The sequence below is a fragment of the Rhinoderma darwinii genome, chromosome 2 (assembly GCF_050947455.1).
Source record: "Rhinoderma darwinii isolate aRhiDar2 chromosome 2, aRhiDar2.hap1, whole genome shotgun sequence".
In the NCBI taxonomy this organism is placed as follows: Eukaryota; Metazoa; Chordata; class Amphibia; order Anura; family Rhinodermatidae; genus Rhinoderma; species Rhinoderma darwinii.
The window spans coordinates 354,470,766-355,047,481 of record NC_134688.1 but is presented as its reverse complement, the minus strand read 5'-3'; the positions used below and the strand labels follow the sequence as shown (position 1 = coordinate 355,047,481).

The 576,716-nt window shown below is 43.3% G+C and overlaps 5 protein-coding genes across 10 annotated transcripts; 3 read left to right on the top strand and 2 right to left on the bottom strand.

Annotated features, from left to right (window-relative positions):
- The first annotated feature begins 24,020 nt into the window (after positions 1–24,020).
- Positions 24,021–95,190, top strand: SLC45A3 (solute carrier family 45 member 3). Its single transcript, XM_075850710.1, has 5 exons — positions 24,021–24,151; positions 82,757–83,178; positions 89,092–89,910; positions 89,996–90,261; positions 93,650–95,190. The coding sequence occupies exons 2-5, from the start codon at positions 83,007–83,009 to the stop codon at positions 94,043–94,045; spliced, it is 1,653 nt and encodes a 550-aa protein (XP_075706825.1). The 5' UTR covers positions 24,021–24,151; positions 82,757–83,006; the 3' UTR covers positions 94,046–95,190.
- An 18,851-nt stretch (positions 95,191–114,041) lies between these two features.
- On the top strand, positions 114,042–148,302 carry LOC142743235 (Krueppel-like factor 15). The gene is made up of 3 exons (XM_075853803.1): positions 114,042–114,133; positions 129,621–130,651; positions 141,645–148,302. Exons 2-3 carry the CDS (start codon positions 129,723–129,725, stop codon positions 141,817–141,819), a joined length of 1,104 nt encoding a protein of 367 aa, XP_075709918.1. The 5' UTR covers positions 114,042–114,133; positions 129,621–129,722; the 3' UTR covers positions 141,820–148,302.
- A 61,995-nt stretch (positions 148,303–210,297) lies between these two features.
- Positions 210,298–241,644, top strand: ELK4 (ETS transcription factor ELK4). 3 transcript variants are annotated; one of them, XR_012881525.1, is made up of 6 exons: positions 210,298–210,440; positions 215,408–215,623; positions 215,916–216,755; positions 227,835–227,948; positions 229,335–229,498; positions 241,452–241,644. XR_012881525.1 is itself a non-coding variant. In XM_075853800.1 (5 exons), the coding sequence occupies exons 2-5, from the start codon at positions 215,417–215,419 to the stop codon at positions 229,431–229,433; spliced, it is 1,260 nt and encodes a 419-aa protein (XP_075709915.1). In that variant the 5' UTR covers positions 210,298–210,440; positions 215,408–215,416; the 3' UTR covers positions 229,434–240,526. The 3 variants fall into 3 exon arrangements, 2 of the variants coding, with proteins under 2 accessions (XP_075709915.1, XP_075709916.1); XM_075853800.1 differs by lacking the exon at positions 241,452–241,644 and having other exon boundaries at positions 229,335–240,526; XM_075853801.1 differs by lacking the exons at positions 210,298–210,440; positions 241,452–241,644 and adding an exon at positions 210,451–210,886 and having other exon boundaries at positions 229,335–240,526.
- Positions 241,363–366,287, bottom strand: SLC60A1 (solute carrier family 60 member 1). 3 transcript variants are annotated; one of them, XM_075853798.1, is made up of 11 exons: positions 361,598–366,287; positions 321,264–321,550; positions 262,483–262,681; positions 258,450–258,689; positions 258,133–258,310; positions 254,104–254,219; positions 252,117–252,290; positions 249,283–249,430; positions 246,712–246,782; positions 243,740–243,860; positions 241,363–241,548 (listed from the first exon to the last, which is right to left on the bottom strand). In XM_075853798.1, exons 2-11 carry the CDS (start codon positions 321,491–321,493, stop codon positions 241,502–241,504), a joined length of 1,524 nt encoding a protein of 507 aa, XP_075709913.1. In that variant the 5' UTR covers positions 321,494–321,550; positions 361,598–366,287; the 3' UTR covers positions 241,363–241,501. The 3 variants fall into 3 exon arrangements, with proteins under 3 accessions (XP_075709913.1, XP_075709912.1, XP_075709914.1); XM_075853797.1 differs by lacking the exon at positions 361,598–366,287 and adding an exon at positions 321,671–321,919; XM_075853799.1 differs by lacking the exon at positions 361,598–366,287 and adding an exon at positions 321,790–321,919.
- A 1,136-nt stretch (positions 366,288–367,423) lies between these two features.
- On the bottom strand, positions 367,424–500,707 carry CDK18 (cyclin dependent kinase 18). Of its 2 annotated transcripts, XM_075853796.1 has the most exons (18): positions 500,400–500,707; positions 484,393–484,544; positions 484,189–484,307; positions 432,941–433,079; positions 411,100–411,230; positions 393,334–393,462; positions 392,522–392,578; positions 388,852–388,966; positions 384,383–384,477; positions 382,803–382,865; positions 372,978–373,101; positions 371,906–372,026; positions 371,222–371,319; positions 370,254–370,359; positions 369,998–370,040; positions 369,487–369,577; positions 369,316–369,393; positions 367,424–368,611 (listed from the first exon to the last, which is right to left on the bottom strand). In XM_075853796.1, exons 4-18 carry the CDS (start codon positions 433,062–433,064, stop codon positions 368,577–368,579), a joined length of 1,410 nt encoding a protein of 469 aa, XP_075709911.1. In that variant the 5' UTR covers positions 433,065–433,079; positions 484,189–484,307; positions 484,393–484,544; positions 500,400–500,707; the 3' UTR covers positions 367,424–368,576. The 2 variants fall into 2 exon arrangements, with proteins under 2 accessions (XP_075709911.1, XP_075709910.1); XM_075853795.1 differs by lacking the exons at positions 484,189–484,307; positions 484,393–484,544.
- Between the last annotated feature and the right edge of the window lie 76,009 nt (positions 500,708–576,716).

Here is a 576,716-nt window from a genome sequence, read left to right as displayed (position 1 = left end):
CTACCTGTAACCTGTATCCCGTGCTATCCTGGTCAAGTGCCGTGTCGAGCCAAAGTCGTGCTGTGCTGTGTTCCACGCCTGTCCTGCTACACCACGCCTAGCGCCTGCCTGCTGCCTAGTCCCAGCCGAGCCTGCCTTGCTACTGTCTGACCTACCACAGGTACACTATACGAACTATAGACTGTTACCTGTGTCCTGTTGGCCAGCTGCCATACCGTCAAGGCGGTATGGCCCTGTGGGTCCACATACCCAACTTGACAGTAGGCTCCGGCCATGGACCCCGCTGGTCAATCCAAGACCATGACAACGTCACAGGAGATGCGGGCGGATATGCTAGACCTCCGGTCTCGACAGGACCAACTCCTTCAGGCATTGAACATTATTGCACGTCAGCTGGAGGTGCAAGCTGCCGTTCCTCCTACTACACCTCCTGGCAGTACTGATCCTCCGACTACACCTCCTGGCAGTGCTGATCCCCGATTTTCTTTGCCGCTTCCTGACCGCTATGATGGAGATGCGAGGACCTGCCGTGGGTTTTTTAACCAGTGCCAGATCTACTTTAGCCTGTAGGCAAGGGCATTCTCGTCTGATGGCACAAGGGTCACGTTCAGCGTCTCTCTCCTCACTGGCAGGGCCCTTGCATGGGCGAATCCTATCTGCGAGAGACAAGGACCTGAGACCCGTGACTTCCAGGGGTTCCTACGGACATTTCGCACGGTGTTTGAGCAGCCTGGATGAGTCTCGTCTACAGCCGCCTCCTTGCTGAACCTTCGCCAGGGAGACACCTCCATGGGCGAGTACGCCATCCACTTCCACACCCCGGTGGGAGAACTGTTGTGGAGCAATGAGGCCCTGATGGCTACATTCTAGCAGGGACTGTCTCCTAGGATTAAGGATGAGCTGGCCGCCCGAGATCTACCATCTACCTTGTATGCCCTCATCCTTCTGGCTGCCCGGATTGATATAAGGATCCGAGAACGGTTCCAAGAAGCTCGTCGGGAGGGAGGACTCTCTAGTCCAGTTCTTACTTTGCAGCAACCCCTGCTGTCCTCAGATGCTGTTCATCGTATGGAGTCTGTGAGGACGGACCAGTTTAAGCTGTCTACCCAGGAGAGACAACGCAGACACACCTCGGGACTCTGTTTATATTGCGGCCTCGGAGGCCATCTTGTGCGTCGTGTCCCCAAAAGCCCCAGAGCCTAGGGTTGGTGGAAAAGACAACCCTGGGTAAAGAAGGACTTTCGTCTAAATTGTCCATCCCCGTGACCATAGTGTCCGGCGAGAAAACGCATTGGGTCTCTGCGTATTTGGACTCTGGATCCGCTGCTAATTTCATTCATCGAGCCCTGGGGGATCTTCTCCAATTGCCCACAACCTCTCTGGAGAGGCCGTTGATGGTTGCATCTGTGAATGGACTACCTCTGCTAGACCCTATTGTAGCTGTGATGAAGCCGCTGAGGCTCCAAGTAGGAGCCCTCCACTCCGAACTCCTTTCGTTCTTTGTCCTGTCTAAAGCTGTCAATCCTGTGCTGCTGGGTCTGCCCTGGCTCCGACTACATGCCCCAGTCCTGGACTGGAATTCTGGAGAGTTTCTCCAGTGGGGTCCTGAGTGTCTCAACTGTTGCCTGGTACAGATTCGTTTGGCTCAGCCTCCTCTGCTTCGGTCCTTGGCAGGATTGCCTGGTCATTATTCCGCATTTTCGGATGTCTTCAGCAAGAAAGAGGCGGAAACGTTGCCCCCACACCGGGCGTAAGACTGTCCTATCGACCTAGTTCCTTGTTCATCCCTTCCCCGTGGTAGGGTATATCCTCTCTCCATGGCAGAGACTCTGTCCATGTCCACCTATGTTAAGGAGAACTTGGAGAGGGGCTTCATAAGGAAGTCTTCCTCCCCGGCAGGAGCCGGGTTTTTCTTTGTCAAGAAAAAGATGGTTGTCTGCGTCCTTGCATCGACTACCGGGGTCTCAACCAGATCACGATAAAAAATAGTTATCCGTTGCCATTTATTTCTGAGCTATTTGATCGCATACGTGGAGCCAAGATTTTTTCAAAACTAGACCTATGTGGGGCTTACAACCTAATCCGGATTCGCCGGGTTGACGAATGGAAGATGGCATTTAACACCCGTGACGGACACTATGAATATCTAGTAATGCCCTTCGGTTTGTGTAATGCTCCCGCAGCCTTCCAGGAGTTCGCTAATGACATCTTCAATGACCTCTTGTATGTTTGTGTTGTGGTCTATCTTGATGACATCTTGATTTTCTCTCCAGATCCAATGACTCATCAGAGACATGTCCGTCAAGTTTTGCTACAGTTAAAGGAGAATCATCTCTATGCCAAGTTAGGGAAGTGCGTGTTTGAGAAAGATGCTCTACCCTTCTTGTACTATATAATCTCAAATCAGGGTCTCAAGATGGATCCTGAAAGGTAAAGGCCGTCCTGGAATGGCCACGCCCTCAAGTCTTGAGGGCAATACAGCTCTTCCTGGGATTCGCCAATTTCTACAGACAGTTCATTCCTAACTTTTCCTCACTGATATCTATCTCTAACCTCACCAAGAAAGGCATGAACGCCAAGGTGTGGACTCCAGAGGCGGAAGCCGCATTTAATAGCCTGAAGAGTGCCTTCCCGTCAGCCTCTATCCTCCATCATCCAGATGTTTCTCGACCGTTCTCGTTGGAGGTGGACGCCTCCTCTGTCGGTGCTGGTGCACTCCTGTTCCAGAGAGGTTCCAAGGGCAAGTCAATGGTATGTGGCTAACACTCCAAGCTCTTCTCCTCCACAGAACGCAACTACTCGATTGGGGAGCGAGAGTTACTGGAACATAAAATTGGCTCTGGAGGAGTGGAGACATCAATTAGAGGGCGCAGTTCATCCCATCTTGATATTTACGGACCACAAGAACCTCACTTATCTCCAGACGGCCCAACGACTGAATCCCCGTCAGGCCAGGTGGTCACTGTTCTTTGCCCGGTTCCAGTTTGTGCTCCACTACTGTCTGGCCAACAAGAATATGAGGGCTAATGCCTTGTCCAGGTCGTTTGAGACAGAGGACACTATGGAGTCTCCACAGAATATTATTAATCCGTCCTGCATCATCCCTGTCAACTCTCTGCAAGTTAGAGATATTCCCCCAGGGAGGACTTTTGTGCGTCTGGCAGACACAAGAAGAATCCTCTGCTGGGGACATAGTTCCAAACCGGCAGGTCACGCGGGTGTCCGTAAGACCCGAGACTTGATCACTCGTCAGTTCTGGTGGTCCGCGCTGTCCAAAGACATCACAGACTTTGTCTCCTCCTGCACGGTGTGCGCAGCAAATAAAGTTGCCCACTCCAAACTGCCAGGCCTGCTCCAGCCACTGACTGTGCCTGATGCCCCCTGGCAACATATTGCTATGGACTTTGTCATGGACCTGTCTCCCTCTGCAGGATGCAGTGTGGTCTGGGTGGTGGTGACCGATTTTCAAAGATGGCTCACTTCGTTCCGCTGACTGGTCTACCATCTGCATCTCGACTGGCCGTCCTCTTCATCCAACACATCTTCCGCCTGCACGGCTTGCCTAGGCATATTGTGTCTGATCGGGGGGTTCAGTTCACCTCGAAGTTCTGTAGAGCCCTTTGCTGATTCCTTTGTATTAAGTTGGACTTTTCCTCAGCCTACCATCCTCAGTCCACTGGTTATGGCCAACACCCACGACTCCCTCTTCCGGTGTCCGTTATGTCCGTTGCCCGCAGCTGATTCTGCTTTTAGGGACTTTCTGCGGATCTGGCAGCAGACCGAATCCTCCATTCTGCTGGCGATGGACCGCATGAAACGTAAGGCAGACACAAGGAGAAGAGAACCTCCCCAGTTTTCTCCAGGTACCAAGGTCTGGCTGTTCTCCAGAAATATCCGGCTGAGGGTGCCATCTTACAAGTTTGCTCCCAGGTTCCTCGGACCATTCGAGATCTTGCAACAGATTAACCCAGTCTCCTACAAGCTTCGGCTGCCTCCTACCCTCCGGATCCCTAACTCATTTCACGTTTTTCACGTCAATGCCTGAGCCTTGTTGTTGTTATCCTAGTATGTCTATGCCAATCGTCTCCTAAGTGTTTTCCAGTTACCATTTTTCCCTGTTGCTGCTACCTGTAACCTGTATCCCGTGCTATCCTGGTCAAGTGCCGTGTCGAGCCGAAGTCGTGCTGTGCTGTGTTCCACGCCTGTCCTGTTACACCATGCCTGGCACCTGCCTGCTGCCTAGTCCCAGCCGAGCCTGCCTTGCTACTGTCTGACCTACCACAGGTACACTATACGAACTATAGACTGTTACCTGTGTCCTGTTGGCCAGCTGCCATACCGTCAAGGTGGTACGGCCCAGTGGGTCCACATACCCAAACTGACAGTAGGCTCAGGCCATGGACCCCACTGGTCAATACAAGATAATTTAAAAAAAGTATCCAATGGTAAAATAATAGATTCAAAAATTGTGCAAAGCAACAGTCCAATAAGCCAACAGAAGTATACCCAAATGCAGGGGCGTAATTAAGAAAAACTGGGCCCCATAGCAAACTCTTGACTGGGCCCCCCCAGGTGCCACACACAGCCCCCTTATAGATAGTGCCCCCTGTAGATTTTGCCATATAGCCCCCCTGTAGACAGTGCTATACAGCCCCGCCTGTAGACAGTGTTACACCCCACTGGTATATAGCACCCCCACCTCCCCCTTGTAGATAGTGCCATACAGATCCCCCTGTAGAAATCGCCATAAAGCCCCCTGTATATAGCGCCACACAGCTCCCCGTGTATATAGTGCCACACAGTCCCCTTCCCTTGTATATAGTGCCACACAGCCCCCCTTAGTAGATAGAGCCACACAGTCCCACCCCATAGTAGATAGTGCCATACACAAACTCCTGTAGATTGCACCACACACAGCCCCCTCTAGATAGAGCCACAGCCCTCCCGCTTGTAAATCGTGCCATACAGCCCCCCTAATAGATATTGCCACACAGCCCAGCTTATTATTTCCACACAGCCTCTTGTATATAGTACCACACAGCTCCCCCATGTTTATAGTGCCACACAGCTACCCCTTGTGTATAGTGCCACACAGCACCCCGTTGTATATAGTGCCACACAGTACAACACAATGGCGCATTCAAGAATGTTGTATCAGCCAGGGGGATGTCAATCAAACATGGAAAGGTGGGTTTGGAGGCAGGACTATGTGACTCTTCAGGATAGTGGCACCGCCCAATGACCCTTTAATGGGTAATTAGCATATAGTGTGCGCCTGTAATGACGGGGGTAGGGAAACAGACAAGTGAGCCCTAATCTACCCGCCACTCAGTCCCTGCCTACTTGCAACGACCCGCCCTAGGCGACGGGGTACAACTGGGCGACGGTCCCTACGCTCAATAAGTGCACGACAGACAAACAGACAAGGGTACACAGAAGCTGAGGGAAATGGGGCAGTTGCCCACGGCAACACCGTGAGCAACAAGAGTGGTGAACGAGCCGAGTCAAACCAGGAGTGTACGAGGTACCAAACGAAGAGCAGGAGAGTAGTGAACAAGCTGAGTCAAACCAGGAGTGTACGAAGTACCAAACGCAGAGCAGGAGAGTAGTCAGTAAGCCAGGGTCAATATGAAGCAGGGTCAAATAGTTCAAGAAGCTGCAGCAGGGCCAGGAAACCAAACGAGAAGAATCACAAGCAAGGAGGAACAGGAAAGGCAGATATAAATAGACAGAGGGCGGGAGCTAGCTCCGTCTGGCCAGGCTGTGATAGACTCTCCCACTCCTAAGCCTGCCATCCTGAGTGGTGGAAGATGGAGTCAGTCTCACAGACATAGAAGCAGGTGCAGACTGATTACCTATGGGCGTAGACACAGAAGCTGTGCCTGGCAGATCCTTTACAGCGCCGTTTTAAAAGTTGGTTTTATAGATTTTGCTGCATCTGAAAAAAAACATACATTTGGAAATATTGTCAGGTCATGTATTACCGCATGGTGGCGGTTCAAGGGGTTAAAACTACCAGACAGGTTTCCATTAAATATTCAATGAATTGAAAACAATTCCATCTGCCCTGCAATTTTGTTATTATAAATATATCCTATATAATTACAGCTCCAGAACCAAGCTCATACATATATACATGTATCGTCCGTGGTCGCTGACCACAAACGCCTTCCATCCGGTCGATGCCCTTGTCTCCAGAGTTGTCTGCAGATGCGGCCGTCCTAATCTACAGTGACCACCAGGGTGCCAAAGCGCACACAGGTGGGAGATTGAGCTGATTGCTCCCAGAGCACCCTGGACTATATGAAGGGCTGTGTCCCTCTCTTCAATGCCTGAGCCTTGTTGTCGTTATCCTAGTATGTATATTCAAATGGTCTCCTAAGTGTTTTCCAGTTCCCAGTGTTCCCCGTTCCTGCTACCTGTAACCTGTATCCTGTGCTATCCTGGTCAAGTGCCGTGTCGACATCTCTGGAGAGAAGGGCGTCGACCGGATGGAAGGAGTTCGTGGTCAGCGACCACGGATGTTATAGTGTCCCACATATAGCTCACCCCTGTAGACAGTGCCCTACATATAGCCCCCCTGTAGATAGTAGCGCACAGGTAACCCACCTTTGTATGTAGTGTCTCACATATAGCCCACCCTTATAGATAGAGGCCCTACAAATAGCTCCCCCTATCGATAGTGCTCCACATATAGCCCACCCCTGTAGATAGTGCCCCACAGGTAACCCACCCCTGTATATAGTGTCTCACATACAGCCCACCCCTATAGATAGTGCCCTACAAATAGCTCCCCCTATAGATAGTGCTCCACATATAGCCCACCCCTGTATATAGTGTCCCACATATAGCCCACCACTGTAGATAGTGCCCTACATATAGGTGATTCACTGTAAAATTGGTAAAGAATGTTGTTCCAATATTTTAAATTAGATTCACCGCCTGAAAGAACGATTAAGAAATTGTTTATTAATTGTATTAGTTAAAAATGTGGCTCAACCAGCCACTAATTCCAGAACCAGGCATAAGCAAGTGATTTGCGACAAGAAAAGCGTCCAGAGTGAATGATGTCTCTCTAGCACCCAGAGACCAACTTTCCCTGCTTGTAGTATAATAATTCGCTATATCCTTGCCATTAAATTACGATCTATCCAGATCCTACGCGTTTCAGCATCACAATCTAAGTGATGCCTCCTCAGGGATTACTAGATATAGATTCTTAAATTGTTAAAATGTTTGAACACTGGATAGCACTGTTCATGTGCTGATTATAGCCTCCAGACGTGTGCACGACTCTGATACACTGGCCGCACACGCGCCGGAGAAGCTACAGGCTTATAAGGTTGAGAGCCCGCCCTCCAAAAATCGTCACCGGGGCGAACCGCCAATCCGCATTGCACACGACACTCTGTCACGTGCCGGAGGCGGCGCCCCTCGGTCCTAGCAACCAATGAGGGTTCCTGGACGACCAAAGCGTCCATAGTAACAAGAGGACGCTAGACGCGGCTCCTGCACTGTCCATCAACATCAAACAGCAATATGGATAGTGATCGAGTATCCATACTGTCACACACAGCACTGTCCCAAACAGGCAGAGCAGTGTGGAATCAGAGGGAGGTGTAATCTGTCACGGGAGCCGTCTTGATCCGAGACGAACTCCCGGTCATCACACACGTTGCATCGCTGCGTACCATCACTAGATTAGCCAGGGGTCTCAGATTGGTGAGGGCATTGCCCTAAATATCGCAAATGAGGTACACTATATATGAGGCACAAAAGAACACGGACCGAGATGAACTAAATAATGTCCCGTCCCGGCCCCTTACCACATAAGGCAGGACAAGAAGGGCGCCAGGCGCAGCTATACGCCTATCCAGAAGCAGTCCCATATGAAACCTCGTCATATATTAATGTCATATGGTCTACCAGATAACAATATAGATGCCCAATTTAAGGGAATATGCAGGGTCAACAAAAGGACATATTATAGCCCGCGATAAAAATCGCGATAAAAATCGCGATAAAATCGCGCTGTGTGACTAGAGAAAGCAGGAGTATGAGATTTGTTCATTAAGGCCATGGGGGTTTATGGTCTGCATTCTAAATATCCATTCTGCCTCTTTTTGTAATATTTTCTTGTCCAGATCCCCACCTCTCAGGAGGGGTCTAACATGTTCGATTCCCTGAAAACCAAGAGCAGTACCATCCCCATCATGGCAAGACCACACGTGTCTCGATACCGGGGTGTCCACTTTCCTTCTGACATCCCCAATGTGGTCACGGATCCTTCTCCAAAACTCCCTTCTAGTTTTACCCACATATTGTAGGCCACATCTACAGGTGATCATATAGACAATACCCTTTGTTTTGCAGTTTATGAATGACCTGTTATCGAAGGTTTTCCCGGTTTTAGTGCTCGTGAAATTCCTACTACATAGAATGGACACACATGCTTTACATGTTCCGCATCTGTACGTCCCTTTAACACTATTATCCAGCCAGGTACTGCATTGTGCCTGCGGTTGTAGGTGGCTATGGACCAATCGATCCCTTAGATTGCACCCCCTCCTGTATGTAATCAGCGGGGAGTCCCCCACCAGGTCCCCCACATCAGGATCGGCCTTGAGGATGCCCCAAAAGCGTTTGAGGACTTCCCTTACCTCTCTACTGGCAGAGTCAAAGGTGCCTATAACCCTAATTTGTTCTTCCTCCGTTTTCTTCGGTTTGGGGTTCAGGAGATCGTTTCTGTTGCACCCCACTGCGTTCTGATATGCCCCTCTCAACACATCCCTGGGGTATCCCCTATGTCTGAATCTGTTCTCAAGATCACGTGCAGATACCCTGGATTTTTTTTTGTTTTTTGTTTTTAGTTAAACAGTTAGTGTATAAATGATTAAACATTGTTCTAATTTTTTTAATTTTTTCACGAGTCAGGAAATATTATAAATTAGATTCTAATTTATAACATTTCCCTGTGCTGGTCACTAGAGGGAGCAATTCCCAATATTGCAGCATTGCCATGTGGCAAAGCAACCACATCACTTTATTCTGCAAAATTTGAGAAGACACACTCACTCTAGCGTCCTCAAACAATCCCCCCTCCTTTATCCTGGCTAGTGCCAGGAGAAAGGAGGGGATTGAACGTTCAAACCTCCTACACTGTGTGTCGCCATTTTTTGAGCGAATACACAGTGTAGTAGGCTTACATACAGTAGTAAAAACACAGTAAAACACGAACAAACACAGACATAACTTACCTGCTCCTGCTGCCGCCGCTCCCTCCCGTCCGTCCGCTCCGTCTGCTCCTTCCGCTCCTTCTGCTTGCTTCAGAACACATGTCTGGGAGCCGCGACCGGAAGTAGTACTGTCCGGCCGCGGCTTCCGGTCCACAAGAAAATGGCGCCGGATGTCGCTCGGCCGAAGACCTTCCATTTGAACTGTGTGGGAGATGCGCATGCGCCGTTCCCACACAGACGGCTTACACCATAGTGAATGCGAACGGCTCCCGTTCGCATTCTCTATGGGGATGAATGTGCCGTATTCCATGTCTGTATGTGTCATTAATCGACACATACAGAGATGAAAAAAAAATGGCAGCCCCCATAGAGAAGAAAAAGTTAGAAAATAAAAAAATGTGAAACACAAACACACAAATAAATATTTTTTTTTAAAATAAAACACTAAAAGCAAATTTATATAAAAATTATTTTTTTCGCGACACCCTTCCTTTAAGAGGCACGATGAACAGCGTTTCAACTGACATAATAGTGAGACAAAGTAATTATAAGTGCTGAAATTAGGAGAGGTAATGTTTTCTTATTGAGTGACATGATAGCAATTTTGGATGTGAAAGTTCAGTTACTTTTTAAACCTATACCTCATTCTCCCACTAGTGAACCTGCTGTATTGCTTAATGTAAGTCGTCTCTTTGAATCCATATTGGGATAGCTTTGTGTATCTTCTAACCTCATTGAACTGTTTGTTATTTTTGGGTGTGTGAAAGGTACCTTTACGGACCTTGCGTGTGTAGAGTTTCTGCAGATCCATCTGTTCACTGCATTGGGCGGCTACAACGGACAGAAACGAGTGTAGTCTCTATCTTCTGATAAGACAGTTGGAGACAAGGAGATAAATTTCTTTCCTCTTGTTCTTACTTTCCAATCTGTCATTTCTCACTGAGCATCATGCATGTGGAAAAGTAACACAAGCATTATAAGAAAGTTGCAGGCTCATTTAAAATGTGAAAATCAGAGAAAAAGTCCATAAGTAGTTGCCCACAACCGACAAGCTTGTCGAGAGATCCATGTGGTAGCAAAGCAATAATGCCTGTGACAAGATCAATTACCATCGTATGTAAGACGGACAATGGTTGAGGGTCTAGATTCCTCTGAGGTGTACAATGGGACAAGATAAATATTTTGTGCTTGCTATCCAGTGATAGAAGTACCAGGCAATAGTCCATTGGCTATTTTGGCAGAGGAACATGGTCTTGGACCTGTTCTAGCATGAAACGGACGGGAAAAAAAGAGTACCATATTTTCCTGGGGAAGGATCATTTAGTACTTAAACCCAAGAGAGAATTCAAATGAGATTCCACCTAATAGGTGAATCTACTTAGTGGTAGATAATAGTCCAACAGCACGTTCCAGTGAGAAATGTATGTCTGTGAGCACCTACAGAAAATATCCTTGCATATGGAGCCATAAAGGCTATGTACACGCTTGAAATTTTTTTTTTTTTTTTTTTAATAAAATTGTCCATCAGTGTAAAATTGTGCATCGGTCTGATTGGTGCAACTTCCTATATACATTTTATTAAAAATTCGCAACGCAACAGAATTTTGAGGCAGAATTTTTAGCCTGCAAAAAACTCTTTGTGAACATACCCTGTTTGTTTGCCTTTCCTGTGCGTTTGGTCTGCTGCCAAGCTGTTGTCTTATCCTGCTGTGGGATGGTATTCAGAGAGGGTCAATGAGTGCTGTTAATTCTTGTCCACTGTCTATTCATTTGTTAACTGCTTGCATGCTATTCATCTGCCATCCACTCCATTTATGCATCGTCTCCATCTTCTACTACCTTCGGTATTCGGTTCCGCTCATCCACTGGTGAGTTACTTGTGCCCTTTGTTTTCTCTCAGTATTGATGCGTGCTTCACCCATGTGATAGCGATTGTCTGGTATTGTGGTCTTGAGCACCACCGGTGTAACACCTACGTAACTTATGTTTGCAAAGGAGGGGTGGTTGTTATTCTTAATTAATTTTGCTTTGCACCGGGTTTTCAACTATTTGTAAAAGAATCGTGAAAGAAATGCATGATCTGTGTCAAACACTATCTAGGCAAAAATTAATAAGGTACAAATGAAATATCTTGTGAAACCTGACTTACCCATTTCAACGACTGCAGATAGACTACATTCAGCTAGCTAAATGTGTAGTCTATGAGTATGTGTAGAATTGTTCTCCTCTTTGACAGAGACCTGGCCTACTGATGTCTGAGATTGTGTGTAGATCTGGCCAATGTGAGACAGTAGAGTATTTGCAGAATTGTTGAATTACCTACATACTCCCTACCACACACACAGGGGCATAACTAGGAAAGACTGGACCCCATAGCAAACTCTTGAGTGGGGCCCCACCCGGGTGCCACAAGCAGCCCCCTTATGAATAGTGGCCTCTGTAGAATGTGCCATACAGCCAGCCTGTAGACAGTGCTATATTGCCCCGCCTATGGACAGTGTCACACCCCATTTGTAGATAGCACCCCCACCTCTCCCTTGTAGATAGTGACATACAGCCCCCCTGTAGATATCGCCATAAAGCCCCCACTGTATATAGCGCTATACAGCTCCCACTGTATATAGTGCCACACAGCCCCCTCCCTTGTATTTAGTGCCATACAGCCCCCCCTTAGTAGATGGTGCCACACACAGACCCATGTAGATTGCGCCACACTCAGCCCCCCTGTAGATAGAGCCACAGCCCTCCCCCTTGTAAATAGTGCCATACAGTTCCCCATGTGTATAGTGCCACACAGCCCCTCCTTGTGTATAGTGCCACACATCCCCCCCTCTTGTGTATAGTGCCACAAGGCAATGGCGCATCCGAGAAAGTTGTATCAGCCAGGGAGATGTCACTCAAACATGGAAAGGTGGGTTTGGAGGCAGGACTATGTGACTCTTTAGGATAGCGGCACCGCCCCATGACCCTCTAATGAGTAATTAGCATATAGTGTGCGCCATTTTAAAAGTGGATTTTAAAGATTTTGCTGCATCTGAAAAAAACATACAAGGGAATGTTTGGAAATATTGTCAGGTCATGTATTACCGCATGGTGGTGGTTCAAGGGCTTAAAACTACCTGACAGATTCCCATTAAATATACAATGAATTGAGAACATTTCCATCTGCCCTGCAATTTTGTTATTATAAATATATCCTATACAATTACAGATCCAGAACCAAGATCAGTACATATATACAGTACCACAACCAATCTCAGTACATAAATACAGCACTAGAACAAAGCTGACAAATATACGGCACCAGAACCAAGCTCAGTACATATATACAGCACTAGAACCAAGCTTAGTACATAAATACAGCACTAGAACCAAACCCATACATATATACAGCACCAGAACCAAGCTCAGTACATAAATAGAGCACTAGAACCAACCTCAGTACATAAATACAGCACTAGAACCACGCTCAGTACATAAATACATCCTCAGAACCAAGCTCAGTACATATATTCATAACCAAACTCATTACATATATACAGCACCAAAACCAATCTCATACATATATACAGCACCAGAACAAGGCTCAGTACTTACATACAGCATCAGAAACAAGATTCGTACATATATACAACACCAGAACAAATACAGCTCAATTTAGTGCAACCCCTGTCATATAGGTTTGTACGGCGTAAAACGACAGCTCCCAGCATGGCCCGAAAAATGGTGAGGATATGCTGGGAGATGCTGTTTCACAAAAAAAAATCATACCACCCATCATTTCGCTGCAGATCATACAGTGACTCCAGTACTGATTAGAGGCAGAATAAACATTTACATTAAGTGACTCACCGGTGATTTTTCATATTCTAGTTTTTTTCTTCTCCCTCCGGTCCAGATATCTATGATGGATTTCTACCGGCCATGACCCATTTCTGCAGTTTTCCGCTCAGATGTCTTCAGCTTTTAAAACATTTCTGCACCTATAAACGAAGTTAAAATTCTCAACACCTCTATATATAATAAAGCGCCATACACTGAACCTCTAACTATAATAGCGCCATACACTGTGTCCCTGAATATAATAGCACCATACACTGCACCTCTAATTATAATAGTGCCATACACTGTCACACACACACACACACACACATACACACACACACACACACACACACACACACACACACACACACACAGTGCCCCCTGTAGATAGTGCCCACATAGCCCCCTGTATGCAGTGACCCCCATAAAGCCTCTGTAGATAGTGCCCTACATAGTAGCCCCTGTAGATAGTGTCCCACATACAGCCCTCTGTAGATAGTGCCCACATATGGACTCCAGAGCTGCAAGGCAATAGTGCTAACCACTGAGCCACCGTGCTGCCCCACATATAGCTTCCCCATAGATAGTGCTCCACGTATAGCCCACCTCTGTAGATAGTCTCACATATAGCTCCCCCTGTATATAGTGTCCCACATATAGCCACCCTGTAGCTAGTGCCCCACAGGTAACCCACCCCTGTATATAGTTCCCACATATAGCCCACCCTTATAGAAAGTGCCCTAAAAAATAGCTTCCCTATAGTGCTCTACATATAGCCCACCCCTGTATAGTGTCTCACATATAGCTCCCCCTGTATAGAGTGCCCCACACATAGACCCCCCTGTTGATAGTGCCCCACATCCCCACATATAGATCCCCCTGTAGATATTGGCCGACATATAGACCCCCCTGTATATAGTGGACCACATCCCCACATATAGACCCCCCCTGTAGATAGTGGCCCACATCCCCATATATGGACCTCCTGGACCCCCTGTATATAGTGGCCCACATATAGACCACCCCTGTATGTAGTGGCCCACATATAGACCCCCTGAATATAGTGGCCCACATCCCCACATATAGAACCCCCTGTCGAAAGTGACCCACATCCGCACATATAGACCCCCCTGTATATAGTGGCCCACATATAGACGACCCCCCCCGTAGATAGAGCCACTCAGTTTTATTTAATAAACACAAAAAACTTTACATACTCACATGATCCCGTTCCCGCGCAGTCCGATGGCAATGCAGACCTGCTCTCTTCTGAGCAGGTCTGCTGGAGCTGAACGACGCGTTGTTCAATGACACTGATTAGCGGGGCAATGACTTGCCCCGTCAATCAGAACCTTTCAAGCACAGAAGCCGCGCGATGACGTCATCACGCCACTTGCGTTGTTGAAAGGTGCTGATTGCCGGGACAAGTCATTTTGCCTCATCAATCAGCGTCATTGTAAGGCGCTGAATGGTCTGGCACGGCAGTTCAGCGCAAATGCATGTATTTGGCTGTCGCTAGCACCAGGGACCCCTCCGGTGCTAGCGGCGCCTATGGGAATGAGAGGGCCTGTGTCGCCCGGCCCATACTTGTTGGAGGCTCGGCGGCGCGGGCCCCGTAGTAGCAGCGCTACCGCTGTAGCAGCACCATCGGGCATATGGGGGGCCGTGTCGGCTGGCGGCACGGGCCCCCTCAATCCGCGGGCTCCGTAGCAGCCGCTACGGCCGCTACCATTTGTAGTTACGCCACTGCACACACAGTTATAAGGGAAAGTTGAGAGGGCAAGTGGTGTATTAAAAAGCAACATAGATAAAATCTGTAAGCAAAGAAAAAGTATTGGGTGCCTGCCCTACCTTTAGCTCTATTTGCAATAACGAATACACCAAAGAGAGTGCATGGACTTTCACAATTTAAAATATTGTTTGGCAGGCCACCGCTAACAGGCCTTTTCTTTTACATAGACAATATGCTTCTTGAACTGACTATGTTGCCCAGCTCTATAAGCAGCTGACTAATTTGCATGGCAACGCCTTTTCCTTTTTATCATATCCACAAGACATAACTGGAAGTCACCACCTTCCACCTGGAGAATGGGTGGTGATAAGAAGATATGTGAAGAACATGAGGATGCATATGGAACCCCAATATTATGGCCCATACCAAGAATTACTGACTACACCCATCTCAGTGAAAGTGGAGAGGAAACACACTTTTCAGTGTAAGGCCTTATTCACACGAATGTGTCAGTTTTGCGTGCGCAAAAAACACTGTGTTTTGCGCGTGCAAAAGCTCAGTGTGACATGTGTATATGGTGCGTGGCTGCGTGATTTTCGCGCAGACGGCATCATTATGACACACCCCTTTTATGTGACGATACAGTAAAGGAGGGGATTTTATGTTTCCCTTCTGTTCTTTACCAGCTGTAGCGCGAATCATGCGTGTCACCCGGAAGTGTTTCCGTGTGCCGTGCACAATTTGCACGCACCCATTGACTTCAATGGATGCGTGCTGCGCGAAACACGGGCAAGTATAGGACATGTCGTGAGTTTTACACAGCGCACATACACTGCGTGAAAATCACTTACAGTCTGAACGGCCCCATTCACTAACATAGGTCCGTGCGACGCGCGTGATTTTCACGTGTGTATGACGGACGTATAACACGTTCGTGTGAATAAGGCCTAAGAAAGTCAATTTTCAGGTTGGTGAAGGGAGAAGCCACTTGGGGAAAAAATATTGACCATTAAATAAATTTAAAATGCATTGCGGTCTTGCTTGCTCTTTTGTTTCTTATGTTATTGTGTACAGGTGAATGGAAAATGGCAGAAGAACTCCATCTGGCTTCTACAGCAACAGTCAAGCAGCAGAATATCGCAGACTGCTGGATATGTTTCTATGTTTCCGCAAAGCATAAAGGAATCCCTTTGATTGGTATCCCAATATCAATGAATGACCACAATCTCACAGATTATAGCTATAATGTTGAAACAGACACAGATCACACAGTTCATAATGCTCTCTCAGTCCAGGGAACATACTTAGAAATTGCTGGCCTATTCACACCACCTACTTTACGTGTAGGGCCCATGTATTTAAACCATATAGCCAGAGTAAAAGATCACACTTTACATCTACCTAGGGTATATGTAAGAGAGTCTTAGGCTATGTTCACACGGAGTATTTTGGGGGAGGAATATCTGCCTCAAAGCTCAAACGGAATTTTGAGGCAGATATTCCTCCCCCAAAATACTCCGTGTGAATAGCAATGATCGCGCCGTTTTTCGCCCGCGGCCATTGAGCGCCGCGGGCAGAAAACACGCTTTCTCCTGCCTCCCATTGAAGTCAATGGGAGGTCGGAGGCGGAAGCGCCCGAAGATAGGGCATGTCGCTTCTTTTTCCCGCGAGGCAGTTTTACTGCTCGCGGGAAAAAGACGCCGACGCCTCCCATTGAAATCAATGGGAGGCGTTCTCGGGCCGTTTCTGCCGAGTTTTGCGACGCGGTTTCCGCGTCAAAAAACTCGGCAAAAGACCCCGTGTGAACATAGCCTAACTGTGAAATTTCCACCTTAAAATGTTATATGGAGTATAACGAAAAGGCATGTAATATGGTACATGGTAAGTGTAATAATCTGCAATGGTGTACAAATTTGAAAGCGTCCTATGTCCCCAGGTGTGCCTGTCCTGACCGAGTAGAAGATGACGACACATGGGATTATGCAGAAAAATTGCACAACAATATGGTATGGTTTCAGCATTGGCCGGGGAACTATGGTAAAATAATTTCTAGGGTTTTATTACGAGGTTTATATTATATTTGTGGTACCAGAACCTATTCATGGCTCCCAATGGGAGCATGGAGTAACTGTAAACTAGGAAGGGTTGTGCCAGCCATCAGACAACGCTCAAACATCTCATTAACTGATGTTCTTGTGAAAATGACAAATTCTGAGCTCAAACTATATATTGGAAAAAAAAACTTTTTGTTAATTTCACAACCTAAGGCTGGGTTCACACGACCTATTTTCAGACGTAATGGAGGCATTTTACGCCTCGAATTACGTCTGAAAAAACGGCTCCAATACGTAGGCAAACATCTGCCCATTACTTTCAATGGGCTTTACGATGTACTGTGCCGATGACCTGCCATTTTACGCGTCGCTGTCAAAAGACGGCGCGTAAAATTACAGCCTCGTCAAAAGAAGTGCAGGACACTTCTTGGGACGTAATTGGAGCCGTTTTTCATTGACTCCAATGAAGAACAACTCCAAATTACGGCCATAAAAGACGCCCCGCAAAACGCGAGTCCATGCAATTTCTCCTGAAAACAGCTCCGTAATTTCAGACGTAATTGCAGTTATCGTGTGCACATACCCTAATACTAAAAAATGCATTGAGATACCTGTGGGGTCAAAATACTCACGACCCTCCTAGGTGTTGTTTCCAAAATACAGTCACTTCTCAGGGGTTTTCACTGTACTCAGCATTGAGCCGTAAAAAGGAGAAATTTAACTTTTTCCAATAATATGTAGTTTGGGCTCCAAATATTTCATTTTCACAAAAGGTAAGGAGAAAAAATAAAAAATACAATTATTTACACAATTTCTCCCGAGTCTGGCAATACCCCATATGTGGTTGTAAACTGCAGTTTGGTCACAAGGCAAGACTCGGAAGGGAAGGAGCTTGTTTTTTGTGGGACAAGCTTTAGTTTTTATAAGTACCCATTTTGGGGTATATGCAACTTGATCACTTTTTGTTAGTTTTTTGGAAGGCGTGGGGACCAAAAAAAATGAATTCTGGCATTGTTATTCATTTTATTTTTTTGGAAGGCGTTCATCGTACGGCAAAAATGACACGATTACGGCCATAACAAATTTATAGAGCTTTTCAATGTTTTGCTACTTTTGCACAATAAAAACATTTTTAAAAAATATGTTTTTGTGTCACCATATTCTTATTTATCTTTTTATTTTTCTGTCAACAGAGCTGTGCGAGAGCTTGTTTTTTGCGTTATATTCATTGGTAACATTTTGGGTTAAATGTGACTTTTTAATCACTTTTTATAAAAAAAATTTGCAGACGAGGTGACCAAAAAAACAGCAATTCTCTCATTGTTTTGACTATTTTTACACATTTAACTGTGCGCGATAAGCCCAATAGGCTTCCGTAGATGACGAACTGCCATAACAACCATTGTCACCCTGCGATTGCATCACTGAGGGTTGGGCGGGGGGCGCGATGTCTCTGTAAACCACTTAGATGCCGTGGTCAGCATGTATGAGAAATGTCGGGAAGGGGGCAAATAAATTGTAGAACTTACAAAACTGTCTTATGTTTTCACATATGTTGTAATGATGGGGGTAAGGAAACAGACAAGTGAGCCCTAATCTACCCGCCACTCAGTCCCTGCCTACTTGCAACGACCCGCCCTAGGCGACGGGGTACAACTGGGCTACTGTCCCTACGCTCAATAAGTGCCCGACAGACAAACGGACAAGGGTACACAGAAGCAAGGGAAAAGGGGCAGCAACACCGTGAGCAACAAGAATGGTGAACGAGCCGAGTCAAACCAGGAGTGTACGAGGTACCAAACGCAGAGCAGGAGAGTAGTGAACAAGCCGAGTCAAACCAGGAGTGTACGAGGTACCAAACGCAGAGCAGGAGAGTAGTTACATAGTTACATAGTTAGTACGGCTGAAAAAAGACACATGTCCATCAAGTTCAACCAAGGGACGGGAAAAGGGAAGGAAAAATTTCTACACATAGGAGCTAATATTTTTTTGTTCTGGGAAATTATCTAACCCTTTTTTAAAGCCATCTACTGTCCCTGCTGTGACCAGCTCCTGCGGTAGGCTATTCCATAGATTCACAGTTCTCACGGTAAAGAAGCCTTGTCGCCTCTGCAGCTTGAACCTTTTTTTCTCCAGACGGAGGGAGTGCCCCCTTGTTTTTTGAGGGGGTTTTACAAGGAACAGGATTTCCCCATATTTTTTGTATGTGCCATTAATATATTTATATAAGTTAATCATGTCCCCCCTTAGTCGTCTTTTTTCAAGGCTAAATAGGTTTAATTCTTTCAATCTTTCCTCATAACTTAAATTCTCAAAGCCCCTAATTAATTTCGTTGCTCTTCTTTGTATTTTTTCCAACTCCAGGGCATCCTTTCTATGAACTGGAGCACAGAAATGAACTGCATATTCTAGATGAGGCCTCACTAATGCTTTGTAAAGTGGCAATATTACATCCCTGTCCCGTGAGTCCATGCCTCTTTTAATACACGACAATATCCTGCTGGCCTTTGAAGCAGCTGATTGACACTGCATGCTGTTATTGAGTTTATGATTTACAAGAACACCCAGATCCTTCTCAACAAGTGAATCCGCCAGTGTAGCTCCCCCTAGGACATATGATGCATGCAGGTTGTTGGTACCCAGATGCATAACTTTACATTTATCTACATTAAACTTCATCTGCCAAGTGGACGCCCAAACACTTAGTTTGTTTAAATCTGCCTGCAATTCATGAACATCTTCCATAGACTGAACTATATTACATAGCTTGGTGTCATCTGCAAAAATAGAAATAGTGCTATTAATCCCATCTTCTATATCATTAATAAATAAGTTGAATAATAGTGGTCCCAGCACTGAACCCTGGGGTACACCACTTATTACCGGGGACCATTCAGAGTAGGAATCATTGACCACAACTCTCTGGATACGGTCCTTGAGCCAATTCTCAATCCAATTACAAACTATATTTTCTAAACCTATAGTCCTTAATTTACCCATTAGACGTCTATGAGGGACAGTGTCAAATGCCTTTGCAAAGTCCAAAAACACTAAATCCACAGCGGCCCCTCTGTCTAGGCTTCTGCTCACCTCTTCATAAAAACAGATTAGGTTAGTTTGACAACTTCTGTCCTTAGTAAAACCGTGCTGGCTGTCACTTATAATGCTATTTATTGTTACATAATCCTGTATATAGTCCCTCAATAGCCCCTCAAACATTTTCCCCACGATGGATGTTAAGCTTACTGGTCTATAATTACCCGGGGAAGACCTAGAGCCCTTTTTGAAAATAGGCACCACATTTGCGCTGCGCCAATCCCTTGGCACTTACCAGTCAGTAAGCCAGGGTCAATATGAAGCAGGGTCAAATGGTTCAAGAAGCTGCAGCAGGCCAGGAAACCAACAGAGAAGAATCACAAGCAAGGAGGAACAGGAAAGGCAGGTATAAATAGACAGAGGGCGGGAGCTAGCTCCGTCTGGCCAGGCTGTGATAGGCTCTCCCACTCCTAAGCCTGCCATCCTGAGTGGTGGAAGATGGAGTCAGTCTCACAGACATAGAAGCAGGTGCAGACTGATTACCTATGGGCGTATACACAGAAGCTGTGCCTGGCAGATCCTTAACCCCTTAATGACCGCCGATACGTCTTTTTACGGCGGTCATTAGTGGGCTTTATTCTAGAGCGCCGCCAAACTACGTCGCTGCTGTAGAATAAAGTAAACAGAGCAGGGAGCCGTGAAATCTCCCTGCTCTCAGCTGCCAGAGGCAGCTGAGGGCTGGGGGCGTCCCTGCTCTGCCGGGTGAGATCGATATTAGTATCGATCTCACCCGTTTAACCCTTCAGATGCGGTGCACAATAGCGAGCACCGCATCTGAATGGTTTTGGAGAGAGGGAGGGAGCTCCCTCTCATCTCACTGACACCCGGCGATAAAATCGCCGAGTGTCTGTGTCTTCTATGGCAGCCGGGGGTCTAATAAAGACCCCCAGGTCTGCCTGGAGCGAATGCCTGCTAGATCATGCCGCAGGCATGACCTAGCAGATGCCTGTCCGTTTTAAACGGACAGGCAGTAATACACTGCAATACAAAAGTATTGCAGTGTATTACAATAGCGATCGGAGGATAGGGAAGTCCCCTAGTGGGACTAGTAAAAAAGTAAAAAAAGTTTAATAAAGTTAATTGAAAAAAAAAGTGAAAAAAAAAAAATGAAAAACCCAGCTTTTCCCCTTACAAAATGCTTTACTATTAAAAAAAACTACAATAAAGCAAAAAAGTTACACATATTTGGTATTGCCGCGTCCGTAACGACCCCGACTATAAAGCTGTTACATTATTTAACCCGCACTGTGAACGCCGTAAAAAATAAAATAAAAAACAATGGAAAAATTGCTGTTTTCTGTTAATCCTGACTTTAAAAAAATGTGATAAAAAGTGATCAAAAAGTCGCATCTACTCTCAAATGGTACCAATAAAAACTACAAGTCGTCCCGCAAAAAACAAGACCTTATAAAGCTATGCCGACGCAAAAATAAAAAAGTTACAGCTCTTTGAATTTGACAATGTAAAAATGTAAAAAATGGCTTGGACATTAGGGCCCAGAATGCAAGCAGGGGGAAGGGGTTAACATATGTACAACCTTCTAATTTTATTATCGGGTGGAATTTTCCTTTAAAGGGGACCTTCAATCCCTCCATGCACAGCTCAAGCTACATTGAGCAAGAAGATATTTTTTATTAGTAAGATGCAGGAAACATTGTAAAAACATGGGAGAGACTATGAATAGTGTCATAGGATCCATGTATTTATGGACCAGTGAAAATGGCATATATTGCACCAATTTGATCAAAGGCAAATATCGCAAATTTTTGCACATATTTATATGCAACTTTTTACCATGTGCCCCATTTCTGTCAAAATCCTGCATAAACTGAATAATAAATGTAATAATAAATGGGGGCCATTGGGTGGTGATGAAAAAGTTGCTGAACCAAAATCACCTTCGACTGCGATGTAAAATCACATGCACAATGCGTAGGTGTGTAGTTGACACTTGTGTAACTGGATTTACATAGAAAGATTTTGTCCCCTATTGAGTCATTTCTTATCTCATCTAGTAATATAATATGTGCGTGTAAATTACTCAAAGACATAGTTGGGGATTTAGGGTGGATTCACACGTGGCATATTTTCATGGCTGAATGCTGATGCGATTGCTGATATCGTAAGTGAAATTAATTTTGTTATGCTGACGATTTAATCAGATAGATCCAATTGTGTATATATAGGAATTGTCCCTTCCCTTTTCCTATCCCTTGGTTGAACTTGATGGACATGTGTCTTTTTTTCAACTGTACTTAGGACTTATTCACACGAGCGTATTTCACGTCCGTGTTACGCGTGTTAAAACAATGGACGTCACACGGACCGATGCAATTCAATGGGGCCATTCAGACATTCCGTGTTTTTCATGCAGTGTGTGTCCGCTGCGTGAAACTCACTGCATTTCCTATACTTATGCTTTTTTTTGCGCATCACGCACCCATTGAAGTCAATGGGTACGTGAAATCACGGACAGAGCACGGACGCACATCCGCGTGCTGTCCGTCATTCATGCAACAGGTGCTAAAGAAATGATGAGGAAAAAAGAACACCTCCTTCAGTTTATTTTGCTGACGTAAAAAACGAGTGACATACGGATGACATACGTGCGTAAAAAATGCAGACACGCACTGTGATATCACACGGAGCTGCAACGCAAGAAACGCTGCATTTTTTTACGCGCGCAAAACGGACACGTTCGTGTGAATAAGGCCTTATAGACATATATAATATCACTGATCATTGTTAGAACAATTTTTTTGTTTTTCAATTGTTTTGTACAACATTTTGGTTAAAAAGAACTTGTCATGTCCCCAAAAAAAGCAAACACACTGCCACACCTTGGTTCCTGCCTTCCCCCTGATTGCTGGCCTATGTGACTCTATGTTGCCCTGCAAACAGCCCCATTAGGCCTGATTCACACGAGCGCTGCGCAACGCGGACATGAAAAACTGCAGTTTTTCACGTCTGAGGTGCATCCGTGCTCAGCACTGTGGAAGGCGATGTCACGCATCTACCATAGTTGAGAGTCTATGGAGGGATGCGTGATTGCCGAAAAGAACGGACATGTCCTATTTTCCCACGGACCCTTCACACGGTCCGTTGAAACAACGGCTGTGTGAACGGCCACATTCAATTACATAGGTCCATGGGACGGCCACTGTTTCAACGGCCGTCCCACGGATGTTTAACACGCTCGTGTAAATAAGCCCTTCGTTTGTGTGGCTAATACATTAATAAATTGACACCTGGGCGGGTCTCGACCACCCAACATCAATGGGGCATGAACTTAAGTTGGCTGATCGGACAGCGACAGAGCAGATTAGGTTTGCGCCCGGTGCACGCTGGGTGGTTGAAACCGCTCGGTTGTCAGTTTATTCATGTATTAGTATATTAGCTGCAGAACGGGGCTAATTATGGGGAAACTGAGGCACGTAGAGAGATTAAAAAAGGCTCTGCAATCAGGTGGGAGGCAGGAATAAAGGAATGGTGGAGATATACGTTTTTCTGGGGACATGACAGGTACTTTTTAAAGTGTCTATAAAAATTCAGGTTGGCAACTAAGTATTGTCTTATACTGTATAGTAGATATTTATTTGGTAAGGAGAGTCACTCTGTGTGCATAAGTTATCATAATAATATGTTACATTAGTTATGGTCAGACGTGTTTGAGTACCGTGAATAACCTGTATACATATTTATCCTTGTCATCCACAGGGTGATGACTATGGGTCATTTTTGGCGGGCTTTCCTGTCACAGGTTTCTCGGCTTGTATATAAACAGATGTGCTAAACTATAGCATGGTCACGTATCTACAGTGTAATATGAAATAAAAGCGTGTTGTTTGACTATAGAAGCACTTTAGTAACTGACGTCATTTGTCACCTAAAGACATATAACTGACGAGAGAAACAAGTACCAGCCTATAAAACCCGAGCTCGTGGTCGTTACGACGACTCTGCGGCTGCTGTGCTATAATAAGTGACAGCCCTGAGTGACTGTCATTATCCAGTGTCACACCTCCTCCCTTACAGGTTTCTATAACGTGCCCTCCCTGCCTGCCGCTTGCGCATGCGCCGCACTCTGAGATTTAAAACTGCACAGAGAGTTGGGCTGAGAAGGTGCAGAGCTGTCGCCTAGGACACGTACAGGAAAGTGATAGAGTGGCAGGGGCGCAGGTACATCCAAGATGCCAGGCGTCAGCGAGGTGAGACATTTCCATACGTGTTTCATTCTAGAATGCGCTAGACTTGCCCCATTTTCCCTGCCAACCCAGCAGAAGAACCCGCACAAGTGTCTTTCTGCTGTCTGGATACTTTGTCAGGCTGTTTCGTACGTCTCCCGGCGGGGACCCCTCTAATATACTGCTGCTAATTGTTTCTCCAGCACCCTGCGGATCAGCGCTTCCAGGACAGAGTGCCAGCCTAAATACCCCTACCCCTCATATATCCCCCCCTCAATACACATCAAACAATCACAGCTCTGTGTGTGAGACAATAAAAGCTGTTTAACTCTTCATTGCCCAGTAACTGTAGATTCTAAAGTTGTTATATATATATATGACACAGTGCATGTTAATTTTTCATCTGGCAGCTCCACAGTATCCGCCCTCTATTTTCTATGTCCCTATTTTTTTGCTGGAGTGGCACCGCTTTTCCCTCTGATCTTCCGGAGTAAGAATTGTGACTCACATCAAATGAATACTTAGGATGCTATTTTGTCATATTTTTTCCACCTCCTGAGTACTTAACTTCCCTGTTCCCGAATTAACCCTTTCTTGCCGGTGACCTATAGGATTGTATACATGTTAACAAAAATGACTTTTCATACTATCAGCTGTAATTGATATATATGAAGTGTCTGGGTACTTTTTTATTTATTGAACATTTAACTAAAGTTTTGGATATAGTTTAAAGAGCTGTTCGACCTTTACTTAGTTATATCTGCATTTGGGAAAGCTCAGCCATTACTTTTTTGCTCCTGTTCTCACAAGATTACCCTAAGGGTATGTGCACACGAGGTCATTACGTCCGTAATTGACGGACGTATTTCGGCCGCAAGTCCCGGACCGAACACACTGCAGGGAGCCGGGCTCCTGGCATCATAGTTATGTACGACGCTAGGAGTCCCTGCCTCGCTGCCGGACAACTGTCTCGTACTGAAAACATGATTACAGTACGGGACAGTTGTCCGGCAGCGAGGCAGGGACTCCTAGCGTCGTACATAACTATGATGCTAGGAGTCCGGCTCCCTGCAGTGTGTTCGGTCCGGTACTTGCGGCCGAAATACGTCCGTCAATTACGGACGTAATGACCTAGAGTGAACATACCCTAAATCTCAAATATGACTAAATATGTAGTGTAGAACATCACTCACTGATTCAGTGGGGGTCTAACTGCTGGGACCCTCAACAATATCTGAAAAGAAAGGCACGAAGGGCTAGTAATGCAAATCGCAACTGTCATTGTGCAGGAACCGATGGCAGTTCCTACAGTCAAACCACACCAATAAGTAAATGATGCCATATCTTAACTATTATGTGGAAACCCATTTAAAGGGGTTGTTTAGTTTCAGGAAATTATTAGTCATTTTTTGTATAATTAAAAGCTATAAAACTTTCCATTATGCTTTATGTATTGATTTCTCACATTTTTCAAGATTTCTGCTTGTTGTTATTCAGTAGGAACATTCATTGTTTACTTCTAGTGGATAATAGTCTGTCCGTGGCCATGTGATGGACACACAGGTGCATGGCTCGTTAGAGTTACAGTTTGTGTATCAGAGCTGTGTCTAATAACGATCCCAGCACCTGTGTGTCCATCACATGACCATGGACAGAATTGTATTCACAGGACGTAAACAGTAAATGTTCCCACTGAGTAACAATAAGCAGAGATCGTGAAAACCGTCAGGAATTCATACAGAAAGTATATTGGAAAATTGTATAACTTTTAATTAAACAAAAAAAGAACATTAATTTGCAGAAACTGGACAACCCCTTTAACTACTGTGGATAGATTAACTATCTGGCTCTTTAGGAAAGTTGGAGGACTGCCGTTATGGGAGCTGGAATGGTGACCGTATTGTTGGTCCTCGAGCTTTCTCAGAAAGTGAATGCAATTTGAGAGAAGAGGCCAACTATAGAATGTATATCAGAGGTGATTTCTTTTCTTTTTTTTTTTAAAGGAAAATGATCTTTGAAAATCATTTCATTATTCTAGATTCTAACAATCAACTACTATGGAAAACAAAAAGAAATGACAATGAACATTAAAAAAAAAAAATGTTTTCTTGAGCTGTACTACATCACATTGTACAGCACAGATATCCCTAGTGCTTGATATTGTAACTCATACAGTAGATCAAATATCCTGTAATTCTAACTATATACCAGTAGCTAATGAATACTTCACAAGTTCCCTGTATAGGCCTTTCACTTCTAATCTCAAAGGAAATCACAATTGCTGCCATGCGTGTTCACAGCACATTTTTTGTATGTATATATATATATGTTGCTGGAGGTTGTTTACCTTCTCGAAATATGGAAACAAATATGCTCAGACTCTAAGGCCCCATGCACACGAACGTGCTTTTGCGGCCGCAATTCCCCCAAAAATCCACGGGTGAATTGATGTCCCATTCATTTCTATGTGCCCATGCACATGACCATGCTTTCCACGATCCGTGCATTGCCACAGAGCCTATGGACATGTCTTATTACGGCCGTGTTTTGCGGTCCAGGCTCATAGAAAATAATGCACGCAGCCATGTGCACGGCCTACGATTTGCAGGCGGCTCGCGGATGACACTCTGGTGCCGGCTGATCTGAAAATCACGCCCGTGCACATGGCTACGGTCGTGTGCATGAGGCCTTAGGCTATATTCACACGACCAGTTTGCACCTACGCGGGACCCGTTTTCAAGGATCCCTCATAGACTTGAGTCTATTGAGGCATCCGGGAAAACAGGCAAAAATAGGACATGACCTATTTTTTCCCTGGCTGTTCACATGGTCCGTTAAAAAACGGCCGTGTGCTTAGCCCCATGCATTAATTCTAATGCAGCCGTGTGATGGCCGTTAAAAAAAACAGCCGCCACAAGGCCGACATTCCCTGACGTCTGAATAAGCCCTAAGATTCTGCTTTATGAAAATTGATTTTATGTCCTATTATACTCATGAAATTACAGAACAGTTAGTTTGCCATTAGGTTCATGTACATATAATGTTTATGGTTGTATTGTTAAAACATATATGAGTGTCTTTGAAGAACATTATACATGTTTCAAATATTGTTGAGCAGGTTCCTAAATATGTTGGTTTTGACAACAATAACAATTTTACATTATTAATCAAGAATTATAAAGTCAAAATGCAATAAAATGATCAAATGTATGAGCAGGTTAACTAATCAATACATTCCATTCCTTATCTTGTGTTGAACCTGAGTTACAGCGTATATTATAGTCCAGGGCTACGCTTACAAATCTGCAGGGTTCAGAGCATTCCTTGCTTTTATTTTGTCAGTACCAAGCTTGTGCAGGTATTTTGCATTCTTTTTACACAAGACACTGTACATCCATACAGCACTGTAATCTGATGTAAGAAGAATATGTTCCAGAATAAATGATAGAAACATAGTTTATCTGTCTGTCAACTAGCTTGTCGACTGTTCCCAGTAGCAACCAACAGAATTCTGACTGAACTCTGGGCTATTACACTCTAAGTAACTCATGACCAATAAACCAGTATGTAGATTGTATGTATATGTAAACTTCTGGCATAGCTGTAGTAGTCCAAAGAGTGCAGAACACAGATCTGGTGTCTGAGGGTGCCCAAGGGCACGTCCGCAATATAAGAGGGCATCAGTATTACAAATGGACAGTGCAGAAGTGTAACTTTATTTAATAATTTGGCGTTCAATCGGTAGTGTATATTATTTTAAATGTGTTCATCCACACAACTGATTCAAAGTCTAATACACTGATAGCACAATCACTTCAAGTATGGGCCAGCATGTGTAATAAAACAGGTGCTACTCATAGAGTGGCTCAGCCTATATTCACATTGTTGGGAGCACTAGACTATGGACTGATCACAGCGTTTGCATCATAATATGGCCTGATCGCAGTGTTTACAGCAGATGGTGTATTACTTTAGTTAAAAATATATTTTAAGATGGATGGATTATAATAGAAAGCAACTGGTGAAAAACACCAAAATTTTGCGAAAAATTGCAAAAATTTCCATTTTTAGAAATGTAAATGTATCTGCTTGTAAAACAGATGGTAATATCACATAACATAGTTGCTAATTAACATTTCTGATATGTGTACTTTAGATTGGCATCATTTTTTGAACCTCCTTTTATTTTTCTCGGACGTTACAAGGCTTAGAACTTTAGCCGGAATTTCTCACATTTTTTTTAAAAATTCAAAAGGCTATTTTTACAGGGACCAATTCAGTTGTGAAGTGGCTTTGAGGGGCCCATACAATAGAAACCCCCATAAATTACCCCATTTTATAAACTGCATGGTGGAAAGTATTCAAAACAGCATTAAGAAAGTTTCTTAACCCTGTAGGCGTTTCACAAGAATTAAAGCAATTTAGAGGAGAAATTTACAAATTTCATTTTTTGTGCAGAAATTTTTAAACCATTTTTTTCTGTAACACGGAAGGTTTTACCAGAGTAACGCAACTCATTATTTATTGCCCAGATTCGAAATGTCGCACATGTGGCCCTAGCGTGCTAATGTACTGAAGCAAAGGCCTCAGAAGCAAAGGAGCACCTAGAGGATTTTGGGGTCTTCTTTTTATTAGATTATATTTTAGGCACCATGTCCGCTCTAAAGAGGTCTTGTGATGCCAAAACAAATCAAACACCCAAAAAAAGACCCCATTTTGGAAACTGCACCCCACAATGAATTAATCTAGGGGTGTAGTGAGCATTTTGACCCTACAGGTGTTTCATAGATTTTATTAGAATTTGAGCGTGAAAATAAAAAATATAAACTTTTTCCAATAAGATGTTATTTTAGCAAAAAAAACGATTTCCACAAGGAATAAAGAAGAAAAAGCCCCCAACATTTGTAAATCAACTTCTCCAGAGTACAGAAATACCCCATATGTGGTCATAAACTGCTGTTTGGGCACATGGCAGGGCTCAGAAGGGAAGGCGTGTCATTTGACTTTTGGAGCACAGATTTGTCTGAATTGGTTTCTCGGCACCATGTCGCATTTGCAAAGCCCGCATCTGCAAAGCCCCTAAGATACCAGTACAGTGTAAACTCCCCAAAAGTGACTTTAAGAAACTGTACCCCTTGAGGAATTCATCTAGGAGTGTAGTGAGCATTTTGACCCCGCATTTGTTTCATAGTAGTTTTTTTTTAGAATTGGGCAGTAAAATGAAAAAGAAAAATTTCAATAAGAAGTAGCGTTACCTCCAAATTTTTCATTTTCTCAACAAATAAAGGAGAAAAAGAACCCCAACATTTGTAAAGTAACTTCTCCAGAGTATGGAAATACCCCATATGTGGTCAGAAACTGCTGTTTGGGCACACAGCTGGGCTCAGGAGGGAAGGCGTGTCACTTGACTTTTGGAGCGCAGATTTTGCTGGATTCATTTCTCGGCACCATGTTGCTTTTGCAAAGCCCCTGTGGGACCAAAACAGTGAAAATTTTTGGGAAACTACACCCCTTGAGGAATTAATCTAGGGGTGTAATGAGGATTTTGACCCCATAGATGTTTCATAGATTTTATTAGAATTGGGCAGTGAAAATGAAAATTATTTTTTTTTCCAATAAGACCTAGCTTTAACTCAAAATTTTTCATTTTCTCAACAAATAAAAGGAGAAAAGCACCCCATAGTTTGTAAAGCAATTTTTCCTGAGTACGTCAATGCCCCATATGTGGTCATAAACTGCTGTTTGGGCACACGTCAGACCTCAGAAGGGCAAGGAGCGCCATTTGGATTTTGGAGTTCAAATTTTGCAGGATTGGTTTCTGGGGGCTATGTCGCATTTGCAAAGCACCTGTTGGACCAAAACAGTTGAAACCCCACAGAAGTGACCTCATTTTGGAAACTACACCCCTGAAGGTATTTAGCTAGTGGTGTAATGAGCATGTTAAGCCCACAGGAGTTTTCCAGAAATTAGTGTGCACTCGATGTTGCGGAATGAAAATGGCAATTTTTCTATAGATATGCCAATATGTGGTGCCCAGCTTGTGCCACCATGAAAAGACAGCTCTCTAATTATTATGCTGTTCATCCCGGATTTAGAAACACCCTAAATGTGGCCCTGATCTTTTGCATAGACATTTGACAGGGCTCAGGAATAAAGAGTACCATGCAAAATTGAGGCTTACAGGGAATGTGTTGCTAGAAAATGTTTTTTTTTTTTTTTTAGTTAAACAGTTAGTGTATAAGTGATTAAACATTGTTCTAATTTTTTAAAATTTTTTCACGAGTCAGGAAATATTATAAATTAGATTCTAATTTATAACATTTCCCAGCGCTGGTCACTAGATGGAGCAATTCCCAAAATTGCAGCATTGGCATGTGGTAAAGCAACCACATTGCTTTATGCTGCAAAATTTGAGAATACTCACTCGCTCTAGTGAGCTCACAGAATCCCCCCTCCCTTATCCTGGCTAGTGCCAGGAGAAAGGAGGGGATTGAACGGTCAAACCTCCTACACTGTGTGTCGCCATTTTTTGAGCTAACACACAGTATAGTAGGTTAACATACAGTAGTAAACACACAGTAAAACACGTACATACACAGACCTAACTTACCTGCTCCTGCCGCCGCCGCTCCCTCCGGTTCGTCCGCTCTGTCTGCTACCTCCGCTCCAAGTGCACAAGTCCGGAAGCCGCGACCGGAAGTAGTAATCTTACTGTCCGGCCGCAGCTTCCGGTCCACAAGAAAATGGCGCCGGACGTCGCTCGGCCGAAGACCTTCAATTTGGACTGTGTGGGAGCGGCGCATGTGCCGTTCCCACACAGACGGCGTACAGCATAGTGGATGGAACGGGCCCCGTTCGCATTCACTATGGGACTGTATGTGCCGTATTCCATGTCTGTATGTGTCGTTAATCGACACATACAGAGATGGAAAAAAAAATGGCAGCCCCCCATGGACAAGAAAAAGTGAAAAAATAAAAATACGTTTTTTTAGTTTTGTGTTTTTTATGGCATTCACTGCGCAGGATAACATTATATTTTTATAGTTCAGGCTGTTACGGACACCGCTATTCCAAATATGTATGGTTTATTTTTATTTTTTCAATAATAAAGGACTTTATAAGGGAAAAAGGGTGATTGTTTTAATTTATTACTTGAAACTTTTATTTTTTTTATTTTTTACAACTGTTCTTTTTTACTACTTTTTTTTTAACTTTAAGCTAACTGTATGATGTCTATTCTAATACATTGCACTAAGGCTTTATTCAGACGAACGGGAAAAACGTCCGTGCAACGCGCGTGATTTGCACGCGCGTTGCACGGACCTATATTAGTCTATGGGGCCGTGCAGACATGTCCGTGATTTTTACTCAGCGTGAGTGCGCTGAAAAAAGTCACGACATGTCCGTTCTTTGGGCGTTTTGCGTGAATCATGCACACATTGAAGTCAATGGGTGCGTGAAAACCACGCATCTCGCACGGAAGCACTTCTGTGCGAACAGCGTGATTCGCGCAACAGCTGTCAAAAGGATAAATGAAAACAGAAAAGCACCACGTGTCATTATGATGGTGGCTGCGCAAAAAGCACGCAGCCGCGCATCATATGCTGCTGCCACACGGAGCTGTTAAGTGGCTTTTGCGCACGCAAAACGCCACGCTGGTGTGAATGAGGCCTCACTATGTAGTGCAGTGTCTTAGAACTGTCAATCGTTCACTGACAGCAAGCCGATTAGGTTCCCCCTCGGGCGGTCCCTAATCAGCTTCCGTAATTGGCAAACCAGGAGGCCATTGTTAGGCCTCCTGTTTCCATAGCAGCCGTCGGCACACCTGCGAATGGAATCGCAGGCGTGCCGATTTGCTACAAGCCACTGAGATGCATTGATCGCTTTTGATCGCTGCATCTAAGGGGTTAATGGCAGGGATCGGGGCTAGCTCTGGTCCCTGCCGATACAGCAGGGTGTCAACTGTAATATACAGCTGACACCAGCCGCGATGACGCCATCTTCCTGTGGCTACCGGATGCAGGGCCTAGGAGGCTTCCATAGCCGGCCGACCGGGAGGCCAGTATAAAGCTACCGGTTGCCATTGCAGCCATCGTTATCCCGGTGATCTCGTCGCTGGGGTGCCGATTGGCTACAAACTCCTTAAATGCAGTGGTTGCTTTTGATCACTGTATTTAAGGGGTTAGTGGTGGGGATCGGAGCTAACTTCGGTCCACGCTATTACAGCAAGCTGTCAGCTGTAACATACAGCTGATACCCGGGGATGGTGGCACGGACTCAGCTCCTGAACCCGTGCCATCCATTTGTGGTAAGTATACAACATATTGCAGGAAGCACTAGCTTTCCGTGACGTATACTTACGACAAATGTCGGGAAGAGGTTAATGAATTCCATTGAGTTTTCGTCATGGTTTCCGTAATTTTGCCAGATAAAAATAAATATCTGGGATGCTTTGCTATTTTTCCCCAAAAAATTACGAAATCTCCTGATTTAGCATTGGACGCAGATGTGAACAGAGCCTATAACACGAATGTGCTCACAGATATTTACAATATAAGTTCAGGTAGGTCTGTAAAACCCAATTATCAAGTTTAAAAAACTTGTACAAGGCCGGTTTTACAGACAGTGTCTAACTGCGTTTTCGGTGGAATTTTTCGCTGTATGTTTGTTCCTGTGCTCTATTTCTTTTAAAGATGCTTCGATTGGATGTTACTTTAAAGTCTATAGTGGAATATGAGAAAGCCTACATACACAGGGGGGGATTAATCAACAGATTTACTCCAGTTTTCTGGCGTAAACATTTATCCAGTTTGCCGCAAGTTATAGCTGCTCTAAAATTTGCGACTTTTTACTTTTCTTGACACTTTCCTAAAGTGGCGTGGAAAAGAGATGGGGCTTAGTCAAAGGGGGTGAGGCCTCCACCGGAAAGACAGATTTTTAATAACTTCTACCAGAAACTGGCTAAGTTGTGGAACAAATTGACACCTTCTCATAGCAGGAGTAGATTTGCATTTCTATTGTACGCACAGCCAAAGATGCGTTGATTATATTAAGGGGTGTCCACCTCCGTATATTTTGCGCATTTTCCACCAACATACGCGTGCATGGATATTGCTGTGCTGGGTACTGCAGTGAAGGGGCCACGGTGATCTAATGACTGCCACTACTGTGACGGCAGGGGATTCCCCAAGAAAATGGGGCCTGAATGATCATGTGACCATTTAAAGGGGTTGGGACATGTTGATGACATAATTTGTAGCCGCCCTTTTTTTTTGCGGATCCGTAAATGCGAATGCACTTCGGACTGTATTTGCAGACAGCGTGCCTAATATGCGGATGACTATGGATCCGTATTTGTGGACAACAAAAAACACTACGGTCGTGTGCATGTGGCCTAAGATTGTGAAGGGACACATCCTCCTGACAGGAGGAATGTCATGTCAATTAGCCCTGGGCTACACAGAGACTTTTTGTGGAATACAATGATTTCCTATAACAGACAGGTAAGTATAGGTGACAGGGCCTCTATAAATCCATTGACTCACAGATTACGTCTTCTCTGAAGGGAGTTGTTCTCTTTCCTTTTCTTCTCCATCTGGCCTGGACCACTATGGTCTGCTGACTGCAGAATCTACTGTAAAGACGTCTTTATCCCCTCGCTTCTGCAACTATCCCCAGCATCTATGGAAACAGAAACACATTCCAACCCCAGACTGGACCCCTTAAATACAGACACCAGTTAAGACCCCTAAATACAGACTCCAGGCCAGACCCCCTAAATACAGACCCAGATCAAACCAAATAAATAAATACAGACCTCTAAATAAATACAGATCCCCCCAGAAGACTTAAAGAGGCTCTGTCACCACATTATAAGTGCCCTATCTCCTACATAATGTGATTGGCGCTGTAATGTAGGTAACAGCAGTTGTTTTTATTTAGAAAAACAATCAAATTTCACTAAGTTATGACCTATTTTAGCTTTATGCTAATGACTTTCTTAATGCCCAACTGGGCGTATTTTTACTTTTGACCAAGTGGGCGTTGTGGAAAGAAGTGTATGACGCTAACCAATCAGCATCATACACTTCTCCCCATTCATGTACATGTAGCGTGTGCTGTTACTTTCTCACACATTAACATTACTGAAGTGTCTTGAGAGTAAATAGACATCGCTTACAGCCAGGAAGCGATGTCTATTAAACACTCCCGACGCTTCGGTAACGTTAATGTGTGTCACTTACTCGAGATCACGCTTGCTGTCATCTGATATATAGATCACAGAGCCGCTTTATACAGACCACAGACCCCCGTAATCCTAACCCCCTTAAAAGACCTTAGACCAGCAGACCAGACGCCCCCTTTAAACAGAACTCAGACTAGACTATTCCCTTTGTACAGACCCCAGACAACAGGTGTAGATACCCACCTCTCCCTGTTCCTTCTTTCAACTCCCGGACGCTACTGCATAAAGGAGAGAAGAACGAGGAAACTCTCTCTGAACCTGCCTCCTCTCTTCTGACATGGTGGCTGGGGATGCCTGTGACAGGCATGTCTGTTCTGGCGTCCCATTATTATAGCCGGTTAATACCGACCGGATGGCAAACCTACTCCCATTAATAGGTCTATGTTAATCTACGCTACATCCACTTCTCTGTATCCCCGTATGAACAAATTCACATCCATCCATATGACTATCAAGCAAGTAGTTGTTTTGAATTGTCTATGCCACAATAACAGATGCACAATCCAATTGAAGAAGGGTATTTAGGGGAGGGTAAGTCTGCCAGGTAAATATTGTTCCGTCAATGTCCTTCCAGCTGTCCTGTCAGCTATGTGCATTTTATATTTAGATGAACATTTATAGGCACAATAATGCAAATTAATAAAACAGTAAAAAACTCAAATGTTTCACTTCCTGATATCAAGCAACCCATACTTAAATGAGCTAGAGTAAAAATACTTTAGACGTTGAAGAGATATTTTAATTTACAGGTCGGCTGAAAATCACCATGGTTTTGAGTGATGTTTGGGAAATACATAGCACTCTTCCTAACCTCAAACCTGATGGATTCATGAGTATGTACCATACCACTCAGATTGCCCTGCTTCTCCCACCATAGTTTTGTGTGAAGTCAAGTAGGACTCTCTGCAGGCACAAAATAATTAGCAAGAAAAGGAGAAGTATCAGACCCTTTATTCCTTTGACATGATCAAGTGAATGGTGAGTGCTATGGGGCCTCCTCTCCTGTGGGATCAGCTCTCAAAAACTAAAGAAAGGCTGTTGATGAAATATTCTTTAACCCCTTAATGACCAGTGTTTTGGTCCTAAATGAGCAGACACTTTGTGATTTTGTGCACATTGTGGTTTAATGGCCCTAAGGCCCAGTTCACACAGAGTTTTTTTGGTGCTGACTTTGACGCGATAACCGCATTGGACTCCACGCCAAAAAATATCAGAGGCATTGTTTCTTTCCTGGGCGGCTTCTAGCCACTCACGGGAAAAAAGCGGCATGTCCTTTCTTGCCGCGGTTCCACCTCTAACCTCCCACTGAAATCAATGATAGAAAAAGAAAAAGCTGCAGCGTTAGTTTCCGAGCATTTTTCGCTACGTTTTTTGCCTGCGGTCCTTGCATTAGCTTCAATGGCCGCGGGCGAAAAAAGCGCAGGCAGTTCAAAATCTGCTGATTTTTTTTTTCTGCCTGCAAAATCTCAGTGTGAACTAGGCCTTACTTTTCCATTTGTTGGGCTACTGGAAAAATGTATGCGTCTTTTTTTGTAATACAGATGGCTGTTTTTGAATACCCTCTATTAGAGAAATATACAGTATGGTGCAAAAGTTTTAGGCAGTTGTGGAAAAATGCTGCCAAGTAATAATGCTTTAAAAATTAAAAGTGTTAATAGTTTTTTTTTACAATTAACAAAATGCAAACTGAATGAACCAAAGAGAAATCTAAATCAAATCAATATTTGGTTTGACCACCTTTTGCCTCCAAAAGAGCATCAATTCTTCTAGGTACACTTGCACACAGTTTTTGAAGGAACTCAACAGGGAAGTTGTTCCAAACATCTTGGAGTACTAACCACAGATCTTCTGTGAATGTAGGCTTGCTCAAATCCTTAATCCCAGACAGACTCAATGATATTGAGATCAGGGTTCTGTGGGGCCCATATTATCACTTCCAGGGCACCTTGTTCTTCTTTACGCTGAAGATAGTTTTTAATGACATTGGCTGTATGTTTGGGGTCGTTGTCCTGCTGCAGAATAAGTTTGGAGCCAATCAGATGCCTCCCTGATGGTATTGCATGATGGATAAGTAACTGCCTGTATATCTCTGCATTGATGACACCATTAATCCTGAACAAATTCCCAACTCCATTTGCTGAAATGCAGCTCCAAGCTTGCAAGTAACCTCCACCATGCTTCACTGTTGCCTGCAGACACTCATTATTGTACCGCTCTCTAGCCCTTCAGCGAACAAACTGCCTTCTGTTACAGCCAAATACTTCAAATTTTGAGTCATCAGTCCAGAGCACCTGCTGCAATTTTCTGGACCCCTATGTTTTCGTGGATAGTCGAGTCGCTTGGTCTTGTTTCCACGTCGAATGTATGGCTTTTTGGCCGCAATTCTTCCATGAATACATTTGTCGCCAGACATCTATCTGAACAGTAGATGGGTGTATATGGTTCCCACTGGTTTCTGCCAGTTCTGAGCCGATGGCACTGCTGGACATCTTACAATTTCAAATGGATGTAAGCATGATGTGCCTTTGATCTGCTGCACTAAGTTTCCTTGGCCGACAACTGTGTCTATTGTCCTTCCGTTTCTTTGTGATTCTTCAAATGTGCTTGAAATCTTTGCTTGGGAAAGACCTTGCTGATGCAGTATAAGTACCTTGTGTCTTGTTGCTGTGCGCAGTCTTGCCACGGTGGACCTGTGGCACGAAACTGTCTTCCACAAACTCACCTTTGTAGCAGAGTTTGGCTGTTCCTCACCCAGTTTTAAGTCTCCTACACAGCTGTTTCTGTTGCAGTACATGACTGTCTTTTAGGCCTCATTTACACGAACGTATTATACACGCGTGCGACGCGCGTGCTTTGCACGCATGTCGTACGCACCTATATTAGTCAATGGGGCAGTTTAGACGATGCGTGAATTGCGCTCAGCGCGTGTGCGCAGAAAAAAACTCACGACATGTTCTATAATCGTGCGTTTTTCGCGCACTCACGCACCCATTGAAGTCAATGGGTGCGTGAAAACCACGCATGCCGCACGGAAGCACTTCCGTGCGAACTGCGTGATTCGCGCAAGAGCTGTCAAACTCCTGAATGTAAACAGAAAAGCACCACGTGCTTTTCTGTTTACAAACATCCAAACGGAGTGTCAAATTCTAGATGAGCGCACCGAACTTCACCGGGTTCGGCCAAACTCGTTTTGACCGAAACCGGTAAAAAATGTTCGGGTACGCGACGTCAGGAGACAGTCACTGTCCACGGTGCTGAAAGCGTTAAACTGGTTCAGCACCATGGACAGTGACTTCCGCTCCGAAAATCCATGAACCTGTAAAAAAAAAAAGACGTTCTGACTTACCGATAACTCCGGTCCGACCTCCCGGGATGACAGTTCAGTCAAAGTGACAGCTGCAGCCAATCACAGGCCAAGCACAGGCTGCAGCCAATCACAGGCTGCAGCGGTCTCATGGACTGCGGCGTCATCCTGGGAGGTGGGGCCGGATGACAAGAGAGGGACGCGTCACCAAGGCAACGGCCGGGAGCCCGGACTGGGGGAAGCAGGAAGTTCTTGGTAAGTATGAAAGTCTTTTTTTATTCACAGGTTGGTGTATATTGTGTTCGGCATTCACTGTCGAGGGTGCTGAAAGAGTTACTGCCGATCAGTTAGCTCTTTCAGCACCTTGGACAGTGACGGGCGTCGACTAGCCTCATCTCTATGATGGCGGCTGCGCGAAAATCACGCAGCCGCGCATCATACACGGATGACACACGGAGCTGCCAAGTGCCTTTTGCGCGCGCAAAACGCAGCGTTTTTTGCGCGCGCAAAACGCACACGCTCGTGTAAATGAGGCCTTAACCTACATATGAAAATGATGATCATTATCGCCTGTTTGGTATAAATGGTTAATCAGGACTATAATCGTACAAAATCCATGACTTTGTACAAGTGTATCTAGAAGAATTGATGCTGTTTTGAGGACAAAGGGTGTTTACACCAAATTTTTATATATATATATATATATATATATATATATATATATATATATATATACTATTCTTATTAGGGGTTATAAGGGTTATTTCCATCTTAGACATTCATGGCATAAGCAAAGGATATGCCATAAATGTATGATAGATGCGGGTTCCACCTCTGAGACCCACACCTAATTTAATGGGGCCCCCTGACCCTCCCTCCTACCTTTTCCTGTTCCAGTCACTAAGTTATAAGAGTACTGAAACAGCCCAGCTTACTGAACCACGCTGTTTCCGTAACTTTCATCGAAGTAAATGGAAATTATGGAACAAGCGTAGCACATTGAGCTACTCTGTTTCCGTGGCTACCCAGTTCCAGAAATAGCGTAGCCCGCTATGCTACGTTGTTTCCGTAACTCCCAATTCACTTTTATGGGAGTATGGTATAACGTAGCTTAGCAAACTCGTCTGTTTCTGGAACTCCTGGTCACCTCGTAACTCAGTGCTCAGAGCCCAGCAATCGCAGGAGAAGGTAGGCCCAGTTCTAGAGATTGGAACAGATGTGATTAGATATGCCGCAAATGTTTTAGGCCCTATTCACATGACAGGGTTTCCCGGCCGTGTGACGGCCATTCAAAAAACGTCCGTCGCACAACCGCAGTAGGAACAATAGACCCCAAATGGAGCTATTGACATGATCGTTTTTTGACGGCTCGGGAAACCTGGGCGTCAAAAAATGGGACATGCCCTATTTTCGGCCGGCCGCCCGGCTCCTAGTCTATGGGGCCGGGTAATACACGGCCATCACTGGAAAGTGTCCCTAGTGACGGCCGTGTCTTCCGTCGCTCGCTCTCTCCTTCTCCTCACAGTGCGAAGTGCATGTGAGGAGGAGGAGGAGGGTATTTTTTTGCTCCCTGTAGGCAAGCCACATGATCGCTGTTCTTCGCTCCATTTCAATTCTTTCTTCACTTTCGTCCTACAGACAAGAATGTGCAGGCTGATGCCCTGTCTCGATCATCTGAAACTAATGACTCTGAGAAAATTCCTTAATATATCATAGATCCTTCTAGGATTATTGACGCTAACCCTCTGCAAATTAGAGACATTACTCCCGGAAAGACTTTTGTTCGTCTTGCAGACAGAAAGAGAATTCTCCGCTGGGGACAACGCTCCAAACTGGTGGGGCACTCTGGTGTCCAAAAGACTCAGGACTTGATAGCTCTTCAATACTGGAGGCCCACGCTGCCTAGAGATGTTGTGGGCTATATATCCTCATGTACGAACTGTGCATCGAACAAGCCTACCTGCTCCAAACCTGCAGGTGTGCTCCTACCCCAGCCTGTCCATGATGCCCCTTGACAACATATTGATATTGACTTTATTACAGACCTTCCCCCCTCAGCTGGATGTCTTACTGTCTGGGTAGTAGTGGATTGTTTCTCTAAAATGGCACATTTTATTCCGTTGACTGGTCTTCTGTCTGCTCCTCGTCTGGAAAATCTATTTATTCTGTACATCTTCGGCCTGCATGGATGTCCTTTGCATATTGTCTCAGATTGGGGTGTACAGTTTACGTCCAAATTCTGGAGAGCTCTGTGAATAGATTCTATAGACTCCTCAACATTAAAATTGCAACACCAAGAAGGAAAAGTACTGGATTTGTGGAAATCACAGGATCGATAGACATGTTAATAATATGCAAATGATAAAAAAAATGGAAACAAAATATTCTAAACATCTTGATTTATTCAGTATCGAGTATGAGCTCCACGGGCAGAAATACACACACTTACGCGCCTTTTCATGCTATAAATGAGGTTATTAATGCTTGTCAGAGGAATGTTATGCGACTCTGAATGCACTTGGGTACGCAAATCACCAAGATTGGCTGCTGGCAGCTCCTTTTGCAATTGCTGACCAATTACGTCCCAGATGTGCTAGATGGAAGATAAGTCTGGAGATGCTGCAGGCCATGTTAGCAGGTTTCGGCCACGCAGGCTGCTCTCAGTTGCACTAACAACATGTGGAATGGCATTGTCCTGTTGAAAAAACGGCTTTTAGGACACGAAATGGCCCTACCACTGGTTCCACGACCAAATGAATGTAACGCCAAGCTGTTAGGCCTCGTGCACACTTACGTCACCGTTTTCACGGCCGCTTTTGACGGGTCCGTGAACCCGTTTTAGCGGCCGTGTGGTTTCCGTGTGCACTCCCGTGTGCACTCCGCGTTTCCGTTTCCATGCGCCGAGCATGGTACTGTCCAGGGTGACAGTACCATGCTCGGCGCACGGAAAATACAATTTTAATGTAATAAAAAAAAAAAATACGTTCATACTTACATTCCTCCTGTCCGGCCTCCAGCGATGACGTTCAATCCATGTCGCCGCTGCAGTCAATCACAGGCTGCCACGGCCTCGGCAGCCAATCACAGGCTGCCTCGGCAGCCAATCACAGGCCGCGTCACAAAAGAAGGTCGGACTGGAGGAAGAAGAGGGACTCGTCACCAAGACAACGACCGGGTACGTATGAAAGGCTTTTTATTTTATTTTTAATCAGCAGCCTCTTTTCTCTATCAGTTATTGATAGAGACAAGTGGCTGCCGATTAGTGTAATATTTTTCTAATGTTTTTCTGCCCGCCCGGCGGTTGCTAGGCAACGGCTCCGTCACACACGGACGGCACACGGATGCCTTCCGTGTGCCTTCAGTTTTTTTGACGGCCCCATTGACTTGCATGGGGACATGCTCTACTTTGGATCGGAAAGGAGCAACGGACCGTCAAAAAAACTGAGGTGTGCATTGCCCCATTGAAATGAATGGGTTCAGGGTGCTATCAGTGACAAAAACGGATAGCACCCTGAAGGAAAAAACTGAAGTGTGCATGAGGCCTTAGTGTACCTGAAATGAAGACTAGAGGGGTCCGGCTGCCGTGCATTATTCCATCCCACACCATAATCCAGGGAGGAGGACCAATGTGACATTCCCTTGTGAAGGCCTCTTTATGGCGTTGCCCACGTGGTCTCCAGACCAATCTCCTGCTATCATTGTGTCGGAGACAAAAGCGGGACTCATCACTGAAGAGGATAGACCTCCATTCCAGCCTCCATTGTCGTCTTGCTATGCACTATGATAGCCTTTGAGAGCAGTGGCTTGTAGTCAATGGAACACCCGTAACTGGACATCTGACTCGTAGCCCACTGTGATGCAAAAACCTGATGGTTTGTGTCGATACTGGTTGCCGCCTTAGGCTTGGGATGTGACGTCTAATTTCACTTGCAGTACAGAATGGATCACTACGCATTATTCTTCCAATCAGACGATCCACTTGTGCAGAGGTTCGCCTCTGCGCACCTCTTGCTGTCATTCCCGTTCGTTGTTGTTCTCCCACCTCTGGGACACGCAACGTTGAACAGTGCTGACATCTCGCCCTGACATCTCGCCCTGAGCGCGTAGCGATCTGCCGGAGTGATAAACCAAGGTCTCTCAGTTTAAGGATTCTGTCCCTCTCAGTTTGCGACAAGTGGCGACAACTGGCACGTCGACGAACAGGAGGGACAATCATCCCATACCACTTGATCCAATTTTTGAGGCTTCATGTGGCTAAAAAAACGTTGCTTTCATTCTAGATTTTATGCCCTTCCCACGTGCCGCAGATTGGAGCTATGTAGGTGCTTGAAAATTTGATCATTTGCAGATCTTAGCAATGCCTGCTACTTACTCGATTTGCATAACCTTATGGCTTGCCCTTCTTGGTGTTGCAATTTCAATGTTGCGTAGTATACAGTGCCCACCAAAAGTTATGGAACACCCTCATAACTTTTGAACTGCTCGAAGTGGAGGGTTGAAATTTGGTGGGATTTAATGGGGTCATAAAATCTACCAGTTAACGCCAAAAAAACCACCCCCATCCCCTTGGGGGCGGGGGCAGAAAAATCTTAAATGGCATGGGGGTCATTTGAAAGCTCTTTTCAATACAAAAACGATGCTGCAATCGATTTTGAGATAGGATTTTTTTTCGCTGAGATATTTAAGGGTAAAGTTATCATCTTCATTATCGGCTACCGCCGGTGTTGGCATTACCCAAAATGTACCGCGCGGGTAAAATCCTAAATGTGTGTGGGCGTGTGTGTGTGAGCTTGGGAATGTCACATGAAGGTGACTTTAAATTACGTATTATTACAATCGGCCTCGGCGATACAAAAGGGACTTTGTCTACGATTGTAACATGATTTCATATGAACACATTTCGGTAGTCGCTTGTTGTGCTCCACTCGAGACAGATCTATGAGGATTATCACGTACAGTGAGCAGAACATCTAAAGCTTTTTCATCATTACTAGCATGTTTGGGTCTTTCGGATCTTGGTGCGTCTTTAATTGAACCGGTTATTTAGAAAACGATGAACAGTTCTTTTAACAGTTGAAAATGAAATTGGATCACGGATAGGATAAGTGGCACTGAATAAAGCTGCTACTTCTCAATAGGATCTTATTTTTTCATGCCATACCCTCTCATCAATAAAGTGATCCTTTCCGTTTCGGTCAAATGCATTTTGTGATATGACAATAGAAATGTACAAAAATGAAAATTACTCTCCGAATTAGCGGTCTCTGAAATTCACAAGCGACTACCGAAATGTGTACACATGAAATCATGTTACAATCGTAGACAAAGTCCACTTTGTATCGCCGAGGCCGATTGCAATAATACGTAATTAAGGTCTCCTTGATGTGATATTCCCAAGCTCACACACACACATGCAAACGCGCCCACACACATTTAGGATTTTACCCGTGCGGTACATCTTGGGTAAAGCTAACACCGGCGGTAGCCGATAATGAAGATGATAACTTTAACGTTAAATATCTCAGTGACAAAAAAACTAAGCTCAAAATCGTTTGCAGCATCGTTTTTGTATTGAAAAGAGCTTTCAAATGAGCCCCTACTTGATCCCCCTGTCCCATTTCAGATTTTTCTGCCCCCGCCCACCCCAACGCCCCCAAGGGGGTGGGGGTGTTTTTTTTTGTGTTAACTGGTAGCTTTTATGACCCCATTAAATCCCGCCAAATTTCAACCCTCTACCTCGAGCCGTTCAAAAGTTATGAGGGTGTTATGGAACTTTTGGGGGGCACTGTATATCCTATTTATGCATAAGTCTCTATATGTACATGTACTAAAGGTCAGGTGCTGGATGTGGCTTTGGTTATAAGTGTAGTTCCAGGAGACCCTATAGGTGCTTAGTACCCAGGGAACGTAGGAAAAGGCGGCTGTGTGTGGATGGGGTCTCTATGTAACATGTTATATATTAATGTAATGTATAATACTTTGTCACTTTCATGTTATAAGTAAAGTATTTTGTGTATATATATATATATATATATATATATATATATGTGCACTACCGTTCAAAAGTTTAGGGTCACTTAGAAATTTCCTTATTTTTGAAAGAAAAGCACAGTTTTTTTCAATGAAGATAACATTAAATGAATCAGAAATACACTCTATACATTGTTAATGTGGTAAATGACTATTCTAGCTGCAAACGTCTGGTTTTTAATGCAATATCTACATAGGTGTATAGAGGCCCATTTCCAGAAACCATCACTCCAGTGTTCTAATGGCAATTGTGTTTGCAAACTGTGTTAGAAGGCTAATGGATTATTAGAAAACACTTGAAAACCCTTGTGCAATTATGTTAGCACCGCTGTAAACAGTTTTGCTGTTTAGAGGAGCTATAAAACTGACCTTCCTTTGAGCTAGTTGAGAATCTGGAGCATTACATTTGTGGGTTCGATTAAACTCTCAAAATGGCTAGAAAAAGAGAGCTTTCATGTGAAACTCGACAGTCTATTCTTGTTCTTGATTTTGAGGTGTTTGGATCACACAGAAGAACATTTGTGAGATGCAGAACAACTGAAAAGAGTCTGGAAGAGTGCCTGACGCCATCTGTCAAGCATGGTGGAGGTAATGTGATGGTCTGGGGTTGCTTTGGTGCTGGTAAAGTGGGAGATTTGTACAAGGTAAAAGGGATTTTGAATAAGGAAGGCTATCACTCAATTTTGCAACGCCATGCCATACCCTGTGGACAGCGCTTGATTGGAGCCAATTTCATCCTACAACAGGACAATGACCCAAAGCACACCTCCAAATTATGCAAGAACTATTTAGGGAAGAAGCAGGCAGTTGGTATTCTATCTGTAATGGAGTGGCCAGCTCAGTCACCAGATCTCAACCCCATAGAGCTGTTGTGGGACAGCTTGACCGTATGGTACGCAAGAAGTGCCCATCAAGCCAATCCAACTTGTGGGAGGGGCTTCTGGAAGCATGGGGTGAAATTTCTCCCGATTACCTTAGCAAATTAACAGCTAGAATGCCAAAGGTCTGCAATGCTGTAATTGCTGCAAATGGAGCATTCTTTGACGAAAGCAAAGTTTAATGGAGAAGATTATTATTTCAAATAAAAATCATTATTTCTAACCTTGTCAATGTCTTGACTATATTTTCTAGTCATTTTGCAACTCATTTGATAAATATAAGTGTGAGTTTTCATGGAAAACACAAAATTGTCTGGGTGACCCCAAACTTTTGAATGGTAGTATATTATATATATAAGTATCTGCGAGGGTTGTATGCTACTCCTGTGGTGCGTGTGAAGGACAGGAGTATGTACATTGTAAATAATACAAAGTAAGTGGGCTGAATAGGAACCAGATGAAACGGACTAGGAACAGAGTAGTGGCACAAAATGCAGATATACAATAGTCCCCTTTTATCAGTGACACAGTAGCGTTTAGACTGGGGTTACATGGTGACGCGTGACATGTTGGCAGCTTATCTGCTGCAGCATGCCACGTTGCCACAGCAGTGGTATAGTCTGCTGGCCATCTTTGTATTTCCCACATGCTATATCATGGGGTAATGGAGATGGCCCTAGGTACATTACTCAACATGTTGCAATCAGTAAGGGTGTGTTCACATCAGAGTTTGGTTTCCGTTGATGGGTTCCGTCAGACATTTTAGTCGGAGGGACCCATCAACGGAAAGGCAAAGGGAAACCATAGCTTCCATTTGCATTACCATTGATTTCAATGGTAATGCTTTCGTTGGTAATGGTTTCCGTTTGTCTCTTCCATAAGGTTTCCGTTTTTTTTGACGGAATCAATAGCGCAGTCGACTGCGCTATTGTTTCTGCAAGAAAAACTGAAACCATTAGCAAAGAATGCATTACCATTGAATTCAATGGGTAATGCAAATGGAAGCTATGGTTTCTGTTTGCCTTTCCGTTGATGGGTTCCTCCTATGGAAAGTTCTGACAGAACCCATCAACAGAAACCAAACGCTGATGTGAACAGGCCCTAAGTGTTTGAATGGTACAGGGAAATGATACAGTAGCATCTGTAATATTTATTCAAGGGTTACATGATTCACCTCTGCTACTGCTATATAAGAATAATGTAAATCTTCCTGAAAGGTCTCATAATTTAATTTGTACAATACTGTAGGACATTAAAGGGGTTTTCCCATCTTGGATATTTATGCCTTTTTCATAGGCACCTATCTCTAGAACCGGGCCCCCTGATCCCAGTTATAGATTGTCCCGCTCTCGCTTCCCTCTGGCCACAGTCTGACAACTTGGTCAAGTGTACGGAAACAGCCAAGCTCGCTGAGCTACGCTGTTTCCGTAACTCCCATGGAAACAAATGGGAGTTCCGGAAAAGCGTAGTACGGCGAGCTACGCTGTAAACGGAACTCAGGAACTATGGAAACAGCGTAGGTCGCTGTGCCTACGCTGTTTCCAGAGCTTACATTTACTTCTATGAGAGTTACGGAAACAGCATAGCGGAGATTTATTTTGTGGACATGCGATACGTTTTCAAGATGGGAAAACCCATTTAAAGCAGGGCTACAATGTACCATTTTGTCACAGCCACTTTTCATCACGCCTGTTTGCAGGCAGATGTCATGTTATCCATTGCATAATGACTGTTATGCTAAACTAAAGGAATAAACCCTTTGTGTGATTTGTGTTGGAAGACATTATGGCACATAATGCTATGTATGGAGCCAGAAGCAGTTGGCTCAGTACATAGCATAGCGGCCGTTGAATAGGAGCAGAGCTGTAGTACTGCAGCTCGGCCACTATTCCGCTGCCAGAGACAACTGCTTTTGTCATGTATGTCTGGTGCACGGAGGTACCGGACTAGCCGACCCCACAGATCATGTGGATAGGTCATCAGTTGTCAGAAGGTGGAAAACCCCTTTTAAGGGCAAAAAATAAATTGTGTAAGTAAAAAAAAAAACTTAGGAAAGCAATAATATGTGTCATGTGAAATTCTGTGAACTACTCTTATCTATTTTACAGTATGCACATATATTATACTGTATGACGTAGGGAAAAGGCGATGTTAATATTGGACAACTGCGTCTTCCCTATGTGCTCAGAGGACAAGGAGTGTTTTACAGGGCAGGAATCCTGTGTTATACAGTTGAGTACATGTAATGTATTGATAGTATCTGAGAGTAAAGTTGGATTTCAGGTTTGTTTTTAGCGTGATATAAGTGCTAGTTCACTGAAAAACGCCACAAAAAACAGCAGGTAGGTCAAAATCTGCCTCAAAATTCCTGAAGGAATTTTGAGGCAGATTTTTTTCTGCCTGCAAAATGTAAACATGCCCAAATAAAACTTATTGAAAACCTCCCCAAAAAAACTCCAATCAATACCACAATAAAGGATAAAGGATACAAGGATAAAGTCACAGGCACGGGAGTAGTCATTTATCATTGTCCTTGAAGGAATGTCATAAATATAGTGACCAATAGAACTGAACCAGGGTATTTGTCATACAAATTTACTATAACACAAATAGGAATTGTTGCTGTAACATCAAGGTATTTGGTAATGCACCTGCATAATATGTGGAGTGTACCAATCCCTCTAGAGACCAGGCTTTATATATAAAAGGAAGTCTGTCAGGAGATCTTACACTACCAAACAGGTGACACCGCTAGGTAGCTATCCGGTAACGGATTAGGAACATACCATTATTAAAGGAACAGGGTTACCACAAAAAAAAAATTAATATGTTAAAGATGTTAGTGCTTTATTAAAAACGTTTGGATTAATTTGTGTGTTTGTGTGTTACTTTTTCTTATTTTTACACTTCTTCTTCCCTATGGGGGCTGCCATTTTTTTTTTCCATTTCTGTATGTGTCGATTAACGACACATACAGACATGGAATACGGCAGCTCCAGTCCCATAGGGACTGCGAACGGGGCCCGTTCCATCCACTAACATGTACGCCGCTGTGTGGGAACGGCGCATGCGCCGCTCCCACACAGTTCAATTTGAAATGCGCGCCGTCCGGCGCCATTTTCCTGTGGACCGGAAGTCGCGGCCGGACAGTAAGATTACTACTTCCGGTCGCGGCTTCCGGACTTGTGCACATGGAGCAGCGGCAGCAGACGGAGCGGATGGACCGGAGGGAGCGGCGGCGACTGGAGCAGGTAAGGGATTTCTATGTATGTTTGTGTTCAGTGTGTGTTTACTACTGTATGTAAACCTTCTACACTGTGTGTTAGCTCAAAAAATGGCGACACACAGTGTAGGAGGTTAGACCGTTCAAACCCCTCGTTTCTCCCGGCACTAGCCAGGATAAAGGAGGGGGGATGCTGAGAGCTCACTAGAGCGAGGGCTTTTTACCCAATTTTGCAGCATAAAGCAATGTGGTTGCTTTACCACATGCAATGCTGCAATTTTGGGAATGGCTCCATCTAGTGACCAGCAATGGGAAATATTATAAATTAGAATCCAATTGAATCCAATTTATAATATTTCCTGACTCGTGAAAAAAAAAAAAAAATTAGAACAATGTTTAATCACCTATACACTAATTGTTTAACTAAAAAAAAAAAAAGCATGTTTTGCTGGCAACACATTCCCTTTAAAGATGTTACTGTTGCATCAGAGTAAAAAAATAAAAAATCTGCTGTGCCCTGTGTCTGCTGAACCATGAAATGTCCAGCATGTAGCGCTTAAATCCCTCTGCTCCAGAGCCCTCTGCATTGATTGAGGGCTCTGCTCCTCTTCATTGTTATACAAGTAGAGCCGTCAAACCACTGCAGAGGGGAGGAGTTGGAGCGCTAGATGCCGGACATAAACCCATAAATTCAGTATGCCGCCATTTTGCAGAATTAACAGCATTGTTATATTAGGTTTGACTACCTCACTATGCTTTTTTACTGTTTTAATTACCTCATTCTCTTCCATTAGCAAACTTAGGAGAGAGCCGGAGTTACTGTATTATACTTTAAGGTATTATCCGAGTTGTCAATATTTTTATGCAAATCGCTGCAAATGTCCTAAAATAAAAAATAATTAGTACTCACCTATTTTTTCCCAGAGCTGAGAGTCCGGCGGTCCTTCCGGTGTTTGTTTATATGCAGCCGGCATGTGACAGTTGCAGCCAATGTGTTCAAAGTGCTGCCCATTGTGTTGGATTGTCAATGCAACCCTCTTCTCCCACTCTTCACACACTGATAGCAACAGCGCAGAAGAAATGCCTCCCGATCTGACCCCCTTAGACTTTTATCTTTGGGGTCATCTGAAGGCAATTGTCTATGCTGTGAAGATACGAGATGTGCAGCAACTGAAACTACGGATACTGGAAGCCTGTGCTAGCATTTCTTCTTCGGTGTTGCTATCAGTGTGTGAAGAGTGGGAGAAGAGGGTAGCATTGACAATCCAACACAATGGGCAGCACTTTGAACACATTTTATAAGTGGTCAGAAACTTGTAAATAACTCATGAAAGAATAAAGTAACGTTAAAACCAAGTACGCCATTGTTTTTATTGTGAAATTCTCGATAAGTTTGATGTGTCACATGACACTCTTCCCATTGAAAAAACTAAAGTTGGATACAAAATGGCCGACTTCAAAATGGCCGCCATGGTCAACACCCAGCTTGAAAAGTTTCCCCCCTCCCATATACTAATGTGCCACAAACAGGAAGTTAATATCACCAACCATTCCCATTTTATTTAGGTGTATCCATATAAATGGCCCACCCTGTACATTGCAGCGCCGATCACATTCAATAGGAGATAGGGATTTGATAATCTGGTGACAGAGCCTCTTTAAATGAAACCCTTCTGGATAATCCTAGACACTTAGATTATCTGAAATCCTCCCTAACTGAGTTTTTTGAACGTAATGAAACGCCAGGAATTGCCTCCACCACCATCTGGGAAACACATAAAGCTTACATCAGGGAGGAACTGATAGCGCTGGGATCTAGATGTAAAAAACAGTACTCGTCCAAACTTAACTCTATTTTAGCACAAATTGCAGCTATGGAGTTGATAAGTAAACGCACTGCAGCTGCCTCTACCCAAAATTCCCTTGCTGAGTTTAGGAACAAACTTAAAAATTTGCTTAATATACGATCCGCCAGGTTATATCAAAGGAGCGCTTTCAAATTCTACGCTCATGGAGCCAGAGGCTCTAAAGTTATGTCTGCACTTCTCAGGAGACATAAAGACCTCTCTTTCATTCATGAAATCAGAAACAGTTCTGGTTCCCTGACCGCTACTATTGAAGGAATAACCGAGGCCTTTTTGAATTTTTACTCGGCTTTGCATGGCCAGTTGGATCACGCAGATGCAGAACAGTTGACCACTGATTTTCTAGATTCCATTTCGCTTCCAACTTTGACCTCTGCAGACAAACAATCACTTTTAGAGCCCTTCACTCATGCCGAAATTTTACGAGTTCTTAATACCATCCCTAATGGCAAAAGTCCAGGTCTTGACGGTTTTCCCATAAGCTATCAAAAAAATTTAGTTATGTGCAACGACCTCCTGAAAGGGGCTCACTTCCCGCCTCAGACGCTGGAGGCGCACATCACACTGATACCTAAAGAAGGTAAAGATGTTACACAATGTAGCAGTTACCGACCGATCTCCATTCAGACATTAAGTGGTGGGCCAAACTCCTTGCTAACAGGCTGAAACCTCTGTTAACTAAGCTTATTTCTCCTGAACAGGTTGGGTTTGTTCCATCTAGGGAAGGTAAACATAACACCACCAGGCTCATTAATATTATACATTATGCTAAGTTAAAAAAGATCCCATTGGTGTTGTTAAGCACTGATGCGGAAAAAGCATTTGATAGGATCCGGTGGTCTTATATGCACGCAACTCTTCTTAAATTTGGTTCTCCCCCCCCCCCCATTCATTGTTGCAATTTTTTCCCTATACTCCTCACCTAGTGCGAGATTGCGTCTGAACGGTACCCTTTCCCCTTCCTTCAAAATAACAAATGGGACAAGGCAGGGCTGCCCCCTTTCTCCGGCATTATTTATACTCAAAAAGAAACACTGATTCAAAAGATTGTCCAAACGGACTCTATCCAAGGGTTCAAACTAGGGGGTTTTACACATTCGACGGCCGCCTTTGCTGATGATCTGTTGGTATTGATTACTAACCCCAGACAAGCGCTCTCAAGCGTATTGCACATATTTGAATACTTTGGATGGATATCCAATTTTAAAATCAATTATGATAAGTCGGAAATACTTAATATTACTATTGCTGCCCGAGAAGTTCCTGAACTTAAAACATTATCTCATTTGCGTTGGCCCCCTACTTCCATAAAATACTTAGGCATAATATTGTCTAAAGATACATCTATGCTTTATTCTTTGAATTATCCTCCCTTGGTCACTAAATTTAAGAATCACCTTAGCTCACTTAATATCCCATTTTTGTCGTGGACTGGACGTAAAAACTACATTAAGGCTTACATCCTTCCTCAACTACTGTACACTTTACAGGCATTACCGATCCGTATACCGAATTCCTTCTTCGATACTATTAGGCAACTGTTTTCCAAATACATATGGGCCTCCAAGCGTCCGAGATTGCCTCACAGGTTGTTAATCCTTAAACCCTCTTCTGGGGGAATGGATCTTCCCGATACAGTTATATTACCAGACTGTACATTTATCCAGATGGATTGTGCTAAGTAGGTTACAGGACTCTTCCCAAAGCCTTAGTGCGGAAAGGGCACTTATAGCACCCGCTTTAGCGATACGACTTTGGAATCCCACAGCCACGTCCCACCTGCCCCGTGATACCTGCCCTACTGTTAAAGGCACTATCGAAGTGTTCCGTAGATTCATGACAGCTAGAGACCCACCTGCAAACTTCTCACCCCTTACTCCTTTAAGTTTACTTCCTTCCATTCTGGGGCACTCGAGTTCAACACATATTTTCTGGAGTAAACTGGAGAAAATAACAATTACTAAGGCCTTTGGGCATGGCGTCACTCCCGTACTCAGCTCTTTGCTCCCAGATATACCCGGCAACGCTACAAACTTTTTGCAAAAGCTGCATTTTGATGATCTAGTGAGGGAATTCCTACATAGATTTCCGAGGTTGCCAGAACCGTCCTGGATAGAGACCTTTTTATTGCTACCCTCTTTACCTAGACGCCTGCTTTCCAAAATGTACTCAGGACTTCTACATGACAGAACTCCGATAACGCCCAGCTATCTTTTTGCATGGGAAACAGAACTTCACACCACATTTACTAAAGAACAGACTACTAGGATATTAAAACACTCCCACGGCTTCTCTAGGTGCATTAAAATCCAAGATAATTCGTTCAAGACTTTTACTAGGTGGTATAGGACCCCCGTTTTTCTACATGGAATTAATCTCGTTGGGTCGGACAAATGCTGGCGTTGTCATAACCAAAGGGGGACCATGACGCATTTATGGTGGGATTGCTCTCTTATCCAGCCATTCTGGCAGGAAGTAGCTCATACTATACATTACAGTATCTGGATTTACTTTATCTTTAAATGCCCTTCTGGTGCTTCTTTGGGAGCCTTCTGGAGACTTCACCCCCAAAAGACATGACCTTACCACTCATATGCTGACTGCAGCAAAACTGATTATACCTCTTCACTGGAGATCTACAAACATGCCCACTGTACAGGAATGGTTTGGAAAATTGGACTCTCTTTGTAGAATGGAAGAGTTACTTGGGTGGGAACATAGGCGTCATGATAGATATCTGAAGACCTGGCAACCATGGTTAGATTTTAGAAAGACCCATTGAGCATATTAATATCTGATGTATTCGCTAAACGACAGAAGATAGTTGGTTTAACTTCTTTTCCTGTTTTCTGACTAGTGTGGAATTCATTGTTTGTATATAGTTCATTTATGTAATTATTTCTTATTACATTTCAATATGTAAGTCTGATATATATGCTTGTTTCAGATGTGGCCTGCGTGCCAAACTAGTTATTCTTTGCCACATGTAAGTGTCACATGTGCATGTTATGACTCTACTTGAGTTTATGTGAAAACTTAATAAAAAAGAGTTTAAAAAAAAAAAAAGAAGTCTGTGAGTCCGCACACCGCTCGCTCGGCTTTTCAAGGAAAGCTGATCAGAGACTAAGTAGCACTGCGCTCACCCGCTTCATTTTAGTATAGCTTTTAATTACACAAAAAATAACATTAATTTCTTGAAAACGGACAACTCCTTTAAAGGCAAATTAAGAATTCTAATTCAGGTATTCTCAAACTCGCAACTATTTACAGTCTGTCCTGTCTCCTAATTCCTTGAATACCTCCACTAAATTTGAAAGTATATGTCAGAAGGACCCCTTCAGGCCGTGGGATACTATCCCTTTTTATATTCTGATTGTAATTTAGTCTGCCTTGTATGTATATCCTTATACTCCTTTCTTCCTTCTCAGGTTCTCCAGGGTCACGTTGCGGACTTAGGCTGTGTTCACATTACCGTCTGTGTTGCGCTGAATGGTTTCCGTCTGTCACCGTTGTGACAGGGTTCCGTCGTTTTGACTGAATGAATATCGCAGTCTACTGTGCAATTGGTTCCGTCAAGAACAATGGAACACTGTCAAACTATTAGCTAGGTTTCCGTCACCATTGATATCAATGGTGAGGGAAACGGAAGCTTAGGTTTCTGTTTGCCTTTCCGTTGAGGGGTTAACCCGACGGAAACCCTCAACGGAAGGGCAACGGTGATGTGAACAGGCCCTTACAGGTTGTATGTACGACCATGATGTTGCTTGTTTATTATTTATTTTGTTTTCCTTTTATTTTCATTTTCCCTTTTCTTTGTTATCTTTTTATAACATTTTTTACATACTTTTGCCCCCCTGTGTGGGCTCATTATCTAGTGCACACAGGGGTATACTCCATCTACTTGGCTAACTGTTCAGCCCAAATAAAAACCTTTTTTTTTAAACCAAAATCCAGTGAAATTTTATCATACAGAGGTAAGGACTTTTAAGAGAGAATCTTCTTACTAGGTTCAAGAGGTTTCTTTGAAACTTTGAATGCCAAGAAAATGCCTCCATATGGACAAAGAAACCTTTTACCACACCTTCACATGACTGTAACAGATCAAGTGTTACATGAAAAACGGCATTCCTGTCCACGCCATCTTCATGTGTACTCGTAGGATAAGCTCTTTATGTACCTTTAACACCACCCTGAAAACAAACAAAACATGTGTTTGTGGAAGTATTTAATAAACTTGTAATATAATAACTGTGGTCTCATTTTAAGTTTGGCACAAGGGAAAATCCCTAATATAATGTTATGATTTGAAATGCTTACTTTACTTGCACTTTATTTGATAATATTCTCAAATCACCGTTGCCTGCAGACTGTAGTACACAAGCCTGTGCCCGGAATCCATTGACATAATACAGGTGGCTAAGACACCTGCAGTCTGCTCCCTAGTCTTCAGCGCATTGTTATATAAGTTATTATGTAATAGAATTCATAGTGGCTACAAAGGTGACTCTACATTTTAATTTTAGTGTTGATTTTTAATTTTTTTAATTAAAATTTGCAAGAAAGAATGTCCATCACAAAGGATCCATCATTTTGAAAACATTACAATCCTTCTTTCTGTCCCATACACATCAAATCGTTGGCAGATCTCACTAAGATGTGTAAGGCCAGTTTAAGATTGAGTTTCATGCTTTTTTTTTTCAACCTGAACTATAAAGTTTTAACCCATCCTAATTTGTACGAATAACCTTTCACAGTAGCACATGACTTTCTTTAATTTGTAATTGTGTTAACAATTCACCTCAATAAAATATAGACTTTCCCTTTTTTTATAATCCAAGGGTTTACAATAGTACAAACATCTTATTCTCCAGAGGCAATAGGTCATGCTAAATCCGCATGCTTATTTATTGATTTTATAAAATCCAAATATAATGCTCGCTAATTGTAGTGAAAAACCTCTTATGCCATGCAAATGCATGACTAACTAGCTTGGTATGAAGAAGTGAAAGGTAAAAGGAAGTAAACGGCAAAATTATATTTATATTATAAAGCATTCTTTTTGAAGTCACAGATAGAGAAGAATGTCTTGTATGACTGAAAGATAGATAACTTTCAAAGGAATGGCACTCCATACAATTTAGACCTTCTGTCACACGGACCTATGTAATTCAATGTGGCCATTCACACGGGCATTGTTTCAACGTACCGTGTGAAGGGTCCGTGAGAAAATAGGACATGTCCTATTTTTTCATCACGCATCCCTCCATGGACTCTAGTCTATGGGGGATGCGTGATATCGCACCCGCAGCGCAGAGCACGAATGCACCTCGGACGTGATGACGTCCGAGATTCATAACGCCCGTGTGAATTAGGCCTTAAGTGAACAAGTGATACTTTATTAACCCATAGTAGTGCGACATTCCAGCCCCATCTTAGGCCTTTCTCAAACAGTATAATAGTCTGTTCAACAAAGTTTAAGTAGGTTTCTGAGTATAATCTAGAAATCAAATCCAATTTATACAAAATATAATACAAAGTACGTACATCAGAATCCATATTATTCACCCGCACTACAATGGGTGAATAACGTATCACTTGCTCGGTTCAATCGCTGCTTATTCCTTTGAGAGTTGTCTATTGAAAAAGGGCTGGAGGTTGTTTTTGAGGTGTATTTTGACCCATTTTTTTTTTATTAAGCAAGTGCAAAAGCGTGTCAAAAAACGCTCCAAATGAACGGCATGTTTTGTTTTTTTACTGTCTCACATTGATTTCAATGAAGGTTTAGAGGCGGAAATTGTTCTAAGATAGGGCATGACACTTTTTTTACCATTAGCAGTCAAAAACCTCCAGGGAAAAAAACACGCCTCTACCACCCATTGAAAGGAGGGTGCTTTAGGGTGTTTTTTGGTGCTGACTCCGACGCAGTTTCCACCTTAAAATCAACGCCAAAAATATGCTGTGTGAACTGGACCTAAAGATATAATAATAATGAAATAGCGTTGTGACTACATATATCATCTAATAGGTTATACAGAGGCATTTCCTGGCATAAAATTTTACATCAGTATATGGCATATGCATGCTAGAGTCGAGAAAGCATAAAATAACAAAAAATATAACAAGACTATGAAAAGTAGCAGTTGAGGTCGGTTCCAATATAAACCCTATATACGTCCCTGTAAACTAGGCAATGTGTAGGCAAAGGAGAAAGACAACAAAAAAGTAAGGCTGGGTTCACACGTGGCGGAATTTCACTTAAATTCCGCTGCGGACACTCCGCAGCGTTAATCCGCAGCGGAGCCGTTTGTCCATTGACTTTCACTTTAATTTAGCAGTGTTCGTTTAGACGATGCGTAACATTCCGCTGCGGAGCATAGGCTGCGGAGCGGAATTTGGTGTCCGCAGCATGCTCTGTCTGTTGCGGAGCAGTGGCGGACTCATGGCGGAATTTCTCCATTGACTTCAATGGAGATTCTAATTTCCGCAATGAAGTCCGCAGCTGTCATGCACATGTTATGTGTGCTGCGGATGCGTCTTGCTTTTTTAACTTGACATTTCTTCATTCTGGCTGGACCTATGTATTTCTAGGTCTACAGCCAGACTGAGGAAGTCAATGGGGCTCCCGTAATTACGGGAGCGTTGCTAGGAGACGTCTGTAAATAGTCACTGTCCAGGGTGCTGAAAGAGTTAAGCGATCGGCAGTAACTGTTTCTGCACCCGGGACAGTGACTACCGATCCCAATATACAGCAACCTGTAAAAAAATAGAAGTTCATACTTACCGAGAACTCCCTGCTTCTGTCTCCAGACCGGCCTCCCAGGATGACGTTTCATTCTAAGTGACGGCTGCAGCCAATCACAGGCCAAGCACAGGCTGCAGCGGTCACATGGACTGGCGCGTCATCCAGGGAGGTCGGGCTGGATGCCGAAAGAGGGACGCGTCACCAAGACAACGGCCGGTAAGTATGAAATTCGTTTATTTTCACTAGGGAAAGTGCTGTCCCTTCTCTCTATCCTGCACTGATAGGGAGAAGGGAAGCACTTTTCCCGCAGTCCGCAGCAGCTAGTCCACATCAATTTTCTGCACATTTTGTGCAGATCCGCAGCAGAATCTGCAACGCAGATTCTGTGCGGCATTGATGCGGACAGTTGCGGAGGAAATCCGCCACGTGTGGTCATGCCCTAAAAGTTGCATCAACTATACTAGAATTCTAGTGAACAGGACCACTGTATTTTTGAAGTAGTGGACACGAGTGTACTTAAAACGAAGTGTATAAAGTCCGATTATCGAGACAGGAGTCAGACTGGAGCTTGTTTATAAATAAAAAATAATTATTGAGAGTTCCAAGACCTTTTACTCTGTATGCGCTTGTTCGTTCCTCACTTTATTGACTACAGTCTTCCACTCTGCACTGAAACGTATCTCCAAAACTCAAACAGGATGGACTGCAAGTGAGCAGCAAGTAAGCAGTTATGTCAGGAACCTGTTCTATAAATCTTAAAGAAAACCTTTCACCTCCCCATACATGTGCAACATGTAATGGGCAGGGCTGCACAAACCCTGGGGCACTTTACATTTTTTTTTCTACCCTCATCCATTATTTAGATATCAGTGCCCTATATTTAAATAACCCCCTGAACTGTCAATGGGGCGTGTACTGGCTGTGACACTGTCCAATCAGATATGGACAGTGTTACAGCAAGAGTGAGGATAGAGGAGAGTGGGCGCGCGCACGCTCTTCCTCTTTAGCTTTCAAGATCAGTCTTCTGCCGAACCTGTAAGGGAGGCGTGTCACTGCTATGGACAGTGTAAGAGCTGTGGAGCGGAGAGCGCGCATGCGCACTCTCATCTCTTGCGAGAGATCAGTCTTGTACTTTGTCTGCTGAACTGGTAAGGGGGCGTGCCATTGCTACGGACAGTGTAAGAGCTGGAGAGAGGAGAACGGCACTTGCACAGTCCGTAGCAGAGACACGCCCCCTTGCCAGTTCAGCAGACAATGTACAAGACTGATCTCTCGCATGAGCTGAAGAGAGAAGAGCGCACATTCCCGTTCTCCTCTCCACAGCTCTTACGCTGTCCGTAGCAGTGAACCGCCCCCTTGCGAGTTCGGCAGAAGACTGATCTTGAAGGCTGGGTTCACACGTGGCGGAATTTCACTTAAATTCCGCTGCGGACACTCCGCAGCGTTAATCCGCAGCGGTGCCATTTGTCCATTGACTTACACTTTAATTTAGCAGTGTTCGTTTAGACGAGGCGTAAAATTCCGCTGCGGAGCATAGGCTGCGGAGCGGAATTTGGTGTCCGCAGCATGCTCTGTCTGTTGCGGAGCAGTGGCGGACTCATGGCGGAATTTCTCCATTGACTTCAATGGAGAGTCAAAATTCCGCAATGAAGTCCGCAGATCTTATGTGTGCTGCGGAGCGTATTGGTTTTACTACCATGACATTTCTTCATTCTGGCTGGACCTATGTATTTCTAGGTCTACAGCCAGACTGAGGAAGTCAATGGGGCTCCCGTAATGACGGGAGCGTTGCTAGGAGACGTCTGTAAATAGTCACTGTCCAGGGTGCTGAAAGAGTTAAGCGATCGGCAGTAACTGTTTCTGCACCCGGGACAGTGACTACCGATCACAATATAGAGCAACCTGTCAAAAAAATATAAGTTCATACTTACCGAGAACTCCCTGCTTCTGTCTCCAGTCTGGCTTCCCAGGATGACGTTTCAGTCTAAGTGACGGCTGCAGCCAATCACAGGCCAAGCACAGGCTGCAGCGGTCACATGGACTGGCGCGTCATCCAGGGAGGTCGGGCTGGATGCCGAAAGAGGGACGCGTCACCAAGACAACGGCCGGTAAGTATGAAAATCGTTTACTTTCACTAGGGAAAGTGCTGTCCCTTCTCTCTACCCTGCACTGATAGGGAGAAGGGAAGCACTTTTCCCGCAGTCCGCAGCAGCTAGTCCGCATCAATGTACTGCACATTTTGTGCAGATCCGCAGCAGAATCTGCAACGCAGATTCTGTGCGGCATTGATGCGGACAGTTGCGGAGGAAATCCGCCACGTGTGGTCATGCCCGAAAGCTGAAGAGTGAGAGCGTGCGCGCGCACACTCTCTCCTCTATCCTCGCTCTTGCTGTAAGGGTATGTTCACACAGAAACGCAACAACGTCTGAAAATACGGAGCTGTTTTCAAGGGAAAACAGCTCCAAATTTTCAGACATTTTTTAACCCACTCGCGATTTTTGTGGTGTTTTTCTACGGACGTTTTTGGAGCTTTTTTCAATAGAGTCAATGAAAAACAGCTCCAAAAACGTCCCAAGAGGTGTCCTGCACTTCTTTTTCGCGGCCTTTTTCTTACGCGGCCATTTTTCATCATAACATAACCTAACACTGTCCGTATCTGATTGGACAGTGTCACAGCCATAGTAACAAGCCCCTTTTACAGTACACGCCCCATTGACAGTTCAGGGGGTTATTTAAATATCGGGCGCCAAATATAACGGCATCGATATCTAAATAACGGAGGAGGGTAGAAAAAAAAATGTAAAATGCCAGGGGTTTGTGCAGCCCTCCCATTACATGCTGCACTCAGCTGCACATGTATGGGGAGGTGAATGGTTCTCTTTAATGCGATTCTTAGGGTATGTTCACACACTTACTAAAAAACCTCTGAAAATACAGAGCTGTTTTCAAGGGAAAAACCGCTCCTGATTTTCAGTTGTTTTTTTAGCAACTCGCGTTTTTCGATGTGTTTTTTACGGACGTTTTTGGAGCTGTTTTCTAGCTGTTTTGGAGTCCATTAAAAACGCCTCCAAAAACGTCTCTAGAAGTGACATGCACTTCTTTTTCGCGGGCGTTTTTTAACGCAGCCATTTTTTTAACGCAGCCATTTTTCAAAACGGCCACGTAAAAAAAAACGCTCTGTCGGAACAGAACCCCTTTTTTCCCATTGAAATCAATCGGCAATTGTTTGGAGGCATTCTGCTTAAGATTTTTCGGCCGTAAACGGCCTGAAAAATGGCCGATAGTAAGACGTGTGAACTTATTGTCTGAAACTCAGAATTCCTGTGCAATTATGACTAAATGTAGTACTATTTATTCATAGATGTACAGACATTGCAAGTTCAAGACTATCAGAATTACAATAAGGCTTACAGAATATCGGCTTAATCGGTCTTTCTTCGACTCAAGAGTATATGGTCATCTACTATTTCTGACAGTAGAAAAAATTGGTATTTTTGTTTCCAAACTTAAAGGGACATTCTGCACAAAACTCAAATTCGGCAAGAAATGTAAAATCCATCAGCTCAGGGGGAGGTGAGTCCACAGGAGGGGAGAGAGCACCGTAGTCCACACGTTTAATTATGTGGTGCAAGTAAAGAAGCCTGAAATCTTGTAATCTTGTTGCGAGTTGGGAATCAATATTTAGTCTGCAGTTATAATATAAGGGCAAATTTAGCATCTTCTCCCATCATGAAATTATTTTTTAGCAATGAGGTTTGTCAACTTTAGGGGGCCTTTGGTAATGAATGTATTTTCCTTTCAGTTCCTTTTAATATTTTAAATAGCATTGGAAATTGCAATGTAGTTAGATATAAAGGGTCACGTATAAAAAGTGTCAGTCAGGCACATTACCTTGTTGTGGTCCTTTAGGAAAGAAGCAAGAACCGATAGACCATGTTTACTAATTCTGTCATCATTAAACGCTCTACATATTGTGAACGTCTCATCCATGCAGTCACATGACATCCCCTGCAACCACCACTCGCTGAACACGAATCTGCGCAGTCTCCAGCACAAGTACGACAGATGTGCACACAGTATGATAACCCATGAATGATGTGGACGCGTGATTGTTTTACATAGTCAACATTAAATGACTTTAGTACAGCACATGTGAATAGTTAGTACACAAACATTATTAGTAAGGCTGGATTCACACACAGCATTTACTCGTGTTTTCAATGGCGTTTTTCGCAGCTTTTTTTTTCACTTTTTTTTTTAACCAAAAAACGCTGTGGCTAGATGTTACTTAAAAATCTATAGTCAAATATGAGAAAGCCTACATACACAGTGTTTTGGTATGGGGCGTTTTTGTAGCGTTTTTCAAAACACATACATGCTCTAGGTATGGCGTTTTTTCAGGTGTTTTTCTTCCATAGGCTTCTCTATAGGACTTAGAAAATACCAGAAAAACCAGTTCAAAGTGACAATAATTTAAAAGCGCCACCAAAAAACGTATATAAAAAAGCCATTAAAAACGCTTGAAATGCATGGTGTTTTTCTTACATGTGTTTTAAAACACTGGGGTAAAAAAAGTGTGTGTGTAAAGGAAGCCTAAGTTGCTAATGTATTCATGAAAAAAAATAAACTTCCAGGAAATGTTTATAATTTTATAGCTCGAAGAGTCATTATGTTGAGCAGGAAAAAGAGAATACAAGAAAGGGAACAGGTGAAAGTACAGTCTCTGTTGTGTAACACACCCTTTCTCTGTCAATACATAGACCTTCCAGGATGTAGTTTAGTTTCTTATTGTTTCTTTGGGCACAGATTTATTTTCTAACAATGGCAATTTATTTTGAGTATATTATCTTGTTTTCTGTATTATTACTTTATCTTGCGGTAAGACTGCACTAAATTGTGTAATCTTGGTAACCCGTGTGAGTTGAGTATCAATAGGATTGTGCATTAAGGCATTAAGGGGGTTTTAAACTGATCGATTATAGAACACTCATTGTCGATAATTGCCCTGTGTAAACGGGAACGATCAGCAGATGAACGAGCAAACTTATCGTTTTAAAAAAGTTAAATATTATCATTGTCGGCAGCACATCTCCCTGTGTAAACGGAGATGCGCTGCCGACATGATAATAATGTATGGGGACGAGCGATAGGAGAAAGGAGCGCTCGTCCCCATACATAGGTCCTTGTGACAGGAGCAAACGAGCGCTGATCAACAATGTCTGGTTGATTGGCCGGTGTAAGGCCACGTTCACACGTGGCAGAATATTTCCACTGCAAATGTTGGTGCAGATTCGGGGGAATTACGCAACAAATCTGCACCAATATTTGCATATTTGACAGGTAATTCAGACGTTGCAGATATCACAGCGGACTTGCCACAGATGTCAGTTTTTGCATTGCAAAGGCTGAAATCGGCAGTGAAATTCCGCTGCTTGTCCGCAACATAATGTGCATGCTGCGGAGGGAAAATTTGGCACCGCAGCCTAATTTCCGCAGAATTCCACTGCGGAATTCAACAACAATTCCGCCACGTCTGAACGCGGCCTAAAAGGGCCTTTATTCACACAAATGTATTTCTTATCCGAGTGCTGTCCATTTTAACAGCACACTGACCCATACAAGTCAATAGGGCTATTCACACATCCGTTCTTTTCAACGGAGTGTGTGCCCTTTGCGAGAAACTCACAGCATGCCCAATTCTGCTCCATTTTTGCAGACCAGACTTGCCCATTGTAGTCTGTAGGTTGCGTGGTGTCCGTTTTCCATGGATCAGTTCCAAAAGAAATATAGAGAAAAAAAGAAAAGTGAAATTCCGTTGTTTTGATATAACCAATAGCGCAGTCGACTGCGCTATTGATTCTGTCACGAACAATGGAAACCTGTCACAATGGTGACGAACGGAAACCATTACTTACGTTTCCGTCACCATTGAGATCATGGGTGAGGGAAACGGAAGCTAAGGTTTCTGTTTGTCATTCCGTTGAGGGGTTAACCTGACGGAAACCTCCAACAGAACCCCTCAATGGAGGGGCAACGCTGGTGTGAACAGAACCTAAGGCCTAAGCATAAGGCCGTGTTCACACGGCCATAAAATGAGCGCATTAGAACATCCTCATATAACAACTCATATTAGTTTATATCTACATACAGCTGTCACCTGAGAATCTTTTGTATCTAATAACTATGAACTTTGATATAGCAAACAAAGCAGTGATAAGACACGAGGAACATAGAAATGAGTGGCAAAAAAGTACTACTCTGAGTAAAATAGAGTATGGTTAGGGTTGCCCATCCACAATGCTTCCTGGTTTGCGAATATGTAGTTGAACAGTGTGGATATGAAACTAAGGGTATGTTCACACGCAGTGACCAAAAAGTCTGAAAATACGGATCTTGTTTTCAGGCGAAAACCGCTCCTGATTTTCAGAAGTTTTTGTAGCAACTCGCGTTTTTCGCGGCGTATTTTACGGACATTATTGTAGCTGTTTTTCAATGGAGTCAATTAAAAACGGCTCCAAAAACGTCCCAAGAAGTGACATGCACTTCTTTTTCACGGGCTTCTTTTTACGTGCCATATTTTGACAGCGACGTGTAAAATTACACCTCGTAGGAACAGAACACCGTAAAACCCATTGAAAGCAATGGGCAGATATTTGTAGGCGTAATGGAGCCGTTTTTTCAGGCGTAATTCGAGGCGTATATGCCTGAATTACGTCTGAAAACACTGCGTGTGAACATACCCTAACAGTTAGGCGAAATTCACACGAACGTGTGTTGCAGTTCCGTGTGTCATAAGTGTTTGGTGCGTCGCTTCATGATTTTCACGCATATGGCATCCTTATGACACACTGTTTTTATGTTTATAAACAGAAATGAAGGAGGTGCTTTTATTTTTGCCTTCATTTCTTGAACAACTGTTGCGCGAATCCTGCGCAGCACACGGAAGTGCATCCGTGTGCCGAGCGTGATTTTCACCCACCCATTGACTTCAATGGGTGCGTGAAGCGCGAAAGAATGCCAAGTATAGGACATGTCATGAGTTTTACACAGCGGACATACGCTGCGTGAAAATCATGGACTGTGAATGGCCCCATTGACTAACATAGGTCCGTGCGACGCGCGTGATTTTCACATGCGTATCACGGACGTTAAACACGTTCGTGTGAATAAGGCCTTAAAATCAACATTTTTGTAACATAATAACATTTTTACCAAAAAATATGTATACTGTGAACTGTAATACAATAAAAAACATCAGACTCATTAAAGTTGTTTTGATCTTTAGGTGGACGCACACTGTTACGTCTATGGCCGCGGCCCGTCATTCTGACTCCGACAGCCGCGGCCATGGAGACATGAGTTCTCTGCGGTGTCTCCCTCCTGTGAGACGCCGGCACTCACTTCCTGGATCTGAGACTGTCTCCCGCAGGGCGCGCGCACAGCCTTAAAGGTCTAGTGCGCACACAATTGCAGGAAGTCTGCAATCAGTCCAGGATGCTGCTGGACTATAAAAAGGGTTCTGCCCCCTTGATCAGTGCCTGAGCTTTGTTGTGTACCTAAAGTGTGTGTTGCAAATGGTCTCCTAGTGTTTTCCAGTTCCCAGTGTTACCCGTTCCTGCTGCCTGTACCCTGTATCCCGTGCTACCGTGCCTCTATGCTGTCTAGAGTTGAACTCGAGTTGTGTCTTCCGCTGCATCTACTGTGTCACACCCCGCCGGGTGTCTGTATACTGCCGGAGCCTTATCTTCAGCCTGAATCACCGCTACAGTCTACATTGCCTCAGGTACCCTTTCTGGACTGTAGACTTTGTACTGTACCTGTTTGGCCATCTGCTATCCCGCTACGCGGTACGGCCCAGTGGGTCCACACCCCGCGGTGTAACGGTAAGCTCAGTCCATGGACCCCGCTGGTGAATTCAAGGGCCTGTCACCCTCCCAAGCCATGCAGGCAGACCTGCAGGATCTGCGAGCATGACAGGATCAACTTCTTGTGGCAGTAGCAGGTAGGGGCGCTCGCTGCTTCCTTCTCTGCTCCTATTCAAGCTCCTTCGATCGATCCTCCTGCTACACCTCCTGGCAGCTCCGGTTCGGATGCTTGGTTCTCACTGCCATTGCCACCTCGTTTCCATGGAGACACAAGTACGTGCAGGGGTTTCTGAACCAATGCCATATCCACTTCACCCTGCATGTCCGAGCAATTCCTTCGGACGGAGCCAGGATCACCTTCATTATGTCTTTACTTGCCGGCAAGGCCCTGGCGTGGGCGAACCCAATCTGGGAACGACAGGGACCCGAGACTTCCAGGGTTTCGTGCGGTTATTCCATACTGTATTCGAGGAGCCTGGACGAGTCTCGTCGGCAGCCACTGCTATCTTTAACCTTCGCCAGGAGGACGCCTCTGTGGGCGAATACACCATTCAGTTCCAGACCCTGGCAGCAGAACTGTCCTGGAACAATGAGATGTTGGTAGCGTCCTTCTGGCATGGCCTATTGCCCGAGATAAAGGAAGAACTTGCTGCTTGAGATCCTCCATCTGCCTTGGACAACCTGATTCTACTTGCTACTCGAGTGGACATAAGGCTCAGAGAGAGATCTCAAGAGGTTCGACAGGATAGACGGCTTCCTAGACTGGCGCCCAACTTCCAGCATCCCCTCTTGCCTTCTTCTTCTGCTCCACTCGAGGTTCCGATGCAGGTGGATCGGCTTAAACTGTCCGTTCAGGAGATACAGCGGAGGCGCACTTCTGGACTCTGTCTTTATTGCGGCCTCGCTGGCCATGTCGTGCGTCTGTGTCCCCAGAGGCCAAAAAAAAACAACACCTAGGGTTGATTGGAGAGACAACCCTGGGCGACACCCCATTTAATAGAGAACTCTCCTCCAAACTGTTTATTCCTGTGACCATCGTCGCTGGCGAGAGGCCCTATCCGGTCTCTGTCTACCTGGACTCTGCAGCCAATTTCATCTGCAAAGACCTTGTGGATCTTCTTCAGTTGCCCACTGTTCTGTTAGAAAGGCAGTTGATCTTTGCTTCGGTAGATGGACTGCCATTGCCTGACCCTGTTTTGTCTGTGACCAAGCCGTTGAGACTACTAGTGGGAGTTCCTCACTTTGAGCTCATCTCCCTGTTTGTCCTGCCCAGGGCCGCCAACCCCGTGCTGCTGGGTTTGCCTTGTCTCCGTCTACACGCCCCAGTCCTGGATTGGAACTCCGAAGAAGTTCTTCAGTAGGGTCCCAAGTGTCTCGACCGCTGTCTGGGGCATATCCATCCGCCTCAGTCATTGGCAGAGTTGCCTCCTTGTTACTCTCTGTTCACAGATGTCTTCAACAAGAAGGAAGCAGAGACATTGCCACCACATCGAGCATATGATTGTCCTATTGACTTGGTTCCTGATTCGTCCCCTCGCAGTAGAGTATACCCTCTCTCCTTGCCTGAAACCCAGTCTATGTCGGCCTACATTAAGGAGAATCTGGAGAGGGGCTTCATAAGTAAATACTCAGCCTCGGCCAGAGCCGGGTTTTTCTTTGTCAAGAAGAAAATTGATCCCTCCGACCCTGTATTGACTACCGGGGTCTCAACCAGATCACGGTGAAGAACAGGTACCCATTGCCTTTGATTTCTGAACTATTTGATTGCATACGTGGGGCATTTTTTTTTCTACACTAGACCTGCGGGGGGCCTACAATCTAATCCAGATTTGTCTGGGTGACGAGTGGAAGACTGCATTTAATACTCGTGATGGGCACTATGAATACCTGGTCATGCCCTTCAGCCTGTGTAACGCCCCGCGCGGTATTTCAAGAATTTGTCAATGACATTTTTCGTGATCTCCTTTATGTCTGTGTTGTGGTGTATCTCGATGACCTTTAGATTTTTTTTCCCCAGATCTTGTAACTCATCTGAGTCACGTCCACCAGGCTTTTCTTCGATTAAGGGAGAATCATCTTTATGCCAAGCTGGAGAAGTTACATAGTTACATAGCTACATAGTACGGCTGAAAAAAGACACATGTCCATCAAGTTCAACCAAGGGACGGGAAAAGGGAAGGGAAAAATTTCTACACATAGGAGCTAATACTTTTTTGTTCTAGGAAATTATCTAACCCTTTTTTAAAGCCATCTACTGTTCCTGCTGTGACCAGCTCCTGCAGTAGGCTATTCCATAGATTCACAGTTCTTACGGTAAAGAAGGCTTGTCGCCTCTGCAGGTTGAACCTTTTTTTCTCCAGACGGAGGGAGTGCCTCCTTGTTTTTTGAGGGAGTTTTACATGAAACAGGATTTCACCATATTTTTTGTATGTGCCATTAATATATTTATATAAATTAATCATGTCCCCCCTTAGTCGTCTTTTTTCAAGGCTAAATACGTTTAATTCTTTTAATCTTTCCTCATAATTTAGATTCTCCATGCCCCTAATTAGCTTCGTTGCTCTTCTTTGTATTTTTTCCAACTCCAGGGCATCTTTTCTATGACCTGGAGCCCAGAACTGAACTGCATATTCTAGATGAGGCCGCACTAATGCTTTGTACAGTGGTAATATTATATCCCGGTCACGCGAGTCCATGCCTCTTTTAATACACGACAATACCCTGCTGGCCTTTGAAGCAGCTGATTGATACTGCATGCTGTTATTTCGTTTATGATTTACAAGTACACCCAGATCCTTCTCAACAAGTGAATCCGCCAGTGTAGCTCCCCCTAGGACATATGATGCATGCAAGTTGTTGGTACCCAGATGCATAACTTTACATTTATCTACATTAAACTTCATTTGCCAACTGGATGCCCAAACACTTCATTTGTTTAAATCTGCTTGCAATTCACGAACATCTTCCATAGACTGAACTATATTACATAGCTTGGTGTCATCTGCAAAAATAGAAATAGTGCTATTAATCCCATCCTCTATATCATTAATAAATAAGTGGAATAATAGTGGTCCCAGTACTGAACCCTGGGGTACACCACTTATTACCGGGGACCATTCAGAGTAGGAATCATTGATCACAACTCTCTGGATACGGTCCTTGAACGAATTCTCAATCCAATTACAAACTATATTTTCTAAACCTATAGTCCTTAATTTACCCATTAGACGTCTATGGGGGACAGTGTCAAATGCCTTTGCAAAGTCCAAAAACACTATATCCACATCGGCCCCTCTATCTAGGCTTCTGCTCACCTCTTCATAAAAACAGATCAGGTTAGTTTGACAACTTCTGTCCTTAGTAAAACCGTGCTGGCTGTCACTTATAATACTATTTTTTGTCACATAATGCTGTATATAGTCCCTCAATAGCCCCTCAAACATTTTCCCCACGATGGATGTTAAGCTTACTGGTCTATAATTACCCGGGGAAGACCTAGAGCCCTTTTTGAAAATAGGCACCACATTTGCCCTGCGCCAGTCCCTTGGCACTATTCCAGTCACTAGAGATTCTCTGAATATTATGAAAAGGGGGACAGAAATAACTGAACTAAGCTCTTTAAGAATTCTAAGGCGTAACCCATCTGGTCCCGGGGCCTTATGCACATTTATTTTATTTAATTTAGCTTGGACCATATCTACATTCATCCAATTCAGTATATCAACTGATATATTAACAGCACTGGCACCGGCTACATCAGCTGCTCTTTCTTCTGTTGTATATACAGAGCTAAAGAACCCATTTAGTAACTCTGCCTTCTCTTGATCCCCTGTGACCAACTCCCCATTACCACTATCTAGGGGTCCTACATGTTCAGACCTTGGCTTTTTAGCATTTATATACTTGAAGAATTTTTGGGGATTTGTTTTACTATCCTTGGCCACCTGCCTTTCATTTTGTATTTTTGATCATTTTATTACATTTTTACAGATTTTATTAAGCTCTTTATATTTTACAAAGGCTACAGATGTACCCTCAGATTTGTATTTTTTAAATGCCCTTTTTTTGTCATGTATTGCCCCTTTCACAGAAGTTGTAAGCCATGTGGGATTTAATTTTAGTCGTTTATACTTGTTACCTATAGGAATAAATTTTGCACTATAATTACCCAAAGTAGATTTGAAAATCTGCCATTTATCATTTGTCCCATTATTTGACATAAGTTCTTCCCAGTCTATATCCTGAATTGCAGCCCTCATCCTGGGGAAATTGGCTTTCTTAAAATTAAATGTTTTTGCCCTCCCAGCCTGCGTTTGTTTTTTACAGTATAGGTAAGATGTAACTATATTGTGATCACTGTTACCAAGGTTTTCACGAACATTGACATTCCCAACAAGATCTGCATTATTAGAAATGACCAGATCCAACAGAGCTTCACCTTTGCGCGTGTGTGTTTGAGAAAAAGTCTCTACTCTTCCTGGGCTATATCATCTCTGATCAGGGTCTCAAAATGGACCCTGAGACGGTAAAGGCGATCCTGGAATGGCCACGCCCCCAAGGCTTAAGGGCCATACAACGCTTCCTGGGATTTGCCAACTGCTACTGGCTGTTCATCCCCAACTTCTCTTCATTGACAGCTCCCATCTCTACCCCCACTAAAAAGGGCATGAATGCCAAGGTGTGGACACCTGAATCAGAAGCTGCATTTAAAACCTTAAAAAAGGCCTTCACATCAGCCCCTAGTCTTCATCACCCTGATGTATCCCTACAGTTTTCATTACAGGTGGACGCTTCCTCTTTCGGTGCTGGTGCACTTTTGTTCCAGAGAGGTTCGAAAGGCAAGCTTGTGGTATGCGGCTACTATTCTAAGCTGTTTTCTTCTGCAGAGCGCAACTACTCAATTGGGGAATGGGAGTTACTGGCCATCAAGCTGACCCCGCAGGAGTGGAGATACCTACTGGAAGGCACAGCTCATCCTATCCTGGTCTTTACGGACCACAAGAACCTGACCTATCTGCAGACGGCTCAATGGCTGAATCCTCGTCAAGCCGGGTGGTTGCTGTACTTTGCCTGGTTCCGGTTCGAACTGAACTCCACTACTGACCTGCCGACAAGAATGTGATGGCCGATGCCTTGTCTATGTCATTTGAGACAGAGGACACTGTGGAGTCCCCACAGAATATTATTGATCCTTCCTGCATCTTCTCTGTTAACACTCTGCAAGTTAGAGACATTCCTCCGGGAAGGACTTTTGTACGTCTGGCAGACAGAGGAAGAATCCTTCGCTGGGGTCACCGTTCCAAGCTGGCAGGTCACGCGGGTGCCCGTAAGACCCGAGACCTAATTGCCCATCTGTTCTGGTGGCCCACGCTGCCCAAAGACGTCATGGACTTTGTCTCCTCCTGTACGGTATGCGCAGCAAGTAAAGTTGCCCACTCCAGACCATCTGGCCTGCTTCAGCCGCTGCCTGTGCCCGATGCTCCCTGGCGGGATGTTACGATGGACTTTGTCACGGATCAGCCTCTCTCAGCTGGATGCAGTGTGATCTGGGTGGTGGTGGATCGATTTTCCAAAATGGCTCATTTTGTTCCCCTGACTGGCCTGCCTTCTGCTGCTCGACTGGCCGACCTCTTCGTTCAACACATCTTCCGTCTGAACGGCTTTCCCCTGCATATTGTCTCGGATCGAGGGGTCCAGTTTACTTCGAAGTTCTGGAGAGCACTCTGCGGCCTCCTCGGTGTAAAGTTGGCCTTCTCCTCGGCCTATCATCCCCAGTCCAATGGCCAAGCCAAGATTATGGAGAACTATCTCCGGCACTTTGTCTCCAGACGGCATGATGACTGGGTGCAGCTGCTCCCGTGGGCTGAGTTCTCCTATAATAACCATACTAGTGAATCCACCACCTCCAGTCCGTTCCTCATCGTCTACGGCCAACATCCTCGAATACCTCTTCCTGTCTCTACTATGTCCCAGGTGCCTGCAGCTGACTCTACCTTCAGGGACTTTCTGTAGATATGGCAACAGACCCGATCTTCTATTCTGCTGGCGGTGGACCGCGTGAAGAGAAAGGCAGACACTAGAAGACGAGAGCCTCCTCAGTTTCTACGAGGTACGAAGGTCTGGCTGTCTTTCAGGAATATCCGGCTGAGGGTGCCGTCTTGCAAATTTGCTGCCAGGTTCCTCTGACCCTTCGAGATTCCAGCTCAAGCGGCCATGGACACGTGAGTTATCTGCGGCGTCTCCCTCCTGGGAGACGCCGGCACTCACTTCCTGGATCTGAGACTGTCTCCCGCAGGGCCCGCGCGTGCACGGCCTTAAAGGGCCAGAGTGCACACAATTGCAGGAAGTCTGCAATCAGTACAGAATGCTGCTGGACTATAAAAAGGGTTCTGCCCTCTTGATCAGTGCCTTAACTTTGTTGTGTACCTAAAGTTTGTGTTGCAAATGGTCTCCTAGTGTTTTACAGTTGCCAGTGTTACCCGTTCTTGCTGCCTGTACCCTGTATGCTACTGTGCCTCTGTGCCCATCTAGAGTTGAAGTCGAGTTATGTCTTCCGCTGCATCTACTGTGTCACACCCCGCCGGGTGTCCGTCTGCTGCCAGAGCCTTATCTTCATCCTGAATCACCGCTACTGTCTGCATTGCCTCAGGTACCCTTTCTGGACTGTAGACTTTGTACTGTACCTGTTTGGCCAGCTGCTATCCCGTTACGCGGTACGGCCCAGTGGGTCCACACCCCGCGCCGTGACAAACACCCAATTTAGCTGTTGTCTGAACAAATGTTTTCCGATAGCTATTTCCCCTAAACGTGCTAGTTCAGCTGAGCCGAGCATGCATGTTTATTTCAATGGGGAAACAAGCTGCTGCCAGTCACTTCTGACAATGGAACAAACCCCACATAATCCAACAATGCCTGGGCTTAGTTTCCCCCCGACATCTTGAGAGGCTGCCATACACAATAGATTTTTGGGGGATCCTTGGATCTGCCGACATTAACCCCTTAGAGAGGCAGTTAATTTTGACGTTGCGGACGCAGACATTTTTTTCAATTTGCCTTAGGGGGGATTCACACGAACGTGTATTGGGTCCGTGCGGGCCGCGTGGTTTTCACACGCCACGCACAGACCAATACAAGTCTGTGGGGCAGTACAGACAGTCCGTGCTTTTTGCGCAGCGTTTGTCCGCTGCGCAAAAAGTGCGACATGCTCAATATCTCCGCGTATTTCGCGCATCACGCACCCATTGAGTCAATGGGTGCGTGAAAACCACGCAGGTCGCACGGAAGCACTTCCGTGCGAACCGACTGAAACAGTGCACCAGCTGTCAAAAGGATGAATGTAAACAGAAAAGCACCACGTGCTTTTCTGTTTCCAAACATCCAAACGGAGTGTCTTTGAGATGAGCGAACCCGGACAACCGAACCGAACTTCACCGGGTTCGGCCGAACTCGTTTTGGCCGAAACCGGCAAAAAAAATTCCGGTACGCGACGTCAGGAGATAGTCACTGTCCAGGGTGCTGAAAGAGTTAAACTCTTTCAGCACCCTGGACAGTGACTTCCGATCCCAATATACATGAACGTGTAAAAAAAAAAAGAAGTTCTGACTTACCGATAACTCCCGGCTTCTTCCTCCAGTCTGACCTCCCGGGATGACAATTCAGTCCAAGTGACAGCTCCAGCCAATCACAGGCCAAGCACAGGCTGCAGCGGTCACATGGACTGCGGCGTCATCCAGGGAGGTGGGGCCCGATGTCAAGAGAGGCGCGTCACCAAGGATGCGTCACCAAGGCAACGGCCGGGAGGGAAGTTCTCGGTAAGTACAAACTTTTTCTTTTTTTTTAACAGGTTTCTCGATATTGTGATCGGCATTCACTGTCGAGGGTGCTGAAAGAGTTACTGCCGATCAGTTAACTCTTTCAGCACCCTGGACAGTGACTGACGTCGACTAGACTCATCTCTATGATGGCGGCTGCGCGAAAATCACGCAGCCGCGCATCATACACGGATGACACACGCAGCTGTCAAGTGGTTTTTGCGCGCGCAAAAACGCAACGTTCGTCTGAATCAGCCCTTACTGTGTTCCAACAGCCATAACTTTTTTATTTTATGATTTACATGCTTATGAGGACGGGACCAGTTGTATTATTCAATAGCGCCATTTTGGCATACATAGATTTTAGCTTTTAACTTTTATTAAAAACAGTTTGGGAGGGGGATTGCAAGAAAAAACAATTCAACTATGTTTTTTAACACCTTTTACCGTGCAGCATAAATTATGTATTAATAGGTCGTTACGATTATGGGAATACCAAATATGTATATTTTGTTTTTTTAAAGATAGAAACTAATAAATTATGTATTGAAATACTTTTATTCCAATTCATTGTTGCCTGTCACTGATAAACTGGCAGGCCCCTATTAAGCCATTACTAGGGTACGGCCTCATAAGCTTCTTCATATGGCCTTATTTAGGTCATTGACTGCCATATTGAGACGTCGGACCCACGAACATGTGGTTCAGCAATAGGAGAACAAAGGCAGACCCCTCCCTTTGTTTGTATAACTTAGATGCCACTGTCACTATTATTTCTGGCATTGGCGCGGAAGGCCAGCTGTAAATCAGCCGCTGGTAATGGTGCAGGCACAGCTTTTTTTCATTCCCCGTAGCTTCAGATCATAGCCATATTTTTAATACGTATAGCTATATGCATTTCTCACTACAATGTATTATATTTTATACATTAGCTGCATAACTGAGGCAGCAATTATCAAATCTCCTGCACCTGTCTACTACCATCATTATATGTTGTGGGTGTGACTTGTTGAGATGCATTGCATGAAGGGATAAGTAAACGGGTGCAGTTTCTACTACAAGAAACAGCGGGGAAATACTATTACCTGTCAGGGACAGAGGAATCAGCAAATTCAGCATGTATGTCTGTGAGGGTATGTTCACACGGCTTATTTTCGTCCGTTTTTCAGGGCCGTAAACGCCTCCAAACATCTGCCCATTGATTTCAATAGGAAAAATGGCATTCTGTTCTGACGGCACCCTATTTTTACGCGGCCGTTTTGAAAAAACGCCCGCGAAAAAGAAGTGCATGTCACTTCTTGAGCCGTTTTTGGAGCCGTTTTTCATTGGCTCTATAGAAAAACAGCTCCAAAAACGGCCGTAAAAAAGCTGCGAAAAATGCAAGCTGCTTAAAAAAGTCTGAAAGACAGGAGCTGTTTTCCCTTGAAAACCGCTCCGTATTTTCAGATGTTTTTTGTTAAGCATGTGACCATACCCTAAGATCAGCTGCTGGATAAGGCTTCGTTCACATCTGCATCAGGGTCCCGTTTTAACGTTCCATTGGAGCTTCCAGTTAGAACGAGACTCTGACTGAAACAAACGGAAACCATAGGATCCGATGCCAATGGTTTCCATTTGTCTCAGTTGTGCAAGGATTCCGTCGTTTTGGAAAAACTAATAGCGTAGTCGACTACGGTATTCATTCCGCCAAACGACAGAACCCTTGCACAACTGAGACGAACGGAAACCATTGGTACAGGCTCCGTCACCATTGAAATCAATGGTGATGGATACGGAAACCTATGGTTTCCATTTGTTTCAGTAAGGGTATGTGCACACACACTAATTACGTCCGTAATTGACGGACGTATTTCGGCCGCAAGTACCGGACCGAACACAGTGCAGGGAGCCGGGCTCCTAGCATCATACTTATGTACGATGCTAGGAGTCCCTGCCTCGCGGCAGGACAACTGTCCCGTACTGAAAACATGATTACAGTACGTGAAATCTCAGACGGAACGTCAGAATAGAGCCCTGACGGATATGTGAACGAAGCCTAAGGGTATGTTCACACAGCCAAATTTCAGACGTATACGAGGCGTATTTTGCCTCGTTTTACGTCTGAAAATACGTCTCAAATACGTCGGCAAACATCTGCCCATTCATTTGAATGGGTTTGCCGACGTACTGTGCAGACGACCTGTTATTTACGCGTCGTCGTTTGACAGCTGTCAAACGACGACGCGTAAAAATACAGCCTCGTCAAAAGAAGTGCAGGACACTTCTTTGGACGTTTTTGGAGCTGTTTTCTCATAGACTCCAATGAAAACAGCTCCAAAAACGGACGTAAAAAACGCCGCGAAAACGGTGTGAAAACGCCGCGAAAAATGCGAGTTGGTAAAAAAACGTCTGAAAAGCAGGGTCTGTTTTCCCTTGAAAACAGCTCTGGATTTTCAGACATTTTTGTTGACTACGTGTGAACATACCCTTAGTAGTATCAGTCGTACTACAGATGCTGTATCTCTAGCTATGCCTGGGTTACACAGCTGACTGCATTATGTGTGCAAGGCAGAGGAATGCAGAAATACCTGCTGCCCTCAAAAAGAATAGGATAATACTCCCTCCCTCTACAGTGTCAGGTACTTTGTCATCTACACCCGTTGGAACTGGCAGCAGATTTCTAGTCCACTGAAGGGTGAGTTAGTGCACATTGAATTAAAGAGAGATAAGTTATTCATTGTGTTTTCATAGAACAGTATGAACTGGAGCACCATATCCTGAGTCACTGCAGACATTTATTATACTGTCATCGAAAAACTGGGTGTTCCTGTATACGCAGAGTCTAAATCTGACCAGAGTAGATATTTTTCAGTCGATCTTTATGGTTTTTAAAGGGTACGTTGACACTCTATATGTGTAGGGACAGCCCTGCTGTCTCACTGTGTCTGCTCCCACCTTTGTTTCTCCCGAAGATAAGAAGCGCTTACTTTTAGTTCATTTGTGGCATTTCTACATGAGAACAAAACAACTATTAGTGTAGACATAAATGTAGATAGGTTCGGCCTTGGACTGACAAAAATTGTCAGATTTTGAAGAGCCATATTACAGTAAGGGTCCTATTACACGGCCCGACTTAAACTGTGTAACTGTGTAACGATCGGTGCTCGTTTGCTCCTTTCACATAGAGCAATGATTTCTTATGTATAGGGACAAGCGATCCATGTTCACATAGAGTTTTTTAAGGCGTTTTTTCGGGGTGTAAACCGCTCGAAATACGCCTGGAAAAACAATAGCTAAATTAATTGAAATTAATGGGAAAAACGGCGTTTAGTTAAGATGGGGCGTTTTATTTTACATCGCTATTTTAAAAAACGGCACGTAAAAAGACAGCCCCTAAAAAGGAGTATGTTACTTCTTGAGCCATTTTGGAGCTGTTTTTTATTGTGTCAATGAAAAAACAGCACCAAAACGGCTTCAAAAAACGCCTCAGAAAAACGTTTTCAGCTACAAAAATGACTGAAAATCAGAGGCTGTTTTCCCTTAAAAACAGCTCCGTCATTTTCAGATGTTTTTGATTTTGTGTGTGAACATACCCTTGCTCCAATTGCTCATCCACATACATTTTCATAATGTCGGCAGTGCATGTCCCTTATTACACCGGGAGATGTGCTGCCGACAACGATGATTTTTAATGCTTCCTAAAAGCATGTGCTCGTTCATTGTCTGATTGTTGTCTTGATTAAACAGGGCAATGATCGGGAAGGCTTGTTTGCCTGATGATTGTCCCGTGTAGTAGAGGCTTTAAAAGTATGTTCACATGTGGGGGATACTCTGCATATTTTTCGTCAGGATTTGCAGGCGGAAAATTCGCAGTGTAGTTCAGTAGCAGCAAAGTGCATACACACGCTGCAGAACATTTCCACGTGGGTATCGATCTGCAGTGCGGATTTTAAAATCCACAGCATGTACATCTATGTTGTGGATTTTCACCATACATTTTACTGCTTTCAATGAGAGGGGTCGATGAATTCCGCAGCAAATTTTTCCGTCCTGTGTGGACATACTCTCAATGGATCCTTGTCTGAGACTGCGGAGCTGGTTTTAGGAATAATTCCCCTTAAAATTAAAATACAATGCAGAATTTGTATCAAAAAGTGCAGGGACAAGAAACTGCAGTATGCTCCCTCTGGGTAAAAAGCCTAGAGGGCACGAAGGGGGTATTAAACCCCAAAAATATACTATGACTCTGGGGAAAAAAAATGAATAAAAGCAGTTGTCAATTACTCTTGTACCTGAAACAGTGCATCGTGGTTCCAAATTATTGGAGGATATATATAAAAGGCATTTAAGGGTGGTGATGATTCATATACAGTGGTCCCTCAAGTTACAATGGACCGCGCTAATGTGTAATGGCCTATTCAGGGCTATGGTATTTCTATGCACAGGCAGGGGCTATCTGCAGCTAATGCGTTTGGGTGGAAGATTCAGACATTGAACATCACTGGAAAAATGCCTGTGAATTACGGTACTCATGATATTAGGGTCAAGTAGACTGAGTAGATCAATGGGTGTAGTATTAGGGTATGTGCACACACAAAATCAAAAACGTCTGAAAATACGGAGCTGTTTTCATGGGAAAACAGCTCCTGATTTTCAGAAGTTTTTTAAGCCACTCGAGATTTTAGCAGCATTTTTTTACGGTCGTTTTTAGAGCTGTTTTTCTATGAAGTCAATGAAAAACTGCTCGAAAAACGGCTCAAGAAGTGACATGCACTTCTTTTTCGCTGGCATTTTTTTAAAAAACGGCCCGATTTTTCATCCGTTTTTTTGTCCATTTAAGGCCCGAAAAACATCTGAACATACCCTTAGGCTACGTTAACAAGTAGGGGATTTGCTGCAGATTTTCTGTCCAGATATGGGGATTTAAAATCTGAAGCGGAACACAGTAAGGGTATGTTCACACGGCGGGGGTCCGTAACGGCTGAAATTACGGGGATGTTTCAGCCTGAAAACATCCCCGTAATTTCAGCCGTACCGGCATGTGCAGGCGCTTGAACGCCGCGTCAATTACGGCCGTAATTAGCGCTGCTATTCATTGGAGTCAATGAATAGCGGCTCCAATTACGGCCAAAGAAGTGACAGGTCACTTCTTCTACGCGGGCGTCTATTTGCGCGCCGTCATTTGACAGAGGCGCGTAAATATACGCCTCGTGTGAACAGACAAACGTCTGCCCATTGCTTTCAATGGGCAGATGTTTGTCAGCGCTATTGAGGCGCTATTTTCAGACGTAATTCGGGGCAAAAACGCCCGAATTACGTCCGTAAATAGGCCGTGTGAACATACCCTAACAGAAAAGTTAACATTGTAAAGAAGGTAAACTAGTAAGTGGTTGCAAAGCCGTTTCAGAGGCCAGTTACTTGGTTACCATAGAGTCATTAGCTCAAATTACAATTTTTTAATTACAATGGTCGTCCCAAAACGAATTAACATTTCAACTGTCATTTATTTGAGAGTTCAAATCAATCACTTCCTTGTAGGCGTCTTTATAAATTGGCGACTCAGGGCAGTTTCGGTGTAAAAAAAAAAGTCAAGGTAAGCAGCTTTGCAAAGCATGCCCTGATTGTAGCCGACCATGGAACTAACTATGTTGTAAAATACACGGAAATGTCCTTTGTACCTGAGAAAAGTGAATTACAGTTTTGTTTGTTTACAGAGCGCAAGTGCACACATAGAGAATGGTAGGATCGCTCTGAGTGTGTAGCACTAATAACTTCAAGTAATGAAGCGGAAAATGTCCTTCTTAATAAAACCATTGAACAGCAGGCACAAGCATTTCACACTAGGGTCATCTAATGATGCTTGCTGATTCCAGTCCTCTGCTTATACTGTTCCAATGATGGTAGATGTTCTGCCCAATTAGCAGAATGTTTAGTCATGGGCACTTGTTGGTCATGCTGTAATTGGGGGCTCTGGGCAAAACAACTGATCATGTAATGCATCATCAGTGATGTTGCGCTCAGAAGCCACTCACATTTCAACTGGCCTTTTGCAAATAAAGGTGAGTATTGAAATAATACTTTTACAAATTGTAGCTTGTTTCTCTTTTGTTCTTCCGATGCCTCTTTTTTCCTGCATGAACTGAAGTCTCTTTCTTTTTTTTCTAACTCTCTTCTGCTGTCGATTTCTCTCTGTCACATCCTGCCTCCCCCTATATTTTCCTGTATATCTTCCCTTGTGTTGTCAGGCACGTTGCAGTTTGTTTTTCCATATCTTATTTGCTTACTGCCTTTTAAGCTCTGTCCATTCATGTCCTCATAACCGCTGCCTTATTTGTTTCTTCTGTCTCCCGATGCTGCCTAACCAAGTTCCCCCATAAGTCATCTTTTACCTCCGTTATCCTGCTCTTTTTTTCTTGCTATTTATGGTACAAACTGTGTCACCTGACTTGTAGAAGGTTTTACAGTAAGGACTTATGCACGCGGCCATATTACGCCTCCATATAAGCTACAAATTGTATTGAACAGTAAATATGCCACCCATGAAAGTCTATGGGGCCATACTGTACCTCCGTATGTCTCTGATTCCATAAGCAATCCATGATTTGTTGATTGAAAGTCTTTTTTTTTAGATTTATGAACACCTTTGTTGAGATTTTTTTTAATAAACCAACTGTTTAGGAGATTTTAAAAAACTTTTAAATTGACTTTTTAAAATACAGCTTCCATGTATACAGGATACATAGAAGCTGTATAATTCTGTCAAAGCTATGGCCGTCAGTTCAGTTGACGGCTTGACTGAAAGCTGGTCTCTGACACACAGGATGCAGCTAAAATCGATCACATCTAAGTTCATAACTTAGGTGTAATCATTATTAGCTGGATACGTAGCTTAAAAAATGATTTATTAAGAAAATGTGTTTAACGGTGTACATATCTTTTACATCTGAAATGGATAAATTCTGTTAAAGCGCTCGGGTGAGCTGAGCCGCTTCGTTTTTGATCTGCTTTTCTCGGAAAAGCGAGCAGTTGGTGTACGGGCTCATAGACTTTCAGTTGAGCCCATACACCAATTGCTCGGCTTTCCGAGAAAAGCCCATCAGAAACTAAGTGGCTCAGAGATTACCCTGACAACATACACACAGGTAAGCCGCTATATTAATTCCCTCATCAGCCTTGTAGTACATTTGTATGTATTTTGCAGCTTAGAGTATAATAATATTTAATTAGGAAATTACTATTAACTTTTTCTGCAGACTGACTGTCTGTAGAACAGGGCATGTGGAGGGGTATATTAGGTTGGCAGTCAGAAATGTTGGTATCTCCCTGGTGTCTCTGTAACTGCCTAATAAATATAATGAAGGGCTACATAAATCAGACTGTGTGTCCCTCGTGCTGTTGTAGACTCTGACAGTCACCCGGACAGTCTACCGAATTTATGGGCCGTGCTCCACATATTAAGTATGGGAGCACGGTCCCTAAAGTTAAAAAAAATAGGACATGTCCTATTTTTTACGTATGATTTCTGCGGCCCAGACACCATCCCGTAAATACACAGGAAAGTGTCTGTGGCCAATAGACATGAATAGGTCCATACATTGATCCACAATTACGGGCTGTAATTGCAGACCAAAATTACGGTCATGTGCATAGGGCCTTAGACTGTCATGTCTAGACTTTCAAAAAATTTCTGAGATGTCATAGTGACATGTCAAAAGTTTTGATCGGTGGGGTCCAAGCACTGAGACCCCCACCGATCGCTAAAACGATGGGCTTTTCTCGGGAAAGCCGAGCAATTGGTGTACAGGCTCAATAGAAAGTCTATGAGCCTGTACACCAACTGCTCGGTTTTCTGAGAAAAGCCGATCAGAAACTAAGCAACTCAGCGCTCACCCGAGCTCTTCTGTCTCTTCGTTTTAGCGATCGGTGGGGGTTGCAGTGCTCGAACCCCCACCGATCATCTCTTAGACTGTCATGTCCGAACTTTCAAAAGTTTTGAAGAGCCCTTAGCCCCTTAAGTATGTCAGAGTCTACATGAGACAAACAGTCCGATTTTGTAGTCCTTCATTATATTTATTAGGCAGTTACAGAGACACCAGGGAGATACCAGCATTTCTGACTGCCAACCTAATATACCCCTCCACATGCCCTGTTCTACAGACAGTCAGTCTGCAGAAAAAGTAAATAGTAATTTTCTAATTAAATATTATTATACTCTAACGCTGGGTTCACACAGAGTTTTTTGCAGCAGGAATATCTGCCTCAAAATTCCGTTTGGAATTTTGAGACAGATTTTCCTCTGCCTCCACGCCGATCTTCGCGGCGTTTTTTGCCCGTGGCCATTGAGCGCCTCGGGCATAAAGCGCCACGAAATACGCTTTTTGATGTCAATGGGAGGTCAGAGGTGTTAACGCCCGAAGATAGGGCATGTCCCTTCTTTTTCCTACGAGCCGGTTTTTCCGCTTGCAGGAAAAAACCGCCTCCGCCTCCCATTGAAATTAATGGAAGGCATCTTCGGCCGTTTTTTAGCGGTTTCCGCGTGAAAAAACTCAGTGTGAACTCCCACTAAGGGAATGTTCACACAGAGTTTATGGCAGGCAGAAAATTCTGCCTGGAAAAATCAACTCTGTTTTTTTTAAAGTGGTTTTGCACCACAGGCGTTGTTTTATGCTTTTTTTTTTAACTATCTCTTCAACAGAAAGATGGAATAGTTTTTTGCCGAAAAACGCGTCAAAAATGGCTGCAAAAACCGAGTTTATTTCCGTCTCCCATTGATTACAATGGGGTTTTTGAAGCGGAAAACGCCTCAAGATAGGGCATGTCGCTTCTTTTTCCCGCAAGCGATTTTTTTTTTTGCTTGCGGTAAAAAAAGGCCCCCACCTCCTATTTAAAACAATGGAACTCAATTTCGGTCGTTTTTTGCCGTGGTTACCGCGGCAAAAAACGCGGCAAAAAAACTCTGTGTAAACAGGGCTTAAGCTGCAAAATACATACAAATGTACTACAAGGCTGATGGGGGGAATTAATATTCCCCGCGGCTTACCTGTCTATATATTGGCAGGGTAATTAATTTGCAGCCTGGAATGCATATAGGTAGCTATAGTAAATTCAGATTGCTTTAGGGTCTAACAGAGAGTGATCCGATACAACTGATCAAATATCATTGGATTTCGATTGTCTGTTTAATGTTAATTTAAAAAAAGCTGCAGGATCTTCCTCCTTATTGAGACTTATATGCCTCAGTATAGATGTTGAATTTAACTAATAATCTTTTTCTCACTGTTGGCTTAGACTTGTGGGGGAACCCACAGCACCCAATCTGACAAATGGATCTGCAATGTAAAGCATGGGAGACAGAGAAGCATCCTGGGCCTTAGGGGGGATTCACACGAACGTGTATTCGGTCCGTGCGGGCCACGTGGTTTTCACGCGCCACGCACAGACCAATACAAGTCTATGGGGCAGTACAGACAGTCCGTGCTTTTTGCGCAGCGTTTTTCAGCTGCGCAAAAAATGCGACATGTTCAATATCTCCACGTATTTCGCGCATCACGCACCCATTGAAGTCAATGGGTGCGTGAAAACCACGCAGGTCGCACGGAAGCACTTCCGTGCGAACCGACTGAAACAGTGCACCAGCTGTCAAAAGGATGAATGTAAACAGAAAAGCACCACGTGCTTTTCTGTTTCCAAACATCCAAATGGAGTGTCTTTTTAGATGAGCGAACCAGGACAACCGAACCGAACTTCACCGGGTTCGGCCGAACTCGTTTTGGCCGAACCCGGCAAAAAAATTTCCGGTACGCGACGTCAGGAGATAGTCACTGTCCAGGGTGTTGAAAGAGTTAAACTGTTTCAGCACCATGGACAGTGACTTCCGATCCCAATATACATGAACCTGTAAAAAAAAAACGAAGTTCTGACTTACCGATAACTCCCGGCTTCTTCCTCCAGTCTGACCTCCCGGGATGACAATTCAGTCCAAGTGACAGCTCCAGCCAATCACAGGCCAAGCACAGGCTGCAGCGGTCACATGGACTGCCGCGTCATCCAGGGAGGTGGGGCCCGATGTCAAGAGAGGTGCGTCACCAAGGACGCGTCACCAAGGCAACGGCCGGGAGGGAAGTTCTCGGTAAGTACGAACTTTTTCTTTTTTTTTAACAGGTTGCTGTATATTGTGTTCGGCATTGACTGTCGAGGGTGCTGAAAGAGTTACTGCCGATCAGTTAGCTCTTTCAGCACCTTGGACAGTGACGGGCGTCGACTAGCCTCATCTCTATGATGGCGGCTGCGCGAAAATCACGCAGCCGCTCATCATACATGGATGACACACGCAGCTGTCAAATGGTTTTTGCGCGCGCAAAACGCCGCGTTGATTGCGCGCGCAAAAACGCAACGTTCGTCTGAATCTGCCCTTATGATGAGACAGAAAGTGTATTTTACACCTTAATGAACGCTTTCAAAAGCAAAAAAGCAGTTCTTGATTCTCACCTTTTGCACATGAAAGTGACATTTGCACTATTGTGTTTTTACTTTACTAATCTCCTTATTTTGTAGACCGCTTGATGAAGTTTTATATCACGACCTTAGACACTATCCCTAGATATAACATATGGCATCAAATGGGAAAAATGTATTCCAACGATGTTATTGAAGCCTCGTATAACATTTAATTTCTCTCTTTCACAGGTGATGATATTGACATGGTGGATTTAACCTTATGGCCATTTATTGTGCGAACACAATTTCAGTTTCTTCAGTTCATCACCTTTAAAGTTCATAGCATATGGAAGCTGCACAGTAAGAACCGACACTTCTTACCGGGACTATTTCAGTAGACATGGGCTTCTGTCAGCCCAAAAAAAGTGGTAGTCCTAGATTTCACCCCGTGTTTATCAGTGGGTCATAAAATAATCAAGGCAAAGAAAGTACAGTTTTCATGATGCAGAAGGTGGGGATCAGCAAGTACCTTCACAGTCCTCATTCACAGCTCCTACTTGTTAATTCTCTAACATGTGGCCTTGAAGTTTGTCTGGCAGCAGGGATCACATTTGTTCCACCTTTGCTTCTTGAAGCTGGAGTGGAGGAAAAATTCATGACCATGGTACTAGGTAGGTAAATATTCAAACTGGTGAATATAAATCAAATCATATACTGTCATTTTATAACCCCAACTTATATTCGTAGTGTTCTGGATATCAGTATAGCAGTGTCTCTGGCAGCCCATAGAAACTGAATGGAGCGGTGCCTGAGCATGGGTAGTACTGGTCCAATCACAGAGGGGACTCAGGGACTCCTGAGCACCGCACCCCACTTGATCAGACATTCATCACCTACCCTATGGATAGGTGATAAATGATGATTATTGGAAAATCCAATTAATTAGTTAATATTACTAAAATAAACACAAGAAAATATTATTCATATAATTGGTTGGTTATTAATTTTATATAACTGTATTTTGCAATTTTCCACATGTATATGTTATCTTGTTGTATGACTATATAACACTGCATGTGAAAGTTAGGCTTTTAAATTAGTATCATATAATCTGCATAGTATGTCCCTGGGGTTGAGTGTACAAATCCTAATTTATATACTGTACCTAATTATATAAGTGGGATTTGTAGGTTTTTTTTATTCTAAAAACGTGTATATGAGATTAAAGTGTAACTAAACTTTCGATCAACTTTTTATTTTCTAGCAGCATGTGTAATATAAATAGATTTTGTAATATACTTTATTAATAAATTTGGGATACTTTTTGTGTTATATGTGTTTGAAATAGCCACTCTACCACATTTTATTTCTTGACTTTTTGCTGTTGCTAGCAGAAATCCTTACACAATTTGAATGTATCGGTGTACGGACTCTGCTGCCTGTGTGTACGGGTAGGCGGAGGCCCCATCATGACGTCAGATGTACATGCCCCCATCGTCTCCATAGAGTGTAGAGGCACTGTAGAAGAAGCCTCCGTCCAGCGCACCCTCTCTTCCCCTCTATATTCACTAGGGAACTGGCAGAGGCAGAGAATATGATGCACTCTGCTACTGCCCACTCCATAGTGTATATAGAGGCACTGTAGAAGCCACCGTCCGGCGCCGCCACCTACCTGCACCCCTCTTCACCCTCTATAGAGAGCAGGGGTCTCAAAGATGTGGCCTGCTAGAATAGGTTCTGCTCCGGGACTCTGTGGAATCCCCTGACATCACTGTCCATATATGGATTGTGATGTCTGGGGCATCCCCAGTGCCGGAGTCCCGGGCAGAGCGCTAGTATAGGCTCTGCTCCGGGACTCTAGGGAAGCCTCTGACATCACTGTCCATACATGGACAGTGATGTCAGGGGCTTTCCCAGGACGGGAGTCCCATAGCAGAGCGCTAGTAGTGCTCTCCCTGGGACACCAGCTCTGGAGTTGCCCCTGAAATCACTGTGCATATTTGGACAGTGATGTCAGGAGCAGAGCTGGAGTTCCAGGGTTGCCCTGACATCACTGTCCATATTTGGACAGTGATGTCAGGAGCAGAGCTGGAGTCTCAGGCAGAGTGCTATTTGCGCTCTGCCTGGGACTCCATCTCTGGGGTTGCCCCTGACAACACTGTCCACATATGGACAGTGTTGTCAGGAGCAGAGGTGGAATCCCAGGCAGAGTGCTAGAAGCGGCTCTGCTCCGGGACTCCAGCTCTGGGTAAGCCCCTGACATCACTGTCCATATATGAACACTGTTGTCAGGGGCTTCCCCAGAGTTCAGGAGCAGAGCCTGTACTAGCTCTCTGCTCTGGGACACCGGCTCTGGGGTTGCCCCTAACATCACATTCCGGTCCAGGAGGATCCCCTGACATCAGGGGCTCCAGAAAAAGGAATCCCTTGCCAAAGCGTCGGCAACTCTCTGGCTGGGGATTCCACGCCTAGAGGGAGCCCCAATGGAGCCATCTACTGGGAGGGGGGGGCAATATCTATAAGGGGTGTGTGGCATTATCTACAGAGGGCACTGTGGCAGTATCTACAGAGGGCACTGTGGTAGTATCTACAGAGGGCACTGTGGCAGTATCTAGAGGGTACTGTGGCAGTATCTAGGGCGGCTGGCATCTACACAGGGCGCTGTGGCATTATCTACAGAGGGCACTGTGGCATTATCTACGGGTGGCTGGCAGTATCTACAGAGGGCACTGTGGCATTATCAAGTGGGGATGTGTGGCATTATCTACAGAGGGTACCGTGGCATTTTCTACAGAGGGCACTGTGGCATTATCTACGGGTGGGTGTGGCACTATCTACAGAGGGCACTGTGGCAGTATCTACAGAGGGCACTGTTGCGAAAACCGCAGCAAGAAGGTGCAGGCAGGTCAAAATCTGCCTCAAAATTCCTGAAGAAATTTTGAGGCAGAATTTTGAACAGGGCCTAACAGCTCGTGCGCCCGCTGTAAAGAAACTGCGGGTTATTATAGCTCTATGGTTGGGTTCACACAGAGTTTTTTGCAGGAGGAAAATCTCCCTCAAATTCCATTTGGCATTCCGATTTTCGCGCCATTTTTCGCCCGCGGCCATTGATGTAAATGGGAGGCCAGAAGTCTAAACGCCTGAAGATAGGGCATGTCCCTTCTTTTTCCCACGAGCCGGTTTTTCCGCTCGCGGGAAAAAAAAAACTCCGCCACCCATTGAAATCAATGGGAGGCATTTTCGGCCGTTTTTTGGCGCGCTTCCCGACGCGGTTTCCGCGTCATAAAACGTGTCAAAAAACTGAGTGTGAACTGGCCCTAAGTGTAGTAATATAATCTACAGCTCCCACAAACACCCCAGTAGGTTATGAGATGATATATATACATATATATACAGTGAAGGAAATAAGTATTTGATCCCTTGCTGATTTTGTAAGTTTGCCCACTGTCAAAGACATGAACATTCTAGAATTTTTATGCTAGGTTAATTTTACCAGTGAGAGATAGATTATAGAAAAAAAAAACAGAAAATCACATTGTCAAAATTATATATATTTATTTGCATTGTGCACAGAGAAATAAGTATTTGATCCCTTTGGCAAACAAGACTTAAAGAGGCTCTGTCACCAGATTTTGCAACCCCTATCTGCTATTGCAGCAGATAGTCGCTGCAATGTAGATTACAGTAGCGTTTTTATTTTTAAAAAACGAGCATTTTTGGCCAAGTTATGACCATTTTCGTATTTATGCAAATGAGGCTTGCAAAAGTACAACTGGGCGTGTTGAAAAGTAAAAGTACAACTGGGCGTGTATTATGTGCGTACATCGGGGCGTGTTTACTACTTTTACTAGCTGGGCGTTGTGTATAGAAGTATCATCCACTTCTCTTCACAACGCCCAGCTTCTGGCAGTGCAGACACAGCCGTGTTCTCCAGAGATCACGCTGTGACGTCACTCACAGGTCCTGCATCGTGTCAGACGAGCGAGGACACATCGGCACCAGAGGCTACAGATGATTCTGCAGCAGCATCGGCGTTTGCAGGTAAGTCGATGTAGCTACTTAGCTGCAAATGCTGATGCTGCTGCAGAATCAACTGTAGCCTCTGGTGCCGACACGATGCAGGACCTGTGAGTGACGTCACAGATCTGCACTGTCAGAAGCTGGGCGTTCTGAAGAGAAGTGGATGATACTTCTCATCAGAGCGCCCAGCTAGCAAAAGTAGTAAACACGCCCCGATGTACGCACATAATACACGCCCACTTGGACTTTTACTTTTCAACACGCCCAGTTGTACTTTTGCAAGCCTCATTTGCATAAATACGAAAATGGTCATAACTTGGCCAAAAATGCTCGTTTTTTAAAAATAAAAACGTTACTGTAATCTACATTGCAGCGCCTATCTGCTGCAATAGCAGATAGGGGTTGCAAAATCTGGTGACAGAGCCTCTTTAATACTTGGTGGCAAAACCCTTGTTGGCAAGCACAGCAGTCAGACCTTTTTTGTAGTTGATGATGAGGTTTGCACACATGTTAGATGGAATTTTGGACCACTCCTCTTTGCAGATCATCTGTAAATCATTAAGATTTCGAGGCTGTCGCTTGGCAACTCGGATCTTCAGCTCCCTCCATAAGTTTTCAATGGGATTAAGGTCTGGAGACTGGCTAGGCCACTCTATGACCTTAATGTGCTTCTTTTTTAGCCACTCCTTTGTTGCCTTGGCTGTATGTTTTGGGTCATTGTCGTGCTGGAAGACCCAGCCACGAGCCATTTTTAATGTCCTGGTGGAGGGAAGGAGGTTGTCACCCAGGATTTTACGGTAGATGGCTCCATCCATTTTCCCATTGATGCGGTGAAGTAGTCCTGTGCCCTTAGCAGAGAAACACCCCCAAAACATAATGTTTCCACCTCCATGCTTGACAGTGGGGACGGTGTTCTTTGGGTCATAGGCAGCATTTCTCTTCCTCCAAACACGGCGAGTTGAGTTAATGCCAAAGAGCTCAATTTTAGTCTCATCTGACCACAGCACCTTCTCCCAATCACTCTCAGAATCATCCAGATGTTCATTTGCAAACTTCAGACGGGCCTGTACATGTGCCTTCTTGAGCAGGGGGACCTTGCGGGCACTGCAGGATTTTAATCCATTACGGTGTAATGTGTTACCAATGCTTTTCTTGGTGACTGTGGTCCCAGCTGCCTTGAGATCATTAACAAGTTCCCCCCGTGTAGTTTTCGGCTGAGCTCTCACCTTCCTCAGGATCAAGGATACCCCACGAGGTGAGATTTTGCATGGAGCCCCAGATCGATGTCGATTGACAGTCATTTTGTATGTCTTCCATTTTATTACTATTGCACCAACAGTTGTCTCCTTCTCATCCAGCGTCTTACTTATGGTTTTGTAACCCATTCCAGCCTTGTGCAGGTCTATGATCTTTTCCCTGACATCCTTAGAAAGCTCTTTGGTCTTGCCCATGTTGTAGAGGTTAGAGTCAGACTGATTAATTGAGTCTGTGGACAGGAGTCTTTTATACAGGTGACCATGTAAGACAGCTGTCTTTAATGCAGGCACCAAGTTGATTTGGAGCGTGTAACTGGTCTGGAGGAGGCTGAACTCTTAATGGTTGGTAGGGGATCAAATACTTATTTCTCTGTGCACAATGCAAATAAATATATATAATTTTGACTATGTGATTTTCTTTTTTTTTTTTTATATATAATCTATTTCTCACTAGTAAAATTAACCTAGCCTAAAAATTCTAGACTGTTCATGTCTTTGACAGTGGGCAAACTTACAAAATCAGCAAGGGATCAAATACTTATTTCCTTCACTGTATACACACACACACACACACACACAATCCACAGTCCAGCAGCACAGGCGGCTATGTGCATATATAGAAAGCAAAAATAGGCAGCACAAGGACCTGGTGTTTTTCTGATTGGCTGGCTCACACACAGTAAGACACGCCCCTAGCAACTGGCCAGAATCAGGAAGTGTGAGAAAATAGATGTGGACTGTTTCACAAGGCAAAATAGCTGCAAAAAAGTTACTTTGAAGTGAAAAAAATTACTAATAGTTATGTATTCAGATAGAGTGACATAATAGCAGTTTAATTAATTTTATTTTGGGCGAAAGTTTAGTTACGCTTGAAAGGCGTATTCACAGAATAAAAGATTATCACCTATCTGTAGGATAGATTATAATTGTTTGACCGCTGGGCCCCCCACCACAGGGAGCCCCACCAATCACAAAAACGGGGTCCGGGACCGCCGATTACTTCTCAATGAACCCCCAGCAGTGAGGAAGAGCTTGAATGGAACGACTGTCGAGCACTAAGCTGTTTTCGTCATTCCCATAGACTTTAGAGCAGCAGCGCACATGCTCGATCGCCGCTTCATTCAATATCCTCAATGCAGTCGAGCAGAGAGGAAGAACAGGCTGCTCGGGACCCTGTCCTAACGAACGGTGGGGCCTCAGCGATCAGAAAATGATTACTTATCCTGTGGATAGGTGACAATTTTTGATTTTGGTACAATCCTTTTAAGTCTTGTTTGCTTTATTCACATTGTTCTTTTTTACTTCTAGGTATCGGTCCCATCCTTGGCCTCTTAGTTGTACACCTAATAGGCTCTGCAAGTGACCGCTGGAGCAGCAGATTTGGCCGCCGGCGGCCCTTTATTTGGCTTTTAAGTTTTGGAGTAATGCTGAGCCTTATTATCATTCCTTATGCCAAACATTTAGCCAGTTTAGCAGGTCACCACCGTGCTGGCATGGAGGTGTTCTTCCTTATATTAGGTATTGGGCTGCTAGACTCCTGTGGACAGGTTTGTTTCACTCCTTTGGAAGCACTGCTCTCTGATCTGTTCCCAGAGGGAGAAGCCTGCAGAAAAGCTTTCTCAGTGTATGCCTTATCTGTTGGAATAGGAGCATGCGTTGGATACTTATTGCCTTCCGTGGACTGGAGTGACAGCTGGCTGGCACAACAGTTAGGTGGTCAAGAACAGTGTCTTTTTACACTCCTACTTATTATACTTTCCGGATGTGTCTTTGCAACCTTCTTTGTTTCAGAAGAGGTCAGGATTAATGCTGCACAGTCGGATATATGTTTAGAACCAGCAGGAAAGGGATGGACTTGTGTAAGGACATGCCAACTTTGGTCTCTACCGCACAGGGTTTGGCGAACAGCCTTAGCTCTGCGAAGCATCTGTGCTTTGGTATCACGATTTAGAACGTTTTGTTGCAGAGTTCCTGTTGCTCTGTGGCGCTTGTTTATGGCCCAGCTGTGCTCATGGATGGGTCTTATGACCTTTACTCTCTTTTACACTGACTTCATTGGGGAAGGACTTTATCATGGTGTGCCAATAGCAAAGCCAGGGACTGCTGATAGACTCCGATATGATGAAGGTCAGTCACAGTATATATGTGTGATTATAGCCAGTATGTTGTCATGTGTTTTCTATGTTTACATTTGTTTTACGTTCCTTACTAGGAGTTCGGATGGGAAGCTTGGGCCTCTTCCTTCAGTCTGTGACATCAATTGTATTTTCGTTCTCAATGGATTACCTGGTGAAGACATTTGGAACACGATCTGTTTACCTAGTTGCCGTTTCCTGCCTCCCCATCGCTGCAATAATCACATGCTTTTCCAATAATATCACAATGGTAACAGCATCGGCTGCTATGACAGGCATCCCATTTTCTGTGCTGCAAATTTTACCATACACTCTTACCTCACTTTATCATCATAACCGACAGGTAAATGATCACATTGGTTAAGTCAATGTGATATTTTGAAATTTCACTGCATGACATTGCAAAACACATACGGTATACCATGGTCTTTGTCACATTTCTGCTGTAGTAAGATTGAGCCCGTTTTTTTTTTTACAAGTGGCACATGTCAGTAGTTGCTTTCACAGTCTTGTGATCCATTTACCCTCTTTATGGATTAAGCCCTTGATTTTTTAAATATTTCTCCCATGGTGATAGGCCCCCTTTAACTAGCTGAAGACCAAGGACTGAGCAGTAAACAATTGCCGCATTAGGATGACAAAATAAAGTCTGCCCATGCGATTAGGAGTGGGACTACGACTGGAACACACAGTCGCAGCCCCGCTCTAACAGTGGAGATCAGAGGAACCTATGATCCCCGTTGCTTAACCCCTATCTACTGCAGCATCTAAGGTGTTTGACAGAGGGAAGGTGCTGCCTCTGTCAAGCCATCAGCATCCCGCGATGTGATCACTGGGTGTCGATGGGGGCCTAACAAAGTTCCATAAGTTTGCCACTAGCATCTGCCTATTCGGTCCCCTTCACATCATGTTTATTGCACTATGTTAGATGTATACGCCGGGAAAAGCCCCCAAAGTAAACATCAAACATAGACTGTGATGAATACTTAAAGGCTATGCACACCTTAGAAATAAATTTTAGTTTTTTAAAAAATAAAAGTGTCTATTAGTGTGTTTTGTGCAAGTTTCTAAATACTTTTTATTAAATTTTTTTAATACAGCTGCTCTGTATTCTGTATACAGAGCAGCAGTATTGTGCTCTGAGACCTAAATCCGTCAGGTCAGTGGCAATATATACACACACACACTGTTGCAGCTCTTTAACAGTTAGCCTTCTTCACTCTCCAGGAGAGAGAAGAAGACTAAAGAGTTAAAACAAAACTTTCAGTACCTTATATGCCCAGATAACGAGCACAGTGGCTCGCTGATGGAGAGGGGAGGAGTCGACACATGGGAAGAGAGATAAGTGCAGACTGCTTCATAGTGAGCAGCGCTTTAGTTTCATAAAAAGGCACGTTTGTTTTATGAAACTATGTCAAAGAGGTGTCGACACTTATAAAGAGAGCCGACACATATGCTGTTCTGCATATGGGTGCCATGGTGACGAGCAGGACGCTCTGTCTCCCACTGAAGAGTTATGAGCAGCCGGCAGCACAGACTTTACACAGTTCCTGCTGCTGCTAGAAGCAAGATAGCCGATACCAGTGATTTAGAAAACAAGAATATCTACAACGTATGTCAGCCGAAATTATACGGTGGCACGCTAAGTCCTGTACTGCAGGGGACTTCCTATGCCTCTGTATTTAAAGGGATTTATCCAGTGACGTAAAATTGATGGCATATCTTCAGGATAGGCCATCAATATCTAATCAATGGGGGTCCAACTCATGGAACCTTTGCCGATCAGCTGCTTAAAGGATCCAGTGAGGGCTGCTTCCCCTGCATTTCATACATGGCTCCGCACTCCATAACGCTATCACATTTGTAGTGACTGTGCACAGTATTACAGCTACCTCCATTAAAGTGAATAGACGAAGCTGTAATACTGTACACAGTCACTACAAATGTGACAGAGTTGCACGGTACGGAGCTATGAAGGGGAAGCAGCACTCGCCGAAACGCTGTGGCTCCTTCAAACAGCTGAATGGTGGGGGTGCCAAGAGTCGGACTTCCCCGATCAGATATTGATGGCTTATCCTGAGGGTACGCCATAAATTTTCCATCACTGGATGCTGTTTTTATAGCTCATAACAGTATGTAGTTCGTGACCTTTCTTTAAAACCTGAATTCAGAATAACACACTGTCCAAATGATTCATGTCATTAAAATGTGGTTAATGCGCAGTCATCTCCATTCTACACCAAGACACGTTTTTTAAGGATTTTGTTTGCATTGTTATTCATCATGCAATATACAGGTTTAGCAACTTTCAGTTTTACCTTTTTTATTTTAATAAATAATTGCACACCGAGCAACAATTAATTTTAGTTTTTTGTACTTTTCTAAAGGCTAGAACTTGCATGTTCGGTAATGGTAGTGGTGACACCTACAGGCTATAATAATATAACATTATAATTAGGTACAACCAGTGGGAAACTTTTTAAAGAGAATTTCTTTTTAAATATGGCATATATACAGAACTTTTAGAAAAGTGTGGCTTTTATAAATAATACATACCAAAGTCAAGATGGAGATAGATCCAGAGTGTATATAAAATATAACTTTTACTAAGTTTTGTTTAAAACATATACGTAATATGTGACATATATACATGAAGATTTCATGTGCCAATACTGCATGCAATTTTTCATATATTTTTTATGATATGCATTATTATCATGGTTTTTGAGACACCTACAGGCTATAATAATATTACATTATAATTAGGTACAACCAGTGGGAAACTTTTTAAAGAGAGTTTATTTTTATATATGGCATATATACAGAGCTTTTAGAAAAGTGTGGCTTTTATAAATAATACATACCAAAGTTAAGATGGACAGCCACATTACTGGGGAGGCTCAAAACAATTTTAGAGATGAACATACTTCGGGCAAAATGGACAGTTTAGACGGCAGCAAGAAGACCTTTTAGGGATGGACTCATTTCACTCTGTTTAAAGATGCTTGGCAAAGCAGTCAAAATATCTGGGCCAGAATACTGGGCAAGCATCTGCTCCTACTCTAAGCTTCTCTGAGGTAGGAATGACAGTAAGGTTTCCCCGTAAGTAAGAAAAATGTATTGTGGGTTCCCACGTGGTAATAAGGTTGGAAGTTGCTGATGTTGTTCCTTATGAATAGACCCTGAAACCGCAAAAAGTGACCTAACAGATGTGTAAGATTGGTGAAACTGCTCACATTTTGATAGTATTAAGATTTGAGTTTTGTGAATTATTATTTTCTGTGGCCTGTTTATAAGATATATAGTAACTGGTTTAAAAATCCTCTAGTTCTAATCCGTTTCTCTTTTTACATTTACCTTCCTTTGCTCGCTTTTTTTAAGTATTTCTTCATATTCTTATTTCTGCATCTATTTTCTACCTTCTGAATGGTTATTCTCTTCTCCTATCCTGCTCACCTTGGATGACCATCTGCTCATGGACTACAGAAAAGGCTCCTTCTGTTCTGTAAGTTTTTAACCACTTGGTCAGGAAGCTCTTTATGTTTCCATTACTACCTTCTTTTACTTGCCATGTTTTATAGAGTTTGTATTCATCCCTATTGAGTTTCTCACCATTGTGATATTTCTATTAATCGATTAATATATGCTTTCCGGCAATGTCTTTTTGTGTCAATTTTTTTTTAAATCTAATTCTATTTTCCAGAAACTGAATTTTTTAATCTCTTTAACAGCTGTTTCTCCCAAAGTATAAGGACGTGGCCGAGCAAGAAATAAAGGAAAAAGAACAAAAGCCTGGATTTAACAAAGATGCACCAAATAATAATGGTGTCCTGTTATTCTCCTCACACTCCCCATCTTTGTGCATTGGTCCTTCTTGTGACAGCCCTGTCATGGTTGGAGAACCTACTAGCCCAAACAATGGCATATGCTTGGACATAGCTATACTAGACAGTGCCTGTCTGTTGTCTCAGGTGGTCCCCTCCCTTGTCATGGGCTTCATTGTACAGATGACACAAACCGTCACAGCCTATGTTGCATCAGCTGCAGCTTTTGGTTTGATAGCTATATATTTCTCCAACAAAGTTGTCTTTGATAAAAGTGATATGATGAAGATTACCCCTCTATAGGTTAATGAAAATCTTAATGTTTGGATAGCAGGTACCGTATTTATTTTATACATTAAACTACTGAATACAACACCATTCCAAACTCCTGTCACTATTTTACCATCAGGAAATGATTAAAGGGTACAGGGTTTTATTAACTGTACGGTTGTGTGATTTCTAATATGTTTTGAAAGATTCTACTATCCAACTGTTACACTCAAATGCTCCAAGAAGTCCAAGACGTAATATACTTGGACTGTCAATATGGACATCACGTCACCACTGCATCCAGTGATTGGCTGCTGTGGTCACGTGTGGTATGCAGCATGTCATGGCTGCCACCTAGTAAACAAAGACCTGTAGGGGACGTCTAAACCACTGGCATGGAAGCGTGGGGCATTTGAAAGGTTATTATTTGAGTTTTTGTTATTTTAAGCAATATTCCGGTGATACTGAGGTTTTTGAAGGTTTAGAAAATCCCTGTAATGTTGATTTTAAGTCATTGATAGGATACTTGTGTTATGCAAAAGTACATTTTGTATAAAAAAAATAAAGGGGTATGTAAATGATTTTATAAAAGAAACCTGTATATTCTGGGAAATAATTTACATAATACTGTATTCATCTAGTTACATCTAGTTCTTGAGTACTTGTGTTTAATTTTTTTATTGATTTCACCTAAAAGGCCTGGTTTTGTTTATATACAATTTTTCATGCCAAGTTCAGACAGGGCGGATTTGCTGTGTATTTTTTGCCGATAATCTGCAAAAATGTACAGTATAATACATGCCAATGGGGCTTTTAACACTCATTCACACATAGTGGAAAGGATCAATGCACATTTGAGGGCATGCTGTAGATCTTCAAATTCGCAGCATGCCTATTTTGCCACGGATAGTCACAGCAAATTTCTCCCTTTGCAGCAAAATCTGTGGCAAAATCCACCATGGCTGAGTTCACTCTAAAGCACTTATTCACATTTTGTTATCAGTCAACACACAATACATACTTAATTATACTAAAAAAGTCCAAAAATAGAACCGCTTCCCTAAACCTTGGACGCTAAACTTTTTACTACTGTAAAATTTGACTAGTCTATTATAACCATACCCTGTAATTAACCATGAGGTCAGATTATCATTAAATCTGATTAAAAAGAATGTGTCCATCCATAACTACATGTCAGACCAACCTTAAGGCCCTTTTACACCGGCCGATAAGCAGCCAGTGCAGCGAGCGCCGATCAACGAGACATCGTTGATCGGCGCTCGCTTGCTCCTGTCACACAGAGCTATGGATGGGGACGAGCGGTCGTTACTCCGATCGCCCGTCCCCATCCATTAGCCCTTATTCACACGACAGGGTTTCCCAGCCGGGGGACGGCCGTTCATAAATGGGCCACCACCCTGCTGCATTAGGAACAATAAACCCCTAATGGGGTTATTCACACGACCGATTTTTTGACGGCCCGGGAAACCTGGCTGTCAAAAAATGGGACATTCCCTATTTTCAGCCGTTTACTCGACCGCCCCGGCTCCCATAGAAGTCTATGGGGCCGGGTAATACACGGCCATCACCGGAATGTGTCCCGAGTGATGGCCATGTATTCCGTCGCTCGCGCTCTCTCTCCTCACAGTGCAGAGTGCATGTGAGGAGGACGAGGGTCTTTTTTTGCTCCCTGTAGAAGTCGGAATCTTCAATCCCCGGCCGGGGATTGGGGATTCCGCTACAGGAGAAGTGAGTTTCTACACTGTCCATATATGGACACAGCGACGTCACTCACTTCTGAAGCGGAATCCCCGACCCTGTGGCAGGGAATTCCGCTACAGGAGAAGTGAGTGACTACACAGTCCCTGTATGGACACAGTGACGTCACTCTCTTCAGCAGCGGAATCCCCGACCCTGTGGCAGGGAATTCCGCTACAGGAGAAGTGAGTGACTACACAGTCCATATATGGACACAGTGACATCACTCACTTCAGAAGCGGAATCCCCGACCCTGTGCCCGGGGATTCCTCTCCAGGAGAAGTCCGTTACTAAACTGTCCATATATGGACATTGAAGTCAGTGACTTCTCCTGGAAGGGGGGATGGGTGCAACCTACAGGGGGCTATGTGGCATTACCTACAGGGGGCAGGGTGGAATTACCTACAGGGGACATGGTGGCATTTCATAAAGTGAGCTGGGTGGCATTACCTACAGGGGGCTGTGTGGCATTACCTACAGGGGACTTGGTGGCATTTCATAAAGGGAGCTGGGTGGCATTACCTGCAGGGGGCTGGGTGGCATTACCTGCAGGGGGCTGGGTGGCACTACCTGCAGGGGGCTGGGTGGCATTACCTGCAGGGGGCTGGGTGGCATTACCTGCAGGGGGCTGGGTGGCATTACATACAGGGAGCTGGGTGGCATTACCTACAGGGGGCTGGGTGTCATTACCTACAGGGGGCTGGGTGGCATTACCTACAGGGGACTTGGTGGCATTACCTACAAGGGGCAGGGTGGCATTACCTGCAGGGGGCTGGGTGGCATTACCTGCAGGGTGCTGGGTGGCATTACATGCAGGGGGCTGGGTGGCATTACCTGCAGGGGGCTGGGTGGCGCAACAAATTAAAATGATATTCATCTGATTTTAAAATGGACAGGGAAAAAAACGGATGCAAAAGAGGTCAAAATCGGCCGTTAAAAACGGCAAAACGACCTGGAACGGATGCAAACCGGCCGGGAAAAATGGCTCAAAACGGGCGATTTCATCGGCCGACACTCGGACCCTGACGTGTGAATGAGACCTTATTATCATGTCAGCAGCGCGTCTCCCTGTTTACACAGGGAGATGTGCTGCCGACAACGATAACATTTTACTATTTTAAAACGATACGACCAGCAGATGAACAAGCGTTTGCTCGTTCATTTGCTGATCGTTACCCTGTTTACACTCAGTTCAATTATTGTCAACGAGCGTTATATTAACGCTCGTGCCCGATAATCGTCCTGTGTATAAAACCCTTTGGACACATACAAGCTAAATAAATTAGTACAAGGTTCCACTTTTTTCCCATGGGCGGCTATAAGATAAATTTGTGGAGATCACTATTGTGTATCCTATTTTCCTAAAGCACAAAGGCTTTAGTGAATGGTCTGTGAGAGTGCTGTACATTATATGCCAAAAACAGGATCGGAAACTCCCATACTTTCTTGAACCTTTCCTTCGGTCTGATCCTCTTTTTGAAATAAAATATAAGACATGCATTTTGGCGTATAAATGAAGGTTCCAACTGTTATATTGACATCACTGGCAGTACTTTAAAGGGGTTGTCTCACAACAGACATTTATGGCATATCCATCCTGATAGATGGAATCTGACCTCATCTCAATTCACTTCTATAGGAATTAGGGAAACAGTGTAGCTCGGCTGTTTCTGGAATCCCAACCTCCTTCACCGCCTGAGTGCCGCAGCAAGTGGCCGCCTCACCATCCAGGGATGGGATCGGGGGACACCCATTCTTGAGATAAGTGTGGGTTCCAGAGGTGGGACTAGCATCTATCAGACATTTATGGCATATCCTGAGGATATGTTTAATAGGAACACGGCACTTGGATATTTGGGTGCTCGGGTGGGATTCCACTCCATATAAGAATTTCAAGTAAGCACTTTTAGTCAAAATCCAGTTATACATGTGATGTTTCGTTCTAAATGCTATTTTTTTTTTTCAAACTGTCAATAATACAAAATAATAACATAATTAAAAACTTATGTCCTACCATTTTTGAGCATTAACAACAGTTTTCTGAATCTGTTAACAAAATCACTGCATATTTAAACTAAGAATTCTCATATCAAAAAAGATAACTACATGTGTCATGCTCCATGCCACGTATTAGACAAAGTGTCACAAGAACAACCTTATCTTGTGGATGTGCCATAAATGTCTGTCGTGAGACAACCCCTTTGAAAATTGCTGAGATTGTCATTATTTATTGTAATAAAGTTTAAATTAAGAAAGGCTTCCATCCATAATAGAAATAATAATAATTACATTTTAGAATATATTTAGATGAAGGAGGTTTTTTTATATATATTATATAGATATATATTTATACAGATATTTCTGTGCTGAAAATATGTATAGATCTGGAAGTTATTTATTCGAGGGGTTGTACAAGAATCGACAATTATCACCTAACTACAGAATAGGGGATATGTTTCTGATCCCTGGGGGCCCCACCGCTGGGACCCCCACTGATTGGGAGATTGGGGGTCCAAACCTCCCTTACTGCACCACTTACAGTGACGAGGAACTTGAATGGCGCGATGGCCGAGCAAATGCCCTACTGCTCCATTCAATGTGTATGGGACTGATGCAAACAGAAGAGCGATTCTGGTTCAACGCCTTTTAAATTACATTATTTTCTGAAAACAAGATTACCTCAAAATGTGAAGATTGTATTTACAGAAAATTTACACAATACCAATAAATTATTTGACTGTATTACACAAGAAATATTGTTTGATTACTTATGATGTTAAAAAGGTTTAACCTATTTTTTTTTAAAACATTTTACTTTCTAAAGGTGATAGATTTGAAGGTTATGTAATATGTTTATATACAAGAGTTCTAAAAATATACTGTCTTTCATCTGTGTATTTTAGTAGAATCCATCCATGCCAGTAAACCTGAAAATTGATTGTTCTGTTTTATCTGATGTGTAGACAAAATTAATTTTATTTCCAAATCATAATTTTGTTATGTTTTTTCAATTGTATTTTCACCTCTTAATGTCATTTTAAAATTTGCATCTAGATATAATCTACATAAAAACGTCTATCTTTGTCAATATTCGGCTTTACTTATAGACTGGTGTAAAACCGCATGTATTAAAGTCCAGAGCTGCATTCAGATTTTAATTCCCAGTATTCTACATTTTCATATCAAGCTTGGTACAGACACTAAACAACAAACCTCTGAGTCTTGCAGAATTGTAGCTTTTGATGAGGTTTAACTATAATGCATAATACATGATACACATAACTTTGATTTATGCTCAGGAGCACAAAGGAGCCGCTGCAGACTGAGCCGTCAGTCCAGCTCACTGACACATTCGGCTGACAATAGCATTCTGCAGCTTGTATGTTCAATGATAAATAGAATCTGCAGCAACAATATTTTTACTTTTAAAAAAAATTTGCTTTTTACGCTAAAATACATTTATTTTATAAAAAAAAGCCACTAAAGGTTTCCGTAGCATTTAACTTTTTATGCAGATTATAGCTCCATGTAAATTGGTGTTTTAAGATAAACCTACTTTAACCTGTTATTTTCTGCTTAAAATTGATTGGTCAAGACCTTTCTATGATAACAAGTTGTAACATTAGTAAGAAAGTTGTAATAAACTTACATTGCATCTCTTGTCCATTGTTGTATATGTCCACAGCAATTGCTGATACTGATCATTGGTTGATGGAAAAGTGCAATCAGATTATTTGTGATGTTGTTTTCTGACTACTAATTGACCTTTCTATCTAAATCCTAACCTTTCGGTTCACATATATTTGACCCATGCACTATAGTCAGCGTTTAGACATACAATCGTAGATCTAAGTACTTTGCATGTATGGATAGCATTAGAAAAATAATATGCTTTTATTTGACTATGGAATGAAAGCAACATTGATGCTGCTGGTAGGTTTCACAGGCCTTCTAGAAGTTCAGTAGTAAGGCCCCATGCACACGACCGTGCCCGTAATTACGGTCTGTGATTACGGGCACGGCTGGCAGCGGACAGTCACCCGTGTTTGCAGGCCGTGCTACCATTATAAAGTATGGGAGCATGGTCCTAAAAATAAAAAAATAAGACGTCCTATTTTTTATAGGAGCTGTTTACGGCCCGGACACCTTCCCGTAAACATACGGGAAGGTGTCCATCGGCCGTAGAAATGAATGGGTCCGTAATTACGGATGAAATCTACGGTCGTGTGCATGGGGCCGTTCTAATGAAGCATTCCTTCAGTACAGTTGTGAATAAGTTTATGTATTTTTCTAGTACTTACACTCTATCCATAAGATCAATTTCACACTGCAGTATTTTGGTCAGTATTCTGCTTTAGAATTTGGAAGTCAAAACCAAGAGTGGGTGCATAACATGGAAAAGTTAAAACATCTTTCCATTATACTTTTTCTCTGCGTAGGCTCCACTTCTGGTTTTCATTTCCAAATACTGATGCAAAATACTGACCAAAATATTGTGGTGTGAAAGTGGATTAACAGAGATAGAACACTTTGTTAATTGTTAGGGTATGTTCACACGCTAAGCAAAAAACTTCTGAAAATACAGAGCTGATTTTCAGACTTTTTTAAGCAAACTCGCGTTTTTGAATGAAAAACTACTCCAAAAACGTCTCAAGAAGTGACATGCACTTCTTTTTTTTTTCCGGCGTTTTTTTGAAAACTGGCCACAGAACAGAACGCTGTTTTTCTCATTGAAATCAATGGGCAGATAGATATATGGAGGTGTTCTGCTTCTGATTTTCCGGACGTTTAGGGCCCGAAAAAACGTCAGAAAATAAGCAGTGTGAACATACCCTCAACTGTCTAAAGCAGGCTATCTATGGCCTGAATTTCCGCTCCCATCTTCTGCCTGGTCCAAGAATTCAACTCAATACAACCCTAGTGATAAAGCACAAAGATTTTTATTCATATAGGAATATTAAGATCCTTTCATTTTCACATAGAAAGGAAAAGGATCTAGAACATTGTACAACTGTGATACATCGGAGGTATGAGTTTACCAGATTTCACGCTAATCCTCGTTTGTGCGACAACTGCCTTTCTGTAACTGGTTTTATTCATTTAGGTTTATATTTCTATGGACCTATAGAATTATATTCACTCCTACATGAACTTGTGCAGAAATGTTTGTTACTGATATTTTATTTATTTTCCAGAAGCAATAATAAAATCATAGGCAAATAAAAATGTGGACATTTTATTTAACATATGTATTGTTTTGTATGACTGATAAAGTTTATGGTTCTTAATCACAAATTTATTCGGAGACACGTGTCATTTTCAAAAAGTTCACGGTCATCAGAATCTCTTCTGAGTGGGACCCTAACCTAGACATACACCTTTCTCCCCAGCTTAACATAGTATTTTTGTAGAATTAAATTTACACCTTGGTTAAGGCTGATTAAACTGACCAATTATTGTTATGATTCACTATTTTTCAAGCAGTTGTAACGATAATTGACCAAAGTCAATGAAGAAAAAGATCAACAATAAAATAAATGATTATTGATCGTGATAATTGCCCATTGTAAAAAATAGTTGTTCTTACTCGATCCCATGACAGCAACCAGCAGAGAAAGGTACCGCCTCCTAGGGGGAGGAAACCTGGATAAAAGTTTAGGACCTCCTCTCATATCTTCATAATCTACACTGAGGATAAAGTCAGAGGCCCTGACAACATGTTCAGATCATATGTACATATATTGTTTTCAATTTTTTTTTGCTGCTTGTGAATGCCCATCACCAAGAAACACCAATATGATGGGAATTAAAGAGGGTGCTGTCATGGGATTGAAAAATATAAAATTACCGGTAAGGGTAGAGTCACATTTGCCCGTTTTTTTTATTACTTTTTTCAAACCAAAGCCAGGAGTGGATACGAAAGAGAGGAGACATATGAGTCAATCATCTGCATCAAAATGACATGTGTGAATCTAGCTTAAAATTAATTATCATTTCCCCTCTCTTCCATGACAGCACCCACGAGAAATATATTAGAGAACCTTATTAGGGTAGGGACCATGGCCTGAAGTACCTTACGCCCAAAGGACAGTTCGGAAGATGAAAATAAGTCCAGTCTGAAGTAATGGAAAAAAGTAGAAGGAGAAGATATGCTGCCTGACAGATATGATCAATAGAGCTTTCCCTTTTTGCTGCCCAGGTTATAGCCCTGGTAAAATAAGCTTTTGGAGAAGAAGAACCAGCAGATTCATAAACCAGACAGATGCCTTTCCTTATTCATCTGGCTATGTCATCCTTGCTTGCATTCTTCCCCTTGTTTATCCCCCCAAACTAAAGAAAGAGATTATTTGTCTGTTTCTAGTCTTTTTTGCCTGCTAGGTATTGTTGAACGCACCTCCTGACATCCAGATTGTGGAATTCTCTTTCTATATAATTTATTGGATTATCACAAAGAACGATGGAAATTATATTTTACTTTCAAAAGAAAAGCAGTTAGGTCTGAAGATGATTCTATTTTACCTAATCTGTGTGTATGGTGGTTGAATAGAAAGAGCTGGAATTTCTTCTACTCAAGGTTCAGGAGCTACACAGTAATAGATGGCAAAGGCTCAGTCTGGCTTGAGCCTCCAAAATTTCTGGAATGTCAATTTGTAGGAGTGGTACATTTAGAAAATTAAGATGGGTATTTCAAATAAATCCTAGAATTACCTGATTTACAGCTTTAAATCAAGGTAGTAATTACTGCATCTGACAAACCGTTCTTCTTCTGTAAGGATGCTTTAACATCCATCCTGAGAGGTGGGGATTTTTTGTCACTGGATGGAAGATCGGACCCTGATCTTTTTGCTCTAGCAAAACCCATGGGTCCACTATGAACAGTTTCATCAGCCACAAGAACCATGCTCTTTGGGGCCAGAAGTGAATGATCGGGATAACTTTAGTCTGACTTCCCTTTATTTATTTTTTTAACCCCAGGTCGCTGTCAGTCTGTCTTCTGGTGTTAGAGAGTAAAATCTTTTGGTTGTGCTGTTTGGCCAAGTAGCAAAGAGATCTACCCAAGGAGTTTCCCACAGTGTTACTATGTTGGAAAAAATCTACCTGCTTACAATTACCCATAGTATAGTTTATGGCGACTCAAGTAATCTGCAACTAAGTTTTGACTCCCTTTCAGATGGATGGCCATTAGAGATGACAAAAAAAAATTCTGCTACAGAAAATATGTTTGGACAAATGAAGAAAACCCCTGGACCTCGAGCCCGCCCCTGCCCTTTGCCTTATTGGACTACTATAGTGCTATTGTCTGAAAAAGTGGAAAAGCTGTCTGTAGAGCTTTTAATACCACCAAGAGTTCTTTTGTGTTTGCGGGTGGCATCTGTTCCTCCTTAATTCACACCACCTGAAACATCTTCTCTCTGATGTGCCCCCCTCCCTGAGGGCTGGCATCTGTAGTAACTAGAATATGACTCAGTGTCACATTGGGTTCGTGGACCCACTGGGCCATACCGTCTTGGCGGTAAGGTAGCTAGCCAACAGGACGCAGGTCAAAGTCTATAGTTCGTATAGGTACCTGTGGCAGCTCGGACAGTAGCAAGGCATGCTTGGCAGGAACTTGGCAGCAGGTGAACGTCAGGCGTGGAGAAGCAGGACAATCGTGGTATACAGCATGGCACTAGATCAGGATACAAGTATAGGAAACAGGAACACTGGGAGCAGGAAACGCTAGGAGGCCATATTCAAGACAGACTAGGAATACACAACAAAGCTAAGGCAAAAAACTAGGGGGCTGGACCCCTCTTATAGTCCAGAGTACTCAGGGGTCAAGGTTCATGAACGAGGTCCGTTGTGCGTGCTGCCCGTTTAAGAGCGGGCACGAGCGTGCACGCGCACCCTACGGGATTCGGCTGTGGTGAGTAGACGCGAGCGCTGGCTTCTCCTGAGGAGGTGGCTGGGGCCAGCACTTGCCGACTCGTGGCTGCGGCTGTCAGGGGGAGAACGGAGCTGACAGCCCGCAGCCACGGACATTACACTCAGTAAGGACTAGGGGACCCCTCTGGAAAGATTTGTTATCCTTGTCCAGCCAGTGTTGACCGATAAAGTATTTTAATTTCCCGGCAGTGAATACAGGCAGTGAGGCATCCTAAAACTGACATACCTTGTCTTAGGGACATGCATGGATTTGAGATTAAAATTGTACCGAATGGCTCTTTCTACATTTTTTCCTCCAGTAAAAAAGATTTAATCTGGGTGAGTCTAGAAGTAACCGTACGAATATTCAGAATATTCCGTGCCAGGACTACTGCTGAGGAGGATAATGGTCATGGCATGGCTGGAGGCGATGTCTGGTCATTCTCACGTCGCTCCGGTGAAGGACCTGCGGGAGGAAGTCACGTGACAGCATGATCTCGCGAGATCACGCTGTGCTGTGAATAAAGCTGGGCATGAATGAAGAAAAGTGTATGACGTTGATTGGTCAGATCATACACTTTTCTTTACAATGCCCACTTGGTGAAACGAAAAAACGCCCAGAAAAAATTAGCATAAATCTAAAAATGATCTTGAACTTCGTCAATAATAAACGTTTTTTTTATAAAATAAAAAAAACTATCTACATTAAAGTGTTTATTAGATTAGGTAGGAGTTAGAGAAGTATTAAACTGGTGACAGAGCCTCTTTAACTACATTTCCTGGTTAATATTCAGACAATAGGGTATTGATGCAGTACCACAGTGCCCCAATACAATGCCAGCCACAGTGCCCCAATACAACGCCAGCCACAGTGCCTCAATACAATGCAAACCACAGTGCTCCAATGCCAGCCACAGTGCCCTAATACAATGTCAGCCACAGAGATACAAGATATTGGCAGCTATAGTGCTCTCACCCTACCCTGAACTCACCAGACATCAGAGGTGTGGAGAGGCAGTGGTTAATGGTGATAAATTTGCTCTTCTTGCTCTGTTTATAGGAGGGGGCGTGGCTAGGAGGTCTTTTCAGATCAGTACCTGCATAGATTTAATGTGATGTGTGTACAAATGTTTGTGTTATTTGCTCACTGAACAGTCATATTTAACAACTCTGTCATACCTCCCAACCGTCCCGGATTCAGCGGGACAGTCCCGGATTCCGGGCGGTGTCTTGGGTGACCGGGGGTATGTCAAACTAATTCTGGAGCAGGGAAACATCAGTTTCCTGCTTCAGAATTAGTTCAGAGCGGAGGAGCAGAAGAAGCTCCTCCGCTCGCCGAGGACTCCGCAGGCACAGCGCTACTGTAAGCGCTGTGCTCGGGGAAGCCCTTTATGTTACTATCCATATGTGGACAGTGGCGTCAGTGGCTACTCTTGGTGCGGAATCGCTGGCCAGAGTTGGCAACGGGGATTCTGCTCAAGGAGTAGCCACTGATGTCACTGTTGATATATGAACAATACCGTCAAGGGCATCCTCGAGCACAGCGCTTACAGTAGCGCTGTGCCTGCGGAGTCCTCGGCGAGCGGAGGAGCTCCCTCTGCTCCTCTGCTCTGAACTAATTCTGAAGCAGGGAGCTGATGGTTCCCTGCTTCAGAATTAGTGGCTACTCCTTGAGCGGAATCCCCATTGCCGATGATCTGGCTGGGGATTCCGCTCTTAGAGGAAACCCCTGAGGTTACGGTCCATATATGGACATTGACGTCAGTGGCTCCTCCATACAAACAGAGTGTCATAATGATGGCGCCTGCGCGAAAATCACGCAGCCACGCATCATACGCGGCTGACACACAGAGCTGTTAAGTACCTTTTGCGCTCGCAAAACGCACACGCTCGTGTAAATCCGGCCTCAGTCATATGTACAGGCAAATACGTCCATAGAGACATGCATCCCTTACGAATACACGGCTTCACTTCTCTTTTTTATGCCGCCCAAATTTAATAATGTGGCATATTTCTAACAAAATAACATTTTAACAATTGTTTCCTCTATTTCATGTGAATATATATACCCATATTGTCTGAAATAATACCCATCATTTCCTCCTTTTAAATTTTTAGGGTCAGCATGCTCACTACACCACTAGATAAATACCTCTAGGGGTCTAGTTTTTAAAATGGGGTAATTTCTGGGTGGCTTCTTTTGTTCAGCAGCTCAATCCAGGGGCGTAGCTAGGGGGGGGCAGACGGGGCATGTGCCCCGGGCGCAACTAAGAGGGAAGGTGGGGGGCGCCAGGAGTGGCCTGCTGCCTCTCTGAGGGGGCGGTGGCACCAATGAAACCAGCCGCCGCCACCCCCTCCTGCGCTGTATGCGAGGAACGGCCGGGTACGTTACGTGCCCAGCCATTCAGCGCCTTTGAACGACTGAAGCGGTGAGATTACCTCTTTTGCGCCGCTTGCATTGTTGAAAGGCGCTGATTGACAGGGCAAGTCATAGTGCCCTGGCAATCAGCGCCTTTCATAGATGCAAGCGGCGCGATGATGGCATAGTGCCGCTTGCGTCTATGAAAGGCGCTGATTGGCAGGGCAGAATGACTTGCCCTGTAAGTCAGCACCTTTCAACAACGCAAGCAGCGCGGGGATGTCAGAAGAGAGCAGGTCTGCATTGACACCGTTTGGCGCGGGAACGGGATTAAGGTGAGCATGTAAAGTTTTAGTTTTTTTTATCCTAATAAAAATGTAAGTGACATTATCTACAGGGGGGCTCTATCTACAGTGGGCAGGCTCTATTTTCAGGGGGGCTATATACAGAGGTCGGCTCTATCTACAGGGGGGGGGGGGCTATATACAGAGGTCGGCTCTATCTACAGGGGGGCTATATATAGGGGTGTCCTATATGTGGAGCACTCTAGGGGGAGCTATATGTGAGGCACTATATACAGGGGTGGGCTATATGTGCAGCCAGGGGCGTAGCTAGAGGCTCATGGGCCCCGATGCAAAAATTCTTACTGGCCCCCCCCCCCCCGCAAACTTCTCATGGCCGACGGTCCGCAGCTTTCAGCTGCATCGCTGGGTCTCCTAAGTGACCCAACAACGCAGCACTAGCAGCCGGGGGCGTCACTAAGGCTGGGTTCACACACACTATTTACGGACGTAATTCGGGCGTTTTAGCATTGAATTACGTCCGAAAATGCGGCTCAAAAGCGTCGGCAAACATCTGCCCATTCATTTGAATGGGTCTTACGATGTTCTGTGCCGACGGTCATTTTTTTTTACGCGCCGCTGTCAAAAGGCGGCGCGTAAAAAAGACGCCCGCGTCAAAAAAGTGCCTGTCACTTCTTCAGACGTAAATAGAGCCGTTTTCCATGGACTCCATGGAAAACCAGCTTCAATTACTTCCGTAATGGACGCAGCAAAAGACGCCTGCACATGCCATTACGGCTGAAATTACGGTGTTGTTTTCTCCTGAAAACAGCACCGTAATTTCAGCCATAACAGACGCTGCCGTGTGAACATACCCTCAGGGCTTAAAATGTCAGGGAAATAGCTCCAATACATGTGTGTCCGCCCCAAAAAAAGTGTGTATATGAGACAGCATAGCATATCTATAGCACTACGACCCTATAAACTATGGATAGGATTAGATACATTGGCTCAGCAGACAGTATCCCACATGATAGGATTAGATACAGTGGCTCAGAAGGCAGTATCACACATGATAGGATTAGATACAGTGGCCCAGCAGACAGTATCACACATGATAGGATTAGATACAGTGGCTCAGCAGACAGTACCACACATGATAGGATTAGATACAGTGGCTCAGAAGGCAGTATCACACATGATAGGATTAGATACAGTGGCTCAGCAGACAGTACCACACATGATAGGATTAGATACAGTGGCTCAGCAGACAGTACCACACATGATAGGATTAGATACAGTGGCTCAGAAGGCAGTATCACACATGATCGGATTAGATATAGGGCCCAGCAGACAGTATCACGCAAGATACGATTAGATACAGGGCCCAGCAGACAGTATCACACATGATTGGATTAGATACACAGCTCAGTAGACTGTATCACACATGATAGGATTAGATACAGGGCCCAGCTCGCTGACATTGCGGCTCCAGCGCTGGACCCAGGAAAGGTAAGAATAATAATTTTGCTTCTTTATGTGTTACTGATTATTTTTGTGTGTTTGTGTTTTTTTACAGGTTCGGTTGTTGGACTTCGGATACGAGGACTTCAATGACGGCATTTTTTTTATTCTCAATAAAATGGTTAATGAGGGTTGTTTTTTTATTTCAATAAAATATTTTTTCTATGTGCTTGTATCTTTTTAAACTTTATTATCACCGCCTTAGTAATGGCCGCCGGCTGATTGACAATCTCCATTACTAAGGCGGGGCTTAATGTTAGCCGGTGCAGAGGCCAACACTAACCCCCATTATTACCCCGGTACCCACCGCCACCAGGAGTACTGGGAAGAGCCGGGTACGAACCAGTACCCGACCATCTGTAGTGACGGGCAGGCACCGGGGTGGCCGCAGGCTGGTAGTATTAGGCTGGGGAAGGCCAAAAACAGTGGCCCTTCCCACCCTTGTAATGCTGCCTGCTGCTGCTGTGTTGTATCCGGCTGGTTATGAAAATTGGGGGGGACCCGACATCGTTCTTTCCAATTATTATTATTTTTTTTTTTAAATGACGTGGGGTCCCCCCCATTTTTCATAACCAGCCAGATACAATAAAGCAGCAGCAGCCTAGCATCACCAGGGTGGTAGGGGCCACTGTATCTGGCCTTTCCCCTCCTGATAATACCAGCCTGTGGCCACCCCAGTGGCCGACCATCACTACAGATGGTCAAGTACTGGATCGTACCCGGCTCTTCCCAGCACCCCTGGTGGCGGTGGGTACAGGGGTAATAAAGGGGGTTAGTGTTAGCCTCTGCATCGGCTAACACTAAGCCCCACCTTAGCAATGGATGCTGTCAATCAGCCGGCGGCCCTTACTAAGGCGGTAGTAATATAGTTTAAAAAAAACCACAAAGACATATAAAAAATATTTTATTGAAATAAAAAAAAAACCCACACAGACCTCATTAACCATTTTATTAATAAAAAAAAAGCTGTCATCGAAGTAGTCCTGGAATCCGCCGTAGTCCAACGACCGAACCTGTAAGAAAACACACAAAAAATGATTAGTAACACATGTGTTAGGGTATGTGCACACACACTAATAACGTCCGTAATTGATGGACGTATTTCGGCCGCAAGTACCGGACCAAACACAGTGCAAGGAGCCGGGCTCCTAGCGTCGCACTTATGTACGATGCTAGGAGTCCCTGCCTCGCTGCAGGACAACTGTCCCGTACTGAAAACATGATTACAGTACGGGACAGTTGTCCTGCAGCGAGGCAGGGACTCCTAGCGTCGTACATAACTATGATACTAGGAGCCCGGCTCCCTGCACTGTGTTCGGTCCGGTACTTGCGGCCGAAATACGTCCGTCAATTACGGACGTAATTAGTGTCTGTGCACATACCCTAAGGCTTAGATACAGGGCCCATGTGTGATACTGTCTGTGGGACCCTGTATCTAAGCCTACCACAAGGTAGGCTTAGATACAGGGTCCAGCAGACAGTAATCTTATACAGTATAAGATTACTGTGTACTGGGGCCCTGTATCTAAACCTAGTGTGGTAGGCTTAGATACAGGGCCCAGCAGACAGGATCACACATGGGCCATGTATCTAAGCCTACCATGTGATTGGCTTAGATACAGGGCCCAGCAGACAGGATCACACAATCTGTGATCCTGTCTCATGGGCCCCCTAAGCCTGCTACATCGTAGGCTTAGGGGTTGTGCAGTCCCTAAACATTGATGGCCTATCCACAGGATAGGCCATCAATAGCTGATGTGTCGCCCGGGACCCGCAAATCAGCTGTTTTGAAGGGGCCGCAGCACTCGTACGAGAGCTGCTTCCCCTTCATTTCACTACTTGCTCACACTGTGAATCGCCGACACCGATTCACAGTGTGACCGGAATGAAGGGGAGCAGCTCTCGTACGAGTGCTGCGGCCCCTTCAAAACAGCTGATTGGCGGGTCCCGGGAGTCGGACCCCGCCAGTCAGGGCTAACCTTACCTTCCTCTTCGGCCGCGGCGGGAGTTCTGTAGTCTCGATGCTGTGCGCGGTACATAGCGCTGTGACGTCAGGACCTCCGCCCGGAACCAGGAAGGTAAGTAAAGTATGTTACTATAGTAACAGGGGCCCGCGGCCCGAGTTACTATAGTAACTTTTTATTGATGTGGTGCGGGGGGCCGTGGGCCCCCCTGGCTTCGGGGCCCGGTCGCAATTGCGACCGCTGCGACCCCTATAGCTACACCAGTGTGTGCAGCACTATTTATAGGGCGAGATATGTAGGGCACTATCTACAGGGGTGGGCTATATGTTGGACACTATATACAGGGGTGGGCTATATCTACAGGGGGGCTATATACAGGGATAGGATATATGAACACTATAGGGGTAGCTACATGTGAGGCACTATATACAGGGGTGGGCTACATGTGGAGCACTATTTATAGGGGGAGATATATGTAGGGCACTATCTACAGGGGTGGGCTATATGTGGAGCACTATCTACAGGAGGGATATATGTGGGGCACTATCTACTAGGGGGGGCTACATGTGGGGCACTATCTACAGGGGTGGCTATATGTGGGCACTATCTACAGGGGAGGCTATATATGGGACACTATCTACGGGGGGCTGTATGTGGGGCACTATCTACAGGGGCTCTATGGGGGTCACTATCTAGAGGGGACCTATGCAGGGCACTATCTACATGGAGCTCTATGGGGGGTACTATTTACAGAGGTGTGTGTGTGTGTGTGTGTATGTGACACAATGTATGGTGCAATTATAATTAGAGGTGGAGTGTATGGTGCTATTATAATCAGGGATAGTGTATGGTGCTATTATAATTAGAGGTACAGTGCATGGTACTATTATATTTAAGTATATTTAAGTGTCTGGCACCATGATAACTTTATATTTGTTTATAGGTGCAGAAATGTTTGAACAGTGAGAAGCTGAAGACATCTGACTTGCAAACTGCAGAAATCGGCAGTGGCCGGGAGAAGTCATCATAGAGGTCTTGACCGGATGGAGAAAAAAATTGAAAAAGAACAACTAGAATCTGAGATCGTCACCGGTGAGTCACTTAATGTAAATGTTTATTCTGCCTCTAATCAGTACTGTAGTCACTGTATGATCTGCAGCGAGATGATGGGTGGTATGATTCAAAAGCTAAATGGCGCTCCCTCCCTTCTGAGCCCTAATGTGTGCCCAAACAGCAGTTTACTTCCTCATATAGAGCATCGCCATACCCGGGAGAACCCTTTTAACAATATTGGGAGTGTGTGTCTCCAGTGGCACAAGCTGGGCATAGCATATTTCCCACTGAAATGTCACATCTAGGGAAAAAAATGTATTTTTACTTTGCACCATCCGCAGCGCAATTATTTATGGAAAAGACCTGTGAGGTGAAAATGCTCACTACATCCCTTAATAAATGCCTTGAGGAGTGTATTTTCCAAAATGGGGTCACTTCTCAGGGGTTTCTTTTATTATTTCACATCAGAGCCTCTGCAATTTTTAACCAATACTGTGTAAGTTGCCAAATTAGGCCTCAATTTCGCATGGTACTCTTTCACTACTGAGCCCTGTCGATAGTCCAGGCAAAAGATTAGGGCCACATGTAGGGTGTTCCTAAAACCGGGAAACACAACATAATAATTAGAGAGCTGTCTTGTTATGGTGGCACAAGCTGGGCACCACATATTGTCATATCTATAGAAAAAAATCCAATTTTCACTCTGCAACATTGAGAGCACATTAATTTCTGCAAAACACCTGCGGGGTTAACATGCTCACTACACCCCTAGGTGAATACCTTGAGGGGTGTAGTTTCCAAAATGGGGTCACTTCTGGGGGATTTCCACTGTTTTGGTCCCACAGGGGATTTGCAAAAGCGACATGGTGCCAAGGAATCAATCCAGCAAAATCTGTACTCCGAAAGCCAAACTCCTTCTCTTCTGAGCCCTGCCGTGTGCCCAAACAGCAGTTTATGACCACATATGGGGTATTTCTGTACAGAGAAGTTGCTTTACAAATGTTAGGGTATGTTCACACGAGGTCATTACGTCCGTAATTGACGGATGTATTTCGGCCGCAAGTACCGGACCGAACACCGTGCAGGGAGCCGGGCTCCTAGCATCATAGTTATGTACGACGCTAGGAGTCCCTGCCTCGCTGCCGGACAACAGTCCCGTACTGTAATCATATTTTCAGTACGAGACAGTTGTCCAGCAGCGAGGCAGGGACTCCTAGCGTCGTACATAACTATGATGCTAGGAGCCCGGCTCCCTGCACTGTGTTCGGTCCGGTACTTGCGGCCGAAATACGTCCGTCAATTACGGACGTAATGACCTCGTGTGAACATACCATTAGGGTTCTTTTTTCCTTTATGTGTTGAGAAAATGAAATTTTTTTAGCTAAAGCTATGTCTTATTGAAGAAAAAAGATTGTTTTTATTTTCACTGCCCAATTCTAATAAAATCTATGAAACCCCTGTGGGGTCACAATACTCACTACACCCGTATATGAATTCCTCACGGGGTGTAGTTTCCTAAATGGAGTCACCTTTTGGGCGTTTTCTCTGTTTTGGTCCTCCACAAACCATTCTTGCTAAATTTGAGCTCCAAAAGTCAAATGCCGCTCTTTCCACTCTAAGCCCTGCTGTGTGTCCAATCAGCCGTTTATAACCACATGTGGGGTATTGTTTTACTCAGGAGAAATAGCTTTAGAAATATTGCGGTGCTTTTTCTCCTTTAGTCCTTGTGGAAATGAGAAAAAATTTGCTAAACCTACATTTTCTTTGAAAGAATATAGATTTTAATTTGCATAGCCTAATTCCAATAATTTCTGCAATAAACCTGTGCGGTCAAAATGCTCACTATACCCCTAGATAATTTCCTTGAGGGGTGTAGTTTCCCAAATTGGGTCACTTTTGGGGAATTTCCACGGTTTTGGCACAAGAGCCCTTCAAACCTGACATGGTGCCTAAAATATATTCTAATAAAAAGGAGGCCAAAATCCACTAGGTACACCTTTGCTTCTGAGGCCGGTGCTTCAGTCTATAAGCATGCTAGGGCCACATGTGGGATATTTCCTAAAACTGCATAACCTGGGCAATAAATATTGAGTTGCATTTCTCTGGTATAACTTTCTGTGTTACAAAAAAATTGATTAAAAATGAATTTCTACAAAAAAAAATGACGTTTGTGAATTTTATCTCTACATGGCTGTCCCGTACTGAAAACAGTTGTCCGGCAGCGAGGCAGGGACTCCTAGCATCGTACATAACTATGCTAGGAGCCCGGCTCCCTGCACTGTGTTCGTTCCGGGACTTGCGGCCGAAATACGTCCGTCAATTACGGACGTAATTACCTCGTGTGAATCCAGCCTTAATTAGGAACAATTTTGTGTGGTATAATTGCCTATCTTACAAGCAGATACATTTAAATTGAGAAAAATGTAAATTTCGCTAAATTTTGGTGTTCTTCACAATTAAATACTGAATGTATCGACCACATTTTGGCAGTAACATAAAGTCCAATGTGTCACGAGAAAACAATCTCAGAATCGCTTGGATAGGTGAAGGCATTCTGAAGTTATTACCACATAAAGTGAAAGATGTCAGATTTGAAAAAATTAGGCTCTGTCAGGAAGGTCAAAAGTGGCCAAGGAGGGAAGGGGTTAAGGGGATAAATACAACTGCCGAAAATATTAGTGAAAGTGCCGCTACCCATGTAATCATACTACACCACGGCAGGTTGAGGTCATAACATGGCGAGCCACGTGGCTGTTGGATTGATACACAAAGAGCACGCTGTAGGCCTGGGAGTGAGGGCTTTTAACTCTTCTCTAGATTAGGTCGCTTTAAACCCCACATGATGACACGCCCCTTCATAAAACACATGTACTGACTGTGCTCTCTAGTCCCCGTCCTGTTCGTACGCTGCGTACAACTTTATTAGTTGCCTTTGCGCCGCTGCACGGACAGAAGCCTAGATGTTTAGTTATATGCCAATCTCCAGAGGACGCTTCATATATATTTATATAAACATGAGCCCCTAACGCTCCGCTCGCCCCCCGCCGCTTCTTTCCTGACGTAACATTGCAGACCTGAGGCAGCTCTTTTAATAACGAGGGCCAATGAGAATCATATTCTTCAGCCGAGCCCCCCTGATGCTGTCCAATGGGAGCACGCGTCTGCTGATCGAGCCTCCCCTAGTCATGTGAGTGCTGAATGCCAGCATGGAAGACAGGAGCTGCAGCAGCGCCATGCGGGCCCTTGGGTAACATAGGGGGACCGCGCTGTAGGACAGGTAGGACGCGCTTCCTCAGCCCGCATTTACATACACTTCGTATGCAGACGGGTAGACGGGACTTGACTGCAGCGTTTGGTGTTTTGCAAAGTTTCCCTGTGTGCGGAAAGTTGACGTGTTGACATGCTATGTGCTGCATGCATGTACGCGCCCACGGCCGCCATACGTACGCGTGTGTGGTGTGGTGCGTTCGTCTGGACGCGCTTGGTGTCTATGGACTTTCTACGGAGGGAGAGCTATGAAGCGCTGGCTATGAGGGGGACGTAACTGTAGCACATGGTAAAGATCGTATATTTAGCATTAGAAGTTCCTGAGGTGTTTGCCAGGCCCGGAGTGTTGTGATGGCTGCTGCCGTGAGCTGACCTTCCACTCGGGCTGTCACACAGGAGGAGGTGGGTGTGTCCCCAGCTTCTTTTTCATAGCCGTTTATGACAACTGGTGGAAAATCCTGCCGATTGCTCTAGTGACACGCAAGCAGGACACAGACATACTGGAGATACAAGCCACACACAATCTACATGTCATCTGATCATCACAGCGTCCTGATTTATCGTAACATTGGCACCAATTCTGTACTTCATCCAATGGAGTGATTTCCAATCTTTTTCCCATGGGGAAAATACTGAAACTTCCCCCAAATCGTGCAAAATTTCTAAAGATGACGCAGATGGCATGATGGATTTGGTGCAGCTCGTTAGACACGTCCCTCTTCCTTATGCTTTAATTTTACGCCAATATTTTGCCCTATAAAATGATGCAAGACCCTTTCTAGCAACTTTTTAAAACACAACACAAAATTGGCGCACACCGGGTACTCCACTTCTCTGGTGCAATGTGCAACCGCATTATAGTGCATTTTGCTTCGCATATTTGCCCTACATGCACAACCCGCAGCTCGCAATGTCGTTCCGTGCATCCCTCAACCATTGGGACACGTTATCTATGTTCAGTTCCAGAAAGAACACCTCATCGTCTTCTCCTTGGAGTGATAAAAGGGGTGCATGGGACCCCCATTAGCCTTATAGGTGGGAGTCTCAGAATTGGATTCCCCACCTATCAGAAACGTATGGCATATATTGTCGGTATGCCATAGATGTCTCAGATCGGTAATGCGACCCTTGGGAGTAGCACAATCTGACAATGTCGCCCTCGAGCAAGAGGGCAACATAAGTAAAACTTCGCTCATGGTCTATACAGCAAAATCTGACCGAAAAAAAAAAAAAAAAATGTAGCGTGCCCGACCACTATGTAAATCATTAACCTCTGAATCACTTGGGACATTCGGCTTTAACCCCTATATCATCTTCTAGCCCTAAGATTACCACTCGCCTGACTTTTTTAGTTTGGAGGAGCGATGCACAGAATCCTTGCCCTTTGGTCAGTGACTGATGGCGCTGTGTTAGTATACCCAGTAGTACTGTATATGTTGTAGCGATCAATGGCAAACTGGTAACTGTTTTCTGTAATACGGCATCTAATTTTTAACTGGTTACTGAAAATCGACTGAACGAATTGTTCATACTGTGCAGGGTAACAATAAAAAAAAATAGATATCTTCTTTTAGCCTAAACTTACTTGTAACTGCTAGTTGTGAACGTGTTTCCCGCAATGCTGTATTACATATGTTGTTCCCTAGAAGCATTGCTGTATTGGTTTACATTGATCTACTGAATTTAGAGACTGACACCTCTAAAAAAAAAAAGAGAGAAAAACGCCCCTAAGCTACAGTAACCCGTAAATAGCTTGAAAGGCGCCGATTCCGAGTCTGCAATTCTCATCTTTCTACTCTCTTGCATTCCTCCGCTGTAAGCCGATAAACCGGCCGTGCGCTGCATTCTGATGAATAGAGAGGACTACTAATCTCCACTGCTCATTAATTTCAATACACCACCCAAATCATCTATTTTGTTTTTGGGAAATGAACAAAAGAAGCTAGTATGTGATGAATATGGATTTCAGGCAAATAAACCTGTTTTGCACTCTTGACATTTACAAAAGAATTGAGCCTTGATTTCCTTAAAAAAAAAAAAAATTCTTATCGAAGTATCCACCATTAGGAGCGAACACAGCAGTGCAAAAGCGGGGCATTCTGTCAGTCAACTTGTCTAAAATTTCGGCTCCAATTGCAACCCACTTCTGTTGTAGCAACTATTAAAGGTGATTTTGTCTCGTAACTTGCACATCTGTAACAGATCTGTCCAAATGATCCCAGAGGATTAGGCCTCACGCACACGACCGTAGTGGTGTGCACGGGCCGTGATTTGCAGCTCGGACGGCCACGGAGTGTCACCAGCGGCCGCCCGAAAATCACGGGCCGTGCACATTGTCGTGTGCATTCATTTCAACGAGCCTGGACTGCGAAATGCGACCGTGATGAAACATGTCCTATTTTTTGCGGTCCAGGCTCCCGGGCAATGCACGGACCGTGGAAACCACGGTCGTGTACATGGGCCCATTTAAATGAATGAGGGCTGCAAAAATACGTTCGTGTTCATGGGGCCTTCGATTGCAATGGGGACTCTGGCGTGGCAAAACCATGTTCTTCAGTGCTTGTCATTCTTTTGACTGAATGTACTTTTTGCAATGACAGAAGGTGTGTTTTGGGTTGTTGTGGTTTTACACTATATCAAGATAAGTGCCGCCATGGATGGCATGGCGCGCCAGAATGTTACGGTAACGCTTGGAGTCCATAATTCCTTTCGGTATTTAGTAAGTCACCAACTGAACCACCTATGAAACATCCCCAGACCATAATTGACTGTGGGCTGAATGCAAGCATGAAGCATGCTGTCGCACGATGAACGGACTTTAGACTCTTGGACCCAAACACCTCAAACTTCAAATTTGTCTGTGAAAAAAACTTTATCCACTGACTAGTGGTCAAGCTCCTGTGTTTTTTAGCCCACAATAGCCTCTTCTTTTTATTAATGGGCCTAAGCACTGGTTTACAGGCTGAAACACATCACTTTAAGCCACTAGCTACAAGGTGGCGTTTAACCGTCACGATAGACCCGCTACTCTTCCTAGTTTCCATCAGAGCAGCACGGATCTGACTAGCTCTTTTGAATCTGTCCTGTTTGGAACACTCTCTGAAAAATGCTGTCCTTTTTTGTGGTCCATCACATACTCTTGTTTTCGGCGTATGTCTTGAGGGTACGCTGCACACCTAGATGAGCAGGTTCCCGCAGACTATGCTCTGCTTGTATGAAAGCGACTATAGCAGATTGCATTTCGATTAATAACTCCTTCCTGGAAGCCATTTGCGAGACCACTTTACACCTTAAAGAGAACCTTTCACCTGCCCAAAGATGTGCAGCATGTAATAGGCAGGGCTTCACAAAAACTCTCGCTTGAAATTATTTTCCTATCCTCCTCCGTTATTTACATATCGGTGCTGTTATATTTGGCACCCGATATGTAAATAAGCTCCTGAACAGTCAATGGTGTGTTTCTATCTAACTAAATGGCAAGGGGCCGTGATCTTTTCGCTCTGACACTGTCCAATCAGCTACAGACAGTGTCAGGGCGGCTTGTGCTGTTTTCCCTCCCGCGAGAACACACATAGGCTGGTTGTTCTGCAGAGAGCGCTCTCTGTCTGTGCAATTGCGGGCATGACCGGGCCGCCGAGTGCCCCGGACAGCCACTTGCATTTGCCAGTTCTCCCATAAGTATGGGAGCACGGTCTGTGAAAAGCAAATTCTAGGACGAGTCCTAAACATTTGTGGTACACTTCTATGGCCCGGACACCTTCCCGTGAATATACGGGAAGGTATCTGTGGTCAATAGAAGTGAATGTGTCCGCAATTACGGACAATTTTTATGGTCGTGTGTATGGGGCCCAAGTGTAAAGTTACCGAGCGGGGTCGCCAAGTGGTGAGGGGTGCATAGTGAATAAAAGTCGCCGACGCTCTGCTGACTCAATAAATACACAGTTCCAAACCTCCTCTGGCATTAACATCTGCACAAAACTGTTTGCCGGAGCTTCAGGTTATGGGTTTCCATGTCTGAACAGCTGCATGCAAGCCTTACATCACCAATCACAATACCAAGCGTTGGATGAAATGGTGTAAAGCACGCCGCCACTGGACTCTGGAGCAGTGGAAACGTTTTCTGTGGTGTGACATCACTCTCTGGTAGGCATGGATGTGTCTGTTTAGCGAATCCCTGGAGAATGTTACCTGCCTGACTGCATTGTCCCAACTGTACATTTTGGTGGAGGACGGATAATGCTATGGGGTTGTTTTTCAGGGGTTGGCCTAGACCCCTTAGTTCCAGTGAAAGGAAATCTTAATGCTTCAGCATACCAAGACATTTTGGACAATTTGTGGGAACAGTTTGGGGAAGGCCCTTTTCTGTTCCAGCTTGACTGTGCCCCAGTGCACATAGCAAGGTCCATACAGGAATGGTTGGGTGAGTTTGGTGTGTAAGAACTTGACTGGCCCGCACAGAGCCCTGACTTCAACCCCATCCAACATCTTTGGGATGAACTGGAATAGAGATTGTGAGCCAGGCCTTCTCCTCCAGCATCAGTGTCTGACCTCACAAATGCTCTTCTGGATGAGTGGGCAGATATTCCCACAGACACAGTTCAAAATCTTGTAGAAAGACTTCCCAGAAGAATGGAACCGATTTTATCTGCAAAGGGAGGGCCAACTCCATATTAATGCCTTTTGGATTTAGAATGGGATGTCATAAAAGCTCCTGTAGGTGTCCCAATACTTTTGTCCATATAGTGTATGTATGTATGTATTAGTGCTGGGCAATTCATCGAAAAATAACTGAAACCAAAATTCAGCACAATTAACCGACGTCATCTCGTGCATTTCGGCTTCTTCAATTTATTTCCCGGTTTCATCTGTATCTCCGTCTTCAGGACGCAGATACAGCTGAATCCAATGGTAGATCAGGGAGCTGTAAAGTCCCTACTCTACCTTTCACTATGGCTCAGCGCAGACAGGCGAGAGGCAGTGATGTCGTCGCGCCTGTCTACGCCGAGCCAACACACTGGAGGAGCAGAGGGATCTCCACTCGTCGTTAGAACGGGCTTAGGGGAGTATGTATTTTATTAGGCACTATTGCAGCTGTGTGGGGGCAGCTATGGGGGCATTCTACTGTATGGAGGGCAGTTATGGGTGGCAATATACAGAGTGGACGGCAGCTATAGGGGCGTTATATTGCGTGGAGTGCATTATAATGTGTGGGGGTAGCTATGGGGAATTATACTGTGTGTGGAGCACTATACTGTGTGGGGGCAATGTCAGGCGTGTGTATATATATATATATATATATATATTTCTTGTCTGACTGACATTTCATCCGAATTCTAATTTTGTCAAGTCACATCCAGTCTCGCTTACCGCGGCGATTCCAGTAATAGAACAGAGCTGTGTCATGTAGTATGTGCCATACAGTAAGCAGCTGGTATGAATGAGGGCAAGTCTCGACTTTAGTTGTATGATAGTTACAAGAAACCTGCTTGTGCTAGATTTCATTTAAAAAACCTACATGCAGATCGTTCTCTGTACGCACCGTAGACCACACGAGTTATGAGCCCTTTTGCTTATCTGTTACTCATATAAATTCTATTCTATTCTATTCTATTGCTGAGTTAAACAGGTTCTCCTCTTTGCACAATCTTTGCTTGTTAGAAGTGTCTCTTGACAATATATAGATCAGTGTTCTCCTGTTGGGAACCTAGTGATCAGCTAGAATCTGTGGGGAAACCTGGCAGTAAGTGCTAAATTTCCCTGCAGCGCCACCACAGGGGAGATTAAGCATTACACAGGTCCAACTCAAATTAGCGGGTTGCCCATGTAATGCAAATCAGTACAGGTCTCCTACAGTCAGACACTCTATTGGGAACTGTTTTACACTCTGGCCGAGAGGTGAGGATCCTAAACGGAGAACCCCCCTTTATTAACTTAGAAATCCCTAATAGGTTATATGAAATTGGGTTTTCAAAATGGACAACCCCTTTAAGCTAAATCTCCCATTAGAAGTGAATGGCATGACTCCCTTTTAGCAAAACAAATGCAGGGATGTGGGATCTTCAAGACAACAGAGCTGATTTTATTTGACCTCATTGTTGACTCACTGTTGACAACTTGGTGGCGTTCATCTTGGCTCCTTTAATAATTAAGATTAACAAAATAATTTGTACATATATGAATAGAGCTCTATGTTTATATAAATGCAACACATGTATACACACATTACATCTATACAATATGTTAAAGAGGCTCTGTCACCAGATTTTGCAACCCCTATCTGCTATTGCAGCAGATCGGCGCTGCAATGTAGATTACAGTAACGTTTTTATTTTTAAAAAAACGAGCATTTTTGGCCAAGTTATGACCATTTTTGTAGTTATGCAAATGAGGCTTGCAAAAGTACAACTGGGCGTGTTGAAAAGTAAAAGTCCAAGTGGGCGTGTATTATGTGCGTACATCGGGGCGTTTTTAATACTTTTACTAGCTGGGCGTTGTGTATAGAAGTATCATCCACTTCTCTTCAGAACGCCCAGCTTCTGGCAGTGCAGACACAGCCGTGTTCTCGAGAGATCACGCTGTGTCGTCACTCACAGGTCCTGCATCGTGTCAGACGAGCGAGGACGAGCTTAGGTGTTTCATCCTCCTGGGATGACGCTTAATCTCATGTGATCACCGATGCAGCCAATCACAGGCTGCAGCGGTCTCCTGGGATGAGACGTCATCCCATGAGGGCAGCCGGCTTTAGTGCTGCAGTTTTTCCAGGCGGGCATTCCGGGCGGAAATCTGCACCACAGTTTCGCCCGGGATTCCCTGCGGCAGACGGGGCGGATGTGCTGTGTGCTATTACGCAGTGTATCCGCCACGTGTGAACTCAGCCATAAATTGCAAGGGGTCCATAAATGATCATTTTGTTCAATTGCAGATGTTTCACATATCACCATTGCAAATGTCGCAAAAATGTTTCACACTTTTTGCACTACTTTGGGACTAAAATATCTTATTATGTGTAGTCAATAGGCTTCAACAGGCTGCCAAAGGGCTCCATGATATAAACAATCTGTTGCAAGGGGATTGATTTTAATTTAGAGGTATATATTAGAAAATTGTAAGTATAAAGTGCTCTACATTATGATTGTTCTCATTATATATTTATTTATTTTTAAAGAGCCACATATGTTTGTTTTACCGGGTGTAACATTCTGGAAGATTAGTATTCTTCTATGTAGGAACTACTATGTTGGCAAAATTGCTGTACAGTCAGATCGTTCTGCCCACATAGCAATTTGTGTGTGGCACTGCAATGTATGCAAGGTTTTTTTTCTATGAGCATAAATGCTATGTGGGCACCATGCCATCATGATATATTGCTACATGAGCCTGCTGACTATTTGGAGACCTACTAGCTCTATGGTCTTGGAGGAATGTTGGAATATGCAATGAATGTATTTTTCTTAATACAGTGAAGTGAGATGTAGTGGGAAGTTAGGCTTTGTTCATACATATCTCTGTCCGGTTTGTGTTGCTCCATGATGGCTGTGGTATTCTATGCAGTAAAAAGAAAAGGATGGGACTCCGTTCGGATCCATCATAAAACAGATCATAACTCATTCGACAAGTCCTGACAAAGCCATATACACTTAGACATCACGCGATACAGACACAATCCCAGTGTTGGAATGGGGTACCATGGCCCCAACCTGCAGCTATACATCACTGGGTCATGTCCACTTTTATGACCTCTACTGGTAGGGTTGCAGAAACCGAAAAAAGAGCTAAAGGTACTTGCAGCAAACTCCAGCAGGAAGTAATACATCCGCTTCAGATGGTTATCTGCTCCTGGACCTCATGGGCTCTGTTATGGCTAGACGATCCTCAAGTGAGTCCAGCTATGGTTGTGATGTCACCACACCATCATGATGGCTTAAAAAGCCATGTGAACCCCAATTTCCAGAGTATCTGTCACAGAAGTACACACTGCAATAATCGTATTTGGACCTGCGCCAGCGAACAGCGGGATTAATGCTTAGTGCACTTTACAATGGAGGTGTCCTTTACGTTACTGACGCAAAGCTACAGACGCCGGCTACTGTTTTTAACAGGAACTCCCAAGTCACAGCAGCACGCTGCACGTTTATCACAGCATGTTCCTCCATAACCGATTCTAACAAAACTGTTCTCAATTTTGCACAGTACGCAGAATTGTGATAGTGCTACGTTGTTGGCGGTGGCGCTGTCATCTGCAGCATCTTTATAGCCTATTAACCAGTGCAGGTCCGGGCTATTTTGAACCTTCAGGTCCAGACACCGTTTAGCCCTTTTTAGCATGTGTTAGTTAAATGGCTATAACTTTTTTTTTATTTGTTGGGCTAACGACGTGATTTTTGGGATGTTTTTTCCGTAGACAATGCAGGTTTCTTTTTTTTTTAATCATTTTTATACACATCCTTTTTGCTATTTAAGAATTTTTAGGCTTAAAGTTTGAAAATAATAGTCAAAAAAAATAAGCTTTTTTTTAGATTTCAGCTATTTGTCTTTGGCAATAACATAGTTTGACCCTAAAATAGGCCTTTTATTTGTGATCGTCATTGTCTACTGTAAATTTTAATATATTACGTTTTTTTTGGGGTGGGAATTTTATGTGTATTTATTATAAAAAAAAATTGTTGCACTTTACGTTTATTTCTTTTATTACTATGGCCTGTCCCTCAAAGGTCAAAAAAGACCTTTGGGGAACTTTTATATATATTCTTTCTTTTACACCTTTTTCCACTGGAACTGGCACTGCACAGCAGCCCCAGTTACAGGGGAAATCAGCCCTCTCATAGTGACAATTGTCACTAATAGGGCTGTGCTGGGTCCAGTTAGACCCAGCAGCGGTCTGCCCACTAACGGCATACCGCCGATCATGTGGCCAGTCACATGAAAACCGGGACCAATAGACAGCGGCGCAGCCGCTGCCTCTATTCCTATACACAGCGTTCATTGAGCGCTGTGTAAAAGAGATCGGAGAAGACAGAAGCAACGAAAGCTGCTTCTATCTTCTCCTCCGTGTCACCGGCAGTCACTGACAGCCAGAGACCCAACATTCTGCTGCCCGATCACTCAGTCAGCAAGTTAAAGCCCGAGCCGTAAAAAGTCTATGGCTCGGGTTTTAAGGACCCTGACCGCTGGCCGTAAAAACACAGCCAGCGGTCGGGAACCAGGTAAAGTGTAAGCCAACACCAGGAACCATTTCATTTTATAGAACTGCTCCTTTAGTTTTAACATTTTCAGTGCACACGGAAGGGCCGCATATTTTTTTTTTTTACTTTTAAACTCATGTTTGTCAAGCTTTTTTTTTTTTTTCTTTATTTCTTATTCTCAAGTAATAATGGAAAATAATACCGGTTATGAAACTTCTAAACTGCAACTACTCTCTCAATATAGTCCCATACACATAAAAAGGAAATGTATGAATATCCCCTTAGGTTGTTTTACCAGCTTGCCTTTTGCCCTGGACGGGTGATCGAGCTCACTAGTGCCCAAGACCATCCGATGTGATTGGTATCGGCTATAAGACAGCTAATGGTAGATGTGGTCACATGAGTATCACAAGGGTTAAGTGGCTGTGGTTTGAGTAGGATGTGTGATCATGTAACTATTGCTGCGCTGAATCCAGGTGGACAGCTCAGACAGCCGCAGAACAGATGATTCTTACATGGGATCGAAATACTTTCAGTTTCGGGGTTATTTCAGTTCAGTTGAATCCTCTTTTTCAAATCTGCAAGATGCAACAAGTCTCATCCTGTAGAGTCACTACAAATTGCTGAACTGAATGTAATATTAAAGATGGTCCATTTTTTTAAATTTGTTTTTCTAAGCAGCAGACTGGCTGTCCACTCAAAATAAATTCTTCACCTCTTGTTTCACCCCTGTTTGTCAAAACTGCAGTTTCCCTCCTGAGCTCAGGAGTTTTCGCTCGTTGCATACTATTGGTTGAGTGAAATAAGGCACTGCGTAAAAGCTGCTGATTGGCTGGCTGTAAAGCCGGCCATACGCTGTTAGGGATCTGCCAGGTACTTCATCTAGGTATACTCCTGGGATTAATCAATCCACACCTGAGGCCAGACCTGTTCGACTGACACCATCTCCCACCAACCAGGGTGGCAGGCTCAGGAGTGGGAGAGCTTATCGCGGCCTGGTCTGTCGGAGTTAGCTCCGCCCCCTGTCCTTTATTACCTGCCCTGTTCTCTCCCTCAGTGCTTGTAATTCTTTTGGATTCCTGGCCCCACTGCTGCTTGCTCCAGCCTGCTTCTGCCTTGCTGCAGTTCTGCTTGACCTGCTTTGCTTTGCCCCTGGCTTGCTTCTGTCTCCGTGCCCGCTCGGGTGTACTCACTTCGTCCTGGTCCTGACTGTTCGTTCGCCGCTCCGTTTCCTCGTGGCGTTCCGTGGCTACTGCCCCTTCCCTTGCGTGTTCCCTGTTTGTTTTCCTGTGCACTTAGACAGCGTAGGGACCGCCGCCCAGTTGTACCTCGTCGCCTAGGGCGGGTCGTTGCAAGTAGGCAGGGACAGGGCGGTGGGTAGATTAGGGCTCACTTTCCCTTCACCTCCTTCCTGCCATTACATACGCGACATCTGTTTAGTCAACGGCCAACTCCCCCCTAACCATGGCGGCTCAGATTCAATAGGCAACAACTTATCTCCTAGGGAACCAGAGGATCGGGCATGACTCCATGCACATTAGATTGCCAGAAAGGTTTGCCCGACTTCTAATATGAATGGCCAGCTTTAGTCTGCTGGTTGGCACTTTAAATTCTTTCTTGGCAAAGGAGACCGTGATAATGTTGATCACTTGGGTGCTGCATAGACCTAAATGAAAAAGCAAAACTTGACTTTTTTAATAGGAATTGAACAGGAGCCTGGAGGCACAGATTGTCTGCCACTTTAGACGCACCTTTTATATTTAGGTTCAGAATTCTAGGCTGATTAGTTTCTTAACATGTCTTTAGGATATGTTCAGACACTGCAGATTTGTTGCAGAAATTTCTGAAACTGAAAATTCACACCATACATCTGAATGTGGTTGTTTCTGCAGCACGTGCGTGGATTTCTGCAAGTCCCATTAAGATGACTGGGACAGTCTCACAAATTTCTGCAATATATTTTCTGTGTGTGGACTTTATGTGCTGCTGATCTCTTTTTCAAAGCGGAATAATAGGCACTGATGGCAGACCTGGAGGCCTTCAACACACCTCTGGCTGCCATGGCAACTGATCGGCACCCAGAGATTTCATCATCCTTGACTAAGAGCTCTGGCTACTATGTGCAACAAGGCCACTTGCTCTGTTCAACAAATTGGATAAATGAGGCCCATTGTATTTGACTCAATGATATTTGGATGCTCGTGTCAAATCACATCACACAAAACCTCATATAATGTGTGAACGGTTGGGGAGCTCACCTAGAGGGATAGATAATCCATGTGCCTCAACATTGGTAACCAACCAAACACACATGTAACAAGGGGGTGGGGGATATACATTTTCTACCATAACTGTTTTTCACCCAAACAAAAATCTTATTCGTGATATCCAGTACTCCAATATATAGATAAATAGAGGGAAAAAGCTTGGTTGAAATAGTACAACATATAGTGGGAGAATTTAATAAGCACTGTACCCCAGAAAACAGTTGCTTTTTAAGTTTTGTTTTTTTAATTTCATTTTTTTAATTTTTACGCTGCCTCCACCTCAAAAAGTAGGCAGGCCGTGGCCACTCTCGAAATGACAAATTTACTATCATTTACGCCGGAAATCTGCATAAATTGTAGCGCAAATCTATGCCAACTCGTAGCTGGTGTAGATTTGACTTTCTGGCATACAGATGGCCGAGATGTGCCTAATTTATTAAGAGACGTACGGCTACCTAATAAATTGGGCACATCTTAATCCAGCACTTTTTAGATTAAAAGTGGCATATTAAACACCAGTCTTAATACATTTCACCCTTATTATTAAAGGGAATGTGTCGCAAATGAAACATTTTTTTTTTTTAAGTGTCATTACTTATTTCTATTATTTTTTAAGTTTTTTGCTTTATTTATTTTTTCCATATGGTGGAAAGTATTAAAAATTAAATAAGAATTTGACATGTTTGCCTATGTTGGCCACCAGGGGGGGGCACTTCCCAGAATTGCAGCAAGGTGAATAAGGCAAAGCAACCTGACTCACAGCTGCTGTAAATGTGGGAGGGAATCTCACCCCCCCCCCCCCACAAGCCATGAAAAGGTGTCTTCAAATTGCTAAGCAGTGTCCGGCAGCCATATTGGGTGTTATTCTGCAGCTGGAAGAAGTTATAGGACACACCAAAAGGCTAAGGCCTCATTTGAATTCCTTGAATTCAATGAAAAACTGCTCCAATTACGTCCAAAGAGGTGTCCTGCACTTCTTTGATGAGGCTGTAATTTTACGCGTCGTCTTTTGACAGTGACGCGTAAAATTACAGGTCGTCGGCACAGTACGTCAGCAAACCCATTCAAATGAATGGGCAGATGTTTGCCGACATATTAGAGCCGTCTTTTCAGGCGTAAATCGAGGCATAAAATGCCTCGTTTACGCCGGAAAATAGGTCGTGTGAACTCAGCCTTAGAACGCTTGATTACACTTGATTTTGTGTGTGTGTGTGTGTGTGTGTGGGGGGGGGGGGGGGGGGGTGCTCGCCGCTGATTCTTCAAAACAGCTGATAAGCGGCTATGAAGTATCAGCGGCGCCCGTGCACGCTCTGACACACACACACACACACACACACACACACACACACACACACACACACACACACACACACACACACACACACACACACACACGAAAAGTCTTAAAGGGGTCGTCCAGGAAAACATGGCGCCGCACCTGTCCTCAGGTCGTGTGTGGTATTACAGCTCTGTCCTATTCACTTCAATGGAGGTGAACTGCAATACCAGACACAACCTGAGGACAGGTGCGGTGCTGTGTCTCCAATCCGGACACCCCATCTGTCCTGAGATGACCCGACGGACAGAGCCACCCACCGCCATCACTGCAGACAGAACCACACCACTACGGCATGAGGGCAGGGCTTGTCCTGAGTGAACTGTCTCTTGTTATGGACAGATTTATAGTCACGTGAACCCCGTCTGATGAACCGGTAACCTAGGTCCGATCACATGAGAGGGGGATCACCAAAAACTCTGTGCACCCTCAGTCCATCCAGCCCTTTCCTGGTTATATCTGCTTCTGGGAAAGTTGGGTGACCACCATTACCCCTCCTACTGGAGTGTGACAGGTTCATTAGTCACATCCCCAAACACTCCAGTAGGAGGGGTAATGGTGGTCACCCAGCTTTCCCAGACCCCTGAACAGTAAATCTCTCTAGTTGTGCTGAGACTGTTTGGGGATGTGACTAATGAACCTCTCAGTCTCAGCACAACAAGAGAGATTTATCGTTCAGGGGTCTGGGAAAGCTGGGTACCACACTAACAGCGGGCATAGTATCACCCAGCTTTCCCAGGACAGTTACATCATGTGTCCTTTATACAGAGTCTCCTGCACGACTGGTAGGGGGCCCGTCGGGGGGGGGGGACGACTGTTTGGGGGAGGCGGCCGTCGGGGGGGGGGGGCGGGGGCCTGTCGGGGGTCACGAGAGCTGCGGTCTCTGAGATAGAGAGTGGGACATGCAGAGACACAGATCTTACCTGCAGTTCAGCTGGTCTTCATGATGGCGCCTGCTATCTCCCTGCAAACAGCTGCTCTGCTGTGTGACTCTGACCTGCGTCTGCGCAGTACAGAGACAGAGAGCAGAATCAATGGAACGGCTCCCGTTCATTGACTCCTATGCACTGTAGCTGCCGTATTCCATCTCTGTCGTTAATCGACACATACAGAGATGAAAAACAAAATGGCAGCCTCCATAGAGAAGTAAAAGTTAGAAGAAAAAAGTAAAACACAAACACACAAATAAATAAAATGTATTTTAATAACATACTAAAAGCAATATTATATATAAAAAAAATAATAATTTGCGACACCCGTCCTTTAAGTGGCAATGGCTTATTGCACTGCAGATGCTGTTAACGTGATACAGATCATATGATCTTAGGGGAGCAACTGTAATGGATACTGGACCAAAAGACAGCTATATACAACTGATATACATAACATATGTCTTCAGTCAACTACTGACATACATACATCAGATACGCAATGTGTGTATATTTGCATTTATCAAGCTGTAAATTACTGTCTTTAGGTGTGTTCCACACCTGTTAATATCTGGTGGCGTATAAAGAAAGAAGTATTAAGAAATGATTGGATCTAATGTGACCCACAGAATTGAAGGCTGTGTGCTTCTTCTTTCCTCTACTTCTTCTTTCCTCTACTTCTTGTTAACATACATTTGGTAGGTAAACAAGAAGTAGAGGATAGATAGCAGGAAATATGATTGCAGAGTCAGACTACAATGGGTTTGTTTGTAGTCTTTCACCATGGAGACACATGGTCTGCCTAGGAGCTGTAGACCTAAAACAATATTTTTATCAATACTATTAAAGTTGCTTAATTTTACATTTTAGATGCATTGGAACGTTAAAAAAATATATATATTGGTTCGGCATTGAGAAGTTCAGCACCAGTGGAAGTCGGTAAAGTCTTCTGTTTTATATAACAAAACATAGTTAAATTCCAAATGTGGCATGAAATAAAGCAGAAGATTTTTACTGACTTCCAGTAGTGCTGGGCTTCTCTATTCTGAATCATATGATTCCCAGTGTTCCCTGACACACCGGAGCATAGAGGATTCAATACCTGTTGTGAGCTGCTTTCTACATGTGACTAAAAATCGTGATTGTGACTATGTACATATACTTTAACGGCTATGCACACCTTTGAAAGCGATTTTTATTTTATTTTTTTATAAATAGGTCAATCAGTGTGTTTTGTGCAAATTTAGAGTTAGTTTTTATAAATTATTTTTACTTTTTGTGATACAGCTGCTTTGTATTCTGTATACAGAGGAGCTGTAGCTTACACTGAATCCTGTACCCATCAGGTCCACGGGACGGACTGGTTCAGTGTCAGCAGGTCGGATCCACCTGTTATCCATTAATAGATTACAGGTGGATCCTGCGTGTCAGACACGCAGGAGCTGCTAACACTGAACTCGTCAGTCCCTGACGGATTCAGGTCTTTGCGCATTATACAGGTGCTCTTTATACAGGATATAAAGCAGCTATATCTCAAAGTAAAAATAATTTATTATAAAAACGAATTATAAAGTTGAACAAAACATACGCCCCTTTTTATTTAAAAGAAAAATGGCTTTCGAAGGTGTACATAGCCTTTAAGCATGTGCTGTTCTGTATTATTTCAAATTGGCAACAGTAGTGGAGATGTTCAGTTTGTCACCAATTAACATGAAACCTGATTTTTATTTTGCTTCAATATAATATTTCTTTCAATATAATATTTTATTTTTTTTATCTACAGATCATTGAAGTCATCAAAATTTAAAGACCGCTTACAGGTTCATTTCTGGCAATCCCCCACCCCAACTTGGCAAGGAGCGTGGGGGGGTTAGCGGCCTGGAAAATGGTTTCTTTAATCTGCAGTGAACCACTCTCTGCCTCTGATCTTCTGTCTAATGCCACTTCTCCATGTGGGCAAAACATGACTCTGCCACAGTCTGGAGACTTATCAATGCTCACCCTTCTGCAGGATGATGCCAGCCCTTCCTCTCCATCCCTGGCAGAACAGCTTGATGACCGTATTGTCTCCATAAAGGAGGAGGGTGTAGATGAAGAAGTGGAAGGAATTATTTTATCCCAATTGGTAAAAGCAGTGGAGGAGCCTAAGGAAGTTACTCCAATGGCACAGTTAAAACTCCCAGACTTTTGTGCCCAGATCTCTGGAGACTTTAGTCCTACCCTAGAGGAAATTGAGGAATTTTTAATGGAAAATATGGATCTGATCCGAGAAGAACTGGTTGAAAAGCAGCCCATTCCTGAAACATGGGTTCAGAATTGCATGAAAAGTGAGGAGATGTCAGACACCGATACAACTCAACCAACAGAGAATGTATCAACTCCACTAACCCCAGATACTTCAGCCAGTCCACCTTCCACGACAGGCAGTATTCCTGTCATCCTACAAATCCAACCTGTTCCTGGTGCTGCTTCTTTGGCACAGAGCTCTACCGGTGGTGTCCGGCTGACGCAGCTGGTTATCAGTGTACAGGGCCAAAGCCTGGCACTGGCTCCAGTCCCAGGGCCTAATTCACCTGGGGACCAAAAGTATGTTAGAATTGCCCCTCTGCCAATGACTGTTCGACCATTGACATTAGGAGGAGTATTTGTCAGTGAAGGACATCAGAAGGGTGCACCAGCTCTGATCAGAGTTCATAAGTGCAGTCACCCTGGTTGTAACAAGATGTACACAAAAAACTCACACCTTAAAGCCCATTTCCGACGGCACACAGGGGAGAAGCCTTATGTTTGCACGTGGCCAGAGTGTGGATGGAGGTAAGCAAACTTAACATGGTTTTAATTGCAATTAAATAATTAAAACACAAAATACATACAGGGTGACTTGTTTAGCAACCATGGTCATTGTCCGATTCTTTAAAGATTCTGGGTCTGAACCCACTTCTATGTGGCTACTTGCTCTCTGTCACCACTACCTATTCATGCTTTTGATTCATTACGAAGGCAGGGCCATTAATGTTAGAAATTAAAAAATAAAACAACAAAAAAAACACCAATTTATCTTAAACTGGGTTCAGAAGACAAATTTTAACACTAAAGGAGCACAAAAGTAGTCCGTTATGTTGCTAAATCAGAGATTGTTGCAACCATAGAAAGGCCTGTGCAGCTTTTAATCCCTTCTGTGAAAACTATCTCCCCAGCCGTGTCTAAGGGAAGGAACAAAGATTTAGTGGAAGTTCGGTAAGGCGCTCAATCAATTACACAGAATGATATGCTGATTCCTGAAAGATATTTAAGAAATAAAGATGTACTTCGCTTCCTTTTTACACACCGGCTGAGGCTCTCAGGTCTTTACCAAGCAGACCACAAGCCAGCCTATTGCCGGCAAATTTGTGCCTCCTGAGGGGACTTGTGGGGCCAACTGCTAGCTCGCAGCCTACTGAAACAGAAGGGTCCTGCTCCAGTTACAATGTGGTCGTCTGTGCCTAGTTCTCAAAAAAAGCATTGCACTGGGTCCGAGCAGTGTCTAACCGCTACCTTTTCACGGAACACTGGACCCAGCTTTTGTGGAAGTACAGACCTAACATGGTGGGACAGGCTTCAAGAGATAAGCCAACCCATGCACTAGTCCATAACAATCCCACATTACCACAGCGTGATGCGGCATTGTTATAGACGACAGAAATAACCCCAGATTATAAATAAAGGAGCATCAGGGGACCCAGAAAATAATCAGTGGTGGGACAGCCAAGAAACAGCAACGTAGATTTATCAAAAAAGAAATACAGAAGCCCCTTCAACTATTGTATTTCTCTAGTGTCCTTTTACACGGCCCGACAAGGGCCATGAAAATGAGTACTCATCCACAAAACAGCTAGTCGATCTGCGCTCTTTTGCTCCTTTCACAAGGAGCTGTGATCAGTAATGTATGGGGATGAGTGCTCGTTACTACGACCGACCATCCCCATACATTTCCATCGTGTCGACAGCACAACTCCCTGTTTACACAAGGAGATGTGCTGTCAACTAGCGACCATTTTATTGGCCGCGTAAACAGATCGATTAGCCGATGAATGAACGCTTGCTAATTTATCGGCTGATCGTTGTCCTGATTACACAGATAAATGATTTGGAAAGAATGATGTTATTATCGATCACATCTAAGTTCGTGCACTCAGACGTAATTGATATTAGCTGGATCCTGCGTGTCAGAGACTCTCCGGACCAGCGTTTGTTTAAAGGGATTTTTAAGGGATTTTCCAGCTAGTAGAAATTGATGGCCTATCCTCCGTATAGTCCATCAATAGCTGATGGGTTGGGGTCCGACTCCCGGGACCCCTTCCGATCAGCTGTTTTGAAATGGGTGCAGCGCTCGTACGAGCGCTGCTTCCCCTTTGCTCACTGAATCGTCGACACGCAGCAGCGATTCACAGAAATTGCAGCCTTTTCTACGATTCACTTCAATTGGAGAAAAAACTGTAATACATGTGAATCGCCGCTGCGTGTCGATGATTCACAGTGAGCAACAATAAATAAATGGGAAGCAGCGCTCTTACGAGGGCTTCACTCCCTTCAACACAGCTTATCCTCGGGAGTCGGACCCCGACTCATCAGCTATTGATGGCCTATACTGAGGATAGGTCATGAGTTTTCACAGACTGGACAAACCCTTTAAGCTGTCAGTCTTGCAGACCTAACGGATTTAGCTTTGACGGCAAGATACAGCTTCTATGTATACAGACAACACAGAAGCTGTGTCTGAAAAATGTTTTTTTTTTTTTATTTTTTAAAAAAAATAAATAAACAATTAAAACAGATTGCCAGAGGCATGACCTAGCAGGCATACACTACAGGCAGACCTGGGGGCCTTTGTTAGGCCCCCTGGCTGCGATAGAAGACACAGACACTTGGCAATCTTATCGCCGGGTGTCGGTGGGATGAGAGGGAGCTCCCTACCTCACTCCAAAACCACTCGGATGCGGCGCTCGCTATTGAGTGCTGCATCTGAGGGGTTAAACAGGTGAGATTGATACTGATATCGATCTCACCCGTTCGAGCAGGGATGCCCCCAGCCCTCAGCTACCTCTGATAGCAGGGAGATTTAACGGCTCCCTGCTCTGTTTATGTATTCCGATGCAGCGCCGTAAAAAGGCTATTGCATCGGAATAAAGCCCATTAGTGGCTGCCATAAAAACACTATGGGGCGGTCACTAACTGGTTAAGAGAGCATTCTGTTTGTTTTGATACCATGAACATGAGGAATTTTAGTTAAGATCATGGTATATGGAACAACATAAATTCCAGTTTATCAGTTACATAATGGCAACAAAGCGCTAAGGACACCCTAACCCTATGTCATCCTGGTCCTATCATAGTTCTTGTTAATTTTGCGCTCAGTAACAGAAAACTGGAGTTTCACCATTGGGAAATCAAGGTCCCAGAGTCTGGAGGAAGAGTGGAGAGGCATCAATCCAAGTTGCTTGCGGTCCAGTGTGAAGTTTCCACGGTCCGTGATGGTTTGGGGAGCCATGTCATCTGCTGGTGTTTGTCCACTGTGTTATATCAAGTCCAGAGTCAACGCAGCCATCTACCAGGAAATTTTTGAGCACTTCATGCTTCCCTCTTCTGACAAGCTTTATGGAAATGCTGATTTCATTTTCCAGCAGAACTTGACCCCTGCCCACACTGCCAAAAGTACCAATACCTGGTTTATTAACCACAGTATCACTGTGCTTGATGGGCCAGCAAACTCGCCTGACCTAAACCCCATAGAGAATCTATGGTAGATTGTCAAGAGGAAGATGAGAGACACCAGACCCAACAATGCAGACAAGCTGAAGGCGGCTATCAAAGCAACCTGGGCTTCCATAACACCACAGGCTGATCGCTTCCATGCCATGCTGCATTGATGCAGTAATTCATGCAAAAGGAGCCCCGAGTATTGAGTGCATATACTGGACATACTTTGCAGTAGGCCAGCATTTCGGTATTAAAAATAATTTTTGAAATTGGGCTTATTTTATTTTCAATTGTTTTCATTCACTGTTAGCCATAATCATTAACATTAAAAGAAAAAAATGCTGGATATAGATCACTCTGTTTGTAATGAATCTATATGAGTTTCACTTTTTGAATTGAAATAGGCCCCATGCACACAAACGTGATTTTGCGGCCGCAATTCCCCCGAAAATCCACAGGAGAATTGCGGCCCCATTCGTTCCTATGTGCCCATGCACACGACCGTGTTTTTCACGGTCCGTGCATGGCCCGGGAGCCTGGCCCTCAGAACGGACATGCCTTATTACGGCCATATTCTGCGGTCTAGGCTTATTGAAAATAATGGCTGCGCCATGTGCATGGCCCACGATTTGCGGGCGGCTCGCGGCTGACAGTCCGCTGCTGGCCGACCCGAAAAATCACGGCCGTGCACATGGCTACGGTCGTGTGCATGAGGCCTTACTGAAATAAATTAACTTTTTGATGATATTCTAATTCATTGAGAAGGACTAGTATATATTAAGAAGTTCGCACTAAATTTTGGACATTTTAAGGGGCTGTCTCACGTTTTCCCCTCTTAGGGCCCGCTACCGCTCTGGTGAACAGAGCCGACACGTTCAACTGTATGGCCAACATAAAATAAGTTTCCCCTGCTGTGGCGTCTCTTTGCAAAATCGGCTCCAACCTGAAAGGGGTCGTTAAATAATAATAAAAAAAGAAATACTTCACTTAAATACCATTTATGTGCAGAAAATTATGTACTGTGAAAGGCCAGCACATAAAAACATGAAAATAAATAGACCGGAGACAATCTTGTCTCCCGTCGGTGGGCATGTGGTGCTGTAAGATCCAGGAGATTATGAGAATGGAGGACCTCACGGCATCAATGAGAGGGTCCCATGCCACCTTCCTCAAAACCTGGCGTGAATGGATTTGATTTCAATCCTCTGTGGAATACAAGGCCATCATGGCCTCTCGAGCTTATTACCTAGGCCCAGTGTGTCAGGTCAGTTCTTTCCCCTTCCTCTCTCTCCTTTCTGTCTCCTCTTTTCTTTTGTCTCTGTTTACTGTTTTCCCGTTCGCTTACGGGGTATTATGCATGGCTGCGGGTTCAGGGTGCATACCTGAGTTTCTTTCATTGTTGATTTGAGCAATATACTGCTTTTCTTTGTGATTCTTTGCACTTTTGTAATGCAAGTTGCTGGACTGTGGGCCGATGTCAGTGCTGCAATGGTCTGCACCATTAGGCTGGGTTCACACAACCATGTTACGTCCGTAATGTACGGAACGTATTTCGGCCGGAAGACCCGGAACTAACACAGTGCAGGGAGCCGGGCTCCTAGCATCATAGTGATGTACAATGCTAGGAGTCCCTGCCTCGCTGCAGGACAACTGTCCCGTACTGTAATCATGATTACAGTACGGGACAGTAGTTCCACGGAGAGGCAGGGACTCCTAGCGTCGTACATCACTATGATGCTAGGAGCCCGGCTCCCTGCACGGTGTTCGGTCCGGGTCTTCCGGCCGAAATACGTTCCGTACATTACGGACGTAACATGGTCGTGTGAACCCAGCCTTATACTGTTTTTATGTGTTTTGAAAACGAAAATAAAAGAATTGATAAAAAAAAGAAAATAAATAGACCAGATGGGATCATCGTTTGTATGTAATGGGTTTCTTGCTATAAAAGGAGGTTTGTGCCCAACAAATCAGCTCCCTAGATGCCCTGATCTACATTCTAAGCATATATGCAAAGCTAACGTTTAATTTGTCAATACAAAAGGAAAAGGTGAATGAAGCAGCACAAGTCCAGGTATGTGAGATGGTCTCACTCCGCCCTCTATCGTACAAACAGCCTCCGATCATCTACAACATCTCCATACGAATTTGGACCGCAGTACGCATCTACAATCGTATCCAAAAAGTAATTATTCGTCAAACATCCATATAAGACATCAACGTTTCGACCTGTAAAACATGGGGTCTTTCCCAAACATAACAAGAAGTCTAAATAAATATTTTATTTATTTTTTTGTATGTGGACAGCTGTAGCGTGTCTATGACATAAGCAGTGACATTTTTGGGACGCCTTGATCCGTGTAGTGACGTGAGCCGGTCTCTTCGGAATCCGTGACCGATCGGAATCTTAAGTTGGGAATACACTTTCTATATGATATAGTTAGAATAGTATGCACATTATAAAAATGTGTTTATGACGTATATTCTTTGCACACACCTGTGGGATCATCATTATTGTTAATTCTGGGCACGATTGGTGTTTGTGAATCATTTGATGGTTTTTTTTCTTTATGTATTTAAGTGGGTTTATTTAGACTTATTGTTAGGCTTGAGAAAGACCCCATATGTTTTACGGGTCGAAATGTTGCTGTCTTGGATGTTTGACAAATAAATTGGTTTTTGGAACTATTGGTGATACGTGTTGTGTTTAAAATGTGAGTGTGTGTGTGTGTGTGTGTATATGTATATATATATATATATATATATATATATGTGTGTGTATATTATTATTATTATTTTCTCTTTAACTGGAATAGAATTTTGTGTCTAGATCTGGATTTTGCCAGAACTCCTGTGCATAGCCGTCTTCTGTTCAATTCTCAGGCTTTTTTTTAAATGGGATTAAAGGCTACGTACACCTTTTTTGAAATCTATTTTATTTATTTTTTTTATAAAAATGCTTACCAGTTTTTTTTTGTGCAACATTATGAATACTTTTTTATTAAAAATTATTTTTACTTTTTAATATGGCTGCTTTGTATCCTGTATAGGGAGCAGCTGTATTTAGCGCTGAAACCTGTATCCGTCAGGTCAGCGGTACTGACGGGATCAGCGTCAGTGGGTCCTGCCTGGATCGAGCTGTTAGGGTATGTTCACACGGCCTATTTACGGACGTAAATCGGGCGTTTTTGCCCCGAATTACGCCCGAAAATAGCGCCTCAATAGCGCTGACAAACATCTGCCCATTGAAAGCAATGGGCAGACGTTAGTCTGTTCACACGAGGCGTATATTTACGCGCCGCTGTCAAATGACGGCGCGTAAATAGACGCCCGCGTCAAAGAAGTGACCTGTCACTTCTTGGGGCGTAATTGGAGCCGCTATTCATTGACTCCAATGAATAGCAGCGCTAATTACGGCCGTAATTGACGCGGCGTTCAAGCGCCTGCACATGCCGCTACGGCTGAAATTACGGGGATGTTTTCAGGCTGAAACATCCCCGTAATTTCAGCCGTTACGGACCCCCGCCGTGTGAACATACCCTTACTGATCACATCTAGGTTCATAACTTTGTTGTGATCGATAACAGTTGGAGCCTGACTGATTCAGGACTCAGCGCAAGATACAGCTGCTATGTATACAGGATGCAAAGCAGCTGTATTTTAAAAAGTAAAAATTAATTTTTAATAAAACGTATTTAGAAAGTTGCACAAAACACAGTTTTTCTATTGTTTTTAAAGAAAACAATTTCAAAGGTGTGCATATCCTTTAAAGCTTATGTCATTATTCTATGTATCTAGTATGGGCAGAAGTCCGCTCTACTATTATCCCAAACCGCACAAAAAAATATTTACCATTTGGCTAATAGAGCCTAATAAAAATAAAAAAAATACAGCGGACTGCTAGTTATAAGTCTTCTGTATTCATGAGAGCTCTACTACCCCCCCCCAAACCCTCTCGTCTGTGATCGATGGCTGCCATATTTATATGCATGTATACATGGCATCCATCAGTCTCTGGTGAGAGGGCTAGAGAGAGCGATCCCTTCATTAATACAGCAGACTCCGAACTATACGGGCCTGTTCACATCAGCGTTGTCTTTCCGTTGAGGGGTTCCGTTTGAGCTTTGTCGGGGGAACCCCTCAACAGAAAGGCAAACGGAAACCATAGCTTCCGTTTGCGTCACCATTGATTTAAATGGTGATGGATACTTTGCTAATGTTTTTTGTTTGTCACCGTGGTGAAAGGGTTCTGTTTTTCTGACTGAATCAATTGTGCAGTCGACTGCGAAATTGATTCCGTCAAAAAAACAGAACCCTTTCACAACGGTGACAAACGGAAACCATTAGCAAAGTATCAGTCACCATTGAGATCAATGGGGATGCAAACAGAAGCTATGGTTTCCGTTTGCCTTTCTGTTGAGGGGTTACCCCGACTGAAAGCTCAGACGTAACCCCTCAACAGAAAGGCAACGCTGATTTGAACATGCCCTTCTAGTTCTGTAGGCCCTTACGCCTCATGCAGACGACAGTGCGTGCCGTCCGAGGACATGTTCCATCTTTCCTTGGATCGGAGACTCGGACCATTTTTCACGAACCGGATTCACCTGCTAAAGTGAATGTCTCCATGAAGACTATCGGTGCCACTGGGATTTCGTAAAAAACGTCCCGAGTGGCACAACGGTCGTGTGCATGAGGCATTAGTCTGCTGTATTCATTGTTTATTATTAGCTGAACTGCAAAACATTTCATGTTTAATAGTAGAGTATACCTGTGCCCACACTATTCTGCTCTTTAAAGCCTTATGCACATGGCAATACAGCTCCATATGTACTGCTGTATTGTGGCTACGTACTGCACAATTAGTCTCTAGAAGTAGTGCTTTTAGGGAAGAATACCTCGATTTAATACGGCATGCAAATCTGCATTCCACCGTTTCTATTTTTCCAATTTTTATTTATTTTTACCCCTTAACAATCGATCTAAGAATCTATGGGCCTTTACATCTAATTCAAATTTTACGTCATATTCCCATGCGGCAGATTTTATTTCCCCTCAAGTAATCTCTGTAAAATTAGAAGTCCATAGGTCCATAGATATTCAGGGTATATTCACAAGTGGCAGACGTTTCTGTGACTGTCATATTGACATACTGACTGGGGCCTGCAGAAGTCCCAGCATATGCAGCAGAAACCACCCATTCAGATGTATGACTGGATTACAATAAATCTGTGGGAATATACCTTTTATAAGCACCGTGTGACGCGTTTCCCAAATAAGGCCCTGTGCATGACTCACTGGACTATTCGAACACATTGAGTGTTTACTTTTGGAGCCATTCCATGGCCTTCTTGGATGCCTTTAGCTTTCTGACAGAGGCCAGTATGCTTTGTGTCATATATACCATTCGGCCATATCTTTAAAACCACCTGCCTAGTATTGTGTAGGTTCCCCTTGTGCTTCCAAAATAGCTCTAACCCATCGAGTTAGGGACTCCACAAGACGTCTCGATGTGTCCTGTGGTATCTAATACCAAGATGCTCGCAGAAGATCCTTTAAGTCCCTTAAATTGTGAGGTGGGGGCTTCTTGGATTGGACTTGATTTTTGAGCACATACCACAGATTCTCGATCGGATTGAAATCTGGGGAATTTAGAGGCCAAGTCATCACGTTTAACTCTTTATCATGTTCTTTAGACCATTGCTGAACATTTTTGCAGTGTGGCAGGGCGCATTATCCTGCTGAAAGAGGCCACTTCTATTAGAGAATACCATTTCTATGTGTACTTGGTCTGCAACAATGTCTAGGTACGTGTCAAAGTAACATCCACATGAATGCCAGATCACACGATTTCCTCGCAGATCATTGTCCAGAGCATCACACTGCCTTCTCCGCTTGCCTTCTTCCCATAGTACAGGGTGGGCCATTTATATGGATACACCTAAATAAAATGGGAATGGTTGGTGATATTAACTTCCTGTTTGTGGCACATTAGTATATGGGAGGGGGGAAACTTTTCAAGCTGGGTGGTGACCATGGTGGCCATTTTGAAGTCGGCCATTTTGTATCCAACTTTAGTTTTTTCAATGGGAAGAGGGTCATGTGACACATCAAACTTATCGAGAATTTCACAAGAAAAACAATGGTGCACCTGGCTGTCTACATGATGTAAAAGAAAATGTGATTCATTAGACCAGGCCACCTTCTTCCATTGCTCCATGGTCCAGTTCTAAAGATCACATGCGCATTGTAGGTGCTTCCAGTGGTGGGCAATGGTCAGCATGGGCGCTCTGACAGGTCTGTGGCTGAGATGCACTGCGTGTTCTAACCTTCCAATCATAGCCGGTAGTAACTTCTTCAGCAGTTTGTGCTGCAGTAGCTCTTCTGTGGAGTTGCATCAGTGAGACATGGCCGCCCATGACCCGGTTGTCCTTCCTTTTGACCCCTTTTGGTAGGTACTAACCACTTCATACCGGAAATACCCCACGGGACCTGTAGTTACCACCACACAGTTGTCTAGCCATCACAATTTGGCCCTTGTCAAAGTCACTCAGATCTCTACATTTGCCCATTTTCCTGCTTCCAACACATTAACTGCAAGAACTTATTGTTCACTTGCTGCCTAGTATATCCCACCCTTTGACAGGCACCATTGTAACAAGATAATCAATGGTATTCACTTCCCCTGTCAGTGCTTTTAATGTTATGGCTCAACCGTGTATATCCCCCTCTATTTCAATTACAGCCACTGTCCCAACTCGAGAGAAACCGATCCAAAGTATGATTTTGCTACCACCATAGTTTGAAGTAGATGTTGTGTTCTTTGGATGTTGAGCTGGGTTTCCTTTTTGTTGAACTAAATGTTTAAATATATGTCACAAAACCATTGTTGTAAAAACAAATTTTTTTAATCTCCATTGTATTTAAAATAATTATTCTTCATGATGACTTATGTTTAGGTGGATGAATGCAGTGTAATATGGATTAAAGGCTTTGACCACCTTCACAAACCAATTTTGTTTCTCGAATGCATCTAAAATGAAAAATTAAGCACTTTTGCAACTAGACTTAATTAAAAATATCCTACCGTTTTGTGTCTACATCTCCTATTCTTACCTATTTGTGTCCATAGTAATAGACCACAAAAACTCTATGTAGTCTGATCCTGCAGTTTTTATTCCCTTCTACCTATCCCCTACCTTTTTCCTTTCAATAATTTTTTTTATTTTTTTTAGACATGATCTATACACATGAGAGCAAAAATAAAGAGCCTGTATTAATACAATTGCACATGGAATGTAGAAGAAGAGTTGTTACATGATCATGGTTACATGTTAAAGTCCATTACTTACGCCTGTAGATGGAAGATGATGGTGTTATCAACCGTATTGATAGTGTATCTATTTAATAAGATGTTCAGGTGCAGCTTTAAGGTATAGTTGTTCACAGAAACATGGTAAATGTAAACTTACAGAACGTGCTTATAATGTATAGCTTTCCACCACGAGAGCACCTCAGAAGATATTGGAATTATGTTGGTCTTTGCTGCTTTTTCCTAAAATACCTTTGGTAGATAAGCAAGAGATAGGGGATAGAGGGAAGGGATTATGACTGCAGAAGAGGACTGCTCAGGGTATTTGTAGCCCGAAGAAGACGCATACATCTGCATAGCAACTATAAACCCAAAATGGAAGGACATTTTTAATGAAGACTTTGCAGAGTTGCTTAATTTTTCATTTTAGATGCAAGTTGGACATAGTGTTTAAGGTACGGAGAGTCCAGGATGAAAGGATAAATAAGATGGAGGTGAGCTACATACCCAGCTTCTCAATTCCTCTTTATATGTACTATTGTAAGTTCACTTTGTCTGAAGGGGGTCCGGAGTGCTCCTTGCCATGTGCTTAGGCATGTCAATCACATTGTGAATGCAGTGCCGTTGATCAAGTTTTGATGGGGGGTGGGGTGGTTAGACCTCTGTATGTAAGAGATGTGCACTGTTAGGCTGTGTGGGTGTCCATGGGAAGAGTGTGTTCTTAGATGGTGGACTATTGATCAACCTATTTTTTGCATTCTGTAGGTTTTCCCGCTCTGATGAGCTTTCACGGCACAAGAGATCCCACTCTGGAGTGAAGCCATACCAGTGTACAATATGTGACAAGAAGTTTGCCCGCAGTGACCATTTGTCCAAACACATGAAGATACATCGATGCCAGAGAGTTGGTGGATGTCGGACACCACGAACCAGCACTTAACGTCCTTCGTTTTTGTTTGTTACTCCAGCTGGCCACAATGAAATAAGTTGCTGCTTTAAAAAAGATGCCCTTTGTCTATGATGTGAATTTCATGAAGGACCTGTATAGCAGACCAATGGGTAACGGTGGAATAACCCATGTCGAATCAGTTGGGCCTTCTAGGGATTGTGACACTGATTTACCAGTCCCAAGTTACTGTGCTATGCTTTACTTGGCTGTTTTCACTTATACATCTCTTCTCGTGTCTCTATGGATAGAGCCTTTAGCAATGAATCCCTGTGAATATAGCCCTACCTCTCTTGTTGACTGTTACTTCTTTTCATGGGTTACATTACAGACCCTGCCAAGTAGTCTGTTCATATACAATGCCATAAGCATCTGTCATTTTGTACAGATTTGACACATTTAAAGGCTGTTACTTTCATGACACACGTGTGTGTGGCAAAGTCTTTATATTGGGGAAACCTCAATTTGTGTTTTTTTTATTGGCCGTAGTAAGATGGGCATCAAGTTAATATATCTAGAAGAAGAAATTGTATAAGTACGTACAAAGTATGTCTGTGCACTTAACTTACAGTATACTGTGTGCTATATCATACACAGGCAGGTGTATACTTTATAAACTCATTATGGCTGCAATATACACACTGGAAGCTGTTACAAAAAAATTCATTTTAGAATTTAATTAATACCAAGTTGTTTTCTTCATGTGAAGGTGATATCCTTACAACTATCACTAAATACTGTTACGTATCTACAACCTTAAAGGGGTTTTCCCATCTTGGAAGTTTTATAGCATATCCACCTAATATGCCATTAAATGTTGAATAGATGCGTGTTCCACCTCTAGAACGGGGCCACCTAACCCCCTGTCCTACCTTCTCCTGTTGTCACTGCTCCCCAGCCACTGATTTACAAGGTGGCTGGGAGTATGGAAACAGCTGAGCTAAGCTGTTTCTGTAACTTCCAAAGAAGTAAATGGGTTTTACACTAACAGAGTAGCACAGCGACACAGTTTCCATGGCTACGAGTTCCAGAAACAGCATAGCTTGCTATGCTACGCTGTTTCCGTAACTCCCATTCACTTCTAAGGTAGTTATGGAAACCGCATAGCACAGCAAGCTTGACTGTTTCTATACTCCCGGTCACCTCGTAATTCAGTGGCCGGGGATAAGGTAGGATGGAGGTCAGGGAGCCCGTTCTAGAGATAGGTCTGGTGCCCGCATCTATCAGGCATTTATGGTATATCTTTTGGACATGCCATAAATGTCTGAGGTTAGAATGCCGCTTTAAAGAAGATCAGTCATGGTGGGACAACTTTTTTTTAACACTGAAATATGTCCCATTCTGCATCTATCATAGCCAAGGGCTATATCTCTGCTATTATAAGGGTCAGACCACATTTCTCCCGTTTCTTCCAAAAAGCAAAGCAAAACTGTGGTAAAGCCACAACGTGTTGACTTACCCTTGTAAATATTTGTGCACTCACTGTGAAGCACAGCCTTTACCATGTACCTATACCACGGTTGACCTTTACCCATCGACGGATCTGTAGTGGGTCATATTTTGTAATAACTAAAGAAGGAAGTTATCCCACCAGTGCAGGTCTTCTTTATACACTGTTCCAAGTCTATTCCATGTGTATAACATTTAAGTATTGCAATAAGGGCAGCAAAGTCTAAAAGCTGTATTCCATCCACTATGAAAGCCAAACTTCTGTAGAACATCACAAATCTAATACAATGGTTTCTATACAATGACCGTGTTGAATGTTAAACTCTTCGTAATGTTGTACATCAGATATTTATGTATAATTCTAGAACACGTCTACTAGCTGACAATGACATCACTACAACAGCTGTTCATTTGTTTGATACAAACACTTGATAAACCATCGTCTATATATCGGTGAATGTTGCCTGGGGCTCCGCTCTCTACATAATACGTTTCTGTACAGTTCTATTAATGGCAGATAAGATTCTGTGCCACTTCTGCATAGAGCAAAGTGAACAACAGACTTAATATTGCATAGGTACTGTGTACCCTTTGGGTCTCACTGTGTTTTGGTTGAGATTTCCATCTCTTTAGAAAATCAACAGTCTTCCAATGGGTGTCTTATATTATTCGCAGCCTGAAATAGGTCATTTCCAGTGTATTCAGTTTAAATATTGAGTTTTTCCTGAAGTCCATGCAGGCAAAGTTCTATATATATGTAGATATTTTATGCATAGGTAAGTTTGGATAGATCTTTCATCGGCACCTCTGTTACGAGTAATGCTTTTTCATTCTGTTTTGTGAGCATGGCAGCCGTGCCACCTGCAGAATAGCTTTAATACAGAAGTTGACAATATAAAAGTACTATGTTGGCACTTATCATTTTACAAATAAGTTTTTCTCTAACGTGTCTTGAGGTGATGAAACAAAGGTAATTTATCATTAATAAAATGTAAACAAAATATCAATGTTAGATAGTGCCCACGATACACCATGCCATTCTTGAAAAATGTTGGCACTCGTTTAACAGGGCTACTGGGTAGACTGCACTTAGAGGTTGTTTCAGATTGTGGGTTCCCATCCTTGCTTAAAGTTTGTTTTGGAAGAGAGTCTTTTGTGTACATAGTGTCCTCAACAGCCCCATCCACACACCACTCGCTGCTGTCGTTCATAGAGGATGTCTCCAATGTGGGAGACACTTCTAGTTCCGAATGTGGAATTTAAAGTTCCTGGAAATTGATAGCGGTTTTTTTTGCAAGTAACACTACCTAAAATATTTTTACTAGCTTCATGGGCGGCTCAATATTAGTCACTTGTGCTCTGTTATCACAATATCCGGGCCTCGACGTGTCTACTATAGAAGAATGATCACATCTGCCATGGGCCCCCTCTTTAGAACATATTTAGCCACTACCATAGGAGTAAATGGTTTACTGTGCCAGCAGTGAAAATGTAGCTGTTTCAGTAATACAGCGGATTGCCCCCTGTTGGGAGCAGGGGTAAAAGAAAATATATTATTTGATGAGGGTTGTCGAGTTATTTATTTGTAGGATATGAAGTCATACCGTCTTCTAACAGACATGTATTAGAAATTCTGCTCACATACCTTTTCTTATAGTGCATCAGGCCCCTGTCACAGTAGAATGGTATAGCCCACAGATTAGTCCTGTGTAATGCATCCACAGGCTAAGGCCGCAGACAGCCACCCGTATTTTCGGCCCGTGCGCCTGTACAAAGTATGGCAGCACGGTCCCTAAAAAGCAAAAGATAGGACATGTCCTATCTTTTGCGGTACACTTCTACGGCCTGGACAGCTTCCCGTAAATAAAGAACTATAAATAAAGACTATAGAAGTGAATGGGTCCGTAATTGCGGTCCTCAATTATAGACTATTTTTACTGTAATATATGGACCGCATGCTAGCCGCATTTCCCGGACCGAACACCGTTCAGGGAGCCGGGCTCCTAGCATCATAGTTATGTATGAAGCTAGGTATCCCTGCCTCCCCGCAGGGGTTACTGTCCCATACTGAAACATGGTTTTAGTAGGGGACAGTAGTCCCGTGGGGAGGCAGGGACACCTAGCTTCATACATAAATATGATGCCCGGCTCCCTGAACAGTGTTCGGTCCGGGAAATGCAGCCGACATGTGGTCCGTATATCACGGACCGAACATGGTCGTGTGCATGAGGCCTAACTGAATATGACTAAACGTGGCAACAGTCATGTGACCCTCCCCCCTCCACACACCTATCATGTGACACCTAACATTCAGTTAGCAACAGGGTTACATGACATACATCTGTTGGGGCAATATAGAGGACACATGCATGGACTAATGGTGGAAAAATTATAAACCACTGCTTTAAGGTGCTACTATTTACTGTCTCTAGATGATTTATAAAATGGCCACCTGTCTCTATGGGATGTTGTTAATAAAGTTCAATCTTAAAAAAACCACCAGATGAGACGGAGAAGAATGTAAGAGCTGCTCCTCACAGACTCTGACAGACATGATGATGAGATGTTGCTGTAGGAAGAAATACTTTTAGAACTTCTACTCCCCAATAACTTATTATTAACCTGTTTATATACCTGGACAGCGTTACCTGAATGCCAGTGGTCACATGATGGGGGTCACATGACTGTCCATTCAGTTATCATATGGTGTTTTTTTTTAATGGACCAATCTGTGGGCTATGCCGTTTTCTTTTTTAGACCGACAACTGCACTGATATAAGAAAGGTATGTGAGCAGTATTTTAAATACATGTATATAAGAAATCTGTATGATTTCCTATTCTATAAATTTATTTTTAAAAATTATAACTCGATCATCCCTTTTAATTGTATTTTCTTAAAGAATATTTCAATTATATGCATTGAAAGCATATCCCTGGGACCCCTAAATATCAGACATTGATTGTCTATCTTTGAAATACCCCTGTAATAATATACTCTTTTTACAGGGTGGCACTTCTACTTTTCAATTCTGGTTTACACTACTGTGTATAGTGTTCTGCTATAATGCAGCAGGAATATGTGTGTGTATAATATATATAATGTCTTATGGCTCCATTAAAATTACTATGAAAATTGCCATGGCTCTTTGGAGAGAAACGATCTTCCTAATCTATTTTATATAAAGTCTCGGTAATTATTTGAATACAGATTTATTGTTGTGGGATAAAACTAGTTTTCATTTACATCTTGAGTTGCTGTATGTGCAGAGAATTTAATTGCAACCTCTATGGTGAGTGCTGTGAAGCCATACTAGCCGATTAACTGGAAAGTGTTCAAAGAGGCTGTAGAAAGAGGGGTATGAAACAGCACCACTCCTGTCCATGGGCTGTTTCTGGTACTGCAGCTCCATTCACTTAAATAAGGCTGAGCTGCAATACCTGACATAGCCTGCAAACAAGAGTGGCGCTGTTTCTGGGGAAAAAAAGCAAACCCTTTTCTCTAATCTCATACAGCCTCAATACTCTGCATAAAATACTATATTCAGAGATGTGTTCTTTTCTAATTGGTATATTTCTGTTCTTCTAAATTGTACAGAAACTCAATATTATATCACATATCTTATATGATGTCTTTCAGGTCAAGCTCCGATTTAGTAGCAGGATGGGCGACAAATAGTAATTCTTTTACAATGGTTTTAGTAGGTTGCATTGGTCTGTAATGGAAACTGAAATATAATTGTATTCTGCTGGTGACACATTGACCGAAAATCCAAGTACGACTGCTTTGTGTTACGTGCTCCTTTTTTATATGCTCATTGTCCTTGCCTTTACCATACGTTGCGGCAAATCCAAGCTGGTAATTGCTGTGACCTGTGGAAAGCAAACTCTTTTTAAAGGGATTCTCCATTATACATTTATTTTTCATAAATATGATCCACGCAGCACTGAGGGCCTGTTCACATCCGTGTCAGGGTTTAGTTTGTGGGTTCCGTCAGACCTTTTCGTCAGGGGAACCCATGAACGGAAACCATAGCTTTCCATTTGCGTTACCTTTGATTTCAATGGTAATGCTTCTGCTGCAAATGGTTTCCGTTTGCCTCCGTTCCGTAAGGTTCCCGTCATTTTGGCGAAATCAATTGCGCAGTTGACTACGCTATTTATTCCGCAAAAAAAATGGAAACCTTACGGAAATCAATAGCATAGTCAACTGTGCTGTTGATTTCTCCATAAAAACAGAAACCTTATGGAACGGAGGCAAACGGAAACCATTTGCAACGGAAGCATAACCATTGGAATCAATGGAAATGCAAACAGAAAGCTATGGTTTCCGTTCATGGGTTCCCCTGACTGAAAGGTCTGACGGAACCAACGGATGGAACCCTGACGCTGATGTGAACAGGCCCTGAGATGGAGAAAGCCATGGTTTAAATCCTGCCAAGCCTCCGTGCCTTTTCCCTTTCTTCAGTTAGTTGGAAATTCTGAGAGTTCTGCAGCACTTCCATAAGTCAAACAACCTCATTGAAAAGACTGGTTGTTAGGCAATGTATCCCTAGCGACTAGACTACAAACCTACTTTAACTTTTTGAATTCCATATCGTGGCACATTTAAGCCCCGCCCTGGTTTTACCCAGGAAAGCCCCAAAACTGCATAGAAAAAAACTTTTTATGCAAATCTTCACAAACCCCATCTCTTTCTTGTCTCTTTCGTGGTGCAGTCCCGCAAAAAATGGGACTGTTGGGAGGTATGCATACTGTCAGACATGACAACTGTTTGGTACAAAGCTGGATTGACACCATACTGTCAGCAGAGAAGGAAAAAGCAGCAGGCAGCAGTGAGCCATGCCATTTCCGGCTGTAGTTCTAATCAAATTTTCCGTTTTTCATCATAAATTTCAGTGGTGACTCACTTTAAAAAAAAAAAAAATGTTTTAAATTCTAAATATTGTATAGTTATTTTTATATTTTGATCTTATAAAGACAGTCTGTTCTAGAGATTTAATAAACATCAAATTTTTCCAGGTATTGCCTTGGCATAATAAATAATGGTTCTTACTTACCCTGTTTATCATTTGAGTTTTTATTTATGGGCGTTCCAAAGTTTATTGGATGGGCTAGTCCACACGTGGCGTAAATATTGCGGATTTTCCGCAGAGTGTTTTCTTGTGGAAAATTCGCAGCATAAGGGCTCGTCCACATGCTCCGGAATTGCCGCGTTTTTTCAGGCCGGAAAAAAGGCAGCAGAATACAGTGGCAGCAAAGTGGATGAGATTTAACAAATCTCATCCACATGCTTCGTGAAATTGACCTGTGGTGCGTAATTTTTGGACCGCAGCATGTCAATTCCTGCTATGGAAAGTGGCCAGAATTGTTGCGTTTTTCATAGGAGATGTCTCTATCTCCGAACATTGGGAAAACACAGCAATTTACACACCATTTTCTGCTGCAAAAACCGCAGGAAATGGTTCCTTTTTGCCGCAGCGGAAACCCTTTGACTTTCAACGGACTTTCCATTGTGTGTGGACAAGCCATAATTCAGTGGCAGAGGACTGGATAAGATTTCAAAAAATCTCATCCACATGCTGCGAACGTGATATGCGGAGATTCCGCACACAAATTGACTTGCGGTGCAAACGGAAGAAAATAGAACACATCCTATCTTTCAAGGGACCCTTCGCACGGTCCGTTGAAACAACGATCGTGCTAACCGGCCCATTGAAATACATGCGTCTGTGAGTCGGTCGTTGTTTTATACTACGGTCACCTGACTTCAGCATTAATAGAAGATGGTAAATCGCACAATACACTGCCATGCATAGGTATTGCTCCAGCATTCAAACAATCGCTTGATCAAATCCTGTAGGGGGACAAACGTTCTTTTTGGTTTTTTTTAATAATGAAAAAAAAAGATTAAAAGTTTAAAAAAATTAATCCCACTTTTTCCTTAAAGTAATGTAAAAAATTAAAACACAATTTGGTATCACTGTGTCCGTAAAAGTCAAAACTATTAAAATATCTTGGATAAATGGCGTAGGAAAACCAAAATCAGAATTGCTGTTTTTTGGTCACAACGCTTACCCTAAAAAATGGAATAAAAATTGTTAAAAAAAACCCACAGATACCCTAAAATGGTACCAATACAAACTAATGCTCAGTCTGCAAAAAACAAGCCCTCACACACCGCTACATAGATGGAAAAATAAAAATGTTACGAGTCTCCGAATATGGCCACGCTTTTTAATAATTTCTTTTAACAAATAGTTTTTTCCCAGTTTCCTAGTACTTTATATTGTATTCCAGCTTTTAGCATTTTTCACCTGTCCACTGGATCGGCGAAACATGCTAGATCGGTGGAGGTCCCACATCTGGGCCCCCAATGATTGCCTAAACGGTGGACCCCGGTTTCCCCAAGCCGCAAGACGGCGGCTTGGAGGAGTTGGAATGGAGCTGAAGCCGTACATGCTCCGGGTCACATTAAAAGGCTATGAGGCTGTTGGAAGCGCTGAATCAAAAAAAAATAGAAATGGCTGGGGCGGCAAAAAAAAAAAAGTATCATCGGAAAATCGCACATTTTGTAAACCATGTTTTTAGGAAAGCTTATTTTTGCTGATTTTTATTTTCCATGCCTCCTATCTATATACAAAAAAATTAAATATTGTAGTTTTCACTCTGGCCACTAGAGCACTAAGGGTATGTTCACATGCAAACGCAAAATACGTCTGAAATTACGGAGCTGTTCGCGTTTTTCGCGGCGTCTTTTAAGGACGTAATTGGAGCTGTTTTTCATTGGAGTCCATGAAAAACGGCTCCAAAGACGTCCCAAGAAGTGTCCTGCACTTCTTTGACGCGGGCATATTTTTACGTGCCGTCTTTTGACAGCGACGCGTAAAATTACACCTAGTCTGAACAGAACATCGTAAAATCCATTGCAAGCAATGGGCAGATGTTTGCAGACGTAATGGAGCCGTCTTTTCAGGCATAATTCTTGGCGTAAAACGCCTGAATTACGTCTGAAAATAGGTCGTGTGAACATGCCCTTACAATAAACAAAGTTCCTGTATTAGGTAGCTCAGTTTTCACCTGTACAGGCTAGAGTTGGTTAGTAGAATCACCTTATCACCGGAGGGAGGGGTTACAGTGACAAATGACAGCTCCTTTGTACCAATGAAGGCTCTTTTTACACCATGCCTAGGCCATATACGGTACTTTTTTTGATAACATACAGTAAAAAAAAAGGGATGTATTTTTTATATGCGCCCAGTATCTTTTTAATATTTCCCTATCTTTTTCTTTTTTCGCGAGATTTATTTTTATTTTTTTTAATTTCAGATGGATAAAACACTGTTATATGCAAATCTATACTATATTAGTGTAGGTCTGCACCACATAAATAAAAAAAAAGGAAGAATTTTCATTTTATTTTTTGCAGTGTCTAATATCATAGCAGGGTAATCTATTTAATACCATTGAAAAAAATCAATTGTGTGCTCAAAGGATACACAGATATGTTCTAATGTGCGGCCACAGATTTCCCCATAATTGTCCCTCTCAGGTGCCCCCATAGAAGTAAAGCCACAGCCCCCCCTATTTGCCAGCTACAGTATCCCATATAATTGCCAGCCACAGTTGCCCCATGAGCCTCCAGACCTCAGGCAGAATACACATCTTTCCACTGCAATACATTTCCTACATACTGTTTCAGCATGTGGACATATCTCCATATCTGCAAAAATCATAACTGTGTTTAACCCGTCCCACTTCTCTTATGTCCTATAAACAGGGCCGCCATCAGGAATTTCTGAGCCCCATACAGCCAAGATGTCTAGGCCTCCCCCCCCCCCTCCATTACCGGGGGTGGACAGCGGAAATTTTGGCACTCACGATTGTACATTATACGCATTAATTGATATTGGTGCTGATGTCAATTACAGTGAAGGAAACCATGGAGCCGGCAGTGACCGGTTAATGCTCGGGATTTTGATCTATTTAGCCAAAACGTATCCGACATGGCATATAGTGGCATACGTCGCCCGGGGAATGGCCAAGGGGAAACTGCTGAAGTCACTGTCCATGAACAGGGCTGGAGCCTTCCACTAGTGCTCTGCCCAGAGACTCTGGCGCTGTTCCTGATGTCCATATACGTAAAGTGACGTCCGAAGCATTGCAAAGCCTGGGTACAAGGCCGGAGCGTCGACAACGCTCTGGCCAGGGATTCCGGCCCTGGAGAATCCCCTGACGTCACTTTACATATATGGACAGTGATGTCAAGAGCTTTTCCAGGGACAAAGCCCACGGGTAGAGCACTTGTGATGCTGCCTGGGGACTCCGGAATAACAAAGTCTACTACGCTATTCCATGCTTCAAAAATAAGGTAAACCGACGTCTACCTGCCCGACGTAGGCTAAAAGGACATAATGGAGCCCTGTGAATTATCGTCCACGTTGTTTATAGTGTACGTTAGGAGATTTCCTGACGTACACGATAAACTTAAGGGTAACAACAAGATGTGAAGGGGGAAGGGAGGGGGAAGCGCTTGTGAGGATGTAAGGAGGATGTGAGGATGTTCTTACGTTGCCAATAAAGTTCAATGTGTATTTCCATATCAAAAATCTGAGGCTTTCCCTTTGATTCCTGGCGCAGATGCTACAAGCGTGTAGCAGATCCGCAAAAGAATAAGGCCCTGTTCACACAGAGGTTTTTGCCACATTTTTTTAAGCGGAAACCGCTTTGGAAACTGCGGCAAAAAACGTCCGAAATCGCCTACTATTGATTTCAATGGGAAGCGAAGGCATTTTTTTTCCCGCGAGCGGAAATAACTTGCGTGAAAAAGAAGTGACATGACCTTTCTTCAGGCATTTACGTCTCTGACCTCCCATTGACATCAATGGGAGGCAGAGAAAGCCTGAAGGAATTTCAAGGCAGATTTTTCTGCCTGCAAAATACTGTGTGAACAAGGCCTAAGGGGGGATTCACACGAGCGTGATTTGGCAGCGTGTAGGCCGCGTGGTTTTCGCGCAGCACGCAATGCCCTATAGAAGTCTATGGGGCAGTACACACAGTCCGTGTATTTTGCGCAGCGTTTGTTCGCTGCGCAAAATACGCGACAGGTTCAATAACTCTGCGTATTTCACGCATCACGCACCCATTGAAGTCAATGGGTGCGTGAAAACCAGGCAGGTCGCACGGAAGCACTTCCGTGCGAACCGACTGAAACAGCGCACGAGCTGTCAAAAGGATGAATGGAAACAGAAAAGCACCACGTGCTTTTCTGTTTCCAAGCATCCAAACGGAGTGTCTTTGCGAGGAGCGAACCCCGACAACCGAAGCTAACTTCACCGGGTTCGGCCAAACTCGTTTTGGCCGAACCCGGCAAAAAAATTTCCGGTCCGCGACGTCGGGAGACATTCACTGTGCATGGTGCTGAAAGAGTTAAACTGTTTCAGCACCATGGACAGTGACTTGCGATCCCAAAATACATGAACCTGTAAAAAAAAAACGAAGTTCTAACTTACCGATTACTCCTGTCTCCTTCCTGCAGTCTGACCTCCCGGGATGACACTTCAGTTTAAGTGACAGCTCCAGCCAATCACAGGCCAAGCACAGGCTGCAGCCAATCACAGGCTGCAGCGGTCACTTGGACTGCCGCGTCATCCAGGGAGGTGGGGCCCGATGTCAAGAGAGGCACGTCACCAAGGACGCGTCACCAAGGCAACGGCCGGGAAGTTCTCGGTAAGTAGGAACTTTATCTTTTTTTTTTTACAGGTTTTTCGCTGTTGTGTTCGGCATTCACTGTCGAGGGTGCTGAAAGATTTAGCTCTTTCAGCACCTTGGACAGTGACGGGCGTCGACAAGCCTCATCTCTATGATGCCGGCTGCGCGAAAATCACGCAGCCGCGCATCAGACACGCATGACACACGCAGCTGTCAAATGTTTTTTGCGCTCGCAAAACGCCGCGTTGTTTGCGCGCGCAAAAAACGCAACGTTCGTGTGAATCTGCCCTAAGTCCCATTGTCATTCAAAGTTGCTCATCCTCGGGTTTTCCATGTAATATAAGTCGCACGCTGCTTATTGCTGTGGTGGATGTCTTTTCATGGTGCGGACAAAAATACACGTGGAAAATTTTTCACAGCATGTGAACTGCGTTGCGGAAATCTCATATGCATGGGATGCAGAACCATCGGCATGTCATCGGAATCCGTATCAAATCCAACATGTGTGAGCGGGGCCTTAGTTAAAAAAAAAAAACCTCTGTTAGGCCAAATACACACGATACTTATTACGTGCAAATTTGTCGCGAGTATTTTTGTGCGGCAAATCCGCAGTGTAATACAGTACCAGCAAAGTAAATGAGATCAAGAAATCTCATCTACATGTCGCATTTTCTGCACAAAAATTGTATTTGAAAATATGATACATGTAAATTTATCTTGCGTTTCCGCTTGCTTCTGACTAGTTTAAAAAAAATAAAAAAATCTGCAGCATAAAACCTGCACCTATTTCCGCATCAAAAATTAAAAACTGCACCTAAAAACGTATCAAAAAACACACTATTGTGCAGATTTTACCTGCGGTTTTGATGCAGATTTTGTGCACCAAATTCCTCAATGTGTGCGTTACAGAATTGGCTGGGGATTTACAGCAAATTAACCCTTTTCATAAAGGATGAAATACGTTACAATTCTGCAACATTAGGGTATGTTCACACGGCTTATTTTCGGCCGTTTTTCTGGCCGTAAACGTCCGAAACATCAGAATCAGAACGCCTCCAAACATCTGCCCATTGATTTCAATGAGAAAAACGGCATTGTGTTCCGACGGGACGTTTGTTTAACATGGCCATTTTGAAAAACGGCCGCGTAAAAAAACGGCCGCAAAAAAGAAGTGCAGGTCACTTCTTCAGACGTTTCTGGAGCCGTTTTTCATTGACTATAGAAAAACAGTTCCAAAAACGGCCGTAAAAAACACGAGTTTGCTTAAAAAACTTCTGAAAATCAGGAGCTATTTTCCCTCGAAAACAGCTCCGTATTTTCAGACTGTTTTTGCAAAGCGTGTGAACATATCCTAATAGGCATGCAGCTGATTTAACCCCTTCCCTCCTCAGCCATTTTTCGGATTTTAACTTTTGTTTTTTCCTCTCCACCTTCCAAAAGCTATAATTTTTTTTATTTGAGGGCTTGTTTTTTGCGGTGCAAGTTGTCGTTTTTCATGGCACCATTTATTGTACCGCATAATGTACTGGGAAGCTGAATTTTTTTTATTTGTGGGGTGAAATGCTGCACGTGCATGAGGTTTTGACAAACCCCATTCACATGAGTTAGGGCTTATTCAGACTAACGTGTTAATCGTCCGTGTGAAGGACGTTTTTTTTAATGGCCGTCACACGGCTGCATGTATTTCTATGGGGTTATTCACATGGTCGTTGTTTTAACGGACCGTGTGAAGGGCCTGTAAAAACATAGGACTTGTCCTATTTTTGTGCGTTTTCATGGATCCCTCAATAGACTCAAGTCTATGAGGGATCTGTGAAAACGGGTGCAAATCAGCCCCAAAAAACGGCCGTTCTTCACGGCTGATTTCACACACGTTGGTCTGAATATCGCCTTATGTTGTAATTTGTAGCGAATTTTCAGAGCGCAATCCACACCAAAAATAGGAGACAAGTAAGTGGCCATATTCAGACGTCCACGTTCGGTTTGTGATATACGGACCGTGTATCGACCATATTTCCCCGAATGACCACAGTTCAGGGAGCCGGGTTTCTAGCATCACAGTTATCTATACTCATAAGAGTCTCTGCCTCCCCGTGGAAACACTGTCCCTGGTCCCATACTGAAAGCATCATTACAGTATGGGACAGTATTCCCGAGGAGAGGCAGGGACTCCTAGCAGCATTGTTAACTGTGATGCTAGGAGTCCGGCTCCATGAATTGTGGTCAGCCTGGGAAATACACCCGATACACGCTCCGTATGTCACGGACCGAACACGGCCGTCTGAATAAGGCCTTAGTCTAGTTACACAGTGCGGTCAAATCCCATTTTTTTGCCACAATTTTTGCAAAATCGCGGCAAAAACTTGATTTGACCGCACTGTGAGAATATAGCCTAACAGCACTATTTTTACATCTTTTGTATCCATTTTTTATACAATTTTATATAATCACGCCAAAACTGTGCTATTTTTGCGCCGATTACAAAAATCGCGGCAAAAATAACGCTAGGAAAACGAAAAAATACCAAAAAACATTTTAACATACTACAAATGGGGTCAGGGGGAATGGGAAGCAGGATTTATAGGGGAAAACACTCACCAACCTGCAGGTCCGGTCGGCAGTGTAGAGGAGCAGGGGGGGCGGGATCTCCACACGGAGCTTCTGCACATGCTACATCTTCCCCGTCCAGTACGTGAAGCTACAACAGGTATGCAGGGGGTGCTGCGAGCGTTGCTAGGGGCGGGACGCAAGCGTTGCGAGGGGTGTCCTGTGAGCCTTGCGAGGGGGGGCGACCACAGCCCAGCGGGCCCTTTTCTTCGTCCATGTGGCCGGGCCCCTGACGGGAGTACTAGTAGTACTGCCCTGATGGCGGCCCTGCCTATACATGGCAATATATAAAGCTGTGGTTCCCAGGTCGGGCTAAGGCCTTATTCACACGACAAGGTCTGAGTGTCGGCCGATAAAATCGGACGTTTTGGGTAATGGCACACAGCCCCCTGTAGGTAATGGCACACAGCCCCCTGTAGGTAGTGGCACACAACCCCCTGTAGGTAGTGCCACACAGCCCCCTGTACGTAACGCCACACAGCCCCCTGCAGGTAGTTCTATCTGTAGATAGCGCCACCGTTCCAGGAGAAGTCCCTGACTTCACGGTCTTCATATATGGACATTGAAGTCAGGGACTACTCCTGGAACGGTGGTGCTATCTACAGGCAGGTAGGGGGGGATGCCATCTATGGGGGGGGGGGGGGGGTTCTGTGTAGAACTACATGCAGGGGGCTGTGTGGCATTACCTACAGGGGGCTGTGTGCCACTATCTACAGGGGGCTGTGTGCCACCACCTACAAGGGGCTGTGTGGCATTACAGGGGGCTGTGTGGCATTACCTACAGGGGGCTTTGGGGCTGTGTGGCATTACCTACAGGGGGCTGTGTGGCATTACTTAAAGGGGGCTGTGTGGCATTATGTACAGGGGGCTGTGTGGCATTATCTACAGAGGGTGCCATCTATGGGGGGGGTGCTGTGTAGAACTACCTGCAGGGGCCTGTGTGGCATTACCTATGGGGGGGCTGTGTGGCATTACCTACAGGGGGCTGTGTGGCATTACCTACAGGGGGCTGTGTGGCATTACCTACAGGGGGCTGTGTGCCACTACCTACAGGGGGCTGTGTGCCACTACCTACAGGGGGCTGTGTGCCACTACCTACAGGGGGGCTGTGTGCCACTACCTACAGGGGGCTGGGTGCCACTACCTACAGGGGGCTGAGTGGCACTACCTACAGGGGGCTGTGTGGCATTACCTACAGGGGGCTGTGTGGCATTACTTAAAGGGGGCTGTGTGGCATTATGTACAGGGGGCTGTGTGGCATTATCTACAGAGGTTCCATCTATCGGGGGTGCTGTGTAGAACTACCGGCAGGGGCCTGTGTGGCATTACCTACGGGGGCTGTGTGGCATTACCTACAGGGGGCTGTGTGGCATTACCTACAGGGGGCTGTGTGGCATTACCTACAGGGGGCTGTGTGGCATTACCTACAGGGGGCTGTGTGGCATTACCTACAGGGGCTGTGTGGCATTTCCTACAGGGAGCTGTGTGGCATTACCTACAGTCGGCTGTATGGCACTACCTACAGGGGGCTGTGGCAGTATCTACAGAGGGCAGAGTGTGGCATCTACAGAGGGAAGTGTGTGGCAAAAATGTACAAATGAAATTCATCCGATTTTAAAACCCTGTCGTGTGAATAAGGCTTCATTCACACGACAGGGTCCGAGTGTCGGCCGATAAAATCGGCCGTTTTCCCGGCCGGTTTGCATCCGTTTTGCATCCGTTCCGATTCCGATTCCGTCCCGGGCCGTGTTGCCGTTTTTAACGGCCGATTTTGACCCGTTTTGCATCCGTTTTTTTCCCTGTCCGTTTTAAAATCGGATGAATATCATTTAAATTTGTTGCCACACACAGCCCCCTGTAGGTAATGCCACCCAGCCCCCTGCATGTAATGCCACCCAGCCCCCTGCATGTAATGCCACCCAGCCCCCTGCATGTAATGCCACCCAGCCCCCTGCATGTAATGCCACCCAGCCTCCTGCATGTAATGCCACCCAGCCCCCTTCAGGTAATGGCACCCAGCCCCCTGCATGTAATGCCACCCAGCCCCTTGCAGGTAATGCCACCCAGCCCCCTGCAGGTAATGCCACCCAGCCCCCTGTAGGTAATGCCACCCTGCCCCTTGTAGGTAATACCACCCAGCTCCCTGTATGTAATGCCACCAAGTTCCCTGTAGGTAATGCCACCAAGTCCCCTGTAGGTAATGCCACCCTGCCCCCTGTTGGTAATTCCACCCAGCCCCCTCCAGGCGATGCCACCCTGCCTCCTGTAGGTAATGCACCCAGCCCCCTGCATGTAATGCCACCCAGCCCCTTGCAGGTAATGCCACCCAGCCCCCTGCATGTAATGCCACCCAGCCCCCTGTAGGTAATGCCACCCTGCCCCTTGTAGGTAATGCCACACAGCTCCCTGTATGTAATGCCACCAAGTCCCCTGTAGGTAATGCCACCAAGTCCCCTGTAGATAATGCCACCCTGCCCCTTGTAGGTAATGCCACCCAGCTCCCTGTAGGTAATGCCACCCAGCTCCCTGTAGGTAATGCCACCAAGTCCCCTGTAGGTAATGCCACCAAGTCCCCTGTAGGTAATGCCACCCAGCCCCCTGTAGGTAATGCCACCCAGCTCCCTTTAATAAATGCCACGAAGTCCCCTGTAGGTAATGCCACCCTGCCCCTTGTATGTAATGCCACCAAGTCCCCTGTAGGTGATGCCACCAAGTACCCTGTAGGTAATGCCACACAGCCCCCTGTAGGTTGCACCGATCACCCCCCCCTTCCAGGAGAAGTCACTGACTTCACTGTCCATATATGGACAGTTTAGTCACTGACTTCTCCTGGAGAGGAATCCCCGGCCACAGGGTCGGGGATTCCGCTTCTGAAGTGAGTGACGTCACTGTGTCCATATATGGACTGTGTAGTCACTCACTTCTCCTGTAGCGGAATTCCCTGCCACAGGGTCGGGGATTCCGCTTCTGAAGTGAGTGACGTCACTGTGTCCATATATGGACTGTGTAGTCACTCACTTCTCCTGTAGCGGAATTCCCTGCCACAGGGTCGGGGATTCCCTTTCAGAAGTGAGTGACGTCGCTGTGTCCATATATGGACAGTGTAGTCACTCACTTCTCCTGTAGCGTAATCCCCAATCCCCGGTCAGGGATTGGAGATTCCGACATCTACAGGGAGCAAAAAAAGACCCTCCTCCTCCTCACATGCACTCTGCACTGTGAGGAGGAGGAGGAGGAGAGAGAGCGCGAGCGACGGAATACATGGCCATCACTCGGGACACATTCCGGTGATGGCCGTGTATTACCCGGCCCCATAGACTTCTATGGGAGCAGGGGGGCCGGGTAAACGGCTGAAAATAGGTTATGTCCCATTTTTTGACGGCCAGGTTTCCCGGGCCGTCAAAAAAAATCGGTCGTGTGAATAGCCCCATTAGGGGTCTATTGTTCCTAATGCAGCCGGGTGACTGCCGATTTATGAACGGCCGTTACCTGGCCGGGAAACCCTGTCGTGTGAATAAGGGCTAAGGCCTAACTTCTCTATAGAACATGGCTGCCCCATAAAATAAATAAAACAAAAAATATATAATCATAAAGAAAAAGTTACCGAAAGTAAAAAAATATAATTTAAGCAGTTTAGGATCGGGCTTTTTTGAGCCTTCAGAACCAGACACTGTTTAGCCATTTTTAGCACGCGTTAGTTAGGCCGGATTCACACGAGCGTGTGCGTTTTGCGCGTGCAAAAGGCACTTAACATCTCCATGTGTCATCCCCGTATGATGCATGGCTGCGCAAAAATCACTGACTGTCTGCACGGCCCCATAGACTAACATAGGTCCGTGCAAGGCGCGTGAAAATCACCCGCGTTGCACGGACGTATTTTACGTTCGTCTGAATAAGCCCTTAAACTGCGAGAACTTTTTTATTTGTTGGGCTAGCGACATGATTTTTTGCAATGTTTTTTTGTATGCACATCCTTTTTGCTATTTTAGAATTTTTAGGCTTATAGTTTGAAAATACAAAAAAAAATATGCATTTTTACTTTTCAGCTAAATTTTCTGGTTTCGTTTTACCCTAAAACAGACCTGTCATTTGTGATTGTCATTGTGTACTATAAATTTTTATTTTTTACATTGGAGTGGGTATTTCATTTATTATTTAATTTATTTTACTTTTATTTTATTTTTATTTTTTTAATATTCTGGCTTGTTCCTCAAAGGTCAGAAAAGACATTTGGGGTACTTTATATTTTTTCTCTATTAAAGGGGTTGTCCCAAGTTGATAAATGGAGCTATAAAGCTCCCCCATGTAAAAATAAGAAGAATTCTAATTACCTGTCCGTGGTCCAGCGATGTCGTTTTCTTGCTATTCTTGATTGAAGTTGCGGTCGGTCCCTCTTTGTATCCTGCTCGTTGCCTAGGTTCCCGGCCACCGCTATTTACCTTTAGCGGTGGCCGCGCATGCGTAATGACATCCTCTGCGTCCTGAGCAGAGGATGTCATTTGCTCGTGAACGCGCATCTTGGCGCTTCTCGGCGCATGCGCAGAAGATGCAGTGGAAGGCACCCGTCGCAAGAAGTCTGCGCTCCGCTAAAGGTAAGTGTGTATATGTGTGTGTGTGTGTGTGTCTGTGTTTGTGTATATATGGGTGTGTTTGTGTATATGTGTTTGTGTGTGTGTGTTTGTGTGTGTGTGTTTGTGTGAGTGTATATATGGGTGTATTTGTGTGTATGTGTATATGTTTGTGTATATTTTTGTGTATATGTGTGTGTGTTTGTGTGTATATATGGGTGTGTTTGTGTATATGTTTGTGTGTGTGTGTTTGTGTATGTGTGTTTGTGTATATTTGGGTGTGTTTGTGTACATGTGTTTGTGTATATGTTTGTGTGTATATGTGTGTGTGTGTGTGTGTTTGTGTATATATGGGTGTGTTTGTGCATATGTGTATATGTTTGTGTGTATGTGTGTGTATTTTTGTATATGTATATTTGTGTGTTTGTGTATATGTGTTTGTGTATATATGGGTGTGTTTGTGTACATGTGTTTGTGTATAGGTTTGTGTGTATATGTGTGTTTTTTGGAGTTTATATGTGTGTGTGTGTGTTTGTGTATATATGGGTGTGTTTGTGCATATGTGTATAGGTTTGTGTGTATATGTTTGTGTGTGTTTTTGTATACATGTGTGTTTGTGTATATATGGGTGTGTTTGTGTATATATGGGTGTGTTTGTGTATATATGGGTGTGTTTGTGTGTATGTGTTTGTGTATGTGTGTTTGTGTATATTTGGGTGTGTTTGTGTACATGTGTTTGTGTATATGTTTGTGTGTGTATATGTGTGTGTGTGTTTGTGTGTGTATATATGGGTGTGTTTGTGCATATGTGTATATGTTTGTGTATATGTTTCTGTATTTTTGTATATGTATATTTGTGTGTTTGTGTATATGTGTGTTTGTGTACATGTGTTTGTGTATAGGTTTGTGTGTATATGTGTGTTTTTTGGAGTTTATGTGTGTGTGTTTGTGTATATATGGGTGTGTTTGTGCATGTGTATATGTTTGTGTGTATATGTTTGTGTGTTTTTGTATATGTTTGTGTGTTTTTGTATATGTGTGTGTTTGTGTATATATGGGTGTGTGTGTGTTTGTGTATATGTGTTTGTGTATATGTTTGTGTGTATATGTTTGTGTGTTTGTGTATATATGGGTGTTTGTGTACATGTGTTTGTGTATATGTGTGTGTTTGTGTATATGTTTGTGTGTATGTGTTTATGTGTGTGTTTGTGTAATATATGGGTGTGTGTTTATATGTGTGTTTGTGTATATGTGTGTTTGTGTATGGTTGTTTGTTTGTGTGTGCGTGTATATATGTGTGTAGGAGAGTATAAGTATCGGTATTGTTCACATTGCTAACTTTTTTTTTATGTTGTTGCAGATTTTGATGTACCAATTGGACTACGTCTTCGATTCGTTGGACTACTGCATAGATCTACGTTTTTTGAAAATTTTAATAAAATGGTTAACGAGGGTTTAGTTGGGTATTTCTTATTTCAATAAAAAAAAATTGTCTTTGTGTTTTTTTTTCAAACTTTATTAGTGCCTAGATAATGGTAGTTGGCGGATTGACAGTGTCCATTATTAAGGCGGTACTTAGTGTTAGCCGGTGCAGAGGCTGGCACTAACCACCCATTATTACCCCGGTACCCACCACCACCAGGGGTACCGGGAAGAGCTTGGTACGATCCAGTACCCGACCATCTGTTGTGATGGTCGGGTACAGGGGCGGCCGTAGGCTGGTATTATGAGGCTGGGAAGGGCCACAAACAGTGGACCTTCCCACCCTTGTAATGCTAGGCTGCTGCTGCTGTGTTGTATCGGGCTGGTTATAAAAATGTGGGGGACCCCCACGTCGTTTTTTTTTTAAATTTAACAATAAACGTTGGGTCCCCCACATTTTTAATAACCAGCCATATACAAGGCCGCAGCAGCCTGGCATTACACGGGTGGGAGGGGCCACTGGTTTAGTACATTCCCAGGCTAATAACACTGTGTTGTTTGTGGCTGGTTATGATAAATTGGGTGGAACCCCATGTCTTTTTAATAAAAATAATAAATAAATAAATAATAAAAAAAAATTACGTGGGGTCCCCCCCATTTTTATAACCAGCCAGATACAACACAGCAGCAGCAGCCTAGCATTACAAGGGTGGGAAGGTCCACTGTTTTTGGCCCTTCCCAGCCTCATAATACCAGCCTGCGGCCGTCCCAGAGCCCGACCATCACAATAGATGGTCGGGTACTGGATCGTACCCAGCTCTTCCCGGCACCCCTGGTGGTGGTGGGTACTGGGGTAATAATGGTGTTTAGTGTTAGCCTCTGTACCGGCTAACACTAAGCCTCCCCTTAGTAATGGACCTTGTCACTCAGACAGCGGCCATTACTAAAGTGATAGTAATAAAACTTGAAAATAAAACACAAAGATATAGATAAAATATTTTATTGAAATAAAGCACCCCCAACACAACCCTCATTAACAATTTTATTGATGAAAAAAAAAGCGTCATCTAAGTAGTCCTCGAAACCGACGTAGTCCAAACACCAAACCTGTAAAAAATCAAAAATATATAAAAAAATATGAAATAAAACATGTCGTAGGCTTAGTTTTACTTTCATGTGTGATACTGACTGTTATACCATGTATAGAAGCCTGCAGCAAAGTTGGCTTAGATACAGGGCGCCAGCAGACAGTATCATACATGGCCATACAGACATTTATGCAAACAAACATACATACATACATGCAAACATACATGCACATATAGACATACATACAAGCAAACATACATACAAGCAAACAAACATACATACATACAAGCAAACAAACATACATACAAGCAAACATACATACAAGCAAACATACATGCAAGCAAACATACATACATGCAAGCAAACATATATACATACATGCAAACACACATACATGCAAGCAAACATACATACATGCAAGCAAACATACATACATGCAAGCAAACATACATGCAAACATACATACATGCAAACATACATGCACATATACACATACATGCACATATACACATACAAACATGACAACATACATACATACAAGAAAACATACATGCATACATGAAAACATACATACATGAAAACATACATGCATGCAAACATACATGCACATATACACATACAAACATGACAACATACATACAAGCAAACATACAAACATACATGCAAACATACATACATGCAAACATACTTGCAAACATACATACATACATACATGCAAACATACATACATGCAAATATACATACTTGCATTCAACCATACATACAAACATGTACATATATACATACATGCAAACATACATACATGAAAACTTACATACATGCAAACATACATGCACATATACACATACAAACATGACAACATACATACATGAAAACATACATGCAAACATACATACATGCAAACATACATACATGCAAACATACATACATGCACATATACACATACATGCACATATACACGAACAAACATGACAACATACATACATACAAGAAAACATACATACATGCAAACATACATGCATACATACATGCAAACATACATACATGAAAACATACATACATGAAAACATACATGCACATATACACATACAAACATGACAACATACATACATGAAAACATACATGCAAACATACATGCAAACATACATACATGCAAACATACATACATGCAAACATACATACATACATACATGCAAACATACATACAAGCAAACATACATGCAAACATACATACATGCAAACATACATACATACATGCAAACATACATACATGCAAACATACATACATGCAAATATACATACTTGCATTCAACCATACATACAAACATGTTTATATATACATACATGCAAACATACATACATGAAAACTTACATACATGCAAACATACATGCACATATACACATACAAACATGACAACATACATACATGAAAACATACATACACACATACATACATACATGCAAACATACATACATACATGAAAACATACATACATACATACATACATGGAAACATACATACATGCAAACATACATGCACATATACACATACAAACATGACAACATACATACATGAAAACATACATACATACAAACATACATGCAAACATACATACATGCAAACATACATACATGCAAACAAACATACATGCACATATACACATACAAACATGACAACATACATACAAGAAAACATACATGCAAACATACATGCACATACATACATACATGACAACATACATACAAAAATAAACTCACCTAAGACGTTCCCACGAAGAGCTGAACGGTCCCGTCACTTTTCTTCTCCCATTCACAATAACATAGCGGTGGGCGCAGATGACGTAATCACGTGGGCCTGATATGATTACGTCATCTGCGCCACAACGCATTGTTACTATGAATGCGAGCGGCGCCAAGAAGAAGGAAGATGGCAAGTGACGGGACCGTTCAGAGCGCCGTTAGAACGTCTTAGGTGAGTTTATTTTTTTTATATATTTTTAGTTGTTCGCCGGGTGCTGATGCAGCACCGATGCGGCGGGTACAAACATTACATGTAGTGACAGGGTTGGGGGGGGGGAGAAGTTGGTTGCCGAAACGGGGTGAATGTAGTGTAGTGTATGGTTGATGACATTCACGGTAAGTTCGTCTCAATCGGGCTTACCATGCCCGCTTGAGACTAACATTCTCCCGATGTTGCTAGAACTACAGTATCTAGCAACATCGGGAGCGCGCACACTGCAGAGCAGAGCGGCTTGATTGACATCAAGCCGCTCACTCCCCTTTTTAGAAAAGATAACCAGCAGTAGCTGAGTTATCAAGTGTAAAAAATAGGCACTTAGGAAATGAATTTTTTAAATTTTTTAACAGCAAATGTTTTAAAATTCATTTCCTGCTTAGAATGTTTAAAAAAAATAATTTGAGTCAACTTGGAACAACCCCTTTAACCACTTCCTGGCCAGAGGCTTTACACCCCGCACCTTTCCTGACCAGGCCCATTTTCAAGTTTTAGCCAAGTGCCAATTTAAAAGCAAATTGTTCCTCTATAAGGTTGGGTTCACACGACCTATTTTCAGGCGTAAACGAGGCGTATTATGCCTCGATTTACGCCTAAAAATACGGCTCCAATACGTCGGCAAACATCTGCCCATTCATTTGAATGGGTTTGCCGACGTACTGTGCCGACGACCTGTAATTTACGCGTCGTCGTTTGACAGCTGTCAAAAGACGACGCGTAAAATTACAGCCTCGTCAAAAGAAGTGCAGGACACTTCTTGGGACGTTTTTGGAGCCGTTTTCTCATAGACTCTATTGAAAACATCTCCAAAAACGGCCGAAAAAACGGCGCAAAAACGGCACGAAAAACGCTGCGAAAAACGCTGTGAAAAACGCAGCGAAAAACATGAGTTGCTCAAAAAACGTCTGAAAATCAGGTGCTGTTTTCCCTTGAAAACAGCTCCGTATTTTCAGACGTTTTTGGCTCAGCGTGTGAACATACCCTTAGGGTATGTTCACACGACAGCGTCCGTAACGGCTGAAATTACGGGGATGTTTTCAGGAGGAAACATCCCCGTAATTTCAGCCGTAACGGCATGTGCAGGCCCTTGAACGCCGCGTCCATTACGGACGTAATTGGCGCTGCTATTCATTGGAGTCAATGTATAACGGCTCCAATTACGGCCAAAGAAGTGACAGGTCACTTCTTTGACGCGGGCGTCTATTTACGCGCTGTCATTTGACACCGGCGCGTAAATATACGCCTCGTGTGAACAGACAAACGTCTGCCCATTGCTTTCAATGGGCAGATGTTTGTCAACGCTATTGAGGCGCTATTTTTGGACGTAATTCGGGGCAAAAACGCCCGAATTACGTCCGTAATTAGTGCGTGTGAACATACCCTTACTCTTCCAACCTACATGTATTTGGTCTTGTTTTTCTCCGAACACTTTATGCTTCCATATTGCGTAAATTAAATAAGTGATTATTTTAATTTAAAAAAAATGTAAGGCCTAATGCACACCACTATAGTGGTGTGCACGGCTGTGATTTGCGGCTCGGACGGCCGTGGAGTGTCACCCGCGGGCAGCCCGCAAATTGCGGGCCGTGCACTTGGCCGTGTGCGTTCATTTCAATGAGCCTGGACCGCAAAATAAGTCCGTAATAACACATGTCCTATCTTTTTGTGGTCAAGGATCCCGGGCAATGCACGGACCGTGGAAACCACGCTCGTGTGCATGGGCCCATAGAAATGAATGGGTCCGCAATTCACCCGCTCGTTTGCATGGGACCTTAAAAGAAAAAAGGGAAATAAATTAAAAAATGTGAGCAATGTTTTTTGACATCTGATGCAATACACCTAAACACATATTTGGCAACTTCTGCCAACTTTAGCAATACCAAACATGTGCGCATTTCTTACACGCTGGGCGCAAGGTGGAGCTTACAATGAATGGTGCGCAAACTGGCTCTTGGAGGGCAAGTTTTCCAAAGCTGGTTTGCTGACACCATATGACCATTATAGATGTTGTGCCAAAACACCATCAACACCCCCAAAATGACTCTTAATTAGGAAATTAGACCCCCAAGGTATTAGTTTAGTGACATATAAAAGATCTTAGCCCTCTATTTTTTTTCTGGACAATTCATTGACTTTGATGGAAAAAATTTAAGCAAGCATTTCTTTTTCCAAATAAGTGAATTCTGGTGACCTTTTCTGACATCTGGTGCATGCCACTGAGTAAACACACCTGAATACATTTTTGTCAACTTCTGCCGACTACAATGATACCAAATAGGTGTGCATTTTATACACGCTGAGCGCAAGGCGGCACTTACAATGAATGGTGCACAAACTGGATTTTGGAGGGCGAATTTTCCAAAGCTGGTTCCAAAGCGATCTTTGTGCATGTGAAAAGTGTCACAGCCAAAGTCGCCGTGTAGCCCCAGCCTAAAACTGTACAATACATCAGTATATATATGGGGGGGGGGTGGGGGGAGGAATGATCACATGCGCAATTGTCCTTGCTGACTGGTCTCTGGGCAGAGCTCCGTGATGTCAGCTGTTTAGAGACAGCTGTATCGCGGAGCTCCTTATAGCTGGGGAGGATGCCGAGCGGGAAAGTATTGTGATCATTTTGACAGGTTGTCACAGTAATCACATGCCCAGAGACCACGCTCATTGGTCTCTGGGCAGAGCTCAGTGATGTCAACTGTCTAGAAACTACTGTATCACGTAGCTAAATGCCGCTATAGGGCGGCAAACAGTGTTTATCTGCAGGACGTTCTAGAACGTCCCTGCAGAGTTAGGGCTTATTTAGACAAATGTGATATACGTCCGTGCAACGCACGTGGTTTTCACGCGCCTCGCACGGACATATGTTAGTCTATGGGGCCGTGCAGACATTCAGTGATTTTTACGCTGCGGGTGTCCGCTGCGTAAAACTCACGACATGTTCTATATTTGTGCGTTTCTCGCGCCTCACGCACCCATTGAAGTCAATGGGTGCGTGAAAATCACGCACAGCACATGGAAGCACTTCCGTGTGACGCGCATGATTCGCGCAAGAGCAGTAAAAAGTATGAATGAAACATACAAACAGAATGTCATAATGATGGTGGCTGCGCGAAAATCACGCAGCCACGCATCATATGGTGATGAGACACGGAGCTGTTAAGTACCTTTTGCGCGCACAAAATGCAGCTTTTTTTGCGCACACAAAAACACACATGCTCGTGTAAATCCAGCCTTAGGCTGGGTTCCCACATAGCGTAAATGCTGTGGAAGTTCCGCAACCGAATTCTGTGCGGAAATACCGCAGCATTTACAGTAGCAGCAAAGTGAATGAGATTTAGAAAATCTCATGCCCACGCTATGGAAAAAACCACACAAAAGTCGTGCGGTAAGTGTTCTGCGTTGCCTTTCTTAATTCCACAGCATGTCAATTTATACTGCATGTTCTGTGCGGAGATGCTGCGTGTTTGGCCAATAGACTTCAATGGGGAGCAGAAATTCTGCAAGACTTATGTTGCGGTTTTTACAGCGTTTAGGCAGCGGAAACATAATAAAAACCATTGGAAATCCGCATGTGCACATATACAATAAATACGCAAACAATAAATATGCAAGTAAAACCGCTGTGTAAAAAACGCAACGTTTCCACAGCAATATGAGCAGAAAAAACACACTATTTTAAGCGGATTTCTGTCACAGATTTACCAGCATTACCGGACGTATATTTCGCTGTGGAAGAAAGCTGTTCATACTTACCCCCTCCCTCCTCTGACGTCGGCTCCGGCCCCTCTGGATGACGTTTCAGGCCATGTGACACTTCAGCTTGTGATTAACTGCAGTGGTCATATGGGATGCAGCATCATCCCAGGAGGCCAGACTGCAGGAAGATGGAGGGAGGTGGTAAGTATGATTTTTTTTTCTTCCGGCGTTGCGACTTTTGCGGCGTAAATGCTGCGGTTACACGTTCAAAAGTCGCAACGATTGGCTTTTTGTTGCGGGTTTTGCATTGAACTCAAGGGGGTAAACCCGCAACGGAAAATCAACAAAAACGCAGCATAAATTGACATGCTGCGGAATTAAATTCTGCACCGCAGGTCAAGTTATTAACATTTATACTGCGTTCTTTTTACTAAATCTCACCCACTTTGCTGCTACTGTAAATGCTGCGGAATTTCTGCACACAATTCCATTGCGGAAATTCTGCAGCGATTACGCTACATGGTAACCCAGCCTTAAAGGGGTTTTCCAGGGACACAAAATTTTTGGGGCGGGCAGCCAACCAACAGGATGCCTCAAACACGGGACTTCTGACATACACCCGTATTTGAGGCATCCTATGGGTCCACAGCCTCCTCAATGCAAGCCCTGTTCATTCATCGCTTATGCTTCAATGCCAGCACCATTTTTTTCGCGTTCATGTTTTTCCTCAGTGCCCGCGAGCTGCATGTCCTGATAGTATCACCAGTGATGATCGGGATTACATATATTCAGGGATGATGGGGGTTATAAAATACAGGGACGATGGGCTTTACATATTGTATGTACAGTGATGATGGGGATTAAATATATACAGGGATGACGGGGATTACATTAGCTAGCTGAGGTGTGGTCACGTGATTCTGTGACCGCACCTCAGATGAAGTAGGTGGGCGGGATAAAAAAATTAAAGGGGAAGGGAGAACTAGTGGAGAGGGCGAATAGACAAATAGAAGGGGGAGGAATAATTAGTAAAGAACAGCCCTGTGTCGTTACGTAGGTCAGTGAGGTATCAACACAGGTCTGAGTGCATAGTAAGGGTATATTCACACGCAGTGACCAAAAACGTATGAAAATACGGCGCTGTTTTCAGGCGAAACTAGCTCCTGATTTTCAGACGTTTTTGTAACAACTCGCGTTTTTTGCGCCGTATTTTACGGCCGTTATTGGAGCTCTTTTTCAATGGAGTCAACGAAAAAACGCCTCCAAAAACGTCCCAAGAAGTGACCTGCACTTCTTTTTCGCTGGTGTCTTTTTACGCGCCATATTTTGACAGCGACGCGTAAAATTAAGGCTCGTGGGAACAGAACACCGTAAAACCCATTGAAAGCAATGGGCAGATGTTTGTAGGCATATTAGGGCCGTTTTATCAGCACAAATTGACATTCCGTGGAATTCAATTCCGCACCACAGGTCAGTTTATTAACACTTAGGCCTTATTACACGAACGTGTTTCACGTCCGTGATATGCGCGTGAAAATCACGCGCATCGCACGGACCTATATAATTCAATGGGGCCTTTCAGACAGTACGTGATTTTCACGCATCGTGTGTCCGCTGCGTAAAACTCACGACATGTCCTATACTTGAGCATGTTTTGCACATCACGCACCCATTGAAGTCAATGGGTGCGTGAAAATCACGCGCAGCACACGGACGCACTTCTAAGTGCTGCGCGTGATTTGCGCAACAGTAGATCAAGGAATGAAGAAAAAAATAAAAGCACTTCCTTCATTTTTTTTTCTAAACATCAAAACCACGTGTTATAAGGATGGCATATGCGTGAAAATCACGCAGCCACGCAGCAAACATTTATGACACTCGGAACTACAATGCGCAAAAAACGCAGCTTTTTTTCCACGCGCAAAACGCACACGTTCGTGTGAATTTCGCCTTAGGGTATGTTCACACGGCCCGAAAAACGTCAGAAAATAGGCCGTGTGAACATACCCTGACGATGTTCTGTTCCCACGAGGTGTAATTTTACGCGTCGCTGTCAAAAGACGGCGCATAAAAAGACGGCCGCGTCAAAGAAGTGCATGTCACTTCTTGGGACGTTTTTGGAGCTGTTTTTCATTGACCCCATCACATTGAGGCTGGGTTCACACGACCTATTTTCAGGCGTAAACTAGGCGTATTATGCCTCGTTTTACGCCTGAAAATAGGGCTACAATACGTTGGCAAACATCTGCCCATTCATTTGAATGGGTTTGCCGACGTACTGTGCAGACGACAGCTGTCAAACGACGACGCGTAAATTGACTGCCTCGGCAAAGAAGTGCAGGGCACTTATTTGCAACATAATTTGAGCCGTTCTTCATTGAACTCAATGAAGAGCAGCTCAAGATTTACGAGCATCACAGACGCCTCGTATATTACGAGGAGGAGCATTTATGTGTGAAACGAGGCAGCTGTTTTCTCTTGAAAACAGTCTGTCTTTTCACACGTAAATGCCTGCTATCGTGTGCACATACCCTGACCCCCACTTTCATTGGCCAAAAACGGCCGTAAAAAACGCAGCGAAAAACACAGCGAGTGGCTTCAAAACCGTCTGAAATTCAGGAGCTGTTTTCACTTGAAAACAGCTCCGTATTTTGAGACGTTTTTGACTCATCATGTGAACATACCTTAAGGCTAAATTCACACGAACGTGTGCTTTTTGCGTGCGCAAAAAATGCTGCGTTTTTTGCGCATTGCAGTTCCGTGTGTCATAAGTGATTTTCACGCATATGCCATCCTTACGACACGCGGTTTTGAGGTTTAGAAACTGAATTAAAAGTGAATTAAAAAGAAAAATAAAATTTTGAGGAGAAACACTTTGTTATTTATGCTAACAACTGAAATTCCAACATTCAAAAAATTGACTTGCCAGACTGATAACATCTCAACTATATAATATATTAACTACATAAAACAACAATTGCTAATTTTTTCCCATAATGCGCTAATGCGTCCGTAACACATCATTTATGAAAGGTCGATGCAGTGCTGGGTGGAAATTGGGCAGGATGGTATACTTCTATTAATAGAAGATTGCCCAGGAGGAGGAGATATATTGTAGTGGCAAGAATTTGGATTATTCCCTTGTTTACTGCAAAGGATAAAGTGCTTTATACAACCAAAGTTTTTAGTTATGAAAAAAATTAATTTTAACAATAATATACACATTCAATACGCAGTGCAAATAACCTCAAATGTATGTGCTCAGAACATAACTTTACGTTCTTTTACTCTTGCAAACTCATATAGTGGTGTTCATATCCAGCGTCTGAAGAACGTCATTCTCAATAGACAGCAATGCTAAAGTGGTTAGTCTGTCATCTGACATTGAGGACCTCAAGTACGTTTTAATTTAGAAAAGCTACGTTCCTCTGTAGTCACAGTGACAGGGATAAGTAAAATACAAATTGCTACCCACAGAAAGATAACGTTTTAGACTATTTTTGCATATAGAGTATTTTTGCTTATATTTAGTAGAGCACATTAAGAGGATTTTTAGAATCACTTGGTAAGAGACTTTAACCACTTAATGACCGGGCCTGAAAAGGTCTTAATGACCTGCTACATTTTTCAGTTTTTACCTCTCTGCATTTCAGCAGTCATCACTTTTTTATTTTTTCATTGACGTGGCTGTATGCGGCCTTGTTTTATGTGGGAGAAATTTTATTATATCTTTTCATAGTTTGGAGGTAGAAAAAAAATATTTTTACGGCGTAAATATTAGAAAAAGCGATTCTCTACATCGTTTTTCTTGTCTATTTTTTATCCCGTTCACGTTTCACGCTAAATAACCTGTTAGATAAATTCTTCAAGTTATTATGGTCATTTAGAAACCTAATACGTATAGGTTTCTTGTTTTTATTTAGTGTAGGGGCAATAAAATATATTTTATGCAAAATAATGACTTCTTTTTGGACTTTTTTTAACTTTATTTATTACTTTATTTTTAGTTGTAATGCATTAGCATACTCCTGTATGCTAATACATTACACTGTGTCACTATGACACAGTTTGCTGTTAGGGCAGCACATCGTGTGCCCGAACAGCAGGCTTACTGAACAGACAGCCCTGGGGTCATCTGTAGGTCCCCAGGGCTGACTGCAGAGGGATTCCCCGGTGTTTCATCACGCCACCGGGTTTCCGATGACAAGATCAAAGCGGGGATTTCCGGACCGCAGAGATCAAAGGGTCAAACAGCTGGGGTCTGAATGTTTTCCGACCCCAGCTGTATTCAGCAGGCTCCTCTAAGATCAGGAGCCGTTAGTTACAGCTCCTGCTTAGAGGATGAGCGCTCCTCAGCCTCTTCTACAGCGACGCCTAAAGACATCTAATGCACCGCCTGCCAACAAAAGACGGTGGGCGGTCATTAAGGAGTTAAAATCCTGGGATAAATCTTCTCCGTTAACATCAGATTCAATTCCATTTGCCAATGCAGGGTCTCAAACTCGGCCGGGTAAGTGGGCCGCATATAGAAAAAATGGGAAGTTGACGGGCAGCATTACTTTCAAATTTGATACAATACAAAATTATTGTTAATCAATTAGTTATTTGAACTACTATAACACTATATTACTATAATAATAATAATAATAATACCACATTACTATAATAATACCGCTAGGTTTAAAATTTTAGATATTTCTCCACATGCTTATTTCAACAATCCAGTTTTCCAGTTTGTGTCGCTAAATGCAGTTCGGCGGCTCAGTTAGCAGGTAGATAATGCCACAGTGTCCTCTGTACATACTGCCACAGTGCCCTCTGTAGATGCTGCCACAGTGCCCTCTGTAGATGCTGCCACAGTGTCCTCTGTAGATGCTGTCACAGTGCCCTCTGTAGATGCTGCCACAGTGGCTTCTGTGGATGCTGCCGCAGTGCCCTCTGTAGATGCTGCCACAGTGCCCTCTGTAGATAATTCAACACACCCCTAGATAATGCCACAGTGCCCTCTGTAGATAATGCAACACACCCCTAGATAATGCCACAGTGTCCTCTGTACATACTGCCACAGTGCCCTCTGTAGATGCTGCCACAGCTCCCTCTGTAGATGCTACCACAGTGCCCTCTGTAGATGCTGCCACAGTGCCCTCCGTAGATGCTGCCACAGTGCCCTCCGCAGATGCTGCCACAGTGCCCTCCGTAGATGCTGCCACAGTGCCCTCCGCAGATGCTGCCACAGTGATTTCCGCAGATGCTGCCACAGTGCCCTCCGCAGATGCTGCCACAGTGATGTCAGGGGCTTGCCCAGAGCTGAAGTCCCGGAGCAGAGCCACTTCTAGCACTCTGCCTGGGATTCCAGCTATGCTCCTGACATCACTGTCCATATATGGACAGAGATGTCAGGGGCAACCCCAGAGCTGGAGTCCCTGGCAGAGCGCAAGTAGGCTCTTCCTGGGACTCCAGCTGTGCTCCTGACATCACTGGGACTCCTGCTCTGGGGAAGCCCCTGACATCATTGTCGATGTATGGACACCGATGTCAGGGAATTCCACAGAGTCCTGGAGCAGAGCCGATACTAGCGCTCTGGCCGGGTCTCCGCTCTGGGGAAGACCCTGCCACACTGTCCATATATAGACAGTGATGTCAGGGAATTCCACAGAGTCCCGGAGCAGAGCCTATACTAGCGCTCTGCCCGGGACTCCACTCTGGGGAAGACCCTGACACACTGTCCATATATCGACAGCGATGTCAGGGAATTCTACAGAGTCCCGGAGCAGAGCCTATACTACCGCTCTGCATGGGACTCCGCTCTGGGGAAGACCCTGACACACTGTCCATATATGGACAGCGATGTCAGGGAATTCCACAGAGTCCCGGATCAGAGCCTGTACTAGCGCTCTGCACAGGACTCCGGCTCTGAGGAAGCCACAGACATCGCTGTTCATATGTGGACAGCGATGTCAGGGAATTCCAGAGTCTCGGAGCAGAGCCGATACTAGCGGCTCTGTGTCCCGCGGGCCGCAGGTGACAGCCCCAGGGGCCGCATGCGGCCCGCGGGACGCGTGCTTGAGACCCCTGCTCTAGATTTAAGAAACGAAAGCATAAAACAATCCACCTTGAATTTAGTTTGTGGGTAAGTTATTGCCTCATCACGTTCTTCATAATCGAAAAAAATCTTCATCCTAATGGAAACTTGTGGCCTAAACACCGCCTCAATCTTCAAGTTTTCAGCCTTTGCACTCTGCAGTGCCATGTCAAATCCATTTTCCCGGAAAGTCTTTATAAATTCTAGACACTTATGAATTAGTTCTGTCAATGTACTGAGATCAGAACTCTATCTTTGTATGGCTTAATTCAGAGGCATAGCTAGGTTCTCCAGCTCCTGAAGCAAAGATTCAGTTTGCCCACCCCAATCTCTCTCCCGACATCTCCTTCCCACTCGCCATGTTTGTTTTCTTTACCAATCAGTTTCGATTTTTTTTTTAACTCGAGCATAAAACCATTTGTACATTTTACAAGCAATATAGTTCTATATACAACACCAGAACCAAGCTCAGTACATATATACAGCACCAGAACCAAGCTCAGTACATAAATAAAGCACTAGAACAAAGCTCAATATACAGTGGCGTAACTATGGGGGTCGCAGCAGTCACAATTGCGACTGGGCCCCGAAGCCCGCCCCTCCCCCGCACCACATCAATGAAAAGTTACTATAGTATCTGGGGCCTATGTAATAAACTACACTGGCCCCCATTACTATAGTAACTAACAGTACTTTTCGGAGCACAGCAGAGATCCTGACATCACAGTGATGTGCGCAGTACATGACGTCACAACGCTATGCGCTGCGCATAACATCCCGACCCTGGATGGAGTCAGGACTTCCGCTGCTGCCGAAGAGGAGGGTAAGTTTAATATTACTGTCTGCTGGAGCTGATAGGTCGGAGTCCGACTCCCGGGGCACCCACCAATCAGCTGTTTTGAAGGGGGTGCAGCGCTCATACGAGCGCTTCTTCCCCTTCATTCCGCTGTCTTTTTTACACATAGAATCGCCGACACGGATGTGTCAGCAATTCAGTGTGAGCAAGTAAGGAAAATGAAGGGGAAGCAGTGCAGTCGACTGCGCTACTGATTCCGTCAAAACAAGGGAACCCTGTCACGACGGTGACAGACTGAAACCTTTAGCAACGTTTCCTTCACCGTTGAGATTAATGGTGAGCGAAACGGAAACTGAGGTTTCAGTTTGCGTTTCCATTGAGGGGTTCCCCGACAGAAACCTCAGATGGAAGCTCAGCAGTGATGTGAACAGGCCCTTACTATGGTTTTTCTTTGTGTTTGTGTTTTTCACAGGTTCGGTTGTTGGACTACATCGGATGCAAGGACTACTTCGATGACGTTTTTTTTTAATTATCATTAAAATGGTTAATGAGGAATATGTGGGGGGTTTTTATTTCAATAAACCAGTCTTTTTTATGTCTTTGTATTTTTTTTAAACATTATTACTACTGCCTTATTAATAGCTGCTGGCTGATTGACAGCATCCATTACTAAGTAGGGGCTTAGTGTTAGCTACTGAAAAGGCTAACACTAACCCCCATTATTACCCCGGTACCCACGACCACCAGGGGTGCGGGGAAGTTCTGGGTACAATCCAGTACCCGACCATCTGGTTGGTATTATTAGGCTGGGGAAGGCGAAACACAGTGGCTCGTCCAATCCTGGTAATGCTAGGCTGCTACAGCTGTGTTGTGTCTGCCTGGTTATCAAAAATGGGGGGGACCCACAGCATTTTTAAAAAATAAATAAATAAATAATTGGAAAGAACGATGTGGGGGTTCCCCCTTTTTTATAACCAGCCAGATACAACATAGCAGCAGCAGGCTAGCATTACTAGGGGGGGGGGGGGTCATTGTGTTTGGGCTTTCCCAGCCTGATAATACCAGCCTGCGCCAGTGCCCGACCATCACTACAGATGGTCGGGTACTGGATCGTGCCCAGCTCTTCCCGGTACCCCTGGTGGCGGTGGGTACCGGGGTAATAATGGGGGTTAGTTTTAGCCTCTTCATGTCTCATGGATGTTGTCAATCAGCCAGCGGCCATTACTAAGGTGGTAGTAATAAAGATTAGAAAAATACAAAGACACAGGAAAAATATTTTATTGAAATTAAAATCCCACACACAACCTTCGTTATTCATTTTATTGAGAATAAAAAAAACGCTGTCATCGAAGTAGTCCTTGAATCCGAAGTAGTCCAACAACCGAACCTGTAAAAAAACACAAACACACAAAAATAATTAGTAACACATAAAAAAGCAAAACAATTCTTATACTTACCTTTCCTAGGTCCAGCACTGGACCCGCAATCTCAGCAAGCTGGGCCCTATATCTAATCCTATCATGTGTGATACTCTTCTGCTGAGCCACTGTATCTAATCCTGTAATGTGTAATACTCTTCTGCTGAGCCACTGTATCTAATCCTGTGCTGTGTGATACTGTCTGCTGAGCTACTGCATCTAATCCCATCATGTGTGATAGTGTCTGCTGAGCCACTGTATCTAATCCTATCATGTGTGATACTGTCTGCTGAACCACTGTATCTAATCCTATCCATAGCTATAGGGTCGTAGTGCTATAGATATGCTGTCTCCTATGTACACATATACACACACACATATACATACACGCACACATATTTTTTTGGGGGGTATATGTATTGGGTCTTTTTCCCCTGACATTTCAAGACCTTAGTGACGCCCCTGGCTGCTAGTGCTGCATCGTTGAGTCACTTAGGAGACACAGCGATGCAGCTGAAAGCCGTGGGCTGTCGGCCATGAGAAGATTGGGGGGAGCCCAAGAAGAATCTTTGCATCTGGGCCCATGAGCCTTTAGCTACGCCCCTGTCAATATATATACAGCAGCAGAACCAAGCTTAATATAAATACATGAATCCGGAACCAAGCTCATACATATACACAGCCCCTGAACCAAGCTCAAAATATACTGTATATATATATATATATATATATATATATATATACACAGTACCGGAAACAAGCTCAGTACATAAATGCAACACCAGCACAAATACAGCTCAATTTAGTGCAACACCTGCCTTATAGGTTTGCACTATATTGTATACAGCTCCCAACATAGCCCGAACAATAGTAAGGATATGCTGGGAGATGCTGTTTCACAAAAAACAACCATCATCTCGTTGCAGATCAGACAGGGCCTACAGTACTGATTAGAAGCAGAATAAACATTTACATTAAGTGACTCACACGTGAGGTCAGATTCTAGTTGTTCTTTTACTCCTTTTTTCTCCATCTGTTCCAGACCTCTATGATGACTTCTCCCGGGCATAGCCCATTTTGGCAGTTTGCCGCTCAGATGTCTTCAGCTACTGACTTTTCAAACATTTTTGCACCTATAAACGAAGATAAAGTTCTCATGGTGCCAGACACTGTGCTCCTAAATATAATAGCGCCATACACTGTGTCCCACACACACACCGTGCCCCCTGTAGATAGTGACCTACATAGATCCCCTGTAGATAGTGACCTCCATAGAGCCCCTGTAGATAGTGCCCACATATAGCCCCCCTGTAAATAGTGCCCTACATATAGCCCCCTGTATATCATGCCCCACATATTGCCCACTCTGAAAATAGTGCCCCACATATAGCCCCCTGTAGATAGTGCCCCACATGTAGCCACTCTTGTAGATAGTGCTCCACATATAGCCCACCCCTGTATATAGTGTCCAACATATAGCCCACCCCTGTAGATAGTGCCTCACATATAGGTCCCCCTATAGATAGTGCTCCACATATAGCCAACCCCTGTACATGGTGTCTCACATATAGCCACCCCTGTAGATAGTGCCCTACATATATCTCCCCCTATAAATAGTGCTCCACATATAGAACACCCCTGTATATAGTGCCTCACATATAGCTTTTTTTTTAAATCTGACATGCGTCACTTTATGAGTTAATAACTTTGGAATGCTTTTATTTTTTCAAGCGATTCTGAGATTGTTTTCTCGTGACACATTGTACTTTAAGTTATTTTTCTAAATTTAAATGTATCTGCTTGTAAAACAGATAGTAATACCACACAAAATATTTACCAGTTCACATATCCAATATGTCTACTTTATGTTGGCATCATTTTTTTAACATTCTTTTATTTTTCTAGGACATTACAAGGCTTAGAACTTTAGCAGCAATTTCTGACATTTTCAAGAAAATCTCAAAAGCCTTTTTTTTATGGATTAGTTCAGTTCTGAAGTGGCTTTGAGGGCCTTATATATTAGAAACCCCCTATGAATCACCCCATTTAAAAAAAACTGCACCCCTCAAAGTATTCAAAACAGCATTTAGAAAGTTTCTTAACGCTTTTGGTGTTTCACAGGAATTAAAGTGGAGGTGAAATTTACAAATGTAATTTTTTTGCAGAAAATCTGTTTTAATAAAAAAAAATTCTGTAACACAGAAGGATTAACCAGAGAAACGCAACTCAATATTTATTGCCCAGATTCTGCAGTTTTTAGAAATATCTGACATGTGGCCCTAGTTTGCTAATGCACTGATACACAGGCCTCAGAAGCAAAGGAGCACCTTGTGGATTTTGGGGCCTCCTTTTTATTAGAATATATTTTAGAGAGCACGTCAGTTTTGAAGAGGTCTTGTGGTGCCAAAACAATGGAAACACCCCCAAAAAGACACCACTTGGCAAACTACACACCTCAAGGAATTTATCAAGTGGTATAGTGAGCATTTTAACCCCACAGGTTTTTGTTTTTTTTTGCTGAATTTAGTAGAATTAGGACGTAAAAATGAAAATCTAAATTTTTACAATAAAATGTAGACATTTTCAATTTTTACAAGACATAAAGGAGAAAAAGCGCCCCAACATTTGGTTTCTCAGTTCACTATAGAGTAATAATTAAATTTATTCCGCTAAACCATTTATATAATGACAAAGCATTATAGGTTTTTCCTATAGGAGCCACACTGAAACAAAAAAGTCCATAATTGTCACTTTTCTCGTTTTCTTTTGTTAAAGGAAAATAGTAACGCAACAATTTATCTTGTTTAAATCAAATTATAAACACGGAGCTGCTTGCCCCTCCCGGGATATGTTATGTTTTAAACAATAATTAAACCCAGTGTATATTAACACAGAAGTACACTCGTTTCAATCTCTAATTAATTGTTTATACATACAAAAGATTTTCTTTGCATACAATTATACGTATTTTAAAAAATCCAAAATACGTCTAAAAAAAATTTCTGTGCCCAGGAAATGACATACAAAACTGCGTTCCACAGGACTCCTCCTGTTTCTTTTTCAGTTTGAAACGCAATTAACTAATTAATCATGATACTGACTGGCTACAAAAGCCGTAGACTGCACAGTCAGACAAATTACAAGCCATGACTAAGGACCCAGATAGGGTCTGAAACGCGTAGGCTACCGCCTATTTCTCATCACTCTCTGAACTCTTGGACATTACCTGCCCGTCATTACCACTTTTCTGTTCATTGCTTTTATTCAAATTAATATTAAAACTTGGAAATAGTTTCCTGTTTTAAACAGATTCACTATTCTTAGCGCTGGTTCCAACCTTCTTTTTTCTGCCACAGCAATACACTATATGTGGTAATAAACTGCTGTTTGGACACACGGAGGGCTCAGAAGGGAAGGAGAACCATTTGGCTTTTGGAGCTCAAGTTGTGCTGCAATGTTTTGGGGTGCCATGTCGTATTTGCAAAGCCCCTGAGGGACCAAAACAGTGGAAACCCCCAAAAGTGAACCCATTTGGAAAACTATGCCGCTGAAGGAATTTATCGAGGGGTATAGTGAGCATTTTGAAAAACATTTTTTTGGCTGAATTTAGTGGAATTAGGCAGTGAAAATGAAGTTTTTTCTAATAAAATTTTGGTTTAGCTCAGATTTTTCCATTTTCACAATAGATAAAGGAGAAAAAAGCACCCCAACATTTGTAACAGTAACTCTTCTGAGCACAGTAATACCCCATACGTGGTGATAAACTGCTGTTTGGACCAATGGCAGGGCTTAGGAGGGAGGAAGCGCTATTTGTTTTTATGGAGCTCAAATTCTGCTGGAATGATTTGTGTGCCATGTCACATTTGCAAAGCGCCTGCGGAACCAAATCAGTGGAAACCACCCAAAAGTGACCCCATTTGGTAAACTACACCACTGATGTAATGACGGGGAAGGGAGACAGACAGGTGAGCCCTAATCTACCCGCCACTCCACGTCAACCTCCACGATGAATATCAAATGGGAGAGACTAGACATGGACCGCACATCCACTGTATACTATGATCAATAGCGGCTAGGCAAAATATTTAAATATGAACGAGAGGTTCTTTGTAACATTTTGATCAAATTGTATGCAAGCCCACTTGCCACTTCACGGCGACCTCTTAAAAGTGGGTCCCTACTCTATCGGTTGCACCACCGCGTGGCGGCCACCGCCACTGCAGCACCGCTCCTGCAGAGGGAGCAACCCAGAGGCCCAAAAGCACCCATGCCATCAGGCCAAGCCAAGCCTCCCTGGCTCTGGGCCACGTCCCCCCACAAGTACAGCACCACAGCAACAGACACCACCACACAGTAGCACAACTAGTGAACAGATGGAATGAGCTCACCTTACCATGCGCCCCCAGTGGCCAACTGAGAGTACAAGCAGGAGCAGGAACACTTATGAGGTCATTCCTAAATTAAAATCAGCTGGGCCAAAAGTGTGAAGTGCTGGTACCAAGTAAAACAAAACAAAAGAGGGGATAGACTCTGTATCATATCAAATGGGAGAGACTAGACATGGACCGCACATCCACTGTATACTATGATCAATTGCGGCTAGGCAAAATAGTGGGCGAGAACTTCCTGGAGAAGTAGGCACAGGGACGGAGATGGGTGAGGGACCTGGTACCCTGGGACAAGACAGCACCCACTCCCACCTCGGAGGCGTCAACCTCCACGATGAATGGCTCCATTTGGTTAGGCTGAATCAGCACTGGGGCCGAGATAAAGCACTTCTTTAGGACCTCAAATGCCTGGACCGCCTCTGGAGGCCAGTGGAGGAGATCAGCACCTTTGCGAGTAAGATCAGTAAGAGGCTTAGCGATGACCGAGAAGTTAGCAATAAATCTCCTGTAATAATTAGCAAACCCTAGGAAGCACTGTAACGCCTTCAGGGAGACAGGTTGGACCCATTCAGCCACAGCCTGAACCTTGGCAGAGTCCATGCGGAATTCATGAGGAGTGAGGATTTGACCCAAAAATGGTATCTCCTGCACCACAAACACACATTTTTCGGTTTTAGCAAACAGCTTGTTTTCCCGAAGGGCCTGGAGCACCTTCCTGACATGCTCAATGTGGGAGGACCAGTCCTTGGAAAACACAAGTATGTCATCAAGGTACACTACAAGAAATACCCCCAGGTAGTCTCTTAAAATGTCATTTATAAAATTCTGGAAGACCGCGGGAGTATTACACAACCCAAAGGGCATGACGAGGTATTCTAAATGACCTTCGGGCATGTTAAACGCAGTCTTCCACTCATCCCCCTCTTTGATGCGGATAAGGTTATAAGCCCCCCGTTAATCAAACTTAGAGAACCATTGGGCCCCCTGAACCTGATTGAAGAGATCAGGAATCAAAGGAAGGGGATACAGTGACCTTATTCAAGTTTCGGTAGTCAATGCACGGCCTAAGACCACCATCCTTCTTCCCTACGAAGAAGAAGCCAGCACCTACAGGAGAAGTAGAGGGGCGAATGTAACCCTTGGCCAGGCATTCCTGGATATACTCTCTCATGGCCTCACGTTCGGGACAAGAGAGATTAAATATCCTACCCTTAGAGAGCTTAGCCCCTGGTACCAAATCGATTGCGCATTCATATTCTCTATGAGGAGGTAACACTTCGGAGGTCCTGGAGCCGGGAGCCTGGAGCCGGGACATAATTATACCCACTCGCTGGCTCTCAGAACCTGAGGAGTGGGGCTTTAAACGGAAATAGAGCCTACAACTCTCCCGAAAGGAGAAAAAGGTCTTCCGGTCCCCTGAGAACTGGTCAGGCAACTTGTGGTGGGGTTCAAGAGGTGAGGTGGGGGGCACTACCAGGGTAGCATCATGCTAGTTGCCCCTCTGAGCCAGGGCTTGGACCTGTAGGGAGAGGCCCTGCATTTGCTGAGCCAGGGTCTCAAGGGGGTCCATAGTTGTGTCAGGGACCAGGGTAGAAGAGGTATATGGGCCTGTGATTATGTAATGAAGGGAGACAGACAGGTGAGCCCTAATCTACCCGCCACTCAGTCCCTGCCTACTTGCAACGGCCCGTCCTAGGCAACGGCGTACAACTGGGCGACGGTCCCTATGCTCAATAAGTGCACGACAGACAAACAGACATGGGTACACAGAAGCTAAGGGAAATGGGGCAGTTGTCCACGGCAACACCGTGAGCAACAAGAGAAGTGAACGAGCCGAGTCAAACCAGGAGTGTACGAGGTACCAAACGCAGAGCAGGAGAGTAGTGAACGAGCTGAGTCAAACCAGGAGTGTACGAGGTACCAAATGCAGAGCAGGAGAGTAGTCAGTAAGCCAGGGTCAATATGAAGCAGGGACAAATAGTTCAAGCAGCAGCAGAGCCAGGAAACAGGAGAATCACAGGCAAAGGAGGAGCAGGAAGTGAAGGTATAAATAGACAGAGGGCGGGAGCTAGCTCCGTCTGGCCAGGCTGTGATAGGCTCTCCCACTCCTCAGCCTCCCAGCCTGATTGGTAGAAGGAAGGGTCACTCCATCAGACTTAGGAGCAGGTGCAGACTGACTAACCACGGGCGTCGACACAGAAGCTGTGTCTGGCAGATCCTTTACAACTGAAGGAGTTTATCGAAGGGTATAGTGAGCATTTTGACTCCACAGTTTTTTTGCTGAATTTAGTAAAATTATGCTGTGAAATTGTGGACATTTTCAAATTTTACTAGGAATAAAGGATAAAAAGCACCCCAACATTTGAGAAGCAATTTCTCCCGATTAAAGCAATACCTCACATGCTGTAATAAACTGTTGTTTGGACACATGGCAGGGCTCAGAAGTGAAGAAGCACCATTTGGCTTTCGGAGGTCAAGTTTTGCTGGAATGGTTTGCGGCGCCATGTCGCATTTGCAAAGAACCTGAGGGACCAAAGCAATGGAAACCCCACAAAAGCAACTTCATTTGGGAAACTACAGCCCTCAAGGAATTTATCAAGTGGTATAGTGAACATTTAGACCCCACAGGTTTTTTGCTGATGAAAATGTTTGAAATTTTTCAGTTCTACAAGGCTTAAAGGAGAAAAAGCACCCCAAAATTTGTAAAGCAATCTCTCCCGAGTACGCCAATATCCCACATGTGGTCATAAACTTCTGTTTGGATACACAGCGCAGGGCTCAGAAAGGCAGGAGCGCTACTTGGCATGCAGATTTTTCTGGAATGTTTTTTGGTTGCCATGTCGCATTAGCAAAACCCCTGTGGGACCAAATTAGTGCTAACCCTCCAAAAGTGACCCCATTTGGGGATCTACACCCCTGAAGGAATTTATCGAGGGGTATAGTGAACATTTTGACCCCACAGGCTTTTTGCTGAGTTTAGTGGAATTATGCAGCGAAATTGAAAATTTAATTTTTCTGATAAAACGTGGAAATTTTCATTTTTTACAAGGAATAAAGGAGAAAAAGCACCAAAAAATTGGAAAAGCAATTACTCTCGAATACGGCAATACCCTATATGTGGTAAGAAACTGCTCTTTGGACACACGGCAGGGCTCAGAAGGGAAGGAGCATCATTTGGCTTTTGAAAATTACGTTTTTCTGGAATGGTTTTCGGGTGTCATGTCGCATTTGCAAAGCCCCTGATGGACCAAAACAGTGGAAACCCCCCAAAAGTGACTCCATTTGTGAAACTACACCCCTGAAGGAATTTATCGAGGGGTATTGTGAGCATTTTCTCCCAAATACGGCAATACCCCACATGTGGTAATAAACTTCTGTTTGGACATACGGCGGGGCTCAGAAAGGCAGGAGCGCTACTTAGCATGCAGAATTTGGTGGATTGGTTTTTGGGCGCCATGTTGCATTTCCAATACAAAGTGACCCCATTTTAGAAACTACACACCTCAAGACATTTCTCATGTGCCTGGACATATGACAGAGAAACGGAAGAGAAGAAGTGATCCAGCGCAAAATAGTTTAAAAGGAAGCACGGTTTGAATTTTATTTCAAAACTTCTTAAAAATGTATATGTCAAATAAAGGGTCGTTAGCGGTGTTCGCTGATGCCTACGCGGTTCGGACAAGACTTGTGTCCTTATTCATGGCTATGATAAGAGGGTATAATAATGTGGTAAATAAGTAATTTGTTATCGTTTTTTTTCCAGTACCCCACTAAAAAAAGTTAATAAAAAGTTAATAAATAGATTATTTGTACCCCAAAATGGTGCTATTACAAAATACAACTTGTCCCGCAAAAAAAAGTCCTTCTACAGCTATGTTGACGGAAAAATAAAAAAGTTATAGATCTTTGAATGCGACGATGGAAAAACCTAAAAAATTGCTTGGTCATTAAGGTTTAAAATACCTTCGGTATTAAGGGGTTAAAATACTTATTATTGGAATAAAGGCAGTTTTTGTTTTTATTAACTTGAAAGTTTTATTAAACATTTTTATTAACTTTTTTTTTTGTCCCACTAGGGGACACCTCTGATCTTTAGGCTTTATTCAGACGAACGTGAAAAACGTCCGTGCAACGCGCGTGATTTGCACGCGCGTTGCACGGACCTATATGTGTCTATGGGGCCGTGCAGACATGTCCGTGGTTTTTGCTCAGCGTGAGTCCGCTGAAAAAAAGTCACGACATGTCCGTTCTTTGGGCGTTTTACACGCATCACGCACCCATTGAAGTCAATGGGTGCGTGAAAACCACGCATGCCGCACGGAAGCACTTCCGTGCGAACTGCGTGATTCGCGCAAGAGCTGTCAAAAGGATGAATGTAAACAGAAAAGCACCACGTGCTTTTCTGTTTCCAAGCATCCAAACGGAGTGTCTTTGCGAGGAGTGAACCCCGACAACCGAAGCTAACTTCACCGGGTTCGGCCAAACTCGTTTTGGCCGAACCCGGCAAAAAAATGTCCGGTCCGCGAAATCGGGAGACATTCACTGTGCATGGTGATGAAAGAGTTAAACTGTTTCAGCACCATGGACAGTGACTTGCGATCCCAAAATACATGAACCTGTAAAAAAAAACGAAGTTCTAACTTACCGATTACTCCTGTCTCCTTCCTGCAGTCCGACCTCCCGGGATGACACATCAGTTCAAGTGACAGCTCCAGCCAATCACAGGCCAAGCACAGGCTGCAGCCAATCACAGGCTGCAGCGGTCACTTGGACTGCCGCGTCAACCAGGGAGGTGGGGCCCGATGTCAAGAGAGGCACGTCACCAAGGACGCGTCACCAAGGCAACGGCCGGGAAGTTCTCGGTAAGTAGGAACTTTGTCTTTTTTTTTTACAGGTTTTTCGATGTTGTGTTCGGCATTCACTGTCGAGGGTGATGAAAGATTTAGCTCTTTCAGCACCTTGGACAGTGACGGGCGTCGACAAGCCTCATCTCTATGATGCCGGCTGCGCGAAAATCACGCAGCCGCGCATCATACACGGATGACACATGGAGCTGGCAAGTGATTTTTGCGCGCGCAAAACGCCGCGTTTTTGCGTCCGCAAAAACGCCACGTTCGTGTGAATCCAGCCTAACTCTAATAGATTGCACAACCCACGTAGTGCAATGCATTAGAACTGTCAGTTATTCACTGACAGCAAGCCTATTAGGTCCCGCCTCCAGAGGCCATTGTTAGACATCCGGTTGCCATAGCAACGATTGGCATCCCTACAATCACATCGTGGCGATGCTGATCGCTACAAACCACTAAGATGATGCGATCACTTTTGAACGTGGCATCTAAGGGGTTAATGGCAGGGATCGGAGCTGCCGTTAGAGCAGGTTGTCAGCTGTAACATATAGCTGACACCCGTGGCTGATGTTGCAAGCTCAGCTCCTGAGCCTGCGCCATCATCTTCCTTTTGCGGGCGGGACCTAACAGACTTCCGTACTTGGCAGACAGTAGCACATTGTTAGCACATGCCAGAGGAGCCATCGGAACCCCACGATTGCATTGCGGGGTTCCGATCTGCTAGTAAACCCCATAGATGCAGCGCTCGCTATTGAGCGCTGCATCTAAGGGGTTAATCAGCCAGATCAGAGGCTAGCTGCGGTCCTGGCCTTGCAGCATGGTGTCAGATGTGATATACAGCTGACACCCGCTTCTGAGCCTGCACTAGTAACACAACGTACCTATACTTCATGTTGCGTTAAGTACTTAACGACAACAACGTACTGGATGTCGTTAAGGGGTTAAACTCTTTATTCGTTATGTGAACAGGTCCATTTTCCACAATCTGATCAATACCTTTTAGTTGTAAATGTAGGTCACAGAGCGGGATCAGTGTCAATGAGTATTATAGCTTGATTGCTTGGAACTTCTGGAATATCAGTTTCCCGGTGATCAGCTGCTATACTGTTTTCTGATTTCACGCACCACATCGCTTTCCAAGGCCCATAATAAAAGTGAAATATTTAAAAAAAAAATAAAGACGAAAACAATTATTCTAGAAAATCTTGCAAATATTCTAAACAGAGATTAAAAGACATTGCAGCGAAAATATATACTAAACCAATTATATCAAGATATTTTTATATTTGTAGACTTAAATATATTAAGATAGGATCAAGGGTGATGGGCGCAGCATACATTTGATTTAAAACACTATTATAGATATTATTATGGGCAAAATGCATAAAAAAAGCATTTTTTTTAAATTTTTTATACCTAGCAACATTAATAATGCATTCAAGGTCCGGGCTATTTTGAGCCTTCAGTACCACCATTTAGCTACTTTTAGCATGCGTTAGTTAAACGGCTATAACTTTTTTATTTGTTGTGCAAGCGACGTGATTTTTGTGATGTTTTTTCCATAGACAATGCAGGTTTATTTTTTTAATCATTTTTATACACACCCTCTTTGCTATTTTTAGAATTTTTAGGCTTAACGATTGAAAATAATAGTAAAAAAATAAGATTTTTTCATTTTTAGTTATTTTTTTCAGGTAATACCATAGTTTTACCCTAAAATAGACCTTTTATTTGTGATCGTACTTGTCTACTGTAAATTTTATATTAGTGTAATTGGGTCAGGGCTAGCGTTACGACAATGATTGGCGGAGGGAATGTTTTTTTTGGATTGGGTATTTTATGTGTATTTATTAGTAATTTTTGTGCACTTTAGTTTACTTTTATTTTTTTATTATTATGGTCTATCCCTTAAAGGTCAGAAAACTTTTTGGGGACTTTTTTTTTTCATTCTTCTTTTACACCATGTTTTTCCACTGTAACTGGAGCTGAACAGCAGCCCCAGTTACATGGGAAATCAGCCCTCTTATAGTGACTATTATCACTAATAGGGCTGTGCTGGGTCTAGTAAGACCCATCAGCAGCCTGCCACTAAAGGCAACCGGTGGACATGTGACCAGTCACATGATCACAGGGACCAATCGGGGACGCGGCGCTGCCGCTGCCCCTATTCATATACACAGAGCTCATTGAGCACTGTATTGAAGAGATCAGAGAGGCTTTGGCTAAGCAGTGTTTTAGGGAGGCCTCTCTTATTTTTGCGCACAGTACCGCATGCTACAGTACTTCTGGCAGAAAAGCACTTAAATAGTGGGATGCTGGTATAGAAGTTATCGACATAAAGGTGATAACCCTTGTCCAGCAATGGGTGCATCAAATCCCACACTATTTTCCCACTAACTCCCAGGACGGGGGGGCATTCTGGGGGTTCAATAATAGAGTCCTTCCCTTCGTAAACCCTAAACCTGTGTGTATACCCAGATGTACTCTCACACATTTTGTACAATTTAATTCCATACCTTGCCCTCTTATTGGGCAGGTATTGGCGGAATTTAAGCCTCCCCTTAAAATGAACAAGGGACTCGTCTATGGAAATATATTTATCGGGGGTGTACACTTGTGAAAATTTGGTGGAGAAATGATGAATGGGTGGCCTGATTTTAAAAAGACGGTCAAATGTGGGGTCGTTCTGGGGCGGGCACTGTGCATTATCATTATAATGCAAGAATTTTAAAATGGCTTCAAAGCGAGTCCGGGTCATGGCCATGCGGTAAATTGGGGTGTTGTACAAAATATCCGCACTCCAGTATTGCCTAACCTCTGGCTTTCTCACTAGTCCCATATGCAGCAAAGGCCCCAAAATGTCATCATCTCCGCTGCATCTACTGGGGTCCACCTAACAAATGATGAAGTGGGGTTTTGGGTTAAAAATTGTTGGGCGTACAGATTCGTCTGGGCCACCATTAAATTAACAAACTCCTCAGAGAAAAAGACCTTGGAAAAGTCAATTTCTGTGAGGCCTTCAGTCTCAAACTGAATTCCTGAGCTGCCTATAAAATCAGGAATTTGAGGCTCATAATTTTCAGGGAGTGGAGTCCACACGGGATCAATCATTGGGGTTGGCTCAGTTGCTCTCCTGGGTCGCCTTTGGGTGGGTTCCTCATCACTGGAGGAGGAAGAGGAGGAAACTAAAAGGAGTGGGGCATATTCCTCCTCTCCCTCGCTGGCCGACTCAGTGTCAGGCTGTGTTCACACGACCTATTTTCAGACGTAAACGAGGCGTATTATGCCTCGTTTTACGTCTGAAAATAGGGCTACAATACGTCGGCAAACATCTGCCCATTCATTTGAATGGGTTTGCCGACGTCTTGTGCAGACGACCTGTAATTTACGCGTCGTCGTTTGACAGCTGTCAAACAACGACGCGTAAATTGACTGCCTCGGCAAAGAAGTGCAGGGCACTTCTTTGAAACGTAATTTGAGCCGTTCTTCATTGAACTCAATGAAGAACAGCTCAAGATATACGAGTGTCACAGACGCCTCGTATATTACGAGGAGGACATTTACGGCTGAAACGACGCAGCTGTTTTCTTCTGAAAACAGGCTGTCATTTCAGCCGTAAAAGCCAGCTAGCGTGTGAACATACCCTCAGAGGCAATGATGGCGTATGCCTCCTCGACTAAATACATCCTTCTGGACGATTGAGACATTTTGATTTATTACAGAGGGTTGTGTGGTATTTTTACACAGGGGGGTGTGTGTATGTGTGGTGTTTTTACACGTGTATAGTGAACAGAAATTAGAAGATAAGAAAGAAGAGAAGAAAAGGGAAAAAAAAAGAATAGAATTTACTGTACGATCGTCAGTTAGAAAAAAACAACTGAACGTCCGTCAGTAACTGACGCTATCTATTACTAAAAAAAACCTGTAGTCTATCTAACGTGCTACAGTAAAACTAGGCTCTAAAAATTTACTGGACGAACGTCAGTAAAAACAACTGAACGTCCGTCAGTAACTGACGCTATCTATTACTAAAAAAAACCTGTAGTCTAACTAACATGCTACAGTAAAACTAGGTTCTAAAAATTTACTGGACGAACGTCAGTAAAAAAACAACTGAACGTCCGTCAGTAACTGACGCTATCTATTACTAAGAAAAACCTGTAGTCTAACTAACGTGCTACAGTAAAACTAGGTTCTAAAAATTTACTGGACGAACGTCAGTAAAAAACAACTGAACGTCCGTCAGTAACTGACGCTATCTATTACTAAAAAGAACCTGTAGTCTAACTAACATGCTACAGTAAAACTAGGCTCTAAAAATTTACTGGACGAACGTCAGTAAAAAAAACTGAACGTCCGTCAGTAACTGACGCTATCTATTACTAAGAAAAACCTGTAGTCTATCTAACATGCTACAGTAAAACTAGGTTCTAAAAATTTACTGGACGAACGTCAGTAAAAAACAACTGAACGTCCGTCAGTAACTGACGCTATCTATTACTAAAAAAAAACCTGTAGTCTATCTAACGTGCTACAGTAAAACTAGGCTCTAAAAATTTACTGGACGAACGTCAGTAAAAAAACAACTGAACGTCCGTCAGTAACTGACGCTATCTATTACTAAAAAAAACCTGTAGTCTATCTAACGTGCTACAGTAAAACTAGGCTCTAAAAATTTACTGGACGAACGTCAGTAAAGAAACAACTGAACGTCCGTCAGTAACTGACGCTATCTATTACTAAAAAAAACCTGTAGTCTAACTAACGTGCTACAGTAAAACTAGGCTCTAAAAATTTACTGGACGAACGTCAGTAAAAAAACAACTGAACGTCCGTCAGTAACTGACGCTATCTATTACTAAAAAAAAATTGTAGTCTAACTAACGTGCCGCCATCAGGAATTTCAGGGCCCCCTACAGCTAAATTTTCTGGGCCCCCCTACCGTGGCACCGCCTGTTAACGGTACTCCGTCCAGCACTATATCATGGTACCCAGGGCCGCCATCAGGGGGGGTATTATGGGTACTGATGTGAGAGGCCCGGCTAAACCTAATTGAAAGGGGGGCCCGGCAAATGCCGCGACTTGCCTTTGGTAGAAAAAAAACAGGCCCCTGCAATGGGGCCTGTTTTTTTCACCAAAAGAATGTCGTGAGCTGCGGGCCCCCCTTTCAATTAGGTTTGGCCGGGCCTCTCACATCAGTACCCATAATACCTCCCCCTGATGGCGGCCCTGGGTAGCATGGGGGTCGTCATGGCGGCCGTCAAACACTGCCGCCCGTGCGACCGATCGCGCGCACCCGCAAACTCCCGCGCATGCGCACCCGCGACCGCCTGTAACCGCGCACCGAATTTTGAGGCAGATTTTGACCTGCCCACACTATCTTGCCGCGTTTTTTGCCCGCGGCGATTGAGGACAGCAGACGAAAAACGCAGGGAAAAATGCATTTTTTGCCTCCCATTGATTTCGATGGGAGGTCAGAGGCGGAACCGCGGCAAGAAAGGACGTGCTGCTTTTTCTTTTTTCCGCGACTGGCTCCCATTGATTTCAGATTAAATCAATGGGAGGCGGTTTTGGAAGTTCTTTGGTGCTGATTCTGACGCAGTGTCCGAGTCAATATCAAGGTCCAAAAACTCTGTGAACTGGGCCTTATTGTTAGGGCTTATTCAGACGAACGTGTAATACGTCCGTGCAACGCTCGTGATTTTCACGCGCCTCGCACGAACCTATGTTACTCTATGGGGTCGTGCAGACTGTCAGTGATTGTGTTGAAGTGCTGGGTGTGATTTTCACGCACCCATTGACTTCAATGGGTGCGTGATGCGCCAACAATGCACAAATATAGGACATGTCGTGAGTTTTACGCAGCGGACACACGGACACACGCTGCGTGAAAATCACTGACAGTCTGCACGACCCCATAGAGTAACATAGGTCCGTGCGAAGAAGCCGTGTAAGTAGTACGGACGGTCTAATTTAAAACTATATAAATATAAAAATAAAAAATATATAAATATTTAAAAAACACATATGTAAAAAAAAGTGGAACGATCTATGTATTAGATACTATGAGGGTAACATTAACCAGTGAATGTAGTAGATGTTACTCACTTTGTATCACTGTAAACTTATGGAAACAGAAAGATGTGTAGTCGGCAGCAGGAAATGTTACACTGAAGTTACAGAGTAGCGTCACTGTCGTCATGGTAACAGACAGCTGCGATGAGAGAGAGGAGAAGGAGCTACCGAGCATCAGGGGAGAATCATTCAGCTCTTAAACTACAGGATAAGGTAAGTGGAAGCAATACAACCTTTATTGCAAGATAAACTATTAAGATTAGAGAATGTACTGATTGCAAGGTAGATATATTTGTTTTTTTTAATTAGAATGCTGTTTGAATAAATTGTAATGAAATACGTGTCTTTTTTGAAGAATGGGGTTGTAAAGAGCAAGCAACATATCTGTAAATACACACAGCCCAAAAATAGTGATACACAAATAGATCATAAATATAGAATATTACAGTATGGAATAATCTTTGCAGAGAATTGTTAATACATGAAGAATAAAAAATGGAAAGAAAGGAAAAAAGCGATCTCAGTCCAGGGAAGTTTCTGTTATATCATTAAGACCCGCAGGATGTAAACAGCATAATTTGAATATCCAAAAATGTTCTCGTTGTTTTAATCTAGTAAATCTATTAGCTGTATGTGGAGAAATTTGTTCGATAGGAGTAATCTTAATACAGTCAAACTTGCAATGGTGTATATTTGTGAAATGACGGGAGACACTTTGTTTCAAAAATCCATTTTTGACATTGGATCTATGTTTGTTTATTTGGCGTTTTTTTCTTCTGCTTTATCTGATGTGCTGTGTATATAAGCTGTAACAATCAGTGTGATTTTGCTTGGCCTGATGAAGACATCAGTTCGATGTTGTAACGCGTAGCCTACCTACTAATAAAACATTTATTTCTTTATTTATATACCTTGATTTTAAAACTTCATTATAGCAGCGCCATTATAAGTCCTTATTTGGTCTTTTTCTCACATTACTCTGGCGGTAACAATCCTTGTTTCCCGGATCGGACCTTGGCAGCAGCTATTCTTCTATTAACCCATGCACACATCAGAGTTGTGCCTGACCTAGCACAACTCCTATAGGTGAGCTTATACCCCACCTTGTGTTTTATTTTTGTTTTTTACCATTTTTATCTGCACTATTGTGGCGCCGTGCATTTTTTCTTTTTCTCCCTTACAGATCCACTGTACTTTGGTACCTTAGGGTTTTATAAATGCGACATGGCGCTGAAAAACCAATCCAGCAAAATCTGCATGCCAAATAGAGCTCCTGCCTTTCTGAGCCCTGCCGTGTGTCCAAACAGCAGTTTATGACCACATGTTTGGTATTGCGATACTCTGGAGAAATTGCTTTACAAATTTTGGGGTGCTTTTTCTCCTTTATTTCTTGTGAAAATAGAAAAATCTGAGCTAAAACAACATTTTGTTAGAAAAATTTCAGATTTTAATTTTCAGGGTCAAAATGATCACTATACCCCTCGATAAATTCTTGAGGGGTGTAGTTTCCCAAATGGGGTCACTTTTGGGGGGTTTCCACTGATTTGGTCCCTCAGGGGCTTTGCAAATGCGACATGGCACCCGAAAACCATTGCAGCAAAACTTGAGCTCAAAAAGACAAATGGTTCTCCTTCCTTTCTGAGACCTGCCGTGTGTTCAAAGAGCAGTTTATTACCACATATGGGGCATTGCGGTAATCGGGAGAAATTGCTTTTCAACTGTTGGGGTGTTTTCTCTCCTTTATGCCTTGTACAAATTTAAAATGTGTACGCTTTATTGAAAAAAATTTAGATTTTCATTTTCACGGCTTCATTCCACTAAATTCAGCAAACAAAACTGTGGCGTCAAAATGCCCACTATACCCGTTGATAAATTCCTTGAGGGGTGTAGTTTGCCAAATGGTGTCTTATTGGGGGTGTTTCCACTGTTTTGGCACCACAAGACCTATTCAAACCTGACATGGTGCCTAAAAAATATTCTCATAAAAAGGAGGCCTCAAAATCCTCTAGGTGTTCCTGACCCAGATGCTTCAGTCCATTACTACACTAGGGCCACATGTGGGATATTTCTAAAAACTTCAGAATCTGGGCAAAAAATATTGAGTTGTGTTTCTCTGGAATAACCTTCTGTGCTTCAGAAAAAAAAGGATACAAAATGAATTTCTGCAAAATAAATGAAATTTGTAAATTTCATCCCTACTTTGCTGTAATTCTTATGAAATGTCTAAACGGTTAATAAACTTTCCAAATGCTGTTTTGAATACTTTGAGGGGTTCAGTTTTTAAAATGGGGCGATTTATGGGGGTTTGCATCGTATGGGCCCCTCAAGACCACTTCACAACTGAACTCATCCCTGTAAAAATAGCCTTTTGAAATTTTGAAAGTTCTAAGCCGTGTAACCCAGAAAAATAAAAGGATGTTCAAAAAACGAGTACAGAAGAAAAGCGACGCTATTTTCTCATAAGGGAGGCATGTGCATTTGAAGCAAAGCAGTAGTCCCACATTTGTATCATTCAGATGCCGTTGTGAACAGCATTCTGGTGTGATATGTAACAAATTATAGTGGAAAAAATAATCTGTACTGGAGCGATGGGCAATATATACAAATGGAGGAAAATGTATCCAACTATGTGGCAAACTCGAGTTTGTTCACAAAGCTTGTCATGACAAGCTTTTTTTAGGGAGTCAATTTCTTTATATTTTCTTTTTAGTTTGTGGGCTATTCACGTAGGGATGATTTCTTTTGGGAGAGGTTGTAGAGCAAATATTTTGCAGACCGTGAAACTAATTTTACCCCTTATTATTTTTTTTATTTATTTGTGGGTGATCAAGTCCTGGAATTAATTGTCCAGTTCAAAAGCCCACATCCACAAGAAAAGTGAGCGTTCCTTCCCTTTTTGAAAATAACAAAACTGTTATATGTAGCAATCTGGATTAGGTAGATTGCTACCTTTTTGTACCAGGCCTTATTTTTGCACTTCACTAGGTAAGGTTAAAGCACCTGGTTGGAAAGGTCTACACCCCAATAAATTTGTTGTAGTCTGTTACACAGACAGGTTTTTGCCTTGCAGTGGTAGCCCCCCTCTCTCTAATTGTCACAATGGTGTCCGTGTGTACAGTGGACAGCATGTAGACATCCTTCCTGTCGGTCTACTTCACTGCAAGTAATTCCTCACTTGCAAGTGCCATGGATGTTCCTTTTCCAAAACGCCTGGACACCAACTGTTTTGGCAATCCCACTCTGTTATTCCGTTCTGTCCCGCAAGCCCTTGTATTTGCAGTATGGAGAGCTTTATAAAGGGCAACACCTGTATAAAAGTTGTCTGTATAGACATGGTACCCTTTGTGCAGAAATGGCTTGATTAGGCTCCACACTATTTTGCCAGAGATGCCAATAGTTTCTGGGCAGCCTGGGTATGAATTTGGCTGTCCCTGCCTTCATATATTTTAAAACAGCAGTTGTAACCCGTTGTGCTTTTTGCACACTTTATATAATTTCACCCCATATGTGGCTTTGGAGGGGATGAACTGACGAAAAGGGGTGTACAAATTTATAAATAAATAATTTAGAAAGGTGATTAATGGACTTCATTTATTAAGCCGATCATAGGCTGGGTCCTGGGGGGACTTGGGAATTATTGGTAAAATGCATGAACCGCATTAGGGCTTCATATCGGTTCATGGATATCACTGATACAAATACAGGGGTAGCGTGGACAGCACTAGTTGTCCAGTAGGACAGGACAGATGTTTTTTTTAACCAAACCCATATTGAGAGTAATGCCTAAATTTCTCTTTATTTCTGGGACACTTGTGGGGTTCCACATTCTGGAGTATATAGATGCAGGCTTTTGCAGAACAAACTGCCTAGCCTAAAGATTGGTCTGTTGGACTATCAATTCTAGGACCGTATCACATACAAATAAATGAAAAAAATCATAGAGGGTAAAATTTTGGACATCGACATTCATTCCTGGAATCAATTCAAATTGGGGTACTAGGGGGGCACTTGACACCTCAACAGCGACGGCCAGGGCCGCCATCAGGGGGGTATTAGGGGTAGTGGTGTGAGGGGCCCGGCCAAACCTAATTGAAAGGGGGGCCCGGCAACTGCCTCGACATTCTTTTGGTAGGAAAAAACGGGCCCCTGCAATGGGGCCCGTTTTTTTCACCAAAAGAATGTCGTGAGCTGCTGCTGCTGCTGCGGGCCCCCTCCCCTCGTCATGGGGGGCCGTCAAACCGTCCGCCCGCGCGCACTCACCCGATCGCGCGCACAAGGAAACTCCCGCGCGTGCGCACTCGCGAGCGCGCATCCACGAACGCCCGCACTGGAGACCGCCCGCGGACACACATGGACAAAACTTACCTGGAGCCTGGCTGGAGGTGAAGGACTGGACGTCTGGACCGAAGACCTCCCCTGGAAGACATCGCCGGAAGAGGACTGGAGTGGGAGCAGCTCTTCTGACACAGTGAGTAAATTATCTCAAAGTGTTGTTTATGTATGGCCCTGTTCACACAGTATTTTGCAGGCAAAAAAAAATCTGCCTCCCATTGATTTAGATGGGAGGTCAGAGGCGGAACCGCGGCAAGAAAGGACGTGCTGCTTTTTCTTTTTTCCGCAACTGGCTCCCATTGATTTCAGATTAAATCAATGGGAGGCGGTTTTGGAAGTTGTTTGGTGCTGATTCTGACGCAGTGTCCGAGTCAATATCAAGGCCCAAAAACTCTGTGAACTGGGCCTTATTGTTAGGGCTTATTCAGACGAACGTGTAATACATCCGTGCAACGTGCGTGATTTTCACGCGCCTTGCACGGACCTATGTTACTCTATGGTGCCGTGCGGACTGTCAGTGATTTTCACGCAGCGTGTGTCCGCTGCGTAAAACTCACGACATGTCCTATATTGGTGCATTGTTCGCGCATCACGCACCCATTGAAGTCAATGGGTGCGTGAAAATCACGCCCAGCGCTTCCGCAGCCGTATAAACTATGAATGAAATTAGAAAAGCACCACGTGCTACAAACATACAAACAGAGTGTCATAATGATGGCGGCTGCGCAAAAATCACGCAACCGCGCATCATACGCTGCTGACACACGGAGCGGTTATGGACCTTTTGCATGCGCAAAACGCCACGTTTTTTGCGCGTGCAAAAAGCACACGCTTGTGTAAATCCGGCCTTAGGGTAGGAACACACTAGGCATGAACACTGCGGATTTTATGCAACACATTTTATTGTGGAGAATCCGCAGCGTATTACAGTCGCAGCAGAGTGGGTGAGATATGAACAAATCTCATTCACACGCTGCAAAAATAATGGACCTGCAGTGTGGCTTTGGCTTTTTAAGCTGCAGCGTGTCAATGTATTCTGTGGAATCGCTGCTCCTCTGTTGCGGAAATACTGCGGTTCTGCCGCAAAAATCACAAATGAGAAAAAAAAAAAAAGGCACTTTTTTAAATTTATAAAAAAGTTTAGACTTGCCCCGGCCGTAGTCCTGGTGACGCGATCCTCTATTCTTAGCGCAGCCCGGCCTCCTGTCATGACGTTTCATCCCATGTGACTGCTGCAGCGGTCACATGGTCTACAGCGTCATCCCAGGAGGCGGGGCTACGTTCAGAAGAGAGAGATGCGTCACTTAAACTACGGCCGGGGTAAGTCTAAACTTTTTTTTTGTAACATAAAAAATGTTTTAAATAAAATAAAGCCCTAATCTAGCCTTACAGCTATTACAACCCTAAAGATAATCTGGCATTAACACTAATCTATATTTGATACATATATTAGAAAACGGGTGATTTGGGGTGTATTTTCACTCTTTTTGACAGCGCAGGTTGCAGACTGATCTCTCTCTCCTCTCACAGAACAACTGCAAATGAGAGGAGAGAGAAACACAGCCCAAGTACTGGCTGTGATATGAAAACGACTGTCTGTGATAGGTTTTATCACAGAGATCACCTGATCGGAGACGAATCACAATGGTCCCTGATGGTTGCTGTGCCAGCTGCTGCCACAGGCAGCTTTAGGCACAGCTTCCCATCTGCGCATGCGTACAGGGGGAGGGGGACGGCAGTGTGTGTGGGGGGAAATCGGACGTGGTAGGGGGGTAATTTTTGTCTGGGGAACTTTTTTAAACAATACCCTTTCTCTCTCCTCTCTAAGGAATTCTGCCATGAGAGGAGAGAGAAAGGGTAACGAACTGGCAACTTGCAGTGACCGCCGTTATTTAACGAATCACGGCGATAACGTGAACAGAGACCACTTGTTATGATCTCTGATTGTTGCTCTGAGCCCTTAGCTACCTCCAGTAGCTGAGAGAACGAAGCTTTACTTATTTATTTTGTTGCTACATTAGGCTAAAGCGCTGCCGTGAAAAGGCGGTGCCTTAAACCTAAAGCCCCTTAGTGACCGCCGTAAAAAGGCATATTGGTGGTCACTAAGGGGTTAAGGGATCCTGTAATAAGGGTCTGCCTAGGAAGGCAGACATTGCAGCAGTCTGTTCTCTCAAAATCGTAGAATAGAGACTTTTATCTAGGCCATCTTCCTTCGTCTTCTTCATCCAGGCTTGGACTTAATCCTCGACCTAGATCATCACGTCTAGTGGCAACAATCTTGACATCTGTTATACTCATAGCTGTCGGGTAATGGGATATCACAATCCTTGCAGCTTAGAACTCTGCCCTTAGAAGTAGACTTTACACCACCTGAATCCGAATCACCGGATCCTGCAGAGGACATCTGGAAAAACAGAGTAATTAGCATCTTAACAGAGGCAAGAAAAAAACAAACAAAAAAAAAACACGGGGGTTCAGTGAGGATGAACTGGGTGAACTCAGGGGTCCCAATGGTGGGCCCCCAAGCGATTAGACTATTATCACCTATACTGTGGATGTGGCTTAATTTGGCCTTCAGAATAATTTTATTTTTTCCATCATCGTATTCCAAGAGCGATAACGCTTTCATTTTTAAGCCGACAGTGTCATGAGGGCTTGTTTTTTTGAAGGACAAGCTGTAATGGCACCATTTTTTGGATACATATAATGTAGTGTATAACTTTTAGTACTTTTCTTTAGGGGGGGGGGGGTAGAAAGAAAACAGCAATTTTACCATAGTTTTTTGGGTTTTGTTTTCATGGAGTTACCGTATGAATGACATGTCAACTTTACTTTGTGGCTCAGTACATTTACAGCGATACCAAATATATATTTTTTTTAGTGTTAAACTACTTTTGAACAAGAAAACATTGTTTTAGAAAATAAATTAGTTTTTATGTCATCGTATTCCAAAAGCTATAACCTTTTTATTTTTCCATCGACATAGCCGTATGAGGGCGAGTTTATTGCTGGTTGAGTTATATTTTTTAATGGCACCATTTTGGGGTACATGTATTGTAAATGTAAACAGCAATTCCACCATAGGTTTCTGATTTCTTTTGGGTTTTTATACGACGTTCACCGTGCAGTATAAATTATGTTAACTTTATTCTGCTGCTCAGTGCTATTACGGCGATACCAAATTTGTATAATTTTTTTTATTCTTTTGCACAAGCCCTCTTTTGTAAAAACACTGTTTAATATGGAAAAAAAAAGTCCCCCCACACTTTATATTTGCATTTATTTCACTATTGTTTCCTATTTTTTCTCAGTCCCCCTTGGGGACTAGACTATGCGATTGTAATGATGCTTTATTGACAGACCGGATACATGAACAGATAAGCAGATTTCAGGATAAAGAAATGTAATTTATTAACTTAGATTGTGGATCCTTGGACTGCAACCAGTTGGCAACTAGAAGCAGCAAAGACAACACAAGGACAGGGATGCAGAAACAGGTAATGGGGTTACCAGACAGTCCATAAACAAACAGAAGGGCCAATAGGCTCAGACGTGGCAAACACCAGAGTGGCATAGATCAAGCTGACCTGAGACGGAACCAGGAGCAGACCTTGGACACCCTGAGCAGCGACCAGGCATAGGCACTACACTTAGAACCAGGAAATGCAAGGACAGAGTCCAGGAGTAGCCAGTTGGAACCAGGAGATATCAGGAGCAGCGTCCAGTAGAAGGTGGTGTCACATCACAGGATTGAGGTCTTGGCACCAGTAGGTACGGGCCACATGTAGCCAGGGCCGCCATCAGAAATTTCTGGGCACCATACAGCCAAGGAGTCTGGGGCCCCCCTCACTATTGGGGCAGGCACAAAGTAAAGGGATGGGAGGTAAGGCAGCTGTGAAAAGCAAACTAGTAGGGTCCCTTTGGAGGGGCAGGGCAGCGACAACTGGTGGGTATCAGGGGGCAAGGTGGAGAGACTAAATGCCAGGGCTCAGTGGGGTAAGGAGGAGGGGATTTCTGAAAAAACAGAAAGTGGCATGGGTGGCGACAACGGGCATGAGGGCGCCCATGTCTGCAATCTACTAGCGCCACTGTAGCTCCCTGAAGGAGCGAAATCCCAGTGTGGCCGGGGATGCCGCTCCTGGAGCGCTCTGCTTGATGTCTCTGTCCGTATATGGACAGTGACATCAGGGGCAACTCCTGAAGGGGATTCCACTCCAGGAGAAGCTTCTCCTGGAGTGGAATCCTCGGTCACAGCGTCGGCAACGCTGTGGACGGGGATTCTGCTTCAGGAGTTGCCCCTGATGTCACTGTCCATATATGGACAGAGACATCATGCGGAGCGCTCCAGGAGCGGAATCCCTGGCCACAGGGTGATTACGCTCTTTGAGAGCTACAGTGTCGCTATCTACAGGAAGGGGCGGGTGCTATCTACAAGGGGGCTGTGTGGCACTACCTGCAAGGGGGCTGTGTGGGACTACCTACCATGGGGCTATGTGGCACTCCCTACAGGGGGCTGTATGGCGCTACCTACCTGGGGGCTGTGTGGCACTACCTACCAGGGGGCTGTGTGGCACTACCTACAAGGGGTCTGTGTGGCACAACCTACAAGGGGGCTGTGTGGCACAACCTACAAGGGGCCTGTGTGGCACAACCTACAAGGGGGCTGTGTGGCACTACCTACAAGGGGGCTGTGTGGCACTACCTACAGGGGGCTGTGTGACACTACCTACAAGGGGGCTGTGTGGCACTACCTACAAAGGGACTGTGTGGCACTACCTACAAGGGGGCTGTGTGGCACTATCTACAGGGGGAATCTGTGAGTGACGGACTAATGGTCATTTTACTGTGAGTGGGGGGCTGATGGTCATTTTACTGTGTGGCGGGCTGATGGTCATTTTACTGTGAGTGGGGGGCTGATGGTCATTTTACTGTGAGTGCCAGGCTGATGGTCATTTTACCATCAGTGGGGGGCTGATGGTTATTTTACCGTGAGTCGGGGGCTGATGGTCATTTTACCGTGAGTGGCGGGCTGATGGTCATTTTACTGTGAGTGGGGGGCTGATTGTCATTTTACTGTGAGTGGGGGGCTGATGAATATTTTACTGTGAGTTGAGGGCTAATGATTGCTTTACTGTGAGTGGGGAGCAGATGATTATTTTAATGTGAGTGGGTGGCTGATGGTCTTCAAGTGGTTTTCACCTCTGAGCTCCAATTGAAATAAATAGGAGGCAGTAAATATCTGCAGCGCTCGTTTGGAGCTTTTTTTCCTGCGTCTTTTGCAATAGATTCAAGAGCTGAGAGGGTATAGTGCCGACATGGGTAACGTTGCTTTTTATTGGTGGGATGTGATGTGAGGAGGCTCCGGGCAGCAGCAGCCTGACAGACATCACATACTGACACAGACATTACATACTCACTGTGTCTTCTTCTGCTGCTTGATGCCTCCACTGCATTCAAACCTCCCGCTGTCTTCATGATGTCTCCCCTCCTTGTCTCCTCCACACATGCTGTCACGCCGCTGCTGAGGGGGAGGAGGGGCAGGCACTATGTGAATAGCGGGCCCTTATGATTTTACTTTGATGCAAAGAATGGGGACCTGTTCCTTTCACCAATGTGAAATCATAAGGGCCCGTGAGCAAATTAATTCCAGCAGTGGAGCGCGGCCCCCGTTTTTTCAAATTTATGACCGGGCCCCTGATGGCAGTACCGTCAGTACTGCCCTGATGGTGGCCATGCATGTAGCACAGCTGTGGAGTCAATACCAGGAGCACAGGTACCGGGAACAGGATCAGACAAGAACTATAGGCGAGAGGCAGAATCCACAAGACTGGACAGGTCCACATTTACTAGTGTTGTCTAGTAGTTAGAAAACATAAACTTAGACCAGGCAGGTACAAATGCACCAAATTTATTACAGTGGTTTATACAGCATGATGATTTTGGCGGATGTTGCATGACCCGTCAGACACTTTTCCTCACACCACTTTTAATTTAGCTTCTTTTGCACCAGAAATTTGGGCCATTATTTCTATGAAAGTTGGCATGTATTTAGCCATGCCCCTTTCTGGCAAGGAATGCCCCATTCACATCTAGCCATGTCCCTTTTTTGGAACACTATTAAAAGTGTCTAGTGAGGTGCACACATCAAAGTTGCACCAAAATGCAGCAATTTGTGCATTTTGCTAATTTTTCAAACCCAGAGACAGTAGTAAATCTCCCCAATTATGCTAACTCACTAGCAATATTCTAGCAGTGTAATTTGTTTCATCCCAGCTCAGTTGCAACCATACAATTTTAACCCTTTCATTATGGCCACTATGTGATCTCAGTTTGAACACCAGTGTAGAGCTTGCTTTCCTTTGTGGATCGGAGGTCAATCTCCCGTGTGTCTGACTTCCTGTGAACTATAGGGTTACATCAGCAGCAAGTTCAGCCCTCCTTCTTCCTCTGTATGTTCCCCCATGCATAGATCCCTATCTAAGGGATCAGGAGTGTAGTGATATAATAGGTGGGTCGGTACAATGATTACCTACAGAGTTATAACACCCCCCCCCCCATCACACTGCCTGTCAATACTATCTGTATGGACAGAGTACAGCGTATTACTATAAGATACTACTTCACACTGCTCTCCTCTGCCTCCTGCTTATCAGAGCTGACAGAGAGAAACCAGTAGAAGCTGCATCTTCTAGAAATCCACTGGACTCCTCACACAGCACTCAAAATAAGAGAAAGGCAGCAAGTCTCAGGAGAGTTGTATAACTCTCATCATCCTAGGCTTCTGCTTCCTTGTCAGCTCTTATAAGCAAGAGGAAGGGGAGAGTGTTGTGAAGCAGCATCTCATAGAAATACACTGGAGACTCAGAAATTTGAAGCAGAATCTTAAAAATAGCCTATGATGATTATAAAGGCAAAAAAATTGCTGGAGTGCTTCTTTAAAGTAGATATTTGGGATTTTCCTTAGGATAGGTCATCAATATTAGATCAGTGATGGTCCGACAATCAGCATCTCCGCCGATCAGCTGTTTGAAGTGGCCACAGCACTCGTACAAGCGCTGAAGTATTTTCTTTGTGTACATCAATTTTATTTCTGCTCGTATTTGCCCCCGCCGTTACTTTTATAGAGTCTGTGCAAGGTACTGCAGCACTGTCCCATTCACATGTCCCGTTCGCTGCAAAAGTAATGGCGTTTGAAAGTGCAAACTTAAATTAAATCGGTGTTAACAACAAATAAGCTGCAGCGCTTATATGAGCACTGCGGCCCCTTCAAACAGCTCCCACTGATGTAATACTCATGGCCTATCCTATCCATAAAAACTACAGGGGGACAGAACAGGAGGAAACCAGGTAATAGCAAACTAAAGTGGTGGGGTATTTGATGTACCTTTCAGACAGTGGCAAAGGTTACAGATGCATCATAAGTAAGGAGGGCAGAGAGAAACATGGAAACATATAGTATTATTTCATATTTATAGTGTAGGACCCTATATGGTGCAATGTATATTACATGCTACATCTATATCATATACTTGGTGCACATTAATTTATATTTGGTTAGATGGAAGGCATCCTTTATAGCAGCCGCTTATCCTCTCTTCCCATGACAGTAAACAGTAGGGGATCATAGAAGTTGGTCAAACAATTGTTCAGCCAGCAGTGATTGTGTGTTTATGGGCAGCTTAGGAAGAAATACACATTAAAATCACAACTACTCCTTCAGGAAGTGGGAGAGAAAAAAAAAGAACAGGTTGTGTAGGTATCTGCCCAATAGCTTGAGGCATACACGGTTAATATGTAATCATGTTTTCAGTACGGGACAGTTGTCCTGCAGCGAGGCAGGGACTCCTAGCATCGTACATAACTATGATGCTAGGAGCCTGGCTCCCTGCACTGTGTTCAGTCCGGGACTTCCGGCCGAAATACGTTCCATCCATTACGCACGTAACATAGTCGTGTGAATCCAGCCTTACAGTCCATTCGGAAAGTCTTCAGACCCTTTCACTTTTTTTCACATTTTGTTATGTTAAGTCCTTGTGCTAAAATAAGGTAAAAAAATTTACGTTTTTCCCCATCATTCAGCACTCAATACCCTATAATGACAAAGTGAGAACGGAATTTTAGAAATTTTTGCAAATTTATTCGAAATTAAAATCTCCAATTTCCAATGGACATAAGTATTCAGACCCTTTGCTATGACAATTGAGATTGATCTCTGGGGGCCTTCAATTTCTCAGGATCATTTTTTATATGTTTCTACACCTTGTTTGGAGTCCACTTGTGGTAAATTCATTTGATTGGACATAATTTGGAAAGACACACCCCTGTCTATATAATATCTCACAGCTGACAATGCATATCAGAGCAAAAACCAAGCCTTGTGCACTAAATAACTACCTGTAGAGGTCAGAGATAGGATTGTGTGGAGGCACAGATCTGAGGAAAGGTACAAAAAAAATTCTACTGCACTGAAAGTTCCCAAGAGCACAATGTCCTTTATAATTCTTAAATGGAAGAAGTTTGGAACAACCTGGACTCTTCCTAAACCTGGTCGCTCCACCAAACTAAGTAATCGGGGGAGAAGGACCTTGGTAAGAGAGGTGACCAAGAACCCAATGGTCACTCTGACTGAGCTCCTGTAAAGGATCTGCCAGGCACAGCTTCGGGGTTAACGCCCATAGATAATCAGTCTGCACCTGCTTCTATGTCTGTGAGACTGACTCCATCTTCCACCACTCAGGGTGGCAGGTTTAGGAGTGGGAGAACCTATCACAGCCTGACCAGACGGAGCTAGCTCCCGCCCTCTGTCTATTTATACCTGCCTTTCCTGTTCCTCCTTTGCTTGTGATTCTTCTTGTTTGGTTTCCTGGCCCTGCTGCAGCTTCTTGTACTATTGTCCTTGCTTCATATTGAGCCCGGCTTGCTGACTACTCCCCTGCTCTGCGTTTGGTACCTCGTTCACTCCTGGTTTGACTTGGCTTGTTCACTACTCTCCTGCTCTGCGTTTGGCACCTCGTACTCTCCTGGTTTGACTCGGCTTGTTCACTTCTCTTGTTGCTCACGGTGTTGCCGTGGGCAACTGCCCCTTTCTCCCCCTAGCTCTGTGTACCCTTGTCTGTCGTGCACTTATTGAGCGTAGGGACCGTCGCCCAGTTGTACCCCGTCGCCTAGGCCGGGTCGTTGCAAGTAGGCAGGGACTGAGTGGCGGGTAGATTAGGGCTCACTTGTCTGTCTCCCCACCCCCGTCATTACAGCTCCAATGATCCTGTGTGCAGATGGGAGAAACTTCCAGAAGGTCAACCATCACCAATCTGGGCTTTATGGCAGAGTGGCCAGATAGAAGTACCTCCTCAATAAAAGACACATGAAAGTTTGCCTGGAGTTTGCAAAAAAAAGCACCTAAAGGACTCTCAGACTGTGAGAAACAAGATTCTGTGGTCTGAAGAAACCAAAATTGAACTTTTTTGTCTCCATTCTAAGCGTCATGTCTGGAGGAAACCAGGCACTGCTCATCACCTGCCCAATGCCATCCCTACAGTGAATCATGTTGGCGGCAACATAATGCTGTAGGGATGTTTTTCAGCGGCTGGGACAGAAAGACTGGTCAGGGTTGAGGGAAAGATGAATGGAGCAAAGCAGATATTCTTAATGAAAACCTGATCCAGAGTGCTCTGGACCTCAGACAGGGCCAAAGTTTCACCTTCCATCGAGACAATGACCCTAAGCACACAGCCAAGACAACACAGGAGTGGCATAGGGACAACTCTGTGAATGTCCAGCTAGAGCCCTAACTTGAACCCTATCGAACATCTATGGAGAGACCTGAAAATGGCGGTCCACCGCTGGTCCCCATCAAACCTGACAGAGCTTGAGAGGATCTGTAAATAATGGCAGAAAATCCTCACATCCAGGTGGACAAACCTTGTGGCATCATACACAAGAAGACTGGAGGCTGTTATCGCTGCAAAAGGTAACTAAGTACTGAGCAAGGCCCCATGCACACGACCGTGCCCGCAATCACGGCCCGCGATTGCGGGCGCGGCCGGCCGGCAACTGCCACCCGCATTTTCGGGCCGTGCTCCCATACAAAGTATGGGAGCACGACCCGCAAAATGAAAAAGAATGGACATGTTCCATAATTTTCGCTTAGAACGGACAGGTTCCATAATTTAGCGCTACAGAAAGGTGTCCGCATTCAATGAAAGTGAATGGGTCTATTTTTGCCGCCCGCAATTGGGGTCCGCAAAAACTGAGGTTTTTTACGGTCATGTGCATGGGGCTTTAAGGGTCTGAATACTTATGTCAATGCAATATTTTAGTTTTTCCTTTTTAATAAATTAGTAAAGATTACTAACATTCTGTTTTCACTTTGTCATTATGGGGTATTGAGTGCAGAATAATGGGGAAAAATGTAAAAATGTTTTATTTTAGCACAAGGCCTTAAAGAGGCTCTGTCACATTATAAGTGCGCTATCTCCTACATAATGAGATCGGCGCTATAATGTAGGTGACAGTAATGCTTTTTATTTTAAAAAATGATCTATTTTTACTACTTTATTAGCGATTTCAGATTCCACGGAATGTCTATTCACAATCTCTGCACTTCGTTACTCTGTCTGTGGTAGTTACAGCAGAGGAAGCGTGATCTCGGTGTAACATGTCATTTACAGCGAGATCTCGCGAGATCACGCTTCCTCTGCTGTAACTACCACAGACAGAGTAACGAAGTGCAGAGATTGTGAATAGACATCCCGGGGAATGTCTATTCACTGTCTAAACACCTCAGTATTGTTAATGTGTTAGTATAAGACAGCACATAAGGATCTAGCAGGATCCCTATGCGCTGAGTAAATGAATGGAGAGGAGTGCATGACGCTGATTGGTCAGCGTCATACACTCCTCTGTACAACGCCCACTTGGTCTAAAGTAAAAATACGCCCACTTGGGCATTAAGCAACTCATTAGTATACATCTAAAATCGCTAATAAAGTGGTAAAAAGAGATCGTTTTTTTAAATAAGGAGCACTGCTGTCACCTACATTATAGTGCCCATCTCCTTATGTAGGAGACAGGGCACTTATAATGTGGTGACAGAGCCTCTTTAACATAACAAAATGTGAAAAAAGTGAAAGTCTCTGAAGACTTTCTGAATGCAATGTAAATCCCTATGTCGTATGTCCCTGTGGTTGTGCCTCCGATCCTGTCAGGAGAGCATTGGCCAAGGCGTCAGAGCTGTCATGGCAATGGCACGTTGCAAGCGCAATGACGCAAATGCCCTGACAGGTTGTGGCAGAGGGAAACTCCCCGCGACATATAGGGGAGGGGGGAAACTGCGGACCAATGCTCAGGAGGGCATGAGATCACAGCAGGGAGGAGACCTGCGATCGACTCGGGAACCGTTGGCGATCATCGGGTTGCTGACCCCTGCTTATAAGGCTTACCGCTTCCCACTCTTTGACGTATATATATATATATATATATATATAAATTAAAATTTGACGAAAAGTGGCGCAGCACTGTATATAGAATTGGGTGACAAGGTTCAGGAGGTCCGACCTTACCCCTCGAGAGTATGTATTTACAGCAAGTACAGATGCGAAGTCGCCATGTCGTTGCAAGTGGGCTCACACAATTTGATCAAAATGTGCGCTAATAAACTCACTATTGTAAGTAGATTCAGCAGCAATGCATATTTATTTATAGTGTTTAGGTGGCATTAGTCTTCGCAGAGTGCTGTCGCCATTTTTGGATATTGTATTCTTTGTAAGTCTTAGGCTTCCTTGCGCCTGTATACACGTTCTGTTTCATTTTGTAGGAATGTGCTGATCAAATTTTGTTGTCTCTTATGTATTGCATATATGTGGGGCTAGTGACTGCCTCCATTGTTGATCTTGCAATCCTCCCATTCTGCCCTGGGTGATTTTAATTAGTTTAATGATGGTTCCTACCATGCACAAGTGTATGTAGGCTTGGTCCCAGTTCTGGGGATACGAGCAGCGTAGGGACCCACGTTATAGAGGTCGCCTGATGTGTCGTGCGCTGGCTTGGTGGGTATATAAGGTTTGCAATAGGCTGTCTGAACACATATCACTTCTTGTTGCTGTGGGTAAAAGGGGCGATTTATCAGCGTTGCAAAGAGGGATGATTATTGGTTTTCGGGCCAAGGGTGGCAGTATTCTCAAACAGCGCAGTTTGTGAACTGTTTGCGTGCTGCTGCGGTGAAAGTGTATCGTGAGTGGACAAATGGCTCCATTGGGAATAACTGACGTGGAAATTGCGGAGCTCCACGTGTCATTGATGTGAGAGGTGAATGTACAAAGGTGCGCAAGGACCGTATGACACGCTACAGAGGAGCAGCTCACCGTGAAAATCAACCAGGGGGCTACCAGACGTGTGTCTAAAACAGTTCAGCGAACCCTATTGCGTATGGAGCTCCGAAGCAGACGGATAGTCACTGCTCCTATGCTAACAAAGGTGCATTGGAAAAAAAGGCTTCAACTTGCACAGAATTGGACCACCGATAAATGGCAAAGGGTTGCCTTCTCCGATGAGTCACGTTTTCCGCTTCATCGTATGGATGGACGTTGGCGTGTCAGGCGAGAAACATCAGAGAACAAACACCCTGCAACCATTGCTGGAAGAACACAAGCTGGTGGCGGAAGTGTTATGGTCTGGGGAATTTTTTCATGGCATTGCCTGGGCCGACTCATCCATGTGGAAGGCACTCTGAACCGATTTGGGTATGAATCCATCCTTGCAGATCACGTTTACCCATACATGTTGTTTGTCTTCCCAGGGGCAGATAGAATCTTCCAGCAAGATAATGCGACACGTCACATGGCTAGAAATGTCCGACAGTGGTTGGAAGAGCACGACCAAGACTTCCAAGTACTTGAGCATCTGTGGGATCACCTCAATCGTCTTGTTCGCTCTATGGATCCTCCCCCACGCACCTTCCAGCAAACGTGGGATGCACTGCAGTCAGCATGGCTCCAGATACCTGAGACAACCTACCAGCACCTTATTGAGTCACTCCCATCCGATCTAGCTGCTGTCCGTGCTGCACACAGCGGTTACTCTGAATATTAGCTGGCGGTCATAATAATGGGACTCCACTATGTATGTGTGTACATATATAGATCCAAAAATCAAGCAGCACGCCAGAGATAAAATTAAAAAAGTGTGGTGCTTTATTGACCCATAAGCCCAATACAAAGTTTCAGCTCTACCATAGAGCCGTTCTCAAGCAAATAACAGCATGCGCAGAAGAAAATACCGCGTGACACGGCCATATTAGAACTGTCAGCACCGCTAAGGGTGTGTTCACATCAGAACATTCTGTCCGGGGAACCTATCAACGGGAAGGCAAACGGAAACCATAGCTTTCCGTTTACATTACCATCGATTCTAATGGGAATGTTTCCGTTCCGTAAGATTTGTTTTTTTGACAGAATAGCGCAGTCGACTCCGCTATTGATTCCGTCATTAAAACGGAAACCTGCCGGAATGGTGATGAACGGAAACCATTAGCAATGTTTCCGTCACCATTGATATCAATGGTGACGGAAACAGAAGCTGTGGTTTCAGTTTGACTTTCCGTTGCGGGGTTCACCCGACAGAACCCCGGAACGGAAAGTCAACGCTGATGTGAACAGGCCCTTAGCTAACTTTATTCTACAGGTCATTGTGATTGCAGCAATACCACGTGTATTTTTTTTTATTCGCTGCGTACACTTTTTTGAACTGAGGTGATGTAGTTCATAGGTGCAGGCATTTTACTAGCCTTCCTGTCACTAATCCTGGTGCAGAACACTACATTCATCCTCCCCCTGCCTGAGATGGCTGCTTACAGAGAACAAACGTGCAGTTTAACCTGCGGCCACAGCATACGACCCTGACTATCCTCACAGCTGACTCCACCCCCTCCTTCCGCCGTGTTAAGCCCCGCACCTCCATACGCAGTCCTTCCTCTGTCCCGTCCCTCCCCGCGACGTTTGTCTCCGCCCCGGAAGTGACGTTACGGCGGATGGCGGCCCATTCCGTAGTGGTGGGCCAAAGCTGATCCCGAAAGTGACAGGAGGAGGAGGGAACATGGAGCGCGCCGGACTGTGCTGACCGAACAGCTGGTATGACTGGTATAAGGAAGTGTTAAGATTTCGGGCAGGGGGTGGCACCATACGCTGTTGTGTCCGTGCCTGGCCCCTGTGTATGTTATTGTTACGTAATGTGTTAACAGTTTCTCCGGGTAGTACATGTGTCCGGTGTGTGTATGTAGTAGCGGCGGCTGTGTGGGCAGTGTGTCTGGCTGTCAGTGCAGTCACATGTGCCATTGTTCTGCCCGTGACACCTGTTGAGCTGTCAGAGTTGGTAGCATGAAGCATGGCTGTTTTACCGTATCTATGTGGGATCGGTAATACAGTGACGTCACCCTGGTGATCACACACATGGGACTAGTATGGAAAGTTGTAAACAAACAACCCCCTCCCCTCACATAACGCCCAGGATCAGCCTCAGGACCCACATGGACCGCGGTATATTAGAAAGTTACAGCTCCTGCTCTTAACCTTACCAGGTATGAAATTAGCCATTGTATGATGAAAACTTCTGCAACTTTGTAATATGATTTATGTTGTGATTTGTTTTATTTTCAAAATATCTGCTTGTCATTGAATTGCTGTGCAGGTTCGGTTTATGTGAATGCATCAGTTGGTAGTTTTCTAATGTATCAGTGTATGTAAAATAAATAAGCCGAATTCCAGATTGTATAGCTCACAGAGGATTACGTAGACTGGATACAATTGTAACATCTTCGCTGTGAGTATTGGGTTTGTCTGGGGAATTCAGCTAGCGAATGTCAATAATATTCCTATTCACAGACAAGGAGCAGAGATCTTGAAAATAGTGAGGAATTGAAACACAAAGGGGAAAACTTATATTTTACACCAATTTTCTGCCATAATTGTGTTAAAAACAGTGTAGCAAAGTAATAGTTATCAAGTTCCCCAATACCTTTTAGACTTTTTTGTATTTGTCAAACTTTGCACCCCTTTTCTATGTACTTGGTGAAGTTCAGAAGCTGCCATACATTCTTTAATGGGTGTGCGCCATCTTGGGGATCATGTCACAAAATGTACCTCATTCTGTGTTCGCAAATAGTAGGACTTTTTATTATAAAATGAAAAAGACCATGTAAACCTTTTGTAGCCTCCTTCTTTTTTTTTTTTTTTTTGTATGTGTTAGGCCTCCTGTACACGACCGAATTGGTTTTGCGGTCCACAAATCCACTGTTCCACCGGAACTCAAAAAACCCTTGTATCGGTGTGTCATCCGGACTCCTGGATCCGCAACAATTCACCGGTATTGGTGCATCTGCAATTGCGGACTGTAAAATGACTTGTCCTTAGCTTTTTGTGGTACGCAATTGTGGCCCCTGCACTGATCCTTGTAAATTAGAGTTGTGTGCATGGGGCCACAGAAAAGAATCTGCAATAATGCGGATAAATTGCGGCCGGCAACAATCCGGTCGTGTGCATGAGGCCTTTTAGTGTTTTTAAACATGTTTCAAATTGAGATCTATTGAAAACGTTCTTTACTTTGTATGATGCGTCTTCAATATATGCACTAGACATAGAAGCTGCAGAACGCCGCTGTAATCAGAACCTATCAGTCTGACGGAACAACGGCTCGGCTGATTTAGCACTTTTTATTCTGGTTTTTTTTGGGAGAGTGCTGTAAAAACAAAAAACCCACAATTTTGGCATTGTTTATTGATCTTTATCTTTTTACTGCGATCACTGTGTGGGATAAATATTGTTTTATTGTATGGGTTGATACCAATGTGGCGTTACCAAATATGTTTCTTTGTTTTTATTTTTAAGCTTTCTTTACGTGTAAAAAATGTTTATTTTTTTTGTTTTTGTTTTTTTTTTTAAATAAAAAATATTTTCACTTTTTTGTTTAGTTCCACTGACCTGAACATCTAACCTTATCGTTCATATAATGCATTGCAATGTATTATGTGTCAGTGTAAAACGAACAGGCAGCCTATTAGGCCCTAACTAATAAACTTCCTTGTATAGCAGACCTGGGGGCCATAGTTCGCTCCCCGGCTGCCATAGCAACACATCGTCACCCCGCCATCGGGTTTACGGGATGACAGATGGAGCCCCCTCCCTCTTTCTAACCAATGAGATGCTGTGGTCAACATTGACCACAGCATCTAAGGGGTTAACTGTCCGTGATTGGAGTGATCTTAAATCCTGGCATTATCTTAGATCCTGGCTTTTAGAGCAGGGTGTCAACACAAGCTTATCTTTAGAGCCCGTGCCATTGCAGCGTTGTAATAGTAAAGCGCTCTGGGACCCAGACCTATATTGAGGAAGACGGTCATCATACGCCGGCTGCTGTTTGCTGATTCCAGGCAGGAACTATGTGGATTGTGGTCACACATGAGCGCGGCTCTCTATTCTGTTCCACGGGAGTTACGCAAACAGCTGAGTGGCGCTTGCTCAGCTTTTTTCATAATTCCCATAGAACAGAATAGAGAGCCATGTGTATGTGCGGCCTCCTCTCCATTCATTTTCCACCTGAATGCGCGGGAGCCGGCAGCCAACTCAACAGGAGGAAAGACGGTCAAGGGATCCCTGTTCTTCACATAGGTGCGGGTGCCAGAGCTACAGGTCCTAGACCCGCACCTATCGCATGTTTTTGGCGTATCCTGTGGCTATGCCATAAATGTGTGAGATGGCAATACCCCTTTAAAGGAAAATGTATGCTGCTCCCTCTGAGGGCAGCATAAAGTAATGACACACTGATTTTAGAGTAGCAGCAAAGTGGATGAGATTTAAACAAATCTCTTCCACAGCCAATCACAGGATTGTCACTATGGCAATGTCAGTAAGGTAAGTATTGTGTTTTTTTTCCCCAGCTATGTTTTTCACAGCGGCAATTCCGGTCGAAAATCTGCAGCGCAGTACTAGGTTGCATACCCTTAGGGTATGTTCACACGATAACTCAAAAACGTCTGAAAATACGAAGCTGTTTTCAAGGGAATTTTCGCAGCGTTTTTTATGGACGTTTTTGGAGCTGTTTTCAATAGAGTCTATGAAAAACGGCTCCAAAAATGTCCGAAGAAGTGTCCTGCACTTCTTTTTCGCGGCCGTTTTTCAAAATGGCTGTGTAAAAAAACGACCCATCGGAACAGAACGCCGTTTTTCCCATTGCAATCAATGGGCAGATGTTTGGAGGCGTTCTGCTTCCGACTTTTCAGCCGTAAAATGGCTGAAAATAGCCTGTGTGAGCATACCCTAAGGGTATGTTCACACGGCTTATTTACGGACGTAATTCGGGCGTTTTACGCCTCGTATTACGTCCGAAAATGCGCCTCGATAGTGTTGCCAAACATCTGCCCATTGAAAGCAATTGGCTGACATTTGTCTGTTCACACGAGGCGTATATTTACGCGTAAATAGACGCCCGCGCCAAAGAAGTGTCATGTCACTTCTTCAGACGTAAATGGAGCCGCTTCCCATGGACTCCATGGAAAACCAGCTCCAGTTACGTCCGGAATGGACGTGGCGTTCAAGCGCCTGCACATGCCGTTACGGCTGAAATGACGGGGCTGTTTTCACCTGGAAACAGCCCCGTAATTTCGGCCGTTACGGACGCTGCCGTGTGAACATACCCTAACTGTGCATAGCGAGATGCAACATAGTCGCTGACCGGTTCCATTGAAAGGCTTTTTTTTTTTTAATAAAAAGATCAACTACTGTGATTAGTGCAACTTTCTAAATAGTTTTTGTTAAAAATTAGCTTTCCTTTTTGAGATAAAGATGCTCCGTATTCTCTGTATCTAGCACTACATCCTGTTTATAACGTAGATGTGATAGATTGCAGGTGGATTCTGTGTCAGTCCCGCAGGACCCGCTGACACTGAACACGTCAGTCCGTGGGACTGATGGATTCAGGTCTTTGTATTCTGTATACAGAGCAGCTGTACCATTCACGAAGCCGCTCTATCTCAAAAAGTAAAACAAATTTTTAATAAAAACTATTTAGAAAGTTGCACTGACCTTTTATATAAAAAAATATTTCCTTTCAAAGCCTTTAAATATACTGTCAAGTCTGATCCATTGTGTTTAGTAATGACTTCATATATATTTCCTATTTTCTGTGAAGTCTAAGTGTACTTCCTTACTTCTTTCTGGACCATCAATCTAAAGGCTCTTTTACACCGGCTGACAATCGGCCGGTGCAGTGAGCGCCGATCAACGAGACATCATTGATCGGCGCTCGTTTGCTCCTGTCACACGGACCTATGGATGGGGATGAGAGGTCGTTACTCCGATCGCTCGTCCCCATACATTATTATCGTGTCGGCAGCGCGTCTCTCTGTTTACACAGGGAGATGCGCTGTGGACAACGATAATATCTCCCTTTTTTAAAACGATATGAGCAGCAGATGATCGATCGTTTGCTCGTTCATCTGCTGATCGCTGCCCTTTTTACACAGGGCAATTATCGGCAACGAGCGTTATATGAACGCTCGTCTGCCCGATAATCGTCCCGTGTAAAATCCCACTTAGGGCTGCAATTCTGTGGAAACGTTATATATCAGGAAGACTGAAGATCTCATTATTTGCCTTCTATCACAGTATAGATAAGCTTTCATTTACTTTAAAATGAAAAATTCAAGACCACTTACATCCTAGTAACAAAGTAATATTTTTATATATATAATGTTTATCTCCCCCTTTACTATATTTCAGCTGAGCGCTTCTGCACCTTCGTTTCAGTGAAAGTGAGGGGCTCACCAACCAATCAAAACTCCTGATATGTCTCTGACCTATGAAAAGTTGGATGAATATGCAGTTACTCTTTAAATAAAATAGTCGGTCGTAGATAAAATATTGCGGATGTTAGGAGTCAGTAAGACCATTACAGGACCCAGTCAGATTTTTTCATCTTTCATAGAAAACAATCCATAAAGTTAGGCGTCCACTACTGCATAAGAGCAGGTCGAGGCAGTCGTCTGTTATGACTGAGCTCAACATCTGTAGATGAACTTAGCGGTGTGTTTTTTTTTTTTCCCCAGTGATTTGCTATGGACAGCGCCATTACTCTGTGGCAGTTCCTGCTTCAGCTTCTACAGGAACCCAGAAACAATGACTTGATTTGTTGGACGACGGATGATGGGGAGTTTAAGCTCCTGAAGGCTGAAGAAGTGGCCAGGTTATGGGGGGAGCGCAAGAACAAGCCAAGTATGAATTATGACAAGCTAAGCCGGGCGCTCCGCTATTACTATGTAAAGGTAAAGGATTGATCTTGGATGAACCCATATAATATGACTATACATTTCTGTGGACAACATGTTCTTCCATTACTTGGACTGGGTTGATCTAGTCTATGCCAACTATGCCTTCCTTACATTATAATTAATAGGACAACGGATGGCAGAAATGGACAAGAATCTGTTACATCTGTCGTCCCATGGACTTCATGAGCAACAAAGCTGTTTGCTTTGGTGTAATGTTATAGTATGTATTCTCATGTGTTTCAAAAACATTGCAACGAAATGGATTAATCTCTCTCTTTTTCTGCAGAATATCATCAAAAAAGTAAATGGACAGAAGTTTGTTTACAAGTTTGTCTCGTACCCTGATATCCTGACCATGGACCCGGCGACATTAATTAAAGCTGAAGGAGATCTAGAGGGCAATTCCACAAATTCTGTCAGCGCCTGCATTATGCGAGACAAGGAGAACTGTAGCAAGGAGCGCTTTATGTGTCCTCCCGCCAAATCCTCAGGACGCAACGATTACATTCACTCTGGTCTGTACACATCATTCACCCTCAATTCCTTAAATTCAGCTGGTGTAAAGCTCTTCAAAACCGCCAATGTGGAATATACAGTTGATAAGAAATTCATCCCAGAGGCTACGCCATCAGTCATTAGGTTTGTGACAACACCAGCTAAAAATACACAGTCTACACCCATCGTGTATTCCGCTCCACCCCAGCCTCCAGAACCCCATGAGAAACCTGCAGAGCCTCCACCAGGTGTAACAATCGGCTCTTCTCTCTCACCCCCAAACACTTCTATCTCATCCCATTCCATTCGTGGACATTCTCCAGCTTTATCTCCTGACTTGACTGATGAGGATATAGCGGACGAAACCGATTTGGGATCCCCGCAGCATCTTGATTTTTCTAGTGACATGGCGATGGAGATAGAGAAACCACCATCAGAATCCATGACCGAGCCGGAAGCAGACCTAGAGCCAGAACCCTATGTATTGGACAATAAGAACGCCAAGTCTAAAAAGCCCAAAGAGCTTGAGTTGACTCCCACAGTGGTAATCACAAGTAGCGATTCGAGCACTCTTGGCATCCTCAGCCCTTCCTTGCCCACGGCATCTCTAACGCCAGCATTTTTCTCACAGGTAATGCCACTGTTTGTTTTAACAATTACATTCAAGATATACTTTTATTTTGTACTCTTTTTGGTCAGGAGACAGTTGTGTATCTTGTGCCGTAGATTTTTACTTTTTGATGTGGCATAATTTTATCTGGCTACTTATTGCAAAACCTTTGCTTCACACACAATGCCTTGGTTCTCCGGCAAGTCTGGACAGATTGAGATATAGTCTTTTCTTTTCCTTTGGATCAAATTTCAGAGTAATATACGCAGAAGCAAAAGTCCCGATGTCACATCTGGGTCACGGTAAACCTTCATATTTATGTCAGGGAATTTCATTATCAGCCATTTCCTCAATGGCAATTTCTATTTCTCACTTTGCGAGATCTCTTTTTAACCCACTGTATTAGCGCCAGTTGCAGAGTGGAATTTCGAATGACTTTTTACATCTCATTTTCTATGACCTGCATTCTGGAGAAGTGATCGATGACTAGGAATCCGGATACATTGTGATGACATACGGCGGCTTCATTAAGATTTTTTTTTAGCGTTCTGTGACAACACTTGTAATACTATTTAGTACCTGTTTTGTGAATTTCTCTTGGCGTCTCCATAGCTGTCCGCTATTGTTGCGGAATGATTGACAGATAATAGATGTAGTTTACTTTGTGTTGTACGTTGAGTGAGTGGTCCGCACAGAAGACTCTAATGCAAAGCTCCAGCCCTGCTTTAAAAAGAAGTAAAGGACAGCATGTCTGTATTTCTTATATATTTGAGGCAGAAAAATACAAGACTGATTTCAAGAGAAAATAGCCTCTGAATCTAGGAGTTTTTTTTAAGCTGATTTGGTGTTTGCAAGCGTATTTTGAGGCGTATTTACACAGCGTTATTTGTAGTGGGCGTGGAAAATTAGTTTAAAAACGCCCCAAGAAGCGACATGCCACCACTTTTTACCAGGTGTGCTTTTACGCGGCGTATTTGAATTTGGGGGAGTAAAAATATGCCTGGTCTGAACTACATGGTGTATTTACCATTGAATTCAATGGGCGCTATTTCTAGGTTTATGGCTGGTGTATTTCGAAGGCTATTACGAGGCGTTTTATGCTCCGAAATACGCCTGCAATTCATGAGTGAACATGCCTTTTGATGCAAAGTACAATCTTCTTAACTGTGTGTGAGTTCACATAGTGTAAAGGCCCACTTTACAGCTGTAAATTTTCGGGCAAACAGGCGTTCGCTGATCGCTCGTTCCCGATTAGCTGATTTTATCGATCAGGGCAACAATCAGGCGATCGTAGCAGTTGGGACTGGCACAAAGTGGTTCCCACAAATTAATGCCATTCTTGTGCCTGATAGAAAAGGCAGCTGCATAAAAAAAGGACTGGAATTGCAGGGGTGGATCACATTCCCAGATATTGTTGCTTTTCGTACATGTTTTGGCTTGTCTTGAAATGGAGCAGAGCTCATTCCGGAGCACAAAATGCTTTCGTGTGTTAAGCCTTTGATTTCTAATTACCTAAATTTTTACCTCAGATTTCATAAATAATGATTTTCAAACAAGCACTTACTTTGTCCATTCCCATGCAGGTCTCATATACAGTATATCTGATATATTTCTACTTCGTAACTGAAAACTGTCATTTAATGATTATTGGAATAGATGGAAATAGATGAGTATGTAGCTTGTTCACAATAAGCTAGATTCACACGAGTGTTTGTTTTGCGTCCGCAAAAAACGGACACGTTTTTCATTCGTTGCGGTTCCGTGTGCCACCAGTGTTTGTTCCGTGTGGCATCAGTTGTTGATGTCCGTGTTGGTGCACATTTATTTTTTTTAATCTATCTTTCTCTGTACTTCAAGGAACTGATGTGTGAATCACGGACCGCACACAGATGTGCGGCCGTGTGCTGTCCGTGATTTTCACGCACCCATTGACTTTAATAGGTGTTTGATGCGCAAAAAACGCACAACAATGGGACATGCAGTGAGTTTCACACAACGGAGACACGCTGCGTGAAAAACACTGCGTGTCTGAATGGCCCTGTTGAATTGCATAAGTCCGTGTGACGGCCATTGTTTTAACGGCCGTCTCATGAACGTATTCAACGTTCGTGTGAATAAGGCCTAAGATTCTGCTTGGTTAAGCCTTGTTGCTGGGGCAGTATATGAATATGATCGGAATAAACATAAGGCAGTCTTAAATCTGTAAAAAATAGTTATTGGACCTCGTATTTGCTAATCAGCCGCCAAATTATTTTTCTAGATCGCAAGTCAAGATGCACGAGTGATATTTACAAATCTCTATGCCTTTTTGGAAATCTAAATTTGTCACCCTCATTCGGTAGTTTGTCGTCTGGCAAATTGGCCTTGGCAACCGGGTTTTTCCTCTTATACATTCAACTGCCAGGTGCTTCCACCTGGTGCCAAATGAATAGAGCCGGATGCAGTCACTTAACACTGTCCAATCACCCCTCCTTCTGTGAGCTCCTCCTGCATTAGTCTCTGGTAGCAGAGGCTGAAGCAGGAAGCTTAAAGGGACACTCCGGCCAAAACAAAACTTTCCCATGTGTACTATTATGGTATTCCATGTGTCAGTCTCGCACCTCTTATTTTTCTTTCTGCTTCTATCGCTATATATCAGAATGGCAGCAATGTGAATTCGGTTCGGCGAGACGCTTTCTCTACTTGAGTCTATGGAGATCTATGTGTCGCCCATCACAGGCTTCAGCAGTTCCTGTACCACACTAATTTTTCACGGGGGGGGGGGCAGAAACTTTTACCACTGATACTTGGACAGGTTCCTGTCACACAGGTATAATGTAGAAGAATATATTGCAGCCTTCCTGGCTGTATACTTATGGTTTCTCAACTTATACAGGAGAATAAAGAGAGAATGATATTCACTATGTCCCTCAGCATACAGAAATTGTATAGTCTTTATCTGGTCATGTGATGCTGTTCTGAAGCATCATGGGATTGATAGCAAGGCAGAGAGGAAGAGAAAGCTGGGGAAATCTAAGAATCAAGATGAATACTTTTTTTTTTAAAGCACAGACAAGACTTCAGTTCAAAAAGTAACTACAGGATGCATAAAAAGTGTAGAATGGGGAATGCAGACATGGAAAGTTGTGTTTCCACTGGAGGTCGTCTTTAATGCAGCACCTGCTAAATAACGCTTCCTGCCAGCAGAGGGCGCATGACCAGAGCATTAGGAAGTGAGTGCATTTGGTGAAGCAGATGGGTGGGGAGGTACTGCTGTTGCTACTGTGATGGGGATGTCCTGCTGTAACTACTGTGGCAGGAGGGGCTTCTGTGGCTACTGGGTAAATTGAGAAGGCGCCTGCTGTAAGTTGGGGGTCTTGCTGTGATCATTAGTGAAAGGAGGAGCTGCTCTGACCACTGTAGGGGAGGGACCTGTTTGACTAGTGTTATGGGGCTACTGAAGAAGTGGAAAGAGGGCCTGCTGTGGCTACTGAGGAAATTATGGGTTTGGGAGAAGGTTTGACTGCTAAGAAAGTTTTGGGGACCTGGGCCTAGTGGCTAAGTGGGCCAGCTTGCTCCGATAACTGGGGAAAAGGAAAGGGGGGTAGGTAACGCAATTTTTACCTGTAGAGGGAAGGGAGGGTACATTTAAGGGAAGCTTTATTCTGATCACATGAGGGGGGCCTTAAGTGATGTGTCAATTTAGGGTCATACATCACCAGTTGTGGTGTGTTTGCATTATTTTATATTGTGCAACAATTTCTCCTCAACTGGATTGTGTGGACCCGGTAATATAGCATTTCTTTGCTAGCTCCTAGCCCTAGCTACGATTTGTCCAAGCATATGTCTCCTGATGTAATATGTCTGGAAAAATATAGTTTTCTTATAGATCCATGGAAGCTTTTTATGGAAATGCCTGTATTCAGGATATATTTTTCTGTGGCTTTTTGTTATACATTTTCCTTTCCACGGGGTCTTGTCCTATGGAAAATGCCACAATTCGGAAAAAGCACAGTGAGGATGCAGTCAGTTCTGGCCTTAAAGTGGTTTTCCAGGTAGGTCATCAATAATAGATCACTGGGGGTGCGATTCTTGGCACCCCCACCGATCAGCTAATGGGGCTTCAGTGTTTGTTGCCGCGGCCTCTTCATAGTTTACATGCATGGCACCGTACACATCCGTAGCGGCTGTGCCTGGGATTGGAGTTCCGGTCCTATTCAAGTGAATGGGTCTAAGCTGCAATCCCAAGCATAGCGCCATACACATTGAAGAGGCCGCAGTGTTCATTGCTGCGGCCACTTTAGTCAGCTGATTGGCGGAGGAGCTAGGAATCGGCCCCCCACAAATCTGATATTGATGACCTATCCCAAGATAAAATGTCAAGAGAACCCCTTTAAAGTGGCTGTTTTTTTTTTTTTTTTTTTTTTTTTGTTTTATCATTGTTGCATTTCAAGAGCCATAACTTTTTTCAGTTAACATAGCCGTATAAAGGGTTGTTTTTAATGGTGACATTTTGGGGGTATAAAACTCATACATGTCTTAACTTGTATAACTTTTTAAGAGGGGAGAAACAGCAATTTTTCCATTGGTATCGCAGGTTCCACTATTCGATATAAATGTCATGTTAAAGAGGCTCTGTCACCAGATTACCAAATCCCTATCTCCTATTGAATGTGATGGGCGCTGCAATGTAGATAACAGCAAAGTTTTTTGTTTTTTTGGGAAAAACTATCATTTTTCCCAAGTTATGAGCAATTTTATATTTATGCAAATGAGCTTTTCAATGCACAACAGGGCGTGTTTTCTCGTATTTCCAACTGGGCGTGTATTATTTTGTTTTTACCAACTGGGCGTGTATTGTGTTTTTACCAACTGGGCGTTGTGAATAGAAGTGTATGACACTGACGAATCAGCGTCATGCACTTCTCATCGTTCCCACCCAGCTTCTTTCACTGCAGAAATACAGCGTGACGTCACCCACAGGTCCTTCAACCTGTGGGTGACCTTTTAATGTCACCGTTTTGGGATACATATAATGCGTTGTATAACATGACTACAGCAATTCTGCCAATGTTTTTTGGGTTTGGTTTTTACAACATTCACTATGCGGTACAAATGACATGTGGACTTTATTTTTGTGCCTTCGCATTAAATGACCTACAAGGTTTTTTTTTTTAGGTTTTTTTTTCCATTGACGGATCTGCGTGAGGGCTTATTTTTTGCTAGACAACCTGTGGTTTTCAATTGTACTATTTTAACTGGTTACTGACCGCTAGCTATATATAAACAGCTGGCGGTCGAGGTCCTTCAAACCCATGCCATGGTGTATCTACGGCACGAGTTCTAGCTGGCTACCCGAGCTAAATGTCAGGTGCCGGAAGTTGGTGACTGCCGGGGACCCTGAAGAGAAAATAGAAGCAGCTTTCACTTCTTTTATCTTCTCATCGATTGTACACATCGCTCAATGAGCGAGGGTGTATAGAATAGAGAATTTTATAGAAAATATAAAATGCAAATAAACTAAATAATAAATACACATGAAATACCAACCCACAAAAAACGTTCCCCATGCCAATCAGTTTCGTAATGTTAGCCCTGACCCAATCACCCTAAAATAGACATGTAATATATCAAAATTTACGGTAGACAATAACGATCACAAAGAAAGGTCTACTTTAGGGTAAAACTATATTATTACCAGAAAAAATTAGCTGAAAAGTAAAGAACCGTATTTTTCAGACTATATGACGCAGTTTTTAGCAAGAATAAATCTTGCTAAAAAAGTCCCTGCGTCTTATAGTCCGCAGTCAAGGGACCCCTGACCGCTTCATTACTTAACCCCTTCCCGACCCATGTCGTTCCCGGCACATCATGGAGCGGGGTGGGGGTGATGTATTCAGCGGGCTCACGCTCCATACACTGCAGGTTGCAGCAGCTGACATGCTGCTCTAACGGCCAGGAACAGCAATTTTGCTGTTCCTGGAGGTTTAAAGGGGTTGTGCCATAAAACACATGTCCTGCGGATAGGGGATACATCTGTGATCGCTCGAGGCCTGACCCCCAGCGATAAGGGGAACGGGGACCGAAACTCGCCAAGAGCGCTACATGAAAAGCTTTGACTTCTGCGTTCTGTGTCCAGCAGCTTTGTAGAGATGAATGGGATTCTTCTGCGCATGCGCGAGTGGCTCTGTATTGATCTCTATGGAGCTGCGGAACAAATAAGCCGGACACAGAACCCGGACACAGAACCCGGAAGTTCAGGCTTCTCATGTAGCGCGCTAGGTGACTTTCAGTCCCCTGTTCTCCTTATCGCTGTTGGTCCCAGTGGTCGGACCCCCAGCGATCCCACATGTGGCCTCTATCCTGTAGATAGGGGATACATGGGTTTTATGGCAAACCCCTTTAACTAGTTAAATGCCGCGGTCACTAGCAACCGCGGCATTTATAGGGGTTTTTCCATGAAGGACATTTATGACATATCCACAGGATATGTCATAAATGTCAGGTAGATGCGGGTCCCACCTCTGGGACCCGCACCTATCTCTAGAACGGGGCCCCCTAAACCCGTTCTAGCTTTCTCTACTCTCCTGTAGTAGTTACGGGAGCAGCGTAGCTTGCGTGCTACGCTGCTTTCGTAACTGACATTCAGTACTATGAGAGTTAGGGAAACAGCGTAGCTCAGCGAGTTACGCTGTTTCAGTAACGCCACATGTAATCAAGTGGCTGCTGGTTCAAGTCCCCTAGGGGAACTAATAAAATGTGTAAAAAAAAAAACAAAAACTGCTCTCAGAATGTGGTGAAACAGAATAAATTATTTTTTGACAAATCATTTTTTTTCCTATTTTCTGTTGTCTAAAACCTGGGTGCGTCTTATAGTCTGAAAAATACGGTAATTTTTTTTTACTATTATTTTCAAACTAGAAGCCTGAAAATTCTAGAATAGCAAAAAAGATGTGTATAAAAATAATGAAAAAAAAAACCCTGCATTGTCTACGAAAAAAAGTCACAAAAATCACATTGCTAGCCCAACAGATAAAAAAGTGTTCGCAGTTTAACGTGTGCTAAAAATGGCTAAACCCTGTCTGGTCCTGAAGGCTCAAAATAGCCCGGACCTGAACCGGTTAAGGTACATGCAAGTTTTTGATTCCCCTTTATTCCGTTTTTTGGGAGGCTGGATGAACAAAATCCAGCAATTCTGGCATTGTATTTTTTTTTTTAGTTTTATTTTTACTGCATTTATTGTGCGGGTTAAATAATGGCATAATTTTGTAGTATGTGCTGTTACTAATGCAGCGATACCAGTTTTGTCATGTTTTTATTCCCATTATAAAGCATCTTTCAGTGTAAAATAGGCACGTTGTTTTTTTGCTTACATATTTTTTTTCTTATAGTTACACCTTTTTATTTATATATTTTTTTTTACAATATTTATTCGTGCCACAAGGGGACTTAAAGTGAACCTGTCACCAGCATTTCACCTATTGAACTCTACTCACCCCTCGCTGGCCGCTGCTGTCAAAAGTTCAGTGGCGTTATCCCCGCTCCTAAACACCTCCGACCATAAATAACGGTCACGCCTTTTATGGTAATAATCCGGCAGCCTCGTTCGTTTCACTTCTTATGCCCGCCCACCGCAGAAAACTGGTCCGCCCTGAATGCCGAAATCTCGTCTCAGATAGGATGCATGCGCCTGTCATGTATGGTCAGACAGCCTTCCCTGCTTTGGTTGGGTCTCAAATCTAGTTACTGCGCATGCACCGCTATGGTGTCCTGTTATGCGCACGCACCAGAAAAGGACATCGATGAACAAGTATGGGATTTTGTGTGTGCTGGGAGGAGGCGAGGAGCTGTCAATCAAAAGTAAGGAGGCGGGGTTAACTCGGAAAGGTTCGAGAAATGAAGATATGACTCTTTTATGCTATTGGCATACGGCACAGGAACACTAAAAAACGGAATACTAAAGGTACAGAGCTACTTAGAAGATAATTATAGGTTACATAAAAATGAGTTTTCACCCACTTCCACCTGGTATTGCTGGATTATTAAGTGAAATGCTGGTGACAGGTTCCCTTTAAAGATGCGATCTTTTGATTTCTTACATAATACACTTCTCTACTTTCGCAATGCAGTGTATTATGCCTGCCTGTCAGTATTCTACTGCCTAATAGACTTACGTCTAGTGCAGACATGAGGGCCTTTTGTTAGGCCCCTGCTGCCTACGCAACCCATCTGCACCCTGCAATTGTGTCACGGGGGGGCTGATGGGCTGACAGATGAGCTTAGCACTTGAGTCTGCTCTATACGAGTGCCTTACATGTACAGTGGCTTGCGTTAATGTCCTACTGCCCACGCTATAAATATATGGCATAGGGTGAGAAAGGGTTAAAAGTGGTTTTACAGGTTGTGTAATTAAAGCCTCATAATTGTATAATGCAAATTTGTGCAGTTTTTTGTTTATACTATAATTTTTAGTAGACCGTTCGTGACCACCACTACGCATTTTTCCCGTGGTCACGAACGAGCCTTAGGCGAGGACGCCATCTTTTCCCGGCGGCCCAGTCTAAGTTCCGTGTGGGCTAGAGCGTGTGCTCGTCTGTCTAATAACAACCGGTCTCCTTCTCTAATGGCCAGATTCTGGTTGTTAAACCACTTAGATGCTGCTATTAGTAAAATTGGTGGCTTATCCTTGGGATAGGCCATCAATATTGGATCGGTGGGGGTCGTAGGAGCACCGCGGCCCCTACAAACAGCTGATCGGCAGGGATGTCAGGAGTCAAACTCCCACTAATCTAATATTGATGGCCTATCCTACGCAAGGGCCATCAATTTTAATAATCTGGATAACCATTTTAAGTTTAATTAAAAAAGATTTGGACTTTTATTAGCCGATTGTAAAGTTTGTCTTCCTCTAAACTGAGACCTTTCTCAAGCACTTTGAAAGTATATACTGGATATATAGCTGGGTTCCCACGTAGCGTAAACGCTACGGAATTGTGTGTGGAAATTCCGTGTTTACAGTATCGGCAAAGTGGGTGAGATTTATTAAAGCTCATGCCCACGTTGAGGAAAAAAATGGCAACGTAAACCTTAACTTGACCTGCGGTGCGGAATTTTATTCCGCAGCATGTCCATTTTTACGCAGCGTATCCGTCTCGTGGGAACCCGGCCTAAATAGCGGATATAGATGTGAAAGTGCACAAGCAATGCTATTTATATTCAGTGTGTGCACCTTCGAATTGCTGGAGGAAGGGCTCCGCTTAAAACATTGCAATCGGCTGATAAAAGTCCACATTTCTTTCGTTAAAATTTAATCTGGAGTTCTATCTACTGCTTTCTTTATGTCTTGGACATCAGATAGAATGGAAAATAACTTTTTTCATTGATCATATAACAAGATACACTTTTTTTGACCTCCAAGAATTTTAGCGAGGGTTTGTTTCCATGCGCCATCACCTGCTTGGTAGCTGGAAAAATACTTGTCGCCCAGTATGAAGGCCAGTGGCGGATTTGCCATGGAGCGCTTCCTATGGGTTTCTTCTATTTAATCAATGGGAGTCAGAGGCGTTTTTTCCCGCCTTTTTTAGCTGCTCGCAGGGAAAAAAAGCGGCATGTCCTTTCTTGCTGCGCTTTCTGCCTCTGGCCTCCCATTAAAATCAATGTGAGGCAGTAAAACCCTGCAGCGCTAGTTTCCGAGCGTTTTTTGCCTGCGGTCCTTGCATTAGCGTCAATGGAAAAACGCAGCGAAAACCATGGCAAAAAAGCGCAGGCAGGTCAAAATCTGCCTCAAAATTCCTGAAAGAATTCTGAGGCACATTTTTTCTGCTTGCAAAAGTGTGAACAGGGCCTAATCCATAGCCGCTGAACTCTAGGTCAGGTTCATCAGGTATGCAAAAAGTCACCAGGGGCAGAGCAGCCTCAAAAGCAGGTGGGAGGAAAGGCAGGAATAGCATGAGCTATGCGAATGGACACCAGGTACCATCTCATGAGAACCTTATAAGATGTCTCAAGTATTGCAAGAGGTCTTGGAAATCTTACTCCAAATAGGTTGCCAATCAGTCGTTTATTTGGAAATTTAGTTCAGATTCCCATTTGTGGACATTATGTGAGTTTGGTGCAGTTTGGCAGAGAGCAGGCAGGAATAAATGTGAGCGATCGTGTCCGAGGCAGCAACGTTTAAGAGGGTAACGATAGGGGTCGTGTTGTGTTCTGGAGAGGAGGGGAAATTTGTAGGATTAGTTGGGCAGTGCCCTGGATGGTCTGTAAGGACGTGAAGGAGCCAACTCCATCAGTTGTTAATAAGTGGTATATCCTCATGACACAGAGCACGGTCTATCTATATAAACTAGCAGAGGATTCCTGTCCAGTGTAAGATATGGGGTTTCTGAAGAGGGAAGCAAGAGGCAGGTGGGGAGAAAGAAGGTTACCTGAAAACATAACCTTATTCCACACACAAAGTGAATTAGATAGGATAGAGATATCGGTAAAGGATCTAGCTGAAGGAGGGAATTCGCAAAATGGAATCAAAGGGAGTGGAGAACGTTCAGGTACTTCCAGGCTGCCATACTGGGGCATCAGACGTGGAGTAATATAGGGCTAGGTGTGAAATTTGGGAAAGGTGATAATACTTTGCAATATTAGGTACACCCAGTCCGCCAAAGGCGTCAGGGACAGTGTAGCCTTATTGATACACGGGAGCACTTGCTTCCAAACAAATTTTAAAGGGGTTTTTCCCATCTTATGAAGTGATGGCATTTTGACATCACTTTATGATCGGTAGGGGGTCCAGCCTTTGTAGGGAAGTGCAGCACGACCCTATTGAAGCTGTGAGCGCCACTGTGCAGGAAAAATTTATAAGGGGACATGGCACTAAATCATTGCTGTGGCCCCTTCCTTCTCAGGATCGGTAGGGGACCCAGAGGCCTGACCGCCACTGATCATCAAGTGATCGCATATCCTAGCGATAAGTCTTCACTTTATAAAATAGGCACAGTATAACCCCTCAAGCACTAGCCGTTGTAGAAGTCTAAGGAAGTACCCTGGTTTGAGCAGCCTGTGATATCCCCTCTTTAAAGCAATTCGAATGATTACGAAACAATGACTGTTGCCCGTCTTCTATTCCAGACACCAATACTGCTGACCCCGAATGCCATGCTCTCTAGCATTCACTTCTGGAGCACCCTGAGCCCAGTGGCTCCTCTCAGTCCAGCCAGGCTACATGGTAGTTCCCTGTTCCAGGTGAGTGTCCGATCTGCATCTGTCATGCCACCTTGTTGAGGACTCTTATGCAAGACACAATTTTTTTTTTTTCTTTTCTTTTCATTTTATGTAACTCTTTACATCTGTCAAATAATTAATTCTACCAAAATAGTTAGTAGATTGTTCCCCTTAACAGACTTGAAACTTATTTAGAAAAATTTTGAGGTATGTATGCATTTGCATATAATTAATATTTTGGATAAATATTTTTGACAACAATTTTGACAAAGTGGCCATTCACCAGACGCCAAAAGTAAGTTTATAAATGTATTTTACCAGTTGTTATGTTTAAAATATCAAATATGTGTCAATTCCTTGCTTACCCTTGGGACCAAACCGTGTGATACCAAACATATCTATATTATTATTTATTAGACAAACTCAATTTCTTTTTTTTTTTGTTCTAAATGTGTTTTTATTCCCTACTTTAATTATGAATTTATTTAAAGGGGTTTGCCAGTCCTTAAAAATTAATGGTATATCCTCAGGACAGGTCATCAATAACCGATCGGTCGGGACACTGCCGATCAGCAGTTTTGAAGGGGCTGCAACGCTCGTATGAGCGCTGCTTCCCCTTCAGTCCGGTCACTGCTCATATTGTAAGTCGCCGACACATCAGTAGCGGTTCACCGTCTTACATCCTTCTCCCACTGAAGTAACGACCAATCATCTATTGATGGCCTTTCCTGAGGATAGAGTTTTTAGGGACCCCTTTAACTATAAACGGTAAAAATGTTTATGGCATAACTGGATGTTACTATGCCATAATATTAGCCTAGATATTATATTATATATTAAAAGCAAGCTTTTTCCCCTGGGTTCTTGCTTAGACTTAGGAGGAAAACCCATGATAATGCCGTTACAGTGGTTTCCTCTGACGTCAGGACACACATGTACATCCAAATGCCTTATAATCCACTTACAGTTAATCTCAACCTTTTAATGCTGTGGGCCTCATTTATAATGTCTAAAAGAAAAACTGGCCTTGTAGCCCATATAAACCAATAAGGAGCTCCGTTTCATTTCTTTAACTGCTCTGGGAAAATGAAAGGTGACCTCTGATTGGTTGTAATGGGCAACAAAGACCATTCTACTTTTAGACCGTTTTAATAAATGAGGCCTAATGCGCTGACTAAATTCTTAATATATCTTTCTAGCTGCTGGAGCTCCCGTTTTTCTGTTACACAGCTCCAAATCTTATGTAAAGATAAAAATCTGGCTTCCTGCATAGAGTACAATTCACTGCTGTCTCCTTACTGGTTATCTTTGCCAGGGAGTTTACAGCTTACATTCTAGATGGGAGTCAATCTTCTAATGATTTTCAAATCCATATTTAATGTGTTTTTTGTTTTCCTTTCTTTGTAGTTTCCTTCAGTCTACAACAGTCACATGCCGCTTACATTATCCAGCTTTGACAGCCCATCTACTCCTGGACCGTTCTCTCCTGATTTTCAGAAGTCCTAGCAGTCGCACAGACCAGGACACGGGGAAGAGAAGCCTTCAGCCGATTTTATTTTGAGTGTGTGAAGGTCAGGTTCCCTGGATCTAATTACAAGCAGATTTAGGCTCCATTCAGACGAGCGTGTGCAACCTCGGACGTGACAAACTGACGTTTTTCACCTCCGAGGTGCACTCGTGCAGGACGCGCTATCACAGATCCCTCATAAACTATGGAGGCATGCGTAAAAACACCAGAAAATAGGATGTCCTATTTTTCCACGGTCCCTTCCCACGCTCCGTTGAAACAGCCGTGTGAACGGCACCATTGAAATACATGTGTCCGTGTGACAGCCGTTGTTTTAACAGCCGTCACACGGACGAGTTACACGCTCGTCTGAATGAGCCCTTACTTTCACCTCTTATTTTTGTTGAATTAACCATACAAATACCTGGTGAATAAACCAACATGACACTGGCCAGTCATAGGACTTCTGAGGAAATTATGAAAATGGCCGTTACCTTTTGCACTTGAGTAACAGGTGAGCAAAACCTGACTCATAAACTAAGGACTCCTAGTATATAATAGCGCTCTATTTTTTTCAGCAAAATTTTATCTAAAGTGAGGAGAACCAGGATTATTTTTGTATTATATGCAGATATGACTTCTCAGGCACATGCCTTAATTCTGGTCGAGTCAATTTTACCAAATCCTGCAGTGAATGACGTACAATAACATGTCCATTTTATAGGCCCTGAGGCAGAGCACAATTTGTATGGGAATCTTTTATCATCTGGTCAACCTACCTAGTAAAAGTCAATTGTCCATCAAGCCGAAAGGAAGACTTCATTTTTAGTTTCCTTTCATAAAGCACTTCTAAATTGCTGGTAGGAAACACAAAGCACTTAAATTGGACCGAACCCAAAGGGAAGGAGCAGACGTCAGAAGATATTATTTAAAAGGCGAACAATGGCTAAGAAAACAACAAAGGTCATTCGCTTTTGCTGGGTCAACCAAGATCGCATGCATCATTCAAACCGCATTAACACGGGAAACTAGAAATGAACACTGACAATCCTAAGAAAATAAAAAGAAGAGACTATAGAAGTGTTAAAAATAAGAGTGCTGCTGATGTACATGGTGAACAGCAGCAGGAGGAGGATTGCAGGGAGTGATGTCATCAGACGCGGATAAAGGATCTCTGGGACAAGTGCGCCTGCTTCAAGTGTCTTTAGCGTCTGCTCCAGAATTTTAGGTTAGGTTTAGGTTTTATTTAACTGCTCGACCTATGCAATATTTGTTTTATAGACATTGTATATTTGAATATATGAGCTTGTACATTGCTAAAGCACAGATGACAAAACAGACCCTTAAGATTAGCAAATGTTCTGAAGCCACTAACAAGCGACCTGTCAAAGTATATTTTTTTTAAAGGGAAGCGTTCTTCAGAATGTATCTTATATTACAGTGTTTCTGTTTGGTATTAACAGGGCAGGAAACTGGTCTGATCTGTAGAACCAGAGGATGGTCTACTGTTGGAGGTGCCTCAGTTTAGCAAGCGCTGCATCACAGGATAAGAATCAAGCAATTCTTTGATTTTGCTTTAAAAGGGCACTACCCTATCTATCAGCTGCACTTGTTTTAGGTGGCCCTTTAAGTACAATAAGAAACACCATTTGTAACAAGCAACTAATGGCTATAAATTAATTCTAGTCCATTGATCATCTGGAGATGAGCTCTAATAAAGTGGAAGACACCCAGTACTACCTTTAAAGTGTAGCTGGAAGTTTGGATTGGTGGGGGTCCGAGCACGGAGACCCCCACCAATCGCTAGAACGAAACAGCTGAAGTGCTGGTGTGAGCGCTCAGCCGCTTCGTGTCTGTTCGGCTATTTCCGGAAATAAATATTATCGGTGTACGGACTCAATAGGAAGTCTATGAGCCCGTACTCCGATACATCGGCTTTCTGGAAAAAGCCGAACAGACACTAAGCGCTTCAGCTGCTTCGTTCTAGTGATTGGGTCTCGGTGCTCGGACCCCCACCAATCCAAACTTCTGACATGTCACTATGACATGTCAGAAGTTTGTCAAACATTTAGCCACACTTTAAGAGGTGCAGACACATAAACAGACACACACCAACCCTGAATGACTTCTTAAAGGGAACCTGCCAGTAGTATTGAGATCTCAAATCTTCTAACAGAGCAATAAAGGGGAGGGCATTTTAAACCTTTTGTATTGGTCGTGCAACTAAAAACTATGTTTAAATCCCCTGGTGCGCCGATCGCAAGTGCCACTAATGCAGGACTTGATGTTTAAGATGGCCTCCTCCTCCCCTAAATCAGAACTGCTGACGTGTTCTCTTTAAGAGGTTACACTCCGCATTCTCAGTAAGGGTATGTTCAAACGCTGAGTCAAAAACTTCTGAAAATACGGAGCTGTTTTCAAGGGAAAACCACTCCTGATTTTCAGGCGTTTTTTAAGCTACAAGCGATTTTCGTGGCGTTTTTTTACGGCCGTTTTTGGAGCGATTTTCCATAGTACATGAAAAACGGCTCCAAAAACGTCCCAAGAAGTGACCTGCGCTTCTTTTTCGCAGCCGTTTTTTTTACGCTGCTGTTTTTCAAAACGGCCCAACGGAACAGAACACCGTTTTTCCCCATTGAAATTAATGGGCAGATGTTTGGAGGCGTTCTGCTTCCAATTTTTCGGCCATGTGAACATATCCTAACTGCCTCCTCCTCTTGAAGTCAGGCAAAGGTGCTGTGGCATTACTGGATGTCAACGCACATTCACAAGAAAGCTGTGAAATAAAGGGGGGGGGGGGGGTGCACTGGACATATTAACCCTTTCCCTGCCAAGCTTGAGAAAGGCCCCAATGGGTTTGGCTGAAATGTTGCAGCTGGGTAAATAAAGTCCACTATTATTTTTTCATTAAACTACCGGATTGCTGCCAATTTTGTTTTCTGTATATCCCGTTTGGATGCTGGGTCAGTGTTGGCTGCACCCGGATCTCCTGAACACAGTGTTGATTTTGGGGATTGTGTGTGTATGTGTATGTATATGTATATGTATATATATATATATATATATATATATACACACCTACATTAACTCTAAAGCCATGTTCACATGTCACGGTCAAAACAATTTTTTTTTGTCTTGATTTAAAAAAAAATTTTTGCAGCAAAGCACTGCTATTCTGTGAAAATCATGGCAAACAAACATAATTTTACCGCAACATGTGAACACAGCCTAACCCTAATTAAGGCCCTTTTACAGTGTGTCGGCCGATCAACGAGACATCGGCGCTCGTTTTCTCCTGTCACACGGAGCTATGGATGGGGACGAGCGGTCGTTACTCTGATCGCTCGTCCCCATACATTATCATGTCGGCAGCGCATTGCGTCTCCCTGGGAGATGCGCTGCCGACAACGATAATCTTTTACTGTTTTGAAAGCGATACGACCAGCAGATGATCGATCATTTGCTTGTTCATCTGCTGATTGTTTCCCTGTTTACACAGGGCAATTATCGGCAACTGCTCGTCTGCTCATTATTTTTCTAAAAGACAAAATCCCCCCCCCCCCCCCCCATATGTGACAATCTGAGTTCAAGTATGCTCTCTAATTGATAAGAGGGGTGATTGCATGAACAAAAGTTCTTTCTACTCCTCCCCCTGGGGTTAAATACACCCATACAGGGAAAGGAGGAGATTCCGCTGCATGCTGCCAGCAGGTCCCCCTACCTTCATATAGCCCCAGGTTAGAGCAGCAAATCCGGGCTGAAGTGAGAGCTGCAATATATGGTAGGTCTTGTTTTGAAAGTGAAGACTCGTAGCTTTAAAACTAGACTTCGATCCTAGCTCTAGCTGTGATCTTTCCGGACTCAGTGCCGTTAATAACAGGGACATGTCAGATACGTCCTTGGCTTGGGAAATATCTTCCAGATAGGAAGTAGGAGACACATCCTTGGCAGGGAAAGGGTTATGTTGGCCATGTATACTAGATAGAAAGTGGAGCGGATAAGTTAGCCGATCAGTTGTACAAAAGGATTTCACCAAGAACATGTCAGACAATATTGGCTGTTAGTACATGTATGGTCTAGTGAATGACTAACTTCCAGTCACTAACCCTACACATTTTTTGGGGAAAAAAAATGCTCGTGCACCAGTTAAAAACTATTCTAATCCAGGAGTGCGCACAATAATCGTTCTTCTAAATAACTTCTATGAGCGTTTTTTTGTTTGTTTTCTCCTCCTAACCACAGCACAGGCCGTCTAGAGTCCGTTGTGCCGGCAGCTCATAACTTTGCATTAGGAAACCGAGCATGCTGCAATACATTCTACAGCGCTGGCAGCCGTTCTGGATACAGGAGCCATAGAGACGAGCAGGACGCTCTCTAACCAAATGCAGAGTTATGAGCCACCGGCAGCACGGACTTTAGACCGTGCGTCTAGAAGCAAGATGGCTAATACAAGCGATTTCGAAAACTATTCTAGTACGTTCTCCTGCACTACAATCGTTTTTCTAAATAATGTCTGTGTAATTATAATCGGAGGTGTTCTTTAAGAAAGAGACAAGTCTATAAATGAACGGCCAAAAAAGTCAATGTGATTTACGGACATTTTAGCAGATACTTGTCCGTGTCAGGCGCCAATATTTTCACACAACTAATCTGTGTTTTATGTGTATTCAGACAAACCGTCCAGATATTGTTTTTGTTCCAAAAGTTTGGTGTAGAAATCCAGTATCTTGTCTGCCATGTTAAGCCTCATCTCCAGATCATTTTCCCCTGCAGAACCTCTTTAAATTGAAGCTGATCCATGACCTATATTTAATAGGTTGTCTGTCTGGCAATTCTTGCATATTTGTGTTACCTGTGTTTCTTTGCCCTAACGCTTTAAGCACTTTCAGAGGGAGAAAATATATTGTTTACTAATCATTATAATATGTTAGGGGTTTGTAATGGGATCTGCAAATTGTAGTCTTTTCTATAACCAGATTAAATGGTGCTCGCAGCAGTAAGTTTATAGTTACGTCCGTCTGACAGTCGGGGCACAGAAAACCAGCATTGTCTTTATATTTAAAGTGAATGTCTGCCCTTGAGCACCAAGCGTTATTTCAATAGGTCCAAAATTCTATGCTGATTATTTTTTTAAATATTTATATCTAGAAGTCGTAGCTCTGTTTTTTTCTGACACAGAATTTCAACCCGTGTAGATATTAAATGCAATTCTGGCAGCCTCCACTTGGGGGAGCTCAAGCCTACTGCATGTTGTTCATGCATTGAACTTAAAGGGGTTCTGTTACCTCCCAAAACCCCTCCAAACTATAATAATCAGTTAATAGCTGAAAAGATGCTGATTCTAATCTGTAATTTTTATCTTTGAAATCTCATTTCCTCGTTTTAAGTCTGCAAATGGGCCGTGCGCTGCATGTCAATGAGGAGTCCTAGAAGTCCTCTCCATTATATAAGCGTGCTTAGGTGTCCTCTCTATGCATCAACATGAAGTGCATGTCCCCTTTGCGGGGTAATGCAAGAGAGTAGAAAGATAAAAATGACAGATTCAGAATCAGCGTCTTGTGTATGTGTGCATATATATATATATATATATATATATATATATATATATATATAATCTATGTATGTGTATATTGTGGCTAAGCAGGGTTTTTGGAGGGGACAGTCTCTCTAAAAATAAATCTATGCAGTGGGCCCCTGAGCTCCCTCTAGTGTTGACTGAAGACTGACCGAATTTAAGAAATGTACCATAGTCGGGAAGGAGCCTCCATCCCCTCATAAGGCTAAGGCTGTTTTAACATGTGCGCAAAGGTTAGGAGCTCCAGCAGCAGATCCGATGAAAAATGCTGGACATCGTGACGGAAACCTATTTAAGTCAATGTGTTCCATTGGGCACCGATAATGTCAGTCATTCGACGGATTCGGTGCTTCCACTTTTTTGGTTGTTCTGCTCTTATGATGGAGCAGAGCAACAAAAAACAAGAACGCAGATGTGAACAAAGCCTAACTTGTCTACATGTGTCCAAGGTTTTGTTCTGCCTTCCTCTAGAGCAACAGCTAGATTTGAGAAAGGTTGAACTCAACAGACGAGTGAAGAAAGGATCTTTTAACCGCTATATAGATATATTAAAAAATTACTTGCCACAGCATTTTGGACATAAAATGGCATGGTGTTACACTGTAGACATCACTTTAGTTTTTGCATATTCTCACAATTTGTACAGGTGATAATATTGGAAGAAATATGATAGGGCCTGAATAGAACATATTACATGACTCTCTGAAATATTACATTAACAAGCTTTATGCTATTTCTTAAATGAAAATACTCCGTACTCCTTCTCCTCCGAGGCCTCCACCACTGACCCACACTCAGCTTGTAACACGGCTGGGTGCCTTTAATAAGCCGTATTCATGATCATTATTCTAGCGTTACTCCGTTTTCAAGATTATTACTCTCCGGATACATGATGTGCACTAGAATACAGCCTTATGCGGGTTTGCATTGCGGCATTCCACTGCATCACTTAAAATATTGCGTACGTTGTACACCATTCTGTGACTACAGTCAATTCTTCACAGGTCAGCATCTGGGAGAAATGGCGCTAAAGGAAATAATAATGCAAAATCACTTAATAGTATGAGATATTTAATAAGTAGAAAAGGGAGGCTTTGGCTAAACATGCCTACGTGGCAGGAAGGAGGGTAAAATAGGGTAGGTGAAATTTGCCTTCACCACACCTTAAGCAGAACCGCAATGTTTCCACCTTCTGGAGTAATGGGCAGAATTAATGCCAATCTGGAAATGTGTTAACAGAAGTTTATTGTATACCACAAATTGGGGCATGTTTTTTTTATTTTATTAAGGAATTCAATGTTTACAGATCCTGCAGAGGTAAACCATAAAGTGGGCCAACAACATGACCCAACCGTTTTGATGCTGTAAGCTATTTTATCGCTTTGATTTAATGATTTTGGTTACCATTACCCAACTGACATTTGCATAACTAGCAGTTCCCTTACCGATTATCAGATTCGCTGGTAATAAGTCGACAGGCCTACGGTTTTCTGAGTCTGTTTAACAGCAGTATGATGCAGAGATTGACACAGGCTCCAATAAAATACTCTGGGCAATTTTTTTTTTAGCAGGGACGTGCTCTGATGCTATATAAAACGGTCATTAATGTGATGTGTCTGCGGTAGAAATATTAGCTCGTTTCACGGCTCTTGGTAGATAACTACCACTTTTTGGTTCTGGCATTTTTTTATGGTGAAATAGGCGCGAACTCTACACCAGCTCTGACCTGCCTTAGCTGTGCTCCATATTTGTACAAAATTCTGTTAATAGACATTGATTACTTTGTCTTAAAGCGTTTTTACACGGCCGATATGGGCCGTGAAAACGAGCGCCGTTCATGTGCTTGGCAATAGGCACTCATTTGCTCCTTTCACAAGGAGTTACGATCAGTAATGTACGGGGACAAATCGATACTACGATCATTCGTCCCTATACATTTCCATAGTGTCGGCAGCACATATCCCTGTTTACACGGGATGATCTGCTGAGTAGCGACCATTTTATTGGCCGCATGGACGAGCCGATGAATGAGCCTTTGCGCTCGTTAAACGCTCATTGGTCCGTGTACAAGGGCCTTTACTGTCAAGTCTAACAAACCATACCCCTGCAAGGCCTTTTATGAAATACAAGGTACTAAAGTGACTCAGGTGTCTTAAAAGTGTCACCGTTTGATAAATTTGGAGTACATTACCTGAGTTTGTAGGACACTTTTACGCCGGTTTCACACAACTGTAATGTATATTACGGCTGATATACCCTAATCTCCTGTAGTTCCACTGAACTAAACTTGGGTCACCATCGATCCCTTTGTTATCTGTCCCAGTGTGTCTACTTACAGGCAGAGAAGCCACATCACTACGATTCTCTACAACTTCTGTTCCATAGCTGTAACTGAAGAAACCAGAACCAACTGCATTTATTACACACAATGCCATATGACGAAGATTCTTTATGGGCATACGCATAAGGCCTTCTTTATCGAACCTGTCTAAGATAATAACTGGGCTTGTTGCCCACATCAATCAGAGCGCAGCTTTCATTTCTTAACCTGCTCTGAATTAATGAAAGCTGCACTGTGATTGGTTGCTCTGGGCAACAAGGCCAGTTTTTCCTGTTTGACAGTTTTGATAAATGAAGTAGGGATTGTCAGCAGTATTGAATAGTAATGTAAAAATATTTTCTTAGGAAGATAAGCCCTGAGATCACTATGCAGAAATGTTTGGAACTTACTATTATTGAGCACCTAAAGAGAAGGTACTCCCTATAAAGTTTACAAATGGGGAATTTGCAGCACTTTTTATACCATTTTTAATGTCTATTTGATATTGGTATCGGGTAGGTTTCATTGGGATGGATGTTGTACATACTAACCTGAACCTTTCCTAGTTTTGTTTGCCAGCATTTTACAGAATTGTGTACAAATGCACCAACCATGATTAGATACAAGACTACCATGACCATGTCCACTATATATGTTTGTTGGATTTCTATCAGGATTGTACTGTGGATGGGTCATGCACAAAGATAACCGTGAAAAACCTTAACGTCTAAGGGACAGGGAAAACCTCTGAGGCTGATCGGTCTTTTCTTCTTTTGGTAGACCTTAATGTTGTCTGAAGGTGCCCATACACGTACAATAGCCATTGGCAGAACTTTGCTGACTGCCATTCCTCCCAATACCCCCATACATGGGGAATAGAGGAATAAGATGCTGCCAGACACCCCTTATTTTATGTTTAAATCCAAAATGCCATTTGCTTTTTCCCCAACATCTACTGTCATGGGGATGGTCGGGACACCCCATACACATTAGATTGGCCAACTTTCATCTAATGTGTATGGGCACCTTAAGACAAGTATGTATTGGCGAGATGTCTCGCTTTGTATGTCCGGCGACGAGTGAATAGAAGTCTTAATGAGAATAACATTACCTTCCAGGTTACTTTTACCAGAGTCCCACCTGGTTAGGTTGTTCTCCAGCTATAGAACAGCAGCAGCATATAGGCCCAAGACAGGGTTTCCTGACCACTATAGGTATCAAGGGTTTTATAGGTAAGGCGGGTAACCTAGATGTTCTGAATGTATCAGATTAGCCTAATAATAATAATTTTTTAAAAAATGTTGCATTTGGCTTTTCTGCCTGAAAGTGTCTGTGCCTCTGGTTAACCTGCATCTATAGGTTCTATAGTAGTTGTCATTGATGACTTTTCAACAGTAACGTCCAGCTAGGTTTTTGGGGGGTCTGGAGTGGCCGTTCATATCATTAAATACAAGTGTCTCATCCAGTGATAGTGTTTTGTCTTCTGTATAATACCCTATGTGTATTATTTAGATATGGAAGAAAATAACTCTTTGAATGCTTTCTTTCATTTCTTTGCATTTTGTTTTCGATCTTTCAACTTTTTGCCCATCGGGTCATGTATTGTATTGACCTCTGGCAGACAAAGAGCTGATGGCATTCTGCGCAGAGTATCCAGCACTTGTTGCTTACTATGTACCTTTTTTATAAATGTATTTTCACACTTTTTTTCCAAAGTCTTTTTGTAAATGTGTCTGGATTTTAGCTGGGGGGATAAAAGTATAAAACCAATATTTTTTTTTCTAAAAGCTATTTTCTGAGAAATTCTAGTAAAAGTGTTCTGTCTTAATATTGGCTTTAAAGGGAAACCGTTAGCTTTTTAATCTGTAAGTCATAGGCCAAACATGGGTCAAAATGTCAATTTCACTGACCTTCCCATAATCCTATAAAATGTTTTTTTTTTATTGCAAAAGTCTGATCTCATGTAAAAGATTAAACGGATTAATATATTTTATACAAGGTAATCTTGTAATTGTGATAGAAGTGATACCAAAGAAAATAGAGAAGAGAAAAGCTAATACTTGTATTTTTAACCTAAGTTCAGTCTAAGGAACCTCTCCTACGTCCCCCATTAAAGTGAATCTCCAGCTTTTATCGTCATGTTTTTAGGCCCAAAATTCTGTGCTAATTTCTTAATGTCTTTATAGATCTCGGTTTTTCCCATACAGAGCTGCAAGTCTTCTACATAGACATTGGGGCAGATTTACTTAGACTCGCGTTTCACACGGCAGTCGTAATCCAGACTTCATTGAAGTAAAATCCAACAAATTTAGGCTATATTCAGACGAACGTGTGCGAAATCGGACGTGAAAAAGAAACGGCCGCCACATGGACTATTTATAAATTCGTCTGAATAAGCCCTTATGGAGTGACACGCCTCTTAATAAATTTGGCACATCTTTGGCTGTCTGGCAGAAGTTGTAATCTACGCCTACAAATTCTTTACGTTAATTATAGTAAATCTGCCAGTGTGTGGGTTGTTCCAACCCCCACGGCTAATTCTTGCCACCTTTCTTTTGCTACTATTTGAATAATGGCAAATGGAGTAAAAAGTCGCAGATTTTAGCATAAATATAGCACGCAACAATTTTTTTTTTACTTGAATGCCACAAAAGTGGTATAAATCGCTCCCGTAGCTTTAAAAGTTAGCATGCTGGCTAGCTGCACCCACCACTAGAGGGAGTCTGGGAGATTACAGCATACTTTGATATTATTGCGTTCAATGTACAGTATGCAGTAAGCTCCCACTAGTGGTAAGGTGCAGGTAGCCAGCATGTTATTGTTTCAATTCATGTTTATACAGCGGATTTGGAGTCACGGCTATAAAGATATAGTAAGAAATTAATCCGCACAGAATTATGAACCTATTTAGGTTAAAAAAAAATGGGAGTTCCAGGATGTACATTTACTTTAAGGCTAGGTTGTTTTTCCAGTGAGCCCAGCCTTACAACCGGTTGTAACAATGCAGTAATGTTTTGGTAATGTGCTCTTTTGATACACGTTCTGATGTAATATGGAGGTGTTATACGCATCTGTGATAATCCGCTCAAAACCTAAACACATTGCATTTATCCGCTTTGTTGGTAAATGTGCAGCCAGAAATGCAAATATGTCTTTGCATTTTAATTTTTGTAATAAATATTTTTACGCAACTGTTACCTCTGGTGTGTTATGTTTTCAGGCATGTTTGTAGATTTACATATCTGTACCAATCTTTCAACGCAACGGTTGCCTTTATCTAGTTCGTCCACTTCAACCATAGCAACTGATTTACCGAGCATTTCCTTGTGCGATAACAAATCCTCCTATCTCTAGCAGAAAATAATCGACAACAGGCAGTTTCTTGAATGTAGGCGATATTTGTCAGATACTGAATATAAAGTTCTCTGACGCTGCAAACTATCAAGAAAAAAATGTCAGCTAGCAAGTGAGTTGTAGAGGATCCGGAAAGTTCAGTGACTGCTTGTGGATAAGCTATGGATTACACAAGATCACATGAATACTAACCAAATGAAAGAACGCCTATCTGTAGATAGATACGTCACATCAGACAGGGAGAAAGGCAATGATATAGACCTATGGGATAAGAAGGGTTGGGGGATGTTCACACAGCATTTTGGGCCGGAAAACCGGACGCAGAACACCTCCAAACATCTGGCCATTGATTTCATTGGGTAAAACGGCATTCTGTTCCGACAGACCATTTTTTTTACACGGCTGTTTTTAAAAAAAAAGCCTGCGTAAAAAAACAGCTGCGAAAAGTCCTTTGGGGCCATACTGTACCTCATATGTCTCAAAGAGAAAACCAAAAATCATGCCTTGTTCCACTGGATGCTGTATTAAGGAGTTAATTGCTTCTTAGGGAGATTACCTCCGTAATACCGTGCCGTACGTAAACACCATACGGCAGCACACGGAGTCTTTACATCTTCCATGTGTCACCACACAGGCTCCATGTACATGAGTCCCAATGGAGAAGCACTGTCTAGGGACTGCATCAAATGGTAATGTTGAACACAATATGCTTTATTCTTTCTTTATTTTATCTCACTTTTTATGAGACCGCACTTCGTTTTTTTGCAGCACTTATAAGAAAATTAATTTACAATGGAAGATATGGTTTTGAAGCTTTACTACTGCTGATACCAGTCTGGATCACTGCCAAGGTTCGGAGTTTTGCCTGCAGAAAGAAGTGACACTTGTTACTGGGAGAAAATATGTAAACGTAAGATCAAGACATCACAACCAACTCCAAAAATTCAAGGAATAAAATTTGTTAATAGTTCAGGCTTTATTCTGTAATTAAAGTTTATATTAAAAGGAGCGCCATACTTCACTATCCTGCCGTTTATGCATTTTTAGTTTAGGCCACGCAGCAGTAATATATCCACAACACCCTATGGTGGCTGGGGGCCCAAATGTTTCAGCTAATAAGTGGACCCTAAAATGAGGCTGTATTTTCATCATGTCAAACCAAACTAAGGGCTCATGCACACGTCCGGTTTTATCTTTAGTGTTCTGTCCGGTTTTTCCCCTGACAGAACACTGACGCATTCAAGCCTATAGGGCAATGCATACATTCGTTTTTTTCCACTGATCAATCTGTCTTAGGCCTCATGCACACGACCGTAGCCATGTGCACGGCGGGCTGTGCACATGGCCGCGGCCATTCTTTTCAATGAGCCCGGACCACAGAACACGGCCGTAATAAGGCTTGCCTGTTCTTTCTGCGGTCCGGGCTCCGGGGCCATTCACGGACCGTGAAAACCACGGTCGCGTGCATGTCCCCATAGAAATGAATGCGGTCGCAATTCTCCCGTGGATTTTCGGGGGAATTGCGGCCACAAAAGCACGTTCGTGTGCATGGGACCTGATCTGTTTTTATAGAGCATGTCCTGTCCTAAATTTAAATGGACGTGTGCATGAGCCCTAAGACATAGATGCTTATAGGATCATAGATACCTATGGTTGGTGGATAAATTAAGTGTCCGTCTGACCCGAAAATCACGGCCGTGCATATGGCTACGGTCATGTGCATGAGGCCTCAGGCTGTGTTCACATCACCATCCTAGTTCCGCTGAGGGGTTCCGCCGGAGGTTTCCATCGGGTTAAACCCTTAGGTTTCCATTTGCCTTTCCGTTTTGGGGTTAACCTGACGGAAACCTCTGACGGAACCCCTCAGCGGTAGGGCAACGGTGATGTTAACAGGCCCTAAACTAGGAGAGCACTCATCTGCTTAAAACAAATATTTTTGACTCCCGCGACAAAAAGAAAATGCAACTTTCCTGGTGTGACCACATCAAAGTCTAAGAGACGGATATAGTCACTTTAGTAAAGCTGCCTCTTTGTAACCTGCGCGCAATGAGGCAGATTTACTACTGTGTCTGCATCTGGAATGAATCGACTAAATTTTCACAAACTTCATTTTAGACTCATTTAAAATCAGATGTTTGTGCCTCACTAGATACTTTAAATTGGGTGTCTAGAAAAGAGGGTATGGCTTAGCTGGGGGTGGTGGTAAAAAAAAATGCACCAAAAGATTCATCGGGGTTTCTTTTGTCCTAACCCCTGAAATCACCACAGTGCCCATGTAGATAGCGCCACAGTGTCCACTGTAGATAGTGCCACATACCCCCTATAGATAGTGCCACGAACTCCCCGATATATGGACAGCGATGTCAGGGGCGCTCTCTAGGAAAGGAATCCCTGGCCAGGGCGTTGCAGATGCTCTGGCTGGGGATTCTTGCAGTACAAAGCCTTTAACATCACTGTCCAAGTAGGGACAGTGACGTCAAGGGCTATCCCAAGACAGGAGTTTCCGGCTAGAGAGCTTGCGATGCTATGGCTGGGGATTTCATAGTTGAAAGCTATGACATCACTGTCCATATAGGGACAGTGACGTCAGGAGCTTCTCCGGGCTCAGCACTTAAAGTAGGGCTGTGCCCGGAGTGTCCCCTGATGAGGACCAGGATCAGTATTTAATAGCCGTTACAAGGATTGATTTCTGAAAAAACGGCTGTTAAAAACTGATCCATTGAGTTCTTTGGGGACGTGAGGTCGTGAAAACGGACAAAAATAGAATATGTTATAGTATTCACGGGCAGTTAAAAAAACGGCCGTGTGAATACATCCATAGAACTTCATTGTTCTGAAAACGGCCGTGTGACAGCCCTTAAAAAAATGGCCGTGTGACGTGTGAATATAGCCTAATACATTTGGGACATCTTGACACTGCCTGTTTTAAGTTTGTGCTGTCTAAACCTTAGACTGCTATGTAAATATGCTCTAATCAGTTTCTTCTTAACATTCTTCTCTGTTTTTGGCCTATCTGTGTATGAATTTCTGCCAGCTAGGCTTTATAAAAATCTTACCTTCTAAGCCCCTGGGATGCAAATTGTCAAACACTAGCAGCACCACGAAGAGTGACAGGGCCAGTATAGAGAGACTGACACCACAAACCAAGAAACTGTAACTGCCTTGTGTCTGGATAACCTGCATTGGAGGAAATATACAACAATTTAACTCAATTTCCTGATGTATCCTACAGTCAGTGTAAAGACTTATGTGCTGACCCATAATTTGCAACAATGTTCCACCATTTGCAAGTATAGTACAGTCATATTCTACTAATCTGGCACATGTAACCGGAATCGCCCAATCCCAGATTAGCAGGATCAGACCTAAGGGTATGTGCACACGGTAGCAGGCTTTTACGTCTGAAAAGACAGACTGTTTTCAGGAGAAAAGAGCTGCCTCGTTTCAGACGTAAATGCTCCTCCTCGCATTTTGCGAGGCTTCTCTGACAGCCGTAAATTTTGAGCTGTGCTTCATTGAGTTCAATGAAGAACGGCTCAAATTACGTCTGAAAGAAGTGTCCTGCACCTCTTTTGACGAGGCTGTATTTTTACGCGTCGTCGTTTGACAGCTGTCAAACGACAACGCGTAAATGACAGGTTGTCTGCACAGTACGTCGGCAAACCCATTCAAATGAATGGGCAGATGTTTGCCGACGTATTGTAGCCTTATTTTCAGACGTAAAACGAGGCATAATACGCCTGGTTTACGTCTGAAAATAGGTCGTGTGAACCCAGCCTAAGGGTATGTGCACACGATGAGAGGCTTTTACGGCTGAAATGACAGACTGTTTTCAGGAGAAAACAGCTGCCTCGTTTCAGCCGTAAATGCTCCTCCTCGTATTATGCGAGGCGTCTGAGACGCTCGTAAATCTTGAGCTGCTCTTCATTGACTTCAATGAAGAACGGCTCAAATTACGTTGCAAAGAAGTGCCCTGCACTTCTTTGCCGAGGCAGTCAATTTACGCACGACATGTCCTATATTTGTGCGTTGTTCGCGCATCACGCACCCATTGAAGTGAATGGGTGCGTGAAAAATCACGCATGCAACGGAAGCACTTCAGTGGGATGCGCGTGATTCGCGCAACAGCAGTAAAAAGTATGATTGAAAATCGAAAAGCACCACGTACTTTTCTGTTTACAAACATCCAAACAGAGTGTCATAATGATGGCGGCTGCGCGAAAATCACGCAGCCGCGCATCATATGGTGATGACACACGGAGCTGTTAAGTGCCTTTTGTGCGTGCAAAACGCACACGCTCGTGTAAATCTGGCCTTAGTTGCATGCAAACTACTTGCTGCTCTGTACATCACAATAAGGGCTCATTCACACTTCCGTTATTCTTATCACGATTTGGAACAGATCCCAGCAGAGGGACCAAGAAAAACATTCCAAAATGAAAGGTTTTCATTGTTCCCTCTATTAGGATGTGTTAATATTTTTTTTTTAAAGGACTTGTCCAGTTTAGACAACTAATTTTTATATACTCTATTAGGGAATTCTGAGTTAGTTGAGGGGTCCTCATCTTTTTAGCCAGAATTGATACAAAGAGCATCTCTCACTCTGGAGGACCTGTTCTGGCATCTGTCACTCTGGAGGACCTGTTCTGGCATCTGTCACTCTGGAGGATCTGTCTTGTCCAGTATTAAGCAGACAACCCATTGATTTGAATGACACTGTGTAAGGGTATGTTCACAAGGGCTATTTTCAGCCATTTTTCGGGCCAATAACGTCACGAAAAACGGATGAAAAATTGGAAGCAGAACGCCTACAAACATCTGCCCATTGATTTCAATGGGAAATAGTGTTCTGTTCCGACGGGGCGTTATTTTACGCCTCATTTTCAAATAACGGCGCTTAAACAGACGCCCAGTAAAAATAAGTGCATGTCACTTCTTCAGCCGTTTTTGGAGCCGTTTTTTATTGACAGCTAAAAAAATGGCCGTAAAAAAATGGCTGAAAATCAGAGGTTGTTTTCCCCTGAAAACAGCTCTGTATTTTCAGCCGTTTTTTGTTAAGCGTGTGAACATACCCTAAGGCTGGATTCACACGACCATGTTACATCCGTAATGGACGGAACGTATTTCGGCCGCTAATCTCGGACCGAACACAGTGCAGGGAGCCGGGCTCCTAGCATCATAGTTATGTACGACGCTAGGAGTCCCTGCCTTGCCGTGGAACTACTGTCCCGTACTGAAAACATGATTACAGTACGGAACAGTTGTCCTGCAGAGAGGCAGGGACTCCTAGCGTCGTACATAACTATGATGCTAGGAGCCCGGCTCCCTGCACTGTGTACGGTCCGGGATTAGCCGCCGAAATACGTTCCGTCCATTACGGACGTAACATGGTCGTGTGAATCCACCCTTAGGGTATGTTCACACACACTAATTACGGACGTAATTCGGGCGTTTTTGCCCCGAATTACGTCCGAAAAATGCGGCTTGAAAGCGTTGACAAACATCTGCCCATTGAAAGCAATGGGCTGACGTTTGTCTGTTCACACGAGGCGTGTATTTACGCGCCGCTGTCAAATTACGCCGCATAAATAGACGCCCGCATCAAAGAAGTGACCTGTCACTTCTTGGGGCGTAATTGGAGCCGTTATTCATTGACTCCAATGAAAAGCAGCGCCAATTACGTCCGTAATGGACGCGGCGTTCAAGCGCCTGCACATGCCTTTACGGCTGAAATTACGGGGATGTTTTTTCCTGAAAACATCCCCGTAATTTCAGCCGTTACGGACGCAGGGCAATTGAACTCTTACAGCCAGGTTTCCCTACAGATTACACCCGATCGCTGGGGGTTCAACAGAGGGACACTTTGTGATCTGTTTATTGTCAAGGTACACTTCTAACAAGTAGGGGTTGTCCAAAGCGGAGAACCCCTTTAAGAAGAAAAATTGTGAACAAGTCCTTCATTGAATTATTGACCCCAGTAATATACAGTAACATTCCCTAATTCGCCATAAAGGTAATATTATCTTACCGTTCCCACTAGAATCTGAAGAATCATTTCACCCATTCCAGCAGCAGTGACAAGAACTGTGGTAGCACATCCTGTGGATGTAAAGTGTAATCAATACGGTAATGGGTCCTCCAACAATAAATACATCAAATACAAATAATATGCCGAGGGGCAGTTTTATGTGATTTACGTGTCACAGTTGGCGAAAGTTCAGCCTTGTAGCTCTGTGCTGCGATGTTATAACCCAAGTGTGAAGTTGGCCTAAGGCTGCATTCACACAGTACAATGGTGTGTCAGTTCTAAGGGGTTGTACAGGATTGAAAAAACATGACTGGGTTTTTTTTTTCTTTCAAAAAACAGTGCCATAACCTGTCTGCAGGCTGTGTGTGGTATTGCAGCTCAGCCCCATTCGCTTCATTAGAGCTGAGCCGTAGTATCAGACACAACCCAATAACCCATGGACAGGTGGGCTGTTTATGTGTAGATGTTTCATAGAACTGATTGCTAAATGTCGCAACATGTTCCAAAAGAGTAAAATTCCAGCAGACATATGTTGTAACCCATAGGAAGTCACGTATGACAAAATGTGTCCAGAAAAAGTGCAGCTCTGTGACCCTCATTGTTTATTAAGATGAGGGAACATAAACTGACCCATTATAATATATAAGTGCATATCTGGCTGCTATGTTGTAGATGTCTTCATATTTTAATTATTGCCATTAGATTCCTCAAGTCCTATTCTAACCGCTAAATTAGATTATTGCTTTGGTAAATAATAGCCACAGATAAAGCTAGGCATAGAAATGACTCAATTGCTGGCCAAGAGATGTGGGCAATCAGAATGGGCACAAAATATACGGCTTACCTATGGCACTGTTATACAGCTATCTGCATCAGCCATCAAGTCAACTTTTTCTACACCAATCTGTCTCCCATTGGGATGTGCCTGTCATTACTTTTTCCCCGAATAGAGGGTTTTGGGCTGGTCCTCAGGTAGCCTAGATTATGCTATTGGGTGTGTTACCGAGGCGTTACAGTCTGCAATCAGCATAAGCTAGTCGCAGAGCTGAGAAGATATAACTGTGAACCTACCAGTAGTATGTTGGAAAAAAAAAATAGCATTGCTGTTTTTCAGAAAGAGTTCAGGGACTCCTACGTATAGGTGAGAAGACCTAAGTGCTGTTTACTTAGCTACCGGATAAGAGGGGTTTTTATTGTTGTTCTTCATATGCTAATATATTATGCAATAAAAGATCCTAAATGTCAAATTCATTCGCCATTTGTGAACTCAAAAAGCCAAAAAAAGCCAAAAAATAAATGAAAACAATATATATGATTTAGGTGGGTCATAGCTGTGGGTTTTAAAGTTATGAATACATTTATGGCCACTGTATCCTGCACTCTGAAAATGTAAAAATAAAAATGTAAATTCTATTGACATATCACTATCTGAAGCAGGAGGATAGGGATCTGACTGCTTGACAGGAGATGCAGATCATGCACGATGACATTCTCTTCCTCTGACGAGCAGACAAGACGCTGAAGATTAGGAGACAGCCTGCTCACCAGTGGGGATCCCTCTGCACCACCAACGATGAGACTGAGCAGAGAAACCAGTGGTGAAACGGCACTTGCGTCTCCACCTCTCAACACTAAGGCTCTGTTCACATCTGCGTTGGGGTCCCGTTCTGACGTTCCGTCGGAGGTTTCCGTCAGAACGGGACCCTTAGCAGACACCAACTGATACTGTTTCCATCACCATTGATTTCAATGGTGACGGAACCGGTGCCCGTGGTTTCCGTTTGTCTCTTTTGTGCACCGGATCCGTAGTTTTGCCGGAAGCAATAGCGTAGTCAACTACACTATTGCTTCCGGCAAAACTTACGTGTCAAGTATAGGTGAAGCACATAAAAACGATGTGCTTCACCTGTACTTGCCGCGACACTGCGCTAATTCATGGTAATTACCGTGTGCCTGGGCTGCATCATGTACAGGCACCTTCAAACCTTTCTCAAATATAGAAAATTAGTCAAATTAAATAATGTCCTCTCTATTTTAGTGATAAATCTGGGCTTAGCAGTCCAGTGGACTCATTTTGGACTTTGGAGTCCAGTGGGCGGTCCTATTCAGCGATTGACAACTATCTATGTATGCACATTCGTACAAAGAAATCTATCAATCATCGTAGGACCGCCGACTGGACTCCTAAGCCTGGAATGAGCAGTGGTTTAGACCAACAAATTACAAGATATACAAAATGTTTTTGTCTTTTTCTCAGAAGTGATAGGTCTTCTTTAACTGATGATATTCAAGACAATTAAGTAGATGGAAATATGGATTCACCTAACTTCCTTTTTACAATACGGAACCACTGTGTAGCAGTAACTAAAAAAATCTGATTTCATAACACTCATATGGAATCCATGCCTTGGTATAAATTTGTTCAGGAAGCAGCGCAACACGAATCCGTAATACGGCCTTCTGCATGAGGCCTAAATGTATTCCCAATTTTTCTGTCATTTTCTCACATCTAACATTGATAAAGGATGACGCCAACATGCGTATACTGCAGGTCAGGACCACTCTGCTCACCTTTGTAGTTTAGCATATCTTCCGTGTAAGCCAACATGCTTGGAAAAACACTACTGAGGAACAGACCAAGAAAAGCTGTACCAATAAAAAGACCGGGTACACTGTTCTGTGACAAGAGCAGGAACATGAACGTTGCTGCCATTCCGATCTAAAGAGGGTGAAAAGATGTTTAACACATTCTGTCAAAGAAATGGTTACGTTGGAGTACATGAAATCTTGTTTTCCAATAATAATAATTTTACTTGATCCAATAGCATGTGGTGTTGTAGCTTTGGTTACCATACTGTTAGGGCGGGTTCACACGTGGCGGAATTTCACTGAAATTCCGCTGCGGACACTCCGCAGCGTTAATCCGCAGCGGTGCCGTTTGTCCATTGACTTACACTTTAATTTAGCAGTGTTCGTTTAGACTAGGCTGAAAATTCCGCTGCGGAGCATAGGCTGCGGAGCGGAATTTGGTGTCCGCAGCATGCTCTGTCTGTTGCGGAGCAGTGGCGGACTGGTTGCGGACTCATGGCGGAATTTCTCCATTGACTTCAATGGAGAGTCAAAATTCCGCAATGAAGTCCGCAGATCTTATGTGTGCTGCGGAGCGTATTGTTTTTACTACCATGACATTTCTTCATTCTGGCTGGACCTATGTATTTCTAGGTCTACAGCCAGACTGAGGAAGTCAATGGGGCTCCCGTAATGACGGGAGCGTTGCTAGGAGACGTCTGTAAATAGTCACTGTCCAGGGTGCTGAAAGAGTTACGCGATCGGCAGTAACTGTTTCTGCACCCGGGACAGTGACTACCGATCTCAATATACATGTATCTGTAAAAAAACATATAAGTTCATACTTACCGAGAACTCCCTGCGTCTGTCTCCAGTCCGGCCTCCCAGGATGACGTTTCATTCTAAGTGACGGCTGCAGCCAATCACAGGCCAAGCACAGGCTGCAGCGGTCACATGGACTGGAGCGTCAATCAGGGAGGTCGGGCTGGATGCCGAAAGAGGGACGCGTCACCAAGACAACGGGCGGTAAGTATGAATTTCTTTGACTTTCACTAGGGAAAGTGCTGTCCCTTCTCTCTATCCTGCACTGAATAGGGAGAAGGGAAGCACTTTTCCTGCAGTCCGCAGCGGCCAGTCCGCATCAATTTTCTGCACATTTTGTGCAGATCCGCAGCAGAATCTGCAACGCAGATTCTGTGCGGCATTGATGCGGACAGTTGCGGAGGAAATCCGCCACGTGTGGTCATGCCCTTATTAAACCATGACAGGTTCTGCTTGAAGAGATAACTCATATCTGATTTCTATGGAAAATGCACATTATGCGTCTTTTTTATTGGTTATTTTACATGTCATTTTGTTGGTCTTATCACAGTATGAAGTAAATGTGGCAGGTATTGTTGTTTATCTTCCCAAAAGACATAATGCGAACCAAACGCAAGGGGGAATAAACAGTAAACTGTTAGGAAAAGTACAGTATTAGGCTACAGTGGTATGTCCTATGTGCAGAAAAGTTTTCCCCTTTCAATCAAAACCACAACTTCTCACCAGCGAAATATAAGCTAACTGCATATAGATGTAGCCATCTTTATCTTGACTTTTAACGCATTAAGCTTAGTTCACATATGCGCCAGGGTCCCGTTCCGTCGGAGCTTTCCGTCGGAACGGGACCCTGACTGACACAAGCGGAAACCAAAGGTCTGTCCCAGTTGTGCAAGGGTTCCGTAATTTTGCCGGAATCAATGGCAAAACAACCGAACCCTTGCACAACTGATACAAACGGAAACTATTGGGACCGGACCCGTCACCATTGAAATCAATGAAGATGGAAACGGAAACCTTTGGTTTCCGTTTGTGTCAGTCAGGGTCCTGTTCCGACGTAAAGCTCAGTCGGAACGGAACCCTGGCACATATGTGAACAAAGCTTTAAATACACAGTGTCAAGAAACCTTAATTTGACTTTTTCATTGGCATTTGTTCTGTGATATCACGCTGCAGCAATTTATCAGAATCAATATAAAGATGGCTACATCTGTACAACTAACAAAATTTGTGGGAGGTGATGACTAGCACCGATGAAGTTTCTTCAGCTTTAAGAGACAGGGTCATATTTACTATTCAAAATGCACCAGAATTTTCTGATACGTTTGGCACATGTAGTCTAGCTCTAGGCTGTCTAAATTTAAGACAGTATAAATGAATCTGCCTAATAGGGTGACAATGGTTGGGTTGCATACAGCTGACAGGCTGGATTCAAATGCAGATTGGTGCTTGAGCCCTTGCTATGATTTCCTGCTGAGAGAGGGACAAAAACCTCTTCATTAACAGTCTGGACACAGAGCTGTTCACATGGCTGCTGGATAGTCCACAAACTTATCAAATAATGTGGCTAAAATCACTGAACCGGGCATACTTACTCATGAGGGAGGTACTCACACCACCTCTCAACAGGATGCAGAAGAAACACAATGCTACATAGAGGGAGATCACACTGGTGCAATATACTGATGAACACCCACCCACTCACTCGCTTACTATTCATGAGGGGGGTGGCTGCTGAGTCTTATCATTGCACAATAACATCTACAAATAATATGGATAGTTAAAAAAAACAATTACAACTTTTAAAGTTGTACATCATATGGGAATATTGGCACAAAAATGTGTGAACCATTCTTTTATGTATATATGGATTGTGGTGCTAGCTATTTACAATGAAAGAAAATATAAAACAAAGTTTGTCATTGAACTTTTTGATCATGATCAATGTATTCCTTCAGTATAAATCCATGTCATGTCAGTCGAAAATAAAATTTCACCTTTGCAATGGGACAACTTACAAGGTTAATAAAGAGCATGGAACGTGGAGGTACTTTGTAGGACACAGGTATGGAAATGAGTCTTCCCAGGGTGATGCAGGCCCAAAAGAGGCTGGGCAGATATCCCGCAGTTTTATGAGCTAATGACAGTGGTTCATCCACAGCATAACTGTAGATAAAGCCAGAGTATTCCCCCTGTGAATAATACAAGCATATGAATAAGAGTATACTTTGATTTTGGTTTTATTGCTTTTTTCTTAGTACATGTCCTTTATGTAAAATAATATCTGTCTTTTTGTTAGAAGCAATGAGAAATAGAGGTCATCTACCACATTTATATGGCCATACCCAGGGCAACATTCTTCTTATCAACTAAGTAATGCCAGAGCGCTCCACGCCATCCACAGGAAATGCGTCGCCATTAAATTATGTGTCCAGGTGACCTTACTGAAGTAAAATTGCTTTACATAAAAACGACCCCTCTAATATGTCCTATTAGGACATATAGACGTCAAAGAGGGTAGTCTAAATGTCAGAGCAGAAAGCAGCTCTAAACCATCGGCTCTTGTTCGTCTCTGGATTACATGGTCAGTCAGATTTATAGCTAGCGTGCCTTTCCCAGTAATTGCCAGAGGTTAGAAAAGCCAGTCCCATGGCGATTGGTTAATTGCCGCTCCGGCTTCTATATAAAAAGGGGTTGTGTTCATGAGACATCCATTTTAATGCTTGCCCTAAAAAGAAAAATAAGCCAATCATTCAGATAACGGCGGCCTTGCCAGGAACTTTAACATGGTAGCGCTGGCAAGCCCCTGTCAAGCCTACATGTTTCCTTAAAGGGAACCTGTCACCAGCATTTCACCTATTAAACCAGCAATACCTGGTGGTAGTGGGTGAAAAATCATTTCTATATAACCTATAATTGTCTTCTTAGTCGGCTCTGTAGCTTTAGTATTCCGTTTTTTAGTGTTCCCACACCGTATGCTAATGAGCATAAAAGAGTGAAATCTTCATTTGAAAAGAGTCAAATCTTCGTTTGAAAAGAGTCATATCTTCATTCCTCAAGTCTTCCCAAGTTTTTCCCGCCTCCTTACTTTTGATTGACAGCTCCTCGCCTTCCCCCAGCACACACAATCGCACGCTTGTGCATTGATGTCCTCTTCTGGGGTGTGCGCACAAAGGGACACCGGATTATTACGATAAAAGGCGCAAAATGTTTGCGGACCGTTATTTACAGTCGGAGGAGGAGTTTAGGAGAGGGGATAACGGCAATGAACTTTTGATAGCAACGGCCAGTGAGGGATAAGTAAAGCTCAATAGGTGAAATGCTGGTGACAGGTTCCCTTTAAAGGGACAGCAGGAGAATAGGGGATTGTGTAGTGCGTGATGAAGTCTCAGCACCACCTCGGGTGGTGGAGGCCCCTGGATAATTGCCCCATTTGCCCTTTCTTATAACCCGACTGTGTATTCCATCAGGGGAAACCTTTCCCCTTAAGAAATATTTTTTTTAAAGGTTTCCATGCATCTATCTGATGGGATCAAATCATACTTTTTTCTCTAAGTATAGCGCGGTAATTTCACAGTGTAAATAAAGAATTTGTTTGCAGTCACATTTGAATAGTGAAATCTAGGAGGCAATATTTAGAGAATTATTTCCGTATATCTAAAGCTTTCTATACATGTCATGATTAAATAAAATTGTCACATAGGTCTTTTGTCATTTTGATCATGCAGAGACTGCAAATATGTACAAATCCTGTGGTTGTCCCTCTAGCCACATCCTCTATGTATTCTTCTCATGCTTGTATTCAATCTACTATCAATTACTGGTTATTCTTATCTGTTATCTGGACAGTTTAGTATGACATGATAATCGCTGCTACTTCTCTCTTTCGGTTGGTAGTATCTTTACTTTTTATCATAAATTCCCTTTATCTATTCATCCCTCCTCATTTCACATACAGCACATTGGCCAGAATTAATAAAACCGTGTACAGTACGTATATCTCACCACTAATCCATCGGTCATGAACAGGATCACTGCTGAACATACGTGAATGGCAAAAAATGTGCATGGGGCGTTCCAATTTTTTTTATTCTGGCAGCAAAGCAAGTGCACTCCATTGCCTGGGGGAACAAGCATATTATACATTAATAATATACATAAAATAGTATATAATGTTAGGGCAGCTCATAGAATATTCTGTGCAATAAGTTGTAGTGTGATGCTTAGAATTATCAGGCCGGTTCGGCTTGGGTTGTGGATTTTTCCGCCGATGCAGTTGTATGAAGGCTTTTTTTTTTTCGGGACGACTTGTAGTTTTTATTGGTACCATTGTGGAGTAGATGCAACTTTTTAATCACTTTTTATTAAACTTTTTTTTAAGGCAGGATTCACATAAAACAGCTATTTTTGCATTGTTTTTTATTTAATTTTTTACAGCATTCACCGTGCGGGTTTAATAATGTAATAACTTTATAGTTGGGATCGTTATGAATGCGGCGAAACCAAATATGTGTAATTTTTTTAATAATAATAATAATAATAATAATAAAAAAGCATTTTGTAAGGGGATAAAGTGGGTTTTTCATTTTTTTCCACTTATTTTTTTTATTAACTTTATTAAAGATTTTTTTTAACCTTTTTACTAGTCCCACTAGGGGACTGCACTATGCCATCCTTCGATCGCTTTTATAATACACTGCAATACTTTTGTATTGCAGTGTATTACTGCCTCTCCATGTAAAACCAACAGGCATCTGCTAGGCCATGCCTTTGGTAGGGCCTAGCAGGCATAACCAGTGGCAGACCTAGGGGCATTTATTAGGCCCCCTGGTTGCCATAGAAACCACCGACACCTTGCGATCTTATGCAGGGTGCCGGTGGGGTGAGATAGTGAATTCCCTCCCTCTCTCCAAAACCACTCAGTTGCGGCGCTCACTATTGAGCGCCGCATCTGAGGGGTTAAACTGGCGAGATCAATACTAATATCAATCTCGCGGCCGTTCGAGCAAGGCCTCCGGTAGCTGAGAGCAGGGAGATTTAACGGCATATGCATCTGAATAAAGCCCATTACTGGCCGCCGTGAAAAGGCGTATTGGCGGTCACTAATGGGTTAAAGTGGACCCGTCACCTTTCCTAAAATGTCTATTTTATATCTTATATAATAATAATAATAATAATAATAATCTGTATTAATAAGTAATCTGGAGTAATAATAATCTGGAACATATTTTCTTAGAACGCTGTATTGTGCTGTTACTGCTAGAAATGTATGAATTAATTTGCAACTGGGTGTTACCATTCTCCTTGTCAAAAAGGTGTATTCCTACACAGACTAAGGCCGGATTCACACGAGCGTGTGCCTTTTGCGCGCGCAAAAAATGTGGCGTTTTGCGCGCGCAAAAGGTACTTAACAGCTCCGTGTGTCAGCCCCGTATGATGCGTGGCTTCGTGATTTTCCCGCAGCCGCCATCATTATGACACTCTATATGTTTGTAAACAGAAAAGCACGTGGTGCTTTTCTGTTTTTATTCATACTTTTTACTGCTGTTGCGCCAATCACGTGTGTCACACGGAAGTGCTTCCGTGTGCTGCGCATGATTTTCACACACCCATTGACTTCAATGGGTGCGTGATGCGCGAACAACGCACAAATAACGGCCATGTCGTGAGTTTTACGTAGCGGACACACGCTGCGTGAAACTCACGGACAGTCTGCACGGCCCCATAGACTAACATAGGTCCGTGCGAGGCGCGTGAAAATCACGTGCGATGCACGGACGTATTACACGTTCGCCTAAATAAGCCCTAACTCTGTCAGCACTGATTTGATATTGTCAGTCTGTGAAGGGACACCGCCCCCAACTGGTAATGCTCAGTTGTCAATTTATTCTTACATTTCTAGGAGGAATAACAGAGTAACGATACAATGTAGATTAGAGTTTTAAGAAATTATGTTCTAGAATTGTTATTTCATGGGGAATACAATTATTTACTAAAAAAGGACGTGTCACGAGAGGTTACATGTCCCCTTTAAAAAGTGTCTCAATTGGAAAACCCATTCTCTAAACCAGTGTTGTAAAAACTACAACTCCCAGCTGGCAGTTGTAGTTTCAGAACATATGGACAGCCATTAGCTGAAGAACACTGCAACACTGTTCAACTAAACACTGCATTTATATGGATGCTGGATTATCAGAATTTGGGTGTACCATTCTATTTTGTGTACTTTTTTTTATTTAATTGAAGCAAATATAATTCTATTTAAATGAATTAAAGGGGAGTTTCAGTTTTATGTAAATAAAGCTTAATCACTGTGTAATGAACAGTTATGCAACTTTTTTCTATCTGCATTGTGTTTCAATTTATCACCAATTTCAAGATGTCTGTTTGTTGTCACTGGATGAAAACCAGCACAGTCCAAGTCCTGTTCTCAGAAGAGAAGTGGATACATTAATATTTAGGCCCCATGCCAACGAACGTGCTTTTGCGGCCGCAATTCCCCCGAAAATCCACAGGAGAATTGCGGTCCCATTCATTTCTACGGGCCCATGCACACGACCGTGGTTTCCACGGTCCGTGCATGGCCTAGGAGCCTGGACCACAGAAAGAACGGACATGTCTTATTACGGCCGTGTTCTGCAGTCCAGGCTCATAGAAAATAATGGACGGCCCGCGAAAATGTGCACGGCCCGCGATTTGCGGACGGCTCGTGGGTGACAGTCCGCAGCTGGCCGACCTGAAAATCATGCCCGTGCACATGGCTACGGTCGTGTGCATGAGTCCTAAGACTATTCCGCTGTGAGCAGGACAAGATCTATACAGAATTTCAGCCTCTGGATGTGAACAGGAATTTATTTGTCCACTGATAGCAAATGCAGATCTTATAAATAGTGATAAATTGAGTAACATTACTATTCATTATAAAATAATTAAGCTTTACATAAAACAGGAAAAACACTTTCAGTCAGTAATGAAGAACAAGAGGAAAAAGACCCATTCTATGCAGGTTATATACATCTTGACCTATCTACAGATAAAAAATTATAGTGACTCTTTGAGATACAATTGTACAATAAAATTCTGATAATCCAGCACCCATAAAGATACAAAGATCCTGGACTATATCGTTATCTATTAAATGCTGGACTAAACCCACAAAATTTCCAGATTACTAATAAAAAAATCAAAAAGCAAAGAAATCATCAAGACTGTAGATTTTTTTCATTCAAAACTTTGCAATATAATGCTAATGTGTTATACAAAAACAAAAAACAATTGTTTGGGTAATGACAATGCAGATAATATTAACTGTCCAAATAAAATGTGAGAAATTCAGTAATACCCCAAAATTACATTTTACTTTAGCCTTCCTGATACTGGATCCAAGTATGTGAGATTTAATGATGCGATTACTTGGCCAATGAACGTGGGATTTCACTACAAAAGTTCCTCTTTCTATTTTTTACAGGTTACAAGGGTTTTTGAAAACCCTACAAATCCTGTTAGACCATTATAAATTGGTCATACATTACCATAAGATGGCCAGTAATGAAGGCTTCTGATTGTCCGAAGTGCCCATCATCCCTTTAGAGAATATTTACAATGCATTGTATGCTGCACTGCTTACACATCGAGGGCTTTGGAGTTGGATCAATGTCTCACTGACAATGACAATGTGGCCAGCTTTAGCAGAACAAGATTTACCCTGCAGCAGCACCAGCAAGAAGAAAAGAGACCTCTAAGGCCTCATGACAACGTCTGTGAAGTATTTACAGTCAGTAAATACTTCACGGACGGGCCGCCGGCGGGACATGCTCACATTATAATGTATAGGAGCACGGTCCGTAAATGCAAAACATAGGATATGACCTATTTTTTGCAGGTCATTTCTACGGCCCAGACACTTACCTGTAACTATACGGGTAGGTGTCTGTGGCCTATAGTAATTGTGGATAAAAATGATAGTCGTGTGCATGAGGCCTTAGGTGGATAAAAGGACAACCTATATTCTCCATCCATTGATGAAGTTCTTACCTTGTTCATGACTATGCTCTTCCTCTGTTTCTGGTTTCTTCTCATCATTCATCTCAGTCTCCTTCTGAGTCTCCATAGCTAACTCATCTGCAGACAGTAAAGACCCATGCCTTCGATCACATCCAGACACCATGCCTTTCTGGTACATTAATACGAAAACTGCAATAGGCACAGGAAGCTGGCAGACAATAGAGGGGAAAAGTCAAATTTTAGTTCTAGTAGTCAGCCACTAACTCTAAAACAAAACTATATGACCTTTTTAGGTTACAAATCAAGAATTGACATGATATTTGTCACCTCAATAATGAAGAACTCACATTGATAGCAGCCATGATCCAAAAGGCATAAGACACATTTGTCAATACTTGGCCTTCAAGTGGAAGGACGTAGTGAGACACATTGCCTGGATGATGTGGGACAATGGAGTTCCTAATGTGCTCAAGGTTACTGCTTCCATTCAGTGTGGTATTTGACTGGATGCAGTTGGTATCAGAAAGGAATGGGTCTGCTATTAATGGACTTAACAGAGCTCCAAAACCAACAAAGAAGTGAAGTACCTGAGAAAAAAAAAAAAAGAAGCTCTCAGTCCTGCCATCACTTGTTCATAGAGTCAATGGCTATTTATTGTATACTTAGTTAGCAATGTCTACCAGAGTGGAAGCCGCTTCTACTTAGCGAGTCTATGTTAGGGCACATAAAGGGGAGCCCTATTTGGGCAAATGGACAAGGGTTTTTCTTGATGAGACAACCCCTTTGAAGAATACATCTCATACTTAAGTTATACAATGACATGCATATCACAACATGGCAGACTGCTATCCAAAAAGCTATGTCCCTTCTGGACTAGAAACGCATAAATTCATAATTGCCGCAAACAACCTACACTTTTAATAATCCTAATAATAAATTATTTTTACTCACAATAACAAAGAAGTTAACTTTTTCATCTTCTAATATTTACTATAATGTATTTAGTGACTTAATTTTGACTAGCCACTTGCTCTGATGAAGGTGCTGTTACATCTTTGATCATGCAACTTTGGAGAAATAAACTACTTATGGCTACATATTACTCATGATTCAAAGTACTTTCATGTAAATTATTTTTCATTTAATCTACTGGTGGGCACAATGTGAACACACTTCTCTTTGATGTACATGTAAATTTCAAGTCCTTGTTTTGAGAAGAGCCTCACAGAGTTCTGCCGTTATATACCGCAGTTCTTCCAGCACCAACAAACTCAAAAAATGTTTAAAGGGTAACTAAATTATTAAAAGCTTTTGACATGTCATAGTGACATGTCAGAAGTTTTGATTGGTGGGGGTCCGTACACTGAGACTCCCGCTGATCACTAAAAACGAAGCGACAGAATCGCTCAGGTGAGCGCGGTGCCTCTGTGTTTTTGATCGGCTTACCTCCAAGTGTCGAGCGAGTGATGTACGGACTAATAGACTTTCAATTGAGCCCGTACACCGCTCCGGGGAAAGCCGATCAGAAAAGAATCATCACAGCAATCAGCCAAGCACTTCTGCCGCTCTGCTTTAGCAATCGGTGGGGTCTCAGTGCTTGGACCCTCACTGATCAAAACTTCTGACGTCATTATGACATGTCAAAAGTTTAGTTACCCTTGAAAGGATTCTAACAAAGAAAACATTTAAAGTTCTTTTCACCGTGCTTATTTCACAGCCTTAGGCCCCATGCACACGACCATAAAATCGCCCGTAATTACGGGCCCATTCATTTCTATTGCTTTTTGTATGTCTACGGGAGGATGTTCGTGCCGTAGAAACCTGCCGAAAAAAATAGGACATGTCCTATTTTTTTATTTTACGAACCATGCTCCTATACTTTATAATGGGAGCACGGCCCATAAAAACGGCCCATAAAAACGGCCAGCTGTCCACGGCTGGCCGTGCCCGTAATTACGGGTCGTAATTACGGGCACGGTCGTGTGCATGAAGCCTTATTCCTATGAGCAGATATAACTGATTGGGCCACCCAAAAGGGATTAAGTGCAGAGCAGACTGCACTAAGAAGGCCAGGTCTCAAGGTAGTCCAGCAGTGTTGACCCACCAAATTACTTCCTTAGGCCCTGTTCACACTGAGTTATTTTTGCAGGCAGAAAAATCTGCCTCAAAATTTCTTCTGGAATTTTGAGGCAGATTTTGACTTGCCTACAAATTCTTGCCGCAATTCGTTTTTCGCCCTCAGCCATTGTGCGCCACAGGCAAAAAATGCAATCTCTGCCTCCCATTGATCTCAATGGGAGGTCAGATGCGGAACCGCCTCCCATTGATTTCAATAGGAGGAGGAAGCGTTTTTCTCAATGGGAGGCGGTTTTGGAAGTTTTTTTTCCGCTGATTCCGACGCGGTTTCCACGTAAAAGAACTCTGTTTGAACTAGGCCTTAGTGATCAGACAGATTGCGCATGGAGGACTCAGCCCAATCATAGAGACATATGTGCAGTTGTGAAACCATAGTCCTGCACCACCAGGGATAAAAATGTGGTATTCACCCCATTAGCCACCCTCGGTCATGAGGGATATTACCAAACCTCTAAGCCATACCAGGAATATAAGCCTCAGGTATTAAAGAGGCTCTGTCCCCAGATTTTGCAACCCCTATCTGCTATTGCAGCAGATCGGCGCTGCAATGTAGATTACAGTAACGTTTTTATTTTTAAAAAACAAGCATTTTTGGCCAAGTTATGACCATTTTTGTATTTATGCAAATGAGGCTTGCAAAAGTACAACTGGGCGTGTTTAAAAGTAAAAGTACAACTGGGCGTGTATTATGTGCGTACATCGGGGCGTTTTTACTTCTTTTACTAGCTGGGCGTTCTGACGAGAAGTATCATCCACTTCTCTTCAGAACGCCCAGCTTCTGGCAGTGCACAGACACACAGCGTGTTCTCGAGAGATCACGCTGTGACGTCACTCACAGGTCCTGCATCGTGTCGGACGAGCGAGGACACATCGGCACCAGAGGCTACAGTTGATTCTGCAGCAGCATCGGCGTTTCAGGTAAGTCGATGTAGCTACTTACCTGCAAACGCTGATGCTGCTGCAGAATCAACTGTAGCCTCTGGTGCCGATGTGTCCTCGCTCGTCTGACACGATGCAGGACCTGGGGAAGTGACGTCACAGATCTGCACTGCCAGAAGCTGGGCGTTCTGAAGAGAAGTGGATGATACTTCTCGTCAGAACGCCCAGCTAGTAAAAGAAGTAAAAACGCCCCGATGTACGCACATAATACACGCCCAGTTGTACTTTTAAACACGCCCAGTTGTACTTTTGCAAGCCTCATTTGCATAAATACAAAAATGGTCATAACTTGGCCAAAAATGCTCATTTTTTAAAAATAAAAACGTTACTGTAATCTACATTGCAGCGCCGATCTGCTGCAATAGCAGATAGGGGTTGCAAAATCTGGTGACATAGCCTCTTTAACCTCCATTTAGTAGTTTTAGAGGCTGTCTTCTTAGGCAGTCCCTGAAGTGCCCCAGACTACAGAAGGAATAAGTGAATTTGATTGAGTCAGGGGTTTAAAAAATTCTTGGGGCAGCCCTGGTTAAAGTTACAGGCCTGATGATGTTTGCAGCTCTTCTACTGTAATCTGACCATATGATATTTCCTGTCTGGTGCTCTGATAAATATGTCTTAGAAGGACATTGTGAGGATCTAAAACACCATCCACATTAATGTCCACCTCCTAAATTATTTAAATAGTTATAGGTGGGATGTGCTAAACCACTTTATTGCAGAACAGAAAGTGTTGTACCTTCAACCAATGATAGGCTGTGTTCCTTCAATCAATATACTCTGTTTGGTTTCTTTAATGCCATTAATTATTAAATTATGGGTATTCCCATCTCTGACATTTATGGCATATCCACAGGATAAGCCATAAATGTCTGATAGATGGGTCCCACATCTGGAACTCGCACCTATCTCTAGAATGGGACTCCCTGACCCCGTCCTACCTTCTCCTGTTGTCGCTGGTCATTGGCCACTGAGTTACATGGTGGCCGGGAGTACAAATACAGCCAAGCTTTGTCCAGTAATGTGGAAGCCAGGGGGCCCCGTTCTAGAGATAGGTACAGGTCCCAGAGGTGGGACCTGCATCTATCGGATATTTAAGGCATATCATGTGGATTTTGGGTAAAATACTAAGGTTAATTGCCGCCACACAACAACATTTTTAGGTTTTGAGCAGAGTGAAGCAACTTACATCACAGTCTGTAAAACATATCCTAAACATTTTCTTAATATATGATTATTATTGTCCAATCCCACGTTAAAGCAGAGCTGTCCCTATTAGTCAATGTGATATAAATCTTCATCTCTTACCTGTAGGAAAACTGCTGAATCCTGCTGGTAGATTTTCACCAGCTGCATGTTAGAGATTGTATCAATGTTGCCCATGGCTAGACCAGCTACTGCCATGACCAATGCAAGGACACCAACGTGTTTGCAAAATGGGATGATGGCAAATACCAATGAGATGGTCAAGGAAGAAATGAATAGAATAAACAAACACAGCTTTAATCTGTGGATAGAAAAATAAGATCAGCGAGATAAAAGAGCAGAAATACACAATTTATACATAGAGGTTTGTTACAATCTGTCCTATACCAGCTGCCCTTATTTCCTAGCAAACATTGTGCATACAGCAATGCTGCATTGTAGAAAAATCAGTGCGAGAACTGCCTAATAAAAAATTAGGGCACAATCTATAGCAATGTTAACATATGCAACTCACAGTTTGCACACCAGAACATCAAACCCATATCTCATTTCAACACTATGAGCGTTAACATAGTTAGTGCTCCTTTTGGTCCTATAACATTGGTGACATTGGGCACAGATGTTGGGTGATAAGACATTCTAGTTTGAATTTAAATTCATCCCAAAGATGTTCAATGAGGTTGAAGTAAGGCTTCACTAAAATTGGTAAACCTTTTCTTAGAGAACTAACTTTGTGAAGAGTGATATTATCATGCTTAAACAAACCATGAGAAAGAGCCCCGGATAATTTTAAGGCCAGGTCTACACTGGGCGGCTACGATGCGTAAAGGTACACAGCGTATCCACCCCGGTGGCTGCAGGGAATTACTGGCAAAAAACCGCACCAAATTGTGGTGCAGTTTTTCGCTTGGAATGTCCGCTGCAGAAAACTGCAGAATTAGCCGGCCTGCTGGCAGGCAGGCCTCCTGGGATGACGTTTCATCCCAGGAGACCACTGCAGTCTGTGATTGGCTGCAGCGGCAGTCACATGGGATGAAACATCATCCCAGGATGCCGGCCCTCCGACATCATCCAGGCTGGCCTCCTGGGATGACGTTTCATCCCATGTGACCGCCGCTATAGCCTGTGATTGGCTGCAGCGGTCCCATGGGATGAAACGTCACCACAGGAGGCCAGCCTGCAGAACGTCAGAGGTAAGGATAAGGTGTTTTTTTTCCAAGTTTAGATTTTTGCGGCGTAATTGCTGCGATTCCGCCGCAAAAGTCGCAACACTTGACTGTTTGTTGTGGGTTTTAGATCCCCATTGAATTCAAAGGGGAAAACCCGCAACAAATCATTACGCAACCACAATTGACATGCTGCTGCCTAAAAAAAAACTCACCGCAGGACAACTTGTGTGCGGAATCTCCGCATATCACGTGCGCAGAGTGTTAATGAGATTTCTTGAAATCTGACCCACTCCTCTGCTACTGTACTATGCTGTGGATTTTCCACAACTAAATACGTCGCGGAAAATCCGCAGTATTTATGCCACGTGTGGACTAGCCCTAAGGCTCTGTTCACACAATTTTTTTTTAATTTCGTTAGACATATACATATGCGGCATACTCCAAACTTATCCATAGGGCCACTTGTGGCCAGCGTTTGCTAAAATAGTAAAAGAGTATCCTTTTGCCATAAGCTCGACTTGTAGGCATCGGCATAACTTGGAGGGGCATCCAGTAAAAAACGTATACGTATACCATACCCTGTTGGCAACTTATGCCACTGTATGTCTACACAGTGGCATAGGTAGCATCCTTCCGTTGGAGGTATACGTCGGGGAAAACTCCTGACGTATACTTTGGAAGGAAGAAAACAAAGTGTGAATTGAGACTTACTCCTCCATCAGATGCATTTTGGCAGGAAGTGCTTGAACTAGAGCCATGTGTTGGCCAGAATGTGTGTTCCACTGATCTATTGCACCATGTATAGCATAATGCATGGTAAGGCCTCATGCACACGACCGTGCTCGTAATTACGACTCGTAATTACGAGCACGGCCGGGCACGGCCGGCCACGGGCAGCCGGCCGCTTTTCCGAGCCGTGCTCCCATTATAAAGTATAGCAGCACGGCCCGTAAAATAAAAAAATAGAACATGTTCTATTTTTTTAACGGCACGGGTACCTTCCCGTGAGAAAACGGGAAGGTACCAGTGGCTAACAGAAGTCTATGGGCCCGTTATTTCGGGTCGTAATTACGACCCGCAATAACGGGTGTTTTTACGGTCGTGTGCATGAGGCCTAATTCAGGCTAATGTGCAGCTGGAAAGGCATGAAAATCCAATCTATTATTATTTTGCTTTTATTGTCTGCAGAGCCAGTTCGGGGCTCGATAATGAGTGTTGTAACAGAGAGGGCTACCCGACGCAGCACTAAGCTGTCCCATTCTGTAACATTGCCTGGCCTATGGCATAGTAGCTGAGCTCTTGCTACCCCTAGATTTTTCAACTTCTCAGTAACAGTATTGATGGGAGAATTTCCAACTCTTGAAAGGGACTTTAATACGTATTTTGTATATATGCCGGAATATGGTTAATTTATTTATGCACTGTGCCTTAAAGGGCTGTGATTTTTGTGCTGTTTTCATCCCTTAGGTGGCGATACACAGCAAAAGTGGCCTGTCTGACCTATCGACTTCATGTTGCGCTGCTGTTTATTGTACTGTAACATTATATATGTCAGGTGAGGGGGGTGATGGTTGACTCGCTGGTTGTCTAAATTATTGCGGTGGGATAATTGGCCCGGACACAACATTTGTTAATTTTTGTTACTTCCTGACTCTGAGGGCTACGCTTCTGTTCCCACCAAGAGTGTTCAGTGAGTGGGTGGAAGTGGAGGGCCCTAATGTGATAAATGTGAGGTGCTGAAACGACGTGTGGTGTGACAATAGAGATCTGATGGACCCTAGTCTGTGGTTCCTGGAGCTGATTGTGGTGATGGGCAGAAGCCTCTGCATGTGAGACAGTGATCAGAGCAGCCAATTGTAGCCTAGCAGGCCTGAATTTACTGGACATCCGCTGGTTCAGGGAGGAGCGCACTTGACTGTCCAATGAATGAGTGAGCCAGCCATTAGCCACCATCCTGAACCGCAACTGTAAGAACGGTGCTTCTCATATTGAGGAGCGTTTATTAGACTTATTTGGCCGGGTGTTTTCTTAACACCAGCTTAGCAAAGTTTTAGTTGCCATGAACTCTTGGTCTCCATTTAATCTCGTTTGTGACAAACCTGCATGTGCATACATCATCCCAGGCCCCCACTTTAAAATGGTACTGGACAATTCTTCAAGGCCAAGTTTAACAAGCTGATATGCTGGAAAGGCGGGATTCTATAACAGTGCTAAGCTCTTCAGTAAAACTTATTCTACAGCTAAAATTCACATGGCTGGATGCTTAAATCTATGCATCTATTAGCAGGGGGTTAGCTAAAGGTTAATGGGCCCCGGTGCAAATGTATTTCTTGCCCCCCCCAAACTTCTCTTCATGGCCGATGGCCCACAGATTTCAGTAGCATCGCTGGATCTCGTAAGTGACCCATCGATTCAGCACTAGCAGCCAGGGGCGTTGCTAAGGACTTAAAACATCAGGGGCAATAGCCCCAATACATATGCTTTGCATTTTATATCAGAGTCAGCATAGGACTATGACCCCTAAAGCTATATATCAGAGACTGCATATCTATAGGACTATGACCCCTAAGCTATATATCGAAGACAGCATATCTATAGGACTACGACTCCTGTAGCTATGGATATAATTAGATACAGTGGCTCAGCAGACTGTATCACACATGATAAGCTTAGATATAGGGCCCAGAGGCCTGACAGTATCACATATGGTAGGCTTAGATACAGGGCCCAGTAGACAATATCACACATGGTAGGCTTAGATACAGGGCCCAGCAGATATTATCATACATGGTAGGCTCAGATACAGCGCCCAGAAGATAGTAACACACGTGGTAGGCTTAGATACAGGGCCCAGAAGACAGTATCATACATGGTAGGCTCAGATACAGGGCCAACCACACAGTATCACATCATTTGTGATACTGTCTGCTGGGCCCTGTCTTTAAGCCTACCACATGTAGGCTTAGATACAGGGCCCATGGGTGATACAGTCTGCTGGGCCCTGTATCTAAGCCTATCATTTGGTTGGCTTAGATACAGGGCCTATGTGTGATACTGTCTGCTGGGCCCTGAATCTAAGGCTACCACATGGTAGGCTTAGATACAGGGCCCCAGCAGACAGTAATATTATACTTACTCTCCTCACTCCTCAGCAGGGTCCACTTCGGCTCCGGGCGCATCGCAGGTCCTGACGCCATTCAGCGTCACAACATTGTGTGCGGCGCACATAGCGTCATGACATCATGACGCTGACCCAACTCAGGAGCGAGGAGGGTAAGTATACTGTTACCATAGTAAGAGGGGCATTTGTAGTTTATTACATAGGTCCCAGTTACTATAGTAACTTTGAAAAGACGTGGTGCGGGGGGCCCAAGTCACAATTGGTGCGGGGGACCCAGTCACAATTGCGACCGCTGCCACCTCTATGGCTACATCACTGGTCACAGGCTCACAGCAGCATAAGGGAAACTTTCCTATAGTCATTAACCCCTTTATGCACCTGGACGTAACTGCACATCCTAGTGCGGGGGTGGAAGTATGAAGCGGACTCACAAGCTGAGCCCGCTACATACGCCGCGGTTGTCAGCTGTGTATTACAGCTGACACCCTGTACTAACGGCCAGGAACAAAGATCGCTCTGATCCTGGCCGTTTAACTTCTTAGATAATAAAGGCCCCAGGTCTGCCTTATTTCTGCCTCTGTTAAGCCCTGTCTCTTCCTGTAAAAATGACAATATACTGCTATACATTAGTATTGCAGTGTATTGTACAAGAGATCTGACGATCACTGGTTCAAATCCAGTAGGAAGACTATTAAAAAGTGTGAAAAAAGTTACATAAAGTTTTCAGTAGTGTACAAAAACTATTAAAAGTTAAAAAAAAGCCACTTATCCAATAATTCCTCTAAAATAATGTAAAAAAATTATTGGTATCGTCAGGTTTGTAAAAGTCAGAACTATTACAATATAACATTATTTAACTCGCACGGTGAAAACCGTAAGAAAAGAAAACATTTCAAAACCAGAATCGAAGTTTTTTGGTCGTATGTACCAAAAAATAGTACCAATAAAAACTACAGCTCGTCCCGCAAAAAAAAAAAAAGCCCTCACACTGCTCAATCCATGAAAAAAATCTAAAAAGTTATGTCTCTCAGAATGTGGAGACACAAAACTATTTTTTTTTAACAAATAGTTTTTTCGAAAAGTTGTAAAGCCTTAAAAAAACTATATAAATTTGGCATCACCGTAATCATATTGAGGATCAGAATAAAGTTACGTTGTAATTTTTACCGCACGGTGAAAGCCATAAAAACACAGTCCAAAAAACAGTGGTGGAATCACAGGTTTTTCCAATTTCACTCAACAAAGATTTTTTTATCAGTTTCCCTGTACATTATATGGTACTTTAAATAGTGGCAATAGAAACTACAACTCCTCCTGCAAACTATAAGCCCTCACACCACTCCAGTGACGGAAAAATAAAACCATTATGGCTCTTGGAAGGTGGGGAGTGAAAAACTAAAAAACAAAAAATTGCTTAGTCCTGAAAGGATTAAAGGGGTGTCCCAAGCTTATTGGTGGGGTTACCGTTGGGACCCCAGCGATCACGAGAACGGGTGTCCCATCCCTCCAAATGAATGGAGCGGCAGGTTGCTCTTGCTCTATTCATTTGGCACTGCCAGAGATAGCTGAGCACTGTACTTGGCTATCTCTGGCAGTCCCATAGACAGTGAATGGAGCCACAGGGAGCAAGCGCGACCTGCCACTCCATTGATTTGGAGGAACGGGATCCCCCGCTCTCATGATCGGTGGGGTCCTAAGTCAGAACTACAGCAGACATACGCTCTCCAGTCACAACAATGAAGTGGAGGCGGAGCAAGCAGTTCTTCTGCCCCTAGCTTGTCCTGCCTCCCTATGCTGTGGTCAACCAGGTTAGCGCATATGGACATCATCTAACCCTTCCTCTTAGGCTCCCATGGACAACACAGCCCGCCCACGTGCTGGTCAGCTATCGCCCCATAGCAGTGGGACAGCCCCCCAGAGGCCACCCGCAGCACTTTTAGGAACATGGGCGGGCTCTCCTGACTCCCAGAATGTGCCGATGGGGGGTGGAGTCAGTGACGTTCACCTGGCCATGAATTGGGCGAGCATCACTGACTCCGCCCCCCCATTGACGGTACTTTCTGGGAGTTAGGAGAGCCCGTCCATGTCCTGCCCTGCAATCCTCTACTCTTGGTCTCCCCAGCCGATGCCACGTCAGAAACTTGACTGCACTGCACAGTGTGGTAAGGGGGGCCTCTGGGGCTTAGGGGCCCGGTGACAACTGCAACTGCTGAACCACTATAGCTAGTACACCACTGAAACGAATGTGGCTGAAATTGACAAACCTCAGCAAGTAAAATGGGGTGCACACATCATTTTGGCCATGTAGTAACATAAGGATACTTCCACATTAATGACACATGATTAAAATCGGGGTGTCTGTCACTATTGACCTCATAGTAGGGGACAAATTTGCTATAAAGGGGTTGTCTCATTTACATAGAAGCTGGCCCAATGCTCAGCTGATTGAAGAGGATCCTGCTTCAAACCCTCAGCAATCAATTGTTATCGCCAGGGAAAGTAAAGTCTGCTCATAAATTTAAGGCTATTTAAAGGGGTTTTCCCACTAAGAACTTTTATCATCTATCCACTGAATATGTGATAAATGTATGATCTCTGGGGGCCCCACCACTGGGACACCCACCGATCACTAGACAAGGGTACTGAGTCCCCGTTCCTCCTCACTGCACTGCACGGTACCCCATTCCAGTGATGGGTGGGGGTCCCAGTAGTGGGACCCCAGCGATCATACATTTTTTTAATCAGTTCAAGTTTATTCAACAAAACTCCACATTATTACAGGTCATTGTACGTTCTCATACAGTGTACAAGCAATTTTCAACAGACCCAATTCTTTATATTTAACCAAACATTCCCTTCCCCCCAACTCCCCCCTGTATCCCCCCCAGCCGATCTCCTCAGTACCACTTTTCCAATCCTCTCCCCTCAGTGGCCCTATACCTGCACTTGTTGCCTTAGTGTCATTAGCTCCACAGAAGCATACCCAGATTGATCAATCCACCTAGCCCATTGTTTGTCGAACTTGACCCTGGACCCCCTCTTGGAGTATATCCTATACTCCATCAGAACCTGTGAGTTAAGTGCCCCGATGATTTCTTGTTTTGATGGTGGCTCCGCATCCAGCCAGTGCTTTGCAATTCCTTTCCGAACTTGATACAGTATTTTAGCAATTGCCAACCCTGACATCCTATCTCCCCCCAAATCTCCAACATACCCTAGCAGCATTACTACCGGATCCCATGGGATCTGTACCTCAAACACTCTCCCCACTAGTTCCAATATTTCCGTCCACAGACTCCCCAGCTTCCCACATGTCCAGAACATATGAAGGATGTCTGCTTTTTCTTCCGGGCACCTAGGGCACTTTGCATCCGCTCTTAATCCCATTTGTTTCAGCACCCACGGGGTCCTGTACACCCTATGTATCAGAAACAACTGCGATCTTCGTTGTGCTACATTAATGGACAAAGTACATGTTGCTGCCAATACCGCCTCCCAGTGGTCTGTTGTAATAGGACCCACATCCCTCTCCCATATTGCTTTCACTGTTGCCATAGGATCTCCCAGATGTTCCACCAACAACCTGCGATAAACCAATGAGATTAATCCTTTTGATGATACTGCCTTTGCAATATGCTCCAACACCCCCGCTGCATGCATCGTCAGGTCCACACTGACCGCTTGTGTCTGCACTGCGTGCCGAATCTGCAGGTACTGATAAAACATGCGGGAGTCCAGTTGAAACTCCTCCCTTACTTGCTGAAAAGATTTGAGTATGTCTCCCTCATACAACTGATTCAACCGTATTATGCCTTGCTGCTCCCACCCCTGCATCCCTTCCAATTTACCCAATTCCCCCAAATAAGCATTCCTCCAGAGCGGTGTATATTTAGTGCACTCCCCTATCCCCAGCAATTGCTTGCACTGCCACCACACCTTATGTATGAGAAGCAGAGTGGGTCTGGTACTCGCCATCTGTTTATATCTGTGCGCTTCCAGTCCTGCCAACGGGTTCTCCCCCCCCCCAGATATGATAGGATGCGCGCACTGGACCCCCATGTCTCTTCCTGCTCCCACCCCCAGAAATGCTGACATTGGGCAGCTAAATAATACACCCAAGCATTGGGAACAGCCAGGCCCCCCTCCTCCTTTGGCAGCTGTAATTTCTCCAGTTTAATCCTAGGTACCCCCTTCTTCCATACTAGGTCTCTAAAAAGGTTATGCAATCTCCTGAACCAATATTTGGGGATCCATACCGGTGAGTTATGTAGGACATACAACACCTGGGGCATAAGGATCATTTTAATCAAATTTGTCCTACCCAGAGCCGATAGGGGCAACTTATTCCACGCCTCTACTTTGGCTTTTATCTTTGTTAACAGTGGCATTACATTAAGGGACATATAATTCTGTACTTTCGCCGTCACCCTCACCCCCAAATACTTAAACTCCTTCACCACAGGTATCTCCACCTCCTCTTCCCCATTCTGAATATCCCCCGGGTCCATGAGCATTAGGGCCGATTTTGACCAATTAATGAGTAGTCCTGAATATTTCCCAAACCGCTTAATTAGGGCCATCACTAACGGTAATGTGCGTTCGGTATCCGCCATGAATAGCAGCATATCATCTGCGTATAATGCAATTCTTTCCTCCACCCCCCCATATCTCAACCCCTGAATGTGTTCATGTTGTCTCACTGCACACGCCAAGGGTTCCACCGCCAACGCAAACAACAGTGGGGACAATGGACATCCCTGACGCGTTCCCCGCTCCAGCGCAAACCGATCCGATAACACCCCATTCACCCTTATCTTTGCTGTCGGGGCTACATACAACAATTTTACCCATTTTATATAATTAGGGCCAAATCCCATTTTTTCCAGAACTGACCACAAATAATTCCACTCCACACAATCGAATGCTTTGGCCGCATCTAAGGACATTATGGCTCTCCCCCCACGATTATCCGGCATAACTTGTAGATTCAAAAACAGCCGCCTCAGATTTACCGCCGTCGATTTGGATGGCATAAAACCGGCCTGATCTCCGTGTACCACCCCAGCTACTACTTTAGCTAGTCGAAGCGCCAATACTTTCGCCATGATTTTAATATCCGCCGTCAGCAGTGAGACTGGTCTATAAGAGCCCGGGAGTTGAGGATCCTTCCCCTCTTTAGGCAGAACTACTATAGTCGCTTCATACATTGTTTCTGGAAGCCGCCCCCTATTGAAGCTATCTAAAAGAGTGGCCAGTAACTGCGGCGCAAGCTCCTCCCCATATTCCTTAAAAACTTCCACCGGAAGACCATCCGGCCCCGGCGCCTTTTCACTGGCTAGTATCCCTATAGCCGCCTGTATTTCCTCCAGAGATATTGGCTCCTCCAATGTCCCTCTCTCCTCCCCCCCCAACCTAGGAAATTCTATCTCCCCTATATACTCTTCCAGCTGCTGAGGCGTGTGCTCTGCCCTAGAGGCATACAAATCCGAGTAGAACTGCTGAAACACTTTCAAAATCTGTCCTGTATCAGTCTCCAACCTCCCCCCCTCCCCTTTAATGGTGTGTATGTAATTATTCTCCCTCTGAGCCTGCGCCATCCTTGCCAGTAACCGTCCAGTGGTTTCCCCCTCCTCATAATATTGGCGTTTTAAAAACATCCTTTTGTTATCTGCCCTCTCCAACTGATGTTGCTTTAACAACCGCTGCGCCTCCACCCAATGCTTCAATGTCTCTGTTGTGTTATCTATTATATGCAGCCTTTCTGTCTCCTCTACCCTTCCCAACAGTGCTTCTCCTAATTGTCTAGACCGTGTTTTTACTGCTGAAATGTGCTGGATGAACACCCCTCTCAGCCACGCCTTCATCGCGTCCCACAGTATCTCTTGCGGTACCGTTCCTGAATTGAACTGAAAGTACTCCTTTATGAGGTCTAAAATTTGTCGATTGTCTATCAGCTTTAGCCAAAAGGCATTAAGTTTCCAACACCCTTGCCCCCGCCCTGTCCTCTCCTCCGTCTCTACCTTCATTAACACAGGAGAATGATCCGATAACGCTCTTTGCAAGTATTCTATCTGAGCTACAAATGGTACCGCTGTCGGTGAGCACAAGATTAAGTCTATCCTGGATAAAGACTGATATGTGGAAGACGCACAAGAATACTGAAAGCTATTTGGATGTTTATCCCTCCATATGTCCCGCCAGCCCATTTCAGCAACCAGATGGCCAAAAGCTGTTACACCTCCCCCTGTCATGCCAAATTTATCCATATTGGTATTCAATACTGCGTTAAAATCCCCCATCACTATTAACGGCACCTCCGGGTACCTAGCCAGTTCCTCCACCACTTTCTTGATACATCCACTAGAAAACGGAGGGGGTACATACAACACCACCAACACACAATTCCAATGATACAATGTACAGTGTACCCCCACATACCGCCCCTCCCCATCCTGGAAGGAGTCGTGACATACAAATGGCACTGCCCTATGTATGAGAAGACTCACCCCCCTTGAATATGTAGTATGGTAAGAATGAAAACTATGGCCTACCCAGGCCCTATGCATCATGGAAACTGAATCCCTAGTCATATGTGTCTCCTGTAGTCCTATCACCCTCGACTCCTGTTTTCTAATAAAATCAAATACCGCCTGTCGTTTTCTGGCTTCCCGCAGGCCCCGTACATTCCAGGACAAACAATTAATTGATCCCATCATCCCTCAACATATCACAGCTCCTCCTATCCTGTTCTCTTAATTTTACATATCCGACCGGCTGGGTCTTCTTTCCCTCCCTCCCCTCCCCCCCCTGCAACCTCCCCTCCCCCCCCTGCAACCTCCCCCGTAAACCTACCCCTTTCCAAGGGTTGGGGCAACAGAACGTATCTGCCATTACCCATAACAAACATCGGCAGGTCAACTCCACCCACCATACATTCAACAATGCCATAACTCGTTATGTGCTTTTCCCGCTTAACTGACCATCCCTCCCGCTGCCATTTTCTTACAAATAAACTACCATCCCTTCAGCATATCAATACCCCTCAATGTCCATAAACACATTCCTCCTCTTCCGGTCTTCCGCGGTCCCCGCAACCATGCCCTCCAACTCCAAGTCCAATCAAATGCCAAATCTTGCAATTTTTCCTACGACACCTGGTTCAGTCCTGCATCCCCAGCCTCCTTTTGCCAGCCGGTCTGTTCCGGATCAACGCCGTCCCTCTGCCGGTCTCAGCTGACTTTCATGGCTATCCAACCATCTAACCGCTTCTCTCGGTGTCTCAAAAAAGGAAGTTGTTCCCAGCGCCACCACTCTCAAACGGGCAGGATACATCATGGAATATTGCACTTGTAATGCCCTTAGTCGTCTTTTTATATCCATAAACTGTGATCTTTTCCGTTGTACTTCCAAAGAGAAGTCCGGGAAGAAGGACACTTTCACCCCATTAAAGGAGATGTCTTGACGTTCTCTAGCTTTCCTCAGGATCTTGTCTCTATCTTTATAATGTAGAATCTTTATCAGCACCGGTCTCGGCGGCCTTCCGGGAGGGCCAGGTCTGGTCGGCACCCTGTGCGCTCTCTCCACCGCAAATAAAGGGGTCAATTCCTCTCTACCAAATGTGTCTATCAGCCACTTTTCAAAGAAGTCATCCGGATTCGTTCCCTCCACTCTTTCCGGAACCCCCACAAGGCGCACATTATTTCGTCTCAGCCGATTTTCCATATCGTCTGTCTTAGCCATCAATGTCGCCACTGCCTGCGAATGTGCCTGTACATCCTGCTTTATGTGAGGAATCGCATCCTCCATGTCTGAGACTCTCCCTTCCACGGCAGTGGTGCGTTCCGCAACTTTCTGCAAATCATTCCTGAGCAGCAAAATGTCCTCCTTCAATCCACCCATCTGACTTGCTAAGGTATTAAGAACCATAGAATTCTGCTTCACCGCTGCCAAAATGTCCTTTAGGGAGGGTTCCTCCTTCCCTACTCCACTTTTCCCTCCAGCACCTGGCTGATCCTGCATGGCGCCACTCATCTCCTCCTCCTCCTCCTCCTCCTCACTTCTCATGTCCCCCGCCAAAGGAGAATACCTGGATCCATATGATGAGCTTCCAGCTGCCTGATCTCCAGCCGACTTTCGCTGCTGTGCAGCCGCCCCCCCTGCTCTCGGCGTGCGGGCGAACCTCTCCAGCTTTTCCACAACTTCCTGCCGGAGGCCTCTATTGCGGCCTTCCTTCTCCTCGGCGCCATCTTGAGCGCGGGACCCGGGACTCGCTGGCGGCGACTTCTGCTTCTTAGAGCGCGTCATTATGACCGGGTATTCGTGCTCCTCCACCTCCAGACTCTGGTAAGCCCCTAGGGAAGCTATTTTCCCCGAGTTTTACGGGATATATGGACCTTAAAGGATGATTACAGCAGGAGCTCCGGTCACACACGTCCTCTCACATTCACCTCTAGGCCACGCCCCCCAGCGATCATACATTAATAACCAGTATTGTGGATAGGTGATAAATGTTCTTAGTGGAAAAACCCTTTTAAAGAATATGTTGTTGGACTGAATAAATAAAGAGATTGTCTTATATAATTGTACTGTTTTATTGCAATATTTATCTTTAGCCCTGAAATTCATCCAATAACCTGCAGATATTCCACATATTTCAAATACACAGCAGCCCTATCTTAACATAGGCTGTTTTATTACAGTTTGTCATCTGGAGCCCTGAAAGACTACAGTCTGTTTACTGCTTATAGATCTACAGGGCAACCAAGGGGGATTTGAAGCTGCAAGCAGCCTTGCAAGCCTCATGCACACAAACGTAAAAACGGCCGTAGTTAGACTTCTATTGGCCATGGGTACCTTCCCGTTGAAAAATATAGAACATGTCCTATTTCAGGCCGTAATTACGGCACGGGCAGGCCCATAGAAGTCTATTACGGGTGGCTACGTGTGTGCACCCATAATTACGGGAGCGTTGCTAGGCGACGTCAGGATATAGTCACTGTCCAGGGTGCTGAAAGAGTTAAACGATCAGTGCGGGACAGAGAGAAGGGGATGCACTGATCGGCAGTAAGTCTTTCAGCACCCTGGACAGTGAGTACCTTGCGCGGCGCTCACAATATAGATGTCTAAAGTTACTTCAAAGACCCGTAGCAAAAAAAAGTTAATACTTATCCAGAACTCCCTACTTCTTCCTCCAGTCCGGCCTCCTGGGATAACATTTCAGCCCATGTGACCGCTGCAGCCAATCACAGGCTGCAGCGGTCACATGGACTGCCGCGTCATCCAGGGAGGTCGGACTGGATGTCAAAAGAGGGACGCGTCACCAAGACAACGGCCGGGGTACGTATGAACTTTTTTACTTTCAATCACTGCGGAAACTCTGCCCGAAAGGGCTGCCCCTTCTCTCTATCCAGCACTGATAGAGAAAAGTGGCTGCCGATTAGTGCAGAGAAAACGGGTGCAGAGAAAACGGGTCCGTAAATACGGGTGGAATACTGGTGACAATGGAGCCGTATTTACTGGCATGGGTCCGTAAATATTGGTGGAATATGGGTCGAATACATGTGACAAATGACCCGTATTTACGCCAGTATTTACGGGAGGAATAAAATAAGTTTGCATGCATGGAGGGTATGTGCACACACAAAATAAAAAACGTCTCAAAATACGGAGCTCTTTTCAAGGGAAAACAGCACCTGATTTTCAGACGTTTTTTAAGCCACTCGCGATTTCCGCAGCGTTTTTTACAGCCGTTTTTGGAGCTGTTTTTCTCTAGAGTCTATGAAAAACAGCTCCAAAAATGGCTGAAGAAGTGGCATGCACTTCTTTTTCGCGGCCGTTTCTTTATGTGGCCGTTTTTCAGGAACAGAACTCCGTTTTCCCATTGAAATCAATGGGCGGATGTTTGGATTTCATTCTGCTTCTGATTTTTCTGCCGTTTTTCGGGCCGTTTACGGCCAAAAAACGGCTGATACCACTCCGTTTGAACATATCCTTACTACTACTAGGAGAGTGGGAGCTTCCTGTAATAATATTATAGCAGCGAATCCTTATCTTAGAGAACTTGTCAGCTCTTCAGTCTGTTTAATTAAATACTTGTATTCTCCATGAAGGGTGCATGTCCCTACACTGACTACTCTGACGCTTGGCAGCACTGACAAGGGGAATGGTAAAACTTAGTTGTCAATATATTCATGCTTTTCCAGGAGGAATAACAGAGGAACGGTACAATGCCGAATTCTGAGGAAAGATGCTCCATTTTATTGGTAATGCTAGCATTTACTGAAACAGACATGTCAGGAGAGCAGTCGTCTATTATATTCTTTAAAGTTTGTATTTTGCTTATTAAAACAATTTTGCTCTGAAACATATGGACAGTGACTTCTAGAATTAATATATTAAATGTATTTATCTATATTTACCAGTTATATCTAAAAAGCCATAGCGCTCACTCACTAAATAATGGAACACGTCTCAGAATATCCTCCCCCTTCTAGCATTTAAACAAGAGGTCACCTCGCACTTCACAGTTGTGGGCACTGTTAAAACCCACGTGAGTGGAAGTGTGTGTAAATAACTATAGTGACTCACAGACGGTAGTTAACAGCCTGGCACTGCCTCAATTCCACAGATTAACCCTCCTTTTACCTAGATGGTAAATAAGATGGTTGCAAAATGTAGACATTATTATTATTATTTTATAAATTATATCTGTAACTTCTTTTGAATTATGTTTGTTTGTAACAGAAAATAAAAGTACAAGTGCCTTACTTTCCATTAAAGGGGTTGTCCACTACTGGACAACTGATGATCTATCCACCCAGACGCCCCACCAATCAGCTGGTCCGGTGCCTCCGAGCACCGGACATCCATGCCGGAAGCAGTTGGCTCCGGTTATGGAATAGCGACCAAGCTTCAGTTCTGCAGCTCTGCTTGTATTCAACTGAATAGGAGCAGAGCTGCAGTTCTGCAGCACAGCCGCTATGCAATGTACAGAGCCAACTGCTTCCGGCTCCGTACATTGCATACTGTGAAATGACATCCGGTTCCCACAGGCCACCGGAGCAGCTGATCGGTGCGGGGTTCAGGTGTCGGACCCCCACAGATCATACAACTGATGACCTCTCCTGTGGAGAGGCCATCAGTTGTCCGGTAGTGGACAACCCCTTTAAAGAGGCTCTGTCACCAGATTTTGCAGCCCCTATCTGCTATTGCAGCAGATAGGCGCTGCAATGTAGATTACAGTAACGTTTTTATTTTTTAAAAACGAGCATTTTTGGCCAAGTTATGACCATTTTTGTAGTTATGCAAATGAGGCTTTCAAAAGTCCAAGTGGGTGTGTTTAAAAGTAAAAGTCCAAGTGGGCGTGTATTATGTGCGTACATCGGGGCGTTTTTAATACTTTTACTAGCTGGGCGTTCTGACGAGAAGTATCATCCACTTCTCTTCAGAACGCCCAGCTTCTGGCAGTGCAGACACAGCGTGTTCTCGAGAGATCACGCTGTGTCGTCACTCACAGGTCCTGCATCGTGTCAGACGAGCGGGGACACATCGGCACCAGAGGCTACAGATGATGTTTTGTGGCTGCAATATCCTTTTATGAAATTAGAGGGCTGAATTTGAGCCCCCACCTACCACGTGCTATTTATAATACAGGCTGTGTCTTCTTATGTGGCAGAAGGTTCTTTGGGGTCCCTCAGGCATCAAGGCCTGGGAACGACTTCTACCTCCGAACTCTTGATAGCTACACCCTTATATAAAAAAAATAACAGAACTCCTTCCATATGCTTCATTAACCTATTGTTATAACAGGGCTGCTGATTGTTTTTACTGGCTACAGGCTGTCAAAAACTTAAAGTGTAGCTAAACGTTTAACAAACTTCTGACATGTCATAGTGACATGTCAGAAGTTTGGATTGGTGGGGGTCCGAGCACTGAGACCACCACCAATCGCTAGAACGAAGCAGCAGAAGCGCTCAGCTGCTTCATGTCTGTTTGGCTTTTTCCAGAAATAAATGTATCAGTGTACGGACTCAATAGAATGTCTATGAGCCCATACTCCGATACATCGGCTTTCCGGAAAAAGCCGAACAGACACGAAGCGGCTGAGCGCTCACACGAGTGCTTCAGCTGCTTCGTTCTAGCGATTGGTGGGGGTCCTAGTGCTCGGACCCCACCAATCCAAACTTCTGACATGTCACTATGACATGTCAGAAGTTTGTCAAACGTTTAGCTACACTTTAATTTAACGGGGTATTCCCAAAATCTTAAATTATCACCTTTCTACAGGAGTGGTGAAGATTTTATGATCATTGGGGGTCGCACCACTGGGACCCCCACTGATCGTGAGAACGGGGGTCCCAAACCCCCAGATTCTGCTCATTATACTTCATGCAGTGAGGAGGAGTTTGAATGGTGGTCGAGCATGCGCCCGCTGTTCTATTCACTGTATATGAATGGAGTGGATAGGTGATAATTTATGATTTTAGGAATACCAATAAGGACCCTCACTGCATGCAGCAGGGATAACAGGTCTACCAGACCTGAGCCTCATGCACATGGCCATGCCCATAATCACTGGTCAAAATTGCGGACATGGCCTGCCACCGATGGGCGCTGACAGCCGTCCACATTTTCGGCCCGTGCTCCCATACACGGCCCGTAAAACGGAAAAAAATAAGACATGTCCTATCTTTTGCGGTACACTTCTACGGCCTGGACATCTTCCTGTAAATATGCGGGAATGTGTCCGCGGACAATAGAAGTGAATGGGTCCGTGATTGCAGACCGTAATTGCGGTCCGTAATTCGGTCCGCAATTAAGGATGATTTCGGTCATGTGCATGGGGCCTAAGACAGATTTGCTGCTGTAAATAACATTTGCCTGCATTTCAATTTTGAGTTCTGCTTTAAAATAGGACATGGCACACATTTTATCATAAAATCCATCTAAATATGGGAATATTTATTGTACTGATTTCATTGACACCCCACACTAGTACCCATTTAAGTAACTAGTGCAAACCATGTTATGCTATTACCTATATGAAATATATGTCATATCTTTACCCTTTACTCTGTCCTTCCAAACCTCCTGAGCATTGTTATCTTGCTTTTCACCTTACTGTGTGTGACAAACAGCTTTGTCCAAAGAAAACATCACGTGAGAAAATAAACAGCCACAATGAACTTGAGTTCCCGGTTAGGTTTTAGTTTATTCCATAATCGTACAATCATTCTTATTTCTTTGCTTTCTTTTCTTTATCAATGAACCTGATGACAGCCACATTATTCTCTGAGAGGCTATAAACCTTAGACTAGGTTCACACAATGTGCCCATAGACTTTCATTAGCCAGACATATGCCAAAACAGTGTCCTTTTGACATACCTCAATATACCATTGCCTCAGCAGCATAGGAAAGCACTGTAAACTTCACTTAGGAGAAAAATTAGATGTGTCTGGGACCCTTTAATTGAGATGCAAACCAAGCTCAAAGATCTGTCTCACAGGCGTCAATTACCTTAAAGTAAATTTCCACCTTGTAACACCATGTCGTTTTTAGGTCCAAAATTCTGTTCTGATTAATCTTTTAATATACTGTACCTTTATAGAAGTTTGGCTAAATCCCTTGCATAGAAATAGAATAAAAGGAGATGTCCAAGGTTAGAAAAACATGGCTGCTTTCTCTCAAAAACAGCACCTTACCTGTGGTTAATTGAGTTAATGTATAAACAGTATGCAGTATTCTCTTGCTCCCTCTAGTGGTGGCTGTGGATAGCCAGGTGTTTATCATTTAACCAGTTAGTGACCGCCCCATAGTGTTTTTACGGCGGCCGCTAACGGGCTTTATTCTGATGCATAAGCCTTTTTATGGTGCTGCATCAGAATAAATAAATAGAGCAGGAAGCCGTTAAATCTCTGCTCTCAGCCACTTAGTAAGCATGGCCTTTTTTGTGGTTTTGATCTCATCTACGAGAGGTAGCTGAGGGCCAGGCGCATCCCTGCTCGAACGGGCGAGATCGATATCCGTATTTATCTCGCTCGTTTAACCCTTCAGATGTGGCGCTCAATAGTGAGCGCCACATCTGAGTGGTTTTGGAGAGAGGGAGCTCCATCTCTTACCCCACCGACACCATGCATGTGATCGCAGGGTGTCGGTGTCTTCTATGGCAGCCAGGGGGCCTAATAAAGGCCCCCAGGTCTTCCCCAGTTAATGCCTGCTAAGCCATACCAGAGGCATGGCCTAGCAGATGCCTGTCCATTTTACACGGATAGTCAGTAATACACTGCAATACAGAAGTATTGCTGTGTATTATAAGGGCGGGTTCACACATGGCGGAATTTCACTTAAATTCCGCTGCGGACACTCCGCAGCGTTAATCCGCAGCGGAGCCGTTTCTCCATTGACTTTCACTTTAATTTAGCAGTGTTCGTTTACACGATGCGTACAATTCCGCTGCGGAGCATAGGCTGCGGAGCGGAATTTGGTGTCCGCAGCATGCTCTGTCTGTTGCGGAGCAGTGGCGGACTGGTTGCGGACTCATGGCGGAATTTCTCCATTGACTTCAATGGAGAGTCAAAATTCCGCAATGAAGTCCGCAGATCTTATGTGTGCTGCGGAGCGTATTGTTTTTACTACCATGACATTTCTTCATTCTGGCTGGACCTATGTATTTCTAGGTCTACAGCCAGACTGAGGAAGTCAATGGGGCTCCCGTAATGACGGGAGCGTTGCTAGGAGACGTCTGTAAATAGTCACTGTCCAGGGTGCTGAAAGAGTTACGCGATCGGCAGTAACTGTTTCTGCACCCGGGACAGTGACTACCGATCTCAATATACATGTATCTGTAGAAAAAAATATAAGTTCATACTTACCGAGAACTCCCTGCGTCTGTCTCCAGTCCGGCCTCCCAGGATGACGTTTCAGTGTAAGTGACGGCTGCAGCCAATCACAGGCCAAGCACAGGCTGCAGCGGTCACATGGACTGGAGCGTCATCCAGGGAGGTCGGGCCGGATGCCGAAAGAGGGACGCGTCACCAAGACAACGGGCGGTAAGTATGAATTTCTTTGACTTTCACTAGGGAAAGTGCTGTCCCTTCTCTCTATCCTGCACTGAATAGGGAGAAGAGAAGCACTTTTCCTGCAGTCCGCAGCGGCCAGTCCGCATCAATTTTCTGCACATTTTGTGCAGATCCGCTGCAGAATCTGCAACGCAGATTCTGTGCGGCATTGATGCGGACAGTTGCGGAGGAATTCCGCCATGTGTGGTCATGCCCTAATAGTGATAGGACAATCGCATAGTGAAGTCCCATAGTGGGACTGGTAAAAAAGTAACAAAAAAGTTTATCAAAGTTAATAAATAAAAAAGTAAAAAAAAAAAATGTAAAACCCACTTTTTCCCCTTACAAACTGCTTTATTATTAAAGAAACAAAAGTTACACATATTTGGTATTGCCGCGCCTGTAACGACCCCAACTATAAACTTATTACATCATTTAACCCGCTTGTCGAATGCCGTAAAAAAATGAATAAAAAAAACAATGCAAAAATTGCTGTTTTTTGTGAATCCTGCCTTAAAATTTTTTTTATAAAAAGTGATCAAAAAGTCGCATGTACTCCAAAATAGTGACAATAAAAACTACAAATCGTCCCGCAAAAAAATAAGCCCTCATACGGCTGCATCGGCAGAAAAATAAAAAAGTTATGGCTCTTCAAATATGGAGAAAAAAAATAGATTTTACAGTGTTAAAGTAGTAAAACATAAAAATCTATATAAATTTGATATCGTTGCAATCGTAACAACCCGCTGAATAAAGTTATTGTGTTATTTAAACCGCACGGTAAACGGCGTAAGTTTAGGAAGCAAAAAAGTGTGGCGAAAGTGCTGATAGTTTTCTATTACCACCAAAAAAAAAGTTAATAAAAGTTAATCATTAAATTATATGTACCCCAAAATGGTGCTATAAAAAAAACACAACTTGTCCTGCAAAACACAAGTCCTTATATAGCTATGTCGATGCAAATATAAAAAGTTATAGCTCTTGGAATGCGACGATGGAAAAACGTAAAATATAGCTTGGTCATTAAGGTTTAAAATAGGCTGGTCATTAAAGGGTTAATCATCACAGAATTTTCAGCCCATTAAAATGCGAAAACAAAATGGTATTTATGATTAGACATTCACTTAAAGGAACCTGTACATTATTAACAAAAGTCACTAGCATAATAGCTAGTAGAAAAATTTGCACCTCATGTATAAGAAAACCTACTGCAACAATTGCCTATAACAACCTATATAAAGTTACACAGTTACCTAAGTTGAAAAAAGACTAGTCTATCAAGTTCAACCAGCATTCATTGATAGATCAGTTATAGCCTTCAATGCAGCTTGTCATTATATAAGCATCTAGCCCTTTTTTAATGGAATTGAATCTGCCTGCAGTACAGCATTCCATACAGTAGTGTAAAGAACCCTTTCCTATATTGATTTCGGAATCACCTTTCCTCCACACGTAAAGAATGTCCCCTGGTACTTCTTACAGTTCTTGAAAAGTATAAAACATGAGTCCGTTCCCTGTACTGACCACGCATATATACTGTATATGTTAATAAGATCACCTCCAAGGCGTTCTTTCCCCAACTGAACAAGCCCAATTTTACTAGCCTCCCATTGTAAGCGAGAGCTCCCATCTCATTTAATAATCTATCTTTGAACCCTCTCCAGGTCTCCTATATCCTGTTTAAATGTGGAGCCCAAAACTGAATACCACATATTCGGAAATAATAATGCTTTGTATTTACTCATTAAATTCAGTGCTAGTAACAATTTATTTAAGACACAGAGTTTTTTGACGAGTATTTTGGCGGAGAAACCGATCCGCAAAACTCGTCAAAAACCGCCCGAAAATGCCTCCCATTGATTTCAATGGGAGGCGGACGAGTTTTTTTACCACGACAAAAAAAAAATGCATTGCGGTAAAAAGAAGCGACATGACCTATCTTGAGGCGGTTTCCGCCTCCAAAACCCAGTTTCAATCAGTCAGAAACGGGAAAAAAACGCCTCGACGAGTGTTTTGACGAGTTTTTGTCAAACCACTGTGCAAAAAACGTCTGGAGCAGTTTTTGCAGGAGGAATTTGCAGGAGGAAGTGTGAACACAGCCAACGTTTCTGAAGCTCCTTGTCTCCCACACAATGCTGATGGTACTTTAACTAGACAGCTAGAGAAAGTATTCCAGTGATCCAGCTGACCTTGACCGACCCTTCTTTTATCTAGTGGGAATTCTCCTTTGTGCAAACTTATAAGAGCCTCCAGAAGGACTGCTGTGGGACAGTTGAAATATTCCAGTTATGCTCTTAAAGAGGCTCTGTCACCAGATTTTGCAACCCCTATCTGCTATTGCAGCAGATAGGCGCTGCATTGTAGATTACAGTAACGTTTTTATTTTTAAAAAACGAGCATTTTTGGCCAAGTTATGACCATTTTTGTAGTTATGCAAATGAGGCTTGCAAAAGTCCAAGTGGGTGTGTTTAAAAGTAAAAGTCCAAGTGGGCGTGTATTATGTGCGTACATCGGGGCGTTTTTAATACTTTTACTAGCTGGGCGTTCTGATGAGAAGTATCATCCACTTCTCTTCAGAACGCCCAGCTTCTGCCAGATCACGCTGTGACGTCACTCACAGGTCCTGCATCGTGTCAGACGAGCAAGGACACATCGGCACCAGAGGCTTCAGTTGATTCTGCAGCAGCATCGGCGTTAGCAGGTAAGTCGATGTAGCTACTTACCTGCAAACGCTGATGCTGCTGCAGAATCAACTGTAGCCTCTGGTGCCGATGTGTCCTCGCTCGTCTGACACGATGCAGGACCTGTGAGTGACGTCACAGATCTGCACTGCCAGAAGCTGGGCGTTCTGAAGAGAAGTGGATGATACTTCTCATCAGAACGCCCAGCTAGTAAAAGTATTAAAAACGCCCCGATGTACGCACATAATACACGCCCACTTGGACTTTTACTTTTAAACACACCCACTTGGACTTTTGCAAGCCTCATTTGCATAACTACAAAAATGGTCATAACTTGGCCAAAAATGCTCGTTTTTTAAAAATAAAAACGTTACTGTAATCTACATTGCAGCGCCTATCTGCTGCAATAGCAGATAGGGGTTGCAAAATCTGGTGACAGAGCCTCTTTAAACTCTAGTACGTCAAGCCTTCGACAATTTTTTAGGTGAGAATCGGGTAATAGAAAGTAACATAGTATAGTAAGTAAATATGGAAAGAAAAACTAAACTAAATAGAACACTTTCAAGAAGATCTGTCATGGCAAAACAACGTGGATGGTAAGGGTATGTTCACACGGCCTATTTACGGACGTAATTCGGGCGTTTTTGCCCCGAATTACGTCCGAAAATAGCGCCTCAATAGCGCTGATAAACATCTGCCCATTGAAAGCAATGGGCAGACGTTTGTCTGTTCACACGAGGCGTAATTTACGCGCCGCTGTCAAATGACGGCGCGTAAATAGACGCCCGCGTCAAAGAAGTGACCTGTCACTTCTTTGGCCTTAATTGGAGCCGTTATTCATTGACTCCAATGAATAGCAGCGCCAATTACGTCCGTAATTGACGCCGCGTTCAAGCGCCTGCACATGCCGTTACGGCTGAAATTACGGGGATGTTTTCAGGCTGAAACATCCCCGTAATTTCAGCCGTTACGGACGCCCTCGTGTGAACATACCCTAATTATGTTTTCCCATGACTTAGGTGTCCTGCATCACTACTGAGTGTTTGAACATACCATTTATGTGGTGTATTAGTTTGATAGCTGTCAGTTCTGTCTAATGACGGAATCTCCATCATGTAAACTTTTGACAAGAGTTTGTCCAGAACAGGACAATTTCCTCAAATCAGATTAAAAGACATTTTAAAGTCACCCATGAGGTTGGCCTTCATTTGTGGAAAGGTTGCAAAACTCTCTAGTGTGTCAAAGCTCCTTTAGCACTTCTTGTACTAAAAACCTCTGACACAACATTCTAGGCAAATTACAATTGATTTGAAGGGTCATTTTTCTTAGAATGTTGTTTTCAAACTTCCTAGTGGAGCCAAAGAACTTTAGGTGCTCTGGTATTCTGAGCTGACCGGATCCACAATGTGATATTCTCTATGGCTCTAAGTAGACAATGGCTTTGTAGTTCTGCAACAAAACCATGATAAAGAGGGTTAAAAAGCCTTAAAGGAATAGTGTATATCAGTTTGATGTTAGTGTTTTATAAAAAACTTTTGTATTTATTTGTGTGTTTGTGTGTTACTTTTTTTTATTTTTTTACTTTTTCTTCCCTATGGGGGCTGCCATTTTTTTTCCATTTCTGTATGTGTCGATTAACGACACATACAGACATGGAATACGGCAGCTACAGTCCCATAGTGAACGCGAACGGGGCCCGTTTCATCCACTATGGTGTACGCCATCTGTGTGGGAACGGCGCATGCGCCGCTCCCACACAGTCCAAGTTGAACTGAGCGCCGTCCGGCGCCATTTTCCTGTAGACCGGAAGTCGCGGCCGGACAGTAAGATTACTACTTCCGGTCGCGGCTTCCGGACTTGTGCACTTGGAGCAGCGGCAGCAGACGGAGCGGATGGACCGGAGGGAGCGGCGGCGGCAGGAGCAGGTAAGTGATTTCTATGTATGTTCGTGTTTCAGTGTGTGTTTACTACTGTATGTAAACCTTCTACACTGTGTGTTAGCTCAAAAAATGGCGACACACAGTGTAGGAGGTTTGACCGTTCAATCCCATCGTTTCTCCCGGCAATAGCCAGGATAAAGGAGGGGGGGGATTCTGAGAGCTCACTAGAGCGAGGGGTTTTTTCCCAATTTTGCAGCATAAAGCAATGTGGCTGCTTTACCACATGCAATGCTGCAATTTTGGGAATTGCTCCATCTAGTGACCAGTGCTGGGAAATATTATAAATTAGAATCTAATTTATAATATTTCCTGACTCGTGAAAAAAATAAAAAAAATTAGAACAATGTTTAATCACCTACACACTAATTGTTTAACTAAAAAAAAAATACATTTTTTGCTAACAACACATTCCCTTTAAGGGGTTGTGTGGTTTAGTTAACTATGCCTTATTAACACATTTATGTAATAGTAGGGATCTGAAGGCCTATCACCTGGCACCTCTGGAGGACCATCAGCCACCACCGAAATCCATGAACAAAGGCTGCTGGGACGTTTAAGCCCCGCACAAGTTCTCCCCAAGAATACCCAAAACTTCCTAAAAAAAACATTTTAGGCAAATATCCATTGTACTCGTCTTTGTGATAGTCCACAGATAAGTCTCAAGAAAACTGGGACTTTTGGGAAGAATGGCTTCCTTACAACTACAAACTGTTTCCTCTCCATGATAGCAGCTGATTACAGGGGCTCCCAGCAGAAAGACTCCTATTCCCCCTCCCCCCTGACTACACCATAAAAATGCCTGTTTATGCCATGTTATTTTTGATGGTGACAAAAGCATAAATGGCTGGCAGACACCACTGACCCCCACTATCTTGGGAAAACAACAAGCTGATACAGGCAAATCTGTCCAATCCTTATTTCCCCGAAAAACAAATGAGACGTCAATGTCTAGCTTTATGCTGAAGCACTCAAGCCTCAAATTCTGATCTTGGATGTGTCAGATGTTAAAGAACAGGAAATTGTTTGTGCATCCAGCAACATAAATATTCTGGCACACCTGTCTCTAGGCTGTATTTGCTCAGAGGGAGACTCCCGGATACTATTACTGAAGGTAAGTAAATGATTCCTTCTATTCTCACGTCTCTAGAATCATCCACATTATTACTTTGAATACTAAACATTATGATTCTGAAAGACTACAATGAAGTCTCATGGACCAATTTGTGCATTTGGCAGGCATATTATACATTTTGTGCTATTTCTGCTGATAAGCAAGTTCTGTGTATGTGTCCCTTTGTACTAGTGGTTGCTGTAGAATATTTACCTATATGACAATCACCACTTTTATGCTTCATCTAAATCAATAGCAAAAAATGTCAAAATGTACTGATAGTACATTTAAATCACAATATTCTAAAAAAGACATTCTTAGTGTAATGTCCACAGCCGCGGACTGATCAAGTAGGTTTTGTTCCCAATTGGGAAGCTAGAAGCTAGGGCCCATTCTAAAGCTTCAGGGACCTCAATGGGCTTCCTATCAATTGATACCGAGAAAGCATTTGACAGGTTTGGTTGGGATTTTCTGCGTACAACCCTAGATGGTGACTATGGAACTTCTCGCGATAGCACTCTGCAGCAATCCATCTCTATAGGGCATTTGTTTGGGCATTACAAGTGCAAACTATCATTATATGCCAACGATTTACTGCTATATATCACTTCTCCCATTATTTTGCTACCTGTCACTCTTGCTAAATTCAACAAATTCTGGGCGCTTTGTAACTTTAAAGTCAACATTTACAAATCTGAACTTCTGAACATTAGCCTCTCATCAGAAACAGTGGTAATGATCCAATCGCATTTACCCTTTAAGTGCCACTCAAACAGTACTAAGTGTTTAGGGGTAATTTTCACTCTGGAATTTGAACAATCTATACTCAGGTAACTTCCCAACCCTGTTGACCTCCATAGATGAAGATTTTAACACATGGACACACACTCTTCTTTCTTGGTTTGATAGGATGGCGGTCCTTAAAATGGATATTATTGGTGTTATACCTTTTTCAAACATTACCTGTCCCCATGCCACGATCGTTCTTTACTAAGCACAAGACTATTTCCATTCGCTTCATATGGAAAGGCTAACACCCACAAATAAGTTATAGATTATTGGTATGTCATAAATCCAATGGTGGCCTTTCTGACTTTAATATTTATCAAAAAGCTGCCGTTGGCATTATTCATTTATTTCATGATTCTGAAACCAAACATTGGGTAGCTTCCCGTTCTTTTTTTTGCTCCCTTGCTCTCATTGTTGGTCCTTTGTTACTGCCCCTTATTTGTCCAGAACTTGGTCACAATTATGGGATCGCATGCTTCATAGGTGGCTGCTATCCTCCCTGCCAGGACCTCTCTCTTCTGTTGTTGACAATCCACAATTTGATATCAGAAATAGACATGGAAGTCTACTGGTTTACCCTTGACTCCTACCTCTAGGGTAAGAGATGTCTTGATCCGGGTTTGCATCCACTTTATGATCTGTCCCCTACCTCAGGGGGGGACTGGCTGTTATACAAACTCAAACATTTTATTTCCAAATTTTGTCTCCTATCTCTACATTTGTCTGACGCGGTTTAAAAAGGCGTGTGTGCAACAATCTGCCGCTATCCATACCATATCATGGGTCTATGCTGCTGAGAGATAGCAGGGACAATGCTGCTCCTTTGCCAGATAATCCTTACATACTTAAATGAATCAGAGCTATTTCTCCAGAGTAGAATAAAATTTTCTACCTAACCCATAAGTCTACTTTATCTGGGACGGGTCTGGAACTGAACTATAAGATCCTATCTCGCTGGTATATGTGTCCTGTAACCCTCTATAAGATTTTTCCAACTGCATCCGATTCCTGTTGGCGCTGTATAGGTGAAAAATTTACTGAACACCATATATGTTGGGACTGTCCAATTCTCCAGTGTCTTCTTTCACTATAATAAGATTCCTGGCGGATCCCTTACACCCAATCCAGAAATGGCTTTGCTTTCGATTCTACCGGGGGCTCTCCCCACAGCAAAGAAAGGTTTGAACCGACACTTTATAGGGACTACTAGAGCTATATCCCCAGATAGTCATGCTCGATCCCCTCTAGAATGGAATTTGTTGAATGCCTAAAACGTGTAATGAGCATGGAGGAATTAACTGCCATTGATAGAGATCAACATGACCTTTTAAACAAATTTTGGTTTCCTTGTATGTCTTTTCACTCCTCTCCAGACATGCAAGCCTGGTTTGTTGCAGATTCATAGATGATACTGTCAACTGTCATATGGTGTTTTCGCTTGACTACAACTTTTTTCGTGCCAGTCCCTTTCACACCCTCTTTTTTTTTTTACCTTTTTAGCTTCCACATGGGACTCTTTTCTGTTACCTAGTGCAGTCTACTTGGACTCAAAACTGCAGAATCTGGGCAATAAGTATTAAGTTGCGTTTCTCTGGTAAAACCTTTTGTGTTATAGGAAAAAATTGTATAAAAAGGATTTTCTGACCAAAAAAAAATATATGTAAATGTCACCTCTACTTTGCTCTAAATTCCCGTGAAACACCTAAAGAGTTCATAAACGTTCTAAATGCTGTTGTGAATACTTTGAGGGGTCTAGTTTCTAAAATGGGGTGTTTGATGGGGGTGCCTAATATATAGGCCCCTCAAAGCAACTTCAGAACTGAACTGGAACCTAAAAATTTTTTATTAGGTGTTAAGGATCTGCCAGGCACAGCTTCTGTATCCACGCCCATAGGTAATCAGTCTGCACCTGCTTCTATGTCTGTGAGACTGACTCCATCTTCCACCACTCAGGATGGCAGGCTTAGGAGTGGGAGAGCCTATCACAGCCTGGCCAGACGGAGCTAGCTCCCGCCCTCTGTCTATTTATACCTGCCTTTCCTGTTCCTCCTTGCTTGTGATTCTTCTTGTTTTGTTTCCTGGCCCTGCTGCAGCTTCTTGAACCATTTGACCCTGCTTCATATTGACCCTGGCTTACTGACTACTCTCCTGCTCTGCGTTTGGTACCTCGTACACTCCTTGTTTGACTCGGCTTGTTCACTACTCTCCTGCTCTGTGTTTGGTACCTCGTACACTCCTGGTTTTACTCGGCTCGTTCACCACTCTTGTTGCTCACGGTGTTGCCGTGGGCAACTGCCCCTTTTCCCTTGCTTCTGTGTACCCTTGTCTGTTTGTCTGTCGTGCACTTATTGAGCGTAGGGACCGTCGCCCAGTTGTACCCCGTCGCCTAGGGCGGGTCGTTGCAAGTAGGCAGGGACTGAGTGGCGGGTAGGTTAGGGCTCACTTGTCTGTTTCCTTACCCCCATCATTACATTAGGCAATACTTCTCTTCTTACATTATACTGATAATGAGCAGTGCCCACCTTGAGATGGCCCCAGTTTTGACCGTTTGTATAAACAGAGACCCCTATTAGACCGTTTCAGTGCCCGGTTTTCCCAAGCATACACCCCCGAGAAGTGTATTTCTGTTGATGAGTCCTTGGTACATTTTAAAGGGAGGCTTCAATTCCGCCACTACCTGCCGAGTAAGAGGGCAAGGTGTGATGTGAAGATGTATAAGCTGTGGGAGATTGCATCAGGGTATACCTACAAATTTAGGATATATGAAGGGAAGGACAGCAGTATTCAGCCCCCAGAATGCCCCCCTTACTGGGAGTTAATGCAAAAATTGTGTGGGATTTGGTGCACCCACTGCTGGACCAGGGCTACCACCTCTACCTGGATAATTTTTATACCAGCGTCCCACTCTTCAAGTGCCTCGCTCCCAGAAGTACTGCGGCATGCGGCACTGCTAGAAAAAAATCTGAGAGGCCTCTCTAAGACTCTGCTTGGGCAAACACTCAGAAGGGGTGAGAGCAGGGCACATTCTAGCAGGAACATATTGTGTATCAAGTACAAGACAAGAGAGATGTCCTTGTATTGACAACAATACATGGCCACACCAGTACGAGGTACCAGTACAGAGACCCCCAAACCAGACTGCATCTTGGACTACAATAGGTACATGGGAGGGGTGGACTTGTCAGATCAAGTCCTGAAGCCCTACAGCGCCATGCGGTGTGGTATAAGAAGCTGGCCGGGCACCTCATTATCAAGAACCTAATCTTTAGGGACCAAGAAGGGGGGACCCAGTACTTCTGGAAGCGAGGCCACACGCATCGTACCAGGGCAACACTTTCCAGAAGAAGTTCCCCAAACTGGCAAGAAGGGAAAAAGTCAAAAGTGGTGCAAAGTCTGCTATAAGAGGGGGATAAGGGAGGACACAATATATCAATGTGACACGTGTCCCGAAAAACCAGGGCTCTGTATGAAAGTGTTTTAAAATTTACCAAACATCCCTTAGATTTTTCATCCACCCTTATTCACTCTGCACAGCTTATCCCCCTCATCTTTCCCTTTTGAGCCCTGCTGTGTGCTCAGGCAGCTGATAACAGCCACATGTAGGGTATTGCCGTACCCAGGAGAACGCACATTACAGTTAATCGGTTGTATATCTCTGGTGGCGCATGCTGGGCACATTATATTGGACACTGAAATGGCATATATATATATAGAAAATTGCAAATCTCACGTCACCATCTGCTGCGCATTACCTTTTACACAATACCTGTGGGGTCAAAATGCTCACTACACCTCTAGATGAATGTCTTAAGGGGAGTAGTTTTTAAAATGGGGTCACTTCTCGGGGGTTTCAACTGTACTGGTACCTCAGGGGCTTCTGCATTCATGACTTAGCACCAGAAAATCCCCAGTAGGCTAAATGTTGGTCCTTCCCTTCTGAGCCCTGCCGTGTCCCAGGCAGCTAATAACAGCCACATGTAGGGTATTGCCATACCCGGGAGAACCCACATTGCAGTGTATGGGGTGTATATCTCCAGTGGCACATGCTGGGCACAATATATTGGGCACTGACATGGCATATATATAGAAAAATTGCAAATCTCACTCTGCACCATCTGCTGCGCATTATCTTTTACATACACAGTACCTGTGGGGTAAAAATGCTAACTACACCTCTAGATGAATGTCTTAAGGGGTGTAGTTTTTAAAATGGGGTCACTTCTCGGGGGTTTCAACTGTACTGGTACCTCAGGGGCTTCTGCATACATGACTTAGCACCAGAAAAGCTCCAGTAGGCCAAATGGTGGTCCTTTCCTTCTGAGCCCTCCCATGGGCCCAAACGGCAGTTTATCACCACAAATGGGATATTGCCGCACTCAGGACAAAAAATTGGGTATTTTGTTCCCTGTGAAAAGAAGAAATTTTGATAAAAAATTACATCTTATTGGAATAAATGTAATTTTTTTAATTTCGCAGCCCAACTCAAATACGTGCTGTGAAAAAACTGTATGGTCAAAATGGTCACAACAACCATAAATCAATTCCTTGAGGGGTGTAGTTTCCAAAATGGGGTTACTTCTTGTGGGTTTCCATTGCTTTGATACCTCTGGGGCTCTGCAAATTCGACATGGCACCCGAAAACCAATCCATCAAAATCTGGACTCCAACAAACACATAGCGCTCCTTTAATTCTGAGCCCTCCCATGGGCCCAAACAGCAGTTTATCACCACAAATGGGGTATTGCCGCACTCAGGACAAATTGGGCAACAAAATGGGGTATTTTATTTCTTGTTAAAATAAGACATTTTATCAAAAATGACATCTTATTGGAAAAAAATGCATTTTTTAAATTTCACAGCCCAATTCAAATACGTGGTGTGAAAAAATTGTGTGGTCAAAATGGTAACAACAACCATATATGAATTCATTGATGGGTGTAGTTTCCAAAATGGGGTCACTTTCATGGGATTCCTACTGTTTTGGCACCTCAACACCTCTTCAAACCTGGCATGCTGCCTAAAATATATTCTAATAAAAAAGAGGCCCCAAAATGCACTAGGTGCTTCTTTGCTTCTGGGGCTTGTGTTTTAGTTCACGAGCACACTAGAGCCACATGTGGGACATTTCTAAAAACTGCAGAATCTGGACAATACATATTTAGTAGTGTCTCTCTGGTAAATCCTTCTGTGTTACAGAAAAAAAATCGGATATAATTGAAATTCAGCAAGAAAAATGAAATTTGCAAATTTCACCTCCACTTTACTTTAATTCCTGTGAAATTCCTAAAGGGTTAAAAAAATGTTATAAATGCTGTTTTGAATACTTTGAGGGGTCTAGTTTTCAAAATAGGGTGTTCTATGGGGGTTTCTAATACATAGGCCCCTCAAAGCCACTTCGTGACCGAATAGGTACCGTAAAAAAAAAGCTTTTGACATTTTCTTAAAAATATGAGAAATTGCTGTTTATGTTCTAAGCCTTGTAACGTCCAAGAAAAATAAAAGAATGTTCAAAAAACTATACCAATCTAAAGTATACATATGGGAAATGTGAACTAGTAACTATTTTGGGTGGTAAACCATCTGTTTTACAAGCAGATGCATTTAAATCTGAAAAATCTAATTTTTTTTATAAATTTTCTCTAAATTTTGCAATTTTTCACCAATAAACACTGAATATATCGTCAAAATTTCACCACTAACATAAAGTCCAATGTGTCACGAGAAAACAATCTCAGAATCGCTTGGATAGGTTTAAGCATTCCGACGTTATTACCACATTAAGTGAAATACGTCAGATTTGAAAAATGGGCTCTGAGCCTTAAGGCCCAAACTAGGCTGCGTTCCTAAGGGGTTAATCATTCAATTCAGGTGTTTAATTCAGTCCCATTGCCACAGGTTCATAAAATCCAGTACCTAGCCATGCTGTCTGTCTTTACAATCATTTGTTAAAGAGTGGGTCATTCTAAAGAGCTAAAAAAATAGCTAAAGTGTAAATATATAGTTTTACTATTTTTTCAAACTATAAGCCTAAAAATGCTAAAAAAAACAAACATTATGTGTATAAAAATCATAAAAAAGAAACCAGCATCGCTTTTGAAAAAAACATCGCAAAAAAATCATGTCGCTAGCCCAACACATAAAGAAGTTAATGCCGTTTAACTAATTTATGCAAAAAATAAAAGGTTTGTTTGGAGTAGAAAGCTTAGATACAAAAAAACATAAAAATAAGGGCGCAGCCATGTGCTTAAAATTTTTTGGAAAGTTTATTGAAGTTCACTATTCGAGCAGGAAATAGAACTGGTTCATCCATTGAGGTACAAAGAGTGGTATAATCAAGAAAAATTCAGAGGCAGACTAAGGAACTTGGAACTTCCTCCATAGGAATGGGATGTATTACATGTTAATGTCAAACTATGTCGCGTATGCTGGTCGGACTTAGGTTGGATGGTGCTCCCTGTGGTATTCTCTATTGCTGCCCTGCACAAATCAAAAATATACCACATATACAGTGAAGGAAATAAGTATTTGATCCCTTGCTGATTTTGTAAGTTTGCCCACTGTCAAAGACATGAACAGTCTAGAATTTTTAGGCTAGGTTAAGTTTACCAGTGAGAGATAGATTATATTTAAAAAAAAAAACAGAAAATCACATTGTCAAAATTATATATATTTATTTGCATTGTGCATAGAGAAATAAGTATTTGATCCCCTACCAACCATTAAGAGTTCAGCCTCCTCCAGACCAGTTACACGCTCCAAATCAACTTGGTGCCTGCATTAAAGACAGCTGTCTTAAATGGTCACCTGTATAAAAGACTCCTGTCCACAGACTCAATTAATCAGTCTGTCTCTAACCTCTACAACATGGGCAAGACCAAAGACCAAAGAGCTTTCTAAGGATGTCAGGGACAAGATCATAGACCTGCACAAGGCTGCACAAGGCTGGAATGGGCTACAAAACGTAAGACGCTGGGTGAGAAGGAGACAACTGTTGGTGCAATAATAAGAAAATGGAAGACATACAAAATGACTGTCAATCGACATCGATCTGGGGCTCCATGCAAAATCTCACCTCGTGGGGTATCCTTGATCCTGAGGAAGGTGAGAGCTCAGCCGAAAACTACACGGGGGGAACTTGTTAATGATCTCAAGGCAGCTGGGACCACAGTCACCAAGAAAACCATTGGTAACTGTCACGAGCACAGGGTATGTGGACCCACTAGGCCGCTCCGCCGTAGCGGGGAGGCAGCTGACCAGGTCACAGTCTAAGCAGAAGTAAATGGTAGACTGTATGCTTGGGTACCTGAAATAGTCCGGGCGGTGGCTGTGGCTTCAGCACGGATGGAGGCAGGTGCGGCAAGTGGCGCCAGACGTGGCGGGCAGTATCCGATGACACTTGACGTGGCAGATGGCACTTGACGTGGCAGATGGCACTTGACGTGGCAGAAGACACTTGACGTGGCAGATGGTACTTGTAACAGCTGGAACGGGAGACACTAAGTAACCATTTGCGAGACAGACTGGGAAAGACTACAACGCTCAGGCAAGGATTAGAAGGCCAGGGGCCTTCTTTTAGACCAGGAAATCGTGGCAGTTGATGGTGATGACGATTTCCTAATTGCGCGCGCTGGCCCTTTAAGGCCGGGCGCGAGCGTGCGCGCGCACCCTACGGGATCCAGCCTAACGGAGCGGAAGTGAGCGCTGGCATCTCCTAGGAGGGAGACGGAGGCCAGCGCTCACAGATCCATGGCTGCGGGCGTCGGGAGGTGAGTAAACCCGACGGCCCGCGGCCATGGGCGCTACAGTAACACATTACGCCGTAATGGATTAAAATCCTGCAGTGCCCGCAAGGTCCGCCTGCTCAAGAAGGCACATGTACAGGCTCGTCTGAAGTTTGCAAATGAACATCTGGATGATTCTGAGAGTGATTGGGAGAAGGTGCTGTGGTCAGATGAGACTAAAATTTAGCTCTTTTGCATTAACTCATTCGCCGTGTTTGGAGGAAGAGAAATGCTGCCTATGACCCAAAGAACACCGTCCCCACTGTCAAGCATGGAGGTGGAAACATTATGTTTTGGGGGTGTTTCTCTGCTAAGGGCACAGGACTACTTCACCGCATCAATGGGAGAATGGATGGAGCCATGTACTGTCAAATCCTGAGTGACAACCTCCTTCCCTCCACCAGGACATTAAAAATGGCTCGTGGCTGGGTCTTCCAGCACGACAATGACCCGAAACATACAGCCAAGGCAACAAAGGAGTGGCTCAAAAAGAAGCACATTAAGGTCATGGAGTGGCCTAGCCAGTCTCCAGACCTTAATCCCATCGAAAACTTATGGAGGGAGCTGAAGATCCGAGTTGCCAAGCGACAGCCTCGAAATCTTAATGATTTACAGATGATCTGCAAAGAGGAGTGGGCCAAAATTCCATCTAACATGTGTGCAAACCTCATCATCAACTACAAAAAAGTTCTGACTGCTGTGCTTGCCAACAAGGGTTTTGCCACCAAGTATTAAGTCTTGTTTGCCAAAGGGATCAAATACTTATTTCTCTGTGCACAATACAAATAAATATATATAATTTTGACAATGTGATTTTATTTTTTTTTATTTTTTATATAATCTATCTCTCACTGGTAAAATTAACCTAGCCTAAAAATTCTAGACTGTTCATGTCTTTGACAGTGGTCAAACTTACAAAATCAGCAAGGGATCAAATGCTTATTTCCTTCACTGTACATTATAGACATTCACATATTGGAACATATATATACTGTACATACATAAAGGAACATATTTAGACATACCGGCAAATATATACACACATACACACATAAATACACATGCAAAATTAAGTACCTAGCCATGCCAGACTGCAAACATTTGTGAAAGAATGGGTGGTTCTTAAGAGCTCACTGAATTCCAGCATGGTACTGTAATAGTAAGCCACCATTGCAGCAAGTTAGTCCGTCATATTTATTCCCTCCTAGTTATTCCACGATCAACTGTGAGTGCGATTATTGCAAAGTGGAAGCGTTTAGGAACCACAGTAACTCAGCCATCAAATGGTAGACCACATAAAGTTACAGAGCGGGGTCACCGAGTTCTGAGGCTCATAGTGCATAAAAATTGTCAATGCTCTGCTGACTCAATAACTGTAGAGCTCCAAACCTGCCCTCGACTCTGACGCAGAGGAACCGTGTTCTGTGGAGTGACTAATAGCGCTTCTCTTTTTGGAAGTCTGATGGACTAGTCTGGATTTGGCAAATGCCAGAAGAACGTTACCTGCCTGACTGCATTGTGAATACTGTAAATTTTGGTGGAGGAGGGATAATGCTGTAGGTTAGATTTTCAGGAATTAGCCAAGGCCACTTAGTTCCAGTGAAGGGAAATCTTAATGCTTCAGAATAACAAGACATTTTGGAGAAATGTAGGATTCCAACTTTGTGGGAACAGTCTGTGGAAGGCCTTTCTCTATTCCAGTATGACTGTGCCCCAGTGTACAAAGCAAGGTCCATAAAGGCATGGTTGGGTGAGTTTGATGCGGAAGAACTTGATTGGCACGCACAGAGCCCTGACCTCAACCCCATCGAATACCTTTGGGATGAACTAGAATGGAGATTGATGTTGGACAAGAGGACTTGGCTCTTAGTGTCTGACCTCACAAATGCTCTTCTGGATTAATGGGCAAAAAATTCCACATACACTCAATCTTGTAGAATGCCTTCCCAGAAGAGTGGAAAACGTTTTAGTTGCAAAGGGGGGACCGACTCCATATTAATGCCTATGGTTTTAGAATGGGATGTCATAAAAGCTCCTGAAGGTGTAAAGTGTAGTTGTACCAATACTTTTGTCCTTATAGTCAAACGTCCCAACTTTCAAGTATCACAAAGATGGACCAATGCGGCGTGCGCAGCACAATTTTTTTTCTTTTAAGCCATGCCTCTAATCACACCCAATCCCCGCCCATACAGACCCAATTCAGCCCACACAGTATCATGCTCCCATAATGCCTCCCACACAGTATAATACCAAATAGCTGCCCCCACACAGTATAATGCCCTCTAACTGCCACCATACAGTATAATGCCCCATAGCTGCCACCATACAGTATACTGCCCCATAGATGCCCCCATACAGCATAATGCCCACACAGATTCTCCCATGCAGTATAATGCCCATACAGATCCCCCATGCAGTATAATTCCCAAACAAATTCCCCCATACAGCATTATGCACCATAGCTGCCCCATACAGTATAATGCCCCCTTAGCTGCCAGTAGTGCCAGTGCCCTTGTAAATATTGATATAGTGCCCATGTACATAGCGCCACAGTGTCCCCTGTAGATAGTGCCCCTATATAGTGCCACAGTATCCATGTAGATAGTGCCACACCCCCCTTGAAGATAGCGCCACTCCCCCATTGGGACTCCCTCTAGGAGCGGAATCCCCAGCCAGAGCATAGGTCGGGGATTCCGCTCCTAGTAGGAATCCCTGACGTCACTGTCCATATATGGACAGTGACGTCAATTGCTACTCTTTGAGCGGAATCCCCGTTGCCGACCCTGGCTGGGGATTCCGCTCCAGGAGGAGCCACTGGCGTTAATGTCCATATATGGACAGTGACCTCAGGGGTTTCCTCTAGGAGCGGAATCCCCAACCAGATCATCGGCAACAGGGATTCCACTCAAGGAGTAGCCACTAATTCTGAAGCAGGAAACCATCAGCTCCCTGCTTCAGAATTAGTTCAGAGTGGAGGTGCAGAGGGAGCTCCTCCACTTAAGGTAGCGCTGTGCCCGGGGAGTCCTCAGTGAGCGGAGGAGCTCCCTCTGCTCCTCCGCTGTGAACTAATTCTGAAGCAGGGAGCTGATGGTTCCCTGCTTCAGAATTAGTTTGATAGTGGGACATACCCCCGGCCACCCCGGACAGCGGGACACCGCCCGGAATCCGGGACAGTCCCGCTGAATCCGGGACGGATGGGAGGTATGATTATAGTGTATATATCTCTATATATTGTAGCGTCCATGGCTGCAGGCCGTCGGGGTTACTCACGTCCCGACGCCCACAGCCATGGATCCGTGAGCGCTGGTCCCCATCTCCTTCCTAGGAGACGCCAGCGCTCACTTCCGCTCCGTTCTGCTGTGTCCCGTAGGACATAGGAAATCGTCATCATCATCAACTGCCACGATTTCCTAGTCTATAAGAAGGCCCCAGCCCTTCTGATCCTTGCCTGAGCGTTGTTAGTTTTCCTAGTCTATCTTGCAAATGGTCCCTTAGTATTTCCCGTTCCAGTTGTTACCCGTGCCTTGTTCCCTGTTCCTGTTTCCCGTGCTGTGCCTTTAGTATCAAGTCGTGCCACGTCCTGTGTCATCTGCCACGTCCAGAGGAATCCGCCACGTCCTGTGACATCCGCCACGTCCGCAGGAATCCGCCACGTCCGGAGGAATCCGCCACGTTCTGTGTCATCTGCCACGTCCGGAGGAATCCGCCACGTCTGGCGCAACCTGTGTCATCTGCCACATTTGGCGCTACCTGCTGCACCCATTTCCATCAGCGCCAGAGCTGCGGCCACTGTCCGGACTATCCAGGTACCCTTGTGCGGGACATTGTATTGCTGGGGTTTCCTGTTGTTTGGCCAGCTGCCTCCCTGCTATGGCGGTACAGCCTAGTGGGTCCACTAACCTGCTTCGTGACATATATATAGATAGATACAGTATACATCCACAAAGAGACACACAGTCACATATACAGGTGCAAACAGCAGAAAGATTCTCCAGTAGGCACTTACCTTCTCTCTTGCTGCACAGACTCACAGGCTTCTTGCAGGGGCAGAGGCATGCGATTCCTTCCCTCCTCTTCCTGCCTCTACTCCTCTCTCCTTCGTGTCTAACCAGGAGCAGAGGATATACTGCTCATCAAATGGCTGACCCAGAGGCACCCCTACATGCAGGGAGAGTGCCGTGTCCTGTGCACTCGCACAGGTCTCACAACCCTAAGGCCAGCCCTGTGAATATGTATGCTTGGTACACCACATGATTTTTGTACTATATTTTCTACGTAAACTTGAAAATAAATAAAAATTTGTTTATAAAAATAAATAAATAAAAATAAAATATTTATCTCCATCAGAAAATTCATGACCTGCCTAAGTAGAGTCGTGTGTTAATGAACCTTCCCTTACCCATCCTATCCCTCCACTCCCACCTTTAGGAAAGACACGTGACACCGAGGTTGGATGTGAAATGGCCACAGCAGCCGTTTATTAATTTCACAGTTTTATAAAAACAATTTTAAATCCGAAACATTCGGATAACTAGTTAGGAATCCACCAGAGAATTCCTCCTAATAATTCACATGACCCAACATGGGTCAGAATCGTAAATAACAATTTTAACGTTAACATTAACCCGAGCAGAGGAAGTCCTTGAAGCCATTTCAGATATTCCTTTTTTAAGAACACACCGAGTTAGCCATCTGCAAACCACCAATTACCTCCAGCCGTCAACCAGCTCGGAAGCACCGTTCACCTCTGCAGATGGCTCCAACCACTAGAAGTCCACTTCAAAGGGATAACACCCGATGAAGCCCTCAAGTGATATACCGACCACTAGAAGTCCACTTCAAAGGGATAACACCCGATGAAGCCTTCAAGTGATATACCTTCCACCAGAAGACCACTTCAAAGGGATAACACCCGATGAAGTCTTCAACGATGTACCTTTTTTGGGGGACGCATACCCCCGATGCGACCCCCCCACCATTTTGTACTGACTGGCCTCAAGGACTCCCCCCGCCAGCTGCCATGACAACAGAACCTACTCCGGAAAAAGGAAAAAACATGTTAAATAAGCACACAAATCAAACACAACACTCATATACAAACGTACATAAAGACCCACAGGGGTAACAAACCAAGGGCGGGAGGGTGGGAGCTTGTCTCTCCCTGTGTTACTTCTCCCGCTGCTTCCGGCTCAATGCCGAAAACAGCGGGAAGCTCAGGAACGGCCCCCTGACTCCTCCTTGTCCCTCCTCCACCTCCTCCTAACTCTCCCTCCAACTCTCCCTTACCTATTAACCCTTTCCCTACCAGGGAGGTCATGCAGGCTTCCCTTTAAGCCCTGCAGGCTGCGTCCAGCCTCTTCTTGACCTGCCTAAGTAGAGTCGTGTGTTAATGAACCTTCCCTTACCCATCCTATCCCTCCACCCCCACCTTTAGGAAAGACACGTGACACCGAGGTTGGATGTGAAATGGCCACAGCAGCCGTTTATTCATTTCACAGTTTTATAAAAACAATTTTAAATCCGAAACATTCGGATAACTAGTTAGGAATCCACCAGAGAATTCCTCCTAATAATTCACATGACCCAACATGGGTCAGAATCGTAAATAACAATTTTAACGTTAACATTAACCCGAGCAGAGGAAGTCCTTGAAGCCATTTCAGATATTCCTTTTTTAAGAACACACTGAGTTAGCCATCTGCAAACCACCAATTACCTCCAGCCGTCAACCAGCTCGGAAGCACCGTTCACCTCTGCAGATGGCTCCAACCACTAGAAGTCCACTTCAAAGGGATAACACCCGATGAAGCCCTCAAGTGATATACCGACCACTAGAAGTCCACTTCAAAGGGATAACACCCGATGAAGCCTTCAAGTGATATACCTTCCACCAGAAGACCACTTCAAAGGGATAACACCCGATGAAGTCTTCAACCATGTACCTTTTTTGGGGGACGCATACCCCCGATGCGACCCCCCCACCATTTTGTACTGACTGGCCTCAAGCACTCCCCCCGCCACAGCGAAACAGGCCTTGACCACCTTAAGCCTGTGAGTTCCGCCACACCACCACCGCCCTTTCTATTCCTTCTGCTATCGCCAAGCTCCAAAGATCAATGCCAACCTCGGTCAGATGAACCCCATCACTCCTCCAGAAGTTCCCCACTCCTGACTCCAAATCCCTGTGCCGCACGCAAATGCCCCCGTTTTTCGCTACAAAACGGGACACCGCCCGATTAACTTTAATGCGAGCCTTATTGACTCTCTCCACTGACCTAGCCAACCGCCAATGTTTCCTCGGGACTATGTCCGACCACACTATCACCAACTTGGGATAAGAAACCCACAAACACAACATATCGTGTTTGATGTCCCGCACCAACTCACGAAAGGGGCGGACTCCTAAGTCATTCCCACCCACGTGCAACACTAAGACCTCCGGAACCCTATCAAGCCGGGCATATGTCTGGAATTCCGCCAACACCCTGCTCCAAGACATACCTCTAAATCCCAGCCAATGCACAACCGCATCCTGTCGCGGAATGCGCAACTGGCGACCGTCCGGGCGGACGTCTGCCCTCAAAGCCCCCCAGTGCACATAAGAATGACCCAGCAACCACACCAAACACGGAGGCGAATCTGAAACGGAAAAAACAATTAGACACCACCATATAACATTTCTTAAGCGTTAAAAACAAACCTCATAACAAATGGGGGCGGACATAGGACTTAAATCTGTTGGACTCCCAACGACCAATGCGCCGAACCCCTTCATCATCCAACCCCCAGCGCCCCGCTTCAGTTGCTGCGCCAATCCTGAAGGAATGAGATGAATATGAGCCCGCCGCGACACCAACCGCCGTCAGACATTTTTTAAATACAGCTCCAAACTGAAACCTGGACAAAAACGACCCGTCCACATGACGTAACAAAGGCAAATCTGGAGACCCCGCTCGCGGCTTAAAACCCTGCATGCACTCTACTGGGCACATAACCGACCCCGGGAGGGCGAACAAAACTATCAGCTTACCCTTCCCTAATTGGTCAGTTTTTGACCGACGCAACCATACCTCCAGCCGATCTGCGAATAAGCTCACTTCCCCAGATCTCAGCCCCCCTGCCTGTTTGGTACTTGGCGACACCAACTCACCTATTCTAAATGCCCCAAAGAACGCTAACGAAAAAGCTAATCGAAACAAATCCCTTTCGTCTGAAGAACGACAGACCGATACCAATGAACCACCCAACGAACTAAGCAAAGCAAACGACACAGGCCTTCTACTATCCGCCTCCACTCTACCTCGGCGCAACCCCTTCAAAGCCTGTAGCACCAGAAATTCCTTAGATACATCCTGAAAGCCTCGCAACTTAAAACCAAACGCCACCGCAGATATGAACCGGTTCACCTTTGCCACTGAAAACCCCGCCTCCCAGGCGTCCCCTAACCAGTACAAAAGTGCCACCAACCTGTCTCTATCCGTATTGACGTCACCCAACTCTCTTACCCACTCCTCCCACTGCCTCCAACAAGCAGAATAAGCACTCCACGTCGTGCGCGCCAAAGACCTTTGTACCAGTTGTTCTACGGGACCGAGACCAGATCCCAAAGATGTTCCGGACAAGCCAAACCGAGACGTTCCGCTCCCGGTGCCAATTGCCGAAACCGGTCCCACTGCGAGCGAGAAAGAGCATCAGCGATACAATTCTGTACTCCCGGCACATGCACCGCCACCACCCACGCGTTCAACGACAAACACACCAACACTAAATGTCGCAACAATTGAACTACCGGAGGAGAGGACGCCGTGATGTTATTAATGGCCAGCACCACCCCCATGTTGTCGCAGTAAAAACGAACCTTCTTATCCCTGAGCCTGTCCCCCCAAATGGTCGCCGCCACCACGATGGGGAACAGCTCGAGCAGGGCCAGATTCCGCGTGAGTCCACTGGACACCCAACTAGCCGGCCATTGACCTGCGCACCACGGACCTCCCCCGTAAGCCCCAAAACCGCCCGCCCCAGCCGCATCCGTAAAAATATTCAAATCACTCGTATCCTGCGCTGGGGCCATCCACAGCGAGCGACCATTGTACTGGCCCAAGAAGTCATCCCAAACCTGAAGATCAGCTCGGTGCTCCTCCTTGAGCCGCACAAAATGATGCGGCACACGCACTCCCGCCGTTTCCGCCGCCAACCGTCTACCAAACACCCTCCCCATTGGCATAATCCGGCAGGCGAAATTCAACTTCCCCAGCAGCGACTGAAGCTCCCGCAGCGTCATTTTCCTCAGTCTACAAGCCCGCCGTACCTCCAGCCTCAAAGCACCCAGCTTATCCGCAGGGAGACGACACTCCATTGCCACCGAATCTATTTCAATTCCCAAAAAACAAATCGTCGCTATCGGGCCCTCCGTTTTTTCTGGCGCCAAAGGGATCCCAAAATCCCTCGCCACCTTCTGTAGTGCATAAAGCAAATTACCGCAAACCGGCGAACCCCCCGGCCCAACGCACAAGAAATCATCTAAGTAATGGATCAACGAGTCGACCCCGGATACTCCCCTCGTTACCCACTCCACGAAGCTACTAAACGCCTCGAAGTATGCACAAGAAAGGGAACACCCCATCGGGAGGCACCGATCCACGTAAAAAGCCCCATTCCAAAAACAGCCCAACAGCCGTTGGCTTTCTGGATGAACTGGCAACAACCTGAACGCCGCCTCGATGTCGGTTTTTGCTAGCAGCGCGCCAGGACCCGCAGCCCGCACTAAACCCACCGCCTTATCGAATGAGGTATAAACTACGGAGCACACTCGTGATCTATCCCGTCATTTACCGACGAACCCTTGGGATACGATAAGTGTTGAATTAAACAAAATTTTCCGGGCTCGCGCTTAGGAACAATACCCAACGGGGACACAACTAAATATTTTACTGGCGAATCAACAAAAGGCCCCGACATGCGACCCAACGAAACTTCCTTTAACAATTTGTCCGACACGACCTTGGCATGCAAGTAAGCCGATTTTAAATTCCTCCGCGTAACCGGAACCTCATAAGGAGGTGGAGGAATAACGAAAGCAACACAAAACCCCTCGTAAAGCAACTTAGCCGCCGCCCTATCCGGATACTCATTTAGATAAGGGGCCATCTTTTCCACCCTCACCGGTGACACCCCCTTGACCAGCCGCGGAGGACTGGTTCCCTGACCTCTTTTTTCGCATACATTTTGCCGCCCCGTGTGATGCACCATTACACTCGGAACACACGTGCTTGAACTTGCACGTGGCCCCGAACTTACACTGGCCTTCATTAAATTGCCAGCAAAACCCCGCCTTTCCCCCGCCGCCTTGTCCAACCTGACTAGACTGGCCTCCTTGGCCGACGCTCCCGGGAAAGGACTGCCTGACCGGAGCCGTAACCCGCAACCAGAGAGCAATATCCTTCTGGTCCCACCGAATCGCCGGCCGAACCGCTTTCCGCTGACGGAATTGCTCATCATATCGCAGCCACGCCTGGCCCCCATACGCCCTATGAGCCTCCCCAATGGCATCAAAATAACAAAACAACGCCGAACAATTTTCCGGCGCCTTTTCCCCTATCACACTGGCTAATATGGCGAACGCCTGCGACCAATTAACGAACGTCTGCGGGATAAGCCTATACCGCCGCCGTTCCTCCTCGTCCTTTTTACTCTCGTCCCGCTTGCTCTTATCTAAATTAAATTTAGCAAGCGGCAAGAGAGAAAAAATCTCGACATATTCATCCTTCCAGATCCGCTCACGCACCTCCTGCTTTAAATGCTCCCCCAACGGACCTTCGAAACAAACATACACCTCCCCACGAGCACGATCGTCAATACGCACCCGATCGCCATCCTTTTGCGCCTCGGTCTGTACCGACACCGCGACCGCCTCCCTAACCGCCGTCACGGGCCGCGCTTGTAACAGTCCCACATCCCTGGGACCCTCCCAAACTACCGCCGGGGACACTTCCGTGACTACCGGCGCCACCGCCCTATCTAGGCGCCCGACCAGCTCTCTCAAGCAACCCACTAAATCTGCCAGACCCGCGCCATCGCGCCCGCCCGCGCCACTACCGGCCACCGATGCGACGCTAGCAACCCCCCCGCCGACACCCGACATAAAAATCGCTGGATATGACAATGATGGAGTTATACACTCACCGGGCTGCATAGGCGCTGTGTTCCCGTCAGCCGGACCATCCTGACCTCGACGATACGCGTCCAGTTCACCCTCCTCCAGCTCCTCTCTCACAGACGACTGGCCATCCCACCGACATCTTCGGAACGGAGATGATGAAGCGCTGACCGATGGGCCGGCAACCTGCCGCCCGACCGCTGGAACCCAGACTTCCGACCGGACCTGTTGCCTCGACGTCGCTGTAGATCTAGGCGTCCGTCCTGATGATCCTGAAGAAGCCTGCCCCCTGGCCGGAACATCACCAGGCGGGGCGGCCGTACCTTGTCCTCCGAATCTTCCATCCGATGGGGGAGGGGTGACAGGGAGCCCGGCCTGCGACTCCCTGCATACCGCCGGACCCCGTCGCGGCTTGGGATTCCTGCCAGGACGCAGGGCCTGGGAAGGGGCGGTCCTCCCAGCTGCCTGGCCTGCAGCGTCCGTGATCGGGCTCCCTCTGCGACGCCGTGTCCGCGGGACTGCCTCAGGACTGAGGCGCTCTGGAGGTCGGGACCGCCGGGAGGGACGGGTCGACCCGGCCTGAGTTGCCGTCACCCCCGGCAACGCTCTCTGCCTGCTCTGATCAGGAGCGGTTGTTGCCGACTCCCCCCCCCGCCGCCATAGTAAGGCTAGGAAGGGGGCCGGGGGAGGGGAGCCTGTCCTCTGCAACAGACCCCGAACGCCGGGCCTGACGTGGCGAAACGGCGTCCGGGATCCTAGTTAATGCAGCCACGGTCTCCTCCAGCCATCCGGGACCGTGGTGCACAGCAGCGGCGCGCAGCCGCTGTAATAATAATGCCTCCGACATAGGGAGTAGCGCGGGCAACGGGGAGCTTGTCTCTCCCTGTGTTACTTCTCCCGCTGCTTCCGGCTCAATGCCGAAAACAGCGGGAAGCTCAGGAACGGCCCCCTGACTCCTCCTTGTCCCTCCTCCACCTCCTCCTAACTCTCCCTCCAACTCTCCCTTACCTATTAACCCTTTCCCTACCAGGGAGGTCATGCAGGCTTCCCTTTAAGCCCTGCAGGCTGCGTCCAGCCTCTTCTTTATGAAGATCCATTTTTTTGGTACCCTCTAAATCAGACATGGGCAAACTACGGCCCGCGGGCCACATACGGCCCGTTAGGCTTTTTAATCCGGCCCGCCGAACTTGTCCAAATTATAGTAAAAACCTCCTTTTTTTTCCCCTTTCCCTGCAATGCCCACGTTTTCCCAATAGATGGCGCACTCAAAACACATTGACCGTTGTTAATGTGGCGCGTATTTCTCTTTATTTCACTTTAATTTTCACTTCGTTTCACGTCACCATTAAGCCCTTCAGCTGCAGGTAGGATATTTAATACAGCCTATGTCTGTGTGCTTGGCAACGATACACGTGTACTGTTTGCGCGTGAAGGCGAGGGTGTCCGTGGCGAGTTTGTAGAGCGCGCGGTCAGGACAATCCATCCATGATTTTGCGGAGTTTAACACAAGTAGATATTATTGAGCTTGAGTATTTCGTTGTGTAATAATATGTTTTGAATGTTGAAAGTGATTCCATTTTTCAATAAATGTTGATTTCTTTAACTTTGCACCTTCGATTGAAACTTATTAAAAACAGACGCAATCTTGATAAATCACAGTGCGTATGTTATTTTAATCTATTTACATTTCCTCCTCCCAGTATCTGCGAAATAGTATGTAAATGCCATATCTTGCATATTCCTTGAGACAAATTTATTAACTGATAAGGGCTATTTTTCACATTTGAAAGACAGTTAATAAATTGGGTTGTAGTGTTCTTACTGTGCTATGAGGTTTGCACACACTACATTTAATGCTTTAGTATATCCGGCCCAAACACTCCCTCCAAATGCTCCTGGCCCGGCCCCTCTGTCAAATTTTAGAACCCATTGTGGCCCGTGAGTCAAAAAGTTTGCCCACCCCTGCTCTAAATGTAAGTGTGACCGGTGCTCTGCCAAGACCCCTCAGCTTATTAGCTATTTCTGTTACCATGAAAATCCCACAGTAATGGTATGATGTTACTTTTCCAAGTTGCAGAAATTGCCATAGAGCCATGGATAATTACTGGGTTATATCTTGTAATTCAACTTGCCCTTGCGCCACTGAGGCTAAGGGCTTATGCACACTGCTGTATTACGGACCTGTGTTGTATGAATTCTGAATATTGTGCCCACAGACTGCTCTTTTCCAATTTCATACCATGCCATGCCGGACAGCATGTCGTGTAACACAGTCATTCTTTTAGGGGATAATACGGTGACACATGGAGTGCCTACAGGTCTGTAATATGGACTCATAGGGAGTTCGTGTGCCAGTGCACAGGGTTTATGCACATGACTTTCCCTTATGATAAAATACAATATTGGATGTTATTGTTTCCCATATAAGATAAGTTTGTCTGGGACATCAATGTTTATGGTCGCTGTCATTAGAAGCTGTCTAGACATTTTTAACTCTGTTTTATTTCATATCAACACTCGCAAAGACAATAAAATTGACACTATGCTAATAACTGCTTCCACCAATGTGTTTGTTCAAATATATAAATCTTTGACAGCCAAACAGGAAATACCATTTGAGATGACTATCTGCTACCTGAGAAGCACTGAAACATTTAGGAACACATGGGTTTAGGGAATCGGGTTGAATCACCTTTGACATTAACATGGGTATTGCTCATAATATCACTAATAAACAAGCTCTTCATGACCATGCAAAATCTAGTTAGATTTGTGGTCAATATGTGCTGATCCTTTGAAGGGGAGCATATTACAGCCACAGGTCCGTACTTCTAGTAATCAAGAAGGCACAAAATAAATTTGCCTAATAAGAATGCTGAAATAATACAACAGACTCATAGCTAAAGGTCTGACATTTAATGGCTTGAAGAGCGGGGGGAGGCTGGGAGAGCTGACAGATCCAATGAGAATATAATGAAAGTAATTTTAAACTGATTTGCGCAATTCTTTCAGTCTCACTTTGCTGCAGTCTACACACTGCAATATACAATATGTAAGGGTAATTGTAAAGGATCTGCCAGACACAGCTTCTGTGTCGACGCCCGTGGGAAATCAGTCTGCACCTGCTCCTATGTCTGTGAGACTGACTCCATCTTCCTCCACTCAGGATGGCAGGCTTAGGAGTGGGAGAGCCTATCACAGCCTGGCCAGACAGAGCTAGCTCCCGCCCACTGTCTATTTATACCTGCCTTTCCTGTTCCTCCTTTGCCTGTGATTCTGCTCTGCTTGTTTCCTGGCTCTGCTGCTGTTGCTTGAACTACTGATCCTCTGCTTGTTATTGACCTTGGCTTACTGACCACTCTCCTGCTCAGCGTTTTGTACCTCGTGCAATCCTGGTTTGACTCGGCTCGTTCACTACTCTCGTTGCTCACGGTGTCTCCGTGGGCAGCTGCCCCGCTTCCCTAGCCTCTGTGTACCCTTGTCTGTTTGTCTGTCGTGCACTTACTGAGCGTAGGGACCGTCGCCCAGTTGTACCCCGTCGCCTAGGACGGGTCGTTGCAAGTAGGCAGGGACTGAGTGGCGGGTAGATTAGGGCTCACCTGTCTGTCTCCCTACCCCGTCATTACAGTAATATTGTAGTTCTGCTTTATGGTACTACAGATTGCTTTAGCGTTATTCATCCAGAATTTGTATAAATTTTGAGGAATTTGATAAGTAAGCTGTAGCATCCACGGCCGCGGACCGTCAGGATTACTCACCCCACGACGACCGCAGCCATGGACTTGTGAGCGCTGGCCCGCATCTCCTTCCCAGGATACGCCAGCTCTCACTTCCGCTCCATTCTGCTGTGTTCCGTAGGGTGCTCGCACACGCTCGCGTCCGGCCTTAAAGGACCAGTGCGCGCACATGTAAAACATAATTAATTAGCCCATGATCACCCTCGACTATAAGAAGGGCTCTGCCCTTTTAATCCTTTCCTGAGGGTTGTTTGTATTCCTCTTTTAATCTTGCAAATGGTCCCATAGTCGTATCTTGTTCCCTGTGTTCCCGTGCCCTACTACCTGTATCCTGTATCCCGTGCTGTACTTGTTCTTGTGCCATCTCTAGTGTGCAGACGCGTTGTGCTGTCTATTACGCCTGCTGTGTTACCACATCTGGTGTCCTCCGCCACATCTTGTATCACCTGCTGCCAAAGGTCCCATCTGTGCCTAGCCATTGCTACTGTCTGGACTATCACAGGTACCCTTGTGCTTGGACTATATATATTGACTTGGTACACTGTTGTTTGGCTGGCCGCTATCCTGCTACAGCGGTGCGGCCCAGTTCGTCCACCGACCCCCAGATAGTGACATAAGCCCTACATATATCTGATGTATACCTACAGCTACAGAATATCAAATATACTATATCATATAAATACACTCTATATCTTTGAAACTACTGCAGTTCTCTATTTTCCAGGTTAAAAATAGAAACCTGATTAACACCTGTATAGACCCATAGCTGTCTACTTGACTCTACCCAGTGACGTAAATACCGCGGTAGCAGCTGTAGTGGCTGCTACGGGGCCCACGGCTCGAGGGGGCCCATGCCGCCAGCTGACACGCCCCTCCATATGCCCGGTGGCGCCGCTAGCAGCCGTTAAGGCTGCTACAGCGGTAGTGCTGCTACTACGGGGCCGCCGAGCCTCCAACAAGTATGGGCCGGGCGACACAGGCCCTCTCATGCCCGTAGGTGTCGCTAGCACTGGAGGGGGCCCCGGTGCTAGGGACATCCACCCCATCTTGCAGTAATTGTACCTGCGTCTATAGCACGCAGGTACAAATACATGCATTAGCGCTGAATGGCCGAAACATGCCCGACCATTTAGTGCCTTACAATGACGCTGATTGGCGGGGCAAAATGACCTTCCCCGCCAATCAGCGCCTTTCAACTATGCTAGCCGCTTCCGTGCTTGAAAGGCGCTGATTGACGTGGAAAGTCATTCTGCCCTGGCGCCGTTCAGCTCCTGCAGACAGAAGAGAGCAGGTCTGCATTGCCATCGGACGGCGCGGGGACGGGATCATGTAAGTATATAAAGTTTTTTGTTTTTTCCTAATAAAACTGTGAGTGGCATTATCTATTATCTATAGTGTGGGCTCTATCTACAGGGGGGGGGGCTATATGTGGGCCACTATATAGGGGGTCTGTATGTGGGGCACTATTCTACAGGGGGGTCTATATGTGGGGATGTGGGGCACTATCTAGAGGGGGAGTCTATATGTGGAGATGTGGGCCACTATATACAGGGGGTTCTATATGTGGGGATGTGGGCCACTATATGCAGGGAGGTCTATATGTGGGCCACTATATACAGGGGGTCTATATGTGGGCCACTATCTACAGGGGGGTCTATATGTGGGCCACTATCTACAGGGGGGTCTATATGTTAGGATGTGGGCCACTATATACAGGGGGTCTATGTGGGGATATGGGCACTATCTACAGGGTGGTTTATATGTGGGCCACTATATACAGGGGGCGCTATATGTGAGACACTATACAGGGGTGGGCTATACGTAGAGCACTATATATAGGGAAGCTGTTTTTAGGGCACTTTCTATAGGGGCGGGCTATATGTGGGACACTATATACAGGGGTGGGTTACCTGTGGGGCACTAACTACAGGGGGGCTATATGTAGGGCAGGGTCTACAGGGGTGGGCTATATGTGGGACACTATACACAGGGGGAGCTATATGTGAGACTGTCTACAGAGGTGGGCTATACGTGGAGCACTATCTATTGGGGAAGCTATATGTAGGGCAGCACGGTGGGTCAGTCGTTAGCACTATTGCCTTGCAGCTCTAGAGTCCATATGTGGGCACTATCTACAGAGGGTTGTATGTGGGACACTATCTACAGGGGCTTCTATGTAGGGCACTATCTACAGAGACTCTATGGGGGTCACTATCTACAGGGGGCTATGAGGGAACTATCTACAGAGGCTCTATGGGGTACAGGGGGCTATGGGGGCACTATCTACACGGGGGGCACGGTGTGTGTGTGTGGGACACAGTGTATGGTACTATTATAATCAGGGACACAGTGTATGGCGCTATTATAGTTAGAGGTGCAGTGTATGGCGCTTTATTATATTTAGAGATGTTGAGAATTTTAACTTCGTTTATAGGTGCAGAAATGTTTGAAAAGTGAGAAATGAAGACATCTGAGCGGAAAACTGCAGAACTGGGTCGTGGCCGGGAGGAAAAGAACTAGAATCTGAGACGTCACCGGTGAGTCACTTAATGTAAATGTTTATTCTGCCTCTAGTCAGTAATGTAGTCACTGTATGATCTGCAGCGAGATGATGGGTGGTATGACTTTTTTTTGTGTAACAGCATCTCCCAGCATATCCTCACCATTGTTCGGGCCATGCTGGGAGCTATAGTTTTACGCCGTACAAACCTATACGGCAGGGGTTGCACTAAATTGAGCTGTATTTGTTCTGGTTTTGTATATATATGTACTGATCTTGGTTCTGATGCTGTATGTAAGTACTGAGCTTTGTTCTGGTGCTGTATATACGTATGAGATTGGTTTTGGTGCTGTATATACGTATGAGATTGGTTTTGGTGCTGTATATTTGTAATGAGCTTGGTTCTGGGGATGTATATATGGTCTGAGCTTGGTTCTGGGGATGTATTTATGTACTGAGCTTGGTTCTGGTATTGTATATATGTACTGAACTTGGTGCTAGTGCTGTATTTATGTACCGAGGTTGGTTCTGGTGCTGTATTTATGTACTGAGGTTGTTTCTGGTGCTGTATATATGTATGGGCTTTGTTCTAGTGCTGTATTTATGTACTGAGCTTGGTTCAAATGCTGTATATATGTACTGAGCTCAGTTTTGGTGCTGTATATATGTACTGAGCTTTGTTCTAGTGCTGTATTTATGTACTGAGTTTGGTTGTGGTACTGTATATATGTCAGAGCTTGGTTCTGGATTTGTAATTATTTAGGATATATTTATAATAACAATATTGCAAGGCAGATGGAATTGTTCTCAATTCATTGTATATTTCATTTTAACCTGTCTGGTACTTTTAACCCCTTGAACCACCACCATGCAGTAATACATGACCTGACAATATTTCCAAACATTCCCTTGTATGTTTTTTTCAGATGCAGCAAAATCTTTAAAATCCATTTTTAAAACGGTGCACGCTATATGCTAATTACTCATTAAAGGGTCATGGGGCGGTGCCGCTATCCTGAGGAGTCACATACTCCTGCCTCCAAACCCACCTTTCCAAGTTTGAGGGACATCTCCCTGGCTGATACAACTTTCTCGGATGTGCCATTCCCTTGTGGCACTATACACAAGGGGGGGGCTGTGCGGCACTATACATAAGAGGGAAGCTGTGTGGCACTATACACAAGGGGAGCTGTATGGCACTATACACATGGGGGAACTGTATGGCACTATTTACAAGAGAGAGGGCTGTGGCTCTATCTACAGGGGGCTGAGTGTGGTGCAATCTACAGGGATCTGTGTGTGGCACTATCTACTAAGGTGGGGCTGTGCTGCACTTTCTATTAAGGGGGGCTGTGTGGCACTACATACAGTGGGAGCTGTATAGCGCTATATACAGTGGGGGCTTTATGGCGATATCTACAGGGGGGCTGTATGGCACTATCTACAAGGGGGAGGTGGGGCGCTATCTACAAATGGGGTGTGACACAGTCTATAGGCAGGGCTATATAGCACTGTCTATAGGGGGGCTGTATGGCACATTCTATAGGGGGCAATATTTATAAGGTGGGCTGCTTGTGGCACCCGGGGGGGGGCCCAGTCAAGAGTTTGCTATGGGGCCCAGTCTTGAATCACTACCACACTTGAAGCGGCAGTTCACAGAATTACAGCCTTTTACCAGTCAAGTCAATGGTAGAAGGATATAACACTGTGAACCGCCGCTACAAGTGGGTCGGCAGTTCACAGTACGAGTAGATAAGGAATGATGGGGAAGCAGCACTCATATGTGTGCCGCGGCCCCTTCAAAACAGCTGATCGGCAGTGGTGCTGGTAGTCGCACCCCTACCGATTAGGTGTTGAGGGCCTGTCCTGAGGATTGGCCATCAATTTCTTAGGACTGAAAAACCCCTTTATGGTGCGGGGTGCTAGAGAATACATCCGTACATTCAGAGAAAAAAACTCTGTATGCCGCCGTATTATGTTGGAGGCCTACAGAGGTACTGCTACTCACCCACCGAGGTTTTGTTACTCCTTATAATAAAGCTCAATTAGCCACATTCAATACAACCAAGTTCATAAAAACAAGCATATAAACATGCATGAGTCTAATGAGTCTATGAAATTTCTACATTTTAAAGCCATACATGATTTAAGGTGTGGCCTTATTACTGGGGCGGCTTATAATAAGGGCAATCTGGGCAAGTGCCCGGGGCCCGAGGCTCGAAGGGGGCCCATTTTGCTCTGGTTCTCCCGTATCGGCTGTTAAAATTACAGCCGGTTCAGAGAACCGGAGTGAAGCAGTACCTCTCACCCAATTTTATCCGCATCCTTAGGATGCAGATATGATTGTTTACATTAGTGCTGGCGAGAAAGGGAACTATCCTTTCCCTTCCTCCCATTCGGCGCTTTACTAATGACACAGTCGGCGCAATGATGTCATCACGCCGACTGCGCCGTTACGATGGATGACGTCGTTTGGTCTTTGACTACTCCTGCGGCGCTGGAGGAGGATGCGGGAACGGGGACAGGTGAGAACGTTTTGTTTTTTTCTCGGCAGCATTGTCTACAGTGGGCATTGTAACTGGAGCTATCTACAGGGGAAATTATCTACAGTGGGCATTGTAACTGGCGCTATCTGCAGGGGACATTATCTACAGTGGGCATTGTAACTGGCGCTATCTACAGGGGGCATTGTGACTGGCGCTATCTACAGGGGACATTATCTACAGTGGGCATTGTAACTGGTGCAATCTACAGGGGGAATTGTGACTGGCGATATCTACAAGGGGCATTGTAACTGGCACTATCTACAGGGGGCATTGTCACTGGCCCCATCTACAAGGGGCATTATCTACAGAGTGCATTGTAACTAGCACTATCTACAGGGGGCATTATCTACAGTGGTCATTGTGACTGGCTCTATCTACAGGAGGCATTGTGACTGGCGCTATCTACAGGGGACATTACAGTGGGCATTGTGACTGGCGCTATCTACAAGGGGCATTATCTACAGCGGGCGTTGTAACTGGCACTATCTACAGGCGGCATTGTGACTGGCGCTATCTACAGGGGGCATTGTGACTGGCGCCATCTACAAGGGGCATTATCTACAGAGGGACAGAGGGCATTGTAACTGGCACTATCTACAGGGGGCATTGTGACTGGTGCTATGTACAGGGGGCATTGTTAGTGTGTGTTGTTTTACTTTACAGTGTTTGACAATTTAATCCCTGGGCACAGTGTATAGTACTGTTATATTCAGGGGCGCAGTGTATAATACTATTATATTCAGGGGCGCAGTATATAATACTATTATATACAGGGGCACAGTGTATAGTACTATTATATTCAGCACAGTGTATAGTACTATTATATTCAGGGGCGCAGCGTACAGTGCTATTATATTCAGCACAGTGTATAGTACTATTATATTCAGGAGCGCAGTGTATAGTACTATTATATTCAGCACAGTGTATAGTACTATTATATTCAGGGGTGCAGTGTATAGTACTATTATATTCAGCACAGTGTATACTACGATTATATTCAGGGGCGCAGTGTATAGTACTATTATATTCAGGGGAGCAGTGTATAGTACTATTATATTCAGCACAGTATATAGTACTATTATATTTAGGGGCGCAGTGTATACTACTATTATATTCAGGAGCACAGAATATAGTACTATTTTATTCAGGAGTACAGTGTTTAGTACTATTATATTCAGGAGTACAGTGTATAGTACTATTATATGCAGGAGTACAGTATATAATACTATTATATTCAGGAGCACAGTGTATAGTACTATTATATTCAGGAGTACAGCTTATAGTACTATTATATTCAGGAGCACAGTGTATAGTCCTATTATATTCAGGAGCACAGTATATAGTACTATTATATTCAGGGCACAGTGTATAGTAGTATTATATAAATTGTATGATACTATTACATTTAGAAGCATAGAGTGTGGCATCATGAGAATTTTATCTGTGTTTACAGGTGTGGAAATGTTGGAAAAGTGAGGAGCCGAAGACATCTGAGCTGTGAACTGCAGAAATGGGCCGTGCCCGGGAGATGTCATCATAGAGGTCTGGACCGGATAGAGAAGAAAAGAGAAAAAGAATAAAAAAGAATCTGAGACGTCACCTGTGAGTCACTCAATGTAAATGTTTATTCTCCCTGTGACTGAGCAGTACTGTAGTCACTGTATGATCTGCAGCGAGATGACGGATGGTAGCATTCTTTTTTGTTAAACAGCAACTGCCAGCATATCCTAACCATTGTTCAGGCTATACTGGGAGCTGTAGTTTTATGTCATACAAATTTATACAGCAGGGGTTGAACTCAATTTGCAAATGATCTCTGTACTGAACTGTATTTGTTCTTGTGCTGTATATATATACTGAGTTTGGTTCTGGACTTATATATATGTACTGAGCTTGGTTCTAGTGCTGTATATATGTACTGAGCTTGGTTCTGGGGCTGTATATTTGTACTGAGCTTGATTCTGGGTCTGTATATATTTACCTTCTCTTAAGGTAAAAGTATATGTTAAATCTACTTTTATCTTAAGAGAAGGTAAATATATACAGTAAAAACTAAACCCAAAAAAAACATGGAGGAATCTCAGTTTTTTCCAATTCACCCATTAAATAGTACTTTACATGGTGTCAAAAAAAACTACAACTCCTCCGCAAAAAAATAATCTTTCACACACCACTCCATTGCCTTAAGAATAAAAAAGTTATGAAGCGCCTGACCACTTTAGTGCCTCAAAGTATTCTGCTGTCTCATTCTGCTTTTACAGCTAATTTAAAACCGTGCCGGATCTGTGTCCGCCTAAACAGAAATCTGCAAATATATACGGTACAGCATCTTCAAAATTCTGTCTTCGGAGTACTGGGGGGGGGGGGGTCAGACTTGAAAAAGTGCCCGGGGTCCATGGTGCCCTTAATCTGCCCTGCCTTATTAATGGGTGCCAGACAATCTTGTGCTAAGTACAACGTACTACAGAAGTAATATCTCTGTAAGATGGCATTATACAGTGGCACCATACTATAGAACACGGAGTCCCTGTGGCTCCATACTAAGGAGCCATTTGCCTTACGTTTGCTATGCATTCATGCGAGTAATTGTGCTTGATTCCTTTAACTGGTTCCCAACCGCTGGCTGTATTTTTACGGCCAGTGGTCAGGGTCCTTAAAACCCGAGCCATAGACTTTTTACGGCTTGGGTTTTAACTTGCTGCCCGCGCGATCTGGCAGCTGAATGACGGGTCTCCGGCTGTCAGTGACTGCCGGGGACCCTGAGGAGAGGATAGAAGCAGCTTTCGCTGCTTCTGTCTTCTCCGATGTCTTTTTACACAGCGCTCAATGAAACTGTGTATAGGAATAGAGACAGCAGCAGCGGCGCTGTCTCTATTCCTCCCGGTGATCATGCGACTGGTCACATGATCACCGGGTGCCGTTACTGACAGACTGCTGCTGGGTCTAACTAGACCCAGCACAGCCCAGTTAGTCACAATCGTCACTATGAGAGGGCTGATTTCCCCTGTAACTGGGGCTGCTGTGCAGCTCCAGTAACAGTGGAAAAGCATGGTGTAACAGAAAGAAAAAATATATATAAAGTTCCACAAAGGTCTTTTTTGACCTTTGAGGGACAGACCATAGTAATAAAAAAATAAAAGTAAAGTAAAGTGCAAAAAAAAATTAAATAATAAAGACACATAAAATACCCACCCCAAAAAAAAAACGTTTGCCCCCGCCAATCATTGTTGTAACGCTAGCGCTGACCCAATTACCCTAATATAGACATGTAATATATTTAAATTTCCGGTAGACAATGACGATCACAACTAAAAGGTCTATTTTAGGGTAAAACTATGTTATTACCAAAAAAAATAGCTGAAACGTAAAATAGCTTATTTTTTTACTATTATTTTAAAACTTTATGAATAAAAATTCTAAAATAGCAAAAAAGGTGTGTAGAAAAACGATAAAAAAGAAACCTGCATTGTCTATGGAAAAAACGTTGCAAAAATCACGTAGTTAGCCCAACAAATAAAAAAGTTATAGCCATTTAACTAACACGTGCTAAAAATGGCTAAACGGTGTCTGGTCCTTAAGGCGCAAAATAGCCCGGTCCTGAACTGGTTAACCTGGATTCACACGCAGCATTTTATTGGATGTTTTGTGATTTCTAATAATGTACAGTAACGACTGCTGATAGTTATGAGAATGTGAAGTTCTCTATACACATACATATTTTCATATTTTTTTATTTTTTTGCCGTTTTATCCAAAACAGAGCATGCTCTAAGTGTGGTGTTTTTGACGGCGTTCAACTCATGGAGGTCCATTTAAAAAACACTGCAACTGCCCCTTGGACCTGGGTGTAAGAATTGAGAATTTTATATAGCATAGAGCAAATATTTTTCTTAAAAGACGCCCATCAACGTCTTCTTTAAATCAGCCTTTGCAGCAGCAACGTGTTTTGAATGCATTATTTTATCCCATCCTAGCTTTCCCAAATGAACAAAAGCTGATCATCAGAAAACTTCTCATTCACTATTTACATGGAACTTGTCACTGCAGTCTTGTGGTAGAATGTTATACAGCAGGGGGAGCTGAGCAGATTATTTGTTTTGTAGAAAAAGATTCATTATAACTTGTAATTTATTCATCTAAATCTCTGATCATTCTGGGCTTAGGAGTACAGTGGGAGGTCCAAATCAGTACTTGACATCCCTTCCTGTATAAATGTGCATACAAACATAGCTGTCAATCACTGATAAGAACCACCCACTGGACTCCTAAGCCCAGAATGATCAGAGATTTAGCTCAATAAATTTCAGGTTAAACTAAATGTATCCCCAAAAAATTATATATCAATCTGGTCAACCAGACTGCATTTTCAATGTGACAGGTTTCCTTTAATATACAGGAGCTTTCAGAACAGACGAGAGCAACATTCATTAGCAATTACTGTTGGCATCTGTGAATAAATCTTAATGTTTGACTCTTTCAAGCCAGACCTAATCCAATTATGCCAACTGTCACAAGACATATGCATGTAAATATGCAGAGAAGCCATATTCCTTGTAAATGAAACATATGGCCATATGCTTCACCATTCATATAAGGTAAAATAAAACTCACTTACAAGCAGGGACAATGTAAACTGTGAACTTTTCATTGCAAATACAATTCTGTTACAGAGATAAGTCACCCATATGGAGTGTTAGAGGGTAACTATATTCTCCAAAAACTTCTGACATATTATAGTTTAAATTTTGAACAGTGAGGGTCTGAGCAGTGAGAATAACAACAATCGGCAGAAGCGCTAGGGTAAGCACTGAGCAGCTTAATTTCTAAACAGCTTTTCTCGGAAAGTCGAGCAATTGGTGTACATGCTCAATTCAAGGTTTATAAGCCCATACACCGATTGCTCTGCTTTTCTCGAAAAGCCGATCAGAAACGCAGCGGCACAGCGCTCACCCGAGGGGTCTCAGTTCTCGGACCCCCATCAATCAAAACTTCTGACATGTCACTATGACATGTCAGAAGTTTTTTGAAAGTTTAGTTACCCTTTAAAAAATATATTTTTGCATTTCCTGAGTGCTGAGTTCTAAATGCAAATCTGATTTACTATACTTATCATTTAGGCTATGCACATGACCATTTTCCTACCTGGTACAAAACGCTCTGGCTAACAATATTCCACTTAAGGGGTTGGTATGAGTTGAAAAAAATGGGTCTGCTTTTTTTTTTTACAAAAAAAAGCACCACTCTTGTCCATAGGCTATATCTGGTATTGCAGCGGATTCCTATACACTTGAATAAGGGCTTATGCACACAGTCATATTACAGATACATGTTGTACGGATCTGTAATACGGCACCCATAGAAATCTATGGACCCATACTGTATCTCTGTATGTCTCCAATTTTAAATAGAGGCATACAAAGGTGGCATGTGACATATTCCATTGCTTACTGTATTACAGATGTGTTCTCATCTAAAAGCATAGCTTCTAGGAGAGGATCAGTGCAGTACAGAGGCACCATATGGTGGCACACGGGTGGACTCTACAGGTTCAGTGTACATGCCTTTGCATGTGAATGAGGCCTAAGAGATGCAATACCAAACATGATACCCTGCTTTGTTAAGTGGGTTTTATTAATATATACCTATTTATTTATTGGCTGGATCTACCTAATATAAAATACCATATGTGTGATAATAAAATAAGACTTTTAGGGTATGTGTACATGTGGTAATCTTTATTAAAAATGTTTTAAAAAATACCCTGACAAAAAGCAGTTAAAACTCACGTGTAAACATACCCTTATAAAGAGTTTGAAACCTTTTATTGTATACTTCCCCGCGTCAACTGATATAAACCTGGGTTTATAACACTGATTATTTTATTGCCTGTAGCTTATAGTATTGCCAACATACATGATTGTATCCACTATGCTCTTATTCTGCCATGTATCTTAATAACTTTAATATAGACACGTATTTAGATACATATCATTGGTTAGAGGTGTGATTATTTATTAGTATTTATTAACAGATTGCTATAGATAGATAGATAGATAGATAGATAGATAGATAGATAGATAGATAGATAGATAGATAGATTTAATGTGACTGCTCAAACACTGTATACTTGCAAAAATATTCGGCAACTGGCAGAACAAATGTAAACGTATGAAGATTATTTTTCAGATAGTATGTGAAATTAGGACAGCTGGAAACCTGATAAAAGATCAAACCTAAGAGTAAGCATTGTGAAGTCAGGAAACACTTGGGGCACTATGGAGCATGTGGTACTCACGACTTTTTGAAGGTTCCTCCTAAGGTGCTCCCAACAAGGAGGCAGAACTGCTGGGAGAAGAAGACCCATGTAATGTCCTGTAGGCTGCTGTGTGTCTGGCACCTTAGATCCAACAGTGTGGGCCCCAAAAACGCAATGCATAGTCCAAAGCTGAAGAACACGCTCCAATAAGTGATGGTGGACTGCAAGTTCCTCTTGAAGAGGGCGAGAAGATTCTCATCCCACCACATTCTTTACTCCCCCTGACCCGTAACCAGGGCAGGGGAGCTAGTCCAGTCTCTTAGAACCTGAATGTGAAGCAAATGAGATGGAGTTAGTTATTAATATCAGCTAAAGCTATAATCAATAGAGCTAGGCAGTATCTTGGAGGTGAAGGAGGTGGGCAGGCAGGTTGTTTGGAGCCTCACCTTCTCTTCTCTCCCACTAAGTAAACGTTCTCACTCTCGGATACCTCTGTGTTGTTTGAACTTTCCTTGTCCTTCCTCCCCAGACTTTACATGCTTTTTAGTATCGTTCCTCCACTTACTTTCTTCGCTCTGCTACAGTGAATGTGTCTTGTTTCTTCTCTTCTCCTATTAAGTGCTTCAGGGTTAATTTCTTTGCCTTTACTTCTTGCTTTAGGTGCAATTACTTACAAGAGGTGTGAGAAAGGAAAAGGAGCCGCCCAGAGACTGCCATGGGAGGGGGCATAGACTATAGGGCACAGGATGTCTATGACAAATTCCTCTGTATCTTTACATCTTGACTTCTTCCTTTCATAAGTTCTTGCTGTTTTGGTATTTTATTCAGCCTTACATAAATTATGGTAATAGGTCACATGAAGAAATCATGCTTTGCCACAACTCATTGTTCCTTTTGATTTTATCTGTAGTTTTTTCAAGTTCAGTACCACATTGCCTGTTGTTAGGTAACACTGTTAGATACACTGTCTTCAGACAGTAGAAGAGGACCACCAGTATTGTAGGGTGTAGGTGCCCTGTTCTCATTGCAAAAACACAATACGATAAGTGGATAACTAATGGATAAATGGACAACTTCGTATATTACTTCTGGTTTCAACAGAACTCTGATCATTGAATTTGCTTAACTACAAAGTTCTGATGAGGTGGTGCTTGGTACTCTCACACATTGGTAAGTGGTACCGTGTGACTCCCCTGTTATTCATTAGAGGACATGCTCCACACGTGGTGGGCTTGCCATAAAATGACTTGATTCTGGTGTACAGTATACAGTTTGATTCATACCCTCTTTCATATTCCTCTTAGGAAAAAAACAGTGGGAAGCACTGTTGTACTTTAAAGTGAACACACCATCTCACAGTTTAACCTCTTCCCGCCGCAGCCCTTTTTCAGATTTTCATTTTAGTTTTTTCCTCCTAACCTTCCAAAAGCCATAACGTCTTTATTTTTCAGTCGATATAGTACTATGAGGGCTTGATTTTTGCGGGACGAGTTGTAGTTTTTCGTAGCACCATTTATTTTGCCATATAATGTACTAGGAAACGGGAAAAAAATTATTTGTGGGGTAGAAAAGAAAAAAAACTGTGATTCCTCCATAGTTTTTTGCGCGCCGTTTTTACGGAATTCACTGTGCAATTAAAACAACATGTTAACTTTATTCTGTGGGTCAATACGATTACGACGATACCAAATATATATAGTTTTTTCTATATTTTACTACTTTCACAAGTAAAAACCTAAGTGTAAAAAAGAAAACTTATTTTGTGTAGCCAAATTCCGGGAGCCATAACTTTTTTATTTTCCGTCGATTAAGTGGTATGAGGGCTTATTTTCTGTGGGATAAGCTGTAGTTTTTAATAATACCATTTTGGTGTACATGCGACAGTTTGATCACTTTTTATTTCATTTTTTTTGTGGGAGATTAGGTGACCAAAAAATAGAGATTCCGGCGTTTACAATTTTTTTTCTTTTACGGCGTTGACCGTGTGGGTTAAATAATTATATATTGTAATAGTTCAGACTTTTACGGACGCAGCGATACCAATTATGTTTATTTTTTTTTTTTTTACTATGCTCTAGGGCAGTGGTCTCAAACTCGGCCGGGTAAATGGGCCACATATGGAAAAAATGGGAAGTTGACGGGCCGCATTACTTTCAAATTTGATACAATACAAAATTATTGTTAATCAATTCGTTATTTGAACGACTATAACACTATATTACTATAATAATAATACTACATTACTATAATATTACCGCTAGGTAATTTGAGATATTTCTCCACATGCTTATTTCAATAATCCAGTTTACCAGTTTAAGTGTCGCTAAACGCAGTCCGGCGGCTCAGTTAGCAGCGTTTGGCAGACACATATGTCAGGATTGGGCAGTCCCTTTTTAGATAGTGCCACAGTGCCCTCGGTGGATGCTGCCGCTGTGCCCTCTGTGGATGCTGCCGCTGTGCCCTCTGTGGATGCTGCCGCAGTGCCCTCTGTGGATGCTGCCGCAGTGCCCTCTGTAGATGCTGCCACAGTGCCCTCTGTAGATGCTGCCCCAGTGCCCTCTGTAGATGCTGCCACAGTGCCCTCTGTAGATGCTGCCACAGTGCCCTCTGTAGATGCTGCCACAGTGCCCTCTGTAGATAATGCCACAGTGCCCTCTGTAGATAATGCAATACACTCCTAGATAATGCCACAGTGCCCTCTGTAGATAATGCACAGTGCCCTCTGTAGATAATGCAACACACCCCTAGATAATGCCACAGTGTCCTCTGTACATACTGCCACAGTGCCCTCTGTAGATGCTGCCGCAGTGCCCTCTGTAGATGCTGCCACAGTGTCCTATGTAGATGCTGCCACAGTTCCCTCTGTAGATGCTGCCACAGTTCCCTCTGTAGATGCTGCCACAGTTCCCTCTGTAGATGCTGCCACAGTGTCCTCTGTAGATGTTGCCACAGTTCCCTCTGTAGATGCTGCCACAGTTCCTTCTGTAGATGCTGCCACAGTGCCCTCTGTAGATGATGCCACCGTGCCCTCCGCAGATGCTGCCACAGTGCCCTTCACAGATGCTGCCACAGTGCCCTCCGCAGATGCTGCCACAGTGATGTCAGGGGCTTGCCCAGAGCTGGAGTCCCAGAGCAGAGCCGGTTCTAGCACTCTGCCTGGGATTCCAGATCTGCTCCTGACATCACTGTCCATATATGGACAGAGATGTCAGGGTCAACCCCAGAGCTGGAGTCCCGGGCAGAGCGCTAGTAGGCTCTTCCTGGGACTCCAGCTGTGCTCCTGACATCACTAGGACTCCTGCTCTGGGGAAGCCCCTGACATAATTGTCGATGTATGGACAGCGATGTCAGAGACTTCCCCAGAGTCCTAGAGCAGAGCCTATACTAGCGTTCTGCCCGGGACTCCGGCTCTCGGGAAGCCCCAGACATCATGTGTCCAAACATGGACACCAATGTCAGGGAATTCCACAGAGTCCCGGAGCAGAGCCGATACTAGCGCTCTGCCCGGGTCTCCGCTCTGGGGAAGACCCTGACACACTGTCCATATATGGACAGTGATGTCAGGGAATTCCACAGAGTCCCCGAGCAGAGCCTATACTAGCGCTCTGCCTGGGACTCCGCTCTGGGGAAGACCCTGACACACTGTCCATATATGGCCAGTGATGTCAGGGAATTCCACAGAGTCCCGGAGCAGAGCCTATACTAGCGCTCTGCACGGGACTCCAGCTCTGGGGAAGCCACACATATCGTATGTCCAAACATGGACACCGATGACAGGTAATTCCACAGAGTCCCGGAGCAGAGCCGATACTAACGCTCTGCACGGGACTCCGCTCTGGGGAAGAACCTGACACACTGTCCATATATGGACAGCGATGTCAGGGAATTCCACAGAGTCCCGGAGCAGAGCCTGTACTAGCGCTCTGCACGGGACTCCGGCTCTGGGGAAGCCCCAGACATCGCTGTTCATATGTGGACAGTGATGTCAGGGAATTCCAGAGTCTCGGAGCAGAGCCTATACTAACGGCTCTGTGTCTCGCGTGCTTGAGACCCCTGCTCTAGGGGGAAAATGGGAAAAGGTTTTTTTTTTAAAAAAAAAAAAATTGATTTAAAGAGGCTCTGTCACCAGATTATCAAATCCCTATCTCCTATTGAATGTGATCAGCGCTGCAATGTAGATAACAGCAAAGTTGTTTTTTTCTTAAAACTATCATTTTTGCCCAAGTTATGAGCAATTTTATATTTATGCAAATTAGCTTTTCAATGAACAACTGGGCGTGTTTTCTCGTTTTACCAACTGGGCGTGTATTGTGTTTTTACCAACTGGGCGTGTATTGTGTTGTTACCAACTGGGTGTTGTGAATAGAAGTGTATGACGCTGACAAATCAGCGTCATACACTTCTCATCGCTCCCACCCAGCTTCTTTCACTGCAGACACACAGCATGACGTCACCCACAGGTCCTTCAACCTTGGCGTTGGACAGAGAAGATACATGGGCTCCAGCCGTCCGAGAGGGTAATATGCTTGTCTCTAGGGAGTTTACTATGCTTACCTGCACACGGTAATGCTGCTGCAGATTCAATTGTACTCTCTCGGACACCTGGGGCCGATGTGTCTTCTCTCTTCCGACGCCAAAGTTGAAGGACCTGTGGGTGACGTCACACTGTGTGTAGTGAAAGAAGCTGGGTGGGAACGATGAGGTCACCCACAGGTCCTTCAACCTTGGCGTCGAAAGAGAGATGGCGGACAAAGATGCACAAAGATGGCGGACCCGGAGGCCTTCATTAGGCCCCCAGGCAGCCATAGCAACCATCGCCCCCCCGCGATTGCGTTTCGGTGGGCGCGATGAGCTGTTAGAGGGGGTCGCCCCCCTCTTTCTAATGATTTAAATGCTGCGGTCGCTATTGACCGCAGCATTTAACGAGTTAAACTAGCGGGATCGTGCTTGAGCGCGATGCTGCTCGTTTCTCTGAAGTTTCGGCTGTAAGGAACAGCTGACACCCGAATCGTATGGAGCGGGTTCACTCCTTGAGCCCGTTCCATACTTCCCCTACCCGACTTTGGCGTATGGATATGTCAAATGTCGGGAAGGGGTTAAACTTTGAACTTTAGTGTCCTGGCTACCAAACAAACCCTGATGTGCCCTTAGAAGAAACCCACTGTACAATTTTCACAGGTTAAAACGCATCTGGGCTCTGTTTACACAGTGTTTTGGAGCTGATCTTGACACAGAAACTGGGTCGGAATCACCGCCCAAAAACTACCTAAATTGCCTCCATTGATTTTAATGGGAGGGAGAGGCATTTTTTTCCCGGTCAGCTCTTGGCCACTCGCGGGATAAAAAAGCAGCATGTCCTTTCTTGCCACAGTTTATGCCTCTGACCTCCCACTGAAATCAATGGGAGGCACAAAAAATGTGCGGTGCTCATTTCTGAGTATTTTTCACTTTGTTTTTTGCCCGCGGTCCCTGCATTAGCTTCAATGGCCACGGGCGAAAAACGTGGAAATAAAGCACAGGCAGTTCAAAATCTGCCTCAAACTTCCTGATGAAATTCTGAGGCAGATTTTTTCTGCCTGCAAATAACTGTGTGAACAGGGTCTTTCTTATCATTGAAAAAATTACTAGTGTGCTCCAGGACACCTATGCAAAAGTTTTACCTCTTTGGACATCATATGGCAAGCTACAAGTTCACCAAGACATATTCACCCTCATTTTTCAGTCTAACAGAAAGATGACCTTTGTTTGCCGATAGCATCCAATCACAGTGCAGCTTCTCCTTCTTAAAGGGGCTGTCCGGATTTCGAAAATTAAAGTTAACTTTTTGTATAATTAAAAGTTATACAATTTTCTCTTATACTTTCTGCATTAATTCCTAATGGTTTTCAATATCTCTGCTTGTTGTTATTCAGTAGGAACATTCATTGCTTCCAGTGGATACAATTATGTCCATAGTCATGTGATGGATACACAGGTGCTGGGATCCTAACAAGACACAGCTCTGATTCATATACTGTTACTGTAATCAGTCCTGCACCTGTGTGGAACACAGAAACATCTAACCACACAATCAAGAACAGTGGACAGGGACAAGTGTATGCTACCACTATGCAAAGACCAATAACCACCATATAGTGACCATATATTAGTCAGATACAAATTTTACACAGTCAGTCTGCAGAGTATCTTCACTCTGCAGACTATAGAGGGGAATACAGTACTAATCAGACACGGGTTGAATAAACAACAATTATATCCAGTGACTCACAGGTGACGTCTTCTCTGACTGTAGTTGTTCATTCTTCTTTTCTTCTCCATCCGGCCCAGGCCACTATGATGACTTCTCCCGACAACTACAGAATTTGCTGCCCCTCACTTATGTAGCCGACTCCACCCTCTACACCGCTGTAATGGCAGGAAGGAGGTGAAGGGAAAGTGAGCCCTAATCTACCCACCGCCCTGTCCCTGCCTACATGCAACGACCCGCCCTAGGCGACGGGGTACAACTGGGCGGCGGTCCCTACGCTGTCTAAGTGCACGGGAGAACAAACAGGGAACACGCAAGGGAAGGGGCAGTAGCCCACGGAACGCCGCGAGGAAACGGAGCGGTGAATGAGTAGTCCGGACCAGGATGAAGTGGAGTATACCCAAGTGAGCACGGAGGAGGAAGCAAGCCAGAGGCAAAGCAAAGCAGGTTAAGCGGAACTGCAGCAAGGTAGAAGCACGGCAGAAGCAGGCTGGAGCAAGCAGCAGTGGGGCCAGGAATCCGGAAGAATTACAAGCACTGAAGAGGAGAACACGGCAGGTAATAAAGGACAGGGGGCGGAGCTAACTCCGACTGACCAGGCCGCGATAGGCTTTCCCACTCCTGAGCCTGCCACCCTGGTTGGTGGGAGATGGTGTCAGTCGAACAGGTCTGGCCTCAGGTGTGGATTGATTAATCCCAGGAGTATACCTAGACATAGTACCTGGCAGATCCCTAACAGTACTCCCCCTTTTATGAGGGGCCACCGGACCCTTACTAAGAGGACCCGGTTTAGTAGGGAAGAGAAGGTGGAACCTCCTGATCAATACCCCAGCGTGAACATCACGGGCAGGTACCCAAGTCCTCTCCTCCGGCCCGTATCCTCTCCAATGGACCAGGTACTGGAGGGAGCCCTGGACCATCCTACTGTCCATAATCTTGGCCACCTCGAATTCCACCTCCTCAGGGGTGAGAACGGGAACAGGAGGTTTCCTCGAGGGGGACCAGGACGGGGAGCAGCGTTTAAGGAGGGAGGCATGGAAGACGTCATGTATGCGAAAGGATGGGGGCAGCTCCAGACGGAAGGATACAGGGTTGAGGACTTCAATGATCTTATAAGGTCCAATAAATCGGGGAGCAAACTTCCTGGACGGGACCTTAAGGCGCAAGTTCCTGGACGACAACCAGACCAAATCCCCGACGACAAACCGGGGGTTAGCAGAACGTCTACTATCCGCCTGAATCTTTTGTGCGCTCTGGGACGCCTCTAGGTTCTTCTGAACCTGGGCCCAGACAGTGCACAGTTCCCGATGAACATCCTCTACCTCAGGATTATTGGAACAACCAGGGGAAACGGAGGAGAACCTTGGGTTAAACCCGAAATTACAGAAAAACGGGGAAACCCCTGACGAGTTACTGACCCGGTTATTCAGGGAAAATTCAGCAAGGGGAAGGAATGAGACCCAATCAAATTGACAGTCAGAGATGAAACACCTTAAATATTGTTCCAGGGATTGGTTAGTCCTTTCCGTTTGGCCATTAGTTTCGGGATGGAAGGCGGAGGAGAAGGACAGATCAATCTCCAACTTTTTACAAAAAGCTCTCCAAAATAAGGAAACAAATTGTACCCCCCTGTCAGAAACGATATTGACTGGGGCCCCATGGAGACGCAGGATGTGTTTCACAAACAAAGAAGCTAACGTCTTGGCGTTAGGTAGCTTCTTAAGGGGCACAAAGTGGCACATCTTGCTGAAGCGGTCTACTACCACCCACACCACCGACTTGCCCTGAGATGGAGGCAAATCGGTGATAAAATCCATGGAGATATGGGTCCAAGGTCTCTGGGGAATGGGCAAGGAACGTAGTAGGCCCGCAGGTCGGGACCTAGGGGTTTTGGACCTAGCGCAAACCTCACAAGTGGCGACGTAAGCCCTAACGTCTTTAGGCAACCCAGGCCACCAATAGTTTCTGGTGATGAGGTGTTTGGTGCCCAAGATGCCAGGATGACCAGATAGAGCGGAGTCATGGTTTTCCCTGAGTACCCTTAGCCGGTATTGCAGGGGAACAAACAGTTTGTCCCCAGGGACGTTCCCGGGTGCTGCACCCTGATCAGCCGCGATATCAGAAGCTAAATCAGAATCCGTGGCAGAAACGATTATACCAGGGGGTAAAATACAAGCAGGATCCTTCTCGGAAGGAGGATTGGCCATGAAACTACATGACAGGGCATCAGCCTTAATATTCTTGGACCCAGCCCTATAGGTAACCAAGAAATTAAATCTGGTAAAGAATAGTGCCCACCGAGCTTGTCTAGGATTAAGCCTCCGGGCCGCTTCTAGGAAAACCAGATTCTTGTGATCCGTAAGGACCGTTACCTGGTGTCTGGCCCCCTCCAGGAAGTGCCGCCACTCTTCAAAAGCCCATTTAATGGCTAGAAGTTCGCGGTTGCCAATATCATAGTTACTCTCCGTGGGCGAAAACTTCCTAGAGAAGTAAGCACAGGGACGGAGATGGGTGAGGGAGCTGGTACCCTGGGACAAGACGGCCCCCACTCCCACCTCGGATGCGTCAACCTCCACAATAAATGGCTCCTCTTGGTTGGGCTGAATCAGCACGGGGGCCGAGATAAAGCACTTCTTGAGGGTCTCAAAGGCCTGGACAGCCTCAGGGGGCCAATGGAGGACATCAGCACCCTTGCGGGTAAGGTCCGTAAGAGGCTTAGCGACGACCGAGAAGTTGGCAATAAATCTCCTGTAATAGTTGGCGAACCCTAAAAAACACTGTAACGCCTTAAGGGAGGCAGGTTGGACCCATTCCGCCACAGCCTGAACCTTGGCAGGGTCCATGCGGAATTCATGAGGAGTGAGGATTTGCCCTAAAAATGGTATCTCCTGTACCCCAAAGACACATTTTTCAGTCTTAGCAAACAGATTATTCTCCCGAAGGACCTGGAGCACCTTCCTGACATGCTCCACGTGGGAGGACCAGTCCTTGGAAAACACCAGTATGTCATCAAGGTACACAACAAGAAAATTACCCAGGTAATCTCTCAGGATTTCATTAATAAAATTCTGGAAGACAGCAGGGGCATTACACAACCCAAAGGGCATGACCAGGTATTCGAAATGACCCTCGGGTGTGTTGAACGCAGTTTTCCACTCATCCCCCTCTTTGATGCGGATAAGGTTATATGCCCCCGGTAGATCGAACTTAGAAAACCATTGGGCTCCCTGAACCTGATTAAAAAGATCCGGAATCAAAGGAAGTGGGTACTGGTTCCTTACGGTGACCTTATTCAGGTTACGATAATCAATGCACGGCCTAAGACCACCATCCTTCTTCCCCACGAAGAAGAAGCCAGCACCTACAGGAGAAGTCGAGCGAATGAAACCCTTGGCCAAGCATTCTTGGATATACACCCTCATAGCTTCACGTTCAGGACATGAAAGATTAAATATCCTACCCTTAGGAAGCTTGGCACCAGGCACCAAATCGATGGCGCAATCGTAATCTCTATGGGGGGGGCAACACCTCGGAGGCCTCCTTAGAAAACACATCGGCGAAGTCCTGAACAAACTCAGGAAGCGTGTTTGACTCCTCCCGGGGAGAAATAGAGTTAACAGAAAGACATGACATAAGACATTCACTACCTCATTTGGTGAGATCCCCAGTATTCCAATCAAACGTGGGATTATGCAACTGCAACCAGGGAAGACCTAATACCAGATCAGACGATAATCCCTGCATCACCAGTACAGAGCACTGCTCCAAATGCATGGAGCCAACCAGGAGTTCAAAAACAGGAGTATGCTGAGTAAAATAACCATTAGCAAGGGGAGTTGAGTCGATACCTACTACAGGGATAGGATAAGGCAAATCAATCAATGGCATAGCTAGAGACATAGCAAATTCCACAGACATGATATTAGCAGATGAGCCAGAATCCACGAAAGCACTGCCCGTGGCAGACCGGCCAGCAAACGAGACCTGAAAGGGAAGCAAAATTTTATTGCGTTTCACATTAACGGGAAATACCTGTGCGCCCAAGTGACCTCCCCGATGATCACTTAGGCGCGGAAGTTTTCCGGCTTTTTATTCTTGCGCCTGGAACAGGTGTTAAGAAGATGCTTGTCGTCCCCACAGTAGAAGCAGAGACCATTCATTCTGCGAAACTCCCTACGTTGTCGAGGGGACATGGAGGCCCCGAGTTGCATAGGTACCTCCGAGTCCTCCGTGGAGGGGCGAGGAGACGGGACCTCGGGGGGGATCGCAGAAAAGTCAGAGGGGAGCACATTGAAGCGTTCCAGCTGACGTTCCCTGAGACGTCGGTCAAGTCGTACTGCTAGGGCCATAACCTGGTCAAGGGAGTCAGAAGAGGGATAGCTAACCAGCAGATCCTTCAGGGCGTCAGATAATCCTAACCTAAACTGGCACCTTAGGGCCGGATCGTTCCACCGAGAAGCTACGCACCACTTTCTAAAATCAGAACAGTATTCCTCCACCGGTCTCCTACCCTGACGTAAGGTCACCAGCTGACTCTCGGCTAAAGCAGTCCTGTCAGTCTCGTCGTAAATGAGTCCGAGGGCAGAGAAAAAACGATCAACAGAGGAAAGTTCAGGGGCGTCAGGAGCCAAGGAGAAGGCCCACTCTTGGGGCCCTTCCTGGAGTCGGGATATGATGATACCCACCCGCTGGTTCTCGGAACCTGAGGAGTGGGGTTTTAGGCGGAAATACAGTCTGCAACTCTCCCGGAAGGAGAGAAACGTCTTACGGTCCCCTGAGAACCGGTCAGGTAACTTGAGGTCGGGTTCTAGAGGTGAGGTGAGGGGAACTACTAAGGCAGCGTCACCCTGGTTGACCCTCTGGGCCAGGGACTGGACCTGTAGGGAGAGGCCCTGCATCTGCTGGGTCAGGGTCTCAAGGGGGTCCATGATAGCGTCAGCGTAGGAGAAATGGTAGACTAGGTATGGGCTTCTAATTATGTAATGGCAGGAAGGAGGTGAAGGGAAAGTGAGCCCTAATCTACCCACCGCCCTGTACCTGCCTACTTGCAACGACCCGCCCTAGGCGACGGGGTACAACTGGGCGGCGGTCCCTACGCTGTCTAAGTGCACGGGAGAACAAACAGGGAACACGCAAGGGAAGGGGCAGTAGCCCACGGAACGCCGCGAGGAAACGGAGCGGTGAATGAGTAGTCCGGACCAGGATGAAGTGGAGTATACCCAAGTGAGCACGGAGGAGGAAGCAAGCCAAAGGCAAAGCAAAGCAGGTTAAGCGGAACTGCAGCAAGGCAGAAGCACGGCAGAAGCAGGCTGGAGCAAGCAGCAGTGGGGCCAGGAATCCGGAAGAATTACAAGCACTGAAGAGGAGAACACGGCAGGTAATAAAGGACAGGGGGCGGAGCTAACTCCGACTGACCAGGCCGCGATAGGCTTTCCCACTCCTGAGCCTGCCACCCTGGTTGGTGGGAGATGGTGTCAGTCGAACAGGTCTGGCCTCAGGTGTGGATTGATTAATCCCAGGAGTATACCTAGACATAGTACCTGGCAGATCCCTAACAGTACTCCCCCTTTTATGAGGGGCCACCGGACCCTTACTAAGAGGACCCGGTTTAGTAGGGAAGAGAAGGTGGAACCTCCTGATCAATACCCCAGCGTGAACATCACGGGCAGGTACCCAAGTCCTCTCCTCCGGCCCGTATCCTCTCCAATGGACCAGGTACTGGAGGGAGCCCTGGACCATCCTACTGTCCATAATCTTGGCCACCTCGAATTCCACCTCCTCAGGGGTGAGAACGGGAACAGGAGGTTTCCTCGAGGGGGACCAGGACGGGGAGCAGCGTTTAAGGAGGGAGGCATGGAAGACGTCATGTATGCGAAAGGATGGGGGCAGCTCCAGACGGAAGGATACAGGGTTGAGGACTTCAATGATCTTATAAGGTCCAATAAATCGGGGAGCAAACTTCCTGGACGGGACCTTAAGGCGCAAGTTCCTGGACGACAACCAGACCAAATCCCCGACGACAAACCGGGGGTTAGCAGAACGTCTACTATCCGCCTGAATCTTTTGTGCGCTCTGGGACGCCTCTAGGTTCTTCTGAACCTGGGCCCAGACAGTGCACAGTTCCCGATGAACATCCTCTACCTCAGGATTATTGGAACAACCAGGGGAAACGGAGGAGAACCTTGGGTTAAACCCGAAATTACAGAAAAACGGGGAAACCCCTGACGAGTTACTGACCCGGTTATTCAGGGAAAATTCAGCAAGGGGAAGGAATGAGACCCAATCAAATTGACAGTCAGAGATGAAACACCTTAAATATTGTTCCAGGGATTGGTTAGTCCTTTCCGTTTGGCCATTAGTTTCGGGATGGAAGGCGGAGGAGAAGGACAGATCAATCTCCAACTTTTTACAAAAAGCTCTCCAAAATAAGGAAACAAATTGTACCCCCCTGTCAGAAACGATATTGACTGGGGCCCCATGGAGACAACTGGGCGGCGGTCCCTACGCTGTCTAAGTGCACGGGAGAACAAACAGGGAACACGCAAGGGAAGGGGCAGTAGCCCACGGAACGCCGCGAGGAAACGGAGCGGTGAATGAGTAGTCCGGACCAGGATGAAGTGGAGTATACCCAAGTGAGCACGGAGGAGGAAGCAAGCCAAAGGCAAAGCAAAGCAGGTTAAGCGGAACTGCAGCAAGGCAGAAGCACGGCAGAAGCAGGCTGGAGCAAGCAGCAGTGGGGCCAGGAATCCGGAAGAATTACAAGCACTGAAGAGGAGAACACGGCAGGTAATAAAGGACAGGGGGCGGAGCTAACTCCGACTGACCAGGCCGCGATAGGCTCTCCCACTCCTGAGCCTGCCACCCTGGTTGGTGGGAGATGGTGTCAGTCGAACAGGTCTGGCCTCAGGTGTGGATTGATTAATCCCAGGAGTATACCTAGACGTAGTACCTGGCAGATCCCTAACAACCGCATTCCAAATTATTATGCAAATGTTATTTTCCGCTGATTTTCCTAAATAGTAGATGCAAATGACAGTCAGTATAATCTTCAAGCCATCAACCGTTGGAGTATATTGCAAATTTTATTGAACAAATCTCCTAATGATAACAGATTTTTTTTTTAGAAGTAAAACACTCAAAATGCACTGTTTCAAATTATTATGCACAACAGAGATCAAAACATTTTAAAGGTTGTAAAGAAAACTAAAATGGTAATTTGTTGAATTTGCAGCATCAGGAGGTCATATTTACAGAAATCAAAAGCTCTTTCAATCAAAAAAAAAACTTAACAGGCCAAGTTACATGTTAACATAGGACTCCTTCTTTGATATCACCTTCACAATTCTTGCATCCATTGAATTTGTGAGTATTTGGACAGTTTCTGCTTGAATATCTTTGCAGGATGTCAGAATAACCTCCCAGAGCTTCTGTTTTGATGTGAACTGCCTCCCACCCTCATAGATATTTTGCTTGAAGATGCTCCAAAGGTTCTCAATAGGGTTGAGGTCAGGGGAACATGGGGGCCACACCATGAATTTCTCTCCTTTTATGCCCATAGCAGCCAATGACACAGAGGTATTCTTTGCAGCATGAGATGGTGCATTGTCATGCATGAAGATAATTTTGCTACAGAAGGCACGGTTCTTCTTTTTGTGCCACGGAAGAAAGTGGTCAGTCATAAACTCTACGTACTTTGCAGAGGTTATTTTCACACCGTCAGGTCTCTCTCCCCATGATTCCAGACCAAAACATGACTCCGCCACCTCCTTGCTGACGTCTCAGCCTTGTGGGACATGGTGGCCATTCACCAACCATCCACTACTCCATCCATCTGGACCATCCAGGTTTCACGGCACTCATCAGTAAACAACACGGTTTGAAAATTAGTCTTCATGCATTTCTGAGCCCACTGCAACCGTTACTGCTTGTGAGCATTGTTTAGGGTTGGCCGAATAATAGCTTTATGCACACTTGCAAACCTCTAGAGGATCCTACGCATTGAGGTTCGCGGGACTCCAGAGGCACCAGCGGCTTCAAATACCTGTTTGCGGCTTTGCAATGGCATTTTAGTAGCTGCTCTCCTAATCCTATTAATTTATCTGGCAGAAACCTTCCTCATTATGCCTTTATCTGAACGAACCCGTCTGTGCTCTGAATCAGCCACAAATCTTTTCACAGTACGATGATCACGTTTAAGTTTTTTTGAAATATCCAATGTTTTCATACCTTGTCCAAGGTATTGCACTATTTCACGCTTTTCGGCATCAGAGAGATCCTTTTTCTTTCCCATATTGCTTGAAACCTGTGGCCTGCTTAATAATGTGGAATGTCCTTCTTAAGTAGTTTTCCTCTGATTGGGCACACCTGGCAAACTAATTATCACAGGTGTCTGAGATTGATTACAATGATCCAAAGAGCCCTAAGACACAATACCATCCATGAGTTTCATTGAAAAACTAATAAGTAAATGTTTATGACACTTAAATCCAATGTGCATAATAATTTAGAACACGGTGTATAGCAACACAAATTTCGACCCCGTTTAAACCCATTAATAAATTCAAACCCCATACCAGACAAATAAATTAATTCAGATCTCAGACCAAACTGCTAAATCAATTTTAACCCCTAATGACTAAATTAATTCACATCACAGGTCAGACCGCTAACTTAATTCAAACCCCAGACCAGACCCCAAAATTAATTCAGACCTTTACACTAATTCATACCACCGACTGGACCCCTAAATAAATTCAGACCCCTAACCAGTCTCTAAATTAAATTAAACTCCAGACCAGACCCCAAAATTGCTTCAAACCCCAGACCAAAACCCTAAATTATTTCGACCCCGGACCAGACCCCTAACTTACTTCAGACCCCAAACAGACCCCTAAATTACATCAGATTCCAGACTAGACACTAAATTTCAACCCAGACCAGACCCCTACATTCATTTAAACCTCACGCCAGACCCCTAAATGAATCCCAACCCCAGACCTTAAAATTAATTCAGACTTCAGACCAGATCCCTAAATTTATTCTGACCCCAGACCGGACCCCTATAATACTTAAGATCCCAGACCTCAAAATTACTTTAGGACCAAGACTAGACCCCTAGATAAATTTAGTCCCCAGACCGGATCCCCTAAATTTATTCAGATCCCAGACCAGAGCCATTAAATAATCAGAACTCATACCAGACCCCTCTATATACTAACCTTTACTCAAGTCTGGCTGTTCTTCAGCTTTGGGTGTCGCCACAGAACGTTGTGTGCTGATGCAGTTTGGGACTCTGTAGTGTGATGTAACAGAGGATAGGAGATTTTTACATGCCACTTGATTCAGCACTTGGCGGCCCCACTCTGTGAATTAGTGTGGTGTATCGCTTTATGGCTGAACTGATGTTACTCCTATATGATCCACTTCACAATAATAGCACTTATAGTTGACCGGGGCACAAGCTGACTTGTGGAAAAGGAGGATCCTATGAAAGTGCCATGTTTAACAGTTTCCCGACCGCTGGCTGTGTTATTACGGCCAGCGGTCAGGGTCTCTGAAGTCCGCCATATAGACTAATTACGGCGGCACTTCAGAGAGTGTGCCAACAGCCGTGGGCACTGGGCAGAGTATCAGGGACCAATCTGTTGATCCCTGATCATGTGATCGCTGTGAAAACCAATCACAGCGATCACATGACTTTCTGTAGAAAATATAGTGTGCACGTGATCGCATGCACACAGCCCTGTGCCCATGCTGTTACCAACAGCTCTGGGTGCTGGGCAGAGTATCAGTGACCAATCTGTTGGTCCCTGAACATGTGATTGCTGTGAAAACCTAGTGATCAAAATTTGTTTTTATTTTGAAACTTCTGGCAGCGAATCTCCTGCCTCTTATATTTTCCTCACACATTGTTTCAGTGCGAGGAGAAGAAGAGACGTAGAGAGAATCGCTGCCAGAAGAATTGTTACAAAAAAATACACAGTTTTACAGTACCAATACATTCTTTGTTTAGGCTATGTTCACACAGAGTTTTTTTACGAGTTTTTTGACACGGAAACCGCGCCGCAAAACTCGTCAAAAAACGGCCCGAAAATGCCTCCCATTGATTTCAATGGGAGGCGGAGACGTCTTTTTCCCGCGACATGCCCTATCTTCAGGCGTTTATGCCTCTGACCTCCCATATAGTCCTAAGGGGGCTTGACGAGTTGTAGTTTTTCATTGCGTGAATTTGTTGTGCCATATAATGTACTTGGAAATGGGAAAAAATTATTTGTGGGGTAGAAAATGAAAAAAAACAGCCATTTCTCCATTGTTTTTTGCGCTTTGTTCTTACAGAATTCACTGTGCAATTAAAACAACATGTTACGATTACGGCGATACCAAATTATATAGTTTTTTCTATATTTTACTACTTTTACAAGGAAAGAACTAAGTGTAAACATTTTTATTTATTTTGTGTCGCCAAATTCTGAGAGCCATAGCTTTTTTATTTTTCTGTCGATTAAGTGGTATGAGGGCTTATTTTGGGGTACATGCGAGGTTTTGATCAGTTTTTATTCCGCTTTTTGTGGGAGATGAGGTGACCAAAAAAAAGTGATTCTGGCGTTTACATTTTTGTTTTTTACGGCGTACACCGTGCGGGTTAAATAATGAATTATTGTAATTCAGACTTTTACGGATGCGGCGATACCAATTATGTTTATTTATTTATTTTTTTACAATGCTGTAGGGGGAAAATAGGAAAAGGGAAGTTTTCTGAACTTTTAATATATATATATATTTTTTTTTACAGAAAAAAAACCCTTTATTTTACAAATTTTGACTTTTTTTATTAGTCTCCCAAGGGGACTTCAACCAGCGATTGTTGGATCGCTTGCACTATATACTGCAATACTAATGTATTGCAGTATATCGTCTTTCTGACAGGCCAGAAGCAGGGCATAGGAGAACAAAGTTGGCAGACCTGGGAGCCTTCATTAGGTCCCCAGGCTGCCATAGCAACTATCGGCACCCCGCGTTTGCTTTGCGCGGGGCGCGATGAGCTGATAGAGGGGGTCGACCCCTCTTTCTAACAATTTAAATGCTGCGATCGCTATTGACAGTGTCAGGGCGACTTGCACTGTGTACCCTCCCGCAAGAACACACACAGACTGAGAGAGCGCTCTCTGCAGAACCACCAGCCTGTGTGTGCTCTCGCGGGAGGGAACACAGCGCAAGCCGCCCTGACACTGTCTGTAGCTGATTGGACAGTGTCAGAGCGAAGACATCACGCCCCCTTGCCATTTAGTTAGATAGAAACTCCCCATTGACAGTTCAGGGGCTTATTTACATATCGGGCGCCAAAGATAATGGCACCGATATGTAGATAACGGAGGAAGATAGGAAAATAATTTCAAGTGAGACAGTTTTTGTGAAGCACTGCCCATTACATGCTGCACATGCATGGGCAGGTGAAAGGTTCTCTTTAAGCTGTACAACGGCCTAGTCCTTAACCAGTTAAAGTCACTGAGATATTCAGTATGACCCATACTACTACCAGTAGTATCAATGCCACGCACTTTAAATCCTGCCGGATTATATGAATGATGGTCACGAAAGTGACGAGGAATGGGAAGCATGTTTATTTAGATCTTTAACATTAGCTGCTGCTGCGATCCTACTGGCATTTTCAAGAACAGGTGTCTTTAAAGGCCTACAAGTCATGCCCACATATATAAGATCACAAGGGCAGGTGGCAAAGTAAATTACAGCCTCTGTTTTACAAGAAATGTGGTTGTAGTCCTTATTTCTCGCTAAATTCCAGAAAATCGAGATTCGTATAATGAATCAACAGGCAGCACAATTACCACAGTTATATGAACCCCAAGGAGGACCACGGCTACCAAAAGGATAAATTCTCTCTACTAATGGTACATAGGGACTAGAAGTCAAAATATCCCTTAGGTTCCAAGATCTACGCCAAGTAATTGAAGGGAACGTAGGTAGACATCTGATCAGATCTTTGTCGGTGAACAAAACCGACCAATGTTTCTGCATAATATCACGTACCTGCAGAAAAATTGTTTTCTGCAGGTACGTGATGGTGCAACATACGAAACATTGTTTTCTGCAGGTACGTGCTGGTGCAACATACAACCCCTCTTGTAGATAGCGCCACACACTTGTCCACATCTTGTCCCCCTAGCTTTCTCATTTGTAACTGTGTTTTTAATACATTTTGTTACTTCAATTATATATTTAATAAAGATATCATTTATATATCTTGTTGGGCTGCAGGCCTGTGGAGGCTGTAAGACTCTGCAGTTCGTCGTGGGGACAGGGCTAGGATTTTTTTTATTTATTTGGGTGGCACTATCTACAAGGGGAATGTGTGTGTGGCACTATCTACAATGGGAGGTGGCACTATCAAGAAGAGGGGTAGCATTATCTTCAAGGGGGTGTGGCACTAGGGGTAAATGATCTAACCCCGCAGCCCCACCTATTTTATTAGATCCCATTAGTATAGATCTACCATAGATCTATATTAACCCCTTCCCTCTTTTGGCTACTTTTGACCTTCCTGACAGAGCTTCATTTTTCAAATCTGACATGTTTCACTTTATGTGGTAATAACCTCAGAATGCTTTTACCTATCCAAGCGATTCTAAGATTGCTTTCTCGTGACACATTGGACTTTATGTTACTGGCAAAATTTGCTCGATATATTCAGTATTTAATTGTGAAAAACACCAAAATTTTGCAAAAAATGTAAATGTATCTGCTTGTAAGACAGCCAGTTATACCACACAAAATTGTTGCTAATTAACATCCCCCATATGTGTACTTTAGATTGACATTGCTTTTTGAACATCCTTTTATTTTTCTAGGACGTTACAAGGCTTAGAACTTTAGCAGCAATTTCTCACATTTTGAAGAAAATTTCAAAAGGCCAGTTCAGTTGTGAAGTGGCTTTGAGGGCCTTATATATTAGAAACCCCCAATAAGTCACCCCATTTTAAAAACTTCACCCCTCATAGTACTCAAAACAGCATTTAGAAAGTTTCTTAACCCTTTCGACTTTTCACAGGAATTAAAGCAAAGTAGAGGTGAAATGTACAAATGTCATATTTTTTTTCAGAAATGTATACTTAATAAAAAATTTTTTTGTAACACAGAAAGTTTTAGCAGAGAAATGCAACTCCATATTTATTGCCCAGGTTCTGCAGATTTAGCAAATACCCCACATGTGGCCCTAGTGTGGTAATGTACTGAAGCACCGGCCTCAGAACAATGGAGCACCTAGAGGTTTTTGGGGCCTTCTTTTTATTAGAATATATTTCAGGCACCATGTCAGGTTTGAAGGGCTCTTGCGGTGCCAAAACAGTGGAAATCCCCTAAAAGTGACCCCATTTGGCAAACTACACACCTTAAGGAAATTATCTAGGGGTATAGTGAGCATTTTGACAACACAGGTTTATTGCAGAAATTATGGCCATAAAAATTAAAATCTACATGCTTTCAAAGAAAATGTAGGTTTAGCTAATTTTTTTTAATTTCCACAAGGACTAAAGGGGAGAAAAGCAAGGCAACATTTGTAAAGCATTTTCTCCCGAGTAAAACAATATCCCACATGTGGTCATAAATGGCTGTTTTGACACACGGCAGGGCTTAGTAGGGAAAGAGAGCTATTTGGCTTTTGGAGCTCAAATTTAGCAGGAATGGTTTGCGGAGGCCAATGTTGCATTTGCAAAGCCCCTGAGGGGACAAAACAGTGGAAACCCCCCCACAAGTGACCCCATTTTAGCAACTACACCCATTGAGGAAATTATCTAGAGCTATAATGAGCATTTTGACAGCACAGGTTTTTTGCAGAAATTATTGGAATTAGGCCGTGAAAATGAAAATCTACATTTTTTCAAATAAAATGTAGGTTTAGCTAATTTTTTCTCATTTCCACAAGGACTAAAGGAGAAAAACCACCACAAAATTTTGTAAAGCAATTTCTCCCGAGTAAAAAATACCCCACATGTGGTCATAAAAGGCTGTTTGGACACACGGCTGGGCTTAGGAGGGAAAGAGCGCCATTTGGCTTTTGGAGCTCAAATTTAGCAGGAATGGTTTGCGGAGGCAATGTCGCATTTGCAAAGCTCCTGAGGGGACAAAACAATGGAAACGCCCAAAAAATTACTCCAATTAGGAAACAACACCCTTTGAAGAATTAATCTAGGGATGTAGTGAGCATTTCGTCCCCACAGGTGTTTCATAGAATTTATTAGAATTGGGCAGTGAAAATAAAAACAATCCCTTTTCTTCAATAAGACGTAGTTTTAGCTCAAAGTGTTTCATTTTCTCAACAAATAAGGAAAAAAAAGAACCCCAAAATTTGTAAAGCAATTACTAGAGAGTATGGCAATACCACATATGTGGTCATAACTGCTGTTTGGGCACACAGTAGGGCTCAGAAGGGAAGGAGCGGCATTTGGCTTTTGGAGTTCAGATTTTGCTGGATTGATTTCTGGTCACTATGTAGCATTTGCAAAGCACCTCTGGAACCAAAACAGTATAACCCCCCAGAAGTGACTACATTTTGGAAACTACACTCCTCAAGGTATTCACCTAGGGGTGTAGTGAGCATGTTATCCCCGCAGGTGTTTTGCAGAAATTAGTGTGAGACAGCTCTCTAATTATTATGCTGTGTTTCCTGGTTTTAGAATAACCCTACATGTGGCCCTAATCTTTTACCTGGACATTTGACAGGGCTCAGGAGTGAAAGAGCACCATGCAAAATTGCTGATTTACAAAGTATTGGTTTACAATTGCATAGGCTCTGATGTGAAATAATAAAAGAAACCCCTGAGAAGTGACCCCATTTTGGAAACTGCACCCCTTAAGGCATTTATTAAGGGGTGTAGTGAGCATTTTCACCTGTGAAAGTGATGAAATGTTTAAATGATTACATCTTGCATAGACTCCATCTTGTATCGTGGCGAACATTTTGGATAGTTGGAATCTATCTTGTGGCCTGAGGGAGCCATTTTAAGATTAATAAGTTTTGATTGCTTTAAAAAGCTAATATATCTGTGAGCATTGTCTGAAACAATTCTATGTTATGTGTTGAATGTTTTTATTATCGTTATGTGATAAGGAGCCAATCATCCTTGAGAGTCTTGAAGAATGACATTGTTTACCATAAGGGAGGGGTCAGCCTGACTCTTAGCCTTGGAGAAGAGGTTTGTTTACCATAAGGGAGGGGGTAGTCTGACTCCTAGCATCTATGACACTGTATATTTTGGGAACTCATAGGTTTACATTCAAGACTTCTTCTAAGCCAATGATTGGTTCAGGACAAAACATATTGTCATTATATGCTATTGGCTAAATGAAATCCAAATTAACGTCATATTGTAAACATTGTGAATGATTGGCTGGAATCAAGCTGCTCCTACTTCGTAAGATATTATTGTGATGGTTTGTTGAATAAACATCAGAGAAGGATTTTGAGCATACAAGCATGGTCTCTTGTGTCAACTTTTCTCTCGGAGATATATATATATCGATCACCTATGATTTGGAAACTGGATAAATCACTGGAGGGCAGGTATCGGTTGACATACCCATTACAAATTTCAGTCTAATATATTTTGGCCCATGATTTGGTTCCCTTAAAAGCGGGAGATTGCTCGTCTGATAAGCTGTCGCTGGAGGACTGACGGCATTTGCATCAGTGAATATTAAAAAGCGGCCAGTATGTAAGAAGCTTATTCTTACAAACATTGTTCACTCATTCATTGCCGAGGCCGGGATCAGCTGTCATGACGTCACATCTCCTGAACGCAGTATTTATCTAGCAGGTATGTTGAAAGCTTTTAGTGTGATGAATGATTGCAGATATGTACGTTATCTTGAGTTGTTGTACAGATGTGTGAATCTGAACAGAAGCTCTGAGGAGTGAGTTCGTGACACCCTCCTGTAAAATGTGATGACATTGGGGAAAAAAAAGAGAGGAAAAGAGAAACTTTAAAGTGTCAGTGAACCTGCAATGAGCTGAGCTGTTTAGATTTGTGTATTGATATAGGTCTGTTGGAAATTTCATTAATTATTTGGCTGTTGTGTAGAAACGGTTAAGAATCAAAAGGGAATGTTATCTTGTTGACTGGTTGCTCTGAGGGGGCCGTGTATGAGGGACGCCTGACTTGGCAACTGTCCGAATAGACAGACTGCGCGAGTATAGCCGAGAGTCGCTGATAGACAGACTGCGCGAGTATAGCAGAGAGTCACGGATAGACAGACTGCGCGTTTATAGCAGAGTCTGGGACACAAAAGTTGGATATTCAGAGGTGATATCCAGTAGTATCACTAGGACTTCTGTGGTAGTCCTGATAATGGAGAACTCGAGAGCAGAGCAACAGGGGAAGCCCCGTAGTGTGAAGCACAGCCAAAGATTATTGTGACAAACAGGGGAAGAAAGATGCTATAACAACTAAAAGGGGTCCTGTAATAATCAGGTTATTTGTCAGGATTGTAGTAGTCAATTGAATATATATGAAAGTGCATGTGAGAAGTGTGATAAGAGCATATGTACCATTACCCAGTGAAATAGGGAAAACGTTGAATGTTGTATGAAATAAAATTGATATGCTTCTGGCACACTGCCAGCTTGTAATATTATGTGTAAGTATTGTCAGACTAGCATAAGGGGGAATCAGTACAGACTGATTTCTAGCACACATTTGATAATCCGGCTTATTGACTTTGAGTCTGTAGAAGTATAACATCTGACTGCTGGAAATGAATACCGTTGTAACATAACAATCTGTGTTCAAAAGCAAAGAATGACCCACATGTGTCATAGTAGTATAACTACCTACACAAATTACAGTGAAGGACATTGGTATTGGCACACACCCAAGGCCCTTAAATAAATAATCACCAACATACGTAGCAAATCCCCAGACTACAACCCACAGAGTGAATGGCTTAGTGGGGAGGATGAGATATGTGATCAAATGAGTTGATTGTTCAAAAAATTTAGGTTGTGTGGATGTTAATAAATGGCTGTTTGTGAATAGATAGAGACAGAAAATGAATCCAGAGTGCTGCGTATAAGGAATTGATGATGATGACTAATATAGATTGTGACGAGGAGGGGGGCTGTGTGATATAACATGTGCAATGTGAAGTCTGAACAGCAGACTGGTATAAGCTTATATATTGAGCAAGGACTGATGAGACAAGTGATCACAATATTGCACTGGTTTTAGATCTATATTGTATGTTTTCATTTTTAATAACAGTACTGTATAAAAAATGTTGTGTTTTGTGTATAGGGTTAAATTTGAGTCATTCCAGAAAAGCATTGGTGTGAAGAAGAGGGGTGAGGAGACAGGAGAAAGCTGCTTGCTGGTTGCAGTGATTGGGAATGTTTCTTATCTTTGCGCATGCGCTGTTGTCCGTAAGTACCAAGTGTGTAAGATATTATGTCAGAAATTGCCTGCATAAAAGATAAAAGCTATGCTGCATATTTATGTATTATGATGTGATAAGATTTAATGTTGTAATGTTTTGAACTTAATTTAAATGAATTAAAATACAGCTATTGTGAGACACGGGGTCTTAAAAATGTATGTACCCCTACTGTTCACTACACCCACATATCGTTTACTGGTTTGTAGTAATTTATATTAGCATATATATTATATTCTATTTTATTGGATAAAGAATTATAATTGTTATTTTTTACACATGCATAGGAAGTGCTATAGTACTGCCTACATGTTATTTTTGAAAATGTATGATGTTTTAAAAGTAAATGGTTGCAAGGTATCTAAAAAATAAAATGTCGTTTTTGTCAGGAGAAAGTCATTTTTGTTCCAGGCTATTGTGTATTACAGGGGGCCAAACTAGTCCCTCCCCCTCAGATAGGGTGCCCAAGCTTACTATGTTGAGATATGTAGTTTTGAACCCTGGTACATTACTTTCGCAGAGTTCAAAAAGGAGGGAGTAGTGAGGGGACTGATCAGGTACAATTTTGATTGGTTTTGAATTAATGAATTTGGTTCTAGGAGGTCTACAAAATGTGTATGAGAACCCAATGAGTAATCCAGATTAAATGCATATGACAGTACCCTAAATTTTGAGGTTTTTCTGTATAGATGGGTCCAGATCCTTCCAGAACGGTACATATGGCACTGGGTATGATGTGCTTTAGTCTCTACCCAATATGAGGTATTGTGTAAGAGACCATCCCCCTCCAACAAATCTGCACACGGGGCCGAGGTGACGTCACTCACAGATGAGTCTTTACAGATTTAGTTGGGAAGAAGGTGAAAATTACCTGAACATTGTTAATTTTATGCCGGATTTTTAGTAAAAATATTTTTTTTTGTTGTGGTATTAATCAGGTATCTATAGGACCTGATGGGGTGGGATTCACAAGTGTCCTGGATTATCAGATGAATGTGGAAAAAATAAAACTTCACCCTTTTGAAATAGTCTATCTATATGTGACATGGGTTTCCAATGTAAATTTGTAATGTAGAGATACTTCATCATATACAGTATGTACAAGACAGGATACGATGCACCAAGTAAATTATCCAGAAACCACTCTCACCTTCTTGTTCATCTCAAGGAGCAGAGCTAGAGGTGCTCACTGAGGCTTGTAACCTGGCAAAAGTTAAGACGGCCGACATTTACACGGACACTAGGTACGCTTTTGGCTTCGCCCACAATTATGGGCCCATTGGTAGTAGGACATTTGTTGGATCATCGGGTAAGCCAATTGAGAGAGAAAGAGAAGACAGACCTGGCAGAGAGAGTATCTGCAGCCAGGTATCAGTAAATTGGCTTGTCCCTGGATTCAATAATGTAGCAGCCTGCATGATGTGCGCATTGCATGACATAGGTAAAACAGCAAAGGTACCTATGAGAAGTGCCCCCCCCCGGACAGATTACCCATTCCAGCGACTACAGAACAAACAACTACCCGAGGTAGAAGTGTATGAAAATGTGCTCCTACGTGTAGACCTGTTCTCAGGGTGGCCTGAAGTCCGGCCAGTACCTTCCCCACTGCAGAAGTTTTGTGTAGTGACGGGAATAGTTTTTATCCCAAGTATTGAACTGATGTTTGTACAATGATAAGATATCAGCAGTTCTCCAGATGTTATTCCAAAGTTAGTTTGTTTAATAACGGTATTCAAGAAGTGCTGTGGGAATATTAAATACTGAGGTTAAGTTTTATGTAAAGTTCTGGATCAGCGTGCCTTAGCATTGGATTATTGGAGGCATGTGTCAGTATTATGTTTGTGTAAATGATAACTTCTCAGTGCAAGTAGATTCCCATTTGAAAATATTTTTGTTGTGAAAGGAAAATTTTAGAGCAGAGAATTCTGTGTAGTATATAAAAAGAAAAATCAGTTTGCACGTACCACTTCTAGTTACTGCTCAATGTGAATGTTAATATGAATATGTCATTGTTAATGTATTTCTTCAACTGAATTATCTGATTAAGATCAATTATTGATTATGTGATGAAAAAGATTGTTCTCCACAGGAACAACTGGGTGCGGAAGGCGTGAAAAACAGATTTTAACAGAATGTGGACAGATAAAGGAAGGTAAACCGGTAGCACCCAAGGCACACTTGATGGAACTTCCATTAATGGTGTGTGACCTCACATATGCCCCAACACTGTAAGGATCAATTTGGTAAGATCTAATTGGTATGTCCCAGGTTTTACAGCTGGTGTAGCTAAATTCTGTTAGTGCTGTTTGATTTGCCTACAGAACAGTCCTGGCAGACCGGTGCCAACTTTATCATCACACCCGCCTCCCACGAAGAGAAGAGACCTTCCTAGGTAATACAAAACAGAGTAGGAAAAAAATTGGTTTGAGACATTTGTCAGATAAAACGTATGATATCTGTGAAGATTTCTGTGAGTAGAAACTATTAAAGGTAATCGGCTGAGAATAAGGTATAAATCCTGCTGAAAAGTGTAACACCAAGTGCAAATACAATGTACCCAGTAACTACACATCTTCTAGGTGCCTTGTCCAGTGGAACAGAGAAGTTTTTCTTATATAAATGTGTTTGTTTGATTTAGTTTAAGGGCCTGACATTGTTATTGTATGAACTTAGAACTATTTTTATAGTGTATGCGGATGATGTTATCACTAGATGAACATTTATTTTAACAATTGACAAGGGTTGGGGGTCCCCAGCAAGTGCCAGTAAACACGAACTAAAAGACTTTAACATGATGAAATCCATCACTGAGATGCGGCAGGTACAGCCTGAGCCAATACAACACGCTTGTTATGAACTGACGGCAGTGTCACAATTCTAAGCAGGCGTGAACACAAGTAACTTTCTGGAGGAAGAGAACAGATGCGGAGGGTTTGTGGTAGTCACAATAAAACTCCACTACTCCGTCTACGTGGGATCTCACCCCAGGCTCACAGCATGAGGTGCTGTGTACAGCCCAGAGACGGTGTCTGACAGATGAGAAGGACCAAGCCAAGTCCTGATGACATCAGCAAAGGTCAAAGTAAAGCAAAGACCAAAGACCTGAGTGAATCCGTCAGCAGTATCCAAGTGTTTTAATAAGTAAGTGACCAGGAGGAGGGTAATAATAAATCCCCCACTGGACACCACCGTACAGTCTGACACCATAATTGTGTGGGTTACCCTAAGGGCTACAGTCAGTGAAGAGCAGAAGATAGAAGAAGAAGAGGATGATGATGTACAGGACTTGCAATGAACTGATGAGACCCAAAACCTGAGGGGTGATAGCACGAGATTGGTGATAGGATTATTTTATTAGTTGAGGCCCTATTGTTTATATTGTCAGAGGTTTATAATTATAATGTATGTAAATATGCCACGGTACTGCAAATTACAATCTGAGGTGTTTTATGTGGAGGTATGAGGTGAAGGTCACTGGTTGTTGTCACTCATAAGTAAGAAGTACATGGTAGCAATGAGAGCCCGGAGGTTATGTTACCTGGGTGTCCTTAGGTTTGAGAAAGATGCTGCCCATGACCTGTTATATCTGCAGGGGTAAAGGTCCCATTAGGACAGAAAGTGACAGTGCAACACAATTATGACCAATACAAGTAACGTGGCTGGAGAAGTTTGGATTATTGCCAATATTAGTAGGTTTAGCAGTAAAGAATGCTCATAATATAGAGAAAGTGGCCGACAGATTGGACACTGTTACAGATTATGTGTTTGATGTTTTGAATGCTGCCCAAGGGGGCATGTGCCAAGTAGTTGATACAGCCTGTTGCCATTATATAGAGCTTTTTGGCATTATGCAGGTCAAGTAAGACATAGATAAAGCTGAGAAAATAAAAGGAGCATTCAGGAAAGCCAATTCTAAACATGATTGGAACCTGGAGTGGCCAGATTGGTTGTCATGGTTCAATCCCTCTAACTGGTTTGATGGTATTGGGGGATGGATAATGGGTTGCTCCAGAGTGTGCTGCAGGTTATTTTATTATGTATTGCATTATATTTGCTTCTGCGCCTCATATTTTGAGGCCTGACAAAATGTTTGCAATGCTTCGCAGCAAAGGCCCAAATAATTATCCACCAGCCTGGATCCTTTGATCAAGTATATAATATGCGTGAAATGAGTATGAGTTAAGTAAGTCCACAAGGGGGGATAAGCTCTCCTTTAATAACCTGGCTTGAATGCAAAATGTCCTCAAATAAACAAAAGGTGAGAAATGTGAAAGTGATGAAATGTTTAAATGATTACATCTTGCATAGACTCCATCTTGTATGGTGGCGACTATTTTGGATAGTTGGAATCCATCTTGTGGCCTGAGGGAGCCATTTTAAGATTAATAAGTTTTGATTGCTTTAAAAAGCTACTATATCTGTGAGCATTGTCTGAAACAATTCTATGTTATGTGTTCTCGGGTTGAATGTTTTTATTATTTTTGTGTGATAAGAAGCCAATCATCCTTGAGGGTCTTGAAGAATGACATTGTTTACCATAAGGGAGGGGTCAGCCTGACTCTTAAGCTATGTTCACACGGAGTATTTTGCCGAGTTTTTTGACGCGGAAACCGCGTCGCAAAACTCGGCAAAAACGGCCTGAGAACGCCTCCCATTGATTTCAATGGGAGGCGTCGGCGTCTTTTTCCCGCGGGCAGTAAAACTGCCTCGCGGGAAAAAGAAGCGACATGCCCTATCTTCGGGCGCTTCCGCCTCTGACCTCCCATTGACTTCAATGGGAGGCAGAGAAAGCGTATTTCGCACTGTTTTATGCCCGCGGCGCTCAATGGCCGCGGGCGAAAAACGGCGCGAAAATCGGCGTGCAGGGAGAGGAAAATCTGCCTCAAAGTTCCAAACGAAATTTTGAGGCAGATATTCCTCCCCCAAAATACTCTGTGTGAACATAGCCTTAGCCTTTGAGAAGAGGTTTGTTTACCATAAGGCCTCATTCACACGAACGTATAATACGTCCGTGCTACGCGCGTGGAAATCACGCGTGTTGCACGGACCTATGTTAGTGAATGGGGCCGTTCAGACTGTCAGTGAATTTCACGCAGCGTATGCGCGCTGCGTAAAACTCACGACATGTCCTATATTTGCCTGTGTTTCACGCAGCACCCATTGAAGTCAATGGGTGCGTGCAAATCGTGCTCGGCACACGGAAGCACTTCCGGGTGACGCGATTGATTCGCGCAACAGTAGTAAAATGAATGACTGAAAACACAGACCTTTTGCGCGCGCAAAATGCAGCTTTTTTTGAGCGCGCAAAACGGACACGTCCGTGTGAATAAGGCCTAAGGGAGGGGGTAGTCTGACTCCTAGCATCTATGACACTGTATACTTTGGGAACTCATAGGTTTACATTCAAGACTTCTTCTAAGCCTATGATTGGTTCAGGACAAAACATATTGTCATTATATGCTATTGGCTAAATTAAATCCAAATTAACGTCATATTGTAAACATTGTAAATGATTGGCTGGAATCAAGCTGCTCCTACTTCGAAAGATATTTTGAGTTTAGTTTTTGATCACTTTTTCACTTTTTATCCTGTTTTTTGGGAGGCAAGGTGACCAAAAAACTGCAATTCTGGTATCGTTTTTTTTATACAGCGTTCACCATGCATTATAAACTACATGTTAACTTTATTCTGCGGGTCAGTCCGATTCCGGCGATACCTAATTTATAGCACTTTTTTATGTTTTACTACTTTTTGCACAATAAAATTTCTTTTGGAAAAATAATTTATTTGTGAGAACCATAACGGTTTAATTTTTTCGTCGACAGAGCTGTATGAGGGCTTGTTTTTTTGAGAGACGAGCTATAGTTTATATAGGTACTATTTTTGGATACATGCAACTTTTTGATCACTTTTTATTCCAATATATGTAGGGCAAAGTGACCAAAAAACAGAAATTCTGGTACAGTTTTTTTCATTTTTTTTACATTGTTCACCACGTGGAATAAATAACATAATATTTTTATAGCTCAGGCCGTTACGTTTGCGGCGATGCCAAATATGTATGGTTTATTTTATTTTTTTCAATAATAAATGACTTGATAAGGGAAAAGGGACATTGTATTTTACTTTTTTACTTGAAACTTTTATTATGTTTTAAAACTTTTTTTCTTTGCACTTTTTTATACTTTATTTTACACATTTTTTTCAAAGCACACTAGGGAACTTGAAGGTCCAACTGTGTGATTTTTTTTTTTCTAATACATGGGGAATGTGGCACCATCTACAGGGGGCGTGTATAGCACTATCTACAGATGGGTGTGTGAGGCACTCATAAAATAGGGGGGAGAGGGTATGTGTCACTATCTACAAGAGGCGGTGTGTGGCACTATCTACAAGGGGGGTGTGGCACTATCTACAAGGGGGGTATGTGTCACTATCTACAAGGGGGTGTGTGTGGCACTATCTATAAGAGGGGGTGCGTGGCCCTATCTGCAAAGGGGGAGTGTGCCACTATCTACATGGGTGTGTGACACTTTCTATAGGGAGGAGTGTGCCACTATCTACAGGTGGGGAGTGTGCCATTATCTACAGATGGGTGTGTGGTTTTAACGATGTACAAGGGTCTGTGGCACGATCTGTAGGGGGGCTGGCACTATCTACAGGGGGCTGCTGGATCATTATTAATGGAATCTAATGGGCAGCCTAACTGTAATTTTACATTTACAAAGAATTAACAAATGTTCATTGTCGCGAGGGCGGGGTGGGGCGTTAGTTGTGGGGCAGTGGGGCAGTAAGTTGTTTGCTGTGTGGCCCAGTCTTTCCTGGTTAAGCCCCTGCACAGGACCCATCTGTGGACTACACCAGTCTACTGTGAAGAAACAGAGGTTTACTGCACTGTTATAAGAATGGTATGTGAGCAGAAATTAGAATAAAAACTGTATGTACTGTATTATTCTACAAATAAGTTCAAATAAATAAAAGTGGACAACCCCAAACCAGAGAACTTTAATGTGCATAAGTATTCACCCACTGAACATCAATACTTTGTGGAGCCACCAAATGCTGCAATTTCAGATGCAAGTCTCTTGGGGAATGTCTCTATTATCTTATCACATTTAGACACTGAGATTTTTGCCCATTCTGCAAGGCAAAACTGCTCCAACTTCTTCAAGTTAGATGGGTTGCGCTGGTGTACAGCAGTCTTCAAGTCATGCCACAGATTCTCAGTTGACTAAGCCATTCCAAGACATTTAATGTTTCTCCTTAAACCACTCCAGTTTAGCTTTATCAGTAGGTTTAGGGTCATTGTCCTGCTGGACGGTAAACCTCCGTCCCAGTCTCAAATCTCTGACAGACTGAAACAGGTTTTCCTCAAGAATTGCCCTGTATTTATTGTCCTCCATCTTTCCTTCAACCCTGACCAGTTTTGTAGTCCCTGCCTCCCCACAGCATAACGCTGAGACCACCATGCTTTACTGTGGGTATTGTGTTCTTGGGGGATGGAAAATCTTTGGTTTATACCACACATAGTGTTTCCCATGATGGCCAGAAGCTCAATTTTAGTCTCATCTGACCAAAGAACTTTCTGCCCTGTGTTAGGAAAACAATGTATTTTTTCTGGCCACTCTTCCATAAAGCCCCACCCTGTGGAGTGTACGGCTTATAGTGGTCCTATAGACAGATACTTCCATCTCCGCTTTGGAGCTCCTTCAGTGTTACCATGGTATCTTTGTTGCTACTCCGATTAAACCCTTGCCGACCTTTTACGTATACTTACGTCATAGCTGGAGAGGGAAATTATGGAGCGGGCTCATGTGCTGAGCCCGCTTCATAATAAGTGGGTGTTGGCTGTATGAAACAGGCGACACTTCACTACAATGAGCGGGATCCTGCACGTTTAACCCCTTAGATGCCGCAATCAAAATTGACTGAGGCATCTAAGCCGGTAGTAAGAGGTGGACGGCCCCCTCTGACATCTAATCGGCCATCCCTGCGACGCCATCGCAGGGTGTCAATGGCACCCTAATGAAGGCCCCCAGGTCTGACTTTCTGGTTTCTGTATGTAATCCCACTACATGTGACGACTGGCTGCATCGGTGATATGTTGACCTTTCTGCTGCAACCAGTGGTTGTATGCCCCATTCTGCCATTGATAGTAGTATAGGGAGCACTGGAAAACCCTAATTCCCTTTAATCTTATAAAGGGATTGATTCTAATCCCAGAAGTATATGGTATAATTGCTGTGTATGTGAGAATGATCCCTCAAACGGATCATATGGACTGGTTCACTTTCCATTTCAGGCAATTGAGATAGTTGGGGCATGGCTGCTTAAAAATGATGTGCTGACATTTTCTATCCAAACAAAAAAAAAATGTAAGTTTTTCCTATTTTTTTACCCAAATGAAAATGAAATCAAATCAATTTATAATGAAAAGTTATGCACATTTATATCTCTGCTGGCAGTGAATGTAAACATACTTGCTTACATTCAGAGGCTTAACCCTTTCCCGCAAAATTACATGCTGGGTAGGTCATAGTGCGGGGGGTGATGTATGGAGCACGCTCCAAACTCAGCAGGTGTCAGCTGTGTTTTACAGCTGACACCTGGGACTAATGGCCAGGAACAGCGATCGTGCTGTTCCTAGCTGTTTAACCCCTCGAATGCTGCATTCAAACAGAAGCAGGTAAAAATAACAATATACTGAAATACATTAGTATTAAAGTGTATTGTACCAGCAATCTAACAATCCCTAGGGGGACTAATAAAATGTGTAAAAAAAAAAAAAGTGAATTAAAGTTTTTAGTAGTGAAAAAAATAAAAATAAAATTTGGTCCCATTTTTCTCTAATGTAATGTAAAAATGAAAAAAAGTAAACAAAATTGGTATCACTACGTCTGTAAAAGTCTGAACTATTACAATAAAGCGTTATGTAACACACACGTGAACGGCGTAAAAAAAACAACTATTTAAAACCCCAAAATCGCTTCTTTTTGGTCAAAAAAAAAATGTCATAAAAAGTGACAAGAAAACTTGTATGTACCAAAAAATGGTACCGAAAAAAACGACAGCTCGTCCCGCAAAAAATGAGCCCTCTCACCGCTCAATCCATGAAAAATAAGAAAGGTATGCCTCTTAGAATGTGGTGAAACAGAACAATTTTTTTTTAACAAAAAGTTTTTGTTTTTTTAAAGTAGTATTTCTTATCACCATAATCGTATTAAGCCACAGAATAGTTAAGTTTTCATTTTTAGCGCACGATAAAAGCCGTAAAAACGAAACCCAAAAAACAAAAAAGGAATCACAGTTTTTTCCAATTTCAGCCCGCAAATAATTTTTTTTCAGTTTCCCAGTACATTATATGGTACTTTAAATGCTACCAATAGAAACTATAATTCCTCCCACAAAAGATAAGCCCTCACACAACTCTATTGATGGAAAAATAAAAGAGTTATGGATCTTGGAAGGCAGGGAGTGAAAAACCAAAATGAAAAAGAAAAAAAGGCTTCGTCCAATTTAAAAAATAATGTTTAGTTGCCTGACAGCAAGCAGAGAAATTGGAACTCAAAGTATATTCGAAAGGTTAAGACGTTTTCATTGTACTATGATTAAGCTTTATTTACGGATACATTTTAAGACTGAACAACCCCTTAAAACTCTTCTGTAACACTCAGATAAGGAATCCTGCCCAACACCATCCTACACACGATGCAATCATTATCATCACATGTAAAATAGAATAGCCAGATGCAGCAAACCACAAAGACAGCCATGTTTTCTCGCTCTGTGTACACAGTTCAATTCTCCATTCTCAAGGTCAAGTAGCCATGTAAGGTCCAAGTATAATGTTTGTTTAAGTGATTAAAAAAGCCTGTTGGCTGTATGGAAGTCATAGGCTGCCAAGGATCCATGTAACTACTAGTCTGTTGTATCACGTCCAACTTTAAAAAAAAAAAAGAATTAGTGTGATTATTTACTGCGGTCTTTAGTAACTGGGACTGTGCAGGTCCTGAGGGATATCTTTATTTCTAAGTGAGGGGCAAGATAAATGTGCATCAGTAACATACCTTTAGTGCTATTATTATACTCACACACGAGACAGATAGATAGATAGATAGATAGATAGATAGATAGATAGATAGATAGATAGATAGATAGATAGATAGATAGATGATAGATAGATAAATGTAGAAGAAATCCTACAGCACTTCGAAGTAGAAAAACAAGTGATTTATTCAGTCAACACAAGCTGCAACGTTTCCGTCCTGCTATAGGACCTTTTTCAAGCATTGAGAAAGGTCCTATAGCAGGACGGAAACGTTGCAGCTTGTGTTGACTGAATAAATCACTTGCTTTTCTACTTCGAGTGCAGTGGGATTTCGCCTACATTTATCTATAATCCTTGGATCATGATTATCTGCTTGTACCCGCTACCATTTTGGAATTATACTTTGAGTGCTGCTTATTTCTGTTTGTGTAGATAGATAGATAGATAGATGATAGATAGATATGAGATAGATAGATAGATATAGATAATGTATAGATAGATAGGTAGATAGATGGATAGATAGATAGATAGATATATAGAAGATAAATAGATATTTCAAAGAAGAAAAACCAGCATTCAGTGTGCACGCTGTCAATGGGATAGCTAATCCAACATCAATATGTTCAAGGACACAGCACCACGGCGACTCTATAGCAGTGTAAAAAAGTTGCTGTAGGGACACAGTGTATGGTGCTATTATAATCAGGGACACAGTGCAGTGAGCAGCTGAATACATCTGAGTGGCAAACTCTGCAGAAATGGGCCGTGGCCGGGAGAAGTCATCATAGAGGTTTGGACCGGATGGAGAAGAAAAGAGAAAAAGAACAACTACAATCTGAGATCGTCACCGGTGAGTCACTTAATATAAATGTTTATTCTGCCTCTAATCAGTACTGTAGTCACTGTATGATCTGCAGCGAGATGATGGTGGTATGATTTTTTTTTTGTGAAAAAGGAACTCCCTGCATATCCTTACCATTGTTCAGTCCATGCTGGGAGCTGTAGTTTTACGCCGTACAAACCTATACGGCAGAGGTTGCACTAAATTGAGCTGTATTTGTGCTGGTGCTGTATTTATGTACTGAACTTGGTTCTGGTGTTGTTTTTATTACCGAAATGTTGGCCTACTGAAAAGTATGTACAGTATATGCCCTCAATACTAGGGCGGGGCTCCTTTTGCATGAATTACTGCATCAATGCGGCGTGGCATGGAGGCAATCAGCCTGTGGCACTGCTGAGGTGTTGTGGAAGCCCAGGTTGCTTTGATAGCGGCCTTCAGTCCGTCTGCATTGTTGGGTTTGGTGTCTCTCATCCTCCTCTTGACAATACCCCATAGATTCTCTATAGGGTTTAGGTCAGGTGAGTTTTGCTGGCCAATCAAGCACAGTGATACTGTGGGTATTAAACCAGGTATTGGTACTTTTGGCAGTGTGGGCAGGTGCCAAGTCCTGCTGGAAAATGAAATCAGCATCTCCATAAAGCTTGTCCGCAAAGGGAAGCATGAAGTACTCGAGAATTTCCTGGTAGACGGCTGCGTTGACTCTGGACTGGGCTAAATTGTGATTTTTGGGCTTTGTACACCACCCTATCCACTTTTAAAAAACATGGGTGTCGCTTACAAGGAGGCGGCGCCGCCACTGGCGGCTTGACAGATTTACTATAATCCCTTCATGGATAATACACATAAGTTTTGGCTTCAGCTTCAGTTAGCTGGAGTAAGATGCACACATTTATTAAGAGGCCCATGCCGGGCCTCGTATGTTGAACCCGCAATCAGACTACCTCCCCCTTTTCAAACAGTCAAAATTAAAAAAAATACTCTCCTCACTGCTCCGCTTCTCCACTCAGGCTCTCACAGTAGGCTGAGGCTTATTCAAGGTACTGTCACCAGGCAGCTCAGGATGTTGTATGTCACGCAGCAATTAGGACGTTGAGTGCTGCATCACATATAAGGGCCTGACGCAGCTCGGTCCGATGAGAAAGGGGAGGGGGTAGTCTGTTAGTGGGTGAGGCAAGATATGGGACACAGCACGGAGCTCTTAATAAATGTGCTGCATCTTTCTCCAGCCGTTTATTAACATTGCCATATGAAACGCCAATCTTAATAAATCTTCCCCTATGTGTATTATCCATGAAGGGAAGTCAAGGTGCTTATCATTGGATCAACATTGCTGTATTATAGGCTGAACTGGATAGATGTATGTTTTTTTCAGCCTTACAAACTATGTTACTATGTTATTGCAGCTGTCATGCATTATTTTGCAAGATTTTTTTTTTACTGCCCAATTTTATTCCACCTACCTAAGGCTGGGTTCACACGAGCATGTTACGTCCGTAAAGGACGGAACGTATTTCGGCCGCAAGTCCCGGACTGAACACACTGCAGGGAGCCGGGCTCCTAGCATCATAGTTATGTACGATGCTAGGAGTCCCTGCCTCGCTGCCGGACAACTGTCCCGTACTGTAATCATGTTTTCAGTATGGGACAGTAGTTCCACGGAGAGGCAGGGACTCCTAGCGTCGTACATAACTATGATGCTAGGAGCCCGGCTCCCTGCAGTGTGTTCAGTCCGGGACTTGCGGCCAAAATACGTTCCGTCCTTTACGGATGTAACATGCTCGTGTGAACCTAGCCTATTAGAATAGCTCACGGCTGAACTGCATTGGTTATTTTATAATGAATTCCTTTGTATTTCTAAAATGTTCTCACAGGTTTGGCAGTACCAGGCATAAGGCAGTCATGCAGCAAGCCTCCTGTATTGTACCTTGATATTTAAGGAGGTAATATTTCCACTTTAAGAATTAAAATCATTATGTATTTAAATCAATATATGTTATATTTCTGCAGGGGTTAATTTATTTTGTAGGCAACATCTCATACCATATTTGAAAATTGCAACAGATCAGAATGGTTATGAGTGATGTATAAGGTGGCCAAACAAAAAAACATATTCCCCCCAGGTAAAAAATTGAAGTTTGCATGAGTTTTAGGGCTTATTCAGACGAACGGGATATACGTCCGTGCAACTCGCGTGATTTTCACGCGCCTCGCACGGACCTATATTAGTCTATAAAATTTTCTTAAAAAGGAAAGTTTTTTTTCTTTTTCATACAACTGGGATCATATTAAACATTTAGCAAAATCCCCTCTGTGTAAATCATGTGACTGGCACTAGCAACATTTTTTCAATAAACTTTATTGTCATTTTATTATATAACATTCACAGTTCACAAATAATTTCTCAGCAACATCATTTAAGTTCACAGCATGTCACATACAAAAAAAAAAAAATCAAAACATTTTTTAGAAAACATTCAGAGCGGCATTTCCAGAATACAATCTCTGTCGTTCTTTATCAATGCAACCAATAATCTTAAATACAAAGGCCTACAATTAACAATTGTCAAAAAATACTCTCTAAAAAACTCTCAAACCCTCCATTAATCTTTGGAACCGATTATTTCAAGCAGATATTTTTATATACCAATCATTTTGCCAAGATAGTAAATGACTTTAAGCAGTAATTTATCATATGTCTTAAAGGATCAACAGAAACACACCCACAAGAGGGAGCTCTAAATAGTAATATCGCAGGGGTTAAAACAAGACGATAATTATAAAATTGAGCTACTATCGTGTGACTATTTCTTCAGAACAAGTTTCAGGTAGAGCTCTGAAATTGTGTCACAGTCCTGCAGAAAGAGGGACATGCAAGACGACATGCTACAGTTTCAGCTTGACATAAAAATCTACAGGAGGTGTTATAGCTTAATGAATCTGAGAATGAGATCATACCAGTACTTCAAAGCTCTAGTCAGCAATAGGAATATGAAGCAAGTCAATCAAATATATACATATCTGCTTAGCTTTATTATGCGCGGCTCTGTTGGCCATCAAAGGCTTCTCTTAGAATTAAAGAGGCTCTGTCACCAGATTTTCAAACCCCTATCTCCTATTGCAGCAGATCGGCGCTGCAATGGAGATAAGAGTAACGTTTTGTTTTTTTCAAAAACGAGATTTTTGGCCAAGTTATGACCATTTTTATATTTATGCAAATGAGCCTTTCTTAAGTACAACTGGGCGTGTTTAAAGTTATGTCCAAGTGGGCGTGTATTGTGTGTATACATCTGGGCGTGTTTACTTGTTTTACTAGCTGGGCGTTAGGAATGGAAGTGTATGATGCTGACAAATCAGCATCATCCACTTCTCTTCGTTACCACCCAGCTTCTGGCAGTTCACAGACACACAGCGTGTCCTCGCTCATCCGACGCAATGAAGTTCCTGTGGGAGGAAGTGACGTCACAGCGTGATCTCGCGAGGACACGCTGTGTGTCTGTGCACTGCCAGAAGCTGGGTGGTAACGAAGAGAAGTGGATGATGCTGATTCGTCAGCATCATACACTTCTATTCACAACGCCCAGCTAGTAAAACAAGTAAAAACGCCCAGATCTAACACACAATACACGCCCAGTTGTACTTAAGAAAGGCTAATTTGCATAAATATAAAAATTGTCATAACTTGGCCAAAAATGCTCGTTTTTAAAAAAAACAAAACGTTACTGTTATCTACATTGCAGCGCCGATCTGCTGCAATAGGAGATAGGGGTTTGAAAATCTGGTGACAGAGCCTCTTTAAGCGTTTCATCGCTTACTCTCCATTGGGTGTCAAGATAGGACAGTTAAACTAGATATTATGTTTTATAAAGAGATTATTAGACGTTTAGATTGAACTTCATATTGGCTGTAAAGACATAGAAGATAATTTACCGCCATGTGTCCAAGATACAAATTAGACTTAACGCACAATATAATACCATGTAGATTGACGTGAACCATTATTGCTCCAACATCCCAAAACCAATGTTCTGTATTATTTCTAAAATTGTTTGTTTTAAAGTTTTCTTTTTTAGAAATAGAATCTAGTAGCAAACACGATGTGCCATTGACTCTTGTAAGCGAAGTGAAGCTTTTAAGGCACTTTACATCAAGAAATGTCATTATGAACAATTCTCTAATATATAACTATATAATTATATAATTATATAATATATAACTATATAATATATAACTATTTTCACAATCACTCCCATTACGGCTGAGAGCAATTCAGGTAATAGGGCAGGGCAGGAATTTCAATGACCTGGCCTCCTGCCATATAGAAGTGCAATTTACCTCTACTGTAATTTAATGAATTTAGAAACTTGTTCCTGCTCATGAAGGCAGCGACTTTGGTAATAAATATACGATATATTGGGGAATTGTTGATAATGGAATGCCCTTATATAAAGTGGTTCTAATGAACTCCAATAGACTTAAAGGAATACACAAGGGGAGATCTATCAATACTGTCTTAAAGATAGGCTGTATAAAACTAGACTAGACAGGCAGCTACTGAGACAAATTTACCGCAGTTACGCGCTGTATGATAATTTGGCGGCTCTTGCTAGACATGCTTGACACGTTCTCTTTCTTATGCCGCCTCTTGGCTGGTGTACTTTACATGAATAAATCTGCTGCATTTTTGTAAAGACTTTTCGAAACAGTCGAGGAAGGTGCAAAAAGTGTCTAAAACACATAATAAATTTGGCGCACAGCATGTATGCCAGTTTTTTTTCATTAATAAATCTTACCCACTGTGTTATGCCTAGTACTGAGCCTGAGGGGCGGTGTATGACACAGGGATTCTGCCCTTAATGTACCTTGCATCCCTTTGTCATGCACCACCGCCTCGGGCGATGTACTAGGGATAACTGTGTATTGTTTTTTCATAGAGTGTTCCTTTAAAAAAATATTTGTGCCCCGCTTACAAGTTAACGGCAACATCAGTAATACAACATTCTGCTTAGTATGATGCCCATTGGTTGAGACATATCGGGCTTGTTTTGTAACCCTTGCAATCATTTTCTTATATTGTTATTTACCTTCATTTTTGCTATTTTTAGCTCTTTACTGCTGGGAGACATTGTATCCCACTTGTACTCGTTCTCGGTAGATTTATTGGTATATTTATTTGCAAAGGAAGAACTACTCCACTTATTATTCAGCACAGTCCTATATTTATGACTGTTGCTCCAGTTACTTCTTCTTTCATGTAGAATAGACTTATTATATACACTGACAAATTAGCCTCATATAATAATTACCGATTTGCAGAGATCTTCCTGCTGGAATTTTTTAGACAAAAATCTAGATCAGTGTCCTGACTTTGGAATCATAAAGTATTCAACTCTAATAATAAAACTTTAAATATATATATTTCACATATTTAGATAACCTTTTATACAACTAGACAATAAAATGGGTTAAATCACTTGCAGCACAGAGTTGTGTGTGTATTTGTATATTGAATTCAGAGACACACACACACACACACACACACACACACACACACACACACACACACACACACACACATATTAGACCTCAGCTCAGATAAATAATTTATACATCATGTTAGGCAGCACTTCTATCTCTCAGTCACAAATTTGGGGCTGCATTATAGAAATACTGGTGAATTCCATGTATTTCCACTCACTGTATATAAAATTAAAGGGGTACTCCAGTTTTATTTATTTGTAGAATAGAAAATCATATTGTTTTCTAGTTTATAAGGATTAGAAATTCTGCTCACATACCTTTCTTATAACAGAGCAGTAGGCCTTTGTCTAATCACAGTGCAATAGTATAGCCCGCAGATTTTTCCTGTGTAATGTATCCATGGGCTAACTGAATAGGACTAAACAAGGCGTTGGTCGTGACCACGCACACACCCTCACCTATCATGTGGCCCCTAGCATTAAGTTAGAAACAGGGTTACATGACATACATGTGTTGGGGCAACATGGAGGACACATCCATGGTCTAAGTGAATAGGACTAATGGTGGAATAATGATGAACAACTACCCTAATGTGTGTGTATATTTTCTTGTATATAATGGCTTCCTGTCTCTAGATTATTTTTAAAATGGCCACCTGTCTCTAGGGGTTGTTGTCATAGTGTTAATAAAGTTAACTGTTAAAAAGGACACACACAGGCGAGACAGGGACAGGAATGTAATAGGTGCTCCAACACAGACACTGACAGACATGATGATGAGATGTTGCAGTAGGTGGAAATACTGTTTATATCTGCTCCTCAATAACTTATTATTCACCTATTAGATATGCCATTGGTCACATGATGTGTGGGTGGTCCGTCACATGATTGATGCTATGTTTAGTCCATTCAGTTATTGTAAATACATGTATATTAGAAAACTGTATGATTTCCTATTCTATAAATACAATAATAAAAAAATTTTTTTAAGTGTACAACCCCTTTAAGAATTCTTAATATTTTATTGAAGGACTGTACACTTGAGACCAGTGGTGTGCATGACATGACCAAATGACTGCACAGTATATGTATCATTCTTAATTCTCAATAGCTTGATTGACCAGAAATTCTCAAAACCAACATTTTTGCCATTTCAATCAGATATATCATACAAGTCAAATTGGCATCCAGCAGCTGAGAACCCAAATCATCCAGAGAACGGCCAGGTCCTGTTGCCACCTAGGTTCCGCTTTAGAAGCTGAGTTGGCTGTTCATGCGTGGTCACTCTTTATTGAAATGAATGACAGAATACTCATAAATGCTCTCAATGATAGATTTCTGCAATATCCATTCATTTCAGTAAAGAGTGACATACTATTACCTCTGCAAAGAAAACATATGTGATCGGTATGATAATCGGGGTCCCTGCTTCTAAACCCCAACCAAACTGATTTTAATGACACATCTGATACATAATGAAAAATAATTTGGGAACACCCCTTAACACTTGTCCAAAAAGACTTTGTCAGCTAAATATGTTGCTCACCACCGGTTTAAAAGATTTTGCTAACTTTAGTTGTAAAAACATAATAAAAGTTTGCATTTCAGACACAATATTCATCACCCGTTTTACTGGTGTTTGCTCATCATGGAGAACGGTAGATAACACGCACAAGTGCTTCTAGAAAGTGCTCAGGCGGGAATCATAATGAAAAGTGCTACACGAGGAGGTGACTCCCTGAACATTGATGCAAATGAAATTATGTACCTTTTAATAAAAGGGTAGGTGCTGTGTACTGAAGCTCAGAATGGATCGTAAAGATGTGTATGCTAACTATTAGATAACTGAGATTACAATTGTAGTTGTCGTACATATTAAACTAAAAGGTAAGATTCACCAATATATATTAGTTATTTCAGAATTCAAAATGTTCTTAAAAATGAAGTGTCTAATAGGCTCTGTTCACACTACCATTAGACTCTGTTTTGTCGGGTTTCCATTTTTTTTGGGCAGTCAGGAACCTGAAAGATCCACTATATGTGAAAGGGATCCATCAGGATCAGTTCCACAATGGATCTGTCATAACTGGTGTGGCTCTGTTACCTATGGAAGTCATGGCGCTTGTATAAAGAAAGCCTAAGATGAACTAATAAGGCTAAACTGCTGGGTACAACAGCACCCACTAAGCAGCCCATAATGATGAGGGTGAGACACGCCACATGGAGACTCCTTCCCACCAGTCAGTAGTGGCGATAGGGATCACATGACATGGTGTGTCTACTTACAGACCTGCTTCTATACAGTCCCATGATGTAGTCACCACCGCCACATGGACTGATCAGCATATGGCTGATAAGCACTTTAGGGGTCATTTAGTGTGTAAACTTGTACTTACTAATTAACCAATATTACAGATGACCCAATTTAAAGGGTTCACAGATTCCCTTAAAATGTATTTGCAAATGTTAGTAGTCCTGTAATATGGATAATATAACATTTTAGGTTCCGCACGTCCATTAAAGAGGTTTCCCACTAAAATGGTATCATATCAAGATATGCCATCACTTACTAATCCATAGGGGTCCGACTACCTGAACATCCACCAATACTCACAATGAAGGGGCAGCTGCGCTTAACTAGCGTAAATATATTTTTTCTACACAGCAACGGTCGCGACCACCTGCTGTGCAGGGAACTACAACGCAGCCCGATTAGTTTGTTTTACGTGGAGCGATTTTACATTGCCCTGCACAGTGAGTGTTGCTGTGCAGGAGAAATGCCTCCGTCCCTTTAACCTCCAGATTGGCGGGGTCCCGGAAGTTGAACCCCACCGATAGGCCCTTTAAATAGATTATGAAGAATTATGTAATCTAATGTCATCTACACTACATGTCTGAGTTGCAGAGGTGCTGTCCAGGTAAACTGGGAGATGTAGATATCAAACCTTTAGGAGGTGTATGGTGCGCTGGTCATTTTTTTTATAACAGTTCTTGCTGTAGACTTTGTCATTGCCATGTTAAAGGAGCTATGTCTATTGCAGAAAACTAGAATGTACAGGAATGTAAGGAAAGATTCTTGTGTGGTATGACTATCTACAAGTATGTGTACATTCATCACCAATAATGAAGTGTGTTTAAGCAGCCAATACATCTCTTTATTTTACGCATAACACTCATATATTTATGGGCATAACTAGTAAAGAGGGCCTATACCACAATGATGAATAAACATTGCTGGACTACTACTGCTTTTTTTAAGTTGCATTTGCATTATACTAGTCAGCTACACTGCTCTGATGAGAGTTTGAATTCTGCTGTCTTGTTAAAATAACTGGGTATCTCGCAGTTCTCCTGCCTCTATATTGCTAAACTGAAAAATCACTATTATCAAATTACTACCTACAATTAGACTATTACGCTATTTTCACAGATTTTACAGATTTCACAGCAAGTCCACATCAAAATCTGCATGTGTAACACGTGAATTTTGACATACACCGCGTTATTTTCCTAAATAGTCGATGCAAATGACAGTCAGTATAATCTTCAAGCCATCAACCGTTGGAGTATAATGCAAATTTTATTGAACAAATCTCCTAATGATAACAGATTTTTTTTTAGAAGTAAAAAACTCAAAATGCACTGTTTCAAATTATTATGCACAACAGAGATCAAAACATTTTAAAGGTTGTAAAGAGAACTAAAATGGTAATTTGTTGAATTTGCAGCATCAGGAGGTCATATTTACAGAAATCAAAAGCTCTTTCAATCAAAAAAAAACTTAACAGGCCAAGTTACATGTTAACATAGGACCCCTTCTTTGATATCAACCTTCACAATTCTTGCATCCATTGAATTTGTGAGTGACAGTTTCTGCTTGAATATCTTTGCAGGATGTCAGAATAGCCTCCCAGAGCTTCTGTTTTGATGTGAACTGCCTCCCACCCTCATAGATATTTTGCTTGAGGATGCTGCAAAGGTTCTCAATAGGGTTGAGGTCAGGGGAACATGGGGGCCAAACCATGAGTTTCTCTCCTTTTATGTCCATAGCAGTCAATGACACAGAGGTATTCTTTGCAGCATGAGATGGTGCATTGTCATGCATGAAGATAATTTTGCTACGGAAGCCACGGTTCTTCTTTTTGTACCACGGAAGAAAGTGGTCAGTCATAAACTCTACGTACTTTTCAGAGGTCATTTTCACACCGTCAGGGACCCTAAAGGGGCCTACCAGCTCTCTCCCCATGATTCCGCCACCTCCTTGCTGACGTCGCAGCCTTGTTGGGACATGGTGGCCATTCACCAACCATCCACTACCCCATCCATGTGGACCATCCAGGGTTGCACGGCACTCATCAGTAAACAACACGGTTTGAAAATTAGTCTTCATGTATTTCTGAGCCCACTGCAACCGTTTCTGCTTGTGAGCATTGTTTAGGGGTGGCCAAATAATAGCTTTATGCACACTTGCAAACCTCTGGAGGATCCTACACCTTGAGTTTCGCGGGACTCCAGAGGCACCAGCGGCTTCAAATACCTGTTTGCTGTTTGCTGCTTTGTAATGGCATTTTAGCAGCTGCTCTCCTAATCCTATTAATTTGTCTGGCAGAAACCTTCCTCATTATGCTTTTATCTGAACGAACCCGTCTGTGCTCTGAATCAGCCACAAATCTTTTCACAGTACGATGATCATGCTTACGTTTTCTTGAAATATCCAATGTTTTCATACCTTGTCCAAGGTATTATACTATTTCATGCTTTTCGGCATCAGAGAGATCCTTTTTCTTTTCCATATTGCTTGAAACCTGTGGCCTGCTTAATAATGTGGAACGTCCTTCTTAAGTAGTTTTCCTTTGATTGGGCACACCTTGCAAACTAATTATCACAGGTGTCTGAGATTGATTACAGTGATCCAAAGAGCCCTAAGGCTGGGTTCACACGAGCATGTTACGTCCGTAATGGACGGAACGTGTTTCGGCCGCAAGTCCCGGACCGAACACACTACAGGGAGCCGGGCTCCTAGCATCATAGTTATGTACGATGCTATGAGTCCCTGCCTCGCTGCAGGACAACGGTCCCGTACTGTAATCATGTTTTCAGTACGGGACAGTAGTTCCACGGAGAGGCAGGGACTCCTAGCATCGTACATAACTATGATGCTAGGAGCCCGGCTCTCTGCAGTGTGTTCGCTACGGGACTTGTGGCCGAAATACGTTCCGTCTCTTACGGACGTAACATGGTCGTGTGAACCCAGCCTTAGACACAATACCATCCAGGAGTTTAATTGAAAAACGAATAATTAAATGTTTATGACACTTAAATCCAATGTGCATAATAATTTGGAACACGGTGTAGATTTTGGTGCGGATTTCACTCTATGCATTGTAAAGGGTGAAATCCGCTGTGAAAATCTGCCTAAATTTTGACAGCAAATTTGATATTGACGCGGTGCGGATTAAAAATCTGCAAGCCTTCAATCTCACACTGATATTTTTCGCTACATGTAAATGGGGTTTTAAGCCCCCATCCACCTGTATTGTTCTGTAAATTGCATCTGCACTGAAAATCCACAGCAATTCCACAGTAGGTGAATTCACCCTTAATGATCTGGTCTCCTAGAAAATATTTCTTATTATGAATCTCTCTAGTTTTCGCCCAGCTTAAGATAGAAAAGGATATTATACTGAAACTCTTCTTTCAGAATCAGAAACTCTCTTTGGAAAGATATGTGTGGCCACAAAATAGGAATATTCTATAGAGCAGAGTTTCCTAGTCAATGGCACAGGTGTCGCGTGTGGCTCTTCGGCCCCCAGCAGGTGCGGATGATATTGTGCACTAATGACACAGAATATGTGGTAGAATTAATGATTGGCAATGGCATAAGGCTCCTGGATCAGGAACATACAACAACAGTCATACTGGATTTTGTACCAAAACGAGATCATGCCATGGGTAAGTTCTTTCATTTGTTCTAATTATGGCCTGTTCACGTCAGGGTTCCGTTCGTGGGTTCTGTCAGACCTTTCCGTCAAGGGAACCTATGAACGGAAACCGTTTGCATTACCATTGATTTCAATGGCAATGCTTCCGTTGCAAATGATCTACGTTTGTCTCTGTTCCGTAAGGTTTCCATTTTTTTTTGGTGGAATGACTAGCAAAGTCGACTACGCTATTGATTCTGCCAAAAAAAAGGAAACCATACGAAAAGGAGACAAACGGAAAACATTTGCAACGAAAGCATTACCATTGAAATCAATGGTAATGCAAACAGAAAGCTATGGTTTCCGTTAATGGGTTGCCCTGATGGAAAGGTCTGACGGAACCCACGAACGGAACCCTGGCGTAGATGTGAACAGGCCCTTAGTAATTGGTGGTAAATTGTTAATAAAATTAATTGATTTTGTTAATATCTTTGTTACACTGTTTCTGGAATAGCTAATAAGTCCTGGCGACCCAGTGGTTAGCACTGCTGCCCTGCAACACTGGAGGCAATGGATTCGAACAGGTGCAACATCTGCTAAGAGTTTGTATGTTCTCCCCCTGTTTGCATAGTTTCCTCTGGGTACCATGGTGTGAGATGAAGAATTTACATTGTGAGCCCTATCGGGAACAGGGACTGATTTAAGTGATGACAGTGTGTGTACCATGCTGCAGAATATGATGGTGCTATATAAGCTATGAGAAATAGATATCAAATGTGGCTCAAGAGCGACTATAAATATTTGAAGGTTGCTTTCAATGTAAAAAGAGCACAGCGACGTTAACATGTAGAATAATTTGGTCATGTTTAGATATATGCTTTTACCAGTGGCACTGACATGAAGGTCTACTGTGATACAGTCAGGTTGTAGAGAATGATCTGTCTGCAAACACTGACGTGCAGTGACAATCTTGGAATGTACTATATTAACCTCTAACCTAGGAGCATATTTCTTACCCATGAAATCTGGAACTCAAAGTACTCTGTACCCCATCAACTAGAAATGTGCACCGTGCAAAATAACTTTTGTGGTAAAAATAACAGAAGCAAATCCACGTGGACTTTTAGGGAAACATTTCAGTTAATCTCTCCTTATTAAAGGGGGCTAAAAAGGCGCTGGTGGGATCCATAAGAGTAAGTCCTCATAGTTTACACTTCCTTGTACCCAGCATTGATACCCACATAATAGTACATTTGGCACGAGACTCACTGCAGAGTAGTAGGTTAATGTTAATACTCATAGTTAGTTTTGTTTTTTTACTCCAGGAGTCTCTGGCAGTGAAGAATGGAGGTTTTATCCAGTCTGCAGGAGTTGCTTTAAAATATACTCTGTCGTCTGGTTTTTCCACGACCTGTAAAAAAAAACACGTCACATTTGATAGCTGTCACACGATGTAAGCAGTTTAGGGTATATACACACGTATCTGTTTCCCATGCTAGGATGCATGGCACAGTGGACAATAATACTCATTATATAATGCTTCCTGAACTACTTTGTTGCCATTAACATGCCCTGAACTGAAGGGTTGTTTAGTGTAGTTTAGAAGGAGAAGAAGTCACAGCCATTAAATCTGGCTATAGATGCAATGATTATCTAACGATCAGAACTATTTTAATTAACCTTAATTGTTACGTCTATGTATGTATATAGTTTTCGACCAATGGAAATCTGCTCCATTGGTTGGAACACCTATCGAACATGTTTAAAAATGTTTCTTGGTCATTAATGTTAAATATTGCAATCGGAACGTTTAGTTCCCTATCAGCTAAGAAAAATATATGTGGGTCAATGCACATGCACAATATTTTCCACAATTCGAACGACTTTCCATGGGATTTTCCATGTATGGCCCCTTTCGAATACACATTCCAATGTAAGCCATATTATGGTCTAATCTTTGTCTATGGCCAGGTTAAAAGATAGTTGGAAATATCTATACACCGGTTGTAAAGTGATGCATTGCTTTTTAATGAATGATGTACTATTCATTTTGAGTTAACATTCCTACAGAGCAAAAATATAAATGAATCTCCCAGACTATAACTTTATCTATACCTGTCTGGTGGAAAATAGAGCCACGGTGACCGGGATCTTTCTGAAGCTGGATTTCCTTCAGAGTAAAGATTGAGGTATCTACAGAGAAGTGAATGAATGTCATATCGTTATACAGACAATGCTTTATAAACCATGGCACTGGAAAACCATAAGCAGCACGTGGTCACTTACTGTCTGGCAGTGTAAGAACTCTCTCTCCTAAGGTTTTAAAGTAAGGGTGTTGGAGACCGGTATCAGCGGAGATCCTCTTCCTGTCCTCATACTGGAAGAGATGAGGCAGATGTTATATGTACTCTGAGAATTGGTTAGAATCCGAGCAATAGGAGGATGCCACAAAAGCTATCTATCAAATGAATGGGGCTGAGCTGTATAACCAGATATAGCCCGTAGACAAAAAAGTAGACACTTTCTTCCAATTTCATGCAACCCCTTTCAATTATTTTACAAGGTGCAGAAATATGAGAAAAACTAAATTATCTGCCGTCAAGCCAATAGTATGGCAGACATATATTGCTGTAAGTTTTTTCAGTTGGTCTTTTTGCGCATTACATTCCAAAAATGTAAATCTTGCTGTCTACGGTTTTCACTTTATACTTCCATTTCTTTTAATAAATATTATTTTTTTAAAGAAAAATGTCAGTCACAATATGTTACATTATATTATAGTAAATGGTTTCCTTACCAACAAGAGGCTGTACAGTAATTCAATCCCATCAGAATCCAACCTGAAAAGGGAGACACCACCATTATCAATAATCAGGAGTAACTAAATACCTACTGAAATACTAACTGACTTATGTGCTTTTAATTTACCAAGAATACATTTATTTTATTGGTGCTTCGCAAATGCCTTGAGATTAAGAATAAGGTTGGTTAATATTACTGAGACTGAGTGCTATATGGTGGTTAGACCTATAGGCCCAATATTAAAACGTTACCTAGGCGTATGGCTTTTCAGCGGTTGTACACGATACTGTGGAAAACCATAAGCCTTAAATTCTTTGTTGGAAGATATACCAGGCCACGTCTCCTCAGTAGGTGTTCCTGAAGAAGAAAGTTGATAGATAGACAATATTTTAATTTCCATTAATAATATTAACATTAGTTTTCAGAAGGACTTTGCAGTTTTAAGGCTTTGTTCACATCTGCATCAGGGCTCCGTTCAGGGGTTTCCGTCACAGTTTTCCGTCAGGGGAACCCATGAACGGAACCCTGACTGAAACAAACAGAAACCATAGGTTTCCGTTTGCATCACCATTGATTTCAATGGAGTCGGATCTGGTGCAAATGGTTTCCGTTTGTCTCCGTTCTGCAAGGGTTCCATCGTTTTGACGGAATGAATAGCGCAGTCGACTACGGTATTGCTTCAGTCAGGGTTCCGTTCATGGGTTCCCCTGACGGAAAGCTCTGACAGAACCCCTGAACGGAGCGCTGACGCAGATGTGAACGAAGCCTAAGACATGTCAATAGTGCACGCAGTACTAGAATCATGGATGGCACATCATAGAGTCCGCTTTACCATTAACATCACTCAGTGAATCTTGCTTTTTTGTGCCATCATGATAAGGCAAGCTTCACTATAGGATGCTGTGTCAACTGTGATTTTGATGTTAACAGGACTTCACAAAAACAAAAAAATAAATGGTTTCAGTGCTGTCCATCAGTGGAGTAGTAAATGGCTGCGCTTGCAATGAAATAAAGGTTTCTATAATGCAATTTCATACAATAAAGAGTGACCAAACATGATTCAATGATGGCTGGGAACCAGCCAGTTTGCGGCCTTCCTCATCCTGTGGACATGCCACAAAAGTTGAATTTGAAAAAAAGTACCCACCTGCATGTCTTCTAACATAAGAAAATTTCCACAGTCTTCATCCTGTGGAAGAAAAAAATACTGCACACTCACCGAGTAGCCTAAAGATTAAATGAAGTTCTTCCTTAACCGTAGAACCAGGAAACATTGGTCGTCCAGTGGACATTTCATACAAAATACAACCAACTCCCCTGTATAAAAATATAAAATAATCTTTTATAAACATTTACACAGCAAATTTTTCATCCACACATTTAATATCCTCAGCACTTGTGTAGCTTTATTTTGTCTACAATATTTTCAACATTTCATTATCTAAATTTTGGTCTGAATAAAAATAAACTGTAGTAAAATGCGTGTTTAAAGGGGATGAATAGGGATTAGGCGCGGTAGTACTAGGCACAGCTAGAGTGGGCACAGCGCTTGAGCAAGCCATGTGGCACCTTCATTCTACTGATCGTGAGGGGATTGAACCCCCACTGATCATATACTGTTGCCCCATCCTTTGTGTAGGCTATCAATGGAAATTCCTGGAAGCCCCTTTAACTTTATAATAAAGAAAAGGCTGCTACTGGCAAACATTTGTCTTATATTTCCTAAACATCAGTGGCATCAGTCTACAGACATCATTCTACATTCGACTAATTGTAGTTTACATAAAACATTGGACCAATTACATTTTTGAGACGTTATCATCCATTTTCAAGATGCTACCAATGGCACACTTTGAAATAAAGAAAGGCTAACACAATCAATGCCCTTGCCCCTGTCACTCACCACATGTCTATAGGTGTGCTATACTCTGTAGATCCCAGCAGAACATCTGGTGGTCGGTACCATAATGTCACCACTTCATTGGAGTATGTTTTGGTGGGTACAGATTTGGCTCTGGCAAGACCTAAATATACAGAAGTGTAGAACACAGTCATCACACCAAGCATACCAGGCTGATAATGAAGACTTGAAGGCATTTTTATTTAGAGCCATCACAGCTCTTAAAGTTAGACTGGCCAAGATCTATCCTATCAAATATTAGTCATTGTATAGAAACTACCCTACCCCTATATACAATTATAGTCTTCCATATTCTACAAATCCAGGTCATCTCCAGCAAAACGCTAGAAAAATTAGATCCATTACCATGGAGTGCAGGACGCAGCTGCACTCTCCTTACAGTTCAATGCAGAGGTGGCAATGCTATTGGAGTGCGTCGGAGTTACATAAGTAGCCGGGCAAGCAAGCATTGAACTGTATGAAGAGTGCAGAATCCAAAACCTTGTTCTTCCAATAAGTGAAGGACCCAGAGGTGGGAACGTTGAAATATGATAGAGTAGATGGTATTGAGCCGCACTGAATCGTGAACGTATCAACTATCATTGATATCGTTTTGACCCTAGTATCAAGTTCTAGTAATGCCATGACAAGCCTGGTGCCACTACTAGCTACAGTACCAGCAGCTAGCAAGCCACATAGAAGGGGGCCCAAGAGCCACATGTAACTCTGGAGTCCCTGGTCAAGGAACGTTGATGTAGTCCTTGAGCTCGCATCACCAGCAATTTTCCAAACAACTGGGGCTGCTTGCAACCTCAAATGTTTCTAATACTTGTTACATAGTCTGCACAGCTATAGGACGATGCCACCACCGTCCAATTCTCTGCCCATCTTCACTGATGTTACACAGCGGAGCACGGTGACATCCTGTAGTTCATTCATATAGCTGTGTATCTACCGGCACAATGTATGAAACATGTAATGGAGAGTTTTGGGGGCACACACTGGCACTACAAGGCGCTACTATCTAAGTAGACCTAAATATTCCCCTGAATAACCATTCACAGAATCTACTCACCAAAGTCTGCCAGCTTCAGCTCTCCCTTTTCATTGATTAATAGATTCTGTGGCTTAAGGTCTCTATGTAGGATCTTTCTACCATGACAGTAAGATAAACCTCGAAGTAGCTGAAACATGAAAATCTAAAGGGATAGAGAAGACTGGTAAATGACATGAAGAAATATCATAAACTTGACTATACAAGCAATTAAATGTATTCCTCAAAATATATAAAACTAAATCTGTGATGCTAATGTGTTGTACATGGGAAATTGATGGTACTTACTCGATGGCCGTGCTACTAGTGACACTCCCGGAGGGCCCTGGTATTTATGATTCTGCAGCTGCTTTGTAGCAATGTGCACAGTTCGCCTTAAAAAAGAGGCAAAATAGCACCCCAAAAACTGTGATTTTGATGAAGGCATGGGGCAATGGATGAGAAATATTATTAAGACTGCTCAGGTACAGCCCAGGAGACCTAGGATTAATAACTGACAAACAGATGCCAAAAGGCAAAATAGCCCTATTTCCCAGCCACCATTAAAACTCGAATTCTTTATTATGCTATATTTAGCAGACAAACAAACCAAACATAAAGGATTAAAATTGTCAATGCATGGAAAGGGCCAGAGAACGTGGGTAATTCTTGCACAGTGCATGTATATATGACACCTAATGACTAAGGCGTCCGATCTAAGCACAGAGACCGCTATTCATTGCTTCTATTACTAATAGTATGACCAGGAAGGTCTACAGAACAAGCCAATCACATAGATGTGATGGCCCCATTTTCTCTCTTTTCCCACTTCCACTCTCTAATCCATATTTTCTTTTATCAAGATATGGTATATGAGCTGGGAATGATATTATAGTTCAAGTTCTGACAACCTTGTCACAATTGTGGTTAGGTCCGTGTCCTTACCTTGGCGCCTCCCCTCCTGTGACTTTTCACATACGTCCATATAGGTTCATTTTTAGCTATACTAGGTATGGCCCTATGTATACATACAGATAAACACTCTAATATGTGTTTTTTTGTATGTGATCACATCCTCCAATATGCGCAACGGCACGCTCCTTTTATGGTTCTGACAAGTCCAGGCATTTATGGATGAGTGTTGACACGATCATTCTAATTTAAACTAAGTCCCTGTACATGCGCATTACTTACCTTCCTGTGAGGCCGTGGACTTATTTTCTATGTGCCTAAAAAGCTCATAAGCGAATGTGCGCACTCTTGTTTCCAAGTGGCTGACCTCCTCTTATTTCATTGGTAGCTCCATCTGCCACTTCAATGGAGGAGGGTTGGTCCTGCCTGGTCTTGATCCGATTGGTCCGGTACAGGTACACACCCTCTGGTACGTCATTGGAGATTGCCATAATAGAGAGAACTTTCCGGCGCGCCGTCATTAGCCCCGATGACCCCTGAGGATTATACATCTGTAGCGAAACATGTCGGGGGGGGGGGGGGCTCTTCTAATTTATAATACATGCTTGGATATTGGGTACACTGATAGTCTTTTCATAGTTACATAGGTACATAGTTACATAGTTACATAGTTAGTACGGCTGAAAAAAGACACATGTCCATCAAGTTCAACCAAGGGAAGGGAAAAGGGAAGGAAAAATTTCTACACATAGGAGCTAATATTTTTTTGTTCTAGGAAATTATCTAACCCTTTTTTAAAGCCATCTACTGTCCCTGCTGTGACCAGCTCCTGCGGTAGACTATTCCATAAATTCACCGTTCTTACTGTAAAGAAGCCTTGTCGCCTCTGCAGCTTGAACCTTTTTTTCTCCAGACGGAGGGAGTGCCCCCTTGTTTTTTGAGGGGGTTTTACAAGGAACAGGATTTCACCATATTTTTTGTATGTGCCATTAATATATTTATATAAGTTAATCATGTCCCCCCTTAGTCGTCTTTTTTCAAGGCTAAATAGGTTTAATTCTTTCAATCTTTCCTCATAACTTAAATACTCCATGCCCCTTATTAGCTTCGTTGCTCTTCTTTGTATTTTTTCCAACTCCAGGGCATCCTTTCTATGAACTGGAGCCCAGAACTGGACTGCATATTCTAGATGAGGCCTCACTAATGCTTTGTAAAGTGGTAATATTACATCCCTGTCCCGCGAGTCCATGCCTCTTTTAATACACGACAATATCCTGCTGGCCTTTGAAGCAGCTGACTGACACTGCATGCTGTTATTGAGTTTATGATTTACAAGTACACCCAGATCCTTCTCAACAAGTGAATCCGCCAGTGTAGCTCCCCCTAGGACATATGATGCATGCAGGTTGTTGGTACCCAGATGCATAACTTTACATTTATCTACATTAAACTTCATCTGCCAAGTGGACGCCCAAACACTTAGTTTGTTTAAATCTGCCTGTAATTCATGAACATCTTCCATAGTCTGAACTATATTACATAGCTTGGTGTCATCTGCAAAAATAGAAATCGTGCTATTAATCCCATCCTCTATATCATTAATAAATAAGTTGAATAATAGGGGTCCAAGCACTGAACCCTGGGGTACACCACTTATAACCGGTGACCATTCAGAGAAGGAATCATTGACCACAACTCTCTGGATACGGTCCTTGAGCCAATTCTCAATCCAATTACAAACTATATTTTCTAAACCTATAGTCCTTAATTTACCCATTAGGCGTCTATGGGGGACAGTGTCAAATGCCTTTGCAAAGTCCAAAAACACTAAATCCACAGCGGCCCCTCTGTCTAGACTTCTGCTCACCTCTTCATAAAAACAAATTAGGTTGGTTTGACAACTTCTGTCCTTAGTAAAACCGTGCTGGCTGTCACTTATAATGCTATTTATTGTCACATAATCCTGTATATAGTCCCTCAATAGCCCCTCAAACATTTTCCCCACGATGGATGTTAAGCTTACTGGTCTATAATTACCCGGGGAAGACCTAGAGCCCTTTTTGAAAATAGGCACCACATTTGCCCTGCGCCAGTCCCTTGGCACTATACCAGTCACTAGAGATTCTCTGAATATTATGAAAAGGGGGACAGAAATAACTGAACTAAGCTCTTTAAGAATTCTAGGGTGTAACCCATCTGGTCCCGGGGCCTTGTGCACATTTATTTTATTTAATTTAGCTTGGACCATCTCTATATTCATCCAATTCAGTATATCAACTGATATATTAACAGCACTGGCACCGGCTATATCAGCTGCTCTTTCTTCTGTTGTATATACAGAGCTAAAGAACCCATTTAGTAACTCTGCCTTCTCTTGATCCCCTGTGACCAACTCCCCATTACCATTATCTAGGGGTCCTACATGTTCAGACCTGGGCTTTTTTGCATTTATATGCTTGAAGAATTTTTTGGGATTTGTTTTACTATCCCTGGTCACCTGCCTTTCATTTTGTATTTTTGCTGATTTTATTACATTTTTACAGATTTTATTAAGCTCTTTATATTTTACAAAGGCTGCAGATGTACCCTCAGATTTGTATTTTTTAAATGCGCTTTTTTTGTCATGTATTGCCCCTTTCACAGAAGGTGTAAGCCATGTGGGGTTTAATTTGAGTCGTTTATACTTGTTACCTGTAGGAATAAATTTTGCACTATAATAACTCAAAGTAGATTTGAAAATCTCCCATTTATCATTTGTTCCATTATTTGACATTAGTTCTTCCCAGTCCATATCCTGAATTGCAGCCCCCATCCTGGGGAAATTGGCTTTCTTAAAATTAAATGTTTTTGCCCTCCCAGCCTGCGTTTGTTTTTTACAGTATAGGTAAAATGTAACTATATTATGATCACTGTCACCGAGGTTTTCACGAACATTGACATTCCCAACAAGATCTGCATTATTAGAAATGACCAGATCCAACAGAGCTTCACCTCTAGTCGGGTCTTCCACAAACTGGCCCATAAAATTTTCCTGCAACAGGTTGAGGAAATGTCTCCCCTTTGCAGTTGAAGCCGAACCATGACACCAATTAATATCCCGGAAATTAAAATCTCCCATTATCACTACAGTACCCGCCTGTGCAGCCCGCTCCATCTGTTTATATAGCTGAACTTCCATCTCCTCAGTTATATTGGGGGGTCTGTAGATTACACCAAAAGTAATTTTTTCAGTGTTTACCTCCCTTTCTAGTTCCACCCACAAGGTTTCAACCTCCTCACAGTCTTCACCCACTATTGTCTCTTTCACACTCGCCTTCATATCACTTCTCACATACAGACATACACCACCACCTTTCCTATTTGTCCTGTCTTTACGAAAAAGTGTAAAACCCTGTAGATTTACAGCCCAGTCATGTGAAGAGTCCAGCCATGTTTCAGCAACACCAACTATATCTATATTTTCTTCCAGTATCAAGGCCTCCAGCTCCCCCATTTTGCTTGCTAGACTTCTGGCATTTGTGAACATACACTTTAACTTGCCTGTCAGTTTTTCACTTTTATTATCAGAAATGTGATTTGACATTTTTATTTACACTGATGTTTTGTAACGAAAGGATCTCCTTATCTTGTTGTCTAGTCCTCTCCTCACATTCTGTTTCTCCCCCCACCAATATAGTCTGACCCCTCTCTAACCTGGCTACCCCTTTTTTTTCTACATTGACCTCCCTCCTCAGCCCTAGTTTAAATACTCCGCCACCCCAGCTAGAATTCTCTCCCCCAGCACAGCGGACCCCCTTCATGAGGCTGCTGATATGAATAGCGGTCTCTGTGCTTAGATCGGACGCCTTAGTCAATAGGTGTCATATATACATGCACTGTGCGACAATTACCCACGTTCTCTGGCCCTTTCCATGCATTGACAATTTTAATCCTTTATGTTTGGTTTGTCTGTCTGCTAAATATAGCATAATAAAGAATTAGAATTTTAATGGTGGCTGGTAAATAGGGCTATTTTGCCTTTTGGCATCTGTTTGTTAGTTGATATATTCAGCCTGCCAGCTACCAAGGGTCTACAGTATATCTGTTTGCAGTATTAATAACTGGGCACATCCTAACAAGTATAATGGGTAAGGAAATTTGTCCCTACATGTTTTCAACGTAGTAAAAATTTTTCATGATCAGTAATGAGATAGAAATTAGTCTCTGTTCGCATATCTGGGAAAATCTCTTGACATATGCGCCAAACGTAAAACAACGACATATGCGACTGTATACCATAAAGTTTAAGATGTTGCCCATAGGCTCTCATATTAAAGAAGCATATACCTCATGTTATATGTTTCTCTGCGTGATGCCTTTGTATTGAAAGGCGTAGTATACTACGCACATTCAATGCAAATAAAAAAAAAGGCATGCCAATGCCATATAACAAAAGGCCAATGAAACGTCAGTCTGAGGGAATGTTTGCACATTGCGGTTATGATCGCGCAATTAAAACTGCATAAAAAATCTCAGCAAAAACACACTCGGTTTTACCGCGAATTGCTGTGGTTTCTATGAGGTTTTTGCCTGTGCGGTTTTTACAGGTAAAACTTGTATAACAAATGTGCTTCATCTGTAAATGCCGCACAGGAAAAAATTGCATCGAATACCGTAGTAATTATCTGTAAAAACCGTGTGCGTTTTTGCAGCGATTTTTGATGTGGTTTTGACCACACGATCAAAGCAGCAATGTGTTAACATCCCCTAAATAAATCTCCCCCATATTTCACGGATCAGTTTGCATGTTAGAACACAATTCAAAGACCAGCAGGTGGCGCTGTTACTCTATAAATAGTGAAGCTGTGTTTCCATAGAATGAAACTGTATAATCATGATTGGACACAGAGCAATTATTTAATTAGTTTAAAAAATAAAAAAACCCCCTCCAAAATTTTTTTACTAATTCCTGCATGTAATGTGTATGGAAAACTTATCCCAGTCCCATTGACAATTACATTTCCCTTTTATTTACCAGTATATTACTGTGTTGTATCTGCTGCAGTCATGTTAACAGCCTAACAATCACTTAACAAACCGTGCACCTGTGTACATGGTAAGGGCCAGTTTTTAAACAAAAACGCTTACATCCACTGACAGCAAGCAGAAAACTTTAAAATGGTGAGAAATTGAAACACACAGTATAATAGAAAGATGCATGACCTTGCAATATGAATAAGCGTTATTAATATTTAAAAAAAAACAGAACCCATCTTTACAGTTCTTTTAGGCCACGTTCACACCACCGTTTTTTAATTTTTGTTGTACTGTTCCATCATAGGAGCAGAACAACAAAAAAGACGAAGTGCCGGATCTGTCACATGATGGACACCAACGACGCCCGACGGAACCCAATGATTGTGCTATTTTTTCCGCCATTTTTGATGGAATATGAGACGGAGGCTTCTAACGGAGTATCCAACACCAATATGAACTTAGCCTTAGCATTCTGTCTACAAACCCTTTAAGCTGCATTGAGATTTGGTAGTCAAAGTTTGTGAAAGAGGCATGTGAAAACAAAAGGTTGCACAGAGCTGATGACTGTCGTTAACCCTAGGGCCTCATGCACACGACCGTAGCCATGTGCACGGCTGTGATTTTCGGGTCGGCCAGCAGAGGACTGTCAGCCGCGAGCCGGCCATGCACATAGTCGCGGCCATTATTTTCAATGAGCCTGGACAGCAGAACACGGGCGTAATCATGCCCGTTCTTTCTGCGGTCCAGGCTCCCGGGCCATGCATGGACCGTGGAAACCACGGTCGTGTGCATGGCCCCATAGGAATGAATGGGGCCGCAATTCTCCCGTGGATTTTCAGGGGAATTGCGGCCGCAAAAGCACATCCATGTGCATGGGGCCTAAGGCCTTGTTACCACAGTGCAGATTTTCTGCAGATTTTGTATCCTAATGCTGCGAGGCAATAGTGCTAACCACTGAGCCACCAAGAATCTCTTTTTGGTTTTTGACCATCAGAGTACAATGATGACTCCGCTAGCAGTGGGAATAATAAGGTTTGTGTTACAGTCTGACTTTCCATGACAGAAGCTTTGGGCACAATCTACAGTATGTTATATCTTATCTATTTCATAGAAAACATTTCACCTTGCCAACAGAGTAAAGCGAGAGATCATCACTCTTAGATTTGTAACTAATCTGTTTGCTTATGTCGCTGATATCTGCACTGGCACAGGTCATGCCGTCTCTCAGAGTGCCTCATAGGAGAAAAAACACATTTATTTTGTATCTACTTCTGATCTAGTAATTTGCTTGGAAAAAACCATCTGCTGGTCAGTTAGTAACACCTCTCAATATTAGGCCTCGTTTACACGAACGTATTATACGTGCGTGCGACGCGCGTGCTTTGCACGCATGTCGTACGCACCTATATTAGTCAATGGGGCTGTTTAGACGATGCGTGAATTGCGCTCATTGCGTGTGCGCAGAAAAAAACTCACGACATGTTCTATAATCGTGCGTTTTTCGCGCACTCACGCACCCATTGAAGTCAATGGGTGCGTGAAAACCACGCATGCCGCACGGAAGCACTTCCGTGCGAACTGCGTGATTCGCGCAAGAGCTGTCAAACTCCTGAATGTAAACAGAAAAGCACCACGTGCTTTTCTGTTTACAAACATCCAAACGGAGTGTCAAATTCGAGATGAGCGCCCCGAACTTCACCGGGTTCGGCCAAACTCGTTTTGACCGAAACCGGTAAAAAATGTTCGGGTACGCGACGTCAGGAGACAGTCACTGTCCACGGTGCTGAAAGCGTTAAACTGGTTCAGCACCATGGACAGTGACTTCCGCTCCGAAAATCCATGAACCTGTAAAAAAAAAAAGACGTTCTGACTTACCGATAACTCCGGTCCGACCTCCCGGGATGAGAGTTCAGTCCAAATGACAGCTGCAGCCAATCACAGGCCAAGCACAGGCTGCAGCCAATCACAGGCTGCAGCGGTCTCATGGACTGCGGCGTCATCCTGGGAGGTGGGGCCGGATGGCAAGAGAGGGACGCGTCACCAAGGCAACGGCCGGGAGCCCGGACTGGGGGAAGCAGGAAGTTCTTGGTAAGTATGAATGTCTTTTTTTATTCACAGGTTGGTGTATATTGTGATCGGCATTCACTGTCGAGGGTGCTGAAAGAGTTACTGCCGATCAGTTAGCTCTTTCAGCACCTTGGACAGTGACGGGCCTCGACTACCTCATCTCTATGATGGCGGCTGCGTGAAAATCACGCAGCCGCGCATCATGACACACGGAGCTGTCAAATGCCTTTTGCGCGTTTAAAACGCAACAAGGCTGCGTTTACGCAGTGCATACGCCATGCATACGCGCGCAAAACGCAGCGTTTTTTGCGCGCGCAAAACGCATACGCTCGTGTAAATGAGGCCTTATACCTCAAGTCCCACTCTAGAGGTCATGAAGAATTTCCACAACAGAATTCTGTGTGTAAAATCCGCAGAATTTACAGCAGCAGCAAAAAGGTCTATACTTACCCCGCTGGCGTTGTCATAGCGACAGGTCCTTTTCTTCTCGGCTGTTCTTCATGCAGCCTCATAGGATGACATTTTAGGGCAATGCCAGTGGCTTTTTTTTTCACCTCTGTTTTCCGCACCGGGTTTTCTGGACAACAATCTACACCAAAATTTGTTGCTTTTTTCGGCCGGAATTCCCTGCGAGTTCTAGGTCAGATATGCTACGTACTTTTAAACAGCGTATTCGATTTGTGGGAACATAGCCTAATAGAGTTGTTTGTACATGCCAACGAAAATGGCAGCATTTGTAACAAGAAGCACAATCTTATAGATTTGTCACAACTTCAACTGGAGGAAATGCCTGTGCTATAGGTTAAGTCTATAGGATATAGTCTTCCAATGGCATGGTACATAGATTGTATCTTTATGGCTCTTTAAAGGGAAGGTGTCATGAATTTTTTTTTTTATGATATTGCTTTTAATATGATATTAACATACATTTTATTTATTTGTGCTCTCATGTTCTACTTTTTACTTTGTTCTTACTTTTATTTCTCTATGGGGGATGCCTTTTTTTTTTCATCTCTGTATGTGTCGATTAACGACACATACAGAGATGGAATATGGCACATACAACCCCATAGAGAATGCGAACGGGAGCCGTTCCATTCACTATAGTGTACGCCGTCTGTGTGGGAACGGCGCATGCGCCGCTCCCACACAGACCAAAACGCAGCTCGTTCTCAGAGCGAAATCCGGCGCCATTTTCATGTGGACCGGAAGCCGCGTCCGGACAGTAAGATGACGACTTCCGGCCGCAGCTTCCGGCCATATGTTCAAGGAAGCGAAGGCGCAAGGAATAGGAGTGGAGGCGGCGGCAGGAGAAGGTAATTTATGTTCGTGTATGTGATGTGTGTATTATGTTCATGTATGTTCGTATTATACTGTCTGCTGAGCACTGTATCTAATCCACCTACACTGTGCAGTCGCTCAGAAAATGGCGGCACACAGTGTAGGAGGTTTGAAGATTCAAACTCCTCCTTTTCCTGGCACTAACCAGAAGAAGGGAGGGTGGATTGTGTGAGGACACTAGAGAGAGTGTGTCTACCCCAAATTTGCAGCATAAAGAAATGAGGTTGCTTTACCACATTGATCATGCTGCAATTTTGGGAACTGCTCCCTCTAGTGGCCAGCACATGGAAATGTTATAAATTAGAATCTAATTTATAATATTTCCTGACTTGTGAAAGAATAAAAAAAATTAAAACAATGTGTAATCACTTAAATAATAATTTTCTAACTAAAAAAAAATAAATATATTTCTAGCGACACATTCCCTTGAATGAGGTACACATTTTTTGTATTTAGTTGAATTACTTTTCTAAAGAAACATGGCTCTTCCACCAGCCCCTCTATGAACATGACCCGTTATAATTCTCTCACCTTGACATTGTGCATGCACATCAGATTGCCACAGTTGTCCAGGTACTGTTTTAGGTCACTATCCTGTTAATGGAAAAAAAATATTTGGATCAGGGAAGGCAACAGCTGTAAATACCTGTATACATAAAGGCTTGCGAGCTGGTGTTATCATAAACTATAGCAGAAAATAAAATTTACACTTCAGTGGTAAGTGCACACGTAGTGTTTTCAGGCGTATTTCGGGGGGTTTTACGCCTTGAAAAATGCCTGAAAAAACGGAAGCAGAATGCCTACAAACATCTGCCCATTGATTTCAATGGGAAATACGGCGTTCTGTTCCGGCGTTTTTTACGCCTCATTTTCAAAAACGACGTGTAAAAAGACGCCCCGTAAAATGAAGCGCATGTCACTTCTTAACTCTACAGAAAAACAGCTCCACAAACGGCTGTAAAAAACGCTGCAAAAAACGCGAGTTTGCTTAAAAAACCGGCTGAAAATCAGGGGCTGTTTTCCCTTGAAAACAGCTCCGTATTATCAGACGTTTTTGATTTTGTGTGTGCACATACCCTCAAGGTCATTCATTGGGCTGCATCATGGGGAAGATATTGTTACAATCCGCATCCCGTACATGTGAATGGGGTTTCCGCAACCCCGTTCACATGCTATGAAAATTTTCTGCACAGATTGTTGTCCACCCTATGGAAAAAAAATTATCCGCGGAATCAAGTAGAATGCTAATTATTCTCAGCTTTTCTGTACAGAATCCACTGAAATAAGCAATAGGTCTAATCCTTGTGCAAATCTGCTGCACACCCGCACCACATCTATGGCAGAAATTAGTGTATGCCAAATATACGTAAAATTTGAATGTGTCTTGTGAAGGGGCCCGTACAACTGTGTTATTGTATAGGTTTTAAGTCTGAAATGCAAATACATAAATACGAAAAAATAAAATACATCAAATAAATATGTGCTTTGCATATGTTTAGCAGGACTTCATTCCTATTAGAGAAATACAAGGAAAAAACACGGCGCCACATAGTGTGAGTAAGCCCAGAATTGGCAGTCGGTAATTGACAAATGGACGCTTACCACAGGTAGATAGATCAAACACGTCGAACAGGTGAATAGGTGAGTGCTGCTGCCGAAATCCCAGCTGGCCTGAGGAAGATGCCGCTGCGGCATTGAAACGCGTAGCCTTGATCAATAAACATCATCATCTACAGCAACTGTATCATTATTGAGTAGCAGCGCCGTACCTATTCCCGTTTTTCACGAATTGTTCATTCCTATTAGGTAGCATTAGGCCAGAATAACACATGCAGTTTTGATGTAGTTTTTGGCTCCGTTTTTTGAGCCAAACACAGGAGTGGATCCAAAGGAAGGAAAGGTATAAAGAAAAAACTGATGCATCTCCTTTCTTTCGTGTCCACCCCTATGTTTGTCTCAAAAAACTAAAAGCTGCATCAAAACCGTGTGTGTGATCCTGGCCTTAAATAAGTATCCCAATGATAGACAATTATGGCATATCTAATGAATATGCCATAAATGAGTAGTGTTTGACTATCCCTTTTACACATATAATAGCATTTTTTACTTACCAGGTACTCAAAGACCAACGTTAGAGAATATTCTGTGTGGATGATGTCATGTAGTGTTACAATATTAGCGTGTTTCAGATTCTTCAGAAGGGATACTAAAAGATATAAGCGATGTAATATATAATATAAGTTATTAAAAAAGCACTAAACCTAAAGGATAAAACTTAGACTTTAGGTTTCCTATAAAGAGTCAGAATCTATCTATAATCTTTTGAGTAAGGCACCAGCTGATCTTAAAAGCAGTCCATTTGTGGGACAAAGTCTGATTGGTGTGTAAGATTTCTCTCTGAGGATGACATGCAAAGAGGAGGAACTGCAGAAGGAGACCAAAAAGAGAGGTGGCCCCATCTATGTGGGAAGCTCTCCCCATTGAAGTCTACGGAAGTAATGGAAACAGCCGAGGCTCGTCTGGCTGTTTCTGTAACTCCCATAGACTCTAATGGAAAAGTTAGTCTCCTCCTGTATATGGTCACCATTGACTTAATCGGCTTGCTGAACAGAAGTCAGGGGACCACTATTCTCTGATAAATGAAAATCTCAGGGGGACCCACACCTGTCAGATATTTATGGTATGTCATGTAACAAATGTCTGCATTTTTTTGTAATGTTTTAACAGGGTTTTTGACAGATTTATTTATTTTTTTGTTTTTTTTTGCAGCATGTTCTAGGCTTCTCTATAGAAATTCAAAAACGCCTGGAATAACGCATCTACAAAATGACATTAAAGAGACTCTGTCACCACATTATAAGTGCCCTGTCTCCTACATAAGGAGATCGGCGCTGTAATGTAGGTGACAGTAATGCTTTTTATTTAAAAAAACGATCTATTTTCACAACGTTAGGAGCGATTTTGGTTTATGCTAATGAGCTTTCTTAATGCCCAAGTGGGCGTATTTTTACTTTCGACCAAGTGGGCGTTGTACAGAGGAGTGCATGCCACTGACCAATCGGCATCATGCACTCCTCTCCATTCATTTACACTGCACTAGCGATATAGATATATCGCTATGTGCAGCCTCATACACATACCCTAACATTACTACAGTGTCCTGATAATGAATACACATGACCATCCAGCCTGGACGTCAAGTGTACTCAGAATCCTGACACTTCTGACTCTTTTTTGTGATATTCCGGCAAGTGAAACGAAATCTCGCGAGATTACGGAGCTAAACGAGATTTCGTTTCACTTGCCGGAATCTCACAAAAAAGATTCAGAAGTGTCAGGATTCTGAGTACACATGACGTCCAGGCTGGATGGTCATGTGTATTCATTATCAGGACACTGTAGTAATGTTAGGGCTTGTGTATGAGGTTGCACATAGCGATATAACTATATCGCTAGTGCAGTGTAAATGAATGGAGAGGAGTGCATGATGCCGATTGGTCAGCGTCATGCACTCCTCTGTACAACGCCCACTTGGTCGAAAGTAAAAGTACGCCCACTTGGGCATTAAGAAAGCTCATTAGCATAAACCAAAATCGCTCCTAACGTTGTGAAAAAAGATCGTTTTTTTTAAATAAAAAGCATTACTCTCACCTACATTATAGCGCCCCTCTCCTTATGTAGGAGACAGGGCACTTATAATGTGGTGACAGAGCCTCTTTAAGTAAGTAATGCCACCAAAAACACGATAAAAAACGCTTTTACATTTTAAGAGTTTTAAAATGTGCTTTATCTATATGTGAAGGAGGCCTAAACCAGAAATGGATCATAAAGGGACTATAGGGAAAAGATTCTACTTCTCCTCTTTTTTTTTAAACTGCTCCTGGTTGTGGCTCCCAAAACTGCACTTTGTGAATATACCCTTAGGCTGCCTGTATATGTGCATGTTTTGTTTAGGTTTTTTGATGCAGTTTTTAAAGCCAAAACACGCATTGGATTTATATAAGTAGAGAAGTTGTTTCTCCCCTTTAGGGTATGTTCACACACAAACTCAAAAACGTCTCAAAATACGGAGCTGTTTTCAAGGGAAAACAGCTCCTGATTTTCAGATGTTTTTTATGCCACTCGCGATTTTCCCGGCATTTTTCGCTGCGTTTTTTACGGCCATTTTTGGAGCTGTTTTCAATAGTCAATGGAAAACGGCTCAAAAAACGTCCCAAGAAGTGACCTGCACTTCTTTTTCACGCCCATTTTTTTACGTGGCCATTTTTCAAAATAGCCGCTTAAAAAAACCGGCCCATCGGAACAGAACGCAGTTTTTCCCATTAAAATCAATGGGCAGAAGTTTGGAGGCGTTCTGCTTCCGATTTTTCGGCCATTTTTCGGCCCGAAAAATATCTGAAAATAGGCCGTGTGAACATACCCTTATACTTTCAATCCCTTAATGAGCCGCTCCTGATTTTTCCTTCAAAAACTGCATTAAAAAAACCTGCGTGCAGGTTTACGTCTACGTGCAGCCATAGGCCGGGTTCCCACGGATCTGACATGCTGTGTAGAACTACGCAGTGTATTCGACCTAGAATCCGCAACACATTGCATTCGAAAAACCGCACCACATTGTGGTGCAGTTTTTCAGACGGAATATCTGCTGCGGAGAGCAGCGCTAGAAAAAAGTTTATACTTACCCCAGGCCGTAGTCATGGTGACACGTCCCTCCGTTGTCTGTGAAGTACGGCCTCCTGGGAAGAGGCTGCAGCCCATGTGACCGCTGCAGCATTCACATGGGATGAAACATCATCCCAGGAGACTGGCCTGGAAGAAGAACAGAAGAAAGCGTCGCTATGACAACGTCCAGGTGGTAAGTATAAGCTTTTTTAGTCATTTTAAACCAATAAAAGCTTTTTTATTTTCTGAGTTGTGAGCTTTGTAAAACCCACAACAAATAGCCAAGTGTTGTGACTTTTGCAGTGAAGTTGCAGCTTTTCCGCCGCAAAAGTCGCAACGCTTGGTTATTTGTTGCAGGTTTTATTCAATGGGGAAAACCCGAAACAGAATAGCAATGAAAACGCAGCATAAATTGACATACTGCAGATTTAAAATCCGCACCGCAGGTAAATTTCTGAACGTTTTCACTTTTTTTCCCGCAGTGTGAGCATGAGATTTTATAAATCTCATTTACTTCTCTGCAGATTTTCCACACAGAATTCCGTTACAGAAATTCCACAGCATTTATGGTACGTGGGAACCCGGCCTTAAAGGAACTCAATTAAAAAATAAATCATAATTATACTGGGCAGGAAACAGGGTATTTTATCTTTTCCTTGAAAGGCAGTACCTGATATGGTTCAGTCACACATCATGCTTAAAGCATGTGTTTATCCTGGCACAACATTTTACAATTTATATCAACATCAACGTAAAAGTTAGGAGTAAATCTGTAAGTACACTGCACTGCTATCTCTATACTGTTTTTGTATATGTATTTTGAAGTCCAGAGCTGAACAACATTGGAACCCAATGACTGGATTGGCGATAGACTGTACAGTGACTAGTATAAAGACATATAATGCAAACCACCAGAGCAAACTTTACAGGCACTGGACAAGCAAGGTATACTAGTAGATTTGAGCTCAGTAGTCAGCAGAAGGCTAAGTTCACACACGACAGATTAGTTGCAGAAGATTCTGCAACTGAAATTTAGTACCATGCGTCTGCAGCCTGCACATGGATTTCTGCAAACCCCATTCGCATGAATGGAACTGAAATTTCTGCAATAAATCTGCCTTGTGTAAACTTACCTAAATTGTAAATTCGGCTCAATGTGAGAATAGCCTGTTTTTTAATGTATATTATATTCACTGTATATGTAAGCTGTAAAATTATGTTTATTAGGGAACTGACGGTTTAACTAAGGCTCAGTTCCCATCTCGTTTTGTGCACGTTTGTGGTATACGACGACGTATACGTTTTTAAACTTACAAAAACATATGCATTTGTAACATACGCTTACTTTATTTGTAGTATATGTCTTTACATTTTTATTGTATTTCTGTTTATCTCCATAACCTCCCTATTGCTTCAGGCTGTCCTGTTGCCACATACGGTTTTTGATATATAGACCTAGAGAATGTCATAAAAGTTGTCCCCAGCAATAGCAAAGTAAGCCACATTAATTGCCATATAACTTTCCCAGAAACCAATACTAAAAGATGTCTACACATCACTTTTAACAACTTAACAGAAAATAACTACCAAAGACTTATATTTACAAATGAAATTCAAGGGAAATGCTATTTAAGTTGTGGTTTGCATGCGATAGTAGCTATCATATTTTAAACATAATCCTGAAGTGATTTTTTTTCTATTTTTATTATATGTATTACCATATAATACAGCATTTGCAAAAATTTAAAAATGTAGAAAGTTGGTGCACATTCACTATTTGCATACATTACCACCACATCCCAATGGTAACATTTACAGGAACTACAATGCACTTTGCCTGTAAATATTATATAGCAGTTATTACATTAACCATCACAACTATCATCCTTATCTAATTCCCCCTTTTCCCATGTCATACCTTCTCTGATCGCCGTGCATGGTGCTCCTTCTTCATGCTCCAGTCGGATTTCCTTCAGGGCCACCAAATTCTCCGTGAGCTTGCTTCGTCCCTTGAACACAGTGGCATATGTACCCTAAAGCAGAGTTTCAAAGAACGAGATGTACTTGTAGCATGTTGTTTTCTTCTATAAATATATCATGATGCACAAACCAAGTTCTTCAATGTGATCACTAACAGGAATTTAGAAAAAGGTCTGCCCCCATGTCCATATCTTTATCTTGCATATCTCCAGTTTTTAGAACATCTAGAAACATATATATATTTATATACATATGTGTGAACTGCATTAGTCTACAATTTAATAAGCTTACGAATTTAAGTATAGTGTTTTTTTTTAACCCCTTCCCCCTGCGTGCATTTTGGGCTTTAATGACCAAGCTATTTTTTTTTTCGTTTTTCCATCAAAGTGCTATAACTTTTTTATTTTCCGTCAACATGGCTGTATGTGGACTTGTTTTTTGCAGGATGAGTTGTGTCTTTCAATGGCACCACTTTGGAGTATGTGGAATTTTGGATTAACTTTTATGAACTTTTTTTTGAAGGGGAATATAAAAAAACCAGCAATTTAGTCATGGTTCTACGCATTTGAAATTTACACCGTTCACAATGCTGCGTAAATAACATGTTACCTTTATTCTATGGGTCGGTACGATTACGGCGATACCAAATATGCATGTTTTTTTTTATGTTTTACTACTTTTGCAGAATAAAAACACTTTTCAACTAAAACTTTGCATCGTCGCTTTCCAAGAGCCATAACTTTTTTATTTTTTCGTCGATGTCGCCATATGAGGGCATGTTTTTTGTGGAACTTCATTGCTACCATTTTGGGGTACATGGGACTTATTGATTAACCTTTATTATTATTTTTGTTGGGGGGGGGTGCAAAAAATTCTGCCGTTGTTTTTTTGTACAGCATTCACCTTGTGGTTTAAATAATATGCTAACTTTATTTTTTGGGCGATTACAATTGCGGCAATACCATATATGAGTAGTTTTTGTTTATTTTTTACACTTTTACTAAAGAAAACCACTTTTTATGGAAAAAAAATAATTTATGTGTACCTTTATTAATTATTTTTATTTCACATTAATTATTTTTTCAGTCCCACTAGGGAGTTAACTGTGCGATCTTTTGATCGCTTATATAAAGCTTTGGTATACTTAGTATACCAAAGCATTATTGCCTGTCAGTACAAAATTGACAGGCAATCTATTAGGACGTGCCTCTGGCACGGCCTAAAAGGAATATAGCCAGGTCAGGCTACCATGGCAACACATCGATCACATTTTCGGCCCACAAATGGGTAACAGAGGGAGCTCCCTCCCTCTGTAAACTACTGAGATGCAGTGGTCGCTAATGAAGGGTTGAACGGTTGCGATCAAAGGAACCTTCGATCGCTAGCGTTGGAGCAGGAAAACGGCTGTCATAAGACAGCCGAGCACCCGCTCCTGCCTGCACAGGACATCCATGCAGGACTTTGATTAGGCTGCCTTGAAAAGGCGGTGGCCTAGAATAAAGCCCCTTAATGACCGCCGTGAGAAGGCGTATCGGCGGTCATTAAGAGGTTAAGGGATAACGACAGCTGTGTGGTTCTTTGCATAAAATATATGGAAATTGCATAAACAACAATTTCCTGATAGAAAAAGTGTTAAGACAATTTCTTGCAGCGGGAGTGCTGAAAATACAACAGGATAGCTATTAGGAATTCAAATGATTTTTATATATGTTAGTGGTTACATTGAGGTAAATAAGTTGCACTAAGTTTTAGGCTGCAATCTCCACCTCATTGATTTTTATGCACTCTGATATAAAGTTTACAATCGGCTCCTAGTTTTAAACTTTGGGTATGTCCCACTCCCTCCCAGTAATACATGCTGGACATGTGTTCTGTGAATTCAGAATGCTGATGCCTTTGCTAGTTCTCATGAACTAGCACAGATTTATTCCTGTACTGCTTTCCCTTTCTGTAGGTACTGACACAGTGTCACGATCCGTGGGTATGTGGACCCACTAGGCCGCACCGCCGTAGCGGAGTAGCAACTGGTCAAACCACAGTCCTAGTACAATAGTAATAGTCCAGACAGTAATGGAGGCTCGGCACAGATGAACTTGTAGACACTACACATGGTGTATATCAGCAAGCATGACCGGTGGCACAACACGACTCCTACAGGTTAAGGCACAGGAACATATATAGCACGGGAACAACGGGAACAGGATAACACTAAGGGACCATTTGCTAAGATTAACATGGATAAACACAACAACGCTCAGGCAATGATTAAAAGGGCAGAGCCCTTTTTATAGTCCAGGGTGATCATGGGCTAATTACAGATCTTACTCATGTGTGTGCACTGGCCCTTTAAGGCGGGACGTGAGCACGTGCGCACACTACGGGAACCATTGCAGTGATGCGGAAGTGAGTGCCAGCGTCTCTCAGGAGGGAGATGCCACCCAGCACTCACTCGTCCATGGCCGCCAGGGGCAGGTAAGAACGACGGTCCGCGGCCGTGGACGTTACACACAGTCCCTTTATGATCTTTTTTCAATTGTGCAGACACTGATGCTGAGAAGTATGTGATTCCTCCCTCCTCCCTGAAGACTCTGCCATGGGTGTTGTCCTCCCTCTCTACACTCTGAAATAACCTGCTCTGCTGTGTACAACATTCTCCCCCAGCCTGCTGGTATCTCTAACACTGACCTTACACTATGCTACTCTGAGAGGAGTGAGGGGTAAAGCACAGAGCTCAGGCTCTCAGTGAAGAAGATAGATGACATAAACCCTGATCCGACTGTGCTCAGGAGCTGTTTCAGAAGCAGCATCACAGCTAGCTATGTGCAGGAGTTGCACAGACACTACAGGAGCAAAATGGTAGGATATTTTCAATAAAGATTATTTAGATAGTTGCTTAATTTTGCATTTAGGAAGCATATAAAAAAAAAATTGTGTCAAGTTTCTATAGCCTTTAAACTCTCAGTCTATAGACTTGTTTGCTATAGATGGCATCATCTCATTCGCATATTACAGACTACATAGATTGCAGACTGTAGTATATAGTTTGCTGATGGTATCTCTGGGAAAAAGAAGAGAATGTGAATTATTACTGTTGCCCAGTTCTTTTACAGTTCATCAATAACAAAAAGCGTTTCCGCCACAGTCTCTCTACGCTGGAGGTGCTTTTTAATATTGAAAGGTTTTCACATACTCCTGTAAAGAGATCACCTTCCGGTTTATTGCACGCAAATATGTGAGCCACAGCTGAATTCTCTAAAATAGAATTGAAGACATAATCACATCCACATGAAGGGAGGCATATGGACAGTTCATTTTATAATTTAACCAGCTTTTGTCGATTTTTTTGTTTTCATTCTTTTCTGCCACAAAAGATGATTGATATTGTAGTTCTCTCATCCTTCACAATGTCAGCAAGCCAGTCATGGCAAATCTATACCTTTGTGTATGGTATATCTTTTCTGAACTAAGAATAGATATAAATGACATGCCTTCAAATATCGGTTGATGCAACTCCATAGAAATATACTAAAAGGTAGATTCTCTCTAAGAAAATACAGACTGCAAAATTTTAGGAAACATGAATAAAGAAAATAGGGATTTACGCTCACCTCTCCCAGTTTATCCAACTTCACATATGTTTCCAGTTTTCCAAATCCAATATCTGACTGTAAGCAACATGCAGATTAGTATACATCTTGGCTAGCATCATGGAAAGTTACATTATGCTATCTAATTCACTGTGGCAAGTTAGCTGAGTTACATAAAGGAATTTAATATATCACATAATAGACTAGGAACGCAAATACTTTTCTTTTGTCATGTCTATCCATATAAAAATTATTTATGAAATATACTTTCACATTTCCTGAGACCTAGTAGTCAAACAGGCTGCATTACCGACTGTTGAAAAAAACATCAACATTTCTTCCTGCAGAAAACTGAATGTTATCACCTCATTATATCTCTAATAGGCAAGGATGACAGGTATATTGTGCTGCCTGACCAAGATAAGCAGCTTTCACACAGGCAATGTCAAGAGGAAGAGTGTAGACAGCTGACAAATAACAGAGGGAGATGTCTGGGCTATCTGGGGAGGGCTGCAAGTGTCACTAAATTTACTCTACTATGATGCATACCCTTTCATGCTGTGAAGAGAGAGTTGAGGGCCTCCAATAAAAAAAAAAAACACCTCAGGGAACAAATATAGAATAACACAAAACAAATTCCCACTTAATTTAAATATGCAACACAAACAAAAATATGACTTTTCAAATCTACTTGCTGCTTTTCACCTACTAGCATGAACTATATAAAAAAAAATAACATTGGCGAATATTATTAGCGAATACTATTTTACGATGCACTGGTATCTCAAATGAAATTATGAAATATATAGTTTACCAACTGTGTTAGCACTAACCAAGGATGCTCTTCTTGACATTCGACTTTCTTGCTTTGGAAAGTCATCTGGACTATTCATTTGTAGTTTGTCCAGGAGCTCAGGCGGTAAACGGAGGTCCACAGGTAGAGAGAATGGTTTGCCAACATGCTAGTGAGGAAATACAAGCATGTAATATCATTTAAACACGGCATAGACAAAAAAAAGAGACCATAATAATTTTTTTAAAACTAAAGAAGCAGACTTTGGTAGTACAAGAAATGCTTGAGGGCCAAGCTACAACAAGAGAAAGTATAAGGGCCATACTGTGTTTTCAATGACCACTATGTCCCAAAGTCTGTCGTGACAAATTAAAAATACAGAGATTTTGGCAATGCTGCAAATCACTACAAGGTTTAATGAACTTGTCCGGGCTAGAGATGCCAGGGGAGGGGGGGAATGCGAGGTGGCCAATCATAGTCAAGGGTGCACTCTTTGGGGATGCTTCTGACTGGCTTCTAGACCCGTTATAGTGGTTCTAACCCTGTTTTGACTTGCGCATTGGTTTTCCTGTTTGCTGCCTGACCTCCATTACCTGACCCCTGAATTGTTTGACTATGTTCCTATTTGCTCCATGGTACTGCAAACCGGTTCTGCCTGACTTCTGTTACTGATCTCGGCTAGTCTGACTATGTCTAAATACTCCAGTATCCCCGTTTTATCAACCTACCCTCACAGGTTAGTGAGTGTGCGTATGTAAGGTCTACTTTGTGTGAAACCGGTTGAAAGCTGGGAAATCATGTAAAATGAGAACTGTTTTTACGATAGTTAATAATAATCGTTCAGTCCAGGTCAGTTCCATTAGTCAGAATAATCTGTATGTGTATAAATAGCCCTTAACCCCAAAAGAGTGACTTTTTTTCATTGTAAACATTGAAATTATGTATCATGTAAATAAAGTTTCCGCATAACTCGGGTCCATTTAGTTCATATAAACCCCTTAATGCTGTAGCTGATTTTGGCTTTAAATGGTAATTTTTTTTTGCCAAAGTTTACATAAATCAATACTACAAGTGATTTATTAGAGAAAAATGCCTCTTTTTTCACTTCTCAGGCTCCTTTCCTCCCCCTCCTAATTGTTCACTCACTCTGAATTTACTGCTTTTTCCTGATCCTCAAGAGGAGATGGACTATTAGCTCACTGAAGGATCGGGTTACAGCTGCCCATAAAAGTCTATGCAGAGCGAGAGAGAGAGGCAGAGAGAGAGACACAGAGATGCTTTAGCAGCTTTCTAGTAAGTGTTAAATATCACCCTAGTGCTGGTTCACAGCTTCATTGCGCATTACTGCTGTATGACCTCCCCCATGTTTCTGCTGCTTCTTTATATGTGATAGATCGGGACAGGGGCGTTGCCAGGGTCTTAAAAGATCAGGGGCACAAGCCCCGAGACATATATTTACCCCCCCCCCCAAAAAAAAATATTTATTTACATATATATCGGAGATAGCATATCTATAAGACTAAGGCCCATATAGATACACTGCGGGACAGTACTGGATGTATTGTCTCAGCATACAGTATCATACATGATAGGCTTAGATACATGTGCAATATCTCAGAACTGGGAGTAAGGAGTGAGGATAAGCCGACGCTTGTCACGGTGATGTGCTGGCGGTTGTAACTATCCCTCCACGGTGGCCACTTCAGATACTGCTCCCCAGTCTGGTGCAGGGTAAGGAGGTCAAAGGGAAATAGAACTTGGATAGATTTGTTGTGACGCCAGTTATATATATGTAACCTGGGGATGAGCTCCAAGGATGCAGGGCTGTGATGATAACCCAGGGCAGAATATAACAAAGTTCACAGATATGGAGAGGTGCAGGGGTGGATGGACTGAAGCTGATATCTTCCCTCGCCAGTAAATGAATCCAGAGAAACAGGGGGGTAACTTAGAAAATCCAACTTACTTTACTTAGATGAACTTGCAGTGAAAGTATTGTACAGGCAGGCTGGATGTAGCATGGAGTACAGGCAGGCTCATGAGGTTCCTTTCTTCTTTGCTCAGATTAGTGTTCAGCCAACAGGTCTTTGCTTCTCTAACAGTTCAGCTGTAACTCTTTCTCTCTCTCTGTTAGATTTCTCTACTCCCTGGGCAGGGGCGTAGCTAGGGGGGGCAGGCGGGGCACGTGCCCCAGGCGCAGCTCCTCCTGCACTATAATTGTACCCGGCCATTCAGCGCCTTTCCACGAATGAAGCAACTGGTACCTTTTGTACCAGTGACGCTTCCGTCGATGAAAGACGCTGACTGACTGACAGGGAAAGTCATCCTGCCCAGCCAATCAGCGCCTTTCATAGACGCTGTGTTCAACCCCCTGGAGACCTGCGCAGAAGAGCGCAGGTCTCCATGGCTGCCGGACGGCGTGGGAGCGGGAATAAGGTGAGTTTGGATATATATATTTTTTAACTGTAATAGAAGTGTGTGGCTGTATCTGCGGGGGGACTATATCTACAGGGGGACTATATCTACAAGGGGGCTATATCTACAGGGGGTGGGCTATATACAGGGGGACTATATCTACAGGGGGGCTATATACTGGGGTGGGCTATCTACAGGGCGACCATATCTACAGGGGGTGGGCTATATACAGGGGGACTATATCTACAGGGGGGCTATATACTGGGGTGGGCTATCTATGGAGCACCATATACAGGGGTGGGCTATAGCTACAGGGGGGTATATAGTATAGCCCACCCCTGTAGATATAGCCCACCCCTGTAGATATAGCCCCCCCTGTAGATATAGCCCACCCCTGTATATAGCCCACCCCTGTATATAGCCCACCCCTGTAGATATAGCCCACCCCTGTAGATATAGCCCACCCCTGTAGATATAGCCCAGCCCTGTAGATATGGTCCCCCTGTAGATATGGTCCCCCTGTAGATATGGTCCCCCTGTAGATATGGTCCCCCTGTAGATAGCCCACCCCTGTAGATATAGCCCCCCGGTAGATATAGTCCCCCTGTAGATATAGTCCCCCTGTAGATATAGTCCCCCTGTAGATATAGCCCACCCCTGTATATAGTATCCCACAAATAGCTCCCCCTATAGTGGTCCACAGAAAGCCCACCCCTGTATATAGCCCCCTTGTACATATAGTCCACCCCTGTATATAGTGCTCCACAGATAGCCCACCCCTGTATATACTATATACAAGGGTGGGCTATCTGTGGAGCACTATATACAGGGGTGGACGATCTAGTGGAGCACTATATACAGGGGTGGACTATATGTACAAGGGGGGCTATATACAGCGGTGAGCTATCTGTGAAACACTATATACAGGGGTGGACTATATGTGGAGCACTATATACAGGGGTGGGCTATATCTACAGGGGGGCTACATACATGGTTGGGCTATCTGTAGAGTACTATATACAGGGGGGCTATATACAGGGGTGGGCTATCTGTAGAGCACTATAGGGGGAGTTATTTGTGGGACACTATATACAGGGGTGGTCTATATGGGGGCACTATCTGCAGGGGCTCTATGGCAGGCACTATATACAGGGGGCTCTATGGCAGGCACTATCTACAGGGGGCACAGTGTGTTTGTGTGTGACACGGTGTATGGTGCTATTATAATTAGAGGTGCAGTGTATGGCGCTATTATATTTAGGGGCGTAGTGTGTGGTATAATGATAACTTTATATTTATTTATAGGTGCAAAAATGTTGGAAAAGTGAGAAGCTGAAGACATGTGAGCGGCAAACTGCAGAAATGGGCTGTGACCGGGAGAAGCCACCATAGAGGTCTGGACCGGATGGAGAAAAAGAACTAGAATCTGAGACGTCACCGGTGAGTCACTTAATGTAAATGTTTATTCTGCCTCTAATCAGTACTGTAGTCACTGTATGATCTGCAGCGAGATGATGGGTGGTGTGATTATGATAGGATTTATTTTTTGTGAAACGCCATCTCCCAGCATATCCTTATCATTGTTTGGGCCATGCTGGGAGCTGTAGTTTTACGCCGTACACACCTATACGGCAGGGGTTGCACTAAATTGAGCTGTATTTGTGCTGGTGTTGTATATATGTAGTGAGCTTGCTTCTGGGGCTGTATATATGTACTGAGCTTGGTTATGGTGTTGTGTATAGAACCATATTGCTTGTAAAATGTACAAATGTTTTTATGCTCGCGTTACATAAAAATAAATGACACGTCGATTGGTAGAGAAAACAAACATGGCGAGGGGGAAGGAGATGTCGGGAGAGAGGTTGGTGGTGGGGGGGGGGGGGGGGGGGCGCTAAACTGAATCTTTGCCCCGGGTGCTGGAGAACCTAGCTACGCCTCTGCCCTGGGCAATATGTCTCTGTACACCGTGTTCTTTAGGAATTAGATGTCTCCCACTGCAGAGATTAGCTCAGCATGCATTTTCCTTTCTCACTCCACTATCTCACTCTTCCCTCACAGGCTCATTAGTTAGGAGCTCTGTGATTGGCTGGTTGCTTCTCCAAAAGACTTATAATACTTCCAGAGAATCTCATTTGTGTGCTGTGCGTTGAAATAACGCCCAGCATACGGACCCGTTGATTTCAATGGGGCTATTCACACATGCATGAGTTTTCACACAGCGCGCGTCAGTTGCGTGAAACTCACTGCATGTCCTATATTGGAGCGTTGTCACCCACCTAGTCGCCCATTGAAGTCAATGGGTGCATTAAAACCACGGACAGCACACGGACGACATCCGTGTGCTGTCCGTATTTAACGCATAAATTACATTGGGGCAAAAAAAAGTGCTTGCAAGTGCGTGAAAAAAAACATGCAACGCAAAGCACACTGATGCAAAAACGCAATGCACATGACCAGATTTACACGCGTTTTTTGTAAATCTGTCATGCTCGTGTGAATTTAGCCTTAGATACAGGGCCCCAGCAGTAAGCATCCTTGTACTAACCCTCAGGGGCAAATTTGTCATTTCTGGGGCCCCAAGCAAAGTTATGTCACAGGGCTCTAATCAAAGACACCTGTAGAGAGTTCCCCACACAATGCCCCCTGTATATAATGTCACAGCCCCCCTGTATAGTTCCACACACAGTCCCCCTGCCATACATCCCCCTTGTAGACAGTGCCATGCAGTAACATATGTTCACCCCCCCAAATGTGTGTGCGTGTATGTATATGTATGTGTGCATATATATATATATATATATATATATATATATATATATATATATATATATATGAGACAGCATATCTGTAGCACTCTGACCCTATAGCTATGGATGGGATTAGAGAAAGGTCCGGACTAGGACTGAAACGTAGCAATCTTGAATATGGGTGAATAAACGTTTTTCACTTTTTTGACTACCATGTTGTGGAGTGCTGCCTATTTTTTGAATTCCTAAATTTGGACTATTGGTCGCGGTCTATTGGCTTGCACACACGAAACCTTTGATAGAGGTGATTTTTCAAATTGTGGTGCGGTTCTTCTTTGCATTTTATGGATAGGATTAGATACAGTAGCTTCACAGACAGTATCACACATGATAGGCTTAGATATAGGGCCCAGGTCGCTGACATTGCGGCTCCAGTGCTGGACCCAGGAAATGTAAGAATAATAATTGTTTTGCTTTTTTATGTGTTACAAAAAATTTTTGTGTGTGTGTTTTTTTACAGGTTCGGTCGTTGGACTACGTCAGATTCGAGGACTACTTCGATGACGGCTTTTTTTATTCTCAATAAAATGGTTAATGAGGGTTGTGTGTTTTTTTTATTTCAATAAAATATTTTTTTCATGTCCTTGTATTTTTTTAAACTTTATTACTACTGCCTTATTAATAGCCGCTGGCTGATTGACCGTGTCCATTACTAAAGCGGGGCTTAGTATTAGCCGGTGCAGAGGCTAACATAACCCCCATTATTACCCCGGTACCCACCGCCACCAGGATAAGACATGGGCCATGTATCTAAGAATACCATGTGGTAGGCTTAGATACAGGGTCCATGTGTGACACGGTCTGTTAGAACCTGTATCTAAGCTTACCACAAGGCATGCTTAGATACAGGACTTCAGACGACAGTAATCTTATACTGTATAAGATTACTGTCTGCTGGGGCCCTGTATCTAAGCCTAACATGGAAGGCTTAGATACAGGGTCCATGTGTGATACTGTCTGTTAGACCCTGTATCTAAGCCTACCACAAGGCATGCTTAGATACAGGACCCCAGCAGACAGTAATCTTATACTGTGTAAGGTTACTGTTTGCTGGGGCCCTGTATCTAAGCCTAACGTGGAAGGCTTAGATACAGGGTCCATGTGTGATACTGTTTGTTATATACTGTATCTAAGCCTACCACAAGGCATGCTTAGATACAGGATCCCAGCAGACAGTAATCTTATACTGTATAAGATTACTCTCTGCTGGGGCCCTGTATCTAAGCCTAACGTGGAAGGCTTAGATGCAGGGTCCATGTGTGATACTGTCTGTTAGCCCCTGTATCTAAGCCTACCACAAGGCATGCTTAGATACAGGACCCCAGCAGACAGTAATCTTATACTGTATAAGATTACTGTCTGCTGGGCCCTGTATCTAAGCCTAACATGGAAGGCTTAGATACAGGGTCCATGTGTGATACTGTCTGTTAGACCCTGTATCTAAGCCTACCACAAGGCATGCTTAGATACAGGACCCCAGCAGACCGTAACGTTATACTTACCTCCTCTTCAGCTCCGGTTGCAGCGGATGTCCCAACACCATCTAGCGTCGTGATGTCATCCACGGCGCACAGCGTCCTGACGCGAGTAGACGACAGGACTTCCGCTGCGCACGGGAAGTTAGATGGGTAAGTATGTGTTGTTACTATAGTAACAGGGGCCCGTGTATTTGATTACATAGGCCGGGGATCGAGGGCACCGGGCCAAAGATCCGGGGCTTGGGCCCCCGAAGGCCCGGTGCTAGCGACGCCCCTGGATCGAGATAGGAGAGCGAGATTCTCCTATCCTCTGTGTGCAGTGTATGGAAGACATGATAGCCATTAGGCTGCGCCCACTAACTCAGAGAAAACTGAGAATTAGAGTTAGAACCTGCGGAGGGGATTACTGTACACAGAAAATGCCATGTACAAGTCATATAATGGCCAGAAATAGTGTAATTCCTCATGTACACACATGACAGCTTATCTGAAATGTCACCTGAAGGGTTAGGTATGCTTTAAGGCTGGTTTCACCTTGTTTTTTTCTTGGGGCTAAAGCGCTTTGTCCAGATGTTAGTTTTATAGTCTATGCAGAAAAATATAAAAATGTCTACATACATATATACAGTTTTTGAGGACAGTGCCACTTTTATAAAAATGCAGCATGTTTTAGGTATCATGTTATTCTGGTGTTTTTCTGATAAGACTTCTCCAAAGAACTGCAAAATCGGCAGTACAAAATGACACAAAATAAAAAACTGCTCCAACAATGCATGTAAAAAACAAATGAAAAATGCTTTATACTGCTAGCGCTTTTTACATGTGTTTTAAAACACAAAAAAAAAACAATAGCAGAGATTTATTAATACTGCATTAAATTTAGACGGTTTAAATCTAGGTCAGGCAGGCAGAAGTTGCACCACATTTAACACAGTGGCGCATGCTGTGTGATATATTTGTAATATGAAAGACATATTATATACTTTTCTCTTCTTTACGCCACCTCTTGTTTGATTTTAGAGCAATATTTTGTCTCAAAATTTTGGTGCAATTTGGTTAGTTTTAAGATTCCTTGCCCCTTTTCTAGATACTTTCCAAAACTGTCTAGTGAGGTGCAAAAAGTGTCTAAAACACCTAAAAAATATGGCGCAAGGCATCTACCCCAGATGTGCAGTATCTCCCCATTGTGCAAGAGAGGCCTAATTGCCCTTCTGCATCCACTTGGGCATAACTTTTTAATTTTTTCATCAGTGTAGCTGTTTGAGGTCTTGATTTTTGCAGGACTATATGCAGATTTTGTATGTAGCATTCAAATTATTTTATTAATATCTTATAATCAAAGAGTTTTATTTTCCCCCATCATTACCGATCATCAAGCATGCAGATTTTACTGTTCAGGTTATTATAAATAGAAAATATCAAATAGATCATTAGGTGCACCTCCTAATAAATTTGGTGCATCTTTGGTTGTACGTGCGATAGAAATGAAAATCTACGTCTGATGTAAGCAAGTGTAGATTTGCGACATAATTTCCGCCACCTTCGGGCATAAATTATTGGAAATCTGTCAGTCTTTCAAATGTCCCACCCCCGTTTCATACTATTTTGAAAAGAGTCGAGAGAATGAATAAGTCGCAAATTTTTGGACAACTACGGTGTGAGCCAAAGTGTTCAACTTTTTTAATTAATAAAACTGGCGTAAATATTTTATTATATTCCCCTGTGTGTTTAAAATCTATCTCTGGCAGACGCTTATCTCCTGAGCATGCTAAAATCCAACATATGTGTGTGAGTATATGGGTGTGCCTTTGAATGTGTGTGTGATAGTGAGTGTGTACGTGTGTGAGTATATGGGTGTGCCTTTGAATGTGTGTGTGATAGTGAGTGTGTATGTGTATGAGTATATGGGTGTGCCTTTGAATGTGTGTGTGTGTGTGTGTGTGTGTGTGTGTGTGTGTGATAGTGAGTGTGTATGTGTGTGAGTATATGGGTGTGCCTATGAATGCGTGTGTGATAGTGAGTGTGTGTGAGTATATGGGTGTGCCTTTGAATGTGTGTGTGATAGTGAGTGTGTATGTGTGTGAGTATATGGGTGTGCCTTTGAATGTGTGTGTGATAGTGAGTGTGTGAGTATATGGGTGTGCCTTTGAATGTGTGTGTGATAGTGAGTGTGTATGTGTGTGAGTATATAGGTGTGCCTTTGAATGTGTGTGTGTGATAGTGAGTGTGTATGTGTGTGAGTATATGGGTGTGCCTTTGAATGTGTGTGTGATAGTGAGTCTGTTTGTGTGTGAGTATATGGGTGTGCCTTTGAATGTGTGTGTGTGTGTGTGTGTGTGTGTGTGATAGTGAGTGTGTATGTGTGTGAGTATATGGGTGTGCCTATGAATGCGTGTGTGATAGTGAGTGTGTGTGAGTATATGGGTGTGCCTTTGAATGTGTGTGTGATAGTGAGTGTGTATGTGTGTGAGTATATGGGTGTGCCTTTGAATGTGTGTGATAGTGAGTGTGTATGTGTGTGAGTATATGGGTGTGCCTTTGAATGTGTGTGTGATAGTGAGTGTGTATGTGTGTGAGTATATAGGTGTGCCTTTGAATGTGCGTGTGTGATAGTGAGTGTGTGTGAGTATATGGGTGTGCCTTTGAATGTGTGTGTGATAGTGAGTGTGTATGTGTGTGAGTATATGGGTGTGCCTATGAATGCGTGTGTGATAGTGAGTGTGTGTGAGTATATGGGTGTGCCTTTGAATGTGTGTGTGATAGTGAGTGTGTATGTGTGTGAGTATATGGGTGTGCCTTTGAATGTGTGTGTGATAGTGAGTGTGTATGTGTGTGAGTATATAGGTGTGCCTTTGAATGTGTGTGTGTGATAGTGAGTGTGTATGTGTGTGAGTATATGGGTGTGCCTTTGAATGTGTGTGTGATAGTGAGTCTGTTTGTGTGTGAGTATATGGGTGTGCCTTTGAATGTGTGTGTGTGTGTGTGTGTGTGTGTGTGTGATAGTGAGTGTGTATGTGTGTGAGTATATGGGTGTGCCTATGAATGCGTGTGTGATAGTGAGTGTGTGTGAGTATATGGGTGTGCCTTTGAATGTGTGTGTGATAGTGAGTGTGTATGTGTGTGAGTATATGGGTGTGCCTTTGAATGTGTGTGTGATAGTGAGTGTGTATGTGTGTGAGTATATGGGTGTGCCTTTGAATGTGTGTGTGATAGTGAGTGTGTATGTGTGTGAGTATATAGGTGTGCCTTTGAATGTGTGTGTGTGATAGTGAGTATGTATGTGTGTGAGTATATGGGTGTGCCTTTGAATGTGTGTGTGATAGTGAGTCTGTTTGTGTGTGAGTATATGGGTGTGCCTTTGAATGTGTGTGTGTGTGTGTGATAGTGTGTATGTATGTATGTGTGTGAGTATATAGGTGTGCCTTTGAATGTGTGTGTGGTAGTGAGTGTGTATGTGTGTGAGTATATAGGTGTGCCTTTGAATGTGTATGTGTGTGAGTGTGTATGTGTATTCGAGGAGTACGGTATATGTTTCTGCCCACGGAAGATGTTGGAATGATGTCAAATGGCTGAATTGTTCTACCATCTGCACATATAAGTTCCATGGTAAAATGGAATCTAATAATTAAATATTATTCACACATACACACAATAAATATCAGTTTGCTTGATTTTACAAAATAATACCATCATGATACGGCTAAGCTAATATATTTCTATGCACTGCATGGTGTTGCTATGACAACATCATGGTATAATCCCTTATGATAATGCACGGGAAATGCATCTGTCTTATCGTTTTATTATTGAAGTTGCTGCGTATACTGGAAAAACCTTGGTTATCCTTGTAATGACATATATATAGTCAGTAGAATTCTCAACCACGTACACTGTAATTATGATAAATCAGAACTCAGCACCGATGCGTAAAAAAGGTAAATTATTATTACATGAAGAAATGGCATCACCAAGTGCCAACACATTTTGGGGCATCACAAATTGCTATCTGTAACAAAAATTTATTTTCAGACCGTCTGTGGCTGGCTCCATTGAGGGACGTGTGTGTTAGGTGGCATAACCATTTTAATACCTATATGTACCAAGTGTGCCATGTGACATATTTGAGCACAATTGATAAGTGACAGTCAATGCAGCTATGTATTCTTCAAACTGCTTTTGGACAGGTGATAGATGACATGTCTTTTATAGTAAATACTGTCACGGAGCCAGGAGAGGGAGGTGTGGACCCACTTTTTCACTAAGGCATTTGAGATTGGGCTAAACCGGGGAGCGGAGTCTAAGGGAAACCCTGGTATTCATCCTTTAAACCATGCAGTAATTTCCCTTGGTGACGGCCAACGTAACAGGTGTAGTGCAAGTAAGCGTAGACTGGTATATCAAAAGGTCAGGGCAGATGGCAAGGTTTGAAACAAATCATAGTTGAAGATATAGGCTGAGGTCAAAACACAGGATTCCAATAGAAGAGATAGCAGAGAATCACTAGGATCCCAGGTAATACTAGTAATTGCTCTGGCAAGGAAAGAAGGAAGGGGAGGAACCTTTACAGCCAGGGAAAGCTGAGAAATAATTTTGTTGAGTGCTGGCCCTTTAAACAATCGCGTGCACTAGGACCCAGAAGTCAGCGTTGGTGGCGTGGGAGGCCGCCAGAAGAGGAGCAGGTAAGATTAAAGCAGGGAGCAGCTGGCATTACACATACTTTAATTTTCTAAAAAAAAATAATTCTGGAACATCTTTTCTGAAAACTCTCCATTGTGCCGTTCCTCTTATTCCTCCTAGAAATGTATGAATATATTGACAATTAAGGCTGGATTCACACGAACGTGTATTGCGTCTGTGCGGGCCGCGTGGTTTTCACGTGCCACGCACAGACCAATACAAGTCTATGGGGCAGTAAACACAGTCCGTGCTTTTTGCTCAGTGTTTGTCCGCTGCGCAAAAAGCGCGACATGGTCAATATCTCTGCGTATTTTGCGCATCACGCACTCATTGATGTCAATGGGTGCGTGAAAACCACGCAGGTCGCTCGGAATCACTTCCGTGCGAACTGCCTGTTTCGCGCACCAGCTGTCAAAAGGATGAATGTAAACAGAAAAGCACCACGTGCTTTTCTGTTTACAAACATCCGAATGGCGTGTCATAATGATGGCGGCTGTGCGAAAAGCACGCAGCCGCGCATCATATGATGCTGCCTCACGGAGCAGGTAAGTGGCTTTTGCGCAGGCAAAACGCCGCGTGTTTTGCGTGCGCAAAAACGCCACGCACGTCTGAATCAGCCCTTAGTGTTACTAGTTGGGACAGTATGACACTGTCCAATCAGTGCTGACATAGCTTAGTTTCAAATCACTAAAATGAAACACAAGAAGGTGCCTTATGCTTCATTGCAAGAATAAAGCATGAGATAACACCTATTTTCATGTCATCCAATATTTTAAATGAATGGTCTTCCAATACCATGAGCTGTAGCTAATTAAAAGCAACACTTATGCAGTGCCCACAAGAAAGGAGAGCCAGGCAGATGGCAGAAAAGAGAAAAATGTTTTGATCACCTTTACTAAATGACATATTTTTGAAGAGCGTGCACTGTCACTTTTACCCATACGCCTGGGGGCCCCTGAGGGCCCACTGCCACATAGGAGAAACGCAGTGCTATTACCTCACACTCTTAGGCCGGATTCACACGAGCGTGTGCGTTTTGCGTACGCAAAAAACGCGGTGTTTTTGCTATCAGTGTGTGAAGAGTGGGAGAAGAGGGTTGCATTGACAATCCAACACAATGGGCAGCACTCTGAACACATTTTATAAGTGGTCAGAAACTTGTAAATAACTCATGAAAGAATAAAGTAACGTTAAAACCAAGCACACTATTGTTTTTCTTGTGAAATTCTCGATAAGTTTGATGTGTCACATGACCCTCTTCCCATTGAAAAAACTAAAGTTGGATACAAAATGGCCGACTTCAAAATGGCCACCATGGTCAACACCCAGCTTGAAAAGTTTCCCCCCTCCCATATACTAATGTGCCACAAACAGGAAGTTAATATCACCAACCATTCCCATTTTATTTAGGTGTATCCATATAAATGGCCCACCCTGTATATTTGGGACAGAGACTACAGACTACTTCATAGTGCCTACTCACTAACAGCATAGAAGCCACTACATATTCAATACTCCCTAAACTTCCCTGCTCTATCCTCAGAACTTAAGAAAATGATCGTAATAGTATTAATCATGCTAGGAGGATGAGGGGAGTGCTCAAACATGAATATACCAGACTCATACCTATGAGTCTGGTGAATTCTTCGAACGCTCCTATTAGCCACAATATTTTTTGTGCTGTTTTGGCTAGTAGGAGAGCGACCCTGTCCCTATACTATGTATCCCTTTAATACAACATGAATTAATACATGGTAGGGAATGCTTCAATGATCTGCATTTTTGGCAAGAGCAATTGGCATCTAGTTGGATCAGTGGCGAAACTACCACCATAGCAGCCAAAGCGACCCAATCCCAGTCAGCCTCGTGCTTGGATAAGTACAGATCTATTTCAAGTCTAGTTATATATTTATGATTAGTGTGGGTGGCGTTATTATTATTTCAGGGAGGAGTAGAAGAGGCTTATTAGCCTGGCCGATAGCGGAGAGTTAAGGAATATGGATTCAAAGCTGGTTAATTTATGAAGTGGGTCATAGATAGTGACAAGTCCTCCAAGTTAGTGCTTCAGCTGCAGATAGTGGAACAATTCCCTACTTGGGGCACCATATTTGGAACTAATGTCTGCAAAGGGCATCATGCTTGTTGTAGAGAGAAGATGGTGTACTTGAAAGAAACCCTTGGAACTCCACCAGTAAAACACCTGGGCATCACAGAGATCTGGAGGCAAATCTGCGTTGAACCAGAGACTGGACAGAGGAAGGTGAGGGGAAATTAATTTACTTGAATATTTAACTGATCCCAGATTAATAAGGATTGTTGCATGAGGGGCTTTAGGGAACAGAGGCAATAGCATGGTGGAATTAATAGAAAATGGGGAGCAATTGGGGATTTCTAAATAAACCCCTCAAGGGCATGTCAGAGTGAGGCTGGGTTCACACGACCTATTTTCAGGCGTAAACGAGGCATATAATGCCTCGATTTACGCCTGAAAATACGTCTCAAATACGTCGGCAAACATCTGCCCATTCATTTGAATGGGTTTGCCGACGTACTGTGCCGACGACCTGTCATTTGCACAGCTGTCAAACGACGACGCGTAAAATGACTGCCTTGTCAAAGAAGTGCAGGACACTTCTTTGAAACGTAATTTGAGCCGTTCTTCATTGAATTCAATGAAGAACAGCTCAAATATACGGCCGTCAAAGACGCCTCGCATAATGCGAGGAGGAGCTTTTACGTCTGAAACGAGGCAGCTGTTTTCTCCTGAAAACAGTCTCTAATTTCAGACGTAAAAGCCAGTTCTCGTGTGCACATACCCTTAATGTGCAGCAGTGTCAGTAGGGCCACTGCGGGAACATAGTCGTAGTAGTAGTAGTAGTGGCCAAATCACCCTGCTTCCTATGGATGAACACGGTCGATTGGGGGTGGGGAGTCTAATATTATACCAAATGAAGGAAAGGATTTTTGTCAAATCCGGACGATATGAGCAGACACAGTTATTGACAATACCCTTAAAAGATATAGGATTTCAGGGAGCAGCGTCATTTTGATGACCAATATCCTACCCATCCAAGACAAAGGAGAATTCTTTCATTTTACAAAAAAATGGGTCTTATCCTTGTCATACAATGCTTAAAAACTAATGAAAGTATTATTTAATGTATTTATTTAAAGTACTTTTTTAAGTGAATCACATCTGACTGAATACATTTGACTAAATATTGAATGTTTTGCCAGGGGTTGAATATGCTTCAATACTTAATTCTAAACTTTACACCTTTTCTTAACCCCTTAAGGACACAGCCTGTTTTGGCCTTGTGGAAAGAGCCGACTTGTGTTACTTTATGTGGTAATAACTTTATGTTAGTGGTAAAAATTGGTCGATATATTTGACGATTTTTCCAGAGAAACACAACGCAATATTTATTGCCCAGATTCTGCAGTCTTTTGTTTTTTTTTAAATAAACCACATGTGGCCCCAGTGTGCTACTAGACTCAAATACAGGCCTCAGAAATAAAGGAGCACCTAGTGGATTTTGGGGCCTCCTTTTTATTAGAATATATTTTAGGCACCATGTGAGGTTTGAAGAGGTTTTGTGGTGCAAAAACAGTGGAAACTCCACAAAGGTGACCCCATATGGGAAACTACACCCCTCAAGGAATTTATCTAGGGGTATAGTGAGAATTTTGACCCACAGGCTTTTTGCTAAATTTATTGAAATTAGGCCATAAAAATGAAAATCAAATTTTTTTCTGAAAAAACATAGAAATTTTTAATTTTTACAAAGAATAAAGTTGGAAAAGCACCCCAACATTTAGGGCACATTCACACGTGGAGGAATTGCTGTTGAATTCCGCTGCGGACAGTCCGCAGTGGAATTCTGCAGCAGCCGTTTTTTACATTTGTTTCTATACATTTTTAGGAAAGTTAGTTCAGACGTTGCAGAAAATAACTGTGCGGAAATCAGGCTGCAGTGCAGAATTTTCCCTCCGCAGCCTGCTCATGATGTTGCGGAGAAGCGGAATTTCACTGCGGATTTCATTCTTTACAATGCAAAAACTGAAATCTGTGGCAAGTCCGCTGTGATATCTGCAACGTCTGAATTACCTGTCAAAAATGCAAATGTTATGTTGGTGCAGATTCGTGGCATAATTGCCCCAAATCTGCATCAACATTTGCAGCGGAAAAAACGTGTGAACATGCCCTTATCAAGTAATTTTTCCTGATTATGGCAATACTCCATATGTTGTAATAAACTGCTGTTTGGAACCACGGCAGGGCTCAGAAGGGAAGGAGCACTATTTGGCTTTTGGGGCTCAAGTTTAGCTGGAATGGTTTTCATGTCGCATTTGCAAACCCTGAGGGAGCAAAACAGTAGAGACCCCCCAAAAGTGACCCCATTTGGGAAACTGCACCCCTTTAGAGATTTATCTAGGGGTATATTAAGCATTTTGACCCCACAGTTTTTTTTTGCTGAAATCATTGGAATTAGGCCGTGAAAAATGTAGTTTTAGCTCAGATTTTTCATTTTCATAAGGAACAAAGGAGAAACACAACATTTGTAAAACAATTTCTCCCGAGTACGGTAATACCCCATATGTGGATTTTGGAGTGTTTTTTGGGTGCCATGTCGCATTTGCAGAGACACTTAGGGACTAAAACAGTGGAAACCCCCCAAAAGTGACTTCATTTAGGAAACGACACCCCTCAAGGAATTCATGTAGGTGTATAGTGAACATTTTGTCCCCACATGGTTTTTGCTAAATTCATTTGAATTGGGCCATGAAAATAAATTCCAAACTTTTTTCAATAAAAATTAGACTTTTTCATTTCCACAAAGGATTAAAGGAGAAAAAGCACCACAACATTTGTCCAGCAATTTTTTCAGAGTACTGCCATACCCTATATGTGGTCATAAACTGCTGTTTGGATAAACCGCAGGACTCAGAAGAGAAGTAGAGCCTTTTGGCTGGAATTGCTTTTAGGTACCATGTTGCATTTGCAAAGCCACTTGGGGACCAAAACTGTGGAAACCCTCCAAGAGTGACACTTAGGAAACTACACCCATTAGGGAATCTATCTAGGGGTATAGTGAGCATTTAGACCCCACAGGTCTTTTGCAGAATTTATTGGAATTAGGCCGTGAAAATGAAAATCAATATTTTTTCCACTAAAATGTTGAATTTTTTTCATTTTCACAAAGGATAAAGGATGGAAAGAACCCTAAAATTTGGAAATCAATCTCTCCTGACTACGGCAAAACCCCATATGTGGTCATAAACTGCTGTTTGGATTCACGGCAGGTCTCAAAAATGCAGGAGCGATATTTGGCATGCAGAGTTTGCTGGCTTTGTTTAGGGGAGCCATGTCGCATTTGTAATGCCCCTGAGGTACCAGTACAGGGAAAAACCCCTTAAAAGTGACTCCATTTTGGTGTTTTTGTTGCTATATCAGATTATAAAGTGGTAGCATATGTAAGCTGTGCGGAGTACAACAGGACATAATAGGGTGGTATAATAATGGGGTAAATAAATAATAATCCACAGATGTGAGACCAGTGTCGCACTGATAAATGGTGCCAGATCTTATCCCCCTTTTGAAACACACTCTGAACCTTTTGTGTTGCCATATTCAAAAATATTCATTTCAAAACTTTTTTCTTTTTCGCCAATGGATCTGTGTGAGGGCTTATTGTTTGCGGGACAATCCGTAGTTTTCATTGGTACCATTTTGGGGTACATGCGACTTTTTGATCACTTTTTATTCCTTTATTTTGGCAAGCAAGGTGAACAAAAACCAGCAATTCTGCCAATGTTTTATTATGCTTTTTTTTAATTTATTTTTTACAGTGTTCAAGGTGCGCTATAAATTATATTTTTACTTTATTCGGGTTGTAGTTTTTAATGGCACTATTTTGGTGTACATGCGACTTTTTGTATTTTGGGAGGGGTGGTAACCCCAAAAAAACTGTGATTCTGGCATTGTTTTTTTATTTCTTTTTTTTATGGTAGCAATGTATTAGAGCTGTCAGTGTCACTCTAAAAGCAGCCTATTAGGTCTTGCCTTCGGCAGGGCCCAATAGGCTTCCGTACTTGGCAGACCACCATTGTTAGGCTACAAACCACTTAGATGCCAATTGGAGCTAGCTCCGGTCCCTGCCATTACAGCAGGGTGTAAGCTGTAATATAGAACTGACACCCGCTGGTGATGGTTCGGGCTTAGATTCTGAGCCCGTGCCATCACTGTCTGCCACGTACAGATACGTGGCGTTACGTTAAGTACGAAACTGCAACGACATAACTGTATGTGGTTCATCGTTAAGGGGTTAATATAATAAAAGACAATCCACAATGTCCCCTCGAATGTTTGGATTGTAAAATCAATAATTGCCATTTACAACTGATATAATATTAGACCTCTGCACTCACGTCCATGGACAGACGCCGAGGAGCATTCCTGTAACGTAGCTCGGTGGGAGACAAGCCTTCTCCATCTGATGGGGATAGAGCAGGATTTCCTGGGCTCAAGTGAGACAGTTGTAGGTGGGAGTGTCCTAGACCTTAAGAGAAAGGGAGAAAGAAAGAATATGCTGTCAAGTGGGATAGACTAGATGACGAAGGAAATAGAGGGAAGTTGATCCACATTAGCTTTTTAAAGGGGTTCTCCGGTTTCAGAAAATAAATGTCATTTTTTTTCTAATTAAAGTTATACAATTTTTCAATATACTTTCTGTGTTAATTCTTTACAGTTTTCACGATCAGTGCATGTTGTTATTCAGTAGGAACATTCATAGTTTACTTCCAGTAGATAACATTCTGTCCATGGTCATGTGATGGACACCAAGGTGCACGGCTCGTTACAGTATGTGTATCAGAGCTGTGTCTTCTGATCCCAGCAGCTGTGTGTCCATCACATGACCATGGACAGAATGTTATCCACTGGAAGTAAACAATGAATGTTCCTACTGAATAACAACAAGCAGAGATCTTGAAAACATTCAGGAATTAAGGCAGAAAATGTATTGGGAAATTGTATAACTTTTCATTTTTCCAGCGCTGGATACAAAATAAAAATGTTAGCTGACTTGTTGCCATGGACAGCACTGACACATTTTGTCTGCACTAGTTTTTATGCATGAGACCAACCAATTTGAGACCTCTCACAAAACATCTATCTTTCTAAGGCATATTGGCTAAATTGTAAAAGTAAAAGATTCAGCACTTTACAGCTTCGTACTACAAACACACATTAATTCACAAAGTCATCTAGTGGCGTAAAACGTTGTAACCGCTCATGCACAATTGCAGATCCCACTGGTGTATGGTACATCAAAGCAGTTTAACTTAATATCAAGAAAAGAGCTGATGTGAGTTTCATTAAAGATGGGCTGGATTTTTTTTTTTATTCCTATGAGTCCATGACATCTTTGTGCTTCAAATGGCTCCATATAGCTAAAAAAAAAACAAGTGGATTGGGCATCAGTTTTCATAGGATTGGTGGTGATAACTGTGGGATAGTCATCATTGTAAACCCTAAAGAATTGGCTTGGGTTTCTATTCACATTTACTATAACCACAGAAACGTCGTTTAGATATTGATGTCCTATTCTGAGGATAGGCCATCAATTTCTTATGCCTGGACAACATTGAAATAAGAACAATCTACAAGAAAGTATCTATTTATGTCTGAGAAAGTGTTATAAACAGCACTAATATGTTAATGTACTAAAAATATACTGTGAACACAACTTCTTTGTGGAGTAGCCACATAACAGGCAAAAACATGTTGCAAATCACATTTTGACAAAAATAGCTTATCCCTTTCATGACCGAAACAAAATCTCACCTTATGAAGTGCTACCTTCTATGATTGATATAACTTTTTTTTTTTTTTAGTCTACCTCAAATATGTTTGCTTCTTTTTTTTTTTGCGGGACACATAGGGCTTTTTTTTCATTTAAAATTAGAAAAATGGATGATAATTTGTACATGATGATAATCATTCAAGTACAGAAAATGTTTAGTAAAGGCGCAAAAGTAAATAAGTGGAGAACAGACTAAAATTGCTGGCAAGAGGTAATTATTTTATGTTTGGCATAACGTATTTAACTATAGGGGTACAGGTTAGCAGGAAACACATTATCTATGTGTTACCTAATGTCACCATATACAGATCACTGATAACAGTACTCTAATCGTAACAGCCCATTAGATCTCTGTTATCAGTGATCTGTATACACAGGTAGGCAGAGAAAATGCAGATCACATCTTCTCTGCATGTATCCAAGCCTCTTCTGCACAGGGAATCCCTGTGATGTCATTACTGATGACACTGCGTTCCCTATAACCGGCTGATTGCAGAAGAAGCGGCTTCTGCATTTGGCAATACAACGCTCAATATGAGCACTGTGTTTAGGGTTTATTGTGACAGGGAACTGATTATTTTAAGTTCCCTGTTACAGTACAAGATTGGGCTGTCTTTGTGACAACCAGATCCTGCTGATGGTACTGTGTGCAGGAGCGTGCAGTGCCATCCAAGACAATGTATAAATTAACAGGCTGCAAGAACAAGGACCAGTCCCTTAGCCCGTTCATCAGTCCATATTCCCAACACACAACAGCAGAAGTTTTACCCATAACCTTACCCGAAATCTGAAATTCCAACTGATCTCCTTAGATCTGTTAAAGAAGAGTTTATGGCTGAGATTTCACCTATACAGTGGATACCCACTAGAAGGATTGTCCGGTACCCATAAGACATCAAAGCAACACTGCATACCACTTGTCGAAAAAGACTATGCAAACAATATGAGTCTTTCTGACCGTACTAGGGAGTCGATATGACCAGCGTTAACTTTGAGATAACCAAGTGATCAAAAGAAAGATTCAAAATTATTCATTCATTTATAAAAATATTGAATAGATCAAATTCTCATTTTGGTAAAATGATCAGGTTTAAGAAAGGTTTAGTATGTACTATAGGTTAGAGGAAAATGTATGAGTTGGGTAAGGGCCTGTTAAATTAGACACTTGCAGGATAGGATACCCTGTATCTAGGGACAACACTGCTGAGAATGAGTAAATAATGTCAATGAAGTACAATTGCTACAGCATCACGTGATATATATGATTGTCTTAGAGAGATGTCGACCTTTCTAGTGCTACGATATGTTCTGTTCTGCTTCCATATATTTGTCTGACCGAGAACTAGGCCCTCAACCCTTGCACATAGGTGACGAGGTGAGTGGGTAAATTTTTTTATGTGCTATTACCAATGAAGACCGGTGTTCAAAAAATACATTCCTTCAATGCTGCAGATTTTAAATCAAGACATCAGTGAGACAAACAAGAAATAGCCCACGGTGGTGGAAAAGTACGTAGAGGAGATGAGGAAACGTGATATTGTATGTATCTTAGAGAATCCCTGATTAGAAGGATAATACTAATACGTTTGAGATCTTCCATACTGTGTGTTGCAGATAATGAGCATTTTCTAAATGAGAGCCTCCGGTTTGCAGCTCCCCCTGCCTGTTTGATGCTCCCTCTTTCTTGTTATCCTTGCGCCCACACACCCTGCTCTGCCCCTGCAAAATCTCTCTCTAATTAAAGATCCAACTCTCCGTCCTCTCCCCCGCTCTACATGCTGATAGCCAATTTATGATACATGGGCACTGCCAGCTTCTGCCGTTCTGACCTCTATATCCTGTTTGATGAAAGACGGTCAAACAGGAGGAAAATTGCTGGAGGTGGGAGAAGCCGGAAGAAAACTTGAATTGTCAGCCTACCCGTAAAATGACTTAATGCCACTGAAATGCTTTTTGTCTTAAAAGGTCTGGATCTCTTGCGGACAGAAAATCCTAATTACTGTGTAATTCACATTGGGTTAATATGAGCAGCATCAACAACTACAGAAAAGCCCTTAATCACAGTGGTGACTTTAATTGCATTAGAAGACTCAGTAGCATATGGTACAAAATGCCAGTGAATTAAATATGCCTAATGCAATATAGGTCACAACTCTGCTTGTGCAAGTGACCTAATAACAAGGTTAAAAGGTTACTTACACTCAGATTGGGCATTAACTGATGACTTCTGTATAATGTAATTCTTCTCATCTCACTAGTAACAAAGAGCTTGTCATATTCAGAGAAGAACCTACTGATACTAACATCTGTCACAACAATGATCTCAAAAATTTGCAGAATTAAAATGTATCATTTCATAAAAAAAATATGCTTCTACGGAGATACTTAGGGATGTTTAGTCAGTGAATAACCTCTGATTGCCAGTAAGTGTTAAATTAAATGCTGCCAATTGTTGCTGAGATACACACAGGCCCGTATTTGCTACTAGGCACGGGGGTTGCAGTGCCTAGGATGTCCTGTCCAGCAAGGGGTGGGCGGAATCGTTTATCTTTTATATTTAAAAAAAAATTAACCTCATGACCTGACTGACCGGCGGTCAGGTCACTCACAGGGCAGGGGGTGGTGGATACATCAACGTTTCTCAGAGTGTAAGACACGCTCTTTGTTCATGAATTGGACAGTACTGCTCAGCTGTAGCCAATCCAAGAACAGTGGGCGTGTCTCAGACTCAAGGCTGGCATATGGGTTACACACACGGAGGAGACAGGAGTAGAGGCAGCAAGAAGAGAAAAGGAAGCTCCGCCCACAGCACGGCCCTTCAAGAAGTAAGTCTTAATGGAGAATCTGTCTGCTGTTTGTGCCTCTATATGTACCTGTGTGTGTCTATGTGTCTCTGTGTGTGTATACTTGTCTGTTTGTCTCTGTGTGTGTATACTTGTCTGTGTGTCTATGTGTCTCTGTGTGTGTATACTTGTCTGTCTGCGTGTATATTTCTCTGTGTTTGTATGTGTATATGTTCCAATATGTCTGTATATGTGTCTCTGTGCGTGTATTTGTGTGCTTAAGTGCCTATATATGTCTCTGTGTATGTGTATATGTTTCTGTGTGTGTGTGTGATTGTGTGTGTGTGTGTGTGTGTGTGTGCATCTACTACATTATCTGTTATCACTGTGTTATCTCTGATGTCACATAGTACTACAGGTAATATCTACTACATTATCTGTACCTAGGGCCTGTTCACTTCAGTGTTGCCCTTCCATTGAGGGGTTCCGTTTGAGGTTTCCTTCTGGTTAACCCCTCAACGGAAAGGCAAACTGAAACTTTAGTTTACGTTTCTGTCACCATTGATATAAATGGTGACGGAAACGTTGCTAAAGGTTTCCGTTTGTCGCCGTTGTGACAGGGTTCCGTTGTTTTGACGGCATCAATAGCGCAATCTAATACAGAGACTAGTGTCAATCAGCTGCATGAAAATGAATACACCATACTCACAATTTTAAGTGTGCCTTAGATTTTACAGTATTTGTTTTACACAACTGACCACAAATTTTTAAAATAAAAGTGTGACCCCTGGACCAGTGCAGACCTGCATCTATAATGTGCTGCAGTTTATTCAGACAACATGAAACAGGTGACAGATCTTCTTTAAGTACAATATGAATAATGTAAATGCCATAAGATGTCATTTCCAGAGAAGAGAACAGCTGTTCTCTTATAAGGGTAAAATAGAGCATACGTCATTGGGTTTCAAGTTTGTGGTTAAGTTGTTGTAAAATAGATATAGATCCTCTTGTTTGAGTGTCCTTTTTTAGTAAATCACGGGTTCCAAATAGTGCATGAGCTTCACATTGTACATTCCGGCGCACAGTTCCAATATCAAGGTGCAAGTCAACAGCCAGAAGAGTAAAAAAAGAAATAAAAGGAAAAGGGAAGCAAGAAAAATCCCAACTTACAAAATAGAACATTCAGATTATATAACATAACCATGATCATACATACATTATTTTCTCTGATCTAAGGACAGCCGGCAGGTCTCACCATCATTTTCATTAGCATGTAACGTAGGTAAAATGAGTAGGTTTATTGTCTTTCCATGTATCATGTGGTCAAACGAAAAAATTCCCTTATTTTATCTTGTATTGTGTTTGGTCTGAATACAGATTTCCAAGAAATCAAAGAGGTGCTTCACTTTGTCTTCTTTACATATATATATTTCTGCCTGTGTGCTGGAACGTACTATGTGAAGCTTCATTGTTCTTTCTCCATACTGCTGTGAAACTGCCATTATAACTAAGGCTACATGCGCACGATAGTGAAAAAAAATGGCCATTAAAAACTGATCAACTGTCAGTTTTTCATGGCCATTTTGCATCCGTGTGTCTCTAAATTTTCATCCATTTCCAGTCCGTCTGTCATCCGTTTTTCACAGCCATTAAAAAAAATGGATGGATTTCATTTGTCAAGTTTTTTTTTGTCCCAACCCCCTGAAAACACCACAGTGCCCATGTAGATAGTGCTGCAACGTCCATGTAGATAGTGCCACAGTGCCCGCTGTAGATAATACGGGGGATGGGGGTGTTTGCTATCTTCAGGCAGGGGGGTGCTATCTACATGGAGGGGTACAAGACTGGAGTGTGAGTGTTGTTTTTCACTCTCGTGTGAATGTAGCATAAGAGGTGTTAAGAACCTTCTGTAATTTCTCCCTTTTGTTTTGTTACCGTTTTGCATATTTTTGTATGTCCTCTTATTTTGTCCCAATATGTACTTTCTTTTGTAAGCACTATACTTTCTATCTTAAAGCTGGCCCTGTTCACACTGAGTTCTTTGCAGGCAGAAAATTCTTTTGGAATTTTGAAGCAGATTTTGATCTGCCTGAACGCCGTTTGCCGCGTTTTTCGCTCGCGCCTATTGAGCGCCACGGCCAAAAACGCTGCGAAATACGCTTTCTCTGCCTCTTATTGATGTTAAAGGGAGGTCAGAGACGTAAACACCCAAAGATAGGGCATGTCGCTTCTTTTTCCTGCGAGCATTTTTTTCTACTCTGGGGAAAAAAACGCCTCCGCCTCCCATTGAAGTCAATAAGAGGCATTTTCGGAAGTTTTTTGGTGTGTTTTCCGACGCGGTTTCCACGTCCAAAAACTCTGTGTGGACAGGGCCTAAGTATGGTCCTCTATGCTCTAAAGAATTCATAGCCTTTCTTAAGCCTAGTTCACATAGTTTTGGCAGAAGAAATCTGCCTCAAAATTTCTTCAGGAATTTTAAGTCAGATTTTGAATTGGCAACATTGTTTGTAAAAAAAATTCTGTGTTTTTTTACCACTGTTTTTTTCTGCCTTCATTGAATTCAATGGAAGGTCAGAGGTGGAAACTCGGAAAAAGAGTATGCCGATTTTTTTTTTCCTTGGGAAAAACGCCTCTGTCTCCTATTAAAATCAATGGGGGGCGTTTCTTGGCACGGATTCTAACGCAATTTCTATGTCAAAATCAGTGCCCAAAAACTCCATGTGAACTGCCCCTAAATGCGTTGACCCATTGACTGCTGAAGAGCATTATTTGTGTGTTGGTTATCTATCGCCCCAGAACTCCGCAGGTGGTGGCATCGAGTTGTGTATCTGGGATGTGTGGGCTGTGTTAAGAGTGATATAAACTCAATTTGAAATTTTAGTGAAAGATGAGTGCAAGATTAAAGAGGATCTGTCACTAGTTTAGTAATGCCCAATCTCCAAGTTAATCTAATAGGTGCTGCCACACTGATAATGCTAGTTTGTGTCCCAAAAAGTTTATTATTCTAAAAGTTATGATCTTTTTTATAAATATGCAAATGAGGCTATATTAGACAAGTAAGTGTCAACACCAGGCCCGCCCTTTGGAGGTGTGCGACCTGTGCCATTGCACAAGGCACATCACTCCAGCAGGTGGAATGGGGCGCTGTGCTGGCTCCCTTCCCCTGCTTGTGTTTCAGAAGGGCCGGCGACTCAGCAGTTTCCCGGGCCTGGCGACTCAGCAGTGCTAGATCGGCTCCTTGCGGGGGGGGGGCGGAGCCGAATGAGTTATTTTTTTACAACCGACTTCCTTGCTCCCCGCCGGACTAAGTAAAAAGGGGGCGGGGATGGGGTTCGCGTACAGGCCGCACATCAGAGAGAAGAGATGTTCCTTCCTCTCCTTTGCATTGTGAAGTGAGCGTTGATAGGTGGAGCAGCAGGAGCCTCTGTCTGCTCCACCAATCAGCACAACCTGTACTGCACAGCCACACAGACTCAGCACCTCCAGCTCTCCTCTGCTGCTGCCACAATGAAGACTCCTCCATGGAGCTCCAGACTCTGGTAAGAGCAGCAGCTTTAGTGTAATCCATGTTCGTGTATGTGCTGTGTGAGGGAGGAGGAAAGAGGGAGCTACAAATGATATGTAACAGGATAATTGTTTTTTTGTTGCATAGATCGATTTTGTGGGGGAGGGGAGACTTGTTTATAGGTGCTTTGTGTGTGGGAACTCTTTATAGATCTATTTTGTGGGGGACGGTTATCTAGTCACAGTATGGTGGTATTATTCAGTGTATGGCGGTGTTATCTAGTCACACTATGGTGGTATTATTCAGTGTATGGTGGTATTATCCAGTCAGTGTATGGTGGTGTTATCTAGTCACAGTATGGTGGTATTATTCAGTCAGTGTATGGTGGTATTATATAGTCAGACTATGGTGGTATTATTCAGTCAGTGTATGGCGGTGTTATCTAGTCAGACTATGGTGGTGTTATTCAGTCAGTGTATGGCGGTGTTATCTAGTCACAGTATGGTGGAATTATTCAGTCAGTGTATGGCGGTGTTATCTAGTCACAATATGGTGGTATTATTCAGTCAGTGTATGGCGGTTATCTAGTCACAGTAAGATGGTATTATTCAGTGTATGGCGGTGTTATCTAGTTACACTATGGTGGTATTATTCAGTGTATGGTGGTATTATCCAGTTAGTGTATGGTGGTGCTATCTAGTCACAGTATGGTGGTATTATTCAGTGTATGGTGGTGTTATCTAGTCACAGCATGGTGGTATTATTCCGTGTATGGTGGTATTATCCAGTCAGTGTATGGTGGTGTTATCTAGTCACAGTATGGTGGTATTATTCAGTGTATGGCGGTGTTATCTAGTCACAGTATGGTGGTATTATTCAGTGTATCGTGGTATTATTTACTCACAGTATGGTGTTATTATTCAGTCAGTATATGGAAGTGTTATCTAGTCACAGTATAGTGGTATTATTCAGTGTATGGTGGTATTATTTAGGCATTGTATTATTATAATTTGGGGGTAGGGCTAATCTATGTATGCAGATTCCATATTCTGGTACAGCGTAGTGACACCTGACACCAGGACCGTGCACTAGGCAGCAATGCCAAGTGTAAATTTCACTATGAGCGGCATTTACATCTATCAATTGTGTCACTGATAACAATTATTTTTACATCACAATTGCAAAGCAACGATAAACAAAGGTTTTATCATTGATCTTCTCCTTTGTTAATACTGACCAAATATCAGTATAATTGGTCAGAAAATAGCAAATATTGATGATAATTGGCTAAAGTAAATAGGCCTTTATTGGGGGCATATTTAGACTTAGTGCCTAGGGCAGCGTGAGCTGTAAATACGGCCCTGCTAAGGACACAGATACTATTGAACACCATTTTTGTGGGGGAGAGCAACTTGATTACAGGGGTAGGGACACACAGGGCGGATACACTGCATAAAACTACACAGAGTATCCGTCCCGGAAACCGCAGGGAATTCCACCTGAAAAAAAACACACCAATTTTTTTCTGTGGAAAGACTGCAGAAATAAAAAAAGTTAATACTCCCGGCCATAGTCATAGCAGTGCGTATTCTCTTCTGAGCGCAGTCCGGCCTCCTGGGATGACGCTGTAGTCCATATGACCGCTGCAGCCTTAGATTGGCTGCAGCAGTCACATGGGCTGAATCGTCATCTCGGGCTGTGCTCAGAAGAAAATATGCTATGACTACGGCCGGGAGTAAGAATAAGCTTTTTTTTTCTCATTTGAGATTTTCGTGGCGGAATCACAGCTTTTTTTCCGCAACACATGAATCTTTGTTGCGGGTTATACCTCCGATTGAATTCAATGGGTAACTACTAGAATACAAGAGCAGCGATTCCACAGCATAAATTGACATGCTGCAGATTTTAAAAAAACACACCGCATGTCATTTTATGTACAGTTTCTGTGTAGAGATGAGACTTGTTCAAATCTCATCCAATCTGCTGCTACTGTATTATGCTGCAGATTTTCCGCAATGAAATCTGTTGCAGGAAAATCTGCAGTGTTTATGGGCATCAATTTCAATGTTTCCCTATCAGACATATTATCCAGTCAGTGTATGGTGGTGTTATGTAGTCACAGTATGGTGGTATTATTCAGTGTATGGGGGTATTATCCAGTCAGTGAATAGTTGTGTTATCTAGTCACAGTATGGTGGTATTATTCAGTGTATTGTGGTATTATCTAGTCACAGTATTGTGGTATTATTCAGTGTATGGTTGTATTATCCAATCAGTGCATGGTGGGAGTTATCTAGTCACAGTATGGTGGTATTATTCAATGTATGGCGATATTATTCAGTGTATTGTGGTGTAATCTAGTCACAGTATGGTGGTATTATTCAGTGTATGGTAGTATTATCTAGTCACAGTATTGTGGTATTATTCAGTGTATGGTTGTATTATCCAATCAATGTATGGTGGTGTTATCTAGTCACAGTATGGTGGTATTATTCAGTGTATGGTGGTATTATTCAGTGTATGGTGGTGTTATCTAGTCACAGTATGGTGGTATTATTCAGTGTATGGTGGTATTATTCAGTGTATGGCGGTGTTATCTCATCACAGTATGGCGGTATTATTCAGTGTATGGTGGTATTATATAGTCAGACTTTGGTGGTATTATTCAGTCAGTGTATGGCGTGTTATCTAGTCACAGTATGGTGGTATTATTCAGTCAGTGTATGGAGGTGTTATCTAGTCACAGTATGGTGGTATTATTCAGTCAGTGTATGGCGGTTATCTAGTCACATTATGGTGGTATTATTCAGTGTATGGTGGTATTATTCAGTGTATTGTGGTGTAATCTAGTCACAGTATGGTGGTATTATTCGGTGTATGGTTGTATTATCCAATCAATGTATGGTGGTGTTATCTAGTCACAGTATGGTGGTATTATTCAGTGTATGGTGGTATTATTCAGTGTATGGTGGTGTTATCTAGTCACAGTATGGTGGTATTATTCAGTGTATGGTGGTATTATTCAGTGTATGGTGGTGTTATCTCATCACAGTATGGCGGTATTATTCAGTGTATGGTGGTATTATATAGTCAGACTATGGTGGAATTATTCAGTCAGTTTATGGCGTGTTATCTAGTCAAAGTATGGTGGTATTATTCAGTCAGTGTATGGCGGTGTTATCTAGTCACAGTATGGTGGTATTATTCAGTCATTGTATGGCGGTATTATTCAATGTATGGCGGTGTTATCTAGTCAGACTATGGTGGTGTTATTCAGTCAGTGTATGGCGGTGTTATCTAGTCACAGTATGGTGGTATTATTCAGTCAGTGTATGGCGGAGTTATCTAGTCACAGTATGGTGGTATTATTCAGTCAGTGTATGGCGGTTATCTAGTCACAGTATGGTGGTATTATTCAGTGTATGGCGGTGTTATCTAGTCACACTATGGTGGTATTATTCAGTGTATGGTGGTATTATCCAGTCAGTGTATGGTGGTGTTATCTAGTCACAGTATGGTGGTATTATTCAGTCAGTGTATGGTGGTATTATATAGTCAGACTATGGTGGCATTATTCAGTCAGTGTATGGCGGTGTTATCTAGTCAGACTATGGTGGTGTTATTCAGTCAGTGTATGGCGGTGTTATCTAGTCACAGTATGGTGGAATTATTCAGTCAGTGTATGGCGGTGTTATCTAGTCACAATATGGTGGCATTATTCAGTCAGTGTATGGCGGTTATCTAGTCACAGTAAGATGGTATTATTCAGTGTATGGCGGTGTTATCTAGTTACACTATGGTGGTATTATTCAGTGTATGGTGGTATTATCCAGTTAGTGTATGGTGGTGCTATCTAGTCACAGTATGGTGGTATTATTCAGTGTATGGTGGTGTTATCTAGTCACAGTATGGTGGTATTATTTCGTGTATGGTGGTATTATCCAGTCAGTGTATGGTGGTGTTATCTAGTCACAGTATGGTGGTATTATTCAGTCAGTGTATGGCGGTTATCTAGTCACATTATGGTGGTATTATTCAGTGTATGGTGGTATTATTCAGTGTATTGTGGTGTAATCTAGTCACAGTATGGTGGTATTATTCGGTGTATGGTAGTATTATCTAGTCACAGTATTGTGGTATTATTCAGTGCATGGTTGTATTATCCAATCAATGTATGGTGGTGTTATCTAGTCACAGTATGGTGGTATTATTCAGTGTATGGTGGTATTATTCAGTGTATGGTGGTGTTATCTAGTCACAGTATGGTGGTATTATTCAGTGTATGGTGGTATTATTTAGTGTATGGTGGTGTTATCTCATCACAGTATGGCGGTATTATTCAGTGTATGGTGGTATTATATAGTCAGACTATGGTGGAATTATTCAGTCAGTTTATGGCGTGTTATCTAGTCAAAGTATGGTGGTATTATTCAGTCAGTGTATGGCGGTGTTATCTAGTCACAGTATGGTGGTATTATTCAGTCATTGTATGGCGGTATTATTCAATGTATGGCGGTGTTATCTAGTCAGACTATGGTGGTGTTATTCAGTCAGTGTATGGCGGTGTTATCTAGTCACAGTATGGTGGTATTATTCAGTCAGTGTATGGCGGTTATCTAGTCACAGTATGGTGGTATTATTCAGTGTATGGCGGTGTTATCTAGTCACACTATGGTGGTATTATTCAGTGTATGGTGGTATTATCCAGTCAGTGTATGGTGGTGTTATCTAGTCACAGTATGGTGGTATTATTCAGTCAGTGTATGGTGGTATTATATAGTCAGACTATGGTGGTATTATTCAGTCAGTGTATGGCGGTGTTATCTAGTCACAGTATGGTGGAATTATTCAGTCAGTGTATGGCGGTGTTATCTAGTCACAATATGGTGGTATTATTCAGTCAGTGTATGGCGGTTATCTAGTCACAGTAAGATGGTATTATTCAGTGTATGGCGGTGTTATCTAGTTACACTATGGTGGTATTATTCAGTGTATGGTGGTATTATCCAGTTAGTGTATGGTGGTGCTATCTAGTCACAGTATGGTGGTATTATTCAGTGTATGGTGGTGTTATCTAGTCACAGTATGGTGGTATTATTCTGTGTATGGTGGTATTATCCAGTCAGTGTATGGTGGTGTTATCTAGTCACAGTATGGTGGTATTATTCAGTGTATGGCGGTGTTATCTAGTCACAGTATGGTGGTATTATTCAGTGTATCGTGGTATTATTTACTCACAGTATGGTGTTATTATTCAGTCAGTATATGGAAGTGTTATCTAGTCACAGTATAGTGGTATTATTCAGTGTATGGTGGTATTATTTAGGCATTGTATTATTATAATTTGGGGGTAGGGCTAATCTATGTATGCAGATTCCATATTCTGGTACAGCGTAGTGACACCTGACACCAGGACCGTGCACTAGGCAGCAATGCCAAGTGTAAATTTCACTATGAGTGGCATTTACATCTATCAATTGTGTCACTGATAACAATTATTTTTACATCACAATTGCAAAGCAACGATAAACAAAGGTTTTATCATTGATCTTCTCCTTTGTTAATACTGACCAAATATCAGTATAATTGGTCAGAAAATAGCAAATATTGATGATAATTGGCTAAAGTAAATAGGCCTTTATTGGGGGCATATTTAGACTTAGTGCCTAGGGCAGCATGAGCTGTAAATACGGCCCTGCTAAGGACACAGATACTATTGAACACTATAGCAGAGCAGGGAGGTATCTCCCTGCTCTGGTATCTACTAGGCCAGTGGTTCCCAACCGGGGTGCCGTGAAAACCCTCTAGGGGTGCCGCAACACTCCTCTGAACCACTACCACGGCCATGCTGTCTCTCCTCTTGCTCATAGCGCAAAGTGGATGTGAGGAGGAGGATATTTTTTGCAGCCCCCTTGTAGATAGCACCCCCACCCCCTTCCTGCACTGTGTACAGGGGGAAGGTGGGGGCTGTATAAAACTGTCTACAAGGGGGAGGAGTGGGCTGTATGACACGGTCTACAAGGGGAAGGTGGGGGGCATTGTGCACAAGGGGGGGGGCTGTATGGCACTGTCTAGCAAGGGGGAGGTGGGGGGGCTGTATAGCACTGTCTACAAGGGGGAGGTGGGGGCTGTATGGCACTCTCTACAAGGGAGAGGTGGGGACTGTATGACACTGTCTAAATAGGGGAGGTGGGGGGCACTGTGTACAAGAGGGGGGTAGGGGGCCATATGGGACTGTCTACAAGGGACGTGTGGGGGGCTCTATGCCACTGTCTACAAGGGGGAGGTGGAGGCTGTATGACACTGTCTACAAGGGGGACGTGGGGGCTGTATGACACTGTCTACAAGGAGGAGGTGGGGGATTATGGCACTGTCTACAGGAAGGCTGTATGGCACAATCTACAGGGGGGGCACTATCTACAAGAGGGGCTGTGTGTGGCAGCCAGGGGAGGGGGGCATTATACTGTGTCGGGGCCACTAAGCGGACATTATACTGTGTACGGGCACTATAGGGTGCAATATAATGTGTGTGGCACTTAGGGGGCATAATACTGTGTGGGCACAATTAGAGGACAAAATACTGTGTCCTTGAAGGGGTTATAATATATTATATTATTAAATATTATTATTATACTGTGTGGGTGGCACTAAAGGGGCATTATACTGTGTGTGTGTGTGTGTGTGTGTGTGTGTGTGTGTGTGTGTGTGTGTGTGTGTGTGTGTGTGTGTGTGTGGCAATAAAGGGGCATTATACTGTGTGGGGGAACTATACTTTTTATGGGACATTTTTATATGATGGGGTGGGGCGCCCAGAGATAATGTTGCAAGGGGCGCCATCTAAGGCCGGCCCTGGTCAACACCAGCGATTCTCCTGAGGTGGAGCTACCTCACAGCCTCTGACGCTGTCCTATCAGCATGAAGCTGCTTCACACACAGTGTGAGAGACTGAGGCTGGAGCGAGGGAGAATTACTTCAAATAGCCATATCTCCGCTGTGGACCACCTAAAACAGTGGTATATGAAAGATGATGGCACCAGGATCGCAGTTCTAGCTGTGAAACAACCGGAGGTATCACCAGTTGAAAACACAGTCGGGAATGAAAGCTGTTTACTATATGATCACGCTATGTTGCTGGGAAGAGGTGAACTCTATGATGCTGATTGGACAGCATCTTACAGAAAACGTTACACCGCCCAGAGTGAAAAGAAAGAGTTACCTCCCATTTGGCAAGTATAGCCAAATTCACATATTTAGAAAAATACACATTAGGGCCTGTTCACATCAGCGTTGACTTTCCATTCCGTCGGGTGAACCCCGCAAAGGAAAGTCAAACTGAAACCACAGCTTCAGTTTCAGTCGACTGCGCTATTGATTACGTCAGAAAAACGGAAACCTGTCAGAATGGAGACGAACGGAAACCATTAGCAATGTTTCCGTCACCATTGATATCAATGGTGACGGAAACGGAAGCTGTGGTTTGAGTTTGACTTTCCGTTGCGGGGTTCACCCGACGGAAACCTCCGACGGAAACCCGGAACGGAAAGCCAACGTTGATGTGAACAGCTCTAACTTGGCAAAAAATAAACGTTTTTGCAAAAAAAAAATTACACTGTAGCTATCATCATCATAGCGCCTATTAGATTAGTTAGGAGATAAGAAATTAATAGACTAGTGACAGAGCCTCTTTAAGTAAGTGGAAATAGATTAACCCCTAACAGTTGCACCCACATCTTGCTGGGAAAGTGTGTACGTGAAACTATTTTAACTATCTTATCTGAAGAGGACAATCATTGTCTGCAGTCAAAGTTAAGTGCGAATTTGTGGATACAAAATAGCCCCTTATTCTTATGACTTTCAGAAAGCATACATTATTTTCTTTATAGCTAAGTAATACTAAATAAACAAAAGTGCCAAAATATATGGCTATAATTTCCATTAAGATGCTTGCCGAATATTGAAGTGCACCTCTTGGTATGTCCAACCTACTTAGGTCTACTTATTCTCATTTTTACAACTTAAGTATGTTTGCTTTTCATGAAGACAATAGCACCTGTTATTCAAGAAGGGAGGTTAGAGGAACAGTGTCATCACAAAATTTGTTTTAATATGTTAAAGATGTTAGTGCTTTATTAAAAACGTTTGGATTAATTTGTGTGTTTGTGTGTTACTTTTTCTTATTTTTACACTTTTTCTTCCCTATGGGGGCTGCCATTTTTTTTTCCATTTCTGTATGTGTCGATTAACGACACATACAGACATGGAATACGGCAGCCACAGTCCCATAGGGACTGCAAACGGGTCCCGTCCCATCCACTTCTGTGTACGCCATCTGTGTGGGAACGGCGCATGCGCCGGTCCCACACAGTCCAATTTGAAATGCGCGCCGTCCGGCGCCATTTTCCTGTGGACCGGAAGTCGCGGCCGGACAGTAAGATTACTACTTCCGGTCGCGGCTTCCGGACTTGTGCACTTGGACCAGCGGCAGAAGACGGAGCGGACGGGCCGGAGGGAGCCGCGGCGGCAGGAGCAGGTAAGAGATTTCTATGTATGTTCGTGTTTGTGTGTGTTTACTACTGTATGTAAACCTACTACACTGTGTGTTAGCTCAAAAAATGGCGACACACAGTGTAGGAGGTTAGACCGTTCAATCCCCTCGTTTATCCCGGCACTAGCCAGGATAAAGGAGGGGGGGATTCTCAGAGCTCACTAGAGCGAGTGCTTTTTTCCAAATTTTGCAGCAAAAAGCAATGTGGTTGCTTTACCACATGCAATGCTGCAATTTTGGGAATAGCTCCATCTAGTGACCAGCACTGGGAAATATTATAAATTAGAATCTAATTTATAATATTTCCTGACTCGTGAAAAAAATAAAAAAAATGTGAACAATGTTTAATCACCTACACACTAAATGTTTAACTAAAATAAAAAATACATGTTTTGCTGGCAACACATTCCCTTTAAGGGAACAATTTGGTTAAATATCACAATTTTTTAATGATGATAATAAAAAATAACGATATGTATACAGGCTTTAAAAAAGCACTTATGTTATAAATTCTGAATATGGTCAAGTAATTTAAAGAGGAACATGAATAAAATATTGTTAATTATACTTTATATTGGCGCAAAAAAATAAAACAACCTGTCAGTCCGCTATAGCTTTTTTGTTAGGCCACGGCCAATTCAGAATAATAAAAATGGGACTTTTGGGTGAATAAGTTTACATGGCAGTTCATTATAGAACAGCTATTATTATCCCCAATGGTCAAACAAAGTGTGGTTATTAATGGGGTTTTTCAGTTCTCAGGATAGACCATCAATATCTGGTCGTTCGGGGTCCGACTGCTGGGACCCCTGCTGATCAGCTGTTTGGAAGGGGCTGCAGCACTCGTCCGAGCACTGCTTCCGCTTCATTTCCCTTACTGCTCACACTGTGAATCGCCGACACACTTGTAGCGGCAGTTCAAAGTATTACAGCCTTCTCCCATTCACTTCAATGGGAGAATGTTGTAATACTGTGAACTGCCGCTACAAGTGTGTCGGCGATTCACAGTGTGAGAGGTGGGAAAGCAGTGCTCGTATGATTGCTGTGACCTCTTAACAACAGCTGATCGGTGGGGGTCCCAGCAGTCGGACCTCGACCAATCAGATATTGTTGGCCTATCCTGAGGATAGGCCATCAATTTTTAGGGACTGGACAACCCCTTTAAGTATGATATCTCTATATTACACTCTTCTAGCTCACCGTACAACTTCTACCGGAACCACTTATGCACGTGCCATTTTGCACTTTGGTACTGACTATTCATCAGTTTAAGGCCTCATGCACATGGCCATGCCCGGAATCACAGCCCGCGGGCATGGCGGCAGCCGCGGGCCACATTTTCATGCCGTGCTCATATACAAAGTATGGGAGCACGTTCCGTAAAAAACTAAAAGTAGGACATGCTCCATAATTCTCGGCACGGTTCTACGGCACGGGCACCCTTCCGTAGCAATACGGAAAGGTGTCCGCGGCCAATAGAACCAGGCGGGCCCGTAATTGCAGACCGTATTGCGGTCCGAAATTACGGAGATTTTTCACGGTCGTGTGTATGGGGCCTAATATACTGGAGTCTACTGTAAAAACAAACAAACATCTACTGATGCTGTAGGTCAGTGTTTCTCAACCTGTGCTATGAGTACCTTGAATGGTAGACTTGTCTAATGTGTACGCTTGGCTCCATTACGCCACAACTAGTAACATATGTATTAATGTTGAAAAAAAGAGTCCATCCAGTTCAGCCTATTCTACTGAATGTTGAACCAGACGAAGGCAAAACCTCCCTTGAAGCAAAAGCAAATTTTCCTCATTTTAGGGAAAAAAATCTTTCTCGACTCCAATATGACAATCAGAAAAAATCCTTGGAGCTACGACTCATGTAATATAATCGAGTCAACATAACTTCTAATATTATTACACTAAAGGAAGGCATCCAGGCCCCTTTTGAACTCTTTTAGTGAATTCACCATAACAACGTCCTCAGGCAGAGATTTCGATAGTCTCACTGCTCTTATAGTAATAAAACCTCTTCTATAGCACGTTTGTGTAGAAACCTTCTTTCCTCTAGATGTAGAGGATACCCCCTTGTTATAGTTACAATCCTGTGTATAAATAGATCACGAGAGAGATAATAGATCATTAGACAGAATTCTGTTCAGGCAAAAGCCATTTATCACAGATCACTTCAGTTGGCAAGCTTCTTGCCTTTTTGGCAATATCTAGTATATTAGGAGGCAGTTACATGTGATTGGCAGCTGATTGTTCACATGTAATGTCTTGCAGAGGAAAGCAACATGGAGGCGGTAAGTGTAATTGCAGTAATTACTGTGGATGGCTCTGTTATGGGGGCACTGTGGTTGGAACTTTTTATGAAGCCATTTTGGCTGGCACTCTTATGGGTGCACTGTGGCTGACACTATTATGGAGGTACTTAGGCACCTGAAAATTTTAATGCAGCATAATATACCTTTTTTGCACCCACTAAACCTACCTTTGTGTAGCTAAGCACCCACATTCTGCCACTTTAGAAGTGATGGAAATAGTGAGTAATAGACGCAGCATATGACTTATTAGTACAACACATTACAATATGCAGTCCGCTGAGCAAATATGTTTAAAATGGCAAGCTGGGGAGAACTTGGCTGAAATTTCTTTAAAGTCTAGCTAAACGTTTGACAAACTTCTGATATGTCATAGTGACATGTCAGAAGTTTGGATTGGTGGGGTCCGAGCACTGAGACCCCCACCAATCGCTAGAACGGAGCAGCTAAAGTGTTCGTGTCAGCGCTCAGCTGCTTCGTGTCTGTTCGGCTTTTTACAAAAAGCCGATGTATCGGAGTACAGGCTCATAGACTTTCTATTGAGTCCGTACACCGATACATTTATTTCTGGAAAAAGCCCAACAGACACAAAGCGGCTGAGTGCTCACACGAGCGCTTCAGCTACTTTGTTCTAGTGATTGGTGGGGGTCTCAGTGCTCGGACCCCCAGCAATCCAAACTTCTGACATGTCGCTATATGTCAGAAGTTTGTCAAACGTTTAGCTACACTTTAAAGAAACAGGTGTTACTTGGCTTACAGAAGTTACCGGATTTACCACACAAGAGCCTTTAGACACAGTTTGCTTTAGACCCCTTAGCAACCTTAGCTGACAAAGGAAGCCCTCTTTTTATGTCAAACACCTTAGATGCCGCTAATGGCTTCTCTGATCCCGGCAGGCGTCTGGCTGTGTATGACAGTCATGCTCTTGCCGGTGACTAGGCCTATACAGTACCCACGAGATCTCAGTGACGGATATATCCATCACGATGAGAAAACAAGCACCCGCCCATAAGAGATATATTTGTCATTGGTCGCTGAGGGGTTAAGATGTGTATAGCTTTAAAATGTTAAAATGTTTGTCTTCTCTCACAAAATAAAGCAGAACATTGGGCAATGCTTCTCACAACACCTCCCTGGGTGTCCTCTTACCCCCTCCCCCCATACACACCACTGTGAGTTCCTAATTAACACATAAAATGGCATCAGTTACATATGAATGCATGCTGTTCTGTGTATTCATATGCTAATTTACCCTTCCAAAAGTTCTCTACCCCAGTGCTGCCTATAGACACATGCCTACTGTGCCTATAGGTAAAACTGTGTTAGCTCTGCTGGGAACATGTTATACTTATTGTTGACTAATAAAAGTCACAGTTAAAAACAGTTAGATGCATTTGAATACCAGAAATATCCAACCACTCCAATATCTCTGTTATCTATTTACTAAACTGCACATTTAGTAGAGTATTTTCTATGGGTAATAATACTAATACATAAAATGTATTACTGATTTCTGGTCTCTTTTGGGACATATTTTTCGGGATGTGAAAAAGTAGATGGGAAAAGCACTCCTCTTGGTTCTTTTAGATCCTTATGGTAAATGCCAAGCCATGGGCATGGTCCCAGTTTCTCCCACAAACGTAAAGTAGAAGAAAGAAGGTAGGCGGCACTCAAGGGGTGAGGATAAATCACCTGTGGTGACACTGGTATAAACTACAGGTGATTCATCCTCACCCCTTGAGGGCTGACTACCTTCTTTCATCTACTATATTTTTCAGGTTGACAGATTTGTTGCTGGGGGTAACAGCATTACTTCTTGCATATGTTTTGGATCAATGTAACTCAGTGGTCTTTAACCTGTGGCTTTCCAGATGTGATTTATTACAGCTGGAGAGTCACAGGTAGGAGAACACTGAGGTAACTTATAATGCTCAGTAGTTGCAGTATTTTGCAAATTGTCATTATAGAGGAGGTTCAAATAAAAAGTTCTCCATATCGCAGTATGATCCGTAATAAAAATAGATTTTCCTTATCACATTAATCACATTTAATTAGATTTACCTGGAAAAAATGTATGCAATAATTATATAATAGCTAGATGTCAAAATATATGAACATATAGTCAAGCCTAAACATAGTTGTTATAATGAACATGATCCTTATTTACTTTGTTGTGTATCCTATTAATGTATAAGGAATGTGCAGTTAACAGCATTGCTATTATCATTTACATAACTTCTCCATTATATCAAGCACGGTAATTAACAACAATGGTGATTATAAACCTGACCTCTGGATAATTTCTATGGGTTACTTTTCCATGTTTAGCTTCATTATATGATGCAGAGGACCACCTCGAGCATACCTTACAAGGAGCAACACCCTCCTGAGGAACACTGGCCTGTAAAATATATATCGATGTTTGGGTGCAAGAAAGGGGAAATGGAGGGTGGTGTATAAATAGCTACTGTAATATTTTCTATAATGCGGCAGCCTATAATTTCCCTGCATTTTTTCCATGTATATATTTATATTCATAATATGCCCATGTATATGTTTCATCATAGGCACTTTTCATAATCTCAAATGCATTTCGCGTCAGATTAAAAAAACTACATGGGACAAAAGTAGAATAAAAAAAAGCACTAGAACAAGTTCCTGTAATCAATGTATTGGGGATTATCTATAGAGAAACTACAATGTAGTGTAGTAATAGTTACTTTACCTCTTGGAAGTACTTTGCAAATAGTACAGTACTACTGTGAGTCATAGTAATATTGGTACATTGCATTGAATGTCCTGCTTTTACACAGTCCAAGTCTGTGCTAAAGGGTTAGCCCAGGTTTTAGGTGTCCCATAGTAAAAAGAAGACTTAGCATACATATGATAGTAATTAACTGTAGTGTCAACAAGAGGAAGAATAAAAAAACACGTAGGATGATACAGCCATAACCCTAACATACCAATCCAAGCCTGACACTACCACACATTCAAAAAAAAAAAAGAGATACCAGAGCACTGGACCACAGATGGGTGCACGCCTCAATAGGACCTGGTCCACGGTCCCCGATACCAGATTGACAAGAATAGACGAGGAGACAGCACTTCCAATGCATATCAGCTTTAATCACCCGGCTGATTAAAGCTGATATACCATGGAAGTGCTATCTCCTCGTCTATTCTTGACTACCACACATTCAACACCTGATCCATCACCTCTCAGTCTTCAATTCATTTATGACAAAGTCACTCACCTTCACTGTGTCGACTGTTCTTCTGGTTGTACTGCTCTGTGAATTCTGTGATAGACTCTTCTATAGTCTCAGTTCGAGGAACAGAGAGGGAGAACCGTCGTGTGAAATTTTTCATCTTGTTCATGATGACAAGGTAGACCTAGGAGACATACGACTGTGTTTTAGAAAGATTTCATAGAAGGAAAGAGGAAGGTACGCAGAGCATGTGAGAGAGGAATGGGAGTGAATGTAAGGGAGAGAGGGAAGAGCAACAAGCGATGGAAATAGTGAGCTAGAAGAGGACTTAAAATGAAATCACAGAATATTGGAATGATATGACGGGTCCCAGAATTAAAGGACAACTGATATAGCATTTTCAGGCTGGTGACCAACACCAAAAAGGTTCAAGGGGAAATGGGATTATTTGAGGAGGAAACTGTAATGTTGCCTACGGAAAGACAGCCTATGTACATTACACAGAACAGGGTAACGGATAGATAACCATAAATCAGTACTTGAGTCAGAAAAAGATAAAGAAGTAGTCAGAAGTGCAAGCTGCCTGGGTAAGAAGAAGATGCAAGCATGTAAGAGGACTACATCTGATGCATCTCTTATCACTGTCTTGTAGACATGATATAGGAGCTGAGTAGCTCTCTTGAGAAACAAAGCTTTGCATACCTGATCATATTGGAATTGATAGACTGTAAGCTCTTCTGCCTCAAAACATAACCTAGCCCTGCCCTTGAACTGCCCTTTTCCATGTAATAAGCCCTGCATTCCTGATACAGTGGTTTTATGAGGCAATAATAGCGCTCAACTTCTTCATTTTTTACTCTCATTTTTCTGTAATCTTAATCACATTGTTACAAAATCCATGAACCTGGTTCAGGTGCCAGGTTTTATAGACTTGACCCTGCACCTGTGCAAAAGATATTTTATTGTTTATGTTACTTCACAAGTGGTTGTTTGCAAAGCACAGTGTTCCTAGCTCTGAGGGGTGTTAATATTCTTAGTGCTTCTCTGATATACAGCTACTTCTGCTTTTTTTTTGCTGTAAATTTGTTCCCAGGCATTTCCCACCCTGCCTGAGTAAACAAGCCCCATCCTTATCATAGGGAGAATACTTGCTTGTTGTCCACCCCTAATAGTGCATTAAAGCCAATGTTATCGTTACATAAGCAATAGGAACCTTACGGCTGCCAGGTCAGCAAAGTTTATAGTGCTTGTAAGAACAGGTTTAGCTGTGTACAGTATGTTCTTTTGTGCTTACTGATTTGCTGAGATTTCAGTCATTAATTACGAATTTAAGGAATAGGAGGAATTTCTAGGGGCAGTTTCAGGTCTGAATGACTGTGTACATTTTGGTTTCCCCGGAAACGTCCTATTTTCCTATACAGAACAACAATACAGTAAAGTTCCTCTTACACTGTAGATCAAAACATGATTGGGACATCTAAAATAATAGTTAGAGAATAATAAAACTGCAAGTACATAATAATCAACTTAATTAAACATGTTTTATAAGGTTTTCAGTCCATCAAAGTTATTGGAAAATGTTGGTAACTTATATTGGTTGCCTCATGATGACAACCCCATTCCATATGCCCTATTAGGGCTAGTGAAAGGTCTACCGCTTGGGACCTCTCCCTTTGAGCCAGAGCAGAAAACCATTTTGAATTGCTGGAAAATAATACTACATTTCCCTTACAGCGCCCAGATGGATCTTTCTGTGGCAATGAAAGGTTAGAGAAGCCACCTACGCAGCAATTAATTGATCGCCCGGGCCGGCTTCTTTTTACAGAACCATAGTCTTACTTCTGTAATGTGTTTAGTTTCTTAACCTCTTTGACATAAATATTACTAAATCACTTCCTTTTAGTTCCCTATACGTATTGCCATATAAACTGTTCTTAAATAGTGTATCCACTGCAGGAAAAATAAGCAGAGAGGGATCCTTTATAAATGTGATGGGGGCCAAATAGATTTTTGTTTTCTGATAGCTTGGATCTCAACCGACGTCTAGAACCATACACCCTTTCGTACTGTTTAGAGATTTCTATAACGAACACAACTTTCGAGACAATTAAAATTTGGTCTATTGCTCTACAGAATGCTCCAATCCCTTTATGTCAGAAATCTGTGATGACCCAAGCGCATCGATTTGACTTATGTGATCTTCTGAGAAGAATTTATGACATGTCTGAAGATGCAGATGTTTTTCTGCATTTTCCATATATATAGAAGAGAAATCTAAATCAAATCAATATTTGGTGTGACCACTCATTTCCTTCAAAACAGCAGCAATTCTTCTAGGTAAACTTGCACAAAGTCATGGATTTTGCAAGATTATAGTCAGGTGTATTACTAACCAATTATACCAAACAGATGATAATAATCATCATTTTCATATGCAGGTTAAAACACAGTCATTAACTGTAACAGAAACAGTTGTGTAGGAGGCTTAAAACTGGGTAAGGAACAGCCAAACTCTGCTACAAAGGTAAGGTGAAGACAGTTTCATGTCACAGGCCCACGATGGCAAAACTGAGCACAGCAACAAGACACAAGGTAGTTATAATGTATCTTTCTCAGGCAAAAACTTGAAAGCAGACTGGGGTTTCAAGATGTTCTGTTCAAGCTCTTTTGAAGAAGCACAAAGGAACAGGCAAAGTTGTGGACCATAGAAGCAGTGTTCAGCCAAGGAAACTTAATGCAGCAGATCAATGACACATCAAGCTTACTTCCGTTTGAAATCAGAAGATGTCCAGCAGCTCAGAACTGGCAGAAACCATTGAGACCCAGGTACACCCATCTACTGTTCGGAGAAGTCTGGCCAGAAGTGTTCTTCATGGAAGATTCACAGCCAAAAAGCCATACCTTAGATGTGGAAACAAGGCCAAGCGACACAACTATGCACAAAAACATAGAAACTGCAATGTAGAAAAATAGGAACGGGGATGCAGAAAAATGACAGCAGGTGCTCTGGACTGATTAGTCAAAATTTGAAATATTTCAAGGCAGCTTGTTCGCCAAAGGGCTGGAGAGCGTTACAATAATGAGTGTCTGATGGCAACTGTGAAGCATGCTGGAGGTTCCTTGAAAGTTTGGGGCTGCATTTCAGTAAATGGAGTTCGGGATTTGTTTAGATCTAATGGTGTCCTCAATGCTGAGAAATACAGGCAGACACATTGGCATGATTGTCTCCAAATTTATTCTGCAGCAGGACAACAACCCAAAACAAACAGCCAATGTCATTAAGAACTATCTTCAGCGTAAAGAAGAACAAGGAGCCTTGAAAGTGTTAATATGTCTCCCACACAGCCCTAATCTCAACATCATCGAGTCTGTCTGGGATTACACGGAGAGACAGAATGATTTGAGAAAGCCTACATTCACAGAATATCTTGGGTTAGTTATCCAAGATGTTTGGAATAACCTCCCTGTTGAGTTCCTTCAAAAACTGGGTGCAAGTGTACCTGGAAGAATTGATGCTGTTTTGAAGGCAAAGGGTGGTCACACCAAATATTGATTTGATTTAGATTTCCCTTCTATTCATTCACTTTGCATGCATTTTGTTAATTGATTAAAAAAAACCTATTCACGTTTCTATTTTTGAAAGCATTCTTACTTTGCAGTATTTTTCCACAACTGACTAAAACTTTTGCACAGTACCATTTATATACACAGAAAATGTTTCTGACACAATTCATGATCCATTAGAACAAGTAAATATCTGGAGTCTCAGGTCAGTAGTTCACCAGAATTTAAAATAGAACAGCAGCATATTTCTATATATTTACAGACCAACCTTCTGCTTTGAATAGTTTTATTGTATAAGGTTTTGCTCGATTGATGAATTGAGAACCTAGAGAATGCAGAAGTAACTCTCAAGGGCCATTACAGATATAACTATAAAATGTGTCCCACACAAATATTTCTACAAAATAATTATATTATCATGATAGAAATATATGTATATATTCTTCCTTTATTTATTATAATATAGCTACTGGAAAGCTCTTCTAATATTCCCCATTTATACTTTACAGTAGTGGTGATTACTTCAACAAATATTTACACTGATTTGTATAAAGGAAAATAGCCTTCTCAGACCAGCAAATGTGACTACATATTGTCCCCCAGAATTGGTTTGCCTTCCCTAAAACCCCCTACATACTTTCTAACCAGTTTCTGTTTGATCTCAATCGCCACTGCTGATCATTCTGTTTGTTTATATCCCTTGCTTCTGATCCTGGTTGTTTCCTGTCTTGTAACCCACCATACCCATGATCCAATGCTGCATCTGAGACAGCTTACATCCCCCTTCCTCCCTCCACAGTATCTCAGCTATTTGCATAATACCATGCCCCTCTATGTTCAAAGGGTCATTCCCTATTCTAATTACAGTCACCCAGCTCCCTGCACTGTCACACACACCCAGTAATAAGCACACAGGGGGATGGGGGTTATATACAGGGATGATGGGGGTTATATACAGGGATGTTTAGAGTAATACACAGGGATGTTGTGGTTATACACATGAATGATGGGGTTATAAACAGGGATGAAGATGTAATACACAGGGGTGATGCTGATGGGGGGGTTATACACAGGGATGATATAACTCCATCATACCTGTATACAACCTATATGTAACCCCAATCATCCCTGTGTATTACCTCATCATCCCTGTATATAACCATCATCCCTGTGTATCACCTCATCATCCGTGTATCTCTCATTATCCCCGGCGTGGGAGAAGAGAGGAGAAGTGCAGGCAGTGCGGGAACTCCGAGATAGGAGGGGGCGTGTACAAGCAGAGACGACGTTCCGTGTCTCTGCTCAGCCAGTACTTCCTGCTGTGTAGAGACACGGCATGTCATCAACTATGTTTATAGGTGGCAGGACCAGAGGAGGCGGAGCTCTGAAGAGCTCATGAAACATCCGCCCGGCCCATCGCCTGTAAATGTAGTTGATGACGCACCGTGCCTGTCTCAGCCGGAAATGCTGGCTGAGCAAAGAAACAGAACGACACAGGAAATAAAAAAATTACTCTCGGTACGGTCATATGATCAGAACAGAGTAACACTGCCACAAACAGACATTATACTAGAAATGTACATAAATATGTCCAATTAGGTTCAAATAAAAATAAAATTTCTTTAGCTTTTCCATTGTCGCATTTTTTTTTTTTTTTCATCGACATAGCTGTGTGAGGACTTGTTTTTTGCAGGATGAGTTGTATTTTTCAGTGGCACCATTTTGGGGTACATATCATTGTTTGATTAACTTTTATAAAACTTTTTTGGGGGGGAAGAATAAACAAAAATAGCAATTCCACCAGAGTTCTATGCATTATAAATTTACATAGGTTTTTTATGTTTGACTACTTTTGAACAGTAAAAACACTTTTGAACCTTTTGTTCCAAGTATTAATTAAGTATATTAGTCCTTAATAGTGTGTTTACTTCTACGGGTGTTTAGAGTATAAAAACAGATTTTCCATTACTTATTGAAGGAGCATTACCACCAAAGACTTTTATGGCATATGGACTAGATATAACATAAATCTGCTGGACTCTAATAATAGGAACCAGTGGGGACCTGAGAAGAAGAAAAAAAATGTATGACGTACACAAAACAATTACTAATGCAATCCAATATATACAATGCATTGGTGTTTTTCCTAATTTGTTGCATTACAACCTTGAATTAATATTGATTTTTTTTGGGGGGTGGAGTTTGTAGTTTGATTTAAGTAACATGCTCACCACTATGAAGGTGCTAAGTAATTTTTACTGTGACACAAACAATAATTAAAACAAGAAAAGAGAACTTAAATGTGCATAAGTATTCACCCCATGAAAGTCAATACCATTTGCTGCAATTACAGAAGAAAGTCTCTTGGGGAATGTCTATTAGCTCTGCACATCTAGATACTGGGATTTTTGCTTATGCTTTCAGGCAAAACTGCTCAAACTCTGTCAAGTTAGATGGTTTGCTTTGGTGTACAGCAGTCTTCAAGTCATGCCACAGATTCTCAATTGGATTGAGGTCTGGGCTTTGACTAGGCCATTCCAAGACATTTAACCCCTTAAACCACTCCAGTTTAGCTTTATCAGTATGTTTAGGGTCATTTTCCTGCTGGAAGTTGAACTTCTGTCCCAGTCTTAAATCTCTGGCGGACTGAAACAGGTTTTCCTCAAGAATTGCCCTGTATTTCCTTGTGTATAGGTTCAGACAGCAACAGATACGTGGAAGGATGGGGTTTTGCACGGATAGGGGCCCAACCCAAATATGAGTATAAAAGAGTATCCGGCACACCAATTTTGAAACAAAGGTATTGTTATTTTGTTTTTAATGCCAGTGGCAGAGTGCGACGTTTCGGTCTAAGCGACCTTCATCAGGTACTTAGATGTGCTGGAAAACTGCATAGACGAGTGCTAGTGGTGCTTTTAGCGTCTGGCCGCTGTGTCACGGCTAAGTGCCTGATGAAGGCCGCTTAGACCGAAACGTCGCACTCCCACTGGCATTAAAAACAAAAACAAAATAAAAATACCTTTGTTTCAAAATTGGTGTGCCGGATACTCTTTTATACTGCCCTGTATTTCCTGCCATCCATCTTTCCTTCAATCCTGACCAGTTTTACAGTCCCTGCCAATGATAAGCACCACCATAGCATGATGCTGCCACCATCATGCTTCACTGTGGGAATGGTGTCCTAGGGGGGATGAGAAGTGTTTGGTTTGCGCCACACACAAAGTTTCCCATAATGGTCAAAAACTTACATTTTAGTCTCATCTGTCCAGAGAACCTTCTTCCATGTGTTTGGGGGTCTGCCACGTGCTGTTTGGTGAACTCAAAACCTGTCTTCTTACGTTTTTCTTTAAGCAATGGCGTTTTTTCTGGCCACTTTTCCATAAAGCCCCACTCTGTGGAGTGTACGGCTTATAGTGGTCCTAGGAACAGAGATCTCCATCTCCGCTGTGCATCGTTGGAGCTCCTCCAGTGTTATCGTGGTGTCTTAAGTGAATCTCTGATAAATACCCTGCTTTCCCAGTCTGTGAGTTTTAGTGGGCAGCCTTCTCGTCAGGTTTGTAGTTGTGCCATATTTTGTAATGGTGCTTTGTCGGATGTTCAAAGTTTGGGATATTTATTTTATAACCCAACCCTGATCTATATTTCTCCACAACTTCGTCTCTGACCTGTTTGGAAAGCTCCTTGGGCTTTATGTTGCTTGCTTAGTAGTGTTGTAGACTCAGGGGCCATTCAGAACAGATGTATTTATACTGACATCATGTGACAGATCATGTGACACTTTCATTGCAGACAGTGAGATCTTATTCAACTAATTATGTGACCTCGGAAGTTAATAGGTTTGACCAGATTTAGGGGTTTCTTAGCAAAGGGAGTGAATACATATGCACTCACAACTTTTCAGGTTGTTTTTTTTTGGGGGAGAGGGGGGTAAACAAGTTTTTTTTCCATTCCACTGTAACAATTTGTCAGGCCCATTACATAAAATCATATTTAAAATCTATTTAAATTCCAGGTTGTAATTCAACAAAACAGGAAAAACAAAAAACACAAATGGGTATATACTTTCGCAAGTCACTGTATCAATAAGCACTTCATGCAGGACTAAGTCCTCTTTCACACACGATATCTGACTGGCATATTATGACGTTTTAACTTTTTTTGTGCTGTTTTTTACTTAGTGTCATTTTGTCCATTTATTTGTACGAGCTTGTTTCAAGTCCTATAAAGAAGCCACAAGCCAAAATACTGGGTATGTAGACTTTTAAATATTTCACTGTTGACTTTAAATTAACATCTGGCTACAGCGGTTTTTTTTTTTAACTAAAAAACTGTTAAAAATGCCATTAAAAATGCCATTAAAAATGCCACGAAAAATGCAGCAAAATGCTGTGTGTGAATTTAGTCTCATAGACACGAACAGTGCAGCTGCCCTCAGAGCCAGAGTGCTCGTGTGGTGATTCTGATAAAGTACTTCCTTCAGCAGTGGGATCACTGATCTCAATATCTCAACACGTCTGCTGTTTTCAGTGCTGAAAACACTGGACACATCAACTATCAATAGCAGACACATTTCACACATTGGAATCAAAGTTTGCATCATTGTCAAGATCAGCGCTGAGTTCTTTAGGCATTAACTGTCCATCGTAGGCGGGAATTGGCAGAAATTCTCTTCTCATGGACCAACACGTACCATGCAGTTTGCAGAACAATAAAACAATGCATGTCTAAAATAAACTACTAAAATGGTAAGGTTCATGCACGTCTCCTGTCATATCTATTACATAGTTCTGCCCGATGACTTTAGCTTCTTGTTAGAGGTCAGCTTATCACACTGAATAAACACATCTGGGTGGTTATCACATATGTATTTCAAGGAGTGTTATCACACCTGTAAAATGGCACGACGACTGAATGAGCAGATTAACCCCTTCCCGCTCCTGGATGTACTATTAGGTCATTGTAACTGTATCGTTAGCGCTCAGTGACGGAATAGTACGTCACGGGAGGAACGGCCATTTCGGCCGACCTCCCGACACATACAGGAGCTGTGACAGCTGCTGTCTCGTACAGCAGTTGCCGCAGCTCCTTCACCGGGGACTGATTGCGGTGTCCCCGCTGATTAACCCCTTAGAAGCTGCGTTCAATAGCGATTGCGGCTTCTTAGGGGTTAAACCACCATCGACGGCCCGCTACATTATAGCGGGCGACGATGGTTGCTATGGCAAATGGAAGCTTAATAATGGCATCCGGCTATGCCATCTACGGAAGCCTAGTGGGTCCTGATAAAGTCAGGACCCACTATGCTTGCTGTCAGCGAGTAGCTGACAGCTCTAATATGCTGCACTATGCATGTAGTGCAGTGTAGTAGAATTGCGATCACGGCCTCCTGCCCTCAAGTCCCCCAGTAGGACAAAGTAAAAAAGTAAAAAAAAGTTGTGCAAAAATAAAAAGTTTTAAAAAAGTTATAAATGTAGAAATCCCCCTTTTTCCCTTATCAGTGCTTTATTAATAAAAAAAAATTAACTATACATAATTGGTATCGCCACATCCGTAACGGCCTGAACTACAAAAGTATTTAGTTATTTGTCCCGCACGGTGAACGCCCTAAAAGAAAATAATAATAAACCATACCAGAATCACAATTTTTTGGTCACTTCACCTCCCAAAAAAGGGAATAAAAAGAGATCAAAAGTCGCATGTACCTAAAAATGGTACTGATCGAAACTACAGTTCGTTACGCAAAAAATAAGTCCTCGCACGGCTTTCTTGATGGAAAAATAAAAAAGTTATGGCTCTTAGAATAAGGCAAAACAAAAAGTAAATGTTTTTTTATAAAAAGTATTTTATTGTGCAAACGCCATGAGACATAAAAAAACTATAAACATATGGTATCGCCATAATCGTATCGCCCCGCAGAATAAAGTGAATATAAAAATGCTATTTTTTTTTTCTAATTTTCTCTACATTATACTATTTTTCACAAATAAACACTGAATATATCTACCTAATTTTACCACTAACATAAAGCCCAATGTCTCACGAGAAAACAATCTCAGAATCGCTTGGATAAGTTTAAGCGTTCCGAAGTTATTACCACATAAAGTGAAATATGTCAGATTTGAAAAATGGGCTCTGAGTCTTAAGGCCAAAACAAGACTGCGTCATTAAGGGGTTAAAGGCAAACGTCACCTTGAATACTTTAAATATCTGATAGTATCTAAGTGTCTAGTGTTTCACATATGAAAGTGTGTCACGTGGAGTACATATGCCAAAACTGGTATAGTGTGGAATAGAAGTCACGAGCAGTGGTGGAACAAGCTCTCTTGGTGCCCAAGGCACAGGTTTAAGAATACCTCCCCCACTCTCAGGAGGTTCTCTATCATGTACTATTGGAGAGAATAGACCCATATACTGTTGTTGCACAGGGTCCTCAGCTGTCTGTTCGCTTTGAAGTTTAGGTATAGTACAGTTTGCATTACTTATCTTGCAAAGCTTTATATTATGTTGTTACTGGAACAGTCGACAAGCTTATAGATAGATACATCCCTAATATCTTAGCTGAGCTCCTATAATGCAGTAGGATAGTTAGATTTTCCTATATGAGATTACCGTACAATGCCAAGTGTCAAATTGACAATTTACAAAATGCAGATAAACTCAGCAAGTTGAGATAGCAAGGAGTGCTGGGAGATTTCAGCTTTGAATCCAGCAGAATTGTAAACGCAGCTCTTAAATATAGTACAGGCTGTGACTCAGGATCAGTATAAGATAAATAATGGAATGCATTTACAAAGTTACTCGACCTGTTTGTATATGCAAATTGTAAAAGGTGAGCACACACTTTTTCCAATATTACTTCTGTAAGTAATTAATTTTGCCTATTTATTGAAAGATGACTTTCGTGATGCAGTTGCTTTCCACAATATCATGCTTTTAATAATCTTGTTTCTTGTCTTTCCATAAACATTGCCTAATCACTTTCTTTAGCATTTAGACGAAAAATAAAAGTCACAAACAGCCTAGCGCTGTGTGACCCTGTTATGCCAGAAGCATAATACAGTAGGAGGGTGGATGAAAATCCCACAGATCACTGCGCATTGTGTTTATGCCGCCAAGCAAGCCTACAGAAAGTTGCATGCAGAACACCAAATATTGCTTGGTGTACACAATTAACAAATTTACTGTGCAAATTGGTATACACCGATTATTTGTATATGACCTATGTGGCAGAAAAAGGGTTAAGAGGGCACATGTCAGTGACTATCTTCCATCTATCATACTGTTTTGTGATCGCACCTCGAGCTGGGAAGTGAAACTTCCTCTGTGAGATATCTCTGCCTGCCTTTGCTTCTATAAATAAACCCATTCTCCCCTCCTACACGCCTGTGGGGAGAACCACAGTGGACTAGTGTCTGTAGATGTGCAGAACTATAAGTACCTGCTCTTTATTATCTGCTTTATATATGCAATTATTACTGTATTTCCCAAGGCATAGACACAGACTGATGGATTATTATTACTACACTATTGGCATTTTATGTGTATGTAGGGAGGGGGCAGAGATCAAGCATCAAGATTCCACAAGCTAATCTGCAGGTGATTTTATCTGTTCTGCTCAATGTGCTTTTGGCTCGAACCACAAATTTGATTATAACATTCTTGTGGTAAATACTGGTTCACATGTAGCTTCACTGACACGGGGGTGGGGATATATACATGAAGACTGCTTCGCACATTTAACATGTGGGCTATGTTGTTAGTCTGTACACTATCTTCCTTAGGGTATGTTCAGTGGCGTAACTACCGCGGTAGCAGCAGTAGCGGCTGCTACGGGGCCCGGGGCTTGAGGGGGCCCGTGCCGCCAGCCGACACGCCCACCCAAATGCCCGGTGGCGCCGCTAGCAGCCGTTATGGCTGCTACAGCGGTAGCGCCGCTACTGTGGGGCCCGCGCCGCCGAGCCTTACACAGGCCCTCTCATGCCTGTAGGTGTCGCTAGCACCGGAGGGGGCCCCAGTGCTAGCGGCAGCCAAATACATGTATTAGCACTGAATGGCCGGGCATGTTCCGTGCCTGACCATCCAGTGCCTTACAATGACACTGATTGGCTAGCGGCGCGATGACATAATCGCGCCGCTTCCATGCTTGGAAGGTGCTGATTGGCGGGGCAAGCCATTCTGCCCCGCCAATCAGCGTCATTGGAGGACGCTCGTTCAGCTCCTGCAGACATGCTCAGAAGAGAGCATGTCTGCATCGCCAGTGAACAGCGTGGGAACGGGATCATGTGAGTATGTCAAGTTTATTTTATTTTTTTCCTCATAAAAATGTGAATGGCATTATCTATAATGGGGGGGTCTATCTACAGGGGCGGGGGTCGTCTTTATGTGAGCTATTATATATAGGGGGTCTATATGTGGGGCAGTAGCTACAGGGGGGTCTATATGTGGGGGTGTGGGCCACTATATACAGGGGGCTCTATATGTGGGCCATTATATACAGGGGGATCTATATGTGGGGGTGTGGGCCACTATATACAGGGGGCTCTATATGTGGGCCATTATGTACAGGGGGGTCTATATGTGGGCCACTATATACAGGGGGGTCTATATGTGGGCCACTATATACAGGCGGGTCTATATGTGGGGCACTATATACAGGGGGGGTCTATATGTGGGGCACTATATACAGGGGGGTCTATATGTGGGCCACTATATACAAGGGGGTCTATATGTGGGGCACTATATACAGGGGGGTCTATATGTGGGCCACTATCTACAGGGGGGTATATATGTGGGGCAGTATATGTGAGACACTATACAGGGGTGGGCTATATGTAGAGCACTATCTATAGGGGAGCTATTTTTTAGGGTACTTTCTATAGGGGTGGGCTATGTGTGGGACATTATATACAGGGGTGGGTTACCTGTGGGGCACTAGCAACAGGGTGGCTATATGTAGTGCACAGTCTACAGGGGTGGGCTATATGTGGGACACTATCTACAGAGGTGGGCTATACGTGGAGCACTAACTATAGGGGAAGCTATATGTAGGGCAGCACGGTGGCTCAGTGGTTAGCACTATTGCCTTGCAGCTCTGGAGTCCATATGTGGGCACTATCTATAGGGGCTTCTATGTAGGTCACTATCTACAGGGGGCACGGTGTGTGTGTGTGACAGTTATATTTAGATGTGTTGAGAATTTTAACTTTGTTTACAGGTGCAGAAATGTTTTAAAAGTGAGAAGCTGAAGACATCTAAACGGAAAACTGCAGAAATAGGTCATGGCCGGGAGAAATCCATCATAGATGTCTGAACCGGAGGGAGAAGAAAAGAACTAGAATCTGAGACGTCACCGGTGAGTCACTTAATGTCAATGTTTATTCTGCCTCTAATCAGTATTGTAGTCACTGTATGATCTGCAGCGAGATGCTGGTGGTATGATTTTTTTTTTGTGAAACCGCATCTCCCAGCATATCGTTACCATTGTTCCGGCCATGCTGGGAGCTGTAGTTTTACGCCGTACAAACCTATACGCAGTGGCGTAACTACCACTATAGCAGCCGTAGCGACTTCTACGGGGCCTGCAGCATGAGGGGGCCCGTGGCACCCGCCGCACGGCCCCCTCCCATGGCCGCAGGCTCCGCTAGCAGCCGCTATGACTGCTAAAGCGCGACGCCACTGAAGGGGTTGTTCCTACAAAAGACATGCATTCCCTATCCACAGGATAGGGGATACATGTGGGATCGCTGGGACGCCCAGCGATGAGGAGAACGGGGGACCAAAAGTCCCCCCTAAGTTCTCTATGACAAACCTCGGACTTCCGGGGTCTGTGTCGGCAGCTCCGTAGAAATGAATGGAGCGCCGGTCGCGCTTGTGCGCATGCGTGACCAGCGCTCCTTTCATTTTTATTGAACTGCGCAGACGCCGGAAGTCCGAGGTTAGTCATGGAGAACTTTGGGGGACTTTCGGTCCCCCGTTCTCCTTATCGCTGCCAGCGATCACACATGTATCCCCTATCTTGTGGAGCTGTATGGCGTTATCTACAGAGGGGGCTGTATGGTGTTATCTACAGAGGGGGCTGTATGGCGTTATCTACAGGGGGCTGTGTATGGTGCTATCTATAGGGGGGCGCTGTGTGGTGGAATCTATAGGGAGGCACTATCTACAAGGGGGGGGGGTTGTGTGATACCCAGCAGAGGGGGGGCCCCAGTCAAAAGTTTGCTATGGGGCCCAGTCTTTCCTAGTTATGCTCCAGCGTATATTCACATCTTCGTTGGAGGCTCCGTTATGGCCTCCGTCATAGATCCAGCCCAAAATACCGGAAGCAAACGGACACCATGACAGAAACCCGACAGAACCCATTAAAGTCAATGATTCCGTCGTGCACTGATGGTGTCCATCATACAATGGAATCGGTGCTTCCGGCGTTTTCGTTGTTGTGCTCCACTGACATAGAAGAACAATGGGAACACTGACGCAGGTGTGAACAGGCCCTTACAGTGCACACCACAAAACCGTCTCAAAGCGTATAATTTTAAGACATAAATAGCATAAAATAAGTCTATTATATTTTAAGTCCTGAAGACAAATTAAGGGAAATGCTGGAGCTATCAGTAGATTGAAATAAAATGATATAATGTGTTCATAAATATACCAGATATGAGTACCCATGTGGACAAACGCTTCTTGAAAGGAAGTCGCCACGGCCATCATCTTGGGATAAATTCCCTCTGCAGAAATGTGGTATTACACAGCACCCATCCAAATGAATGGACAAACATGTAATGCATGGTGGCGCTGAGTCTGGCATTGGTTCTTTGCAGTCACTCTCTGTTGTGGGTTATAGACGGGGTCCTGAGTGGGAGACCCTCTTCATACCAGGTATGAGCCTGAGGAAGGGTGTTACGTCTATGACCGGGGGTCGTCGTTCTGACTTACCCCTTGACGATCCCGGCCATGGACGTCTCTCTTCTCGGCGTTTGCTCCCTCCAGGGAGACGCCGGCACTCTCTTCCGGGTCCTCGGACTGTGTCACGCAGTGCACGCGCCCGCGCGTGAACGGCCTTAAAGGGCCAGTACGCGTCCAGCTGTCTAAGATCAATTATCAGCCCAAATGGCTGCTGGCCTATAATAAGGGGCCCTGCCCACTGGTTCCTTGCCTGAGCGTTGTTGTATACCCTAGTTTGTCTTGCTAAGGGTCTCCCAGTGTCTTCCAGTTCCCAGTGTTACCCGTTCCTGCTGCCTGTACCCTGTATCCCGTGCTATTGTTACCTGCTGTGAAAGTCAAGTCGTGTCTTCCCGCTGCACCCGCGGCGTTACCTGCTGTGAAAGTCAAGTCGTGTCTTCCCGCTGCATCCGCGGCGTCACCTGCTGTGAAAGTCAAGTCGTGTCTTCCCGCTGCATCCGCGGCGTCACCTGCTGTGAAAGTCAAGTCGTGCTCCTGCCACTGTCTACATTGCCTCAGGTACCCGTTCAGAACTATAGACATTGTTTTGTACCTTGTTGGCCAGCTGCTACCCCGCTACGCGGTACGGCCCAGTGGGTCCACACCCCACGCGTGACAGTACGCTCAGGCCATGGACCCCGCTGGCCAATTCAAGCACGACAGGATCAACTCATTGTGGCAGTAGACTCCATGGCACAGCATCTTGGTGTGCTAGTTACTTCCGTCACCACTCCAAGTCAAGCTCCTCCGATCGACCCTCCTGCTACACCTCCAGTCCATTCTTCATAGTATACGGTCAACATCCTCAAATACCCCTGCCCGGCTCTACTATGTCTCAGGTTCCTGCAGCCGACTCTACCTTCATGAACTTTCTGCAGATATGGCAGCAGACACGATCTTCTATTCTGCTGGCGGTGGACCGCATGAAGAGAAAGGCAGACACTAGAAGACGAGAACCTCCCCAGTTTCTTGCAGGTACAAAGGTCTGGCTGTCTTCTAGGAATATCCGGCTACGGGTGCCATCTTGCAAATTTGCTCCCAGGTTCCTTGGACCCTTCGAGATTTTACTACAGATCAATCATGTGTCGTACAAGCTTTGACTGCCTCCTACCCTCAAGATCCCTAACTCCTTCCACGTCTCCTTGCTAAAACTTGTGGTTCTGAACCTCTACTCCAGGACTCCTAGTTCCGCAGTGGCTCCTGGCGGTTCATCCGGAACTTTCGAAGTGAGGGAGATCCTGGCCACCAAGAAAGTAGGAGGCAGGACGTTTTACCTGGTGGATTGGAGGGGATTTGGTCCAGAGGAGAGGTCTTGGGAGCCAGAGGAGAACATCGATGCCCCTGTCCTTGTGAAGAAGTTTCTTTCCCACTCTGGTCCCAAGAAGAGGGGGCGTAAGAGGGGGGATACTGTTACGTCTATGGCCGGGTGTCTCCGTTCTGACTTACCCCTTTCCGATCCAGGCCATGGACGTCTCTCTTCTCTGTGTTCGCTCCCTCCAGGGAGACGCCGGCACTCTCTTCCGGGTCCTCTGACTGTGTCCCGCAGGGCGCGCGCGCCCGCGCGTACACGGCCTTAAAGGGCCAGTACGTGTCCAGCTGTCTAAGATCAATTATCAGCCCAAATGGCTGCTGGACTATAATAAGGGGCCCTGCTCACTGGTTCCTTGCCTGAGCGTTGTTGTATACCCTAGTTTGTCTTGCTAAAGGTCTCCCAGTGTCTTCCAGTTCCCAGTGTTACCCGTTCCTGCTGCCTGTACCCTGTATCCCATGCTATCGTTACCTGCTGTGAAAGTCAAGTCGTGTCTTCCCGCTGCATCCGCGGTGTCACCTGCTGTGAAAGTCAAGTCATGCTCCTGCCACTGTCTACATTGCCTCAGGTACCCGTTCAGAACTATAGACATTGTTTTGTACCTTGTTGGCCAGCTGCTACCCTGCTACGCGGTACGGCCCAGTGGGTCCACACCCCGCACCGTGACAGTGGGACCTGTCCAGTCCTGAAACGCGTAGTGTTATTTGAAATAAAAATACCAAAAATACTGAAATATATACATCGTTTGAGTACTTACCTGTCAGGCGCAGTGTCCCGAAAGCTGCAACTTTTCCTCCACTTCCTGTATTAGTCTCCCCGGGCATAGAGGTTTTCACCAGTGGGATAGCAGCGGGTGGCAGCCGGCATCTACAAAGATCATCATCTTCCATGCAAAGCAGTAGTGGTGTGCCTACCCTTGCACAACGCTGTCAGGTGAGTGACGGAACTCATCTTTTACTGCTTTTGACTCCTAGTCCATACAATATCACCTTAGAGGAGCGCCGTTGTCCTCCTTCTCCCTGTTTTCTCTTTTCATCTATTACGTAAGAGTCCTTTCACACGGAGCAATGATTGCTTATGTATAAGGATGAGTGGTCGTTACTCCGATCTCTCGTCCCCATACATTTGAATCATGTCAGAAGCGCATCTCCATGTTTACACAGGGAGATGTGCTGCCGACAATGATGATTTTTATTTCTGGATAAAAGAGCAGATCAGCCGTTCATCGGCTCATCGTTGCCCTGTTTACACAGGGCAATGGTCGGGAATGAGCGTTCATATGATCATTGGCCCGTGTAATAGGGCCTTACATCTCTGTTCACATCTACATTGTAGTTTCTGTTTGTAACTTATACCGCAATGTAGTGCCGGATCTGTCATATGATGGTTTACACAGGGCACAATGGACCCCGTTGACTTACAATGGGGTCCATCTGGTACCATCAAGGTGTCTGTCACCAGAAGAAAACACTGCCAGTTAGTATTTCTCAAGTCTGTTGTTCTATTTCTCCAGTATAAAATTATGGTAATATTGCAGAATTAGTGCCCCTCATCTTTATATACGTACATTTACATAAGAGCGGCTGACTTCTGGTTTGAAATAAGAAAAAAATTAACACTCTGAAGTTGGACAAAGATATAAAACTTTGCATTTAAAATCAAATTTTTAATCTCGCTGTAGCCATGGTAACTGGATGATGCCTGCACCACTGACATAGATGACAATATCTGCAGCACTATCCGTTTCTATTGATTAACAGACACCTATTATGGAGAATTTTTCCCACATTAAAACCTGCCCAAATATTTCTTCCTAAAACAGGTAATGTTTATGCATATACTGTTTTACTACATTACAATGATATATAAAATATAGCTGGTTTCTAAATTGCAGCGCATGAAATTTTTTTAAGAATGCATCAATTATTATCAAGGATCGTGAAAATGGCAAACAATGTTATACACATTTGCTCTAGCAAGGGGGCATCAACCATCAAAAAGAAAAACAGATATGTGTGTGTAAGTGTGTGTAAGGAAAGGAGAGATGTGGACCAGCGCTGCGTGAGGTTTAAAATGGAAGCGGGTTTCCAAGTTTAATGTTCTTAGTTTAAAAGGTAGTCCAGAGAGAGTTAGTCCTGGTGTGTGGGTAAGCGGGCGGTGGTATCCTCGGAGCCAAAAGTGTAAGTGTGTGTGTCAGAATTCATCACAAATGAATGAACTATAAGGTCCTGTTCACACTGAGAAAAATATGCCTGCAATTTCTTGCCGTGATTTTCGCAGCGTCTTTCGCCTGCAGCCATTGAGCGCCACGGGCAGAAAGCGTAGCGATAAACGCTTTTTCTGCCTACCATCGATTTCAATGGGAGGTCAGAGGCGAAAACGCAGCAAGAAAGAGAATGCCGCAGATAAAAAAACGCCTCCGCCTCCCATTTAAATCAATGGGAGGCGGTTTCCAATGTCAAAGTCAGCGTCAAAATACTCTGTGTGAACTGGGCCTCATAAAACAATTACGTTTTTACAACATAAACACAATCATAAAATACTATTCAATCCCAATGACATACACATTTTAGTAACTATATCTCATTTATGTGTTGCCAAGGTCATGTAAATTTTTATCAGAAATGTGACCTTTTAGGTTGAGAACATGTTTTAAGTGATATTGCTAGTGCAATACATCTCACCAATGCCTATAAGGCAGTACATGAATTTCCTACGGGGCCGTATTATGGAGCAGGTAGGCACTCCGTGTGAGGTGAGGTGACTACGGACACACGTATGTGACATTGCTCAGGAATAATAAATTAAGAAACTTAGCAGCAACTGTCCCCAGCAACTGTTCGCTTGCTCTGATATTACTGCTTTCTCCTTCTTGTCTGAGGCAAGACGGAATTTCAGCTCAATGACGGATAAGTTTACAGCTCATAAAAGTCTGTGGAGGGGAGAGCAGGAGCAGAGTAAGGCTACTTTCACCTGTCGCATTCAAAAGGCATTTTTTGCCAAAACTGCAAGAAAACTGTGCTTTGTACACTTGTGGCAAAAAAATAACACATTTTAACAGCAACATATGAACCCAGTCTGAGAAAGACACAGAGTATTATGACACCTACACATTACACCTACATGAGCTTTTATGACATCCCATTCTAAATCCATAGGCATTAATACGGAGTTGGTCCCCCTTTGCAGCTAAAACAGCTTCCACCTTTCTGGAAAGCTTTCTGCAGGATTTTGGAGTGTTTCTGTGGGAATTTTTGCCCATTCGTCCAGAAGAGCATTTGTGAGGTCAGACACTTATGGTGGGCGAGAGGGCCTGGCTCGCAATCTCCGTTCTAGTTCATCCCAAAGATGTTTGATGACGCTGAGGTCAGGGCTCTGTATGGGCCAGTCAAGTACTTCCACACTAAACTCACCCAACCATCTCTTCATGGACCTTGCTTTATGCACTGGGGCATAGTCGTGCTTGAACAGAAAAGGGCCTTCCCCAAACTGTTCCCACACAGTTGGAAGCATACAATTGTATTTTGATGCAGAAGCATTAAGATTTCCCTTCACTGGAACTAAGGGGCCTAGGCCAAACCCTTGAAAACAATCCCATAGAATTATTCCTCCTTCACCAAACTTTACAGTTGGCAGAATGCAGTGAGGCAGGTAACGTTCTCCTGACATTCACCAAACCCAGACTTATCCATCAGACAGGCAGATAGAGAAGCGTGATTCGTTACTCCACAGAACACGTTTCCAGAGTCCAGTGGCGGCGTGCTTTACACCACTCCATCTGTCGCCTTGCCACTCGACTTTTATGCACTATGCGTCTAAGCACTCAGTGACCCCGATCTGTAACTGTACGTGGTCTGCCACATTGTGTTGCTGTGGTTCCTAAATGCTTCCACTTTGCAATAATATCACTCACAATTGATCGTGCAATATCTAGGAGGAAAAAAAATTCCCGACCTGACTTGTTCCAATGATGGTATCCTATTACAGTACCACGCTCGAATTTAGTGAGCTCTTTAGAACGACCCACTCTTTCACAAAAGTTTGTAAAGGCGACTGTATGGCTAAGTGCTGGATTTTATACACCTGTAGCAATAGGACTGAATAAAACAACTGAATTCAATGATTAAGAGGTGTGTTCCAATACTTTTGTCCATATAGTGTATGTGAGAGATATGTAGGTTAGATGGATGTCCTCTTCTCTGTTTGCAGTGTATAGAAGACATCACAGCAGTTAGGCTGCTCCCACTAACTCAGAGAAAACGGAGAATTAGAGCCCGAAGATGGGATAAATGCTTAAAAAATACAAGTAATATAATAGCCAGAAATAGTGTAATTCCTCATGTACACACATATGACAGCTTAGTATGAAAAGTCATTTGAAAGTTTAGGTACTCTTTAAAGCAAAATAGAGAAACAATCTGTTTGATGACCATGAGACTTCAAACACAGCCCTTGTGATGCTCGCTTCTTATATTCAATAAGACACTACCACAAACGGTAGAAAAAATGACCTTTTGATACATATCGTATTGTCTGTGTCATTTACTTTACAGAAGTATTTGCTGTGCGTACTTCACATGTACTACTAGCTATTTAGATCTCTCCCACACACTTCTCTTTATATCTGGTTCTTAGATATGGAAATTAGACCTAGTTATTAAAAGGAGGCAAAGGTCAAATATGTACATAGTTTAAAGGAAGGCACAATAACAAGACATGCTGGTTCGTATTAATCATTACGCATCTATTTAGTGGCTATTTGGAATGTTATAATAGAAAGAAAATATTTAATAACAGTGATTGCAAGTCATTTGTTCCATCCAACTAATATTTATAAACCATTTAGTCTATGTTTATAAAATATATTCATATGTAGTGGTCCAGTTACAATATTTGCAACTTACAATGGCCTTTACAACATAACTTGAAACTACAGTACATGGAACTTTCAGTGGCACAGACAATGCCTATCTGTGGTGCATTCCATTGGCTGGAAGATTCAACCAATCAAAATGTTAATTTCACTGCTAAAACGGCTGTAAATCAGTACATGACATTGAGATAAATAGAGTTAATGGTTTTCCATTGAATGATTTTGTAGTGGCGCCTCCCTGAGGTAGTGTTACATTTATTGTACTGCTCTCTACCTGTGCCAGGATAAGCTGCTCTTTTGCATACCAGGTGAGGGAAGCTTAATTCTATAACTTTAGGGGTTACTGTATTTGTATCTACAAAAAAAACAAAAAACTTACCATTGTCTATGTCATGGTGGGCTTGGTGATGGCCATGCAAGTGTGCAGTGTTCCCAGAATTAGTGAGTAGAGCTGCAGTGTTTGGGTGGTTGAAACGAATCTCCTGTTGCCCAACTTAATAAATAAGAAAACACTCCAACAGCTCTTATTTAAGGGGCACCTGAAAGGGGGCGGAAGTGGCATGTCGAACCTCCCAGTGTTTTTGGCTGCGAAATGACTTAAAATACAATAACAAGACAAAAGACTGTTATTTGGAACTTTACATTGTACATCGTTTCCACTTTTGAACAATCCTTTTTAAATATATACCGCCATGAGCCCCTTGTTTATACTATCAGTCCTTACAGGAGGAAAAAGGCATAACAAAGTAAGGCTATGCTCACCTCTCGTTTTTTGGCATATACGTTGGAAAAAGCTCCTGAAGCTTAGGCTATGCTAAACAAAGGCTGTGTGGCATCTGTCACGTATATGATACAATGGTATCCATTTAAGGCCTCATTTACACGAGCGTGTGCGTTTTGCGCGCGCAAAAAACGCTGCGTTTTGCGCGCGCAAAAGGCACTTGGCAGCTCCGTGTGTCATCCGTGTATGATGCGCGGCTGCGTGATTTTCGCGCAGCCGCCATCATAGAGATGAGGCTAGTCGACGCCCGTCACTGTCCAAGGTGCTGAAAGAGCTAACTGATCGGCAGTAACTCTTTCAGCACCCTCGACAGTGAATGCCGATCACAATATACACCAACCTGTGAATAAAAAAAGATGTTCAAACTTACCATGAACTGCCTGCTTCCTCCAGTCCGGTCTCCCGGCCGTTGCCTTGGTGACGCGTCCCTCTCTCGTCATCCGGCCCCACCTCCCAGGATGACGCCGCAGTCCATGAGACCGCTGCAGCCTGTGATTGGCTGCAGCCTGTGCTTGGCCTGTGATTGGCTGCAGCTGTCACTTGGACTTAACTGTCATCCCGGGAGGTCGGACCGGAGTTATCGGTAAGTCAGAACGTCTTTTTTTTTTTACAGGTTCATGGATTTTCGGAGCGGAAGTCACTGTCCATGGTGCTGAACCAGTTTAACGCTTTCAGCACCGTGGACAGAGACTGTCTCCTGACGTCGCGTACCCGAACATTTTTTACCGGTTTCGGTCAAAACGAGTTTTGCCGAACCCGGTGAAGTTCGGTGCGCTCATCTCTAATTTGACACTCCGTTTGGATGTTTGTAACCAGAAAAGCACGTGGTGCTTTTCTGTTTACATTCAGGAGTTTGACAGCTCTTGCGTGATTTTCGCGCATGCAACGCAGGACCGTCAGTGTGGCATGCGTTGTTTTCACGCACCCATTGAAGTCAATGGGTGCGTGTTGCGTGAAAAACGCAAGAATATAGAACATGTCGTGAGTTTTACGCAACGCACTCACGCTGCGCAAAATTCACGCATCGTCTAAACAGCCCCATAGACTATTATAGGTGCGTACGACACGCGTGAAAAGCACGCGCGTCGCACGCGCGTATAATACGCTCGTGTAAATGAGGCCTAACAGATATGTCAAGAACTTTTATAACCCTTTTCATGATGTTTACGTTAAACACATATCACTATAGTCTATGGGAGGCGAATGACACTTAGGCATTCATTTGGCGCATCTGCCACCAATATACTATAATAGCACGAAAAGCTATTGAAAAGCTCAAAGCATATATATGCTTTCCGTATTCCTGTGATGGATTCCATACAGTGTCATCAGTCGCCCATATTCTATCATGTTAAAAAAAACGTATTAATTTATACTTTTTTTTACTAGACTCTGCGGGACTACTATGCTATTCTATACATTTTTTTTTGCGGTATACTGACGTATACTGGCCAAACTGAGGCCAAAAGGACACTCTTTTGGCCTCTGTCTGATAATGGAGCCCTATGGACACGTTTAGCATGTATGTTTCGCGCTTTTCCGATGTACACTATAAACATAAACAAAAACCTTGATGTGAACAGGGCCTTATATAGCCTTATGGAGGTCTATTATTTACTAAAGTATGTACTTTTGTCAGACTTAGGCTATGTTCACACGGAGTATTTTGCAGGAGGAATATCTGCCTCAAAATTCAGTTTGGAAGTTTGAGGCAGATTTTCCTCTCCCTGCACGCCGATTTTCGGAGTTTTTCGCGGCGTTTTTCGCCCGCGGCCATTGAGCGCCGCGGGCATAAAACACAGTGAAATACACTTTCTCTGCCTCCCATTGAAGTCAATGGGAGGTCAGAGGCGGAAACCCCCGAAGATAGGGCATGTCGCTTCTTTTTCCCGCGAGGCAGTTTTACTGCTCGCGGGAAAAAGACGCCGACGCCTCCCATTGAAATCAATGGGAGGCATTTTCGGGCCGTTTTTGACGAGTTTTGTGACGCGGTTTCCGCAACAAAAAACTCATCAAAATACTCCGTGTGAACATAGCCTTACTCTACGAGTGCAGAGGTTCTACCACTGTTTAAACATAATGGTCAATAGAGAAAGTGGTGTAAAAGTGCATTTCCATTAAAATTTGAAATGGTCCCAAAAGTAAGTATAGTAATGTATAACGTATTGGACATCTGTGCACTTGTGTATCCCCTAGATTTACTATTTTGATCAGCTTTTTATTAGAGGTCAGTACTGATAAAATAGTTTACATTTTAAATCACTTCCATTTTTCAGTACAAATCTAATTTACGTGGCTAAGAGAGTTAGAGAGAGTTAAATCCTCTCCCATCTGTTTCGCTGTCATATGCAAATAATACATCACTTATAAGAACAGCATGTTTGGGAAGACGTCCGTCTGGTGTTCCAGCTATACATACTCATGTCCTAGTAGAATACACATGCACTATTGGCTTCCCAGTGTCCTCAACTCGGTGAACAGACTCTAATTGTGACAAGTTTTTGGCAGACAGGATGCATGAAGCATGAGGAATCTTGCCTTCTACAGTACCAACTGGGATAAATGAATTTGTTGAACGTTATCTGGCTATAAAGAATACATCGTCATGTATAGTATAAACCTACAATGGCAGCAATACATAGTACTTGTATATTTACTACAGAAAAAAGCAAATTTTTATTAGCAAAGCCTTTTCTATATGTGGATCTATGCGGAAATTAAATTGTATTAAGCAGTATCATAGACAGTGGTATATTTATATGGTCAAAAGTACACTATATGGACTATATTGGGTCACCTACGCTTTACACCTACAGCTTTTATGACATTCCATTCTAAATCCATAGGCATTAACATGGAGTTGGTCCCCCTTTGCAGCCAAAACAGCTTCCACTCTTCTGGGAAGGATATCTACAAGACTTTGGAGTGTGTCTGTGGGAATTTTTGCCCATTCATCCAGAAGAGCATTTGTGAGATCAGATACTAATGTTGGATGAGAGGGCCTGGTTCGCAATCTCCGTTCTATTTTATCCCAAAGGTGTTTGATGGGGTTGAGGACCAAACTCATGCAACCATGACTTTATGGACCTTGCTTTGCGCACTGGGGCAGAGTCATGCTGGAATAAAAAAGGGCCGAACCCCAAACTCTTCCCACAAAGTTAGAAGCATACAATTGTCCAAAATATCTTGGTATGCTGTGGTATTAACATTACCCTTTACTGAAAGTAAGAGACCTAGCCCAAGCCCTGAAAAAGAGCCCCAGACTATTATCTCTTACAGTAGGCACTATGCATTGTGGTAGGCAGCATTCTACTGGCATCCGCCAAACCCAGATTCATCCGTCAGACTGTGATACATGATTCATCACTGGTCATTGGATCTTCCAACAGTGATCCCAAGCATACCTTAAAGTCCACCAAGGCATGGCTTCAGAAGAAGTTGTGGAAGATTCTGGAGTGGATGTCACAGTGGTCCGACTTTTTGGTGGGATTAGTAGAAGGTGGTTGTAGCACGCAAACCCAAGAATATTAGTGAACTGGAGGCCATCACGTTTGCAGCAAGTCATAACAGCAAAAGGGTGCTCTACTGAGTCCTAAAGACGCTTATCATGAAGGGGTTGAATAATTCCAAGACTGCAGTAGTCATTAAAAGTGGCATTTTGTGTTGAAATTGGAGAAACCACTTGTTATATTAGTTGTATTGAACTATTTAAATTTTTCTTGTTTGATTATTTTTTTGCAAACAGTTGAAAGTTTATACATTGTGCTAATAAACCGAATTTGCAATGGGGGTTAAAGGAGTTTCCCCACGAACAAAAATGTAGCCAAAAACAGCATCAAAAATTTGTGTGTGACCCTGGCATTAAATAAAAAAAGGACGATGTGGGACATGGTGCCAAATGATAAAGAGTGAGGATTTCAATCATGTATTAAAAAGATCCATTCATCTGAATGGGGTTCTTTCTGCAGCAGGTGCATACATTTCTGCAAGTTTCATTCAAATGAACGAAACGGATTTTCAGTCGCAAAAAATTTCTGAAATCTACAGCGTGTGACTGCACCCCTAGGCCAAATGTACAGGATGAGTATTACTTGAGGATTCGCCGCGCATATTTTTGTGCGGCAACTCTGTAGCGTAATACAGTACCAGCAAAGTAAACACGTTGCAGATTTTTTTTCATGCACGTAAGTTGACCTGCAGTGCGTAACTTATCTTGCGTTTCCGCTTCCGAATTGTATTTGATTAGTTTAAAAAAATGCACCAAAATTTGTAGCATAAAAAAGCCCTTATTTAGCATCAAATTGTAAAAACCGCACCTGAAAACACATTTAAAAAACACAATATTAGGCCTTATTCACACATGCGTATTTAACGTCCGTGATACGCACGGACCTATGTAACTCAATGGGGCCGTTCAAACAGTCCGTGATTTTCACGCAGCATGTGTCCGCTGCATGAAACTCACGACTTGTCCTATAGTTGAGCGTTTTTAGCGCATCACGCACCCATTGAAGTCAATGCATGAAAATCACACGCTGCACACGGACGCACTTCCGTGTGCTGCACGTGATTCGCGCAACAGTTGTTAAAAATAAAACCACCTCCTTCATTTCTGTTTCTAGACATAAAAACAGAGTGTCATAACGATGCCATATGTGCGAAAATCATACAACCACGCACCAAATACAGTTGACACACGGTACAGCAACGCGCGCAAAACGCACACGTTCATGTGAATAAGGCTTTAGGCCTGATTTACACGAGCGTGTGCGTTTTGCGCGCGCAAAAGGCATTTGACAGCTCCGTGTGTCATCCGTGTATGATGCGCGGCTGCGTGATTTTCGCGCAGCCGCCATCATAGAGATGAGGCTAGTCGACGCCCGTCACTGTCCAAGGTGCTGAAAGAGCTAACTGATCGGCAGTAACTCTTTCAGCACCCTTGACAGTGAGTTCCGATCACAATATACACCAACCTGTGAATCAAAAAAAGACGTTCATACTTACCATGAACTTCCTGCTTCCTCCAATCCGGTCTCCCGGCCGTTGCCTTGGTGACGCGTCCCTCTCTTGTCATCCGGCCCCACCTCCCAGGATGACGCGGCAGTCCATGAGACCACTGCAGCCTGTGATTGGCTGCAGGCTGTGCTTGGCCTGTGATTGGCTGCAGCTATCACTTGGACTGAATTGTCATCCCGGGAGGTCGGACTGGAGGAAGAAGCCGGGAGTTTTATCGGTAAGGGTATGTTCACACGGCGGGGGTCCGTAACGGCTGAAATTACGGGGATGTTTCAGCCTGAAAACATCCCCGTAATTTCAGCCGTACCGGCAAGTGCAGGCGCTTGAACGCCGCGTCAATTACGGCCGTAATTAGCGCTGCTATTCATTGGAGTCAATGAATAGCGGCTCCAATTACGGCCAAAGAAGTGACAGGTCACTTCTTTGACGCGGGCGTCTATTTACGCGCCGTCATTTGACAGCGGCGCGTAAATATATGCCTCGTGTGAACAGACAAACGTCTGCCCATTGCTTTCAATGGGCAGATGTTTGTCAGCGCTATTGAGGCGCCATTTTCGGGCGTAATTCGGGGCAAAAATGCCCGAATTACGTCCGTAAATAGGCCGTGTGAACATACCCTAAGTCAGAACTTCTTTTTTTTTTTACACGTTCATGTATATTGTGATCGGAAGTCACTGTCCATGGTGCTGAACCAGTTTAACTCTTTCAGCACCGTGGACAGTGACTGTCTCCTGCCGTCGCGTACCCGAACATTTTTTGCCGGGTTCGGTCAAAACGAGTTCGGCCGAACCCGGTGAAGTTCGGTGCTCTCATCTCTAATTTGACACTCCGTTTGGATGTTTGTAAACAGAAAAACACTTGGTGCTTTTCTGTTTACATTCATCCTTTTGACAGCTCTTGCGCGAATCACGCAGTTCGCACGGAAGTGCTTCCGTGCGGCATGCGTGGTTTTCATGCACCCATTGACTTCAATGGGTGCGTGATGCGCGAAAAACGCACGATTATAGAACATGTGAGTTTTACGCAACGCACTCGCGCTGCGCAAAATTCACGCATCGTCTACACTGCCCCATAGACTAATATAGGTGCGTACGACACGCGTGAAAAGCACGCGCGTCGCACGCGCGTATATTACGCTCGTGTAAATGAGGCCTTAGGTACGGATTTTACCTGCAGAATTATATGCGTTTACTTGTGGTTTTGATGGAGATTTTTTGCACCAAATTCTGCAGTGTGTGAATGTAGCCATAGGCCTTTTTCACACTGTGCAGATTTGCTGCAGCGTTTGCATGGATTTTTTTAAGCCAAAAGCAGGAACGGAAACTAAACAGAAGAAAGTGTAATTTCTACTTACCGTAAATTCTCCTTCCTTGAGGGCATGTTCACACGCAGTGTTTTCAGACGTAATTCGGGCATTTTACGCCTCGAATTACGCCTGAAAAAACGGCTCCATTACGCCTACAAACATCTGCCCATTGCTTTCAATGGGTTTTACGATGTTCTGTTCCCACGAGGTGAAATTTTACGCGTCACTGTCAGAAGACGGCGCATAAAAAGACGCCCGCATCAAAGAAGTGCTTGTCACTTCTTGGGACGTTTTTGGAGCTGTTTTTCATTGACTCCATTGAAAAACATCTCCAAAAAACGGCCGTAAAAAACGGCACGAAAAACGTGGGTAGTTACAAAAAAGTCTGAAAATCAGGAGCTGTTTTCGCCTGAAAACAGCTCCGTCATTTCAGATGGAATTTGCTAAGCCGTGTGAACATACCCTAAGTCCTAGCAGCAGCACCCATGGGGATATTCTATCCTCCTAGAATATAGGACAGTTGGTATCAATTTATTTGAATTAATTGGCTACACTATAAGGCCTTATTTACACGGACGTGTCCGTTTTGCGCACGCAAAGAACACTGCGTTTTGTGCGCACAAAAGGTCCGTGTCATCAGCATATGGTGTGCGGCTGCGTGATTTTCACGCAGCCGGCATCATGATGACACTCTCGTTTTATGTTTAGAAACAGAAAAGCACATGGTGCTTTTCTGTTTTCATTCATTGTTTTTACTGCTGTTGCGCGAATCACGCACGGCACCCGGAAGTACTTCCGTGTGCCGAGCGCGATTTGCACGCACCCATTGACTTCAATGGGTGCGTGCAGCGCAAAACACGGACAAATATAGGACATGTTGTGCGTTTCACGCAGCGCACATACGCTGCGTAAAATTCACTGACAGTCTGAACGGCCCCATTCAGTAACATAGGTCCATGCGACACGCGTGATTTCCACGCGCGTAGCACGGACGTATTATACATTCGTGTGAATAAGGCCTAAGAGCTAGCCTCACAGCTGGTCACCTTGTGTATTTGTTACAGTAAAAGAAAAAAAAACCTACAACGACTCAAGGTCTATTGAAAACATTTTATTGGTGGGGAAAGCAGTGCTGCTGCTAGGACTAAAGGAAAGAGAATTTACAGTAAGTAGAAATTACACTTTCCTTGACGGCCTCAGCAGCAGCACCCATGGGGATGTAGCACGCAACCATTTTTGGGTGGGTCTTCCTGAATTGCGGACAAAATGACCGCTCGACCAAAAGCCGTTTCTCAATCTTTTCTGATGTCTAGCTTATAATGTTTTACAAACGTATGTGGAGAGGTCCAGGAGGCTGTTCTGCAAATCTGATCGATTGGAATGCAGCTTTTCTCTGCCCATAACGTGGATACGGCTCTGGTAGAGTGAGCTCTGAGGAGTCTGTAAACCAGCCTGCGTGTAGCAGATACACCGCGTTCCAAATTATTATGCAAATGTTATTTTTCGCTGATTTTCCTAAATAGTCGATGCAAATGACAGTCAGTATAATCTTCAAGCCATCGACCGTTGGAGTATAATGCAAATTTTATTGAACAAATCTCCTAATGATAACAGATTTTTTTTAGAAGTAAAAAACTCAAAATGCACTGTTTCAAATTATTATGCACAACAGAGATCAAAACATTTTAAAGGTCGTAAAGAGAACAAAAATGGTAATTTGTTGAATTTGCAGCATCAGGAGGTCATATTTACAGAAATCAAAAGCTCTTTCAATCAAAAAAAACTTAACAGGCCAAGTTACATGTTAACATAGGACCCCTTCTTTGATATCACCTTCACAATTCTTGCATCCATTGAATTTGTGAGTATTTGGACAGTTTCTGCTTGAATATCTTTGCAGGATGTCAGAACAGCCTCCCAGAACTTCTGTTTTGATGTGAACTGCCTCCCACCCTCATAGATATTTTGCTTGAGGATGCTCCAAAGGTTCTCAATAGGGTTGAGGTCAGGGGAACATGGGGACCACACCATGAGTTTCTCTCCTATTAGCCCATAGCAGCCAATGACACAGAGGTATTCTTTGCAGCACGAGATGGTGCATTGTCATGCATGAAGATAATTTTGCTACGGAAGGCATGGTTCTTCTTTTTGTACCACGGAAGAAAGTGGTCAGTCATAAACTCTACGTACTTTGCAGAGGTCATTTTCACACAGTCAGGGACCCTAAAGGGGCCTACCAGCTCTCTCCCCATGATTCCAGCCCAAAACATGACTCCGCCACCTCCTTGCTGACGTCGCAGCCTTGTTGGGACATGGTGGCCATTCACCAACCATCCACTACTCCATCCATCTGGACCATCCAGGGTTGCACGGCACACATCAGTAAACAACACGGTTTGAAAATTAGTCTTCATGTATTTCTGAGTCCACTGCAACTGTTTCTACTTGTGAGCATTGTTTACGGGTGGCAGAATAATAGCTTTATGCACACTTGCAAACCTCTGGAGGATCCTACACCTTGAGGTTTGCGGGACACCAGAGGCACCAGCGGCTTCAAATACCTTTTTGCTGCTTTGCAATGGCATTTTAGCAGCTGCTCTCCTAATCCTATTAATTTGTCTGGCAGAAACCTTCCTCATTATGCCTTTATCTGAACGAACCCGTCTGTGCTCTGAATCAGCCACAAATCTTTTCACAGTACGATGATCACGCTTAAGTTTTCTTGAAATATCCAATGTTTTCATACCTTGCCCAAGGTATTGCACTATTTCACGCTTTTCGGCAGCAGAGTGTAATGACGGGGTAGGGAGACAGACAGGTGAGCCTTAATCTACCCGCCACTCAGTCCCTGCTTACTTGCACGACCCGTCCTAGGCGTACAACCGGTCGACGATCCCTACGCTCAATATGTGCATGACAGACAAACAGACAAGGGTACATAGAAGCTAAGGGAAATGGGGCAGTTGCCCACGGCAACACCGTGAGCAACAAGAGTAGTGAACGAGCCGAGTCAAACCAGGAGTGTATGAGGTACCAAAAGCAGAGCAGGAGCGTAGTCAGTAAAGCCAGGGTCAATATGAAGCAGAGGTCAATGGTAATAGCTGGAACAGCAGAGCCAGGAAACAAGAGATAATCACAGGCAAAGACAAGAAGCAAATGACGGTATACATAGACCGTGGGCGGGAGCTAGAACTGTCTGGCCAGGCTGTGATAGGTTCTCCCACTCCTCAGCCTACCAGCCTGAGTGGCAGCAGATCGAGTCACTCTATCAGACCTAGGAGCAGATGCAGACTGATTAACCACGGGCATCGACACAGAAGCTGTGTCTGGCAGATCCTTTACAGTAACCCCCCCCCCTTTTATGAGGGGCCACTAGACCCTTCCTAGGTGGACCTGGCTTATTGGGGAACCGAAAATGGTACCTCCTGAGCAATAACCCAGCGTGAACTTCCCGGGCGGGTACCCAAGTCCTCTCCTCAGGCCCGAATCCTCTCCAATGGACCAGGTACTGGAGGGTGCCTTGGACCATCCTGCTGTCCACAATCTTGGCCACCTCGAATTCTACCCCTTCAGGGGTGAGAACAGGGACCGGAGGTTTCCTCGAGGGAGCCAAGGACGGGGAGCAGCGTTTCAGGAGGGAGGCATGAAACACGTCGTGTATTTGAAAGGACGGGGGTAACTCCAGCCGGAAGGAGACAGGGTTAAGGACGACCTTAATGACCTTGTACGGCCCTATATACCAGGGAGAAAATTTTTGGGATGGAACTTTAAGGCGCAAATTTTTGAAGACAGCCACACCAGATCCCCGACCAAAAACAAGGGGTTGGTAGAACGCCTTTTATCTACCTGAGTCTTTTGTATGCTCTGGGACGCCTCAAGGTTCTTCTGAACCTGGGCCCAGACTGTGCACAGTTCCCGATGAACGACATCTACCTCGGGATTGTTGGAACCACCAGGTGAAACGAAGGAGAACCGTGGATTAAACCCAAAATTACAGAAAAAGGGGGAGACCCCTGACGAGTTACTGACCCGGTTATTAAGGGAAAATTCGGCGAGGGGAATGAAGGAGACCCAATCATATTGACAGTCAGAGATAAAACACCTTAAATATTGTTCTAGAGACTGATTAGTCCTCTCCGTTTGGCCATTAGTTTCAGGACGGAAGGCCGAGGAGAAGGACAGATCAATCTCCAACTTCTTACAGAAAGCTCTCCAAAACAATGAAACAAATTGTACCCCTCTGTCAGAAACAATATTGACAGGAAGCCCATGGAGACGCAGGATGTGATTGACAAACAAGGTAGCTAACGTTTTGGAATTGGGTAGTCTCTTGAGGGGCACAAAGTGGCACATCTTACTGAAGCGGTCTACTAACATAGTAAGCCCGCTGGTCGGGACCTGGGAGTCTTGGACCTAGCACAAATTTCACAAGCGGCGACGTAGGCCTTAACATCATTAGGCAACCCAGGCCACCTATAGGTTCTAGAAATGAGGTGCTTGGTACCCAGGATGCCTGGATGGCCAGAAAGTGCAGAGTCATGATTTTCCCTGAGTACCCTTAGCCGGAATTACAGGGGAACAAACAGCTTGTTCTCAGGAAGGTTCCCGGGAGCTGAACCTTGATTAGCCGCAATTTCGGAGACTAAGTCAGAATCAACAGAGGATATGATTATACCTGGAGGCAAAACACATGCAGGATCTTCCTCCGAAGGAGGACTGGCCATGAAACTACACGACAGTGCATCAGCTTTATTATTTTTAGACCCAGCCCTTTAGGTGACCACAAAGTTGAATCTAGTAAAAAACAACGCCCATCGAGCTTGTCTCAGGTTTAGCCTCCGGGCAGATTCTAGGAAAACCAGATTCTTGTGGTTGGTAAGGACCGTTACCTGGTGCCTAGCCCCCTAGAAAAAGTGGCGCCACTCTTCAAATGCCCATTTAATGGCTAAGAGTTTGCGGTTGCCAACGTCAAAGTTACTCTCAGTGGGGGAGAACTTCCTGGCGAAGTAGGCACAGGGACGGAGATGGGTGACAGAATTGGTACCCTGGGACAAGACAGCACCCACTCCCACCTTGGAGGCGTCAACCTCCATGATGAATGACTCCATTTGGTTAGGCTGAATCAGCACTGGGGCAGAGATAAAGCACCTCTTAAGGATCTCAAAACCCTGGACCGCCTCCGGAGGCCAGTGGAGGAGATCAGCACCTTTGCGAGTAAGATCTGTAAGAGGCTTGGCAATGACCGAGAAGTTAGCAATAAATCTCCTGTAGTAATTAGCAAACCCCAGGAAGCACTGTAACGCCTTCAGGGAGGCAGGTTGGACCCATTCAGCCACAGCCTGAACCTTGGTAGGGTCCATGCGGAAATCATTAGGAGTGAGGATATGACCCAAAAATGGTATCTCCTGCACCCCAAACACACATTTTTCGGTTTTAGCAAAGAGTTTGTTTTCCCGAAGGGCCTGGAGCACCTTCCTGACATGCTCAATGTGGGAGGACCAGTCCTTGGAAAACACAAATATGTCATCAAGGTACACTACAAGAAATACCCCCAGGTAGTCTCTTAAAATCTCATTTATGAAATTCCGGAAGACCGCGGGAGCATTAAACAACCCAAAGGCCATGACGAGGTATTCAAAATGACCTTCGGGCGTGTTAAACGCAGTCTTCCACTCATCCCCTTCTCTGATTCGGATAAGGTTATAAGCCCCCCTCCGAAGATCAAACTTAGAGAACCATTGGGCCCCTTGAACCTGATTGAAGAGATCAGGAATCAAAGGAAGGAGATACTGGTTCCTTACAGTGACCTTATTCAAGTTTCGGTAATCAATGCACGGCCTAAGACCACCATGCTTCTTCCGAACGAAGAAGAAGCCAGCACCTACCGGAGAAGTAGAGGGGCGAATCTAACCCTTGGCCAGGCTTTCCTGGATATATTCTCTCATGGCTTCATGTTCGGGGCAAGAGAGATTAAATATCCTACCCTTAGGGAGCTTAGCTCCTGGTACCAAATCGATAGCGCAATCGTATTCTCTATGAGGAGGTAACTCTTCGGAGGCCTTTTTAGACAAAACATCAGCGAAGTCCTGAATAAACTCAGGTAGAGTGTTCACCTCCTCAGGGAGAGAAATAAAATGAATAGAAAAACAGGACGTCATGCATTCATTACCCCATTTAGTAAGATCCCCAGTATTCCAGTTAAACGTGGGATTATGCCTCTGCAACCAGGGAAGGCCTAAAACAGAATCGGACGATAATCCCTGCATCACCAGTACAGAACACTGCTCCAAATGAATGGAGCCAACAATGAGTTCAAAAACAGGGGTATGCTGCGTAGAATAACCATTAGCAAGTGGAGTGGAGTCGATACCCACTACCGGGACAGGTTTAGGTAAATCAATCAATGGCATAGCTAGAGACATAGCAAATTCCACAGACATAATATTAGCAGAAGACGCTGAATTCACGAAGGCACTGCCGGTGGCAGACCTACCCTCAAAAGAGACATGAAAGGGAAGCAAGATTTTATTAGGTTTCATATTTACGGGAAATACCTGTGCGCCCAAGCGACCTCCCCGATGGTCACTTAGGCGCGGAAGTTTTCCGGCTGCTTATTCTTGCGCCTAGGACAGTCGTTCACTTGATGCTTGTCATCCCCACAGTAGAAGCAGAGACCATTCTTCCTGCAGAGCTCTCTACGTTGTTGGGGAGACACGGAGGCCCCGAGTTGCATTGGTTCATCCGAGTTTTCCGTGGAAGAACGAAGCAACGGAACCTCGGGAGCCATCATAGGGGAGCCAGAGGAGAAGGCACAAAAACGTTCAAGTCGTCGTTTCCTGAGACGTCGGTCAAGACGTACCGCTAAAGCCATAACCTGATCTAGAGAGTCAGAAGAGGGATAGCTAACTAACAGGTCTTTCAGGGCGTTCGACAGATCAAATCTAAACTGGCAGGGTCATTCCACCGAGAAGCTACACACCACTTCCTAAAGTCAGAACAGTACTTTTCAACGGGTCTCTTACCCTGACTTAAGGTCACCAGCTGACTCTCGGCAAAGACAGTCTTGTCAGTCTCGTTATAAATGAGCCCGAGAGCAGAAAAAAAAGGTCAACAGAGGAAAGTTCAGGGGCGTCAGAAGCCAAGGAGAAGGCCCATTCTTGGGGGCTGTCCTGGAGCCGAGACATAATTATACCCACTCGCTGGCTCTCAGAACCTGAGGAGTGGGGCCTTAGATGGAAATAGAGCCTACAACTCTCCCAAAAGGAGAAAAAAGTCTTCCGGTCCCCTGACAACCGGTCAGGCAACTTGAGGTGGGGTTCAAGAGCTGAGGTGGAGGGCACTACCTGGGTAGCATCACGCTGGTTGCACCTCTGAGCAAGGGCTTGGACCTGTAGGGAGAGACCGTGTAATTGCTGAGACAGGACCTCAAGGGGGTCCATAGTTGTGTAGGAACCAGGGTAGAAAAGGTATATGGGTCTGTGATTATGTAATGACGGGGTAGGGAGATGGACAGGTGAGCACTAATCTACCTGCCACTCAGTCCCTGCCTACTTGCACAGTCCGTCCTAGGCGACGGAGTACAACTGGGCGACGGTCCCTACGCCCACTATGTGCACATCAAACAAGACAAGGGAAAAAAGAAGCAAGGGAAGAAGGGCAGTTGCCCACGGCAACACCGTGAGCAACAGAGAGGTGGACGAGCCAAGTCAAACTAGGAGTGTACGAGGTAACAAATGCAGAGCAGGAGAATAGTCAGTCAAGCCAGGGTCAATATGAAGCAGAGGTCAATGGTAATAGCAGGAACAGCAGAGCCAGGAAACACAAGAATCACAGGCAAAGGACAAGCAGCAAATGAAGGTATAAATAGAGAAAGGGCGGGAGCTAGAACCGTCTGGCCAGTCTGAGTGGTAGCAGATCGAGTCACTCTATCAGACCTTGGCACAGATGCAGACTGATTAACCATGGGCGTCGACACAGAAGCTGTGTCTGTCAGATCCTTTACAATATCTGAGTAGGAAGCTGAACGACCATGAGAAAAAATATGCTATTGTTGAGAAAGAGTGCCTTGCTATTAAATGGGCACTGGAGGCACTCCGCTATTACCTTCTTGGTCGTCACTTTGAATTAGTCACAGATCATGCTCCCCTTAAGTGGATGTGTGAAAACAAAGAGAAAAATAGGAGGGTCACAAGATGGTTCTTGGCCTTACAGGAATATAGATTTACCGTAAAACACAGGCCAAGGACTCAAATGGTAAATGCAGATGCATTGTCCTGAGATCATTGCTGTGTGATAAGATGTGTTGCAGCCACTAGTCTGAAACAGGGGGGGAGGAAATGTGACAGACCATGTGGAGAGGTTGTGGATGGGGTCTATATTTCCCCAAGCTTTCTGTCTTCTGCTATCTGAAAACAACCAGGGACTAAATTCAGCAGAGAATGTGGTTCTCCCTCTGCAATAGGTTTTATCTAAAACCTGGAAAGGGGCCTGGTTGTTGGAGTGGGGAGAGATGGGTAGGTCCCCACTCCATCCACACAGTACTGGTCTTGGGCTGTCTAGCTATTAATCAGGAGTCCGGTGTGATAGCCCTTTAAAAAGGCTGCAGTTCAGTCACACTCTCTCTCAGCCTTGGGAGAGGAGCTTGTGAGAGCAAACCGACTGCATACATTACAGGTTGTATGGTCTTCATGGTTTATGGTGCCAGGCATTAGGCCTACACTGTGTTAGTTAGGATACCTGACTGTATAGTTAGTGCCGGACAGGCATAGAGTTTTCTTTTATTTGCTTTCTTTTTATTCATGTACAACCTGTAAATAAAACTGGCTGAAGCCAGTAGTACCACATCTTTGCTGGGCGGACTGAAATTTACTGGCGTGTTTGATACCAAGTGCCCGTCTACCCCAGGAAACGACTGTCCTCCTACCTAATCCCCTTACAACATTTATGTACAAACACTTTCCTGTTTTCCATGTATAACAGGTCTCGTGTATGTTACGTTCATGCACGTCGCCAAATTCAGAATTATTTGGTCCATTATATACACTCCTCAACATTGAAGTTGCAACAACTAGAAGGAAAAGTTTTGGAATTGTGGAAATTACAGGATCGATAGACATGTTAATAATATGCAAATGCTAAAAAAATAATGGAAACAAAATATTCCAAACATCTTGATATATTCAGAATCGGGTATTAGCGCCACGCGCAGAAATACACACACTAAGGCCTTATTCACATGAATGTGTCCGTTTTGCGCACGCAAAAAACCCTGCATTTTGCGCGCGCAAAAGTTCCGTGTGGCATCAGTATGTTGTGCGTGCCTGCGTGATTTCACTCTGTTTTTATATTTACAAACATAAAAGCAGGAGGTGCTTTTCTTGTTTCATTTATTTCACTACTGTAGCGCGAATCATGCGCGGCACACGGAAGTGCTTCCGTGTGCCGTGCGGGATTTGCACGCACCCATTGACTTCAATGGGTGCGTGATGCGCGAACAACAGCCAAGTATAGGACATGTCGTGAGTTTTACGCAGCGCACATACGCTGCGTGAAAATCACGGACTGTCTGAACGGTCCCATTCACTAACATAGGTCCGTGCGACGCGCGTGATTTTCATGCGCATAGCACAGACGTAATACACGTTCGTGTGAATAAGGCCTTACACACATTGTTATGCTATTAATGAGGTTATTAATGGTTGTCTGAGGGATCTTATATCACGCTGAATTCACTTGGGCACGCAAATCATCAAGATTGGCTGCTGGCAGCTCCCTTTGCATTTGGCGACCAATGCCGTTCCAGATGTTCTCGATGGGAGACAAGTCCGGAGACGCTGCAGGCCATGGTAGCACATTTAGGCCATGCAGACTGCTCACAGTAGCACGAGCAACATCAGTCCTATCAATGCATCCGATACAAAAGCGGAAGAGTGTAAACCTCCATTCCAGCCTCCATTGCCGTCTTGCTGTGCACTATGCTAGCCTTTGAGAGCGGTCGCGTCCAGTCAATGGAACAACAGTAGCTGGACGTCAGGCACGTAGCCCAATGTCGTGCAAATTACTTCTGATGGGTTGTGTCGACACTGGTTTCTGCGCTAGCAGACCGCTGCAGCTTGTGATTGGCTGCAGCGGAAGTCACATGGGATAAAGCGTCTTCCAAGGAGGACGGCTCTCTGACATCATCCAGGCCGGCCTCCTGGGATGATCATTCATCCCATGTGACCGCTGCTACAGCCTGTGATTGGCTGCATTGGACACATGGGTTAAAACGTCATCCCAGGAGTGCACGCTTGAGAGAGGAACAGAGACTACTGGGTAAGTATGAGATTTTTTTTTCTGAGGTACGTTTTTTTACGGCGGAATCCCTGCGAACCCGCCGCAAAAAAACGCAACTGCTATTTGTTGCGAGACTTACCTCCCCATTGAATTGAATGGGGAAAAGCCGCAACAAATAGCAGTGTTTACTCAGATACAATTGACATGCTGCGGAATAAAAAATTTCACCGCAGGTCAATTTCTGATGGTTTTACTGCTCAGTATTTACGCAGCGTGTGTATGAGATTTGTTTTATCTCAGCCACTTTGCTGCTACTGTATTTGCTGCGGATTTTCTGCAACGAATTCCATTTCGGAAAAAACGCAGTATTTACGCAACGTGTGAACTGAACCGGATGAACCAAGGTCTCTCAGTTCAAGGATTCTGTCCCTTTCAGTTTGCGACAAGTGGCGATAACTGGCACATCGACGAACAGGAGGCATCGCACAATGATCCCACACCACAAGATCCGATGTTTGAGGTTTTATGTGTCTAAAAAACTTAGCTTTCAATCTGGCTTTTATGCCTCTCACACGTTCCACAGATTGGAGCTCGGTGCTTGAAAATTTGATGATTTGCAGATCTTAGCGACACCTGCTACTTCCTCAATTTGCATAAACTTAAGACTTGCCCTTCTTGATGTTACAATTTCAATGTTGAGGTGTGTATATATTATTGTGTGCCTCTAATTTTACAGAGACATATGGAGGATTTATCTAATTTATCTCATTCTGTAAGAATTTGCAAGAAAATAGTCACGACATGCTTCATCGCATACAAAAATTATGGAGCTATTTACCACACATGTAATGCAGCCTCAAAAAGGCACCGCACGAGCGCCTCCTTGTCTGTACTGTAAACCGGTCTTTGCATTGCCGCACGAGTCCGAGAAAATGCCCCTTTGCCTCTTGAGCTTGAACTAGTATATGGGGGGGGGGGGGGGGGGGGCGACAGAATCCTACCTCTTCCAAGTTTTGGACCCACTCCTGGTTTTTGCTTCCAAATACTGAAGCAAAATACTGACTGTGTAAAAAGCGACCTAATGAATAGACATGACATAAAAATTGTCCGATATGGATAATTTTGTCTGTATCACCAGTTTTTTGTAGCATTAAGTGGCCAAGTATTCTAACAATTAGATAAAAGGCTGTTAGGGTATGTTCACACGGCTTATTTTCGGCCATTTTTTGGCGGTAAACGGACGATAAATCGGAAGCAGAACGCCTCCAAACATCTGCCCATTGATTTCAATGGGAAATATGGCGCTCTGCTCCGACAGAAAAACGGCCGTGTTAAAAACCGGCCGCGAAAAAGAAGTGCATGTCACTTCTTGAGACGTTTTAGGAGCCGTTTTTCATTGACTCTACAGAAAAACAGCTCCAAAACAGCCGTAAAAACGCAGCGAAAAAAGCTAGTCAATTAAAAAACTTCTGAAAATCAGGAGCTGTTTTACCTTGAAAACAGCTCCGTATTTTCAGACGTTGTTTTGCTAAGCGTGTGAACATACCCTAAGGAAGCACAGAGGGTACTATAGGGCCATAGAAACATATGCTTTTGGCAAATTAGCTCCATATTAGGGGGTCCTATGGGACAAGTCACAGAAAAAAACATCTGCATGAAATCAAAGGCATACGGCGGTACAGTAGGGCCCCAAAGAAGTCTAAGTGCTAATTCACAGGAACGTTGAATACGCCCGTGTGACTGCCGTTAAAACAATGGCCGTCACACAGATGCATGTATTTCAATGGGGCCATTCACACGGCCATTGTTTTGACGGACCTGGAGAGAACGTTAAAAAACACACGGCGCCAACATGGTGCAGGTCGCATTTGGTAAAGGTAGAGCAAGACAATCTGAATTGATAACTGCTCACCTATTGGTGTTGTGCTGCAACAAGCACAACAATGGTACAAATGTAAAGGATGAAGCTGCAGCTGGGTTAGAAGAATCGGCCACCTGAATAGGGGAACCACTGGGTATATATATACACATAAATAGAGGACAATCCAGTAGTTCAAAACAAGACTACAATTTATTGAACAAACATAAAACGGACTACGCGTTTCTATGCCGAACCGGCGTCTTCATCAGAACCGGCGTCTATATTTGACCTGCTGCAGACGCCGGTTCGGCGTAGAAACGCATAGTCCGTTTTATGTTTGTTCTAATAAATGTAGTCTTGATTTGAACTACTGGATTGTCCTCTATTGGATGTTAGCAGCGCTATTTTTTGGAAGCTCCATTTTTTTGCATATATATATTGATTTGACGGAACGTGTGAAGGGTCTGTTGCAGAATAGAACATGTCCTATTTTCTTTTGTTTTCACGGATCCCTCCATAGACTCAAGTCTATGGTGATCCGTGAAAACGGGACCCGCATGGGGGCAACTCGGACTATTGATTCCGTCAAAACGACAGAAACCTTGCACAACTGAGAAAAACGAAAACTATTAGCACTGGCATGGTGATGAAAACGGAAACCTTTGGTTTCCGTTTGTGTCAGTCAGGGTCCCGTTCCGACGGAAAGCCGGAACGGGACCCTGGCGCAGATCTGAACGAAGCCTAAGGCCCCATGCACATGAACGTAAAAACGCCCGTAATCACGGGCCGTAATTATGTCCCGTAATTACGGGCCCATAGACTTCTATTGGCCACGGGTACCTCCCCGTATGCTTACGGGAAGGTGCCCGTGCCGTTGAAAAATATAGAACATGTCCTATTTCAGATCGTAATTACGGCACAGGCAGGCCCATAGAAGTCTATGGGGCTCCCGTAATTACGGGTGACTACGTGTGTGCACCCGTAATTACGGGAGCGTTGCTAGGCGACGTCAGGGGATAGTCACTGTCCAGGGTGCTGAAAGAGTTAAACTATCGGCAGTAACTGTTTCAGCACTCTGGACAGTGACTTCCGATCACAATATAGATCAACGTGTAAAAAAAAATAGACGTTCATACTTACCCAGAACTCCCTGCTTCTTCCTCCAGTCCGGCCTCCCGGGATGACGTTTCAGCCCATGTGACCGCTGCAGCCAATCACAGGCCAATGTCTGGGTGCAGCGGTCACATGGACTGCCGCGACATCCAGGGAGGTTGGACTGGATGTCAGGAGAGGGACGCGTCACCAAGACAACGGCCGGGTAAGTATGAATTTCTTTTACTTTTACTGCGGAAAGGGCTGCCGATTAGTGCAGTGCAATTTTGCAGCGAAAACGTGCCCATAAATACGGGTTGAATACTGGTGACACCGGACCCGTATTTACGGGCACGAGTCCGTAAATACTGGTGCAATACGGGTCGAATACGTGTGACCAAGGACCCGTATTTATGCCAGTATTTACGGGAGGACAAAAATACGTTCGTGTGCATGAGGCCTAAGATGTATAAAAATACATCTTCACTAGAAATACACACCTAAAGCATATCTAGTTTTTACTGTGATCTTCAGCAAAGTCTAGTAACATGTTCACTGACATCAATTCCAGTTTCATGGAATATCATGGAAAGATGCTAATTATTTCCTGGCAGAAATTAGATTTTCACCGCAATTATGTTGATAAACATATTATACTAAACATGCAAATATTGCATTGTGCCTAACGTAGCAGTAGCCTGTCATTTCTACTTTATTTTTTATAAAGCACATATTCACTACATCAATGGTCTCCAACCTGTTGCAAAACGTCAACTATATTCAGGGCCACTATCAGGGTAGTAGTGCTGGTACTCCCGTTAGGGGGAGGCCCGCCAGCACTGTCCGCTGCTGACCAATGTGAATTTGAAGAAAGGAACAGGCCTCATTATATTGCAGGGCCCGTTCCCTTGTCCTAACTAACGCTGGGCTCTTCTTCACAAGACTAGTGCTGGGTAGCGTCATGAAGTTATGTGCAAAGTCATGATGTTATATGCCGTCGCACATAACGTTGTGCAACATAATGGGGCCCGTTCCTTTCTCCAAATTAACATTTGGTGGCTTCGTAGACAAACCAGTCAGTGGGCCCCTGTACTTTATTTTTTGTCCGGGCTTGTGAAGCAGCCTGGGGTGTAAATTAATTTAGGGGTCTGATTGAGGATGAAAATTAAGTAAGGGGTCTGCGGTCTGAAGTTAGGGGTCAAGTTGCGATACTGAATTAATTTAGGGGTCTGTTCTGGAGGCTGAACTAATGTAGGGTCTGATCACTGGCGTAGCTATAGGGGTCGCAGCGGTCGCAATTGCGACTGGGCCCCGAAGCTAGGGGGGCCCACAGCCCCCCGCACCACATCAATAAAAAGTAACCGAGGGCCCCTGTTACTATAGTAACAGACTTTACTTACCTTCCTGGTTCCGGATCGCAGCGGAGGTCCTGACGTCAAGCGCTGTGCGCAGCGCATAACGTCACAGCGCTATGCGCCGCGCTCAGCATTGAGACGACAGAACTACCGCCGCGGCTGAAGAGGAAGGTAAGATTAGCCCTGACTGGCGGGGTCCGACTCCCGGGACCCGCCAATCAGCTGTTTTGAAGGGGCCGCAGCACTCGTACGTTACTTCATACCGGTCACACTGTGAATCGGTGTCGGCGATTCACAGTGTGAGCGAGTAGTGAAATGAAGGGGAAGCAGCTCTCGTACGAGTGCTGCGGCCCCTTTAAAACAGCTGATTTGCGGGTCCCGGGAGACACATCAGCTATTGATGGCCTATCCTGTGGATAGGCCATCAATGTTTAGGGACTGCACAACCCCTAAGCCTATGATGTAGCAGGCTTAGAGGGCCCATGAGACAGGATCACAGATTGTGTGATGCTGTCTGCTGGGCCCTATATCTAAGCCAATCACATGGTAGGCTTAGATACATGGCCCATGTGTGATCCTGTCTGCTGGGCCCTGTATATAAGCCAATCACATGGAAGGCTTAGATACATGGCCCATGTGTGATCCTGTCTGCTGGGCCCTGTATATAAGCCAATCACATGGTAGGCTTAGATACATGGCCCATGTGTGATCCTTTCTGATGGGCCCTGTATATAAGCCTACCACACTGTAGGTTTAGATACAGGGCCCCAGCACACAGTAATCTTATACTGTATAAGATTACTGTCTGCTGGACCCTGTATCTAAGCCTACGTTGTGGTAGGCTTAGATACAGGGTCCCACAGACAGTATCACACATGGGCCCTGTATCTAAGCCTAACACATGTGTTACTAATCGTTTTTTTTGTGTGTTTTCTTACAGGTTCGGTCGTTGGACTACGGCGGATTCCAGGACTACTTCGATGATGGCTTTTTTTTTTATTATCAATAAAATGGTTAATGAGGGTTGTGTGGGTTTTTTTTTTTTATTTCAATAAAATATTTTTTCTATGTCTTTTTGTTTTTTTTTAAACTATATAACTACCGCCTTAGTAATGGCCGCCGGCTGATTGACAGCATCCATTGCTAAGGCGGGGCTTAGTGTTAGCCGGTGCAGAGGCTAACACTAACCTCCATTATTACCCCGGTACCCACCGCCACCAGTGGTGCTGGGAAGAGCCGGGTACGATCCAGTACCTGACCATCTGTAATGATGGTCGGCCACTGCGGCGGCCGCAGGCTGGTATTATCAGGAGGGGAAAGGCCAGATACAGAGGCCCTTCCCACCCTGGTAATGTTGGGCTGATGCTGCTTTATTGTATCTGGCTGGTTATGACAAAAATGGGGGGGACCCCACGTGATTTAAAAAATAAAAATAAAAAAATAATTGGAAAGAACGATGTCGGGTCCCCCCCAATTTTCATAACCAGCCAGATACAACACAGCAGCAGCAGGCAGCAAAACCAGGGTGGTAGGGGCCACTGTTTTTGGCCTTCCCCAGCCTAATACTACCAGCCTGCGGCCACCCCGGTGCCTGCCCGTCACTACAGATGGACGGGTACTGGTTCGTACCCGGCTCTTCCCAGCACCCCTGGTGGCGGTGGGTGCCGGGGTAATAATGGGGGTTAGTGTTAGCCTCTGCACCTGCTAACATTAAGCCCCGCCTTAGTAATGGAGGTTGTCAATCAGTCAGCGGCCATTACTAAGGCGGTGATAATAAAGTTTAAAAAGATACAAGCACATAGAAAAAATATTTTATTGAAATAAAAACACAACCCTCATTAACCATTTTATTGAGAATAAAAAAAACGCTGTCATTGAAGTCCTCGATTCCGAAGTCCAACAACCAAACCTGTAAAAAAAACACAAACGCACAAAAATAATCAGTAACACATAAAGAAGCAAAATTATTATTCTTACCTTTCCTGGGTCCAGCGCTGGAGCCGCAATGTCAGCGAGCTGAGCCCTGTATCTAATCCAATCATGTGTGATACTGTCTGCTGGGCCCTGTATCTAATCGTATCATGTGTGATACTATCTGCTGGTCCCTATATCTAATCCTATCATGTGTGATACTGTCTGCTGAGCCACTGTATCTAATCCTATCATGTGTGATACTGTCTGCTGGGCCCTATATCTAATCCTATCATGTGTGATACTGTCTGCTGAGCCACTGTATCTAATCCTATCATGTGTGATACTGTCTGCTGGGCCCTGTATCTAATCGTATCATGTGTGATACTGTCTGCTGAGCAATTGTATCTAATCCTATCATGTGTGATACTGTCTGCTGGGCCCTATCTCTAATCCTATCATGTGTGATACTGTCTGCTCAGCCACTGTATCTAATCCTATCATGTGTGATACTGCCTTCCGAGCCACTGTATCTAATCCGATCATGTGTGATACTGTCTGCTCAGCCACTGTATCTAATCCTATCATGTGTGATACTGTCTGCTGAGCCACTGTATCTAATCCTATCATGTGTGATACTGTCTGCTGAGTCATTGTATCTAATCCTATCATGTGTGATACTGTCTGCTGGGCCACTACATCTAATCCCATCATGTGTGATACTGTCTGCTCGGCCACTGTATCTAATCCTATCATGTGTGATACTGTCTGCTCAGCCACTGTATCTAATCCTATCATATGTGATACTGTCTGCTCAGCCACTGTATCTAATCCTATCATGTGTGATACTGTCTGCTGAGCCAATGTATCTAATCCTATCCATAGTTTATAGGGTCATAGTGCTATAGATATGCTATGCTGTCTCCTATACACAATTTTTTTTGGGGGCGGACACATATGTATTGGGGCTATTTCCCCTGACATTTTAAGCCCTGAGGGTATGTTCACACGTCAGCGTCCGTTACGGCTGAAATTACGGTGCTGTTTTCAGGAGAAAACAGCTCCGGAATTTCAGCCGTAAAGGCATGTTGCAGGCGTTTTTCGCTGCGTCCATTACGGACGTAATTGGAGCTGTTTTTCCATGGAAAACGGCTCCATTTACGTCTGAAGAAGTGACAGGCACTTCTTTGACGCGGGCGTCTTTTCTACGCGCCGCCATTTGACAGCGGCGCGTAAAAAAAATTACCACGGCACAGAACATCGTAAAACCCATTCAAATGAATAGGCAGATGTTTGCCAACGCTTTTGAGTCGCATTTTCGGACGTAATTCAATGCTAAAACGCCAGAATTATGTCCGTAAATAGGGTGCGTGAACCCAGCCTTAGTGACGCCCCGGCTGCTAGTGCTGCATTGTTGGGTCACTTAGGAGACCCAGCGATGCAGCTGAAAGCTGCGGACCGTCGGCCATGAGGAGTTTGCGGGGGGGGGGGGGGCCCAATAAGAACTTTTGCATCGGGGCCCATGAGCCTTTAGCTACGCCCCTGGGTCTGATTGGGGGTCTATATTAATATAGGGGTCAGGAAGGTGGTCTAAATTAACTTAGGGGTCTGGTAGGGGGTCTCAATTAATTTAGGGATCTGGTAGGGGGTCTGAATTAATTTTTAGGGGTCTAGTCGGGAGACTGAATTATTATGGGTATCTGATTGGGGGTGTAAATTAATTTAGGGGTCTGAAGCAGTTTAGGAATCTGTATGGGGGTCTGAATTATTTAAGGGCCTGGTCATGGGTATGAATTAATTTTGCATCTGGTGTCTTTGCAGGTGATGTGTGCAATGTGTGAGGAGGAGGTGAAGAGTTCATTCAGACGTGCCACGGCAGTGGAAGATCGTAGAGTTTGCAGGAGCCAGAAGCAGCAGCCCGCACTGCAACTTTGTGAGTGACTCTGCTGTGTAAAAGCAGAGGCTGCAGTGCAATAATTTTATTTCTGTTGCCCCCCTGTTCACCTGTCACCCACTGCCACTCTACAGAGCCAATGCTCGTCAGGATGCATATCCCCCTGGCCCCACTCTTGCCCCTGACACTTTCCGCTCTCTCAGCCCTCTCCACCGCCCACAGAGTCCCTGCCACCAAGTCTCTCCCCCTTGTCCCCTAACAATGCCCCTGCCCACCTACTGTCTCCGCCCTGCCCCTCCACAGAGCCACTGCCAGTTTGCATTTCACCCCAGTGCCCCTCCCGCCAATTTCCGTTGCCACTTGCCCCAGCCCCTCTCTCGGTAAATGGGGGGGACCCGCCGCTTTGACAGTATGGAGCACAGAAATTTCTGATGGTGGCCCTGACTAAATTATACTACAATGCATGCCTATGGGAAAAATATTCCACAACAGATTTGTCTAGTTCTCGCACAATATTTTTACCACAGACATATATTGTAAAGTTTTCCACAGTGTATGTTTACACTGCGGAAATACAGTACAACTACGTCACGTGTTAGGCTGGGTTGACACTGTGGGTCTTTGTTTTAGCATGCGTTTTTTGTTTTGGTTGATGAACTCCAATTGAGGGACATGGGAGAACATCTACCAAAGCAAAAAGAAAATGAATGTTAAAAAAACGACAAAAAAAACACACTGTGAATCCAGCCTTAGGTCCCATTCACATCACATTTACACCTTCCGTCAGAGGTATACGTCGTGATGAAAGGCCCAAACGTATCCCGCTGTATGGCATACAGTGGGATACGTCGCCCTGGGAAAACTTCTGAAGTCACTGTCATACATGGACAGTGACATTAGAAGCTTTCCCAGGCCTGGAGTCCCAGTGCAGATCATCTACTAGCGATCTGTCCAGGGACTTTAGCACTGTGGAAGCTTCTGTAGTCACTGTCCATATATGGACAGTGACATCAGGAGCTTCACTAATGTCGGAGTCCTTGGGCAGAGCATCAGCTAGTGCTCTGTCTCGGGACTTTGGCACTGTGGAGGCTCCTGGCGCCACTGTCCATATATAGTAACTGTTTCAGCACCCTGGACAGTGGCTACAGATCAGAATATAGATAAAGCTGTTAAAAAAAAAAAGACGTTCATACTTACCCAGAACTCCCTGCTTCTTCCTCCAGTCCGGCCTCTTGGGATGACGTTACAGCCCATGTGACCGCTGCAGCCAATCACAGGTCAATCACAGGCTGCAGCGGTCACATGGACTGCTGCGTCATCCAGGGAGGTCGGGCTGGATGTCAGGAGAGGGACGCGTCACCAAGACAACGACCGGGTAAGTATGAATTTCTTTTACTTTTATTACGGAAAGGGCTGTCCCTTCTCTCTATTCTGCACAGATAGACAGAAGGGCTGCCGATTACTGCAGTGCAATTTTGCAGCCAAAAGCGTGCCCGTAAATACGGGTGGAATACGGGTGACACCGGACCCGTATTTACGCCAGTATTTACAGGTGGACAAAAATACGGTCGTGTGCATGAGGCCTAAAACAGGATTATTTAATGGATTACTAATTTTTAGCAATATAAAACATATGTGCACTGTTGCCTTTGCCCATTTAGTGAATTTGTTTCCAAATTATACATTTTTGGCAATCTTTATCTTCAAAACTTTTTGTGCATTGGTTCTGGGAGACATAGGATACAGAACACAATTATTATGTATCCCTGTGATGATCAACCTATGATGGATGCAGCTGCTTTGATTCCCTCTTAGTTATACAGCTGCTCATGTTAATTAGTAATGAAGCAGACGGAAGAGAATGACAAGGTTACCAGAGTCAAATAAGGGGTTAAAGGAAAGTACCTCTAGCGCTAAGTGCCTTATCTTTGTTGATTATTTAACCATTTCTCTGCAGGAAGCAAATACTTATAGCTCATTATCGCCTGTATCAAAAGCGGATCTGGATTTTTTTTTTTGCGACCACATCCCCCATATTATGATAATGATGTTACATGGAGATATCTTGTTTGTGTTGTTGACGCATGCACTTGCTGTCATTCCCTCAATGAAACACTATTTTTACATCTTCTGTTTGTCGCTTGTTGAATCCCCTAAGGTTTATTTCTGTCGCTCAGCATTCGCTGTCTTCTGCTTTGCAAATCTAGCTCTTAGGACGGGAAGAACGGTTTTAAAGACCTAAAAATAATTTTCCTCCAGCAGATGAAGAGTTAATTTACTACTGCACTGCAGCTAACCACAGCAGGGAAGGGGTTGCACTGACAGCTATGCTACTTCTACACACAGGCACTGCCAGTCTTCTGGATCCTGGCTGACGGGAGTAAATAGTCGACCCCAGAGATGATGCACAAACAAACTCACAACATTTTTTTAATAAGGGCCTGTTCACCATGTGACAGACTTTTCGTTATACTGGACAAGAAAACATTGCATGCAGAAAATCGAGACTTCTGTAAAACAGAAGCTCAAACAGCGGATGTCCGAGGACAAGTGTGAACAAGCCATAATCAAATAGATCTAAATTGCCCTTAGCTAGTTGGCTGTGTGCTAAGCAAAGGGAAATACACTAGAAATTCTGAGGGCTTTTCAATGACAGCTAGAGCAACCACGAGCTTAGCATAGGTTTACTCTTGCGTTTTTTTCCAGTACACTTTTTGCACTGCAAACTTATTTGATTTCCGTTTTCATCAGTTCTTTCAGTTTAAGTATTTGCCACTAAACACTAGTCTCCATGTTAGGCCACATTCACACGAACGTGTTTTTGCAGCCGCAATTCCCCCGAAAATCCACGGGAGAATTGCGGCCCCATTCATTTCTATGAGGCCATGCACACGACCGTAGTTTTTGCGGTCTTTACACGGCCCGGGAACCCGCACCGCAGAAGGAACGGGCATGTCCTATTATGGCCGTCTACTGCGGTCCGGGCTCATTGAAAATAATGACGGCGGCCATGTGCATGTCCTACGATTTGCGGGCGGCCCACGGCTGACAGTCCGCAGCCGGCCGACCCGAAAATCACGGCCGTGCACACGGCTACGGTCGTGTGTATGAGGCCTAACTAGGGCTGATAGATAGCCGTCTCTGTGACCGATTTTGGCATCAGTTTAAATCTTAAAGAAATAAAAGCGATCATTTATTTGATTTATTTCCTTTTTCATTATTTACAATTTCTGGTTTTACAAAGTACAGTACCATCACAGAAATTAGTAATTCTAATACTGTAGTAAGATGTATTACCTCAGACTGTGGAATGGTAATTATGGAGAACACTAATATGTTCAAGGAAGTCATTTCGGCCTTTTAATGGGTGGAAAATTTAGCCAAGTTACGTAGCGTTTTTACTTCCAGACCTGATATTCTAAGTCCTTTTGTTTAACCTCTTTTTCCAGAATCTTTTGGATTTGTGTTATAACTCTTGGCTCTACTTGGAGCAATCTACTACTACCTTGCCTAATGGCTGTTAAATGTCCTAAGGCTCTGTTCACATCTGCGTTGGGGTCCCGTTCTGACGTTCCGTTGGAGGTTTCCGTCAGAATGGGACCCTGAGCAGACACAAACTGACACCGCCGGAAACCAGAGTTTTCCGTCTCTATCATCATTGATTCCAATGGTGACGGATCCAGTGCCCGTGGTCTCCGTTTGCCTCTTTTGTGCACCTGACCCGTCGTTTTTCCGGAAGCAATAGCGTAGTCGACTACGCTATTGCTTCCGGCAAAACGACTGATCCGGTGCACAAAAGAGACAAACGGAAACCAGGGGCACCGGCTATGTCACCATTGAAATCAATTGTGATGGAGACGTCCGTCGGTGTCAGTTTGTGTCTGCTCAGGTTCCCGTTCTTATGGAAACCTCCGATGGAACGTCAGAACGGGACCCCAGTGCAGATGTTAACAGAGCCTAACTTCCGTGATACCTCCGGTACTTAACAATTATTCCTGGAAATTATTACAATACAGATCAAACATACGCTACTGCACACAAGCACAGTTTTTACTCAGGTTTAGGAGCCAGCCGCTAAAAATAGAAAGCCAGCAAAAATGCATAGAAGACACTATAACGCCGGGCTTCCTTAAAGGGGTTGTCCTGGATTAGAAAAATGTAATACTTTTGTTTATTTTTTTTTCCAAAACAGCGCTACTCTTGTATGTGAGCTCTGTCTGGTATTGCAGCTCATCCCCTTTCAAGTGAATAGCGCAATATTAGGCTGGGTTCACACGACCTATTTTCAGGCGTAAACGAGGCGTATTATGCCTCGATTTACGCCTGAAAATATGGCTCCAATACGTCGGCAAACATCTGCCCATTCATTTGAATGGGTTTGCCGACGTACTGTGCTGACGACCTGTAATTTACACGTCGTCGCTTGACAGCTGTCAAACGACGACGCGTAAAATGACTGCCTTGCCAAAGAAGTGCAGGACACTTCTTTGGACGTAATTTGAGCCGTTTTTCATTGAATTCAATGAAGAACAGCTCTAAATTACGGCCGTCAATAACGCCTCGGAAAAATGCGAGGACGAGCAATTACGTCTGAAATTACGGAGCTGTTTTCTCCTGAAAACAGCTCCGTAATTTCAGACGTAAATGCAGTTTACGTGTGCACATACCCTTAGACACAACCCATGTAGAAGGGTGGTGCAGTTTCTGGGGAAAAAACAACAACAATCCAGGACAATATCTTTAAGGGTATGTTCACACGCTTGGCAAAACACGTCTGAAAATACGGAGCTGTTTTCAAGGGAAAACAGCTAATTGTTTTCAGCCGGTTTTTAAGCAAACTCGTGTTTTTCGCGGCCGTTTTTGGAGGTGTTCTTGTATAGAGTCAATGAAAAATGGCTCAAGAATGGGCAGATGTTTGAAGGCGTTCTGCTTCCGATTTTTCATCCGTTTACAGCCCGAAAAACATTCGAAGATAAGCCGTGTGAACATACCCTAACGCAGTGAGTTTGGTGAGCACCTTTTATCCCTAACAAACCTTGCATTGTTCCAAAAGGGAAGAGGAGATACCCTGATGAATCCAAACTGAAAGAAAAAAGAAATAGAAAAAAAAGGCACCTGGGATTTGTGAACCGGGTGTTACACACACTGGCAGATTTGGATGCCCACCCCTGGTAATCACAGAAATGTCCTCCTTCTTCCAGTAGTTTCAGCAGTGCCCTGCTTATCATGAATACCTAGAGAAGAAAAAAGGGCATTGGGCACCGCATTGTGCAGTACGTTAACTGGGGGGAGGGGAGCGTGAAATGTGTGTGCGCTCACCTTATTGTTTTGTACAGTCCAGGTACAACACTGGTGTAAATGTGTCGACATCAATAAAGTGTCATCTGCTGCTGTCCCCGACGATGACGAATACCACCACTTGGTATGCAGGTAATTTCCAGGAGAAAAATGGGGATTGTAGAGAAGCACTACTGACATTCAGACAGGAAGGGTTAAATTAAAATGTTCTCAATTTCATAAGTAGCTACGCGTTTCAATGCTGATTCTGCATCTTCATCAGGCCTGTATGATTTCACTGTATGGGGCGTAACAAGGTAGAGGTCCGCACAGTCCCTCTGATCACACTACAGAATCAGGACGTTGTATGTGACGCAGCACTGATGACATTGAAATGCTGTGTCACATATAAGGCCCTGACGCTGATTGGCGTCAGGACCTAGTATGAACAACAAAAAAGTGTAGGAGAAGGCCAGTAGGGGGTAGGTATCACTATGGATAATAGAATTAACTGATTGCCCGAAGGCAAAAGAATACCCTATTTCCCACTCTACAGAAAGAGAGTAACTATAATGTCATATAAAATGTAATATTTATTTATAATTGAATTATAAATAAAGATTACATTTTATATGTGATTGTAGTTACTCTGTTTCAGAAGGGTGGGAAATAGGGTATTCTTTTGCCTTCGGGCAATCCGTTAATTCTGACCTTGTATGAACAGTGCTGGAGTGATAAGGGAGCCAGAGGGGAGAAGAGGAGCGCTTAGTTGAGTATGTGAGTACGTTTTTTTTAAACATGCCGATATAGGGGGAATTGATGGCGCATGGCCCGGCCTGGAAGATGCGACACATTTAATAAGAGGCTTTCGCAGTTTACTCCAACTTGTCTTACTATTAGGGTATATTCACACGCTGAGTCAAAAACGTCTGAAAATACTGAGCTGTTTTCAAGGGAAAACAGCTCCTGATTTTCAGACGTTTTTTATGCCACTCGCGATTTTCGCTGCGTTTTTTACGGCCATTTTTGGAGCTGTTTTCTATAGTCTATGAAAAAAAATGGCTCCAAAAACGTCCCAAGAAGTGACAGGCACTTCTTTTTCGAGCCGTTTTTCCCATTGCAATCAATGGGGAGATGTTTGGAGGCGTTTCTGCTGACGATCATTCGGCCGTTTCTCGGCCGTTTGCTGCCTGAAAAACGGCCGAAAATAGGCCGTGTGAACATACCCTAAAGACTGGCGTATGAAACTCCAGTCTTAAAAAAATTGTCCCCTATATAGACAAAAGTATTGGGACACACCTCCTAATTATTAAATTCAGAGATTTCAATCAGACCTATTGCCACATATGTATAAAATCCAGCACCTAGCCATGCAGCCTGCCATTACAAACATTTGTGAAACAATGGGCCGTTCTAAAGAGCTCACCGAATTCGAGAGTGGTACTGTAATAGGATGCCACAGTTGCAACAAGTCAGTCCGTCATATTTCTTCCCTCCTAGATATTCCATGATCAACTGTGAGTGGTATTATTGCAAAGTGGAAGCGTGTAGGAACCACAGAAACTCTGCCACGAAGTGGCAGACCACGTAAAGTTACAGAGCGGGGTCACCGAGTGCTGAGGCACATAGTGCATAAAAGTTGACAACGCTCTGCTGACTCAAAAACTGCAGTGCTCCAAACCTCCTCTGGCATTAACATCAGAACAAACACTGTGTGCAGGGAGCTTCACGGCATGGGTTTCCATGGCCGACCAGCTGCACGCAAGCCTTACATCACCAATCACAATACCAAGCGTCGATGGAGTGGTTTAACCCCTTAACGCACCATGACGCAACTGTACGTCATGGTTTGCCCTGCATTAAGGCACCATGAAGTACAGTTACGTCATGGTGCTTTTCCGTCACCATGTCAAAACACATGGTGACAGAACAGTGACATCGGCTGTCATAGACAGCCGACAGTCACTGTGACTCGTCGGGTGAACAATCACGGCGCGGCGCCGCCAGCGATCGCTGTGATTGGTCAGTCAGTAGAGACTGACCAATCACAGTATTGCAGCATGGTTACCCGGCTAAAAGAGCCGAGTAGCCACGCTAGCCAATCGGCTGTTGGAAATAGGAGGCCTAACAATGGCGCCCCCGTCTGCCAAGTACGGCGGCCTGTTAAGCCCCGCCTGGAGGCGGGGCTTAAAAGGTTTCCGGCCGCAGAAGAAAGATGGCGGCGGGCTCAGAAGCTGAGCCTGCGCCATCAGCCGATGGATGTCAGCTGTTTGTTACAGCTGACATCCTGCTGTAACAGCAGGGAACGGAGCTAGCTCCGGTCCCTGCCATTAAAATCTTAGATCTTAGGTGTTTCGAGGTGACCGGCATCGCTGCGATGTAGTCGCACGGATGCCGATCGTTACTATGGGAACCGGAGGCCAACAATTGCTTCCTGGTCTCCCACGTACAGAAGCCTATTAGGCCCCGCAGACAGCTCTAATGCATTGCACTACGTGGGTAGTGCAATGTATTAGAATAAAGATGACAGGTGCAGGTCTTCAAGTCCACTAGTGGGACAAAAAAAAGTTCAAAAATTAAAAACTTTTAAAACCTTTTTTCCTATAATTAGTCTTTTATTATAGGAAAAAAAATGAAACCGTTAAAAAAGTACACATATTTGGTATCCGTGCGTCCGTAACGACCCAAACTATAAAGCTATACTGTTATTTTTCCCGCACGGTGAACACCGCAAAAAAAATTCATAAACAATGCTAGAATCACTATTTTTTTGGTCACCATCCCTTCTAAAGTATAGAATAAAAAATTATAAAAAAGTCGCACGTACCGCAAAATAGTACCAATAAAAACGACATCCCGTCCTGCAAAAAACAAGTCCTTACACAGCCTTGTCAACGCAAAAATAAAAAAGTTATAGCTCTCAGAATATGGTGACACAAAAAATATTATTTTTTTTTTAAAAAAGGGATTTTTTTTTTGTGCAAACACTGCAAAACACAAAAAAACCTATATACATATGGTATCGTTGTAATCATATCGACCCACATAATAAAGTAAAATATCATTTATAGCCCAGGGTGAACACCGTAAAAAAAATAAAAAATAAAAAAATTGGCAGAATTGATGGTTTTTGGTCCCCTTGCTTGCCAAATAAAATGGAATAAAAAGTGATCAAAAAAAATCGAACGTACCCCAAAATGGTACCAATGAAATGTACAGAATGTCCCGCAACAAATAAGCCCGCACACGGCTCCGGTGGTGAAAAAATAAAAAAGTTCTGGTTCTCAGAATATGGCGATGAAAAATGTGCAGAGTGTTCCAAAAGCGGATAAGATCGGGCGCCATTTATAAGTGCAACACCGGCAACATATCTGCGGATTATTATTTATTTGCCGCATTATTATACCCTCTTATTATGCCCTGATGTACTCCGCACATATTACATATGCCCCCACATTATAAACTGAAATACCAGCAAAACCCCTAACAGAACAAATACCAAGCAAAATCTACGCTCCAAAAGCCAAATGGTGTCCCTCCCTTCTGAGCACTACAGCGTGCCCAAACAGCAGTTTACGTCCACAGATCTGGCATTGCCATACCCGGGAGAACCCGCTTAACGTTTTATGAGGTATTTGTCTTCAGTGCCACAAACTGGGTACCACATATTGTGCACTAAAATGGTATATCAGTGGAAAATTGCAATTTTCACTTTGCATCATCCACTGGGCACTAATTTCTAATGTAAAATCACCTGTGGGGTCGAAATGCTCACTACACCCCTTAACATGCCCTAAGGAGTTGTAGTTTCCAATATGGGGGTCACTACTTGGGGTGTTTGTTTTACTGTTTGACTTCCGAGCCCTTCAATTGTGGGCCGATGCTGTGAAAAATCACCAAAATAGACCTTAAATGCGCATGGTGCTCTTCACTTCTGAGCCCTGTCTTGTGCAGGCAAATGATAAATGCCTTGAGGGGTCACTTCTTGGGGCTTCCACTGTACTCTGGTACCTCAGGGGTTTTGCATATGCGACATGGCGCCCAAAAACCAATACAGCAAAATCTGCATGACAAATCGTGCTCCTGCCTTTCTGAACCCTGCCGTGTGTCCAAACAGCAGTTTATGACCACATGTGAGGTATTGCCGTAATCGGGAGAAATTGCTTTTCAAATATTGGGGTTCTTTTTCTCCAGTATCCCTTGTGAAAATGAAGACATTCTACAATTTAGTGGAACAACATGTAGATTTTCATTTTCACAGCCTAATTTCAATAAATTCTGCAAAAGACCTATGGGTTCTAAATGCTCACTATACCCATAGATAGATTCCTTGAGGGGTGTAGTTTTCCAAATGGGGTCACTTTTGTGGGGTTTCCACTGTTTTGGCCTCTCAAGGTCTTTGCAAATGAAACATGGCACCTGAAAAACAATCAAGCAAAATTTGAGCTCCAAAAGCCAAATGGTGCTCCTTCCCTTCTGAGCCCTGCTGTGGGTCCAAACTGCAGTTTATTACCACATATGGGTATTGCCGTACTCAGAAGAGTTTGCTTTACAAATGTTGGGGTTCTTTTTCTCTTATCTTTTGTGAAAATTGAAAAATCTGAGCTAAAACGACATTTTATTAGAAAAAATTTAGATTTTCAATTTCACTGCATAATTCCCATAAATTCAGCAAAAACTGTGTAGGGTCAAAATGCTAACTATACCCCTAGAAAAATTCCTTGAGGGGTGTAGTTTCCAAAATGTGGTCACTTTTGGGGAGTTTCCACTGTTATGGTCCCTCCAGGGCTTTGCAAACACGACATGGCACCGAAAACCATTCCAGCAAAATCTGCGCTCCAAAATCCAAATGGCCCTTGTTCCCTTCTGAGTCCTGCCGTGGGTCCAAAAAGCAGTTTATTACCACACATGGGGTATTGCTGTAATCAGGAGACATTGCTTTACAAATGTTGGGGTGCTTTTTCTCCTTTATTCCTTGTAAAAACTAAAACATTGTATGTTTTTTCAGAAAAAAAGTAGATTTTCATTTTCACAGACCAGTTCCAATAAATTTAGCAAAAAACCTGTGGGCTAAAAATGCTCACTATACCTCTTGAAAAATTCCTTGAGGGGTGTAGTTTCCAAACTGGGGTCACTTTTGGGGGGTTTCCACTGTTTTGGCACCACAAGACCTCTTCAAACCGGACATGGTGCCTAAAATATATTCTAATAAAATAAGGCCCCAAAATCCACTAAGTGCTGCTTTGCTTCTGAGGCCGGTGTTTCAGTCCATAAGCGGACTAGGGCCACATGTGGGATATTTATAAGAACTGCAGAATCTGGGCAATAAGTATTGAGTTGCGTTTCTTGGGTAAAACCATCTGTGGTACAGAAAAAACTGTATTACAAATGAATTTCGTAAAAAAAAAATTGAAATTTGTAAATTTCACCTCTACTTTGCTTTATTTCCTGTGAAATGCCTAAAGGGTTAAAATAATTTCGGAATGCTGTTTTGAATACTTTGCGGTGTGCAGTTTTTAAAATGGGGTGATTTATGGGGACTTTATGGGGATTTATGGGGACTTCAGAACTGAACTGGTCCCTGAAAAAATAGCCTTTTGACATTTTCTTGAAAATGCGAGAAATTGCAGCTAAAGTTCTAAGCCTTGTAACGTCCTAGAAAAATAAAAGGACGTTCAAAAAATGATGCAAACATAAAGTAGACATATAGGAAATGTTAACTAGTAAATATTTTGTGTGGTATTACGATCTGTTTTACAAGCAGATACATTACAATTTAGAAAAATCCAGATTTTTGCAAATTTTCTCAAAATTTTGGTGTTTTTTACAAATAAATATTGAATTTAACGACCAAATTTTTTCAGTATTATAAAGTACAACATGTCACGAGAAAACAACCTCAGAATTGCTTGGATATGCAAAAGCATTCTGGAGTTATTACCACATATAGTAACACATGTCAGATTTGCAAAAATCGTCTGTGTCCACAAGGCCAAAACAGGCTTCGACACTGAGGGTATGTGCACACGAGGGAATTACGTCCGTAATTGACGGACGTATTTCGGCCGCAAGTACCGGACCGAACACAGTGCAGGGAGCCGGGCTCTTAGCATCATACTTATGTACGACGCTAGGAGTCCCTGCCTCGCTGCAGGACAACTGTCCCGTACTGTAATCATGTTTTCAGTACGGTACAGTTGTCCTGCAGCGAGGCAGGGACTCCTAGCGTCGTACATAAGTATGATGCTAGGAGCCCGGCTCCCTGCACTGTGTTCGGTCCGGTACTTGCGGCCGAAATACGTCCGTCAATTACGGACGTAATGCCCTCGTGTGCACATACCCTAAGGGGTTAAAACAAGCAAACCTCTGGACACTGGAGCAGTGGAAATGTGTTCTGTTGAGTGACGAATAATGCTTCTCTATCTGCCAGTCTGATGGACTAATCTGGGTTTGGTGAATACCAGGAGAACGTTACCTGTCGGACTGCATTGTGCCAACTGTAAAGTTTGGTTGAGGAGGGATAATGCTATATGGTTGTTTTTCAGGGGATGGCCTAGGGGCCTTGGTTCCAATGAAGGGTAAACTTAATGTTTCAGCATAGACATTTTGGACAATTGTAAGCTTCCAACTTTGTGGGAACAGTTTGGGGAAGACCCTTTTCTATTCCAATATGTATGACTGTGCCCCAGTGCACAAAGTAAAATCCATAAAGTCATGGTTGGGTGAGTTTGGTGCTGAAGAACTTGACTGGCCCACACAGAGCCCTGACCCCAAACCCATCCAACATCCAACCCCTTTGGGATGAACTAGAACAGGCCTTCTCATCCAACATCAGTCAAAGATTCCCACAAACCCACTCCAAAATCTTGTAGAAAGCCTTCGCAGGGGGGGGGGGGGAACTCCATATTAATGCCTATGAATTGAGTATGGGATGTCATAAAAGCTCATGTACAGTAGATGTAATATGTAGGTGTCCAAATATGTTTGTCCATATAGTGTATGTTTATTACATGACCTGCTTAATGGCTTAATGGGAGTGCCTGAAATTTATTAGAAATTTTATTGACAGGCTCTACTGATATCTGTATACATAATATGTGAGATTGCCTGCAGCTTCCTTAAATAATATTAAAGGAGCCTCCGACGCAGATGTGAACATGGCCTAAGGATTTCCTGATTACATACAATGGGATCCAACCTTGTTCTTGGCATGTAAGGGGTTGTCTTTGCTTTATTTGGGCATATAGATGTCATAAAGCTGGGGCACCGTTCGGGACTCACCCCTGTGAGCCAGAAGAGAAAGCCACTCTGAATTTGAATGGTCACCATGTAATGCTTCATTTCATCTGAAGGGATATGTGTGGCCAGAAGAGGCTTTCCACGGCCATAACAGTTTATTATAGTTTATCATCGGGGGTTAGACAAGCCAGATCCATAGTGAACAACTTCCAGTTAAAAAAAACAAAAACCTTTTGGGTTAATTCATACATCGCGTTTTGCTATGTTTTTTTGTGACATTTTTATATGCATTATTCAGGGTTTTTTTTTAAGATCAAAAACATTGCAGCCAGATGTTATTTTAAAGTTTTCAGTAAATTATTTAAAAGGCTACATACAAAGGATTTTAGTATGTGGCGTTTTTGGGTACAGTGACATTTTTTTCAAAACGTAGCATGATCTGGTTTTGTCATTTTTTCACTGGTGTTTTTCTTGTTGGCGTCTATATATGAAAATCGGCATAAAAAAATGCATGCTGCTGGTGTTTTTACATGAGTTTTTTTCATGCAGTCTAAAACACCATAAAAAAAACCTGTGTGAAGTAGGCCTAAGGATATATTCACACAATGCTGTCAAATTGCAGTTTATTGTCGTGATTGGCATGAATTCGTTGTCAAAACAAGCATTTTTTGTAAAAATTTGCAAAACCGCTGCATTTTGCGGTGAACACAGCAATTAACCATGATTTGACTGCACCGTGTGAATATGCTCTTATCCACACACATCGGAATTGCTGCAGAAACTTTCTGCAGCAATTCAGCTGAAAGTCAAAGACTTTCCGCTGCAGCAAAAACGCACCATTTCCTGCGGTTTTTACGGCAGAAAATGGTGCGGAAATTGCTGCGTTTTCCTCAATGTTAGGAGATGGTGACATCTCCTCTGAAAAACGCAGCAATTCTGCACACTTTCCGTAGCAGGAATTGACATGCTGCGGTCCGAAAAATATGCCCCGCAGTTCAATTTTTGCACGGAATTTTACGCATGTGGATGAGATTTGTAAAATCTCATCCACTATGCTGCTACTAAATTCTGATGCGTTTTGAGAGTATATAGACATCGCTTCCAGCCAGGACGCGATGTCTATTCACACTCCCGACACTTCGGTAACGTTTGTGTGGGATTTACAGCACAGCAAGCGTAATCTCGCGATATCACAATGTAAATGACAGCTTACAGCGAGATTACGCTTGCTGTGCTGTAAATCCCACACAAACGTTACCGAAGTGTCGGGAGTGTGAATAGACATCGCGTCCTGGCTGGAGGTGATGTCTATTCACTGTCAAGACACTTCAATTCACGTTAATGTGTGAGTATGTGACTGCACATCATGATCTAGCAAGATCACAATGTGCTGAGTAAATGAATGGGGAGAAGCTGATTGGTCGCTGATTGGTCAGCGTCATACACTTCTCATCACAACGCCCACTTGGTCAAAAAGTAAAGCACGCCCAGTTGGCTATTAAGAAAGTCATTAGCATAAAGCTAAAATAGGTCATAACTCCGTCAAAAAATATAGTTTTTCCAAATAAAAAACATTGCTGTAATCTACATTACAGCGCCGATCACATTACGTAAAAGATAGGCCACTAATAATGTGGTGACAGAGCCTCTTTAAGGGGATCAGGCACATTGGCTTTTAAGTCTGGATTCATAAGCAGCGTTTTCTAGTGTTTTCGGTGGTGTTTTATACTGCATCTACTCTGGACAGATGTGATTTTAAAGTCTATGGTAAAATATGAGAAAGCCTACATACAAAGCGTTTTGGTTTGTGGTGTTTTTCTAGAGTTTTTGGGGTTAACGTTGTTTTTTCTAAACGCAGCATGCTCTAGGTATGGTGTTTTCCTTTATAGAATTTCAAAAAAGCCAGTGAAAACGCATGTACAAAATTACACTATATAAAATGCTACCAAAAACACATAAAAATGCCCATTACAGTTAAAAAACAGGCGTTTTTACAGACATGTTTTTATGCAGTTTTAAACGCCAGAAAAAAACCCTGTGTGAAGGAAACCTAAAAAGATAGCAAAAGTAATGTCTATGTTCACACACAGAGTATTCGGTTTCAGTTACGAAATCGCAATCAAAATCCGTATTTACTCACAGCGTATAAAATTGATAACGGATTCTAAGCATGCTCTAGATTTTCAAACCTGCAGCATACCCTATCGGTTGTGGAAATGCCGCAATGCAAAGAGTGAAATCCGTGACTTTATCCACACCAAAATGCATGTAACACGTGGATTTTATTGCGCATTTTGGTGGGGATTTTTTTATGTAGTTTGTGAACTGAGCCTAAGGGTATATTTACATGCAGCAGACTTCTGCAGCAATTTCTCAGGGAATATTTTCACAGGGGGATATTTAACCCCTTAACGACCAGCCTATTTTAGACCTTAATGACCAAGCTATTTTTTACGTTTTTAAATCGTCTCATTCAAAGAGCTATAACTTTTTTATTTTTGCGTTGACATAGCTGTATTATGCCTTGTTTTTGCGGGTAATTTTTAATAGCACCATTTTGGGGTACATAGTATTGATTGATTAACTTTTTATTAACTTTTATTGGGGGGGGGGGGCAGAAAAAAACCTGCAATTTTGCCACACTTTTTTGGGTCCTAAATTTACGCCGTTTACCGTGTTATATAAATAACACAATAACTTTATTCAGCGGGTTGTTGCGATTGCAACTATACCAAATTTATATAGATTTTGTATGTTTTACTACTTTTACACACTAAAACACTTTTTTTTCAAAATGATTTGTTTTTGTGTCTCCATAATTGAAGAGCCATAATTTTTTTATTTTTTCGCCGATGCAGTTGTATGAGGGCTTTCTTTTTGCGGGATGACTTGTCGTTTTTATTAGTACCATTTTGGAGTAGATGCGACTTTTTGATCACTTTAAAAAAAAAAAAATTTAAGGCAGGATTCAAAGAAAACAGCAATTTTTGCATTGTTTTTTAGTTTATTTTTTACGACATTCTCCGTGCGGCTTAAATGATAGAATAACTTTATAGTTGGAGTCGTTATGGACGCGGTGATACCAAATATGTGTAACTTTTTTAGTTTATTTTGTTTTTTTTTAATAATAAAGCAGTATGTAAGGGAAAAAAGTGGGTTTTTCAGTTTTTTTTCCACTTTTTTTTTCACTTTTTTACTAGTCCCACTAGGGGACTTCACTATGCGATCACCCGATCACAATTATAATACACTGCAATACTTCTGTATTGCAGTGTATTATGCCTGTCCGTGGAAAACGGACAGGCATCTGCTAGGTCATGCTTCTGGCATAACCTAGCAGGCATACACCACAGGCAGACCTGGGGGCCTTTATTAGGCCCCCGGCTGCCGCCATCGGAGACACAGACCCGCGGCGCTCTTATTGCTGGGTGTCGATGGGATGAGAGGGAGCTCCCTTCCTCTCTCCAAAACCACTCTCGCTATTGAGCGCCGCATCTGAGTGGTTAAACGGGTGAGATTGATACTTATATCGATCTCACCCGTTAGAGCAGGGATGCTCCAAGCCCTCAGCTACCTGTGGTAGCTGAGAGCAGGGATATTTAACGGCTCCCTGCTCTGTTTGTTTATTTTTATGCAGCGCCGTAAAAAGGCCGTTAGTGGCCGCCGTAAAAACACTATGGGGCGGTCCCTAACGGGTTAAACCCAGAAACCAACTCTGTTTATCATATGCACCTTGTATACCCCAGTGGTAGTTTCTATCATGAGAAGGAGACATGTATTCACATGATTTCAGCAATTTTAAGGGCACATTCAGACGTGGCGGAATTGCTGTTGAATTCCGCTGCGGACAGTCCGCAGTGGAATTCTGCAGCAGCCATTTTTTACATTTGTTTCAAAACATTTTCAGGAAACTTACTTCAGACATTAGGCTGCGGTGCAGATTTTTCCCTCCGCAGCATACTCATGACGTTGTGGAGAAACGGAATTTCACTGCGGATTTCAGCCTTTGCAATGAAAAAACTGAAATCTGTGGCAAGTCCGCTGTGATGTCCGCAACGTCTGAATTACCTGTAAATATGCAAATGTTGGTGCAGATTCGTTGCGTAATTGCCCCGAATCAGAACCAACATTTGCAGCGCAAAAATTCCGCCACGTCTGAACATGGCCTAATTGATTCATGACATTAGACAGAGTTGACATGTTCGAGGTTTGATCATTGATTTGACAAGAAAAAAATTATATTCTACGGATCTTGGGACAGATTGATTTGTCTGTTTCTACACCGTGTTCCAAATTATTATGCACATTGGATTTAAGTGTCATAAACATTTAATTATTAGTTTTTCAATTAACTCATGGATGGTAATGTGTCTTAGGGCTCTTTGGATTATTGTAATCAATCTCAGACACCTGTGATAATTAGTTTGCCAGGTGTGCCCAATCAAAGGAAAACTACTTAAGGCTGGGTTCACACGACCTATTTTCAGACGTAAACGAGGCGTATTATGCCTCGTTTTATGTCTGAAAATAAGGCTACAATACGTCGGCAAACATCTGCCCATTCATTTGAATGGGTTTGCCGACGTACTGTGCAGACAACCTGTCATTTAGGGTATGTGCACACGTAGTGACCAAAAACATCTGGAAATACGGAGCTGTTTTCAAGGGAAAACAGCCCCTGATTTTCAGACGTTTTTTGAGCAACTCGCGTTTTTCGAGCCGTTTTCGCGGAGTTTTTTACGTCCGTTTTTGGAGCTGTTTTTGGAGTCTATGAGAAAACCGCTCCAAAAACGTCCAAAGAAGTGTCCTGCACTTCTTTTGACGAGGCTGTATTTTTACGCATCGTCGTTTGACAGCTGCACAGTACGTCGGCAAACCCATTCTAATGAATGGGCAGATGTTTGCCGACGTATTGGAGCCCTATTTTCAGATGTAAAACGAGGCATAATACGCCTCGTTTACGTCTGAAAATAGGTCGTGTGAACCCAGCCTTACGCGTCGTCGTTTGACAGCTGTCAAACGACGACGCGTAAAAATACAGCCTCGTCAAAAGAAGTGCAGGACACTTCTTTCAGACGTAATTTGAGCCGTACTTCATTGAACTCAATGAAGCACAGCTCAAAATTTACGGCTGTCAGAGAAGCCTCGCAAAATGCGTGGAGCAATTACGGCTGAAACGAGGCAGCTGTTTTCTCCTGAAAACAGTCTGTCATTTCAGCCGTAAAAGCCAGCTAGCGTGTGTACATACCCTAAGAAGGACGTTCCACATTATGAAGTAGGCCACAGGTTTCAAGCAATATGAAAGAAAAAGGATCTCTCTGCTGCCGAAAAGCGTGAAATAGTGCAATACCTTGGACAAGGTATGAAAACATTGGATATTTCAAAAAAACGTAAGCGTGATCATCGTACTGTGAAAAGATTTGCGGCTGATTCAGAGCACAGACGGGTTAGTTCAGATAAAGGCATAATGAGGAAGGTTTCTGCCAGACAAATTGATAGGATTAGGAGAGCAGCTGCTAAAATGCCATTGCAAAGCAGCAAACAGGTATTTGAAGCCGCTGGTGCCTCTGGAGTCCCGCGAACCTCAAGGTGTAGGATCCTCCAGAGGTTTGCAAGTGTGCATAAAGCTATTATTCGGCCACCCCTAAACAATGCTCATAAGCAGAAACGGTTGCAGTGGGCTCAGAAATACATGAAGACTAATTTTCAAACCGTGTTGTTTACTGATGAGTGCCGTGCAACCCTGGATGGTCCAGATGGATGGAGTAGTGGATGGTTGGTGAATGGCCACCATGTCCCAACAAGGCTGTGACGTCAGCAAGGAGGTGGCGGAGTCATGTTTTGGGCTGGAATCATGGGGAGAGAGCTGGTAGGCCCCTTTAGGGTCCCTGACAGTGTGAAAATGACCTCTGCAAAGTACGTAGAGTTCATGACTGACCACTTTCTTCCGTGGTACAAAAAGAAGAACCGTGCCTTCCGTAGCAAAATTATCTTCATGCATGCCAATGCACCATCTCATGCTGCAAAGAATACCTTTGTGTCATTGGCTGCTATGGGCATAAAAGGAGAGAAACTCATGGTGTGGCCCCCATATTCCCCTGACCTCAACCCTATTGAGGACCTTTGGAGCATCCTCAAGCAAAATATCTATGAGTGGGGAGGCAGTTCACATCAAAACAGAAGCTCTAGGAGGCTATTTTGACATCCTGCAAAGATATTCAAGCAGAAAATGTCCAAATACTCACAAATTCAATGGATGCAAGAATTGTGAAGGTGATATCAAAGAATGGGTCCTATGTTAACATGTAACTTGGCCTGTGAAGTCTTTTTTTGATTGAAAGAGCTTTTGATTTCTGTAAATATGACTTCCTGATGCTGCAAATTCAACAAATTACCATTTTAGTTCTACCTTTAAAATGTTTTGATCTCTGTTGTGCATAATAATTTGAAACAGTGCATTTTGAGTTTTTTACTTCTAAAAAAAAAATCTGTTATCATTAGGAGATTTGTTCAATAAAATTCGCATTATACTCCAATGGTTGATGGCTTGAAGATTATACTGACTGTCATTTGCATCGACTATTTAGGAAAATCAGCGAAAAATAACATTTGCATAATAATTTGGAACGCGGTGTAGTTAGGGTATAATCAGATGTTGCGGTTGGGGTGCCGTTAAAACTGCATTGAAAAGGCATCCAAAAATCACAAGCGGTTTTATTGTGCAACCGCATTGAAAAATGCATTAAATTGTGGGAAAAAATATGCAGTTTTCGGATGCGATTTTTAATGCGGTTTTAACCACACCACAACCACAAAGTCTAAATGAGCCCTTAGGGTATGTTCACACGGATTATTTTCGTCCAATTTTCGGGCCGTAAACGGCCGAAAAGTCGGAAGCAGAGTGCCTCCAAACATCTGCCCATTGGTTTCAATGGGAAAAACCGTGTTCTATTCCGACGGGCCGCTGTTTTCTATTGAGTCAATGAAAAACGGCTCAAGAAGTGCCATGAACTTCTTTTTACGAGGCTTTTTTCTACGCGGATGTTTTTAAAAACGGCCGAGTAAAAACCTCCCCGTGCGAAAACAGAATGCCGTTTTTCCCATTGAAATCCATGGGCAGATGTTTGGAGGCGTTCAGCCCCCATATTTTTAGCCATTTTCGAAGCGTTTACGGTCCGAAAAACGACTGAAAATAGGTCGTGTGAACACACCCTTATAGGCTCCTATATAATATATATATACTGTATATATGTGTGTGTATATATATATATATATATATATATATATACACTGTATATAAACACTGTGTGTGTGTGTGTGTGTGTGTGTGTGTGTGTGTGTGTGTGTGTGTGTGTGTGTGTGTATATATATATATATATATATATATATATATATATATATGTTTATACAAAGTAAACACTAAATAGCCACTTTGTTAGAGACACTTACTTGCCCTTGCACAGCTTCCTTGTGTGGAAATTAGACGCGTGACCCCAAAGTACAGCATAAAATTAAGTTTTGCGTGGATCAGTTTCAGTAAGAATCCACATTAGAATTGGAAAGTCGAGCGATCTGAATGACTTCCAATGGTGCTAGACTAGTCGGGCCAGTATTTCAAAAGCTGCCAACCTTGAGGGGTTCTTTCATGCGGCAGTGTCAAGAGTATGCGATAATGATGTGATAAACGAAAAACATTCAACAGAAGAAGATCCTGTGGACGTAAACAACTTTTCGACAAAAGGGGTCAGAGGAGGATGTCCGGAATCGTTCTGATGAACAGGCGGTGCACAGTCTATCAAATTGCAGCCAAATACAAAGCTGGCGCGCCAAATAACATGTTCGAACGCACAACTCCTTAGCACGGATGGGCTATAACAGTAGGCGACCGGTTCGAGCATCATCATGCTGTCTAAAAGAAAAAGAGCGCAAAAATTGGATCACTGAGCAGTGAAAAAACATGGCCTGGTCATGACTCCTGATTTCTGTTGCACTATGCTGATGGAACGGTCAGAATGAATCGATGGACCCGACCTATAAGGTGTCAACAGTTCAGGCTGGTGGGGTTATGGTGTGGGGAATGTTTTCTTGGCACACCCTGGGTCCTCTTATACCTGTGGATGGGAATTTGAACAGAAGGACTCAACCTAAGCATTGTGGTCGACCAAGTTCACCCCGAACACTTTAGCAGCAGCAGCAAGGTGCCATCCTGTCTGCATGGGCCAATATTCCTGCAGAACATTTTCAACACCTAGTGCCATGACGAATTGCTGCGGTTCTGAAGGCCAAAGGAAGTGCCACGTGCTTCTAGATGGGTGTCTAATAAAGTGGCCATTCATTGGATATATAGATACATGATTGATGTGTTCTACTATATACAGTACCCTGCAGGATTACAGTATGACTGATGCCAACATGCACAGGTTGTCCTATAGGTTTCCCCAGAAGAGCACTGCTGTGAACCCCACTTTCCACGTCCACTATATATAGCATATACTTCATACACAACTGCATAGTTACAATACGTATAGTAATATCACCAATATCCATTTCCTTATTGAGTACAGAAATGTATACAGGGCAGGAGAGATGTACACTTTATACAGATCTAGGTATATACTATATACTCCAGGTGCTATAGTAAGATGTCACAGCATTTCATTCTAGAGATTCCAAGCAGTCAAACTTACTGAAACGCAATACAAATACGACAGAGGCTGCATGGAACATTTCACTTACGTGTTTTCAGCCTTTCCATTTGCATATGAAGACAAGCAATGTGCACTATGCAGCTGCCCGTGTACCAGGCTTACCTTAGCTGTTTACCCGGAGAGGACTGGTGGCTGCTGTGCCTGACGTCCTGGGGATGCCCTCCCTGTCCACCTTTGCCCAGGACCTCACAGCAGGAGAGAGCTAGCAGCTGCCCTGTGAATGTGAGCCAGAAACCCAGCCTCCTCCTGGCTCTCTCTGCTTGCAAGCCCTTGATCTGTCACGTTGGCTCCGCCCTGGGAAAGACTCAGTGACACGATGCCAGGCTACTGCCTATCCTTGGGGGGTAGGCTGCGGGCAGTAGAGGGGATGTGCCAGGGTCAGGGGAGTAGACCGATGCCATCCAGATGCAGTGCAGGACAAGGTGGTGACTTTTTGTAGAGGAGAATGAATTCCTATGTTGATATAAGAGCCACTGCATCCTGTTAGATTGTATAATGTATTTTTCTCTGATCTATGGTTAATACATTGTGATCTGGCTATTATATTATACTGAGATCTGGCTATTATATTATACAGAGATCTGACTATTATATTATACTAAGATCTGGCTATTATATTATACTGAGATCTGACTATTATATTATACTGAGATCTGGCTATTATATTATACTGAGATCTGGCTATTATATTATACTGAGATCTGACTATTATATTATACTGAGATCTGGCTATTATACTGAGATCTGACTATTATAGTATACTGAGATCTGGCTATTATATTATACTGAGATCTGACTATTACATTATACTGAGATCTGGCTATTATATTATACTGAGATCTGGCTATTATATTATACTGAGATCTGGCTATTATATTATACTGAGATCTGGCTATTATATTATACTGAGATCTGACTATTATATTGAGATCTGGCTATTATATTATACTGAAATCTGACTATTATATTATACTGAGATCTGACTATTATATTGAGATCTGGCTATTATATTATACTGAGATCTGGCTATTATATTATACTGAGATCTGACTATTATATTATACTGAGATCTGACTATTATATTATACTGATATCTGGCTATTATATTATACTGAGATCTGGCTATTATATTATACTGAGATCTGACTATTATATTATTCTGAGATCTGACTATTATATTATACTGAGATCTGACTATTATATTATACTGAGATCTGGCTATTATATTATACTGAGATCTGACTATTATATTATACTGAGATCTGGCTATTATATTATACTGAGATCTGGCTATTATATTATACTGATATCTGGCTATTATATTATACTGAGATCTGGCTATTATATTATACTGATATCTGGCTATTATATTATACTGAGATCTGGCTATTATATTATACTGATATCTGGCTATTATATTATACTGAGATCTGGCTATTATATTATACTGAGATCTGGCTATTATATTATACTGAGATCTGACTATTATATTGAGATCTGGCTATTATATTATACTGAAATCTGACTATTATATTATACTGAGATCTGACTATTATATTGAGATCTGGCTATTATATTATACTGAGATCTGGCTATTATATTATACTGAGATCTGACTATTATATTATACTGAGATCTGACTATTATATTATACTGATATCTGGCTATTATATTATACTGAGATCTGGCTATTATATTATACTGAGATCTGACTATTATATTATTCTGAGATCTGACTATTATATTATACTGAGATCTGACTATTATATTATACTGAGATCTGGCTATTATATTATACTGAGATCTGACTATTATATTATACTGATATCTGGCTATTATATTATACTGAGATCTGGCTATTATATTATACTGATATCTGGCTATTATATTATACTGAGATCTGGCTATTATATTATACTGATATCTGGCTATTATATTATACTGAGATCTGGCTATTATATTATACTGATATCTGGCTATTATATTATACTGAGATCTGGCTATTATATTATACTGATATCTGGCTATTATATTATACTGAGATCTGGCTATTATATTATACTGAGATCTGACTATTATATTATTCTGAGATCTGACTATTATATTATACTGAGATCTGACTACAGAATTGTCTCTGAAGTTGGCGCATCGGCAATAACAGGTGGCTTCAGCATGTCTCAGAATGTTCAGTGTCCTCTCTATTTGTTATATTTTAAGCTGGCCATACAGTATACATGTCTCATGTCCCAGCAATGTCTATGATGTGTCACTGGCACTAACTGGCATCAGACCCTTCCCATTTCTATGCCAGTGTTTGTATAGATACACTGCACAAAGGATTGGATACATACATGTACATTGATGGATATATATACAGACAAGATGTATATCTTTCATCATCACGCGACAACAGCATTTTAACACATGTATTCAAAATGTGGGACCTGCTCTATTAGTTTTGTTTTATTATCCTACACTATTGAACACTTTCAATAACTGAGATATTTACAATCAGGGTGTAACTGTCTGTTGGCCCTAGAAGAAGTTTTGTCCTGCCCCCCCCTCCCCCCCTTTTTTTTAAAAAAAGGGTAGGATTTGCCTTCTGCTGTACTGATGATGTAGGTGGCAACCCTGGTAATGGGCTAACTTATCTTACCATCAGTTGCTGCCAGGGAGATATTTATCTGTGTGTGGCAGTTTACAGACCAAAGACCGACTGTCAATCACCAAGGTTTCCTTAGTGACGATCAAAGGTGGGCCACGGTTAGTATTAATAGTCTGGTTCCTGATCACGCAGGTATGAGTGCTGTGTCCATTGGATCACAGTTACGTGTATATATAAGCTTTGCCTTAGTACAGTATTTTCTTTATGGTGACTGAAGTATATTCATCACGGTGACTGAAGTATATTCATCACGGTGACTGAAGTATATTCATCACGGTGACTGAAGTATATTCATCACGGTGACTGAAGTATATTCATCACGGTGACTGAAGTATATTCATCACGGTGACTGAAGTATATTTATCATAGTGACTGAAGTATATTTATCATAGTGACTGAAGTATATTCATCACCGTGACTGAAGTATATTCATCACGGTGACTGAAGTATATTTATCACGGTGACTGAAGTATATTCATCACGGTGACTGAAGTATATTCATCGCGGTGAATGAAGTATATGTATCATAGTGACTGAAGTATATTCATCACGGTGACTGAAGTATATTCATCACGTTGACGGAAGTATATTTATCACGGTGACTGAAGTATATTTATCACGGTGACTGAAGTATATTCATCACGGTGACTGAAGTATATTCATCGTGGTGAATGAAGTATATTTATCATAGTGACTATAGTATATTGATCACGGTGACTGAAGGATATTCATTGCGGTGACTCAAGTATATTCATCACGGTGACTGAAGGATATTCATCGCGGTGACTCAAGTATATTTATCACGGTGACTGAAGTATATTCATCACGGTGACTGAAGTATATTCATCACGGTGACTGAAGTATATTCATCACGGTGACTGAAGTATATTCATCACGGTGACTGAAGTATATTCATCACGGTGACTGAAGTATATTCATCACGGTGACTGAAGTATATTCATCACGGTGACTGAAGAATATTCATCACGGTGACTGAAGTATATTCATCACGGTGACTGAAGTATATTCATCACGGTGACTGAAGTATATTCATCACGGTGACTGAAGTATATTCATCACGGTGACTGAAGTATATTCATCGCGGTGAATGAAGTATATTTATCATAGTGACTGAAATATATTCATCACGGTGACTGAAGTATATTTATCACGTTGACTGAAGTATATTTATCACGTTGACTGAAGTATATTTATCACGGTGACTGAAGTATATTTATCACGGTGACTGAAGTATATTCATCACGGTGACTGAAGTATATTTATCACGGTAGCTGAAGTATATTTATCACGGTGACTGAAGTATATTTATCACGGTGACTGAAGTAAATTCATCACGGTGACTGAAGGATATTCATCGCGGTGACTCAAGTATATTTATCACGGTGACTGAAGTATATTTATCATGGTAGCTGAAGTATATTTATCACGGTGACTGAAGTATATTTATCATGGTAGCTGAAGTATATTTATCACGGTGACTGAAGTATATTTATCACGGTAGCTGAAGTATATTTATCATGGTGACAGAAGTATATTTATCATCGTCACTGATGTATATTTATCATGGTACCTTAAGTATATTCATCATATTCATCAATGTGACTGAAGTATATTTATCATGGTGACAGAAGTATATTTATCATCGTGACTGATGTATATTTATCATGGTAGCTGAAGTATATTTATCATGGTGACTGAAGTATATTTATCATGGTGACTGAAGTATATTTATCATGGTGACTGAAGTATATTCATCACGGTGACTGAAGTATATTTATCACGGTGACTGAAGTATATTCATCACGGTGACTGAAGTATATTCATCACGGTGACTGAAGGATATTCATCGCGGTGACTCGAGTATATTTATCACGGTGATTGAAGTATATTCATCACGGTGACTGAAGTATATTTATCACGGTGATTGAAGTATATTCATCACGGTGACTGAAGTATATTTATCACGGTAGCTGAAGTATATTTATCACGGTGACTGAAGTATATTCATCACGGTGACTGAAGTATATTCATCACGGTGACTGAAGGATATTCATCGCGGTGAATGAAGTATATTTATCATAGTGACTGAAGTATATTTATCACGGTGATTGAAGTATATTCATCGCGGTGAATGAAGTATATTTATCATAGTGACTGAAGTATATTTATTGCGGTGACTGAAGTATATTTATCACGGTGACTGAAGTATATTTATCATGGTAGCTGAAGTATATTTATCATGGTAGCTGAAGTATATTTATCATGGTGACTGAAGTATATTTATCATGGTAGCTGAAGTATATTTATCACGGTGACTGAAGTATATTTATCATGGTAGCTGAAGTATATTTATCATGGTGACTGAAGTATATTTATCATGGTAGCTGAAGTATATTTATCACGGTGACTGAAGTATATTTATCACGGTGACTGAAGTATATTTATCATGGTAGCTGAAGTATATTTATCACGGTGACTGAAGTATATTTATCATGGTAGCTGAAGTATATTTATCACGGTGACTGAAGTATATTTATCACGGTGACTGAAGTATATTTATCATGGTAGCTGAAGTATATTTATCACGGTGACTGAAGTATATTTATCATGGTAGCTGAAGTATATTTATCATGGTGACTGAAGTATATTTATCATGGTGACTGATGTATATTTATCATGGTAGCTGAAGTATATTCATCAAATTCATCAATGTGACTGAAGTATATTTACGCACAAACTGCTGAGCAACAAAACATGTCGTTTTTCATAAATCCTTTACTATTAATAGGTCAAAGTGATCTGAAACTGATCTGGTGGTCAAAGTGATCTGATACATTACATCTGTATGTTATACGAACTCTGCATATACTTTTGTCCACTGTAGTTGAATAAAAGTGACAGTGCTTTGCATCCAAGCACATCAGAGACAGAGTAGAGTCTGTCTACTAGAATATACAGCTATTGTGTCAGTAATGTCTGCATACACTGTGTAGGCCGGGCAGGGAAAATTGATTACATCAGACAGCTAATGAGTACAGAAATAGACTACTGGAAGAGAAAGGGGAACTGGAACCAGCAAAATAAACAGAGACAACAGGCAGGTAAAAGTGTTTGCTTGCTTTTATGGGATAAAGAGGAAAATTAGATGCGGCACAGTGCACGCTTATTTTATTTTTTTTGGCTAAGACTTGGATCAGATTCAAAGTGGAGAAAGGGATTATCCCACAGCAGTAGTGTATAAACATCGGCATAGAAAATACCCCTTTAGAGTATGTGCACTCGGGGCAGATTCGCTGCGGATTTTCCGCAGCGGATTACATTGCGAAAATCTGCAGCGTATTACAGTAGCAGCAAAGTGGATGAGATTGGAACAAATCTCATCCACATGCTGCGGAAAAATCATGTGCATAAATTGACCTGCCAATTTATGCCGTGTTTTTTCCCCCATTGAGTTCCTATGGGAAGGTAAAATCTGCAACAAATGGCAAATGTTGCGATTTTTATGGCGGAAAAGCTAAAATCGTAAATCTAAAAAAACAAACACCTTTTTCTTTTCTTGTTTATGTTTAATAAAAAAGTATATACTTCCCTGGCATTGTCTGAGCGATGCCTCCTTGTTTGCCCTGGCTGTTCTCCGTGCTGCTGACCGTCTGGGATGACTTTTCATCCCATGTGACTTCCGCAGTCTATCACAGGCTGTAGCGGTCACATTGGCTGCAGCATCATGACAGGAGGCCGGGCTACACAGGGGCTAGAGGTGGGGAGCAGAGACACGTCACTATGGCAATGCCAGTGAAGGTAAATATTGACCTTTTATTTCCGGTCTGCAATGTGAATAAAACATTGATTTATTTTAAAAAAATTCTCTTCAGAAGTGCCTTTAAAGAAAGAAGAACTCCCATGAATTTTTTTATTTCTTTGCCCGTTTTTAATGGGCATCTTGTACATCTAAATGATATTTATTTGCTCACCGAGAGCCTATTATACAAATCGCAGGCTCCGCTCGGCTCCCACGTATAGTCACATTGTCACGATGCGGGGTGTGGACACACTGGGCCGTACCGCATAGCGGGATGGCAGCTGGCCAAACAGGTATAGTACAGAGTCTACAGTCCAGAAAGGGTACCTGTGGCAACTCGGACAGTAGCAAGGCAGGCTCGGCTGGGACCAGGCAGCAGGTAGACGTCAGGCATGGAGTAGCAGAACACGACATCAGCTTCAGCACGGCACTTGACCAGGACAGCACGGGATATAGGACACAGGAACAGGAAACTGGAAGACACTAGGAGACAATTTGCAAGACAAACTTTGGGTAACAAACAACGCTCAGGCAAAGAACAAGAGGGCAGAGCCCTTTTTATAGTCCAGTAGCATTCTGGGCTTGATTGTAGACTTCCTGCAATTATGCCTGCACTGGCCCTTGAAGAACGTGCACGCGCACCCTCCGGAGACAGTCCTACGTTCCTACGTTCTGGTGGCCAGAATCTCCTTTACTTCGAAAGTCCCTGATGAGCCGCCAGGAGCCACTGTGGAACTAGGAGTCCTGGAGTAGCGGTTCATGACCACGGGCTTCAGCAAGGAGACATGGAAGGAGTTAGGGATTTTGAGGGAAGGAGGCAGCCGCAGCTTGTAAGACACCTGGTTAATCTGTAGCAGGATCTCGAAGGGTCCGAGGAACGCCCGAAAAACAGCCGAAAAATCTGAAGAAGAACGCCTCCAAACATCTGCCCATTGATTTCAATGGGAAAAACGGCGTTCTGTTCCGATGGGCCGTTTTTAACACGGCCGTTTTGAAAAACGCCCACGTCAAAAACAGCCAGCGAAAAATAAGTGCGGGTTACTTCTTGGGAAGTTTTTGGAGCCGTTTTTCATTAACTCTATAGAAAACAGCTCCAAAAACGGCTGTGAAAAACGTTTTTTGCTAAGCGTGTGAACATACCTTTAGATCGCTGGTGCAATACACTGCAATACCAATGTATTTCAGTATATTGTAATTTTTACAAGCTTCTGTAAGAGCGCGATCGCTGTTCCTCTCTGTTAGTCCCAGGTGTCAGCTGTAACACACAGCTGACACCAGCAGCGTATGGTGCGGGTTCAGCGTGTGAGCACGCTCCATGCATCACCCCTCCCCCACACCATGCCATGCTATTAAGTCGTGGTGCGCGAAGGGGTTAATGCGCAGCAGATGGTGCAAAGGAAAATTAACATTTTCCGCTGATATGCCAATTTAGTGCACAATATGTTGTGCCCAGTTTGTGTCACTGACGACAAATACCTCATAAAATGTTAATCAAGTTCTCCCGGGTATGGCGATGTCATATCTGTGGACGTAAACTGCTCTTTAGGCGCGCCTTAGGGCTCAGAAGTGGGGAAGCCGTTTGGCTTTTGGAGCGCAGATTTTGCTTGCCAGTTGTTCTGTTTGGGGTTTTATTGGTATTTCAGTTTATAATGTGGGCGCATATGTAATCTGTGCGAAGTACATCAGGATATAATAAGAGGGTATAATAATGGGGTAAATAAATAATAATCCGCAGATGTGTGGCCAGTGTCGCACTGATAAATGGTGCCCGATATTATCCGCTTTTGGAACACTCTGCACATTTTGTGTCGCCATAGTCTGAGAGCCAGAACTTTTTTATTTTTTCTCCCCCGGAGCTGTGTGAGGGCTTATTTGTTGCGGGACAATCTGTAGTTTTCATTTTGGGGTAAATGCTATTTTTTTGATCACTTCTTATTCATTTTTTGGCAAGCAAGGTGACCAAAAACCATCAATTCTGACAATGTTTTTTTATTCTTTTTTTTACTTTATTCTGAGGGTCGATACAATTACGACGATACCATATGTATATCTTTTTTTATGTTTGCCAGTTTTTCTGCAATAATTTTTTTTTATGCAATAATGTATTTTTTATGCCACCATATTCTGAGAGCCATAACTTTTTTATTTTTCAGTCACAAAAGCTGTTTAAGGGCTTGATTTTTGCAGGACGGGTTGTAGTTTGCCTAGGTAGTGTAATGTATTCTAAGGCTGGGTTCACACGACCTATTTTCAGACGTAAACGAGGCGTATTATGCCTCGTTTTACGTCTGAAAATAGGGCTACAATACGTCGGCAAACATCTGCCCATTCATTTGAATGGGTTTGCCGACGTACTGTGCAGACGACCTGTCATTTACGCGTCGTCGTTTGACAGCTGTCAGTTTGACACTGAGGGTATGTGCACACGAGAAGTGGCTTTTACGTCTGAAAAGCTGCCTCGTTTCAGACGTAAAAGCTCCTCCTCGCATTATGCGATGCGTCATTGACGCTCGTAAATCTTGAGTTGCTCTTCATTGACTTCAATGAAGAACGGCTCAAATTACGTTGCAAACAAGTGTCCTGCACCTCTTTGCCGAGGCAGTCATTTTACGCGTCGTCTTTGACAGCTGTCAAACGACGACGCGTAAATGACAGGTCGTCTGCACAGTACGTCGGCAAACCCATTCAAATGAATGGGCAGATGTTTGCCGACGTATTGTAGCCCTATTTTCAGACGTAAAATGAGGCATAATACGCCTCGTTTACGTCTGAAAATAGGTCGTGTGAACCCAGCCTCACGGTGCCGGAGGCTGGTCCTCATAGGCTTTCGTACATGGAATACACGAAGGCCATTGTATGGCCTCCGGTTGCCATGCCAACTATCGGCAGCCCCCGGAATCGCATTGCAGGGGCTGCCGATGTGGTACAAACCTCCTAAATACGGCGATCACAATCGATCGCCGCATCTAAGGAGTTAATTGCCAAAATCAGCGGCGATGGGACGCTGATCGGCAACAAGGAGAGCAGGGCAGACACCCTGCACATGTAACCGCCGCTGCGGTGTAGAGACTCGCTGCGGTTAACTATTAAAGTCCAGACGTAACTGCACGTCAAGGCGCACTAACTAACACCTCGTCTTTACGTGCAATTACGTCAAGTTGCAGGAAGGGGATAAGTCGCCCATACACATCACTATTCATTTAATCAGATGCATGAGCGGAAGTCCATTTGTCCCATATTTATTGAAATTTAACCAGTTGGTTCCTAAATTGATAAATATTCTTTCCAAACCCCATATTGTCAGATACCCGGTTCTCCAAAGAAAGAATGGGAGGGACTTGCAGAGACATCCAATATTGCATTTAGTAAGTTTGTTAACCCCTTAGGTGTTTCCAGTGGCGGATTATGTACACCATGGGCCCTGGGCTGTTGCCCAAACTTGGGCCCCCCTTCCTCACCGCCGCCCTGCCGCACCGTAACTATTTTTAACACTACCTTTTTGGGCAAGCATTAACAGTGTTACGATTTCCCTTGTCACAGCGCGGTGTCCCTACATACTGACAGTATCACACTGTGCAGGGACACAACCTCCTGACAAGGGGAATTGTCTATCAGTCCTGGACTGCAGAAAGACTTTTTGTGAAATACAAGGATTTCCTATAATAATCATGTCAGGAGAGGTGACAGATTCTCTATAAATCTAGTGACTCACAGGTGACAACGTCTCAGATTCTAGTAGTTTTTTCCCTCTTTTCTTCTCCATCCGGTCCAGCGCTCATGACGACTTCTCCCGGCCATGACTCATTTCTGCAGAATTAGCCACTCAGACGTCTCCTCACTTTCCAATATTTCCACACCTATAAACGAAAATAAAGTTATCATGGTGCCACATACTGTACCCCTAAATATAATAGCAGCAAACACTGCGCGCCTGAATATAATAATACCACACACTGTAAAACACCACATACACACAGCCTCCTGTACATAGTGCCACACACAGCCCCTGTAGATATTACACACCCCCATAGATATCGCCATACACAGCCCCCTCTATTTATTACACATCCCCCCGTAGAGAGCGTTATACACAGCCCCCTATAGATAGTGCCATACAGCCCCCGTGTAGAGAGCGCCACACAGCCCTCCCCCTCTTGTAAATAGCACAAAAAAGCCCCCCTATAAAGAGCGCCACACACATACCACTGTGGCTAGCACTACACAGCCCCCCCTTGTATATAGTGCCACACAGCCCTCCCCTTTGTATATAGTGCCACACAGCGCTCCCCCTTGTATATAGTGCCACACAGCGCTCCCCCTTGTATATAGTGCCACACAGCGCTCCCCCTTGTATATAGTGCCACAAGGTTATGTACACATTTAAAAACTTTATATTATAATTATATATATATATGTATATATATATATATATATATATATATATATATATATATATAGTATGTGTGTGTATCAGTGTGATTGATTGATTTTATCCAAAAATATTTTTACTTTTTGAGATACAGCTGCTTTGTATCCTGTATCCGTCAGGTCAGCAGGACTGACAGGATCAGTGACACGCAGGATCCACCTCAAATCTATCACATCTAAGATTATAATTTAGCACAGGGCCCGTTTCACTGATCCCGTCAGTCCTGCTGACCAGACGGATACAGGATACAAAGCAGCTGTATCTCAAAAAGTGAAATATTTTTTAATAAAACGTAATTACAAAGTTGCACCAAACACACATTTTTATTAAAAATAAATAAAAACAACGTGATTTTTGCGATGTTTTTTTCCGTAGACAATGCAGGTTTAGTTTTTTATCGTTTTTATACACACTTTTTTGCTATTTTAGAATTTTTATTCATAAAGTTTGAAAATAATAGTAAAAAAATAAGCTTTTTTACGTTTCAGCTATTTTTTTTTGGTAATAACATAGTTTTACCCTAAAATAGACCTTTTATTTGTAATCGTCATTGTTTACCGTAAATTTGAATATATTACATGTCTATATTAGGGTAATTGGGTCAGCGCTAGCGTTACAAAAATGATTGGCGGGGGGAACGTTTTTTTGGGGGTGGGTATTTTATGTGTATTTATTATTTAATTTTTTTTTTGCACTTTACTTTACTATTTTTTTATTACTATGGTCTGTCCCTCAAAGGTCAAAAAAGACCTTTGGGGAACTTTTAATATTTTTTTTCTTTCTTTTACACCATGTTTTTCCACTGTAACTGTGGCTTCACAGCAGCCCCAGTTACAGGGGAAATCAGCCCTCTCATAGTGACGATTGTCACTAATAGAGCTGTGCTGGGTCTAGTAAGACCCAGCAGCAGCCTGCCACTAACGGCACCCGGCGATCATGTGACCAGTCACATGATCACCGGGAGGAATAGAGACAGCGCCACTGCTGCTGTCTCTATTTCTTTACACAGCGTTCATTGAGCGCTGTGTAAAAGAGATCAGAGAAGACAGAAGCAGCGAAAGCTGCTTCTGTCTTCTCCTCAGGGTCCCCGGCAGTCACTGACAGCCGGAGACTCGACATTCAGCTGCCCGATCGCGCGGGCAGCAAGTTAAAACCCGAGCCGTAGAAGGTCTATGGCTTTAAGGACCCGTCTGTAAAGGATCTGCCAGGCACAACTTCTGTGTATACTCCCATAGGTAATCAGTCTGCGCCTGAGTCTATGTCTCTGAGACTGACTCCATCTTCCACCACTCAGGATGGCAGGCTTAGGAGTAGGAGAGCCTATCGCAGCCTGGCCAGACGGAGCTTGCTCCCGCCCTCTGTCTATTTATACCTGCCTTTCCTGTTCCTCCTTTGCTTGTGATTCTTCCCGTGTGGTTTCCTGGCCCAGCTACAGCTTCTAACTATTTGATCCTGCTCCATACCGACCCTGGCTTACTGACTACTCTCCTGCTCTGCGTTTGGTACCTCGTGCACTCCTGGTTTGACTCGGCCCGTTCACCACTCTTGTTGCTCACGGTGTTGCCGTGGGCAACTGCCCCTTTCCCTTTGCTTTGTGTTCCCTTGTCTGTTTGTCTCGTGCACTTACTGAGCATAGGGACTGCGCCCAGTTGTACCCCGTCGCCTAGGGCGGGTCGTTGCAAGTAGGCAGGGACAGAGTGGCGGGTAGATTAGGGCTCACTTGTCTGTTTCCCTACCCCCGTCATTACACCGTCCCTGACCGCTGGCGGTAAAAATACAGCCAGCGGTCGGGAACCAGTTGGGCAGGAGGATAAGCCAACTAACCTCAGCGCCGGTGACCGCCCGCCCGGCTCTTCTCTTCCAGCTTTGGAGTAACGGAACAGCCGTCCGTCGCTGTTCTGTTACTCAATGGCACTGTCAGGGAGGCGTGTCCTACCCCTATCCCGGCCAATTCCCTGCTCCTCCCCATCTTCGGCAGTTAGCAGCGCTAGCGCGCTGAATAGGTTTATAAGACGATGTGCGGTTCACATGATAATCCGCCACTGGGTGTTTCACAGAAATTAAGCAAAGTGGAAGTGCAATGTAAGGGTATGTGCACAGACAAAATCAAAAACGTTTGAAAATACGGAGCTGTTTTCAATGGAAGACAGCTCCTGATTTTCAGACGTGTTTTTTTTTTTTTTTTAATAAATTCAGTTATTTTCAATTTTCAATAACAAGCAAAAGATAATAAGGTGCATACATTAAGGCCTCGTTTACACGAACGTATTATACGCGCGTGCGACGCGCGTGCTTTGCACGCATGTCGTACGCACCTATATTAGTCAATGGGGCTGTTTAGACGATGCGTGAATTGCGCTCATTGCGTGTGCGCAGAAAAAAACTCACGACATGTTCTATAATCGTGCGTTTTTCGCGCACTCACGCACCCATTGAAGTCAATGGGTGCGTGAAAACCACGCATGCCGCACGGAAGCACTTCCGTGCGAACTGCGTGATTCGCGCAAGAGCTGTCAAACTCCTGAATGTAAACAGAAAAGCACCACGTGCTTTTCTGTTTACAAACATCCAAACGGAGTGTCAAATTCGAGATGAGCGCCCCGAACTTCACCGGGTTCGGCCAAACTCGTTTTGACCGAAACCGGTAAAAAATGTTCGGGTACGCGACGTCAGGAGACAGTCACTGTCCACGGTGCTGAAAGCGTTAAACTGGTTCAGCACCATGGACAGTGACTTCCGCTCCGAAAATCCATGAACCTGTAAAAAAAAAAAGACGTTCTGACTTACCGATAACTCCGGTCCGACCTCCCGGGATGACAGTTCAGTCCAAATGACAGCTGCAGCCAATCACAGGCCAAGCACAGGCTGCAGCCAATCACAGGCTGCAGCGGTCTCATGGACTGCGGCGTCATCCTGGGAGGTGGGGCCGGATGGCAAGAGAGGGACGCGTCACCAAGGCAACGGCCGGGAGCCCGGACTGGGGGAAGCAGGAAGTTCTTGGTAAGTATGAAAGTCTTTTTTTATTCACAGGTTGGTGTATATTGTGATCGGCATTCACTGTCGAGGGTGCTGAAAGAGTTACTGCCGATCAGTTAGCTCTTTCAGCACCTTGGACAGTGACGGGCCTCGACTACCTCATCTCTATGATGGCGGCTGCGTGAAAATCACGCAGCCGCGCATCATGACACACGGAGCTGTCAAATGCCTTTTGCGCGTTTAAAACGCAACAAGGCTGCGTATACGCAGTGCATACGCCATGCATACGCGCGCAAAACGCAGCGTTTTTTGCGCGCGCAAAACGCATACGCTCGTGTAAATGAGGCCTAAAAAGCACAAACATCGGCACGCAGGCCAATATATGCAGCATCAGCAGATGCGAAAAAAAAAAACCCAGTATAGAGCGACTGAGAACATCACCAGAAAAACCGTCCTGTGCACACTGAAACCAGCAGAGAAACACAACTCAATCTTTATTAGGCCTTATTCAGAGGAGTGTGTCCATTGGCAAAAAAAACGGAGGGTATTTCATGCATTTCAGTTCTGTGTGGTATCAAGGGAAAACAGCTCCTAATTTTCAGCCGTTTTTTAATCAAACTTTTTTGCGGTGGTTTTTACGGCCATTTTTTTAGCTGTTTTTCTATTGAGTCAATGAAAAACGGCTCCAAAAACGACTCAAGAAGTGACATACACTTCTTTTTACTGGGCGTATTTTTACGCGCCTTTTTTGAAAATGAGGCGTAAAAAACCGCCACGTCGGAACAGAACACCGTATTTCCCATTGAAATCAATGGGCAGATGTTTGTAGGCGTTCTGCTTCCGATTTTTCAGCCGTTTTTCGTGACGTTTACGGCCCGAACAACGGCTGAAAATAGCTTATGTGAACATATCCTTAGTGTGCTTTTTGTGTGGCATCAGAGTTCCTGTTTTCTTTGTTTATGTTTTTTAATTTCTTTAGCAACTTGTGCGTGGAAAAACATGGACAGCTACAGATGTCGTCCGTGTGCTGTCTGCGTTTTTCACGCACCCATTGACTTCAATGGGCGACGTGGTCCAAAAAAAACGGACCAAAATAGGACGTGCAGTGAATTTCACGCAACTGACACGCTGCGTGAAAAACCATGGATAGCCCCGTTGAATTGCATAGGTCCGTGTGCTGTCTGTTTTTTTAACGGACAGCACACGGACGTATAATATTCTCGTCTGAATAAGCCCCAACCCTGATTCTGCAAGTTTTGCAAATATCTCATGTGGCTAGTGTGCTTCTTGACTGCAACACAGGCCACAGAAATGAAGGAGCACCTTGTGGATTATGGGGCGCCTTTTTTATTAGGATGTTTTCCAGGCACCATTATAGGATTTCACTAGCCTTGAGGTGCCAAAACAAAGGAAAACCCCCCAAAAAATACCCCATTTAGGAAACTACGCCCCTCAAGGAATTTGTCTATGGGTGTAGTGAACATTTTGCCCCCACAGGTGTTACATAGATTTTGTTAGAAATGGGCCATGAAAATATAATTTTTTTTGTTTTTTAAATAATATGTAGTTTTTGTAAAGGATCTGCCAGACACAGCTTCTGTGTCGACGCCCGTGGGTAATCAGTCTGCACCTGCTCCTAAGGTTGAGAGAGTGACACGATTTTTTACCAGTCAGGCTCTCCCACTCCTCAGCCTCCCAGCCTATCACAGCCTGGCCAGACGGAGCTAGCTCCTGCCCTCTGTCTATTTATACCTGCATTTCCTGCTCCTCCTTTGCCTGTGATTCTTTTCTGTTTCCTGGCTCTGCTGCTCCTGCTATGATTATTGACCTTGCTTCATTTTTGACCCTGGCTTTACTGACTACGCTCCTGCTCTGCGATTTGTACCTCGTGCACTCCTGGTTTGACTCGGCTTGTTCATTACTCTTGTTGCTCACTGTGTTGCCATGGGCAACTGCCCCATTTCCCTTAGCTTCTGTGTACCCTTGTCTGTTGGTCTGTCGTGCACTTATTGAGCGTAGGGACCGTCGCCCAGTTGTACGCCGTCGCCTAGGATGAGCCGTTGCAAGTAGGCAGGGACTGAGTGGCGGGTAGATTAGGGCTCACCTGTCTGTCTCCCTACCCCGTCATTACAGTTTTAGCTCATTTTCACAAGGAATAAAGGGAAAAAAAGAAGCCCAGTTTGTTATGCAATGTCTCTTGAGTTTGGCAATGCCCCATATGTGGTTATAAACTGCTGTTTGGGCAGACGGCAGGGCTCAGAAGAAAAGGAGCGCCCTTTGGCTTTTGGAGCACAGATTTTACTGGATTCGTTTTCATGCACCATGTCTATTTGCAAAGCCCCTGATGTGCTGGTATCATGAAAATCCCTCAGAAGTGAATTTATTTTGTAAACCACACCCCTCTAAAGACATTCATCTATGGGTGTAGTGAGCATTTGACCTCACATGTTTCATGGATTTTATTAGAATAGGGCTGTGAAAATGAAAAATTTAATTTTTACCAATAATATTTAGTATTAGCTCATAATTTTTAATTTTTTACAAGGGGTAATAGGAGAAAAAACACCACACAATTTGTTATGCATTACTTCAGTGTACAGCAATACCCCATATGTGGCCCTAAACTGCTGTATAGGCACACGGCAGGACTCAAAATGGAAGAAACGCCATTTGGCTTTTGGAGTGCAGATTTTGGTGGATTGTTTTTCAGGCACCATGTCGCATTCCTCTGAGTTACCAGTACAGTGAAAATACACGAGAAGTGACCTTCTTTTAGAAACGACACCCCGCAAGACATTGATTAAAGAGCATAGTAAGTATTCTGAGCCCACAGGTGTATTCCAGAAATTAATTTTGCAGTGGATGGTGCCAAGTGAAAATTGCAATGTTGTGCCCAGCTTGTGCCACTGAAGACACACACTCCATAAATTGTTAAGTGGGTTCTCCTGGGTATGTAAATGCCATATATGTGGTCATAAACTGCTGGTTGCACACACAGTAGGGCTCAGAAAGGAGAGAATGACATTTGGCTTTTTGAGCGTGGAGTTTGCATGGTTGTAGTTTTGTTTGTGGTTTTACTGGTATTTCAATTAATAATGTGGGGGCATACAGTGTCACGAACAAATACACGGTAAACAGTGAGGTCCCTGTTCTTCCCAAACCTCTGTCCCTACCTACTTGTACGACCCGACCTAAACGACGGTGCACAACTGGGAGGCGTTCCCTATACTAGTACAAGTGAAACTGACAAACGGATAAGACAGAGATAGTACGAAATAACAAAGGGTCACCTGGGAAGTACACGGAGGGAGAGGCAGGGCAAATGCGCCACGGACAAGTCTGGGCGCAAAAGGCTTAGTCAGGTAGGCAGGGTCAAACCGGGAGAGTGCGGAAAAACAAAAAGTCAGAAGGCAAAGAAAAGTCAAGAGTCCAGCCAGGGTCAGGGGTCACAAGGAGTCAAAATGCAAGTCGCTCAGGGGAGTCTGAAACCAGGGAAAGCACCGGGCTAGGTAACTCTAATTACAGGCAAAGGCCTACTACCCCAGGCTGAACTAAATAAGGAGAGGGCGGGAGCTCAGGAACATCAGCCAGGCTTTGATTGGCCTGACGCTCCGGAGCTTCTTTTGGCTGCAGACTGCCTCAGTCTGCCAGGCCGGGCGACGCCCGAGCGAGTGACTCTCGACGCCCTGGAGACCGAGGGATAGGTGTAGAACAATAGGGCATAATAAGGTGATATAATAATGTGATAAAAAAATAATAAAAATAATCCATAGATGTGTGGTATGATTTATGCACATTCCAGTGTCTGCACCTTTTTTGGTATTTTTCCTTTTTTTGCAGTTTGGGAAACGTTGCTGGCAAAGTGTTGCATTGGTACAATACGAGGTCCCATGCTTCCAGTGCTTGCCCCCCCCCCCCTTTCCTGGTTCCAAATTATTAGGGCTTCGATAAGCATCTCTTGAAACTGAAGTAATATTCCCCTCTGGCCTGTACATCAGGATGTATTTTCATTCCCAAATTACAAGAGCAATAACTTTTATTATTTTTCCATCAACATAGCCATATGTGGTACGAGCTAAAGTTTTTATTGGTACCATTTTCGGATAATTGCAACTTTTTAATCACTTTTTATTCCCTTTTTTGTGAGGCATGGTTACCCCATAAACAGCAATTGTATTATTGTTTTTTATTTAATTTTTTTACGCCGTTCACCGTGCAGGATAAATAACATGATTGTTTTATAGTTTGAGTTGTTACGGATGCGGCAATACCAAATATGTATTTGCTGCAGTAGCCATCAAAACCAGAGACTACACGGAAGGTGCTGCCACAGAGTTTTTTGGAATGCCACAACTATTGGACTTCTCGCTGTAGCTGCACACAGTTCTTAACCCCTTCCCGCCGGATCACGTATATATACGTCATTAAAATCGGTGGCTTACCGCCTTTTCACGTAAATATACGTCATGGAGATGAAGCTGGCTCAGGAGCTGAGCCAGCGACATCACCACCGGGTGACAGCTGTATGTTACAGCTGGCACCCTAAGGTATCGGCCAGGACCGGAGCTAGCATCCGATCCGACCGATTAACCCCTCACATGCTGCGTTCAATAGAGATCGCAGCATGTGAGGAGTTTATAGCCACCGGCACCCCAGCAACGTGATCGCTGGGTTGCCGGTGGCTGCAAAGGCGATCGGAGGGCTAATGCTTACCTCCCGATCAGCCTGTAACGGAATCCTCCTATGCCCCGTCGTCGGCGGGGCCCAGGAGGCTTCCGGTAACATCGGCAAGATGGCGCCGGCTCAGCTTCCGGCTCAGAAGCTGAGCCGGCGTCATCAGCAGTGGGTGTCCGCTGTATGTAACAGCGGACACCCCGATCTATCGCCAGGAACCGGAGCTAGCTCCGATTCCTGGCATTAACCCCTTCGATGCAGCGATCCATTGTGATCGCTGCATCCTAGAGGTTTGTAGAAAATCGGCAGCCTTGCCATGCGATGGCAAGGCTGGCGACTGCTACCATGGCAACAGGAGCCCTAACAATGGACTCCTGTCTGCCATTACGTAAGCTGATTAGGCCCCGCCCAGAGGCGGAGCCTAATCGGCTTGCTGTCAGTGAACAACTGACAGTTCCAACACATTGCACTACATAGGTAGTGCAATGTATTAGAACATCAAACAAATAGTTGGACATTCAAGTCCCCTAGTGGGACTAAAGAAAAGTGTAAAAAAAAGTGTCAAAAAAGTAAAAATAAAAGTTGGAAAACATACAATAAAAGTTTCAAATAATAACACAAAACACAATCGCCCTTTTTCCCTTATAAGTCATTTATTATTGAAAAAAATAATAAAGCCATACATATTTGGTATCGCAGCGACCGTAACGACCTGAACTATAAAAATATTATGTTATTTATTCCGCACAGTGAACGCCGTAAAAAAAAACCTCAAAAACACTGCCATAATTACTGGTTTTTTGGTCACTGTCTTCCAAAAATTGAAATAAAAAGTGATCAAAAAGTCGCATGTATCCAAAAATGGTACCGATAAAATCTATACCTCGTCTCGCAAAAAAAACAAGCCCTCACACAGCTTCATCGACGAAAAAATGTAAAAGTTATGGCTCTCACAACTTGGCGACAGAAAAAATACATTCTCTTTCCAAAAGTAATTTTATTGTGCAAAAAGTTATAAAAAAGTTCTATAAATTTGGTATCGCCGGAATCGTACTGACCCGCAGAATAAAGGTAACATGTAGTTTATAACGTACGGTGAACGGTGTATATAAAAAAAAAAGTGGCACAAGCTGGGCATGACATTTGACACTGAATTGGCATATCTAGGGAAACTATTTAATTTGTACCTTCCGCAGCGCAATCATTTATGGAAAAGACACGTGGGGTGAAAATGCTCACTACACCCCTTAATAAATGCCTTGAGGGGTGCAGTTTCCAAAATGGGGTCACTTCTCAGGGGTTTCTTTTATTATTTCACATCAAAGCCTCTGCAATTGTGAACCAATACTTTATATGTCGCCAAATTAGGCCTCAATTTTACACGGTACTCTTTCACTCCTGAGCCCTGTCGAACGTCCAGGCAAAAGATTAGGGCCACATGTAGGGTGATTCTAAAACAGGGAAACACCGCATAATAATTGAGAGCTGTCTTGTTATGGTGGCACAAGCCGGGCACCACATATTGGCGTATCTAAGGAAAAATTCCCATTTTCATTCTCCCACATCGTGTGCACACGAATTTCTGCAAAACACCTGTGGGGTTAACATGCTCACTACACCCCTAGGTGAATACCTTGAGGGTGTTGTTTCCAAAATGGCGTCACTTCTGGGGGGGATCCACTGTTTTGGTCCCACAGGGACTTTGCAAATGCAACATAGCGACCAGAAACCAAATGCAGCAAAATCTGTACACCAAAAGCAAATGGCGCTCCTTCCCTTCTGAGCCCTGCCGTGTGCCCAAACAGCATTTTACGACCACGTGTGGGGTATTGCCGTACTCCAGAGAAGTTGCTTTACAAGCGTTGGGGTTCTTTTTTTCCTTTATTTGTTGAGAAAATTAAAAATTTGGAGCTAAAGCTACGTCTTATTGAAGAAAAAGGATTTTTTTTATTTTCACTGCCCAATTCTAATAAAATCTATGAAACACCTGTGGGGGCAAAATGCTCACTACACCCCTAGATGGATTCCTCAAGGGGTGTAGTTTTCTCAATGGAGTCACTTTTTTGGCGTTTTCACTGTTTTGGTACCTCAGGGGCTTTGCAAATGTGACCTGGCCTCCGCAAACCATTCCTGCTAAATTTGAGCTCCAAAAGCCAAATGGCGCTCTTTCCCTTCTAAGCTCCGCCGTGTGTCCAAACATCCGTTTATAACCACATGTGGGGTATTGTTTTACTCGGGAGAAATTGCTTTACAAATGTTGTGGTGCTTTTTCTCCTTTAGTCCTCGTGGAAATTAGAAAAAATTAGCTAAACCTACATAATCTTTGAAAGAATGACGATTTTTATTTTCACGGCCTACTTCCAATAATTTCTGCAAAAAACCTGTGGGGTCAAAATGCTCACTATACCCCTAGATAATTTCCTCAAGGGGTGTAGTTTCCAAAATGGGGTCACTTTTGGTGGATTTCCACTGTTTTGGCACCGAAAGAGCCCTTGAAACCTGACATGGAGCCTAAAATATTTTCTAATAAAAAGGAGGCCCAAAATCCTCTAGGTGCTCCTTTGCTTCCGAGGCCGGTGCTTCAGTCCTTTACCACACTAGGGCCACATGTGGGATATTTCTAAAAACTGCAGAATCTGGGCAATAAATATTGAGTTGCATTTCTCTGGTAAAAACTTCTGTGTTACAAAAAAAATAGAATAAAAATGAATTTCTGCAAAAAAAAAATGAAATTTGAAAATTTCACCTCTACGTTGCTTTAATTCCTGTGAAACGTTTAAAGGGTTAAGAAACTTTCTAAATGCTGTTTTGAATACTTTGAGGGGTGAAGATTTTAAAATGGGGTGACTTTTTGGCGGTTTCTAATATATAAGGCCCTAAAAGCCACTTCACAACTGAACTGGCCCCTGTAAAAATAGCCTTTTGAAATTTTCTTGAAAATGTGAGAAATTGCTGCTAAAGTTCTAAGCCTTGTAACGTCCTAGAAAAATAAAAGGATGTTCAAAAAACGATGCCAATCTAAAGTAGACATATGGGGGATGTTAATTAGCAACAATTTTGTGTGGTATAACTGCCTGTCTTACAAGCAGATACATTTACATTTAGAAAAATGCAAATTTTTGCAATTTTTCACCAAATTTTGGTGTTTTTCACTGGTAAATATTGAATTTATCGACCACATTTTTCCACTATCATAAAGTCCAATGTGTCACGAGAAAACAATCTCAGAATCACTTTGATAGGTAAAAGCGTTCCGGAGTTATTACCACATAAAGTGAAATATGTCAGATTTGAAAAAATGGGTCTGGTCCTGAAGGCCAAAATGAGCTTGGTCCTGAAGGGGTTAAAGCATAGCGTCAATTCCAGCCACACATTGCGTTAGTCCAGTGAGAGATGGGGAAATTTCTAATTTTGACGAAGAAATCTATTTCTTGGCTAGGTTATACTGTTAAGCTCCATACAGGTTACAGTTTAACCCCTTCCCGCTCCTGGACGTACTATTAGCTCATGGTAACCATAGCGTTCGCGCTCCATGACCTAATAGTACGTCTCGGGAATAACGGCCATTTCGGCCGTCCTCCCGACACATACATGAGCTGTGACAGCTGCTGTCTCGTACAGCAGCTGCCGCAGCTCCTACAGCGGGGACCGATCGCTGTGTTCAATAGCGATCACGGCTTTTTAGGGGTTAAGCTACAATCGCCAGCCTGCTACGCGATAGCGGCCGGCGATGGTGACTATGGCAACCGGACACCAAACAATGGCGTCCGGCTATGCCATCGACGGAAGCCTAGTGGGTCCTGACGAAGTCAGGACCCACTATGCTTGCTGTCAGTGAGTAGCTGACAGCTCTAATACACTGCACTACGCATATAGTGCAGTGTATTAGAATAGCGATCAGGGCCTCCTGCCCTCAAGTCCCCTAGTGGGACAAAGTAATAAAGTAAAAAAAAAGATGTGTAAAAATAGGAAAATAAAAGATTTAAAAGTAATAAAAGTAAAAATCCCCCCTTTTCCCTTATCAGTCCTTTATTATTAATAAAAATATATAAACAAACATACTATACATAATTGGTATCGCTGCGTCCGTAACGGCCTGAACTACAAAGTTGTTTTGTTATTTATCCCGCGGGGTGAACGCCGTAAAAGAAAATAATAATAAACCGTACCAGAATCACAATCGTTTGGTCACTTCACCTCCCAAAAAATGGCATAAAAAGAGATCAAATGTCGCATGTACCTAAAAATGGTACTGATGGAAACTACAGTTCATTACGCAAAAAATAAGTCCTCGTACGGCTTTATTGATGGAAAAATAAAAAAAGTTATGGCTCTTAGAATAAGGTAACACAAAAAGTAAATTTTGAAACGTATTTTATTGTGCAAACGCCATAAGACATAAAAAAAACTGTAAACATATGGTATCGCTGTAATCGTATCGCCCCGCAGAATAAAGTGAATATGTCATTTATAGCGCACAGTGAACGCTGTAAAAAAATAGAATAAAAAACAATAGTAGAATTGCTGTTTTTTAGTCACCACGCCACTGAAAAATAGATTAACAACTGATCAAAAAGTCGCATGCACCCCATGAAAACTGCAATGGATTCCTCAAGGGGTCTAGTTTCCAAAATGGGGTCACTTTTGGGGGGTTTCCACTGTTTTGGCACCACAAGACCTCTTCAAACCGGACATGGTGCCTAATAAAAAGGAGGGCTCAAAATCCTCTAGGTGCTCCTTTGCTTCGGAGGCCTGTGCTTCAGTGCATTACTGCACTAGGGCCACATGTGGGATATTTCTCAAGACTGCAGAATCTGGGTAATAAATATTAAGTTGCGTTTCTCTGGTTAAACCTTTTGTGTTATAAAAAAGTATGGTATAAAAAGGATTTTCTGACAAAAAAAAAAGTTAATTTCACCTCTACTTTGCTCTAAATTCCCGTGAAACACCTAAAGAGTTCATAAACTTTCTAAATGCTGTTGTGAATACTTTGAGGGGTCTAGTTTCTAAAATGGGGTGTTTCATAGGGGTTTCTAATATATAGGCCCCTCAAAGCAACTTCAGAACTGAACTGGAACCTAAAAAAATAAATAAATTAGGCAATACTTCGCTTCTTACATTATATTGATAATAAGCCGTGCCCACCCCGAGATGACCCCAGTTTTCACCATTTGTATAAATGGAGACCCCTATTAGACCGTTTCAGTGCCCGGTTTTCCCAAGAATACACCCCCTGGAATTGTATTTCTATTGATGAGTCCTTGGTAGATTTTAAAGGGAGGGTTCAATTCCGCCAGTACCTGCCGGGTAAGAGACAAGGTATGGCGTGAAGATGTATAAGCTGTGCGAGATTGCATCAGGGTATACCTACAAATTTAGGATATATGAAGAGAAGGACAGCAGTATTCAGCCCCCAGAATGCCCCCCCCCCTTACTGGGAGTTAATGCAAATATTGTGTGGGATTTGGTGCACCCACTGCTGGACCAGGGTTACCACCTCTACGTGGATAATTTTTATACCAGCGTCCCACTCTTCAACTGCCTTGCTTCCAGAAGTCCTGCGGCATGCGGCACTGCTAGAAGAAATCTGAGAGGCCTCCCTAAGACTCTGCTTGGGCAAACACTCAGAAGGGGTGAGAGCAGGGCACAATCTGGCAGCAACATATTGTGTGTCAAGTACAAGACGAGAGATGCCACACCAGTACCCATGTACCTGTACCAGGTACCAGTACAGAGACCCCCAAACCAGACTGCATCCTGGACTACAATAGGTACATGGGAGGGGTGGACTTGTCAGATCAAGTCCTGAAGCCCTACAGCGCCATGCGGCGTGGTATAAGAAGCTGGCCGGGCACATCATACAGATGGCATTGTACAACATGTATGTGCTACATCGATGTACAGGCCAGACGGGAACTTTCCTGGAATTTCAAGAGGTTATCAAGAAACTAATTTTTAGGGACCAAGAAGGGGGGGCACCCAGTACTTCTGGAAGCGGGGCCACACGCATCGTACCAGGGCAACACTTTCCAGGAGAAGTTCCCCAAACTGGCAAGAAAGGAAAAAGTCAAAAGAGGTACAAAGTCTGCTATAAGAGGTGGATAAGGAAGGACACAATATATCAATGTAACACGTGTCCCGAAAAACTAAGGCTCCATATGAAAGAGTGCTTCAAAATTTATCATAGATCCCTTGATTTTTAATCTACCCCAGTTTTACTTACCCTGATGCACTCCGCACAGCTTATCCCCCCTCTTTTTTGCCTTCTGAGCCCTGCTGCGTGCCCAGGCAGCTGCTAACAGCCACATTGAGGGTATTGACGTACCCGTGAGAACCCACATTACAGTTTATGGGGTGTATGTCTCCGGTCAAAATGTTCACTACACCTCTAGATGAATGCCTCAAGGGTGTCGTTTTTAAAATTGCGGGTTTCAACTGTACTGGTACCTCAGGGGCTTCTGCATACATGACTTCACACCAAAAAATCCCCAGTAGGCGAAATGGTGGTCCTTTCCTTCTGAGCCCTCCCATGGGCCAAAACGGCAGTTTATCACAACAAATGGGGTGCTGCCGCACTCAGGACAAATTAGGCAACAGAATGGAATATTTTATTTCTTGTGAAAATAAGAAATTTTCAGCCAAAACTACATATTATTGGAAAAAAATAATTTTGTTTTAATTCCCAGCCCAATTCAAATACGTTCTGTGAAAAAACTGTGTGGTCAAAATGGTCACAACACCCATAAATGAATTCCTTGAGGGGTGTAGTATCCAAAATGGGGTCACTTCTGGTGGGTTTCCATTGCTTTGATACCTCTCGGGCTCTGCAAATGCAACATGGCACCTGAAAACCAATCCAGCAAAATCTGGACTCCAACAAACACATAGCGCTCCTTTCCTTCTGAGCCCTCCCATGGGCCCAAACGGCAGTTTATCACCACAAATGGGATATTGCCGCACTAAGGACAAATTGGGCAACAAAATAGGGTATTTTGTTCCCTGTGAAAATAAGACATTTTGATCAAAAATGACATCTTATTGGAACTAATTACATTTTTTTAATTTCACAGCCCAATTAAAATAGGTGCTGTTAAAAAACTGTGTGGTCAAAATGATAACAACAACCATAAAATAATTCCTTGAGGGGTGTAGTTTCCAAAATGGGGTCACTATTGGGGTATTCCTACTGTTTTGGCACCTCAACACCTCTTCAAACCTAGCATGCTGCCTAAAATATATTCTAATAAAAAAGAGGCCTCAAAATGCACTAGGTGCTTCTTTGCTTCTGGGGCTTGTGTTTTAGTCCATGAGCGCACTAGAGCCACATGTGGGACATTTCTAAAAACTGCAGAATCTGGACAATACATATTTAGTATTGTTTCTCTGGTAAAACCTTCTGTGTTACAGAAAAAAAATGAATAAAATTGAAATTCAGCAAGAAAAATGAAATTTGCAAATTTCACCTCCACTTTGCTTTAATTCCTGTGAAATGCCTGAAGGGTTAAAAAACTTTCTAAATTCTGTTTTGAATACTTTGAGGGGTCTAGTTTTTAAAATGGGTATTTTATCTGGGTTTCTAATACATAGGCCCCTCAAAGCCACTTCAGAACTGAACAGGTACCTTAAAAAAAGGGCTTTTTAAATTTTCTTAAAATAAAGAGAAATTGCTGTTTATGTTCTAAGCCTTGTAACGTCCAAGAAAAATAAAAGAATGTTCAAAAAACGATGCCAATCTAAAGTAGACATATGGGAAATGTGAACTAGTAACTGTTTTGGGTGGTATAACTATCTGTTTTACAAGCAGATGCATTTAAATTCTTAAAAATTCTATTTTTTCTAAATTTTCTCTAAATTTTGCAATTTTTCACCAATAAACACTGAATATATTGACCAAATTTTACCACGATCATGAAGCCCAAAGTGTCACGAGAAAACAGTCTCAGAATCGCTTGGATAGGCCTAAGCATTCCGACGTTATTACCACATAAAGTGAAATATGTCAGATTTCAAAAATGGGCTCTGAGCATTAAGGCCCAAACTAGGCTGCGTCCTTAAAGGACGAGTGTCGCGAAAATTTTTTTTTTTATATCAATTTGCTTTTAGTGTTTTATTAAAAAATGTTTTATTTATTTGTGTGTTTGTGTTTTACTTTTTTTTATTTTTTTATTTTTCTTGTCTATGGGGGCTGCCATTTTTTTTTCCATCTCTGTATGTGTCGATTAACGACACATACAGACATGGAATATGGCACATACAGCCCCATAGTGAATGCGAACGGGGCCCGTTCCATCCACTATGCTGTACGCCGTCTGTGTGGGAACGGCGCATGCGCCGCTCCCACACAGTCCAAATTGAAGGTCTTCGGCCGAGCGACGTCCGGCTCCATGTTCTTGTGGACCGGAAGCCGCGGCCGGACAGTAAGATTACTACTTCCGGTCGCGGCTTCCGGACTTGTGCACTTGGAGCGGAGGGAGCAGACGGAGTGGACGGACCGGAGGGAGCGGCGGCGGCAGGAGCAGGTAAGTTAGGTCTGTGTATGTACGTGTTTTACTGTGTGTTTACTACTGTATGTAAACCTACTACACTGTGTGTTAGCTCAAAAAATGGCGACACACAGTGTAGGAGGTTTGACCGTTCAATCCCCTCCTTTCTCCTGGCACTAGCCAGGATAAAGGAGGGGGGATTCTGTGAGCTCACTAGAGCGAGTGAGTTTTCTCAAATTTTGCAGCATAAAGCAATGTGGTTGCTTTACCACATGCCAATGCTGCAATTTTGGGAATTACTCCATCTAGTGACCAGCACTGGGAAATTTTATAAATGAGAATCTAATTTATAATATTTCCTGACTCGTGAAAAAATTAAAAAAATTAGAACAATGTTTAATCACTTATACACTAACTGTTTAACTAAAAAAAAAACAGCGACACATTACCTTTAAGGAGTTAAGAGTGTACCTGGATGCCAGATCCCGGCTAGCTGTCGGTAGGAATGCAGATGGCAGATTCTCTGAACAGGAGCTCTGAGTAGCACAGCGAGTAGTAAGACCAAGATGGACTTAGAAGAAGCTTGGCAGTAATTCAGGAGACTGTTATTGGGTTGGCCCAAACCTGTAGTGCAAAATCTAAGGTATCCTTTGTTCTTTACCCTTAATCCCGACAAGAAGGTGTGGAAGTTGCTGGTCGGATACCCAGGTCAAAGTGCCCAATAGACTGTTGGACAGCAGCCTGGGTAAAAAGTGTAGTCAGGACAGATCCTGACTACCGTAACAAGCGTGTAAATTTCAAGTCGAACATCGTTATCAAAAGATTTGATCAGAAGGACAGGCCGGGATTGGTACGCAAATATTTCAGCTCAAATTAAGTCAGACAGGCTGTGTCAAACACAGGAAAAGCACAGGAATACGAACAGTAAAATAGCCAGAGACTCGCCATAGGGCTGATAACCAAGCACTGAAACACTGGAGCAGATCCCATTTAAAGGTCCAAGAAGAGTGACACCATACGCTGTGCTGGGTCCTGTTCTAGCAGTTGGAGCTGGGCATCGCAAGCAGAATAGAGCCGTGGCATCATTATAACAACTGGACACCACGGCTCTCTTCTGCTCGCAGTGCCACCTCTTGAAATTAAGCATTACAGCGTGCTCAATGAAGTCAGTGGACTGTATGTGTAATGCAGGAACGATAAAAAACTGAAGTATAGCGACGCTGTATAACGACACAGAACAAGACGACAATTTTTGGTGGCACTACTAGATTTATGCAGAACAATGAGTGATGTTACGTCTGTGACATCTGTTTCGGCAGGCAATGGCACGCTATCAGCACTAGGATTAACATTTTAATTAGAATGTATTTACTTGAAAAAAACATGGGACTTGGACTCAGATTGATTTTATAACAGTGCTGTATAAATGCTTGAAGTAGAACAATACGCCAATTTTTGGTGACACTATTAGATATAGGCAAATCAATGAGTGGCGTCTTGTCTGTGATGACTCTTTCAGAAGTCAGCGGCACGCTATCAGCACCAGGATTAATATTTTTGGAGATTTGTTAATGATGTGGTGAAGATTAGTGATTCACAAATTAATATAATAATTGTATAGCTGCAGCAGCACTCACTCATAGCAATGGCTGTCTGTGCCTGCCAAACTAACACACTGACACTGACTAACTCCGTTCTACCCTTAAAATCAATCTCTCTATAAAATTATTGCACATCTAACTATTTTTTCTCTTCTCACTTTGAAACACACTCACTTACACTAATCCACTATCTTATCTGTATCCCCACAAAGCACTAGCATTTCATCAGTGACTCACACCTATACTGCTCATGCGTTGCTGGGCTAGAGGGTGGGCTGCTTGCTAGGCTGCTATGTATTATGGAGAAGCCCACTGATTGAGGTCATGTGATCCTTCTCTGTCTTGTCTTATTTAGAACAGTAAAATGGCGGTCGCCATTTTGAGCGATACGTGTGGAATAAAAACCAAAAGTTTCAGATTTGCTAAAATCCGAAACTTTTAGGAAATTTGTAACAAATTCAATTTGTGTTGAATCGATTCGCTCATCTCTAGTTGGGTGCATAAACATTTGCTGTAGTAAAAATATGATCCTTAATTTCACATTTGATGAAGAGGTTGCATGCATTATCATCAAGACGTGTATGAAATATTTTGTGGGGGAGATATTGATGAAAATGCCATAGAAGTCTTAAAGTGGTTTTCCCATCAGAAATTTATGACATATCCACAGGCAGGGGTGTAGCTAGGGGGGGGGGGGGGGGGGCAGGCGGGGCATTTGCCCGGTCGCAACCCGGTGGTAGGGAAGAGGGGGTGCGCCGAAGAGCAGCTGATCGCACACCTGCAGCAGCTTAGGAAGAGCCAGGAAATTAAGGCGTTCTGACTGGGGTCTGTGACGGCCAGGGAGTGGACCAGTCCAGTCACCTTACCTGTCACCTGACCTCACATCAGTGACATGAGGTCAGATGACTCAGGTCAGGGGACAGGTCCACTCCCGTGCTGCAGCCTTCCAGCATCTGCCTCTACTCTGTGCTCTGCTGCACACACGCCGAGAAGCAGAGAGGAAGCTCCGCCCACAGCCCGTCCTGACCTGTGATGCTGTCAGCAAGGAGGGTGAGTGTCTGTGTGTGTAGTGTGTTTACAGTGTGTGTGTGTGTGTATATGTTACAGTGTGTGTATGTGTGTGTGTCTATGTTACAGTGTGTGTCTCTGTGTTTGTATGTGTATATGTTACAGTGTGTGTGTGTGTGTGTGTGTGTGTGTGTGTGTGTATGTTACAGTGTGTGTGTGTGTGTGTGTGTGTGTGTGTGTGTGTCTCTGTCTGTCAGTGTCTGCATGTGTTTGTCTCTTACATCTACTACATTGTCTGTACTCAGAGTTATCACTGTGTTATCTATGGTGTTACATAGGACTGCAGGTAACATCTACTACATTATCTGTACTGTGTAGCAGAGCTGAGATTGTAATTTAGCACAATGTGTTATCTGTGGTGTTACATAGGACTGCAGGGGACACAACTACATTATCAGTACTCAGAGAGTTATCACTGTGTTATCTGTGGTGTTACATAGGACTGCAGGTAACACCTACTACATTTTCAGTACTCAGAGTTATCACTGTGTTATCTGTGGTGTTACACTACTATCTGTATTTAGAGAGTTATCACTGTTATCTGTGGTGTTACATAGGACTGCAGGTAACACTACTATCTGTATTTAGAGAGTGATCACTGTGTTATCTGTGGTGTTACATAGGACTGCAGGTGACATAACTACATTATCTGTGCTGTGTACATATGTGCCTGTGTGCGTATATATGGGTCTGTTTGTGAATGTGTCTTTGTGCTTGTATATATGTGCCTTTTATGTATTTGCATATGTTCCTGTCTGTGTATTTATCTGCCGGTGTGTGTGTGTGTGTGTGTGTGTGTGTGTGTATATGTGTCTGTACGTCTATATATATTTACCTGTATGTATATATTCCAGATGTGTGTATGTATATTTGCCTGTATGTCTAAATATCTATCTTTATGTATGTACAGTATATATGTTCCACCGTGTCCATATATGTGGTTAATTTTTGGTTTGTGTAGGGGGCGGCAATAGAGAGCCATCCAAGCTAAGGCCGGCTCTCTTCTGCTCGCAGTGCCACCTCTTGAAATTAAGCATTACAGCGTGCTCAATGAAGTCAGTGGACTGTATGTGTAATGCAGGAACGATAAAAAACTGAAGTATAGCGACGCTGTATAACGACACAGAACAAGACGACAATTTTTGGTGGCACTACTAGATTTATGCAGAACAATGAGTGATGTTACGTCTGTGACATCTGTTTCGGCAGGCAATGGCACGCTATCAGCACTAGGATTAACATTTTAATTAGAATGTATTTACTTGAAAAAAACATGGGACTTGGACTCAGATTGATTTTATAACAGTGCTGTATAAATGCTTGAAGTAGAACAATACGCCAATTTTTGGTGACACTATTAGATATAGGCAAATCAATGAGTGGCGTCTTGTCTGTGATGACTCTTTCAGAAGTCAGCGGCACGCTATCAGCACCAGGATTAATATTTTTGGAGATTTGTTAATGATGTGGTGAAGATTAGTGATTCACAAATTAATATAATAATTGTATAGCTGCAGCAGCACTCACTCATAGCAATGGCTGTCTGTGCCTGCCAAACTAACACACTGACACTGACTAACTCCGTTCTACCCTTAAAATCAATCTCTCTATAAAATTATTGCACATCTAACTATTTTTTCTCTTCTCACTTTGAAACACACTCACTTACACTAATCCACTATCTTATCTGTATCCCCACAAAGCACTAGCATTTCATCAGTGACTCACACCTATACTGCTCATGCGTTGCTGGGCTAGAGGGTGGGCTGCTTGCTAGGCTGCTATGTATTATGGAGAAGCCCACTGATTGAGGTCATGTGATCCTTCTCTGTCTTGTCTTATTTAGAACAGTAAAATGGCGGTCGCCATTTTGAGCGATACGTGTGGAATAAAAACCAAAAGTTTCAGATTTGCTAAAATCCGAAACTTTTAGGAAATTTGTAACAAATTCAATTTGTGTTGAATCGATTCGCTCATCTCTAGTTGGGTGCATAAACATTTGCTGTAGTAAAAATATGATCCTTAATTTCACATTTGATGAAGAGGTTGCATGCATTATCATCAAGACGTGTATGAAATATTTTGTGGGGGAGATATTGATGAAAATGCCATAGAAGTCTTAAAGTGGTTTTCCCATCAGAAATTTATGACATATCCACAGGCAGGGGTGTAGCTAGGGGGGGGGGGGGGCAGGCGGGGCATTTGCCCGGTCGCAACCCGGTGGTAGGGAAGAGGGGGTGCGCCGAAGAGCAGCTGATCGCACACCTGCAGCAGCTTAGGAAGAGCCAGGAAATTAAGGCGTTCTGACTGGGGTCTGTGACGGCCAGGGAGTGGACCAGTCCAGTCACCTTACCTGTCACCTGACCTCACATCAGTGACATGAGGTCAGATGACTCAGGTCAGGGGACAGGTCCACTCCCGTGCTGCAGCCTTCCAGCATCTGCCTCTACTCTGTGCTCTGCTGCACACACGCCGAGAAGCAGAGAGGAAGCTCCGCCCACAGCCCGTCCTGACCTGTGATGCTGTCAGCAAGGAGGGTGAGTGTCTGTGTGTGTAGTGTGTTTACAGTGTGTGTGTGTGTGTATATGTTACAGTGTGTGTATGTGTGTGTGTCTATGTTACAGTGTGTGTCTCTGTGTTTGTATGTGTATATGTTACAGTGTGTGTGTGTGTGTGTGTGTGTGTGTGTATGTTACAGTGTGTGTGTGTGTGTGTGTGTGTGTGTGTGTCTCTGTCTGTCAGTGTCTGCATGTGTTTGTCTCTTACATCTACTACATTGTCTGTACTCAGAGTTATCACTGTGTTATCTATGGTGTTACATAGGACTGCAGGTAACATCTACTACATTATCTGTACTGTGTAGCAGAGCTGAGATTGTAATTTAGCACAATGTGTTATCTGTGGTGTTACATAGGACTGCAGGGGACACAACTACATTATCAGTACTCAGAGAGTTATCACTGTGTTATCTGTGGTGTTACATAGGACTGCAGGTAACACCTACTACATTTTCAGTACTCAGAGTTATCACTGTGTTATCTGTGGTGTTACACTACTATCTGTATTTAGAGAGTTATCACTGTTATCTGTGGTGTTACATAGGACTGCAGGTAACACTACTATCTGTATTTAGAGAGTGATCACTGTGTTATCTGTGGTGTTACATAGGACTGCAGGTGACATAACTACATTATCTGTGCTGTGTACATATGTGCCTGTGTGCGTATATATGGGTCTGTTTGTGAATGTGTCTTTGTGCTTGTATATATGTGCCTTTTATGTATTTGCATATGTTCCTGTCTGTGTATTTATCTGCCGGTGTGTGTGTGTGTGTGTGTGTGTGTATATGTGTCTGTACGTCTATATATATTTACCTGTATGTATATATTCCAGATGTGTGTATGTATATTTGCCTGTATGTCTAAATATCTATCTTTATGTATGTACAGTATATATGTTCCACCGTGTCCATATATGTGGTTAATTTTTGGTTTGTGTAGGGGGCGGCAATAGAGAGCCATCCAAGCTAAGGCCGGCCCTGGCTGTCACCAACCCTAGTCAGAAGAAACTCTGCCGCTGCCTGCGCCGCATGACCTCCTCGGCTCCTCCGGTAAGTCACACCAGGCAGAGCGGAGAGTGGTAACGGTAGGCTACCGCTCACCGGTCTGTTCACAGTGTGGCGCTAAGTATAAGGGGGGGGGGAGAGTGTGGCGCTATTTAAAGGGGGGGAGTGTGGCGCTATTTACAAGGGGGGGAGTGTGGCTCTATTTACAAAGGGGCAGCGGGCTGTGTGTGGCACTATCTACAAGGGGGGGGGAGTGTGCCGCTATCTACTAGGGGGGAGGTGGGCTGTGTGTGGCACTATCTACAAGGGGGCTGTGTGGCGCTATCTACAGGGGGCTGTGTGTGGCCTCTTTAATTTATTTTCTTTTAATTTATTTTTATGTTAATTACATTATAGAACTATATTGCTTGTAAAATGTAGAAATGCTTTTATACTCGAGTTACATTAAAAAAATTGTGAAGAAAAATTACACCTCATTGATTGGTAGGGAAAGAAAACATGGCGAGGGGAAAGGAGATGTCGGGAAATAAGTTGGGGGGGGGGGGGCGCCAATCTGGATCTTTGCCCCGGATGCAGGAGAACCTAGCTACGCCTCTGTCCACAAGAAATGTCATAAATGTCAGATAGATGCGGGTCCCACCTCGGAAACCCGCACCTATATCTGGAACGGGGCCCCCTAAACCCTCTACTGCTCTGTGTTGTGGCTGAACGTGTGATTTCCGACCATGAATTGTGGAAAAAGGATTGCTCGCCTAGCTACGCTGTTTTCGTAACTCATATAGTAGTGAATGGCAGTTATGGAAGCAGCGTAGCATGCGAGCTAAGCTGTTTCCGTAACTACCATTCTGTTCTATGGGACTTGCGAAAACAGCGTAGCTCAGCGAGATACGCTGTTTTCGTAACTTCCGACCATGTAAACTTTTCATTGGTTGGAATTCAGCCGCAACACACTGGCAGAACGGGGTTTAGGGGGCCCTGTTCTAGAGATAGGTGCGAGTCCCATAGGTGGGACACGCATCTACCTGACATACCCTGACATACCCTGTGGATATCCTCACCAAAAGCATGGTTGAACAGCAGCACACGTCTCCCAAATATCAATCAATATATTATTTTATTGGCCAAACATCCAGTAAAAAATGGCAACGTTTCGACCCGTGACAAGTGGAGGGTCTTTCTCAAGCCTCCACTTGTCACGGGTCGAAACTTCACCATTCTTTATGGGACGTTTGACCGATAAAACAACATATTAATTGAAATTTGGGAGACGTGTGCTGTTGTTCAACCATGCTTTTGCTGAGGATTACACTATATCAGACTGGGTTTGTCTGATTTTATAGCGTGACACCGCTCCTGATATCGGGATTTGTGCTGCTTAAAATACTTTCTTTTTTATGGATTATATCCTATGGATATGTCATAAATGTCTCTCATGGGAAAACCCCTCTAAGCTCTACCACTCGGTCTTGCTGTTGGACTATATCAGATTTTCCCACTTTGAGATCATAAATCAAGGCACTTTTCAGGTCAGAGGCTAAAATGTCCATATCGTGATTGGTAGGCAACAGTGCCAGTAAAGCTTGGAGCTCCGGTGCTCTATCAAAGTATGAACCACCTCTTCAGGTGGAGGGAGTCCAGGTGTAGGAGACCTGCATGAGACTTGAGGCTTAGTGTTGGCATGTGTGTCAAGTGAGTGGCGTTGGTGGTATACCATCTGCGTGGGTAGAGGGTCACCCTCTAAATCTGAGGAAACATCCTCAATAGAGAAAAATTTGGGTGTAAAATCATTAAGGACCAGAGGGCTGGAGCATGGTTTTCTTAAATGGGGGACTGGTATCCAAATCTGATTGCGGAGAGGTGGAGCATCTACTAGCAGGGCTCAATGGATGGGTGCTTGTGGTGTTGCGGCCTACTTGGCATTGGGATGGGACATGTTCAGACACGGGGAACGCCATCCACTCACCCAGCAGTTCAGCTACAGGGGGAATATGTGGCACTATCTACAGGGGAAGAATGTGGCATTATTTACAGGGGGAGTATGTGGCACTATATACAGGAGAGTATGTGGCACTATCTACAGGAGGTCTGTGTGTGGCATCATCTGCAGGGGTGTGTGTGGCATCATCTACAGGGGGTCTGCGCGGCATCATCTAAAGGGGGCTTGTGTGCATGCGTGGCCGGCGCTCCATTGCTATAGACCTTCTGGACACCCAAGCCTGACACAGACCCTTGAAGTCCCATGCTGCTCATGCAGTCTGACTGCTTCCCAGCAGTCGGACCCCCAGCGATCATACATATATCCCCTATCCTTTGGATAAGGGATACATGTGTTTCGTGGGACAACCCCTCTAACTAGGCTACAGGCTTTGTTGTTGTTTTTTTTTTGGGGGGGGGGGGGGGTTGGGGCTGTATGGTGCTTTCTACAGGAAGGGGGCTGTGTGGCGCTATCTACAGGGGAGGCTGTATGGCGCTATCTACAGGGGGCTGTATGGTGCTATCTACAGGGTGCTGTATGGCACTATCTACAAGTGGGGCTGTATGGCGCTATCTACAAGGGGGGTTGAATGGCACTATCTACAAGGGGAGGTAGGGGCGCTATCTACAACTGGGTGTGACACTATCTACAGGGGAGCTGTATAGCACAATCTACAGGGAGCTTGTAAGGCACTATCTACAGGAGGGCACTACAAGGGGGCACTGTGTGGCAGAATTTACAGGAGGGCACTATATACAAGGGGGGCTGTGTGTGGCACCCAGGGGAAATGGGGCCCAGTCAAAAGTTTGCTATGGGGCCCCACTCTTTTTCCTACACTGCTAATTCCTACCCTTGAGTCCAACGTATTTTGTTCAATTATTATTTAAGAGGCTTTTCTAGATGTCCTTACCTTCTCACTTGACTCTCAGGTAAAGCAGTAGAAGCTGGATTTGTTAAAGTCCCATTTCTAAACCTTCTGTAGAAAGGAAATTTATGTAAGTTAAGCACCATGAACTCTGTGTGATGAAGAATATGCACCACATTACAAATTCTTGTAATGCACAGACTACTGATGAAGCAGTACTGTAAATGGAATTTAAGAGTATCAGTCTTTATGCAAGTTGGCACCAGAATACACTTCAGATCACATTAGCTCCAAACAACAATACAACTTTGTCCTTCAAACAAAACTAACTTAACCCCTTCAGGACCCAGCCTGTTTTGGCCTTCAGGACACAGGCGATTTTTTAAAATCTGACATGTATTACTTTATGTGGTAATAACTCTGGAATGCTTTTACCTATCCAAGCGGCTTTCTCGTGACATATTGGACTTTATGTTAGTGAAAAAATTTGGTCGATAAATTCAGTATTTATTTCTAAAAAACACCAAAATGTAGAGAAAATTTGCAAAAATTAGCATTTTTCTAAATTTAAACGTATCTGCTTATAAAACCGATAGTAATAGCACACAAAATAGTTACTAATTAACATTTCCCATATGGCTTAAAACTTTAGCAGCAATTTCTCATATTTTAAAGAAAATTTTAAAAGACTATTTTTTCAGGGACCAGTTAAGTTCTGAAGTGGCTTTGAGGGCCTTATATATTAGAAAGTCCCCATAAATCATTTTGAAAACTGCACCCCTCAAAGTATTTGAATCAGCATTCATAAAGTGTTTTAACCATTTAGGCATTTCACAGGAATTAAAGCAAAGTAGAGGTGAAATTTACAAATGTAATTTTTTTGGCCAAAATTTATTTGGCATACATTTGTTTTTTGTACCACAGAAGGTTTTACCCGAGAAATGCAACTCAATATTTTATTGCCCAGATTCTGCAGTTTTTAGAAATATTCCACATGTGGCCCTAGTGTGCTAATAGATTGAAACACAGGCCTATGAATCAAAGGGGCACCTAGTGGATTTTGGGCCTCCTTTTTTTTTTTTAGAATATATTTTAGGCACCTTGTCAGGTTTGAAGAGGTCCTGTGGTGCCAAAACAGTGGAAACACCTCACAAGTTACCCCATTTTGGAAACTACACCTCTCAAGGAATTTATCTAGGTGTATAGTTAGCATTTTGACTACACAGGTTTTTGGCTAAATATATTGGAATTAGTCTGTAAAAATGAAAATAGATTTTTTTTATATTTACAAGGAATAAAGAAGAAAATGCACAACCACATTTGTAAAGTAATGTCCCCCGATTACGGCAATACCCCCTATGTGGTAATAAACTGTTGATTGGACCCACAGCAGGGCTCAGAAGGGAAGGAGCGCCATTTGGATTTTGGAGCACAGATTTTGCTGGAATGGTTGTCGGTGCCATGTCGCGTTTGCAACGCCCTGGAGGGAACAAAACAGTGGGAACACCCAAAAAGTTACCCTATTTTGGAAACTACACCTCTCAAGGAATTTATCTAGGGCTGTAGTTTGCATTTTGACCACAGAGGTTTTGGCTAAATATATTGGAATTTTTCTGAAAAAACATACAAATTTTGAATATTTACAAGGAATAAAGAAGAAAATGCACCACAACATTTGTAAAGCAATGTTTCCCGATTATGGCAATACCCCATATGTGGTAATAAACTGTTGATTGGACTCACAGCAGGGCTCAGAGTGGAAGGAGCGCCATTTGGATTTTGGAGCACAGATTTTGCTGGAATGGTTTTCGGTGTCATGTCGCGTTTGCAACTCCCTGAATGGACAGAAACAGTGGAAATACCCCAAAAGTTACCCCATTTTGGAAACTACACCGCTCAAGAAATTTTTCTAGGGATATAGTGAGCATTTACAGTAGATCCCACAGGTCTTTTGCAGAATATATTAGAATTAGGCCATGGAAATTAATTTCAAAATTTTTTCCACTAAAATGTTGCATTTTCTCATTTTCACAAGGGATAAAGGAAATTTCTTCCTAGTACGGAAATGCCCCACATGTGGTCATACATTTTTTTTCATTACACATGAATTAACCCTTCCAGGACTAATCCAATTTTTGCTTTCTTATTTTAGTTTTTCACTCCCCGCATTCCAAGAGCCATAACTTTTTTCTTTTTCTGTCAATAGAGTGGTGTGAGGGCTTGTTTCTTGCGGGAGGAGTTGTAGTTTCTATTGACACCATTTAAAGTACCATAAAATGTACTGGGAAACTGACAAAAAATTATTTGCGGGCTGAAATTGGAAAAAAACGTGATTCCTCCATTTTTTGGGGGTTTCGTTTTTACGGCTTTCGCCATGTGGTTAAAAGCAAAAACTTTACTTTATTGTGTGGCTCAATACAATTATGGTGATAACAAATTTATATAGTTTTTTTTTATATTTTACTACTTTTACAAAGAAAAATCTAGTTGTTAAAAAAAAAAAATTGTTTTGTTTCACCACATTCTGAGAGCTGTAACATTTTTATTTTTCGGTTAATTGAGCGCTATGAGGGCTTATTTTTTTGCGGGACGAACTGTAGTTTTTATTGGTACAATTTTTTAGTACATAAAAAGTGATAAAAAAGTTATATTAAAGTCTTTGTTTTGGGAGATAAGGTGACAAAAAAAACAGCGATTTTGCCGGTTTAAATTATTTATTACATTTTTTACGGTGTTCACTGTGCAAGTTAAATAACGGTATATTATAATAGTTCAGACTTTTACGGACGTAGCGATACCAATTTTGTTTATTTTTTTATTTTTTTTACATTACGTTATAAGAAAAATGGGAAAAGGTTTACTTTTTGAACTTTTAATTTTTTTTTTGTCTCACTACTAATAACTTTAATTCTTTTACACATTTTATTAGTCCCCTTAGGGGACTTGAACCAGCAATCATTGGATCGCTGGTACAATACACTGCAATACTAACGTATTGCAGTATATTGTTAATCTTACAGGCTTCTGTAACAGCACGATCGCTATTCCTGTCTGTTAGTCCTGGGTGTCAGCTGTACACAGCTGAGACCCGCAGCGTATGGAGCAGGCTCAGCACATGAGCCAGCTCCATACATCAACCCCCGCACTACAACGTGGTATTAAGTCGTGGTGCGCAAAGCGGTTTATGCGCAACGGATGGTTCAAAGTGAAAATTGCAATTTTCCACTGATATGCCATTTTAGTGCACAATATGTTGTGCCAAGTTTGTGCCACCGAAGACAAATACCTGATAAAACGTTAAGCGAGTTCTCCCGGGTATGGCGATGCCATATATGTGGGCGCAAACTACTGTTTGGGCATGCTGCAGGGCTCAGAAGGGAGGGAGCGCCATTTTGCTTTTGGAGCGCAGATTTTGCTTGGTAGTAGTTGTTTGGGGTTTTTCTGGTATTTCAGTTTTTAATGTGGGGGCATATTTAATCTGTGCGGAGAACATCAGGGCATAATAAGAGGGTATAATAATGCGGTAAATAAATAATAATTCATAGATGTGTTGCCAGTGTCGCACTGATAAATGGCGCCCGATCTTTTCCGCTTTTGCAACACTCTGCACATTTTGCATCGCCATATTCTGAGAGCCAGAACTTCTTTATTTTTTCACCACCAGAGCAGTATGAGGGCTTATTTGTTGCGGGACAAGCTGTAGTTTTCATTGGTACCATTTTGGGGTAAATGCTATTTTTTGATTACTTTTTATTTCATTTTTTTGCAAGCCAGGTGACCAAAAACTAGCAATTCTGACAATGTTTTTTTTTTTTTTTTTACAGCGTTCACCGTGCGCTATAAATGCCAATTTTACTTTATTCTGCGGGTCAATACGATTACGGCAATACCAAATTTATATCGTTCTTTTTTAATGTTTTGCAGCGTTTGCAGAATAACATCACTTTTTTTTATAAAATAATTTATTTTCTGTGTCACCATAACTTTTTTATTTTTCGGTCGAAAAAGCTTTGTGAGGGCTTGTTTTTTGCGGGATGGGTTGTAGTTTTTATTGGTACAATTTTGTGGTACATGTGACTTTTTGATCACTTTATATTCTCTATTTTGGGAGGGGTGGTGACCAAAAAATAGTGATTCTGGCATTGGTTTTTATTGTTATTTTTGCGTGTTTATTGTGCGGGAAAAATAACATTATAGTTTTATAGTTTGGGTCATTACGAACGCGGTGATACCAAATATGTGTACTGTTTTTTAACGCTTTCATTTTTTTTTCTTATAATAAAATACATATTAGAGGGGAAAAAAAATGTTTTTTTTTAACAGAACTTTTATTTTTACACTTTTATTAACTTTTTTATGTGTACCACTAGGGGACTTGAGAACTTGCAGCTTCGATCGCTGCTAGAATACATTACACTATCTACGTAGTGTAATGTATTCTAACTGTCATTGTGACGTGACAGTCACTCTGACAGGAAGCCTAAGAGGACAAACCTCCGGCAGCTCCTCCTAGGCTTCCGTACATGGCAACCCAGAGGCCATTGTCTGGCCTCTGTTTGCCATGACAAGCATTGGCAGCCCCCACAATCACTTTGTGGGGGCTGCCGATATGCTTCAAACCCCTTAAATGCGGCGATCGCAATCGGTCGCCGCATTTAAGGGGTTAATTGCCAAAATCAGCGGTGACCGGCAAGTCTGGAGTGTCAGCTGTCGGGGCACCTGACCTCCCGGTTCCTGGACACTGTCCGTTAGGACAGTGTGCGCCGGGAACCGGTCCGCAACTATATGTCATGGTGCGGGAAGCAAGCCCTCTGCGGGAAGTACAGTTGCGGCGTAGCGCGGGAAGAGGTTAAGATTCCCCAGTGAGATAAAAATACAGAAAGTAAATAGTCCTATTTAAACCTTCTTAATTGTCCTTAAAAAGGATCTGTCACTAGTTTATTAATTCCCTATCTGTTGAATAATCTAATAGGCGCTATGATGTGGATAACTACAGTGTGATTTCTTTTCAAAAACACTTATTTTTTGCAAAGTTATGAGCATTTTTCTAAATATGCTAATTTGGCTATACTTGAAAATGGGAGGTAACTCTTTCTTTTCACTCTGGGCGGTGTAATGTCTTCTGTATGACGCTGTCCAATCAGCGTCATACAGTTCTCCTCTTCCCAGCCCAGCAATACAGCGTGATCATATAGTATACACCTTCCATTCCCGACTGTGTTTTCAACTGGTGATATCTCCGGTTGTTTCACAGATAGAACTGCGATCCAGGTGCCGTATGAAAGATTAAAATTTCATCTTTAATATGACACCAGAACTAAATATAACACCAACTGTTCTAGGTGGTCCACACCCGAGGTGTGGCTGTTTTAAGTGATCCCCTTCCCTCCAGCCTCAGTCTCTTACACTGTGTGAAGCAGCTTCATGCTGATAGGACAGTGTCAGAGGTCGTGAGGTAGCTCCACCTCAGGAGATTGTCTGGTGTTGACACCCATTTGTCAAGTATAGGCTCATTTACATATTTGGAAAAAAGCTCATAACTTTTCAAATAAAAAAGATGGGGACGTATGGGCATATGAGGTGCTGCAGTAACATGCAAAAAATATATTCAAGGCGGCGGACAAGGGTGGGAACATCGTGATCTGGCCCGTTGATAAATATGAAAAGGAGGCATATAGGCAACTTAGAGATAAAAATACTTATCAAAAACTTGCCTATAACCCAGTAGGAACGTTTTCAGTAGAACTATGCAAGATCCTCACTTTGGCCCATGAGCAGGGTATTATTCCGAAAAATATACTATCCGGACTAATGACACAATATCCAAGAATTCCAACCTTGTATTTCTTGCCCAAGGTTCATAAAGACATGACAGACCCCCCGGGACGCCCGATAGTGTCAGGGATAGGAGGACTCTGCGATCCCATCTGCAGGTTTATTGACCATTATCTAAAACCATTGGTAGAATGTTTACCATCTCACGTCAAAGATACAACAGATGTTTTAAAAAGAATTGATGGTATCAACTTAGATGCTGATATGATCTTGGTGACAGCAGACATTGAGTCGTTGTACACTAGTATACGACACAATGATGGTTTAAATGCAGTACGTTTCTTTTTGGGGACGAGCAGTTGGGACGGTCCCACCTGTCGACTGGTTGTGGAATTACTGGAATACATCCTGACACATAACTTCTTTGTCTTCAAAGATGTGTTCTATGTACAAAAACAAGGTACAGCCATGGGGGCGGCGTGTGCACCGTCATACGCAAACCTGTTTCTCGGCTTTTGGGAGAGGCAGGTTTTCCATGATGACGGCGCCCACGCCGGTGACCATGTGCTGTCCTGGATGAGATATATTGATGATGTCCTATTTGTCTGGCAGGGGACGGAGACACAACTTACACACTTCATGCAATGTCTTAACATCAATGATATGAACATAAAACTAACCTATGTGTACGATCAACACAGGGTTGATTTTCTGGACATTAGCATTGAGGTTGACAATACAGGATGTCTCCAAACCGATGTGTTCAGGAAAGAGACGTCGGTTAATTCCCTACTTCATGCCACCTCTGCCCACAGCCAGTCGACGATTGGTGCCGTCCCCACTGGTCAGTTCCTAAGAATGCGACGTATTTGCTCATCAGAACTAAAATTCGAGAAACAATCTTCGGATTTGAAAGAAAGATTTTTGGATAGGGGGTATAGTCACAGAAGCATCAAGAGGGGCTATAGACGAGCACAGTCTACGAGCCGGAACTCAATTTTACACTCTTTGGGAACGAAGAAAAAGAAAAGTGATGATACTAATATCCGATACATCACTACATACAATAACCAATGGCATATGATGAGATCTGTATTAGAAAAACACTGGCCAATTCTGCATTTGGAACCCGCATTGGCAGGAAATCTTTCAAAAAAAACCCTAATGACAGCTTGACGGAGTATGAATTTGAAAGATATGCTGGTGAGAAGTCATTACGTACCAAAACAGTGCAACCCATTTACATCAAGTACCCCTAGACATGGTTGTTACCCTTGTGGTGACTGCCTGTCCTGTAAGAATCTGGTTCGTACAACTAAATTTGTGTCAATGATTGATAACAGGGAATTTAAGATTCGACATTACATCTCCTGTAGCACAGTGAATGTTATTTATTATGCTACTTGTGCCTGCCAAAAAGTATACGTGGGTTTGACTTCAAGACAACTACGCGTTAGAATACGAGAACACGTGCGTGACATAGTAGCTGCGAAAGACGTAGACGACCTCACACTGCTTAAAACCATCCCCAGGCACTTTAAAATACACCATGCCTGTGATCCAAAATCATTTAAGGCATGGGGTATTGATAGAGTTTTCTCTGGGATTAGAGGTGGAGATGTCAAAAAACTGTTGGCTCAGAGGGAATGCAAGTGGATAGTCACCCTAGGTACTATGGCCCCTGTTGGTCTGAATGAGACATTAAGTTTTGTCTCCTTCCTATGAATTCCTGCCTATATGTATTTTAATTTGTTTTAACTGTGTGTCCACTAATATATGTTCTTGTTCTATTTAGTTATTTCCTCTGTTGCTGATCATGTATGCCCTAGACCATCTGTGATTGCCTTTTCGGGATTCTGAGAGACTGGATTCATACTCAAGAGATTTTTCACTATTTTATGTTTTATTAATTATTCTCTATTATTATTTTTATTTATTATTTTTAGTTTATTATTTTTCTATTTTTTTATTGTTTCTAGCACTATATATGATGTAACCATTTTTTACATGGTGCCGATATGTTAGTAATGTTTATATATTTTTTTGATAATTATATTTTTATTAAGTGATACTTTATGTACAGCACATTGTATGAACTGTTTTGTCTATGTATAAACTCACTTATTTTTATTTATTAGTATTTATTTTTTTCTACTCCAAATTTTTTTCATTTCTATTTTGTATAAATATTGGTATCTCATCTATTGCTGCTATATATTTATTTAATTATTGTTATTTTTGTTTGATACCATGATTATGTGTGTTGTTTTTTTTCTTTTTCTTTTCTTTTTATTATTGTCACTTCTATTAATATTTATTATTATTAGTATTCTTCAGCTCATTTATTATGAGTTATTATATGCTATATAACACTTGTAAATTTATTATTTCTTGTCTTGGAGTAGTGGGTTATTTTTGTACCGACTATATTTCTGTTTATTGTAATATGGATTTATCTAATTATAGTACCTGTTCCGATTATACCTGAATGATGTATACAACTGGTAGATCACTGCCGGTATTTGAGTTGCTGCGATATCATCTCTATTCTGTTTATAATATAACTAGCGCCTATACTGGCATATTACCTCTTTTACATCTAGTCTCTCCTTTCCCTACCTTATCCTGTTTTCATCCATGCATCTCGTCTCTGTCATCGCCGGACCTTGACTGGACTGTCGACTGTACGCGTCTGCGCGTGCGCGGTTTCCGGAGCCGCGCATGCGTGGTCGGGTCTCGGCGGCTCAGGGCTTGAGTCTCGCGATGCTTTGTCTCTGACATGCATGGCTGAATCCACTTTCCTCATTGGCTGACGAGATCAGCTGACTCTGTGACCTATTGTATAAAAGAGGGGTAATTTAAATGATTAAGAACGCCCCTTGAGAAAGCCATCTACGCGAAACGCGCGTTGGGGTCTCTCCACACCTGGGAGTCACTACATCTGTGGAACCATATGGGTCAGTACCAGCGTTGATTTGTCTGCAACCTTAAATACCTGTAATACGACTTAGCGTATCTATCGATACACCTAGTGTTTGCACTTAAGATAGGCTCAGTTTAAATACTCTATGTCGACTTAGATAACAGGCTTGATTTTACGGAGACTCTTCCTGTTTACCACTGTGTTCACTCCTCATTGCCTGTTATTAGACATATTGCTTTTGGTTATATGTAGCAATACTGTGCATGTTTGCAGCCAATCTTCTCTTTGTATCTATCATACCGCAACTACTTAGAATTACTGATAGAATTGTCTGTAGTGCTATTTGTCGTACTATTGTGACCTGAGTTCCCCTCCTATACTATTGGAGATATACAGTTTCCTCTGATTTGTAGTCTAATTTTAATCATGTTATTTGTACTGTCCAATAAAATTTGTATTTTTCTATGCCATTGGCAATTTATATTATTTAATAGTTTCTGACTCCGTTTTCTCTTGTGTTCTATTAAATATGCATACTAGGAGAGAGGAAAAGGCATATGTCCAAAATTGCGCACATACAAAATAATAAGAAAGTGATACGAAAAAACGGGAATGGAAAGACCAAACTTTATTATACACTACCTACAAAATATAAAACCATTTAAAAAAACAGAAAGAATCAGCTAACCTGTAAAAATGAAACAGGAAGCAAACCACAGACAGAAATCTCAAATAGGGTTCCAAATGGGACAATATGAGCCAATATCAAAAGAATACAATATCCGTATAAATGTATTATGTGCGACTAGTAAACCTGGAAGGTAACCACATGCTGAACCACACAAGAATATAAAGTGCAAAAGTGCAAGATAATATCTATATAGATATTAGATAGATCTTTTAATTCCCGTTTTTTCGTATCCCTTTCTTATTATTTTGTGTGTGCGCAATTTTGTACATGTGCCTTTTCCTCTCTCCTAGTATAACTTTTAAAATAATTTATGTTTTCGGACACAATTTTCACTACCATTCTCAGTGTGACAGCATCTATTAGATTAGTTAGGAGATAGGGCATCACTAAACTAGTGACAGATCCTCTTTAACAATACAAATTTCAGCAAATCCCTTGAAACTTCTTTATCTTGTAAAAAAATATATCTATGGAATATATATGCACATAGACACACACACTCTGTATATGTAAGAAATGTGTTCAATGATATTTTTTCAAAATAAATTCTGTGTTTACAATTAATTTCTTATTTTCTACACCAAATTCAGTCTTTGGGAAACACAAAACCCAGAAAGACTACAGAATAATTGATTCCTATGACAACCTCTATGGTCCGTAACTGTGGAAAATGAAGCACAGATGGAGCTCAAACAAAAATGACAGTAAACTACATGTTTCATTACACTAAGCTAGTGCTTCTTTGACTCCCCTTCCCACATCTTGTTGCTCTATTTTTCCATGGAGCAGACCTATATACCTCCAATTTGTGTGAAATCCATAGGCTATGTTAACACCTGAATCCTGACAGAATCCGCTAACATTCTGCCGGCAATGCATGTGGATGGGGTTTTTTATACCCCCATTCATTCGCTCACGAAAATATGTCATTATGCACTGCAGATTTTAAAATCCACAGCATTTTCATTATTGCCACAAATTCCATGCAGAAAAGTTGCAGATTAGCTCCATTGAATAACAATGGGGATAATCAGAATGCGGACTTCAGTGAATGGATGCCATGACTAAGAGCACTTGCCGTGCTTGAAACGCGTAGGCGCTTAAATATCCACCTAATACTGCCTTGATGCCCATATGCACCTGACATCGAATTTTAATCTTTTGATACAATAAAATTGGGAACACGTTCCTTTTTAACCACGTACCTGCAGCGCTGGATCAACTTTCTTCACACTTCAGGTGGGAACATAGCCTTATACTATGCACTCCTGGTTTTGAATTAAAAATACGGATGCAACATACTGACGAAATCTTCACTTTTGTGAAAATGGCCTGATGCGATGGTCATATTTGCGTTAAAACTTCCATCTCTGGCCGATCCATGACAGATCCCTTTTTGAAAGGGTTTGTCATGGAATCATAATGGGTCCTGATAACCTGACAGGTTTCAGTTTATATTTTACAATTTAAACCTAATGGAACGGAGGCTAACTGAAGGCAACTGATGGATCCTGATAACCTTAAAGGTTTCAGTTATATTTTACAATTGAAACCTAAAGGAACAGAGGCTAACTGAAGGCAACTGATGCCGTTTGCCATTAGAAAAATCCCATGAAATCAACGGGACATTAAAGGGTATATTTTTCTGTAAACATCAGACAGATGTAAATAAATGGCCTTAGATCCTTATTACATACTTGCCAACAGTCCCAAATTTGCTGGCACTGTCCCAAATTTACAGAGAGAGTCCCGGAAAATTACTGTCCCTGCTTAGTTTACTGAGCCTTGAAAGTGGAGCAGGATCACTTGAGGTACCATTATAAACCAAGTGCGGGGACTCCTTCATAAACAAAGGAGTCCCTGCGCTACGAGTACTAGTGTCGGCGGGGCTCACCAATAACATTTCCGTTTTCTTTGTTTATTTGTATGCAGAAATTCTAGGAAGAAAGCCACACCCCATTAGCCACTCACACCAGATAAGCTACACCCCATAAGACACACTGACCAAAGAAGCCAGACCCTAAGTGTTCCTGGAAAAAAAATTAAAGTGTTGGCAACTATGTTATTAGTCATGCAGCCTAGATGTGTTTTATGCTATTTCAAATGTGGCTCATAAAAAGAACATGGATATTAATCTATAATTCCAATTTTTTCAAATTTTAAAGAGAAAAGAGACACTAACAATAACTAATAAAAATATATACCAAATATATTTCAACATTGATTTATAAAGCAAATCCGTACTTCCCACCACTATGCCATATACAATAGTTTCCTAATAACATAACTAAATGGGTTACGAACAAATAATGAAATAGACTTCTAAAGATCATATTGTGTAATATAATATAATATAGCTTTTGTAAAAAATTTGGCTTAGGACGGTGAATTTATGGAATAGCCTACCGCAGGAGCTGGTCACAGCAGGGACAGTAGATGGCTTTAAAAAAGGTTTAGATAATTTCCTAGAACAAAAAAATATTAGCTCCTATGTGTAGAAATTTTTTACTTCCCCTTTCCCATCCCTTGGTTGAACTTGATGGACATGTGTCTTTTTTCAACCGTACAAACTATGTAACTATGTAACTTATGTACACATCCTTGTCCTTTTAGCGGCAACAAAAAAAATCAGAGTATCTATTTTGACGTACATATTGTTTCAGTTTTTGCGTTTTGTAGTCCCATATTTTGCGGTTGTATTGCATCCATATGTCTTTCGTATCTGACGGTCCGCAAAAAAAAAGGCAAGGAGGGAAAATCATCATCAATTGTGTGTCAGCGATTCACAGTACAGAGCAGGTAAGGAATGAAGGGGAAGCAGCGCCATGTCACCCTGCCAGCATCACAGTTATTGAAAGTGAATGTGGCTGCAACATGACAGTAGCAAAAAATCCAGCATGATTGTGAAAAATCCTAGAATCCAGACTTCTTTCTACGACACACTCCTTATAGAATTAGAGACAAGGGACGACTAGGCCCGAGGAAGCATAAGGGGGGCCAGGGCATCCCTGATAAAGATGGTTAGGTGTAGCAGGGGTTTTAAAATGGTGCTGGTCGTATGGCCAACGGCACCAGTATGTCTGGGGGAGGAGGGTGAACTCTTTGTTCACTTGGAGAGAAGTGTAGTAAAGGGGAGTGATGGTGGGAAGAGCTAGGTCCCTCCACCTGTTCTTGAGAAGTTAGGTTTTCTATTGCGAATGGACTGGGTAAATGCTTCTCTGCAGAAAGAATCAACAGTCCATAATTCTTTTTAAACATGGCAGCCTTTCACCCACCCATGTTTAATACATGAATGCTCCCGCTCCACAGTCTTCTACCTTAAACTGACTCTAGTTGGGGAAAATCTGTTATAGCTCTATTTTACCGACGATTAAAGTCTTAACTTTTTAATGAAGCTGGCAAATGTTCATGCTCGAGGGGGACCCATTTAAAAGTTTGCTATGGGGCCCAGTCTTTTCTGGTTACACCCCTGGTTGCAAGATAGTCAGTAAAAAAAGAGAGTAATCATGGAGAAAGCTCAAGTATCAGAGCAAATACTGTGTCAAACTTTGGTTAGTACACTCATTTTGTCCATTAGACAATGTATGGAAAGCAGTAGATAAATTATTTCAATTCTTAAGGTAGAAGTTAACTGAACACCACAGTCAGAAACCACATTGTCAGGTATGCCATGTAGACGGAAAAGTTCACAGATAAACAGTTCAGTATTCCCTTCGGTAGAGGGTAGTCCCTTAATGAGTATAAATCTTGCCATCTTTGTAAGACGATCGACTATTACCAAAATAGTATTCATATCCTTATAAGATGGTAGTTCTACTATAAAGTCCATAGAAATAGACCCTCAAGGACAAGAAGAAATGGGAAGAGATAAAAGTGGTCCTAGGGGTGAGGTATAAGGGGTTTTGTTTTTAGCACAAGTATAATAAGAAGAAAGATATTTCTGAACATCAACCTGGAATCCCGGCCACCAAAAAAAGGAAGACTAAAGCCCCTTAGTCTTATGTTCTCCCTTGTGACAGGCAAAATTAGAGTCATGGACTAGACGTAAAACCTAACAGCCTTAGGAACATAGAGACAATGACCAAATGTCCAGACCCCATCTTTGAGAACAAAATATATATTTCTGGTACGATTGGCAGGGAAAGGATCTCCATCATAACCTTCTTTGATGCGCTGTAGTAATCCACTAGAATTGTTTTCCCCCAACAAAGTTCTTTGGTGGTCTCAGGAGTGTAATCCTACAAGGTCTATGAGAACATCCTGGACAAGACATCTGCTTTACCATTACGGGATCCAGGTCTGTAGGAAGCAATAAAATTGAATCTTGTAAAAAACAAAACCATCATGCCTGTCTGTCAAAAAGTCTCTAAGCTGATCTAATAAACTCAAGATTTTGATGGTTAGTGACAATTTCTTCAGGGTGAGAAGGTCCTTCAAGATGATGTCTCCATTCCATAAATGCCTTCATTATTGCTAACAATACTTTATTTCCATTGAGTCCAAAGTATCTACTTCAACAACAAATGGTAAGTCTGGAATAGGATGAACTAAGATAGGACCAAAGGTAAATATGTCTTTAATTGGGTAAATGCATCTTCAGCATTTAAATGGAAGTCTCCTTTCTGGGTTATTGGACAAATAAATGTTGAGAAATTCCTAATAAATATGTGTTAGAAGTTTGCAAAACCTTCAAATCTTGAACCATCTTCACATTCTTGGGAGTAGGCCAGTCTATTATAGCTTGGATCTTACCGTAGTCCATGCGCAACACATCAGGAGAAATTATGTATCCCAAAGACTGAATCTCTGTCTTCTCAAATTCACACTTTTCCAGTACAATGTACAATGTGCCAGATAGCTCGAAGCCATGCAAACTTGCTTACGATGTTCTTCCATTTTTTATCAATATGTCATCCAAAAAGGCCACCACAAATCAATATAGAAGGTCCTCACAAATACAATACATAATTGATAAAGTGCTGAAATGAAGCTGGGGCATTGCAGAGCACAAATTGAATTACAAGAGATTCAAAATTTCCATACCGTTTGACTCATCCCTAGGTTGTATGGGAAGAGATTGTAGGCCCCTTGAAGATCAAGTTTAGAAAAAATCTTGGCTGATCGTACTGTCTCAAGTAACTCTAGAGTAATAGGAACATTGTTACGATTTTTGATAGTTATTTAATTAAGTTCTCTATTGTTCATACAAGGATGTAAAGTTCAATCCGGTTAGCGCTCTGCCCGGGGATTCTGGCGCTGTGGTAGCTTTTGATGCCACTGTCCATATACCGACAGGCTAAAGACCCTGGGCAGAGTGATTCTTGAAGCTCTGTTCGGGGACTCCGGCCCTGAGTAAGCTCCTGATGTCACTATCCATCTATGGACAGTGTCCTTAGCAGTTTCCCAAGGGCTGGAGTCCCCTGCAGTGGTGGATCATCATTAGGGCGGTTCAGGCGTCCGCCCGGGGCCCAAGGCTCCCGGGGGGCCCATGGCCGCCTGAACCGCACAGGCCCCCTCATGCCCGGTGGCGTCGCTAGCACCAGAGGGGGCCTCGGCGCTAGCAGCAGCCACATTCATTAGTATCTGGGTCCTGATGAGGTACTGATGAGGTACTGCATCACGCCGGTCTTTGCATGCGTCTAGTCCGAGGATTCACATGCGTCCAGCTGGAGTGGCCGCCACGGGGCAAGGTAAGTAAAATACATATATTTTTTTTGGGTGGGGGCAGCGCTGTGTATATATTCAAGGAGGGGGGAGTGCTCCGTTACACTATATACAAGGGGGAGTGCTGGGTGGCCTTATATACATGTGGGAGGGTAGCGCTGTGTGGGCCTATATACAAGGGGGAGGGGAGCGCTGTGTGACACTATATACAAAGGGGGGAATGCTCTGTGACACTACATACAAGGGGGGGGGGAGTGCTGTGTGGCCCTATATACAAAGGGAGAGCGCTGTGTGCACTATATATAAAGGGGGAGCGCTGTATGCACTATATACAAAGGTGGAGCGCTGTGTGCACTATATACAAGGGGGAGCGCTATGTCGACCTATATGCAAGGGGGAAGTGCTGTGTAGCCCTATATACAAGGGGGGAAGTGCTGTGTGACCCTATATACAAGGGGGGAGGGGAGCGCTGTGTGGCACTATATACAAAGGGGGGAGTGCTGTGTGCACTATATACAAGGGGGGAGCGCTATGTGGACCTATATACAAGGGGGAGCACTAAGTGGCCCTATATGCAAGGGGGAGCGCTGTGTGGCACTATATGCAAAGGGGAGAGCGCTGTGTGACACTATATACAAGGAGGGGAGCGCTGTGTGACACTGTGCAAAGGGGGAGGGCTGTGTAGCACTATATACAAGGAGGGGCTGTCTGGCGCTATCCACAGCGGTATGTGTGTGGAGCTCTTTACAGGGGGGGGCTCTGTGGCGCTATTTGCAAGAGGGGGAGTGCTGTGTGGCGCTCTCTACAGGGGGGCTGTATGGCGCTATCTATAGGGGGCTGTGTGTAGTAACGCTCTCTACGGGGGGATGTGTGTGGTGCTAGCTATAGGAGGATGTGTGATATCTACAGGGGGCTGTGTGTGGTGCAATCTATGGGGGTGTGTAATATCTACAGGGGCTGTGTGTGGCACGATGTACAGGGGGATGTGTGTATGTGGTGTTTTACAGTGTTTGGTTATTATTATATTCAGGTGCACAGTGTTTGGTGCTATTATATTTAGTGGCACAGTATGTGGCACCATGATAATTTTATTGTCATTATAGGTGTGGAAATGTTGGAAAAGTGAGGAGCCAAAGACATCTGAGTGGCAAATTCTGCAGAAATGGGTCATGGCCGAGAAGCCGTCATGAGCTCTGGTCCGGATGGAGAAGAAAAGAGGAAAAAAAGTACTAGAATCTGAGACGTCGTCACCTGTGAGTCACTAGATTTATAGAAAATCTGTCACCTCTCCTGACATGTTTATTATAGGAAATCCTTGTATTTCACAAAAAGTTCTTCTGCAGTCCAGGACTGATAGACAATTTCCCTTGTCAGGAGGATGTGTCCCTGCACAGTGTGATACTGTCAGTATGTAGGGACACAGCCCTGTGACAAGGGGGATCATTTGTTAATGCTTGCCCAAAAATGTAATGTTAACAATAGTTACAGGGCGGCGGTGCGGAAGGGGGGCCCAAGTTTGGGTAACAGCCCAGGGTCTATGGTCTACTTAATCCGCCACTGGTCGTCGGGGACTCTTTCCCTAGTGAAGCACCTTATATAAGCCTACAAAGAACCTTAACAAAAGAAAAAAAGGGGTTCCCTACAAAACAAGTAGACAACCTATAAGCACAGAAGCACAGGGAACATAGCACCCAAACAAATATATATAACTACCAAGTAATGTAAAAAATAGAAATCTTTATTAATGATAAATATCAACAATACATGGTAACACAACAATGAATCTGGAAAAAAGAGATCATATGCGGAGATCACAAACAGTAAGGTAAAGATGTTAATATACCCAACAGAACAACCAATCTCAAAAATAGCATCCCATACACTACCTCACCACTAATGCAGAGGGAATGCTACAATGCAACACGCACAGTGGCTAAATGCTACAATGCATAACTATAGGTACGATAAATAGAATACGACTAATAATAGTATATGGCAAAACCGGGATGTGGCAGAATGCAAACCTAACCAAATACAAGGCTAAGTGGACAACCAGAAGGATGTAAAGAAAAATGTACCCGGAGTCATGGTGGAAGAAGGAGAGAAAGGTCGGGAGATGTGGCACAAAAAAAACGCCTCTACGCGTGTTTCGCCTAAGACAGGATCCGTCAGGAGGCTCTAACTCTTGGATATATTAACATCTATACCTTACTGTTTTTGCTCTCCGCATATGATCTTTTTTATTCAGATTCATTGTTGTGATACCATGTATTGTTGATATTTATCATTAATAAAGATTTCTATTTTTTACATTACTTGGTAGTTATATAGATTTCTTTGGGTGCTATGTTCCCTGTCCTAGTGAAGCACCTGACATCACTGTCCATATATAGAAAGTAATGTCAGGGTCTTCCCAGGACCGGAGTCTCTGGGCAGATCGCCTATGCAGGAAGATCCAGTGACATAACTCTCCATTTATGGACAGTCATGTCATTAGAGCTTACCAATGGATACGTTTAATGTATATCTGTGACGGATGCCTAACAGTGGAATTCATCACCATAGACTCTCATGTTAAAAAAATATATAGTTCGCGGTATACAGTTTTTAGCGGGAACTCTTAGGATACATTAGTACAGTCTACTACACTACTCCATCCTTAAAAAAAAAAGTTTATACATGTGATAAAGGGGCTATTGAAATGGGCCTAAGATGAAATGGGTATGGTTGGTAATCATGTTGTCAGTATATGGTGTCATAGATGACAGGGGCTGTGTCACCAAACTCAGTAAATCACAATCAGAACTTGGTGCAGAATTCTGCCTGAGTTCAGTTACTGCAATTGATCTTTGAGGTTTATTAGGACAGTCAAGAACATAATGTCTAGGATTACCACAATAAAGACAGTCTTTCTGCAATTTGTCAACAGTTCTCTGAAACAGAAAGTGATACTCATATAACATCTACCTGCATTAGTTCCTGAACAGGACCTGTTTAAGGGGATACCAGAGTTCTTTGAAATGAGGAATTGACTGGCAAATTAGAGAGGATACCTGACTCATAATAACTCTGCTCTTTTGCTTCCTCTCCCAGAATCTTCAGTCAATTTGAATGCAAAACAGAATATAGTCCTCAAGGTCTGCTGGAAGTTCTACTTCAGCAAGCCCATCTTTAGTCTATTCAGAAAGTTCTTTATGAATAGGAGGAACAAACGACACAGTTCTCAATTATAGTCAGATGAAATGCAAGGTTCAGTAAACAAGAAGAGAGATCAGCTCTGGTCAGACGTAATGCAGGTTTCTATACACAAATAACGAGATCAGTTATGGTCAGACATAATGCAGGATTTGGTACCAAGTAAAGAGATCAGCCGTGGTCAGACATAATGCAGGGCATGGTGCACAAGGAGAGTAATATTTGAAACGCACAGAGATAATAATCAGGCACAGGAAGTACTAGCTCGTGTGTCAATATAGTGCAGCAATTACTGTAACTTGCCACAATGCAAGTGCAATTCATTCACTAATCACTAGGTGTAGAAAACACATAGCTGGGCAAAGCTTGAACAAGCAGGAGCTCTTCCTAGCATAGTGGCTAAGGCTCCAAAGTATGACTGGTGAGTACAGAGTTCAAGTCTAGGTAAGTTCAGTTCCATACAGTTCAGCTTTCTATATGTTGTATGCTTCTAAATAATGACAAGTTTTACCTGATGTTCTCATTAGACCTTAGTAAATGTGTTGCCCAGTGTGCAACTGCGAAGCTCTGCCCACTGTCTTGACAATATATGTCGTGTTTTTTCTTGATTCTCTTCAACAGGTTTTCTCCCTTCAGCAGCCCCTAATCTTCTAGTCATGGGACCTTAAAAGCTCAGTAATGGAGCCTGTTGCATTTCAGTATTATCAGTAATAGAGATGGAGCAGTGACAACACTGGAGTTTATTAAACAGATATGCAGTGTTATATTATGTTCACATTTCACTCAGCCAGCACTAGCTAGTGTAATGCATCACAATTTTTCTAGTAGAGACATCAGTTAGTGTTTGCAATCCAACTATTACTATGTAGGTGGATGTTAATGCACATTGCTTTAAAATAGATTAAAAATAGTCTACATGTTTTTTTTTAACTCATTATGGTAACTTGATATCAACTATATTGGAAAATAATTGTGCCCCACATAGAACACTTTTTACTCTGCATAAACATAAGATCATTAGCAGGTAGGTAAGTTACCCAAGCCCCATGGACATTTAGGGGTCTTGTCGGGGTCTGAATTATAATGAGGTCTGGTCTGAGGTCTGAATTAATTTTGGAGTCTCATATGGGTTCTGAATTAATTTTTCGGTTCTGGTTTGGGTTCTGAAAGAATTCAGGCATCTGGGTACTGAATTTATTTTAGTTGCTATAGAGCAGGGGTCTCAAACCCGGCCGGGTAAATGGGCCGCACAGAAAAAATGTGAAGTTGACGGGCCGCATTACTTTCAAAATTGATACAACACAAAATTATTGTTAATCCATTAGGTATTTGAACTATAACAATAATACATTACTATAATAATACTACAAAACTATAATAATATGACATTACTATAACAATACGACATTACCATAATAATACTACATTACTATAATAATAGCGCTAGGTTTAAAGGGAATGTGTCGCTAGAAATTATTATTTTTTTAGTTAAACAGTTAGTATATTCATGATTAGACATTGTTCTAATTTTTTAAATTTTTTCACAAGTCAGGAAATATTATAAATTAGTTTATAATTTATAACATTTCCATGTGCTGGTCACTAGAGGGAGCAATTCACAAAATTGCAGCATTGGCATGTGGTAAAGCAACCTCTTTGCTTTATGCTGCAAAATTGGAGAAGACACACTCGCTCTAGTGTGCTCAATTAAACCCCCTCCTTTATCTTGGATAGTGCTAGGAGAAAGGAGGGGGTTGAATGTTCAAACCTCCTACACTGTGTGCCGCCATTTTTTGAGCGAATGCATGTAGGCTTACATACAGTGGTAATCACACAGTAAAACACGAACATACACAAACATTACTTACCTGCTCCTGCCGCCGCCGCTCCGTCCGCTCCCTCCGCTACCTCCGCTCCTAGTCCTTGCTTCTGAACACATGTCCGGAAGCCACGACCGGAAGTAGTCATCTTACTGTCCGGCCGTGGCTTCCGGTCCACAAGAAAATGGCGCCGGATGTCGCTCGGCCGAAGACCTTCCTTTTGGACTGTGTGGGAGCGGAGCATTCGCCGTTCCCACACAGACGGCGTACACCATCGTGAATGGAACGGCTCCTGTTCGCATTCTCTATGGGGATGTATGTGCCGTATTCCATCTCTGTATGAGTCGTTAATCGACACATACAGAGATGAAAAAAAAAATGGCAGCCCCCATAGTAAAGTAAAAGTTAGAAAAAAGAAAAAAGTAAAACACAAACGCACAAATAAATAAAATGTATTTTAATAACACACTAAAAGCAAATTGATATTAAAAAATTTTTTTCGCGACACCTGTCCTTTAAACTTACCGGAAATTTGCGAGTTTACTCCACGTGCTTATTTTAAAAATCCAGTTTTCCAGTTTGTGTCATTAAATGCAGTCTGTCTGCTCAGTTGGCAGCGTTTGGCATACACAAGAATGTCAAGATTGGGCAGCCCCTTTTAAGATAGTGCCACAGTGCCCTCTGTAGATAATGCCACAGTGCCCTCTGTAGATAATGCCACAGTGCCCTCTATAGATATTACCACAGTGCACTCTGTTGATGGTGCCACATTGCCCTCTGTAGATAGTGCCACAGTGCCCTCAGTAGTTAGTGCCACAGCACTCTCAGTAGATAGTGCCACAGTGCCCTCTGTAGATATAGCCACACCCACCCATAGATAATCCCATCGTGCCCTCTATAGATGGTGCCACAGTGCCCTCTGTAGATACTGCCACAGTGCCCTCTGTAGATGCTGCCACACACCCACCCATAGATAATGCCACATTGCCCTCTGTAGATACTGCCACAGTGCAGTCTGTAGATAATGCCACTCACCCCTAGATAATGCCACAGTGTCCTCTGTAGATACTGCCACAGTGCCCTCTGTAGATGCTGCCACCCACCCACCCACCCATAGATAATGCCACAATGCCCTCTGTAGATACTTCCACACACCCACCTATAGATAATGCCACAGTGCCCTCTGTAGATGCTGCCACAGTGCCCTCTGTAGATGCTGCCACAGTGCTCTCTGTAGATGCTGCCACAGTGCCCTCTGTAGATGCTGCCATAGTGCCCTCTGTAGATAATGCCACAGTGCCCTCGATAGATATTACCACAGTGCCCTCTATAGATAGTGCCACATTGCCCTCTGTAGATAGTGCCACAGTGCCCTCAGTAAATAGTGCCACAGTGCCCTCTGTAGATATTGCCACCCCCTATAGATAGTGCACTCTGTAGGTAGTGCCACACCCCCATAGATAATGCCACAGTGCCCTCTGTAGATAATGCCACAGTGCCCTCTGTAGATGGTGCCACAGTGCCCTCTGTAGATAATGCCACAGTTTCCCCTGTAGATAATGCCACAGTGCCCTCTGTAGACAATGCCGCCCCCCCATAGATAGCCTGAGAGCCATAACTTTTATATTTTTTCATCGTTTGAGCGGTGTGAGGGCTTATTTTTTGCGGGACTAGCTGTAGTTTAATTAGCACCATTTTTTGGTACATACAATATTTTTTATCACTTTATTTCATTCATTTTAGTGCTATGGTGACCACAAAACAAAGATTCTGGGGTTTTAAAAAAATTTACGTCGTTCACCGTGCCTGTCAAATAATGCTATATTGTAATAGTTTTGGACTTTTATGGACATCGCAATACCAATTTTTTTTTAATTGTTTTATTTTTACATTGTGCTTGGGGGAAAAGGTTTTTTTTTTTTACTTTTAGTATTTTTTTAGACTCCTGAAAATGTATCTAACTTTCTTTTTTTTAAACATTTTATTAGTTCCCCTAGGGGACTTGAACCGGCAATCATTAGATCGCTGGTGCAATACACTGAAATACATAGATGAGTTATGGAAACAGCATAACTCGCTGAGCTACGCTGTTTCCGTAACTCCCATAGTAGTGAATGGCAGTTTCAGAGGCAGCGTAGCATGCTACGCTGTTTCCGTAACTACTATTCAGTTCTATTGGAGTTATGGCAATAGCGCAGCTCAGCAAGTTACGCTGTTTTTGTAACTCGACCATGTATGCTGTTTTCGTAGCTACCGAGTTCCGGAAACAGCGTCGTCCACGTTGCTACGCTGTTTTCATAACTACCATTCACTTCTATTTATTGTGGGACCTGCATCTATTTGACATTTATGACATATCCTGTGGATATTTCATAAATGTCCTTCATGGGAAGTCCCCTAAAAATGCTGCGGTCGCTATTGACCGCGGCATTTAACTAGTTAAACGACCAAGAATAGCACCATCGCTGTTCCTAGAGCAGCGTGTCAGCTATAAAACACAGCCCGCTCCTCTCCAAACATCCCCGTTCCATGTGCCGGCACATCATGGGTCGGGAAGAGGTTAAGTAAGAAGCGGTCAGGGGGCCCGGCGTTGCCGGATCCCTTGACTGCCGACTATAAGACACACTTTTTAGCAAGATTTATTCTTGCTAAAAACTGCGTCTTATAGTATGAAAAATACAGTTTTTGTGCGGTACAAAATAGAGCACAATTCAGTACTGCTAAGCTATGAAGACAAGGATTCTGTAATGGAAGATAAGATATTTGTTCCGTGGCTGTCATTGTAACTTTAACACGTTACATCCAATCTACCCATCACCTTTATCTTAAATATAAAATTCTAAAGGACACTGTAAGGCTAAGTTCACACGTAACGTGAATACTGCAGATTTTCTGCACCAGATTTTGTTGCAGAAAATCCGCAGCATAATACAGTAGCAGCAAAGTGGATGAGATTTGAACAAATCTCATCCACACGATGTGAAAATGATGAGCGGAATAAACGCCCAGAAATTGCCCTGCTGTCCATTTGTTAGTGATTACTCCTGCTATGTAGCCAATACCACGTATTTGCTGCCTTATATTTAGCCACAGCTTTGTACTTCCGGTGTCTGATTGTTTTGGCTTGCCAATAATCCAGCTGTCCTGTGCTTAAACCACTATTGCTCACCTGTAAACCGAACTCTGTATATGTTTGACTGTGGCTGATCTCTTGACCCTGTGTATCGAACCCTGGATACGACTGACCATGACTGATCTTATACTCTTGAGCAGCGAACTCTGCATACATCTGATCACTGCTTGTACTCCTTCATCTTCAGTCCAAAGATCATTTGGGGAACATGCAGGGGACCTCAACCTTGGAATTCCCTGGCAGCAAAGCTTGTACACCCTTGTGAGAGGTACAAGGTGTAGACCAGGGGATTCCTTAGACCTCGCACCCCAGGTTGTCCTGCGGCAACCCACTTACGGCTATTTCTTATTCCAAATTTTCTGCATTACATCTCCTTGAAGTGCAAATCTTAAAGTTTTTCAAACTCTTTATTGCCACTATTATTCAGAACTGTGTCATTGCCTTGCCTATTGGATTCCAGCCTCATGAACCAATATTGTTATATAATGATCAGGCCCAAACATACAGTCCGAGGGGGTCAGAATCTGCTTTGTCACAGCATACTTTTCAGATTTCTGAATGGCATAACTTTATTTTTACCCTCTGTGAACAATTAACTCTAATAAAGTGCGAATTAACGAAATTACAAGTATAAAGTATATGCTTTTTCTGCTGTTTTCTGAGTTACATCTCAGGTACATTGGACTCCTCTATCTGAAAGGTTTGGGCAAAAAAGACGCTTGTACTGTGAGTTCCTTAACCATTACCGGATTATTTTTTTCTATTCATGCCTTTCAGTTTCCTACTGATAGGTCCAAAGTTGTGTTCATCATTGTGGTCATCCCCCTATCTGGAACAAGATTTTGCCTTTCTGGATGGCTTGGAGGGCTTCCGTGTTTGAAGACTCTAAATGCTGTTCTACTGCTGAGAGGGTTTTATGTAATCTTCGCCAGGGAAGGCACTCAGTTGCTGAATAAACTGAAGAATTTTGTCGCTGGGCTTTTGAGGTTTCATGGAATTCTTCTACACTAAAAAAGCATTTCAGAACAGGTAAGTTAGCTTAAGTAGATCTTCTAGCAGTTCTTGAGGACTGTATTCGGTTGTGAGGAAGCGAGAAAAGCAGCATTTACTATGATTCACGTACCCTCTCCTAATCACCAGTTAATCGCTTACTTTATAGAGCTCAAACAGATCCAGTTCAAGTACCAATGCAGGTAGATACTGTATTGTACCACTTTCTGCTGTTGAGAAACCACGACGACATGAAGAAAAACTATGTCTTTATTGTAGTAATCCTGGACATTATGTTCTTGACTGTCATCTGTGACACAAGGTACTGAAAATATGTTTACCACCTGATCCCATTTCATCCTACCTATTCTGCTCTATTATGTCCTATCCTATATAGGCCATCAATATGTGATCAGTGGGGGTCCGACTTTCAGCACTCCCACCGATCAGCTGTTTTGAAGGGGCCGCGGCGCTCGTATGAGCACTGCTTCCCCTTCATTCCATATCTGCTTCTACTGTAAATCGCTGACACACTTGTAGCGGCGGTTCACAGTATTACAGCCTTCTCCCATTCAAGTAAATGGCAGAAAGCTGTAATACTGTGAACCACTGCTACAGGTCTGTCAGCGATTTACAGTATGAGCAGTGGCAGTAATGAAGGGAGAGCAGCCCTTTCAAAACAGCTGTTCGGCGGGGGTGCCGTGAGTTGTGCCCCCATCGATCAGATATTGATGGCCTATCGTAAAGGATAGGCCATAAGTTTCTTATTACTCGACAACATCTTTAATCTCTCGTCCATTTACCCATTAGACTATTAAGCTTAATAATGGATCCTGATCATTGTGAGAAATTATGTTTTCACCTTATCTTTGCCCCAAAATTTTAAGTCATTTTGGGAATTCCTTTCATTGGCATCCATAATCCCTCAATTGATTGGAAGTCAAGACATCTAACTTTTACTTCTGAACACTGTCAACTAAATTGTCAGCTGAAGAATCCTATTCTCTCTCAACAGTTACAAACTCAGTAGAAATACCTGAACCCTATAAAGGATTTAAAGATTTTTTATGACAAGAAGAAAAAATACAAAGAAGAGCAACGAAGCTAATAAGGGGCATGGAGAATCTAAGTTATGAGGAAAGATTAAAAGAATTAAACCTATTTAGCCTTGAAAAAAGACGACTAAGGGGGAACATGATTGATTTATATAAATATATTAATGGCACATACAAAAAATATGGTGAAATTCTGTTCCATGTGAAACCCCCTCAAAAAACAAGGGGGCACTCCCTCCGCTGAGGAAAAAAGGTTCAACCTGCAGAGGCGACAAGGCTTCTTTACTGTGAGAACTGTGAATTTATGGAATAGCCTACCGCAGGAGCTGGTCACAGCAGGGACAGTAGATGGCTTTAAAAAAGGCTTAGATAATTTCCTAGAACAAAAAAGTATTAGCTCCTATGTGTACAATTTTTTTCCCTTCCCTTTTCCCGTCCCTTGGTTGAACTTGATGAACATGTGTCTTTTTTCAACCGTACTAACTATGTAACTATGTAATGCCGACCAGATACCTACTCATCGTTCTTATGACTGTCCTATTAAACTTTTCCTGGTGCAGCCATACCTTTTGGAGGCATCTATCCACTTTCGGAGTTGGAATTAAAAACTTGATGAGGATACAAGGGAAAATGTAGCCAAGGGATTCAAATGACTTTTGTTGCAGGTCCGCTAATATTCCTTGTCCATAAAAAGGATGGTACATTTTATTTTTTGGGCAGTTTGATTTACCTGCTGACCTATTTGCAGTGGATGTAGTGACTTGTGTTTTCACGTGTATATCACTTGGGTGTCAATATGCCCTGCTAGTTCAGAGCATATCTATCAATACCCCTATCTATCATGTGAAACCACCATAAATAGATGAAGGGAGCTGAAAGGGGGAAACTAGGAGTAGGACTTAGGTTAAGGTTGTCCCTTTTGGAGCGGGTGCCCTGACTAGGCTGGGTCACATTTTGGGGAAATTAGGGCATTTGACAGGGTTGTGCCTGCTACTTGTATTTTGTATTATAGTGTAATGATAAAGTTTTATTTACTACATTGTATTGGTTTATTTACTTATTGTGGTTCTCCTTAATTGTTTGCAACTCTTTGGTGTAATTTGAGTTGTTTAATTTTTCTCTCTGACTTTATACATTGAGTACGGCTAATCTCTTAACTCAGTGTACCGAATTCTGCATAAGGCTGACCATGGCTGATCTTACGTTCCTGTGTACCAAACTCTGCATACATCTGACCACGGCTTATCCCACTCTCCATTTTACTCCTTCATCTACAGCCCAGCCATCATTTGGGGACTATCCTGTTGACTCTACCTTGGACTCCTCTTAAAGCAAATTCCATACTCCCTTGTGGGGGTTCAGGTTGAACACCAGGAGATTCCTTAGACTCTGGACCCCAGGTTAGCCTCCGCAAACCCAATTACAGCTATTTCTCATGCCAGCTCGCTGCATTACAGCTCCTTGATGTACAACTACTTGACATACAACTCTTCGAAGTGCAACTCCTTGAAGTACAACTGCTAGTGCTATGAACTCTGCAAAACAAATGACAATTATTTTAACTGTGTCTTTGCCTTGCCTATTGGATTCCAGCATCGAGAACCAGCGTCATTACCCACTGACACGGCTAATTTACTAGTCAGGCCCTAATCATTTCTCGCCTAGACTACTGTAACTCACTACTAGCTGGCATTCCACTAAACAGACTGCCTCCACTTAAATCCATCATGGACGTAGAAGCCAGGCTGATCTTCTAATCCAGTTTCTACTAACGTCTCTGCTCTTTGTTGCTTATTGCACTGGTTACTTATTTCTTGTAGAATTAAATCCAAAACTCTCCTCCTATTTTACATAGCTCTACACAATGTTGCACTGTCATATATCTGTTTCTTCCCCAATTGTTAAGCACTGTGGAATATGCTGACGCTATGTAAATAAAGATTAATATAATTAATAATATTCACTGTATTTTATAAACATATTGTTATTAGAAGTCACACGTGAGTACTATAACTATATAAAAGCACAGGTCACGGATCTCCAAGATAACTCTTTATATTCATACAATTTATAGTGTATACACAGCTTAATGTTGCAGAACCTCTTTTTGAAGAGTAAGGATAAGATTACTGTCCATTGATTGATTGATGTGAAACACACTCATACTTTTCAAAAAGAGGTTCTGCAGTATGTGTATTGTGCTGTTTTACAGCAGTTTGGGTGCAGAACTGTAGAATTCACACTGAAGAACCTATTTTGAAGAGAGATGGAGCCCTACCGGTCAGTCAGTCATTTGCAACCATTTTTTGTATTGTTCCAATGTATGTGAAAAAAAAATAAAAAATTATAGGTAATCTTGATGAAAAATCTACCATTTTATGTGTACAGACCTGTGTCTCCATGATTATACTTACAGACTGTCCACTACTACTTGTTCAACTAGCAAATGTCAGCAAGAAGAGGGGGACAGATGTATAAAGGGATAATGTATAGGAGCCAGTGGCGTAACTACCGCCGTAGCAGCCGTAGCGGCTGCTACGGGGCCCGTGGCATGAGGGGGCCCATGTCGCCCGCCGGCACGGGCCCCCACCATGGCCAGAGGCTCCGCTAGCAGCCGCTATGGCTGCTACAGCGCGACGCCTCTTAACACTACGGCAGAGCAGGGAGGTATCTCCCCGCTCTGCCATTAAACAAAATAAATGTATCCCCTATCCACAGGATAGTGGATACATGTGTGATCGCTGGCAGCGATAGGGAGAACTAACCTCGGACTTCCGGGGTCTGTGTCGGCAGCTCCGTAGAAATGAATGGAGCGCTTGTGCGCATGCGCAACCAGCGCTCCTTTCATTTTTATTGAGCTGCGCAGACGCCGGAAGTCAGAGGTCCCCCGTTCTCCTTATCGCTGCCAGCGATCACACATGTATCCCCTATCCTGTGGATAGGGGATACATGTCTTTTGTAGAACACACTGTATGTCGAATTTTTTTGTTTTTTTGGGTGGTTGGGGTCGCTGTATGGCGTTCCCTACAGGGGGGTGCTGTGTGGCGTTCCCTACAGGAGGGGGCTGTGTGGCGTTCCCTACAGGAGGGGGCTGTGTGGCGTTCCCTACAGGAGGGGGCTGTGTGGCGTTCCCTACAGAGGGGGCTGTATGGCGTTATCTACAGGGGGGACTGTATGGCGTTATCTACAGGGGGGACTGTATGGAGTTATCTACATAGGGGTCTGTATGGCGTTATCTACAGGGGGGGCTGTATGGCGTTATCTACAGGGGGGACTGTATGGTGTTATCTACAGGGGGGGCTGTATGGCGTTCCCTGCAGGGGGGGCTGTATGGCGTTCCCTACAGAGGGGGGCTGTATGGCATTCTCTACAGTGGGGGGAGGGGCTGCAGGGGGGGCTGTATGGCGTTCCCTGCAGGGGGGGCTGTATGGCGTTATCTGCAGGGGGGGACTGTATGGTGTTATCTACAGGGGAGGGCTGTATGGCGTTCCCTGCAGGGGGGGGCTGTATGGCATTCTCTACAGTGGGGGCTGTATGGCGTTAGCGCCATACAGCCCCCCCTGTAGATAACGCCATACAGCCCCCCTGTAGGGAACGCCATACAGCCCCCCCTGTAGATAACTCCATACAGTCCCCCCTGTAGATAACTTCATACAGTCCCCCCTGTAGATAACTCCATACAGTCCCCCCTGTAGATAGCGACATACTGACCCCCCCTGTAGATAACGCCATACTGACCCCCCCTGTAGATAATGCCATACAGACCCCTCTGTAGATAACTCCATACAGTCCCCACTGTAGATAACGCCATACAGTCCCCCTGTAGATAATGCCATACAGTCCCCCCTGTAGATAACGCCATACAGTCCCCCCTGTAGATAACGCCATACAGAGTCCGCCCTGTAGATAACGCCATACAGCCCCCTCTGTAGATAACGCCATACAGTCCCCCCTGTAGATAACGCCATACAGACCCCTCTGTAGATATCTACAGGGGGGACTGTATGGAGTTATCTACAGAGGGGTCTGTATGGCGTTATCTACAGGGGGGTCTGTATGGCGTTATCTACAGGGGGGACTGTATGGAGTCAACGCCATACAGACCCCCCTGTAGATAACGCCATACAGACCCCTCTGTAGATAACTCCATACAGTCCCCCCTGTAGATAACGCCATACAAACCCCTCTGTAGATAACTCCATACAGTCCCCCCTGTAGATAACGCCATACAGTCCCCCCTGTAGATAACGCCATTGTAATGGCAGGAGGAAGGTGAAGGGAAAGTGAGCCCTAATCTACCCACCGCCCTGTCCCTGCCTACTTGCAACGACCCGCCCTAGGCGACGGGGTACAACTGGGCGGCGGTCCCTACGCTGTCTAAGTGCACGGGAGAACAAACAGGGAACACGCAAGGGAAGGGGCAGTAGCCCACGGAACGCAGCGAGGAAACGGAGCGGTGAATGAGTAGTCAGGACCAGGATGAAGTGGAGTATACCAACGTGAGCACGGAGAAGGAAGCAAGCCAGGGGCAAAGCGAAGCAGGTTAAGCGGAACTGCAGCAAGGCAGAAGCACGGCAGAAGCAGGCTGGAGCAAGCAGCAGTGGGGCCAGGAATCCAGAAGAATTACAAGCACTGAGGAAGAGAACACGGCAGGTAATAAAGGACAGGGGGCGGAGCTAACTCCGACTGACCAGGCCGCGATAGGCTCTCCCACTCCTGAGCCTGCCACCCTGGTTTGTGGGAGACGGTGTCAGTCTAACAGGTCTGGCCTCAGGTGTGGATTGATTAATCCCAGGAGTATACCTAGAAGTAGTACCTGGCAGATCCCTAACAGCCATACAGACCCCTCTGTAGATATCTACAGGAGGGACTGTATGGAGTTATCTACAGAGGGGTCTGTATGGCGTTATCTACAGGGGGGTCTGTATGGCGTTATCTACAGGGGGGACTGTATGGAGTTAACGCCATACAGTCCCCCTGTAGATAACGCCATACAGACCCCTCTGTAGATAACTCCATGCAGTCCCCCCTGTAGATAACGTCATACAGTCCCCCTGTAGATAACGCCATACAGCCCCCTCTGTAGATAACGCCATACAGTCCCCCTGTAGATAACGCCATACAGACCCCTCTGTAGATAACTCCATACAGTCCCCCCTGTAGATAACGGCATACAGACCCCCCTGTAGATAACTCCATACAGTCCCCCCTGTAGATAACGCCATACAGACCCCTCTGTAGATAACTCCATACAGTCCCCCCTGTAGATAACGCCATACAGCCCACTCTGTAGATATCTACAAAGGGGGCTGTATGGCGCTATCTACAGAGGGGTCTGTATGGCGTTCTCTACAGAGGGGGCTGTATGGAGTTCTCTACAAGGGGGGCTGTATGGCGTTATCTACAGGGGGGACTCTGTATGGCGTTATCTACTGGGGGGACTGTATGGAGTTATCTACATAGGGGTCTGTATGGCGTTATCTACAGGGGGGGCTGTATGGCGTTATCTACAGGGGGGACTGTATGGAGTTATCTACAGAGGGGTCTGTATGGCGTTATTTACAGGGGGGACTGTATGGAGTTATCTACAGAGGGGGCTGTATGGTGTTATCTACAGGGGGGCCTGTATGGCGCTATCTACAGGGGGGGCTGTATGGCGTTATCTACAGGCGCGCGTAAAAAAGACGCCCGCGTCAAAGAAGTGCCTGTCACTTCTTCAGACGTAAATGCAGCAGTTTTCCATGGAAAAACAGCTCCAATTACGTCCGTAATGGACGCAGCGAAAAACGCCTGCACATGCCATTACGTCTGAAATTCCGGAGCTGTTTTCTCCTGAAAACAGCTCCGTAATCTCAGCCGTAACGGACGCTGCCGTGTGAACATACCCTCAGGGCTTAAAATGTCAGGCGAAATAGCCCCAATACACATGTGTCCGCCCCCAAAAAAATGTGTGTATAGGAGACAGCATAGCATATCTATAGCACTACGACCCTATAAACTATGGCTAGGATTAGATACATTGGCTCAGCAGACTGTATCACACATGATGGGATTAGATACAGTGGCTCAGCAGACAATATCACACATGATAGGATTAGATACAGTGGCTGAGCAGACAGTATCACACATAATAGGATTAGATACACAGCTCAGCAGACAGTATCACACATGATAGGATTAGATACAGTGGCTGAGCAGACAGTATCACACATGATAGGATTAGATACAGTGGCTGGGCAGACAGTATCACACATGATAGGATTAGATACAGTGGCCGAGCAGACAGTATCACACATGGTAGGATTAGATGCAGTGGGCCAGCAGACAGTATCACACATGATAGGATTAGATACAATGATTCAGCAGACAGTATCACACATGATAGGATTAGATACAGTGGCTCAGCAGACAGTATCACACATGATAGGATTAGATACAGTGGCTCAGAAGGCAGTATCACACATGATAGGATTAGATACAGTGGCTCAGCAGACAGTATCACACATGATAGGATTAGATACAGTGGCTCAGCAGACAGTATCACACATGATAGGATTAGATACAGTGGCTCAGCAGACAGTATCACACATGATAGGATTAGATACAGTGGCTCAGCAGACAGTATCACACATGATAGGATTAGATACAGTGCCTGAGCAGACAGTATCACACATGATAGGATTAGATACAGGGCTCAGCTCGCTGACATTGCGGCTCCAGCGCTGGACCCAGGAAAGGTAAGAATAATAATTTAGCTTTTTTATGTGTTACTGATTATTTTTGTGTGTTTGTGTTTTTTTACAGGTTCGGTTGTTGGACTTCGGATTCGAGGACTTCAATGACGGCGTTTTTTTTATTCTCAATAAAATGGTTAATGAGGGTTGTGTTTTTATTTCAATAAAATATTTTTTCTATGTGCTTGTATCTTTTTAAACTTTATTATCACCGCCTTAGTAATGGCCGCTGGCTGATTGACAACCTCCATTACTAAGGCGGGGCTTAATGTTAGCAGGTGCAGAGGTCAACACTAACCCCCATTATTACCCCGGTACCCACCGCCACCAGGGGTGCTGGGAAGAGCCGGGTACGAACCAGTACCCGACCATCTGTAGTGACGGGCAGGCACCGGGGTGGCCGCAGGCTGGTAGTATTAGGCTGGGGAAGGCCAAAAACAGTGGCCCCTACCACCCTGGTAATGCTGCCTGCTGCTGCTGTGTTGTATCTGGCTGGTTATGAAAATTGGGGAGGACCCGACATCGTTCTTTCCAATTATTTTTTATTTTATTTTTTTTAAATGACGTGGGGTCCCCCCCATTTTTCATAACCAGCCAGATACAATAAAGCAGTAGCAGCCTAGCATTACCCGGGTGGGAAGGGCCACTGCATCTGGCCTTTTCCCTCCTGATAATACCAGCCTGCAGCCACCCCAGTGGAAGACCATCACTACAGATGGTCAGGTACTGGATCGTACCCGGCTCTTCCCAGCACCCATGGTGGCGGTGGGTACCGGGGTAATAATGGGGGTTAGTGTTAGCCTCTGAACTGGCTAACACTAAGCCCCGCCTTAGCAATGGACGCTGTCAATCAGCCGGCGGCCATTACTAAGGCGGTAGTAATATAGTTTAAAAAAAAAACACAAAGACATAGAAAAAATATTTTATTGAAAGAAAAAAAAAAACCCACACAACCCTCATTAACCATTTTATTGATAATAAAAAAAAAGCCGTCATCGAAGTAGTCCTGGAATCCGACGTAGTCCAACGACCGAACCTGTAAGAAAACACACAAGAAAAACGATTAGTAACACATGTGTTAGGCTTAGAAACAGGACCCATGTGTGGGCCCGTGGCCCGAGTTACTATAGTAACTTTTTATTGATGTGGTGCGGGGGGCTGTGGGCCCCCCTGGCTTCGGGGCCCGGTCGCAATTGCGACTGCTGCGACCCCTATAGCTACGCCAGTGTATATATATATATATATATATATATATATATATTATAGACATATTGGAGCAATAAAAACGTGGTTGCAACGGTGGACAGAGCCTTTAATTTAGCTTGTGCCACACAGTTGTTTAAAGAATATATTGGAAAATGGTGCAAGTTTACACATTTCTATATTTATACCATTTATTCAGCTTAGCAGTCAGTCTGCAGATGAGATGAAGTACCTGGTGAGTTGACCGGTTAGGTTTTATACTCAAGGTTGGATTATTATTACAATGATGGACATGATGAATATATTGTAATTCCCAATATTCTCAATATTCTTTGACCTTCTTTAGTGCATAATTATATTTATTTTCCTGTCAGTGTTTCAGCTGAAGTTCTTCAGAATAAGGATTCCCGGACATCAAACAGTATTTAAATTTAGATGAGTGAAATCACTTTTATTGATGTTATTATTCCTTTTTTATTCCTTCCATTAATTAATTTATTTCCACAATCAAAATTCATTGTCCTTAGCAACCAGATCAGAAAGAGGAAGTCCAGCTATCAAATTGGCTCTATGGCAACATCACCATAGAAACCAAGAAACTGATCCTCCATGAAATAGAAGACTGCAGTAATATAAAGGTGCAAACAAGGCAGTTACCCAGAGCGGACAATATCCATAGTCTCCTCATATATTGTTTTGTGTTGTCATGCAGTCTCACAGCTTATATGTATTCTAATTGACTTTACAGTGCATGATTAAAATTATACATGATGCCACAACATCCTTTACAGGGTGAGCACAATTATGTGCATGAATTGGGTGATATCTTTTATTCTAGGCTTACATTGTATCATCCAGGTCATACATATTACATGCTAATATTGTCCAGTGAAGCTTACAATGTGCCACAAACAATTTTTGGTATATACATTTATTTTGTATTCTTTTATCAGCGGCGCACACAGAAATCATATGACCCTATAGCAAAGCTCAGCATGGACCCCTGAGAGCTATGCCAAATGTACTACACCTTTATTAAAGTTAAAGGGGTTATGTGGGGAGCGAAAAGTATTAGCAGTGTACTCACTCAGAGGGGGGCAGCCCCTTCAGACAACTCATCGGCTCCCCCGCGACACGATTGCGGAGTGCCGATGGTTGTCATTGCAGCCCAGGGGCCTAATGAAGACCCCAGGTCTGCCTTCACTTTGCCTCTGTTAAGCCGTGCCTCTTAACAGAAGCCTGTAAAAATTACAATATACTCCAATACATAGTTTTTAGTAGTGAAATTAAAAAAATAAAAGTTAAAAAAAAAAACTTTTCCCATTTTTCCTATAAAGTAATGTAATTTTTTTTTTAAAAAGAAACAAAATTGGTACCACTGCGTCCGTAAAGATCCGAACTATTACAATACAAAAAGTTTTTTTTTTTTAACTAATAGTTTTTTATTTGTAGAAGTAGTAAAATATAACAAAAAAAACCTATATAAATTTGGTAACGCCGTAATCGTATTGAGCCGCGGAATAAAGTTAAGTTGTCGTTTTTACCGCACGGTGAAAGCCGTCAAAACAAAACCCAAAAAACAATAGCCAATAGAAACTACAACTCCTCCTGCAAAAAATAAGCCCTCACACCACTCCATTGACGGAAAATAAGAAAGCTATGCCTCTTGGAAGGCGGGAAGTGAAAAACAAGACTGAAAAAGCAAAAAATGTCTCAGTCCTGAAAGGGTTAATATGACCTCAGTTGGAGGCCATATTTTAAATAGTTTGCCTGTACAGACTCTGCCACGCCACTGACTGAACATGAGCCACTGTGTTTTATCAAGTCCAGAGTCAGCACAACAGTCTACCAGGAATTTTTCGAGCACTTCATGCTTCCCTCTGCTGACAAGCTTTATGGAGATGCTGATTACATTTTCCAGCAGGACTTGGCACCTGCCCACACTGACAAAAGTACCAATACCTGGTTTAATAACCACAGTATCACTGCGCTTGATTGGCCAGCAAACTCGCCTGACCTAAACCCCATAGAGAATCTATAGGGTATTGTCAAGTGGAAGATGAGAGACACCAGACCCAACAATGCAGACGAGCAGAAGGCCGCTATCAAAGCAACCTGGGCTTCCATAACAACTCAGCAGTGCCACAGGCTGATCGTCTCAATTCCACGCCACATTGATGCAGTAATTCATGCAAAAGGAACACTAAATTTGGGGTTTTTATTAACGGTTACCTATAATATATGAGTTTCACTTTTTGAATTGAATTACTGAAATAAATTAACTTTTTGATGATATTCTAATTCATTGGGAAGGACTAGTATGGTCCAACTGTATCATTTATGGAGATACAAAAGATTTATTGAGCAAACTTATACTAGAGACAAAATTGAAGCTCCCAGGCCTCAATGCAAATTCTGTAGCAGGACTCCCAAAATTGACATGCAACTTACAGTACTGGTATCTTTTTATGTGACTTAGGAACTTTTCCCAGGTGCAACTGCAAGCTTACTCATACTTACTCTCCTCATTATGCACACAGTAATGTCACTTCAATTAAATCATTCTTAGGCCTCGTTCACATCTGCGTCGGGCTTCCATTCATGGGTTCCATTACACCTTTACGTTAGGGGAACCCGTGAACAGAAAGTCAAACGGAAACCATAGCTTCCATTTGCATTACCATTGATTTCAATGGTAACGCTTCTGTTGCAAATGGTTTTCGTTTGTCTCTGTTCCGTAAGGTTTCCGTTTGTTTAGCGGGAATAATAGCATAGTCGACAGAGCTATTATTTCCGGTAAAAAAATGGAAACCTTACGGAACGGAGACCAACGGAAACAGAAGCATTACCATTGAAATCAATGGTAATGCAAACGGAAACTATGGTTTCCGTTTGGTTTTCGATTAATTGGTTCCCCTGATGGAAAGGACTAACGGAACCCATAAACGGAAGCCCGATGCAGATGTGAACGAGGCCTAACCGTTATGCCAATGAATCTGGATAATGCACATATTTATATTCCACAACAGGTATAATTAGTACAGTGATGTCAAAGTACATGTATAATAAAACACTGGAGTCATAAGAAAGGGTTATTGTGTCATATCACAGTATAGAAATAGTGTCACAGAACAGGGATAATAACCAGTGATGTCCTAGCTAATGGCTAATAAACACTGTAAAATTATAGGCAAGGGTGAATGCGTGAATAGTGATTTCACAGTATGGGAATAATGGCCACAGTAATTTTACAGAACAGGCGTAATAAATATGATGTCACAGTTAACGTCTAAGGACCTCAGTGATGTCCCAATACAGGAACAAATAAACACACCAACATAATACGAGTATAATGCAGTAATGTTTTAGTATTTAAGAAATAAACAAAGAAATTTCATAATACAGGGGTTATAAACTCAGTGCCAAGACATAAAAAATATATATAGTGATGTCATCAGTACAGGGATAATAAATAGTGATGACACAGCACAGAGAATAAACACTCGTATTCTCTTGTGTCAGTGTGGACGTTGGGCCCTCTGAGGCCCTAAGGCCCAAGTGCGACTGCAGCCTCTGCACATCCTATAGTTGCATTCTAGTTTTTGGACTTGTTATAGGCTTGTCACACGTAGGGAGTAGCACTATAGCATTATGTCATTATGTTAGTGTAAGGACGCTAGAGGTATATAGCAGACACTTATCCGCTCCCTCCATAGAAATAACATGTTTCTAAAGATAACTGTTGACTGAAATATTGGCTAACAAATGTAATCAGCTTTAAAAAAAAGTTGTCACTGTTGTTGGTAACTGATGACAAATGGTGAAATAACTTGTTTCATAGTCCTCTCTTTGAGCTCTCCAAGTTTTTAACATTGACGGCCTATACTCAGCAGCTTCTATATTTCGCGGATCGGCATGTTTTTGTTTTTTTTACAATACAACACCAGATTGTACTACGTAAATAGACTTCAGCTGGCTTTGGACAGACAATATTGTACTGTAGACATGAGATAAGTTGACTTTGATGTCATAATAGCGCGAAATACCCTTAGGAACTGATCACCACTTATCCTATTCATTCTGGTGTATTGGGATAACAAGGGTTGAATGCTCTATTTTGTAGCTGAATGAGTGGGAAACTTCTAGCAAACCAGCCATAGTAGAGAAAAATGAATGTTACTGTGCTGCCAATGAGACTGAATCATAGCCATAAAATAGCCTTAAAACGGTATACACAATAGTACCAGCTACATAGTTTTACAAATAAAGGAGTACACAGAGCAAAAACAGTAACCATAGATTAGAACCAGCTACATACTGTAGTAGTAGTGCCAATGTGCACGTGAAGTACCTAAGTCAGTTACACAACAGTGATTATAGATTACTGCCAGCCACAGTGTGAGTCAGCTACAGTGAAGGAAATAAGTATTTGATTCCTTGCTGATTTTGTAAGTTTGCCCACTGTCAAAGACATGAACAGTCTAGAATTTTTAGGCTAGGTTAATTTTACCAGTGAGAGATAGATTGTATAAAAAAAAAAAACAGAAGATCACATAGTCAAAATTATATATATATTTAATTGCATTGTGCACAGAGAAATAAGTATTTGATCCCCTACCAACCATTAAGAGTTCAGCCTCCTCCAGACCAGTTACACGCTCCAAATCAACTTGGTGCCTGCATTAAAGACAGCTGTCTTAAATGGTAACCTGTATAAAAGACTCCTGTCCACAGACTCAATTAATCAGTCTGACTCTAACCTCTAGAACATGGGCAAGACCAAAGAGCTTTCTAAGGATGTCAGGGACAAGATCATAGACCTGCACAAGCCTGGAATGGGCTACAAAACCATAAGTAAGACGCTGGGTGAGAAGGAGACAACTGTTGGTGCAATAGTAAGAAAATGGAAGACATACAAAATGACTGTCAATTGACATCAATCTGGGGCTCCATGCAAAATCTCACCTCGTGGGGTATCCTTGATCCTGAGGAAGGTGAAAGCTCAGCCGAAATCTACACGGGGGGAACTTGTTAATGAGCTCAAGGCAGCTGGGACCACAGTGACCAAGAAAACCATTGGTAACACATTACGCCGTAATGGATTAAAATCCTGCCGTACCCGCAAGGTCCCCCTGCTCAAGAAGGCACATGTACAGGCCCATCTGAAGTTTGCAAATGAACATCTGGATGATTCTGAGAGTGATTGGGAGAAGGTGCTGTGGTCAGATGAGAATAAAATTGAGCTCTTTGGCATTAACTCAACTCGCCGTGTTTGGAGGAAGAGAAATGCTGCCTATGACCCAAAGAACACTGTCCCCACTGTCAAACATGGAGGTGGAAACATTATGTTTTGGGGATGTTTCTCTGCTAAGGGCACAGGACTACTTCACGCATCAATGGGAGAATGGATGGAGCCATGTACCGTCAAATCCTGAGTGACAACCGTTTTCCCTCCACCAGGACATTAAAAATGGCTCGTGGCTGGGTCTTCCAGCACGACAATGACATACAGCCAAGGCAACAAAGGAGTGGCTTTCTATTGCAAGAACTACTCATTCCCTGGAGCCTAGGATACATATGACAGGATTCTAGGGGAAATATACCTTCCCTCAATGACTTTACCTGTCACTGTCTCACAATACATATATATATATATATATATATATATATATATCTATATATATATATCTATATATATATATACACACACACATACACACTCCTCAACATTGAAATTGAAACACAAGGAAGGAAAGGCTTTGGAATTGTGGAAATCACAGGATCGATAGACATGTTAATGATATGCATATAGAAACAAAATATTCCAAACATCTTTATTTATTCAGTATCGAGTAAGAGCGCCACATGCAGAAATACTTGCACTTACATGCCTTGGCATGCTATTAATGAGGTTAATAATGATTGTCTGAGGAATGATATGCCATGCTGAATGCACTTGGGTGCACAAATCATTAAGATTGGCTGCTGCCAGCTCCCTTTGCAATTGCTGACCAATGACGCCCCAGATGTGCTCGATGGGAAACAGGTCTGGAGACGCCGCAGGAGATGGTTTCAGGTTTAGTCCACGCATGCTGCTCACAGTAGCACGAGCAACATGCAGCCTGGTGTTGTCCTGTTGAAAACTGGCTTCTGGGACACTTTGGAGAAATGGCCGTACCACTGTTTCTGCGACCAAAGCAATGTAACACCGAGCTGTTAGTGTACCCACAATGAAGACTAGAGGAGTCCAGCTATTGTACAACATGGTCTCCAGACCAATCTCTGGAGTCCGAGACAAAAGCGGGACTCATCGCTGAAGAGGGTAGACCTCCATTCTAGCCTCCATTGCCATCTTGCTGTACACCATGATAGCCTTTGAGAGCGGTGGTGTGTGGTCAATGGAACAACTGCAGCTGGACATCTGGCTCGTAGCCCAATGTCTTGCAAACGCCTTCTCATTGTTTGTGTTGACACTGGTTGCCGCCCTAGGCTTGGGATGTGACGTCCAATTTCACTTGTAGTACAGAATGGTACCTCAGGTTTCATGCGGCTAAAAACCTTTGCTTTCAATCTGACTTTTATGCCCCTCCCACATGCAACAGATTGGACATCTTAGCAACACCTGCTACTCCCGCTGTTTGCATAACATTACGGCTTGCCCTTCTTGGTGTTGCAATTTCAATGTTGAGGAGTGTATATTTATATATATATATATATATATATATATATATATATATATATATATATATATATATATATATATATATATATATATGCCTATGTGGCATATCATTCCTCAGACAATCATTATTAACCTCATTAATAGCATGCCAAGGCATGTAAGTGCAAGTATTTCTGCATGTGGCGCTCTTACTCGATACTGAATAAATAAAGATGTTTGGAATATTTTGTTTCTATATGCATATCATTAACATGTCTATCGATCCTGTGATTTCCACAATTCCAAAGCCTTTCCTTCCTTGTGTTTCAATTTCAATGTTGAGGAGTGTGTATGTGTGTGTGTATATATATATATATATATAGATATATATATATATATATATATATATATATATATATGTATTGTGAGACAGTGACAGGTAAAGTCATTGAGG

What these genes read in the sequence shown, in the direction of transcription:
- SLC45A3 (XM_075850710.1), top strand. Translation starts at nt 83,007, where the DNA reads ATGATGCAGAAGGTGGGGATCAGCAAGTACCTTCACAGTCCTCATTCA. An exon ending in ATTCATGACCATGGTACTAG is followed by an intron (nt 83,179 to 89,091) that starts GTAGGTAAATAT and finishes TTTTACTTCTAG; the next exon opens with GTATCGGTCCCATCCTTGGC. An exon ending in TAGACTCCGATATGATGAAG is followed by an intron (nt 89,911 to 89,995) that starts GTCAGTCACAGT and finishes GTTCCTTACTAG; the next exon opens with GAGTTCGGATGGGAAGCTTG.
- LOC142743235 (XM_075853803.1), top strand. Translation starts at nt 129,723, where the DNA reads ATGGTTTCTTTAATCTGCAGTGAACCACTCTCTGCCTCTGATCTTCTG. An exon ending in TGGCCAGAGTGTGGATGGAG is followed by an intron (nt 130,652 to 141,644) that starts GTAAGCAAACTT and finishes TGCATTCTGTAG; the next exon opens with GTTTTCCCGCTCTGATGAGC.
- ELK4 (XM_075853800.1), top strand. Translation starts at nt 215,417, where the DNA reads ATGGACAGCGCCATTACTCTGTGGCAGTTCCTGCTTCAGCTTCTACAG. An exon ending in CGCCAGCATTTTTCTCACAG is followed by an intron (nt 216,756 to 227,834) that starts GTAATGCCACTG and finishes CTTCTATTCCAG; the next exon opens with ACACCAATACTGCTGACCCC. An exon ending in ATGGTAGTTCCCTGTTCCAG is followed by an intron (nt 227,949 to 229,334) that starts GTGAGTGTCCGA and finishes CTTTCTTTGTAG; the next exon opens with TTTCCTTCAGTCTACAACAG.
- SLC60A1 (XM_075853798.1), bottom strand. Translation starts at nt 321,493, where the DNA reads ATGTGGTGGGATGAGAATCTTCTCGCCCTCTTCAAGAGGAACTTGCAG. An exon ending in AGATATGCTAAACTACAAAG is followed by an intron (nt 246,783 to 249,282) that starts GTGAGCAGAGTG and finishes TTACATCCACAG; the next exon opens with GATGTGCTACCACAGTTCTT. An exon ending in TTCAGATTCTAGTGGGAACG is followed by an intron (nt 243,861 to 246,711) that starts GTAAGATAATAT and finishes CCTCCAATGCAG; the next exon opens with GTTATCCAGACACAAGGCAG.
- CDK18 (XM_075853796.1), bottom strand. Translation starts at nt 433,064, where the DNA reads ATGAACAAGATGAAAAATTTCACACGACGGTTCTCCCTCTCTGTTCCT. An exon ending in AGTTGGATAAACTGGGAGAG is followed by an intron (nt 388,967 to 392,521) that starts GTGAGCGTAAAT and finishes ACTCTGCTTTAG; the next exon opens with GGTACATATGCCACTGTGTT. An exon ending in ATGCACGGCGATCAGAGAAG is followed by an intron (nt 384,478 to 388,851) that starts GTATGACATGGG and finishes TATATCTTTTAG; the next exon opens with TATCCCTTCTGAAGAATCTG.